Source organism: Erythrolamprus reginae, chromosome 11 (assembly GCF_031021105.1).
Source record: "Erythrolamprus reginae isolate rEryReg1 chromosome 11, rEryReg1.hap1, whole genome shotgun sequence".
NCBI classification, from domain to species: domain Eukaryota; kingdom Metazoa; phylum Chordata; class Lepidosauria; order Squamata; family Dipsadidae; genus Erythrolamprus; species Erythrolamprus reginae.
Window position 1 is genome coordinate 27,726,141 of NC_091960.1, and position 420,000 is coordinate 28,146,140.

Here is a 420,000-nt window from a genome sequence, read left to right on the forward strand (position 1 = left end):
GGTCTCCAGAACTGAACACAGTATTCCAAATGTGGTCTCACCAGCGCTCTATATATCAACTCCAGCATTATGTGTCACACAGTGGTCCACCAATTGTACATGGGGATCTTGAACAGAAAGAGAAGGCAAAACCCTCCCTTTCTCTTGACCCCCCAACAAATGGTACCCAAGGGAATCCTGCCTGCCTCAGCCAACATAGAGGTGGCACATGGACATCCACTTCAATAACCACCGATACACTTGGCATCCATGAATCTGTCTAATCCTGCCTTGAAGCCATCCAGGCTGTTACGACCACTTCTAGAAGTGAATTCCATAAACCAGTGACCCTCTGGGTGAAGAAATATTTCCCTTTATTTGTCCTCACTTTCTTGCCTATGAACTTTAGGGAGTGCCCCCTCATCCTAGTATTGTGTGATAGAGAAAATAATTTTTCTCTATCCACCTTTTCTATTCCTTGCATGATTTTATACACTTCAATCAAGTCACCCCTTAAACGCCGTCTTTCAAGGCTGAAGAGACCAAGGCGTTTGCAACCTGGTTTCATAAGGGAGGTGCTCCATTTCCTTGATCATAATTGTTACCCTTTTTTGCACCTTTTCCAGTTCTATTATATCCTTCTTGAGGTGGGGTGATCAGAACTATACACAGTACTTCAAGTGTGGTTTCACCATTGATTTGTACAGAGGCAATACAACACAACCCTTACAGACTTATTTTCGATTCCCTTCCTAATCATAGCAAACATGGAGTTTGCTTTTTTTTTTAACTGATGCTGCTTTTAAGGGTTTCCCTGCAGCTCGGCGAATCAGTGACAGGCATTCAAATCTGGCACTGCTATATTGGCCAATCAACAATGGTTATGCAAATGTACTATGTATGGCAGTAGGTACACTGCTTGCACATCCCAATGTTTCTATAGGTTCCACGGTTGGGATGATGGATCACAGAAGGAAATAAAATCCCGCCCCCGGCAGTATAGAAAATTCATGGGATTTTGCAAACAGGTCTCTGTCAAGATGATACCTGAAGATAAAAGGAGTATAGGGCAGTGATGGCGAACCTATGGCACAGGTGCTACAGGTGGCACGTGGAGCCATATCTGCTGGCACGTGAGCCATTGCCCTAGCTCAGCACCAATGTGCATGTCTGTGCCGGCCAGCTGATTTTTGGCTCACACAGAGGCTCTGGGAGGGTGTTTGTGGCTTCCAGAGAGCCTCCAGGGGGATGGGGGGCATTGTTACCCTCTCCTGGCTCCGGGGAAACCTTTGGGATCTGGGGAGGGCAAAACGCGAGCCTACTGGGCCCACCAGAAGTTGGGAAACAGGCTGTTTCTTGCCTTCAGAGGGCCTCCGGGAGGCGGGGGAAACTGTTTTCGCCCTCCCCAGGCATTGAATTATGGTTGTGGGAAAACACACATGTGCAATAGCGCACACCCATGCTCTTTCGGCACCCGAGGAAAAAGAGGTTCCCCATTCAGTAAAACTGAACTAACAGTGGACCCTCACTCAGTCAAAGACCTTGGAGTACTCATTTCCAATGACCTAGGTACTAGAGCCCACTGTAACAGCATTGCCAAAAAGGCTTTAAGAATTGTAAACCTAATCTTACGTAGCTTCTTCTCTAGAAACACTGATTTATTAACCAGAGCATACAAAACATTCGTCAGACCTATTCTAGAATATAGCTCACCTGTATGAAATACACACTGCATATCAGATATTAATACAATTGAAGGAGTCCAGAAATACGTCACAAAAAGAGTCCTCCACTCCTACTCACGTAACAAATTACCCTACTCCTCCAGACTTCAAGTACTAAATCTAGAAAATTTACAACTACGTCGTCTCCGAACTGATTTAACTGTTGTTCATAAAATCATACATCATAATGTACTCCCTGTCAGTGACTACTTCACCTTTAACAACAACAACAACAACACAAGAGCATATAATAGATACAAACTGAATGTAAATCGCTCCAAACTTGATTGCAGAAAATACAATTTCAGCAATAGAGTAGTCACCGCCTGGAACTCATTACCTGACTCTGTTGTTGCTTCCCCCAACCCCAAAATCTTCAACCTTACATTATCTACAATTGACCTCTCCCCTTTTCTAAGAAGTCTGTAAGGGGCGTGCATAAGTGCACCTATGTGCCTAATGTCCCTGTCCTACTTTCTTATTATCCTTTCTATTACTACGTTCTACTTATGTTATATTATTTATGTTAATATGTACTATAATACTGAATAATGTACTATAAAACTGAATAAACAAAATATCACAGCCAACCCCCACTCAGTTAAAGACCTTGGAATACTAATATCAAACGATCTAAGTGCCAAAGCCCACTGCAACAACATCGCCAAAAAGGCTTCCAGAATTGTTAACCTGATCCTACGCAGCTTCTGCTCCAGCAATCTCACACTACTCACCAGAGCCTACAAAACATTTGCCAGACCCATCCTTGAATACAGTTCATCTGTCTGGAACCCACACCACATCTCGGACATCAACACCCTAGAAAATGTCCAAAGATACTTCACCAGAAGAGCCCTTCACTCCTCCACTCAAAACAGAATGCCCTACAAAAACAGACTTTCAATCCTAGGCCTAGAAAGCTTAGAACTACGACGCCTAAAACACGATCTAAGTATTGCCCACAAAATCATATGCTGCAACATCCTGCCTGTCAATGACTACTTCAGCTTCAACCGCAACAACACAAGAGCATGCAACAAATTCAAACTCAATATTAATTGCTCCAAGCTTGACTGTAAAAAAATATGACTTTAACAATCGAGTTGTCGAAGCGTGGAACTCATTACCTGACTCAGTAGTGTCAACCCCTAACCCCTAACATTTCACCCTTAGACTATCCATGATTGACCCCGCCAGGTTCCTAAGAGGTCAGTAAGGGGCGTACATAAGTGCACTAGCCTGCCTTTCGTCCCCTGTCCAATTTGTCTCCCCTTATCCCATATGTCATATATCTTTCCTCCCTTTCATATATCTTCTCCCCCATTTTCGTATCTTTTCCTTGTATGTAATACTTCATGCCCATTCCCCTCGATGTGTTTTGTGTATTGGACAAATAAATAAATAAATAAAAATTTAAAAAATAAATACTATACTTGTTTGACTAATAAATAAATAAAATAAATCACTGGAGTACAGTATGCAATGAGATGGTGAGGGAAAAAACAGAAATAGAAGTAGTGCTTGTGATGTGAACGCAGGAGGACAGTTTGACCTTGCAAGAGGTGCATCCTTGGCACCTGAAATCTTTGAGCAGTGAACATTGGCCAAATTGGTGTGATAGGTGAAGTAGACCCAGACATTACAGGATACAACAATAGGAGAGAAATGTGAAGACAGAAATCAGATTGTCTAGGACAGTGTTTCCCAACCTTGGCAACTTGAAGGTGTCTGGACTTCAACTCCCAGAATTCCCCAGCCAGCATTCGCTGGCTGGGGAATTCTGGGAGTTGAAGTCCAAATCTCTTCAATTTGCCAAGGTTGGGAAACTCTGGTCTAGGAATCAGCCAACTGAAACGGGAAGGAAGGAGTCATTTCAGAGGAGTTCCGTGTTTTTATGGTAGATGAAAAAACTATCAAAGAAAGTGGGAAGACTTCATTATGAACACAAATACGTATTTGGATTCAACATTCCAAATTATGGAAGAATCTTGATTCCAATCCCAGAAAAGCCCAATGAAGAATAGAAAGATTCAAGTCTACTTAGATTTAAAAATAAAATTGAAAGATGAATAATTCTGTGGGGACCTGCTACAACACACTGGAGATGCAGATTAGAACAAGGGCTATCATACTAATTATAGGAAACTGGAGTATAAAAGCTGAACATGAAGAACATCTGGAATAATGAGAAAGTTTCCCCTCAATGGATGAAACAAAACAGGGGTGAAATGGGGAGAGTTCAGCCAAGAAAAGTCAATGTTTACAGCATGTCCAGTCAACGGAGCAGTGGAAGTGATGTGCCGGTGCCTGGAGGCTGTTGGGACCTGGATGGGTGTCAACAAACTCAAACTCAACCCAGACACGACGGAGTGGCTGTGGGTCTTGCCTCCCAAGAAGGACAATTCCATCTGTCCGTCCATTACCCTGGGGGGAGAACTATTGACCCCCTCAGAGAGAGTTTGCAACTTGGGTGTCCTCCTCGATCCACAGCTGACATTGGAACATCATCTTTCGGCTGTGGTGAGGAGGGCGTTTGCCCAGGTCCGCCTGGTGCACCAGTTGCGGCCCTATTTGGACAGGGAGTCATTGCTCACAGTCACTCGTGCCCTCATCACCTCGAGGTTCGATTACTGCAACGCTTTTTATATGGGGCTACCTTTGAAAAGTGTTCGGAAACTTCAGATCGTGCAGAATGCAGCTGCGAGAGCCATCATGGGGCTTCCTAGATTCACCCACGTTACTGCAACACTCCGCGGCCTGCACTGGCTGCCGATCGGTTTCCGGTCACAATTCAAAGTGTTGGTTATGACCTTTAAAGCCCTGCATGGCATTGGACCAGAGTACCTCCGGAACCGCCTGCTACCGCACGAATCCCAGCGGCCGATAAGGTCCCACAGAGTTGGCCTTCTCTGGGTCCCGTCGACCAAACAATGTCGTTTGGCGGGCCCCAGGGGAAGAGCCTTCTCTGTAGCGGCCCCAGCCCTCTGTAATCAACTCCCCCCAGAGATTAGAATGGCCCCCACCCTCCTTGTCTTTTGCAAATTACCCAAGACCCACCTTTGTCGCCAGGCATGGGGGAGTTAGGATATCCCTTCCCCTAGGCCATTACAAGTTATGTATGTTATGTTTGTGTGTATGTTTGGTTTTTATAATAAGGGTTTCTAGTTGTCTTATTAAATTGGATTGTTACATGTTGTTTTTTATCATTGTTAGCCGCCCCGAGTCTGCGGAGAGGGGCGGCATACAAACCCAATAAATAATAATAATAATAATAATAATAATAAAGGCCGCCTTCTAACAATCTAAAAAAAGTTCTACCCACGGACAACACTGGATGGACATCAAAATTAAATTGACAGTGTATTCTGCATTGAGAAATGGAGAAACTCTGTTTATTCAAATTATATCTTGGGGGGGGGGTTGACACACCCACTCAAATAAGATCCATACATCCACACTCTCATTGTGGCTGTCCGAGGCCCATTGCATGGTTGAAAAGTCAAGATTTCAGAGGAAAACCATTTGCTCAGCTGAACAGCATCCGTGACCAAGGGCTCATCTACAAGACCCTCCAGGGCTCAGTGGGCGTCTAGAATGTGATGGGTGAAGTCATTGCATCAGATTGGCTTAGAAGCTTCCTGGGTGACTCTCAGCAATTCCCTATCGCTTCTCACCCAAACTTCCTCATTGAGATACTGTTGGGAGGACAAATGGAAGGAGAGTGTGTCATCAGTCTATACTTATAAGGACACAAAGAAGGGGGGAAGGAGAAGAGGAGAGGAGGAGGAAAAGTAGGGGAAGGGAAGGGATGAGAAGGGAAGGAAAGGAAAGGAAGGGAAGGGAAGGGAAGAAGGAAATGGAAGGGAAGGGAAGGAAAGGGAAAGGAAGGGGAAAGAAAGCAGAAAAAGGAAAAAAGGGGAAAGAAAAGGAAAGAAGGAAGAAACTGTAGAATCAACTTTTCCATTTCATTAGTAGTGTACCTAGGAATGCTGCAAAATGATATTTTCTCTTTATTTGTTGGTTGATTGATTACATTTATAGTATTCCTTCACTCTGAAAGTTAAGGGCAGTGCATGTGTGGGAAAACTTTTGGTTACCCTTCTTTAATACATAACTTATATTTCCTCCTTCCCTACCTCCCTTCCTTCTTTCCTTCCTTCTTGTTTCCTGTAATCCTACTCTAAGGGCCTGAAGCCACAAGTGATTGAGGCAGATGTACCCACAGATAAATAAATACAATGAAAATAAGGATCTCCTTTGATGCTCTGTTCAGAGTAGCAACCTTGTGAGGGAGGCTAAGAGAGATTGTGAACATCTAACCGTGTCCCATGAAATTCTATGCCCAAAGGAAGCCCAAACATGGCTCTCTCCACTCGTGGTAAAGGTAAGGCAGGAGGTCAGTAGAGAAGGGTATAAGACGCCAACTCTTTTGTCCTTGGAAATGGCAAAAATGAAGTTTCTAATATATTTATATATTAATATCTTGGATCATTTTCAAAATGTTCACAGAGCAACTTTTGTCCAGACAAGGATACTCCTACTTCAAAACCTCTCAAGCTGCGGAGAATTCTTACTCCAGTGACCTCTAAATCAAACTGATTAAGCTCGCCAAAATATTTGGATTTCGGAGATTTTAATGAGCACACCCGTCATGTAAAATTGAAAATATGCAGAGGCCAATGGTCTAGATGGGAATGAGCAATTTTGCAAGGTTTTTCTTCACCCCAAGGAGGAGATGAAGGCGGTGGAAGGCTGGGATCGGGAGGTTTAAAACAGAGAACAATCAAGTACCGGAATTTGCTCAGTTGATTTTAAGTTGCTGAGAGGTGACTCCAGACGGACTGTAACCAGTCCTCCTCCTGACCCCAAGCAAGAGAAGGAAGACATGAGAAGGAAAAAGGGGAAGATTATACCCAAAGAGTGAAAAGATCCGAATTTATACAGTACTAAAGCCACAGGTGAAATTGAACAGGTTCCGACAGTAAGGGGACTGCATAAGTGCACCAGCGTGCCTACCATCCCTGTCCTAGGTTTCTCTCTTATTAGTACCAATATCATGTATATAAACTGTTATGCCTGGCTTCACGTTACGAGCCCCAATTAAGTCCAAAGTGTACATTCAAACACAAACACTGTTGTAAACAAAGAGTCAGTTTATCAAAAGAAAAATATTGTACACACGCACTTTAATCAGCCAAAGTGCTCTCCCACAAACCACAAGCCTGGAATGCTGTGAAAAGCGAAAACAAAAGCAGAACAGATAAAGGCAGCTGTGAAGATGTCACAGCCACCCCCCTTCAAGAGTTCTCAATCTTCTTAGAGAACCCAGTTAGCTCAATGATATACTTAGTAAAAGAATTAGAGAACTATGGGAAAGTGGCCGGCTTAAAAATAAATAGGAATAAAACTAAAATATTAACCAAGAATTGTAATCAAGATTTAAACAAATTATTAATAAAAGAAACAGGTTTTCAAAGAGAAAAAAAAATTAAATATCTAGGGATTTGGTTTACGACAAGGTATTCTTCACTGAAAGAACTAAATTATATGAAATTATTAACAAAAACAAAAGAAGATTTAGAAAAATGGTCAAAGTTAAATTTATCCTTAATGGGAAGGATCAATACAATAAAGTCTAATATACTTCCAAGGTGGCTCTATCTCTTCCAAACAGCACCAATACAATTAAACAAATCGTTCTTTGCTAAAATAAATAAAATAATTTCTAGATTTATCAGGTGCAATAAAAAACCAAGAATAAACATGAAAGCCCTACAAGATTTAAGAAGAAGAGGAGGATTCGGTTTACCCAACTTAGAAATATACCACCAAGCCACTAAATTACTATGGATTAAAGAATGGGTCAACCTTGAAAATCCTAGAATTCTAACAATAGAAGGCCACGATATAAATGAAGGATGGCACGCACATTTGTGGAAAAAAGAACATTCAAAACATTCTCAGTTTAAACAACACCAAATTCGGAATACACTATTGACACACTGGCGGAAAGTCAGGAAAAAACACTATAATGAAATACCCAGATGGCTATCCACGCTAGAAGCTCAAATTCATCCAAATATAATAAGCCAAGAACAAAAAATAACCTACGAAGTCCTATTAAATACTAAAGGAAGTCTTAAAACTAGAGAAAGACTTAAAGAGGAAGGCATAGTAATAGATTGGCTTCCATATTACCAAATTCAAAGTAGATATAAAAGGGACTTGGTAAAATTTGGAATATGTAATAAACAAAATGAAATAGACAAAATATTGACAGAATCTGACAAAAAATTTATAACCAAAATGTATATTTATCTATTAAACTATGAAAACATCGAAGAAATTGTTAAACCTAACATGATATCTTGGATGACTAACTTTGGATATGCAATTCAGCTAGAAGACTGGGAAAAACTATGGTCAGTTAATTATAAGATGACTTTGTCAACACCATATAAAGAAAATCTTTATAAAATGTTCTTCCGATGGCATTATGCGCCAGCGCGCCTAGCCAAAATGAACGTAAACATTAGTAACAAATGTTGGAAGTGTAAAAAAGAAGTGGGAACATACTACCACATATGGTGGCAATGTAACGAAGCAAAAAAAATTGGATTCAAATTAGGGCATGGATGGAAGAAATATTGGGCTATAAAATTGAAATAAAACCAGAAATGTATTTATTAGGCATAATTAGAGGCAAACATAGCAAAGAAAATTACTACTTAATAAATCACTTACTAACTGCTGCAAGATTAGCATATGCACAAGTCTGGAAACAAGATAAGATTCCAAACAAAGAAACGGTAATTAAAAAAATATTAGACTGTGCCAAATTTAGCAAATTAACATATGAAATTCAAAACCAACAAAATAAGGACTATTACAAAGCGTGGGGAAAAATTTACAACTGGGTGGAAATTAAGAAAAAGGTATAGTAAATAGAATTGTTAAAAAAAATATTTTTTGTAAATATATCAAGTGTAAATGTTTAATGTTGTATTGTTTGATGTCTAAATGTTTGTAAGTCATATAAAATAAATAAAAATATAATAATAATTAAAAAAAAGAGTTCTCAATCTGTACTTAACTGTGAAATATTCAAAAAGTCCTGGTAAATCCTGGAGCAGTCAAAAATCAAACAGCATTCGTCTCTCACCGAACGGATAATCTCTCAGCGATGCTGGCAATTTACCAGCAGTCCCATTAGCCTAATTGCCCCAGCTACAGGTGTTCTCCCTTATTTTCTATACTACTTGCACAGTTGTTCCCTTCTCGTCATAAACCTGTGCTTGTGAGCATCTATGAATCCCTCTTCCTCTGAATCCAATGATGATTCACTAATGGGGTAATTAGCTAATGGGCTGCCTGTAACTACCTCATCATCAGATCCTGCTTCACTCCCAGAATCTGCCCTTGACACAGAATCCTCACTGTCCGAAGCTGTTGGCAGCCAAACCGGTCTCTGATAACGTGAGGATTCTCCCAAACCAACATCCACAGTCCTTGGAGCAGGAACTGGCCCAGGGCCAACCACAACATAAACAGTGTTATATCTTTGTATACTACCAATACTTTATTGACAAAAATAAATGAATAAATAAAGGTTCTGGAGAAGTGGTAGTGGAAATTTTGAGTAGTTCGGAGAACTGGAAAATGCAACCTCTGGCTGGCCCCAGAGTAGGGTGGGAATGGGGATTTTGCAGTATCCTTCCCCCAGGAGTGGGGAGGGAATGGACATGGGGCTTTTTGTCCTGGTTCTCTGTAGGCATTCCTAATAAAAAATAATTCCAGTTTCATATCTGTTTGTTGGTTTGTTATCTCTTCAATCCATTTTCTTAACCTGTTCCAGCATTGCTTTGCTTTTTGACCTGACCACCACATGTGGTAGTATGTTCCCTGATTTTGTTTACATTTCCAACATTCTGGTGATGTGTTGGGGGACATTTTTTCTAAGTCATTTTTTCAATGCCATTATAACTTCACATGGTCACTAATGGAATGGCTGTAAGTAAGGGGTTAGCTGTATTCAGCTGATTCTGGTAAGCCCCTCTGAGAGATGTTTGGTCTCCCTATTTAGCAGCACAGGTGAGCTCAGAGAGTTTTAGCTAAGCCCTCACAGATTCCACAAATCTTAAGAAACAATATATCAGCCTGGCTTATGCATTGCACTCATCCATAGCAACTGATCAAAATTATGTGTTCAGCTACGCCCACAATTCAAGATGGCAGAGATGGTATTATGGCAATGTGTCTGCCAACTTGCGGGTTTTAATACCCTCTTTGGATGCTGCTGCACACATGTTAAAATATAAATTTTATACATTTTATATTTAGCCGCCCTGAGTCCTACAGGATTGGGTGGCATAGAAGTCATATGAATGAATGAATGAACAAACGAATGAATGAATGAATGAATGAATGAATGAATGAATGAATGAATGAATGTCTATCTCTGTGGATCGGTGGTGGGATTTAATTTTTTTTTACTACCGGTTCTGTGGGTGTTGCTTGGTGATTGTTGTGGTTAGCTCTGGCCCAGCTCCTGCCCCAATGTGCAGGTGGATGTGGGGGAAACATCCACATGCCGCAGGCCTGTTTTGCTCCCGATGGAATCTGCCGACAAAGCCTCCTCTGACCGAGGAAGCGTGAGTGACAGGGAAGAGGGGACTTTGGCAGACAGCCAAGGAGGAGATCAATCATCTGTATCATCCCTGGATTCTGAACAACAATTAATGACACATCCACACATGCGTAGAGTGATGCATAGGAGACAACAACTGAAGGATTATTACAAGAGAAAATGAGGCCACCTGTGGTTGAGTGGGGCTGCTGTAATTATTGCTACAGATAAAAGTGCAGCCTGGTGTTTTAGCCTCATGGCAGTTTATCTGATTCATTGTTTCGTCAAGATCATGGTTTTTGCTGTTCAAGATTGTGTGTGGACTTTCTGGACTTTAGAATTGGACTCAATTCCCCAGTTATTGGGTGAGCACTTGGACTGCATTTAACCTGTGCCTTGTGTCTACCAGAAAATCCCTTTGACATTTAAAAAGAGAGCTGTTTCTGTTTTTCTGTTTATAAAAACTTTTGGGGTTTCCTTTTATCGTGTGGTGTTTGTCTTCCTGGACTAATTAACCTCTAATTACGGGCAGTTGAAACATGCCGGCAGAACAGTGATCATGGTGTCGCTTGGTAGGCGTGGCTTGGTGGGCGTGGCTTGGTGGGCGTGGCAGGGGAAAGATATTGTAAAATCTCCATTCCCTCCTCATTCCAGGGGAAGGATACTGCAAAATCCCCATTTCCTCCCAATCAGCTAGGACTCGGGAGGCAGAGAATAGATGGGAGTAGGGCCAGTCAGAGGTGATATTTACCAGTTCTCCGAACTACTCATAATTACTGGTTCTGCAGAACTAGTCAGAACCTGTTGAATTCCACCTCCCCTGTGGATTCTAAACCACTTTTTATATCTCAGGACAGTATTTCTCAACCTTGGCAACTTTAAGATCAGAGGACTTCCAGCAAACAAAATTCTCCATCAATCTAAAAGTTGCCAAAGTTGAAAACCACTGGCTTAGAGTGATGCATGAATTCAGCCACTGAGATTTGTTTAACCAACCTTATCTAAAATATATCTTGGCTTAGTTCAACACGTGAAACCTGCCAAGGCTTTTTCCCAGGTTAATTTCAATGCAAACTTTATCCGTCAAAGTTTGGGTTTTCAATGAGTCTTTCCTCTCTTGGCATATGGAAACATCTCCTGCACGCAGTCCCCATTATCCAGGCCAATATTCCCTAGCCAGCATGACAGAGGGGTGGGATGCCATTGAGAGAAAGATGCATTTCAACATATCCATCCCAGCAACTGTCCTATCGATGGCTTTCCCATGACTGTCTATAATATACAAAATCCAGCTGTTTGGTCAAAACTAAAACAACGACTGTCAATTTTGGGGATTATGTCATGCACGTTAACTGTACTTATGTTCTGCGTGGTTGACCTTCCACGCTTAATTTGGAAAGCAATGTTGTCTATGATGGATTGGTATCGGCCGAGATCCAGAGCCGCCTCTCCCCGAACCTCAACCTTGGCAGCTTTGAGATGTGTGGACTTCAACTCCCAGAATTCCCCAGCCAGCATGAGTGAGAGCCTGATTTCTGCAAGGCCTTGGGAAGGTAATTGCAACCAAAGATTGGGAGGATGCCAACATGGGAGCTGAACTGGAAAAAGCGGGAAGCCAAGAAGAATGTTAGCAGGAGGGAACCAATTCATGCTGGGCAAAGAGTAGGTAGATCAAGACTGAAATGACATCTTGCACAAAGTTCTCTAGCTACGCCTCGATACCTTCAGGTTAGAATTTATTAGACAGTTCCTCACCATCACACTGTTAGGACTCTGTCCATAACTGTTGGGTTGGCAATATATTGGCTGCAGATGTTTCAGACTGCCACAAGAGGGAGCTAGAGTTTATAGCTTATTTCTCTGAGTCACCCTCTCTGTTTCTCTTTGTGTAAGCTACTCGCTGTTAAGAGAAACATAGAAGATTGATGGTAGAAAAAGACCTTGTGGTCCATCTAGTCTGCCCTTACACTATTTCCTGTATTTTATGTTAGGATGGATATATGTTTATCCCAGTGTTGTTTAAATTCAGTCACTGTGGATTTACCAACCATGTCTGCTGGAAGTTTGTTCCAAACATCTACTACTCCTTCAGTAAAATAATATTTTCTCACGTTGCTTCTGATCTTTCCCCCAACTAACCTCAGATTGTGCCTCCTTGTGCTCTGCATTTTCTCTGCAATCTCTCTGTATTGTAGTCATATATTATAGTTAAAATGTGTTTAGGCTTGAGATCTTTGTTTGCTGACTATGACAAAAAAAAACTGGTAAGAAAGACTACGTACTTGGTAACATTTGGATTGTTATTCTGACTTATTGTCGAAGCGTGGAACTCATTGTCACTCAGTGGTGTCAGCCCCTAGCCCCCAACATTTCTCTCTAAGACTCTCCACGATTGACCTCTCCAGGTTCCTAAGAGGCCAGTAAGGGGCGTACATAAGTGCACTGATGTGCCTATCGTCCCCTGTCCAATCTTCTTTCCTTATCTCATATATCATACATTTTCTCTCCTTTCCTCCTACTTCTCTTCTTTCTTACTTTCTATCATTATATATATTACTTAATGTCTATTCTCTTTCATATGTATTGTATATTGGACAAAGAATAAATAAATAAAATAAAAATATTATGTGTATGACATTAGACTGTTTATCTGCATATGTTTTTTTCTCAAAGTCAATTTTAATTCAAGTTAGGATATCTGTGTGTGGCTGAGTAGTTATTCACAACTGATCTCAATCTAAACATTTCTGTTTGTGTACAATCTTGGTAAACAAGGATTACTCTGCTCATACATTGACACACACGTAAATCAGGAATTCAGCAACACCTTCCCAACCAATTATTTTTTTTAAAAGGGCAGAAGCTTTCATGACCTACAGCTTTTTCCTCCTGTATGACACCATCACCATTGTACTTATGGCATTATTTCAAGAAGCTGGCGATCCCTGTCTTCCATTTCTAACTCTCTTGTTTTTCCTATCACCATGGCCATTATTCTTTTAAGAGCAGTTCCATTTTGGAGGAAAAACCAAAAGGGATTTTCCATGCGTTTTGAATCAATGGTGCAACTTAGGGAAATAATTGGAGAGACATGCTTTCTCTTGCATTCACTAAACCTGGTGTATAAAGCTAGTGGAATGGCATTAAGGATTAAGTGAGCATTTGCTTCTTAGAAGCCCAGGGGGATATTTTCCTCCTGAAAGTAATTTGCACATACTGTACCTCTGAAAGAGGATCATTCTCACCTAGGGCAGATGGCCCTTACATTTACAGCGACCACTGTACTACTGGATAACACATTGGCTCATCATTTCAGATATAGTTCTTTATTTAAACAGAGAAACAGAATGTCCAAAGGAAAAAAGAACAGAATGAGTAAGCCAAAAAGCAGTGGAAGCAGGAGTGACTTTCAACTTCTGGCTGGTCTTCCCCATTCAGTTTCCTTGTGGGAATCAGACAGGGAGCATTGGAAATCTCCCTTCCCTTCCCCTCCCTTCCCCTTCCCTTCCCTTTTCCCTTCCCTTTTCCCTTTTCCCTTCCCTTTTCCCTTCCCTTCCCTTCCTTATCCTCCCCTTCCCTATCCTGAGCATGGGGAAGAAAATTCAGAATAACCATTTCCTATATTCACTGGGGATAGCTTTAAAAGTTATAGCTTTAGTTTGGCAAGATTCTGACATTAGGTAATAAAGGATTGGACTTGATTGAATCTCATTGTTGCCCCTCTGGTCTTGAGACTGACACAGTGTCCCATGATCACGTGATCAGCATTTACAACCTCCTGCTAATTTCCCCAATGACTACAGTGAAGAAAGTATATAGTGAAGAATGTAAATTGTAATCACAAGATTGCAGAATGCTGCGATGTTATGAGCTAGTGTTATAAGTTATCAGTGTTATAAGATGTTATAAGCTCACCACTACTATCCTGTTCTACTGTCCTATTGTCCTCTTTTATCGTTACTTTTTAAACTTACGTTATGTTTATACAAACTACTACTATCCTATACATGTTTAACAAACAAATACAATAAAATAAAATGACAGAAACATTTAAATGTGTTAAAGAGTTAAATAAAGTTTGGAGGGAAGTGTTTTTAATAGGAAAGTGAACACAAGAACAAGGGGGCACCATCTGAGGTTAGTTGGGAGAAAGATCAGAAGCAATGTGAGAAAATATTATTTTACTGAAATAGTAGATGTTTGGAACAAACTTCCTACAGACGCGGTTGGCAAGTCCACAGTGTTCTGTCTGGGCACTCCGGAAGTTATGACCAACCCAAAATGATAAGCCAGACACACCGGTTGAATCCAAACACAGTTTTATAATGAGAAAGAGAAAAATAACCAACAGAAAATGTCCTTACAAGTCAGGAAAACACTGGAACTCCAAACAGATACACAAAGGCAATTGTCCATACAAAAACACAGGATCCTTGATGATAAACGAGGCTGTTGCTGACAGGCACAAACCTCCCACGGGTCTTCAAGACTGCTGGGCCACCAGCCAGGAACAAAACACTGAGAGAGAAGGCAGATACAGCAATTCCACTCTGATAACACTCCACACTGTTGAAAGAGTTTGCTTGCCTTATAAACCCTTCCCTGCTAATGAGGACCCCCCACCCCTGCTGTTCCTCATTCACCGGTGATAATATTTCTTCAATTGATCCCTCCTTTGATCTACACGTCTCTGTCGCATACTAATGATGGCTTGTGCTTTGTCATCTAATGACTCTAGAGACTCCAAGCTACTGGCTTGAGAGAGCCCCCCCCCCCCAGGGCTCCCAGGCCGTTCCTCCTCGTCACTTTCCACTTCACCCTCACCCTCCCCCGGGCATGGAGCCAGCAGAGACGCAGCTGGTCTTTCATCTGACTCAGGCTGAACCACAACACACAGTGACTGAATTTAACCATGCCTGGGACAAACATATATCCCTCCTCAGATAAAATACAGAAAATATAATAAGGGCAGACTACTAGATGAACCACAGGGTCTTTTTCTGCCGTCAATCTTCTATGTTTCTAAATGAAATGAAATGAAATAGAATAAAAATGAAAGGGTGTTGGGCTAATTGTCTATTGTGGCTAACGGCTTTCATCCTGTCTTGGATCTTGGCTGCTTTCTAGTCCTGCCATTCTGCCCAGGAGTTGCAAAATACCCTCTCTTGAACGGAATGACCAAATCTGCATTTCCAAAAGTTGGCCTCCAAGGTTTCTGCTTGGGGCAGGGAAACTGGAGGTGGTTTCTGGTCTCCTGTAAGAGCAGACTTCTCAAGGACAACTTCGAAAGGACAACCTTCAACATTGCGTGACTTGAAAAAAACACAACCCCACAGCTGTCGTTCCGATGGATTTCCCACCCCTGTCACCTTCGTGTCTTTTGTGGCCAAAATTGCAGAAAACATAGCAGGCCAGGAAACCCGGAGCCCCACGACCTCACCAGATTCCATTTAAATCATTCCCTGTACTAGTTTGAATGAAATGTCTCTGCCTCTCTGGTTTTTGAAACTACCATAGCTGGGATGAAGTCTCCTCTCTGCGTGGCCCTGGGAACAACGGCCTTCATTGACATTGATGTTCCTCCCAACCTCATTGGTTTAACTGGGGAGTGTCTTGATGGACAGGGCCCAATGCTACAGGCTGCGATGAAATCCAGATCCCATTCTCCTCCTTCTTGTCTTCTGCTTCAAAGAAGCAGCTGGACCAAATCAGGTCTGATGGGTCCTTGGTGCCTTGTCTTGTTTTGCTTGGCACCAGGCACCAAGCCCAGGGATGAAAGGGTGGATGGAGGGGCTACAAACAATAGATCAAGGATCCTTAAACTCCAGCCCGCCGGACATGTATGGCCTGCCCACACACTCTATCCGGCCCACCCAGTGGTGGGATTAAGCCCCACCCCTCACTTCTCAGCCACTCTTTGCAAGGATGGCTTTTTGCACTGCATTCATTCATTCATTCATTCATTCATTCATTTGACTTCTACGCCACCCAATCCAACTTGCGTGATGACCTCTGGAAATTTTAATGCTGGGAACTTGCATTTCCTTTTGAAAAAGAAGTTTAATAATTTGGGACAGTCTGTTTAGTCATCACACTATTTCCCCCAACCTCAATACGGAAAATCCAATGTGGAATGAGTGCCAAATTTATTTTATGATCATAACAAAGGACATTTTATTTATTTATTTATTTATTTATTTATTTATTTATTTTGTCCAATACACAATAATACACAATGAAGGTTATAGTGGATATAGTAGAGAAGAAATATGATATATAGGAGAGACTATAGGACAGGGGATGGAAGGCACTCTAGTGCGCTTATGCACGCCCCTTACTGACCTCTTAGGAATCTGGAGAGGTCAACCGTGGATAGTCTAAGGGTAAAATGTTCGGGGTTAGGGGATGATACTATAGAGTTCGGTAAGGAGTTCCACGCTTTGACAACCCGATTACTAAAGTCATGTTTTTTACAGTCAATTTTGGAGCGGTTAATATTAAGCTTGAATCTGTTGTGTGCTTTTGTGTTGTTGCGGTTGAAGCTGAAGTAGTCTTTGACAGGCAGGACATTGCAACATATGATCTTACGGGCAATATTTAGATCATGTTTAAGGTGTCGTAGTTCTAAGCTTTCAAGACCCAGGATTGTAAGTCTATTTTCGTAGGGTATTCTGTTTCGAGTGGAGGAATGAAGGGCTCTTCTTGTGAAGTATCTTTGAACATTTTCAAGGGTGTTAATGTCTGAGATGCGATATGGGTTCCAAACAGATGAGCTTTATTCGAGGATGGGTCTGGTGAAGGTTTTGTAAGCTCTGGTAAGTAATGTGAGATTTCCAGAGCAGAAGCTACGTAGGATTAGATGAACAACTCTTGAGGCTTTCTTAGCGATGTTGTTGCAGTGGGCTTTGGCATTAAGATCTTTAGTTATTAGTATCCCGAAGTCCTTGATCGAGTGGGAATTCTCTGTGACGATTTGTTTATTCAGTTTGTATTTGAAGTTCTGATTCTTTTTGCCGATGTGTAGGACAGAGCATTTGCTGGTTGAGATTTGGAGTTGCCATGTGTTGGACCAGTCAGAAACTGAGTCTAGGTCTTTTTGTAGAGTAGTTCAAGAGTAGCCAATGTTCAAGAGTGGTTTGGGAGATAAATGATGTGATGGCATGATGTGTAATATTTCTCTTAGAATTCTTGCCAATAAATAAATAATTATATTATAATTATAAATTAATTGCCCACTCCCTGAGAAGTGGGGGGGGGGGGTTTGCTTTAAATTTCTTGGAAAGGCCAATGAAACCAATGAACAATTAAAAAATGAGCATTTATTGGACTTTTGCAAAAGGGCATGAAAAGAGAATTTTTTCTTTCTTCCTCCCTCCCTCCATTTCTCCTTCCTTCTTTCTTTCCTCCCTCCATTTCTCCTTCCTTCCTTCCTTCCTCCCTCCCTCCCTCCATTTCTCCTTCCTTCTTTCTTTCCTCCCTCCATTTCTCCTTGCTTTCTTCCTTCCCTCCCTCCCTCCCTCCCTCCTTCCTACCTTCCTACCTTCCCACCTCCCTCCCTCCCTCCTTCCTTCCGTCCATCCGTCCGTCCTTTCTTCCTTCCAACCTCCGCAGGCTGGTCACAGACAGCGGGCGGGCCCGCATCCGGCCCCCGGTCCACACTTTGCCCAGGTCTGCATAAGACAGTGATGCCGAACCTATGGCATGGGTGCCACAGATGGCCGGCGGACCTTTACCTGCCCTCTGGAGCCTGGAAATGGCTTCTTTCCCAACTTCCGGTGGGCCCAGTAGGCTCGTGTTCCGCCCTCCCCAGGCTCCAAAGGCTTCCCCCAAAGGCTCTCTGGAAGCCCCCTGATTCAGGTGACCCGGCGGGTGCAGATAAACCCCCAGGGGTCTTCAAGGCCTCCCAGAGGGCTCACGACTGACCTTCCCAATGCTCACCACCCAACGACTCTGCAAAGAGGATAAACCTTTCCATTCAAACCGCCCCCCAAGAAATCCCGGCTGCCTTTTGAAAAGCCCCTTTGGGATCTGGGCTGAATGGGGCTTCTGGGGTCCCTCCCGTCCCTGAAGAAGGAAAAGGGCTGCCCCTCGGGTCTGGTGCCTGAGCTTCCCTTGGCAATAGGAGTGGAACCTGCCAGGCCTAAAAAGGGAGGAATTCGGTTTTTGCCATGGGGGTGGATATAATTGGATGGCCTAGTCCAGGGTTTCCCAACCTTGGCAACTTGAAGAAATTTGGACTTCAACTCCCAGAATTCCCTAGCCAGCGAATGCCAAGGTTGGGAAACACTGGACTAGTCCATGGACACAGGTGGGATTGAACCAAGGCTAGGGTGGTCACTTCTGGGGAAGCCCCACAGAGCGTGGCCCTCCCAGGGTCCCCATTGGGGGCTCTGCTTCGTGACCCAGGCAAGAACACCAAAGGGGGCTTATTCTTGGCCTTCCTGAGCCGGAGGGGGATCTGTGTGTTGGCTGCTAGGGCTGGGACAGAGTTGGAAGGGGCCTTGGAGGTCTCCTAGTCCATCCCCTAGTTAGGCAGGACCCTGCGGATTCCCCTCTGCTGAGGGCCCCTCAACTCTTCCCCTTCCCTTGAGAGCTGAAGGGTGGGGGGGATTCCAAGGGAGGGAGGGGTCAAATGTTGAGTAGAGGCAGACATGATACCAGGATTCTGTTGGATTCTTTTCAGTTACTCACTTCAACTGAGTTAGTGGATGGAGAAACAGCTTGTATAGGAAGCTGACAGTTGAAGTTTCGAGACGATTTGGAGACGACTGAATAGTAAGCGCAGTGTTCCCTCTAATTTTTTTTGGGGGGTGGGCGGAAAAGTATAGTGTCTGGGCGGCACAGGAATAATAAATAAATAAATAAATAAATAAATAAATAAATAAATAAATAAATAAATAAACAAACAAACAAACAAACAACCCACCCTGTTTTGCCTCAGAGAATTTCAAAATAAAATACTGTACTGTGTGTCTATAACAGTGAGCTCATAATAGGGCAACTCTATCAATATCAAAATGCCACTTAAATAGTTGAGCTAGTTTCAAACTAGATTTTGATTTTCTTTCTCTCTTCCTTACTCCCATTTTTTTCCTTTCTCTTTTCCTTCCTCTCTTTTTTCTGTCTGTTTCTCTCTCTTCCTCTCTTCCTCTCTCTCTCCTTTCCTCTCACTCTTTCCCTCTCGGCTTCTGGGCAGGTTTGGAAAACTCTGAGTTGATGATGATTTTTTAAAAAAAATATACTTTATTAATTTATACAAAAAGGAATAAAACTGGGGGAACGGAGATGGGAGTACAGAAAAGAAAAGTGGGAGGGGAGTGGGATAAACAATATTGTTATATCACAGCTTATATATATTATTGTATGTACATTTCGGGTATTTGTCCATATGTAAATATTTCGTATTCAGAGTTCTTAATTAAGTATCTTATAGCTGTAATATTTGATAATCCAACAGTAATGTGGGAAGAGAAAAGATAGGGAGAAAAGGGAGAGAAAGAGAAAAAATAAAGAGAGAAAAGAGAAAGAAGAGAGAGATATAGCAGGATGAGAGGTAATACCTGCAAGCGAGCAGACGTTTGGGTTGTGACGACTTAGATGGATTATATTTATTGTTTTTGTTAGTAGAATTTAATCATAGATTGTAATATTAGTAGATTTCTGATAGTTATCAAGTGGATTGAACTCAGACAGGGATTGAGTTATTTTTGATCCGATTTTTGGTTATACATATCCTTATTTTGGTTCATCTTAAACAATTTTGGTTATTTTTCACTTTGTCTTCCTTAGAGTTGGATAGCCATCTGAACCATTTCTCCCAGGCCTTGTAGAACTCTGAATCATTTTTGTTCTGAATTTCCATTGTTAATTTTGTTAGTTCGGCACATTCCATAATTTTAGTAATGATAGTTAGATTTGTCAGAATGCCTTCGTTTTTCCAATGTTGTGCATATGTTAGCCTGGCGGCCATTAGTATTTGGATGGTGAGGTATCTGTCTTCTTTACTTAATTTCTGTCTAAAAATGCCCAGAAGAAATAGCTCTGGTTTAATTATAATCTTTGTCAATATGACTTGGTCCATTATTTTTTTAATTTGTGTCCAAAATTTTTGGGCGTATGTACAGGTCCACCACATATGATAGTATGTTCCCTGATTTTTTTTACATTTCCAGCAAAGAGAAGATACGTTTGGGTACATTTTAGAAAGCCTAGCTGGTGGAAGGTGCCATCTGTATATCATTTTGTAAAGATTTTCTTTGTAGGAAACAGCGAGTGTCATTTTGTAGTTGATTGTGTATATTTTTTTCCCATTCCGTGAGTGTTATTATGTATCCAAAATTTTGTGTCCATGCAATCATTGACCCTTTCATTTGTTCCTTTATAGTATCCTGTTTTAACAAGTAGGTGTATAGTCTAGAAATCATTTTTATATTGGGTCCAAAAACAGTGATCCCCCGGTTATTGCGAGGGTTCCGTTCCAGGACCCTCTGCAACGAGCGGGTTTTCGCGAAGTAGCGCTGCGGAAGTAAAAACACCGTCTGCGCATGCACGATCTTTTTAAAAATTATTTTAAGGCCGCGCGTGCGCAGACGGTGGGGCGACGGCAGTTCGGAGGCTGGCAATGGTTATTTTTCATGGTTTTTTCCTGCTCTCAAGTTCCTAGCTCTCAGTGAGTAAACTTGCCACTTTTGATTTTAAAGTCCATTTTTAACCTGGTTTTTTCTGGTCAAGTTCCTAGCTCTCAGTGAGTAAACCTGCCACTTTTGATTTTAAAGTCCATTTTTAACCTGGTTTTTTCTGGTCAAGTTCCTAGCTCTCAGTGAGTAAACTTGCCACTTTTGATTTTAAAGTCCATTTTTAACCTGGTTTTTTCTGGTCAAGTTCCTAGCTCTCAGTGAGTAAACTTGCCACTTTTGATTTTAAAGTCCATTTTTAACCTGGTTTTTTCTGGTCAAGTTCCTAGCTCTCAGTGAGTAAACTTGCCACTTTTGATTTTAAAGTCCATTTTTAACCTGGTTTTTTCTGGTCAAGTTCCTAGCTCTCAGTGAGTAAACTTGCCACTTTTGATTTTAAAGTCCATTTTTAACCTGGTTTTTTCTGGTCAAGTTCCTAGCTCTCAGTGAGTAAACTTGCCACTTTTGATTTTAAAGTCCATTTTTAACCTGGTTTTTTCTGGTCAAGTTCCTAGCTCTCAGTGAGTAAACTTGCCACTTTTGATTTTAAAGTCCATTTTTAACCTGGTTTTTTCTGGTCAAGTTCCTAGCTCTCAGTGAGTAAACTTGCCACTTTTGATTTTAAAGTCCATTTTTAACCTGGTTTTTTCTGGTCAAGTTCCTAGCTCTCAGTGAGTAAACTTGCCACTTTTGATTTTAAAGTCCATTTTTAACCTGGTTTTTTCTGGTCAAGTTCCTAGCTCTCAGTGAGTACGTAAACCTGCCACTTTTGATTTTAAAGTCCATTTTTTTTTTTTTTTGAAAAATACTTTATTTATTTACAAGCATAATTAAAAACAGGGAAGGGGATTGTGGGAAAGGGGGACAGAACAAAAAGTTGGGGGTAGGATAGGGTGGGGGGGAGGGAGAATTCAAGAACAAAACATTTATAATAGAATTGCAATACAAGTGAGTTATAATACACAAGTGTCTTAGAAGAAATGTAATAACTTTTACTTTCTTAATCTTAATATTTATATATGGAAATAATTCAAATGTAGTATTTCTTAGTATACATATATTGGCATTAAAGTTCTAACTGTGAAGAAGAGGAGAAAAGAAAAAAAGAAAAAGAGAAAAAAGAAAAGATAAAAAAAAAGGAAGAGAGAGAGAGAGAGAAGAATCTGCATTTAATGCAGACGTTTTTATGGACGACTTTTGTTTAATTGTAGATTGGGGAGTATATAGGTGATATAATGGGTGTGTATAAAGATTAGTTATTCTGAAAGTAATCAGTATGTTTATAATGTGTGTTAAGTTAGTTAGAAAACAGATAAAAAGAGATTTGATATTTTTTCTTGTTGCAAATTTGGTTAGTTTTTGGTGCTTCTTTTCTAATTTGTTTTAATATTAATTTAAGTGTTGAAGGTACTTTTGGGTGTGGTAACATATGAATTTTACAATAAAAGTTTTTTGTATTTTTTCTGAGAAACCCATTTATGCCAACTTTCCCATGCTTCGTAATATTCTGAGTCTTTTTTGTTTTGTGCTTCCATTGCTATTTTAGACATTTCAGCACATTCGTTAATTTTCATAATTATTGTAAAGAAAGAGGGTATTCGATCAGATTTCCAGAGAGAGGCATATGATATTCTGGCTGCAGTTATAATTTGTAATATCAGATATTTTTGTGTCTTGGTAAGATTTTGTCTGAATATCCCTAAAAGATAGAGCTCGGGTTTGAGTGGTAATTTGATTGACATGACTTGGTCAATTAGGGATTGTATTGTTGTCCAGTACTTTTGTGCAATTGGGCATGTCCACCATGTGTGATAATAAGTTCCAGATTTGGTCTTGCACTTCCAGCAGGTCGGTGAGAAGTTGGGAAACATTTTGGATATTCTTGCTGGGGGCAGATGCCAACGATAAAACATTTTAATTTGGTTCTCCTTGTAGGACATTGCCGTTGTCATTTTATAATTTGATGTCCATGTTTTCTCCCACTCAGTTAGGTTAATCGTATATCCAAAATTCTGAGCCCAAGCTATCATACAACATTTCACTTGCTCTTCGGGATTTTCTTGGATTAGTAAGTAGTTGTACAATTTTGAGATCATTTTTGTAGAAGGGCCGAAAAGAATCGTGTCTATTACGTTATTATTTTGAAATCCAAATTGCTTTTTGTGTTGCTCATATTTTAATTTAATTTGTAAATATGTTAACCAGTCTATATTAATTCCTTGATTGTTCAGTTGTTGTTTGGAGATAAGAGCATCTGATTCATCGAGTAGTTGTTGGTATCTCAGAATTTTAGAGTGCGAGAAAAGATTGGGAAAGGTTAGTATTTCATTGGGGGATATCCATTTTGGTATTGAGGTGTAATAATTTTTTTTAATAGTAAACCATATTGTTATTAGTGTTTTGCGTAAGTAATGATTTTTAAAGTATTTTGGTATTTTGTGGTAGTCTGCTGTCAAGAAAGTGTGCCACCCAGCAAGAAGATCGAATCCTTCCAGAGTTAAGAGTCTTGTGTTTTGAAGCGTAATCCAATTTTTAATCATGGTTAAAATGGTAGCTTGATAATACATATAAAAATCTGGAAGTCCAAGCCCACCCCTGGATCTAAGGTCTTGAAGATTTTTCAATTTTATTCTGGCCTTCTTTGATTTTAAAGTCCATTTTTAACCTGGTTTTTTCTGGTCTAGTTCCTAGCTCTCAGTGAGTAAACCTGCCACTTTTGATTTTAAAGTCCATTTTTAACCTGGTTTTTTCTGGTCAAGTTCCTAGCTCTCAGTGAGTAAACCTGCCACTTTTGATTTTAAAGTCCATTTTTAACGTGGTTTTTTCTGGTCAAGTTCCTAGCTCTCAGTGAGTATGCAAACCTGCCACTTTTGATTTTAAAGTCCATTTTTAACCTGGTTTTTTCTGGTCAAGTTCCTAGCTCTCAGTGAGTAAACCTGCCACTTTTGATTTTAAAGTCCATTTTTAACCTGGTTTTTTCTGGTCAAGTTCCTAGCTCTCAGTGAGTAAACTTGCCACTTTTGATTTTAAAGTCCATTTTTAAACTGGTTTTTTCTGGTCAAGTTCCTAGCTCTCAGTGAGTAAACTTGCCACTTTTGATTTTAAAGTCCATTTTTAACCTGGTTTTTTCTGGTCAAGTTCCTAGCTCTCAGTGAGTAAACCTGCCACTTTTGATTTTAAAGTCCATTTTTAACCTGGTTTTTTCTGGTCAAGTTCCTAGCTCTCAGTGAGTAAACCTGCCACTTTTGATTTTAAAGTCCATTTTTAACCTGGTTTTTTCTGGTCAAGTTCCTAGCTCTCAGTGAGTAAACCTGCCACTTTTGATTTTAAAGTCCATTTTTAACCTGGTTTTTTCTGGTCAAGTTCCTAGCTCTCAGTGAGTAAACTTGCCACTTTTGATTTTAAAGTCCATTTTTAACCTGGTTTTTTCTGCTCAAGTTCCTAGCTCTCAGTGAGTAAACCTGCCACTTTTGATTTTAAAGTCCATTTTTAACCTGGTTTTTTCTGGTCAAGTTCCTAGCTCTCAGTGAGTAAACCTGCCACTTTTGATTTTAAAGTCCATTTTTAACCTGGTTTTTTCTGGTCAAGTTCCTAGCTCTCAGTGAGTACGTAAACCTGCCACTTTTGATTTTAAAGTCCATTTTTAACCTGGTTTTTTCTGGTCAAGTTCCTAGCTCTCAGTGAGTAAACCTGCCACTTTTGATTTTAAAGTCCATTTTTAACCTGGTTTTTTCTGGTCAAGTTCCTAGCTCTCAGTGAGTAAACCTGCCACTTTTGATTTTATAGTCCATTTTTAACCTGGTTTTTTCTGGTCAAGTTCCTAGCTCTCAGTGAGTAAACCTGCCACTTTTGATTTTAAAGTCCATTTTTAACCTGGTTTTTTCTAGTCAAGTTCCTAGCTCTCAGTGAGTAAACCTGCCACTTTTGATTTTAAAGTCCATTTTTAACCTGGTTTTTTCTGGTCAAGTTCCTAGCTCTCAGTGAGTAAACCTGCCACTTTTGATTTTAAAGTCCATTTTTAACGTGGTTTTTTCTGGTCAAGTTCCTAGCTCTCAGTGAGTATGCAAACCTGCCACTTTTGATTTTAAAGTCCATTTTTAACCTGGTTTTTTCTGGTCAAGTTCCTAGCTCTCAGTGAGTAAACCTGCCACTTTTGATTTTAAAGTCCATTTTTAACCTGGTTTTTTCTGGTCAAGTTCCTAGCTCTCAGTGAGTAAACTTGCCACTTTTGATTTTAAAGTCCATTTTTAAACTGGTTTTTTCTGGTCAAGTTCCTAGCTCTCAGTGAGTAAACTTGCCACTTTTGATTTTAAAGTCCATTTTTAACCTGGTTTTTTCTGGTCAAGTTCCTAGCTCTCAGTGAGTAAACCTGCCACTTTTGATTTTAAAGTCCATTTTTAACCTGGTTTTTTCTGGTCAAGTTCCTAGCTCTCAGTGAGTAAACCTGCCACTTTTGATTTTAAAGTCCATTTTTAACCTGGTTTTTTCTGGTCAAGTTCCTAGCTCTCAGTGAGTAAACCTGCCACTTTTGATTTTAAAGTCCATTTTTAACCTGGTTTTTTCTGGTCAAGTTCCTAGCTCTCAGTGAGTAAACTTGCCACTTTTGATTTTAAAGTCCATTTTTAACCTGGATTTTTCTGGTCAAGTTCCTAGCTCTCAGTGAGTAAACCTGCCACTTTTGATTTTAAAGTCCATTTTTAACCTGGTTTTTTCTGGTCAAGTTCCTAGCTCTCAGTGAGTAAACCTGCCACTTTTGATTTTAAAGTCCATTTTTAACCTGGTTTTTTCTGGTCAAGTTCCTAGCTCTCAGTGAGTACGTAAACCTGCCACTTTTGATTTTAAAGTCCATTTTTAACCTGGTTTTTTCTGGTCAAGTTCCTAGCTCTCAGTGAGTAAACCTGCCACTTTTGATTTTAAAGTCCATTTTTAACCTGGTTTTTTCTGGTCAAGTTCCTAGCTCTCAGTGAGTAAACCTGCCACTTTTGATTTTAAAGTCCATTTTTAACCTGGTTTTTTCTGGTCAAGTTCCTAGCTCTCAGTGAGTAAACTTGCCACTTTTGATTTTAAAGTCCATTTTTAACCTGGTTTTTTCTGGTCAAGTTCCTAGCTCTCAGTGAGTAAACCTGCCACTTTTGATTTTAAAGTCCATTTTTAACCTGTTTTTTTCTGGTCAAGTTCCTAGCTCTCAGTGAGTAAACCTGCCACTTTTGATTTTAAAGTCCATTTTTAACCTGGTTTTTTCTGGTCAAGTTCCTAGCTCTCAGTGAGTACGTAAACCTGCCACTTTTGATTTTAAAGTCCATTTTTAACCTGTTTTTTTCTGGTCAAGTTCCTAGCTCTCAGTGAGTAAACCTGCCACTTTTGATTTTAAAGTCCATTTTTAACCTGGTTTTTTCCGGTCAAGTTCCTAGCTCTCATTGAGTAAACTTGCCACTTTTGATTTTAAAGTCCATTTTTAACCTGGTTTTTTCTGGTCAAGTTCCTAGCTCTCAGTGAGTAAACCTGCCACTTTTGATTTTAAAGTCCATTTTTAACCTGGTTTTTTCTGGTCAAGTTCCTAACTCTCAGTGAGTAAACCTGCCACTTTTGATTTTAAAGTCCATTTTTAACCTGGTTTTTTCTGGTCAAGTTCCTAGCTCTCAGTGAGTAAACCTGCCACTTTTGATTTTAAAGTCCATTTTTAACCTGGTTTTTTCTGGTCAAGTTCCTAGCTCTCAGTGAGTAAACTTGCCACTTTTGATTTTAAAGTCCATTTTTAACCTGTTTTTTTCTGGTCAAGTTCCTAGCTCTCAGTGAGTAAACCTGCCACTTTTGATTTTAAAGTCCATTTTTAACCTGGTTTTTTCTGGTCAAGTTCCTAGCTCTCAGTGAGTAAACCTGCCACTTTTGATTTTAAAGTCCATTTTTAACCTGGTTTTTTCTGGTCAAGTTCCTAGCTCTCAGTGAGTACGTAAACCTGCCACTTTTGATTTTAAAGTCCATTTTTAACCTGGTTCTTTCTGGTCAAGTTCCTAGCTCTCAGTGAGTAAACCTGCCACTTTTGATTTTAAAGTCCATTTTTAACCTGGTTTTTTCTGGTCAAGTTCCTAGCTCTCAGTGAGTAAACCTGCCACTTTTGATTTTAAAGTCCGTTTTTAACCTGGTTTTTTCTGGTCAAGTTCCTAGCTCTCAGTGAGTACGTAAACCTGCCACTTTTGATTTTAAAGTCCATTTTTAACCTGGTTTTTTCTGGTCAAGTTCCTAGCTCTCATTGAGTAAACCTGCCACTTTTGATTTTAAAGTCCATTTTTAACCTGGTTTTTTCTGGTCAAGTTCCTAGCTCTCAGTGAGTAAACTTGCCACTTTTGATTTTAAAGTCCATTTTTAACCTGGTTTTTTCTGGTCAAGTTCCTAGCTCTCAGTGAGTAAACCTGCCACTTTTGATTTTAAAGTCCATTTTTAACCTGGTTTTTTCTGGTCAAGTTCCTAGCTCTCAGTGAGTAAACCTGCCACTTTTGATTTTAAAGTCCATTTTTAACCTGGTTTTTTCTGGTCAAGTTCCTAGCTCTCAGTGAGTACGTAAACCTGCCACTTTTGATTTTAAAGTCCATTTTTAACCTGGTTTTTTCTGGTCAAGTTCCTAGCTCTCAGTGAGTAAACCTGCCACTTTTGATTTTAAAGTCCATTTTTAACCTGGTTTTTTCTGGTCAAGTTCCTAGCTCTCAGTGAGTAAACCTGCCACTTTTGATTTTAAAGTCCATTTTTAACCTGGTTTTTTCTGGTCAAGTTCCTAGCTCTCAGTGAGTAAACCTGCCACTTTTGATTTTAAAGTCCATTTTAACCTGGTTTTTTCTGGTCAAGTTCCTAGCTCTCAGTGTGTAAACCTGCCACTTTTGATTTTAAAGTCCATTTTTAACCTGGTTTTTGGCTCTCATGTCCTCCTTCCATCCCTCCCTCCTTCCTTTCGTAAAAAGCACTTAAACAATGACAGAATAAAAACCCCCAGCCCTCACCTGTGTTTGAATTTCATTCTCTCAGTCATTCCTTCATTCTTCTCTATGCCACTCAGTCCCAACACTTTCAACCCACAAATTACCATTTCCCATCCCCTTACTGTACCTCTACCTGTACCTGTAACCTGTACTGTACACATTGAATAACACTTAGTCATCCTGATAGAAACAATAAAAATATTTATTTACATTTTTTACATTTTTTGGGGGGGGGTTAGCATAACTAGGATAAATCGGGATCTTCTTCTATCACCATGTCTACAATGGACGCTGCAGGTGATGTTGTGGCAGACCTCTTGGTTTTCGTGACAAACATAGTTATGGGCAGTTGTTGGCGCGTTTTCTTTTGCTTGGCTAACAAGGCTCTGTATGGTGCAATGGTGTTGTCAAGGGAGGCCTTAAAGTGTATAGAGCGAGTCATGTTGGGATCCCAAAGTTCCGCCATGCGTTGCAGATGTGCAGCAGTTGTGTTCATTTCTGCAAGCCGCTCTAGCGTTAGGCCAACATCTTCTTCTTCCTCAGCTTCTACAGCTCCCTCCTCTTCTTCGCTCGCTGACCTGGTCAGCTCCTCCAGATCTTTATCTGTCAGCGGTAGGCCATGCTCATCTATCAAACCATTGACTTCCTCTGGTGTCATGTCAACGAAGCCTTCTCCACCCAGTGCCTGTGCCAGCTTCACAGACTTCTGGACTGCAGCATCTTGAATTTCTTCGGGAGCAAATCCCCTGTGATCATGCACCACTTCTGGCCACAATTTCCTCCAGCAGGCATTCATTGTCTGTGACTTCATATCCACTAAGGCACTCTGAATGTTCTTCAGACAAGATGCAATTGTGTACTGACGCCAGTAGGCCTTCAATGTGAAGTTTTGATCAGCTTCCATTGCTTCCACAATGCTTCCAAGAGAATTGCGCGTGTACAGTGCCTTAAATGCGCGGATAATACCTTGATCCATGGCTGGATAAGCGATGTGGTGTTTGGTGGCAAGAATTCGACTTGCACCCCATCATGTTCATCTGCCAGATCATCATGGCCTCCGGCATTGTCCATTAGGAGAAGCACTTTGAAATCTAGTCCTTTGGCAGCCAAATAAACCTGCACCTGTGGGATGAAGCAGTGATGAAACCAGTCCCGCGTGAGGGGTTTTGTAATCCATGCTTTAGGATTATGCATCCAGTACACTGGCAATGCATTCTTATTTCTGTTCTTGAGGGCTCTTGGATTTTGTGACTTATAAATTAGCCCTGGCTTCAGCAAAAAGCCTGCTGCATTCCCACACATGACCAAAGTCACTCTATCTTTCATGGCCTTAAAGCCAGGGGCTTTGGCTTCATCTTGCATCAAGAAAGTCCGTGAAGGCATCCTCTTCCAGAACAGGCCTGTTTCATCCATGTTGAACACCTGTTCTGGATGGTAGTCCCCTTCTGCAATTAGATCTTTAAAGGTGCGCCGGACAAAGTTTTCAGCTGCACCTGTATCTGCTGAGGCAGCTTCTCCATGCAATGACACACTCTTCAGGCCATAGCGCCGTTGAAATCTGTCAAACCACCCTTTGCTTGCTGTGAATGTGGCTGGGGCTGAAGAAGCAGAAGATGTTGATGGCTGGGGGTCTTCAGAGTCATCTACAGAGAATGGCAGGAAAGGGAGAGAGAAGTGACTTCAATGAAAGCATACAGTCCTTCCATCACTCCCTCCTTCTCTCCCTCCCTCCCTCCTTCCCTTCTCTCCCTCCCTCCTATCACCCCTCCCTCCCTCCATCCATCCCTCCTTCCATCACTCACTCCCTCCCTCCTTCCCTTCTCTCCCTCCCTCCTAACATCCCTCCCTCCATCCATCCATCCATCCCTCCTTCCATCCCTCCCTCCTTCTCTCCCTCCCTCCCTCCTTCCCTTCTCTCCCTCCCTCCTAACATCCCTCCCTCCCTCCATCCATCCATCCATCCCTCCTTCCATCACTCCCTCCTTCTCTCCCTCCCTCCCTCCTTCCCTTCTCTCCCTCCCTCCTAACATCCCTCCCTCCCTCCATCCATCCATCCCTCCTTCCATCACTCCCTCCTTCTCTCCCTCCCTCCCTCCCTTCTCTCCCTCCCTCCTAACATCCCTCCCTCCCTCCTTCCATCCATCACTCCCTCCTTCCATCCATCCATCCTTCCACCCTTAACACTTAACACTTAAATACAGTATGTAATGACAGAATAAAAAACCTCAGCCCTTACCTGCGTTTCCCTCATCTGCATCGCCTCCTTCTGTGTCTTCAAGACGGTTGTACAATTGCTGTGCCTTGGTCCTTATGGTGTTGGTATCCAAAGCAATGCTCTTTTTGCGGCAGTCTTGTACCCACACAGACAAAGCAGCTTCCATCTTCATCAGGCGTTTGTTTCTAGGCGTCACTATTCTTTTTGCACCCTTGTTGAATGATATCAGAGAACTTTGCCTTATCTTCTTCTCCTCTTTCCTAATGTATCGCACAGTCGATTCGTTGATCCCATAATGCCGACCAACCTCTACATTAGAATGTCCCGCTTTCAGCATGTCCAAAAGTTCAATCTTTTCCTTAATTGTCAGCATCTTCCGGGTCTTTTTAGCATCGCCGGCTCCACTCCGCATGGAACGTTTAGGTGCCATCTTCCACGAAGTCTTCACAAAAGAGCTCCAAGCAAGAGATCGAAGAAACAGATCCAAGAAAGAGCTCCAAGCAAGAGATCGAAGAAACAGATCCAAGACAGAGCTCCAAGCAAGAGATCGAAGAAACAGATCCAAGACAGAGCTCCAAGCAAGAGATCGAAGAAACAGATCCAAGACAGAGCTCCAAGCAAGAGATCGAAGAAACAGATCCAAGACAGAGCTCCAATGCAAGAAACAGCTCCGACCAACAACCCCGACCAACAGCTCACAAAGTTCCAAGACAGAAACGGCTGCATAAGTTGCAAGTTGCAAAGGAAAGCAAAGCAAAGCACTGATTGGCCGAGATTTCTGCCCATCAGCAATGACAATGGTGATTGGCTGAAATTTTGCTGTATCACCATTGCATTGCAATGGCAAAGCTGATTGGCCGAGATTTCGGCCAACCAGCAATGCCACACGTCAGTGTGGTCAGTTTGGGCGGGAAAAACCGGGCAAGTACTGTATTTTTAATTTTTTTTTTTTTTGAAAAATCACGATGTAGCCTGTAAAGCGTTTCGCAACGATCGAGATGGTAGCAATTGCTCAAAAATCGCAAATTACCCTGTAAAGCGTTTTGCAACGATCGAGATGGTAGCAATTGCTCAAAAATCGCGAAGTACCCTGTTCGCAATGGTCGGGGATGCAATAAGCGGGGGATCACTGTATTATTAAATCGAGAGGATTTGTATTTTGGAAGCCAAGTGTGTTTTTGTGATGCTTATATTTTGTGTTTATTTGTATGTATGTGAACCAGTCTATATGTATTCCATTGTCTTGTAGTTGTCGTCTGGTGAGAATGTTATCATCAGTATCTAACAGGTTAGAGTAGGTTATTATTTTTGGTACTGAAAGAGGTGTCTGATATATGAAAGATTCATTTGGGGATAGCCATTTTGGAATTGCTAGATAATAGGTTTTTTTATCTGTTGCCATGTCGATATTAGTGTATTCCTAATATGATGATTTTTAAAGTATTTTGGAATTTCATTTGGTTCTACCATTAAGAATGTATGCCATCCTGATTGTAGGTTAAATCCTTCTAGGGAAAGCAATCTTGTATTTTGTAATGTTATCCAATCTTTAAGTTTAGTTAAAATAGTAGCTTGATAGTAAAGATAGAAGTTGGGCAGGCCAAAGCCTCCCCTTGATCTGTGATCTTGCAAATTTTTTAATTTTATTCTTGCCTTTTTTTTTGTCCAAATGAATTTCCTAATTATTTTGTGCAGTTGTTCAAAGAATGATTTGTTTAATTTAATTGGGGCTACCTGGAATAAATATAGGTATCTGGGGAGAATGTTTGATTTTATTGCAGCAATCTTACCCATCAGTGATAATTTTAAATTTGTCCATCTATTTAAATCTTTTTGTATGTCCTGTGTGAGTTTGTCGTAATTATCTTTTTTCAGAGTGTTATTGTTCACTGAGATCGTAATGCCCAAGTATTTGGTTTTTTTCCACTATTTTTATATTAAGGGTTTGTTCCAGTATAGAGTTTTGTTCTACTGTCATGTTTTTTGTTATAATTTGAGTTTTATCAAGGTTAATTTTAAGACCGGTTATTTCCCCAAATCTATGGATTTCCCTCATTAGAATGAGGGCTGATTTAAGGGGGTCTTGAATTGTAAGTACTATATCATCTGCGAACACTTGAATTTTGAAATGTTTCTTTTTTATTTTAAGTCCATTTATTTTTTCATTGTTTCTTATATTTTTTAAAAATGTTTCGATAGCTAATATAAAAATTAAAGGTGCTAAAGGGCATCCCTGGCGTACTCCTCTCGTTATTGTTATTTCTTCTGTGATGGCTTTGTTGAAAAGTATTTTTGCTGTTTGTTGGGAATAAATAGATTTTATTAAATTAGTAAAGTTATCTCCAAATTTCATGTGTTCGATTTGTATTATAAAATATTCCCAATAAAGGGAGTCGAAGGCTTTTTTCAAGTCAATAAACATGAGTGCCACTGGTTTATCACGATTTTCGTTATAGTATTCTATGGTGTTAAGTATAGTTCGGGTATTATTGCTTATATTTCTTTTTGGTAAAAATCCGTTTTGGTCCGGATGTATGATATTATTTAATATATTTTTGAAGCGTTCTGCAATTATAGATGAAAAGATTTTGTAGTCTGTGTTTAGTAATGAAATTGGCCGGTAGTTTTCTAAGTATTTTTTGTCTTTGTTTTCCTTTGGTATAATGGTAATGTAGGCTTCGGACCATGTTTTCGGAAGTTTGCCTTGTTGTAGTGCCTGATTATATAAATTTAGCATTATTGGTTCTAGTATGTCCTGGTGGTGCTTATAGAATTCTGAAGGAATACCGTCAGGTCCTGGTGTTTTATTATTGTGTTGTTTTGCAATAGCCAATTTAATTTCTGTAAAAGTGATATTTCTATTTAGCTTTTTTCTTTGTTCCTCTGTTATCTGAAATGTTTCGTTTAGAGCTAAGTATTTTTTAATTGCAGAATTATCTGGTTTGTCTGAATTGTATAGGTCTTGATAATATTGCTGTATTATGTTTTTCTTTTCCTCTGTGTTTGTTTTCAGTAAGCCCGAATTGTCATAAAGAGATTCTATAATTTTGTCAGCTTTTTGTTGCGCCAGTTTAAAGGCCAACCATCGACCGGGTTTGTTAGCAAATTCAAAATTTAGTTGTTTTAGGGTTTTATATTTGGCAGTGAGTTGTTGTTGAGTTTCTAGATTTATTTCATGTTTTATGGTTTTGATTTTAATTAGTATTGCTGGGTAATCTGGATATTGCTGTAATGTTGTTTCTGCTTCCTGTAGTTTTATGTTAAGACTGTTAAGTTTCTCTTTTTTTTTGTTTGTTAGTGTAGGCTGAGTAGGATATATATATTCCACGTATATAGGCTTTCATTGCATCCCAAACTACCTGTAAAGTTGTATCTCCTTCGCAGTTGGTCGTTATAAAAGGTGGTAATTTGTTTTCTATTTTGGTTTTAAACTGTTCTTCATTTATGGTGGAATAGTTCATAGTCCATCTTTTGTATGTTATAGAGTCTTGGTTATTGAGAGTTCAGAGTATGGGGTTATGGTCGGCCCATGTGGCAGGTAAGATTTTTATTTCTCTTGTTTGGTTTATGATATAAGAATAGGACCAAGCCATATCTATGCGGTACCAGGATTTGTGTGGGTATGAGAAAAAAGTGTACAGTATTGTGTATTTTCCGGGTGGTGTGTTCTCCATATATCTTGAAGGGCAAATTCGTATGTTAGGTGATCAAATGTAGATGGGAGGATTTTTCGAGAACAGTGGTGTTTGCTACTCTTATGGTCTTTGCTTTTGTTGTGTATTGCGTTGAAATCACCTATTATAATAAAATTTGTTAAATTTAGTTCTAGAATTTTTTTATGTAGTTGTGTGTAAAATGCTGGTTGATTAATAGTGGGTGCATATATTCCTATTATTGTTAATTGTTCGTTTTTTATCGTTATTTGTACCATTAAAATTTGGCCATCAGGTTCTTCATATATAAGTTTTGGTTTATATTGACTTTTGACATATATTGCTATTCCTCTCCTTTCAACTAATGCTGATGAGGTAAAAAGTTCGCCAAGACCTGGGAGTAATAAGGTCATGATGTCTTTTTTTACGATATGTGTTTCTTGTAGACATGTAGAAACATAGAAACATAGAAGACTGACGGCAGAAAAAGACCCCATGGTCCATCTAGTCTGCCCTTTTACTATTTCCTGTATTTTATCTTACAATGGATATATGTTTATCCCAGGCATGTTTAAATTCGGTTACTGCGGATTTACCAACCACGTCTGCTGGAAGTTTGTTCCAAGGATCTACTACTCTTTCAGTAAAATAATATTTTCTCATGTTGCCTTTGATCTTTCCCCCAACTAACTTCAGATTGTGTCCCCCTGTTCTTTTGTTCACTTTCCTGTTAAAAACACTTCCCTCCTGAACCCTATTTAACCCTTTAACATATTTAAATGTTTCGATCATGTCCCCCCTTTTCCTTCTGTCTTCCAGACTATACAGATTGAGTTCATTAAGTCTTTCCTGATACGTTTTATACTTAAGACCTTCCACCATTCTTGTAGCCCGTCTTTGGACCCGTTCAATTTTGTCAATATCTTTTTGTAGGTGATGTAATGTGGAAATTATGGCTTAGGAGTTTGTGGAAATTTTTTTCTCTTTTTCTGACTGAATTCAATCCATTGATATTCGTTGAGAATATGGTAATGTTGTCTTTTTGTGTTTTTTTTTTTCAATTTTTTTATTATTTTCATAAAACAGACATACAGACATACAAACATTAAACATAAAATGGGGATGTATTTCCCCGCTTCTTTTGAAAGTATACATTCAAATAGAAAAAAGAATACATAATCAAACATTTGTTAAATGTTAAAAAGTCTAGTAAAAAATTTTCAAATCTTAAATGCAATATTAGTGCGGTATAAGTAAAAATGCTTAATATGTTGTTTATGTGTAATATATTCATCTAATCAAACATTCAAACAAATCTCAATTACTAAACCTACATAAAACAAACTTTTTAATATATCGCTTGTGAGTAAACTACTATATCAAAATCATCAACAAATACATCTAATATTGTTATTACCTAAATAAAAACAGATCTATCTCTTATTTTTCCTTATCTAACCATTTATATATGTTGTTCCATGTTTCATAAAATTTTGTATCTTCTTGATCGTTTAATCGTCTTGTCATCATATCCATTTCGGCGCAATCTAATATTTTAGCTATAACTTCTTCTTTCTTGGGGATTTCCTCCCCCTTCCAGTTTTGCGCATATATTATTCTAGCCGCAGTTAATATGTGTATGATTAAGTAAAGAGTTTCCTTCTTATAAGTCTGATTGGTAATTCCTAATAAGTAAAATTCCGGGGTGTTATCTATGTCATATTTTAATATTTCTTTTAATATCTTCTCAATCATCTTCCAATAAGTTTTAGCTTTACCACATGTCCACCATTGATGGTAATAAGTTCCTATATCTTTCTTGCATTTCCAACACAGTGGGGATGTTTTAGGAAACATTTTTGCTATCCTGTTTGGTGGAAGGTGCCATCTATAAAACATTTTAATTTGGTTTTCTTTTAATGAAACTGACTTGGTCATTTTCCAATTATTAATCCAGACTTTTTCCCAAGTATCTATATCTATTTCCTTACCTATATTTCTGCACCATCTTATCATGGTATCTTTCAGAGTCAACTCTATATTTTTGTGAGCGATAAGAAATTTGTATATTTTCCCTATCATTTTTACTGAATTATTAATAATTAAATGACTTAGCAAATTCTTACTTTTATTAAAAGTGTAAAGAGTTATATCCTTCTGATATCTGGATCGAATCTGGGCATAATGCCACCAATCTATTATTATCCCTTCTTCTTGTAATTTATTCCTAGGCTTTAGCTTCATCTGATCATTTAATAATTCTTTATATCTATAAAATATTTTCGTGTCTTTTATAGATTTTGGATGTGTTATTGCTTCTAGGGAGGCTATCCATTCTGGAACATTTAAGAAGTGATTTTTCTTTATGTCCTTCCAAACCTCTAGTAAATACTTCCTTAATGTGTGTCTTTTAAAATATGAGTGATTTTTTTCCTTGTCATACCATATAAATGCATGCCAACCCAACATAAGATCATGCCCTTCTAAATTTAATATTCTTTTATTCTCTAAGGTTATCCAATCTTTAATCCATGTTAAGGCGGCGGCCTGATAATATAATTTCCAGTTTGGAAGACCAAATCCTCCTCTTTCTTTAATGTCTTCCAAACAGTTTATTTTTATCCTTGCTTTTTTCCCTTGCCATATAAATTTTTTAACTAAGTTTGTCAAAGTTTTAAAAAAAGTTCCCCCTGGGTTTATTGGAATTACCTGAAAGAGAAATAAAACCTTAGGCAGAATATTCATCTTGATTGTGGCAATTCTTCCTAAAAATGATATTTTCAGGTTATTCCATGTTTCTAAATCTTTTTTAATTTCTGATAATAATTTTATGTAATTATCATTTTTTAAAGTTATTGTTTTCGCTGTTAAATTTATTCCTAAATATTTTACTTTCTTTACGGTTTTTATTCCAGAAATATTTTCTAATTTAGTTTCTTGTATTTTATTCATATTTTTAGTTAAGAAAGAAGTTTTGCTTTTATTTATCTTTAAACCTGCTACCTTTCCGTATTGTTCAATAGTTTGCAATAAAGAAGGAACAGTTGTTATCGGTTCTTCAATTATAAACGTTAAGTCATCTGCAAAAGCTTGGAGTTTGTAAGTTTCGTCTCCTATAGTTAAACCTTTTATTTCAGAATCCGCTCTTATTTTAATTAATAAAGTTTCAAGTGTCATAATAAATAACAATGGTGATATAGGACATCCTTGACGAACTCCCTTATTTATATCAAGTGCTTGTAATTGGGTATTGTTTAATATTATCTTAGTCGTTTGTTTTGAGTATATAGTATCTATTAAATTAACAAATTTTGAGCCAAATCTCATTTTGTTTAATTGCATTTTTATAAATGTCCAGTTAACGTTGTCAAAGGCCTTTTGAGCATCTAGGAACATTAAGGATGCTGTCTTATCTGGGTGTTGTTCATAATATTCTAATGTATTTATTACTGTTCTAAGATTATTTTTAATTTGTCGCCCTGGTAGAAATCCATTTTGGTCTTGATGTATTATTCCATTTATAATTCTTTTAAGTCTATCTGCATAAATGGCAATAAATATTTTATAATCTACATTTAATAAAGATATGGGTCTATAATTTTTGATTTTTACTGGGTCAGTGCCGGATTTGTGTATTAAAGTTGTCAGCGATTCTGACCAAGATTTCGGAATTTTACCCTCAAGTCTACATAAATTAAAAGTTTCTAACATATAGTTTCTTACTATTTCATTGTCTATCTTGTACCATTCTGCCGGTATAGCATCTGGACCAGTGGCCTTGTTGTTTTTCTGTTTTTTAATTATAGTTAGGAGTTCTTCCATTGTTATTGGACCATCCAACATAGTCTGTTGATCTTCTGTTATTTGTGGTAATTTTGAAGCCTGTAAGTAATTAAAAACCTCATCTTCACTAACATTGTCTTTGGCATAAAGATCTTTATAAAAATTATAAACAATATCTGCCTTTCCTTCTGTATCATATTTTATTGTACCATCTTTGTCTTCTAATTTTTTTATCAATTTGGATTGACTCTGCTTTCTAAGTTTATATGCTAACCATCTGCCTGGTTTATTTGCATGTTCAAAATAATGTTGTTTTGCTCTTTTAATTTTTTCAGTTATTTGATTTTGTTCTATAATTCTAATTTTATGTTTAATTACGTTTATTTCTGTTTTAAAGTCTCTGTTCTTGGTGTGTTGCTGCGATGCAAATTCCAATTGTTTTAATTCATTTATTAATTGTACGTACTTTAATTTATTTTCCTTATTGTATTTTGCTGTATAAGATATTGTTAACCCTCTTATATAAGCTTTGAGTGTATCCCATATATTCTGTGGAGTGGTGTCTGGGGTTTTATTAATTTCAAGAAATATTTTTAATTCCTTTTCGATCCAATCCTTATATTTCTTATCATTTAGTATATTTCTATTCATCCGCCAAATATTCTGTTTGTTGTTCCTTCTTATATAAACCACTATTGGGTTGTGATCAGCCCATGTATTAACATCTATCTCTACTTCCCTTATTTGTTCTGCAACCATTTTTGGTGTCCATACCATGTCTATTCTTGTCCAGATTTTGTGAGGATTAGAATAAAACGTAAATTGTCTTTTATGGGGGTGTCTTTCCCTCCATATATCATTTAACAATAATTCTGTTTTCATTTTTTGGAAAGTACTAGGTAGTAGATTTCTTTTTGTTTTTTTCCTTTTATTATGACTCCCTCCCCCTGAATGGTCTAATTGCCTATTCACAATAGCATTAAAATCACCTATTATTAATACATTCTCAATAGCTAAATCTATTATTATTTGATGTAAATTTTTATAAAATGTCATTTGGTCTTCATTGGGAGCATAAATAGAAACAACCACTATAGGTCTAGGTTCAATATCAACTTGTACAATCAGTATTCTACCATCATTATCCTTATATATTTGTTTGGAATTTATAGAATTCTCTACATACATCACCACACCTCTTTTTTTTTGATCTGCTAATGCAGCATACATTTTTCCAATTTTGGGATTCAACAATAATTTTTGGTTATCTTTTTTGATATGTACTTCTTGTAATATTGCAATTTGAGCATTTTGATTTCTGATTTTAGAAAAGATTTGTTTCCTTTTCCTTGGTTCATTAAGTCCATTAACATTTACCGAAAAGATCTTTAGATCTTTAGTTGTTGTCATTTAGTGGGTTTTTTGGTTTCTCGCTGAGGCTGAACTCTTCTTATAGCACCTTGGTCCTGCTCTATTACTTGAGCGGTGGCCCCCAATAGTTCTTCTTGTTGGATTGCTAGTATCTCCCCTGGTTGCTGTTGTGCTGGTTGTTGTTGAGCCTCTTGTTGTTTATCTAAAAAGTCCATGTGGCTGATGCCACTATTTTCAAAGAAATACCTAGCTTGTTCTACATTTTCCAGCTTGTATCTTGTAGAACGCCATGTCAGAGAAAGACCTTGTGGGATTAACCAACGATAGGTTATATTTTCTTTGATCAAAATTCTGGTAAGAAACTGGTAATCTCTTCTGCTCTCTCTGACACTTCTTGGAACTTGTTTTAATATTTTTATTTCCACTCCTTGATGTTGGAGTTTGGAGTTTCTTGCCCAGTGGAGTATGTCATCTCGCAAAGTTTTCCTGGTGAATTTGATATGAATCTCTCTTGGGAGATTGTGGCGACGGATGTAACTATTCGAAGTCCTGTAAACTTCATCGATTTCTTTCGCTAGCGCAGCAGGATCCTCCTGGAGTATTCCTCCAATCGTTTCCGCCATAGTCATTTTTAAATCTTCATCTTTTTCCTCTTTCATGTTCTGAAATCGTAGTCCATACGAAGCACGTTGCATCTCCAGCTGAATAATTGATTCATCATGTCTTCTGTGTCTTGCATCAGCTCTCCCTTCAAGATAATCAATTCTTTTTGCATTTTTGTCGGATTTCTCTTCAACCTTTTTCACTCGATCATCACTTTCTTGTAGTGTTTGTTGGATCACCTTTATCTGGTCTTTCACCTCGCCCATATCAGCTTTCAGTTGGGCCATCTCCTTTTTAAATTCTGCCAGGTCTGCTTTTATAGCTTCCCTTTGTTGTGTTGCATCCTCTTTTATAGCCTCTCTTTGTTGGGTGGCATTCTCTTGAGATTTAAAGATAAAGTCCTGCATATTGTTTAAAGTTTCTTGTAATGTTGCAAAATTGGGCTGCGTTGTTTTGTCTTTTTCTTTATCCTTGGAAGACATAGCTGACGCCTGGTGCGTCGGGGAAGGACGCGGGGACACTTGTGGAGAAGAGATTGTTGCTGTGGTTTGTTTTTTAACCGTTTTGACAACCGTTGAAGAAGTTGACATTGTCAAATTTGAATCCACTGTTTATAATTCGAATTAATTTAAATCAATCTAAATTTATATGTGGTGAAAGGGAGAAAATTTCTGTAAATTCCAAATCTATTCAATCTGTTTTATTAACAATTACCCTTAAATTATAACTATTCAGTTGTCAAAAGAAAAGTAAAAAATTCAAAATTCAAAATCCAATATATGTTGTTATTACTATTGCTGTTATTATTATAAAGACTAAAAAAAAAAAATTAAAAATATAATAACACAGAAAACAAAAATAAAACCTTTAAAAATAAGAGACAGGTAAAAATTAAAAATAAGTAGTCTAATAAAAAAAAACAAAGTAAATAACAGCAAAGAAAGAATAGTAACTATTTTAAAAAGGGAGATTCTAGGGAGGTAAGGAAAAAGGAGGAGAGGAGAAAAGACTTAATAAAGCAGTAAAAGGAGAGAGAAAAAAGGAAAAAAGGGGGGGGGAATATTTCAATTCAAATAATTAGAATAGAGCAGGGAACCAAGGTTTACTAACAATGCATAGTCTTCAGTTCAAACTTCTTTCACAGATAGAAATAAAAAAGAAGAAAAAATCAGAAGGGGATCAAAAAAGGATTAATTAATCAAAGAAAAAACACAATGTATATAGTTATAGTCTTCTTATAAATCAAGAAATTATAAATGAAGAATATGAATCCAAATGTCAGAAAATACAATTATACTTAATCCCAATTGCAGGTCTCAAGAAGAAAGTCAAATTAATAATTTTCTTGTGGTTAAAATGGAGTCTGTGTTCTTTTCCAAATCCAAGACAAAGGCAAAAAAAGATAGATCTCAAAATGGAGTCAGGTTAGAAGTCAGAAGTTCATATGTCCAGACAGGTGTGAAAAAGTTTTCAAAAAAATAATCCCAAGAAAAAGGCAATCAGCAAGTAATCCAAAGTAATCCAAAAGCAATCAGCAAGTAATCCAATTAGGTTAATCCAAGGGTGAATATTCCAAAGGAAAGGTATCAGTTCCTTCTATTTCACTTTTATTTTCAAGTTGTTATATGATGTTATTATGTTGCAAAGACAACAGGGTGAAAAAAAAAAGGCAACAAAGTTATATTCCTCCGCTGTTAAGATGTCAGCCCGGAACACAATGATTTTAACAGACTATAATAAAGAAATTTTGCTCTTCATTGCTAATTTCTTTTAAGCATTGAAGTCTTCTAAATAGTCATTTCCAATTTAAGCTCTTTTATTGAAGCATAAGGTAGAAAAAATGTTTTATAGATTTCAAAGTCCAAATACAAAATGGAAACAAGGAAATGAGAAAAGTCTCGGCTGTTATTTGCGGATGAAACTCAAAGAGAAAAAAAAAACTTTCACTTTCGCCTCGTTAAAGAAAGCTTTCCCTTGAGGCTTTCAAACGATCAAATCTTCAAATTTTAATCTTGAAACAAAGAGGAAATTTTTTACCTTAAGTCCTTTATCGAATGTATTCTTTTTCAGTAGGTTAAATGTGGAACTTTCACTTCAAAAAATTTTTCCGGCTTCGCGCTGGGCGAGGGAAGAAAGCGCTGGCCGGTCCTCTTAAGCAAAGAGGATCGGTTCTCCCGTCTTCGAAGCTGCGGGGCGAACCGCTGCCTCCGGAGTCTCAGCGATGGCTCCTCGGGCAGAGGAGAGCCCCCTGTTCTGGGATCGGGCCATCCGAGCCCGATCCGATCGCAAATGCGACCTTCGGAGGGGGTAGAAGGGATCGCCTGGCAGAGCCCTGCCAAAGATGTCCCGCCGCGATCTCCACCAAACCGGAAGCCCTTTTTGTGTTATAGTATCTAATTTTCTGCCATTTTTATTTTTTGGCTTTGGTTTTTGCCCTTGTAATCGGTCCTTGTCTGTCATGTTTGTTTTGTAGTTTCTGTGGGTCATTTTCCTCAGTTTGTGTTGTTTCTGGCTCTTTTTCTTTGATGATGTCTTCTAAACTTGATTCTTCGGTGTTTGTTGTATCTTTATCTTCTATTTCTTTTGAAAATCTTTCTCCAAGGGGTTTTAATAATTCTTCATAAAATTCCTTTGCATTTTCCGGTGTCGTTATTTTGTATTTTTTGTCCAGTAGAGTTATGAGTATCCCTTCTGGTATCAGCCATTTAAACATAATTTTATTTTTGTTTAGTTTAGATGTTAGGAATTGGTAGGGTTGATTATTTTTAAGTGAGCGATTGCTCACTGCTCAGCTTAGAGGGAACTATGGTAAGCAGGACTTGATTTTTAGTCCTGGCAATTTTTTCTTCTTCTTCCCATAGGAGTTCCACCTTGAGGGGGTTTAGGACATTTTGCCTACGCCATTTGGACAAAGCTCTTTCCTCCGCAGCAGCTGATCGGCCGCTGCCTTCTCTCCCTCGCCCAAAGGCCCCTAGCTCTTGGCCCCAGCCCTTTGGCCACAAAAATCCACATTCAGCCACAGCCTTTTGGCCACATGGGACACTTCGCCACCATCCAATCAGAACGGTTGTTACCCTTACAGAATTGGATGGGACCTTAAGGAGGTCATGTAGAATCATAGAGATCATCTAGTCCAACCCCCTTCTCAAGCAGATTTCTACAGAATCAGAGAGATGGAAGGGATCACAGAGGTCATCTAGTCCAACCCCCTTCTCAAGTCAGTGACATCTACAGATGCCCAAACAAATTAACAAGTGTTGGAAGGGACCCTGGGTAGAGAGAAAGAGAGACAGAGAGAGAGACAGAGAGACAGAGAGAAATGCAAAGGGAGTTTGAGAGAGGACCATGTAGCAGTGTGTACCCCCGGCCAATTTAGCAGGTCAGAATTTGACAAATGTGTATGGGTGGAAGGTCAGGGTGGGACTGGATGACCACCAAGGTCCCTTCCAACTCTTGTTAAATGTGTATGGGTGGAGGGTGGCCCCCTACTCCCATGTCTTTTGTCATAAATGCTCCACGCATAGTAAAAATTCCAAAGATTACCATGAGGAGCAGGTCATAAAGGGGTCCCAGACAGTAACGAGTAACTTCACATCTGTCCTTTGCTAAGAAAATGCTATCTAGCACTCTCTCCCACCCCTCCTTTGAGGGGACTGCTCTGATTGGGTTCCCAAATTAGCTTTTAAAGGATTAGCGTGTTGTGAGGCAAGGAGTTCCACCAGCCAATTTAGCAGCCCAAGAATTTGACCGGAAGACCAATTCTCCTGCTTACGAAGAGGGTTGGACTAGATGGTCTCTGAGGTCCCCTCCATCTCTATCATTCTGTTTCATTTTCCTGCTTGAGCTGGGGATCAGACTAGATGGCCTCTGAGGTCCCCTCCATCTCTATCATTCTATTTCATTCTCCTGCTTGAGCTGGGGGTCAGACTAGATGGCCTCTGAAGTCCCCTCCATCTCTATCATTCGGTTTCATTCTCCTGCTTGAGCTGGGGGTCAGACTAGATGGTCTTTGCAGTCCCCTCCATTCTCCTGCTTGAGCTGGGGGTCAGACTAGATGGCCACTGAGGTCCCTTCCCTCTCTATCATTCTGTAAGTCTCCTGCTGCTGCGGAGGAAAGAGCTTCATCCAACTGGCGTAGGCAAAAAGTCCCATCCCCCCCTTGAGGTAACCGCCTTCTGCCGCACGAATCCCAGCGACCAGTTAGGTCCCACAGAGTTGGCTTCTCCAGGTCCCGTCGACTAAACAATGTCGTCTGGCGGGACCCAGGGGAAGAGCCTTCTCTGTGGCAGCCCCGACCCTCTGGAACCAGCTCCCTCCAGAGATCAGAACTGCCCCCACCTTCCTTGCCTTTTGTAAGTTCCTTAAAACCCACCTCTGTCGTCAGGCATGGGGGAATTGAATTATTCCTTCCCCCCAGGCCTATACAATTTATGCATGGTATATTTGTGTGTATGTTGGGCTTTTAATAAGGGTCTTTAGTTCTTTTAAATGTTAGATTTGTTATATGTTGTTATATTGTTGTTGTTAGACGTCCCGAGTCTACGGAGAGGGGCGGCATACAAATCTAATAAACAAAACAAAAAAAAAATATTTAATCTTGGTGGGGAAGCACCAACCACGGAGAACAGAAATTTACTCTTCTCCCCCTCCCCATTTCTCTTTCAGACATGGAAAACGAACGATTCTTTATCGTAACAATTCTGCTAATCGTTTTATACCTTGTCTTCCTTCTCTGGAAACTTTTGCACATTTGCAAGTAAGTGGCTCCTGATCGGGGTAGTGGCGTCCCCACAACTGAGGGAGGCCTGGGGCCCTGGAAAGCCCACCCCTCAAATCCTGGTTGGGCTAATGGGAGGAAGGATAGTCTCCCTTGGGGCTGGAAGGGACCTTGAAGGTCTTCTAGCCCAACCCCCAATCTATAAGAATGGACTTTGTTGTCCTTTTGACAAAGCAATGGAACACTCACTGGGATTTTGTTCTTTTTGTCTTCTTCAACCCACAGAAGGCGATGGCAGCGAGTGTCACCAGAGCCACCAGTTGAAGATGTGGAGGTCCGGGTGATATATGTTGCCCCCTACGTCCCGGATCCCTCCCAATCCCGCATCTCCCTGGTTCAGGAGGAGGATGCCAGTCCCGCTTCCCTTCCTTCCGTCCGTCTTCCCTGTGTCCGTCTTCCCTGCGCTAGCCTTCCCTCTTCCCTTCCTTCCGACAGCCTTCCCTCTTCCCTTCCTTCCGACAGCCTTCCCTCTTCTCTTCCTTCCGACAGCCTTACCTCTGGCATTCCTCCTCCTGCAACATCCGACAATGCAATGGTCGGTAAGTATTTGCACTAATTTGGAGCCTTTAATGGGAATGTGCTTGCTTGTTTATTCTTTTGTTTCTTTCTCCATTATTAAAAGATTCAATCTGTGCTTTTTTTGCCCAGGGTCCGATGACAGCGACCATTGTATTGTCGAGCTGGGAGCTGCGGGAATTGGAGGCTTCCGGGATGAGGAGCAACATTGATCAACGTCACCTCCACATCTTCACCTGCTGGTTCTGGTGACACAGGCTAGCCCTGTAAATAGTTTTCATAGTTTTCATAGTTTTCATAGTTTTCATAGTTTTCATAGTTTTCATAGTTTTCATAGTTTTCATAGTTTTCATAGTTTTCATAGTTTTCATAGTTTTCATAGTTTAAATTGACCCCCCTGCAATTTGCATACCATCTCTTCCCCTCACAATCATCTGGCACGCATGTTAAGGCACAAGCCAAGACAAGGCACCTAGATGATTTCAGCTCTCTCGCTTCTGCTAACATAAAGGGAACGTCCCTAAACTTGCAGACAATTGAGCAGCTCATTGAGAAGGATGAGAAGGAGATTCACGCTTTGGAATCAATCAATTTAAAACTGCAAGCCGAGAAAGGGGGAGGCTTTCCCCCACTGCTACAAGTTACGCAGCAGCGGCCACTAGTGGATGGAATGCGCCAATGGCACAGTTAATTCCTGAAGCAAATGCATTTGATGTGAAGCCTAATGAATTTAGACTTTCCCTCACAGCTAAGATGCAAAGGCAATCGGTCCCTCATGTTCCAGATTCTTCTGTTTCATCGCAGAGACCTCCAGTCTTTATCCCACAGATACAAGCGAAACTTCCCCAGGTGAGACAGCCACAAGGTTTGCCAGGAGGAGTTGGGGCTCAACCCCAGCAACTCCAAGCGGTCCAGCTGACTGCATCAACAAGGCATGCCATCACCTCTTCTACTCTGAAAGGTGAGTTTGTGCTGTTACCAAATCAACTGGATTTTAAAGTATGGCTTTGCAGGATAGGACTGATCTTTATACTCATGTCTATAGACTCTGATGTTTTGTTCAACCCATGTACTCCTGAATGGAAGGAAGTTATTTACAAGTTCAGTATACTCCCAATGGCCCAGAAATCTACTCAGAGACTCTGTAACATGCTAACTGAAGAAGCAGAGTTGCTGAACACTGGCCTTAGACCTATGTCAGCAGCATTTAAATCTAACTTGGCCAAGGGCGGTCAGCAGAAAACAAGTACTCCAAAGTACTCACGCCAGAAACCTTTTAAGAAGGATGACACTCGCAAATCTCCTGATGTGCAAAGTGTGAAGTCTGGCGAGACTGATCATCCACCTTATCCAACCCAGCCTAAAGGCGCACACAAGAAAGGATCCAGAGGAAAGAGTTCTGGAGCTGCAAAGTCAACTCCCAAAGACTCCAAAGATGAGAAACCTACTTATGTTGGTACCATCCACCTCAGCATTGTTCCTGACAAGAGTCCACTCTACGACATTCGTGAGTTATGGACCCTAGACAGTGGAGCAGCGGCACACATCGCGTACCGGAAGGAATCCTTCAGTGAGCTACACCCGACAGATGTCAAGGAAGTGTTTGGAGTTGGTGATCTACGTTCCAAGGTGGAAGGAAAAGGAAAAGTCTTCGTCAAAGAACTGGACTCCCTTATCTCAAATGTTTTCTACGTTCCAACTGCCAAGAACAACATCCTTAGTGGATATTGCCTGAGAGAAGAATTGAAGGTTGTAATAAACTATGAACTTGTTGACACCAACATTATCAAGGATGGCAAACTTCTTGCTACTGCCATCCCCATCAAAGGTGTCTTTTATTTGCAACCCAAACCTGCCAGCAAAGGTAGTGTAAGTATAAGCGTTCCAAAGGGTGTATGCACAGGTCCAGAGAGAAACCCTGGTGCCACCGCTAGTTCAAAGGTTCCTAAAACCAATGAAACCCCTGAGGTTCCTAATGCTGTTAAAAATGTTAAACATATGTTAACAAATAAATCTTTTCATTCCAGGTGCATTCACAGATGGCATCGTCGCTTGGGGCATGCTTCTTACCCCGTCTTAGCAAAAATGTCTGAATATGTTGATGGTTTCACAATTGATGGGGCTTGCAAGGTTTACCTAGATTGTAAAATTTGTAATTCCGCGAAGTCCCGGCACTCCCCAGTCCCCAAAATTGCTGTCCGGCTGTGTACACGCATCTTTGAATTGGTCCATACCGACGTTGTCGGTCCATTTCGGCCTACTGTTGGTAAACGTAAGTATTTCTTAACTGTGGTTGACAGTTACTCACGATTTGGCTATGTTTTTCTTTTAAAACAAAAATCAGAGGCGTTTGAGGCCTTTAAAGGCTTTGCTGCAGAGATACTCACCCAACACGACGTCTGGATCAAGCGGATTCAAAGTGATCGTGGAGGCGAATTTATGTTGCAACAGTTCCAAGGATGGATGGCCAGGAATGGAATCCGCCAGCAGACCTCATCACCCGGGACGCCACAGCAGAATGGTGTGTGCGAACGCAGGAACGGGATTCTGCAGACAATGTTTCGTTGTCTCATTGAGGATGCAAACGTGGACTTTTCATACTGGGGCGAAGCATTAAGGTATGCTAATTACATTGTTAACAGAACATGGAGTAGCGTCATTCAAGACACTCCTTATTACTTGCTCCATGGCAAGAAACCTGACATTCAAAATATTTACATTTTTGGTTGTTATGCCACTGTTAACATTCCAGTTGAACAGAGAAGAAAAGGAGGTCCTGTGTCAGAAAGAATGAGATTCATCGGCTTTGATGAAGTCTCCAAGTACCACAAATTTGCTGACTCTCATCACAGAGCTTACATTTCTAATTCAGCCAAATTTGAGGAAGACACAAATTGGTCCAGTATACATAGTAATGATACTTCAGTTTATTTTCCTAAGGAAAGTGTCCAGACTCCTGATGCCCAGGGATCTGTGCCAGATATTCCTGATGTTCCAGATGATGAACAGCCTTCGACAGTTGCCGAGGAAACCTCTGGTGATGAACTTGAAGGCGGAGATGATGATGAAGGATGGATCAGCGTTCCCAGACGTTCCAAGAGAACTACCAAAGGAACTCCTCCAAAGAGATTTGCACAGCAAGTATCTGACTCTCCTTATCTTTTCATGTGTAACAATCTTACACTTCCACCTGATCATTTTCACCAGATCAAACTTTTGCCTGACTCTGAACAAGAAAAATGGCATGAGGCTATGGAACACGAACTGGACTGTTTAAAGAAACTTAATGTGTTCCAGAAGGTGGAGCCTCCTAGCAAGAAGAAAGTTATTGGCACACGCTGGGTGTATAAAGTCAAACAAAAGCCTAATGAGGAAAAGCTGTATAAAGCTAGACTCGTAGCTCAAGCATTCTCTCAAGTTTATCCGGAAGACTACACAGACACATACTCACCCACAGTCAGAAATGAAAGTGTCAAGATTGCCCTAATCACTGCCATTGCTTTGGGTTTAGAGGTTTTTCAGTTCGATGTAGAGACTGCCTATTTGAACGCTGATCTGAATGAAGAGATCTACGTCAAGGGTGCTCCTGGATTCCAGAACCGAGAAGGAGAGGTTTGGTCTCTGAGCAAGTCTTTATACGGCCTCAAGCAGAGCTCCCTCTGCTGGTACAAATTATTATCCCAAAAGCTAAATTCAATGGGCTTTATTAAGTCCGAATCTGATGGATGCGTGTTCACAAAAGGGCAAGGTAAGACTTATGAAATTGTTCTTGTTTATGTTGATGATATTGTTTATGTGGGTCTCAATGAAAGCACTAGTCAAACTTTTGCTAAGGGCCTTGAGAAACATTTCACCTTGAAAAGCCTAGGGCATATCAATGATTATCTAGGTGTTCAGTTTGAGAAAACTGAGAAGGGGTTCTCTCTTTCACAAGAAAGTAAGGTTGACCAGCTTTTGCAAAATTGTAACATGTCTGATGCGCATACTTGTCGTTCTCCTATGCAAACTGACTTTTACAGGTTAACCCGAGAAGAGTATCCTGATTTTGAGAACAAAACATTGTACCGGTCAGTGATTGGATCGCTATTGTACATCAGCAGCTGGACGAGACCTGACATTTCACTGAGTGTGAATCTACTGTCCAGATACGTTGGAAAGGCTACCACGTTTCATTGGTCTTGCATAAAGAAGCTGCTCAAATACATGAAGCTCACGAAAGGCAAGAAGCTGTACCTTGAGCCAGATCATGTTGGGTATCCTGAAGTGATTTGTTATGCTGATGCTGACTGGGCAAGTGACACAGAAACACGAAAAAGTACTTCTGGTTATATCATGTTTTTAAATGGTTGTCCTTTCTTTTGGAAAGTTAGGCAGCAGAAGTTTATTTCTTGCTCTTCAACTGAATCTGAATATGCATGTGTTTCTGATTGCTGTAATGCATTAATGTCTCTTTTTCCTCTCATTGATAGTATTTGGAAAGGTCCTATGACACCAATTGTTATTATGGAGGATAATATTTCAGTTGCATTCATTGCTGAAGCTGAATTTGTTGGAGCTCGTTCACGGCACATTCACATTCGGTATCAAAATATCCGAGAGAAGGTGAAAGATGGTTTCGTGAAATTTCAGTATGTGGCTACTACTGAGCAGATCGCTGACTTGCTGAATAAGCCATTGCCAGCTGATCAACATGAATACCTCACCAACAAATTGTGCCTTAAGTGAATTGATGTCTTGATGTCCTGATGTCCCTCTTGTCTCTGATGACTGACAAAGAAGGGGTGTCGCGCTGGAAATTGCCAGCCCCCAACGACATTGAGAAACATCCAGTAGTTAGAGAGTTAATTCTGTCTAGTAAGATAGCTCCTCCTGTGTGATGTAACCTGTTTGCTCACATCCTGTCTCTTCTTGAAGAAGAAGGGCGGTCCTTAATTAGGAGACATCTTTTCCTCCGTACATCCTTAGCCAGAGGATGTGCTTTTTATGTCTCTTCAGACTTTTATTGTTTTTATACTTTTCTAATAAAAACTAATTGTTCATTTGAACATGCTTTGTCTGTACTTCAATACCCATCTCCTCTGGAAGCTCCCGGCTCACTCCTCACGGGCTGAGCGCCTTGTCTAAGGTAAGGGGGTCTCTCCATCCCGACAGTGTTCTCACTCAGAACTAGCAACTTGAGATGGCAAAACATCCAGGTTCTAAATGGAATTGAAAATCAGAAGTGGGGGAAGTGTTCTCACTCAGAACTAGCAACTTGAGAGGGTGAAAAATCCACGTTCTAAGGAGGGAGGGATGGGAGGGGAGAATCGGGCGGGGGGTAGCGGCGAGGAGTCCGGAGGCGCTGGGGGGGGTGGCTGGCATTAAAAACAACCATTGCCAGCCTCCGAACTGCTGTCTCCCCACCATCTGCACATGCGCGGCCATGGAAAACAGGACGCGCATGCGCAGATGGTGTTTTTACTTCCGCACCGCTACATCGCAAGAAATCGATTATCGCGAGGGGTCTTGGAACGGAACCCTCGCGATAATCGAGGGATCACTGTATTTTATTTTATGTACGCTGAGAGCATATGCACCAAGACAAATTCCTTGTGTGTCCAATCACACTTGGCCAATAAAAATTCTATTCTATTCTATTCTATTTTTTATTGAAAATTAATAAAGTTTATAATTTTTTTTAAAAAGGAAAAGTGATTAATGCGTGCAAGCCCAAAATTCACCCCTTTTGCCAGCCGAAGTGCCCTTTTTCACATTGGTGGGATTCCCCTGAGGCTCCCCTCCATGGGAAACCCCACCTCTGGACTTCCACGTTTTTGGGATCGCAGCATCACTGAAGCTTCCCTTGTTGGGAAACCCTACCTCCGGACTTCCGTTGCCAGCCAAAGTGCCCGTTTTCACGCTGGTGGGATTCCCCTGCTGGGATTCGCCTGCAGCATTGCAAAATCCAGAGGTGGGGTTTCCCATAGAGGGAATCCCACCAGCACGAAAACAGGAACTTCAGCTGGCAATGGAAGTCAGGAGGCGGGGCATCCCAGTGGCAGCGGCGGGTTCGTAAGGTGAAAATAGTTCTGTTGTGATTAGCTCTGGCCCAGCTCCTGCCCCAAGGACTGAGGCCACCTGTGGTTGGGTGGGGCTCTGGTAATTAGTGAGGCTGCTATAAATACCAGCCTGTGGGTTTGGCCATTCTGGAAGATTATCTGATCCTGGTGTTTCGTGCCTGCTTTGCTGACTTCGAGCTTTGTGTGCTGATTTTTCTCCGCTTTGAAACTAAACCAGAGCAAAGTGTGTTTCACTTTATGAAAGAAGAAGGACTGTGAATTGCCTCACAGCTGCAAGCTAAGTATCACAGAACTGATAAGGGACTTGTACAAATTACCAGTTGGTTTGGAGACAAGTGCTCTTTGCTATACCAAAAGAGGGCTTGGTTTCATTGAATTTTCATTATAAAGAACATTGTTTTGAATTTTCAAACATGTCTGTGTCTGAAATTTGTACCTGTGAATTTTTGGGAGAAGTCTACCAGAGAGCCCGACAGAACAAGTTTGGAAGAAGAAGCAAAAAACTCTTAAACCCCGGGTTCGTATCTCAAAAAGTTCGTATGATGAGGGGTTCGTACAACGAGGTATCACTGTATATGACGATATCAGAGGCAGATTGCTCTTACTGCTGCTACCAGTACAATGTGCAGGCAGCTTCGGTGCTCCTGCATGCGTGCGCTTGTGCCCCAGTGTGTTCTTGCTTCTCCACATGTGCAGGAGGCAAAATCTCACGAGGGGACGTGTGAGATTTTGGAGATATTTTTGCTTTCATGCATGTGCAGAAGCAAAAAAATCACAGAAATCTCATGTGTGTATGTGTACATCCTCTTGGAAGATTTTGCTTCCTGCGCATGCAAAGAAGCATAAACAGGCTGGGCTGTACGGGCGCACATGCAGGATAAGCGAAACTGCATGCACAGCTCACCGTTTGCTACCACTGCCCCGTCCTTTTCCGTACTGGTAGGGACCCAATACTGGACTATATGAATGTATATTGTCACAAGATTCTGGGCATAGAATAAAAAACAGCCCAATTCATCATCACTGAGCAACACTCAAATCAAAACAACCAGATGGGCTCACCACAAAATCTTATTCCTGGGGATGGGGAAGAACCAGGTTTCCACCACCTTAAGAAAGGCCAGTCAAGCTCGGCCATTCAGAACTTGGGTGGTGTGATAAGAACATAGAACATAAGAAGAGCCATGCTGAATCGGGCCAAAGCCCATCGAGTCCAGCATTCTGTGTCACACAGGGGGCCACCAATTGTCCATGGGGATCTTGAGCAGAAAGAGAAGGCAAAACCCTCCCTTTCCCTTGACCCTCAACAAATGGTACCCAAGGGAATCCTGCCTGCCTCAACCACCATAGAGGCGGCACTTGGACATCCATTTCCATAACCACCGATACACTTGGCATCCATGAATCTGTCTAATCCTGCCTTGAAGCCATCCAGGCTGTCATGACCTCTTCTGGAAGTGAATTCCATAAACCAGTGACCCTCTGGGTGAAGAAATATTTCCCTTGATTTGTCCTCGCTTTCTTACCTATGAGCTTTAGGGAGTGCCCCCTCGTCCTAGTATTGTGTGATAGAGAAAATAATTTTTCTCTATCCACCTTTTCTATCCCATGCATGATCTTATACACTTTGATCAAGTTACCCCTTAAACGCCGTCTTTCAAGGCTGAAGAGACCAAGGCGTTGCAACCTGGTTTCATAAGGTGATGGTTCCTGCAACAGACATTATGACAGAGAAGACCGACTTCCTGGGATGCATCCAGGGGTGGGCTACTGCCCGGACTTGGGGTGGGGGGACGCAGTGGGTAGCAAAAATGAAACTCCACCCTGTTGTGGTTAGCTCTGCCCAGCTCCTGCCCCAAGGACTGCGGATGTGGGGGAGACATCCACATGCTGCAGGCCTGTTTTGCCCCCGGTGGAATCTGCTGATGAAGACTCCTTTGACCAAGAAGACATGAGTGACAGGGAGGAGGAGAGTGTGGCAGACAGCTCAGAAGGAGATCAATTATCTAGCTCCTCCTTGGATTCGGAACAAGAGTTAATGATACAGCCACGCATGCGGAGAGCGATGCATAGGCAACAACAACTGACAGATTATTATCAAAGAAAATGAGGCCACCTGTGGTTGGCTGGGGCTCTGGTAATTAATGAGGCTGCTATAAAGAGCAGCCTGTGGGTTTGGCCATTGTGGAGGATTATCTGATCGTTGTGTTTCGTGCCTGCTTTACTGACTTGGACCTTTTGTGTGCTGATTTTTCCCCGCTTTGAAACTAAACCAGAGCAAAGTGTATTTCACTTTGTGAAAGAAGAAGGACTGTGAATTGCCTCACATCTGCAAGCTAAGTATCACAGAACTGATAAGGGACTTGTACAAATTACCAGTTGGTTTGGAGACAAGTGCTCTTTGCTATACCAAAAGAGGGCTTAGGTTAAGTGACTTTTCATTATAAAGAACATTGTTTTGAATTTTCAAACGTGTGTGTGTGTGTGTCTGAAATTTGAACCTGTGAATTTTTGGGAGGAGTCTACCAGAGAGCCCGAGAGAACACACCCCAAAGCACCCTATTTATTTATTTATTTATTGATTGATTGATTGATTGATTGATTGATTGATTGGATTTGTATGCCACCCCTCTCCGGAGACTCGGGACGGCTAACAGCAACAATAAAGCAGTGTACAATAGTAGTCTGATGTTAGAAACAATTAAAAACCCATTAATATAAAAAACCAAACATACATACATACATACCATGCATAGAATTGTAAAGGCCTAGGGGGAAGAGGGTCTCAATTCCCCCATGCCTGACGGCAGAGGTGGGTTTTAAGCAGCTTAAATTTAATTTGTACTGAAAGATGTGGAAAGAAAATGCATAAGCCACACCAACAGTGCGATAGTAAAAATTTTGGTAGCCCTTCACTGGATACATCTGATGTCATTGCTTAAAATAAATTTGATTGCAACACCAGGTGCAAAGAATCGGGATCATTTGTGTAGATTGCAGCATAAACAATTAATTGAAGTCTTATGTACAATAATCTTCTCAACTAGCAAGAAGCACTAAATTGGCAGAAGATAAAGGTCAGTGGAATTCAAGGGGGTTTGGACATGGATCTCTTGTGGCAAAGTACAGATTCTATATTTTACTCTGCCCCATCCCTTCCTCTCCTACACAACACCATTTCTGTTGAGAACAGAAACCCTGGAAGACAGACAGTCCCTCAAATAACCTGAAATAATTTATAGCACTATGTATGACACCCAGACATCCCAGGGAGCCACTGCACAATGGACAGTAACTCTTACACCTGGTAGCAGATATGCATTGGTCTAAAATGTCTATATTTTCCCAGATGAAATTATGGATGAATAGTTTGTGAATTTATAAAGGGGTCTCAGTATTTGGCTGCCAACAATTATACGAAGTCACTGATGACTTCTGAGATGCTTTTGATAGATGGAGAAATTACTGTTTGGTGGACTGTGATCCCACAATCCGGAATAAAATACAATGTATTGAACATACTGTCCTCCGGTGGCTCACTGAGGTATTGCAGGTTCATTGGGAAACGGAGCAATGTAGTGAATCTATTTCCCCTAGTGGCTGAATTGGGTATTGCAGACTCAAATTCAAAAAGATGCATTAAAGCTGTACAGTAGCCCCTCACCTATCGCTGGTGTTACGTTCCAGACCCGACCGCGATAGGTGAAATCCGCGATGGGGAATTTATCGACTGATAGTACTTATTTAAGTATTTATATTGTAATTGTTTGGTAAGTTTTCATTGTTTTAAGTGTTTATAAACCCTTTCCACACAGTATTTATTTTAGATACAGTATTTAAATACAGTATTTACAAATTTAGATATATTTTTTTTTTAAAAACCTGCCGATTGAGTTTGGCAGGCTGTTTAAATCTGCCGATCGACTTCCTCAGAAACCCGCGAACCAGTGAAGATCCGTGAATGATTTTTCTCATTAATATTTCTTGAAAACCCGCAATGAAGTGAAGCCGCAGTAGGTGAAGCGCGGTATAGCGAGGGACTACTGTACTGTGTAAATTGACTGTAATAATAAGTTGATTTGGGATATGCAATTCAGCTAGAAGACTGGGGAAAACTATGGTCAGTTAACTATAAGATGACTTTGTCAACATCATATAAAGAAAATCTTTATAAAATGTTCTTCTGATGGCATTATGCACCAGCGCGCCTAGCCAAAATGAATGTAAACATTAGTAACAAATGTTGGAAGTGTAAAAAAGAAGTGGGAACATACTACCACATATGGTGGCAATGTAAGGAAGCAAAAAAAATTTGGATTCAAATTAGGGCATGGATGGAAGAAATATTGGGCTATAAAATTGAAATAAAACCGGAAATGTATTTATTAGGCATAATTAGAGGCAAACATAGCAAAGAAAACTACTACTTAATAAATCACTTACTTACTGCTGCAAGATTAGCATATGCACAAGTCTGGAAACAAGATAAGATTCCAAACAAAGAAACGGTAATTAAAAAAATATTACACTGCGCCAAATTTAGCAAATTAACATACGAAATTCAAAACCAACAAAATAAGGACTATTACAAAGTGTGGGAAAAAATTTACAACTGGGTGGAAATTAAGAAAAAGGTATAGTAAATAGAATTATTAAAAAAAATAAATTTTGTAAATATATCAAGTGTAAATGTTTAATGTTGTATTGTTTGATGTCTAAATGTTTGTAAGTCATATAAAATAAAATTTAAAAAAAATAAATAAGTTGATTTGAGTTGAATCTATACCTTTTACTGCCCATTGATGGTATTACACAATGATTAGGAAAAATAGGACAATTAATAGGAAGTACAGCCTTGCTCACAGCTTATTAAGGTACAGTATTGCCAATTTATATGGCAATATAAATCCATGGACACCAACTAACTGTCAGAAGATATAATGAAAACTCCTTACTTGCACAACACAAGGACAGGATTAACTACAGTTTTCATTGGGAAATGAAAGACCAAGCAACTCCCAAAATGCTAGAGCTCAGAAGAAAAACAAAATAAATAAAATTCAAAAAACAATTAAAAATTTATTTTTTTAAAAAAAGATGGTGGTACTCATGGACCAGCACCAACTGAATTGGTTCTGTGATGTCATCATGATGTCAACAGTGGGTCGTTACGGGTTCGGGCTGGTTTCACCTAATCTGCACTTGTACCTTTGGGTTTTCCTGCCTAAATGTAAAACCCTTGCTTTTCTCCATATTAAATTTCATGTTGCTGGATAGGGCTTATTTTTTGGGTCTGTCAAGATCTTTTTAGACCCTGATCTTGTCTTCTGTATTATTTGTTATTCCTGCTGGCTTATTGTCATCTGCAAATTTGATAATTTCCCCTTCTATTCTCTCATCTTTTGCATTTCATTTCATTTCCTTTGTCTGAAATGGTATAAGGTTTTCTATCTGAGCGAGTTGGATCAGAAGATCCCCTAGGTGCCTTCTCCGGGTCCCGTAACTGAACAATGTCGATTGGCGGGCCCCAGAGGAAGAGCCTTCTCTGTGGCGGCCCCGGCCCTCTGGAACCAACTCTCCCCGGAGATTAGAACTGCCCCTACTCTCCTTGCCTTTCGTAAGCTCCTTAAGACCCACCTTTGTCGTCAGGCATGGGGGAACTGAGACATCTCCCCCGGGCATTTACAATTTATGAATGGTATGTCTGTATGTACGTTTGTTTAGAAAATGGGGTTTTAAAAATATTTTTAAATAGTAATTTAGATTTGTTGTAAATTGTTTTTCACTTTGCTGTGAGCCGCCCCGAGTCTGTGGAGAGGAGCGGCATACAAATCTAAATAATAAATAAAATAAATAAATAAACTCTGTTATTCTGGCAATGAAATATCCACAACAAAACAACTAAGCTCAGAAAGCGCCAAAGACTTCCTTAGAATTTTACAGACTCAAAGTGAGGCGAGACAAGTGACGAGTCAACATTTCAGAGACATTTGCTTACCAGATTTCTCAATGCCTTCACAATAATGAAGGAGCTCCAAATTCAAGGAGAAACTCAGAGATATATCTGCCTTAAAAGTTGAACTATATAATGCAGTCAACTGTCAGGGATTGCCCAAGTTAACCAGAGGAAATCATTTATGATATTCTGTAATAATGTCATAGCTTGCTTTATGATAATGTATATGACATTTTAAAAAGTTTGCCCAGTTTTAACTCCACAGGATTCACAAATCCCAGATTTTGGATACATTCTGTAAGTTAGCCCATTTGAGTTCACAGATTACTTTTTTGTTTTGATTTGATTTGATTTGATTTATTAGATTTGTATGCCGCCCCTCTCCACAGACTCGGGGCAGCTCACAACAGCAACAAAAACAATATATATTGACAAATCTAATAATTAAAAAAATCTAAGATAACAATTACACATTAAAAATCTAAAAGCAAGAAACACCAATATAACAAACATACATACAGTCATATCATGCACTAGAACTACATAGGCAGGGGGAGATGTCTTAGTTCCCCCACGCTTGACGACAGAGGTGGGTTTTAAGGAGTTTACGAAAGGCAAGGAGGGTGGGGGCAATTCTAATCTCTAGGGGGAGTTGGTTCTAGAGGGCTGGGGCCGCCACAGAGAAGGCTCTTCCCCTGGGCCCCGCCAAACAACATTGCTTTGTTGACGGGACCCAGAGAAGGCCCACTCTGTGGGACCTAACTGGTCGCTGGGATTCATGCGCCAGAAGGCGGTCTCGTAGATACCCTGGTCCGGTGCCATGAAGGGCTTTATAGGTAATAAGCAACACTTTGAATTGTGACCGGAAACTGATTGGCAACCAATGCAGACTGCGCAGTGTTGGTGTTACATGGGCATTTTTGGGAAAGCCCATGATTGCTCTCGCAGCTGCATTCTGCACGATCTGAAGTTTCCAAACATTTTTCAAAGGTAGCCCCATGTAGAGAGTGTTACAGTAGTTGAGCCTCGTGGTGATGAGGGCATGAGTGACTGTGAGCAGTGACTCCCGATCCAGATAGGGTCGCAACTGGTGCACCAAGCGAACCTGGGCAAACGCCCCCCTCGCCACAGTTGAAAGATGTTTCTCTAATGTGAGCTGTGGCTCGAGGAGGATGCCCAAGTTGCGGACCCTGTTAAGTCCCTATGTAAATGGCTGTATCTGAGGAAAATGGTTAAAAATAGAAGTCGCGCCTGATTGGCTAAGGCGCTGACAGTTCAGTTTTGGTGGGCACCTGAAAAGTATAAAAGGAGCACTTTCACTGTTTAAGTTCAGACGCGTTCCTGCTGAAGTCACTTTCTCTGAGCTGAAGTTACTGTCACTGAGCTGAATAAAGGAACCGTCTAAATACCCTGGTCTCCGGACTCTTCACTGGCGACGGTGAACCATAACCAAGTCAGTTGACCAACGCAACTCAGTGGACCTCATATACTTGGACTTCAGTAAAGCTTTTGATAAAGTTGACCACAATCTCCTAATCCACAAACTAGAAAAAAATGGAGTAGATTACTACACATGTAGATGGATAAACAGTTGGCTGACCAACCGCACCCAACAAGTTGTCCTCAACGGCACCAAATCCACATGGAAAAATGTAGACAGTGGAGTACCACAGGGCTCTGTCCTGGGTCCTGTACTCTTTAACATCTTCATCAACGACCTGGACGATGGAATAAAAGGGGAACTAATAAAATTTGCAGATGACACCAAGCTGGCGGGGGTAGCCAACACCCTTGAGGACAGGCTCAGAGTACAAGAAGACCTAGACAGACTATCACAATGGGCCCATACCAACAAAATGAGGTTCAACACCAACAAATGCAGAGTCCTCCACCTCGGCAAAAAGAACCCTAGACATACATACAGCCTGGGAGATACCCCACTCAGCAGTAGTGACTGCGAAAGAGATCTTGGAGTCTTGGTGGACAATCAACTAAACATGAGTCAGCAATGTGCAGCAGCAGCCAAAAAAGCCAACTCAATCCTAAGCTGCATCAACAAAGGAATACGCTCCAAGACCAGGGAAGTACTAATACACTCTACTACGCCCTGGTCAGACCTCACCTGGAGTACTGCATCCAATTTTGGTCACCTCACTACAAAAAAGACATCGAAACTCTGGAGAAGGTGCAAAAAAGAGCAACCAAAATGATTAGGGGACTCAAAACCAAGACTTACGAAGAGAGATTGAGAGAACTGGGCATGGACAGCCTAGAAAAAAGAAGGTCTAGAGGGGACATGATAGCAGTTTACAGATACTTGAGGGGTTGCCAAGGTGAGGAGGGGGTCTCTTTATTCCCCAGGGCACCAGAGGGCCGGACGAGGAACAATGGTTGGAAGCTGACCAAGGAGAGATTCAACCTGGAAATAAGGAAGAACTTCCTGACGGTCAGAGCGATCAACCAATGGAACTGCCTGCCAGGGGAGGTGGTGAACTCCCCAACTCTAGACACCTTCAAGAGGAGATTGGACTTCCATTTGGCTGGGGTGCTGTAGGGTTTCCTGCTCAGGCAGGGGGTTGGACTCGATGACCTAACGGTCCCTTTCAACTCTATTAATAAACAAATAAAAAAGACGACGGATGAACGAACCCGCGCTCTCCACCATGGACAACCTGCCTGTCGGAAGAGCTCCTGAATTCTTCGACCCGGAGAAGTCCACCTGGGACGGCTACATCTCAAAATTCGAGATCTTCCTCGAAGCTGCCGGGATGAGAAACGCCGACAACGACCGAAAAAGAGCAATCTTCCTGAACTACTGTGGCTCGGAGATGTACGATCTCGCCCAGACTTTGACAGATCCGCTACCGGCAAACTCCGTCGCTTGGGACGCCTTGAAAACCAAGCTCGCCGCCCATTTCAAGCCCATGAAACCAGCCATCGTTTTCCGGCATCAATTCTCGTGAATGGGCCAACTCGACCACGAGTCAATCAACCAGTATTTATTTATTATTATTTATTATTTAGATTTGTATGCCGCCCCTCTCCGTGAACTCGGGGTGGCTCACAACAGGCATAAACAAATCGTACAAATCCAAATAGAGTCAAATAAATTTAAATATTTAAAAAAGTTTTAAAAAGAACCCCGATATACTAACAAGCACACACACAAACATACCATACATAAATTGTACGTGCCCGGGGGAGATGTTTCAGTTCCCCCATGCCTGACGACAAAGGTGGGTTTTAAGAACTTTACAGAAGGCAGGGAGAGTAGGGGGAGTTAGTTCCAGAGAGTCGGGGCCGCCACAGAGAAGGCTCTTCCCCTGGGGCCCGATAACCGACATTGTTTAGTTGACGGGACCCGGAGAAGGCCCATTCTGTGGGACCACGCGTCTTCGAACGGTGCTGTCAAAATGTAAATTTGACAACCCAGAAGCTCGCCTGATAGATGCCCTCATTTTCGGCATGAAAAACGCGACCGTCAGAAATAAGCTCCTCACAGAAGATGAGCCCTCTCTGCAAACTGTCATCAAACTGGCCCAGACAGCAGAAGTCGCCGAAGCCGCTGCCAAAGAACTAAAGAAGAATGACAAGCAGGAAGTCGTCGCTCAAATCTACTCTCAAACTTCCTGCGCCGAGTCTCCAGACGACCTCGGTCAACCTGCCACCTCCGAAGACAACTGTTTCCTGCTCCAACAGGACCTATCGAGACCACCGAGGACACCTCGCCCCATTGTCCCTTGCTCCGGCTGCCGGGGAAACCATCCACGCCAACGGTGCCCGTTCCATGAAGCAATTTGCCGCCGCTGCAACCGCCGGGGACACATCGCCGAGGCCTGCAGAGCCCCCATGCCAGAAGAATCTTTCTCCACACAACGCTTCCCTCGTTCCCTGAACCAACAAGGCCAGGCGCGCGACAACAGAAGTTCTCGGTTTTTCGGCCGAAAGAACTACTCCAACTTCAACCGCGAGTACGCAAGAGGTAACTTAGCCCTTTCAATCGATAGCACAGTTACAACCAACGGGGGCAAGATTGTTATTTCGCTGCTCCTTAACAAACAACCGTGCCAGATGGAACTAGACACTGGTTCTAAATATACTATTATGCCTTGGGGAAAACTCAAAATGTATATGCCTAATCTCACTAAAACTGCTCTTAATCCTACTGCTTTAATTATTAAGGATTTTCAAGGGGGTATTATTCCTGTATTGGGGAAAGTTGATGTACCAATTTTGTTCAAAAATTTAAATTGTAATCTCCCTCTAATTGTGGTCTCAGGAGCTAAGCACTCCCTTTTGGGTTTAGAATGGATGGCCCCCTTGGGTATTGAAATCTCTGGTATTTGCAATGTCAAAAATATGGGTGTTCCAAACTTCTTAGAAGAATTCCCTGAGGTATTTAGCCCCACTTTGGGGTCTTACAAGGGGCCACCAATCTCTTTTTCTCTCGACCCTAAAACTCCCCCTGTACGGCTCAAACCTCGGAGTGTGCCCCTGCCACTTCTTCCTAAATTAGATCTCCAACTAGACAAGCTTATAGGCCAGGGCATTTTGGTCCCTGTGGACCAAGCACCTTGGGAGACGCCTATAGTTACTCCTATGAAGCCTGATGGCTCGCTACGAGTCTGCGCTGACTACAAGTCTACGCTTAACAAGGCCTTACAACACCATCCATACCCCATACCAGTTGTGCAACAACTGCTTCACTCCCTGGGGGAAGGGAAAGTATTCGCCAAGATCGATTTGGCACAAGCTTATCAACAGCTGCCTGTCGATGGGCCTACCGCCTTGGCGCAGACTATAGTCACCCATAGAGGTGCATTTAAATGCACACGGTTACAATTTGGGGTAAGCGTAGCCCCTGGGATTTTTCAAATCCTTATGGAAAGATTATTAGCTGGAATAAAAGGCACCATTCCCTACTTTGATGACATTTTAATTTCAGGGGAAAATCAATCCCAGTTAAACCAAAGAATAAGGGAAGTGTTAGCTAGACCAGTGTTTCCCAACCTTTTTTGAGCCGCGGCACATTATTCATATTTTCAAAATCCTGGGGAACATTGAAAGGGGGGGGGCGGGCTAAAGAAAAGTTTGGACAAAAAAAACCCTCTCTCTTCCTCCCTTTCGCTCTATTTCTCCCTCTTTCTCTCTTTTCCTTCCTTCCCTTCCTCTGTCTTTCTCTCTCCCTTGCTCTCTCTCTCTGTCTCTCTTGCTATCTCTTTCTTGCTTTTTTCTCTCTCTCTTTCACTGTCTTGCTATATGTCTCTTTCTTTCTCTTTGCCTCTCTTGCTATCTCTCTTTCCTTCTCTTTCTCCCTCTCTCTGCCTCTCTTGCTAAGTCTCTCTTTTTCTCTTGCTATGTCTCTCTTTCTTTTTCTCTCTCTCTGCCTCTCTTGCTATGTCTCTCTTTCTCTCTCTCTTTCTCTGCCTCTCTTGCTGTCTCTCTTTCTTGCTCTGTCTCTCTGCCTCTCCTGCTATGTCTCTCTTTCTCTCTCTCTGCCTCTCTTATATGTCTCTCTTTCTTTCTCTTTCTCTCTCTCTCTGCCTCTCTTGCTAAGTCTCTCTTTTTCTCTTGCTATGTCTCTCTTTCTTTTTCTCTCTCTCTGCCTCTCTTGCTATGTCTCTTTCTCTCTCTTTCTCTGCCTCTCTTGCTGTCTCTCTTTCTTGCTCTGTCTCTCTTTCTCTGCCTCTCTTGCTATGTCTCTCTTTCTCTCTCTCTCTGCCTCTCTTATATGTCTCTCTTTCTTTCTCTTTCTCTTTCTCTCTCTCTCTACCTCTCTTGCTAAGTCTCTCTTTTTCTCTTGCTATGTCTCTCTTTCTTTTTCTCTCTCTCTGCCTCTCTTGCTATGTCTCTCTTTCTCTGCCTCTCTTGCTGTCTCTCTTTCTCTGCCTCTCTTGCTATGTCCCTCTTTCTCTCTCTCTTGCTATGTCTCTCTTTCTCTCTCTCTCTGTCTCTCTTGCTATGTCTCTCTTTCTTTCTCTTTCTCTCTCTGCCTCTCTTGCTAAGTCTCTCTTTTTCTCTTGCTATGTCTCTCTTTCTTTTTCTCTCTCTCTGCCTCTCTTGCTATGTCTCTCTTTCTCTGCCTCTCTTGCTGTCTCTCTTTCTCTGCCTCTCTTGCTATGTCCCTCTTTCTCTCTCTCTTGCTATGTCTCTCTTTCTCTCTCTCTCTGTCTCTCTTGCTATGTCTCTCTTTCTTTCTCTTTCTCTTTCTCTCTCTGCCTCTCTTGCTAAGTCTCTCTTTTTCTCTTGCTATGTCTCTCTTTCTTTTTCTCTCTCTCTGCCTCTCTTGCTATGTCTCTCTTTTTCTCTCTCTCTGCCTCTCTTGCTATGTCTCTCTTTCTCTCTCTCTTTCTCTGCCTCTCTTGCTGTCTCTCTTTCTTGCTATGTCTCTCTTTCTCTCTCTCTCTGCCTCTCTTATATGTCTCTTTCTTTCTTTCTCTCTCTCTCTCAATTGACCGCCACGTCAGGGCTCCCGCTTGCAGTCAGCTGAGAGAGAGCGCTCCCTCTCGCCGCCGCCCAGAGCTCCCTCTCGCCGCAGCCATCTCCCTGCGACTGCCTGCGGCCGCTGCAGCCCCCCCTCCCACCAGGCCACAAAGGACATTTGCCGCCGACGCCAGTGAAGCTTCAGCTGGGCGGGGCGCTGCCGGTACTTCCCTCCTGGGGCTCCCGCTCGCAGCTGTCCCCCGGCTTCTGCTCGATGCCGCGGTTTTCGGCGCTGTCCTGCTGTGCCCCAAAGAAGGAAGGCGGGAAAAAGGCGAGAAGAATGGAGCTCTCCTCCTTCCTGCCTTCCGTCTTTGGGGCCCAGCAGGACAGCGCCGAAAACCGTGGCATCGAGCAGGAGCCAGGGGACAGCTGCGAGGGGGAGCTCAGTGCAAGGAGCCGCTGACTGCGGGCCCCAATTTGCCCGGGGCCCGGTAGCGCGCTCCCTGTAGTACCCATCTATCAGCGGCCCTGGCTTTGCGCCATGAAGAGAAAACGGCAGCAGGGAAAAGTCGGCCGTTTTCTCTTCATGGCGCAAAGCCACACAGTCCCGGACTCTCGGATTCCTCGCCCCAAGGCAGGAGGCGGTGGCGGAGAAGAGTGGGCGGATCGGGCAGGCAATGGGGCAGGACGGAGAAGCCAGGGGCGCGTTTGGCCGGAGGCACCGTGGGGAGCAGGGGCAGGGTGGTGCGGCAGTAGGAGTAAAGGGAGCCGCGGCTGCCCCTGCCTCCCCACGGTGCCTCCGGCCAAACACGCCCCTGGCTTCTCCGCCCTGCCCCATTGCCCGCCCGATCCGCCCACTCTCCTCCGCCGCCTCTCGCCGCGGCACACCTGACAGTGTCTCGCGGCACACCACTGTGCCACGGCACACCGGTTGGGAAACGCTGAGCTAGACTACAGAATAAAGGTCTCAGAATTAAACCAGAGAAGTGCATTTGGGGAACTAGCAGTATAGAATTCTTAGGTTATAGGATCGATGGGGAAGGTATCCATCCAACTCCAGAGAAAATAAAGGCCATCAAGGAAGCCCCAGAACCACAAAATAAGACAGAGTTACAGGCATTTTTAGGCCTTCTAAATTTCTATTCTGTTTTTTTAAAACAGAAAGCAACAGCAGCAGAACCTCTACACCGGCTGCTACAGAAAGGAACTCCCTGGACATGGGGGGAAACTGAGCGTGAAGCTTTCTCTCAAATAAAAAAATTATTAACGTCTAAGAGTATAGTCGTACAATATAGCACTTTGCTACCCGTACGTCTTACGTGCGATGCGTCCCCTTATGGGGTCGGGGGTTTCCTGGCACATGTATTGCCTAATGACACAGAAGCCCCAATAGCATTCTTTTCTAAAACCTTGTCCAGCACCGAGAGAAATTACAGCCAGTTAGATAAAGAGGCTTTAGCCTTGGTAGCTGGGTTAAAAAGTTCCACAATTACCTTTTTGGCAGAAATTTCGAACTCATAACAGACCACAAACCATTACTGGGCCTTCTTGCCCCTAACAAACCCACTCCTCCTTTTATGTCACCACGACTAATTAGGTGGGCTATCTTCCTAGCAGGTTACAATTATGATCTAAAGCATAGAGGAGGGACAACAATAAATCATGCAGATGGATTAAGTAGGTGCCCCATAGCAGAGGCAGTAGAGGACCCGGCCCCTTCTGCTGATGTGTTGGTTCTAGAACTTGGAGACAACCCACTAACAACCGCAAAAGAGGTAGCTGAACACACTCAGCAAGACCCCGTGTTACAAAAAGTGATCAGTTGTGTTTTAAGGGGTTGGCATAATGAGTCCTTAGGAGACCACCTGACCGAATTTAAAAATAAGAGACTTGAATTGTCATATGTAAAAGGGTGCCTTTTGTGGGGAGACAGGGTCATCATTCCTGAAAGTCTAAGAACCAAAGTTTTAACTCTGTTACATGTGGGGCATCCAGGCATCGTAAGGATGAAAAGTTTAGCTAGGGGGCACTTATGGTGGCCTGGGTTGGATACAGCAATTGAAAAGTGGGTGGCCAGGTGTGACCCATGCCAGGAGTCAAGGCCAAACCCCCCCCCCCCCCCCAAAACCACACCAGTGGAGTGGGAGCAACCTAAGGGGCCTTGGTCCAGAATCCATATCGATTTTGCAGGCCCAGTTGGCTCTCAATATTTCTTAATTGTGGTTGATGCCTATTCCAAGTGGGTCAAGATTATTGTCATGAGTAACATCACCACAAGTGCTACTATTAAGGCCCTGTGCCATCTTTTTGCCACCCATGGCTGTCCTGACATATTGGTGTCAGACAATGGACCCCAATTGACAGCCAGGCAATTTGAATTGTTCTTAGACCACTTAGGGGTCAGGCATGCCCTCATCTCGCCTTTTTCGCCCTGGGCTAACGGGTTGGCAGAGAGGTATGTGCATGTGGCAAAAGAGGCCTTGCACAGGTCAGGGCCTGGGGATGTGCAAGAACACCTCGACCAATTCTTATTGACCCAACATATCACCCCTAGTGCAACCACCCACAAAAGTCCAGCTGAAATTCTAATGGGGAGAAAACTACGATCCCCACTTGATAGACTGCATCCCATGTATTGTACAAAAGATTATATGTCTGTACATCCTGAAAGACAATTGTATTTGGGACAAAGTATTTTTGCTAAAAATTTTAGTGGGGGTTTGAATTGGTTAAAGGGCACAATTGTACAACAGACAGCACCTAAGACTTACATTATACGTTTGGACGATGGTCGAGTGTGGAAAAGGCACATCGACCATTTACGAAGGCGCCAAGAGGCCGCTTCTGTAAAAGACTTTAATACGGACTCTTCCCCCTCGCTTGATGACAACATGCATCCCACTTTTATGGACTTTAGAGTCGACTCACTGAGACGGGGATCTTCTTCCAGCGAAGCTGAGCCATCTTCGTCAGCAGAGGTCGGTGTTGTGCCAGCCGACTCAACACTGGGGACCGGAGCACAGTCTTGGCCCCGGACAATCAGTGGAGGTACCGACGAACCGACCTCCTCTTCTGCCGACTGCAAAGACTCAACTGATCTGCGCAGGTCCGAAAGGACTGTACGCAGACCAAGCCGATTGGAGGACTTTGTCACATGGCTTGCTGAGTAAAACTTAAAAAAAAAAAAAAAACTAAGGAGGGAGGGGTGTTAAGTCCCTATGTAAATGGCTGTATCTGAGGAAAATGGTTAAAAATAGAAGTCGCGCCTGATTGGCTAAGGCGCTGACAGTTCAGTTTTGGAGGGCACCTGAAAAGTATAAAAGGAGCGCTTTCACTGTTTAAGTTCAGATGCGTTCCTGCTGAAGTCACTTTCTCTGAGCTGAAGTTACTGTCACTGAGCTGAATAAAGGAACCGTCTAAATACCCTGGTCTCCGGACTCTTCAGACCCTGTCTGAGGGGGTCAATAATTATCCCCCCAGGGTGATGGACGGACAGATGGAATTGTCCTTGGGAGGCAAAACCCACAGCCACTCCGTCTTATCAGGGTTGAGTTTGAGTCTGTTGACACCCATCCAGGACAGTTTTGCCCAGTTAAATGACACGACAACAGTTTTAGTATTTAATGGATAGATTTACTCAACCATTTCCTCATTTTCTGTGTACAGCAGGCTGAATTTCTTCCACTGATGAAAATCTCCACATTCTTTATAGCTGCCACAGGTTAATAAGAGTCCTCAGATAGGGGCAGCATAGAAGTCCAATAAATAAATAATTTGAGGAAAATACACATGCAAAATACACACTGCTCACAGGTAATACTGAAAATCACTGATACAGACTGAAAAACAGCCAATAAAAGAAAATATTTGCAGCTCAGAGTAGCACTGCGAAACACAAAAGTTTTATATTTGCAAAAAAACCAGAATCACTTGAGAGTCCTGCATGGCAATGCATTCTTTAGTCATGTAGCATTTTCTTTTTTAAAAGTCTCTTGTTTCTTATTGCAACCCTCCCACTTGAAATAAATTACCCTTCTTTAAAAAATTACGTGTAAATTAAATTGCCCTAAGAGCACTTTCCACTATTTGAAGCCTTCCATGACCATCTCATCGTTGCCATGGTCCCCTGCTCCTCCTTTGTAAACAGTTGCAGGGGAAGCTTTCTGATTGGCTCCTGGAGAGTGTGGTTGCCTGGCAACCTCCTAAAGGGTGCTTAGCAACCTTGCTGATAACACAGAGGAAAGCTGCAGGAAGCAGAGCCCAAGTGGAACAGAGGCGGTGAGTTCAGGGTGCGAATTTAGGGGAGAAAAGCTTTCCTTGTTCTACTGCAATGTCCCAAATTATCTAGAACCTTGGTTCCCACAGACAGGCAATTGGAACCTTGTTTAAACCTAGTTAATGGCCCTTTAGGCTTCCTTTGCATGAGTACTTCACTTTTTGAACAATAAGAATTATATGTCATGGGGGGGGGTGTCAAGATTTTAGTGATGCTTGGATGGGCATGGCCGTAAAACGGATGGGAACCACTGATCTGGAGTTATTGTTCCTTCTTCAGTGGAACCTGTTAAAACTTTTCATCTTCCAACCCAGGGTTTCTTAATCCTAGCCACCTTGAGATGGGTGGATTTCAACGGCCAGAATTCTTCTGACTTCATGTTGGCTGGGGATTTCTGGGAATTGCAGATCACCCAATCTTACAGTAAAGTCCCCAAGGTTGAGCTTGCTGTTCTAACCTACATTCTGACTGGTTTTGTGTTTTTAGATGTGTTACTACAGTATATCTTTTTTTTTCTAGTTTTCTATACCGCCCAAACTTGACTGGAGTTGGATGCCTAGTAAATTGACAACAACAATAATAATATTAATAATATTAATAGAATAGAGTAGAATAACAGGGTTGGGAAGGACCTTGGAGGTCTTCTAGTCCAACCCCTTGCTTAGGCAGGAAACCCTACACCACTGAAGACAGTTATCCAACATTTACTTAAAAACTTCCAGTGTTGGAGCATTCACAACTTCTGGAGGCAAGTTGTTCCATGGATTAATTGTTCTAACTGTCAGGAAATTTCTCCTTAGTTCTAAGTTGCTTCTCTCCTTGTTTAGTTTCCACCCACTGCTTCTTGTTCTGTTTTCAGGTGCTTTGGAGAATAGGTTTTATTTATTTATTTATTTATTTATTTATTTATTTATTCATCCATTTGTCCAATACACAAATACATATGGAAGAGAATAGACATAAAGTAATAATAAAGATAATATGTAAAAATAGAGGAGAAGATATATGAAAGGAAGAAAATATATATGATATATGAGATAAAGGAAAGATAAAGGTTGAGTCCCTCTTCCTTGTGGCAGCCCCTGAGATATTGGAACACTGCTATCATGCCTCCTCTAGTCTTTCTTATATATTATATTATACTACAGTATACTAATACTACTAGTAATTAGTAATACTAATACTGTACTACTAATATGATTAATACTACTAGTACAACTAGTACTACTAATACTAATATTAATACTACTACTAATAATAATAATAATAACACATAGGGATTATTTTCATGAGCTCTGTTTGTGGCATTGCTGAATTTATGAGATGGCTGTGTCTATATTGCTTCCCCCCCCCCCCATTTCTTTTTTTAAAAAAATAACTTTTATGGAAGAAGTTTTTCAACTTTTGAATTAAAGAAGAATAAAGAAAAGTAACCGGAAAGTGGGATAGAAAAAGGAAAGGAAAAGAAAAGAAAGATTCTAAAAGAGCTGCTTCTGATCTTCTTAGCAGCTGTTATAAATAGATTTATATTTTATCTTCGCTGTCCACTCATAACGTCCTTCCTTTCCTGAGCTGCCCCTTCTAATCATCAGACCCATAAATCACAAGTTCATTTTTTTCTCTTTTTTTTCAACAAAAAGTCCACAAGTGGTTTCCAGTCCCAAATAAACAACAAATGTGTTTTCTGATCTTTCTCTAACCAAGGAAGTTAATTTTGTCATCTCTGTCACTTTCACCATGCATGTCTTTGCCGTGGACATCTCATAATCTTTCCATTTTTACTCAGATAGAAATCTCACAGCAGGGATCATATTAAAAATAAACAGTAACGTGTGACTCATTTTGAATTGACTATCCAGTAATCTCAAGCAGCAACAGAGGGGGGGATTGGCTTCAGTTGAAAATGAATACTTAAGATTCTTCCTTAACTTTCTATATATTTAAACTCAAAGTTTTCTGGCTTTTAAAAGTCCACTGAGTATGAACAAAGGACCATTTGTATTATGTTTCCAATGTACATTTGAAATACAGATAGGGCCGCCTGGTGCACCAGTTGCGGCCCTATCTGGACCAGGAGTCACTGCTCATAGTCACTCATGCCCTCATCACCTCGAGGCTCAATTACTGTAATGCTCTCTACATGGGGCTACCTTTGAAAAGTGTTCGGAAACTTCAGATCGTGCAGAATGCAGCTGCGAGAGCAATCATGGGCTTTCCCAAATATGCCCATGTCACACCAACACTCCTCAGTCTGCATTGATTGCCGATCAATTTCCAGTCACAATTCAAAGTGTTGGTTATGACCTATAAAGCCCTTCATGGCATTGGACCAGAATATCTCCAGGACCGCCTTCTGCCGCATGAATCCCAGCCACCGGTTAGGTCCCACAGAGTTGGGCTTCTCCGGGTCCCATCGACTAAACAATGTCGTTTGGCAGGACCCAGGGGAAGAGCCTTCTCTGTGACGGCCCCGACCCTCTGGAACCAGCTCCCACCCTCCTTGCCTTTCGCAAGCTCCTTAAAATCCACCTCTGTCATCAGGCATGGGGGAATTGAAATTTTCCCTTCCTCCTAGGCTTATAGAATTTATACATGGTATGCTTGTATGTATGATTGGTTCTTTAAATTGGGGTTTTTTAGATTATTTTTAATATTAGATTTGTTCACATTGTCTTTTTTATTGTTGTTAGCCGCCCCGAGTCTTCGAGAGGGGCGGCATACAAATCTAATAAATACAAATACAAATACCTATACCAAAATACCTTTTTTAGTTTATGTGCTAAAAGGGGTGTGTGTGTGGAGAGTCATGTGCATGCCTATACCCTTAATTCCATGTGCCCCCCCAACATATGCGTGCATGACACATACCCCACTCTTGGCAAGCGATGGCACTGTTAATGTATGAGCAGAGTAATCCTTCTTTACCAAGGTTGTCCACACACAGAAACCTTTACATTGAGATCAGTTCTGAATAACTACTCAGCCACACAGAGATATACTAACTTGAATTAAAGTTTACTTTGAGAAATATCAACTTCAGATAAACAATCTAAAGCCATGCACATAATAGTCAGAATAACAATCCAAATGGTCTTTCTTACCAGTTGTCTTTGTCATAATCAGCACTCAAAGATATCAAGCCTAAACACATTTAAGCTATAATACATGACTACAATACAGAGCACGCAGAGAATTGCAGAGCAAACCTACAGTGAGTAGCCATTAACAGTGAATAGCTTAGACAAAGAGAAACAGAGAGGGTGACTCTAGCTCCCTCTTGTGGCAGTCTGCAACACCTGCAGTCAATATATTACCAATTCAACTTCATGGACAGAGTCCTAACAGGCATGTCTGTTTTTCACTTCCCCAGGCTTCAGGGCCTTTCTAGGAACCTGGGGAGGGTGAAGGGGTCCAGAGGGCCCCCCAGAGGCCAGAAATGGCACATTTGCCATGTTTTGGTTGGACCAGAAGTTCCATTTTTTTGCTTCCCTCAGGCGGCTTCAAGTTGGGAAGTGGACCATTTCTGGCCTCCAGAGGGCCTCTGGGGTGGGGGGAAGGCTGTTTTTGCCCTCCCCAGGCTCCTAGAAAGACTCTGGAGTTTAGGGAGAGCAAAAAATAGGCCTTCCACACCCCCTTCAGAGGCTGGAATTAGGCTGTTTCCTGACTTCTGGTGGGCCCAGAAGGCCCAAAAATCATCTGGTCAACGCATGCATATGTGCCGGACCTGAGCTTGCGTGCCCACCAATATGGCTTTGTGTGCCTCTTATGACACACATGCCATAGGTTCACCATCATGGACCTATACACTTATACACTATACACCTATACAATTTTTCTAATTTTGTGTCCCTTAAATTTTGTGTCCTGATTTTTGCATGTAATTTTCTATCAGGGTCAGTAGCTTTCTGCTTGCTTTACTCCATACACACATAGCTACACACAAACACACACACACACCACAAAGAAAAAAAAGAAAAATGAGAGAGACTTTTCTTTTTGCATACTACATTCCTGAATTAATGCATGTTTAGACATTCTTTTTCCTAACTTGCTGATCTTTCGATAAGAGAACTGAACTGCAAATTATAGAAAATAAACAGATATCTCTTCCATTACTCCAACCGAGCATGCCAAATTTGACCCGATGATTAACAACAGCTTTGTCTTGCATATACTACTTGCCATTAAGTTGATGCATTGAAGAATACTGGCGTGTCACCAGTTTCACATATGTACTTCAATAAGGCAAGTTTCATATCTGCAAAAACAAGGTTTCACATTCATTCCTCATGCAAAATATTTAAAAATGCCTTTAAAAAATGCCTGTCAAGGAACCAGGAAGCAGTAGGAGGAGAAGCAGTAGGACAACAAACCATCTTGCTCATTTGCAAGATGGGTTGGTTCAACAAACTAAGGTTTGAATAAACCACATCTTAGCTACAAACCATAATGTAAACAAATCATAGCTTAATCAATATGCACTTCTAATTCCTTTTTTTTTATAACAGGAAACCGTCATGGCCACTCTGAGTGTAAAGCCAGGCCAAAGGTTCACCCTGCCAGACTGGCACACCAATTCTGACCTCCTCTCGAGCAATGCGGAGCGCCAACGCTGTGCTTCCCACCAGATCAGGCAAGAATGTCGGATCCTTCGCAATGAAACAAATAACCAGGTGGGCACACGCTGGCTGGGGAATTCTGGGAGTTGATAAAGTCCACATGTCTTAAACGTGCTGAGGTTGAGAAAAATGCAGTCATTATTCCAGGGCATCTGTGAAGATCTGCATGAAATTAATATGCTGCCCAATGTCACTCCTTCATGAGTTGGGCAATATGTAAATCAAGAATTGAGAAGGGAATGAATAGAATAGAATGGGAATGGGAGGGGGAGGGAAGGGAAGGGAAGGGAAGAGGAGAATAGAATAGAATAGAATAAGAAGGGAAGGGAAGGAGCCAATCAGAAGAGTAGAGTAGAGTAGAATAGAATAGAATAGAATAAGAAGGGAAGGAGCCAATCAGAATAGTAGAGTACAGTAGAGTACAGTAGAGTAGAAGAGAAGAATAGAATAGAATAAGAAGGGAAGGGAAGGAGCCAATCAGAAGAGTAGATTAGAGTAGAGTACAGTAGAGTAGAAGAGAAGAATAGAATAGAATAGAATAAGAAGGGAAGGGAAGGAGCCAATCAGAAGAGTAGATTAGAGTAGAGTAGAGTACAGTACAGTAGAAGAGAAGAATAGAATAGAATAAGAAGGGAAGGAAGGAGCCAATCAGAAGAGTAGAGTAGAGTAGAATAGAATAGAATAAGAAGGGAAGGAGCCAATCAGAATAGTAGAGTACAGTAGAGTACAGTAGAGTAGAAGAGAAGAATAGAATAGAATAGAATAAGAAGGGAAGGGAAGGAGCCAATCAGAAGAGTAGATTAGAGTAGAGTAGAGTAGAGTAGAGTACAGTAGAAGAGAAGAATAGAATAGAATAAGAAGGGAAGGAAGGAGCCAATCAGAAGAGTAGAGTAGAGTAGAAGAGAAGAGAAGAGAAGAATGGAATGGAATAGAATAGAATAGAATAAGAAGGGACGGGACCAATCAGAAGACCAGAGCAGAACAGAACAGAATTCTTTATTGGCCAAGTGTGATTAAGTACCAATAGGAGACTGCATAAGATACCAACAGGAAAATGCAGCAGAAAAGATTATAGGATAATAATAATACAGCCATACTACTTCGGTAAATATCTTTAGACATAAGACAATAATGTGGGACTTAGGCGTTGTGTGTAGTTGTTTTGGCATGCCATGCTTTATAACGGCATGCTGAAGAGAAGAGTTGAAACATGTCCAGGATATGCAGGGTCTGTAGATAGTTTCTCAGCCCACTTTCTAACCAGTGCAGTATATAGATCCTCAATAGAAAGCAAGCTGGTTGCAGTTGTTTTTTTCTGCAGTCCTAACTATCTATTGAAGTCTTGTACCTGTCCTGTTTGGTTGCTGTACCAGACAGTTAAAGAGGTACAAATGACAGGTTCAATCATTCTGCTTGTAGAATGCTCATAATGGTTCTAATGTTAGGTGTCCATTTCAAGTCTTGGGAGATTATATAACATGGATGGATGGATGGATGGATGGATGGATGGAAAACGAATGAATGAATGAATTGAAAATGCAGAAGAGAAACTGATAACAAGTAGGATGCTTGGCTGCATAGCTAGAGGTATAACAAGCAGGAAGAGGGAGATTATGATCCCGCTATGTAGAGTGCTGGTGAGACCACATTTGGAATACTGTGTTCAGTTCTGGAGACCTCACCTACAAAAAGATATTGACAAAATTGAACGGGTCCAAAGACGGGCAACAAGAATGGTGGGAGGTCTTAAGCATAAAACGTATCAGGAAAGACTTCATGAACTCAATCTGTCTAGTCTGGAGGACAGAAGGGAAAGGGGGGACATGATCGAAACATTTAAATATATTAAAGGGTTAAATAAGGTCCAGGAGGGAAGTGTTTTTAATAGGAAAGTGAACACAAGAACAAGGGGACACAATCTGAAGTTAGTTGGGGGAAAGATCAAAAGCAACATGAAAGTATTATTTTACTGAAAGAGTAGTAGATCCTTGGAACAAACTTCCAGCAGACGTGGTTGATAAATCCACAGTAACTGATTTTAAACATGCCTGGGATAAACATATATCCATCCTAAGATAAAATACAGAAAATAGTATAAGGGCAGACTAGATGGACCATGAGGTCTTTTTCTGCCGTCAGACTTCTATGTTTCTATGTTTCTAATACATATCCTGACACTTTCTCAAGCCCTGAGCTATCTGAAAAGTGATTTGAGGGTTGTTGTTTTTTCCTTCCTCAGACAAAATGGGATGAGTTCGACAACCGCACGCGTCTTAATGAGCGCCTTGACATTGTCAATCGATGGAAAGAAACTCTGGATAAATGCCTCACCGATTTGGACACAGAAATCAATGCCATGGCTCAAGTACGTGAAGGTCTCCTGTCTTTCTCAGCCCATCCCATTCTCTAGGAAACTGGCAGCAAACCTCTCATGTTCTGAAGTTCGTTCCCAATGCACAACACCAAACAAGATCCTGTATTCAGGGACGGGCTGTTTGGGGTTCGCAGGGGTTCAGGAGAACCTCTAGCAGTTTGGAGAACCCCCAAATCCCACTCCTGGCTTCCCCTTCCGCCCCTCTCAGGAGTCCTACTCATGTGGCCCATTTTGAATGCAGGTAAGTGCAGGGCGCGTGCAGAGGCTCAGGGAGGGGAAAAACGGGCCCAGGGAGACCATTTTAGCCCCCCCCCAGAAGCTTGAGGAAATCCTGACTACTGCTCACCATGGCCACGTCCACTCAGCAACTGGGCAGATCATTCCTTGCTAAAAAATTTAAAGTCCTCCCCTGCCTGTATTCCTTCTGAATAGGATCGTAGGGGAGGTTTCATGCTCAAAACGACTGATGTAGTCTCAGAACTGGCCACTTTAAGTTCAGAAAATCAGGAAGGCCAGAAACGAGCAACTTTCTGGCCTCCAGAGACGGGAGAGGCTGTTTCCGCCCTCCCGGAGACTTGAGGAAAGGCAACAGAGCCTGGGAAGGGCAAAAACGCTCCCTCCCCACCAGGGGTGGGCAGCAGGCAGGACGGGGTGGAATGCAGTTCCACTGGCAGAAATGAAGCTGTGTGCCCAGCTCCAGCTGACTATTATTATTATTATTATTATTATTATTATTATTATTATTATTATTATTTATTAGATTTGTATGCTGCCCCTCTCCGTAGACTCGGGGCGGCTCACAACAATAACAAAGACAATGTAAGAACAAATCTAATAATTTAAAAAACACTAAAAAACCCATTATTAAAAGCAAGCATACACACAAACATACCATGTATAAACTGTATAGGTCCGGGGGAGATGTCTCAGTTCCCCCATGCCTGATGGCAGAGATGGGTCTTAAGAACTTTACGAAAGGCAAGGAGGGTGGGGGCAGTTCTAATCTCTGGGGGGAGCTGGTTCCTGAGGGCCGGGGCCGCCACAGAGAAGGCTCTTCCCCTGGGTCCCGTCAAACGACATTGTTCATTCCCCCCTCCAATCCTCTTCTTCCTCCTCAGAAAGTAGCAGGGACACCAGCACTGGCAGGAGTTGCAGGGGGCCCATTTCCCCCCCCTCTTTTCTCAACAGCTGATCGGTACCCATCCACCTAGCTACCCAGCCTGAGGCAGGGGGCGAACCAGGAAGGAGAGTGCGGGAAATGCGAAGCAAATTGTCACCCCAGAGAGAGACACTGGTGATGTTGTAAATCAAGGACTTAACAGTTCACTTGAACGATGATGATCGTTCAAGCCACTCCCACCTGGTCACATGGTCGGCAAGCCACTCCTACCCAGTCACATGACCATCAAGCCACACCCACAAAATAAGTAAAAATTTTGGCTGCCCATTACTGCTCCCCACCATGGTACAGGAAGCCGACTAGACCATGCCCACCCAGTAACCAGGCAGAAAGCCCCTTGTTAATTTTTTTGAAGCCCACCCCTGACTGTTTCTCCTGCTTACTCTGTCTATTGTGATCTGCCTTTTCAGATGAAGGAGGCAGCAGAGCGTGCCCTCCAAGCTAAAAACCTGCCGCTGGATGTGGCCATTGAAAACCTCACTTACCGCGAGAGTCGCCGAGCCATTGATGTAGTGAAGGACCACGTGGAGATAGAGCTGCACAAGGAAGTGGAAGTGATTGATGCCATCAAGAGAGACCTTCAGCAGAAAGTCAGTGAGGGTTTTGAGCAGCTCTGGTGAGTCAAGAAAATTCTAAAGGGGCAAGCAGAACGTAGTTAAGGAGGTTCATGGGCTATGTCTCATGAAGACGAAGGTTGTCCTTGTTCTAATGCGGTCTTGTTTGATCGTTCTCAGCCTCTTGCAGGAGGCCCGGCACCAGTTAAATTTTGATCACCGAGGGAAGAAGGAAGCCCTGGAGATCGACAACACCTGTGTTTCTCTGAGTATCAACTCTCCCAATATCTCCTACAAAGCCAACCCTACGCGGCTGCCAGTTGGGTAAGATTTAATATCTAGAAAGAAGAGATGGAAAGCCTGGCAAATATTGAATCAATGAATGAACCATTCGGGTGAATTAATCCAAATGAGATTTCTACATTTATGGTACCTGATGGAAATCCATCCACTGTTCTACAGTAGGTTTTCCATAGCTTCTCTTCTGAGATATTTTAACTCTTTGGTGTTTTATATGATTCTCTATTTTATTTCCAGCTGTGAATCATCCTGGCAGCACACACAGCAACATATCACTCATTGATGAAAACTCATAAAAGAGGTTTATGAATGGGCAGGATTTTTCACACTGTGCTTAATTATTCCTCAGTTATATTCATTCAGACTTTCATGCCATTGAGCAAAAATTCCTTTGACCTGGAAGTTCTGTCTCATTCCGTTGGATAGGATTTGCACAGGAAAGTACAACAGAACCCAGGTCTGCCCTGTTTCCAGTTCCACAGACTTCCTATACTTTTCCAAATGGTCAAATCTTATATATTTGTGCATTTGGATTTAGATGGCCACCCAACTCAAATAATGCCATGTTGGGCAACTGTTCTGTCTGGGTTCCCCCAGACCTCAACACCAACTGGAAAAAACAGCCAGACACTCTGGTAAAAGCAAAAGTACTTTATAGCTGGAAAAAATAAACACAGAGGAAAACCTGTTCTTCCCAACAGACAGGCTATAATACTTTACAGCAAAGTCCTGATGTCCAGACAATACAGCAAGCTTCTTGCTGGCACACCCACCCCAAGGTTTCAGATCTTCTCCTGGGCTGTCTGCCAAACTCCCCTCTTCCAAGTCACTCCCACCTTCTTCTCCTTCTGAGGAAACTTCACTACCTGCCTCTGTCGGCAATAAAAGAGGCCTATGACATGTTGATGTTTCCGCTGCATCCACCTCCACATTCCTTGGGGCAGGAGCTGGGCCAGAGCCAACCACAACAAATGGTTATCCAACATATTCTTAAAAACTTCCAGTGTTGGAACATTCACAACTTCTGGAGGCAAGCCGTTCCACTGATCATTAGCTGATCAATTGATCAGGTTATGACTGATAAATGACACTCAGAAGCTGACGCAAAGTTAGTGAATCTTGCAAAGAAATGATGCTAGGTGGCTATGATCTAAGTCAACTCACCACAGCCAATTCGCCATGGCTAACTTGCCATGGGACAACTAACCATAACTAACTCAGGTGGGACAACTCTCTGCAGGTCAACACAATGCTACATTACCATATTTTTCAGAATATATGATTCACCTTCTCCCCCCCTAAAAAAGACGCTGAAAATTTGGGTGCGTCTTCTACTCCAAATATAGCTTCCCCCCCCCCAGCCCTAATGAGATGTCAATGATCTTCCCGGCTTGCAAGCTTTTTTCATTGCTAATCCCTCTGAAGAATGTTTTTTCCAGCCCTAAAAATATAACTACTGTATTCCTTCATTGTTTGGACATGGATGAGTAAGTTCTCAGTAGACAATGGGCGAGTGTGTGCAGGATCATCTGTTATTGATTAGATTGTTGATTGTTGCTTTTGTTTATGCCATCTTGGGTACGTTGCCCAAAATGGCATTATTTGAGTTGGGCGGCCTAATGATCTTCCAGGATTACAATCTTTTTCATTGCTATTCTCTCCAGAGAATGTTTTTTCCAGCACTAACAATCTTCCTGGCTCTTATCAGCTTGCAGGCTTTTTTTCATTGATAATTGCTCCAAAGAATGTTTTTTCCAGCCCCAAGTCTTTGCAAGTTTTTTTGCATTGCTACTTCTTCCGAATCGGGGTTTTTTTTAAGCCTTAACGAGGGGATAAAATAAGGTGCTGAGGCTGACCAGACTAAGGACACTAGCCAAATGAATACATGGTAGGCAGATTTCCCCCACTATTTTCCTCCCCAAAAATTAAAGTGCGTCTTATACTCCAAAAAAATATGGTAATCATTTCATTCAGTTATTTTTGATATTGGTGACTTGTAATTCTTGTATTTCTGTATAGACTTTACTTTTGTTATTATTGGCCAGGGTTCCATCAAAATCAACGTAACTTTTGTGTTGGTTGAATTGTCCTGTGAGGAATTATCCACAGCAAGTTGTCCCATTCTGAAAAGGGCTGGGCTGATTTTGCACACGGGCGCGCTTTCTTTTCAACTGTATGTGCCAAATCTCGGGAATTTCCGAGTGAGGGAAAGAGGGCGTCTGCTTGAAAGTGGCGTGAATTTGAATGAAATAACCAAACCAACAGAACATGTTTGGCTTTTGCAGAACCATCACACCAGAGCAGTGGGACCAGTTCAGTCAATACAACAAGGATCGAACAGATATTGAAATGAAAGCCTCCAGCGAGTTGAGAGAGGCCATCGCTCTCACCATTGCGCAGGTGGACAGTAGTTTGGCTTCTAGATAACTTAAGAGCAAGCAAATTGTTTCAACCCCTTCATAATAGTACTGTAATAATAATAAGAGCTCATTGAATGAGCCATTAGGCCACATCCAGGGGCGGATGCCCTATTCTTGCTGCTACCAGTGTGCTGCATGCGCAGCTTTGGTTATCTGGTGTGCGCATGTGCACGTCACAGCGTGTTTTTGCTTCTGCACATGTGCAGGAAGCAAAATCTTGCAAGAGGATGTGCGTTGTTGGTATGTCTCGGTATAGCTAAACTATGAGACCTTTAACATACACTGAGCAGAGAATTTTAACAGAGCGTGGGTGTGTGATAAAGCCAAAGAAACAAAGACACAGACTTCGTTATGCTTAATAAGTACTATTTACATATAGACAAAAGATAGAAACATTCCATAACAAGCACTATGCAAATACCATAACATATGCACTATGCAAATACACTTCCCCCATCAAGGCAAAGTAAGAAATGACTGAGCAGAAATGAGCGTCACAGCGTCATTTGAGGGAAGGAATACTGGCGCCCTCTTATGATGAACCAGCCTAGAATACGTAACAGTTAAAGTGATAGTACACATTTAAAGTGATAATATAAGTTTACAGCGGCAAACCCTAACAAACCTGTACCCTGTACCAACAATCTCCCCCTTAGGGGTTGACATTTAAACACAGTCCCATTTAAGGTTTCAGGTTATATCTAGTACAATTATCAATATGCGGTTTAGTCCCCTGCGCCTTGGTGAAATTGTCAGCAAGATTATCAGAACTTTCACAGTATTCTAAGTCAGTGATTTTCAACCTTTTTTGAGCCACGGCACATTTTTTACTTTTACGAAACCCTGGGGCACATTGAGCGGGGGGGGGGGGGGGGGGGGCTAAAAAAAAGTTTGGACAAAAAATTCTCTCTCTCTCCCTTCCTTCCTCTTTCTTTCTCTCTCTCCATCCCTCTTTCTCTTCCTTCCTTCCTCTCTTTTTTGCTCTCTTTCTCTCCCTCCTTACCTCCCTCTGTCTTTCTCTCTCTCCTTCCCTCCCTCTCTTTCTCTCTCTCTCTTGCTTTCTTTCTCTCTCTTGCTCTCTCTCTTGCTTTCTTTCTCTTGTTCTCTTCCTCTCTCTCTTGCTTTCTCTCTCTCTCTCTCTCTTGCTTTCTTTCTTTCTCTCTCTCTTGCTTTCTTTCTCTCTCTGAGCTTCGCGGCACATCTGACCATGTCTCGCGGCACACTAGTGTGCCACGGCCCACTGGTTGAAAAACACTGTTCTAAGTGAATTAGGGCATCTTTAACACACACTCTTACATTACAATACCGTAAACCTGTGTGTTTCGAGCGTGTTTTTACAACTCTACCCTTTGCCATGGCCAACGCTGACTGGTTGTCCTCATAAACAACAACTGGTTTATGGCATTCCACGCCGAGACCTATCAGCAATTGCTATTAACAAACATGTGCCCTGTACCAACATGTGTGCATGCAGAATTTTGGCAATCTTTTTGCTTCCGCGCATGTACAAAAACAAACAATCACCAAAATCTCTCACATGCGCACGTCCCCCCTTGCAAGATTCTGCTTCCTTCACATGCTCGGATACTCGCGCATGGACACAAGATAACCAAAGAGGCACGCACAGCACAGCTATCACTACTGGCGTGGCATCCTTTACCACAGTGTTTCCCAACCTTGGCAACTTGGAGATATTTGGACTTCAACTCCCAGAAACCCCCAGCCAGCGAATGCTGGGAGTTGAAGTCCAAATATCTCCAAGTTGCCAAGGTTGGGAAACACTGCTTTGCTGTACCAGTAGCAACCTGCTATTGGCCCCATCAGAATACGATATACAGAACAGTAACAAGACCATGTACAGCAAAGCAAAGCAAAAGGCAGAACTAAAAGGAAATACGAATCATATTTCTGTGTTCTCCTCCTGCAATTCACCCAATCAGATCCACACTTGCAGATCTCAGTGGCACTCATTTGTTCAAGAGTCAAGTTATGGGTAATATTTGGGTTCTGTTTAGACATGAAATAGAGATAGTCCTCAACTTATGACCAGAACTGAGGACCAGAATTCCCATTGCTAAGCAAGATACTCGTGCAATGAGTTGCACCCGATTTTACAACTGCCCCTTTTTAGCCACAGTTGTTAATTGAATTTCTGTATATTCACTGTAGTTGTTAGGTGAATCTGTTTCCTCTCATAGACTTTCCTTGCCTGAAACCAGCGGGGAAGGTTATAAATACTGTGGCCATTATTTTAAATACATGATGCCAAATGCCCAAATTTTGTTCCCATAACCAGGGGGATGCTATGCCTGTAAACATGAGGACCAGTTGCAAGTCACTTTTTTCAGTGCTGTTGTAACTTTGAATGGTCCATACGAAAATGCTTATAAGCTGAGGACTACCTGTATGTTGCTTTAATATGTGGGTCCCCAAAGGTTTTAGTTTAATATGGTATTTATCAAGCTTGACTTCTTTAAGATGTGTGGACCAACTTCCAGAATCCCCTAGTTAGCATGAGTTGAAGTCTATGAATCTTAAAAGGACCAAGTTTCAGAAACATCAATCTAATCTGCAATCCAATCTCTCTCTCTTTTTCTCTCTCCATTTCCCATTCCTTCCCTTCCTTCCTATCTATCTTACCTTCCTTCCTCCCCCTTCCTCCATTCTTTTTCTCTCCTTCCTTCCTTCCTTCCTTCCTTTCCTTCCTATCTATCTTACCTTCCTTCCCCCCTTCCTCCTTTCTTTTTCTCTCCTTCCTTCCTTCCTCCCTCCTTTCTTTTTCTCTCCTTCCTTCCTTCCTTCCCTCCCTCCTTTTCACTCTGCCTCTCTCCAATCCAGGCTGTAGAGAGACCCTTTCTCTTCATTTCATTTCATAAGCCTTCTCAGTTAAAGATAAAATATTAAAATACCAACCTATGATAAGATATACTGAGATGTGGGATTGGACAGCATTAAATTATATGTTTGGAATTCACCCCTAGAAGAAACAGAATAAGAGAGTTTTAGAGGGGCATTGAAGGAACCTTTCTGAAAATTTCACAAATAAATGCTACGGGGATACATTATCTTATATAGCAGTGATGGTGAACCTATGGCACCACCTTGTGACGGCACAAGGAAAGCCTCCTGAAGCCTGGGAACCATAGTTCCCTCTAAGCTGAGCAGTGAGCAATCGCTCACTTAAAAATCATCATCAACTCAGAGTTTTCCAAACCTGCCCAGAAGCCGAGAGGGAAAGAGTGAGAGGGAAGGAGAGAGAGAGGAAGAGAGGAAGAGAGGAAGAGAGAGAAACAGACAGAAAAAAGAGAGGAAGGAAAAGAGAAAGAAAAAAAATGGGAGTAAGGAAGAGAGAAAGAAAATCAAAATCTAGTTTGAAACTAGCTCAACTATTTAAGTGGCATTTTGATATTGATAGAGTTGCCCTATTATGAGCTCACTGTTATAGACACACAGTACAGTATTTTATTTTGAAATTCTGTGAGGCAAAACAGGGTGGGTTTTTTGTTTGTTTGTTTGTTTGTTTGTTTGTTTGTTTGTTCATTCATTCATTTATTTATTATTTCTGTGCCGCCCAGTCCCAAAGGGACTGCCGCTCAGACACTATACTTTCCCCCCCCCCCCAAAAAAATTAGAGGGAACACTGCTGGGGACAGCGAAAAATGGCACAACGGGCCCACCAGAGATTTGTTTTTGAACTCCCATTTGGCTGTTTTCACCATCCCCAGGCTTTAGGAGGCTTTGCTGAAACCTGATGATGGTGAAAAATGGCCCAACAGGCCTACCAGTTGTCTGAAGGCTTCAGTGAGGGGGTTGTGTGCGGGGAGGCAGCACGATTGTATGCATGCGTGTGGGGGGAGAGCATTGCATTATGGGTGTGGGCACAAACACAAGCGCTATTGCACATGTGCACTCCCTTTTGGTACCTGAGCCAGAAAAGGTTCGCCATCATTGTTATCTAGTACAGTATTTGGACTTCAACTCCCAGAATTTCCCATCCAGCGAATGCTGGCTAGGGAATTCTGGGAGTTGAAGTCCAGATATCTTCAAGTTGCCAAGGTTGGGAAACACTGATTTACTACACTACTTGGGAATACGAAGGATTGTGGTTTTGACCTCTTCTTGATGCAGGTTTTGCTAATAAATGAATAATAATTGAAACTGAAAGACTTTGGGCCAGTCACTCCTTTTCAGCCTAACCTACCTCACAGGGTTATTGTTGTGGGGGGAAATGTAGGATCCAAATCAAATAAATAATTACAATAAATATTGCCCTTGGTGTACTAGTTCTATGGCTCGAGAAAGAATCTAGAAAATGATAAATTATAGTGTGTGTGTGTGTGCGTTTCTTTCTCCCCAATGTTCAAATGGATATATCTCACTGGCAGTCGATGCTTTAAAAAGAACAGTGGTAGGTGAAGTGATATATGCGTTTAGAACATACAGTATATAATGCTTAATTTAGATGTGAAAGCTCAGGTTGAAATTTCAATACATTGAAATATTTCAGCCAGTTCTTGTTCTCAGCCAAATTCATTTCACAGAACTGGTATGCCCTTGAAACACTTGAAATTAAATGTGGATATGGTAGAAAGAAAACCAGACCATGGCAACTGTAATAGTGAAAAGCAAGTTCCACTCATTTCTAAATGTGTATTTACGTGGAAATAGGTTGCGTCATTGCAATTTCTGTCTTGACTTTCTGACCATGCAAGAGGGAGACTGCTGCGGACAAGCAAAACGGCTGTTAGCCCTATAAAAGGAAAAGAATCTCTCGCACTTCTTTAATTACAGTTTCCTCTGTCTACTCTTTTGACCTGAGTTTTTCCTTTCTAGACCGACAATGAGTTAGAAGCTCAACGTGTGGCTACTGAATTTGCTTTCCGGAAGAGGATCCATGAACTGGAAAAAGCCCTTGACGAGCTGAGATGGCAAGAAAAGAATGTTAGTCTTCAGCTCGGGCGGGAGACTGATCCCATTTGCTAAGAGATCCTTCAGTTTGCATATATAGAATCGGGTGGGCTGCTGGGGGGTTCGCAGGGATTCAGGAGAACCTCTAGCTAAGATTCTGTGCAGTTTGGAGAACCCACAAATCCCACTCCGGGCTGGCCCCTCCTTGCCCTTCCCACCCCTCCCAGTAGTCACAATGTGGCCCATTTTGGGTACAGGTAAGTGCAGGGTGCACACGGAGGCTTGGAGAGGCTGAAAAACGGGCCTACTGGAAGTTTGGGGAAACTGGAAACAGGCCCATTTCTGGCCTCCAGAGGGCCTCCGGAGGTTGGGGAAGCCATTTTCACCCTCCCGGAGGCTCAAACAAAGCCTCTGGAACCCAGAAAGGAACCCCACCACCATCATGGTGCAGGAGGCTGGCTGGGCAACGCCCACTTTGGCCACGCCCACTCAGCAAGTGGGCAGAGAACCCCTTGCTACAATTTTTGAAGCCCACTCATGTATAGAATGAACTTGGGTCAAGCTGAAGTTCTTCCAGGCTGGTAACCTGGATTAAATTCAGAGAGATGTCCAGAGGATTGGACAAGGTTTTGCTTACTTACTTACTTACTTACTTACTTACTTACTTACTTACTTACTTACTTACTTACTTACTTACTTACCGGTACTTACTTACTTACTTTATTTATTTATTTTTATTTTTATTTTTATTTTTTTTATTTTTTTATTTTTTTATATTTTTATATTTTTATATTTATTCATTCATTCATTCATTCATTCATTCATTTATTGGATTTGTATGCCGCCCCTCTCCGTAGACTCGGGGCGGCTAACAACAGTAACAAAATACAGCATGTAAATCCAATACTAAAACAACTAAAAAACCCTTATTGTAAAACCAAACATCCATCCATACAAACATACCATGCATGAATTGTAAAGGCCAAGGGGGAAAGAATATCTCAGTTCCCCCATGCCTGACGGTAGAGGTGGGTTTTAAGGAGCTTACGAAAGGCAAATTCTCAGAATTTCCCACACTACTTCCTCTTCCTTCATGAGAGAAGAATACAGGAAAGAAGGAATTTAAATTTGAGAAGCTGATGTGCTTCCGGTGCTTCTTTTCAACAGGAAGGGAGCAGATTCTTCTTGATTTGCACATTGTTTTCTCCAAGGGAATACAGGATTGGAGCATTCCAGGCAGCCCTCGATTTATGACCACAGTTGGGACGGGCATTTCAGTTCGCTAAGTGATGCCTTTGTTAAATGAGACATCACGTGACCAGACCCAGTTTCATGACCAATTTTATTTTATCATAGTCGTTAAGAGAATCACGTGGTTGTTCAGTGAATCCAGCTTTCCCAATTCATTTGGCTTGTTGGAAGTTGGTCTTGCCAATCGTGATCATGTGACCGTGAGGAACCGCAAGTATCAGAAATACAACCTGGTTGCCAAGCGCCCATATGGTGATATTGTAACGGCGAAGGGTTGTGTGATGGTCTTTTTTAATTTTTTGAGCATGGGTTTGCCAAGGCTATAGGTAACTTCCAACCAACATGAAATAAACAGCCATAAGTGAAGCACCACTTGTACTTGGAGCCTCTGGAGATAGGCTAGAAAGACGTCAGGAGCAGGGGTGAAATTTAATTTAATTTAATTCATTTGACTTATATGCCACCCAATCCCGTAGGACTCAGGGCAGCTCACAACAATAAAACAATACAATAAAAGTCAAATAGTAAAATCAAAAGTCAAATAAAAGTCAAAACAGTAAAAAAAACAGTAAAAGCCCAATTAAACTAATCAATAAACCCCCCAAAACTACATTAAACAGTTATACACATACATACCAAGCAAATTGTACTTCAGCCGTGACTAGATGTTAACTCTCATGGCAAAAATAATCTGCCTACAGGTATTCATTTGGCTAGTCTTTAGCCTGGTCAGCTTTAACACATTAGTTTGCTGGTTTTGAGCTCAGGTGCTTGCTTTTCATCCCCTGGTTGGGAATAAAAACCAGTTTCTAAAACATTTCACTTCTCTCTCTCTTCGGAGAGAAACAGTGAATCGGGTAAATAGAAGATTGCTTCGCTAGCAAAGCACAGAAGATTGCTTCACTTGTAGGCACCTTGTTAGGGGGCTGAGAAAAGGCAGAAGATTTATTAATTAGATTATTTATTAATTAGATTATTTATTAATTAGATTGGTATGCCTCCTAATCCCAAAGGATTCAGGATCCTAGAAGCAAGATCGCTTGCTAGCAAAGCACGGAAGATGGCTTCAATGTCAGTTAGGGCTGAAAATAGGCTCAGCTGATTGTCGGAGGGAGCAGCAGTGAAAGAAGCAGGCAAAGGGAAGATCACTACCAAAGCATAGAAGATCACTTCACATGTTAGCACCTTCTTAGGGCTGAAAAAAAGGCAGAAGATCCCTGGCTAGCAATGCACAGAAGATTGTTTCACTGTTAGCACCTGGTTAGGGCTGAAAATAGGCTCAGCTGATTGTCGGAGGGAGCAGCAGTGAAAGAAGCAGGCAAAGGAAAGATCGCTTAGCTAGCAAAGCACGGAAGATTGTGTTAGCACCTCGTTAGGGATGAAAAAAGCTTAGTAAAAGCTACATTCGGAGTACAAGACACACCCAAATTTTCAGCCTCTTTTACGGGGGAAAAGATGCATCTTATAGTCTGAAAAATACAGTAACTTTGAGTAGTGGAGTTTATGCTTGCACTGGCTGCTGTTAATGAGAGAACATCAGAAGATACTCCACACTTCCTTCTTAAAAGGGGTTTTCCCCCAGAGGTATCCCGAAAGTACTCTTTCAAGAGGCAACTGAAGCTTCTTGGAGGAGAAATGAAACATCTTCAAAGAAAAACCGGAAAGTCCAATTGCCTCTTGAAAAAGCACCTTTGGGACAGCCATGACTTGGACGACTGAGAATCTCCAGAGGTCTGAAGAGGTGTGACTATCAACTCCCAGAATTCCCCAGCCACCACAGCCATTGCTGAGAATCCTGGGACTTGAAGTGTCCCAAAAGATAGCAATAAGCACTTAGCAATAGCATGTAGACATATACCACTTCACAGTACTTTACAGCCCTTGCTAAGCGGTTTACAGAGTCAGCCTCTTGCCCCCAACAATCTGGGCTCTCATTTTACCTACCTTGGAAGGATGGAAGGCTGAGTCAACCTTGAGCCTGGTGAGATTCGATCTGCCAAACTGCTGGCAGCCGGTGATCAGCAGAAGTAACCTGCAGTACTGCACTCTAACCACTGCAGAGCTCCATGCATCTCACATTATGTATGTAGCATTAGTTTCTCCTGAAGTCTGCCTCAAATTTTTCTTGGTCCTGCCATAGGAACTCCTGCATGCAAAATTCACCCTAACATGAGCTGTGACCCAATTCCTTTGCCTGCCTTTTACATGGAGTTGGCAGCATTTTTCAATCACCAGGAAAAATACTAAGGAATTGATTACCCATAGCATAGATCAGAATAGCACTGAAAAATATAGAGTGGATAATTTAATTTAATTTAATTTAATTTAATTTAATTTTTAATTTAATTTAATTTAATTTAATTTTTAATTTAATTTAATTTAATTTATTTGAATTTACTTCAATTTATAGGCCGCCCATTTCCTGATGGACTCAGGGTAGCAAAGAATAGAATAGAATAGAATAGAATTTTATTGGCCAAGTGTGGATTTCACATACTTTCCTATACTCTATACTTGTATGGCGTTTCTGAAAGCAAACCATGATTGTGTCTCTTGCAGACGCTGGAAGAAATTGCTGATATGGAGGAGGACATTCGACGTCTGGAGGAAGATCTCCAAAGGAAAATAGCCAATCTGAAATTGGTTCACACTCGCCTGGAGACTCGGACTTACCGTCCCAACATGGAGCTTTGCCGTGATCAGGTACAGAATGCTGGAAAGGCAACAGCGGGGACCAGAAAGAACAATTGCACTGTGTCTCCCTGTTTTCCCCCAAATAAGGCATCTCCTGATAATAGGCCCAATCAGGCTTTTGAGTGCATGGCAATAAGACCAACCGCTTATTTCAGGGTTCAAAAAAATATAAGACAGGGCTTATTTTGGGGGAAACACGGGATATCTATAGTATATCTGTATCTCTATATATCCATATTTATATCAATATCTATATCTACATCTACATATCTATATATACTGTACATCTATCCTGTTTCCCCCAAAATAAGACATCCCCTGATAATATGCCCAATCGGGCTTTTGAGTGCATGGCAATAAGGCCAAGCACTTAATTGAGGGTTCAAAAAATATATATAAGACAAGGTTTTATATTTTGGGAAACACGGTAATAAAGGTAGAGAGAAAGCATAACATTTCCATGAAAGAGAGGTAGATACCGGAAGAAGAGACTGTAGCTCAAGTCTGAACCGTGCAATCCTTAATGCTTTCAGAGCTGGGTTTTTTCCTTGCTGTGCACTGATGATGTTTGATAATGAAATGCCTGCAATAAAACAACTCTACGCAGCAAGCACTAACGGGTTACAGTATGTGGAGGATTCTAGTTTGGATGAATCAACTATGGGAAAAATGTACAGAGTAGAGCCCAGAAGAGTGTAGGGGAAACGCTGGCGGAGAAGAAACGGCGACCCTTCCATGGAACCCTCCTCTCGCAATGAAAACAGCTTTCACGCCGTCTCTTCCCCTCCTGCTTTCCTCTCATTCAGTCAGTTAAGAACCAGGCGGGGGCGCTGTTTCTTCCCCGCCAGCGCTTGCATCAACTATGGGAAAAATGTACAGAGTAGAGCCCAGAGAAGCATAGGGGAAGTGCTGGTGGGGAAGAAATGGCCAGCACCTCCGGGCAGCCTCCGCTGTCTTTCACTCCCACCCCGCCTCCTCCATCTGCCCCTGAACAAGGATCAGAATGCCGGCGGTAATAAGGCAAAAGGGGTGAGTTTTGGGATGGGCTGCATGCATTATTCGCTTTTACATTGATTCCTATGGGAAACATTGTTTAATCTTATGAACTTTTCTACTTACGAACCTCGTCACGGAATGAATTTAGTTCGTAAGACGAGGTATCACTGTACTTCTATACTATACAGAGTCCTTTGGGTGTTGGGTGGCATAGAAATACAATAAATTAAATTAAATTCTCTGATCAGTCTTGGCCTTTTCTATTTGTGAATCCTGAATTCCTTGCTTTCCTCATCTTAACTCTAGGCTCAACATGGATTAACAAATGAAGTTCATGAACTAGAAGGCACAATAGCTGCATTAAAGCAAAAATTGGCACAGTCACAGTAAGTTGTAGTGTGTATTTAAGTTCTAGTCACACCTAAGGCACAAAGTCAGCTTGGTCACTTGCTCTTGTCCCAAAGAATGGCAAGGCACTTCTGAAATCTTGCCAAAATAATTGCAGGAACTTGTCTAAGCAGTCCTGAGAAATTAAAAAAAAACTGATTAGAAGGAATACAATATAAATCCGGTGTATATCCGTGTATACATCCTTGCGTGCCTAAGCCAACCTTTACAGTTTTAAGCAAAATACTGTACAGTGTTCCCTCGATTTTCGCGGGGGATGCGTTCCGAGACCGCCCGCGAAAGTCAAATTTCCGCGAAGTAGAGATGCAGAAGTAAATACACTATTTTTGACTATGAACAGTATCACAAGCCTTCCCTTAACACTTTAAACCCCTAAACTGCAATTTCTCATTCCCTTAGAAACCATTTAGATTATTACTCACCATGTTTATTTATTAAAGTTTATTAAAAAAAATATTTATTAAAGGCAGATGAAAGTTTGGCGATGACATATGATGTCATCGGACGGGAAAAACTATGGTATAGGGGAAAAAACTGCAAAGTTTTTTTTAATTAATATTTTTGAAAAACTGTGGTATAGCCGTTTCGCGAAGTTCGAACCTGCGAAAATTGAGGGACTACTATACTATACTGCAGATAAGCAAATGGTGAAAATTAAAACACGAAAATGTTAAGGATTATATTATCTAAAGATGGGTGGTATTCTGGTTAAAATTCAAGGCTCAGGTTATCCATGCATAGACATCCATGGACTTATAAATGGTAAGTATGATTAACCAGACGAATTTTGACACCTCTGCATGCTTTAAAAACATGGACAATTACTATTGTTTATGTAGCTGCAAGCTCATAGGAATTTTAGGCCATAGTAATGAGGAAGACGTACATTAAACATTATTTCATATTCATCATATTCATCATTATCTCTGCAATGCTAAGCTGGGATATACTAACTTCCCCTTTTTAAACCTCACCAACCTTTGGAGAAACCCTTGCTTACCGGAATACGCAAGGAACAGTGTCACAAGATAGAAAGTACCAGACGGTGTAAGATACGGTTATAAGATTAAACCTAGTATTGGATCAGTGTTCGCTTCTGATCCAGTAGGGATAATAAGTAGATTTTATCGCTGGTACAACGGTCTGGGAGAGTGTTAAAACATGAAGTCATGACAGATCTATAATGGTATTAATTCAAAGCCAATTATATGTTAATTTGGCTTCAGCTGCTTTGATTTTGGGATTTAGCTTATGTCATGCTACAAATTTACACCACATCTGACTTTGTCTTGTTTTTGTAATGTAGTAGGATAAAAGGTATATAAGCTGTGGTTCTGTTTTTGCTCAGGGCTGCTCAGGAAGCTGCCAAAGCTTTTCTGGGAACTTAACCCTCACTGTAATTATTTATGTGCTTAATAAATTTATGTTGTGTCTTCGAAGTGATTTGGTGCCTTTAGACGATTTAGGTTTTAGCCACAACATGGCCACAGCTCAACAAGGGAGGGAAGGGGGGAGGCTGGGGGCCTCAAAGAAAATTAGATTATATAAAATAAGTCAGGGAGATTTTGATTTTATTTCCACTTTATTTTTCAACTGTAATATAGTTAAGGGGTTTAGTGCAGTTTTTGTGTCATTTTCTACGGAGCATGGCAGGAAGTTGTGAGTTCAACAGTCAGAGGGCAGGCCTAAGGCTGCAAAAAGAAGATGTGTTGGCTGTCTGTGACCATGTGGCTGCACTTGCCCACCTCTGCAACAATCATCTTTGAAATAATTAAATCTGATTGCAAATCAAACCAATACATATCTTGTTTTTATTATTGTAGGTCACCTACAGCAGTGTTTCCCAACCTTGGCAACTTGAAGATATTTGGACTTCAACTCCCAGAATTCTCCAGCCAGCGAATGCTGGCTGGGGAATTCTGGGAGTTGAAGTCCAAGTATCTTCAAGTTGCCAAGGTTTTGAAACACTGACCTAGAGGTTTCTCTAGGTAAACGGGTGACCTAAATGTTTATCTCTTACTAGAATCATAACTATAAACATTGTTATATCTTTGTATATCACCAATACGTACTTGACAAAACAAATAAATAAAATAGTATCCTTGACTATCACAAAGTATTGTATCTTATGATTCTTGACAAATATATTTTATTTTTTCTTTATGTACATTGAGAGCATATACACCAAAGATAAATTCCTTGTGTGTTCAATCACACTTGACCAATTAAGAATTCTAGTCTATTCTGTTTCCATCCCTTGACAGCAAATGTTAGAGTAAGATTGAAGTGGGAAGATTTGCAATGTTTATTTCACCTGGAATGAAGCTGCAACTATCTTCTCTTCATTTTTACAGGGATGCTCTGGATGCCCTGTATAAGCACCTGTACCGCATCCAGACAGATATTTCCTACAAGATGAACTCCCTGGTGCTGGATAACAAATGCATGGATGGCAGGCGAAAGCTGACCGTTCCGGCTGAGAAATTTGTGCCAGAGGTGGACACTTTCAACCGCACAACCAACCGTACTCTCTCGCCCCTCAAAAGCCGGCAACTAGAGCTGGCCTAAGATAAAATGAGAACATTGTAGACCTTTCCAGTATTGAACTCCAACCAAGGCAGACTATGGTCTGTGTTGGGTTAGAACAACTCAACTTGTCTTCTAATTGCCCCTTCCCAGAGTTGTGTATTTTTCCTTTATTTGATTCTCACAGCTTTGGTATATTGCATGAAAAAATTTGGATAACTAATTAAAAAGGCTGCCCTTGGTGTTCTCAAGCCATTAAGATTCATGAATGGTTTTTGAGATTTATTTGTTTGTTTGTTTGTTTGTTTGTTTGTTTGTTTGTTTATTTATTTAGTCCAATACACAATTAGGGTTTTAGTGGATATATATCTATTTACACATAGTAAAATACATGATGAAGATTATAGAGGAGATACTCATAGTAAAATATATCTAAGAAATAATAGAAAAGAAGATATAGGAATAGAACATATCAATGAAAGAATAGAAGAAGAGATATAAGAATAGAAGAAAGGTATAGGAGATATAGGAGAGCAATAGGACAGGGGACGGAAGGCACTCTAGTGCACTTGTACTCGCCCCTTACTGACCTCTTAGGAATCTGGATAGGTCTACCGTAGATAATCTAAAGGTAAAGTGTTGGGGGTTTGGGGATGACACTATGGAGTCCAATAATGAGTTCCATGCTTCGACAACTCAGTTACTGAAGTCATATTTTTTACAGTTTCTGACAAGCCTGCTTCAACTTGTGCATAGCTACTTTCATTAGTGCCAGGGGCCAAAGAAAAATCTGTAGGAAAGGAACACCTGAATTTAAGGGTTTTCGCTCTCTTCTAAATATGAGGTTAATTTTGTTCACTTAAGCAGGATATTGCAGTGCTTCGATATCCAAAGTTTTTTCCATCAAACATTACATCAATCCACCAGTGTGTCATCTGGGTACAACATTTTTGTGTCAACATTTTAACATTTATTACCATCTTTTTAATATTTACACAGCTCTATTTTTTACATTTCAATTTATCTTCTATCAAAACAGTTTCCTTCTTACTTTTATTTAATTTCATTTCTCCTTTAATCTATATTCATTCTCTTTCCAATGATAAAAACACTCCCATATCTTATAACACTCAAATTCTTCTTTTCATTTAATTGCCATTGTTAGTCTATGCATTCCTGCACATTCTAATACAGTATTTAGTCTCCAAATTTCATGATGGGTTTGCAAGAAAGCTCCAATGATCACAGGGATCTGAGTTGAAGCAGTTGGTCAGAATCAGAAAATAAATCATAGAGATTTGCCAAGGGAAAGTAAGGAGGAAGGAAACAATTTACGAGGTGAGAATATCAAGGGTGACATGATAGCAGTGTTCCAATACTTGAGGGGCTGCCACAGAGAAGAGGGGTGGGTGGGTTTCAGGCTGTTTTCCAAAGCACCAGAAGGCCAGACAAGGAAAGAGAGATTCAACCTGGAAATAAGGAGGAACTTTCTGACAGTGAGACCAATCAACCAGTGGAACAGCTTGCCTGCGGAGGTTGTGAACAGTCCAAAACGTGAGACTTTCAAGGGGAGACTAGACTGCCATTTGTTCGAAATGATGTAGGGACTCCTCCTTGAGTGGGGATTGGACTAGATGACCTACAAGGTCCCTTCCAACTCTAATAATAATCTAAAAAACATGAGAGTTATACAAACAGAAGACTAAACCTCCCATCGACTCAGATTGGATCTTGTTGCGCAGTCTAGAAAGATCATGTAAACCTCAACATTTTGGAAAATACTGGTAGACCTCAACTTACTATCCACAATTGAGGCCAAAATGTATGTTGCCAGTAAGTTTTGTTTAATTTCACCACTTTTCTTGTCACAATTGTTAAGTGAATCATTGCAGTTGTTAATAACCCAGGCTGTTAAGTGAATCTGGCTCCCCCACTCTGCTTGTCTGAAGGTCGCAAAAGGGGTTCTCCACAAGCAATCGGGGGACACCACAACCCTCACCAATAGGAACCAATTGCCAAGCATCCCAACTTCGGTCCTGTCACCTAAAGGATGTTACAATGGTCGTTAAGTGTGAAAAATGCTCCTAAGTCAGCCTAACTTCAAACGGTCACTAAATGAATAGATGTAAATCAAGGACCACCTGTAATAAAATTTTAGTAGTAATTATAAGAAGTGTAAAATAGTGGTACACTTAGGAACTGAATTGGTTCCGTAACCAGGTTCTTAAGTAGAAAAGTTTGTAAGAAGCAATTTTCCCCATAAGGAACAATGTAAAAACAAATAATGCACACGGTTGGGGAAACCACAGAGAGGGTAGAGGCCCTGTTACCTCTCAGGAGATTCCTAGAGAGGCCCCATGGAGGCTTCTTCCCGCCTTTTCTGGCCCTATTATCTCCCAGGAGATTCCTAGAGAGTCCCCACAGAGGCTTCTCCCCGACTTTTCCAGTTATGTTTCCGGAACCTCAGGTTTGTAAGTGGAAAATAGTTCTTGAGATGAGGTAAAAAAATCTTGAACACCCGGTTCTTATCTAGAAAAGTTCATAAGTAGAGGCATTTATAGGTAGAGGTACCCCTGTAATTTAAAATAATAATTTACCTGAAAGGGAGGACCAAAAGAAAAGAGGCATCCTAACAGACAGGAAGCAGCAGGTGAAGCTAGGAAAAATCACATCAGATATATGTACAATTAGCACAGGTGCCCCCCAAGGCTCACCACTTCTCTTCTCTCTATACACTAATGACTGCATCTCATACGATCCATCTGTTAAACTACTGAAGTTTGCAGATGATACAACAGTGATCGGACTCATTCAAGACAATGATGAATCTGCATACAGACGGGAAGTTGAACAACTATCCTTCTGGTGTGACCAGAACAATCTAGAACTGAACACACTCAAAACCGTAGAAATGGTGGTAGACTTTAAGAGAAACTCTTCCACCCTTCCACCTCTCACAATACTAGACAACACAGTATCAACAGTAGAGACCTTCAAATTTCTAGGTTCTATTATATCTCAAGACCTAAAATGGTCACCTAACATCAAAAACATCATCAAAAAAGCACAACAAAGAATGTTCTTTCTGCGCCAGCTCAGGAAGCTCAAACTGCCTAAGGAGCTGCTGATTCAGTTCTATAGAGGAATCATTGAGTCTGTCATCTGCACCTCTATAACTGTCTGGTTTGGTGCTGCAACCCAACAGGACCGACACAGACTTCAGAGGATAATCAGAATTGCAGAAAAAACAATTGCTGCCAATCTGCCTTCCATTAGGGACCTGTATACTGCACAAGTCAAAAAGAGGGCGGGTAAAATATTTACTGACCCCTCACATCCTGGACACAAATTGTTTCAACTCCTACCCTCAAAACGTCGCTACAGAGCACTGCACACCAAGACAACTAGACACAAGAACAGTTTTTTCCGAACGCCATCACTCTACTAAACAAATAATTCCCTCAACACTGTCAGACTTTCTACTAAATCTGCACTTCTATTCTACTAGTTTTTCTCATCATTCCTTTCACCCATTTCCTCCCATGTTGACTGTATGGCTGTAACTTGTTGCTTATATCCTAAGATTTTTATTAATATTGCTTCTTCATTGCTTATTTGACCCCTATGACAATCATGAAGTGTTGTACCACATGATTCTTGACAAATGTATATTTTATGTTATGTACGTTGAGAGCATATGCACCAAGACAAATTCCTTGTGTGTCCAATCACACTTGGCCAATAAAATTCTATTCTATTCTATCTTCTAACTCCTACCTTCCCTCAGTCTCATCTGGCCCACCGACGCACCTGCAGGCTGGCAGGGCAGGTTAGCAAAAGGGCGGGGCAAGGGGCGAGGCTTCACGCGACCGCTTGGCTCACCTGGAGCCGCCGGGGCCGGAAGGGGAGGAAGAAAGGGGGCGGGGCGAGCAAAGGCCCCGCCCCCTCGCGAAAAATGGCGGCGGCGGTGTGTCAGCTGACGCGGAGCCGCTGCCGGGGCTGCCTTCTCGGGGCTCTTCTGGGCGACTGCCTGGGCGGCAACTTCGAGGCGCGGGAGTCGGTCAGCGCGGCCGAGCTGCTCCGCTTCGTGCTCGCCCTGGGGCCGCTGCCATCGCCGCCCCGGCAAGGCCCGGCTGCCGAGCTCGGCGAGGGCAAGACGGAGGAGGGCGGCCGCGCTTCGAGTGAGCAGGGCGGGCGGGGCGGCCCGGGGGATCCAGTGGGTCGTTGTCTCGGGATCAGGCCTGGATCTTTCAGGGGAGCCGCCGGGGGGCACGAGGATCCCCCACCCAGTAGGACGCTGTGCTACGATCCCTCCCTGCGCCCTTCCCCCTCAAGATTTTATTTTATTTGCAATGCCATTTCTTTATTCTACTTTTGATTAAGGTTTTCATTTTATTATTTCATTGCTTTATTTTGTTTTTAATATTTCAATAAATAGCGTTATGATACTTTTATTATAAATATATAATAATACAATAATAATTATATATTACTTATATTAAATATTTATAATACAAGTATTATGTTATGTTAAATAAAATGAATGTATAATTTAATATAATTAACATAATTAATACTATACTATAAATCAGTTTTTCCCAACCTTGGCAACTTGAAGATATTTGGACTTCAACTCCCAGAATTCCCCAGCCAGCGTTCGCTGGCTGGGGAATTCTGGGAGTTGAAGTCCAAATATCTTCAAGTTGCCAAGGTTGGGAAACACTGCTATAAATTATACATAACATAAGACATATTATATCATATATTATATTATATCATTATAATATAATGATATAATAATTACATCGTAATATAATTAATATTATTATATTTATTTTATATATATAAATATAATATAATGATCTTCTGCTGGTTGCCATCAGTTTGGCAGTTTGATTCTCACCTGTTTAAGGTTGACTCAGCCTTCCATCCTTCCAAGGTGGGTAAAATAAGGACCCAGATTCTTGGGGGGCAAGATTCTGACTGGCAACCCAGAAGTCTCCAAAATGATCCCAGTCAGGTTTGTTTCAGAGTTGACAATGACTTTGTAAAGTGCTTAGAGAGGGATCTACAGTACTGTGCAGCGTTATATAAATGCTATTGCTGTTTCTTTATTATTGTGGTTAGGCCTAAAACTGATAGCTGCTTTAATTCTTGTTCATGGGGTGAGAAAGGCAAGATGGGAGTGGGATGGGACCCTCCAGATAAAAGATTCTGACTCCTTTTGCTGGCTTCTACACTGTTCTTGTAGTTACAGCTATCTAAGAAGGATAAAAGTGGTGTGGTTAAATGTGTGGCAACATTGAATTACCAATAGGACAGGAATCACTGCCTAGATTTGCAAACAGGAACAATTTATTGCTGTGGTTTCTGTCTTGCAAAATAAATGTTTGTAAAAATAGTCCTGCATGTTAAGTTATTGTGATCACAGTTACAATATTCATGCCAGTTTGCCAAATTTATATTCATTAAACAAATTGGTAGACTTATCAATAAATCCCCTTATGGACGAGGATAAATTATACCACTATTAATGATATTATCATTACGTTATTTACCATAATAATCACGTTCTGTTTGAAAATTAGTTTGCAATTAATACTGGTATGAATGCAGTATTGCCAGATTGTATTTAATAAAAAATGTTCCTTAAACATCAGCTGAACTTCTGAAAGCATTATTGGGTTTTATGTAAATTATTGAATTTTCAAAAATTATAATTGAAACAATTTTATATCATGATAATTCAAATATTGAAATTCTGTACCTTTAAATACAATTAAAACGTAACATAATTAGGAGTTTGGTGACACAGTGGTTCAAGTACAGTATTGCAGGCTAATTCTACTGACTGCCGGTTGCCAGCAGCTTGGCAGTGTGATTCTCATTGGTTCAAGATTGACTCGGACTTTCATCCTTCTGAAGTCAGTAAAATGAGGACTCAGAATGTTGGGTGCAATATATTGACTCTAAGTGATATTGGGAAGGAAGTTTAAGTGTTATTGGGGAGGGAAGGAAAGAAGGGAGGAAGGAAGGGTAGTGGTGGCATAGTGGCTAGAATACAGTATTGCAGGCTAATTCTGCCAACTGCCAGCAGTTCGATCCTGACTGACTCAAGGTTGACTCAGCCTGCCATTCTTCTGAGGTGGATAAAATGAGGACCTAGCATGTAGGGAAAGCAAATAGAATGCTTGGCTGCATAGCTGGATGTATAAAAAGCAGGAAGAGGGAGATTGTGATCCCACTGTATAGAACACTGGTGAGACCACATTTGGAATATTGTGTTCAGTTCTGGAGACCTCACCTACAAAAAGATATTGATAAAATTGAACGGCTCCAAAGACGGGCTACAAAAATGGTGGAAGATCTTAAACATAAAACTTATCAGGAAAGACTTAATGAACTCAATCTGTATAGTTTGGAGGTCAGAAGGGAAAGGGGGAACATGATCGAAACATTTAAATATGTTAAAGGATTAAATAAGGTTCAGGAGAGAAGTGATTTTAATAGGAAAGTGAACACAGGAATAAGGGGGCACAATCTGAGGTTAGTTGGAAAGATCAGAAGCAACATGAGAAAATATTATTTTATTGAAGGAGTAGTAGATGCTTGGAACAAACTTCCAGCAGACATGGTTGGTAAATCCACAGTAACTGAATTTAAACATGCCTGGGATAAACATATATCCATCGTAAGATAAAATACAGGAAATATAAGGCCAGACTAGATTGACCATGAGGTCTTTTTCTGCCGTCAATCTTCTATGTTTCTATGTTGGGGAAAGTAGGCTGACTCTGTAAACCGTTCAGAGAGGCTTGTAAAGCACCGTGAAACAGTATATAAGTGTAAGTGCTATTGCTATTTTTTTTTAAAGCAAAGTTTTCTCATCTGTACAATGCAACTTGAATATATATAATATAGTCTTTGACTTACAACTACTGGAAGTGATATATAAGTCTTACGTGCTATTGCTATTATTAAAATTGATTATACTTTATTAAGCTTCCAGTATTTAACATGCCAAAATTGTAGCCGAGGAAGAGATGAGTTAGTCACTTTGTGACCACAATGCTATTTCTAGCATTATTTCTAATTTGTCCTCTTTCACTTTGTTCAGCTTTTCTTTCTGTGATTCACTTTTACCTGTGAAAAATTACGGCAACATTTACTTTTAAGGTGAGGTAAGGAGTAAACACTGAGTTTATGGACTGTTTTGCAAGATTCTACATTTTTTATAAACATATGTTTCATCGAAAGCCTGTAAGACTCCGCTTGAATCTTCATAATAAATTCAGGAAGATTTTATTTTTTTTGCTTTCAAACATACAGAGGCATAGCGATAGAGTTTCATATTTAGTCATGCCTCTGTATAAGTCAGAGGTCTTCAAACCTGGCAACTTTAGTACTTGTGGACTTCAACTTCCAGCATTCTCCAGCCAGCATAGCATATGGTAGCTGTGCTATGTTATAGTGTAGCTATGCTACGCTAAGTTGCTAAGTTTGGAGATCCTTGGTGTAGGTAGTCCTTATCCCCAATTGCCTTGCAACCATTCAAAGTTATGGCAGGCCTTCCTGGGATTGGAAGATCCAATGATGCTTCTTCACGCAGTCATGTGACTGCATTTTGGGCGCAAGGCAACTGGGTTATATTTATGACCATTTGCAGCATTCTTTAAAAATAGAAACAAAATAGGTTGAGTTTGCATATACATTCTCTGTGTATAATATATATTGCTTTATTGTTTGATCCCTAGAAATCCTCTACTACAGCGATGATACAGCCATGGCCCACTCGGTAGTTAGGTCCCTGTTGACCAAGAAACATTTTGATGAAGTGGATATGGCAAAGAGGTAAGGCATGTGGTTGTTTTCAGACAGAGGAAATACTATTGGATTAGGTAGCAGTATGAATTTGATGGCATGAAACCTTAAGTTTGTGCAATCCGTCCTTATTCAACTTTTAATACAAGTTTAGTTTAATTTAATTTAGTTTTAATTGGATTTGTATGCCGCCCCTCTCCGAGGACTCAGGGAGGCTCACAACATATATAAAGAGACAATAGTAAAATCAATCCAATTAATACATAAAAACAATACATAAAAATCCACTTTAAAACTTCCATTACCGTTCATTCAACAATCGTACTAAAAACATTCATTGGTCAGGGGGAAGATCTAGTAACCCCAAACCTGACGACAAAGATGAGTTTTTAGGCTCTTTCAGAAGGCAAGGAGGGTGGGGGCAGTGAGATTTGCCTTAGAAAATTTTGCTTGGTATGGTAGAGAAAATGAAATGGGCCTCTAATCTTTTTTAAAAAATTATTTTTATTAATTTTTAACAAGTTTAATATACACACAACATAAAACAGTGCATAGTGAAATGTGCCCACCACCCAGACACACACACATACCCCACCACCAAATCGGGGGTGTTTCTTATATAGTCCACTTGACCCAAGAGCAATATATCTATTTACATATTATAGAGTAATTCCAATTTATTTCTTGTAGGTTGGTCTCGGATTCTGCTCATCATATATCATCTTACCTTGTCCCACCGTCCCATCAGTTGTCCCAATTCAGTTTCATTATCCGAACTTATCCTTTTATCCATAATTTCAAATTGAATATGGTCCACCATGTACCTGTACTATTACCACTTGGTAATGGGCCTCTAATCTTAAGGAATAAGCAGTATCGCTTATTGTATTGCCAAAAAACAAAGGAATATCCCAGATACTCTTTGATATCTTGAATTCTGTTCAGCTCAAGTCCCATCTATTGCTGTGCCTGTATTATATGAGTTCAGGTGGAAAGTAATGTCAGAACAGCTGTAAAATGCCAGGAATAGAGCATTTTACTCTAAATCCAATACTCTGTTAGTGTTTAGCAAATACACATTGGACTTATCTTCACCCAACACTTTTAAAAATGAATTAACAAGTACCAGGGAAATCAGAATAATTAGGCCAGTGATGGTGAACTTTTGGGGCACTAAGTGCTCAAATTGGAACACGCATGCATGCGCATGCCTGTTTTTTTGGTATTTGGGGGGGCATTTTTGGGCTGTTTTTCAGGCCATTTTCAGACCCTTTTGAGATTTTTTTGGCCCAAAAAATGGCCCCAAAAGACCCCCAAACAGCCTGTTTTTGTTGTTTTGCAGGCTGTTTTGAGACTATTTTCCAGTCTCTGGCACCTCTGGTTGGCACACACGTGCTCACTGGAAACCAGAGGAGCAGCTGGTGATGGCACGTGTGTCCACAGAGAGGGCTCTGCATGTCACCTCTGGCACACATGCCATAGGTTCACCATCGCGAATCTAGGCAGTTCAAATTTATTGCAAGCTTGTTATACAAGAATCTGAGCTATTAACAGTCAAAGCAAATTGGCGGTAGATAAAAGTCAAAGGAATTCAAGGTGGGCTGGACTTGCCAGTAGATCTCTTGTGGGCGCAAAGCAACTCATGACTGATCCCTTGGGCTTAACCTGGTCATCTACACAAACAACTGCATTTCAACCTTATTTATTATTTTTTTAATGCAGCCCTCTATTGTGTGTTGTGCAAAATCCAGGCGATTGGGCTAATTCATCAAAATTCTGGAATGAATTACAGAGCCTTGGATGTTATTTTGATGAGTTAATACGATCACTTAATATTTCTCTACGTGGATTAAACAAATCCTCCAAATAACATCTTTAGGGCTTGATCTATTCTATGCCCTTTAATAAAGCCGTGTTCTCCTGTTGCTAGCGTCTTTCCAAACAAATGGACGATTTTGTAACCAAAGTCTTTTCCTGGCAGGTTTGCTGAGGAATATGACAAGGATCCCGACCGATCCTACGGAGGCGGTGTGGTGACTGTGTTCAAGAAACTGCTTAGTCCTAAATGCCGAGATGTGTTTGAGCCAGCACGACAGCAGTTTAATGGGAAAGGTTCCTATGGGAATGGTGGCGCCATGAGAGTAGCAGGCATTTCATTAGCTTACTCTGACATTCAAGATGTAAAGAAGGTGAGTTAATTGTTTCAGATGACACCCCAACTATTTACATAGCATTTGAAAGCATTTGCATACAGCAGTCCTGTCTGATGTTACAAGCTAGGAGAGGCCTTGGTAGTGGAGTCTCGAGTTATATCCCCAAATTAGCTACAGGTAGTCCATAACTTACAATCTCAATTGAGCCCAAAATTTATTTTGGTAAATGAGCCATTTGTTGAGTGAGTTTTGCCCCATTTTACGAACTTCTTTGCCATTGTTGTTAAGTGAATCACTCCATAGTTAAGTTAGTAACACGAGTGGTAAGTGACTTTGCCTTCTCCATATACAGTGGTACCTCAAGATACGAACCCCTCGTCTTACGAACAACTCGAGATACGAACCCGGGGTTCAGAAAAAATTTGCCTCTTCTTACGAACTTTTTTCATGTTACGAACGCCAAACCGGAACTTCCGGGTTGGCTTCGGGAGGTTGCTCAGCCCCCCACCCCGACTGTCACCTTTTAAAACAGTCGTGCAGCTCCCCAGCAGTCTCCGAAAGCGGTTTGCTCTCCATGTGTCCTCAACATTTCACGGAGGGTTTTCCACCTCTCCTCTTCCCAGTTTGCTCTCCATGTGTCCCCAACCTTTCACGGAGGGTTTTCCACCTCTCCTCTTCCCAGTTTGCTCTCCATGTGTCCCAAACCTTTCACGGAGGGTTTTCCACCTCTCCTCTTCCCAGTTTGCTCTCCATGTGTCCCAAACCTTTCACGGAGGGTTTTCCACCTCTCCTCTTCCCAGTTTGCTCTCCATGTGTCCTCAACCTTTCACGGAGGGTTTTCCACCTCTCCTCTTCCCAGTTTGCTCTCCATGTGTCCCAAACCTTTCACGGAGGGTTTTCCACCTCTCCTCTTCCCAGTTTGCTCTCCATGTGTCCCAAACCTTTCACGGAGGGTTTTCCACCTCTCCTCTTCCCAGTTTGCTCTCCATGTGTCCCCAACCTTTCACGGAGGGTTTTCCACCTCTCCTCTTCCCAGTTTGCTCTCCATGTGTCCCAAACCTTTCACGGAGGGTTTTCCACCTCTCCTCTTCCCAGTTTGCTCTCCATGTGTCCCCAACCTTTCACGGAGGGTTTTCCACCTCTCCTCTTTCCAGTTTGCTCTCCATGTGTCCTCAACCTTTCACGGAGGGTTTTCCACCTCTCCTCTTCCCAGTTTGCTCTCCATGTGTCCCCAACCTTTCACGGAGGGTTTTCCACCTCTCCTCTTCCCAGTTTGCTCTCCATGTGTCCTCAACCTTTCACGGAGGGTTTTCCACCTCTCCTCTTCCCAGTTTGCTCTCCATGTGTCCCCAACCTTTCACGGAGGGTTTTCCACCTCTCCTCTTCCCAGTTTGCTCTCCATGTGTCCTCAACCTTTCACGGAGGGTTTTCCACCTCTCCTCTTCCCAGTTTGCTCTCCATGTGTCCTCAACCTTTCACGGAGGGTTTTCCACCTCTCCTCTTCCCAGTTTGCTCTCCATGTGTCCCCAACCTTTCACGGAGGGTTTTCCACCTCTCCTCTTCCCAGTTTGCTCTCCATGTGTCCCCAACCTTTCACGGAGGGTTTTCCACCTCTCCTCTTCCCAGTTTGCTCTCCATGTGTCCCCAACCTTTCACAGAGGGTTTTCCACCTCTCCTCTTCCCAGTTTGCTCTCCATGTGTCCCCAACCTTTCACAGAGGGTTTTCCACCTCCTCTTCCCAGTTTGCTCTCCATGTGTCCCAAATCTTTCACGGAGGGTTTTCCACCTCTCCTCTTCCCAGTTTGCTCTCCATGTGTCCCCAACCTTTCACGGAGGGTTTTTTTTTATTATTATTATTATTATTATTATTATTATTTGGATTTGTATGCCGCCCCTCTCCGAAGACTCCTCTTCCCAGTTTGCTCTCCATGTGTCCCAAATCTTTCACGGAGGGTTTTCCACCTCTTGAAAAGTTTGGGACACATGGAGAGCAAACTGGGAAGAGGAGAGGTGGAAAACCCTCCGTGAAAGGTTTGGGACACATGGAGAGCAAACTGGGAAGAGGAGAGGTGGAAAACCCTCCGTGAAAGGTTGGGGACACATGGAGAGCAAACTGGGAAGAGGAGAGGTGGAAAACCCTCCGTGAAAGGTTGGGGACACATGGAGAGCAAACTGGGGAGAGGAGAGGTGGAAAACCCTCCGTGAAAGGTTGAGGACACATGGAGAGCAAACTGGGAAGAGGAGAGGTGGAAAACCCTCCGTGAAAGGTTTGGGACACATGGAGAGCAAACTGGGAAGAGGAGAGGTGGAAAACCCTCCGTGAAAGGTTGAGGACACATGGAGAGCAAACTGGGAAGAGGAGAGGTGGAAAACCCTCCGTGAAAGGTTTGGGACACATGGAGAGCAAACTGGGAAGAGGAGAGGTGGAAAACCCTCCGTGAAAGGTTTGGGACACATGGAGAGCAAACTGGGAAGAGGAGAGGTGGAAAACCCTCCGTGAAAGGTTGGGGACACATGGAGAGCAAACTGGGCAGAGGAGAGGTGGAAAACCCTCCGTGAAAGGTTGGGGACACATGGAGAGCAAACTGGGAAGAGGAGAGGTTGGGGGGGGGGTGCTGGGAAGCCACCCAGGCCGCTGTCACCTTTTAAAACGGCCACGAGCCTTCCCAGCCGTTTTTTTTGCGGGGGGTTTTTTGGTTGCACGGATTAATTGACTTTACATTGTTTCCTATGGGAAACAATGTTTCGTCTTACGAACCTTTCGTCTTACGAACCTCCTCCTTGCACTAATTAAGTTCGTATCATGAGGTATTACTGTACTAGGCATGTCAGAAGTCACAAAAGGGGATCACATGACCTTGGGACACTACAATCGTCATAAACATGAGTCAGTTGCTAAGCATTTTGCTCATATGACCTTTGGGGATGCTGCAACAGTCATAAGTGTGAGGAAATGATCCCCCCCCCCCAATTTTGTTTCGGTGAAATCACATTCACCATCATCAGGCTGAAGTTTCAAGCTTCGTGCTGTTGTAAAATGGAATGTTTGCAACTGTCATTTCTTCCTAGTATATAGTGTGGGGGTGGAGATTTGGTTTGAATGTAGCAAATAGATTGGGTGATTATGTTTTAATGATCTGATTGGTTGGTGGAATCATAATTATTAGAAGGATTGACATGGTGATTTTTATGAAGTGTTTTTTTGTTTAAGGCTGGTTTCCAAATCTCTGGTAGGCGGGACGTGTCATCTCTTTTATTTATGCAAAGGGGGCTCCTCTCAATCTCTATGGCTTCCAAGGCAATTCTTCTATATAAATTCTCTGTTTTGTGAAGTAATTTAGTTTTTTCAAAGTCAATTTCGTGCCCTGTTTTTTTAATGTGCTGGACAAGGGAGGAAGTCTTTTCTTCTTTTTTAAATGCATTATGATTCCACCAACCAATCAGATCACTAAAACATAATCACCCAATCTATTTGCTACATTCAAACCAAATCTCCACCCCCACACTATATACTAGGAAGAAATGACAGTTGCAAACATTCCATTTTACAACAGCACGAAGCTTGAAACTTCAGCCTGATGATGGTGAATGTGATTTCACCAAAACGTCGCATAGACATGCAAAATATTACACAGGGCAAAACCCGAACTCAGAACAATCTACACACAGATATACAGTGATCTCTCGGTTAGCGCGGGGGTTACGTTCCAAGACCTCCCGCGCTAACCGATTTCCGCGTTATATTGGATGCGGAAGTAAAACCACCATCTGCGCATGTGCGCCATTTTTTTCATGGCCGCACATGCGCAGATGGTGGAGTTTGCGTGTGGGCGGCGGGGAAGACCAAGGGAAGATTCCTTCAGCCGCCCAACAGCTGATCTGCTCCGCAGCGTGGAAGCAGCGAGGAGCCGAAGATGGGGTAAAGGCAAAGGGGAAACCCCATCTTCGGCTCCTCGCTGCTGCCGCGCTGCGGAGCGGATCAGGTGTTGGGCGGCTGAAGGAACCTTCCCTTGGTCTTCCCGCTTGCCGCTTGCCAGTCCACACACGCCCCCCTGGATGAGCCGGCCACAGGGGCGAGGGGTGGGGATGAAGGGGCAGGACTTCCCGGGCGGAAGGCATGCTCGGCTCTGCCGCTCCAGCCCCTTTCGGCCGAGCCTCCCCGGCCAAGCAGCCAGGGAAGTCGAGCCAGGCGTGGCGGCGGCAGCGCTGCTTCTCCGGTCGCCCGGTCCTCTCCTGCCTCCTGCGCCGATGTTCCCCGCTGCGACGGAAGGCAGTCGCTTGGCTAGGGAGGCTCGGCCGAAAGGGGCTGGAGCGGCAGAGCCGAGCACGCCTTCCACCTAGGGAGTCCTGCCCTTTCATCCCCGCCGACCACAGGGGCGAGGGGTGGGGATGAAGGGGCAGGACTTCCCGGGCGGAAGGCGTGCTCGGCTCTGCCGCTCCAGCCCCTTTCGGCCGAGCCTCCCCGGCCAAGCGGCAGCCTTCCACCGGGAGGCTCAGCATTCCGTCAGTCGTAGCGCTGGCTGTCAACTTTTCTTTTTAGCACTGGGGAGGCAAGTCAGCTCCTGCCCAGTTTTAAAAAGAAAAGTTGACAGCCAGCGATTGTTCCGCTGCCGCCAGCATGGCCTGGCTGGCAGCGGAAGATGTAACGGAGCCCACGGGGGATTCGCCTTCCTCCCACCCGCAGCCGAGACTGATTGTGGGCTCCTTCGCAACCTCGGAGAGCTTCCGGGGCATGAAAGCTCACGAAAACCAGGAAGCTCTCCGAGGTTGCGAAGGAGCCCACAATCAGTCGGCTGCCGGCGGGAGGAAAGCGAATGCCACGGTGCTGGGCTCGGCTCCCCCCTCGGCTCCCCCCCTTACCAGCCCCGCCGCGGAAGGCTCCATTCTGTTCCCTGCCGGCCCGATTGAGCGGCCGGCGGTCTCCATTCAGGGAACAGAATAAAAAAAAATTTATTTTTTAATATTTTATTTTTTTAAATAATATTTTTTGAAAAACCGCGTTGCAGCGTTTCGCGCTAATCGAGAACGCGCAAGTCGAGGGACCACTGTATATTCAAGTCCCAGTGGGTATGGCTAGCTGATGAGGCCAAAATAAGGCCGAAATAGATCTATCCTAGTCTCCCTTAATTTTCAAATTCAGCTTAAACATGTGACACATACAGATAGAATTGTCGGCTATCAATAAAATTAACTGCCTTGGAAATGGCCCTGGGTTGGGCCAAGAGGCAAAAAAGGAGTTGTGATGTTCCTTCAATATACCAGGGTGATTCGACACAAAATGTAACCCTTCCCTGGTACAGAGCTGAAGGGATTGGATACTGTAGCCTAGAAGATAATTCTCTGCCTTACAAGGCAAAGGTTGCAGGTTCAAGTCCCAGTGGGTATGGCTAGCTGATGAGGCCAAAATAAGGCCGAAATAGATCTATCCTAGTCTCCCTTAATTTTCAAATTCAGCTTAAACATGTGACACACACACACACACACATATATATATATATATATATATACCTGTATATATCTTCAAATATTAAAAATCACATACACAGTTATTCATTTTTATCAATTGTTCAAGAATCCAGTGCTTTTCTTTTTCTTTCTTTTTCCTTCTTTTTCTTTTCATCTTGTGTCTTTACATTTATAGCTACATTATCTACTTAGTGTAATTTTCTATTTTCTGTCTTATATCTCTTTGTTTTCTTATTTTTTTATAGATTTAATTCTATTTTATTTTTTTTAACTTTCTTATTTTATTTTTTTTATATAAAGGAATTAGTAATTAGGTTTGTAATTGGATTAATTTGGCAATATTTGGTGATACAATTTGTCGTGTCCCCGCCCCCTTTGATTATGCTACCGCAAGATGTTTTCAAATGTTTTTTTCAGGGGTATTTTTTTAATAGGTGCTAATTATCTGTAAACGGTATTGACTATACATGAAAATTGATATAGAAGCGGTTAGGAGAGAGTTGAAACATTTTAGCCTACTTAATAGGAGAAACTAAAATTTGGAACAGCTTAAATGCGATTTCAGCTAATAGCATATTTGTATAGCACTAAAAAAACAGGGCAGCTATTTTTTATCCAGATGTCAAAAGTGAAGTGAATGTGAATGTTGTAAGTCGAGGACTACCTGTAGTTTGGAACCACATATAAGGAGAAAGAATTTTTTTATTTTTTATTTGTTACTTTCTCTCTTCTTTTACCTGAGCTTGGTTGTTTTCTTGCAGGTATTTCGTTACCCAAACTTGATAAGATCACCAGTAAGAAAACAACCAAGCTCAAGAGTACCAAGGACTCTTCATTTAACCCTGAGCTACAAATATTCTTCTTTATTGGTCTGCTACCATGATTCCCAAAAAATAAGACATCCCCTGAAAAGAAGCCCTCCCCCACAAAAAAACCCCTCCCCTCTAAAATAAGCCATTCCCGACAATATTCAACCACATGCACAGCCGGTCCCCACCATTTCCTGTGGTTGGGGTAGAGGTCTTCAAACTTGGCATCCTTAAGACTTGTGGATTTCAACTCCCAGAATTTTCCAGCCACCATAGCTGAAGTCCACAAGTCTTAAAGTTGCCATGTTTGGAGACCCCTGGGTTAGGGTTAGGGTTAGGGAGACAGAGCTGGAAATCAGGTAAGACAGCAATAGGATGCTTCACATGCTCCAAAATAATAAGACTTCCCCCAAAATAGGGCCAAACACATATTTCGGGGTTCAAAAAAATATAAGACATTCTTGTTCTTGGGCAAACACGGTACTACCATTATGGATGGTCTGGCAATATTTCTGGGAAACTGAATGCCTTTGTAGCTACTGTCAGGTTTGCTTGAGGTGGAAATTCTTAAGGAATACAGTCTTGTGAAGGGTATGTCAGCCATCCTTTTCCTAGCGATTACTGTTAGAGAAAGAATAACATTGAAACAGTTGGTTTCTACTGCCAAGAAGTCCAGCAATGGCATCAGATGTAAACATTAGGGAGCAGTATTGGAACAGAATAGAGATTGTCTTTACCAGAAGAGCCATAAAATTAGCCGTTAAGGAATGCTGTGAAAACCAACAGCGTGCCGAGTTATGAAGGAAATTCATACACGTTTTCTGGAGAAGGTGTTCATCCAAGACGTCCAACAAATTAAGTCATATTTTGGATGTTTCCAAAATAAATGCACAGGGCACTTTTCTTTAAGTACACATTCTGTGTATCTGGCCTTGCTTTAGGTATCCATCTGAGAGCCAGCAAGTTAAACATGCGTAATGGATGTACATGCCAATCATGTAGAAATTCTTCAGATCTGCTCCTTATTCCCCCTTTATCTGTTCCAAGCTCTTTTTGTTCAGATAAGAAAACAGAGCCAGGGTTGTAAGTGGAGGACTTATTTTTAAGTTCTCCTAGTTTTTCTAAAACAGTTGCTTTCTCTCTCTCTCTCTCTCTCTCTCCCTCTCCCTAGTTTGCTAAACTGAGTGCTGAGCTGACCCACGCAAACTCCTTGGGTTACAACGGAGCCATTTTGCAAGCCTTGGCAGTCCATTATGCTCTCCGCGGGGAGTCAAACCGGGACAAGTTTTTGGATCAGTTGATAGGCCAGATGGAAGACGTGGAGGCTGATGACAAGTCTGTGGCTGACGCACAAATGTAAGAACAGTAGCATGGACCCTTATAACACGAGGGGGCAGCACCAGGGGCGAAATGCTACTGATTCGGGTGTACCAGTAGCCGCAGAAGCACGAGACTCTGTCCACTTGGATGTCACCATTTTCATTTTTTAACTCAGTGCGCATGCGCAAAGCCTTCTGCGTATGTGCAGAAGATGAAAAATTGTGTGGCTTCCAAACCTGTAAGGAAGGTAAGTAGATTTTACCCTGGGCAGCACACATAACTATTTCACCTCTGTGTCTTCCCTTCAGGCTGGGCTATGAGGACCGTCCCTTTTCAAAGCGTTTAAAGAAGATCAGAGAGTTTTTGAAAGAGGGTACAGTATCCAAGTCAGATGTGTTACTAGAATTAGGTAAGTGCATTCCTACCCTGTTTCCCCGAAAATAAGTCACCCCCAAAAGTAAGACATAGGAGAGGCTTCGTAGAATTACCTAATATAAGGCATCCCCCGAAAGTAAGAAGTAGGAGACGTTTCATTTCGCAGCATTCCCGAACAGAACATATATAACAAATATTTGAAGAAAGGATCATTGTTGTACATGGAAATAATGGTACGGTAGTAGTAAGAAATTCTTGATAGGATTCACAGTTTGTCTGTTTATGCTGGTTTGTGATGACAACTCCTGTACAGTATATAATAGATGTTAATTTTTTTTTGTTCAGCAATAAATGTGAATTCTTCTTCATTGAAAAAAAAATAAGATATCCCCTGAAAATAAGACGTAGCACATCTTTGGGAGCAAAAATTAATATAAGACGCTGTCTTATTTTGGGGGAAACATGGTAAATAGCAGGGAATCATGAAAATATGAGAAATAACAATCCCTTCACAATTTTGCCAAGAAGACAGAGGGCAGCATCTTCAATAGAGAATAGCTTAGGTGTGATACCTTCAGTCAGCAGCATGGTGGACTAATGAACTAAACCTTAATTCCTGATTGTTATACAGTGAATGCTGCTACATTTATATGCCTATGAGAAAGAGAGAATGAAATTAACATGAAGTTGAGATAATGAACAATATAGTGTGCTTATTTAGCCAAGTTTGAAGATCTCTGACTTATACAGAGGCATGAGTAAATATGAAACTCCATCACTATGCCTCTATATGTCTGGAGACTCAAAAAAGTGTTTTAAGATTCAGATAAATTTCTCATTTATGTATTAAATTCCAAGGACATCATCCAAGGACATGGGGTGAGGTATCATCAATATGCCGATGATACCCAGCTTTACATCTCCACCCCTTGTCCAGTCAGCGAAGCAGTGGAAGTGATGTGCCGGTGCCTGGAGGCTGTTGGGGCCTGGATGGGTGTCAACAGACTCAAACTCAACCCGGATAAGACGGAGTGGCTGTGGGTTCTGCCTCCCAAGGACAATCCCATCTGTCCGTCCATCACCCTGGGGGGGGAATCATTGGCCCCCTCAGAGAGGGTCCGCAACTTGGGCGTCCTCCTCGATCCACAGCTCACATTAGAAAACCATCTCTCAGCTGTGGCGAGGGGGGCGTTTGCCCAGGTTCGCCTGGTGCACCAGTTGCGGCCCTATCTGGACCGGGACTCATTGCTCACAGTCACTCATGCCCTCATCACCTCGAGGTTCGACTACTGTAATGCTCTCTACATGGGGCTACCTTTGAAAAGTGTTCGGAAACTTCAGATCGTGCAAAATGCAGCTGCGAGAGCAGTCATGGGCCTACCTAGGTATGCCCATATTTCACCATCACTCCGCAGTCTGCATTGGCTGCCGATCAATTTCCGGTCACAATTCAAAGTGTTGGTTATGACCTTTAAAGCCTTTCATGGCATCGGACCAGAATACCTCCGAGACTGCCTCCTGACGCACGAATCCCAGCGACCGATTAGGTCCCACAGAGTGGGCCTTCTCCGGGTCCCGTCAACTAAACAGTGTCGGTTGGCGGGCCCCAGGGGAAGAGCCTTCTCTGTGGCGGCCCCGACCCTCTGGAACCAACTCCCCCCGGAGATTAGAACTGCCCCTACTCTACCTGCCTTCCGTAAACTCCTTAAAACCCACCTTTGCCGTCAGGCATGCAGGAACTAAGACATCTCCCCCTGGGCATGTTTAAATTGTTTATGGTATGCTTGTGAGTGTGTATGTATTATATGGGGTTTTCTTTTTAAATCTTAAATGTTTTAAATGTATTCAGATTATTTATGATTTGTTTTTCTCTGCTGTGAGCTGTCCCGAGTCTTCGGAGAGGGGCGGCATACAAATCTAAATAATAAATAATAAATAAATAAATAAATTTATATTTATTTATTTATTGGATTTCTATGCCACCCTTCTCCGAAGACCTGGGGTGGTTTACAACGTATAAAACAGTATACAGTAGTCCCTCGCTCTACCGCGCTTCACCTACTGCGGCTTCACTTCATCGCGGGTTTTCAAGAAATATTAATGAGAAAAATCATTCGCGGATCTTCACTGGTTCGCGGGTTTCTGAGGAAGTCGATCGCAGATTTAAACAGCCCGCCAAACTCAATCGGCAGGTTTTTAAAAAAAATATATATATCTAAAATTGTAAATACTGTATTTAAATACTGTATCTAAAATAAATACTGTGTGGGAAGGGTTTATAAACACTTAAAACAATGAAAACTTACCAAACAATTACAATATAAATACTTAAATAAGTACTATCAGTCGATAAATTCCCCATCGCGGATTTCACCTATCGCGGTCGGGTCTGGAACGTAACACCAGTGATAGGTGAGGGGCTACTGTAATGCAATAAAATGAATCCAATTAAATTAAAATTACAAAACAATCTAAAATCCCTAATTAAATTAAAAACCAATCACATCCATTCGTACAACAATCATACAATCATTTGTAGGCCAGGGACTAAGATTTAATTGTTTCAAGCCTGACGACATAAATGAGTCTTAATACTCTTACGAAAGGTGAGGAGGGTGGGGGCAGTAGGCCCCCACAGAGAAGGCTCTTCCCCTACGCCCTGCCAAATGACATTGTCTAGTTGATGGGACCTGGAGAAGGCCGACTCTGTGGGACTAACCGGTTGCTCGGATTCATATGGCAGTAGGCGTTCCCGCAAGTAATCTGGCCGGTGCTATGTAGGGCTTTATGGGTCCTAACCAACACTTTGAATTGAGTCCGGAAACCAATTGACAGCCAACGCAGAGTGCAGAGTGTTTGGAGAGACATGGGCAGGCCCATGACCACTCGTGCGGCTGTGCTCTGCACAATTTGCAGTTTTTGAACACTCTTCAAAGGTAGCCCCATGTAGAGAGCATTACAGTTGAACCTTGAGGTGATAAGGGCATGAGTGAATGTGAGTAAAGACTCCCGGTCCAGATAGGGCTGCAACTGGTGCACCAGACAAACATGGGCAAACGCCCCCCTTGCCACAGCCGACAGATGATGTTCCAAGGTCAGCTGTGGATTGAGGAGGAAGCCCAAGTTGTGGACCCTATCTTAAGGTGACTGGGCAGCATAAGTTCTGCATTTAGAGGGGGTTTATCTCCAGTTATTAGATGTTTGGAACCAGAAATGATACCTGTGTAATGTTTGCCTAGACAGCCAGCTTGGTCTAGTGGTTTAAGATATCAGGCTAGAAATTGGGGGTCTCTGAGTTCTAGTTCCATTTTGGGCCAGCTGAGCGACTTTGGGCCAATCCCTCCTTTTTTCAACCCCAGGAACAAGGCAATGACAAACCACTTATGCCAAATCTTGTTGAGAAAAACTGCAGGGGCTCGTCCAGGCAGTCTCTGAGAATCGGACACGATTAAATGGAAAAAAAATAATGGAACTAATGTACTTTGGAACTTCTTCAAAGCTTTGGTTGCATTGGTAATCTTGTAGATATTTTTAATGGCCCCCATTAGTGTCATTCTAGCCACTGTGCCACCGCAGCTCCTTCCTTCCTTCCTTCCTTCCTTCCTTCCTTCCTTCCTTCCTTCCTTCCTTCCTTCCTTCCTTCCATCCATCCATCCATCCATCCATCCATCCATCCATCCATCCACCACTTAGATTTATATACCGCTTCACAGTGCTTTACAGCCCTCTCTAAGTAATTTACAGAGTCAGACTATTGCCCCCAACAATCCGAGTCCTCATTTTACGCACCTCAGAAGGATAGAAGGCTGAGTCAACCTTGAGCCTGATGAGATTAGAAATGCCAAACTGCAGGTAGCCGGCAGCCAGCAGAAGTAGCCTGCAATACAGCATTTTAGCCACTGTGCCACCTCGACGCTCTCCTCTAAAAGTAATGGAACCTTTTGATTTAATGCAGGCAATGGCATCGCAGCCCTGCATTCTGTCCCCACTGCAATCTATTCGTTCCTGCGTTGCATGGAATCTCACCCAGATATTCCTGATCGGTACAACTCTCTGCAACGGACCATTATGTACTGCATCTTACTGGGTGGGGACACGGATACGATTGCAACCATGGCCGGAGCCATTGCAGGAGCATTTTATGGGGAAGAGCAGGTGACCCAAAGCTGGAAAGAGAGCTGTGAAGCCTACGAGGATACAGAGAAGCTGGCCGATGGCTTATATGAACTCTACCACCAGCCGGCTTGAGCCATGAACGAGGATTGGACACCTGGTAATCAGGTCTGTAGTTTTGCATCATGTTCCAAAGGAAGCGCATCATGTCCACGATAGGAAAATCTGTTCCTCCAAAGAATGCCCAGGCCATAGTGGAGTGGCTCCCTACCAAAGGTTTCTTGCTGTAGCTGCATGTTCAGAAGTGCCAATTCTTTTTAGCCATGTAGACAATGTTCACCCATCCTTTTCTCCTTTCGCTGTTTCCTAATTTTGACATTTTTGTCATAACATCATAATAACATCCTGGTTAGAATCTAAATTTTCTTGCGGGTGGTGGTGGTGGTTTCTCTCTGCAGCATATTGGCTTCATGACAGTTTCCCAAGCGGATGCTCACCCCAGAAGACTTGAGATGGGACAAAGTCAAAAGATAACTATGCAAGTTTGCAGTTCAACCAACTATTAGATTGAGAGTCATCAGGCCGAGCTGTTTCTATGGGCGATTGGAACCTATGTCTTTTAATACCAGAAACGTATTAAATGTAATGCTGGCATTAATAAATTTTACTGCTTTTTAAAAAACTAAGATGGATTGGTGTGTGTCTGCTGGCTTCATGAGTAAAGTAAGCGTCAGGTTGAGCCAGGGTATTTTGTAATACTACTTCCTGCCCAATCAGTCCACCTCTGATAGAGAGTACCAAGTTTATGTGATGGTGGTGGTAATAGAGGGACTAATTCCATATCTACAAGCACCAATAGCCACCCAGAGTCACTTCAATAGTGAAGTGGATGGCATATACATTTAATAAATAAATTGAGGTACTAAGGAATTTACTGCAATGTAGCTCAAAATGCATTAGTAGTGCTGATAATGGAAGCAAGGAGTAGCACACGGGATTGATCAGGTACACATGAGAGTTGGATTTCAGCAGGTGATGACCAATTCTGGAGAACTGGGTAGCGGGAATTTTGAGTAGTTCACAGAACCGGTAGCTACTACCTCTGACTGGCCCCGTCCCCATCTATTCTGTGCCTTCTGAATCCCAGCTGATTGGGAGGAAATGGGGAATCTGAAGTACCCACCAAGCCACGCTACACCCACAGAACCAGTAGTAAAAATTTTGAATCCCAACATTGTACACACACCACTGACTATATAGGTGGATTTTTGGGCCTCCTACAGTTCTAGTTTTGTAGAACATAGCTACTGTTAATCAAGCTTAATCATTTTGGCAGCTGGAAAGTGAAAGTAATCAGTTCTACTTAAGGTTAACATCACGCAGGGCAATCAATTTAATAAGCAATTAAACTATGGGGAGTTTAACAAAAGTAATTGAGGCTAATGTCACACAAGACAATCAAATTAACTGTTAATAGTCTATGGGGAGTTTAGTAGAGTTATTTCCATTATTGAAAGCGGAAGGATTCAAGGGAAGGAATTGAGAAGTGATTTATTTTATCCAGTCTTCACTTATTGAAGGGGGGAAAAAGGATAAAACCCCCCAATTGTCACAAAGGAAGCAAATCTTATCATTACAGATAGATGTGCACAATTTGGCATTCATACATAGATGCATGTTAAATTGGGCCGTTGATACAGAAGACAAAAAATAAGAACGTCTGGACTGAAGATAGAAAGGAAAACAAATCAACCCCATTCCCTTCTAACCCTGATGCTGTTAATTGGTTTGGTAAAAAAACATCTGCAAGAAAAACAGCTCAGAGAGGACCAAGGACACCCCAAAATCAAAATGATGAGCAATTCAAAGTGATGTTTTTCTATTAACAAAGAACACTTTTTTATAGAAGATTTCCGGCAAAAATATTATTAGCCCATGTAGACAAACTGCGGAAGAAAAAAAATAAATAAAAAGCTGGTCAAGAGATCATAATTCTAAAGAGATTTGTTTAAAAAATTGGGAAATGCCAGGCCAAGTGTCACGATTTGGCTTCCTCCTGGCCTGAACAAACTGACAAAAGGATGACTTATCCTTTTCACTCCTTGGTTTGATTAACCAAAAGAATCCCAAGAGTGCAGGCCATCTGGTCCTTAATGAGAGCTAATTGCACACACTTAGACTTATAAGCCATCTGCTTTTTCTCTTTTTTTTCTTTCACAACATTGACTTGAGGTATGCACAGGTATAATATACCATATTTTTCAGAGTATAATACGCACCCTTTTCCTCCCTAAAAGAGGCTAAAAATTTGGGTGCGTTTTATACTTTGTAGCTTTTTTTTCAGCCCTAACTAGCTGCCAACTTGCAAACTCTTTCATTGTTACTCTCTGCAAAGAATGTTTTCCAAGCCAATGTTTTCCAAGTCTTTGCAGGTTTTTTTCATTGATTTACTTACTCCAAATGTTTCTTTCCAGTCCTAGCTCGTGCTAACAGTGTTCCCACCTCTTACCTGCTTGCAAGCTCTTTCATTGTTACTCTCTGCAAAGAATGTTTTCCAAGCCAATGTTTTCCAAGTCTTTGCAGGGTTTTTTTCATTGCTTTACTTACTCCAAATGTTTCTTTCCAGCCCTAACTCGTGCTAACGGTGTTCCCACCTCTTACCTGCTTGCAAGCTCTTTCATTGTTACTCTTTCCATATAAGGTTTTTTTTAAACCCCTAACCAGGGAATAAAATAATGTACTGAAGCTGACGACTAAGGATGCGAGCCAGATGAATATCTAGTAGACAGATATTTTTCCCTATTTTCCTCCCCAAAAACTAAGGTGTGTCTTATACTCTGGTGTGTGTTATACTCGGAAAAATACGGTATGTGGTACCTCACTCAACTGTAGTGTGCAGCAGCTGCCAAAAAAGCCAACACAGTTCAAGTCAGCATTAACAGAGAGATCAAATCAAGATCATGTGAAGTGTTAATACCACTTGAGAAGGCCTTCGTAAGGCCCCACTTTGAATACAGTGACACCTCGTCTTACGAACTTAATTGGTTCCAGGATGAGGTTTGTAAGGTGAAAAGTTTGTAAGACGAAACAATGTTTCCCGTAGGAATCAATGGAATAGCGATTAATGCATGCAAGCCCAAAACTCACCCCTTTTGCCAGCCGAAGTGCCATTTTTGCGCTGCTGGGATTCCCCTGCTGGGATTACCCTGCAGCATCACAAAAACACGGAAGTCCGGAGGGGGGGGTTTCCCATGGAGGGGAGCCTCAGAGGAATCCCAGCAGTGCAAAAACGGGTGCTTTGCCGGCAACAGAAGTCCAGAGGTGGGGTTTCCAGTGAGGGGAGCCTCAGTGAAATTGCAACATCGCAAAAATACGGAAGTCCTCGAAACCCCACCTCCGGGCTTCCGTGTTTTTGTGATGCTGCGATTTCGCTGAGGCTCCCCTCGCTGGGAAACCCCGACTCTGGACTTCCGTTGCCAGCGAAGCGCCCGTTTTTGCACTGCTGTGATTCCCCTGCAGCATTGCAAAAACACGGAAGTCCAGAGGTGGTGTTTCCCTTGGAGGGATTCCCTCAGGGGAATCCCAGCAGTGCAAAAACGGGCGCTTCGCTGGCAACAGAAGTCCGGAGGCAGGCCATTCCAGTGGCGGTGGCTTGGGTTTGTAAGGTGAAAATAGGTTGGAAGAAGAGGCCAAAAAATCTTAAACCCTGGGTTTGTATCTCGAAAAGTTTGTATGACAAGGGGTTTGTAAGACAAGGTATCACTGTACTTCATTCAGTTTTGGTCACCACGGTGCAAAAAGAATGTTGAGACTAGAAAGAGCGCAGGGAAGAACAACGAAAGGGATTAGGGGACTGGAGGCCAAAACATATGCAGATAAGTTGTGAATGCTCCAACACTGGAAGTTTTAAAGAAGACGCTGGATAACCATTTGTTTGAAGTGGTGTAGGGTTTTCTGCCTAAGCACAGGGTTGGACTAGAAGATCTCCAAGATCCCTTCTGTTGTTGTTGTTATATGTACATGTACATGTTATATGTTATAAATACATGTATTTGCAGGTGATTACTGGAAATAAAAATAAATCTCTGTAAAATAAGATTTATTGAAGTTGGATCAATACAATCAAGTACTGTAATTTCAGTTCAGAAGTGAAGGCCATTTTCTGATCACAAAACAAGAGTGCATTTCAAAACAATTTACTATGAACAGTGCATGTAACATAAGTATTTACAAAACTGGGGAAAAAATCCTCTATATAGTAGAAACAAAGATACTAGCACAATTTTTTTAAGTACTGTATATCCCAATGGTATATGAAGATGTACATTGTAAAGATGTTCCAGGCCTGCGTTTTCGGCTGCACATGTTGTACAAGTTCTCCCAAATGCCAAACCCTAAATCTTTTCTGTCAAAAGATTAAATGCTGTATATGTCCACAAAGATAAGCTAAGGATGGTTTGCTGATTAGCCTCTTCAGCCCATGCTTCATCGTCCTGTATGTGATCGCTGCTTTTTTTGTGACATTTATAATGCACTAGTAGCTGGATACCTGTGCTTTGCTACGAAACTATGTGATTGGGTTTGATAAATTGGCAATTAAAGCTTGAACATTAATGAGTAGTTACGATCAGCCTCTCCTCTCCCCTTCTCTCCCTCAGGCTTGCAAGCTGAACTCCTTAGCATGGAGCAGGATGTTTAAACTCCCAGCCTGCAAGCCGGATGAGTCACACACTGGCCATGCCCACTGGCAGTTGGAACAGAGTTCTTTTCAGGTGGGGAGGGGGAGTAGAACGTCTTAACTCCTTAGCATCAAAGCGTGTTAATAATAATATAAGAAATAACTAATGATCTGATTGTCATTTTGAAAAATCCTTCCTTAGCAAGCACCTTGAAGCCAAGAGGAACATATGTGCCAAGTTTCAAGTTTGTAGGCTTTACGGTTCCGGAGATTTTGTGATAATGCATGACTGGTATTTGGCTTTTATATACAGTATGTATCGCTAGATTAACATACAGAAGGTCATGTTTCGTATGAGAAAAGAATACCGGTAATCAGGTTGTAAGCCTTCGGAAATCTTTTCCCTGTTTTTTGAAATTGGAGAAAATGTCTGTTGACTTTGTTTTGTGCCTTGTCAGCACACAAATGACCAATACAGGGAGTCCTTGACTTACAACGATTCATTTAGTGACCATTTGAAGTTACAACAGCAGTGAAAAAAGTGACTTATGACTGGTTTTCACACAACGGTTGCAGCATCCTCATGGTCACATGATCCAAATTCAGATGCTTGGCCACTGCCTCGTGTTTATGACGGTTGCAGTGTCCCTGGATCACATGATCTCCTTTTGCGACCCTCGGGATGAGCAAAGTCAACGGGGAAACCAGATTCACTTAACAACTGAACTGCTAACTTAACAAATGCAGTGATTCACTTAACAACTATGGTAAGAAAGGTTGTAAAGGGGCAAAACTCGTTTAACAACTATCTTGCCATTAGAAAATTTTGGGCTCAATTGTGGTCGTAAGTTGAGGACTACATGTATACACAGAAAGAGAAAAAATATATTTTGTGTGCAGTAGAGCATGCTACAAATAAATGAAGCTTTGGGCAACTAGAGCAAAAACCTGGATTTATGTTATTCTCTTCTGCTCTTAGAATACAGTGGTACCTCTACTTAAGAACTGAATTCATTCTGTGACCAGGTTCTTAAGTAGAAAGGTTTGTAAGAAGAAGCAATTTTTCCCATGGAAATCAATGTAAAAGCAAATAATGCGTGCAAACCCATTAGGAAAGAAATAAAAGCTTGGAATTTGGGTGGGAGGAGGAGGAGGAAGAGGAGGAGGACAGTCGCTGCGGAAGGAAGAAGGTGAGGTGAGCCGAATCAAAAAAATCCAAAACATTAAGGCTTTAAAAATAAAAAGAGGGACGCTGAGGCGGCGAGGAGGCAGCCCCGTGCGAGGCTGCCCCCCATACACTGCCAGAGAGAAAAACCCAGGGGGAATGGCAGGAAATTGGCCAGGCCTTTGTGCCGCTCTCAAATTTCCTAGGAAATTTTTCCGGGCTTGGGTTTTTAAGTAGAAAATGGTTCTTAAGAAGAGGCAAAAAAATCCTGAACACCCGGTTCTTATCTAGAAAAGTTCTTAAGTAGAGGCATTCTTAGGTAGAGGTACCACTGTACTTCAATTTTCCTCCCACTTCAGATTTTGCTAATTGATAACATATTTTCTCTGAACGAATGGTGTCACGAGTAGGACAAAAAGGCTGTTTTCCACAGGAAAATTCAGCTTTGAAACTAGAACCGAAGCCTCTAAAAATTGGCCTTTGAGTATTAGGCACACGGAAAATGGGACTTCCCGTAGCTCCTTCAATTTTAGCCGGAGGGAAACCAAGGTGAAAATGAAGAAGTTATTTTGCAAGTAGAGTGTGCCATTAGAATTATTGTCATCTTTAGGAATTTAAGAAAAAAAATCCAGATGGAATTAGTATTGTTAACCTAATATTTTGTTATATCTAAATCTGACAAATCAAATCACATTTTTAAATTTTTTTTAAAGGATGGCCAGTGGGGAAGGGGGAGGCAGATGGTAGAATATTTGTAGTAGCAGATGACCAAAATATTTCATTCCACGACAGGTTTCTTATGCTGCTCTTTTTACAGTCCAAGGTGTGGTGTTTTTCACTTGTGTCAATCTAGAAAGTTTGACAACAAACAATGCAATTTTTGTTCCAGTTGAGTTGTTTAAATGCATACATGTTTGCAATAAATTTGAAAAACATGCTAAGCTGCTCTGGCCATTTCAGGATCTATAAAAAGAATAGTTAATTAAATCCATCTATGTTCACAATTTATGCAGAAAGGAATCCTTAGTGTATTTTTCATGTGCTATCATTTCTTCGGATGACAAAAACCTCTTTTGTATTTAAGGGGTATAGATGGCTACTTAAAAAAAAAAACACCACAAATGCATCTTTTTAAAAAAAAGGATATTGCACTACTCAAAATGTCTTTTAAAGGAGCTAATATTAGGAAAATATTACTTAGCACCATTGTGGAAATTGCACTGAATGGAAACCAGGAATTTTACTTAAAGAAATGATATCAAATATTGCATGGAGTTTGGTACGTCCACCTTTGTCAATAGTCTGCAGATCCTGAGGAAACATGATAACAAGGTGTTTGAACTTAACACAATTCAGTCATATATATATATAAAATTAGCAATATCTGCAGTGCTTTAATACTCAGATATTCATAGAAGTATATTTATTTAATTAAACTACTGCCTTGCACCTGATGGACATTTGACCGGTTTATATAACCATGGACGATTAAAAGCATGATTTACGGAGTGCGGCTTTTTCCAGTTGATTTTAGAAGTCTCTGTATGGCTTTGAAAGAAAGAGGTCCTTTGTCATCCCTTTTCCCCATAAACACTGAACGGGATGCTTTAAAGATACATAGATGCTTAAAGCAAAGAATTTCACAATTTCATAATTCACCCTTCTGGGTCTTCGTTATGCCCCAGGCGTGACCGTAATCACATTTTAAAAGAGCTAAATAAAGGAAGTTGGTTTTTTTTCAAAAAAAAACCCCCCACAACGTTAAAAGTGACTTTTGTTGGCACAGAATCTTCCAACCCTTTCGGACTTTCAAGGGCCCCAAAGACGTGACGGGCAGCATCTGTGGGCTTGCCAGGCCATGCCATCCTAAGGCTAAATCAAATTCCGGATCCCCAGGCAGTCCAGCAACAACGGTTCTCCTTCGCAGATGTTCTCCTTGGTGGGGTCAAAGCTATCATGGCTCGCACCTTCCTTCCCAGTGACTTTTCTATTTTTTTTTCTGTTTTCCAAAAAAAAAAAAAAAGACAAGTTTATGACTCAAGGGGAGAAAAGAGCAACTCCCAACGGCCGTTATGTGGGGCAGAGAAGGAATCCGGAAAAAGAGGAATGGATGTATTCGGTGGAATAGAGACCGTTGGCTTGGTCTGACGGCATCTGGATCCAAACTTGGTCGTTTTCCTTGAGTTCAAGCACGGCGCTGCCTGACGCTTGGTCTAAATAGCCTTTTTTGTACTCGTCGTAAGTGTAGGTGGCCGGCACGTTGTTTTTGTAGAGGGCCACCCAGACGTTGGTTCCTTTCACGTGGACGTGATAGGCGAAGTAATAGATTCCAGGAATGGGGCAAGTGAAGATGCCTGTTCCTGTGTTGTAGCCATTCTGACCGTTGTACAAAGTCCTGTCGAATTTCACGGGCATTCCTGAGGCTGGGAAGGGTGAACTCAGAATGGCGGTGAAAGCGGGCAACATTTGGGCAGACAGTTCTCCTCGGCCGAACTGGGGTTTCCCAGACTTCCCGTTCCCCAACACTGCTCCATCGACATTTCCATCGGGCAAGGCAGGCGATAGTCCTGGGACACCAGGTGGACCCGGAGGGCCTGGGAGCCCTGGAAGCCCAGTGATTCCAGGGTTGCCAGGAACGCCTGGAGGGCCAACGGGGCCTATCATGCCTGGCTCTCCAACTCTGCTTATTCCAGGGGCCCCTGGGGGCCCAGATTCCCCTTTGAAGCCTGTCAAACCTTGGGGGCCCATGGGACCCGAGGGGCCTTGTAAACCTGGTATTCCTGAAGGGCCTCTGAGGCCTGGTTGGCCTGGGATCCCAGAGTCTCCCTTGGCCCCATGGGGTCCAGAAGAGCCTGGGGCCCCTGGAAGTCCCATGAAGCCACCTTCTCCCTTGGGACCCGTTGGGCCAGCCATCCCTGTGGCACCGGGGAGCCCTCTCTCCCCAGGAATCCCCGGCTTGCCCACAAAACCATTGGGCCCCTGGTCTCCCCGCAGGCCTGGGGGTCCTATAGGCCCACTTGGCCCTACTTCACCTTTTGGGCCGGGGAACCCATGCTTGCCTGGCAAACCCATCACGCCCTGAGGGCCAGGGCCCCCAACCAGGCCATGTGGCCCCATCTCCCCTGGCTCTCCATCCATCCCGGGCTCCCCTTTGTCGCCGATTATTCCTGGCACTCCTGGTGGCCCGCGGTCCCCTTTTAAGCCGGAGAGCCCTGGTTTCCCATACCCTGGAGCACCAGGCAGCCCTGGAAGGCCACGCAGGCCAGGTTCTCCCTTGGGCCCCAAGTGGCCTGGCAGACCCGGCATGCCAGCTATGCCGGGCAGCCCTGTGACATCCAGTCCTGGAGGACCACGAGGGCCCATAGGCCCAGGCGGCCCGCTAAGCCCTGGCTCACCCGGAAGCCCCAAGTCCCCTTTGCTCCCTGGAGCCCCAGGCAACCCATCCAGGCCAGGTTTCCCAAGGCCTGAAGGCCCTGGAGGACCCAGAGGGCCAGGCAGTCCCGCATTCCCTCGGGGGCCTGTCAGCCCGGGCTTTCCCACGCCGCTCTCGCCCTTTGTTCCTCGCTCGCCTCGCAGGCCAGGTTCCCCTTTGAGCCCAGGTTCTCCCCGGAATCCAGGCAGGCCCGGGCTTCCATTTGGGCCTGGTTTTCCATTCACAGAGAGTCCAGCGGGCCCAGGCAATCCCGGTGGCCCTGGCCAGCCCCGCAGTCCTTGTTCTCCTCGTGATCCAATCTCCCCTGACGGCCCTGGCATTCCCTTCATGCCAGCCTTGCCCGGAAGTCCTGGAAGACCAGGTTTGCCGATGCCAGAAAAGCCAGGGGGCCCAGCAGGGCCAGGTTGCCCATGAAGTCCTGGTTTTCCAGTGCCTGGTTTCCCGGGATAGCCTGGTGGCCCAGCTGGTCCTCTCGGGCCTGGTTTTCCGGGTGGTCCAGGTTCCCCCTTGAGGTCCATCGGCAGCAGCGGAGGCATATCTGTGAAGACATGAAGGAAACGTCACTCAAGGCAGAGGCCAAAGGAGGGAAGCTTTGACTTGCAGAGACAGGCAGCCCTCGACTCTTCCTGACACAGCAGGGCCCTTTCATGCAAGTCCTGAGGGAAAATGCTGCCCAAGCAAAACTCTCTAACACCGTGATGGCGAACCTTTTTTCCCTCAAGTGCCGAAAGCCTGTGTGTGTGCGCTATCGCACATGCGCAAGTGCCCACACCCATAATTCAATGCCTGGGGAGGGTGAAAACAGCCTCCTCCACCTCCCTGGAGGACAGAAACGGCCTCTTTCCCAACTTCTAGTGGGCCCAGTAGGTCTGTTTTTCACCCTCCCCAGGTTCCAGTTCCTTCCCTGGAGCCTGGGGAGGGGAAAAATGCCCGCCCCCATCCCTCTGGAGGCCCTCTGGAAGCCAAAAATGCCCTCCCAGAGTCTCCGTGCGAGCTGAAAATCAGCTGGCCAACACACATGTGCATTGGAGCTAGGGCAATGGGTTGCATGCTGGCAGATAAGGCAGATAGGCCATAGGTTCGCCATCACTGCTCTAAAGTAAGAAGACTCTTCAAAAAGGGTTTTCTGGGTTGTGGAAAATATTTGGAATGGGTTTGAATTCAAAGCAGCGGCTTCAAGTGTGAAATGGGTCACTTGGATCTTATTGGAAAGTCCAACCTGGAGAGAAGCTATGTAGCTCACGATTGATCAGTTGAATTCTTGATTGTCTCTGAACTGAGTTGTTTTATTTTGATCTAACCTGATAATGGTAAGAAAACAACCAAGCTCTGAGATCATCAAAAAACTCAACCTATTGGTATTTTTCTCAGCTTTAAGCTGAGAATAATCATTCGAATTTGAGATGTTTCACATACATAACACTGAATTTGACTTTTCTATAGACTTGGATCTCTCTGAAACAATTTGAAGGCTTTGCAAGATTCCTACATGGTGCAATGACAGCTCAACACTCAACTCCAAATTCCATCGTTATTGGTTTCTCTATCTGTAAATGAAATTCTGGAGTGTTACAAATTAGCTGTAGAAATCAAAGTCCCTTATAAAGCACCACCACCACCACCACAATTTTATCCTTAGATCCATGGTTGACCTCTCCAGATTCCTAAGAGGTCAGTAAGGGGCGTGCATAAGTGCACCAGCGTGCCTTCCGTCCCCTCTCCTAATGTCTATCTTATGTTTCTTTCTACTACTGTAGCTCCATGTATATGAATTCTATTATTCCCAATGATTATTTCTTCCATATTATTCCTAATGTCTTATCTTCTATTCTTTTATTGATGTATTTTACTATGATTATATCCTCTGAAATCTACATTATGTACAGACAAAATAAATAAATAAAAATAAATAAGCATGCTGAACAACGGTGTTCAGAGAATGCTTTGTATTTCTTTTCAATGGTGCAAAATTGAAACTCATTTCCTATAATGGCTTGCCTAAGAAACGTTTTAAAGAAAAAATCACGGAGGAATCTGTAGAAGTTTCATTCCCTGTGGGGAGTAAGGCAGGCTAGGTACCACTATAATAATAATAATAGCAACAATAATAATTTTGTTTTTCCCCCCCTTTCTTTTGTCTCTGTATTCCCATCTTAATCCAAGTCTAAGATCCAACATCACTTCATCAAGGTTCCAAAGGTTTGGCCCATGCTAATTTTTTCCCCCTTCAACTAATATAAAACCACTTAAGCAAGTCAAATGCCAGCGAAAGGAGACTGATGCCATTGGTGGAATTAACTCCAAGTTGGCATGGAAGAGCTAAGAAGACTTTTAAAAATATTTTTATATAGGAAAAATCCCCAAATGGTCTTTTGAATGATTCTTGTTGTTGGTGGAAATTCTGAGTTGAACTGCACATCAAATGTTTGCCCCATTTACGGCTGTAGTAGGGATCACATAAATATCTCTCCCCCAAAAAAATCTTTGTCCATATAAGTTCTTGCAGTATAATAACACAGCCAAAACATGTATGCTTTAAGCAAGATTTTTTTCCTTTTTCCTTTTGTGTTTGGAAAAGGGCCTTCCCAAAGAAAATGATTTCAATATGTTCTCAGGCTTTTTGATACTTTAGAAAAGAATGAGCTCTCGAGACCATCCGAACAAGGCAGCATTGTCAAGGTGATGTAGGAGGAAGGAGCAAAACAAGTCAATGGTGGAGTTGCAAGGGCCACAGCCCAGAGTTATCGCCCAATTCTAGTCAAAGAAACAGGGGAGGGGAGGAGCAAAATCTGAATTTAGAATCTTCTAAATCAGTGGTTCTCAACCTAGGGGTCGGGACCTCTTTGGGGGCCAAACAACTAAACTAAGACCCTGGGAAAAGACAAATTTCCCACGGTGTTAGGAACTGAAGCTTCTATTCTGGCACCTTGGAACATAACATATAGGTAATCCTCAACTTTTATGGCCACAATTGACCCCAATGTCTGTCTGTCTATCTATCTATCATCTATCAATCAATCTATCTATCTATCTATCTATCTATCTATCTATCTATCTATCTATCTATCAATCATCTATCTATCTATCATCTATCTATCTATCTATCTATCTATCATCTATCTATCTATCTATCTATCTATCTATCTATCATCTATCTATCTATATATCTATCATCTATCTATCATCTATCTATCTATCTATCTATCTATCTATATATATATCTATCTATCATCTATCTATCATCTATCTATCATCTATCTATCTATCTATCTATCTATCTATCTATCTATCTATTATCTATCTATCTATCATTTATCTATCTATCATCTATCTATCTATCTATCTATCTATCTATCTATCATCTATCTATCTATCTATCTATCTATCTATCATCTATCTATCTATCTATCTATCTATCTATCTATCATCTATCTATCTATCTATCTATCTATCTATCATTTATCTATCTATCTATCATCTATCTATCATCTATCTATCATTTATCTATCATCTATCTATCTATCATCTATCTATCTATCATTTATCTATCTATCATCTATCTATCATCTATCTATCTATCTATCTATCTAAGTATCTATCTAAGTATCTATCTATCTATCTATCTATCATCTATCTATCTATCTATCATCTATATCATCTATCTATCTATCTATCTATCTATCTATCATCTATCTATCTATCTATCATCTATCTATCATCTATCTATCTATCTATCTATCTATTATCTATCTATCTATCATTTATCTATCTATCTATCATCTATCTATCTGTCTGTCTGTCTATCTATCTATCATCTATCTATCATCTATCATCTATCATCTGTCTATCTATCTATCATCTATCTATCTATCTATCTATCTATCTATCTATCATCTATATATCATCTATATATCATCTATCATCTATCTATCTATCTATCTATCTATCTATCTCTCATCTATACTCCCTCAGATACTGTGGTAATAAAAACAAGGCATATGGATTCTTTTCTAAGGAACACCATTTGAGGGAGGCAACAGTCTTTATCTTGGAGTAACATTGCCGTCTGCTGGATGCTATGGAAATAGACTAGGTTTCAATTTTTTTAAAAAAATTGTTAAAAAGGAAACAAAAGCTAACAAAAATTAATATAAGTAAATAAAAAGAAAAGAAAAGAAAGAAAAGGCTTAAAGTGCAAATACAGAAGGAAAAAAAATAAAAAAGAAGTAGTTGAATTTTCTAGTAGATTTTCTTGATAGAAACTGTAAGTACAAATACAAAATTGTATCTTATTCTATGATTTTAAAAAGTCTTTTTCTAGTAACTTCTTTTTATTAATCAGATTGTAATTAGTTTCATTTTTTTCTGTTTCATGAAAAAATCTATAAGGGGATTTTCAGAATGATAAATAAAAAATATTTTCTCTTGATTAAGCAAGTTAATTCAGCCATCTCTACCAGTTCCATCATCTTCCTCTATTGTAGATAGTATCAGGCCAGTAGTGGCTTCTAAAGCCCTTTACAACTGGTTTCTGCATGCACGCGATGCTTCTGCGCTTAAACACAAGCGTCCTGGGCAGGTGGGCGGAGCCTCCCACCACTGGCGCTACCAGTTCTTAGAAACAGGCCGAACCAGGAGCAACACACCATTGTGCCAGACCTTTCCATTTTTGAGCATATAAGAATCCTGCCTCCTTCCTGTTCTGTCTGGGTCCCTCCAGAAGCCAACACCAACCAAAAAGAGAAGCCAGACACACTGGTAAAAAGCAAAGGCAGTTTATATAATTCAAAGCAAACACAGGTAACAGAAACTGTTCTTACAGACAGAAACACGCTGGAACTTCACAGAGGTTTCACGAAGGCCATGAAAGAAAACAGGATTGTTGCTGTCAAAAACACCGCTGGAGATAACAAACCCACGCCTCCCCCAAGTCTTCCAGACTTCTAGGCCACAAGCCAAGATCAGAGACGCCGAGAATCGAAGCAGCGTCACAGAACTTCCAGTTGATAACGCTCCACAAGGCTGCAAGGGCGGGCCTGCCTTTTAAACCCTGCTGAGGGGAACCACACCCAAACCCAGCTGTTGCCAATTCAGTGATGCCAATACCTTTCTAATTGGTCCCGTCGCTGAGCTGCACGTCGCTGTCTCATGTCAATTATAGCCTGTGCTTCTTCATACAATGAGTCCAGGCTACTAGCTGGGGAGAGGCCCCCCCCCGGGCTCTCAGGCTGCTCTCTCTCCTCCTCTTCCTGACTTTCCTCTCCCCCGTCTGCCTGGTCCTCCCCCTCCTGTTCACTGTCCTCCTCCTCTGGGCATGGATCCAGCAGAGACGCAGCCGGTCCCTGAGGAGCCTCAGGCTGAATCACAACACTTCCTAAGCAAAGAAAATGACTAGCCCAAAGTCACTCAGCCAGGCTTCATGGCTAAGGCAAGTTTAGAACTCCTGGTCTCCTGGTGATTGGCCCAAAGTTACCCAACTAGCTTTCACGCCTAAGGCAGGACTAGAACTCACGGTTCTTTGTTTGTAGCCTGATGCTTTAACCACTACACTAAACTAACTTATATATTCAGGATACTAATAATTTTAGGGTTAGGGTTCAGAGAGGGAAAGGGGAGAGAGGGAAGGAGATGAGATAGAGATATGTGTGTGTGTGTGAGAGAGAGATGATAGGTAGGTGGGTGGGTGGGTGGATGGACGGACAGATAGACAGAGATAGAGATAAGAGATATAAGAGATATAGATTAATTAGATTAGATATTAAATTAACAGAAAGAGATAAATGAGATAGATAGATAGATAGATAGATAGATAGATAGATAGATAGATAGATAGATAGATAGTGAGAGTGAGTTAGAGAGGTGTGTGTGTGTGTGTGTGTGTGAGAGAGAGAGAGATATGGATAGATAGACACAAACAAACAAATAATTTTGGGAGAGGGATCACAAGTGTTTGTGTGGGGTTATTTTGTATGTTAGCTGTGGGTCCATGGGGCGGGATCAGTATAGAAAGGCTTTTCCTTTAAAAAAAAAAAAAGCCTTTGAATCAGCGTGGACTCTTGGCTACCGCCTGGACAGGTCCCTGCAGTTTTGTTGGCAAAACTGTAGGAGTGGCTTGATAATGGACAACTTCCAATCCCAGAAGGCTATAAAGCCTTTTAATTCCTGGGCTGGATCCCAGCAAATACAATGCATTGGCTGACAAAGCATTAACCACCTCTCCCCAACTCACTATATAGCATTTGGGATTGCCGGCTTTGGAGAGGCCGTTAAGGACAAAGAGCAAAGAAGGTATTTTTATGCAGTTTTTGGCCTCTTGACTGTTGCCAAAAGCCAGGCGTTTAAAAGAAAAACCCTGTGACTTTGCAAAGGGTTGTCTCAAATCAATGGGGAATCCTTGAATATAGAGCAGCGTTTTTCACTCGTAGCAACTTGAACAAGTGTGAACTTCAACTCCCAGAATTCCCCAGCCAACAAGGAATTCTGGGAGTTGAAGTTTACGCTTCTTCAATGGGCCAAGGTTGAGAAATGCTGCTTTAGATACTGTTTATTTTTTTCCCTTCTGTATTTGCACTTTAAGCCTTTTCTTTCTTTTCTTTTTATTTACTTATATTAATTTTTGTTAGCTTTTGTTTCCTTTTTAACAATTTTTTTTAAAAAAAAATTGAAACCTGGTCTATTTCTGTAGCATCCAGCAGATGGCAATGTTACTCCAAGATAAAGACTGTTGCCTTCTTCAAAATCTCTGAGTTGGGAAAAGATGCCCAAGTACAGCAAATTTTCCACCCTCCATCCCAAATAACATCCTTTATTTTATTGTATGAGAAGCCACTGTCCCTGTTTCTCCTGGCCAAACTGGGTGTCACTTGTATATGACATACTAGACATTGTTTTTTAATTAAACAATTTTGGAAAAGAAATAAAGCAAGAGGAATAAAAGAGAATCACAAAAGAATAAGAGTAAAAAACAAAGGAGGTTACGAATAACACAATGTTTCATCATTTTTAAAGATTTCAAATCACTATTAAGCTTGGAACTAGGAATAAATAGCAGGAGCTGAGGTCCCTGTATGATAAATTCCCAAATGAATGAGAATTAAATTTTTGGATATACAGGTCCTCAGCTTATGACCAACTGTTTGGTGTCAACAGACTCAGACTCAACCCAGATAAGACGGAGTGGCTGTGGGTTCTGCCTCCCAGGGACAATTCCATCTGTCCATCCATAACCCGGAGGGGGGGAATTATTGACCCCCTCAGAGAGGGTCCACAACTTGGGATCCACAGCTCACATTAGAGAAACATCTTTCAGCTGTGGCGAGGGGGACGTTTGCCCAGGTTCGCCTGGTGCACCAGTTTTGGCCCTATCTGGACCGGGACTCACTGCTCACAGTCACTTATGCCCTCATCACCTCGACTACTGTAATGCTCTCTACATGGGACTATCTTTGAAAAGTGTTCGGAAACTTCAGATCATGTAGAATGCAGCTGCAAGAGCAATCATGGGCTTCCCCAAATATGCCCATGTTACACCAACACTCCGTAGACTGCATTGGTTGCTGATCAGTTTCCGGTCACAATTCAAAGTGTTGGTTATGACCTATAAAGCCCTTCAGGGCATCGGACCAGAATATCTCCGGGACCGCCTTCTGCCTCATGAATCCCAGCGACAGGTTAGGTCCCACAGAGTTGGCTTTCTCCGGGTCCCGTCAACTAAACAATGTCGTTTGGTGGGACGCAGGGGAAGAGCCTTCTCTGTGGCGGCCCTGACCCTCTGGAACCAGCTCCCCCCAGAGATCAGAACTGCCCCCACCCTCCTTGCTTTTCGTAAAGTTCTTAAGACCCACCTCTGCTTTCAGGCATGGGGGAACTGAGACATCTCCCCCGGGCCTATACAGTTTATACATGGTATGTTTGTGTGTATGCTTGCTTTTAATAATGGGTTTTTTAGTGTTTTTTAAATTATTAGATTTGTTCTTACATTGTCTTTGTTATTGTTGAGAGCCCTCCCCCCCCGAGTCTACGGAGAGGGGCAGCATACAAATCTAATAAATAATAACAAATAATAATAATAAGCCATTTGAAGTTACAATAAATCTCTGTACAGGGACTTATGACCCAGATTCAAAGTGCCGGTGGCTGGCTCCTGGCCCTGGTGACCACATGTTGGATGCTTGATCAGCTGGTCTCTAGGGCTGTTTCTAATGTCCTACAATCACATAAGCATAGTTTTATTATGATTTAACACCCCCCACTATAGGCATTTTCTTCTAATTTTCAATAAAGTTGCCCCATAGGAGACCATTAATTCACTTAATCGAAAATTGAAAAAGAGGGTGGTGAAAATATTTACTGACCCCTCACATCCTGGACATAAATTGTTTCAACTCTTACCCTCAAAACGATGCCATAGAGCACACCAGAGCAACTAGACACAAGAACAGTTTTTTTCCCAAACACCATCACTCTGCTAAACAAACAATCCCTTCATCACTGTCAAACTATTCACTAAGGCTGCAATACCATTTCTATTAGTCTTCTCACTGTTCCTATCACCCATCTCCTCTCATTTATGACTGCAGGACTGTAACTTGTTCCTTGTATCCTTACTATTTATATTGCTATTATTTCCTGATTGCTTATTTGAACCCTATGACAATCATTGTGTTGTACCTCATGATTCTTGACAAATGTATCTTTTCTTTTATGTATACTGAGAGCATATGCACCAAAGACAAATTCCTTGTGTATCCAACCACACTTGGCCAATAAAGAATTCTATCATCTATCCACCTATCCACCCATCTGTCCATCCTCTATCATCTATCTAGTCTCTTTTCCTCTTATCTATCTTATCTTGCTTGCTTGTGTCCTTATGATTTATATTGATTGTTTTCTAATATGATTTCATTGCTTATTTCTACCCAGTGACTATTTATTTATTTATTTATTTTATTTTATTGGATTTTTATGCCGCCCCCCTCCAAGGACTTGGGGCGGCTCACAGCACATATAAAAACAGGACAATAGTGTAAATCCAATTAATACTACAATTTAAAAACAATTAAAAGAAAAACTTATCGACCAAACATTCAACAATCATACTTAAGCATTCAGTGGTCAGGGGAAGATCTAAAAGTCCCAAGCCTAGCGGCAAAGATGAGTTTTTAAGCTCTTTCGGAAGGCAAGGAGGGAGGGGGCAGTGCGAATCTCTGGGGGGAGCTGATTCCAGAGGGTCAGGGCTCCCACAGAGAAGGCTCTTCCCCTAGGTCCCGCCTATCATTGGACTATTATAATGGACTATCATTAAGTGTTGTGCCTTATGATTCTTGACAAATGTGTCTTGTCTTTTTATGTATGCTGAGAGCATCTGCACCAAAGACAAATTCCTTGGATGTCCAATCACACTTGACCAATAAAGAATTCTAGAGACCAAGGCAAAACAAATTAACACTTTGTCTGAAGTGGTGTAGGGTATCCTGCCTAAGCAGGGAGTTGGACTAGAAGACCTCTAAGGTCCCTTCCAACGCTTTGTTCTATTCTGTTCTGTTCCGTTCCGTTCCATTCCATTCCATTCTTATACATCGAAAGACATGGACCGCTGTTATCTTTCCACCCAAGTGGTATCTATGCATGGACTCACATCTGTAGCTTTTTGAACTGCTAGGTGGGGAGGAGCTGGAGCAAAGAATCAGAAGCTCACACTATTGCCTGGTCTTTGAGTCTCAAACTGGGCTGTCAGCTCCCCCCCTCCCCGACAAGCTCTGTGTCTTTAACCACTGAGCCCCTATGCCTCTACTTTCAGCAGAAATAACAAACTCTAATTCTCAAATAGAGAAAGACCGAGAATTTTCCCTCTGTTGCCACTGGCAGGATCGGTGCCCATGTCGTTCTGCCAAGGTGATAGCTGTATACAGGTATATGAGGGGTTGCCATAGAGAGGAGGGGGCCACTCTATTCTCCAGAGCACCAGAGGGTCGGACGAGGAACAACGGCTGGAAGCTGACCAAGGAGAGATTCAACTTAGAAGAACTTATTGACAGTCAGAGTAATCAACCAGTGGAACAACCTGCCTGCGGAGGTGGTGAACTCCCCAACTCTGGACACTTTCAAGAGGAGATTGGACTGCCATTTGGCTGGGGTGCTTTAGGATTCCTGCTCAGGCAGGGGGTTGGACTTGATGACCTGCATGGTCCCTTTCAACTCTAACAATAAATAAATAAAATAAATAAAGGTGTGTGCTGTTGCTCAATGAGAAAAACCTAGTGGAAAAACGTAAACACCCTGACATGTGCAAGTCCTTGAATCCCACACTAACATCACCCATTTAGAAACATAGAAACATAGAAGTCTGACGGCAGAAAAAGACCTCATGGTCCATCTAGTCTGCCCTTATACTATTTTCTGTATTTTATCTTAGGATGGATATATGTTTATCCCAGGCATGTTTAAATTCAGTTACTGTGGATTTATCTACCACGTCTGCTGGAAGTTTGTTCCAAGGATCTACTACTCTTTCAGTAAAATAATATTTTCTCATGTTGCTTTTGATCTTTCCCCCAACTAACTTCAGATTGTGTCCCCTTGTTCTTGTGTTCACTTTCCTATTAAAAACACTTCCCTCCTGAACCTTATTTAACCCTTTAATATATTTAAATGTTTCGATCATGTCCCCCCTTTTCCTTCTGTCCTCCAGACTATACAGATTGAGTTCATGAAGTCTTTCCTGATACGTTTTATGCTTAAGACCTTCCACCATTCTTGTAGCCCGTCTTTGGACCCGTTCAATTTTGTCAATATCTTTTTGTAGGTGAGGTCTCCAGAACTGAACACAGTATTCCAAATGTGGTCTCACCAGCATTCTATATAGCGGGATCATAATCTCCCTCTTCCTGCTTGTTATACCTCTAGCTATGCAGCCAAGCATCCTACTTGCTTTCCCTACTGCCTGACTGCACTGTTCACCCATTTTGAGACTGTCAGAAATCACTACCCCTAAATCCTTCTCTTCTGAAGTTTTTGCTAACACAGAACTGCCAATACAATACTCAGATTGAGGATTCCTTTTCCCCAAGTGCATTATTTTACATTTGGAAACATTAAACTGCAGTTTCCATTGCTTTGACCATTTATCTAGCAAAGCTAAATCATTTACCATATTACAGACCCCTCCAGGAATATCAACCCTATTGCACACTTTAGAGTCATTTTTTTTTCTTCTCTTCAATGCTGCAGCACTGTTAAGTTTGTGCTGCCTTTTGGTGTCCTTGGACAAGGCCCAGATAGGAATGGGGCCAAAACTGGTTCATCAGAGCTTGCCTTCTGTAAAGGAGAAATTGTCTCCTTTCGTTACGTTTAAACTTTGGTTTTCTTTTATTTTGTTTACATTGGGCTATGTAAACTTTTAAATGGGATTTGGTTACAGCTAAGAGTTGAGAGGCGGAATGTGGAGTTTTATAGGCATTCAGTAATGTTAACATTTGAACATTTAAACGGACCCTGCCATAGCGCAGGGATAACGCTGGGCAGAAGTCCTGAAATATAATTTTATCATAGCTTTATTTATCCATATATTAAATTATTCTATTTTATTCCAGTCTCATTTTAAATTGTATATTGATCCCAATTTCATTTTAAATTGTATTTTATTCCAATTTCATATAAACTTTTATTTTATTCCAATTCCATTTTAAATTGCTTTTAATCTGATGTTAGTAATCATTTATGTTTGGAGCTCTGGACTTGGATATGGCCCGTGGCTCTAATCCATAAAATAAACTAACTAACTAGGAAAAAGTAGGGTTAATATTTTAGAGTTCTGTTGGGATGTTTTGCAGGGAATTGGGTTGGAAATGATGTCCCTTATTTGAGCTGCCTATTGTTAAAGAGATGGAAGACTAAGAGAAGAGAGTATGCAATTGCTTATAGGTCAATGATGGCGAACCTTTTTTGGTTTGCGTGCCAAAAGTAGGGCAGCGTGGGGGTGGGTGGTTTCGCACACATGTGTGCCTATACCCATAATTCTAGGCAGGGAGCCCCCTGCACATGACACCCCTTCCCAGCATGCAATGGCACACCTGTTTTTTGCTCTCTTCAAGCTCCAGAGCCTTTCTAGGAGCCTGGTGAGAGCAAAAACGGCTTCCTCCTCGGAGGTCCTCCAGAGGCCAAAAAGAACCTTCACCCTCGGAGGTCCTCCGGAGGCCAGAAATGGCTCGTTTGCCAATTTCCAGAAGTTGGGAAATGGGCCACTTCTGGCCTCCGGAAAGCCTCCGGGGGTGGTGGGGAAGGCTGTTTTCACCCTCCCCAGGCTCCTAGAAAGGCTCAAAGCCTGGGGAGAGCAAAAACAACAACAAACCGCAAAACAGGCCTTCCCTACCCACTGTTTTCCGAATCCCAGTGGACCCAGAAGGCCCAAAAATCAGCTGGGCGATGCATGCATCTACGCCAGAGCTGAGTTTTCATGCCCACCGATATGGCATGCCATAGATTCACCATCACTGTAATAGGTAACGCTCAACTCACAACTCTTTGTTTAGTAACCTCCGGGACCGCCTTCTGCTGCACGAATCCCAGCGACCGGTTAGGTCCCACAGAGTTGGCCTTCTCCGGGTCCCATCGACTAAACAATGTCGTTTGGCGGGACCCAGGGGAAGAGCCTTCTCTGTGGCGGCCCCAACCCTCTGGAACCAGCTCCCCCCGGAGATTAGAACTGCCCCCACCCTCCTTGCCTTTTGTAAAGTTCTTAAGACCCATCTCTGCCGTCAGGCATGGGGGAACTGAGACATCTCCTCCGGACCTATACAGTTTATACCTGGTATGTTTGTTTGTGTGTATGTTTGCTTTTAATAATGGGGTTTTTAGTGTTTTTTAAATTATTAGATTTGTTCTTTCATTGTTCTTGTTATTGTTTTGAGCCGCCCCGAGTCTACGGAGAGGGGCGGCATACAAATCTAATAATAATAATAATAATAATAATAATAATAATAATAACTGTTTGAAGTTCCAAGGGCACCAAAATAAAGTTACTTATAGCTTTCCTTGCATTTATGATTGTCACAGCATCCTCATGGTCATGTGATCAAAGTTTTGTATGCTTGGCAACCAGTTTATGATGGTTGTGGCATCCCAGAATCACACAAATGTAATTTGTGTGATCTTTCCAGCTGGCTTTCGACAAGCAAAGCCAATAGGGGAAGCCCAATATGTTTAACCACTCTATGATTCACTTAACACCTGCAGTGATTTGCTTAAACACTACAGGTAGTCCTCAACTTGCAATAGTTCATTTAATGACCATTCAAAGTTACAAAGTGCCTCTTTTCACTCTTATGTCCATAGGAATGGTCACATGATCAAAATTCAGGTGCTTGGCAGCTGGTTCATATTTATGACGGTTGCGGCATCCCCCGGGATCAGGTGATCCCCTTTTGACAAGCAAAGTCAACAAGGAAGCCCAATTCACTTACCCACCATGTTAATAACTGAACCGCTTCAGTGATTTACTTAATAACCGTTGCAAGATAAGTCGTAAAATGGGACAAACTCACTTAACAAATGTTTCACTTAGTAACATAAATTTTGGGGTCGACTGTGGTCATAACCCGTGGACTACTGGTAGTAGCAAAAAGGGTCATAAAATTGGGCATGGCTCACTTAATAACGACCAAGAAGAGCAATAAAGATGATTAGGGGACTGGAGACTAAAACATATGAAGAGAAATTGCAGGAACTAGCCATGGCTAGTCTAGTGAAGAGAAGGACCAGGGGAGACATGATAGCAGTCTTCCAAAACTTGAGGGGCTGCCACAGAGAGGAGGGGGTCAGGCTGTTTTGCAAAGCACCAGAAGGCAAAGACAAGGAACAATGGATGGAAAGCGATCAAGGAGAGATTCAACTTGAAAATAAAGAGGAACTTTCTGACAGTGAGAACAATCAACCAATGGAACAGAAGTTCAGACATTGTGGGAGCTTCATCACTAGAACCTTTCAAGAAGAGACTGCACTGCCATCTGTCAGAAATAGTGTAGGGTCTGCTTGGGTGGGGGGTTGGACCAGATGACCTGAAAGGTCCCATCCAACTCTCTTAATCTGTATCTACCATACTTAAGCAATAGAAATTAAAAATAGAAATTAAAAATAGATCCTGAGATCTTCACTGCCCCAATCTTATTGGCCTTCTGGAAAGCTGTAAAGACCTGTTTTTTCCAATAGACCTGGGGCCTTTGACCTTGGGGAGGGTTACAAGCAAGGTCGGCCCATGAATGTATGGATGGCTGTAATCATTTGAAATTGAAATGTGGTTCTAGGGAGTTGGGCAACATAGAAATATGAATGAATGAATGAATGAATGAATCAATCAATCAATCAATCAACAAACAAATAAATTAATTAATTCTGGTCTCAATTGGGGTTGTAAGTTGTACACTTGTCACGATGAAGGTGGGAAGTTACTCTTGTGGGAGGGAAAGTTGTGTTTGTGTGTGTGTGCATCTTGCACAGGTAGTCCTTGACTTATGACGCAACTGAGCACCAACACTTCTGTGGTTAAATAAATTTCTTAAGACCCACCTCTGCCGTCAGGCATGGGGGAATTGAGACATCTTCCACAGGCCTATATAATTTATGTATGGTATGTTTGTGTGTATGTCTTGTTTTTAAATAAGGGTTTTTTAGATATTTTAAAAATATATTAGATTTGTTATTGTACATTGTTTTTATTATTGTTGTGAGCTGCCCCGAGTCTACAGAGAGGGGCGGCATACAAATCTAATAAATAATAATAATAATAATAATAATAATAATAATAATAATAATAAGTGAGACATTTGTTAAGGCAGCTTTGCTCCATTTTTATGACCTTTCTTCCCACAGTTGTTAAGCAAATCCCTGCAGTTGTTACGTTAGTGATACGATTGTTAAATGAATCTCGTAAGTGGCTTTGCTTGACAGGAGGTCACAAAACGGGCTTCACATGACCCTGGGACATTGCAGCCATCATCAATACATGTCAGTTGTCCTGGGCATGCTGCAATGGGCATAAGTGTGAAAAACAGTCACAAGTCACTTTTTTCAGTGCTGCCGTAACTTTGAATGGTCACTAAATGAACTATGGTGGTATGTAGGGCAGGGGTGGGTTCCACTTACCTTCCATACTAGTTTGCATCACGACCCGTCCCGGTCACGCCGTGCAAAACACCCAGATATGACCCTTTGTGCATGCACAGAAGCCTTTGCACATGCGCAGAGGTGTTTTTTTACAAGCCGCAACAACCGGAGGAACGGTTCAGGAGCATGGACCGCTAGTCATCGCTGCTGGTCTGGCGAGAGGGGGTAAAATTTCTGCTATGGGCTCTAAAGAACCAACCCGAACTGGAGGCGACCCACCACTAATGTAGAGGGCTACCTACATTTTTTTTTCTATTAAGTTTCTATTATTTTTTCTCGGTCTTTTCCAAACTTTTAATACAATTATTTTCAAGAAAAGGAAGTTAGAAAAACTTTGCTGAGACTGGAAAAACGTGGTGCTGGTAGGAAATACACCCGATCCGTTTTGTGTTTAAACGTGCTTTGATTCCAGATGCAGGTTTTAAATGCCAGCTAAGCCATTTGGTAGTTAAGTAGCACCATATATCCTGCACAATGGAATTTTCTGCTATTAGATTACGCGATAAGGGAAGAGATTTGCTTCTCTATCCCGTCACAGCTCTATAAACAGCGATCCAGTTCTCAGGGACTTCTTGCCAAACATAGAATTTCTCAGATTATCGAGTTGCTAAAACAGTTGTGCGCGTTGTGCGAATGCATGGGGGCAGTGCAGGGGTGATGGGAATGCATGCGGGGAGGGCGTTGCTATTGTGTGCACATGCTCCCTTTTGGCAACTCAGCCAAAAAATGTTCTCCATCACTGGCTTAAATCTATCTGTCTGTCTGTCTGTCTGTCTGTCTGTCTATCTATCTTTCTATCTATCTGTCTATCCTAATCAAATCTATCTATCTAGTCTGTGTGTCTTTGTATCCGTCCGTCCGTCCGTCCGTCCGTCCGTCCGTCCGTCCGTCCATCCATCCATCCATCCATCCATCCATCCATCCATCCATCTATCTATCTATCTATCCATCCATCTATCTGGACTTATATGCCACTCAATCCCCAAGGGACTCTGGGCAGCTCACAATTGAATACACATAAAATGAAATATAAAACACCCTAAAACCAGTGTAAAACAATTTAAAATCAGCAATTAAAACAATTAAAACTGTTAAACCAAGCATATCTTTAATGGCCAGATCTCGATGGTATGCCATCTGATCAACAACCCCAGGCCTGCCGGAAAAGCCAGGTTGTTGTTGTTGTTGTTGTTGTTATTATTATTATTATTATTATTATTATTATTATTATTATTATTTCTATGCCGCCCCTCTCCGAGGACTTGGGGTGGCTCACAACATATAAAATATATAGTACACAACATTTTAAATCCAATTAGCTAATTAAAAGAACTAACACCAGCCCCCCCCCCCCAAAAAAACCCATAAAGAACAATCATTCCATTCACTCCACGTTTTCTCAACACATTCATTGGCCAGGGGGCAAGATCTAATGGCGCCAGGACTGGCGGCATAAGTGAGCCTTCAGGCTCTTACGGAAGGCAAGGAGGGTGGGAGCAGTACGAATCTCCAGGGGAACTGATTCCAGGTGGTTGGCCCCACCACAGAGAAGGCTCTTCCCATAGGCCCCACCAAACAACATTGTCTAGTTCGGTGTTTCCCAATCTTGGCAACTTGAAGATATCTTCAAGTTGCCAAGGTTGGGAAACACTGGTCTAGTTGACGGGACCTGGAGAAGGCCAACTCTGTGGGACCTGACCAGTCGCTGGGATTCATGTGGCAGAAGGCGATCTCGGAGGTATTTATGGCTTTTCAGTAGGCCAGGAGGGTAGGGGGCAGTCTACAGAAAAGGCCTTCCTCTGTGGGACCGCCAGCCGGCAGTGTTTAGCTGATACGACCCAGAGAAGACCAACCCTATGGTCCCTTATTGGTCATTGAGAGAGCTATGCGGTAGAAGGCGGTCTTGAAGATTTTAATTTATCCCAAAGTAATTACTGCAATCCCTTAAAGGGTTTTTAAAAAAGAGACAGACGTCTATTGTCATCCGAACACTTTAGAGAAGGGAATGAAAACTTGAACCAGGTTGACACTTTGGCAAAACAAAATAAATATATTTGAGAATAAATATATTTGATGATTCAGCAAAAGGCCATGTAAGGAACTGGGCGTTCAAAAGACAATAACGGAGCTGCTTTGGACAGAGATTTCCACAGTCTGGTGCCACGTGGAAATCCTCTTCTCCTATAACTCAACCACAGGCAACCAGATGGAGAACTCGAGAATGGAAAGTAGTATAAATAATGGCTTTGCACATCATTGGGTTGCGCGCAGGAAACTTTTGGGGAGATGTTATTATGCAAAGAGCAGGCGGTGATCTTTTTAAAAAACTAAAATTATTTATACTTTTTTTTTTTATCAGGCGGTGATCTTAATGGAGCCATTTAGGATTAACACATCATCTGGCAGTCAACTCCAGCTGGGGGAAGAAATTTGTTAATTTCCGATTACAGATAATCCTTGATTAATAGTCACTTAACAACTACCTGAAGCTAAAACAGACACCTCCCGTCTCCAAAGTTGCTTACACTCCAGATTCAAAGTTCTAGTATCGCATGGTCTGCATTTTGTGACCTTGGCAACTAGCTAGAATTTATGTCTGTTTGCAGTGCCCTGCAGTCACAAGACCACAATTTACAGTGTGTTTTTGCTGGAAACCCCACTCCCCAAGCCCCAAACTTTTTAGTGAATAATGGGTTAGCTTAACAACCACTACAAAAATCATAATAAAATTGGTCATGGACATGTGGTGACCCATCTAATGACTGTCACAACTTATAACTGAAATTGTGGGCTCAATTATCATTGTAATTTGAAGACTATCTGTAATTAGGCGTGGGCTCTTCAGAGATTTCCTGAGCGATCACAGAAGGGCCGGCGGCTACTTACCGGGCCGGCGGTGTTTGCGGCGTGGGCGGGGGAAAGAGGCCGCCATTTTGGAGGCGGAGCCTGCGGCCCCACGTCATCACCGGGGGCCGCAGTGATGTCGGATTGGTGCGCGGGGCACCGATTGGTCGAGGGGTGGCAGGGAGGCACCCTATTTAAGGGGCCTCCTCGTGGTGCCGCTCCTCTTTGTCCTCGGCTGCGGAGACACCCGCCCACCCTCCCTCTGTTACAGGGTGCATATGATGGGTCACCCCTAGGGCGGACGAGTAGCAATTTTTGGCAGTCACAGTAGATTGGGCTAGCTGTGGCTGTTTTTTCGCCTACTCCACTCTGTGCGTGGGAGTGTGGTTAGGGGGTGTACTCACCAACTAGTTTCCCCCCAAGGTCACTGGGGGGGGCGAAATGGGGTGGAAATGGGCGTAAGCAGCAACTGTGTGATCTCCTTTAGGGGCACCTCTAGTGAGGTGAGGGGCGATCTCCTTCTCGTATTACAGGGCTCGACCGGCTTGGATATGGGAAGGGGGTCGCACCTGGGGCTCGCTGGCTGGGGCTTACCAGAGACCAGGGGTGAGCCATCCCACACACCATGGGGGCGTGGCACGGGGTAGGGGGCAGGTGTAAGGTTACCACTCCCCTACGCCCAGGCAAGGAGCTTTCGCCCAAGAGTTGCTCAGAAGAGGTTGGTGACAGTTGACTCCGCCCCCATTTGATTTATGCACCCCTGCAGGTCATGTGATTTAATTGGTTAATTAATTAATTGATATTGATTAATAAAGTGATCCCATTATACCCAAACCTTCTGTGTCCGAGTGTTACTCCGCCTTCGCTGCAATTTACACCCCTCTTACAGTTAATCATATCTTTGCAAATAAACATTGTAAATAAACATGGCATTGATCGCATCATGTATGCTTGGTCTATGTTTAATCCTAGTTAAAGGGATGGGTTTGCAGGGTTAAATGTCCTGACCATTGAGCTTACTTTTTGGCAAGTAACCTGGTTCTTTCTCGGTGTACACATGGTTAAGGATTTGATAAGTAGTAAAATATGTCCTCTTGGTGCTGTGTCTAGTCTTGGAATTGTCCAAACTGAGTAGAAAGGATTTATTTTCACTGGCTATAACAGCATCCAAGAAACACCAAATGTCCTGTACTATTGTATACAATCTGGTGGTTATGGCAATAAGCTGAAAAATGGAAGACTGTGAGTTCAAGTCCCTATGAAAGCCAGCTGGGTGATTTTGGGGCAACCCCTCTCTTTCTCAGTCCAAGCCACCGAACAGGGTGGTGGTTGTGGAGAAAAAAGGAGGAGGAGGGGAAAATGTTGAATATCTTTGTCACCTGGAGTTATTTGTAAAAGTAATAAAGGTAAGATACATATAAACTACACAAATCAGTGTAAACCCCTGGGCTCTGGGTTCTTATGCCCACCTCTCCAAATTATGAATGTATACTCCAGCAATGTGTAATAGTGGGGTTGCTCTTTCCAAAATCTATTTTTTTATTTATTAAATTTGTATGCCGCCCCTCTCTGCAGACTTGGGGCTGCTCACAACAGCAACAGAAAAACAGTGTAAAATACAAATTCAATAATTAGAAAGCTAAAAACCCATAATTTAAAAAACATTCACACAACATACCATACATAAACAGTATAGGCCTGGGGAAGATATTTCAATTCCCCCATGCCTGACGACAGAGGTGGGTCTTAAGGAGTTTGCGAAAGGCAAGGAGGGTGGGGGCTATTCTAATCTCAGTGGGGAGCTGGTTCCAGAGGGTCGGGGCCGCCACAGAGAAGGCTCTTCCCCTGGGACCCGCCAAATGACATTGTTTGGTCGACGGGACCCGGAGAAAGCCAACACTGTGGGACCTAATCCGTCGCTGGGATTCGTGTGGCAGAAGGCTGTCCCGGAGATGTTCTGGTCCGATGCCATGAAGGGCTTTATAGGTCAAGACCAACACTTTGAATTGTGACCGGAAATTGATCAGCAACCAGTTATACAGCTACTACGAGACATCAGCTCTTACCTGTGAATCCTGGTGAAAAATATTTAGTCCCCATTCTGAAATTGCTCCTCACTGTAGGATAGAGAGACCCTATTTCTTAAGTACATGCCATATATCTCTGGTGCCAGGTTATGCAGTGAAGGGCTACCAAATTTTTTACTACCACACTGTGAGCGTGGCTATGCAGGATGCTCTATATTATCCTTCAACATCTTTCAGTGCAAATTGGCTGCTCTGGGGTGGGGCTCCATTTTCGCTACCCCCACTGCATTCCACCCCATCCGGGCAGCAGCCCACCCCTGAAGTTATGCCAGTTAAGACTTACAACAGCCGAGGACTTATTTTCAAACTCAGCAACTTCTAACTTTTTTTTTAATCAACTGCTTTGTCTCAAGATAGAGGAATTAATGAAAGAAACAGCTTCCAACTTAAAGAGATATCATTTTGGGGGGGAGTATAAAACTCTCAGACACACCTAGCTTTTGGGGAGGAAAAAAAACTGCCTCTGCCTCCTAGCAATTTGCCTCCTTGCAGCAAACAACAAACAGCCTGGTCAGCTTTAGCACAGCCTGATTTAACATGAGCGGTTGATTGGCAGTTGGATCTCCCTCCCTGAATACTGCCTATCAGCTCTTCCTGGCAATGGAGATCGCCACCCATCGCTGCTGCTTCTGCACCCATCGCCATGATCACCGTTTCTGCACATCCCGTTTTCGGCCTCCACGTATCCCATTTTCAGCCTCCCTGCATCCTCTTTTAGGCTTCCGCATGCCTCATTGTCAGCCTCTGTGCATCCAGTTTTTGACCCATTCCAGATGGTGGGGATTGCCACTACTGCCTGTCCCCACCGCCTGGAATGGGCTGAAAATGGGACCTGCAGAGGCCAAAAATGGGAGACACGGACGTGCACAGAGGTGGTGATGATGGCAATAGGCTGTGATGTATCAACAACAGCTGGGCTCAGGACATAACTATAATACACCAATTCTGTGATGGAAACTTAGAGTCTTTACGTATCAATTGTAAACTTTTTTTATTCTCCACATGAGTTTACATCATTTCTGCTAATTGCGGGGTATATACCGGCACAAGCTGTGTAAACAAGGCTTTATGAACTCTAGCTGATCAGATTATGGAGGTTGAAACCAAATATTTATTTATTTATTTATTTATTTATTTATTCATTCATTCATTCATTCATTCATTCACTTTTTATGCCGCCCTTCTCCTTAGACTCAGGGCGGCTTACAACATGTTAGCAATAGCACTTCTTAACAGAGCCAGCCTATTGCCCCCACAATCCGGGTCCTCATTTTACCCACCTCGGAAGGATGGAAGGCTGAGTCAACCTTGAGCCGGTGATGGGATTTGAACCGCTGACCTACAGATCTACAGTCAGCTTCAGTGGCTTGCAGTACAGCACTCTACCTGCTGCGCCACCCCGGGTCTTTGGTATGTATATATATACAGATTCATTGGCCATTATTTTAAGGAAAGAGCTTCCAAAGTATGTTCAGCATGTCAATTGTCCCACCAGAGGCAAGAATAGTTTAGACCATTCAGGGGTGGGCTACTGCCTGGACAGGGGTGATGGGACGCAGTGGGGTAGCAAAAATGGAGCTCCACCCCAGAGCACCGAATTTGCACTGAAAGATGTTAAAAGAAAATGCAGGGTGTCCTGCATAAGCCACACCAACAGCGTGGTAGTAAAAATTTTGGTAGCCCTTCACTGAGACCACTGCTATACAATATTAAAAGGTGCCTATAGATCCTTGTCGTGAGCAGTTGTGGGCGGCCACTCTGATTGTTGCATGATTCACCTTGTACTTGCTTACAGACAAAGATTTAAAGCCACAAAACCAACAATTAAATCAGTGAGGACTAGGACTGAAGAGGCAAAGATAGAACTGCAGGCTTGCTTTGACTGTATACCTCTGCAGACCTGGATGAACCGAAAGATACTGTAACATCATACAGTATGTCAGCTTCTGTGAAGACCTACTGCAGTGTTTCCCAACCTTGGCAACTTGAAGACATCTGGACTTCAACTCCCAGAATTCCCCAGCCAGCGAGAGCATATGCACCTCTATTACTGTCTGGTTTGGTTCTGCAACCCAATAAGACTGACACAGACTTCAGAGGATAACAATTACTGCCAACCTGCCTTCCATTGAGGACCTGTAAACAGCACAAGTCAAAAAGAGGGCCGTGAAAATCTATACTGACCCCTCACATCCTGGACATAAACTGTTTCAACTCCCACCCTCAAAACGATGCTATAGAGCACTGCACACCAGAACAGTTTTTCCCCCAAATGCCATCACTCTGCTAAACAAATAATCCCCTCACCACTGACAAACTATTCACTAAGGCTGCATTACTATTACCGTGTTTCCCCGATAGTAAGACAGTGTCTTACTATCTTTTTACCCGCAAAAGCCCCACTAGGTCTTACTTTCGGGGTATGTCTTACATACCCCCCCCCTGCCGTTTCCCGCCTCCACTAACCAAATTGACAGGGTGAAGTCGGGAAGACCCAGGGAGGCCGCCCAGCAGCTGATCTGCTCGGTTCTCTCCGCTTTGACGGCGCTGGTCCGCTCGCTCGTTCCCGCAACCGACCCGCTTCCCCGACACGCGTCTGGAGGGGAGGAGCCGCTCTGCGCAGTTGGGCAGCCCCACCTGCCTGCCGGAAAGGAGGCGGGCGAAGGAGGGCGCAGCTCCGGCTGCCCGCTCGGCTCGCTTCTACAACTTCGGACCAGCGCCGTCCTTCGCCTCGCATTTCCGGGTTGGCGAGCCTGGATTGTTTTTCCTGCGAGTGCTGGTCCCCGCTAAGCGAAGGCTTAGCGGGGACCAGCGCTCGCAAGAAAAACAATCCAGGCTCGCCAACCTGGAAATGTGAGGCGAAGGACGGCGCTGGTCCGAAGCCTCACTCAGCCTGGATTGTTTTTCCTGCGAGCGCTGGTCCCCGCTAAGCGAAGGCTTAGCGGGGACCAGCGCTCGCAGGAAAAACAATCCAGGCTCGCCAACCCGGAAATGTGAGGCGAAGGACGGCGCTGGTCCGAAGCCTCACTCAGCCTGGATTGTTTTTCCTGCGAGCGCTGGTCCCAGCTAAGCGAAGGCTTAGCGGGGACCAGCGCTCGCAGGAAAAACAATCCAGGCTCGCCAACCCGGAAATGTGAGGCGAAGGACGGCGCTGGTCCGAAGCCTCACTCAGCCTGGATTGTTTTTCCTGCGAGCGCTGGTCCCCGCTAAGCGAAGGCTTAGCGGGGACTAGCGCTCGCAAGAAAAACAATCCAGGCTCGCCAACCTGGAAATGTGAGGCGAAGGACGGCGCTGGTCCGAAGCCTCACTCAGCCTGGATTGTTTTTCCTGCGAGCGCTGGTCCCCGCTAAGCGAAGGCTTAGCGGGGACCAGCGCTCGCAGGAAAAACAATCCAGGCTCGCCAACCCGGAAATGTGAGGCGAAGGACGGCGCTGGTCCGAAGCCTCACTCAGCCTGGATTGTTTTTCCTGCGAGCGCTGGTCCCAGCTAAGCGAAGGCTTAGCGGGGACCAGCGCTCGCAGGAAAAACAATCCAGGCTCGCCAACCTGGAAATGTGAGGCGAAGGACGGCGCTGGTCCGAAGCCTCACTCAGCCTGGATTGTTTTTCCTGCGAGCGCTGGTCCCCGCTAAGCGAAGGCTTAGCGGGGACCAGCGCTCGCAGGAAAAACAATCCAGGCTCGCCAACCCGGAAATGTGAGGCGAAGGACGGCGCTGGTCCGAAGCCTCACTCAGCCTGGATTGTTTTTCCTGCGAGCGCTGGTCCCCGCTAAGCGAAGGCTTAGCGGGGACCAGCGCTCGCAGGAAAAACAATCCAGGCTCGCCAACCCGGAAATGTGAGGCGAAGGACGGCGCTGGTCCGAAGCCTCACTCAGCCTGGATTGTTTTTCCTGCGAGCGCTGGTCCCCGCTAAGCGAAGGCTTAGCGGGGACCAGCGCTCGCAGGAAAAACAATCCAGGCTCGCCAACCTGGAAATGTGAGGCGAAGGACGGCGCTGGTCCGAAGCCTCACTCAGCCTGGATTGTTTTTCCTGCGAGCGCTGGTCCCCGCTAAGCGAAGGCTTAGCGGGGACCAGCGCTCGCAGGAAAAACAATCCAGGCTCGCCAACCCGGAAATGTGGGTCGGTTGCGGGGACGAGCGAGCGGACCAGCGCCGTCAAAGCGGAGGGAACCGCCACCAGGGCGCTGCGAACTGCTCCCTCGCTTTTAGTACCGTGTTTCCCCGAAAGTAAGACATATGTCTTACTTTCGGGGTATGGCTTATATAAGCCGACCCCCCTGAAACCCCCCATATGTCTTACAATCGGGGGGGTCTTACTATCGGGGAAACACGGTACTATTAGTCTTCTCATTGTTCCTATCACCCATCTCCTCCCACGTATGACTATATGACTGTAACTTGTTAATTGTATCCTTGTAATGTATATTAATATTGATTTACTGATTGCTTACTTGTATCCTATGACATTATGTGTTGTACCTCATGATTCTTGACAAATATATCTTTTCTTTTATGTACACTGAGAGCATATGCACCAAAGACAAATTCCTTGTGTGTCCAGTCACACTTGGCCAATGAAGAATTCTATTCTATTCTATTCTATTCTATTCTATGCTACGCCATCCCACCATCTTCATATAAAACTGTTCTTTTACTCTATGAGACTCCTTCCTGAATAAATTAACCAAGTGCGCTTCTGCAAAGATCTTTGAAGGCAGAAACGGTGAAAAAGATCAGCATGGGGGAGGACAAACTTTGGTCTTTCCATCTTGAAGGTCCACCAGATGTTAGATCCGATGGTCAACCTTGACCGTATCATTTTAGATGAATTTTTCATTATCAAAGGGGTGGCGGTTAGGGAAATGGCTAAATTCCAGAAAACATAGTAGGTGGGCCAGTCAAAATTTTCCTGTGCAAGCTGTGAATAGCCACCATAGAATTTACTGGCCAAATCTGTAAGCCGTGATTGATTGAATGAAAGAAGCATAGTGCTTGGATGGTATGATCTTACTATGTTTAACCTGTAAAATCCGATTGCAGAACCGTTGAGACTTGTCCCTGTGCTCCAGAGTGGAGCATTTTAATACTCAAATGCAGCTCCTTTGTGAGGTAACCAACTCTCCACTTGCACATTAGAGGGTAAGCTACTGTATATTTTAAGTTTAATATTTTATTTTCTTGTTATTTAAAAGGTGACTAGAGCCTGGGAATTATCCAAACTGGGTGGGGATCTTTTTGAGCACCACAATGCCTTCTAAGCCCTCCCTGTTCTTTTAAAACATGCAGCCACGTTCTACACAATTAACAATGTTCTCTACTTGTTTAGAGCAGGGGTTCTCCAACCTCGGCAACTTTAAGCCTGGCAGACTTCAACTCCCAGAATTCCCCACCCAGCTGGAGTGGAAATCAGACCAGGTTGCTTCAGAAAAGGAAGGATGAGGTAAATCAAAATGGCTGCTCTTAACGCTAGGGCCCTCTCAGAATTTCCCTCAAAGCTGGGTGGAGGATTCTGCCAGGCTTAGAGTTGCCAAGGTTGAAACCCCCTAGTTTCTTTTGTTTGGCTTATTGCAGCCACAAAGAAGGCCTTTGTCTTCTCGAGTCCGAGTCCGCGGAGAGGGGCGGCATACAAATCCAATAAATAAATAAATGAATGAATGAATGAATGAATGAATAAATAATTTCCATTTATATATTTTCCTCTATTCTTCATTGACGTATCCTATTCTCATATCTTTTCTTCTATCCTTTCCCTGATATTTACTACTACATGTTTTATTCTCTTTAACTTTCAATTTTTATTGGACAAAATAAATTAAAAGTAAATAAATAAATAAATTTATGCCCCAGACTTTTTTTTCTTTCCCTGGCAACAGTCAGGGGAGAACAAGGTAATCACCCTTGGAAACTTCAAACCAGGGTCTTGTCATTCCTGGATAATCACCGCTAGTGATTATTTGCAAATGGCCTATTTGCACAACACCTAATGGTCCTAATGAAAAGCCAAGTGAGGGCTAACACTAATCAAGTTTAGCATATTCTGTGGTTTTCTTGCATATCCAAGTTTAACATATTTCTCTTTAGTCAAAAAGAGGGCTGTGAAAATATTCACAAATCCCTCGCATCCTGGACATAAATTATTTCAACTCCTACCCTCAAAACTGCATACCAAGACAACTAAACACAAGAACAAATTTTTCCTGAACACCATCACTCTGATAAACAAATAATTCCCTCAACACTGTAAAACTATTCACTAAGTCTGCATTACTATTACTATTAATCTTAAGTGCGCCGTTGTGCCTACCATCCTACCAGCCGCTCTGAGTCCGTTTTGGAATGAGCGGCATATAAATACAATAAATAAATAAATACAATAAATAAATAAATACAATAAATAAATAAATCCCTGTCCTATTGCCTAATTTATCTGTAACTACTTTGCTAATATTCATGTTTATACCAATACCTACTATCTTGTATATGTTTGACAAATAAATAAATAAAATAAATTTTAAACATTCTTCCTGTGCTTTGATATTTCCCAATTGGGCCCCAAACCGTCTCTTAGTTAATGTTGGTTCCCATTGTAAAAGGGAAGGGATTGTGGGAATCCAGACAGCAGAGGCGAGATAAAGATATTATTTTATCTTCCCTTTATTTTGCTGGGGGGAAACCAGACAGACATCTTTAGATGTCATTAATTATATCTAAGGCAATTTGATCAGCCTCTGGCAAGCTTTTCAGAGCAGTTTACTGTAACCCAGAGACTCAAACGAGAAACGCAAAAGCCATAAAAGATATCTCAAACCACAATGCCAATGTAAACAAGGTTAAGATGATAGGCTGAATTTATTTCCAAAGCAAACTCTTTTGTCCTCTTTCAGATTTGGCCCCCCAACGCACCCGTGGGTGACACTTACCTACATACTGGCCTTTTCCTTCTCGAAACGGGGGGCCGAGGGGCCCTTTCACCACCGGCTGCATGTATTTCATCTGTGCATAACCTCCTCCGGGGCCACCTCCAGCTGTTGCAGAGATTCGGAGGCCTACCAACAGCCACAGAGCCACCTCATAGAACATGGTGCCTTGCTAAGAGCCTCCCTGTAATCTGAAAAAAAAAGGAGGGCAAAGTCATTTGAAGGAACCTCTAAACTATTCTTGAAGGTGCATGATCCAGAATGAAAGTGGGGAGAGGTTTGTGGGGAAATGGTAGCAGTTTCTAGAGTTGGGATGGGCAATGTTTGCTCTTCTATGACATGTGGACTTCAACTCCCAGAATTCTCAAACTAACATAATTGGCTCAGGAATTCTGGAAGTTGAAGTCCACAAGTCATAGAAGAGCCAACTTTGCCTACCCCTTGTTCTAGAGCAAAGCTTGGCTTTGGTACCCCATCCTGGTGTTTCCTCATCATAGATCACAGCTTTCAATTTACCAGATTAATCCTCCAGGCAGGTAATTGTCTATGGTGTAACAAGGATTTGGGGTTTTTGAGAACATGCCATGAATGTTGTACCAATATACCTACCACGAGAAGCCATGAATACCCAATCTCCAACAACATGCATAATCTCTACTAACTCAACTTTTTCCTTGCTTTCTGGACATACTTTCAAAATTAGGGCTGGACTACAGTCAATTATCTTGCCATCAATGAGTGGAAGCTTTGCAGAAGGAGACCCAAATTCATAAGAAGAAATATCTTAATTTCACGAGCTAAAGCAGTGGGAGAACTAGTGGAAAAGTCTAAAGAGAAGTTTGGATGAGAAACTTGAAAGGTTCCTTCTACCCCTATAATGACTTTATGGGATCCATCCATCCATCCCATTTACCAGAAGGAACAACATAAAAAAACATATACCAAAAAGACCACTTAAACCAGGGGGTCTCCAAACTCAGAAACTTTAAGACTTATGGACTTCAACTCCCAGAATTCCCTAACCAGCCTGTGCTGGCTGGGGAATTCTGGGAATTGAAGTCCACAAGTCTTAAAGTTTCCATGTTTGGAGACCCTTGATTTAAACCAATAAACAAGGCTGATGCCTCTATAAAATTTCTGCTTATCCCCCACTATCTCATGCCAGATTGGTCAACCTCCTGGTTCCAGTGCTTGGAGGAAAAGTCAGGCTGTTTTCCTGAACGTCAATAGGATCAGGGCCAGGGAAATTGTTCCATAAGGCTGGCACCATGATAGAGAAGATAGTCCTCCAAGGATGACTCCTCTGCTAGGATAGAAGCCACTGAAGATCGGTAATCCCATGAATAATCCCATCTCATTCCATGTAGGACAACTGTGTTCTTTTTGCTGACAATGTGAAACTTTTTAACACCACTGATAACACACTTACTCTCCAAAAAGACCTGGATTTTGTCTCAGACTGGTCTAACACCTGGCAACTTCAAATATCAACCAACAAATGCTCTATCCTCCACATTGGCAAAAAGAATCCTAACCGCACATACGAACTGAATAAACAATCTCTCACTGCCAACCCACATTCTGTAAAGGACCTTGGAATACTAATATCGAATGACCTAAGTGCTAAAGCCCACTGCAACAATATCGCCCAAAAAGCCTCTAGAGTTGTCAACCTGATCCTACGCAGCTTCTGCTCAGGCAACCTCACCCTACTCACAAGAGCCTACAAAACTTTTGCCAGACCTATCCTAGACTACTGCTTATCTTTCTGGAACCCATACCACATCTCAGACATCAACACCCTTGAAAATGTCCAAAGATATTTCACCAGAAGAGCCCTTCACTCCTCCACTCGAAACAGAATATCCTACGAAAATAGACTAACAATCCTGGGCCTAGAAAGCCTAGAACTACGGCGCCTAAAACACGATCTGAGCATTGCCCACAAGATCATATGCTGCAACGTCTTAACAGTCAATGACTACTTCAGCTTCAACCGCAATAACACAAGAGCACACAACAGATTCAAACTTAATACGAACCGCACCCAACTTGACTGTAAAAAATATGATTTCAACAATTGAGTTATCGAAGCTTTGAACTCACTACCGGACTCAATTGTGTCAACCCCTAACCCCCAACATTTCTCCCTTAGACTCTCCACGATTGACCTCTCCAGGTTCCTAAGAGGCCAGTAAGGGGCGTACATAAATGCACTGGTGTGCCTTTCGTCCCCTGTCCAATTGTCTTTCCTTTCTTTCACCTATCTTATATATTCTCTTCCTTTCATATATTCTCTCCTCTAAGTTCACCTTCACCCTCTTTTATATTATCACATGTCTATTTCCTTCCTATGTATTTATGTATTGGACAAATGAATAAATAAATAAAAATTAAAGATCTCAACCAGCACCTTCAATTGCACTTGGAATACTATTGGGAGGCAGTACCTCCTGCTGTATTTTGAACCGGCTGTGGCTCCCAGATGCTCTTCAATGGCAGCTCCATGTAAATCCCATTGCAGTTGTCCAAGGAAGGGGTAACTAAGGCATGAGTGACCATAAGCCCTTATGAAACTCATCAGCACTCGTGGAAATGCTGCAAGCACGTGGAAATATCCAACTTCCCAACTTTTCTTCTTGAAATTTCAACAAGGAAGAGAAATTATCTGATCCAAAGGGGGGGAAGAAAGGCTTAGAAGAAACTTCTGAAGGTTCTGAGAACTCCTGGGTTGCTTTTCTCATTTCATACCAATCATCGGATCACTCCCATCAAGAGGGCAAACAAGGAAACAGATTCAAAACGGGCATCTGCCCTCTCCTGCCCAACCAGCTTCTCTTTTTATGTATCTTCTGAAGCTTCGAGGACCCGCCCGTCCCTGGCCTCCCTTTGCAGAAGGCACTCAAAGGATGAATAGAAGCTCACAATTTCAGCAAACGTCTCTCCCTCCCTCCCCTCCAGTTGCAATGGACCGTAACTCCCATTATATCTCAATCAACATATCCCTGGCACACCCACTCGGATGATTATAGGAACGAGAGCCAAGAACATCTGGGGAGCACCTGTTTGGGCAAGGCTGCGAGCGTTTGGGATGCGCCTTGAGTGCACAGAGAAACGCGAAGATGTGGCAAGAAAGGAAGCTTGTAAAAGCAACTCTGAAATCAGGGATCCGTGGTGCTCTCTAAGCTGGGTTGTTTTGTTGCAGATGTTTCATTACCCACAGCCGGGGGTTTATTTTATTTATTTATTTATTGGATTTGTATGCCGCCCCTCTCCGTAGACTCGGGGCGGCTAACAACAGTAATAAAAAACAGCATGTAAATCCAATACTAAAACAACTAAAAACCCTTATTGTAAAACCAAACATCCATACAGACAAACATACCATGCATGAATTGTAAAGGCCTAGGGGGAAGGGAATATCTCAGTTCCCCCATGCCTGACGGCAGAGGTGGGTTTTAAGGAGCTTACGAAAGGCGAGGAGGGTGGGGGCAATTCTAATCTCAGGGGGGAGTTGGTTCCAGAGGGCCGGGGCCGCCACAAAGAAGGCTCTTCCCAAATGACATTGTTTTGTTGACGGGACCCGGAGAAGGCCCACTCTGTGGGACCTAACTGGTCACTGGGATTCGTGCGGCAGAAGGCGGTCTCGTAGATACCCTGGTCTGGTGCCATGAAGGGCTTTATAGGTGATGACCAACACTTTGAATTGTGACCGGAAACTGATCGGCAACCAATGCCGACTGTGGAGTGTTGGTGTAACATGGGCATTTGCTGCTCCCGCCACCGGTGTGCTGCGTGCACAGCTCCAGCATGCGCGTGCACATGTCCAAGTGAGATTTTGCTTCTGCACATGTGCAGGAAACAAAATCTTGTGAGGGGAGGTGCATGCGCCAGAGATTTAACCGATTTCTTTAGTTCTGTGCATGCGCAGAAGCAAAAAATATCTCCAAAATCTCATATGTGTGTGTGTCCCCTCGTGAGTTTTTGCTCCCTGTGCAAGGGCAGAAGAAAAATCTCGCTCAGATTCATGCACAGACACCGGAGATGTGGAGCTGCGCATACAGCTCAATTTTTGCTACCAGTCGACCGTAGAGGTAGGAACCCGCTACTGATTACCCAAACTAGATGACAACATCATCAGTGAAAGGTCTGCAAGAAAACCAGCCAAGCTCACAGAGCATCAATAATCGAGCTACAAATATTCCTCCTTATTGTCTAGGGAAGTGATGGAGAACCTTTTCCCCCTCAGGTGATGAAAGAGTGTGCGCGCGCACTATCGCACATGCATAATTCAATGCCTGGGGTGGGCAAAAACAGCTTCCCCTCCCTCCCAGAAGCCCTCTGGAGGCCAGAAACAGACTGTTTCCCAACTTCTGGTGGGCCCAGTAGGCTCGTGTTTCGCCCGCCCCAGGGTCCAAAGGCTTCTCTGGAGCCACGGGAGGGTAAAAATCCTCCTGAAGGCTCTCTGGAAGCCAAAAACGCCCTCCCAGAGTCTCTGTGTGTGAGCCAAAAATCAGCTGGCTGGCACACACATACACGTTGGAGCTGAGCTAGGGCAACGGTTCATGTGCCAACAGATATGGCTCCACATGACACCTGTGGCACCTGTTCCATAGGTTCGCCATCACTAGTCTAGGGAGATTCTCAGTCTATGTAGGTTCACGGTTGTCCCGAAGGTGCTTTGTTCAAGTGGCAACTGGACTTTCTGGTTTTTCTGCGAAGATGTTTCACTTCTCATCCAAGAAGCTGCTTCAGATCTAACTGGATGGTGGGGAAAGGATGGATTTCTATTCCTTGCAGACAGCTGGTTATTTGCTTCCTTCCAGAGAGGCCTTGTGGTCAGGCGTGGGTTCCTACTTACCGCCAATACGCGGTCAGGCGTGGGTTCCTACTTACCACCACTACGCATGGCTCCGAGTGATTGGCAGGGGCATGCGTGTGTCCAGCAGGCACATGCGAGATTTGGTTTCTGCGCATGTGCAGCAAGCAAAATCTCACGGGAGGACACGGCCATGTGAGATTATGGCAATTTTGTGACGTAAAAATGCCCCAAATCTCTCTTCTGCTCATGTCCACTTGAGAGATTTTGCTTCCTGCGCATGCACAAAAGCCAAATCTCACATGGCCATGTGCGTGTGCACACCGGACAACCAGAGCTGCACATGCAGCTCCATTTTCGCTACCGGAACGCAGTATGGCGCATACCGGCTAGCAACCTATTACTGCTTGAGGTCATCGGGAGGTTTTTCTGCGTCCTCAGGGTCACTGGAACTGGCAGCCACCCAGGCCTACCACGTCCCTGAGCCAGGTTCTCTCCCAAGGCTGTAGTGCTGCCATCTTGGGGTTTTTTTTTTAAGTTTTAAGCATGCGCAGAGGGTCAATTCCGGGAAGGGATGTGTGCACTTCCATCACAATGTGAACCGGTGGGGAAGGGAAGGTAGAATCCCCCTCTGATCACCTGAGTAGTGCAAATGGGTGTAGGGTGTTTTCTGCCCTCCACCCCTTCACTAGAGATTCTCTTTAATTGGTAATTTTGAATTTGTATTAAATGTGGCTGTAGCAAGGACATAAGAACATAGGAACATAAGAAGAGCCATGCTGAATCAGGCCAAAGCCCATCGAGTCCAGCATTCTGTGTCACACAGTGGCCCACCAATTGTCCATGGGGATCTTGAGCAGAAAGAGAAGGCAAAACCCTCCCTTTCCTTTGACCCCCAATAAATGGTACCCAAGGGAACCCTGCCTGCCTCAGCCAACATAGAGGTGGCACATGGACATCCATTTCAATAACCACCAATACACTTGGCATCCATGAATCTGTCTAATCCTGCCTTGAAGCCATCAAGGCTGACAGCTGTCACGACCTCTTATGGAAGGGAATTCCATAAACTAACGACCCTCTGGGTGAAGAAATATTTCCCTCACCTTTTTAACTATGAGCTTTAGGGAGTGCCCCCTCCTCCTAGTATTGTGTGATAGAGAAAAGAATTTTTCTCTATCCAACTTTTCTATCCCACATTTCCTTGATCATTTTTGTTGCCCTTTTTTGCACCTTTCCCAGTTCCATCATATCCTTCTTGCGGTGAGGTGACCAGAACTGTACACAGTACTCCAAGTGTGGTCTCACCATCGATTTGTACAGAGGCAATGCAACACTTACTGACTTATTTTCAATTCCCTTCCTAATCATGCCAAGCATGGAATTTGCTTTTTTTTACTGCTGCTGCAAACTGGGTTGACATCTTCATTGAGCTGTCCACCAAAATCCCAAGATCCCATCAATTGGTAGGTATAATTGGGGTTCTTTTCCCCGATATATGCATAACTTTGCACTTGTTTAGGTTAAAATGCATTTGCCACTTTGTTACCCACTAACTTGATTTCGAGAGATCCTTCTGGAGCTCCCGACAATCAGAGGACCTCCTGAAAGCCTTGTCTCCAAAACACATCCTCAATGCAGATGCCCACCTCGATCGGAGAGTGAAAGTTGTCCAGGAGAGGTAAGAGATGCTAAACCAAGGATGCCATCGTTTCTCTCTGACTCTGTTTTTCCTCAGCTTCGGAAGATTTCTTTGAGATCTGGCTCTTGAAAATAAGTCAGTAAGTGTTGTATTGCCTCTGTACAAATTGATGGTGAGACCACACTTGGAATACTGTGTACAGTTCTGGTCACTGCACCTCAAGAAGGATATAATGGAACTGGGAAAGGTGCAAAAAAGGGTAACAATTATGATCAAGGAAATGTGGGATAGAAAAGTTGGATAGAGAAAAATTATTTTCTCTATCACACAATACTAGGACGAGGGGGCACTCCCTAAAGCTCATAGGTAAGAAAGTGAGGACAAATCAAGGGAAATATTTCTTCACCCAGAGGGTCGTGGATTTATGGAATTCCCTTCAAGAAGAGGTCGTGACAGCTGTCAGCCTTGATGGCTTCAAGGCAGGATTAGACAGATTCATGGATGCCAAGTGTATCAGTGGTTATTAAAAAGGTTGTCCATGTGTCACCTCTATGTTGGTGGAGGCAGGCAGGATTCCCTTGGGTACCATTTATTGGGGGTCAAAGGAAAGGGAGGGTTTTGCCTTCTCTTTCTGCTCAAGATCCCCATGGACAATTGGTGGGCCACTGTGTGACACAGAATGCTGGACTCGATGGGCTTTGGCCTGATTCAGCATGGCTCTTCTTATGTTCCTATGTATGCAGATGCCCACCTCGATCGAAGAATGAAAGTTGTCCAGGAAAGGTAAGAGGTGCTAAACCAAGGATGCCATCGTTTCTCTCTGACTCTGTTTTTCCTCAGCTTCGGAAGATTTCTTTGAGATCTGGCTCTTGAAAAACGTCTTCCCTTCCAAAACTCGGAGCTCACTCTGCTGCCTTTTGAAAACTTTTGGCTCAAAGGAAGGGTGTGAAAAAAATCCCCCGTTGCGTTTGGCGGCTTAAAAAATGGATATGTCAGAGGCACAATTCTCTGGCTTGGAGTCCTGCCAGGGGCAGTAACTTTTCCAATGTGGTGCTTCTTGAAATGTCAATGGAAGTTTGTTTGGTCAAGTGCTTATGAGAAATCTTGATGGTTTACGATGCTTCCTAAGACGTGCTGGAGGGCCCACTTGTGTAAAATTAAAAAGGCTTTCCATAAACATTGGTTTCCCCCTCAAACAACATTTCCCGAAGCAAGCCTTCAAACAAGGGTCTGTGTGAAGCGAAAGGAGAGATTATTTTCTGACGGGTTTAATGACACAGAACACCAAAAAGTGCTGTGGATTAATTGAACCGCAATCGCCATTAATAAAAAAATTAAAAAACTTTGGCCCTTTCCCGCTTGGGAGGGAAGGGAGAAAGTTCTCCAGGAACTGGACTGGAATGTCCTGAGCTGCTTTCCTTGAAATAGCAGTGAGGTGGAAAGAGAATGTGAGACACAGAAAGGAGACAGGACGAGAGAGGTTCAAGAGCACACAAGGAAAGACCAGTTTGAGTCCGGAGGGACGGATCGCAGGGGATATACATTCTACAAATCTGGCTTACCCCCATTGACTTTGCCTGTTGGAAGCTGACCGGAAAACTCAAAAATTGTGATCACGTGACCCCAGGACATTGCAACTGCCATAACTACATGCCAGATGCCAACCGTTCAAGTTTTAATCATGTTTTTATGGGGATGCTGCAATGGCTGTTAAGTAGAACAAGGAAGTCAAACTGTCAGCACATGGGCTGGATGGGTCAGATGCTGGCCATGCCCGGTTTAGTGAAAGGGGCAGAAGTTGCGATACGTCACAACATCGTGATAACATTGTCAACATCGATTTTAACATTGTCTGGGTTGGGCAAGTCCTTAAATGAGGATAGGATAGGATAATAGAATAGAGGATAGAGGATAAAGAATAGAGAATAGAGAATAGAATAGAAAGAAAATAGACTAGACTAGAATAGAATGAAAATGGAATGGAATAGAATATTGAATACTGAATACTGAATACTGAAAACTGAAAACTGAAAACTGAAAACTGAAAACTGAAAACTGAAAACTGAAAACTGAAAACTGAAAACTGAAAAAACTGAAAACTGAAAACTGAAAACTGAATACAGAATAGAATAGAATAGAATATTGAATAGAATAGAATTCTTCATTGGCCAAGTGTGATTGGACACACAAGGAATTTGTCTTTGATGCATATGCTCGGAGTGTACATAAAAGAAAAGATACATTCGTCAAGAATCATGAGGTACAACACTTAATGATTGTCACAGGGTTCAAATAAGCAATTAGGAAACAATCAATATTAATATAAATCATAAGGATACAAGCAACAAGTTACAGTGATACAGTCATAAGTGGGAGGAGATGGGGTGATAGGAACTATGAGAAGACTAATAGTAATAGTAAAGCAGACGGTGAATAGTTTGACAGTGGTGAGGGAATTATTCATTTAGCAGAGGGTTGGCGTTAGGAAAAAACTGTTCTGTGTCTAGTTGTCTTGATGTGCAGTATAATAGTGTCATTTCTTTATCTTAGGTTAAATCTGAGAACAAGACTTCTTCCCTTCTTTGAATCAGTACTTAAGACTCAAATCACCCAAGACAGCATTAAAGTTATGATTATTTTTAGTAATTATTTGAAGTAACAATGGCACTGAAAAAAAGTGACTTATACTTATGACCATTGCAGCATCCTCATAATAACACGATTAAAATTTGAATGCTTGGCAGCTGGCATGTATTTATGGTAGTTGCAGTGTCCTGGGATCATGTGATCACATTTTTTGACTTTTCCAAGTCGGCTTCCAACAGGTAAAGTCAATGAGGTAAGCAAGATTTTCTTTACAATCAACCTCAGTGATTCACTTAACAACCATTCAGCAGCATGGTGGCCTAGTGATGAAGATGCTCGCCTCCCATTCGGAAGATTGAGAGTTCAATCCTAGGTAGTGGCAAATGTTTCACTCTAAGGGCACAAGGAAAAAAATATCTGCTGTGAACTCCATGTGGTGTCAGGAAGGGCACCCGGCCAGTAAAGGCTTAACTCCATCCAGTCTCCCTGATACCACTCCAAATCATCACTTACTGGCCATAGCACACACAAAAAGGCTGTAAAATAAGGCTTGACTCAAATGTCTCACTTAAGTGTTGGAAATTTCAATCCCAATTGCAGTTATAAGTCAAATGCAGTTCCTTGTGCTGCTTCTGGAATCAGGCTCCGACTGAAGCAGCAAGGGTGCAGGGGCTTGCTGGAAAACCCAGTAGCATGTTTACGAAATGGCAGGTTCAGGAGGACTGATGTGCTGGCTCCCTATCACTTTCCCGGGACGCTTCGGGAATTAGGCTTCATGTGGAACTGAAGCTCTCTGCTTCCTGAACCACCTGCAAATGCAACACATGGAGCATGTGGGCGTAGCTACATTTTCACCCTCTTTCTTGGGGGGAAAAAGGTGCGTCTTATCCTCCGAAAAATACAGTGGGTGGATAATGCTCTCTACATGGGGCTACCTTTGAAAAGTGTTCGGAAACTTCAGATCGTGCAGAATGCAGCTGTGAGAGCAATCAAGGGCTTCCCGAGATATGCCCATGTTACACCAACACTCTGCAGTCTGCATTGGTTGCCAATCAGTTTCCAGTCACAATTCAAAGTGTTGGTTATGACCTATAAAGCCCTTCATGGCATTGGACCAGAATATCTCCAGGACCGCCTTCTGCCGCATGAATCCCAGCAACCGATTAGGTCCCACAGAGTTGGCCTTCTCCGGGTCCCGTCGACTAAACAATGTCATCTGGCGGGACCCAGGGGAAGAGCCTTCTCTGTGGCAGCCCTGACTCTCTGGAACCAGCTCCCCCCTGAGATTAGAACTGCCCCCACCCTCCTTGCCTTTCGTAAACTCCTTAAAACCCACCTCTGCCATCAGGCATGGGGGAATTGAATTATTCCTTCCCCCCAGGCCTATACAATTTATGCATGGTATATTTGTGTGTGTGTCTGCTTTAATAATGGTTTTTTTTAATGTTTTTAAATTATTAGATTTGTCTTGAATTGTTCTATTTTTGTTGTGAGCCACCCTGAGTCTACGAAGAGGGGCAGCATACAAATCTAATAAATAAATAAATGAATGAATGAATGAATGAATAAAATATAATAAAATAATAAAATAAAATAAAATAAAATAAAATAAAATAAAATAATAAAATATTGAAATGCCTGCAAGCCAGCAACCAATCTCAGAGGAGCACTAGGAACCCCCTAGTTCCTGAGTCACCTGTATTCTCTGCTATTGGCATTAAGGCAAACATCCCTCTATTCCTCCCTCCATCCAGCCACCTGACAAGTGAGCTGTCAGCCCACCATCACGAGCTCTTCAGGTGAAGCCAGTTGAAAAAAATTAAAACTGTAGATTCAAGCTATTCCCAAAATTGATCTGACCACCCTCTGTACCTCTTCAATACAGATGTAGCAAAAAAAAAAAGTCTATTTCTACAGCTGAGATCTCTTAATAGCCACGTCTTGGCTCTATTTAAAAAAAAAACAATTTAAACAACCTTTTCTAAAAAAAAAAAAAAGAATTCCTTTCCCAAGTCCAATAAGAGATCAAACTGAGTAGGGCCTTCCTAAGGAGGGAATTGCAAAGATTCCATCTTGCTGCTCCATGAAATAGAAGAACTGGGCAGCTTTTCGAAAACAATCCAGCCTGGCCAACTCTAGTAGATATCCGGTTCCTCTTCCTTCTTGGCACAGGAGAGTTTGCAAGAATTTAAAGATCTGCATATTCTTTCCCCTTGCAGCACCATTGCTGGGATTTGTATTGAATTGGGCAGGGGTGACATCAGTACTGGGTTGCTACCTGGACCTGTAGAGGGGGCACGGAAAACGCCATTCCGGTAGCGAAAATGGAGCTGCAGGTGCAGTTCCAGCTGACTGGTGGGTGCACATGTTAGAGTGAGATTTTCTTCCTGCGCATACATAGAACATCAAATTTTGTGAAAGGATGCACGTGAGCGTGAGATTTCGGAACTTTGTGCTGGTCTTTTTTGCTTCCGCGCATGCGGAAAAATCAGCAAAAAACGTTGAAATCTCACGTTTGTGCTTGTCCTTGCACAAGATTTTATTTCCTGCACATGCGCAGGAAACAAATATTGCTCCAACTTGCACATATGTGTGCCTGGGTCACAGAGCTCCATGAGAAACATACTGGAAGCTAGAATCCGTCCCTGGGTGAAATGCTCCTGGTTTGCTCATGCCTGTCAGTCATCGGTGCTTTGGAGAATGACCTGACTCCCTCTTCTTTATGGCAGCCCATGAGATATTGGAAGACTGCTATCATGTCTCCCCTGGTTCTTCTTTTCATCAAACTAGCCATGCCCAGTTCCTGCAACCGTTCTTCATATGTTTTAGCCTCCAGTCCCCTGATCCTCCTTATCGCTCTTCTCTGAACTCTTTCTAGAGTCTCAACATCCTTTTTGCATCATGGTGGGATACAGTAATGACATAAATGTTCTTTCATACGGTATAATAACAGAAGTGTTATTTTATAAGGCAGGGGGTCTCCAAGCTTGGCAACTTGATAAGATTGATGGAATTTCGACTCCCAGAATTCCCCAGCCAGGATGCTGTTTAGTTTGCCTTGCCAAACCCGAACATGCTGAAATTATCATGGAAATCTGCATGGCAGTCACAGGGTTTTTCTGGATCTCTTTCCTGGGGCTACCGGGCTTTGCCTGCTGGGCCACTTCCTTCTGGGGGAGCGCTTTCCCAACTGCGGAAATGGGGGGAACCGGAGCCAGCCAAATACATCAACGCCAAGGCAACCTGGCAAAGGGTCAGATGGGAATCTGGCAACCGACTCGGTCTCTGGGACGCCAAGCCTTAGCTCTGTGGAAGTTCATAAAAGGATGTGATGGAAAGACGACGCGGTCCATCTTGAACCCTGGCAGTCTGGCGACGTATCCCGGACCCCCAATAAATCCTCTTCGATTGATTCCGAATAAATAAGCCCTGACTTTCATAGGCTGACTTCCCGAGTAGCTTGGATTAGAAACAAGGGCTTTAGCCATCTATTCTCTCTCTTCTATGTGGGCGACTGTGTGCGGTGTCAACCTACCCCAATTTAGGAAAGGAAGAGAGGGCAACCGCAGCTGCTAACAGCAAAACAAACTCTCTTTTGGTCATGGAGATAGATAACCAAGGATGGAGGAGAAAGGGTACAAGAATAAGAGCTCAGAGTTCATTAAGCATCACAGAAACCCGGATCCCACGGCCTCATTTCTTTGGTCGCTTTATTTGGTTCAATCAGCTCCAAGGTTACATACAGGCTTCAACAAAGAGGGGCCCAAAGAGGATGCAACACAGAGACTGTAGGATTTTTAAATATATATAAATATATATATTATTATTATTATTATTAATAATAATAATTATTATTATTATTATTGTTGTTGTTGTTGCTGCTGCTGAATAAAAGGCAAGGTTTCTCAACTGTCATAAGTGTGAAAATTGGTCATAAGTCTTTTTCTCAGTGCCATTGTCACTTCAAACAATCGCTAAATGAATTGTTTGTATTCTCATTATTTTGAACATTCTTTCCTTTCTATTAATAAATAGTGATGGGCGAACTGAACTCGCACAATTCGGGTCTGTACCGAATTTTGCGGTGTTTGGTATGCCGAACACAAACCCGAAATTTTTCCAAACTTCGGGCAAAGTTCGGGGTCATGTTCAGCATTCGGAGCTTTGACATCACCAGCGGGTTGCTAAGGATGCCAAGGTGATCACTTCCTGGATTCCATGGAATCCAGGAAGTGATCACCTTGGCGTCCTTAGCATCCTGCCGGTGATGTCAAAGCTCCACCCCCGGAATCTCTTCGTGGGAGGGATTCCCCAGCTCCTTCAAAGGGAGGTCTTCATGTAAAAATAAACATTGTTATTTTTATGAAAAAGGACACCGCAGCAGCGCTGCAAGTAAAGGGCGGTCCTTTCACGTAAAAATAAACATTATTCCATGGAATAAACAATATTCCATGGAATCCAGGAAGTGATCACCTTGGCGTCCTTAGCAACCTGCTGGTGACGTCAAAGCTCCACCCCCGGAATCTCTTTGTGGGAGGGATTCCTCATTTGGGTTCAGTTCAGGTTCAGCCGAATTTTGTGTAAAATTCGGCCGCACTTGCCGAACCCGAACACCGTCGGGTTCGCCCATCACTATTAATAAAACTATGTTCTTAAACTTTTTTAAAAAGTATACTTGAGGAATTGTATACCATTCATTAAATCACATCTGCTGCCACTTATGCAGTTTGTATCTGAAAAATGTTGCAAAAAAATGTAGCCATGATTCACATGTTTATCAATCGTTTCTCCCAACAGTCACTGGCAGCTGTCTGGATGGACTCATTTCCTTGATATGCATTTAGCCACTAAACACGACCTTCAAGGATAGAACTGTCTGCCATGCTGCAATGAAGTGATTTAATCCTCTTTTTAAAAGCCAGATAAGTTTATAGTCCTTATGATCTCTTGTAGCAGTGATTCCATAGGTTTGACTCATTCAGGTGCCGATTCCTAGGATTTCCTGCCTAATAGAAATCTGCATTAGTCAGCTATGATGTCTTTACTATCCTCCAATAAACAATATTGTGTTTACTTTTGTTCCTTTTTAAGATGAGCAAGATGAAATAGCTCCCTTCCCCAGGGCTCATGTAACAAGACAAACACCAAATAAGCCTGTTTTACTAGTTGAAACTGAAATTTACATGACTTTGGGGAATTGCTCTCTTGGCTCTGTGCTGGCTTTAAAGTGGTTTATCTTCAGTCATTAAATGTACGTAATTATACCACGGCTCTCCTTCGCTCCCCTTGTAAAGTTAAAGCGTAAAATAAAATTTAATACAGAAATGCAGGGCCTCCCCAGCCGTAAAATAACAATAAAACTATTCTCCAGAAAGACAAAGCTGGAACACAAAGGGAGACGTGGAAAGTTAAAGAGTGAAAAACATTGACCAAGGGTCAAACTTCTTGGCAACATTTCCTTGCAACAATGAAGATTTAAGAGGCTAAAAGATTGCAGCCAATTTACTACCTTGCAACACCAAGCTGCCCCAAATCAGAGAAAAGACGCACAAAGCAACTGACACCCCAATGGGAAGGATAAATAACACAAAGGCACTAATCGGCTGTATTCCGCAACAGGCTTATTAACCAGGGCAGCTCAATGTACAGCTGTTGCATTCATACATGTCCAAATTTTGATTCCCGTGTAAAATTTCTGTATTTGTGTGTCTTTCACATCACCATTGTTCCCAGCTCCCTTGTTCTAGCTGCTTGCACAGAGCACCAGTTCGTCTCCTCACCAAAGTGGTACCTATCTATCTACTTGCATAGAACATACTTTCAAACTGTTTGGTAGATAAAAGGTGGGTGACAGGAGCTCACACTGTCATGTGGAGCTGGGACTTGGACCTCAGGAGCTGAGATCATGTCTTGCATCCTAAGCAACTGAACCACTGCACCCCTTTGAAATCAACTGTTGCTGAGCCAAGAAAAAAGAAAGAAAATAAAAAGGAAAGGAAAAAGAAAAAAGAAAAACCATACAAACAAAATAAACCTCAGTTTTTGGTAGGATTTGTCCTTCCAGTCTGTACTGGCATAAAGAACCTTACAAAAAGACCCCTAGAGTTCTGTTTCTCAACCTAGGCAACATTAATATACTGTATATGGACTTCCAACACCCAGAATTGGGAGTCGGATGGTGAATTCTGGGACTTGGAGTCCGTGTAGGTTAAAGTTGCCAAGGTTAAGAACAGTAGTGAAATGTAATTATTTTTACTACTGGTTCTGTGGCTGTGGCTTAGTGGGGATAGTGTGGCTTGGTAGGTATGGTAGGGGAAGGATACTGCAAAATCTCCATTCCCTCCCCACGCCAGGGGAAGGATACTGCAAAATCCCCATTCCCTCCCCACCCCAGGGGAAGGATATTGTAAAATCTCCATTTCCTCCCCATTCCAGGGGAAGGATACTGCAAAATCCCCATTCCCTCCCCACTCCAGGGAAAAGACACTGCAAAATCCACATTTACTCCCCACTCCAGGGGAAGGATACTGCAAAATCCCCATATCCTCCCCACTCCATGGGAAGGATATTGTAAAATCTCCATTTCCTCCCCATTCCAGGGGAAGGATACTGCAAAATCTCCATTCCCTCCCCACGCCAGGGGAAGGATACTGCAAAATCCACATTTACTCTCCACTCCAGGGGAAGGATACTGCAAAATCCCAATATCCTCCCCACTCCAGGGGAAGGATACTGCAAAATCTCCATTCCCTCCCCACGCCAGGGGAAGGATACTGCAAAATCCCCATTCCCTCCCCACTCCAGGGGAAGGATACTGCAAAATCCCCATTCCCTCCCCACTCCAGGGGAAGGATATTGTAAAATCTCCATTTCCTCCCCATTCCAGGGGAAGGATACTGCAAAATCCCCATTCCCTCCCCACGCCAGGGGAAGGATACTGCAAAATCCCCATTCCCTCCCCACTCCAGGGGAAGGATACTGCAAAATTCCCATTCCCTCCCCACTCCAGGGGAAGGATATTGTAAAATCTCCATTTCCTCCCCATTCCAGGGGAAGGATACTGCAAAATCCACATTTACTCTCCACTCCAGGGGAAGGATATTGTAAAATCTCCATTCCCTCCCCACTCCAGGGGAAGGATACTGCAAAATCCACATTTACTCTCCACTCCAGGGGAAGGATATTGTAAAATCTCCATTTCCTCCCCATTCCAGGGGAAGGATACTGCAAAATCCCCATTCCCTCCCCACGCCAGGGGAAGGATACTGCAAAATCCCCATTCCCTCCCCACTCCAGGGGAAGGATACTGCAAAATCCCCATTCCCTCCCCACTCCAGGGGAAGGATATTGTAAAATCTCCATTTCCTCCCCATTCCAGGGGAAGGATACTGCAAAATCCCCATTCCCTCCCCACTCCAGGGGAAGGATACTGCAAAATCCACATTTACTCTCCACTCCAGGGGAAGGATACTGCAAAATCTCCATTCCCTCCCCACTCCAGGGGAAGGATACTGCAAAATCCCCATTCCCTCCCCACCCCAGGGGAAGGATACTGCAAAATCCCCATTCCCTCCCCACTCCAGGGGAAGGATACTGCAAAATCCCCATTCCCTCCCCACTCCAGGGGAAGGATACTGCAAAATCCCCATTCCCTCCCCACTTCAGGGAAAAGACACTGCAAAATCCACATTTACTCCCCACTCCAGGGGAAGGATACTGCAAAATCCCCATTCCCTCCCCACCCCAGGGGAAGGATACTGCAAAATCCCCATTCCCTCCCCACTCCAGGGGAAGGATACTGCAAAATCCCCATTCCCTCCCCACTCCAGGGGAAGGATACTGCAAAATCTCCATTCCCTCCCCACTCCAGGAAAAAGACACTGCAAAATCCACATTTACTCCCCACTCCAGGGGAAGGATACTGCAAAATCCCCATATCCTCCCCACTCCAGGGGAAGGATATTGTAAAATCTCCATTTCCTCCCCATTCCAGGGGAAGGATACTGCAAAATCTCCATTCCCTCCCCACTCCAGGGGAAGGATACTGCAAAATCCCCATTCCCTCCCCACTCCAGGGGAAAGGATACTGCAAAATCCCCATTCCCTCCCCACTCCAGGGAAAAGACACTGCAAAATCCACATTTACTCCCCACTCCTGGTGAAGGATACTGCAAAATCCCCATATCCTCCCCACTCCAGGGGAAGGATATTGTAAAATCTCCATTTCCTCCCCACTCCAGGGGAAGGATATTGTAAAATCTCCATTTCCTCCCCATTCCAGGGGAAGGATACTGCAAAATCCCCATTCCCTCCCCACTCCAGGGAAAAGACACTGCAAAATCCACATTTACTCCTCACTCCAGGGGAAGGATACTGCAAAATCCCCATATCCTCCCCACTCCATGGGAAGGATATTGTAAAATCTCCATTTCCTCCCCATTCCAGGGGAAGGATACTGCAAAATCCCCATATCCTCCCCACGCCAGGGGAAGGATACTGCAAAATCCACATTTACTCTCCACTCCAGGGGAAGGATACTGCAAATTCTCCATTTCCTCCCCATTCCAGGGGAAGGATACTGCAAAATCTCCATTCCCTCCCCACGCCAGGGGAAGGATACTGCAAAATCCACATTTACTCTCCACTCCAGGGGAAGGATACTGCAAAATCCCAATATCCTCCCCACTCCAGGGGAAGGATACTGCAAAATCTCCATTCCCTCCCCACGCCAGGGGAAGGATACTGCAAAATCCCCATTCCCTCCCCACTCCAGGGGAAGGATACTGCAAAATCCCCATTCCCTCCCCACTCCAGGGGAAGGATATTGTAAAATCTCCATTTCCTCCCCATTCCAGGGGAAGGATACTGCAAAATCCCCATTCCCTCCCCACGCCAGGGGAAGGATACTGCAAAATCCCCATTCCCTCCCCACTCCAGGGGAAGGATACTGCAAAATCCCCATTCCCTCCCCACTCCAGGGGAAGGATATTGTAAAATCTCCATTTCCTCCCCATTCCAGGGGAAGGATACTGCAAAATCCCCATTCCCTCCCCACTCCAGGGGAAGGATACTGCAAAATCTCCATTCCCACCCCACGCCAGGGAAAAAACACTGCAAAATCCACATTTTCTCCCCACTCCAGGGGAAGGATACTGCAAAATCCTAATTCCCTCCCCACTCCAGGGAAAGGATATTGCAAAATCTCCATTTCCTCCCCATTCCAGGGGAAGAATACTGCAAAATCTCCATTTCTTCCCACTCCTGGGGGAAGGATATTGCAAAATCTCCATTCCCATCCCACTCTGGGACCAGCCAGGGGTGGTATTTGCCAGTTCTCTGAACTACTCAAAATTTTTGCTACCGTTTCTCCAGAACTTATCAGGATCTGCTGGATTCCACCCCTGGTTGAGAAACAACATCTCAGAGCATTTTGTCCCAGGAAGACTAACCAGAGAATGTTCTTTAGGGACACCCCCAATACTCCCAAGTTATATCTTAAGACAGCTATGTCCATCTCTCTCCTAATGGCTAAAAGTAAAACAATCAAATATATCTGTTTCTGCAAGAAGTGAGTCAAGCTAAGAACTAAGAGCTAACTAAGAGCTATTTAATATCCATACGCTGGCCACCAAGAAAGGAGAAATTATGTTTTCCAGCAAAGAAGCCAAAAGCCTTTTGCATTTTACCTTTCCTCTGCCAATCCCAGTAAATTGGTGCTGACAAAAATTGCTCTTCAGAGACTGAATTCCTGCAGTTCTTCCAAACAGGGATTAGCAATTTAATGATGTGATCCTCCTTAATGACGGAGGGTGGATGAAGAAGAAGGAGAAACGGAGCAGAGTTATAAGCAATGACCAGATCTGAAGCTCCCATAAAATTTCCTGTAATTAAAAGAGGCTATTATACAAAGGACTTGAATGACCACAAGAAAAGGCAGACATGTTATTAAGGCTTCATCCATTTCCATGGATCTTGCAGGACTTCAATAAAAGACAGCTGGATGAAGTATTTTACTTTATTGTCCTCCACACAACATCAATCAATACACACACATACACAATACACACACACACACTCCACCCTGAGTCTACGGAGAGGGGTGGCATACAAATCTAATAAATAAAAACAAACATCAATAGGACAAAACCAGAAATTGATTTTATACAACTTCTATGTCCATCGATTGCAAATGTGTTCAATTACTTTACTCCCCAGGGAGTTAGCAATTGCCTCCTGTATTCTGGAAGGTTTCTGGAAATAAGATTTGATCTGGCTCTCAGAGCTACTTCCAACATCTTTTGGAGTCTGGAGTTCCTAACCTTCAACCTCTCATTTGATCCAGGGTCAGTTCAACTCAGATGACCTTTTCCTAGCAAGCACGATTTTCCGATAGCTGTGCAATGAAGGTTTACAAGTCCAAGATTTTGCATTTCCTCAAATACTGTATAGTTTTTATTCTGCAAGTTACTACTCTACTTGCAACAGAACACCCTACTTACCAGACTTGAAATCCTAGGCTTAGAAAGTTTAGAACTACATTGCCTTCAACACAACCTATGAAATCATCCTTCTTGTCAACAAATACTTCAGCTTCAACCACAACAATTCACGAGCACACAACAGATAGAAACTCAAAAGTAAACTGCTCCAAACTCGGCTGCAGAAAATACGACTTCAGCAACCAAGTGGTTAATGTATGGAACTAACTACTACACTCTGTTGTTTCATCACCAACCCCCCAAAACTTTACCCTTAGACTGTCCACTGTTGACCTCACCTGATTCCTTAGAGGTCAGTAAGGAGCATGCATAAGTGCACCATCCCTGTCCTAATGTTTCTCTCCTATTAATACCCATCTCATGTATATAAACAGTGTTATTTCTTGTACACTACCAATACCTACTTGACAAAAATAAATAAATACATAAAAATAAAAAGTGGAATTCCCCTCCTCTTCTGACAGCACCGAGTCTCTTTCCCTGGCTTCTACCCTCAGGCATACCGGATATTTACACAACTCAAGCTCCCTGGAATTATAACACTAATCCTCCTGATGGATCTCAATGGACAAGGAAATTGAAGGAAATTCCATGATCACTTCAGATTCCCACCCCCTTTCTGGAAAAATAGCTTGGACAAGAAAGTGTGGTTTCTATTTTTGCCTTCCTCTATATCAAGGCACAAAGAAACACAACTTCCTAAACAATGCAGAGGAGACCCGTTCTTTGACTCACCTTCCTGCCTTTTGAAATGCCTGTTCCCTCAAGTTCAGTCTTCCACTTTTCTTTCCGAAACTCCTGAGCTTAGCCTGAACACTCTCATTGTCTTTTTGCCAAAGTGTGACGTACACACCCACTTACATATTCCCTCTAAAACAACCACGGGAACCATCCCAAGGCAAAGGGGTCAATTTATTCCTTTCCTGAGGTTCCCTATAAGCAAATGGGGGCAGCATTTAACCACACACTTCACCTTTCGCCATATGAACTGTGCCAGATTCATGGTTTTTCTGTCTCATCCTGAAATGAGTTTCTTTCACTTGCTTTGCGTGCCAGCAAGAACCATTCACCAGACTGGAGCAAGGAACAGCAGTTGGAAATCTATGAATGAAGTGTCTAATCTCTGAACACTTGATTTTCTTTGCTGCTACACAAAAAGTAGTTGTAAACTTTTTAATCCCAGTCAAAGAGCTGAATACTGTACAGCAGTGCAGAAAAGCCAAAATGGGATACTAGGCACAGAAAGAAAGTCACTATGTTCCATCGTGTTTTTTTGTTTAATTAAAGGAAGGAGCAAGCTTCTAGTCCTCATGGGTACAGAAAGATCCTTCAATAATTGTGGCAACAGCTGGTGGAATAAATAAGGCATTGCAGATTCATATTTAGCCAAGCCTTTATCTTGGATAAAATTCTCCAGTTGTAAACATATTGTTTTTCCAAGTCCAGCTTCTGAAAGGAGACCGAGACTGCCCTGCAGAGTACTGAATTAAACTAGTAGAAACTTAATTTAATTCCACAGGCATTCACGTTCAACTGTTCATCCAATAGCATTCATATTAAATGCAATTCACTGATTCACTCTCCAATCAGGAATTCAATCATTTTGTTGACCGCCTGTAAGCTCTTTAGGGCAGTGATGGCAAACCTGTGGCACATGTGCCACAGATAGCATGCAGAGCCATCTCTGAAGGCATGTGAGGCATTGCTCTATGTCAACTCCAGTGTACATGCATGCGCTGACCAGCTGATTTTCAGTCATGGAAAAGGCCGTTTGGCTCTCTGGAGGCTTCAGGGAAGCTTCCTGGAGCCCCAGAATGCAAAAAACAGCACAACGGACAAACCAGAAGTCCATTTTTTCCAAACTCCCAGTTTGCCCATTTGGCCATTTTTTCACTGTCCTAGATAAGAGCAGGAGAAATTAGACAAAGCAAAGGCCTTTTGTTAGCTTAAGGGCAGTGATGGGCTCCTGCGGGTACGGTCAGATATGCAGAACCGGTAGAAAAATTTTGATTTTTTTTCTTTTTTTCCCTTCTGGGCTCTGGGTATGTTTTTCCTATAGCAGTAAATGAGGTTGGATGTGCATAATTTTAGAAGAGTTGTGTGTGTGTGTGTGTGTGTGTGTGTGTGTGTGTGTACATAGACATAAAATTTATATAGTAGATAATGTATATTTTTGATTGCCTGTGTGTAATATGTATGTACACATATGGCATATATACATAGAATTAAGGAGTATATATTGGATGTTCAATAATAGTAAATAGAGAGGGAAATTGTATCTCTTTGAGGTGAGGAGAGGCCAGGCACCCTAACACTAACCCAAACTCTTTATGTGAGTGGTGTCAGGTTGGCCATCTTTAAGCCAGTCACAAAATAATAAATAATAAATAATAAGTAATAAGTAATAAGTAAAAGTAATAAGTAATAAGTAATAAGTAATAAGTAATAAGTAATAAGTAATAAATTATAAATTATAAAATAAATAATAAATAATAAATAATAAATAATAAATAATAAATAATAAATAATAAATAATAAATAATAAATAATAAATAATAAATAATAAATAATAAATAATAAATAATAAATAATAAATAATAAATAATAAATAATAAATAATAAATAATAAATAATAAATAATAAATAATAAATAATAAATAATAAATAATAAATAATAAATAATAAATAATAAATAATAAATAATAAATAATAAATAATAAATAATAAATTATAAATTATAAATTATAAAATATAAAATATAAAATATAAAATATAAAATATAAAATATAAAATAAATAATAAATAATAAATAATAAATAATAAATAATAAATAATAAATAATAAATAATAAATAATAAATAATAAATAATAAATAATAAATAATTTATTAGATTTGTATGCCGCCCCTCTCCGAAGACTCGGGGCGGCCTTAAGCCACCCCAGTCACATGATCATCAAGCTACTCCCACCTGGTCACATGGCCAGCAAGCCACACCCATAAACTAAGCCACGCCCACAGCATGGTAGTAAACTTTTTTGCAGTCCTTCGCTGTTTAAGAGTGATGAAAAAATGAAGAATGGTCATGTTCGGTGGAGCTGAGCTGGGGGACGGCTCACATGCCCACAGAGAGGGCTGTGTGCTATTGTGGCACGCATGCCATAGGTTTGCCATCAGAGGAGTAGGAGAAGCCAGCAGGAGGAGTGATTTAGCTATTACTACAACATGGCACAGACTGCCATTTCTCTGCCTTATGCCTCGCTTGGGAGAGAAGATGTACCTCACTGCAGGTGGTGTCCGAATAAAGACCACAATTGAGTGCAGGATTTATGTTGCTAGGTGGGGCCTTTCTTAACTAAATTTTGCCCCATTTTAAGACATTCTTTGCCATGTTTGTTAAGAAAATCACAGCAGTTATTTATTTATTTATTAGATTTCTATGCCACCCTTCTCGAGGCGATTCAGGATGGTGTACAACGTTAATATAACAATATATTAAGAAATCTAATATCTTTTTTTAGATATTAGATTTCTTAATATATTGTTATATTAACGTTGTGGCGCGGTGCTGTCGCTGTGTGTTTCCCGGTCCTCCGGGTTTCATCTGGCCTTTTGCGTTGATTGATTGCCCTATCGGGCGACCGCAGACCCGTAGAGCCCAAGGTCTTTGAGGGGAAGTTTTCGTGCACCCGGGGGTGTTCGGCGGACCCCCCCCGGGGGACGGGAGATCCTCCAAATCATCAACCAAAGAGATCAGCTTTTTTTTGCTGATCCGGAAGCGCTGCGCTCTGCTTTATTTTGGAAGCCGCGGTAACGACAAATATCTTTGGGGGTGTTATTGCTTGCTGCAGAAGGACTGAGGACGGTTTTTGGATTTGTGGATTACGTGTTGGATTACTCCCTGCGAAAGAGACATCCCGACTCCTTTTTTGAGTCTGAAGAACGAGAGGCGGCGACTTCGATTTGTGAGTGTTACGATCCTGGCAAAGATGGCGACGATGACTCGGCGGAATTTACTTGAAGGTTTTTAGAATGAATTTTCGCCACGTCTATCTGTGATTTTGACTTGCCCTAGAACTATCAGCTATACTTTAAATTCTCGCAGGGAGAGAAGGTTTAAGCAACGTGCTTTGAAGGTAGGAGAAAGTTCAAACCCCCCGCAACAAGGATATTTTTGCTATTTGTCTTTGAAATAACATCTTGATTAGTTGGAAAAAAAAATAAAATAAAGCAGATTAGAGTTAAAACAGCAACCGGAAAACCCCGACCCTATTTTTTTTACCTACCATTTACCTTACTTTCCATACCCTTTTTGCCTTAACTTTGCCTTAATTTTTATTACCTTTCACCTCCCTCCTTTAATATTAAATAAATAAACTTTGCATAGATAGATATTTTTGTTTTCTTTTTTCTTTTCTTAATTCTCACTAGTATTACTCCTTTTCTTTTTGGACATCTTTACATATATTGGATTACTTTTGGATACTTGGAAATTAAACAACTTGGACAATTTGATATTAGGACACTTGAATATTGGACGTTCATAGATCCGGACCTTTGGACAACTTGCTAATCCTCGACTGTCTCTTTTATTTCTTATCCTCCCTGGAACTTTGTCATTAAAATTTATTTCATTAACTACAAACAAAAGTTTTAGCGAAACCATTGACTTTACTCTTTGAATTTATACCCCAGCAATATCCTTCTATCAAACTCTCAATATAACTGAACTGAACTGTACTGAATTGGATTAACTCAATAGCACCATACTGTTGTTGAACCACGAACCCTTTGATTTGGATTGATTTGGATTGAATTCTTCTTAATTTACTTAATTTACTTAAATCTTATTTTGATATCTTTGGACTATCTTTGGACTATATATACCGACAAAACCTCTTTATCCAATTGTGTAATACAATATTTACTTTACCTGCTGAACTATTTACATAAATTATATTGTATTATATTATATTAAGATAGATTGTACTATATTTAGCTAGAATATACTGATAGATTACCTTGATTAATATTAAACCTTAGACTTTATTATTTTTTATCCTTAATTAACTTTAAATAGCAAATAGTAACAGGACCTTTTTATTTTATTTTATAACTTATAGTAAATTAATGTTTAAGATTTATCTGATTTAATTAACTTAAGTGATTCAACTGATTTAATCCCTTAATAGAGTAACCCCCCGACTGATTGACTGTTTTTCCCCTCATATTGAATATTGAATAATTGTACTACTGAACTATTATTTTCTCCCATTTTTTCTTCCCTTCCTTTTCTTTTCCATACATTGAGATATTATTACTGGAGTCATATTGATCTAAATGCTATTTTATCGATAATTTGAACCCTAAATATAAACTGTCTTTCTCTTGTTACTTCTTAAGTGTAACAAATTCTGATATTCTTCTAACAGCTCTCTACTAATTGTATCTTTAAAAACAAAAACAAAAACAAAAAATCTTTACTACATATACTGCAACTTTCTATACCATCTTAATTACTCTAACCTCATTACTTCCGACAACATTACACATACTTCTTTACACCACATACATCCCTTTACTACAACATACACACCATTTATATACTGTTCTAACGACTTCTCCTTAATACAAAAATGTCTGCCTCAAATCAACCAACCCTTATGAAATCTTGGAAGAAAAACCCCAATCAGCCTGCAACACCAAATTCAACCCAGCAACGCTCAGCGGATTTGTCAGACAAAACATCTCTCCAACAACAAACACAAGAAATTCCTAACATATCACTAAATGCCTTATTGGAGAAGATGAACAAAATGCAAGACACACTAGATATTAATTTCGAATCCATAAAGGGAACGATGGGAGAAATGAAGCAAGACATCAAGAAAATTCAAGAACATGCGGGTTATCTTGAGGAGCGAACGACCAAATTGGAAGACCAAATGGAAGTTGTCTGTGAAACAATTACCAAGAACACAGAAAAAATAAACAATATCGAAGAATTAACCAACAGGATGGATACCAAATTTCAGTTTTCAGAAGCAAAGGCAGAATACACCAATAAATCCCTGGAAGAGTCCCTTATGAACCTGGAGCTCGAGAAATCAGCCTTTTTTTTGCGTTTCCAAAATATTACAGAAACCGATCAACAAGACCTTCCTTACACGGTGGCGACAATAATATCTAAAATCATTGATAAACCAACGGACGAAATCTTAGCACAAATGGACGAGGTATACCGGCTTACAACTTCATACGCTAGACGAAACAGACTTCCACGAGAGGTCCACGTACGTTTTCTCAAAAGGAAACTCAGAGACGAAATTTATAATGCCTCTAAGGATAATCCAGCTACTCATCAAGGTCGAGATATAGTAATCTTACGCCAAATCCCGAAGCGAGTAAGGGAGAAACGCAAACCCTATCAAACGCTAGCCACCAAATTAAATAAAGAATCTATACAGTTTAGGTGGATGATTCCAGAAGGAATGACGATTACACTTCTGGATAAAAAATATAAAATTTCCACTCCTGAAGATGCAAGAGACTTCTACGCCCACATCTTGAAGATGGATCAGTCTGCCCTTAAAGAATTCGACACTAGAGACACTCCCCGAAATGAAGAAGCTACCCTTGATGACAATCAGATAAACAATGATCAAGAACTATAAAGACAGAATGATGAGTCAAGCAAACATGGACCAGTCACCCGGGCAAGAGCTGAGGCAAGAAAGGAGAAATTTAAGGAACCAACACCACAACAATAAACAACCTCAAATCACACTATTTTCAACAAACATAAATGGTCTGAACTCATATAAAAAGAGACAAAAAATATTCCATAAACTATTTGAAAACAACTATGATGTAATCTCACTACAGGAAACCCACATTAAAAATGAAGATACTACTCTTTTAGCTATTCCCAACCCTAAAATTAAATCTGAGTTTGAATACTTTTGTGCTTCCGCTTCCGAAAAAAAGAGAGGCATAGTTCTATATGTTAAAAAAAATTATTCTCCAACATTAATATACATCGATGAAAATGGTCAATTACTAATTGTGCAAATAACCTTACAAAATAAAAGAACAATAAATATAATATCAATATATGCACCATCTGTTAGACAATCTTCCTATTTTAAAAATTTACACAAAAAAATATTAGAATTAGATTTAAACAATTTTGTGATAATTGGAGACTTCAACGCAATAGTTGATGTAAATAAGGATTATAAAGGTAACTCCAAGTGCCGTACCCGTAACATCATTCCCTCTACTTTTCAACAAATAATTTATGAATATGCCTTAAAAGACATTTGGAGATACTTTTACCCTAAATCTACACAATATACCTTTTTCTCTCCCCCCCATCGAACCTGCTCACGTATTGACATGGCTTGGTCTAATATAGAAATAATAAATCAAATAATTGATGTTCAAATACTCAATGCAACTTGGGCAGACCACAATCCCCTCCTACTCACAATAAGAGACAACACTTACAATATTCCGCATAGATGGTCAATGTACTCAACAGTGATAAACCAAAAACAATTTCAACATAAAATACAGAATGATATCCCCCCTTTCATCCAAATTAACTTCAATGGCGAGATACCCAACGAAATAGCGTGGGACGCCACTAAAGCATATATACGCGGTATTTACATCTCATATACAGCAAACAAAAACAAAGAAAAATATGCACAACTTCAAAAACTAAACATCTCTCTTCAAGAAGCAGAAAAGCTACTTTGCAATGATCCTAAAAATAACATAACCCTACTAGAAATAAATACGATCAAACATCAAATAAATTTAATAACACAACAACACATTGCCCAAAAGGTTAAAAATGCGAAACAAACATATTTTGAAGCGGCCAATAAACCAGGACGTTGGCTTTCTCTCAAATTAGCCCATCAAAAATCCGATAGAAACATAGATACTTTAGTTGATCCTTCTGGACAACTGAAAACGACCAATTCTGAAAAAAAACAAATTATCCAAAACTTTTATCAACAACTCTACCAAGTCTCAAATTTGGATGCCGATTTAATATCAAAATATTTACAAACAAATGAACAAACAACTATGATAACAGATGACCAAAGAACTCTTCTAAACAAACCAATTTCTATTTCGGATATTGAGGCTGCAATAAACAAACAAAAAAACAATAAAACCCCAGGACCAGACGGAATCCCATCTGAATTTTATAAATTTCATATGGATATAATGGCACCCATACTCTTAGACATCTATAACAATGCGCTCTCACATGCAAAACTGCCCGCGTCCTGGTTTGAATCTTATATAACCCTTATCCCTAAAGACATTGAAAATAGACACCATTTGGAGAATTACAGACCGATTGCATTACTTAACACTGACTATAAAATATTTGCATCAATAATTGCGGACAGACTAAAAAATATATTAAATAAAATTATTCATTCTGACCAAAACGGATTCCTTCCGGGAAGAAACATTTCCACAAACACAAGAACTATATTAAATGCCTTGGAATACTATGACAAAAATTATGATAAAGCAGCTGCATTAATATTTATGGATCTCAAAAAAGCTTTTGATAGTCTTCAATGGCATTATCTTATAAATCAAATTAAATTCATGAATTTCGGCTCCAAATTTTTCAATCTAATCAAAACTATTTACTCTACTCAATCGGTCAAAATTCTTTTTAACAATGATATTACTAACACAATCACTATAACTAAGGGTGTACGTCAAGGATGTCCTCTGTCCCCACTTATTTTTATTCTGGCCATCGAGACCTTTCTCAAGACTATAAGAAACAACTCACAAATTCACGGTATTATGATTAAAAAAGAACATTACAAACTGCAGGCCTTTGCGGATGACATTGTATTCATCCTACAAGATCCAATTCGAACAGCACCCATTTTATTTGATGAAATTTATAAATTTGGTGAAATATCTGGCCTACAAATCAATAAAAACAAAACACAAATTTTGACAAAAAATATGATACCAAAAGAGATACTTACCTTGGAAGAATTAATTAAAATAAAGACCACAAAAAAAATTAAATATTTAGGAATTTGGATGACTTCGAATTATGCTACGATCAAAAAAGACAATTATGAACGATTAGTTAAAGAAATACAACAAGATCTTAACAGATGGTCAAAATTAAACTTATCTATTATGGGAAAAATAGCTGCCATAAAATCAAACATTCTTCCAAGGTTCCTCTACCTATTTCAGGTTGCTCCAATAAATTTGAATAAAACTTTTTTTAATATTCTTCACAAACAAGTAAAGAAGTTTATTTGGACCAAGAAGAAGGCCAGAATAAAATTGAAAAACCTTCAAGACCTTAGATCCAGGGGTGGACTTGGACTTCCAGATTTTTACATGTATTATCAAGCTACCATTTTAACCATGATTAAAAATTGGATTACACTCCAAAACACAAGACTCTTAACTCTGGAAGGATTTGATCTTCTTGCTGGGTGGCATACTTTCTTGACAGCAGACTACCACAAAATACCCAAATACTTCAAAAATCATTACTTACGCAAAACACTAATAACAATCTGGTTTACTATAAAAAAAAATTACTACACCTCAATACCCAAATGGATATCCCCCAATGAAATACTAACTTTTCCCAATCTTTTCTCGTACTCTAAAACTCTGAGATACCAACAACTACTCGATGAATCAGACGCTCTTATTTCTAAACAACAATTGAACAATCAAGGAATTAATATAGATTGGTTAACATATTTACAAATTAAACTAAAATACGAACAACACAAAAAGCAATTTGGATTTCAAAATAATAATGTAATAGATACGATTCTTTTCGGCCCTTCTACAAAAATGATTTCAAAACTGTACAACTACTTACTAATTCAAGAAAATCCCGAAGAGCAAGTGAAATGTTGTATGATAGCTTGGGCTCAGAATTTTGGATATACGATTAACTTAATTGAGTGGGAGAAAACATGGACATTAAATTATAAAATGACAACTGCAATGTCTTACAAGGAGAACCAAATTAAAATGTTTTATCGTTGGCATTTGCCCCCAGCAAGAATATCCAAAATGTTTCCCAACTTCTCACCGACCTGCTGGAAGTGCAAGATCAAACCTGGAACCTACTACCACACATGGTGGACATGCCCAATTGCACAAAAATACTGGACAACAATTCAATCCCTAATAGACCAAGTCATGTCAATTAAATTACCACTCAAACCTGAGCTCTATCTTTTGGGGATATTCAGACAAAATCTTACTAAGACACAAAAATACCTTATACTACAAATTATAACTGCAGCCAGAATATCATATGCCTCTCTTTGGAAATCTGATCAAGTACCCTCTTTCTTTACAATAATTACGAAAATTAACGAATGTGCTGAAATGTCCAAAATAGCAATGGAAGCACAAAACAAAAAAGACTCAGAATATTACGAAGCATGGGAAAGCTGGCATAAATGGATTTCTCAGAAAAAATACAAAAAATTCTTATTGTAAAGTTCATACGTTACCATACCCAAAAGTACCTTCAACACTTAAATTAATATTAAAATAAATTAGAAAAGAAGCACCAAAAACTAATCAAATTTGCAACAAGAAAATATATCAAATCTCTTTTTATCTGTTTTCTAACTAACTTAACACACATTACAAACATACTGACTACTTTCAGAATAATTAATCTTTATACACACCCATTATATCACCTATATACTCCCCACTCTACAATTAAACAAAAGTCGTCCATAAAAACGTCTGCATTAAATGCAGACTCTTCTCTCTTTCTCTCTTTTCCCTTTTTTTATTTTTTTCTTTTCCTTTCTCCCTTTCTTTTTCTCTTCACTCCACCACTTCACAACTAGAACTTTAATGTCAATATATGTATACTAAGAAATACTACATTTGAGTTATTTCCAAATATAAATATTAAGATTAAGAAAGTAAGAGTTATTACATTTCTTCTAAGACACTCGTGTACTATAACTCACTTGTACTACAATTCTATTATAATATGTTTTGTTTTTGAATTCTCCCTCCCCCCTCACCCTATCCTACCCCCAACTTTTCATTCTGTCCCCCCTTCCCCCAATCCCCTTCCCTGTTTTTAATTATGCTTGTAAATAAATAAAGTATTTTTCAAAAAAAAAAAAAGAAATCTAATATCTTTAAAATATGAAAATTTGCTAAAAACATTTAAAAGACCCCATGAACACTTGCATATGTTCACCGAATCCTATCTCATATCGGCCGGAAACAGTCTCATCACTCATGGCCCCCTTGCCTGCTGGCAAAGGTAGGTTTTTAAAGCTTTGCAAAAGACCAGGAGGAAGGGGGTGGTATGTATCTCCAGAGAGAATTCGTTCCGGAGGGCTGGAGCCACCACAGAGAAGGCACTTTCCCTAGGCCCTGCCAGTTGACATTGTCTGGCTGATGGGACCTGGAGAAGGCTGACTCTGTGGGACCTAACTGGCCGCTGGGATACAGTTGCTAAATGAGTAATTTAATTTAACTTAATTTATGATTGTATACGGGGGTTTTAAAATATTTTTTAGTAAATTTGTATGATCTTTTATAGTTATTTAGAGTTCTTACATATTGCTGTATTTAATGTTGTACGCCGCCCTGAGTTGCCTCGAGAAGGGCAGCATAGAAATCAAATAGATAGATAGATAGATAGATAGATAGATAGATAGATAGATAGATAGATAGATAGATAGATAGATGAAATAAAAATTATTTGACTTCTATGCCACCTAATCCTGTAGGACTCAGGGCGGCTTACAACAATAAAAAACAGTAGTATACAATAATACAACAATAAAAAGTCAAATATAACCACAATTATAAAAGCCCAATTTTAACCCAACTAAAATAACCCCGAATAAAAACCCTAAATCCAATCAATGACAACATACTGTATATACCAGTCAAATATAATTCAGGTACGTCAGATGTTGAGATTTACGGTCCCAGGCCTGCCGGCAAAGCCAGATCTTAACAGCTTTTCAAAAGACCAGTAGGGTGGGAGCAATGCAAACATTGGGGGGGGGGATTGGTTCCCTAGAGCCGGGGCAGCAACAGAAAAGGCCCTCCCCTAAGGTCCCACCAACCTATATTGTTTAATCTGATAGGTCTCTGGGAGGTATGTGGCAGGAGACAGTCCCGTAAATAGTCAGGTCCTAAGCCATGTAGGGCTTTATAGGTGACAACCAACGCCTTGAATTTGACCAAAGACTAATCAGTACCCAGCGCAGCAGGCAAAGTGTTGGTGTTATTATATGGGCGTACCAAAGTACCCCCATAACAGGTTGTGTGGCTTCATTCTGGACTATCTGCAGTCTCCGAACACTCTTCAAGGGTAGCCCCATGTAGAGCGTGTTGCAATAATCAAGATGGGAGGTGATGAGGGCCTGAGTGTCTGTGAGCAAGGCCTCCTGGTCCAAAGAGGGCCGTAACTGGTACACCAGTTAAATGAGTAGCACCCATTGACTTTGCTTGTCAGAAGGTTGCAAAAGGGATCACGTGACTTTGGGACACTGTAACCATCATAAGTATCAACCAGTTGTCAAGCATCTGAATGTAAATCATGTGGCCATATGCAGTAATGAGCAACCAAAATTTTTACTGCCATACTGTGGGTGTGGCTTGTTTTGTGGGTGTGGCTTAATGGTCATGTGGACTGGGTAGGAGTGGCTTGTTGACCATGTGACCAGGTGGGAGTGGCTTGAACAATCATCATCGTTCAAGTAAACTGTTAAGTCCTCGACTTACAACCTTACCAGTTTCACTCGCTGGGGTGACAATTTGCTTTGTGTTTCCCGTGCTCTCCTTCCTGAGTTGCCCCTAGGCGAACGGGTGCTGCCAAAAGCATAAATGCTACTAGTGCCGCTTCCACCCACATCTTCTACTTGCACTCAGGCAGGAGGTGGCCACACGAGGCTGTAGGGGAGCCGGGCAGGAGAGGAGGAAATTCGTCCGAGACCAGGAAGGAAGAAAGAGGAAAAAAGTAAGGAGCGCAGATGCAGCAGCGGGGGGAAAAAGGAGAGCCAAGCCGAGACCAGTAATTCAGGAAGTGACAGCCGCCGATCAGCTAGAGCTGCACACACATCCTCATTTCTGCTAGTGGATCTGTGTTCCACCCCGTCCTGCCTGCTGCCCACCCCTGGCCATGGGGATAGGGCAATGGTCACCAGTGTGAAAAATGGTCATCAGTGCCTTTTCTTTCAGTGTCATTGTGATGACTTTGAACAGTCACCAAATGAACTGTTGTGAGTGCACCTGTGCACACAAAAGTACCCCTTTGCTAGCAGTCCTTTATAAATAGGCTGGCTGGTAATCGGCCACAGTGAGATGCTCCAATGTTGCACTGATTGGACTAGATGACCTCTTAAGACCTCCAATGAGTATGACTCTCTAAGTGGCAGTAGCAGCAGCCATCTGGGATGGTTGTTTGCATGTGTACGAACTCGGATCCACTGTGAGCCATTTTTTTTTACCTATGGGGTTCAAGGGATGCCTGCATCAGGCAGGAATGGCAGGCTGGTCTTCAGCACCTTGGAGAGCTCCAGATTGAATGAAACCTCCAATGTAATTGATTTTTTTTTCATCTTCTTTGGGCCTTTTATTGTCTTTGAGTTTCCTTGGCTGAGGAACTCTGGGAGTTGAAGTCCACACAAGTCTTAAAGTTGCCAAGGTTGGAGACCCCTGCTTTGTAGATAAGCCTCGATTTACAACTGGTCGGTTAATATCTGTTGCAAGCTATGGTGGACCTCCCAAAAGGAATTTGTTCCAAAGCTCCAATGGCTGCCCCCCTCCCTGTTAATGTTTGAGCAGAGTAATCCTTGTTTACCAAGGTTGTGCACATACAGAAACGTTTAGATTGAAATTAGTTGTGAAAAACTACTCAGCTACACACAGATATACTAACTTGAATTAATGTTTACTTTGAGAAAAAACATGTTCAGATAAACAGTTCCAAATCATCCACTCCATTTTTGTGAAAAAAAGGTGAAAAACGGCCCATTTTCCACAAAAAATGGGGCATTTTCCACATCCCCAGCCTGCTTTCTGCAGGCTTCCCAAATCCTTTGCCCACTCAATTTTTGCGAGAAAAAAAATGGGTGAAAAACAGCCTATTTTTTACAAAAATGGGGCTGGTTTTGCTTCTAATTACCCCATCTAGCATGGCTGGAGGAAGAATTTTGGGAGTTAAAGCCCACTACTGTTAAAGCTGACAAGTTTGAAGTTTGTAAAAAGTGTACATGTTTACAAAAAGTATTTTGCTACACTGGTATTTTATTAAATAATATATTACTACACCATTTGGTTCCAAATACTTTTCTCCTTGTTTTCCACATTTAAAATCTAGGTGTGTCTTATACTCTGATGCAGTGTTTTTCAACCAGCGTGCCGTGGCACACTAGTGTGCTGCGAAACATGGTCAGGTGTGCCGCGAAGAAGGAAGCTCAGGTTCCGGTCTCGCAACTTTTTGCTGAGAGAGAGAGAAAGAGAGAGAGAGAAAGCAAGAGAGTGAGAAAGAGAGACAAAGAAAGAGAGAGAGAAAAAGCAAGAGAGTGAGAAAGAGAGACAAAGAAAGAGAGAGAAAGAAAGAGAGTGAGAAAGAGAGACAAAGAAAGAGAGAGAGAAAAAGCAAGAGAGTGAGAAAGAGAGACAAAGAAAGAGAGAGAGAGAAAGCAAGAGAGAAAGCAAGAGAGAGAAAGAAAAGAGAGAAACAGAAAGCAAGAGAGAGAAAGAGAGAAAGAAAGCAAGAGAGAGAGAGAGAAAAGGAGAGGAAGGGAGAGAGAAATGAGCAAAAAGGGGAGGAAAAAATAGAAAGGAGAAAATGATTGAGACAGAGAATGAGAGAAAGAGAGAGAAACAAAAGAGAGAGAAGTGACTCTTGATTTAAAGCATATGATAAAAAGCACCCAAAGAATAAGAGAGAAACCCCCCCCCAGCCCTCACCTGTTTTTGGAAATGGTTCAAGAGTGTGTATACACACACAAGGGTGGGGAGGAGACGGATGGAAAAAAGAGAGGAGAGTGTCTTAGGGTGTCATTTTGTATCATTTTGGTTGGTGTTGTGCCCCAGGATTTTAAAATGTAAAAAATGTGCCGCGGCTCAAAAAAGGTTGAAAATCACTGCTCTGATGCATCTTATATTCCAAAAAATACGGTAAACTAAACATGTGATGGCTTAGTCATGAAAAATACCAAGCTTGTCAGCTAGAAAGCTGACAGCCCATGTTCAACAGTCGTAGCATCGTGTGTTCCTTGCAACCAGCTCCTGCCCACCTAGCAGTTGGAAAGCCTGCCAATGCACATAGATAAATAGGTACCACTTTAGTGGGAAGGTAACAGCATTTGGTAACAGCATTCTGACCATATGGTCCACAGAAAAGTGTTCAGACAATGCTGGCTTCTTTGGCCAACAAACAAGAGCATCATGCTCTAGAATCAGATGCAACTGGACAGGGAAACCTTTACCTTTTATCTTAAATTAAAAATAGGTCAACAGATGCTATTTGCTCCAGCCATATATTCAGGCACCCCAGGCTAAGTTAAAACACAAGTGTGTTTCTCAACATAATTTCTCATTTCTTAACATAATTTTATTAAAATTCAAAAACAGGAATAAAAAAATGAGCAAGAAAAGAAAGTAGAAAAGAATAAGACAAAAAGCAAGATAAAAGTAGAATGGGAAAAAGTAAAGAAATACAGGAAAAGAATGGATTCCAAATTTCTTCGGTACGGAAATAGATGAAAAAATACAACCAACTCTTTTTCCGAAATTAATCATCAGAGTCTACCTTACTTCTCTAATCCCATATAATTCTAATCAGATCCCAGAATCAAAATTTCATTTCTTTCAGGATCTCGCAAAAAGTCCAAAAAATGGATGCCCTGTAGAAATAAAATAAAACCAACCTCTTTCATCAAAGGTGTCAAAGATCTCACAATGCTCAATGTTTTGTCCTACTCCTTGTTCTGTCTGGGTGCCCCCAGACTTCAACACCAACTGGAAAAAGCAGCCAGACACGCTGGTAAAAGCAAAAGCACTTTATAGTTCGAAAAATAAACACAGAGAAAAACCTGTTCTTCCCAACAGGCAGGCTATGAGACTTCACAGCAGAGTCCTGATGGCCAGACAATAGAGCAGACTTCTTGCTGGCACACACACCACTGTAGAGAATAAGACCCACACCTTTTCCCCCCAAGGTTTCAGTATTCAAAGTCACAAACCAGAATTCCAAGACGCCAAAGATCACAGCCAGGTCCCAGGACTCCCAAAGATAATACTCCACAAGCCAGGAAGGGTGGGTCTGCCTTTTCAGCCTTTCCAGAGAGCACCACACCCAAACCCAGCTGTTGCCTCTTTAGTGCTGAAAGTACCTGGCTAATTGTCCCCTTCGTTGTGTTGCTCTTCTCTGCCGGAGATCTATGATTGCTTGTGCATTTTCATCTAAGGAATCCAGGCTGCTTGCTGGGGAGAACTCCCCCGAGGGGGACTCTGGCTGTCCTCCCTCTCCCTCAGCCTGAGATTCCTCCTCCCCGTCTGCCTGAACCTCCTGTTCCTCATCCTCCCCTTCTGAGCAGGAAGCCGGCAGAGGATCAGCCGTTCCCTGAGGGGCCTCAGACGGAATCACAACACTCCTGGAGGGAAGTGGTAGCATGTAGAAACACCAAACACAATAAGATCATGTTACAGATCTCTTTTCATTAAGAAGGGAAGGAGGTGGTATAGGAAAAGCAAGTACAGTGATACCTCGTCTTACAAACGCCTCATCATACAAACTTTTCGAGATACAAACCTGGGGTTTAAGATTTTTTTTGCCTCTTCTTACAAACTATATTCACCTTACAAACCCACCGCCGCTGCTGGGATGCCCCACCTCCGGACTTCGGTTGCCAGCGAAGCACCTATTTTTGCTGAGGCTCCCCTCCATGGGAAACCCCACCTCCAGACTTCCGTGTTTTTGTGATGCTGCAGGGGAATCCCAGCAGCGCAAAAACGGGCGCTTCGCTGGCAACGGAAGTCCAGGGGTGTGGTTTCCCAGCAAAGGGAGCCCCAGTGAAATCGCAGCATCGCAAAAACACAGAGGTCCGGAGGTGGGATTTCGAGGACTTCGGTGTTTTTGCAATTCTGCGATTTCACTGATGCTCCCTTCGCTGGGAAACCCCACCTCCGGACTTCCATTGCCCGCGAAGCACTTGTTTTTGTGATGCTGGGATTCCACTGCAGCATCGCAAAAACACAGAAGTCCGGAGGTGAGGTTTCCCATGGAGGGGTGCTTCGGCTGGCAAAAGGAGTGAATTTTGGGCTTGCACGCATTAATCGCTTTTCCATTGATTCCTATGGGAAACATTGTTTCATCTTACAAACTTTTCACCTTAAGAACCTCATCCCAGAACCAATTAAGTTTGTAAGACAAGGCATCACTGTACAGTGGTACCTCTACTTAAGAACTTAATTTGTTCCGTGACCAGGTTCTTAAGTAGAAAAGTTTGTAAATAGAAGCAATTTTTCCCATAGGAATCAATGTAAAAGCATATAATGTGTGCAAACCCTTTAGGAAAGAAATAAAAGCTCAGAATTTGAGTGGAAGGAGAAGGAGGAAGAAGAGGAGGAGGACAGTCGCTCCCAGAGCAAAGGAGAGTTTCTTTTCTCTGGGTGCTGGCAGAGGTTTCTTCCCTCTCCAAGCGCCCAGAGAAAGGAAAATGCTTTGTTTGCTCTGGACTGCCAAAGCCTCCTTAAGTGTCACTTGAAAGGCTCCTCTGGCAGCCTAGAAAAGCCCAAGATGGCCGGGATTAAAGGGGGAATGGCAGAAAACTGGCCAGGCCTTCGTGCCACTCTCAAATTTCCTGGGAAATTTTTCTGGGGTCAGGTTTTTAAGTAGAAAATGGTATGAGGCAAAAACATCCTGAACACCTGGTTCTTATCTAGAAAAGTTCTTAAGTAGAAGCGTTCTTAAGTAGAGGTACCACTGCAGTTTTGTGTCTCTTGACTGTGTCTTCCCAACATTAATTACGCATGACCATTCTTCATGTTTTCATCACCCTTAAGGTAACAAAAGGCCCTTGTTTTGTATAATTTCTCCTGCTCTTATCTTGATCCCTGCTACTGTCTTCTGATGTCATTCTTAAGTGGAGAAAGAAAAATCTGAATGAGAGCCAGCTATTGTTCTCCATGGTTGAGCATGAAAGCACAGAACGCTGATCCATCCGTGACCTTGTACCTTGGAAAATTGCACTCACCTGAAACCATTTGACCTGGAGGAAGGTGCTCCAAACCGCAGTTCTCAAGACTCAGAACAAAGAAGGATGACAACCAGCAACTCTTTCTTGAGCTTAGCCTGATTAAAAACTGGCTGAGTTCCCAAGCTTGTGAGATTCACATGGAGCATTACAACTTCCACAACTTAGCAACACGGCAAACCACTGCCCTGGCTTTTCCAAGTTTATCAGTCAAATTAGATACAACTTTGGTTGAATAGGGGACTCTTTAAACCAGGGGTGAAATCCAGCAGGATCTGACCAGTTCTGGAGAAATGATAGCGGAAATTTTGAGTCGTTCGGAGAACCAGCAAATACCACCTGTGGCAGGCCCAAGAGTGGGGTGGGAATGGAGATTTTTCAGTATCCTTCTCCTGCCATGCCCACAAAACCACACCCACCAACTCACACAACCGGTAGTAAAAAAACCTCTGGTTTTCACCACCACTTTTGTTCTGTCGGGCTCTCTGGTAGACTCCTCCCAAAAATTCACAGGTAGAAATTCCAGACACACACACACGTTTGAAAATTCGAAACAATGTTCTTTATAATGAAAATTCACTTAAACTAAGCCCTCTTTTGTTATAGCAAAGAGCACTCGTCTCCAACCAAACTGGTAATTTGTACAAGTCCCTTATCAGTTCTGTGATACTTAGCTTGCAGCTGTGAGGCAATTCACAGTCCTTCTTCTTTCACAAAGTGAAACACACTTTGCTCTGCTTTAGTTTCAAAGCGGGGGAAAATCAGCACACAAAAAGTCAAAGTCAGTAAAGCAATCACGAAACACAACGATCAGATAATCCTCCACAATGGCCAAACCCACAGACTGCTATTTATAGCAGCCTCACTAATTACCACAGCCCCACCCAACCACAGGTGGCCTCATTTTCTTTGATAATAATCTCTCAGTTGTTGCTGCCTATGCATCGCTCTCCGCATCCATGGCTATATCATTAACACTTGTTCTGAATCCAAGGAGGAGCTAGAGAATTGATCTCCTTCTGAGCTGTCTGCTACACTCTCCTCCTCCCTGTCACTCATGTCTTCTTGGTCAGAGGAGCCTGCATCAGCAGATTCCACCGGGGGCAAAACAGGCCTGCAGCATGTGGATGTCTCCCCCACATCCACAGTCCTTGGGGCAGGAGCAGGGCCAGAGCTAACCACAACAACTTTAAAACAGTCTTCTTGTTGGAGGGGGAACTTATCTGGGACTCCTGATGGAAGATTCAAAGATGGAATCACATAGTTGCAAGAAATTCTACAACAGGCCTGTCACATTGGATTTCTTCAAGGGATGGATTAGCATTGTATGGGACCGCCTTCTGCCCCATAAATCCCTATGGCTGATTAGGTCCCACAGAGTTGGCCTTCTCCAGGTCCCATCAACCAGACAATCTCGTTTGGCGGGGCCTAGGGGAAGAGTCTTCTCTGTGGGGGACCCAACCCTCTGGAACTAGCTCCCCCCAGAGATTCAGACTGCCCCCACCCTCCTCATCTTCCGCAAGACTCATCTATGTTGCCAGCCTTGGGGCAATTAGACCTTGCCCCTTTGACCAATAAATGTGATGTATGGTGTGATCAGACTGTCTGACTGAGGTTTTTAGTTGCACTTTTAAAATATATTAGATTTGTTTTATATGCTTTGTTTAATACTTATTCTGTGAGCTGCCCCGCGTTTTCGGAGAAGGGCGGCATACAAATCTAATAAATTGAATTGAATTGAATTGTATCTCTCCTCCATGGTTCAGCTGGGGGGGGGGGGGGCTGGAGACGGGACGGACACCTCCTGCAGCACTCTGCAGGCCAAAGTGGGGCCTCATGCAGGCCCCTGCACCCCCTTTGGCTGCCAGAGGCACTGCAGGCCAGTCCTTTGCTATTTCCAGGGTGGCCCCATGGACTTAAAGCCTGGAGTTTGACATCCCTGCTCTAGAGGTCATCGGCCCAGGCCTCTGCTCTATTCTGCCCTCTTTCTAGAGCCTCAATGTCTTTCTTATAACATGGTAACCAAAACTGGATGCAGTATTCTAAGAAAGTAATAAATTTAAATGATATTTCCTCACTTTCTCAAATAGAAAACAGTGCACAATATATAATGCAATGGATCGAAATGAGACAGGCTGGATAATTGTGGTTTAAAATTTATTGGTCTTTTCAGACAATTGGCTGGATTCAAAGTTTGTTGAAGTCGTGCCACTAAAACCAGTTCTATTGATTTTGATGGGGCAAATCTATTTCAAGGGTTATCCTAAACACAGTCAAGTCTGCTGCCAACCCCTGCCTTTAGAAAACAAACAGCAGACTATTAAGCTGCTCAGCAGTGCTGAAGTGTTGAGTGGAGCTTCTATAAGAAGAGGCAGTCTACATCCAAAGAACTGTAGTATGTCTTCCGTGCAAAAAAGGACAAAAAGGAGAACTTTATTCATTGGTTTGGTAGTTTCCTAGAGACCTTTGTGTGGCATGAGTGTAGGCCACAAAGGTGGAGGAGCAGGTGGCCTTTGATAGGTGGAGTCATCTCCTTGAAAAAATCTCATGGTTTTGTGACTTCATCCCTGCAGGCTAAAGTGTCAGTTACTGTCAGTTATCAGTCATCCTAGAGTTAATCTGCTTTCCAGTAGAGCTCCTGGATTCTGGAGAAGCATCCCTCTTTTTGCAGCCAACTCTTAAGAGGGGTAAGTGAGGGTTTGAGTTTGGGTTAAATTTAGGGTGAGGGTTAGTATATAGAATGTAACCTGCTTGGGCGTTGCCATACAGTAGCTTACCATGTTAGTTTGTAAAATGTAAAGACTGTACCTTTAAGGAAATATTACTGGTTGGCTATAAGAGGGTGTTACTTTGTTAGAGATATATTTGCCCTGAATTGTATTCTTGCTGTGTGCGTGGTTTGTAAACTATTGATAGTATTATATTGTTGATTCTGTATATTTGTAAATAATGTTGTTGTATATATATTGATACTAAGTCTGAGTCATTGTCAGGCTAATCCACATTTCCTACACTACAACAACTCTGCTTAACGTGTGTTGAAGGTTTTGTACCGAGACATACTAACAGGGAGAGATGATTAGGTTGAAAGGGAGGGTGAAGATGAAAGGGTGAGGGTTGGGGACAGGCTGGGGGGGTAAGTTTGAGAGAGGCAGGGCAGGGGAAGGGGGACAGGGAGGGGAATGGGAGGAAGAAAAGAAAAGATTAAAAGGGGAGGGAAGGGGCAGAGAAGGAAGATACTTGTTGGATGTTACACAAAGAGACACCTTTCTGCCACAATGGTCCAGAACAACATCTTTATGGTGTGCTGCAGTGGTGGGCTGCTACCAGTTCAGCCCGGTTCAGGCAAACTGGTAGCAGTGGTGGTGGGAGACTCTGCCCACCTGTCCAGACGTCATCACAGATGCACCTGAGTGATGCAAGCTAATTATTCAGAACACGGGTCTCCCTGGCTCAGCAAGGAAGGACATCAGCTCACAAAGTTCTACCAGGACTTAATCAGTGGTAGACTCCTACCGGTATAGCTAATTGCACGCAGCTCTGCGGCTCTGGCAAGCGACTGCGGGATCGAGTGCAATTTTGTTTCCCGCACCTGTGCACCTCTCAAGGAATGAAACCCAACTGACCTTCCTCAGGGACTGGGCCAGATTCTTCTGGCCCAGCTGGAGAAAATTCCCCAAGAGGGGGAGGGCGTCAGGGGCCCTTCCATTCCCCACTTCCTCCCATTCAGCCTGAACGAGATGCAGAGTAGCAGCAGCAGCAGCAGTGAATGAGGGACCAGCTCCATGCTAGAGAGGAGCCTGGGAATCTGGCTGGGGAAACCAGCGGAGAAGAGGGAAAAGAAAGGGGAGCCTCACATACATACATCCAGCTCCCTTTGCGACTGCAGAGACAACCATAAAATCCCCGTCTGGTAGGGCCCCAAGGGTGGCTTTGCCCAAAGCCATGGGAAGCCAAGGAGACATTCATGGACAGAACCCATGTAAATCCACAGTAACTGAATTTAATAATAATAATAATAATAATAATAATAATAATAATAATAATAATAATAATAATTATTATTATTATTATTATTATTATTATTATTATTATTATTATTATTAATTAGATTTGTATGCTGCCCCTCTCTGAAGACTTGGAGCGGTTCACAACAATAGTGAACAATGTAAACAAATCCAATACTTAAAAAACATCTAAAAACCCATATCATTAAAATTACCATACAATTCAATCATATCATATATAAACCATATTTGCAAAGGGATACAGCAATTACTCCATGCCTGGCAACATAGGTGAGTTTTCAGCAACTTACGAAAGGGAAGGAGGGTGGAGGCCGTTCTAATCTCCGGGAAGAGTTGATTCCACAGGGCCGGGGTCACCACAGAGAAGGCTCTTCCCCTGGGGCCCACCAGACACTGCTTAGTTGACAGGACCCGGAGAAGGCCAACTCTGTGGGACCTAATTGTCTGCTGGGATTTGTGCGGCAGAAGATGGTCCCGAAGGTATTCTGGTCTGATGCCATGTAGGGCTTTGTAGGTCATTCCCAACACTTTGAATTGTGACTGGAAACTAATGGGACCACCTTCTGCTGCACAAATCCCAGCGGCGGATTATGTCCCACAGAGTCGGCCTTCTCTGGGTCCCATCGACTAAACAATGTTATCTGGTGGCACCCAGGGGAAGAGGCTTCTTTGTGGCGGCCCCAGCTCTCTGGAATCAACTCCCCCCTGAGATTCGAATTGCCCCCCACCCTCCTTGCCTTCCGTAAGATGTTGAACACCCGCCTATACCGCCAACCATGGGGGGATTAATTTCTCCTCTCACCTTTCCTGACTCAACATCTGAGATTGGTGTGATTGTTTTAGAATTGCTAGTTTTTAATAATAATGTGTTTTTTAACATAGTTTTTATTGGATTTGTATTCTATTGTATTTATTGTTGTTGTAAGCTGCTCCGAGTCCTCGGAGAGGGGTGGCATACAAATCTAATAAATCATTATTAATTTAATTATTATTAATCGGCAGCCAATGCAGGCCGTGGAGTGTTGACGAGATGTGGGCGAATCTAGGAAGGCCCATAATTGCTCTCGCGGCCGCATTCTGCACAATCTGAAGTTTCAGAGCCCCATGTAGAGAGCGAATTTAAACATGCCTGGGATAAACATATATCCATCCTAAGATAAAATACAGGAAATATTATTATTGTTGTTGTTGTTGTTATTATTATTATTATTATTATTATTATTATTATTATTATTATTCATTAGATTTGTATGCCGCCCCTCTCCATAGACTCGGGGCGGCTTACAGCAATGATAAAAACAATATATAATGACAAATCTAATAGTTAGAATCTAAAATAACAATAATACATTTTAAAAATCTAAAAAACAAGAAACCCCAATATATAAAAACATACATACAGTCATATCATACACAAAAAACTACATAGGCAGGGGGAGATGCTTCAGTTCCCCCACGCTTGACGGCAGAGGGGGGTTTTAAGGAGTTTACGAAAGGCAAGGAGGGTGGGGGCGGTTCTAATCTCTGGAGGAAGCTGATTCCAGAGGGTCGGAGCCGCCACAGAGAAGGCTCTTCCCCTGGGTCCCGCCAGACGACATTGTTTAGTTGACGGGACCCGGAGGAGACCAACTCTGTGGGACCTAACCAGTTGCTGGGATTCGTGCAGCAGAAGGCGGTCTCGTAGATACCCTGGTCCAGTGCCATGAAGGGCTTTATAGGTGATGACCAACACTTTGAATTGTGACTGGAAACTGATCGGCATAAAGGCAGATAGATGAGGTCTTTTTCTGCTGCCAATCTTCTATGTTTCTATGTTTCTCACATGGAGACACACATATGCACACGTTTAGGTGAGGGTTTTTTTGCTTCCCGGTATACAGATGCCCTTGAACTAAAGACAGATGTGAGAAATGAATGCGATGCCTTGCGACATGCTGGATTTTCACTGATTTCTAAACTTTCGGTGATTCCTTCAGGAATCTTTTACTTCCCCAAACAAACTTTCTATTCAGCTTCCTTGCTTAATATTCTCCAGATAGGCTTGGTTTCCATTGGCAGAATTCCCTAATCAAATTGGGGGCAGCCTGGTCTATGTCTTTTTGGGAGGCAGCGAAGGAAATCACCAACAGATCCTAATGTGATTAGGAAAAGCAACTTTCCTGCAGTGATTGAAAAGGCACTTGTGTTATCCACCCAACAGAAACCCCACTCTTTCTTTTTTCCAGCATTTCAAAGTGTTTTGCAATGTAGCTTGAAACTTAGTAGATGCACATAGCATTGTGCGTGTCTGTATATAATTGTACTGTGCAAAAGAGCAAATTAAAAGATAGCAGTGTTCCAATACTTGAGGGGCTGCCACAGAGAGGAGGGGGTCAAAGCATTGGAAGGTCAGACAAGGAATAATGGATGGAAGATGACCAAAGAGAGATTCAACCTAGAAACAAGGAGGAACTTTCTGACGGTGAGAACAATCAACCAGAGGAACAGCTTGCCAGCAGAGGTTGTGAGAGCCCCAACACTTGAGACTTTCAGGTTTAGGTTTAGGTTTATTGGATTTATATGCCGCCCCTCTCCGCAAACTCGGGGCGGCTCACAACAATAATAAAAAACAGTACAGTACACAATACCAAATCCAATGCCCACCCATCCAGATTCCAATTGAAATTAATAATCTCATAAAAAACAGTATATATAAAAAACAGGCACACAGTCAATCAATCAACAAAACAACATGGGCAAGGGGGAGGTGTTTTAGTTCCCCCATGCCTGACGGCAAAGGTGGGTCTTAAGGAGTTTACGAAAGGCAGGGAGGGTGGGGGCAATCCTAATCTCAGGGGGGAGCTGGTTCCAGAGGGTCGGGGCCCCCACAGAGAAGGCTCTTCCCCTGGGTCCCGCCAGACGACATTGTTTAGTCGACGGGACCCGGAGAAGGCCAACTCTGTGGGACCTAACCGGTCGCTGGGATTCGTGCGGCAGGAGGCGGTCCTGAAGATATTCTGGTCCGGTGCCATGAAGGGCTTTATAGGTCATAACCAACACTTTGAATTGTGACCGGAAACTGATCGGCAGCCAATTCAGACTGCGGAGTGTTGGAGTGATATGGGCATACTTGGAGAAGCCCATAATTGCTCTCGCAGCTGCATTCTGCACGATCTGAAGTTTCCGAACACTTTTCAAAGGTAGCCCCATGTAGAGAGCGTTACAGTAGTCGAGCCTCGAGGTGATGAGGGCATGAGTGACTGTGAGCAATGACTCCCGGTCCAAATAGGGCCGCAACTGGCGCACCAGGCGAACCTGGGCAAACGCCCCCCTCGCCACAGCTGAAAGGTGTTTTTCTAATGTGAGCTGTGGATCGAGGAGGACGCCCAAGTTGCGGACCCTCTCTGAGGGGGTCAATAATTCCCCCCCCAGGGTAATGGACGGACAGATAGAATTGTCCTTGGGAGGCAAGACCCACAGCCACTCCGTCTTGTCTGGGTTGAGTTTGAGTTTGTTGACACCCATCCAGGCCCCAACAGCCTCCAGGCACCGGCACATCACTTCCACTGCTTCGTTGACTGGACATGGGGTGGAGATGTACAACTGGGTATCATCGGCATATTGATGATACCTCACCCCATGCCCTTGGATGATCTCACCCAGCGGTTTCATGTAGATATTAAATAGCAGGGGGGAGAGGACCGACCCCTGAGGCACCCCACAAGGGAGAAACCTCGGGGTCGACCTCTGACCCCCCACTAACACCGACTGCGACCGACCGGAGAGGTAGGAGGAGAACCACTGAAGAACAGTGCCTCCCACTCCCAACCCCTCCAGCCGGCGCAGAAGGATACCATGGTCGATGGTATCGAAAGCCGCTGAGAGGTCAAGGAGCACCAGGACAGAGGACAAGCCCCTGTCCCGGGCCCGCCAGAGATCATCCATCAACGCGACCAAAGCAGTTTCCGTGCTGTAGCCGGGCCTGAATCCAGACTGCTGAGGACCTAGATAATCGGCTTCATCCAAGGACCTCTGGAGTTGAAGTGCCACCACCTTCTCGACAACCTTCCCCATGAAGGGAAGGTTGGAGACTGGACGGTAGTTATTAAGCACGGCTGGGTCCAGGGAAGGCTTCTTGAGGAGGGGGCGCACAACCGCCTCCTTATAAAGTGGCGGAAAGGACCCCCTCCCCAAGGAGGCGTTGACAATCTCCTGGACCCAGCTCCGTGTCACCCCTCGACTGGCCGAAACCAGCCAAGAGGGACACGGATCCAGTAAACAGGTGGCGGAACTCACAGCTCCAATGGCCTTGTCCACTTCATCAGGTGTCACCAAGTCAAACTCCTCCCAGACAGATGGACAAAGACGTTTAGCCCCAGTCACCTCGACTGACTCATTGTCAGTCGACTCTGTTTCACAATTGGAGTCGAGGTCTGCTCGGATCCGGGCGATTTTATCAGCGAAAAACGTGTTAAAATCCTCGGCACTACTCTGCAAGGGCTCCCCAACTCCCCTCTGATTAAGAAGGGAGCGGGTTACCCTAAACAGAGCGGCCGGGCGGGATTCCGCTGATGCAATCAAGGCGGCATGATACGCGCATCTTGCCGCCTTGAGCGCCACTTTGTAAGTCTTAATATGAGCTCTTACAAGTGTTCGATCGGATTCGGACTTACTCTTCCTCCATCGCTTCTCCAGACGTCTCTTCTGGCGCTTCAACACCCGGAGCTCCTCGTTGAACCATGGAGCTCTACGGGGTCTAGTGCCGCGGAGAGGTCGCAACGGCGCAATCCGGTCAAGAGCCTCCCCTGCAGCCTTGTTCCAGGCCTCAGCAAGAGACTCTGCCGAACTGTGGACAAGTGTATCTGGAATAACCCCAAGCGCCATCTGGAAGCCTTCTGGATCCATCAGGCGTCTGGGGCGGAACCTCCTAATTGGTTCCGCCTCCCTGCGGGGAAGGATTGGAGCCAGGAAGTTAAGCCGCAGTAGGAAATGATCTGACCACGACAAAGGCAGCACTTCTAAGCCCCTTAATCTCAGATCATTACTCAGTTGCTCAGAGAGGAATATCATATCGGGTGCGTGCCCACCCTCGTGAGTCGGACCCTGAACTACTTGAGTCAGGTCCATGGCTGTCATGGTGGCCATGAACTCCTGTGCCAGTCCAGAGGAACCGCCGAGCGACGGCAGATTGAAGTCCCCCAGGACGATAAGTCCGGGGAACTCCACCGCCAGCCCGGCCACCTCCTCGAGCAGCACAGGCAGGGCTGTTGACACGCAGCTGGGAGGCAGGTACGTGAGTAACAAGCCCACCTGAACCCCTAAGTCCAACTTCACCAGGAGGGACTCGCAACCCGCAACCTCTGGAGCAATGAGCCTACGCAGGCCAAGACTCTCCCTGGCTATAATAGCCACTCCTCCCCCCCTTCCCTGGGGTCGAGGTTGGTGCCATACCCGAAACCCAGCTGGGCAAATTTCAGAGAGAGGAACTCCTCCCTCCGGGCCCAGCCAGGTTTCGGTCACACAAGCCAGGTCGGCCTCCTCATCCAGGATCAGATCCCGGATGAGGAGAGCTTTATTTACCACCGACCTGGCATTGAGTAGCAACAACTTGAGCCCAGGGCCAGAATTACACTCATCACCAGTGCTTTGAGTTAAGCTCATGGAGCCTGAAGAAGGGATCGCTACTAAGCAGCGATTCCTCCTTCCCCTGGAACGGCTAGCTCCATGGCTTCCGCCATACCTGCCTCTCCCCAGCAAGACCGGGATATTTTGACCCTCTGCCACCCCAGAGATAAGTGTCCCCTCCCCTCCTGCCCCTCCAGCGTCAGGTGTGCCAAAAATTCCATTCATGTCATATTCATTCATTCCATACATATTATAATCCCTCCCACCCACTCCATTCCATCTATCACTCCCCTCCCATTCATTTTCATTCACAGTATTCCATTCATTCCAATAATTACTAAAATAGTCCCATTCATTCATGCCATCACTACCATCGTCCCATCCACTTAAAAATCCCCACAATAATTTAATTAAAAAGAGTTAATATAAAACTAATAGTTCATATTATTAAAATATTAATTATTAAAAATATAGATAAATATAAGTAATAAAAATAAATATATAGGTAGAAGATATTTCAACTGGTCAGTTAATTAATCAATTAAGCCAAGTTCATATAGATATCATCCAGTCTAAAAAGGTGAGTCTGAGGGATATATGATGTTATTAGTAGGACAAACAGTCCTGAGTATAAACTCTGTCCTCTGTCGTCCCAGGTTTTCTCTTTGCCACTGTCGTTGTTATCAGCTTTCTCACCTCCACGACACCCCCGGTCTCTCATGGGTCGCCCCAAATGTCTACCAGTACCTCTGCTGTTATTTGAGAGGTATCTCTGTATCCCCTGGTCTTCAGTTATAGCATCCAGCAGCCACAAGGTTTTCATACTGTCAATTTCAATCTGGCAGTTTCTTTCTCACAATCTCCTTGTTCACTATAATGGCAGACCCTCCTTCTTCCAGGCACTCCAGCACCGAGTATGTCCACCGCAAAGCCCTCCGACGTCAAGCGTGCCCACCATGTAACCACTCGACGTCCAGCGTCTATCCGGTAGATCCCGTTGTTTTTGGGAACGTCCTGCTGTTGTGGGGGACGTTTTCCTCCATCTACTTTCCTCCTCGGCCCGTGCACAGTCGGCCCAGCATGCTTGCCCTGAACATTCACACACTCGCTCGCTCCTTCTCAGTCCCTCTCCACCTCTCCTTTTCCACCTCTGTCCGTGTCAGTATGGGTCAATGCTGGGCGGCAACCCCCACTCTTCTTATCTCTGCCAGCCCCCGGGTTGAGCCTCAATGTAATTGCAACAATACAGCTCACCCCACTGCAGAATGCTCTTAAAAAGTGTGGATTCAGGGCAGAATCAAACCAGCTCGGTCACAATCGCCATTTTCCGAGCCCCAGCTGATCGGGGCTCCCAGCTTTCTCACAGCAGGAAATAAAGAGGAAACTGGACTGCCATCTGTCCAAAATGGTATAGGGCAGTGTTTTTCAACCAGTGTGCCGTGGCACACTAGTGTGCCGCGAGACATGGTCAGGTGTGCCGCGAAGCTCAGAGAAAGAAAACAAGAGAAAGAGCAAGAGAGAAAGAAAGAGCAAGAGAGAGAGAAAGAAAACAAGAGAGAAAGCAAGCAAGAGAGAGAAAGAAAGAGAGAGAGAGAGAGAAAAAGAACAAGAGAGAAAGAAAGCAAGAGAGAGAGAGAGAAAGAGAGGGAGGGAAGGTGGGAGAGAGAAAGAGAGCAATAAAGAGGAAAGAAGAGAGAAAGAAAGAGGGATGGCGAGAGAAAGAGAAAAAAAGAGGAAGAGAGAGGGAGAGAGAAATAGAGCGAAAGGGAGGAAGAGAGAATTTTTTTGTCCAAACTTTTTTTACCCCCCCCCCCCTCAATGTGCCCCATGGTTTTGTAAATGTAAAAAATGTGCCCCGGCTCAAAAAAGGTTGAAAATCACTGGTATAGGGACACCTCCTTGAGCAGGGGATTGGACTGGATGACCTACAAGGTCCCTTCCAACTCTAATAATTATCTTATCTAAATTGAGCACACAAACAGGAATATATCAGCACACATAGGCCCAAAGGACATGCACAGTTTCTTGAATGTTTTCAGTGCAATTTTTTTAAAAAAAATCATGAAACTGAAAAAACGTGTCTGAATGAATGAGTGAGTGAGTGAGTGAGTGAGTGAGTGAGTGAATGGGAATATATGCTATCTAGCCTCAATAAATGGCTGCATCAGACCAGGCTATTCAGGCAATCCAGGGAAATTAAAAACAAAGCCCCAAACAACACTACAGTGGTACCTCTACCTAAGAACTTTTCTAGATAAGAACCGGGTGTTCAAGATTTTTTTGCCTCTACAGTAGTACCTCTAGATACGAGCTGCTCCACATGCGAGTATTTCAAGATACGAGCCACGAGGGGAGAGAAATTTCTGTTCCAGTCCCGAGCTCAAATTCGGGATACGAGCCGAGCGTCCACTAGGTGGCACAAGAATCCTTGCTTTTGGTTATCTCAGAGGGGAAAAACAAAGTCTAAAGCGATTTGTTCCAGATAGGAGTTGCTTGACATACAAGCTCCCTTCTGGAACGAATTATGCTCGTATCTAGGGGTACTACTGTACTTAAGAACCATTTTCTACTTAAGAACCTGAGCCCGGAAAAATTTCCCAGGAAATTTGAGAGTAGCAAGAAGGCCCAGTCAGTTTCCTGCCATTCCCCCTTTAATCCCGGCCATCTCGGGCTTTTCTGGACTGCCAAAGGAGCCTTTCGGTGGTACTTAAGGAGGCTTTCGCCGCCTCACAGTCCCTCTTTTTAAAAAAAAAGCCTTAAAGTTTTGGCTTTTTAAAATTCCCCTCACCTCACCTTCTTTCTTCGGCAGCGACTGTCCTCCTCCTCCTCTTCCTCTTCCTCCTCCCACCCAAATTCTGAGCTTTTATTTCTTTCCTAATGGGTTTGCATGCATTATTTGCTTTTACATTGATTCCTATGGGAAAAATTGCTTCTACTTACAAACCTTTCTACTTAAGAACCTGGTCATGGAACGAATTAAGTTCTTAAGTAGAGGGACCACTGTATAGCAAACCATTTCTGTACTGCTGCTAACCTAGTTATATGGATGTACACATTCTTAGTCTAAGTGCAAGGACTTTTCACTTGCAGAATGGTTGAGATACAAGGATCAAACCCAGGCTTCATACAGAGTCAGATCAAAGGGGCAAACCAGCTAGGTTAAATTTCTCTACTTTGATAAATGGCATTTTTCTAAAACCAAGCCTGGACTTCTTGTAAGTCAAACCAATGTGTAAGGAAAAATATCTTCCTGATAAATTAATGATGATGATGATGATGATGATGATGATGATGATGATGTGGCACAGATGATCCACTGGAACTTGTGCCGGAACTACCATTTACCAGTGGCAAAGAACTGGTGGGATCATAAGCCCAAAAAAGTGGTCGAAAATGAGTAAGCAAAACTACTGTGGGACTTCCGACTTCAGACTGACCGAGGAGACAGCAGAATTGAGGAGAAGCAGCTAGAGAAATTAGTGAAATACGAAGATCTAAAAATCGAGCTGCAACGACTCTGGCATAAGCCAGTGAAAGTGGTCCCAGTGGTACTTGGCACGCTGGGCGCAGTGCCAAAGGGTCTCAGCGGACACTTGAAAACCATCGGAATTGACAAAATCTCCACCTGTCAATTGCAAAAGGCTGCTTTACTGGGATCGGCAAACATAATTCGCCGCTATATCACACAGTCCTAGGTGCTTGGGAAGCGCCCGACTGGTGATGAAATACGAAATCCACCATAGAGATCTTGTTTGCCATGTTGTACTGACATAATAATAATATTATTTATTAGATTTGTATGCCGTCACTCTCCGAGGACTCAGAGCAGCTCACAACAAAATATCAATACCAGCTAAGCAAGTGGCTTTACCTGAAGTCTTGGGTACAGCAAATGTTCTGCAGAGACTCGAAGCTGACTTTCACAGCATCTCTAAGGCTCTTTCCGGAAGCCCATTAAAGGTCATGAGAGCAAGGCCATAGAGTCCTCATCCTAGAAGGGAGCAAAAGAGGCATCACATGGCAGACCTGAGTGAATTCTGAGTCTCTGGGAGACTTTTACTGGTGGTTAAAAGTAATGGGTTATGCCCAGGAGTGACATTCAAAATTTCCCCCTACTTGTTCTGCGGGCATGCTTTGGTGGGCGTGGTTTAGTGGGTGTGGGTGTGTCATGTGACTGAGTGGGCATGACCAACTTGACATCATTCACAGCAAGGTGAGGAATGCACCAGGCAGGGGTTGCACTTACCCGAACGCTACCAGTATGCTCTCTGGGACTGTTGTGGGTGCGCGCATGCCCAGCGGGTACGCGTGCACCCATCAGCACGAGATTCACTATTGCACAAGCAAGATATTTCACTTATTTTCGCAGGTTTTTTTGTTTTTGCGCATGTGCAGAAGAAAAAAAACGCCAAAAATCGGCAAAAGTTTGTACGCGAGAGCGTCCTCGTGTGAGATTTTGCTTGCTGTGCATGCGCAGAAGCCAAATCTTGTGCCGGCGTGCACATGCACTCGTTAGGGGTGCAGAGATGCATGCATATCTCCATTTATTTTATTTTTATTTATTTATTTATTGGATTTGTATGCCGCCCCTCTCCGTGGACTTGGGACGGCTAACAACAGTGATAAAAACAGCATGTAACAATTCAGTACTAAAACAACTAAAAAACCCTTATTTATAAAACCAAACATATATACAAACACACCATGCATAAATTGTAGAGGCCTAGGGGGAAAGAATATCTCACTTCCCCCATGCCTGACGGCAGAGGTGGGTTTTAAGGAACTTACGAAAGGTGAGGAGGGTGGGGGCAGTCCTGATCTCCAGGGGGAGCTGGTTCCAGAGAGTCGGGGCCACCACAGAGAAAGCTCTTCCCCTGGGTCCCGCCTGCCGACATTGTTTAGTTCAGGGGTCTCCAACCGCCGGTCCGCGGACCGGCACCGGGCCGCTGGGGGTTTTCAGCCGGTCCGCGGCGCCAGGGCCCCCTCGGCCTTTCCGCGCTGCCCACCGCCCGCCCGATTTGCCCCCTCTGCTCCTCTGCCACCTCCTGCCTTTCACCGCAGCTCCTCCCGCACCCGGAACGCACGCCCTGCCCGCCTCACATTTGCCGAGAGGACTTTCGCCCCGGGCTCTCAGCAAGGGGGCTGCATGAGAGGCGGGGCCGGCGGAAGGTGATATTCAATGTCGGGGGCGCACGGGCGGTCTTGCGCGCGCTCCCTATCTCCCTGCTAGCCCACTCGGAATACTGTATTCAAAATAAGAAAAGCCTTCGCCGGCAAAGGCTTTTCTTATTTTGAATACGTATTCCGAGTGGGCTAGCAGGGAGATAGGGAGCGCGCGCAAGACCGCCCGTGCGCCCCCGACATTGAATATCACCTTCCGCCGGCCCCGCCTCTCATGCAAACCCCCTTGCTGAGAGCCCGGGGCGAAAGTCCTCTCGGCAAATGTGAGGCGGGCAGGGCGTGCGCGCGTCACCGCTGAGAAGAACGGAGAGAGAACGAGAGTGAGTGAAAGCAACAGACAGCAAGATAGAGAGAAAGTGAGAAAGAGAGAGTGAGAGAAAGGGGGGGAGAGAAAGAGATAGCAAGAGAGAGAGAACAAGAGAGAGAAAGAGCGTGAGAAACAAAACAAGAGAGAAAGAGAGAGAGAGAGAAAGCAAAAGAGACAGAAAGAAAACAAGAGAGAGAAAGTGAGAAGAAGAGAGAGAAAGAGGGGGAGAGAGAGAGAAAGAGAGAGGGGGGAGAGAGAGAAAGAGAGGGAGAAAGAGAGGGAAAGGGGGGAGAGATAGCAAGAGAGGGAGAGAGAAAGAGAGAGGGAAAGGGGGAGAGAGGGGGGAGAGAAAGAGGAGATAAAGGAAGAGGAGAGAGAGAAAGGAAGAGAAAGAAAGAAAGAAAGAGGGATAGAAAGAGAGAGAGAGTGAGAGATGCTCAGTGAGCCTTTCTTTGAAGTTGCCTTTCTTTCTTTCTTTCTTTCTTTCTTTCTTGCTCTTTTTCTTTCTCTCTTTTACCTTTCCTTCCTCTATTTCTTTTCTTTCTCCTTCCTACCTTCTTCCCTCCCTCCCTCCAGTCCTTCCTCTCTTACTCTCCCCTTTCATAAGTTTCCTTGCTTCCTTCCTCTGTTCCTGTCCCTTCCCTCTTTCCTTCTTTCTTCCTTCCTTCCTTCCTTCCTTTCCTCCCTTCCTTTCCTCCCTCCATTTCTTGCTTTCCTTTTCCTTCCTCCCTTCTTTCCTCCCTCATTCCCTTCTTTCACTCCTTCCTCTCTTACTCTCCCCTTTCACACCTTTCTTTGCTTCTTTGCACCCTTCTTCTGTTCCTGTACCTTCCCTCTTTCCTTCCTTCCTTCCCACCCTCCGTCCATTCATTCACCCATTCCTCTCTTGATCGCCCCTTTTACGGCGCCGCTGACAGCTAGCTCCCCCCCCCCCACCGGGCCATGGAAAACTGGTCTAGTTGAAAGCCGGTCCCTGGTGCAAAAAAGGTTGGGGACCTCTGGTTTAGTTGACAGGACCCGGAGAAGGCCAACTCTGTGGGACCTAACTGGTCGCTGGGATTCGTGCGGCAGAAGGCGGTCCAGGAGATAATCTGGTCCGATGCCATGAAAGGCTTTATAGGTCATAACCAACACTTTGAATTATGACCGGAAACTGATCGGCAACCAATGCAGACTGCGGAGTGTTGGTGTGACATGGGCATATTTGGGGAAGCCCATGATTGCTCTCGCAGCTGCATTCTGCATGATCTGAAGTTTCCGAACACTTTTCAAAGGTAGCCCCATTTCCGCTCCTGGAGCCCCAATCCCAGACGTACCGGCCGCAACCCATTACTGGATGGCACCACCCCACTCAGCCGTGCCCACAGAACCGGCAGGAAAGTTCGGCCAAGTCTTCTACCATTCAAACTGGCTGCTTCTTGCCGCCTCCTCAGCGCTGGGCTACGAGCTGCACTGCTAAATTGCGCTCGCTGCCACGGCTCATAAGTGTTTGCGGGGCCAGCGCGATTTTGCTTCTGTACCTGTTGAGGTAGAAAAATTGTGCACAGAGCCACAGGTTAAAACTCGCCGAAACAATGGCCGCACCTTTGGCTCTGTGCGTGATTTTGCTACCTCCACTTATTCTTTCTGGTATTGCAAAATCCCCATTCCCTCCCCACTCTGGGCCAGTCAGAGGTGGCATTTGCCGTTTCTCTGAACTACTCAAAATTTCCACTAACCTGTTAGATTTCACCCCCTGCTGTATATAGCTAAATGTTTGTTTGTTTGTTTGTTTCATTTGTCTGTTTGTTTTGTCACATACGTATTGGTGGTATACAAAGATATAATATTTATATACGATACTAGTAAAAGAGAAACCTTAGGACAGGGGACAGAAGGCACTTATGCATGCCCCTTACTGACCTCTTAGGAATCGGGAGAGGTCAACAGTGGATAATCTAAGGGTAAAGTTTTGGGGGTTAGCTGATGACACTACAAAGTCTGGTAGTGAGTTCCATGCATCAACTACTCAGTTACTAAAGTCGTATTTCCTGCAGTCGAGTTTAGAGAGGTTTATTTTAATTTTGCATCTGTTGTGTGCTTGTGTGCTGTTGTGGTTGAAGCTGAAGTAGTCGTTGACAGGAAGAACATTGTAGCAGACGATTTTATGGGCTAGGCTTAGGTCCTGTTTAAAGCGACGTAGTTCTAAGCTTTCTAAATCTAGGATTATAAGTCTAGTAACAGAGGGTATTCTGTTACGAGTGGATGAGTGGCGGGCTCTTCTAGTAAAGTATCTCTGGACATTTTCTAAGGGTGTTTATGTCTGAAATGTGGTGTGGGTTCCAGACAGTTGTGCTGTATTCAAGGATTGGTCTGGCGAAAGTTTAACATTTCTTCCTTATTAAGTTATTGGGTTTCTATCCAATCAATCCTAATATAGGATATATTTGAGTATTGCCCACAAGATCGATTTGAGTATTGCCCACAAGATCATGTGCTGCAACGTCCTACCGGTCAATGACTACTTCAGCTTCAACCGCAACAACAGAAGAGCACGCAACAGATTCAAACTTAATACGAACCGCTCCAAACTTGACTGTAAAAAATATGATTTCAACAATTGAGTTATCGAAGCGTGGAACTCATTACCGGACTCAATTGTGTCAACCCCTAACCCCCAACATTTCTCCCTTAGACTCTCCACGATTGACCTCTCCAGGTTCCTAAGAGGCCAGTAAGGGGCGTGCATAAGTGCACTGGTGTGCCTTTCGTCTCCTGCCCAATTGTCTTTCCTTTCTCTCACTTATCATATATATTTTCTTTCTTTCATATATCCTCTCCTCTAAGTTCACTTTACCCTTATATATATTGCTACATGTCTATTTTTCTTCCTATGTATTTGTGTGTTGGACAAATGAATAAATAAATGAATAAAATAAATAAAGTGACTTCCTTTTCACCAAATCTTACTGCCCACTGTATGAATTTGTTGCTTTGGAAGACTCAAAATATCTGATGCTCCCTGACAGCCTTGAATCTCTTAAAAGAGATTCTCTTAACCTGGTGAACTCTCTGTTATTGTCTGGCAGCTGTGAAAACAACTTATCATGGACACTGGTTGTAGTGTCAGCAAACTCACAGCAGCAAATCAAATCTACTTACTTGTTACTTGAAATACTCAGCAGTTCTGATTTGAGGAGCAGAAGCAGAGGAGACACACCCAGAGGCTCAGGGGTCCTTATTCTAATTTCCTGTTGTTCTCTGCAACCAAATTGACTCAGACATTTTCTGGCAGGCTGTGCGAAAAAGAAAGAGAAGTGGAGACATCAAAAAAGGGCAAAGTGGCTAGAATTTGAGCAAAACTGACAATAAAGGAGAATGTTTATAGCTCAGGGTTGAACTGTGGGGTCCTTGGGGCTCTCTGAGCTTGGCTGTTTTCTTGCAGACATTTCTTTACCCAGCTAGGTAATATCAACAGTACTGGTGCTGCAACAGTCCTTCCCCTTCTCCACTACTCCAAAAACTCCATTATTTTCTAGTAATGATGATATCTACCATATTTTTCAGAGTATAAAATTTACCTCCCCCCCCCCCTAAAGAGGGTGGAAATGTTAGTGTGTCTTATACTCCGAATACAGCCATTTTTGATCTACCGAAACCCCGCCCAAGTGTCCCATTTTTGCAAAAAAAAGACCCGTTTTTCACAAAAATGCGGTGCGCAGAGGGTTTGGGAGGCCTGCAGAATGCTCCTGGGGGTTGGGGGAGGCAAAAACACCCGTATTTTTTGCAAAAAAGTGAAAAATGTTTTTGCCTTCCCCCAGCCCCCAGAAGCACTCTGCAGGCCTCCCAAACCCTCTGCGCACCCCATTTTTGCAAACAAAACAGTCTTCAGAGAGGGTCGGCATACAAATCTAATAAATTATTATTATTATTATTATTATTATTATTATTATTATTATTAAGATAGTCCAGATTAGAAGCACAACCAGCTGTACTATCTTTAGTTTAAGGTTATATTAACTCTTGTTAATCTGAAAGTACTTCTCCTAGAGAGAGTCTCATCCAGGGGTGGGCTGCTGCTAAGATTCTGTCCAGTTTGGAGAAGCCCCGAATCTTACTCCTGGGTGGCCCCACCTGCCCCTCCCTTCCCAGCCTGTTTGGGATACAAATAAGTGCAGGGCATGCACGGAGGCTTGGAGAAGGCAAAAAACAGGCCTACCGGAAATTTGGGGAGGCTGGAAATTGGCCCATTTCCAGCCTCCAGAGAGCCTCCGGAGTTTGAGGAGGCCACTTTTGCCCCCCTCCAGAGCCTCTGGAGCCCAGGGAGGGCAAAAATGCCCCATCTCCTGCCATGGTGCGGAAGGCCAGCTAGGCCACACTCAACATGGCCACACCAACCCAGCAACCGGGCACAGTGCCACCCCTGCTCCCATCTGAAATGCATCCTTTATTTATTTTATTTTTTGTCCAATACACAATACATGTTGAAGAGAATAGACATGAAGTATTATATATAAAGAAAAGATATAAAAATAGAGAAGATATATGAAAGGAAGAAAAGATATATGATATATAAGGAGAGACAATTGGACAGGGGATGAAAGGCAGGCTACTGCACTTATGTACGCCCCTTACTGACCTCTTAGGAACCTGGAGAGGTCAATCGTGGATAGTCTAAGGGAGAAATGTTGGGGGTTAGGGGTTGACACTACTGAGTCCGGTAATGAGTTCCACGCTTCGACAACTCGATTGCTAAAGTCATATTTTTTACAGTTAATACATGTCATAGAAGAGCCAATTTTGCCTACCCCTGAATTCTAGACCATCATGTGAACCTGGCCAGAGTGTATCAATTTATAAGTGCTATCTCTTACAGAAAAGGCAGTTGAAAAAAATACTGCTAAATACAGTAGTTTACAATGGCTAATTCTGCCCATCCTACTTGCATTTACCCTACCTCCAAGGCCTAATTAAACTGAATTAGTGCATTAAAAACAGAGCAATCTTATTTATTTATTTATTCATTCATTCATTCATTCATTCATTCATTTATTTATTTATTTGTTAGATTTGTATGCCGCCCCTTTCCGTAGATTCGGGGCGGCTCAAAACACAATAAAAACAGTTTATAACAAATCTAATAATTTACAATATAAAATATTTAAAAACCCCATTATTAAACAAATATACACACAAGCATACCATACATAAATTGTATAGGCCGGGGGGAGATATCTCAGTTCCCCCATGCCTGACGACAAAGGTGGGTTTTAAGGAGTTTGCGAAAGGCAAGGAGGGTAGGGGCAGTTCTAATCTCTGGGGGGAGCTGGTTCCAGAGAGTCGGGGCCGCCACAGAGAAGGCTCTTCCCCTGGGGCCCGCCAACCGACATTGTTTAGTTGACGGGACCCAGAGAAGGCCCACTCTGTGGGACCTAATCGGTCGCTGGGATTCGTGCATCAGAAGGCGGTCTCGGAGATATTCTGGTCCGATGCCATGAAGGGCTTTAAAGGTCATAACCAACACTTTGAATTGTGACCGGAAATTGATTGGCAACCAATGCAGACTGCGGAGTGTTGGTGTGACATGGGCATACCTAGGGAAGCCCATGACTGCTCTCACAGCTGCATTCTGCACAATCTGAAGTTTCCAAACACTTTTCAAAGGTAGACACCATGCCCCCTGCTTTTGTGGTATCCTTTGCATGAAGGTTACCTAGTCTGCAATTTTCCCCCTACAGGCCTTTCCCACACACCATTACACACCATGTCTTGGGATGAACTGGGAAGCCTCTCCAGCTACAGAAGCAAGGAAGACACATTGTGGGAATCAGCATGGGAGAAGATTCCTCAAATGGTCTAGTCTAGAGGTGTCAACCCGAGACTGGAGGGCTAAATGAGGTCCTCCCAAGTCTTGGCTGCAGCTCCCAGGTTCCTCTCAAGGGTCTACCAAATGCTAATTATTAGCAGGTCCTCAGAAGAGCACAACATTTCCTCCACTATTAACAATTATTTCACATTGGGTTGGAATTAAGCGAAGTTAACATTCCCTCCTCATCCTGTCACTTTTGGGTCAATTTCAATAGTATGAGAAAACTATTAAAAAATCTGAGGAACAGTTGAAACAGCTTGTTCTTTCTTGCTTGCTTGCTATTAATTCTATTGGGTGGACCAGCAACAATTCTGAAATTATCCAGAAAGCTGTTTCATGTTATTCAAGTTTCAAGTTTCAAGTTTAATCAGATTTGTATGCCGCCCCTCTCCGCAGACTCGGGGCGGCTCACAGCAATAGCAATGCAATGTACGACAAATCCAATATTTAAATTACTTTAAAAAAAAAAAACCACCACAAAGTAAAACCAAAACTAGCGTACCATGCATAAATTTTATAAGCCTAGGGGGAAGGAACATGTCAATTCCCCCATGCCTGACGACAGAGGTGGGTTTTAAGGAGCTTACGAAAGGCTAGGAGGGTGGGGGCAACTCTGATATCTGGGGGGAGTTGGTTCCAAAGGGTCGGGGCCGCCACAGAGAAGGCTCTTCCCCTGGGTCCCGCCAAACGACATGGTTTAGTTGACGGGACCCGGAGAAGGCCCACTCTGTGGGACCTAACTGGTCGCTGGGATTCGTGTGGCAGAAGGCGGTCCCGGAGATATTCTGGTCCAGTGCCATGAAGGGCTTTATAGGTCATAACCAACACTTTGAATTGTGACCGGAAACTGATTGGCAACCAATGCAGACTGCGGAGTGTTGGTGTGACATGGGCAAATTTAGGAAAGCCCATGATAGCTCTCGCAGCTGCATTCTGCACGATCTGAAGTTTCCGAACACTTTTCAAAGGTAGCCCCATGTAGAGAGCATTACAGTAGTCGAGCCTTGAGGTGATGAGGGCATGAGTGACTGTGAGCAGTGACTCCCGGTCCAAATAGGGCCGCAACTGGTGCACCAGGCGAACCTGGGCAAAAACCACCCTCGCCACAGCTGAAAGATGTTTCTCTAATGTGAGCTGTGGATCGAGGAGGACACCCAAGTTGCGAACCCTCTCTGAGGGGGTTAGTGACTCCCCCCCCAGGGTGATGGATGGACAGATGGAGTTGTCCTTGGGAGGCAAAACCCACAGCCACTCCGTCTTATCCGGGTTGAGCTTGAGTCTGTTGACACCCATCCAGACCCCAACAGCCTCCAGGCACAGGAACATCACTTCCACTGCTTCGCTGACTGGACAAGGGGTGGAGATGTAAAGCTGGGTATCATCTGCATACTGATGATACCTCACCCCATGCCCTTGGATGATCTCACCCAGCGGTTTCATGTAGATATTAAATAGTAGGGGGGAGAGGACCGACCACTGAGGCACCCCACAAGGGAGTAACCTAGAGGTCGACCTCTGACTCCCCACTAACACCGACTGTGACCGACCAGAGAGGTAGGAGGAGAACCACTGAAGGACAGTGCCTCCCACTCCCAACCCCTCCAGCCGGCGCAGAAGGATACCATCGTCGATGGTATCGAAAGCCGCTGAGAGGTCAAGAAGCACCAGGACAGAGGATAAACCCCTGTCCCGGGCCCGCCAGAGATCATCCATCAGCGCGACCAAAGCAGTTTCCGTGCTGTAGCCAGGCCTGAATCCTGACTGCTGAGGACCTAGATAATCGGCTTCTTCCAAGGACCGCTGGAGTGCCACCACCTTCTCAACAACCTTCCCCATGAAGGGAAGGTTGGAGACTGGTCGATAGTTATTGAGAATGGCTGGGTCCAGGGAAGGCTTCTTGAGGAGGGGGCGCACAAGTGCCTCCTTGTAGGGATCCGGGAAGGACCCCCTGCCCAAAGAAGCGTTGACAATCTCCTGGACCCAGCTCCGTGTCACCTCCCTGCTGGCCGAAACCAGCCAGGAGGGACACGGATCCAGTAAACAGGTGGCGGAACTCACAGCTCCAATGGCCTTGTCCACTTCATCAGGTGTCACCAGATCAAACTCTTCCCAGACAGGTGGACAAGTACGTGCCCCAGTCACCTGAACTGACTCGTTGTCAGTCGACTCTGTATTCCAATTAGAGTCGAGGTCCGCTCGGATCCAAGCAATTTTATCAGCGAAAAACGTGTTAAAATCCTTGGCACTACTCTGCAAGGGTTCCCCAACTCCCCCCTGATTAAGAAGGGAGCGGGTCACCCTAAACAGAGCGGCCGGGCGGGATTCCGCTGATGCAATCAAGGCGGAATGATACGCGCATCTTGTTATTACCACTACAATCACTTCCTAGCAATAGTATCAGAGGTGGGTTTCGGCAGGCTCTGACCAGTTCTGGAGAATTGGTAGTGGAAATTTTGAGTAGTTCAGAGAACCGATAGTGGAAATTTTGAGTAGTTCAGAGAACCGGTAGTGGAAATTTTGAGTAGTTCAGAAAACCGGAAGTAGAGATTTTGAGTAGTTTGGAAAACTGATAGCAGAAATTTTGAGTAGCTCGGAGAACCGATAGCGGAAATTTTGAATAGTTCAGAGAACCAGTAAATACCACCTCTGGTTGGCTCTGCCCCCATCTATTCTCTGCCTTTCGAGTGCCAGCTGATTGGGAGGAAATGGGAATTTTGCAGTATCCTTCCCCTGGAGTGGGGAGAGATTTTGCAGTAACCTTCCCTGCATGCCCACCAAGCTACAACCACAGAACTGGTAGTAAAAAAAATTAATCCCACCACTGAATACCATCCATTATTTTCATGAACCCAGCAGCTTTCTCTAACCAAAAGATTGCACTTGAACTAAAACTCCCATGATTCCCAGCCAGAAAAATTTTATCCCACATTTGCCAGCAGTCATAGCACTGATTGACCGACATCTGATGGATACTTTAGATGCTTTTGTTACTGACAAGAAGTCGCTTTGGGTAGTGAGATGGATCCACTTATTATTATTATTATTATTATTATTATTATTATTATTATTATTATTATTATTATTATTTCAGTACAACTCAGCAAACGAGATCACTATGCTGGATTTCGTATTTCATCACCAGTCGGGCGCTTCCCAAGCACCTAGGACTGTGTGATGTAGCGGCGAATTATGTTTGCCGATCCCAGTAAAGTGGCCTTTTGCAATTGACAGATGGAGATTTTGTTAATTCCAATGGTTTTCAAATGTCCGCTGAGATCTTTTGGCACTGCGCCCAGCGTGCCAAGTACCACTGGGACCACTTTCACGGGCTTATGCCAGAGTCGTTGCAGCTCGATTTTTAGATCTTCATATTTCACTAATTTCTCTAGCTAATTATTATTATTATTATTATTATTATTATTATTATTGTTGTTGTTGTTGTTGTTGTTGTTGTTGTTGTTATTATTATTATTATTATTATTATTATTATTATTATTATTATTATTTAGATTTGTATGCCGCCCCTCTCCGAAGTCTCAGGGCAGCTCACAGAGTAAATACAACATAAGCATGTAGTACAAATCTAATAATTTAAAATACAACTAAACACCCTAATGTAATATGCAATCATACAATCCAATCACACCATGCATTACATTTATTGGTCAGAGGGAAAGGTCTAATTACCCCAGGCCTGGCAACATAGATGGGTCTTGAGGCTCTTGCGTAAGGCAAAGAGGGTGTGGGTAGTACGAATCTCCGGGGGGAGCTGATTCCAGAGGGTCGGTGCCCCCACAGAGAAGGCTCTTCCCCTCGGCCCCGCCAAATGACATTGTTTGGTTGAAAGGACCTGGAGAAGGCCAACTCTGTGGGACCTAACCGGCTGCAGGGATTAATGTGGCAGAAGGCGCTATTTATTCATTTAACAAACGAATAAATACCCCAATTTCCATATAAATTGTATCACAAATGTCCAAAGAAAAGATACAAGATACTTCTTGCTCTCTTACTGATTCTGGAAACCATCTCAGTTTTGAAAAATTCCTTTTCTCCCTTCTTTCCATTGCTCGTGGCATTTTCAAAGACGAACTCTCAGCAATGTTTAAGTCAAAACTTTCCAGAAAATGCCACAGTACATTATAGTTTCTGTGGTTTTGGCCGGTACCACACAGAGTAACTAGGGCAACAGTCTTACAAGACCAAACCCAGCATATTCCTGTGAAAGGGGAATGTGCTAACCAATTCCTTGACCTGGAACCTCTGTGGCATATTAAAGTTTGGCAGGCACACCTGGTATTATGGACTGCAGAGAAGAATTCCTATCCAAAAACAAGCACGTGTCTGGCTATCAGATCCTCAACTACTGTCACACAAAGTCCTGCACAGCTGATCATGGATTCTGAAGATCGAGAGACGAATGTGTGGAAAAGTAAAGAGAGAAAATCAGTGATTTTGCTACCGAGTCGTACATGCACTCACGCGCATGCGCTACCCAGTTAGGTGGGCGGAGCCTCCTGCCACCAGCGCTACCAGTTCTAAGAATCAGTCCGAACTGGGTGAAAACCATTGCTGGGAAAAGAAATAAAAGGCATTGACTTATGACTCGCTTCAGTGCAATAGAATAAGGCATTCACAACAAACCTCAACTTTTAACTTTACATAATAGTTTAAATTATTACACTGGTCAACACAAAAAAAATCATTGGTAAAGGTAATATGTCTGTTTTATGGAGTTTGATGTGCTGATTCCAAAAAAATATGCTTAGTTTTGCTCTATCACATGAAGTTTCTGATATAGAAGTATTTTTGTTATTTCTACATTTTCAATGTATGTGTTAATTACTGTTTTCTTATGTCGCCAGTATATTTCCTATACCTCATAATAATGATGCTGCTCTGTGGAAATTATACCTGCTACAGAAAAACTACACACATTTTTGAAATCAGAACAAAAGAACTACAGTGGAACCCCGACATAAGAGCTGCTCTACTTAAGAGCAACTCGAGATAAGAGCTGGGAGGGGAGAGATATTTTTGTTCTACTTACAAGCCCAAATTCGAGATACAAGCGCCAAGGAGCTGTCTCCTGAAGCCAAATGCTAACTTCCGCGTTCGGCTTCAGGAGACAGCTGCGAAGCGGCGCGCGTGTTTTAAAAGGTTGCAGCCGGCCTTGGGGGCTCGGGGGGGGGGTGCTTGCAGCTTTCTTTCTTGCTCTTTTTCTTTCTCTCTTTTACCTTCCCTTCCTCTATTTCTTCTTTTCTTTCTCCTTCCCACCTTCTTCCCTCCCTCCCTCCCTTCACTCATTCCTCTCTTACTCTCCCCTTTCATAAGTTTCCTTGCTTCCTTCCTCTGTTCCTGTCCCTTCCCCCTTCCTTTCTTTCTTTCTTTCTTGCTCTTTTTCTTTCTCTCTTTTACCTTCCCTTCCTCTATTTCTTCTTTTCTTTCTCCTTCCCACCTTCTTCCCTCCCTCCCTCCCTTCACTCATTCCTCCCTTACTCTCCCCTTTCATAAGTTTCCTTGCTTCCTTCCTCTGTTCCTGTCCCTTCCCCCTTTCTTTCTTTCTTTCTTTCTTTCTTTCTTTCTTGCTCTTTTTCTTTCTCTCTTTTACCTTCCCTTCCTCTATTTCTTCTTTTCTTTCTCCTTCCCACCTTCTTCCCTCCCTCCCTCCCTTCACTCATTCCTCTCTTACTCTCCCCTTTCATAAGTTTCCTTGCTTCCTTCCTCTGTTCCTGTCCCTTCCCCCTTTCTTTCTTTCTTTCTTTCTTTCTTGCTCTTTTTCTTTCTCTCTTTTACCTTCCCTTCCTCTATTTCTTCTTTTCTTTCTCCTTCCCACCTTCTTCCCTCCCTCCCTCCCTTCACTCATTCCTCTCTTACTCTCCCCTTTCATAAGTTTCCTTGCTTCCTTCCTCTGTTCCTGTCCCTTCCCTCTTTCCTTCCTTCCTTCCCACCCTCCGTCCATTCATTCACCCATTCCTCTCTTGATCGCTTAAAGCCGGTCCCTGGTGCAAAAAGGGTTGGGGACCTCTGTCCTACAGGATTGGGTGGCAGAGAAGTTGAACATATGTAAATTTAAAAGTTTAAGAAAGTTTACAAGTTAAGTGAAAGAAACTTCATTATTCATTTATATGTACATGTACATTTCTTCATTAAAAACATGTCTTTCTGCATAATTTAGACTAACTTTGTGAGTTTTTTGAGGGCTGGAACCAATTAAAATTATTTACATTAATTCCTATGGGGAAAAGTCGTTCGAGATAAGAGCTGCTCGACTTAAGAGCCCAGGTCCGGAACGAATTAAACTCGTATCTCGAGGTACCACTGTATTCAGAAAAGTAAAAGATCAACTGCAATGATTATAATTTTTTTTTTGTAGATCTGTGTTATTAAACTAATATAAATGGTATATTTTCAACTACTGTACTCAGAGAGTGAAGCAATTCATACTTTATTATTAGGGATTTCTGCGGATAGGGGCAGCATACAAATCTAATAAATTATTATTATTATTTTTATTATTATTTTTATTTTTATTATATTTTATAATAATTCACTGGCATCCTGCCCTCACCAGCTGCTGACAACTTAGCAGTTTGAAAGCATGCATATGTGAGTAGATAAATAAGTTCCACTACAGCAGGAGTGTGGTCCACTTACCTTCACCACCGGTTCACATTGTGGTTTCCGCACATGCTCAGTAGCAGGAATCAGCCCGAAACACAGCTGAGAAGCTGATCAGCTGTGCTTCAGGTGAAGAAATAAAAGTCAGTATTAACCCCAGGGTCGGGCAGGAGACCTTTTTCAAGCAGCAGAAGAGAGAAGCCATCCAAACAGGGAAAGAATTGCAGAAAATTACAAAAAAAAAAAAAGATGGCGGCACCCATGGACCGGTGCCAAATGAATTGCATCTGTGGCGCCATAATGACATCACCAGTGGGTTGCTACAGGTTCAGGTGATCTGGTCTGAACCAGGAGGAATCCACCCCTACACTACAGTGCGAAGGTAACAATGTTCCTAGTGTCATTTGGGCCATAAGACCACAGAAATATCTTTAACTGCGATGGCTCAATGGCCTTGAAACGGAGATGAGCCCTGCCACCAATAATTGGTAATGACTAGCTGAGTAAAATCTGCAGGGACTCTTCTATAGCTATGGTATAGATAATACTGGATTTGATGATAAAATAGTATTAGAAGTGGGTATATTAGTCTAAATGCTATTACTGTAAGCAGTGACATCTACATAATGTATCTTAAATATTCAGTATTGCAAATTGTTACATTTTGTTAGGGTCTTTAAATATTTTGGAGGGTTGTTTTTGTGTCTTTATGATCTTTTTACTTGGTTTAGTTTTTATTTTATTTACGCATTACATTATTAGTATAAAATTATACTCGCATTTTTTTTAATATTCCATGGGTCTTTTTACTGCTTATGTTTTGAATTATTCTACCTTTTTATAATTTGCTGTTACTTAAAAGTGCTAAAATTTAATTTCACTGCCAAAAAATATTTAACAGTTGCTTGAAATGTTAATCTTCTGTGAACCAGAAGAGCAACCACACCTCTTTTTTTGGCTGCTCCTCCACCCCCATATTTGGAGAAATCATCAGACTGCAAGTTAAAGGAGCCAGATCTTGACATGATGGAAGGCATCACTTTTGGGTTTGGATGCTGCAGCAGAACAACAAAATAACATGTGTGCTGGATCTCAGGTTGCAGGCTCACCGATGCTGTACATACTCCTGATCAGTTGGAGGATGATGAAGATATTGAGGACTTGGATTCAGATAGTGTTTATGAAGTAGTGGGGGCCCCGGGGTTACAGGTAGTAGAACAGGTGGGAGGCCAGCCACATGATGGGGCTATGAGTTCAGGATCTAGCGAGGGAGAATCAGATGCTCGCTGGCTTAATCCTAAATTCAGAAGAATTCAGAAATGTAGAGAGCAAAGGTCTGGAAGAAGATATTAAGGAGAGGAATGGGTTAAATGTTGTAGTGAGGTAATTGGCACGTCAGGGGGCTAGTGGAGAAGAAGGGTGGAGTTTCAAAGAATAGAATAGAATAGAATAGAACAGAATAGAATTTTTATTGGCCAAGTGTGATTGGACACACAAGGAATTTGTCTTGGTGCATATGCTCTCAACGTACATAAAATAAAATATACATTTGTCAAGAATCATGTGATACAACACTTAATGATTGTCATAGGGGTCAAATAAGCAATGAAGAAGCAATATTAATAAAAATCTTAGGATATACGCAACAAGTTACAGTCATACAGTCAACATGGGAGGAAATGGGTGATAGGAATGATGAGAAAAACTAGTAGAATAGAAGTGCAGATTTAGTAGAAAGTCTGACAGTTTTGAGGGAATTATTTGTTTAGTAGACTGATGGCGTTCGGGAAAAAACTGTTCTTGTGCCTAGTTGTCTTGGTGTGCAGTACTCTGTAGCGACGTTTTGAGGGTAGGAGTTGAAACAATTTGTGTCCAGGATGCGAGGGGTCAGTAAATATTTTACCCGCCCTCTTTTTGACTCGTGCAGTATACAGGTCCTCAATGGAAGGCAGATTGGCAGCAATTGTTTTTTCTGCAATTCTGATTATCCTCTGAAGTCTGTGTCGGTCCTGTTGGGTTGCAACACCAAACCAGACAGTTATAGAGGTGCAGATGACAGACTCAATGATTCCTCTGTAGAACTGTATCAGCAGCTCCTTGGGCAGTTTGAGCTTCCTGAGCTGGCGCAGAAAGAACATTCTTTGTTGTGCTTTTTGATGATGTTTTTGATGTTAGGTGACCATTTTAGGTCTTGAGATATGATAGAACCTAGAAATTTGAAGGTCTCTACTGTTGATACTGTGTTGTCTAGTATTGTGAGAGGTGGAAGGGTGGAAGGGTTTCTCTTAAAGTCTACCACCATTTCTACAGTTTTGAGTGTGTTCAGTTCTAGATTGTTCTGGTCACACCACAAGGATAGTTGATGAAAGGAAATATGGAGGTGTTTTCGCCACGCTAAAGTAAGCCAAAGTATTTTGTATTGCATTTAGTCAGTGCTGCTGTCTTTTTTAAAACTATGTAGTTAGGAAATAAATCTTGTCTAAATGAAGCAGGAAAAGGAATGTAAGAAATGCGGCTAGAAGAGAGATAACGGGCCGATTGATGTCTGGAATGTTTGAAGTACAGGAGAGCAGAGAAATAAATGGAGTTGCTTTATTCATGAAATGATGCAGAGTTATTTGTAATTACAAAACTTCTACCAGAAACCAGAACAACCGATGTGGCTCCGTGTGCCACAAGTGGTATGAGTGCCATAGGTTCACCATCACGGCCCTATATCTTTTCAGACAAATGACTATTCCATGTCCTTTTGAAAACCTCCACTGTTGAAGCACCCACAACTTCTGAAGGCAAGTTGTTCCACGGATTCATTGCTCTCACTGCCAGGAAATTTCTCCTTGGTTCTAGATTGTTTCTCTCCTTGATTAATTTCCATCCATTGCTTCTCATCCTACCTATTCTGCAGACAGTGTGGCTCCTGATGCTTGAAGGAAAAGGGCCAGGCAGATTGCTGAAAGCTAATGGCCATTTTTCACCAATTCACTTCCACCTAATCCTGGAGTTGCCTTCAACCTCTTAGACAGCTCCACCTTCTTGCTTCGACAGGAGATGTTTTGTGAAGGATACAAATCAGATTGGAATGTGCAGGAGTGAGGCTTTCTTCTTAAGTGTTTCAGAGACAGGCCATCTCTCTTTATTAATAGAAACATAGAAACATAGAAGACTGACGGCAGAAAAAGACCTCATGGTCCATCTAGTCTGCCCTTATACTATTTCCTATATTTTATCTTAGGATGGATCTATGTTTATCCCAGGCATGTTTAAATTCAGTTACTGTGGATTTATCTACCACGTCTCCTGGAAGTTTGTTCCAAGGATCTACTACTCTTTCAGTGAAATAATATTTTCTCATGTTGCTTTTGATCTTTCCCCCAACTAACCTCAGATTGTGTCCCCTTGTTCTTGTGTTCACTTTCCTATTGAAAACACTTCCCTCCTGGCCCTTATTTAACCCTTTAACATATTTAAATGTTTCGATCATGTCCCCCCTTTTCCTTCTGTCCTCCAGACTATACAGATTGAGTTCATGAAGTCTTTCCTGATACGTTTTATGCTTAAGACCTTCCACCATTCTTGTAGCCCGTCTTTGGACCCGTTCAATTTTGTCAATATCTTTTTGTAGGTGAGGTCTCCAGAACCGAACACAGTATTTCCAAATGTGGTCTCACCAACACTCTATATAAGGGGATCACAATCTCCCTCTTCCTGCTTGTTATACCTCTAGCTATGCAGCCAAGCATCCTACTTGCTTTCCTTACGGCCTGACTGCACTGTTCACCCATTTTGAGACTGTCAGAAATCACGACCCCTAAATCCTTCTCTTCTTCTAATTGTGGCATAAGAGCATTTAGACTTATATACCGCTTCACAGCGCTTTTACAGCTCTCTCTAAGAGGTCTACAGAATCAACATATTTGCTCCCAACAATCTGAGTCCTCATTTTACCCACCTCGGAAGGATGGAAGGCTGAGTCAACCTTGAGCCAAGGACCTTATTTCCCCTCCGTCTTTGGAGTGAATTTTATCTCCCCATTCCACCCCCATCTCAGTGCTTTCTTCTCTCCTCTGGATGCTGGCTACTGCTGAACACAAGTTCTTTGTAGAAAGTCTTGTATTCCAAGTGTAATGGATTGCAAGAATTATAATCGGCTCACTACAGGGGAGAGCTCTTATTTTAGATGCCTAAAGCAAAAGAATTGGATTGAGTCATGAAAAACCTAAGTATATATTGCTCCCTCTTTGTTCAAGTTCTCCCAGTTCGGACCAATCGCCCAAACCGTTAGTGACCCACTGGTGACATGAAGATGGTGTCATGGATCCAGTTCTGTCTGTGCGTTGCCATCTTTTTTGGGGGGGGATTTTTGGTATATTCTGTTTGGATGGCTTCTCTCTCGTCCTCTGCTTGGAAAAAACCCTGCCCACACCCGGGTTAATACCAATCTTTATTTCTGTTCTGTCGGGCTCTCTGATAGACTCCTCCCGAAAATTCACAGGTACAAATTTCAGACACACACACGTTTGAAAATTCAAAACAATGTTCTTTATAATACCTAAACTAAGCCCTCTTTTGGTATAGCAAAGAGCACTCGTCTCCAAACAAACTGGTGATTTGTACAAGTCCCTTATCAGTTCTGTGATACTTAGCTTGCAGCTGTGAGGCAATTCACAGTCCTTCTTCTTTCACAAAGTGAAACACACTTTGCTCTGGTTTAGTTTCAAAGCGGGGACAAATCAGCACACAAAAGGTCAAAGTCAGTAAAGCAGGCACGAAACACAACGATCAGATAATCCTCCACAATGGCCAAACCCTCAGGCTGCTATTTATAGCAGCCTCACTAATTACCACAGCCCCACCCAATCACAGGTGGCCTCATTTTCTTTGATAATAATCTCTCAGTTGTTGTTGCCTATGCATCGCTCTCCGCATGTGTGGCTGTATCATTAACTCTTGTTCTGAATCCAAGGAGGAGCTAGATAATTGATCTCCTTCTGAGCTGTCTGCCACACTCTCTTCCTCCCTGTCATTCATGTCTTCTTGGTCAGAGGAGCCTTCATCAGCAGATTCCACCGGGGCAAAACAGGCCTGCGACATGTGGATTTCTCCCCCACATCCACAGTCCTTGGGGCAGGAGCTGGGCCAGAGCTAACCACAACATATTTCTTTGCCCGAAGAACAGCTGAGCAATTCCTCAGCCATGTTCCGGCCTGAAACCATCTCCTGAGCATGCGCAGAAGTGAATTTGCACAAGGGGACGTGTGTGTGTGTGAAACATCACAATGTGAACCGGTGGTGAATGTAGTGGAAATGGGGGAAACAGGCAGGCAACTAATGTATAAAAGTTGCAAATTAAGATACTGGTTCATGTACTATTAAATAGAAATGCACAACTGTGTATTTTGTTAAGAATTAAGGTATATGTATGGATGTATTGTGGATAAAAGCAATAAAAACTTTATATATAAAAATCTTGTTTAATCCAAATGTCTGATAGGACCTTCAAGTCTCAAACTGTGTCTCTGATGCCGTCCTGTGACAAGAGATGGACCTCATGAAACTGGAGGCTAGAGTTTGGATGACCATTCCCCTACTCAACTCTTGGCTCAGACTATTATTTCATTCCCTTGTCCTTGCCCCATTAAATATGAGCGATGATTTTCAATCCACATGGAAAAAATGCAGTGGCAACTACAATCTCATCCTTGGGCTTCTCTCCAGGTCTTCTACTCAGCATGGGCTAAGATCAGGCCAAAGCACTGCTTAAAGAGCGTGTCGCCAACAGAGACCGACTGCCAGTTGGAGCTACCACGACCCTGGCCTTGTTTCCCATATATCCTCAGGTTTTAATGTTTGATTTTAATGATGTTTTAATTGTATATGAATAGAATAGAATAGAATAGAACAGAATAGAATTTTATTGGCCAAGTGTGATTGGACACACGAGGAATTTGTCTTGGTGCATATGCTCTCAGCGTACATAAAAGAAAAAGATACATTTGTCAAGAACCATGTGGTACAACACTTAATGATTGTCATAGGGGTCAAATAAGCAATGAAGAAACAATCAATATTAATAAAAAATCTTAGGATATAAGCAACAAGTTACAGTCATACAGTCCTAAGTGGTAAGGAAAAGGATGATAGGAATGATGAAAAAAACTGTTTCGATGGCTGTACAGACATATTCTCAGAGGTGGGCTGCTAAGGTGGAATGGTGACGTGTGCTTGCCCCAGTGGCTCTGAGTGCTAGTGGAGTCCATGTGCGATTTCGCTACCTGCCCAGGTGCAGTAGCATAATTGAGCTGGACTCTGCTAGCACTCAGAGCCAAGGGGGGGGGGCACACATCACCATTCCACCCTAGCAGCTCATCTCTGCATATTTTTATGATTGTAAGCCACCCAGAATTACCCTAGAACAGTGATGGTGAACCTTTTTTTCCTTGGGTGCCCAAAGAGCATGCAAGCACATTATCATGCATGCACAAGTGCCCATGTCCATAATTCAATGCCTGGGGAGGGTGAAAACAGCTTCCCCCGTGCCCGAGAGGCCCTCTGGTGGCTGGAAACAGCCTGTTTCCCAACTTCTGGTGGGTCCAGTAGGCTTGTGTTTTGTCCTTCCCAGCCTCCAAAGGCTTCCCTAGAGCCGAGGGAGGGTAAAAATGCCCTCCCCCATCTCCAGAGAGGCTCTCTGGAAGCCAAAAACGCCCTCCCAGAGCCTCTATGTGAGCCAAAAATCAGCTGGCCGGCACACACATGCCCATTGGAGCTGAGCTAAAGCAATGGCTTGCGTGCCAGCAGATATGGCTCCGTGTGCCACTTGTGACACCTGTGCCATAGGTTCGCCATTACTGCCCTAGAATAATGATGGGGAATCTTTTTTGGCTCGTGTGCCAAAAAGGTGCATGTACGAGCGATAGCGTGAGTGCACATGCCTACACCCATCATGCAATGCCTTCCCCTCCACGCATGCAAACAATCCCTGCACTGCCCTCTTGTGCATGAACTCAGGCCTCACTGAAGCCTCTAGACTTCCAGTTGGCCCGTTGGGCCATTTTTCACTGTCCCCAGGGTTCAGGAAAACCTGAATGCCGCCCCGAGTTTTCGGAGAGGGGCGGCATATAAATCCAATAAATCTAATCTAATCTAATCTAAAACAGGGGAGAGTGAAAAAGGGTCCAACTGGAAGTTCAGGAACGAACTTCTGTTTGGCCTGTTGGGAAGAGCGAAAACAGCTGAAAATCATCTGGCCAGCACATGCATGCGTGCTTGAGCTCACATAGGACAGCGCCTTGCGTGCCCTCAGATATGGCTCTCATGCCACCTGTGGCACATGTACCATAGGTTCGCCATCACTGCCCTAGAATAAGATGGGTGGCCAATACATTCTATAAATAAATAAATAAACCTTTATTGCCAGGGAAACCAAGAGGGACTATGCCCAGTAATGGGCAGCCAAAATTTTTACTGCCACACTGTGGGTGTGGCTTATTTTGTGGGTGTGGATTGATGATCACGTGACTGGGTAGGAGTGGCTTGCTGACCATGTGACCAAGTGGGAGTGGCTTGAACTCATCATCGTTCAACTGAACTGTTAAGTCCTTAACTTACAACCTCCCCAATGTCGGTCTCTGGGGTGACAATTTGCTTCGCGTTTCCTCTCCTTCCTGGGTCGCCCCCTGCCTCAAGCTGGGTAGCTAGGCGAATGAGTGCCGATCAGCTATTGACCTGCTGGTGCTGGTCTCCCTGCCGCTTTCTGAGGAGAAGGATGGGAAGATGGGATGGTTAGCTGGAGCTGGGAACACAGCTTCATTTATGTTGTGAGCCACCCCGGGTCCTTGGAGAGGGGCGGCATACAAATCAAATAAATACATTTCCACTGGTGGAACTGTGTTCCACCCCATCCTGCCTGCTGCCCCCTCCTGACTATGCCTCCCCCAGCATACTTAACTAAGCTTGAAGTTTTCTGCCGGTGTGTGCCAACCACCCGTAATTACAGGGTAATTAGTCCAAGCAGACACACACACACGATTGAATGCAAAAGAAATGTTCTTTATCAACAAAAACTCTCTTTTAAACTTCAAAGGGGATTTCTTGTACAAACAATGCACAGTTTAAAGAAAGGCAAACCAGTTTCTAACCCAGTAACTGGGAAATTGAGTCCACTAATGTTCTCCAAACAGTGATAAACACTCACAATGAAGTATAATCCAGAGTCCAGGAATTCCACATGCAGTCTAGAATACAAACAGGTAACAACAATCCACGGTCTTGAAGAAACCTAGTCTTCGGAGAGGGGCGGCATACAAATCTAATAAATTGAATTGAATTGAAAATTGAAACTACGATCAGATAATCCTCCACAATGGCCAAACTAGCACGTTGCTCTTTTATCAGCAGCTCTAATTACTGGAGCCCCACACAGGTGGCCTCTCTTTTCTCCTGTAATATTTCTTAAGTTGTTCTCTCCTATGCATAACTCTACGCATGCGTGGGTCAGTCATACATTCCTCCTCTGAATCCAAAGAAGATAAGGAAGATTGATCTCCTCCTGGGCTGTCAGCCAAGCCCCCCTCTTCCATGTCACCCACACTTCCTTCGGCAGAGGATACTTCACTGGCAGACTCTGTCGAGAGCAAAACAGGCCTGGACTTGTGGATGTTTCCCCCACCTCCACATTCCTTGGGGCAGGAGCTGGGCCAGAGCTAACCACAACATGAAGTACCATGCACTCAAAAACCTGACTGGGCTTATTATCAGGGGATGCCTTATTTGTGAGGAAACAGGGTACCTAAATACCCGCAGTGCCTACTGTATATTACAGTGATGATTGTAGTAGCCTCATCACCCCATTGATGCATACCCAGAGTGCACAGGGCATTCCTAAACCTCCCTTTTTCTTGCAAGATACTAATCCTCCTACAAGATATAGCCATTGGGCCAGAATACATCTGGAACCGCCTTGTACCGCACGAATCCCAGCGGCCGATAAGGTCCCACAGAGTTGGCCTTCTCCGGGTCCCGTCGACCAAACAATGTCGTTTGGTGGGCCCCAGGGGAAGAGCCTTCTCTGTGGCGGCCCTAGCCCTCTGGAATCAACTCCCCCCAGAGATTAGAACGGCCCCCACCCTCCTTGTCTTTTGCAAATTACTCAAGATCCACCTTTATCGCCAGGCATGGGGCAATTAAGATATTCCTTCCCCCTAGGCCATTACAAGTTATGCATGGTATGTTTGTGTGTATGTTTGGTTTTATAATGAGGGTTTTTAGTTGTTTTATTAATTGGATTGTTACATGTTGTTTTTTTATCATTGTTGTTAGCCGCCCCGAGTCTGCGGAGAGGGGCTGCATACAAATCCAATTAATAATAATAATAATAATAATAATAATAATAATAATAATAATATTGCCAGCACAAATTCATCAAATGTAATGGATGTGTCCCGAAGCAAAAAAAAAAAAATACTGGAGGGAAATCCATAAATTGTTGCAAGAAATGACTTATACAATAATTGAATACACACCGGAACTCATCTTATTAGGTATTGTAAAGAAATCATACCCCTAAAACACTAAGTATTTAATGTTACACATAGGGACAACGGCTAGAATCATCTACTCGCAACGATGGAAAGATCCCCAGATAGCCTTGGAGAAGGAAATTATTAAAAATATTTATGATTGTGCGGAAATGGAGAAGCTAACGATGGAGTTGAACGATCAAAAAGATTCGGACTATTATAACATTTGGACTAAATTGTATTAATGGACAAAAAAATAGAAAGGGAAAAAATCAGTAGGAGACGGAAGTGGAAAAGAAGGAAAGACAACAAAGAAAAATGATGTATACAATGCACAGACTATACAATGTACTATTACAAGTGTAAATAGATAGGTGTTGATCTGAAAATGTTAAGATGCAAAACAATAAAATCAATAAAAATTATTGCAAAAGAAAAATCGTCAGATAATGACCTGCGCCATAAATTAGACATTAACTAGTTCACCACACTACAGTGCTCTGTAATTTGACAGATACAGTGATCCCTCGATTTTCGCGATCTCAATCTTCGCGAAACGCTATATCGCGATTTTTCAAAAAATATTAATTAAAAATATTTTCCCACCCGATGACGTCACTCTCTTCCTTTCTCATCTTTCTTTCTCTCTCTCTTTCTCTATCTTGCTTCTTCCTCTCTCACACTCTCTTCCTCCCTCTCTCATCTCTTTCTTTCCTTCTCTCTCTTTCTCTATCTCTCCCCCTCTTGCTCTCGAGCGGCGCGTGGGCGGCGGGGAAGACCCAGGGAAGGTTCCTTCGGCCGGCCAGCAGCTGATCTGCTTGGCAGCGCCGCAGCAGCGAGGAGCCGAAGATCCGGGTTTCCCTTTTGCGTGGGCGGCGGGGAAACCCGGATCTTCGGCTCCTCACTGCTGCGGCGCTGCCGAGCAGATCAGCTGCTGGGCAGCCGAAGGAACCTTCCCTGGGTCTTCCCCACCTCCCACGCAAACTCCACCATCTGCGCATGCGCGGCCATGGAAAAAAAGGGCGCGCATGCACAGATGGTGTTTTTAATTCCGCACCACTATATCGCAAAAAATCGATTATCGCGAGGGGTCTTGGAAAGGAACCCTCGCGATAATCGAGGGATCACTGTATAGTCTTCCGTATAAATGGTGGCCTAAGAGTGAAGATGCTTGCCTCTCAATCAACCTTAGTTTATGTTTTATTACTTCTCTCTGATTTTTAACTTTGTCATCATGCTCATCTTTTTGCATTTGGAATTCTAATTTTTTCAACTCTTCCTCTAATTCTTGATGTTGTATTTTCTTCTCTTTGTTTTTGTTTTTTTGCCATAAAAGAAATTGTTAACCCACGTATACAGTGATCCCTCGATTATCGCGAGGGTTACGTTCCAAGACCTCTCGCGATAATCGATTTTCCGCAGTATAGTGGTGCGGAAGTAAAAACACCATCTGCGCATGTGCGCCCTTTTTCCATGGCCGCGCATGCGCAGATGGTGGAGCCAGGGAGCGATGAAAGTGCGGAAGCCAACAAAGATTGCTTTGAATGTTGGCTGCCCCCGCCCCCCCAGCGCGTCCGGCGCCCTCGCCGCTACAGCCCGCCCGCCGCTCGTCCGCCCGCCGCCCGCCACTCGAGAGCAAGAGGGGGAGAGATAGAGAAAGAGAGAGAAGGAAAGAAAGAGATGAGAGAGGGAGGAAGAGAGTGTGAGAGAGGAAGAAGCAAGAGAGAGAAAGAGAGAGAGAAAGAAAGATGAGAAAGGAAGGAAGAGAGTGACGTCATCAGGTGGGAAAAACCGCGGTATAGCAAAAAAACCGTGGAGTATTTTTAATTAATATTTTCTGAAAAACCGTGGTGTAGCGTTTCGCGAAGATCGAGATCGCGAAGATCGAGGGATCACTGTATATGTCTTTGTTGTATCCCAAAGATTTTGTGGGGTAGTATCATTATTTTTGTTTATTTTTTAAAAAACATCTAATTCTTTCTCTATCCATTTTTTATACTCTGGATCCTTTACTATATTTCTATTCATCGACCAGTTATTTATTTTTCTTTTACCTTTCCAATATATAACTAATGGGTTATGGTCGGCCCAAGTATTAGTCTCTATCTCAATATCTCTAATTTTTTCCATTATATGTGCTGGGGCGCAGGCCATATAACCTGGACCAGGTTTTATGTGGGTTAGAATAAAAAGTGCATTGATTATTTTTCAAATGGCACTCTCGCCATATATCTTTTCATACCAATTCTGTGCACATTTTCCAAAATGTTGCAGGTATGCCTCTCATTTGGAAGATTGAGAGTTCAATCCTAGATAGTGGCAGATGTTTCTCTCCTAGGGTGGGAAGAAAAAATTTCTGCTGCCAACTCTGTTTGGCGTCAGGAAGAGCCATGCAGCCAGTAAATGCTCAACTCCATTCAATCGCTGTACCCTGAATTACAGGATTACAGGGTCATTAAATTAAAAAAAGGAGACTTCCATAACCACCTTATGCTCCCCCTCCTTTAAGATTCTGTTAAGACATAGACTTTATTTTGGTTTTATATTTACTTTCCGCTTTAATATATCTTTTAGCATTACATATTAAAATTTATGCATCATCTGTGGTTTTTTAATTGAATGGACTCCACCCGCCTTGTGTTGGTCTATATAACCATAATAAAGGTTTGATTTGATTTGACTATATCTAATTTACAAATTTACCCAATTTAACAGTTATTTTTCTCCTCCAGAAAATTCTGGGACTGTAGTGGAAGCTTTTAAAAAAACAAAAACAAAGCTCTCTTGGACGTTTCCTCCAATTATAACCCTTAAGCGTTTGGGGGAAAGGCAAAAAACACCAGATATCTTTTGAAAGAAAGTTCTGCACTGGCTTTCAAGGTCACCACTAATCAGCTGGTTCTTGCTGCATGAAATGAGTAAGTCAGGGTGGGGCTGTGTGTACCCACAACCATTTTGGATGTGCTATGGAAAATCTCTGATCAGATTTGCTAAAGATTTGGCAGCACAAAGTCCCATCACTTTGAGATAGAAACTACACAAACAGTACAGTAGAGCCCTAGCCTAGGTGCAATATTTTTTTCCAAAAACACAAAGTGCTCCCCAGTCCAAGAAAAACATGGTGTATCCAAATCCTGCTCCATTTGTGGTCTTGCCCACTTTGCCCTCGGTACCGCAAAAGAGTTTACGGGCAGCCACTGGACACTAAAGCATTGTCCACTCCTTCCCAAGCCTATAATTTACCCGCCATGATTGGGGTTACGAAACACATTAAGCAAAACCAAACAAACAGCAAGAGTGTATTGCATGTGCATTGACATCCTAAATATCCACATGAATGTAACCAGGAACTGAATACATTCACAACGGGCAATTTCAAGGACTTGTGGTCTTGAGGATTTAATATTAAATCGGGGTTATGGGCAAGAGGCCTCCAAATGCTTGCCAGCTTTAGGGAAGAGAACATTGTGTGCGCCATATGCTTATGAGTGGCACCAGAGGCATCTGATTGGCCAATGTAAGCCTTGGCCTGATAAGGCAATGACATTCTTTTTTGGGGGGAGGGGTAACTTTTAAAAAAAAAAAAAAATCTACTATGCATTTGATAGTATGTTAACCAATTCATTTCTTTCCATTCTTCTAGTTTGGCTCTTGATTTCAATTTTCCATCTATATAGGTCATTGTATGTTAATATTTCTGTTTTATCTAATGTATTTGGGTGTTTTGTTACTTCAATTGTTGACATCCATTTTGGAATTTCTATATAATGTTTTTTCTTTATTTCCCTCCACACCCGTAGTATAGTTGCCCTTAGTGCATGCGGTTGAAATTGTGTGTTTCACACCTTTTTTCTCCCATAAATGGGCATGCCATCCTTCTTATTTGTTAAAGCCTTCCAAAATTAGGAGTCTTTCATTATGATAGGGTTGCTGCCTGGTATTCCAGGGGCGGAGCTTTGACGTCACTGGAGTCCTCGTTTCAGCCGGCCAGGAAGGACATCTCAGTAACGTCAAAACTCAGTAACGTCAAAACTCCCCCCCTGGAATCTCCTCGTGGGATTCCCCACCTACTTTTTCACCTCCCGACTGGCCGACAGCTCCCCAGCTGTTCTGGGAAGCACCGCCACCCAGCTGTCACCTTCAGAAACAGCCGAGGCGCTTCTCAGCGGTCTCCCGAACACCGAACCCGGATGTTCGGCAAAAGTTTGGGGTTGGGAGAGTGCCAGGAAGCGCCCCGGCTGTTTCGGAAGGTGACAGCTTGGCAGCGGCGCTTCCTGGTGCTCTCTCAAACCCAAACCCGAACCTGAACTTTTGCAAAACTTTTGCAAAACTCCGGGTCCGGGTTTGGTATGCTGAACTTTGCAGGGTCGGTTCGCCCAACTCTAGTCTTATACTCTAAAAAATACAGTAATCTTTTACTTAAAAGCACAATCAGGATCAGAATTTTGATTGCTAAAGCAACTCAGTTGTTTATTCATGTCTGATTTTACAATCTTTTTTGCCATGTTTAAATGAATGACTGCAGTTTTTAAGTGAATCATGTATCTTGTAAGTCAATCTGCTTCCTCCATTGGCCTTGCTTGTTGGAATCTGGCTGGGGAGGCTGGAAATGGTGATAATGTGACCCAAGAAGGCACCTGCTATAAATACAGCACGGTTGCCAAGCACCCAAATTTTAATGACGTAACCACGGGGATGCTGTGTCAGAGTGTGCACAGAAAATGAGCAAAATACAGTACACAAATGGTGGTTTATATACAGCGGTGGGCTACGAGTCTTACCGCGGCTCGTAAGTTCTTTTGGGGCCAGCGCGATTTTGCTGCTACAGCTGTGGTGGTAGCAAAATCGGGCATGGAGCCGCAGATGTGCCCATGTTTCAGTGAGGGTTTTTTGCTTCCACGCATGCTGAAACACAGGTGCACCTGCAGTTCCGTGCGCAATTTTGCTATCTCCAAAGGTGAAGCAGCAAAATTGCACTGGCCCTGCAGGAACTTATGAGCCGCGGCAGCGAGCGCAATTTAGCGTTATGGTTCATATCCCACCACTGTTTATATACAAGAATTCTGTATACATACATGCATGTCGGTAGACACATACCAGGCAAGCAATCTTCAACACTACATGGAGCAATACAATGCCAATTGAACACTACGAGGAGATACATGAGGAGAGAAGGGCCTCCCTTACATAGACAGCTTCTTAAACTGACCATAACCCTGTTGGCTCATCCTCAGTTTTAAAGTGGCAACAACCCTGTTCATTCATCCTCATTGCATCAGCATTTTAGTTTACAGTAGTCCCTCACCTATCGCTGGTGTTACGTTCCAGACCTGGCCGCGATAGGTGAAATCCGTGATGGGGAATTTATCGACTGATAGTACTTATTTAAGTATTTATATTGTAATTGTTTGGTAAGTTTTCATTGTTTTAAGTGTTTATAAACCCTTCCCACACAGCATTTATTTTAGATACAGTATTTAAATACAGTATATACAATTTTAGATATATATTTTTTAAAAAAACCTGCCGATCGAGTTCGGTGGGCTGTTTAAATCTGCCGATCGACTTCCTCAGAAACCCACGATGAAGTGAAGCCGCAGTAGGTGAAGCTCGGTATAGCGAGGGACTACTGTACAGCCTTACATCAGCTGGTCAGCTATTAAATCATCATTACTCTGACATGCTGTGATGGTTTTAAGTGTGAGGACTAGTTGTAAATCACTTTTTTTAGTGCTGTTGTAACTTTGAGCATTCACTAAATAAATGATTGTAAGTCAAAAAGCATTTATATTCTTTTGTATACAAATTCAAAGCTCTACATTTCAAGCAGGAATGTTATATTATTAAATTGGCAATGTATATATCAACCTAACTGGGATCCTTGGCTTAAAATCTACAAACTACAATTTGCAAATTGTTATGCTCAGCTATAAATTAAAAATAAGAATGATGGCTGCAAAAAACAGTAAATATATGTCAAGAGGAGAAACCAGATGAGAAGATGGGGGGGGGGGGGAAACAACACCAAATATTTTCCTGCATTATTTCTGGTTTAGCCTGCATAAATTCAATTTAGGTCAAAGCTTTTAGGGAAAAATTTTCCTGGCAGCTTGAAAATTGGTGTAATTTAACAGATCATTTCAGGTAGTATCATAGTTGGTCATTTATGGTGAGCCTGAATTGTATCTAAGCAATCCTGCAGAATGTTTTTGGGATCAGAGAAGGACATCTTTTTTTTAGATCATTAAAAAAAGTCCAAATGTACGTCTCAAATCTTCATTTTTCACCAAGTCACTTATGTGAAATGTTTTAGAAAAAAAAACAGGGTAGAAATATGTTTTTATGCATGTTGAGGCTCTTAAACAGAATAGAATAGAATTTTTAATCGTGTTTGTGTTCAAGGAATTTGTCTTTGGTTCATATGCTGTCAGTGTACATAAAAGAAAAGATACATTTGTCAACAATAATGATAGGTGAACCCAATGGTGTTCGGATTCGGCAAGTTCGGACAAACTTTACGCAAACTTCGGCCGAACCCGAACCTGAACCGAATCCGAACCCGAACCCGAACGGGGAATCCCACCAAGAGATTCTGGGGGTGGAGCTTTGATGTCACGTATACCGGTAGGTTGCTCAGGACGCCAAGGTGATCACTTCCTGGATTCCATGGAATCCAGGAAATGATCACTTTGGTGTTCTTAGCAACCTGCCGGTGAAGTCAAGGCTCCGCCCCCGGAATCTCTTCGTGGGAAGGATTCTCCAGCTCTTTCAAAGGGAGGACTTCAGGTAAAAATAAACATTGCTATTTTTACGTGAAAGGACCGCCCTTTGCTTGCAGCGCCGCTGCGGCGTCCTTTTTCATAAAAATAACAATGTTTATTTTTATGTGAAGACCTCCCTTTGAAGGAGCTGGGGAATCCCTCCCACGAAGAGATTCCATGGGCGGAGCCTTGACGTCACCGGCATGTTGATAAGGACGCCAAGGTGATCACTTCCTGGATTCCATGGAATCCAGGAAGTGATCGCCTTGGCGTCCTTATCAACCTGCCGGTGATGTCAAAGCTCTGAATGCTGAACGTGACCCCGAACTTTGCCTGAAGTTTCAAAAAAGTTCGGTTTGTGTTCGGCATACCGAACACCGCAAAATTCGGTATGGACCCGAATTGTGCGGGTTTGGTTCGCCCATCACTAGTCAAGAATCATAAACTACAGCACAATGAGTCTCATAGGGTACAAATCAGGAAGCATTAATATAAATTGTAAGGATACAAGCAACAAAGTTATAGTCATACAGTCATAAGTGGGAGGAGTTGGGTGATAAGAATGATGAGAAGACTAATAGTGATAGTAATGCAGCCTTAGTGAATAGTTTTGACAGTGGTGAAGGAATTATTTGTTTAGCAGAGCAATGGTGTTCGGGGGGGGAAACTGTTTTTGTGTCTGTTGTCTTGGTGTGCAGTGCTCTATAGCAGGGGTCCCCAAACTTGGCAACTTTAAGACTTGTGGACTTCAACTCCCAGAATTCTCCAGCCACCTATGCTGACTGGAGAATTCTGGGAGTTGAAGTCCACAAGTCTTAAAGTTGCCAAGTTTGAAGACCTCTGCTCTATAGGATCTTTTTGAGGGTAGGAGTTGTAACAATTTATGTCCAGGATGCGAGGGGTTAGGTCAGGAGGTGAGGAGGTCAGGAAATATATTAAAGAAACTGACATCCTTTCCAGCCTTCTCAGAATGCAATTACCATACAGATGTGTGAACTTCAGAATCCTCCAGCTAACATCACCACTACTGAGAATTTTAGCAGTTGAAATTCACAGTCTGCACTTCTATTTCTACTAGTTTTTTCTCATCATTCCTATCACCCATTTCCTCCCTCTTAGGACTGTATGACTGTAACTTGTTGCTTGTATCCTAAGATTTTTATTAATATTGATTTTTTTCTTCATTGCTTATTTGACTCCTATGGCAATCATTGTGTTGCACTTCATGATTCTTGACAAATATATCTTTTATTTTATGTACACTGAGAGCATATTCACCAAAGACAAATTCCTTGTGTGTCCAATCACACTTGACCAATAAAGAATTCTGTTCTGTTCTATTCTATTCTATTCTATTCTATTCTTTCGCATGCTTCCGGTGCATGTGCAGAAGCCGAATCTCATGCCGACACCCACCTGCCCGCCCACCAGACGTGCCCGCTCCCTTGCCGGTTTCTGGGAGCACCCCGGTAGCGTGGGAGATGAGAAACTCGTGTCTGCTGCAGATAACTTGAAAACCCATCTATGCCACCATTAGACCCTAGGGGCCATTTCACCCTAGCTTAAGACCCATCTGTGCCACCAGGTGTGGGGGGATTAACCTCCCCCCCTTTCTCTCTGACCTCTATATTGATCAGCTGGACTGAGTGTGTATGACTGTGTAGTTAATGGGTTTTTTATACATGTATTTTAATTTAGTTTAAATTTTAACGTTAGATTTGTATTGTATTGTATTACTGTCTTGTTGTGAGCCCCCCCCCCCCCGAGTCTTTGGAGAGGGGCGGCATACAAATCTAATAAATTCAATTCAATTCAATTCAATGTTGGCTGATGAGCGCCAACTATGCTTGTTGTTGAAAGTGAATCAATGATTTTTAATGTTCCAGGGTTTTTAGAGTAGTTAATTATATCAATTGGATTTTAGACTTGATGTTGTATACTGTTTTTATTATGTAGTGAACCGCCCCGAGTCCTCGGAGAGGGGCAGCATACAAATCCAATCAATCAATCAATCAATCAATCAATCAATCAATCAATAAAGAAGAAGGCAAGATTATGAAGCCTGGTTGAGTATGTCCACAGCATATTTACACGTAGTGAGCTTTAAGTGGAGAATGGTTCCTGGGAATTGTGCCACTCTTCAACCCCATGATTGGGGTTGCGTTACTTTGAAAGACGGCCAGATAATTTAGCCACCAAGGTAAAATAATCACATGAAATAAAGGCCAGATGCTGGTTTGTCATCTGAACAATCAAAGCACTGTTTACTACCCTGCGTTTAAATTAGGATTGCTCCCTAGTAAATATGCTTCCGATTATAACCTCCTTGAGCATTGTTTGGGTCTGCTTTTAATGAACACTGATTTTTCTCTTTCAAGTCTTATGAATTGCAGCCATTTGTTGTTGTTGTTGTTTTAAAATAAAAGAGGTAAGTGACTCAACGCATATTTTTAAAAAATCATTTAGCATGTAGAAGAACTGAACTCATTGCGCACAGCTTTGATCTACTCAACTCTGCTTTGGCAAGTAGGGTTGTTTTTGTAATGCTTTGGAAAGCCAACATAGAGACAAATGTTTCAGAGAATGTCGGAAGAAAAACTGGAGCAGGACAAATGTGGAGTTGATCAACGGGGTTTCAAAAGACCAGGAAAGGGTGTGCCCCTTAATAAACCGGTAGGCTTTTCCCCAGGAACGCAATGCTGGTGTTAAGGTGCGTCAAATATTCCTCCTAGTGAGCTACCTGTTAGCCGAAAGAAATGAGATCAAAGCTAGTTTGGGCTGGATGCAGTGAAGGGCTACCAAAATGTTTACTACCACACTGTGGGCCTGGCTTATGCAGGACGCCCTGCATTTTCTTTCAACATCTTTCAGTGCAAATTGGGTGTTCTGGGGTGGAGCTCCATTTTTGCTACCCCACTGTGTCGTCGTCCCCGTCTGGGCAGTAGCCCACCCCTGACTGGATGGGACTTTGTCAAAGGCCTTTTCCAAGCATGTTTGCTTCCAAAGATCAAATGTTGCAAGCTTTTGGAAACAAGCACCACCGTTCCTCTTCTTTTCCCCGCCCACCCCCTTCCTCCCTCTTTCAGGATTTCTTGCTTTTGAAGACTTGACAAGCCCTTCTGCTCTTCTGTGGACACCCCTCACCCACCCATAATTTCAAGATCCATTGACATACCAGAGGGTAGCATTCATCAGAGGGCAAGACTGCCAGGTACATATTTTGGCCAGACCAACAATGCATGCCAAACCACAGGTATTTTCTGGGATGGTTCCTGTTATAAAAGCTCTCCCCCACCCCATAAAGATTATCCGTTGCTATAGACCCCAACCTCTTTTATTCTCTCTGCTTTTTCCACCCTACTTTCTTCCCTTCCCTAAGGGGGATTTTTCTTTTCGATTGGCTACTTAACTTTGTTTAGCTATAATTTTTTGTGATATGAGGAAATGCATTGGCACTTCCAACCTCAGCCAGTACATGGACCCTTGGATTCTAACAACTGACACAACCAACAACCAACAAAGCGTAGAGCGAAACCCTTGGATTCTAACAACTGACACAACCAACAACCAACAAAGGCTGGAGCGAAACCCTTGGATTCTAACAACTGACACAACCAACAATCAACAAAGCCTGGAGCGAAACCCTTGGATTCTAACAACTGATACAACCAACAATCAACAAAGCCTGGAGCGAAACCCTTGGATTCTAACAACTGATACAACCAACAATCAACAAAGCCTGGAGCAAAACCCTTGGATTCTAACAACTGACACAACCAACAAACAACAAAGCCTGGAGCGAAACCCTTGGATTCTAACAACTGATACAACCAACAAACAACAAAGCCTGGAGCGAAACCCTTGGATTCTAACAACTGACACAACCAACAAACAACAAAGCCTGGAGCGAAACCCTTGGATTCTAACAACTGATACAACCAACAAAGCCTGGAGCAATCAACAATCAACCCACAACCCACACAATTGGAGTAATTTTTCTAGGATTTAATGTGTCATGTTTAAGGTGACCAGATTTTAACATTGGTAAAGTGACCGGGGGAGGTGGGGTGTTCTTGATTAAAAATTGGTCTATATGAACTATGATGTGTATCATCTGAGAGACAGTTACTAAATGTTTTCTGTCATTGTCAATGCCCATTGTTCATTAAGTCAATGGTGGTCGAATTCTAACAACTGATCAACTATGCGAACTTTGATAAGCAGTTCTCGATAATCAGTTCTCAACAATTAGAGGGGTGGCATACACATCTAATAATTTATTATTATTATTATTATTATTATTATTATTATTATTATTTATTAAACTTTAATATAAAATTAACAAAAATAATATAAAACTCATATCCTGGCGAAATAGCCGAAAACTGTATATTCCCTTCCCGTTCTCCTGCCGTTCCCTATCTTGTTGTCATGCATTCTTTCCAAAAATCAGGACTTTTAAAAAACGCTGTGGGATGCGAGACAAATTGTTAAAAATCGCGACTGTCCCGCCAAAAGCGGTCACCTTCATCATGTTATAACTTGTAACAAGAACACAGGCATAAGCTGAATTATATTGGTGTTATTCACCAAAGTAGTAGTTTCTCAACCTTTGGCAACTTGAAGATATGTGGACTTCAACTCCTAGAATTCTCCACCCAGCACCTTCAACTTACCAAGGTTGAGAAACATTGCATTAACAGGTGGACTGAATTGGGTCTGTTCTAGATATTATACTTTATTATTTGTTTATTTTGTCAAGTATGTATTTTGTAATATACACAGGTATAACATTATTTATATACATAAGATGGGTACAAATAAAAGGGAACCTTTGGACAGGGAAGGTAAGCACACTGAATGCTTATGAATGCCCCCTTTACAGACTTCTTAGGTAGAGCGATATCAACAGTAGACAGTAGGCCACTGGGATTTATTCTGCCACATAAATCCTAGCGGCCAATTAGGTCCCAGAGAGTTGGCCTTCTCCAGGTCCCGTCGACCAGACAATGTCATCTGGCGGAGCCTTCTCTATGGTGGCTCTGGCCCTCTGGAATCAGCTCCCTCCGGAGATCGAACTGCCCTCACCCTCCCCGCCTTCCGCAGGAGCCTTAAGACCCATCTATGTACATGCCTCCCTTCTGACCATTAAAAGTTATGTGTGGTTATGATTATGTAGTATCAATTGTTTTTAAGATAATGGGTTTTAGCCAAAAATACTGTTTTAGGGGTTCAAGGCAGCTTACCCAGAGGTCTATTCAGGGGTGAAATGCAACCGGTTTGGGCCAGTCCAGACGTACTGGTAGCGCCAGCAGCACATGGTTCAGAGAACTGGTAGTGGTGATAGCGCAAGGCTCTGCCCACTTACCCAGACGCCGCCATTTTCTCTTTTTTTAACCCATGAAAAAGTGCATGCACAAACGGAGTGCGGGTAAAAAAGTGTGCGAGCGCAGAGCGTGCACTTCCAAACCAAAAGGGAAGGGAAGTAGATTTCACCTCTAGGTTTACTCCATCCATCCTACCAATAATAGCAACATTACAAGGTAGGTTTGGCTGAGAGAGAGAGAGAGAGAGACCAACTTCACCAATAATGTCGATAAAGAGTCTCAGTCATCCAGGTAGAATTGTCTGGAAGCTGGGCTACTTCTCTTTTTTTATTTGAAATGGGAAGTCAGTTTCCATGACTTAATTTCCAGTTCACCCCAACAATGATCACATGGGGACTTGAATGTGGGTCTCTCTGACCCAGGTTTTACAAATGACCGCTACCATTCTTCCTAATACAGATCAAGGTCCAAACAGAAAGATTCATAATCCTTGGCTAACAAAGTTTGGGTCTTTCAATTTGTTTGCAAACCGTGTTTTATTGCTGGTAAACAGCCGTTTCCAATTAGTAACTGGTCATAAACTGGCTCCCCACCTTCTCTCCCAGGCCAACACATTTTTATGAGTTTCTTAAATGTGGGGAGAACATGGTGATTGGCAATTTTCATAGCTGAGTGGCAGAAAAGCCAGCTGAGTTGCTCCATCTCATGATGAATGGCTGTTCAGAAGAACAAGGAACAAAGTTCACCCTTCGACTGAATCTTCTACCCTTGCAATCTTCCACCATTGCAATCAAGAGGATCCTGGCCCTATTTGGATGACCCAACCTCTGTCTTCAGCCTCATCCTTCCTTCGTGTGGTGATGGTTACCATTTTTCTAACTTACACTTAACTTAGGTTTGATACAACCCTACACTGTAGGTTAATGTGGGCCATGATGGACAAATGGTTTGAGTTGAAATTATCTGCAGAACTGCAGAAAAAACAATTGCTGCCAAACTGCCTTCCATTGAGGACCTGTCAAAAAGAGGGTGGTGAAAATATTTACTGACCTCTCGCATCCTGGACACAAATTGTTTCAACTCCTACCCTCAAAAAGTCACTAAAGGGCACTACACACCAAGACAACTAGACACAAGAACATTTTTTCCCGAACGCCATCACTCTACTAGACAAATAATTCCCTCTACACTAGTTTTTTCTCATCATTCCTATCATCCTTTTCCTCCCACTTAGGACTGTATGACTGTAATTTGTTGCTTGTATCCTAAGATTTTTATTAATATTGATTGTTTCTTCATTGCTTATTTGACCCCTATGACAATCATTAAGTGTTGTACTACATGATTCTTGACAAATGTCTCTTTTCTTTTATGTACACTGAGAGCATCTGCACCAAAACAAATTCCTTGTCTAATCACACTTGGCCAGTATAGAATTCTATTCTATTCTATTCTATTCTATTCTATTCTAACTTTCATGAAATGAAAATGAGATGAGGCGGCGCAGTGGGTAGAGTGCAGTACTGCAGGCCACTAAAGCTGACTGCTAGACCTGCAGGTCAGCAGTTCAAATCTCATCACCGACTCAAGGTTGACTCAGCCTTCCATCCTTCCAAGGTGGGTAAAATGAAGACCCAGATTGTGGGGGCAATAGGCTGGCTCTGTTTTTAAAAAGTGCTAACATGTTGTAAGCCACCCTGAGTCTAAGGAGAAGGGCAGCATTAAAAAATTGAATGAATGAATGAATGAATGAATGAATGAATGAATGAATACATACATACATACATACATACATACATACATACATAATCTTCCATCCTAGTGCCTCTAGGTATGTTGGAACCAGGGGTGGGTTCCACTTCTTTTCACCACCGGTTCGCATTGCGACATTTCGCATGTGCATGCTCGCTCCTCTCATGCAAATTCTCTTCCATGCATGCTCAGACCATGGATTCAGCCCAAAACACAGTTGATCTGAGCATGAAATAAAAATCATAATAAAAAGGTGCCTGCTAGAAAACTAGAAGGTAGAATAACTGCTATAAGTTAAAGACATGAACTTACAGCAAGAGAAATGGTTTTAAAATAGAGATCAGGATAGTCTGTAGAGCGAGCTTTATACAGACTGTAATTTTCAGCACATCCTGAAGCTCAATTAGAAAAAAAATGTTTAAGAGAAGTGTGTTCAACAGATTAACAGAGTTGGCGCAGTGGTGGACCACTACCAGAACAGTAAGGTGCTCTGTGCTGGTAGCGATTTTGAGGATGCATGCACAAGTGTGTGCTCCTGACGCATGCACATGCACCCCGCATGAGATTTCACTTCTGCGCATGCACAGTAAGCAAAATCGCATGCGGCGACGCTGGAGCGAGTGAGATTTCAGCAATTTTCACTGATTTTCTGCTTCTGCACATGTGCGGAAGCAAAAATATTGGCAAAAGCCTTTGATACGGTTCCACATAAAGAGCTGATAGATAAATTAGTGAAGATTGGACTTAATCCCTGGATAGTTCAATGGATTTGCAGCTGGCTGAAGCATAGACACCAGAGGGTTGTTGTGAATGGCGAGTATTCTGAGCAGAGTCAGGTTACAAGCGGTGTGCCACAAGGGTCTGTTCTGGGTCCTATTCTTTTTAATATGTTTGTGAGTGACATAGGGGAAGGTCTGGTAGGGAAGGTTTGCCTATTTGCCGATGACTCTAAAGTGTGCAATAGGGTTGATATTCCTGGAGGCGTCGGCAATATGGTAAATGATTTAGCTTTATTAGATAAATGGTCAAAGCAATGGAAACTGCAGTTTAATGTTTCCAAATGTAAAATAATGCACTTGGGGAAAAGGAATCCTCAATCTGACTATTGTATTGGCAGTTCTGTGTTAGCAAATACTTCAAAAGAAAAGGATTTAGGCGTAGTGATTTCTGACAGTCTCAAAATGGGTGAACAGTGCAGTCAGGCAGTAGGGGAAGCAAGTAGGATGCTTGGCTGCATAGCTAGAGGTATAACAAGCAGGAAGAGGGAGATTATGATCCCGCTATATAGAATGCTGGTGAGACCACATTTGGAATACTGTGTTCAGTTCTGGAGACCTCACCTACAAAAAGATATTGACAAAATTGAACGGGTCCAAAGACGGGCTACAAGAATGGTGGAAGGTCTTAAGTATAAAACGTATCAGGAAAGACTTAATGAACTCAATCTGTATAGTCTGGAGGACAGAAGGAAAAGGGGGGACATGATCGAAACATTTAAATATATTAAAGGGTTAAATAAGGTCCAGGAGGGAAGTGTTTTTAATAGGAAAGTGAACACAAGAACAAGGGGACACAATCTGAGGTTAGTTGGGGGAAAGATCAAAAGCAACATGAGAAAATATTATTTTACTGAAAGAGTAGTAGATCCTTGGAACAAACTTCCAGCAGACGTGGTAGATAAATCCACAGTAACTGAATTTAAACATGCCTGGGATAAACATATATCCATCCTAAGATAAAATACAGAAAATAGTATAAGGGCAGACTAGATGGACCATGGGGTCTTTTTCTGCCGTCAGACTTCTATGTTTCTATGTTTCTAAATCTTGCTCACACGAGATTTCACTTGCCGCACTTGGGCAGAAATGAAATCTTTCCCACTGCCAGGTACCCGTGTGCCCACCAGGATCACCCGCAGGTCGGAAATTGGTGTCATTGGGCTGCACAAATGCTGCAACCTTCATAATTGTGAGCCAGCTTCCAAGTGCCGGGACTATGACCAAATGACTATAGAGGTGGCATGATAGTCATAACTTCAAGGATGGATTGTAAATTCACTTTTTCTGAGGCTACTATAACTTGGGCATTACCTGAGCAATGATTATTGACAGTGGTTGTGGGGCTGAACCCAAAGAAGAGGGCCATATAAGCCTAGCTAGTAAATTACTACAGTATAAATAACTTAGGAGTTATTCTGGTGAGCCAAACTAAAAAGGATGATGATGAAACTGGAGAAAGCCAAGGTCAAGCAAAAAGCAAATTAATGCCTGCTTTCCTCCAAACTGCTGTTGTCCAGATGCTATAAAATCCATAATTTCATAGCCCGGAGTGGTATTTTTTCCCCCAAACTTGGCAACTCTACAATGTACGGACTTCAATTCCCAGAATTCCCCAGCCGGCATCTTAAAGTTGCCAAGTTTGAAAAATGATACTAATGGAAGTTGAAATCCAATTCATCTGGAAAGCATATCCAGAAGATGGGGGAAGGCCTCATATTGATAGAGGAGAACAGCTAAACCAGAGGTCTTCAAAGTTGGCGACTTTAAGATTTGTGGACTTCAACTCCCAGAATTCTGGCTGGAGAATTCTGGGAGTTGAAGTCCCCAAGTCTTCAAGTTGCCAAGTTTGAGGACCCCTGAGCTAAACAAAGACAACTGTGGGGAAATGGGACGGAAAATTCCAGTGGCCAAGGATAAAGTAGCCAAAAGAAAATATACAACTGAGGAACACCCAGTGCAGTTGTGTGCAGGGTGGGGGTGGAGGTTTTTTTAAGGAAAGGCTTAAAAGAAATTTGAAATGACAATTCTTCCTTTTAAAATCCTTATAATTGTACATAATTTAAAAACCACCCCAATCAAGCAATTTAAACTTTTTAAGAATAAGAAGAAAGAACAGCTCAACCTTCCCTAACATATAAGCATATAGAGAAGCCAGAAAAATATGGTAGGGGTGGGGTGGGGAACCTTAAAGGCTAAAAGCGTTTGGTCTGGACAGAGAAAAAGCATTTGCACATTTTTTTTATAGTCTGCAAAAATAACTGCAATCACTTCAATCTCAGTTTTGCAAATCAGTTTTCAAGGTTAAATAAGGATTTCCAAACTTCCTCCAAACAATGAGCCACAGGGGGGCGGGCTTCAACATCTAACCGTCCCACGTCATTGCAACAACAGGAGAAATAAAAAGAGCAATAAAGATTCTGTCCTTTGCAGTGAATAAAATGCAAAATGTGGGTCTCGTGCTCAAGGCAAGAAGGGCATATGCATCTGAAATGCTGCCCTGGGGCTGATTTAATAGCTCACCAGTTCTGAAGCCAAGGGTCGGTGTGCAAAGCAGCAAAAAATGACCTGGTATTGCTCCAAAAGATTAATAGACCATGAGAGAGAGAGAGAAATCAAAAGGCTAACCTGACATTAAGCTTCTCTGAATGTCAAACTCATTTTCTGTATAGGAAAAGATTATTGATCCTGTTAGAATTGCTCTGGGCTCGCTGTGGGATGTCGTTCTGGATGTACAGTAGACCATGGAAGAGAAAATAAGAATTATTGCAGGGTTATGCACAGCGTAATTTTTGGGGAGGGTGGGGGAAGTGATGAGAAAAGCAATTAAAGATGATTAAAGGCCTGGAGTCTAAAACCTATGAAGAACGGTTGCAGGAAGTGGGAATGGAGAAAAGAAAGACGAGGAGGTGACACACAGTGTCAACACCAACAAAATGATGTTTAACATCGACAAGAGCACAGTCCTTCACCTAGGCAGAAAAAACCCTGGACACACATACAACCTGGGAGAAACCCCTCTTAGCAGTAGCGACTGCGAAAGAGACCTCGGAGTCTTGGTGGACAATCAACTAAACATGAGCCAACAATGTGCAGCAGCAGCTAAAAAAGCCAACACAATCCTAAGCTGCATCAACAGGGGAATACACTCCAAGACCAGGAAAGTCTTAATACCACTCTACTACGCCCTGGTCCGACCACACCTGGAGTACTGTATTCAGTTCTGGTCACCACACTTCAAAAGAGACATTGAAACTCTGGAGAAGGTGCAAAAAAGAGCAACCAGGATGATTAAGGGATTGGAAACCAAGACTTACGAAGAGAGACTGAGGGAACTGGGCATGGATAGCCTAGAGAAAAGGAGGGCCAGAGCGGACATGATAGCAGTCTACAGGTATACGAGGAAATGTCACAGAGAGGAGGGGATCACTTTATTCTTCAGGGCACCAGAGGGCCGGACGAGGAACAAAGGCTGGAAGCTGACCAAGGAGAGATTCAACATGGAGATAAGGAGGAACTTCCTGACGGTCAGAGCGATCAACCAATGGAACAACCTACCAGCGGACATTGTGAAGTCCAACACTCTGGACATTTTTAAGAGAAGATTGAACTGCCACTTGACTGGTGTACTATAGGGTTCCTGCTTGGGCAGGGGGTTGAACTCGATGGTCTTCATGGTCCCTTTCAACTCTAACAATAAATGAAATAAATGATGGCAGTATCCCAGAATTTGAAGGGCTGCCATAAAGAAGAATAGAATGGGAAGGTCCCTTGGAGGTCAACGTATTTCCCAAAGCTTCAGAAAGCAAGACACACAAAGAACCAACAATGGATGGAAACTAACTAAAGAGAGAAGCAACCTAGAATTGAGGAGAAACTTCCTAACAGTGAGACCAATGGAACATCTTTGCCTTCAGAAGTTGTGGTGCTTCATCACCGGAGGTTTTTAAGAAGAGACCGGGCAGCCACTTGTCTGAAATGGTGTGGAGCCCTGATGGCAAAACATAGAAACATAGAAGACTGACGGCAGAAAAAGACCTCATGGTCCATCTAGTCTGCCCTTATACTATTTTCTGTATTTTATCTTAGGATGGATATATGTTTATCCCAGGCATGTTTAAATTCAGTTACTGTGGATTTACCTACCACGTCTGCTGGAAGTTTGTTCCAAGGATCTACTACTCTTTCAGTGAAATAATATTTTCTCACATGGCTTTTGATCTTTCCCCCAACTAACTTCAGATTGTGTCCCCTTGTTCTTGTGTTCACTTTCCTATTAAAAACACTTCCCTCCTGGACCTTATTTAATCCTTTAACATATTTAAATGTTTCGATCATGTCCCCCCTTTTCCTTCTGTCCTCCAGACTATACAGATTGAGTTCATGAAGTCTTTCCTGATACGTTTTATGCTTAAGACCTTCCACCATTCTTGTAGCCCGTCTTTGGACCCGTTCAATTTTGTCAATATCTTTTTGTAGGTGAGGTCTCCAGAACTGAACACAGTATTCCAAATGTGGTCTCACCAGCGCTCTATATAAGGGGATCACAATCTCCCTCTTCCTGCTTGTTATACCTCTAGCTATGCAGCCAAGCATCGTACTTGCTTTTCCTACTGCCCGACCACACTGTTCACCCATTTTGAGACTGTCAGAAATCACTACCCCTAAATCCTTCTCTTCTGAAGTTTTTGCTAACACAGAACTGCCAATGCAATACTCAGATTGAGGACTCCTTTTCCCCAAGTGCATTATTTTACATTTGGAAACCCTAGCGCACGGGTGCCACAGGTGGCATGCACAGCCATATCTGAGGGCACACAAGGCGCTGTCCTATGTCAGCTCCAGCACGCATGTGCACGCTGTCCAACAGGTTATCAGCTTTCTGGAGGGTGGGGGAGAGTCCATCTTTGCTCTCCCCAGGTTTCAGGAAAGCCTCTGGAGCCTGTGCTTGGCGAAAAATGGACCCAATTTGTTTCCAAACTTCCGGTAGGCCTGTTGGGCCATTCCTGAAACCTAGGCCAGGAGTGGGGGGTAACGTCCCAATGGGCCTACCGGAAGTTCATTTTCAAACTTCCGGTGGGGCCATTTTCTACCATCCACAGGCTTCCCTGAGGCCTATTGAGGGCCAAAAACGGCTAAACGAAGACTGGTGAGGATGAAAAACAGCCAAATGGGCCTACCAGAAGTCTGGAGGCTTTAGTGAGGCCTGCATGCATACATGCATGTGCATGTGTGTGGGCTCTCCATCACTGGTGTAGGGGTCTCTTGTTTGAGCAGGGAGTTGGACTAGAAGACCTCCAAGGTCCCTTCTAATTTTATTCTGATGTCTGAGTAGCAATGCTTAGGAACTGATTTGTGACCTACATAGCCATTTGAGGTCAGCATCTTTTGAAGAAGGTCCCCCTCTACCCACCCAACCTAGGGGTCTCTAAATGCTTTGGATTAATCCTCAATGTATGACCATTCGGAGTTAATGTCACCGCTGAAAAATGTGACTTACAATCAGTGATGGGCTACCAACATTTTTACTACCACATCATAGGCGTGGCTTATATGCATTTTGTTTCAACATCTTTCTGTGCAAATTGGGTGCTCTGGGGTGGAGCTCCAAATTTTGCTACCGGAACTGTGTTCCTGTAGGAGCCCATCACTGCTTGCAACCGATCCTTACACTAACAACCTGCCTCATACCTGTCAATGACCAATACGGGCCCACGGGGCTGGCCTTCTCCAGGTCCCGTCCACCAAACAATGTCAGCTGGTGGGGCTGCAGGGAAGGGCCTTCTCTGTGGCAGCTCCAACCCTTTGGAACCAACTGTCTCCAGAGATCCGTACTATCCCCACTCTACCAGTCTTCCGCAAAGCAGTTAAGACCTGGCTTTTCTGGCCGGCAGGGAAGGGCCTTCTCTGTGGCAACTCCAACCCTTTGGAACCAACTGTCTCCAGAGATCCATACTATCCCCACCCTACCAGTCTTCCAGAAAGCTGTTAAGACCTGGCTTTTCTGGCCGCCCAGAGACTAGGAATGATTGAGGGTATGCATGGTTTTAGGGTTATTTATGTATTTTTATGCTATTTGCTATTTTTATTGTGTTGCACTTTTGTATTATTTTTTTAATTGCTGTGATTATTGTGAGTCGCCCAGAGTCCTCCTGGAGTTGGGCAGCATATAAATATCACAAATAAATGAATAAATAAACTATCACAGCAACCCTACAGGAAAGTGTGTGAGTGAAATGCAAAGCCCGCACTTCCAAAACAGTAGGGAAGATAAGTAGATTTTACCACTGTATTGTACTGCATTGCATCGATACAGTAATTTATGTATTTAAAAATTATTTCAACAACAATTGCCATTAGATAACAACTTCTGGGGGATTCTTGTCTTAGTAGTGACCAAGGAAAAGGAAAAAAAACCAGATGGATTTTCTTGGTCAAAATGAAGCCCAGCAGGACATAAGCAGGGTGGCCTTCTATTTTGTTTTGTCTGGGACGGTTTTTACGATTCGTTTAAAAGCAACAACAGAAGATACCAAACCAGATCAACATACCAGGCTGTCGTTAATTATTTTGAAAGAGAGAGGGAAGAAACCCATCCGTGAATACTAACAACATTCTAGAATGCAACCACACCCCTTCTCAGAAATCACCCAAAACCCAAATAGAGACAGCAATTTACCAGGGAGGCTTCGCCCCTCCGCCCCACAAAGAAATTAGGACTGTCCCCAAAAAGAGTTCTGTTTCCCCCCTCATTAGCCCACTTATGAAGATGGCCAGCCACTGGCTGCACACAAAATATGAAACGTGTTGTAATGCAGCCACGCTGGAAAATTTAGAAACCTGACTCCGAACACAATGACTTGGAAAGGAGTTACGTTGAGTGTAATAGGACTGTAGCCTGTCTGACTTGTTTGTAGAAGGTTACGGTTAGAAAAGGAATCCTCCTCCCCGAGATCCTTCTGGCCGAGCGGCAGGGAGCTGTTGACAACTCTGTCTCCCGTATTCCCCTGCCTGAGCTTTCCACAGTGGGATCTCAGCCCCTGGCTCAGCTCCTGATGGCTGGAGATGGCATTACAAAGTCAGCTATTCATGGCGATGCACGGCCATGCAGACTGCCGACAGCAGGCCTATTTACTAACCACAACAATTCAGTACATCTCCTTTGGCCGGCTCCGTGTCTCAAACCGTGGTCTACAAGGCATGCTAGAAGCGCCCAGAAGGATGTTGTCATTTGGATCCTGGTCCTGTTCAAATGGGGAGGGAGGGAGGGAAGGAAGGAAGGAAGAATGGAAGGAAGGAAGGAAGGAAGGAAAAAATGAATTGTGGGGAGAGAGGAGGGGAAAGGGAGGGAAGGAGGGAGGATGAATGGAAGGAAGGATGAATGAAAGGAAGGAAGGAAGGAAAAGATTTATTGTGGGGAGAGAGGAGAAGGAAGGGAAGGAGGGAGGATGAATGGAAGGAAGGAAGGAAAGAGGGATGGAGGGAGGGAAGGAGGGAGGATGAATGGAAGGAAGGATGAAAGGAAGGAAGGAAGGAAAGAGGGAGGGAGGAAGTGAAGGAAGGAAGGAAAAGATGAATTGTGGGGAGAGAGGAGGGAGAAGGGAGGGAAGGAGGGAGGATGAATGGAAGGAAGGATGGATGGAAGGAAGGAAGGAAGGAAAAGATTTATTGTGGGGAGAGAGGAGAAGGGAGGGAAGGAGGGAGGATGAATGGAAGGAAGGAAGGAAAGAGGGATGGAGGGAGGGAAGGAGGGAGGATGAATGGAAGGAAGGATGAAAGGAAGGAAGGAAGGAAGGAAGGAAAGAGGGAGGGAGGAAGGGAAGGAAGGAAGGAAAAGATGAATTGTGGGGAGAGAGGAGGGAGAAGGGAGGGAAGGAGGGAGGATGAATGGAAGGAAGGATGGATGGATGGAAGGAAGAAAGGCAGGAAGGAAAGAGGGAGGGAGGGAAGGAAGGAAGGATGAATGGAAGGAAAAGATGAATTGTGGGGAGAGAGGAGGGAGAAGGGAGGGAAGGAGGGAGGATGAATGGAAGGAAGGAAAGGAAGGAAGAGGTGAATTGTGGGGAGGGAGGGAGGGAGGAAGGGAGAAAGGGAGGAAGTTTCCACTTTCAGCAACACCTCTTCTATTTGGGTGGGTAAGAAAGATGGTGATGGTTCTTTAGCAGATAATAACGACGAAGATTTCAAAGGCAGAAGAAGAGTTTGGGGAATGGATGAAGCCAATGGCCCTTCTGGGTCAGCATTCCTGCTCCCCCGGGGTTGGTGAGAGGTATTTGGGAAGTGCCCAAGAATGTAACTTAGAACATTGACACAGCCTTTATACTAAATAATGTTATAGGAATACAAACTGGTGACCCTACAGCTGTGTCAGGATTGCAATTCCCAACATTCCTGAGCGATTTATTCCCCAAATCCTCTCATAATCCCCCACCACAACTGGAAGACATTAAACTGGAGAAAGCTACTCCCTATCAACCAATATTATGACTGCAAATTTTCTGATTGGAATCTTTTCCAAAGGCTGAAAACTGAAACTGGATACTTGAGGGATGTACGGTTTTTTATCTATAAATTGGACCTGGTTCCCTGGAATATCAACAAACTCAGGCTCAACCCAGACAAGACGGAGAGGCTGTGGGTCTTACCTCCCAAGGACAATTCCATCTGTCCGTCCATTACCCTAGGGGAAGAATCATTGGACCCTCAGAGAAGGTTCGCAACTTGGGCGTCCTCCTCGACCCACGGCTCACATTAGAGAACCATCTTTCAGCTGTGGCGAGGGGGGCGTTTGCCCAGGTTCGCCTTGTGCACCAGTTGCGACCCTACTTGGACCGGGAGTCACTGCTCACAGTCACTCATGCCCTCATCACCTCGAAACCTGACTACTACAATGCTCTCTACACGGGGCTCCCTTTGAAAAATGTTCGGAAACTTCAGATCGTGCAGAATGCAGCTGCGAGAGCAATCATGGGCTTCCCCAAATATGCCCATGTTACATCAACACTCCGCAGTCTGCATTGGTTGCCGATCAGTTTCCGGTCACAATTCAAAGTGTTGGTTATGACCTATAAAGCCCTTCATGGCACCGGGCCAGATTATCTCAGGGACCACCTTCTGCTGCACAAATCCCAGCGACCAGTTAGGTCCCACGGAGTAGATCTTCTCCGGGTCCCGTCAACTAAAGAATGTCGATTGGCGGCACCCAGGGGAAGAGCCTTCTCTGTGGTGGCCCCGGCCCTCTGGAACCAACTCCTCCCAAAGATTAGAATTGCACCCACCCTCCTTGCCTTTCGTAAGCTGCTTAAAATCCACCTCTGCCGTCAGGCATGAGGGAATTGAGACCCTCTTCCCTCTAGGCCTTTACAATTCTATGCATGGTATGTATGTATGTATGTTTGGGTTTTTTTTATATTAATGGGCTTTTAATTATTTCTAACATCAGACTACTATTGTACACTGCTTTATTGTTGCTGTTAGCAGCCCCGAGTCTCTGGAGAGGGGCGGCATACAAATCCAATCAATCAATCAATCAATCAATCAATCAATCAATAAATAAATAAATAAATATCCAAGAACATGGATTTAATCTGTAGAATGTCATTAATTCATGTTATTTACTAAATATTTCTTCTTTCTAATTGATTTTTCATTTTTAGAACATCAAAATGTTTTAACACAGATCCATACCCATTTTCTTGCATTGTATCATATATCGTATATTTACATAGTTCTTTTTTTTTATCAATCAATTCACATTGTTTTATAGTCTTTTCTTTTTTCCCCCTAATCCAATTGTACCATTGATCCCCTGTATAGAGCGCTGGTGAGACCCCATTTGGAATACTGTGTTCAGTTCTGGAGACCTCACCTACAAAAAGATATTGACAAAATTGAACGGGTCCAAAGACGGGCTACAAGAATGGTGGAAGGTCTTAAGCATAAAACGTATCAGGAAAGACTTCATGAACTCAATCTGTATAGTCTGGAGGACAGAAGGAAAAGGGGAGACATGATCGAAACATTTAAATATGTTAAAGGGTTAAATAAGGTTCAGGAGGGAAGTGTTTTTAATAGGAAAGTGAACACAAGAACAAGGGGGCACAATCTGAAGTTAGTTGGGGAAAAGATCAGAAGCAACTTGATAAAATATTATTTTACTGAAAGAGTAGTAGATGCTTGGAACAAACTTCCAGCAGACGTGGTTGGTAAATCCACAGTAACTGAATTTAAACATGCCTGGGATAAACATATATCCATCCTAAGATAAAATACAGGAAATAGTATAAGGGCAGACTAGATGGACCAGGAGGTCTTTTTCTGCAGTCAATCTTCTATATTTCTATCTCTTTCATGTTTCAGTACAGTATTCTGAATTGTTTAATCCTTTTAGCTCCATTGTCAGGCTGTCCATCTCTGCACATCTGTAAATTTTATCTGTAAGTACATTTTCTGATGGGATTGAGGTGTTTTTCCAATATTGCACATATGCTATGCACATATGTATTATTAGGTGTTGTATCTTCTTGGGATATTGTTTACATAGAAACATAGAAGTCTGACGGCAGAAAAAGACCTCATGGTCCATCTAGTCTGCCCTTATACTATTTTCTGTATTTTATCTTAGGATGGACATATGTTTATCCCAGGCATGTTTAAATTCAGTTACTGTGGATTTATCTACCACGTCTGCTGGAAGTTTGTTCTAAGGATCTACTACTCTTTCTGTCAAATAATCTTTTCTCATGTTGCTTTTGATCTTTTCCCCAACTAACTTCAGATTGTGTCCCCTTGTTCTTGTGTTCACTTTATTATTCTTCATTATTCTGAGAAAAAAAAATTCAGGAGTTTATTTCTATCCCAGTTTGCAGCTCTTCCTATGAATCACCATTTTGCCAATTTGCTGTAGGTGATTTCAGAAAATTATTGCAAGAGTGAGTTGGTCAACCACAAAACATACTTTCAGTAGAAGAAAGTCTATAGAGATTCCCAGTCGCCCAGGTTATGGTTGTCCTAAAGATGCTTTTCCAACAGGAAACAGGATGTTCTGTTTTGTTTCTTTTTCTTTGAAGATATTTCCCTTCTTTTCTAAGAAGCTTCTTCAGCTCTGACTGGGTGGTGGGGAACAGAAGGATTTATATCGCTTGCAGACAGTTGGTCATTTGCATCCTTTTAGAGGGTAGTTGAAGCATTTGGAGGTTTATCTGTATCCTCAGGGTCACTTGAATTAGTGCTAATGGTTCAGTAGAAGACAATCTGGAGAGAGTTTTCGGCTCCACTCTTTCTAACAAACTTCTCCAAATTTTTGAGCTAAACCTATGGGTTCTCCCTCAGCTTCGCTCAGCTGGTAGATATGTTTTCCCAGTGGATAATCAGCACAACAATACATTTATTGATCCTTCTGCAGGCAGCCCTGCTAACCATAAATTTAACAAATCTGTGCATTTCATTCAAGTGGAAGCTGAGAGCAACCAGCTCTCTTTAAAGCAAATGAACCCTTTTGGAAACCAGCTGAAGTTCAATGTAACCTTCAAAACCAATCTGTGAACAAGGCCAGCCCTACCATTAGCCAAAGCGTGGAACAACCTCACAAGGCAGAACCTGAGGAACAGGGGCAAAGTTTGTATGCTGAGCAATCTTCTGTATAACCCCCAAGAAATACAGTACTGTAACTCTCTCTACATGGGGCGACCTTTGAAAAGTGTTCGGAAACTTCAGATCGTGCAGAATGCAGCTGCGAGAGCAATCATGGGCTTCCCTAGGTATGCCCATGTTACATCAACACTCCGCAATCTGCATTGGTTGCCGATCAGTTTCCGGTCACAATTCAAAGTGTTGGTTATGACCTATAAAGCCCTTCATGGCATCGGACCAGAATATCTCCAGGACCGCCTTCTGCCGCACGAATCCCAGCGACCGGTTAGGTTCCACAGAGTCGGTCTTCTTCGGGTCCCGTCAACTAAACAATGTTGTCTGGCAGGGCCCAGGGGAAAAGCCTTCTCTGTGGCGGCCCCGACCCTCTGGAACCAGCTCCCCCTGGAGATCAGAATTGCCCCCACCCTCCTTGCCTTTCGTAAGCTCCTCAAAACCCACCTCTGTCGTCAGGCTTGGGGGAACTGAACTACCCTTTCCCCACCTATACAATTTATGCATGGTATGTTTGTGTGTATGTTTGGTTTTAATAAGTGTTTTTTAATTATTTTAAACATTAGATTTGTTACATGCTGTTTATTACTGTTGTTAGCCGCCCCGAGTCTACGGAGAGGGGCAGCATACAAATCTAAGAAATAAATCTGCCTTACCCAAATCTTGTTGTAAAAGTCAAGCACCAAATCCCCTTGGCTTCCAACCTTACCATTAGAGAGAAGATAACCACCACTTTGGGAGGGGAATTGTGGCTAGGGCTGAACTTCTTCACCTTGTACAATTTTTCCTTGAACCTCAAATGTGTGACCTCAAATGCAGCGACATAACCTCAGTACTATATTTAGCAAAAAAAAAAAAATGGAAAGAGTGCAGAGAAGAGCAATAAAAATGATTCAGGGACTGGAGGCTGAAAATTACGATGAATTGATACAGGAACTGGATATGTCTAGTCTAACGAAGAGAAGGAGTGACATTATTTTATTTTATTTCTATATTCGATTTTCACGTCGCCCTTCTCCTTAGACTCAGGGCGGCTTACAATATGTTAGCAACAGCACTTTTTAACAGAGCCAGCATATTGCCCCCACAAGCCAGGTCCTCATTTGACCCGCCTTGGAATGATGGAAGGCTGAGTCAACCTTGAGCCGGTGATGAGATTTAAGATTATAAGAGGGTTCCAATATTTGAGGGGCTGCCATAAAGAAGAAGGGGTCAACTTATCTTCCAAAGCACCAGAAGGCAAAACAAGAAGCAATGGATGGAAACTAATCAAGGAGAAAGTCAACCTAGAACTACATTCCCTGACAGTGGCAACAATTAAGCAGTGGAACGGGTTGCCTCCAGACATGATGGGTGCTCCATTGCTGGAGGTCTGTAGAGTCCAGGTGCTTCCTGAAAAAGCACCTGTAGGACATCCATCATTGGAAGTTTTCAAAGAGATATTGGAGAGTCATTTGCCGCTGCTACTGATACGGTCGAACAAGGATGTAGCCAGGGGTGGGCAACAGGCAGGACGGGGTGGAACGCAGTTCCACTGGCAGAAATGTAGTTGCATGCACAGCTCCAGCTGACCGGCGGCAGTAACTTCTTGAATTACCGGTCTCAATTCGGCTCTCCTTTTTTTCCCTCCTCCTACTGCTGCTGCTGCTGTGTGCTCCTCACTTTTTTCCTCTTTCCTCCTTCCTGCCCTCATGCAGCCTGGCTCGCCTCCAACCTCACGCGGCCACCTCCCAAGGCCAAGAGAGCTTCACTGCACCAAAGAAGTCTGGGCTGCGGTCTTCTTCCCCTTGTGAAGCCCTTAGCTGAAAAGGTATTGTGCGGCAATGCCAATTCACTTGAACTATGATGATCGTTCAAACCACTCCCACCTAGTCACATGGCTGGCAAGCCACTCCTACCCAGTCACATGACCATCAAGCCACACCCACAGAATAAGCCACACCCACAGTGTGGCAGTAAAAATTTTGGCTGTCCATTACTGGATGTACCGGTAGCAATTTGCCACTGTGGTAGAGTGGAAATACTCTTAATCAATGCTGTCAGGTTCCCACAACCAAATTTTGGCAGGACATCATAGAAACTTGACATGGTTAAAATGTAAGCTGCTGGGCTTAGTTCTGAATCTTCACCTCAATGGAAGACTTAAAGACGTAGCTTGGTGGGAGAAGAAGCTATAGGTAGCAAGAATTAAACCAAGCAAGACTTTATTGCTTGTTGCCGGTGTGAAATTTCTCTTTCAATCCCAATAACTCAAACCTGCAGGTCTTTCCTCTCATCCTTCCCATGCATTGATGGATTCTTTGCACGGCCATTTGGCACAGCATTCCACCGGTTCTCAGCAGATTTCTGTCAATGCTAACCTTACCCACTTCCTTCAATCTCCTCTCAGTAAGGCTTTAGTTTCTAGCAGGGTGTTATTTAAGTTACGCCTGGGTTGCTTCTGACAATAATTGGTTGTGTTCACCCTCCACAATGAGAAATCTCAAGAAGTTAATCACCAGGATGCCATATTATTTCAGCAAAGATGAAAAGAGGTGGGTTCCAACACCACCCATAAGGCAGCCTTTCAAACTTTGGAATGCCACGGACCACTAACATTTCAAGCCATAGACTAGTAAGGGGAGAACTGTTTTTGACTAGACCAGTGTTTCCCAACCTTGGCCACTTGAAGATACCTGGACTTCAACTCCCAGAATTCCCCAGCCAGCTGGCTGGGGAATTCTGGGAGTTGAAGTCCAAATATCCCAGTGACCAGTTAGGTCCCACAGAGTGGGTCTTCTCCGGGTCCCGTCAACTAAACAATGCCGCTTGGCGGGACCCAGGGGAAGAGCCTTCTCTGTGGCGGCCCCGGCCCTCTGGAACCAACTCCCCCCAGAGATTAGAATTGCCCCCACTCTCCTTGCCTTTCGTAAGCTACTTACAACCCACGTCTGCCGCCAGGCATGGGGGAACTAAGATTCCTTTTCCCCCCAGGCCTTTACAATTGTATGCATGGTATGTTTGTATGTATGTTGGTTTTTTATATTAAGGGGTTTTTAATTCGCTTTTAGTATTGGATTATTATTGTACACTGTTTATGATTGCTGTTAGCCACTCCGAGTTTTCGGAGAGGGGCGGCATATAAATCCAATAAATAATAATAATAATAATAATAATAATAATAATAATAATAATAATAATAATAATGTAGCCAAGGTTGGGAAACACTGGTCTAGAATAAGCAATACTGTAAACCAAAAAAGCAGAAGGAAGGCTGTGCACCAAAGAATTGATGCTTTCAAATTGTGGGGCTGCAGAGAAGACCCTTGGATTTCAAGGACATCAAATCGGTCAGTAATAAAGACTGACCAAAGAACCCCAATGGTTCTTTGGAAGGCCAAGATACTGAAGCTGAGGCTCAAATACTTTGGCCAGCAAATGGGTAGAAAGGAGTCTACGTCACTTTAAACACTATGTCACCTTAAACACACATAGCCCATAAAATCATCTGCTACAACATCCTTCCTGTCAATGACTACTTCAGCTTCAACCACAACAACACACAAGCACACAACAGATACAAACTTAAAGTAAACTGCTCCAAACTCAACTGCAGAAAATATGACTTTAGTAACCGAGTAGTTAATGCATGGAACTCACTACCCGACTCTGTAGTTTTGTCACCAAACCCCCAAAACTTTATCCTTAGACTGTCTCTCTGGATTCCTAAGAGGTCAGGAAGTGTTCTGCCGGGCTCTATGGTATGAGTCTCCCGAAAATTCAAGAGTACAAATTTCAGACACACACACACACTTGAAAGTTCAAAAACAATGTTCTTTATCACAAAAATTCAAAAGAAACAAAGCACCCTTGTTGTATTGCAAAGAGCACTCGTCCCAAAACAGCCTGGTAGTCTGTACAATCCCCTTAATCAGTCCTTAAGTACTTAGCTAGCAGCTGTGAAAGAACGTCACAGCCCTCCTTCTTCCACGAAGTGAGACCCCCACACTTTGCTCTGCCTTAGTTTCAAAGTTGTGAAAAATCAACAAACAAAGTCTGGAAACAGCAAGGCACGGTCCTGAAGAAACAATGATCAGATAATCTTCCACAACGGCCCAAGCCAGCACGCTGCTATTTATACCAGCAGCTCTAATTACTGGAGCCCCACCCAAACACAGGTGGCCTCTCTTATCTCCTGTGATATTTCTTCAATTCGTCTCTTCGATGCATAATTCTGCGCACTTGTGGGTCTAACACTTCCTCATCCGAATTGACCGAAGATAATGGAGATTGGCTTCCTGGGCTGTGTGCCAAGCCCCCCTCTTCCAAGTCTCCCCCACCTTCTTCTCTGCACTATCTGACTCTGTCGGCAATAAAACAGGCCTATGACATGTTGATGTTTCCCCTGCATCCACCTCCACATTCCTTGGGGCAGAAGCTGGGCCAGAGCCAAACACAACAGCATAAGTGCACCAGCATGCCTTCCGTCCCCTGTCCTAATGTTTCTCTTTTACTAGTATAATGTACTGTATATAAACATCGTTATACCTTTGCATATTACTAATACGTAATTGACAAAATAAATAGAAATAAATAAAAAATAAAAATAAATAGAATCATTGGAAAAGACCCTGATGTTGGGAAAGATGGAAGGCAAAAGAAAAAGGGGATAGCAGAGTAGGATAGGGTCATCAAAGCAATAAACACTGGCGCTCTGGGTGGCCTGGTGTGCTGTGGTCCATGAGGTCATAAAGTGTTGGATATGACTTAGCCTGATAGAACATAAAGGGAGAGAGAGAGAAAGAAAGAGAGAAAGAAAGAAAGAGGAAGGAAGGGAAAGAGAGAGAAAGAAATAAGGGGAAAAAAGAAACAGAGAAAGAAAGAAAGCGAGAGAGAGAGGAAGTGGAAGGAAGGAAGGGAAAGAGAGAGAAGAAAAGAAAGAAAGAAACAGAGAGGAAGAAAGAAACAGAGAGAGAGAGAAGGAAAGAAAGAAAGAGAGAGAGAAAGAAAGGAAGGAAGGAAGGAAGGAAAGAAGGAAGAGAGAGAAGGAAATAAAGAAAGAAATGGAGAGAGAGAAAGAGAGAAAGAAAGAGAAAGGAAGGAAGGAAAGAAAGAAGGAAGGAAGAAAGGGAAAGAAAGAAAAAAAGAGAGAGGGAAAGAAAAAGAAAGAAAGAGAAAGAAAGAAAGGGAAAGAAAGAAAGAAACAAAGAAGAAATTTGGTAGCAGTTTGTCAAAATAAGACATCTGATTAAAAGGCTTGAGCTCACAAAAACCTCTAGATGAAGAGTGGGTTCCAGTTTTCTTCATTGCCGATTTGCTCAGTCCTACAGGTGCTTCACACGGGCAGGTGTACATGCAATGAAGCAAAAAACAAGATGTCCCTTCCGTCTTGTTTAGCCAGTTCAGGGGCATGGCAGGCATGGGTCACTTCCGGTTCCAGCGAATTAGTCCGAACCGGGAGAAACCCACCAGAGATGGAAACTAATCAAGGAGAGAAGCAACTTGGAATGAAAGAGAAGCTTCCCAACAGTGAAACCAAATAACCACTGGAACAGCTTTGCCTCCAGAAGTTGTGGGGGCTTCACCATTGAAGGTTTTTAAGACAGCCACTTGTCTGAAATGGTATTGGATCTATTCTTGAGCAGAAGGCTGGATTAGATGACCTCCAAGGTCCCTTCCATCCCTATTCTGCTTCTGCCTGTTTAATAACAATTTTAATAGCAGTCAAAAAGGTGCTACAGACCATTCAAAACTTCAAATAACCCAGAGCTGTTTCATCGCTTTGATGTCCCAAACTCAGAAACCTGCTCTAAATAATAGAGTTTCGCTAAACTGGAGTTGAAACGCTGAAGAAATGCAGTGGTTTTGGAACATAAAAAAGGACGGGGGATGGTGGAATCTTCCATATAAAGAATTTATTTTGAGTTGGATGGAATTTCTTGATAATAAAAGGTTAGAAAATTTTTGCCCTTGTGGCTTTACTTGGAGAATTGGGAACATCAAGAGAAATAGCTTCAGATCCTTTTTCAGTGTGGATGGTGAATGAGTTCTTAAGAGTTTTCCCTCTTATTTAATAACCCTCACCTGTTTAATATTGCTGCTACAGTATACTGTTGGATAATTAACAGAATTTCAAAACTGTATTTCTTAAGAACCAGCAGCTGCATTCCTAAATTCAGTAGCCACAGTTTGACTTCGAAATGGTTTGATGTAGAAATTGATATGCATATTTGTGGTTTATGGCTGAAATTTTCTCCCAAATTTTTAGGGGAACGAAACAGATATTTAAAAACAGAACAGTCTGATAAACTTTCATCCGTAAACCACAACTATGTGCATCGGTTTCTATTAAAAAGGGAATCTTGAGCAGTTAAATTCTTCATTAGGTGGCAAGTTCCTGTTGCTCCAATTGAATTAAGGGTTACAGTAAACTCCCACTCTCCCACTATGTCTGGACAAGGTGGAGAACATAATCTTGTAAGGGTTCTGGCTTCCTATGCATGTCTGAACTCTGTCAAATGCGAACCATCTTTTCTTGAGTAGGAAATGTGCAGTTTTCCCCTTGTGACTATTGTACGTGAGCATTTAATAACCAGTTCTCTTGCACTGGATTGAATTGAACTGGTTTCAAGACCAGTCAAACGGATCCACACTTGAAGTCAACTGCAGCGGTACCTCTACTTACAAACTTAATTCATTCCGTGACCAGGTTCTTAAGTAGAAAAGTTTGTAGGAAGAAGCAATTTTTCCCATAGGAATCAATGTAAAAGCAAATAATGCGTGCGATTGGGGAAACCACAGGGAGGGTGGAGGCCCTGTTTCCTCCCAGGAGATTCTAAGAGAAGTCCCACGGAGGCTTCTCCCTGCCTTTTCCAGTTACAATTTCAGAGGCTTGGGTTTGTAAGTGGAAAATGGTTCTTGAGAAGAGGCAAAAAAATCTTGAACACCCGGTCCTTATCTAGAAAAGTTCGTAAGTAGAGGTGTTTGTAGAGAGAGGTAGTGGTCCCCCGATTATCGCGAGGGTTCCGTTCCAGGACCCCTCGCGATGATCGGTTTTTCGCGAAGTAGCGGTGCGGAAGTAAAAACACCATCTGCGCATGCGCAGATGGTGTTTTTACTTCCGCCGCAGCAGCGAGGAGCCGAAGATTGGGGTTTCCCTGCCGCCCACGCAAACTCCTCGCTGCTGCCGCGCCCGCCACTTGTCCGCCCGCCGCTTGTCCGCCGCCTGCCTGCCCGCCGCCTGCCTGCCCGCCGCCTGCCTGCCCGCCGCCTGCCTGCCCGCGCGCCCGCCCTTCGCCCGCCCACGCGGTTCGCTCGCGCCGCTTCCCAGCTGAGTCCTGAAGCGAACTTCCGCGTTTGGCTTCAGGACTCAGCTGGGAAGCGGCGCTGGGGTTTCCCCGCCACCCACGCAAACTCCTCGCTGATGCCCGCCGCTCGCCCTCCCGCCAGCAAGAGAGGGAAGACCCAGGGAAGCCGCCCAGCAGCTGATCTGCCCGGCGCCATCTACGCATGCGTGGCCATAGAAAAAAGGGCACGCATGCGCAGATGGTGTTTTTACTTCCGGGTTGAAAAATCGCGATATAGCGTTTCGCAATGTTCGGGATCGCGAAACTCGGGGGACCACTGTATTTCCTTTTGGTCTACCTATAGTACAAGAATCTCCCCATACCGCTTGCCTTCTCTTGGTAACAAACAGACAAGGCTCCATGGAACTGGTGGGTGGGTGAGAGGGAAGGAGGGAAGGAAGGATGGAGTGAGGAGAGACAGACAGATGGACAGAGACTCTTCTAGGTCTCTTGTTATGCAGTGACTGAAGGCTAATTCCCCACTTGATCCCTCCTCCTTGGCTGGCTATTTCCTAACAATTCCTAGCCAGATAACACGCCTAGGTTGTTAATGTCAAGACTAGAGCATTTAACTGCCTCTTCTTTTCTCCTTTTTCAGTGGCTGCTAAAATAGCTATGAAGAGGAAAAAAAAAACATAGGTTAGGGGTTTCTCCTAAGTTAGTATTTTAAAAATGATTTCATTCCATCCTCATAATATGACGGACTGTATTTTTATTCTTGTTGTTCTTGTTGTTCTTGTTATAATAATAATAATAATAATAATAATAATAATAATAATAATAATAATAATAATATTTATTATGGCAAACAAGAATTCAATTTATTAGAAAGCTGAATTGAGTTTACACAGCAATCCTGAAATGGACTGTATATTAGATGGAGCCCGAAAAAAGAGAGAACGGGAATGGGGGAGACAGAATTTCATGGTACGGCAGATCTCTAAGACTAAAATGGGAATAACGGAAAAAACTACCCAGAGTCCATTGGAATTGGCCCAAAAAAGAGAGTGTAAAATCAAGTCTAAAGTAAAGTAAAAGAATAGTACGGAATGAAGTGGAGTGGAATGATATGTGGACTGGACTGGACTGGACTAGGGTAGGGTAGGGTAGAGTAGAGTAGAGTAGGATAGAGTAGAGTAGAGTAGAGTAGAGTAGAGTAGAGTAGAGTAGAGTAGAGTAGAGTAGGGTAGGGTAGGGTAGAGTAGGGTAGAGTTAGCAGCCACAAACAAGACTTGTATGCCAGGGGTTGTTTTCCTAATTTGTTTCAAATCCACAATTTATGCCAACAAAAACCAGGATAATGGCTTCAGTGAAGGAATGGGTGGAACTGGGCACGCTGGCCCTCTTCCAGGTGCATTTTACAGTCCTCTTTGATACTGGATATTTTAATTTTTTTAGAAAAAACAACACATAATTGGATTTCTCCCTTGACTTTGTTAGGATTTTCTGTCAACATTTCTGAGCGAAGGACAATGTTTTTAGAGTGGGTGTTCAGGATACATTCTTCCAAACATTATGCTTGGGACATTCAGCTAAAATATTTGCAGTTTCCAGTCTGCAAAATAGAGGAGTTACAAAAATAAGGAAGGAGCAAGAACCCAAAGGCTGGGTAAGTTTCACTGGAGCTTGGCCACCTGGATTCAGATGAACAAGGAGTTCAAAATACCTCCAAAAAAAGGTTTGATTTGGCTGAAGGACCTGAAGAAAAATACCCGGCTGGTTAGGAGAGTGGAAGTACTCTGGTACCGTGTTTCCCTGAAAATAAGATCCTGTCTTATAATTTTTTGAACCCTGAAATAAGAGAGAAGGGATGGGAGGGAGGGAGGGAGGATGGACAGACGGACGGACGGACGGACGGACGGACAGACAGACAGACAGACAGACAGAAACACCATGTTTCCCTGGAAATAAGACCCTGATTTATATTTTTTTGAACCCTGAAATAAGTTCTTGGCCTTATTGTCAGGCACTCAAAAGTCTGACTGGACTTATTATCAGGGGATGTCTTATTTTGGGGAAAACAGGGAAGAGAGAGAGAGAGAGAGAGAGAGAAAGGAGAGGAGGGAGGGAGGGAGAGGGAGAGATAGGCGAGAGAGCGAGAGATGATAGATTGGATGGATAGATAAATAGAGAGAGACAGACAGACAGACAGACAGACAGACAGACAGACAGACAGACAGACAGATATTGAGACTGGTGAATATCAACTCCCAGAATTCTGCATCCAGCTTTGAAGACCTCTATTCTAGAGAATACTATAACCATTCAGAAAGGAGCGGGAGGCAGAAACTCAGATCACATAGAATTAATTCCAGATCTTATCTCCCTATACTTTTCCTAGACACTTTTATTTGTAGCAGAATCGCCGGCTTGGTTTTTTTAATGCTTTTGAGAAGAACACAGAGGCTGCATTAATAATAATAATAATAATAATAATTATTATTATTATTATTATTATTATTATTATTATTATTATTATTATTATTTATTAGATTTGTATGCCGCCCCTCTCCGAGGACTCGGAGCGGCTCAAGACGCCCTGCATTTTCTTTCAACATCTTTCAATGCAAATTGGGTGCTCTGGGGTGGAGCTCCATTTTCGCTACTCCACTGCATTCCTCCCGTCTGGGCAGCAATCCACCTCTAGTTCCCAACCACAGGTGATAGTCTACTACTGAGCCGTGGTTTATTTGCAACCAGGCCGGGGGCTGGCGCAGGTGCAGCTCAATCGCAGGCACTGACTTATCACTTGAGCATGTGTGCCAGCCTGCAGTCAGGTTGTGAATAGGCCACAGCTCGGTAGTGGACCATGGCCTGGGGGTTGGGAACACCTGTATTAGGATCTCTCCAAAACCACCATGGGCTTGATATGGATGCAGCGATGATCCAACTTTGCTGCTGATACATCTATTTTGGCCCTATTTGGTCCATTTCTCCAGGTCTCTGGCATACCTTTCTGCCAAATTTCATTGGATTCCATGCAGCCCAACTATTTTGTCCATAATTTTAATCATTTATATGTGGTAGGACATCCAACAAACGTCTCTAGGTCTCCTGGTTAACATACGATTTGTGACTGACAATTCCAATTATAGGAATAACTCACGATCAAACTTTTTGGAATGACTGCTTCAGATTGGTGTGGGTTTTTTCCTCCCCAAAACCACAAACATCTGAGTTCATTGCAAGATCTAATGAAAGAGTTTCCACGCATGGTAGTCCAAAATATGTTTCTAGCATTCCTGGATGGAATATGGAACAGAAGCATGATGCCCAACTTGAACATCCCATTACACCATAGTTTAGTGTGTTGAGAATGAGCAACCTCAATCCTTGGGGCTTCTCAGTAAGGTCGTTAGAATGAGATTTAGACCACTGACATTAGCTCACCGTGTTGTCCAATCTCAACAACCTTGAATTATTCTATAAATTAGAACTAAGGAAAAAAATTCCTGACAGTGAGAACAATTAACCAGTGGGACAGCTTGCCTCCAGAAGTTGTGAATGCTGCAATACTGGATGTTTTTAAGAAGATGTTGGATAACCATTTGTCTGTAGGGTTTTCTGCCTAAGCAGGGGGTTGGACTAGAAGCCCTCCAAGGTCCCTTCCAACTCTGTTGTTGTTGTTGTTGTTGTTGTTGTTGTTGTTATTATTATTATTATGTCAGTACAACACAGCAAACGAGATCACTATGCTGGATTTCGTATTTCATCACCAGTCGGGCGCTTCCCAAGCACCTAGGACTGCGTGATGTAGCGGCAAATTATGTTTGCCGATCCCAGTAAAGCAGCCTTTTGCAATTGACAGATGGAGATTTTGTCAATTCCGATGGTTTTTAAATGTCCGCTGAGATCCTTTGGTACTGCGCCCAGCGTGCCAAGTACCACTGGGACCACTTTCACGGGCTTATGCCAGAGTCGTTGCAGCTCGATTTTTAGATCTTCGTATTATTATTATTATTATTATTATTATTATTATTATTATTATTATTATTATATTCAGCTGTAGATTCTTTGAAACTCTCTAACCATATGAAGTAAGCTTGTGGCATAAAAACCATCATTTATATTAATTATAATGGGACACTTAGCTAGACATGATAAATTCAATTTAATGTAAACCAAAAACATGCAGTAACTTTCTGATCTAAACTCCTGTTTACAGTTCAATGGTCTCATAAACCGAAGTTTGAGGCAATTCATTCTTAGCACACTAAAGAGGAATCTGCTCATTGTTGTAACCCAAATATTTACTTATAGGTAATTAAGCATGTTCGGTTAAAAAACCCCCTACATAATTATGTTTTATTTAACAAACCATGGACACGTTTGGTATGATATTTTGTTCCCGAGAATGCTGCATTTTAGCATCCAACATAAAGTTCTGCAAAAATTGGATGCCATTTCAAGCTCATATCGTATCTTCAAAAACTTGTAAATAATAATAATAATAATAATAATAATAATAATAATAATAATAATAATAATTTTTTGGATTTGTATGCCGCCCCTCTCCAAGGACTTTGTTCTAAATGCAGGCGCCAGGCACAAGAAATCAGGGAACCAGGGTTTTTCAAATGAAAACAAGGTTAGAAGAGCCTTCTCTCTGGCGGCCCCGACCCTCTGGAACCAGCTCCCACCAAAGATTAGAACTGTCCCCACCCTCCTCGCCTTTCATAAACTCCTTAAAACCCACCTCTGCCATCAGGCATGTGGAATTGAAACATCTCACCCAGGCCTATACAGTTTATGTATGGTATGTTTGTGTGTATGTTTGCTTTTAATAATGGTTTTTTTTAGTGTTTCTCTTAAATTATTAGATTTGTTATATATTGTTTATTATTGCTGTGAGCCGCTCCGAGTCTACGGAGAGGAGCAGCATACAAATCTAATAAATAAATAAATAAATTATTCCAAGAATCAGAACTATCATGTTTCCCCCAAAAATAAGCCCTCCCCCTAAAATATGCCCTCCCTGGAAATATTTAATGCATGTGCAGCCGGTCCAGTAACGGGTTGCTACCCGCTATGCACCACACTGGGGGAGTGGTGGGCGCGTGTGTCCGAATGAGATTTGACTTCTGCACATGCACAGGAAGCGAAATCTTGTGAGAGGAAGCGTGTGCATGGGAGATTTTTGGCGATTTTTTTGCTTCTGCGCATACACGGAAGCAAAGAAATTGCTGAAATCTCAGGCGGCTGCACTCCTCGAGCAAGATTTTTCTTTTTGCCCAGGCGCGAAAGCAAAATCTCACTCACATGCACGCACACACACATGCATCATGCATGCGTGCACCCGTCGGTCAACCGTGAGCTGCGCGTGGATCACACCGGAAGCAAGAGTAAGTAGCAACCCCTTCCTAAGCCGGTCTCCACCATTTCCTCTGGTTAAGTTTAGGGAGACAGAGCTGGAAATTAGGTAAGATGGCAAGAGGAGCCCAGCTTATTATTTATTTATTTATTTATTTATTATTTAGATTTGTATGCCGCCCCTCTCCGCGAACTCAGGGCGGCTCACAACAAAAAATATAAACAATCGTACAAATCCAAATAAATTCAATAAATTTAAGTATTTAAAATAGTTTTAAAAAGAACCCCACTATATTAACAAGCACACACACAAACATACCATACATAAATTGTACGTGGCCGGGGGAGGTGTTTCAGTTCCCCCATGCCTGACGACAAAGGTGGGTTTTGAGAGCTTTACGGAAGGCAGGGAGAGTAGGGGCAGTTCTAATCTCCGGGGGGAGTTGGTTCCAGAGGGCCGGGGCCGCCACAGAGAAGGCTCTTCCCCTGGGGCCCGCCAACTGACATTGTTTAGTTGACGGGACCCGGAGGAGGCCCACTCTGTGGGACGTAATCGGTTGCTGGGATTCGTGCGGCAGAAGGCGGTCTCGGATGCACCCCAAAATAATAAGACCAAGCACTTATTTTGGGGTTCAAAAATGTAAGATAAGGTCTTATTTTCGGGAAAATGTGGTATTGATTGTCAAAACAAATTGGCAGTAAATAAGATCCAATGGAAATCAAGGGGGCTGGCCTTAGATCTCTTGTGGACATGAAGAGACTCCAAACTGATGATGCACTTGACCCCTCCCTCAGGCCCAGTGGGGTCGTCTCCTATATCAGCCCATGCTTTAGAAACATAGAAACATAGAAGTCTGACGGCAGAAAAAGACCTCATGGTCCATCTAGTCTGCCCTTATACTATTTCCTGTGTTTTATCTTAGGATGGAGATATGTTTATCCCAATGTTTAAATTCAGTTACTGTGGATTTATCTACCACGTCTGCTGGAAGTTTGTTCCAAGGATCTACTACTCTTTCAGTAAAATAATATTTTCTCGTGTTGCTTTTGATCTTTCCCCCAACTAACTTCAGATTGTGTCCCCTTGTTCTTGTGTTCACTTTCCTATTAAAAACACTTCCCCCCTGGACCTTATTTAACCCTTTAACATATTTACATGTTTCGATCATGTCCCCCCTTTTCCTTCTGTCCTCCAGACTCTACAGATGGAGTTCATTAAGTCTTTCCTGATACGTTTTATGCTTAAGACCTTCCACCATTCTTGTTGCCCGTCTTTGGACCCGTTCAATTTTGTCAATATCTTTTTGTAGGTGAGGTCTCCAGAACTGAACACAGTATTCCAAATGGGGTCTCACCAGCACTCTATATAGCGGGATCATAATCTCCCTCTTCCTGCTTGTTATACCTCTAGCTATGCAGCCAAGCATCCTACTTTAATTGTAAAACAGCACTGACAATTTTAAAGTGGTGTTTCAAACATCCCTTTTCATAATCCAAACTGCAGGTTTACACTGGAAATGTAACATATCGCAAAGTTCTAATTCAAAATCTAATTCACTATTATTCAAAATGAAATGTTTTGCCAATATAGCCTGATGTCCTAGATTGGGTCCACCTGTTGCATCAAGCTATGCTTTGTTTAACGGTGGTTGACTGAATAAAATAAAACTGGCTGGGTTTGCACAACAATTTAAGTCAGAAACTGTGTTTATAGCAACAGCATTTAGACTTATATACCACTTCACAGTGCTTTACAGCCCTCTCTAAGCGGTTTTACAGAGAATAAGCATATTGACCCCAGCAATCTGGGTTCTCATTTTACCAACTGCACCACTAAAGCTCTTATAAACCACAATTGCTGTGTTCACACAGCATACTGCACCCAAGATATGTTAAAGGGTTAAATAAGGTTCAGGAGGGAAGTGTTTTTAATAGGAAAGTATTAAAAACACAAGAACAAGGGGACACAATCTGAAGTTAGTTGGGGGAAAGATCAAAAGCAACAGGAGAAAATATTATTTGACTGAAAGAGTAGTAGATCCTTGGAACAAACTTCCAGCAGATGTGGTTGGTAAATCCACAGTAACTGAATTTAAATATGCCTGGGATAAGCATATATCCATCCTAAGATAAAATACAGGAAATAGTATAAGGGCAGACTAGATGGACCATGAGGTGTTTTTTTCCCATCAGTCTTCTATGTTTCTAAGATAAGCAATGTTTGGGGACTATATGGTACAACCCATGTTCTTAACAGTCTAAAGCAGTGCTTCTCGGCCTTGGCAACTCAGCTGGAGAATTCTGGGAGTTGAAGTCCACATGTCTTATAGTTTCAGATTTGAGACATACTGGCAGTGTTCCCTCTAATTTTTTTGGGGGGTGGGCGGAAATGTAGAGTGTCTGAGCGGCAGTCTCTTCGGGACTGGGCGGCACAGAAATAATAATAGATAGATAGATAGATAGATAGATAGATAGATAGATAGATAGATAGATAGATAGATGGATGGATGGATGGATGGATGGATGGATGGATGGATGGATGGACGGACGGACGGACGGACGGACGGACGGACAGACAGACAAATAAATAAATAAAAAACCCACCCTGTTTTGCCTCAGAGAATTTCAAAATAAAATACTGCACTGTGTGTCTATAACAGTGAGCTCATAATAGGGCAACTCTATCAATATCAAAATGCCACTTAAATAGTTGAGCTAGTTTCAAACTAGATTTTGATTTTCTTTCTCTCTTCCTTACTCCCATTTTTTTCCTTTCTCTTTTCCTTCCTCTCTTTTTTCTATCTGTTTCTCTCTCTTCCTCTCTTCCTCTCTCTCTCCTTCCCTCTCACTCTTTCCCTCTCGGCTTCTGGGCAGGTTTGGAAAACTCTGAGTTGATGATGATTTTTAAGTGAGCGATTGCTCACTGCTCAGCTTAGAGGGAACTATGCATACTGGTATAAGATGTCCTCTCATGATATAACATTTAGCATATTGACCAAAAATATTCAGATTGTTTGGTTAGCCCCGGGACAGTAGATGTGGATGGGAAGGGGAGAGACCCTTCCCAATAGAAAATGCTCCCATATAATTCTACTCCATTGATTCTCAACTTTGGCAACTTTAAGATGAGCAGACGTCAACTCTCAGAATTCTCTAGTCAGTCATGAATTCTGGGAGTTGTAGTCCACACAAAGGTTAAAAGTTGAGATGGTTAAGAAACACTGTTCTAGCCAAGACCTGGAAAATACAGTACAGTGATACCTTGTCTTACAAACTTAATTGGTTCTGGGACGAGGTTCTTAAGGTGAAAAGTTTGTAAGATGAAACAATGTTTCCCATAGGAATCAATGGAAAAGCGATTAATGCATGCAAGCCCAAAATTCACCCCTTTTGCCAGCCGAAGCACCCGTTTTTACACTGCTGGGATTCCCCTGAGGCTCCCCTCCATGGGAAACCCCACCTCTGGACTTCTGTGTTTTTGCGATGCTGCAATTTCACTGAGCCTCCCCTCGCTGGGAAACCCAACCTCCGGACTTCCGTTGCCAGCGAAGCGCCTGTTTTTGCACTGCTGGTATTCCCCTGCTGGTATTCCCCTGCAACATCGCAAAAACACAGAAGTTTGGAGGTGGGGTTTCCCATGGAGGGGAGCTCAGGGGAATCCCAGCAGGGGGAAAATGGGTGCTTTGCTGGCAATGGAAGTCCGGAGGCGGTGCATCACAGTGGTGGCGGTGGGTTTGTAAGGTGAAAATAGTTTGTAAGAAGCAGCAAAAAAATCTTAAACCCCGGGTTTGTATCTCGAAAAGTTTGTATGACGAGGCGTTTGTAAGACGAGGTATCACTGTATATGAAATTATACTGTTAAAGTAAGAAATCTGGCACAAGAACCTTGAGGCAGTAAAAGGTGGGTTCCATGCAGCTTACGGCATATGGCGTGACCAATCTGATGCTAAACCTAAACCAACTGGCAACTTTGAGGCATGTGGACTTCAACTCCCAGCATGGCGGGCTGGGGAATTCTGGGAGTTGAAGTCCACAGGTCTTAAAGTTGCTAAGTTTTAACAGCCCTTGTGTCTCAATGCCATATGAAGTGAACTGAACTGTACTGAACTGTTCTCATTAATATACTGTAAACCTTTGCTATGGATGGACTTAATCTAAGTTAATGTAACCCTTTTCTGTGAAAATACCTTCTGAACCAGTTGCTGTTCTGTTTTTCTACAACCTGACCCATAGTTTCTTCCTTAGCCTATATATAGTAATTCAAGTTAAAAGGTCCTTTCCATGGCAGAGGGGGCAACAGAAAGTTATTGAGTGAGGATGGTGGAAAAATGGAAGAATTGAGAAGTAAGAGAAAGTAAATTAATGTGAACAATCAGAAAACAATAGGAAAAATGTGCTAAGGTTTATAGTTTAATTCAAAAGTATACATAATAAGAATACAAATTAAATAACAATAAATTATGGAAAGAGAAGGGAAGATTGTGTACAGAAAAAAATAGATATTTTAAAAACTCTAACAGGAAGATGGCATGGGCGTATTCTCTAGAGTTGCTGGAAGTAGAACAAGAACCAATAGATTGAAGTTTTACAGAGGGAAGTCCAGATTAATCTGGATTATAAGATCCTGTAATTTATAAGAGCCTAAATTCTATTCATTCAGGTCATGAAAATGTACTGTGTGTTCAGAATGAAAATTATTGATAAACAGAGGAGGATAAACAGCAATGAAAAGGGGAAAAAAGGGAGAAAGGCAAGTGGTTCAAATGTAAATGTTTAAGAGAGTAAAATTTCACCAGTGACAGATCAAAATCAAAACCAGTGAAGCATTTCAAAATCTTGTAAATGCCTTGTCCTAATTGCAGCTGTCAGGCACAAGAAATCAGGGAACTAGTTTTTTTTCAAATGCGAACAAGGTTATTGCATGCTATCTTTCTTACTCTCTGTAGTAAAATCTTAGTACACTAACAATACAACCAGTAGTATCCTAGTAAGAGTCATGCCAAGCAGATGGAATCAAGCTTTTTTGCTTTTTTTAAGTCAATGGGGTCAAGCTGGGCTTTTCTTACAGAAGACAAAAACGTTTTGCTACTGGACATGCAAGAGACGTTACTAACAATTCTATTTTTACTGGCAAATGATCGGACTATCAAACAATGAAAGAATTAAAACCAAGGGATCCAACTGTTTATCCAGTTATTGCAAACAGGGATATATTCAGAGCAAAAGGAGGACGAGGTTTTCATCACCAAAGGAAAAAAAGTAGCAGAATACATTTGGAGGGTGGGAAAAAAGGAGCCAGAGAGAAAATGAAGGATTGTTTATAATGCATATTCTATGGGTCTCCTGCTCTTGAGGAGACCTCCAACTCTTTATTTATTTTATTATTTATTACTTAGATTTGTATGCCGCCCCTCTCCGAAGACTCTCCGAAAACTCTTGCTATTCTGTTGGAGAAATTATTTCAGAATCTCCTATTCAATTTTTTTTTTTAGTTCTGTGCAAATTCTGGACTGTAGGAGAAGCCACAATTGGACAGGATAAGTTGTTCTTTTGGTACAAAACGGAGAGATTCAAAATCTCGCCCACCACTGAGCCACGTCAATTTCAGAAAGACACGGTGTCCTCCAGACAGATTAACGTTCCATTTCAGAGTCTCTCGACTGGCATCGACGGTTGGAGTTTCTGAGCCAAAGGTCACGATGAGCCACCACTTTTCTCACTCTGTGCCTGTCCTGTGGCTGGTTTGACACAACCCATATATCCCATTTTATGTGACGTGTGGGCTTTCAGATGTGACATTTGTGTCGTTTTCTTGGAAACAATGTAGGAGTGGATTATCCCCTGTAGCCTTCTTCTGGCACGCGTCCCCTTGACTTGAGTCACACAAGAGGCAGAATTTCAGTGATCTTGAAGAATGTAGGCATGGTTGATTCTGGTTAGGATATTGATGACTGGGACCAGGGACATGTTTCTCCACCCTTCCCCTCCAAAAATTCCAGGATAAGACTATGGTCAACCGCTTCCATATTGGAAAGCTGCATAGTCACGTCTCTGAAATGCACCAGCAATCAAGTTTGATTCCATCAAAATTTGACCTTCTGTGTGTGGAGCTACTCATTAGGCTTGGTGTTATATACCAACCAGGTCATTTTTAGCTTCAGAAACAAACTGTATAACAAGCAGGAAGAGGGAGATTATGATCCCGCTATATAGAATGCTGGTGAGACCACATTTGGAATACTGTGTTCAGTTCTGGAGACCTCACCTACAAAAAGATATTGACAAAATTGAACGGGTCCAAAGACGGGCTACAAGAATGGTGGAAGGTCTTAAGCATAAAACGTATCAGGAAAGACTTCATGAACTCAATCTGTATAGTCTGGAGGACAGAAGGAAAAGGGGGACATGATCAAAACATTTAAATATGTTAAAGGGTTAAATAAGGTCCAGGAGGGAAGTGTTTTTAATAGGAAAGTGAACACAAGAACAAGGGGACACAATCTGAAGTTAGTTGGGGGGAAAATCAAAAGCAACATGAGAAAATATTATTTTACTGAAAGAGTAGTAGATCCTTGGAACAAACTTCCAGCAGACGTGGTAGATAAATCCACAGTAACTGAATTTAAACATGCCTGGGATAAACATATATCCATCTTAAGATAAAATACAGAAAATAGTATAAGGGCAGACTAGATGGACCATCAGGTCTTTTTCTGCCGTCAGACTTCTATGTTTCTAACTGTAGACAGCTCAGGCTCTGCAGTTTTTCTGAAGCCTTTGTTTCTCTCTTGTTCTCACTAGTATGGTCCATTTTTTATCTTTCTGTAAGTCATATTTTGTAGGTCATTTTTTAATCTTTCTCCTTCCCCCTGCTTCTCCTTCTTTTGCTCTCCTTGCCTTGCCAACTCTGAAGAAGGGGCAGATGGCTCTTGTTAAAAAGTTTGAACCGCTTTCTTGCCTAAAGCTTTTAACCACAGGCCAAAAACTGCACACAAGGTTGTACCCACTTCCAATTTCAAGAAATCCTGTTGGAAAGGCTAGGAGAAGTGGGTTTTGTGGTGGGAAAACTGGACATTCATCTCTAGCGCTGGGCTGGAACACGCAATGAATCATGGTTTCTAGAGTGAGCTGTCTACAATGGGAAAGAGGGAGGGAGGGGGATCTTCAGGTTTGTTTCGGTGTCTTCAAGTCAGTGTTGACTCCTGGCAACTCCCTGGACAGGTCCCTGCAGTTTTCTTAGTAATATTTCCGAAATGGTTTGCCATTGTTTGCTTCCTTGAGCTGAGGGAGAATGACTGGCCCAAGGACACCCAGTTGGATCTGTGCTTAAGATAGAACTAGAACTAGAAGCCTGGTGTTATGGTTAGCTCTGGCCCAGCTCCTGCCCCAAGGACTGTGGATCTGGGGGAGACATCCACATGCTGCAGGCCTGTTTTGCCTCCGGTGGAATCTGCTGATGAAGGCTCCTCTGACCAAGAAGACATGAGTGACAGGGAGGAGGAGAGTGTGGCAGACAGCTCAGAAGGAGATCAATTATCTCTCTCCTCCTGGGATTCAGAACAAGAGTTAATGATACAGCCACGCATGCGGAGAGCGATGCATAGGCAGCAACAACTGAGAGATTATTATCAAAGAAAATGAGGCCACCTGTGGTTGGGTGGGGCTGTGGTCATTAGTGAGGCTGCTATAAATAGCAGCCTGTGGGTTTGGCCATTGTGGAGGATTATCTGATCGTTGTGTTTCGTGACTGCTTTACTGACTTTGACCTTTTGTGTGCTGATTTCCCCCCGCTTTGAAACTAAACCAGGGCAAAGTGTGTTTCACTTTGTGAAAGAAGAAGGACTATGAATTGCCTCACAGCTGCAAGCAAAGTATCACAGAACTGATAAGGGACTTGTACAAATTACCAGTTTGTTTGGAGATGAGTGCTCTTTGCTATACCAAAAGAGGGCTTGGTTTAAGTGAATTTTCCTTATAAAGAACATTGTTTTGAATTTTCAAACGCGTGTGTATCTGAAATTTGTACCTGTGAATTTGTGGGAGGAGTCTGCCAGAGAGCCCGACAGAACACCTGGTACCTTAATCACTACACCAAATTATCTTTCTGTTTTAGTAGAAACTAAAAAAAATTAAATTCCATCAGTTGGCTTTCAAATGACATACGTTTCTTTTACTAGTCACCATCTGAAATCGATCAGTCTAAGTAAAATCAACCCAACAGTGCTGCCCTCAGGCAACTTTAGCGAGAGCTGCTTGATCAACAGACCCTATAAATGATGCATACCAGATATGATGTACAGGATCGTTCTGAGTATTGATGCCATTCATCCGGGGACCATACCAGGCTGACCTTTGCTGATTTGGAAAAAGCCAAACCCGGGTTAGGACTTGAATTAAATCACCAAGAAATCTTATAGCTGTTAGAATAGATTTGGACCTTGAAAAATCACCCCAGTAAATGAAAAATGCATGCAAACTTCTGGCTTCCTCCCCTTACAATCTTTTTTTTTTTCCCTTAAAGCAATACACAAGCAATTGCTGTTTTGCATCTTGCAATCAAGTTAATAATATAGACAAAATGTTCCAAAGTAGGGATGGAGGCCAGCTACCTAGTTTTCTTATTCAGGGTTTACAGTAAATGACTGCCCCCACCACCCCATTCTTTCCGAAGTCTGCCATCTCTACAAGTATAAATACATTCATGAACTCCATCCCATGGACTTTGGAAAAAAGATACTATAGTTCCGAAAATAAAATCCATATGAAGTTTATTGTGGGACAATGGAGCTTGGCATTCAAACCTATAGGGATGCTGGGGTTTGGGGTTTTTTAGTTCCCGCCCTCTCCAGTCCAAATGTTCATTTCTCCACTCCTGCCTGAAGCATGGTGGGACCCATCCATGAGCACATAAGGGCGGCTGGGGAGGGGGGGATGATTTTGTGACATGCCAAGGGTTTTACTTTGAAGGCAGGCTGATGGAAAAGGGAAGAGTGAAACGAAGAAAGTTTTCCAGGATTAAAAGAGGGGAACATTTTTTTCCTTACAGCATTACCTTCTAAACTAACCACCTTGATGTGTTTCACTTCACTTCTCTTCTCGTAGGCCTGCAAACCACTGGTGAAATCCATTTTTTTTTACTACCAGTTATGTGGCCGTGGCTTGGTCAGGCATGGCAGGGGAAGGATACTGCAAAATGCCCATTCCCTTCCTACTCCTGGTGGAAGGATATGGCAAAATCTCCATTCCCTCCCCACTCCTGGGAGAAGGATACTGCAAAATCCCCATTTCTTCCCAACTCCTGGGGGAAGGATCTTGCAAAATCTCCATTCCCTCCCCACTTCTGGGGGAAGGATACTGCAAAATCTCCATTGCCTCCCCACTTCTTGGGGAAGGATACTGCAAAATCTCCATTGCCTCCCCACTTCTAGGGGAAGGATACTGCAAAATCTCCATTCCCTCCTCACACCTGGGGGAAGGATACTGCAAAATCTCCATTCCCTCCCCACTCCTGGGGGAAGGATACTGCAAAATCTCCATTCCCTCCCCACGTCTGGGGAAAGAATACTGCAAAATTCCCATTGCCTCCCCACTCCAGATGAAGGATACTTCAAAATCCCCATTTGTTCCCAACTCCTCGGGGAAGGACACTGTAAAATCTCCATCCCTCCCCACTTCTGGGGAAAGGATATTGCAAAATCTCCATTCCCTCCCCACTCCTGGGGGAAGGATACTGCAAAATCTCCATTCCTTCCCCACTCCTGGGGGAAGGATACTGCAAAATCTCCATTCCCTCCCCACTCCTGGGGGAAGGATACTGCAAAATCTCCATTCCTTCCCCACTCCTGGGGGAAGGGTACTGCAAAATCTCCATTCCCTCCCCACTCCTGGGGGAAGGATACTGCAAAATCTCCATTCCCTCCCCACTCCTGGGGGAAGGATACTGCAAAATCTCCATTCCCTCCCCACTCCTGGGGGAAGGATACTGCAAAATCTCCATTCCCTCCCCACTCCTGGGGGAAGGATACTGCAAAATCTCCATCCCTCCCCACTCCTGGGGGAAGGATACTGCAAAATCTCCATTCCCTCCCCACTTCTGGGGGAAGGATACTGCAAAATCTCCATCCCTCCCCACTCCTGGGGGAAGGATACTGCAAAATCTCCATTCCCTCCCCACTCCTGAGGGAAGGATACTGTAAAATCTCCATTCCCTCCCCACTCCTGAGGGAAGGATACTGCAAAATCTCCATTCCCTCCCCACTCCTGGGGGAAGGATACTGCAAAATCTCCACTTCTTCCTGACTCCTGGGGGAAGGATACTGCAAAATCTCCATTCCCTCCCCACTCCTGGGGGAAGGATACTGCAAAATCTCCATTCCCTCCCCACTTCTTGGGCCAGCCAGAGGTGATATTTGCCCGTTCTCTGAACTATTCAAAATTTCCCCTACCAGTTCTCCAGAACCTGCTGGATTTCACCTCTGCTGCAAACTCAAAAGAAGGTGGAGGGGGTGGAAACTCCTTGTTCTTTTCCTATTTCTAAAATTAAGGTGGTGGTGACAGGGAGCAAAGAGAGAAAGAGACTTGTTTATGCTTCTTTTAATATCTCCCTTCTGTTTTACATTTACAGTCTTTTCAAGAGATACAGGCCCGGCTCTGCCAAGATTCCTAAAGAGATATCCTGAGAAATGTAGACCAGTTCTCCAACCCAGATTCAAAGAAAACAAATGTAAGGCCAGCTATTGATATGAAATAGTTTAAAAATGAGAAAAAGCTGCCTCAGAGCTAGGTTTACATTAAACTACATTTCAGCAAAGAAAGGGAAGGGAGCCGCCAAGGAATTTCTCTCAGCTAAGGAAGAAAGAGTATTGGGGCAGGGTGGAAAGGGCTAGAATTACCTGCAAGCGAGTACCTGTCCCAAAAAATTGTGTCCTAGTCCTTAGGAATTGTGAGGCCAGAAGGAGAGGGGATGCGATTGGACACTGTTACTGCTGGTACTCCTCAGCATACAATGACTGTGAGTCATTGCTCACAGTGACTCATGCCCTCATCAGCTCGAGGTTCGATTACTGCAACGCTCTCTGAACCTTTGAAAAGTGTTCGGAAACTTCAGATCGTGCAGAACGCGGCCGCGAGAGCCATCGTGGGGCTTCCTAGATTCGCCCACGTTTCTGCAACACTCCGCGGCCTGCATTGGCTGCCGATCGGTTTCTGGTCACAATTCAAAGTGTTGGTAATGACTTTTAAAGCCCTACATGGCATTGGGCCAGAATACATCCGGAATCGCCTTCTACCGCATGAATCCCAGCGGCCGATAAGGTCCCACAGAGTTGGCTTTCTCTGGGTCCCGTCGACCAAACAATGTCGTTTAGTGGGCCCAGGGGAAGAGCCTTCTCTGTGGCGGCCCCGGCCCTCTGGAATCAACTCCCCCCAGAGATTAGAACGGCCCCCACCCTCCTTGTCTTTCGCAAATTACTCAAGACCCACCTTTGTCGCCAGGCATGGGGGAGTTAGGATATCCCTTCCCCTAGGCCATTACAAGTTATGTATGGTATGTTTGTGTGTATGTTTGGTTTTTATAATAAGGGTTTTTAGTTGTTTTATTAAATTGGATTGTTACATGTTGTTTTTTATCATTGTTGTTAGCTGCCCCGAGTCTGCGGAGAGGGGAGGCATACAAATCCAATAAATAATAAATAATAATAAAATAATAAAATAACAATACAATAGTTTGTTTAGTGACTGTTCAAAGTTACTACCATTCAGTGATGGGTCCTATAGGAAAGGTCAGGAATGCAGTTCCGGTAGCAAAATTTGGACCTCCACCCCAGAGCACCCAATTTGCACTGAAAGATGTTGAAACAAAATGCATAAGCCCACGCCCACAGTGTGGTAGTAAAAGTTTTGGTAGCCCATCACTGAATCCTTCTGGTCATGTGATCAGGATTTGGATGCTTGGCAACAGGTTCAATATTTATGATGGTCCCAGACTTGTGACCAACTTCAGGGACCTTCTGACAAGCCAAGTCAACAAGGGAAGCCAGATTGGTTTAACAACCGTGTTGCTAATTTAACGACTGCAGTGATTCACTTAAACAACCATGATTAGAAAAATGGGGCAAAATTAACTGTCCTGCTTAGCAACAGGTATGTTGGGCTCAAAGAGCCACACTGGTGCAGTGGTGAGCATAATTTGGCCACCTAATGAGAAGGAAGGACTCACTGGAGAAGAGACTAATGCTGGGAATGATTGAGGGCAAAAGGAGAAGGGGATGACAGAGAATGAGGTGGCTGGATGGAGTCACTGAAGCAGTCGGCATGAGCTTAAAAGGTCTCTGGGGGATGATGGTGGACAGGAAGGCGTGGAGTGGCATTGTCTATGAGGTCGCGATGGGTCAAACACGACTTTGCAAGTAACAATCTTTTCTTTTATGTACACTGACAGCATATGCGCCAGTGACAAATTCCTTGTGTGTCCAATCACACTTGACCAATAAAGATTTCTATTGTATTCTATTCTATTCTATTCTAAACGACAACAGCAAGAACAACAACTGCAACCTACTTCTGCCAACTGCCGGCTGCCAGCAGTTTAACAGTTTGAATCTCACCAGGCTCAAGGTTGACTCAGCCTTCCATCTTTCCGAGATGGGTAAAATGAGGAGCCAGATTTTGGGGGGCAATAGACTGACTCTGTAAACTTCAGTATATCAGGGAGGAAACACAACCACATAAGTTAATTATATTCTATTGTAAAGCTACATTAACAGAATTTTGCAAATCTAAAAGTAAAAATCTTACTTTGAAGGTGGGTCTCATCATCACAAGTCTCTTATGTGTCAGAACTTAAACTCAAAATCTAACCAGGTTTCCTCAGACCCTCTTGACCGTATCTACCCCAAAGCATTTCTGGGATGGTTCCTTTGATGTATTTCTTATTTTTTTAAAAAAAATGTTTTGATTGAGTATAAAAATTTAAAAAAAGACATTAAAAATGCAAAATACAAACATCAAACAAAACAAACAATACATTTACAAATATACAAACCTCCTAGGTACTTCTGTGATAAATTGTCTTAACTTTAAATTTTCATGTATATAGAAATCTTATAAGCTTATGAAGATATATTAAAGATTATATTTTTTAAAAAAGAAAAAGAAATTTTAAGTTTAAGGTTTTTTTGTTTAATTAATTGATTTTAATTATTTTTAATTATTTTAATTATATTATTAAGATAAAAATATAGAAGTAGAAATTATATTATAACAGTATATTAAGAAATTGTATGGAAAAGTTTTTAGTATACTAGAACTGATCCCAATCACCTAAATTATAGTGTTAAAATGGAAACATTGAAGTAGATGATATAATATAGTAGTACTGTATATTATGAATTGTTTTTCTGTATTGATCTAAATCACAGGTAGATTTTTTTTGTATTAGCAAGACTTCTATGCTGAGCGGAGCAATAGTAGCTCCTTTAAATGTTAAATGTTGTTTGTATTGTTTGTCTTAAAGAAAAATCAATAAAAATATATTTTTTAAAAAAAATAATCTTATAAACTGTATTTCCTTCACAGTTTTTCACAATTAATCTATTAATAAATGTATCTATCTGTTATATCCAATCATTTGTTATATGTGGCTCCAAACATTTGGCTTCTCACTCTACCTCTCTAAAGTAACAATGCTACAATTGGGAAATGAGACCAACATGTGCCAGACGAGCAAGAAACAGAGTCAATGATCCCTTCAAAATCTTTTGAGTTCTTGAATTCTATTGAACGGAGAGTAACAAAGTAGAAAAATTCAATAATTGGGAATCTATAAATATATCAATGGAATTTATTTACAATTTGAAATATAAACAAGCATATCCTCAGGGGAGGTCAAGCCCTGCAAGATGGCAGCTGTAGCCTCTCCAAGAATGTCACTGCATGTCTTGTGTCACTGAGATGAGATCAGTTCTGTATACCTATCTATAGTCCTCAACCATTAGTATCCAGGAAGAAGACAACACACACGTCATAATCTCGGGGTTCAAATTGACATTATTTGCCCAATAATCTCCTCTCCTCTTCTCTTCCCTTCCTTTCCATATTTTCTATTCTATTCTATTCTATTCTATTCTATTCTACTCTACTCTACTCTACTCTACTCTACCCATTGCTCCTTCCAGCAATCTGTGTCTTCAACCATGCTCAAATCAGAAAGTGATAGTCTAGTTTGAACCATGTTGTCTATTTACAGATAAGCACACACCAAATTCTTTACCTCCAGCCATTAATTGTGCAAAGTATCAAACCACCTATTCCTTACACCTACTTCTTGGCTTAGTAAATTAAATCATGGTATTTTGGGTTACGATGGCAACCAGGTGTAAAGGTAATAAGCCCTAATAATTGCTAATTGTGCCCACTGAATAACATTCTATTCTATTCTATTCTTCCCTTCCCTTCCATGTATTCTATTATATATTCTACTCGACTCTACTCTACCCTGGGTTACTATTTTCTATGCATGGTTTAGTAATGCTGTCTTGCTCAACCTGATACTCCTAACTAACCAGGCTGTCCAGAAGTTCTCATTTGCAAACTCATCCAAAGGACCCAAGACTAAGGAGGTTATTTTGCTCAGTTCCGAAAAAAAGAACATTTTGTGGAATGCCACATAAATAATGTATTAAAAACAAGACGCATGCCCTATTTCCCAAAGCAGCAAGACCCAAAAACTTCTCCCGTTGTTCAGAATCACGGCTAGCAAGTTCCCTGTTTGCAAAGGCTGAAATGTTTTGGTTCTCAATGAGCAAGCAAGCAAAGAAGAGAATGAAAAGACACGCACCTTCACAGCTGGACCACCTCTGTTCCTCCACCTCCCAACCCAAAGGATAAGTGGCCTTTTGCGGGAGGATAGAAAACATGAACCTTCTATACAAATAAATAAAATCCCATTAGTAGAGAGACTCCACCCTCTTGAATAAGCTCAGCTGCTCCCCTTTTCCTGCCCTGGTTTTGCCCTTTAAGGATGATTGACAAGCCTAGATTTAAATAAGGATTTTGTGGGTTTAAAGCATGTGACCGATTTCCCCCTTGTTTTCTTCATTAACCTCTTTTTTAAAAACCCAGCCCAGGGCTTTCTCCTCTCTAATGTTTTTCCTTTTTTTCCCCCCTTGACTGTTCCATTCCTTTCCCAATGGGATTCTTAATCAGGAGCGCACAGGAGTGTCTCCCCGTTCCACATTCACCCCTTTGCTTACACTGGCAACTCTCCCAAAATCTCTGAAGGGTCTCAATCAGTTGGTGAGCTGCTACCGGTTCGAACTGGTTCGCCCGAACCAATGGCAGAAATTTGCCTCCCGCTCAGCAATGGCTGGCTGGCCCCGCCCCTCGAAACCGCTCTTTGAAAGTCGCTGGCAAAGGACCCTCTGTGCATGGCGCAAAGGCTTCTGCGCATATGCAGAGGGCCATTTCCCCAACGTGCCCAGAATCGGGTTCCTACCCAGTACAGGCCATACTGTACACCGGTAGCGAAAATGGAGCTGTGTGCGCAATTCTGCGTCTCTGCTGTGCGTGCTTGCACATCCCAGTGAGATTTTGCTCCTGTGCATGCGCAGAAAGCAAAATCTCATGAGGGGATGCAAACGTATGTGAGATTTCAGCAATTTCTTTGCTTCTGTGCATACGCGGAAGCAAAATAATCGCCAAAATCTCTCTCACACGTGCGTAGATTTTGCTTCCTGCGCACTGGTGACCCAAAGCTGCGCACGCATCACACCAATAATCAATAATCGGCAGCCAAAATTTTTACTGCCACACTGTGCATATGGCTTATTTTGTGGATGTGGCTTGATGGTCATGTGACTTGTAGGAATGGCTTGCTGGCCATGTGACCAGGTAGGAGTGGCTTGAACGATCATCATCGTTCAAGTGAACTATTAAGTCCTCAACTTACAACTTCACCAGTGTCACTCTCTAGGGTGACAATTTGCTTCACGTTGCCCGCGCTCTCCTTCCTGGGTCACTCCCTGCCTCAGGCTGGGTAGCTAATCGACTGTTGAGAAAACATGGGGGAGGAAATGGACCCCTGCAACTCCTGCCGGTGCTAGTCTCTGTGCCACTTTCCAAGGAGGAAGAGGACATTTATGTTGTGAGTCCTCGGAGAGGGGCAGCATACAGATCCAATAAATAAATAAATTTCCACTGGTGGAACTGCATTCCACCCTGTCCTGCCTGCTGCCCACCCCTGCGAATAGTGTTGGTAAGTAGCAACCCCTGCCTGGATGTGACATAGATACGAACACGGCAGAACCCACCCCTGGCCCCAATGCCATCTCTCCTGCGCCTGAAAGGCCAGCAATACCTGAGAGATAACCTTGAAAAGACTGCCCTGAATCTGGTTCACTGTTGTTGTTTTTTTAATACTCCACCCATTGCAGGTAGCCCTCAACATATAACCCTTCGTTTAGTGACCATCTGAAGTGACATTTCTGAAAAGAGGTGACTTACAGTCCTCACACACATGAACATTGCAACATCCCCAGAGTCATGGGATCCCAAATGTGGATGACAACTGGCATGTATTTACAAACGTGTGATCCGTAGTGCATTGTCACTGGAAGGATTAGGGATGCTGCACCGGTAGTAAAAGTTGAGCATGCAGCTTTGGGTGTCCGATGTGCCTGTGCATCCCAATGAGATTTGGCTTCTGTCATGCACAGGAAGCAAACGGGATGCGCACATGTGTGAGATTTCAGCAATTTTTTGCTTCTGCGCATGCAGAATCTCTCTCACACGTGCATCCCCTCATGAAAGTTTGCTTCCTGCACATGCACAGAAGCAAAATCGCACTAGGACACAGGGACATATTGTTGTTTATACTCCCTTTCAGCCTGAGGAATGCTCGGATTCTGAAGGGGGGAGCGATTTAGAATTGGCAGATTTGCCTGATTTGCAGACAGAAAGGAATGTTAGTGAAGGAGAGGGGGAGGCTAATGATGTAGACATGGATTCAGAATCAAATGGGGAGGACTGGAGATGGGTTAATCCTGACTTCAGATGTGCTCAGAAGTGATTAGAACAAGTTATAGGGAGGAGATATTAGGAGGTGATGAACTAGTTAATCAATTACCTCATCTCCAGGTGTGAACGGAAGAAGAAGCTGATTCTGTTCAATCTTGTCATACCAAGATGGAGGCGTCCCCGACACGCTCCAGAAAGTAAGCAAAGAATCGTGTTATTTATAACCTGTTTTTATGGCTCCTTGCTAGCATTGATTAGCCCATAAATTTTAGAATGACTTGTGGAATGTTTTGATGTTACTACTGAGATAATTTGCTTAACTGCTAAAGAGGGAGATGAGAAGGAAAAGCATTGCATCAGAGCAGATGTATGACCAAGATCAAGGAAAAATAAGGAAGCTGCTGTGTTTTTACAAATATAAGCATCTGGCAATCATTTATTCCAATCATTATCTGAATTAGTCTGAAACCAGAACAGATATCAGACACCTGAACCTGCGCGCACTGCACACCATTAGCGGCAGTAGGAGCAATCTGCCCCTGCATGTGATCCCCATATTCAACCTTCCCAATCAGCTTCTGACAGAGAAAGGCAAATGGGGGAAGCTGGATTGGCTTAATAGCCATTTGATACTCTTAGAAAGTTCAGCGATTTGCTTAACGACTGTGGCAAAAAAGGGTCGTAAAATTGGGTGCCTTGCTTAGCAACAGAAATTCTGTTCCTCATTGAGTAAGTTGAGGACTACTTGTACAATGGAGATTACAAACTGGAGGCTACGGGGGTCTCAATCTCTACTGATGCACCTCTTGGTTAAAGCTGTTTTGTGAACACAGCCAATTATTGTTTACCAACAAACTAGCCATAAACACAGAGACAATGTGTGACCCCGGTCAGTGCTTGGTGGACAGAGAGCAAAATGATTCCAGGACTGTTTAGTTTGAGAATCCGAACATATGGCTTCCATCTGTATGACACTTATTGGCCTGAACCAGGGGTAAGCAACCTTAAACACTCAAAGAGCCATAGAGTTCCCAACCAGAAGCCCCCCTCCCCCCGTTCAATTGTGGAGCTGACCGGAAGTCTGATACCCCCACCATAGAGTCTCCTCATAGCACAGCATCCTTCCTTTGCCAAACAGAAATCTGATTCCCCCACCATAGAGTCTCCTGCGCGGCATCCTTTTCCCTCTACCTGTCCTACCCAAAAGCCCTATCAATTGTGGAGCTGACTGGGCAACAAAGAGCTGCAGCAGAGGGATGAAAGAGCCATATGTGGCTCCAGAGCCACAGGTTGCTGACCCCTGGCCTAAACAGAATGAACACACAATGCTACCTTCACATAAGAGGTTTAAACTGGCCCATCGATTCAACCATTGCGCCATACAACAGGTAGGGATTCTTACAATCCTCCTCACCCAACGACGCAAACAGATCTTTGACCAAACCAAGATTGAATCGATCACATTCAGCTTATTATTTCGAATGCAGACACTGGTTTGAATTGACTTGGTTTTAAGCATGTTGTATGAATCCACCCTTGAATTACAAATCCTGCTGCTTGCAGGGCTTCAGCAAATCCTGGAAGCCCAACTCTGAATCCATAGAGAATTTTTCAGCATTTGATTAATGGTTTTGGTGCTACTTGTACAAGCAAGTTAATTAATACGCGGTTCCTATAGGAGAGTCTTCCGGGAGCCTTTCCAGACAAGAATGATTCACTGGCAACCCAAACCCAGTTTTGGGGGATGTTAAGACGGAGCTTGGAAAAAGTTCTGCTCTTACACAATAGCTCTTCAAAGAACTGCTCTCCAAACCCAAGTCTGAGTTTTAAGATTCACCCAAAAATAAAAGAAAAACCATAACTTTGGATGGAGATCTCTTTGGCGATCTTCTTTTGCCCACCGCCCTTAATAACACTCACTTTATAATTATAAGGGGTAGAAATTCTAGCTGCCAATAGATATCAACTCAAGTCAAATGCTTGGTGTCAGCTATAAATAGCAAACTTGCAAACCTAAATGAGTGAAAAAAAAATAGCTGCATTCCTTGAAAACACAGGAGCTACAGCGGAAACTTGACAGACCTTTCAGCAGCCATGGACTGAACAGTCTGTGAACATACTGAGGATAGGATGTAATTCTTTCCGTACGCTTAGAATAGATTCCAGACACGTGTCTACTAAAGTTCAAAACGCCATGGGACATTTGAACAAAAGCAACAGATGGGACACAGAGCGGCCCGTTGGGGGAGGTGGATCAAATATTTCCTAGCAAAACAGACAAATGAAGGTCCCACCCCACCAGGTCACGGACAGAGAAATGAAGACAATATACAGAAGCCTGATTACACGCTGGAGCTGGACTCTTCAAATTGCGCTGCTTTGCAGGAATTCAATGGCTTTTTGGTAAGAGAAACACACAAACACACACACAAAGTTCGATCCAGTACAACTGATTTTCAATCACTCGCCTGTTGAGAAACATAGAAACATAGAAGACTGACGGCAGAAAAAGACCTCATGGTCCATCTAGTCTGCCCTTATACTATTTCCTGTGTTTTATCTTAGGATGGATATATGTTTATCCCAGGCATGTTTAAATTCAGTTACTGTGGATTTACCAACCACGTCTGCTGGAAGTTTGTTCCAAGGATCTACTACTCTTTCAGTGAAATAATATTTCCTCACGTTGCTTTTGATCTTTCCCCCAACTAACTTCAGATTGTGTCCCCTTGTTCTTGTGTTCACTTTCCTATTAAAAACCCTTCCCTCCTGAACCTTATTTAACCCTTTAACATATTTAAATGTTTCGATCATGTCCCCCCTTTTCCTTCTGTCCTCCAGACTACACAGATTGAGTTCATTAAGTCTTTCCTGATACGTTTTATGCTTAAGACCTTCCACCATTCTTGTAGCCCGTCTTTGGACCCGTTCAATTTTGTCAATATCTTTTTGTAGGTGAGGTCTCCAGAAGGGATTCTGGCATTTTTATTTAAGTCAACAGGTTAGTACTGCTTCGTGTCACCTTTCGAAAAGCACACTTGGAATACTGCATCCAGTTTTGGTCATCACAATTTTAAAAACGATGTTGAGACTCTAGAAAGAGTGCAGAGAAGAGCAACAAAGATGATCAGGGGACTGGAGGCTAAAACACACGAAGAACGGTTGCAGGAACTGGGTATGTCTAGTTTAATGAAAAGACGGAGTAGGGGAGAGATGATAGCAGTCTTCCAGTATCTCCCTGAGTCTTCCAGTAGCTGCCCCCGGGTCTTCGGAGAGGGGTGGCATACAAATCTAATAAATTATTAAATAATTAAATAATAATAATAATAATAATAATAATAATAATAATTATTATTATTATTATTATTATTATTATTATTATTATCTAGGGGTTGCCACAAAGAAGAGGGAGTCAAGCTATTCTGCAAAGCACCTGAGGGTAGAACAAGAAACAATGGGTGGAAAGGAGAGAAGCAACTTAGAACTAAGGAGAAGCTTTCTAACAGTGAGGACAATTAACAAGTGTAACAGCTTGCATTCAGACATTGTGGGTGCTCTGTGACTTGAAGATTTTAAAAAGAGCCTGGACAGCCATTTGTCTGAAATGATATAGGGCAGGGATGTCAAACTCAAGGCCTGGGGCCTGGATCCGGCCTGTGAAGTGCTTAAATCTGGCCCACAGGCCGCCCTGGAAACAGAGAAGGACTAGCTGCGGTGCCTCTACAAAAACGGAGAGCCCATGTGCAGCCCACCAAGCTCTGTTTTCATAGGCAGAAGGTGGCAGGAGGCTGTCGCAGACGAAAACAGAGCTCCGGAGCCTATTTTCACTGGCAGATCACTCGGGCCAACACAGGTACCCCAACAGGAGTGATGTCGAGCTGGCTATGCCCACCCTGGCCCCACGAGGTCAAACACAACCTGGAGGCAGCCCTCAAAGAAATCAAGTTTGATACCCCCAGTATAGGGTGTTCTACTTGATCAGAGGGTTGGACTAGAACAGTGATGGCAAACCTATGGCACGGGTGCCATAGGTAGCACGCACTGCTCTCACGCGAGCTTGTGTGTGCCGGTGAGGTGATTTTTGGCTTGCATAGAAGCTCTGGGAGGGATTTTTTGGCTTCCAGAGAGCCTCTGGGGAGATAGGGGAGGGCGATTTTACCCTCCTCCAGCTCCAGGGAAGCCTTTGGAGCCTGGGGTGGGCGAGACACGAGCCTACTGGATCTACCAGAAGTTGGAAAACAGGCCATTTCCAGCCTCCAGAGGGCCTCCAGGAGGCGAGGGAAGCTGTTTTTGCCCTTCCCAGGCATTGAATGATGGGTGTAGGCACTCGCGCATGTGCAATGGTGCGCACCCACACTCTTTCGGCACCCGAGGAAAAAAAGGTTCACCATCACCGGACTTGAACATTCCAAGGTCCCTTGCAACTTCATTATTCTGTTCTGTTGTTAGAAGCATAACAGCCTGGGAACGTTTGAAAGCCCTTGAGTTAAAGCCCTGTAACTCAATGCTTTAATAAGCAAAGCCAATCTTTTACTTTTTAAAATTCAGCCCTCCAAAGCTGACGAAAGTGCAGTCACCGATTCACCCATGTTAGAAAGGCAGAAAATCCAATTTTCAATTTTTTACTAATGCCACTTGCTTTATTGAAAATAGATTTGAAAAAGCAGAAAATTGCACTGCTGAAATTTAGTGACTTTCCAGCATGACTGTCACAGAGGAATTTAAGGGAACACAAAAGGTGCTCTCCTCTGAAGAGGACTTTGGAGTTCTCAAAACTGAAGGTTGGGGTCCAGAGGTGGGATTCAGCAGGTTCTGACCAGTTCTGGAAAAGCATTAGAGGAAATTTTGAGTAGTTCTGAGAACCGGTAGATATAACTTCTGAATGGCCCACACGCCATCTATTTTCTGCCTCCTGAGTCCCAGCTCATCGGGAGGGAATGGGGATTTTACAATGTCCTTCCCCTCACATGCCCACCAAACCATGTCCACCAACCATGCCACAAACAAGCCATGCCTACAAAACCAGTAGTATTTTTTTAATCCCACCATTGTTGGGGGTCCCTAGGGGATCAGAAGCAACTTCAAGAGAGGTCACCCCCTCTATCTCCAAGGCAAACCAGGCCAGCCTTGTTGCAAGCAGGGTGAGAGGTCTTTCAAAATTTGCCCTGGGCTTTGATCCCTGCTTTGAAACCATGAGTTTGGTCAGGCAAAGTTGGCAATCTAACAATCATTGCTCTTCAAATCTACAGTCAGAACCATTTTTTTTTTAGAATAGAATAGAATTTTTATTGGCCAAGTGTGATTGGACACACAAGGAATTTGTCTTGGTGCATATGCTCTCAGCGTCCATAAAATAAGATATACATTTGTCAAGAATCATGTGGTACAACACTTAATGATTGTCATAGGGGTCAAAGAAGCAATGAAGAAGCAATATTAATAAAATCTTAGACTTAGGATATAAGCAACAAGTTACAGTCATACAGTCAACATGGGAGGAAATGGGTGATAGGAATGTTTTGTTATATATTATATTTGTGTTTTATTGTTTATAGGCCTCCCAACGGACTCTGGGTGGTGTACCCAGTAAAACCATATACTATAACAATAAAAAACTTGCAGAGACAGATTAGAACTCTGCCTATCAGATTGTGCTGTGTATTTGTCAACTAGTTTCAAGAGCAAAGGTGTAAAGTTGGAGAATGACAGGAGCGGAAACTCGGAACACAACGCTTTATCGACAACAGCAGAATAGGAATGACCTGAGGAGAATGACAACTCTTTTAAACCAGACACTCACAAGGATCAACCAATGGGATTCCCAGAAACTCCCGCCAAATCTAGTAAACCCAGCAACAGCGAAACAACCAATCAGATGGCTGGAACTATCCCACCAATTGTCGGGCAGCCGGAACATAACAGGAGGAATACACAATAATGCAGTCATGATTTATTGATTTGCAAAAGATGTAAAGTTTATCGTCATTGAACTTAAAATGGGGGAGCGGTTTGCACCATCGCGACATAAATGATGTGGTGGAATGTAGTCTGGATTCCCAAGAGGGAAGAGGTGTATTCCTGAGGGTAAAGAGGCAACAAAGCTCAGAAAGTTTGGTTGGGAGAAAGACAGTTGAAATGGCTCCTCCTTAGACATTCTCAGACTATATCTCTAATGATGCAAGTAATAGCTTTAGTTTGGCAAGGTTTTTGTCTATAGCTGAGGAGCAATAAATGAAATGGCTCAGAAGTAAGGAGTCATTGATGCTCTCTTGAACTTAGTTCTTGGGGCTCGGAGAATGCCAAGGACTCCTCATTTCAACTCTGAGCTGCAAATACTCACTTCTTTCATTGCTCAGAAGTAATTCCATGTGGCTTTCCGGTTCGTGGGGCTTGAGAATATTTTTTACAATATCACCTCTATTCAGGGGTGAGTGGCTGAGGATTCACAGGGGCTCGAGAGAACCTCTAGTTAAGATTCTGTGCGGTTTGGGAACCCCCAAATCCCACTCCTGGCTGGCCCCACTCCCTTTGCCCTCCCTGTCCCAGCAGTCTACACGTGGCCTGTTTTAGACACAGCTAAGGGCGGGGCATGCGCCGAGGCTCGGGGAGAGCTAAAAACAGGCCTACCAGAAGTTTGAGAAGGCCAGAAACGGGCCTGTTTTCATCCTCCTAAGGGCCTCCAGAGGCCGTTTTCACCCTCTGGGAGACTCGAGGAAACCCTCCACAGTTCAGGATGGGCAAAAATGCCCCCCCCCATCTTGGTGCAGGAGACCTACTAGGCACACCCACCATGGCTGCACCTACTCAGTAACCAGGCAGAGAATCCCTTGCTAAAAGTTTTTGAAGCCCACCACCCCTGCCTCTGCTCCAGAGGGGCGGCATACCAATCTAATAAATAATAATAATAATAATAATAATAATAATAATAATAATAATAATAACAAAACAACAACAACAACAACAACAATAATAATAATGTAGAACATTGTTTCATGTCCTTCCTCACAAAACTTACATTTAAAGCCCTACATGGCAGTGGACCAGAGTACCTTTGGAACCGCCTACTACCGCACAAATCCCAGCGACCGATAAGGTCCCACAGAGTTATCCTTCTCCGGGTCCCATCGACTAAACAATGTCATTTGGCGGGCCCCAGGGGAAGAGCCTTCTCTGTGGCGGCCCCGGCCCTCCAGAACCAACTCCCCCCAGAGATTAAAACTGCCCCACCCTCCTTGTCTTTCGTAAACTACTCAAGATTCACTTATACCGCCAGGCATGGGGGAGTTGAGACACCTTTCCCCCAGGCTTTTTTATACTTTGTTTTATGTTTGGTATGAATGTGCTGTTTGGTTTTTTAAAATAATGATAGGGTTTTATATGTTTTTTAATATTAGATTTGTTCCATTACTATTTTGTTTTTTATTACTGTTGTGAGCCGCCCCGACTCTTCGGAGAGGGGCGGCATACAAATCTAATAAATAAAATAATAATAATAATAATAATAATAATAATAATAATAATTTATAATCAGAGGTAGAGATTGTGGTAGCTATATATCTTGTGCATTTTATGTGACATTTAAAACTAATTTCTCCCCTTATTAGGATATGGCTTGTTGCAGGGGTAAAGTGCTCCCAGTTCGCCTGTGCCTGTCGGTCATCGGAGAGCCAGTCGTGAAGGCCACGCAAGGCTCCGGCCAGCCGCCCGGATGCATTCTGTGTATTCCCAGAAGGCTGTGCATATGGACAGAGGGTAAAAGAACCCAAATGGCAGCATCCAGGTGGGTGGGCGGAGCCTCATACTCCCTTCTCGACCAGCTCTCTGATGACACAAGCGAGCTGGGAGCATTTAACCCCTGCTTTGGTGGTCCCAGTCAGCAGGGTATTTTTCCATCAAGAGGGGGAAAAACCCTTGTTCCAAAATTTCCAAAATGTCGTACATTCTGCACCTCTGTTAGAAGGTGTTAGAAATCATCCATGCAGAGGTAACACAGGTTTTGAATTAGACACTGGTTTATGTAGCCTGAGCCTGACTTTCCCCCCCCCCTCAGTTGAGTTTGGCCTTTCTTACGTTACTGGTTTTGAGTTGAATGTTAACCTTTCTTTCTTTCTTTCTTTCTTTCTTTATCTATCTATCTATCTATTTATTTATTTTACTTACTTACTTACTTACTTACTTACTTATTTTACTTACTTACTTACTTATTTATTTAACTTACTTACTTATTTATTTAACTTATTTATTTATTTATTTATTTACTTACTTATTTATTTATTTATTTATTTACTTATTTATTGTTAGAGTTGAAAGGGGCCATGAAGGCCATCGAGTTCAACCCCCTGCCCAAGCAGGAACCCTATAGCACACCAGTCAAGTGGCAGTTCAATCTTCTCTTAAAAATGTCCAGAGTGTTGGAGTTCACAACGTCTGCTGGTAGGTTGTTCCATTGGTTGATCGCTCTGACCATCGGGAAGTTCCTCCTTATCTCCATGTTGAATCTCTCCTTGGTCAGCTTCCAGCCGTTGTTCCTCGTCCGGCCCTCTGGTGCCCTGGAGAATAAAGTGATCCCCTCCTCTCTGTGACATTCCCTCGTATACTTGTAGACTGCTGTCATGTCCGCTCTGGCCCTCCTTTTCTCTAGGCTATCCATGCCCAGTTCCCTCAGTCTCTCTTCGTAAGTCTTGGTTTCCAATCCCTTAATCATCTTGGTTGCTCTTTTTTGCACCTTCTCCAGAGTTTCAATGTCTCTTTTGAAGTGTGGTGACCAGAACTGAATACAGTACTCCAGGTGTGGTCGGACCAGGGCGTAGTAGAGTGGTATTAAGACTTCCCTGGTCTTGGAGTGTATTCCCCTGTTGATGCAGCTTAGTATTGTGTTGGCTTTTTAAGCTGCTGCTGCACATTGTTGGCTCATGTTTAGTTGATTGTCCACCAAGACCCCGAGGTCTCTTTTGCAGTCGCTACTGCTAAGAGGGGTTTCTCCCAGGTTGTATGTGTGTCCAGGGTTTTTTCTGCCTAGGTGAAGGACTTTGCTCTTGTCGATGTTAAACATCATTTTGTTGGTGTGGGCCCGCTATGTTAGTCTGTCTAGGTCTTTCTGTAATTTGAGCCTGTCTTCTAGGGTATTTGGTCTCTGACTGAATAGCAAATAAATAAAATTAATAAGGCTGTGAGGATTTATACCCATCTGTTCTAAGACCATTATTTTTAGCAGCATAATTATATTTAACTACCTTTTGGGTTATCTTTTCAGCCATTTTTTTCTTTAAAGATGGAACAATCATTGAACCGGAGTTCAAATATTTTAGCACCTGTATAGGAGTTAGCTGTTGGAATGGAAAATCCACATGGATTTTCTGAGAAAGTCTGCAGAGACAGTGCCAGGAGAAAACAATATTCAGTTGACAGATCTTTCCCGAAAAATTAATATGGATTTTTGTTCCTGATGTTTAGTTTTCCACGGCCGTCCCTCTGCAGGAAGCATCATTGTGTGCAAAAACATTGCTGCTAAAACAGTTACAAATGGAGCCAACCTGGTTGAAAAAGCCGCTACGTCCACTCGGAGCTAACAGCTCCTGCTAACTCTGGCGTTAAGCTTAGGAAATTGTCTTGCTGTTTAAATAAAGGAGTAAGGGGAAACTTTCTGAAATGACTGAAGGTTGAGATCATTTTCTGAGGAAGACCCTGAACACCAGCTGTGAGTTAGTAAAACAAAATCGGGTTTCAGAGAAACCAGAGAAATGCCAAAGTTGGGAAAGAGATGCTCGAGTAGAAGAGAAGGCAGCTAATGGATTGACCACAACCAGACACTGCTGCCCCAGAAAGTGGTGTCATCTGGAAGAGGTAAAGACATTATGAAGAACTCAGCAATTTTTTTCATGAAGGAAGGAATATCCAGGCAGTGGGCTCTTTAGGGCAATGGTGGCAAATCTTTGATTACTCAAGTGCCAAAAAGGTGCGCATCGGTATTGGGTTCCTACCTGGATGGGGGGAGGGGACGGCGTTCCAGTACGGAAATGGGGCTGCATGTACAGTTCTGAGTGACCGGCGGATGGGCGCATGTGTCCGAGCAAGATTTTGTCAGATTAGATTAGATTAGATTTATTGGATGTATATGCCGCCCCTCTCCGTAGACTCGGGGAGGCTCACAACAATGGTAAACAATACATAGTAACAAATCTAATATTTAGCAATCTAAATTACAGTTTTAGGTTAAAAAATCCAAAAGAAACCCCAATATATAAAAAACAAGCACATTATTATTATTATTATTATTATTATTATTATTATTATTATTATTTATTAGATTTGTATGCCGCCCCTCTCCGAAGACTCAGGGCGGCTAACAACAATATAAAAAGACAATGTAAACAAATCTAATATTAAAAACAATCTTAAAAACCCCAATTTAAAGAACCACTCATACATACAAGCATACCATGTATAAATTCTATAAGCCTAGGGGGAAGAGAAATTTCAATTCCCCCATGCCTGACGACAGAGGTGGGTTTTAAGGAGCTTGCGAAAGGCAAGGAGGGTGGGGGCAACTTTGACATCTGGGGGGAGCTGGTTCCAGAGGGTCGGGGCCACCACAGAGAAGGCTCTTCTCCTGGGTCCCGCTAAACGACATTGCTTAGTTGATGGGACCCGGAGAAGGCCAACTCTGTGGGACCTAACCGGTCGTTGGGATTCGTGCAGCAGTAGGCGGTCCCGGAGATATTCTGGTCCGATGCCATGAAGGGCTTTATAGGTCATAACCAACACTTTGAATTGTGACCGGAAATTGATCGGCAACCAATGCAGACTGCGGAGTCTAGTCGAATCATACACAGAAACTGCATGGGCAAGGGGGAGATGTTTCAATTCCCCCATGCCTGACGGCAGAGGTGGGTTTTGAGAAGGTGGGTTTTAAGATATTAAGCATATCCTGAAGTAATATCTCAATGCAGAAGGAAGGCCTACATAGAGAATGCTGAGTCATTCTGAGACAATTAAGCATGTAGCAACCTCATTAGGTGATACGTATTTAAATACGCAAGAGCTCTCTGCTCGCTGCTCTCTGACCCTGCTCTGTGTGAAGTGTGCTCTGAAGTTGCTGTATTGATCTGTTGGTTCCTGCAGGTTATTGTAACTGAGATAGTTGTGGTGAGATACTAGTGTGGTGTATGTATAGTAAAGTAGAATACAGTTAGTAGTGTAAATAAGAAGCAAATATGTTTTTCCAAGACTTCCTACTGCTGCTGTGTTTCATTGAAGACTTCAACTCCATATCTATTGGTCTGTGGCTGGCTGGTTGCGCTGGTTTGCTGCATGGGCTGGCTAGCTTCCGAAAGTGTAGCTCTGATAGATTTTGCTTTTGCGCATGTGCAAGAAGCAAAATGTCATGAGAGGATGCACAGATGCATAAGATTTTGGCTAGCTTTTAGTCTGGTCAGCTTCAGCACATTAGTTTGCTGGTTTTGAGCCCACGTGCTTGGTTTTTATCCCGCCGTTGGGGATAAAAAACAGTATCTAAAACACTTCACTTCTCTCTCTCTCTTCAGAGAGAAACAATGGGAAAATCAGGCAAACGGACGATTGCTTCGCTAGCAAAGCACAGATCGCTTCACTCATTGGGGACTGAAAAAAAGGTGGAAGGTTATTTGCTAGCAAAGCACGGAAGATCGTGTTAGCCAGGGGCAGATTTCCATTCCCACCGCTAGCAGTGCTCTGCATGCGCGGCCTCACTTCTCTTGTGCATGCCCGTGCATGTCCCAGCATGTATTTGCTTCTGCGCATGGGCAGGAAGCAAAATCTCATGAGGAGATGCAGGTGTGAGAGCGATTTGGGCAATTTTTTTCCTTCCGTGCATGCGCAGAAGAAATTTTTTTGCCAAAATCTCTTTCACATGTGCGTCCCCTCATGGGATTTTGCTTATGTGCCTGCACAGAGCAAAAACACGCTGAGATGCATGCAGCCACTCACAGTAAAAGCCAAGCTAGGCGCACAATGCAACTTTCGCTACTGATACGCCGTCCTTATCCATACTGGTAGCAGTCTGCATTGGTTGCCGATCAATTTCTGGTCACAATTTAAAGTGTTGGTTATGACCTATAAAGCCCTTCATGGCATCAGACCAGAATATCTCCGAGACCGCCTTCTGCTGCATGAATCCCAGCGACCGATTGGGTCCCACAGAGTGGGCCTTCTCTGGGTCCCGTCAACTAAACAATTTCCTAGTTTGGAATTTTCATTTGAAGATTTCATAATTCTGTTTCATTAATAATGTAGGGAAATCTAGATTTGAAAAAAAATAAAATGCAAATCTCCTTTATGCTGAAAGGAGATATGTGGAGTTTTAAAATTAGTAGGTTTTCAACTTTGTTCTTTGTACTCATTCTATATGCTGAATTGACTATAGGTTTTTGTCTGTTAAAAACTAAGGCAACTATATAGACCAGTGATGACGAACCTTTTTTTCCTCGGGTGCCGAAAGAGTGTGGGTGCAAGCTATTGCACATGTGTGAGTGCCCAAACCCATAATTCTATGCCTGGGGAGGATGAAAACAGCTTCCCCCAACCCTTGTAGGCCTCTGGAGGCTGGAAATGGCCTGTTTCGCAACTTCCAGTGGGCCCAGTTGGCTCGTGTTTCACCCTCCCCAGGCTCCAAAGATTTCCCTGGAGCCAGGGGAGGGTAAAAATGCCCTCCCCGATTCCCCCAGAGACTCTCTTGAAGACAAAAACGCCCTCCCAGAACCTCTGTGTGAGCCAAAAATCAAAACCCACCTCTGTCGTCAGGCATGGGGGAATTGAAATTTTTCCTTCCCCCTAGGCTTATAGAATTTATACATGGTATGTTTGCATGTATGATTGGTTCTTTAAGTGGGGTTTTTTTAGATTATTTTTAATATTAGATTTGTTTACATTGTCTTTTTATTGTTGTTAGCCGCCCCGAGTCTGCGGAGAGGAGCGGCATACAAATCTGATTAATAAATTAATGTTGCTGAGCTAGAGCAATGGCTTGTGTCCCAGCAGATATGGCTCCATGTGCCACCTGTGGCACCCATGCCATAGGTTCGCCATCACTGATATAGACAATGAATCCTCACACTGTAATATCAACAGAAATTTGAGCAATCTACTGTACAGGTGTATACAGGTGACTATAATGGAGCCTGGAATTACAGCGATAAGTCATAATGGTCATCATGTGACTATTTTCAATTTAAAGACCTTGTTAATAGTGTCATTAAGTGAATGTTGCAGTCATGAAGCAAACGCTGCTCTCGTTAGGCAAATGTGCTGGTCGTTTAACAAATCAATTACACCCTGGAAATAGCACAAACATGCTATAAAAAAAAACATAGTCATGTGACCACTGGATTCTGCAAACAGCTGTAAATGAGAACTGGTTGAAAAGCATCAGAAAATCAGATCAGGGTGGGTTCTATTTACCTTCCCCACCAGTTCGCATTGTGATGTTGTGCATGCACCTGTGTTCTCTGTGACCTGGGATGCGCAGAGGCTGAAAATGGAGCGCGTAGAGCAGTGTTTTTCAACCAGTGTGCCGTGGCACACTAGTGTGCAGTGAGACATGGTCAGGTGTGCCGCGAAGCTCAGAGAGAAAGAAAGCAAGAGAGAGAAAGAGAAAGAGCGAAAGAGAGAGAGAGAGAACAAGAGAGAGAGAAAGCAAGAGAAAGAAAGTAAGAGAGCAAGAGAGAGAGAGAGCAAGAGAGAGAAAGCAAGCAGGCAAGAGAGAAAGACATAGAGGTAGGTAGGGAGGGAGAGAGAAAGAGAGCAAAAAAGAGAGGAGGGAAGGAAGAGAAAGAAAGAGGGATGGAGAGAGAGAAAGAAATAGGAAGGAAGGGAGAGAAAGAGGGAGAGAGAAATAGAGTGAAAGGGAGGAAGATAATTTTTTTGTCCAAACTTTTGTTTAGCCCCCCCCCCCCCAAATGTGCCCCAGGGTTTCGTAAATGTAAAAAATGTGACGCGGCTCAAAAAAGGTTGAAAATCACTGGCGTAGAGGATGGAAATGGGGCATCAGTGCGATGAAAATGCCAGAAAACCATGTCTCCGTGTCTATGATTCCTACAATCATGTTTGTCTCAAAGGCAATTTCTTGGCTTCTTGAAAACTGAGGAAGCTTCTGAGATGAGAAGTGAAACATTTTCACGGAGGGAAAAAAAATGCAGAAAGTTCAGTTGTCTTTGCAAAAAATCCCCCCACCTTTGGGTCAAACGTGCACAAAACAAAATCACAGCAACCCCTGCTTTCAACCCCCATCCTCCATGCACGGGGTGGATTCATTCCTTTGGGTTGCCTGCAGACTAGAAGCTGGAGAAGACTGAGAACCAGCCAAGCAGCCCACCTGCTGACTGCCATAAGGTCCATCACACCTCTAGGAAATTAATGTACAGAGGCCAAAAATGGGGCACACGAAGACTCTATATCTGGAATGAGCCCAAAATAGGATGTGCAGAGAGTGAAAATGAGGCATGCGGAGGCCAAAAATGGGGCACATGGAGGCTGAAAATGGTGGGATCAGCAGGTGAGTGGGGCTTTGGCAATATTTACTCTATAGCAGTGTTTCCCAACCTTGGCAACTTGAAGATATTTGGACTTCAACTCCCAGAATTCCCCAGCCAGCATTCGCTGGCTGGGGAATTCTGGGAGTTGAAGTCCAAATATCTTCAAGTTGCCATGGTTGGGAAACACAGCTCTATAAGACACATAAACATTTCCATCACTTTTTTGTTGGGGGTTGCATCTTATAGACACAAAAATATGGTATTTTCTGGTCTGTAAATGGGTTCTTTTGTTGTAGCAACCCTTACAGACAGAAAGACGTTATTCCAGAGAAGGACTTTGTGGGATGTCCCTTGGTTGAATGCTGAAATCAAGACTGTCCATGTCCCCTACAGGTTCTCTATCCCATTCCTGAAGAGAAGCATCAGGAGAAGTCAACGGCTTTGGGTTTCATTTTTACATCCATCCTCTCTCCTCCATCAAGGAATTTTTATTTTATTTTATTTTATTTTATTTTAATTTTAATTTTAATTTTAATTTTAATTTTAATTTTAATTTTAATTTTAATTTTAATTTTAATTTTAATTTTAATTTTAATTTTAATTTTAATTTTAATTTTAATTTTAATTTTAATTTTAATTTTAATTTTAATTTTAATTTTAATTTTAATTTATTTTAATTTATTTACTTACTTACTTACTTACTTACTTACTTACTTACTTACTTACTTACTTACTTACTTACTTACTTACTTATTTATTGGATTTGTATGTCGCCCTTCTCCGCAGACTCGGGGCGGCTAACAACAGTAATAAAAACAGCATGTAACAATCCAATACTAAAACAACTAAAAAACCCTTGTTATAAAACCAAACATACATACAGACATACCATGCATAAAATTGTAAAGGCCTAGGGGGAAAGAGTATCTCAGTCCCCCATGCCTGGCGGCAGAGGTGGGTTTTAAGAAGCTTATGAAAGGCAAGGAGGGTGGGGGCAATTCTAATCTCTGGGGGGAGTTGGTTCCAGAGGGCCTGGGCCGCCACAGAGAAGGCTCTTCCCCTGGGTCCCGCCAAACGACATTGTTTAGTTGACGGGACTTGGAGAAGACCCACTCTGTGGGACCTAACTGGTCGCTGGAATTTGTGCAGCAGAAGGCGGTCCCTGAGATAATCTGGTCCGGTGCCATATACAGGTGCTTCTGGGGAAATCTCCCTCAGATGCATTTTATGGTCCACTCTAGCATCGGCATTTCATCTTGCATCATGGAGACGCCTGTGCTAACTGCAGCCATCTGCAGAGAACTATGACACTGCTATGTTGTCTGCCTACCACCAGGTTGCAACATCAGTACAAACTGAACTTTTACAATTGGGAGATGTTTTCTCCCAAACTCCTGCTTTGATGAAAGAATCCTCCCACCCAACCTTAGCCATCGGCCATACAATACCATGGGTGTTAGGAGACCTTGCGTGCAAGAGCTAATCGCCTCTGATTCTCAATTCTTTAGTGTCGTCTGCTTTGCACGTTTCTGGTGATTCACGGTGCCTACGGGTGATGCTCCTCCCACATTTAACATCAATATGCAGCTTACAAGTCTCAGCCACGCTAATCTCCTACTCACCATTCGAAGCAGAAAGATCTCATGACCACGCCCTCAATTTGTTCTGCCATTCAACAACACAATCTTTCTTAAGAGATTCCCGATTCCCAGAGGCCACAATCTTCTCCTGGCTGGTAGGGTTTACAGGTTCTAAAACACAGATATAAAAATAGAATTATTCAATTGTATTTTTTCATCTTACCAACAGAAGAGAATATTTATAGCTGAGGGTTGCAGTGCGAGGTCCTTGGTGCTCTGTGAGTTTTGTTTGTTTTCTTGAAGATGTTTCTTTACCCAACTTGATAACATCATCAGTTCATCAACCAACTTAGAGAGGACCAAGGACCCCACAGTGATTTCCTCTTCAATGGGCTTTTGAGATACTGCCCAGTGGAAACCCAAGACAGTCATGGATTGCTGTTAATTCTTTAATGATGCAGCCATCATACATCAACTGAGAAACTATGTATGTATGTATGTATGTATGTATGTGTGTGTGTGTGTGTGTGTGTGTGCGTGCGTGCGTGCGTGCGTGCGTTTGTTTGTTTGTCTGTCTGTCTGTCTGTTGATTGATTGATTGATTGATTGATTGATTTGTTTGTTTGTTTGTTTGTTTGAATTGAAAGGGACCTTGCAGGTCATCAAGTCCAACCCCCTGCTTAAGCAAAGAATCCTACAGCACCCCAGCCAAATGACAGCCCAATCTCCTATTGAAAATGTCATCATCATGCCTTTAGCCAAACTCTGATACTAATTGCCCAAGGGCTAAATGAGAATATACTGTTAAATATTAATGAGTTAGCAGAGTTACTGAGTGTATGCGCAGAGGACAAATGTGGAGGTTATATATTGCTCAAAAAAAATAAAGGGAACACTTAAACAACACAATATAACTCTAAGTAAATCAAACCTCTGTGAAATCACACTGTCCACTTAGGAAGCAACATTGATTGACAATCAATTTCACATGCTGTTGTGCACATTCAACTTTGTACAGAACAAAGTATTCAATGAGAATATTTCATTTATTCAGATCTAAGATGTGTTCTTTGAGTGTTCCCTTTATTTTTTGGAGTGTTCCCTTTTATTATTTTTAGATACCCAGCTAATGTTCACACAGATATGAACAGTATCTCAAATAACTAGACCACATACATTGAATATATAAATATTATTTACAGTAGACAAATAGTGCAGTCAATTCCAGTACTAGTCATTTATATATTACAGTAAGCAATATTCTCAATACATATACAAAGTAAGTCTTATTCAATACATATAACCAACTGCAAGCTTACTTACATAATACATATACATTAAACCAGCATTTAGCACAAAGCAGTTCTATAGCAGCCACACAGACATACTGGTAAAAAAATAATCAGGAAGAGGCAGCTGGCTCCCTCTTATAGCTAATTGCAGCACTAGCTCTTAAAGCAACATTCTGTTAATTCTCTTAACCATACATTGCTGGCTTAAGTTATATATTGGAAAAAACAACTAATCAAGTACACAGTACTTGAAATATACATTAGAAAATTTGCAACCATTTTTTAACCAAATCAAAGCATGTCTACTTCGTCCAGCTGTGCATCTAATGATGAAATCATTCAAACAAGTGTCAGTAAGTTGTAGAGACAAACCAGGCTCTTAAATATGGGCTATTTCAACCAATGAAAAGACATTTTTAGATTATTTCAACTTTTTTCTACATTAGGAAAATTTGTTCATGCTTGGGGGAAAAAACTATGGGAATTTGTTGGAAGGTTAAAATACAGTACTATATGTTCTGTCTGGGTCCCCCCAGATGCCAACACCAACCAAAAAGAGTATCCAGACACACTGGTAAAAAGCAAAGGCAGTTTATATAATTCAAAGCAAACACAGGTAACAAAAACTGTTCCTACAGACAGGAACACTATGAAGCTTCACAGAGGTTTCACGAAGGCCAGGCAATAAAACAGGATTCTTGCTGGCAAAAACAACGCTGGAGATAATAAAACCCACGCCTCCCCCAAGTCTTCCAGACTTCTAGGCCACAAGCCAAGATCAGAGACGCCAAGAATCGAAGCAAGGTCACAGGACTCCCAGTTGATAACTCTCCACAAGACTGTAAGGGCGGGCCTGCCTTTTCAACCCTGCTGAGGAGAACCACACCCAAACCCAGCTGTTGCCAATTCAGGGATGGAAATACCTTTCTAATTGGCCCCGTCTTTGAGCTGCACGTCGCTGCCTCATGTCTATTATAGCCTGTGCGTCTTCATCCAATGAATCCAGGCTACTAGCTGGGGAGAGCCCCCCCCCCCAGGGTCTCAGGCTGCTCTCCCTCCTCCTCTTCCTGACGTTCCTCTCCCCCATCTGCCTGGTCCTCCCCCTCCTGTTCACTGTCCTCCTCCTCTGGGCATGGATCCGGCAGAGATCCAGCCGGTCCCTGAGGAGCCTCAGGCTGAATCACAACAACTATATTTACAAAAAAGAAAATGACCTTGAAGTGAAGGCAATTCCTCTCCCCGTAAAAAAGAGTAGATGGAAATCAACTGTCTGCCATCACTACATTCAAAGCTAACCTAACTAAACTACCCATATTTAGGATAAACTATTGGAGAAGAGGAAGGAAATGAAAGATGTTTATTTTGCTTCTATATATTATCTGGGAATAAATCTCTTTCCAACAGTAGAGAATAAAAGTTGCTCAGAGTTGAATTGTTGAGTTCTTAGGGTTGGCTTAGCTTGCTTGAGCTGATTATGGCTGTGTGTATGACCTTTGCTCAGGTTCACCTGGTATACCAGTTGAGACTCTATTTGGACCAGACACTCAGGCCCTCATCATCTCCCATCTAGATTATTTTTATTTATTTCATTTTATTTATTCTTTGTCCAATATACAATACATATGAAAGAGAATAGACACTGAGTAATATATATAAAGATAGTAAGTAAAAAAGAAGAGAAACATATGAGAGGGAGAGAATATATATGATATATGAGATAAGGAAAGACAATCGGACAGGAGACGAAAGGCACACTAGTGCACTTATGTACTCCCCTTACTGACCTCTTAGGAACCTGGAAAGGTCAATCGTGGATAGTATAAGGGAGAAATGTTGGGGGTTGGGGGTTGACACAATTGAGTCCGGTAATGAGTTCCACGCTTCGACAACTCGATTGTTAAAGTCATGTTTTTTACAGTCAAGTTTAGAGCGGTTAATATTAAGTTTGAATCTGTTGCGTGCTCTTGTGTTGTTGCGGTTGAAGCTGAAGTAGTCGTTGACTGGAAGGATGTTGCAGCATATGATCTTGTGGGCAATACTTAAATCATGTTTTAGGCGCCGCAGTTCTAAGCTTTCAAGACCCAGGATAGATAGTCTATTTTCGTAGGGTATTCTGTTTCGAGTGGAGGAGTGATGGGCTCTTCTGGTGAAATATCTTTGGACGTTTTGGACTACCCTTGAAGAGTGTTTGAAGATTACAGCCACACAAGCAGTTATGCTCCACGCACTGCACTGGCTACCAATTGGTCTTCACTCACAATTCAAGGTGTTGGTTATTACCCTGTTTCCCCGATAGTAAGACACCCCCGATTGTAAGACGTATCGGGGGTTTCAGGGGGGTCGGCTAATATAAGCCGTACCCCGAAAGTAAGACATATGTCTTACTTTCGGGGAAACACGGGGGTATTGCTGCCTCCCTCTCATCTAGCTGCGCGCCGCCTCCTGCCCACGTCCGCACCGTCCCCCTCTCCATACGTCGCCGCGTCTGCCACCTCCCTCTGATCTTAATGAGCGCCGCCTCCTGCCCACGCCATACTGTTCAGGTTGTTAATAAATGTTAATTTTATGGTTAAAACAAAAAATTCGACAATTTTTTCCCAATATAAGACATACCCCGAAAGTAAGACATAGTGGGGCTTTTGGGGATAAAAAGAAAGTAAGACACTGTCTTACTTTCGGGGAAACACGGTATCCATAAAGCCATATATGGCTTAGGGCCAGTCTATTTATGAGACTATCTCCTGCCATATAAATAATAATAATAATAATAATAATAATAATAATAATAATAATAATAAATAATAATAATAAAATAATAATAATAATAATAATAATAATAATAATAATAATAATAATAATAATAATAATAATAATAATAATAATAATAATATTGTGACATGTGTCCTCACATGACTATCACAGTCAGGACTGCACAGGCACAGGAGCAAAAAAATGCCAAAATCTTGCATGCGAGTGCAACTTCAAATCGTGCAACTTCAAATACAACTTCAAAGCGGCCACATGAGCAGTCATGGGTCTTCCCAGAGATACCCATGTTTCGTATACACTCCACGGTTGCCGATTGGTTTCTGGACACAATTCAAAGTGTTGGTGATGACCTATAAAGCCCAAGATGGCATCGGGCCGGATTACTTACAGGACCGCCTTCTGCCACATACATCCCAGCGGCCGATTATGTCCCACAGAGTTGGCCTTCTCCAGGTCCCGTCGACCAGACAATGTCGTTTGGCGGGGCCTAGAGGAAGAGCCTTCTCTGTGGCGGCCCCAGCCCTCTGGAATCAACTCCCTCCGGAGATTCAAACTGGCCCCACCATCCTCGCCTTTCGCAAGATCCTTAAGACCCATCTATGTCGCCAGGCATGGGGCAGCTAGTACATGCCCCCCCCCCTTCTGACCATTAAATGTTATGTGTGGATATGATTGTGAAATATTGATTGTTTTTTAAGATAATGGGGTTTTAGCCATAGTTTTAATTATTAGATTTGTACATATATTGCTTTGTATTGTATGTTGTGAGCCGCCCCGGGTTTCCGGAGAGGGGCGGCATACAAGTCTAATAAATAATAATAAAAGAATAATAATAATAATCCCTTCTCAAGATTTTGCTTCTGTGCATGCACAGAATGCAAATGTTGCTTGGATGTGTGCAAGCACATGCCGGAGACGCAGAGCTGCACATGCAGCTCCATTTTCACTACCGGCACAATGGAGTTGACCAAACCGGGAGGAATCCACTACCGATGTCATGTCCTATTTAAAAGGTAGTTAATTGGTTTGAATTATTAGTAGTTATGTCATTAAATTGTCTTAGTTTTAATGATGTTTTAAAAACTAGGGTTTTTTGCCTTGACTTCTTTTTATTATTGTTGCTAATTGTAATTTTTACACAGTTGTAAGCCGCCCTGAGTCCTTTGGGAGTCAAATTAAATAAATTAAATAAAAATAAATAAATAATCCCTTCTGCCAACTTCACGAGCGGTACGTTGATAGAGTTGGAGGGGACCTTGTAGGTCATCTAGTCCAACCCTCTGCTCAAGCAGGAGTCCCAGCACCATTTCGGACAAATGGCAGTCCAATCTCCCTTTAAAAGTCTCGTTGGAGCTCTCACAACCTCCACACGCAACTTCTGTTCCACTGGTTGATCACTCTCACCATCAGAAAGTTCCTTCTTATTTCCAGGTTGAATCTCTCTCTGGTCAGCTTCCATCTGTTGTTCTTTGTCTGGCCCTCTGGTGCTTTGGAAAACAGCCTGTGGCAGCCCCTCAAGTATTGGAACACTGCTGTAATGTCTCCCCGGTCCTTCTCTTTGCCAGACTGGCCCTGCCCAGTTCCTGCAACTGCTTTTTGTATGTTACAGGCTCCAGTCCCCTTATCATCATGGTTGCTCTCTTCTGCACTTTCTCTAGAGTTTCAATGTTTTTTTCTTTTAGTGTGGTGACCAAAACCGCCTTCTGCCGCATGAATCCCAGCGGCCGGTTAGGTCCCACAGAGTTGGCCTTCTCCGGGTCCCATCGACTAAACAATGTCGGCTGGAGGGACCCAGGGGAAGAGCCTTCTCTGTGGCGGCCCCGACCCTCTCGAACCAGCTCCCCCTGGAGATTAGTATTGCCCCCACCCTCCTTGCCTTTCGTAAACTTCTTAAAACCCACCTCTGCTGTCAGGGATGGGGGAACTGAGACATCTCCCCTTGCCTGTGTAGTTCTATGTATGGAATGTTTGTGTGTATGTTTTTATATAAGGTTTTTTTTTAGGTTTTTAATGTAAAATTGTTATTTTAAAGTTAATATTAGATTTGCCATTGTATACTGTTTTATCACGGCTGTGAGCTGCCCCGAGTGTGAGGAGAGGGGCGGCCTACAAATCTAATAAATAAATAAAATAAATAAATAAATGTAGTTCTCATCCAGCTCCCGTTTTGGACCGGTTCTTAGAATAGGTAGCACCAGCAGTGGGAGGTTCTGCCTGCCCTCCTGGGATGCTTCTGTACATGCGCAGAAGCAGTGTGTGTGCACGAGCACGCACAATCCACTAGCAAAATTATTTACAACCCACCACTCCTCCTCAGCACTCTCTGCACAGCTTTCCTGTCCAAAACAGTAACACTTCCAAACCGAAAAGTAATACAAGACAATAAGATGCCCTCAGGCTGAGACCACCTGTTCTCTCCCAGTTACAAACATAACAAGCACATAGATTGGATGAACTTAATTTAATCAACAAACCACTACTAATAATTGGCTTAGTAGTGGAGACACACACAAACACAAACACACACAGGGATGGGCAGCAAGCAGGATGGGGTGGAACACAGTTCCACCGGTGGAATTGAAGATGCATGCACAGCTCCAGCTGATCGGCGGCTGTCACTTCCTGGATTATGGTCTCGGCTCGGCTCTCCTTTTTCCCCCTGCTGCTACGTCTGCGCTCCTTGCTTTTTTCCTCTTTCCTCCTTCCTGGCCTCGGATGAGCTTCCCTCTCTCCTGCCCGGCTCCCCTCCAGCCTAACGCGGCCACCTCCCGCCTGAGGTCCAAGCAGAAGTTGTGGGTGGAAGCAGCGCTGGCAGCATTGATGCTTCTTGCAGCCCCCATTCACCTAGCTATCCAGCCTGAGGCAGGGGGGTGACCCAGGAAGGAGAGTGTGGGAAACGCGAAGCAAATTGTCAACCCAGCGAACGAAAATGGTAAGGTTGTAAGTCGAGGATTTAACAGTTCACTTGAACAATGATGATCGTTCAAGCCACTCCCACCTGATCACATGGCTGGCAAGCCACTCCTGCCCAGCCACATGACTATTAAGCCACACCCACAAGATAAACCACACCCACAAGATAAGCCACACCCACAGTGTGGCAGTAAAAATTTTGGCTGCCCATTACTACACACACACACACACACACACACACACCTAAAAGCAATATTTTCTTACAAAAAACTCAGCTGCTAATTAATCTTAATTAGAATTGCTGAAGAATTCGTTATGATTAGCATGAATTGTCAACAGGACCAATCCAGAAAGCTCTGCCTTCATACTGATTTGATTGGGCTTGCCCACATTGATATCAGTTATAACTGAAACTGACTAGCCAAATACAGCGTAGTTGCACCAAAGTTGAAAAATAAGATTGAACTTTGCTGGAACTTTGGGCCTTAGACATCTTCAATTAGGAAATAACCTCTTTTATATCACAAGATTAAGTTCTACTTCCCCTGGGTTTCACTTTTTCCAAGCATGGGAAAAGATTTATGGTGAAACATTAAACTTGAAAGGTTTTTAACAGATTGAAATATTTTTCTATAATAACACAATGGAACAAAATTTAAATGCAGTTGTGATGGCCCATAGTCTCATATTTTTATAGCACGTACATGCGACTACTAACAGGAAGAGCTCAGATGGGAAGTATAGGCAGTCCTTGACTTACAACCATTTGTTCAGCAACCAACATTGTTACAATAAATAGATTTACAGTCAGTCCTCACATTTACGACTATCGCAGCTTTCTTCGATTAGATGGTCAACATATTTGTGCTTTGGCAACTCGCCCCGAGTCTACGGAGTGGAGCGGCATACAAATCTAATAAATAATAATAATAATAATAATAAAATAAAAATAATAAAAATAAAAATAAAAATAATAAAATAAAATAAAATAAAATAAAATAAAATAAAATAAAATAAAATAAAATAAAATAAAATAAAATAAAATAAAATAAAATAAAATAAAATAAAATAAAATAAAATAAAATAAAATAAAATAAAATAAAATAAAATAAAATAAAATAAAATAAAATAAAATAAAATAATAATAATAATAATAATAATAATGGATTTACAACGGTCGCAAAGTTGAACATTTGTGTCCTTCTCAACCAGCTTCCAACAAGCATTTAATGACCAAGTGATTCAAATCAACTTGACTCAATGATTCTCTTAACAATTGTGGCAAAAATTGATTAGTTGATGTTTTTTCCACCTATCAAGTCCTTCCCATGGAGCTGGGCTACGCAGATGTTGTTATTTTATGGTGCTAAAGATCTCATCACAAGATTTTAGCTGTTCCTAGTAGCTGCCTTCTGCAGTTGACTGATTGTGATAATTTTTCGTATTCAAAATCAAGATATTTAAGTGGTACTCTAGATGTTCTGCATTGGCATCCAAGTGGTCTATTATTGTACTTGGTACGATCTTTGCTTTCTTTTGCCACTGTGCTTATAGACTAAAGGGGTATTTAGCTCAGTTTAAGAGCTGTTTCTTTATGAGATTGCATTAAGGGAATGTGGTATATTTATTTTATTTTATTTTATTTTATTTTATTTTATTTTATTTTGTTTTGTTTTGTTTTGTTTTGTTTTATTTTATTTTATTTTATTTTATTTTATTTTATTTTATTTTATTTTATTTTATTTTATTTTATTTTATTTTATTTTATTTTATTTTATTTTATTTTATTTTATTTTATTTTATTTTATTTTATTTTATTTTATTTTATTTTATTTTATTTTATTTTATTTTATTTTATTTTATTTTATTTTATTTTATTTTATTTTATTTTATTTTATTTTATTTGGTTTTTTATTTTATTTGGTTTTTATGATGCCTTTCTCCTTAGACTGTTTTAGAACCCACTATGGATATAGATGTCAATTCCAAGAATTTCCCAGCCAGCATAGCTGGCTGAGGCATTCTGGAAGTTGAAGTTCACACATCGTAAAGTTGCTGAGTTTCAGAAACACTACAAAAGAGAAACCCTAATTTTACCCTAACAACAGCAACAAAGTTGGAAAGGACCTTGGAGGTCTTCTAGTCCAACCCCCTGCTTGGGCAGGAAACCCTACACTACTTCAGACAGGTGGTTATCCAACATCTTAAAAACTTCCAGTGTTGGAGCATCCAGCTATTCCACTGATTAATTGTTCTCACTGTCAGGAAATGTCTCCTTAGTTCTAAGTTGCTTCTCTCCTTGTTTAGTTTTCACCCATCGATTCTCATTCTACCCTCAGGTGCTTTGGAGAATAGCTTAACGCCCTCTTCTTTGGGTAGCGCCTGAGATATTGGAACACTGCTATCCTGTCTCCCCTGGTCCTTCTTTTCACTATACTAGACAAACCCAGTTCCTGCAACTGTTCTTCATATGTTTTAGCCTCCAGTCCCCTAATCATCTTTGTTGCTCTTCTCTGCCCTCTTTCTAGAGTCTCAACCCCCTTTTTACATCATGGCAACCAAAACACTGGATCATCTTAGTCCTCTGGATCCAAGGCTATAAATCTAAGTAATAAACAAATCCAACCCTATTAATTCATCCCCCTGCAGTTGCATCCCACAGAAGATTTAGGGTAACTTCAGAAGAAAGAGCAAAGAATGAGACAGGCTCCTTCAAACCAGATGGAGCTTTTGGTTAACTACATGTTTCAACTCCTCTCCAAGTCTCCTTGCCTCCCTCCATAATAACAACTGTCTTCAACAAGCATCACTTTGGGGCTGCCTGGCCCAGAAGCCAAGACATCACAAGGTTGTGAAGAAAGCTCACCACCCGGACAAAGCTAAGCCAAAAGCAGAGAAAAACACACCGCACAATGTTAATATCCCATTGCCCTTTTAACGATCTCTCGCTCGGCTGGGCCAGGACTGTGGTGAAAATAAAATGTTCTGCCAAACACCCCCCCTCCACCTTTTTTCCCTTTTTTTTTTTTTTAAAGAAAGCATGTGGAGACGGTTTAGAAAAGATATAAACTGGAATTCTTTCCCTTCTCGGTTTCTCTTTGGTTACCAGTGTCTTTGGCCCAACGCCTCGTTTTGCAGCAAGTACTGAGTCGGTGGGAATGCCAATAACTTAATTAGGTTTCAATAAAACTTGCCAAAGATCAGCCTCCTTCCCCCTTGTCGTCTGGGCTGAAACCTAATCTGTGTCTTGTTTCAAGGGATGTCAGAATTGGCTTCCGTTCCTATCCTACTGAATTTCAGATGGTTTGGCCTGGGAAAGTGAAACCCTAGACTGGGATGCAAACCCCAGGAGGGGTTGGGTGCAGGGCTGGGTTCCCCTTATCTTCCCTACCGGTTTGCCTCATGACGGAAGCACACGTGTTTGCAGATGATACAACAGTGATCAGACTCATTCAAGACAATGATAAATCCGCATACAGATGGGAGGTTGGACAACTAACCTTGTGGTGTGACCGGAACAATCTAGAACTGAACACACTCAAAACCGTAGAAATGGTGGTAGACTTTAGGAGAAACCCTTCCATCCTTCCACCTCTCACAATACTAGACAACACAGTATCAACAATAGAGACCTTCAAATTTCTAGGTTCTATCATATCTGAAGACCTAAAATGGTCACCACACATCAAAAACATCATCAAAAAAGCACAACAAAGAATGCTCTTTCTGCGCCAGCTCAGGAAGCTCAAACTGCCCAAGGAGCTGCTGATACAGTTCTACAGAGGAATCATTGAGTCTGTCATCTGCACTGTCTGGTTTGGTGCTGCAACCCAACAAGACCGACACAGACTTCAGAGGATAATCAGAACTGCAGAAAAAACAATTGCTGCCAACCTGCCTTCCATTGAGGACCTGTAGACTGCACGAGTCAAAAAGAGGATGATGAAAATATTTACTGACCCCTCGCTTCAACTCATACCCTCAAAACTGCTTCAACTCATACCCTCAAAACGTCGCTACAGAGCACTGCACACCGAGACAACTAGACACAAGAACAGGTTTTTTCCTGAAGGCCATCACTCTACTAAACAAATAATTCCCTCAACACTGTCAGACTTTTTACTAAATCTGCACTTCTATTCTACTAGTTTTTCTCATCATTCCTATCACCCATTTCCTCCCACTTAGGACTGTATGACTGTAACTTGTTTATTTATTTATTTATTATTCAGACTTGTATGCCGCCCCTCTCCGCGGACTTGGGGCGGCTCACAGCAAAATATAACAATCGTAACAAATCCAAATAAATTTAAAATATTTTAAAAAGTTTTTTAAAAAAGAACCCCATTTACTAACAAGCACACACACAAACATACCATGCATAAATTGTACATGCCCGGGGGAGGTGTTTCAGTTCCCCCATGCCTGACGGCAAAGGTGGGTTTTAAGGAGTTTACGGAAGGCAGGGAAAGTAGGGGCAGTTCTAATCTCTGGGGGGAGTTGGTTCCAGAGAGTCGGGGCCGCCACAGAGAAGGCTCTTCCCCTGGGGCTCGCCAACCAACATTGTTTAGTTGACAGGACCCGGAGAAGGCCCATTCTGTGGGACCTAATCGGTCGCTGGGATTCGTGCGGCAGAAGGCGGTCTCGGAGATATTCTGGTCCAATGCCATGAAGGGCTTTAAAGGTCATAACCAACACTTTGAATTGTGACCGGAAATTGATCGGCAGCCAATGCAGACTGCGGAGTGTTGGTGAAACATGGGCATACCTAGGCAAGCCTATGACTGCTCTCGCAGCTGCGTTCTGCACGATCTGAAGTTTCCGAACACTTTTCAAAGGTAGCCCCATGTAGAGAGCGTTACAGTAGTCGAACCTCGAGGTGATGAGGGCATGAGTGACTGTGAGCAGTGAGTCCCGGTCCAGATAGGGCCGCAACTGGTGCACCAGGCGAACTTGGGCAAACGCCCCCCTCGCCACAGCTGAAAGATGGTTCTCTAATGTGAGCAGTGAATCGAGGAGGACGCCCAAGTTGCGGACCCTCTCCGAGGGGGTCAATAATTCCCCCCCCCCAAGGGTAATGGACGGACAGATGAATTGTCCTTGGGAGGCAAAACCCACAGCCACTCCGTCTTATCCGGGTTGAGTTTGAGTCTGTTGACACCCATCCAGGCCCCAACAGCCTCCAGACACCGGCACATCACTTCCACTGCTTTGTTGACTGGACATGGGGTGGAGATGTAAAGCTGGGTATCATCGGCATACTGATGATACCTCACCCCATGCCCTTGGATGATCTCACCCAGCGGTGTTGCTTGTATCCTAAGATTTTTATTAATATTGATTGTTTCTTCATTGCTTTTTTGACCCCTATGACAATCATTAAGTGTTGTACCACATGATTCTTGACAAATCTATATTTTATTTTATGTACACTGAGAGCATATGCACCAAGACAAATTCCTTGTGTGTCTAATCACATTTGGCCAGTAAAGAATTCTATTATATTCTGTTCTGTTCTGCTCTGTTCTATTCTATTCTATTCTATTCTATTCTATGCCTCCTTCTCTTCAGTAGCGAGCAGTGGTGGATTATTACCTAGTTCGCCCTAGTTCAGGCGAACCAGTAGCAGCAGCAAGAGACTCCGACCACCTGTCCGAATGTCATCGCAGACGATCTGCGCATGCGCAGAAGCACTACGGATAAGCAAAGCGTTCACAATTCTGAATCAGTAGTGAAGGTAAGTGGAAAAAATGTTTTTTGAACGTTCAGCTGAAGAAGCTTCTTGGATGAGAAGTGAAAATCTAGTTGCCTCTTGAAAAAGCACCTTTGAGGTACTAGAGGGGTGAAGAGGAAGTAGAAAGGAAAGGAGAGAAGGAGTGAGAGGTGGAGAGAGAGAGAGAGAAAGAAAAAGAAGAAAGAGGGAGAGAGAGGTTTAGGAGGAGTGAATGGAAAGTAGGCAGGAGGAAAGAAGGAAGGAGGAAGGTGGGTGCAAGAAAGGGGTAGGCTGCTGTTCAACATTTAAAAATAAATAAATAAATAGGGGTCTATGAATAAAAGGCAAAAATGTACAATTATGAATTTTGTATGTTGTATGCAATACTGGAAGGTATATACATGTTGAATCTGTATTTGTGAAGGTGGAAAGAAATTTAAAAAAACTTTTGAAAAGAAGAAAAGAAAAAGCCCCTTTGAGACCACCAGGCACGCAAGCTGTCATGGGCCTACCCAGATATACTCATGTATCTCCATCACTCTGCCGAGCTGCACCGGCTTCTGATTGGTGCCCGGACACAATTTGGTTATTACCTATAAAGCCCTTCATGGCTTAGGACCAGATTATTTACGGAACTGTCTTCTGCCTCATATACCCCAGTCAGATCCCACAGGGTCGGCCTTCTCCAGGTCCTATCAGCCAAGCAGTGGGGCTGCAGGGACAGGCCTTCTCTGTGGCAGCCCCAGCCCTTTAGAACCAACTTCCCCAGGAGATTCGCACTTCCCCCACCCTCCTGGCCTTTTGAAAGTCCTTAAAACATGTCTTTGCCAGCAGGTCTGGAGCCACTATTGCTCCGGCCACTATTTATGAATGAATGATGGATGAGTGTTTTTCTTCTTGGGATTTTAGACTTTCTGTTTTTAACCTTATACGCCACCCTGAGTCCGTCAGGAGAAGGGCGGCCTATAAACATATATATGTGTATGTGTGTATGTGTATATGTATGTGTATACATATACACATACACACAGAGAGGGGCGGCATACAAATCTAATTAATGATGATGATGATGATGATGATGATGATGATGATGATGATAATAATAATAATAATAATAATTATTATTATTATTATTATTATTATTATTGTAGTAGTAGTAGTAGTAGATGTATGTATGTATGTATGTATGTATTTATGTATGTATGTATGTATGTGTACCATTTGTGGCCAGCTTTTAAGTGCTTAATACACCTTACCTAATTTATACGACAAATGTGGCAACCTTGTTTATTCCTTTCCCTAATAGTATCAAACTGAATATAGATCTCACAGCTTATGGACTGTAATTTTAGTAGTACAGTGATCCCTCGTTCTTCACAGGGGATGCGTTCCAAGACCCCCCGTGAAAAACGAATTTCCGTGAAGTAGAGGAAATATATTTTTTTATGTATTTAATGAGTATTTGGACTTTTAAAACCCACCCTTTGCATTAAACAGTCATTCTATAATGTTTCTTAGCTAGAACTACATGTGATATCCTACCAGCATCTTTAATAGAGTACAGTAGGACTGTAGAAGAATTTTTAATGGATTTAAAATTTTCAATGGATTTAATGGACTCAAGCCCCTTTTGAAAACCTGTGAAGTAGTGAATCCGCGAAAGATGAACTGTGAAGTAGCGAGGGATTACTGTATTGACAAGGCATAACTGATAGACTTGATTTTATCATGGATTTTATCTGTTATTTATCATTTTATCCTACAACTTTTGATTGTGTATTCACTAAGGGTTTTTATTTGTTTTGCTCAATGACTGAATGGTGGAAGGTCTTAAGCATAAAACGTATCAGGAAAGACTTCATGAACTCAATCTGTATAGTCTGGAGGACAGAAGGAAAAGGGGGGACATGATCGAAACATTTAAATATGTTAAAGGGTTAAATAAGGTTCAGAAGGGAAGTGTTTTTTATAGGAAAGTGAACACAAGAACAAGGGGACACAATCTGAAGTTAGTTGGGGGAAGATCAAAAGCAACGTGAGAAAATATTATTTCACTGAAAGAGTAGCAGATCTTTGGAACAAACTTCCAGCAGACGTGGTTGGTAAATCCACAGTAACTGAATTTAAACATGCCTGGGATAAACATATATCCATTGTAAGATAAAATACAGGAAATAATATAAGGGCAGACTAGATGGACCAGGAGGTCTTTTTCTGCCGTCAGTCTTCTATGTTTCTATGTTACTGTAATAATAAATTTGATTTGATTTGAAACTGAAATAACAAACAAGCAAGCAAGCAAACAAACAAATAAATAATAATGAACTGGATGACTGAGAATCTCCATAGACACCTTTAAGAAAAGTCCGCTGACCTTTTCCCTTTGGTACCCAACATGGGAAAACACGGCAATTATTTTTAACATTTCTAAACATTGCTCAGTTTATTGGACTTCCAGGCAGGAAGAACCCAGAGCCCGGGCTCAGCCAAAAGCATTGCCAGAAAGCTGTATGCGCAACGTGTGAGAAAGTGTGATAGAATAAAGACAGCCATGGGTGCTTGGGCTTCTCTGCGGCATTCAAGCTTCAAATGGGAACGTGCGCGGCCAAATACAAAGGCTGGTTGATGCAAGCTCACATTTGGCAATTCCCTCCCCCCGAGTAATGTGGGGGCGTTTCAGAGGCGAATCGATTGGCAATGCTCGGATTCACACTAGAGCCGTGGGGAGAAATCTGTCATTGGCTCGTGAAGGCAAACTATTTGCAATGCGCATTTCTGAACCAACATCTTAGGGACGGTAAGTCCAGAGGTCACACGTAGCTCCTCTGACACCAATTGCTAAAATTCAGTTGGGAGGGGGAGAAAGAAAGAAACCCTGAGTAATTTGGAGCAGCACAATTATTTCAGGTAGTTTGAAAACAGGGGTGAGAAAAGGACAGCAGAATCCTCTAGGAATTAAATTATTTTTGCTTCTAACCAGTGAAGGGCTGCCAAAAATTTTACTACCACACTGTGGGCGTGGCTTATGCAGGATGCCCTGCATTTTCTTTCAACATCTTTCAATGCAAATTGGGTGCTCTGGAATGGAGCTCCATTTTCGCTACCCCACTGTGTCCACCCTCCCCCCCCCCCGGTCTGGGCAGTAGTCCACCCCTGCTTCCAACCATAAAACCACTAAACCACTCAGAAATTACATCACCAATGTGGCCATTGAGCTTTGGTGGTTTGGTATTTGGCGATTCCTTGCATGAGGCGAATAAATCTTTTTTTTTTTTAATTCATTTTGTCCAATACACAATGAGGGTTTTAGTGGGTACTATATACACATAGTAAAATACATGATGAAGGTTATAGAGGAGATACTCATAGTAAAATATATCTAAGAAATAATAGAAAAGAAGGTATAGTAATAGAACATATCAATGAAAGAATAGAAGAAGAGATATAGGAATACAAGAAAGGAATAGGAGATATAGGAGAGCAATAGGACAGGGGACGGAAGGCACTCTAGTGCACTTGTACTCGCCCCTTACTGACCTCTTAGGAATCTGGATAGGTCAATCTCACGAAAACATAAAGACAGCATCCCAGAAAATCCATTTCTTTTCCCGTCCTTGTGGTTCAGTTGTTCAGTTGTGTCTGACTGTTTGCAAGCCCATTTATTATAGTACACCAACTCCTCATCCTGTCCTTTATTGCCTCTTGGAGTTTATTTTGTTTGTTTATTTGTTTATTTGTTTGACTTTTAAACCGCCCAACTCCTTGCGGACTCTGGGTGGCGTACAAAGTAAATAATATAGCATGAAACAATGTAAACAATAGTAAACAACATACTAAAACAGTGGCAATATAAAACAGTTTAAAACCCTCCGAAATATAACAATAATTGAGCACACCTTCATATTTCTTGGACCGGGCTAGTTGTTACTCTACGGCCCCCAGGCCTGCCAGCAAAGCCATGTTTTCAGAGTCTTTTGGAAGGCTAGGAGGGTAGGGGCAGTACGAGCTTCTGGGGAAAGTTGGTTCCATAGAGCCGGAGCCACCACAGAGAAGGCCTTCCCATGCGACCCCCCCCCCAATCGGCATTGTTTGGCTCACGGGATCTGGAGAAAGTCAACCCTGTTTAGTTCTGGTTGGTCACTGGGAGCTTTGGGGGAAAAGACAGTCCCATAAATAGTCTGGTCTGATGCCATGTAGGGCTTTATAGGTAATAAGCAACACCTTAAATTGCATCCGGAGACCAACCAGCCCTCTGGAATCAACTCCCCCTGGAGATTAGAACTGCCCCCACCCTCCCTGTCTTTCGTAAACTACTCAAGACCCATCTATACCACCAGGCATGGGGCATTTGAGACACCTTTCCCCCAGGCTCTTTATATTTTATGTTTGGTATGTATGTGTTGTCTGGTTTTAATATGATAGGGTTTTATATATTTCTTTTTAATATTAGATTTGTTTCGCTATAATATTGTTTTTATCTTTGGAGAGGGGCGGCATACAAATCGAATATATTATTATTATTATTATTATTATTATTATTATTATTATTATTATTATTATTACTTTCCCTTAATATTTACAGCAGCCTTTTGAGGTCCCTTCACCTGATCAGGCGAGAAAACAGCAATGCCTGATCCAGGAGAGGCAGCAACACACACACACACACATACACACACCCTCCACCCGACACATGCATAAATGCATACTTCTTGATCCAGCGTTGCTGGTTTTCTGACTTTTGCAATGCCTTTTAAGGACAAGGTTTCTGCAAAGAGCAGCCATTCAGGAAAATGACATACAGAAATGTACTATATTAGAGGAAATGGTTTGCACAGACTGGCTTTGCGAGGCGAGCTTGTAAACCAAAACACATGCTTGCAGATATGTGACCAAAATACGTACAAATTCAAGAATAGAACAAAAACAAGAACTGGACTGGGAAAACTAAACTCGACAGATTTCCAAGGGCGAGGAATGTAATGGGGGAAGCTAATGAAAAGTGACATCTTGCTCCATTCCTAGTTTAAGTGTTGCACAGAATCCTAATATGAATTCTTTGCTTTTGCTTAGGTGAGACACAAATCTCCTATTATGAGCTAGGAACAGTGTTCTCTCTAAATTTTTTTTGGGGTGGGCGGAAAAGTATAGTGTCTGAGCGGCAGTCCCTTCGGGACTGGGCGGCACAGAAATAATAATAAAATTTCCCTCTCGGCTTCTGGGCAGGTTTGGAAAACTCTGAGTTGATGATGATTTTTAAGTGAGTGATTGCTCACCTGCTCAGCTTAGAGGGAACTATGACTAGGATTATGGCTTATTCCGCACAAATCATAGCTTAAATTATCTTGGCTTGGCATTCTGTGTGAACTCAGCCAGTCTTCCAGGTGCTGCCAACCCACACCTCATTCCTCATTTCCTCCTTTAGATATGATGTTAGGGTTCATTTGGGGAAACCCCCATTTTTATTCCAGAATACAGAATAATAGAATTAGAAGGGAGGTCTTTTTGGAAATCTGGCAGGTCTTCTGGTCCAATCCCCTGCTCAAGCGGGAGACACTATGTCAGCCCAGACAAATGGATGTCTTCTTAAAAACTCTCTCAATGAGAGAACCAGCCTAGAACTGAGAGAAATTTCCTGTCAGGGAGAACAATTAACCAGTGCAACGGCTTGCCTCAGGAAGTTCTGGGTGCTCCAAGATCTTCAATCTTCCTGAGACAAGCTGTTCTGCAGATTCATTGTTCTCCCTGACAGGAAATTTATCCTCAGTTCTAGGTTGGTTCTCTCATTGACAAGCTTCCTTTTATTTCTTTTTATCCTGCCATCATATACCTTGAGGCTTAGGATCACATTATTTACAGGACCATCTTCTGCCTCACACTTCCCAATTTATTTATTTATTTATTACTTAGATTTGTATGCCGCCCCTCTCTGAAGACTCGGGGCGGCTCACAACACGTGGAAACAAATCATAAATAATCTGACAATTTAAAATATTAAAGATTTAAAAAAGACCCCATATACTAACAGACATACACACAAGCATACCATGTATAAATTAAACATGCCCAGGGGAAGATGTTTCAGTTCCCCCATGCCTGATGGCAAAGGTGGGTTTTAAGGAGTTTACGGAAGGCAGGAAGAGTAGGGGCAGTTCTAATCTCCGGGGGGAGTTGGTTCCAGAGGGCCAGTGCCGCCACAGAGAAGGCTCTTCCCCTGGGGCCCGCCAACCGACATTGTTTAGTTGACGGGACCCGGAGAAGGCCCACTCTGTGGGACCTAATCGATCGCTGGGATTCGTGCGGCATTCGACCGATTAAAACCCACTGTTGGCCTCCTCCGGGTCCCATCTGCCAAGCAATGCTGACTGGCGGGACCACGGGGAAGGGCCTTTTCTGTGGTGGCTCTGGCTCTCTGGAACCAGAGATTTGCACTCCCTCCAGATATTTACACGGACCTTCCGAAAGGCCTTAAAAACCTGGCTTTCCAGCAGGCCTGAGGCCATTGAGCAACAACACCCTGCTCCGGCTATCAGTGATGAATGTCTTTTAATATTGGACTTTTTAATTATTGTATTTTTAAAAATTGTTGTACACTGCCCAGAAGAGTTGGAGATGGGCGGCTTATAAATCAAATAAATTGAATTGAATTGAATTGACCCATCTTCTCTGCAAAACCTGTCAAGTATTGAAAGACTGCTATCATGTCACCCTTTCTCTTTGTAAATATTGGGCGACTCAAATGCCCCTTGTTATGTCGACACAGTTAAATAAAAGAATGAATCTGATTGGTTCCCGCGCAGCAAGCAGACAGAAGCCGCCAAAAATGAACAGCTGTCTATGTTTTGCCCGCTTCGTCGGTAGAGTATAAATAGGGCAACTGTTATACTGTTGCCTTGTTGGATTTTAGAATTGGTTTGTGACTGATTCCTGTTACAGATCTTGTTTCAATAAATGAATTAAACCTCAGAAGTCTCGGTATCGTTCCTGACTTAACAGCGGCAACGAAGATGAGTTGACTTTTGCACGAACCAGCTCAATATACAGTCCTCCATGTCCCAAGCGCCCGATTTCTTCAACCACAAGCAAGGAACATGGACAACATGCATGTCCAAATTTAGGATCCTCCTTCAAGCGAGCAACCTTCCTGATGCGTCTGACGATAGGAAAAGGGCCATTTTCCTGAACTATTGTGGCTCCGCTATTTCCAGCCTCGCCCAGACTGTAGCTGACCCAGAATCTGTGGAAACCATCGCGTGGTCTACACTGCAAATGAAACTATCGACCTATTTTCAACTGACCACCCCGGCGCATGTCAGCCGAAATAAATTCACCCATATGAGACAAGGTGAAGGGGAATCTACCAGTGATTTCAAGGGCAATGGTTATATCGTTGCCTTCTTGGGTTTTAGCGTTGGTTGGTGGTGACTGATTCCTGTTCCAGTTCTTGTTTAGAAACATAGAAGATTGACAGCAGAAAAAGACCTCATGGTCCATCTAGTCAGCCCTTATACTATTTCTTGTATTTTATCTTAGGATGGATATATGTTTATCCCAGGCATGTTTAAATTCAGTTGCTGTGGATTTACCAACTACGTCTGCTGGAAGTTTGTTCCAAGCATCTACTACGCTTTCAGTACAATAATATTTTCTCACATTACTTCTAATCTTTCCCCCAACTAATCTCAGATTGTGCCCCCTTATTCTTGTGTTTCCTATTGAAAACACTTCCTTCCTGAACCTTATTTAACCCTTTAACATATTTAAATGTTTCAATAAACTACAGCAGCCTCGGTATCGTTATTATTATTATTATTATTATTATTATTATTATTATTATTATTATTATTAATTAGATTTGTATGCCGCCCCTCTCAGTAGACTCGGGGCGGCTCACAACAATAACAAAGACAATGTAAGAACAAATCTAATAATTTAAAAAAACACTAAAAAACCCATTATTAACAGCAAGCACACACACAAACATACCATGTATAAACTGTATAGGCCCGGGGGAGATGTCTCAGTTCCCCCATGCCTGACGACAAAGATGGGTCTTAAGAACTTTATGAAAGGCAAGGAGGGTGGGGGCAGTTCTGATCTCCGGGGGGAGCTGGTTCCAGAGGGTCAGGGCCGCCACAGAGAAGGCTCTTCTCCTGGGTCCCGCCAAACGACATTGTTTAGTCGACGGGATCCGGAGAAGGCCAACTCTGTGGGACCTAACCGGTCGCTGGGATTCGTACGGCAGAAGGCGGTCCTGGAGATATTCTGGTCCGATGCCATGCAGGGCTTTATAGGTCATAACCAACACTTTGAATTGTGACCGGAAATTGATCGGCAACCAATGCAGACTGCGGAGTGTTGGTGTAACATGGGCATACCTTGGCAAGCCCATGATTGCTCTCACAGCTGCATTCTGCACGATCTGAAGTTTCCGAACACTTTTCAAAGGTAGCCCCATGTAGAGAGCGTTACAGTAGTCGAGCCTCGAGGTGATGAGGGCATGAGTGACTGTGAGCAGTGAGTCCCGGTCCAGATAGGGTCGCAACTGGTGCACCTGACTTAACACCCCTTTTCTTCACTTTTGCAGTCGGGAAAGAAACGTAGAATGCAAAATATATTTATTTTCCTCATTGTGGTCCCTGCACAGAGATTTTAAGGGAGTCAGCAGCTTAGTTTCATCTTATTGCCATATTTACCTAAAGAAAGAGAAATTCAGCTTATTGGGGAAAGAAGCAAAAAATGGTGCAATCACCTCATTAAAGCTGGCTTAAAAACACACCATCACTTTTACAACATTAAAGATGCCACGGAAGGAAAAATTATTGCTCAGGAGAGGGACCGCTACGGATTATGCCCACCGAAGACGCTCTCTGCAACACATTTCACAAGTGCATTTTATTTAACAAACATTATCTCTCCAGCTCAATTTTGCATCATATATTTTATTACACAGGCATTTTAGCCAATGGGGTAAATAATTCTACACAGCCAGCTGCTCCTTATGCACCAGGTCTTTTATTGCAAAAATGAGTATCAATAAAATAAATATGGAGGGTCCATGACATACAACCATAATCCCCGAGTCCACATTTTTTGTTGCTAAACAAAGCAGTTGTTAAATAAGTTTTGCTCCATTTTAATTTATTTATTTCATGATATTTATATGCCTCCCAGCTCCAGAAGGACTCTGGGCGGATCACAATAATCTCAACAAATAAAAACAGTATAAAATAGAACAGAAATAAAAACAACAATTAGCATTAGTCCCTATTTGGACAGGGAGTCATTGCTCACAGTCGCTCATGCCCTCATCACCTCGAGGTTCGATTACTGCAACGCTCTCTACATGGGGCTACCTTTGAAAAGTGTTTGGAAACTTCAGATCGTGCAGAATGCGGCCGCGAGAGCCATCGTGGGGCTTCCTAGATTCGCCCATGTTTCTGCAACACTCCACGGCCTGCATTGGCTACCGATCGGTTTCCGGTCACAATTCAAAGTGTTGGTAATGACCTACATGGCATTGGGCCAGAATACATCTGGAACCGCCTTCTACCGCACGAATCCCAGCGGCCGATAAGGTCCCACAGAGTTGGCCTTCTCCGGGTCCCGTCGACCAAACAATGTCGTTTGGCGGGCCCCAGGGGAAGAGTCTTCTCTGTGGCGGCCCCGGCCCTCTGGAATCAACTCCCCCCAGAGATTAGAAGGGCCCCCACCTTCCTTGTCTTTCGCAAATTACTCAAGACCCACTTTTGTCACCAGGCATGGGGGAGTTAGGATATCCCTTCCCCTAGGCCATTACAAGTTATGCATGGTATGTCTGTGTGTATGTTTGGTTTTCATAATAAGGGTTTTTAGTTGTTTTATTAAATTGGATTGTTACATGTTGTTTTTTATCATTGTTGTTAGCTGCCCCGAGTCTGCGGAGAGGGGCGGCATACAAATCCAATAAATAAATAAATAAATAAAATTAAAATACATAAATAAAAATAACCCAAAAAACCCATGCATACACTCAATCATTCCTAATCCCAGACCTGCTAGAAAAACCAGGTTTTAATGGCTTTTTGGAAGACTGGTAGGGTGGGAATAGTATGGATCTCTGGAGGCAGCTGATTCCACAGGGTCAGAGCTGCCATAGGGAAGGCCCTTCCCCATGGCCCCACCAACCAACATTGTTTGGTGGACACAGTAATGGGCAGCCAATTTTTTTACTGCCACACTGTGGGTGTGGCCTATTTTGTGGGTGTGACTTGATGGCCTTGTGACTGGGTAGGAGTTGCTTTCCGGCCATGTGATCATGCGGCTTGAACGATCATCATTGTTCAAGTGAACTGTTAAGTCCTCGACTTACAACCTTACCAGTGTCGCTCGCTGGGGACAATTTGCTGTAGTGTTGGCTTTTTCTATTGCTCCATTTGTGGAAGGATGGAAGGCAGAACTAAGTCCTTGTGTGGACCCAATGGCCCAAAGAACTTGGCAATAAACTGAACCCCCACCCACCCCGATCTGAATGGGGTAACTCCCTGTAGCCTGTAAATGTGTTTAAGGAACAAGTTGGCTAGGTGCCCAGCAGACGGCAATCCGGAACAGGTGATGAAATGAGCTTGTTTGGAGAACAAATCTATAACAGTCCAAATCACTGTGTCCCCCTTGCTCTCAGGGAGTTCTACTATGAAATCCATCGCTATCTCCTCCCAGGGTTTGTTGGGGTCAGCGACTTGCTGCAGCAGTCCGGGCAGTTTACCTGGCCTATGTTTCCAAGTGGCACAAATGGCGCAACTCCTTACGTAGTCTTCCACTCCGGCTTTCATCCTGGGCCACCAAAATTGACTTCGAGCAAGGTGTAGTTTTCAAGAGTTTTCAAAAAGTGGTCCCCCAGTTCTGCTGAAGGATCTCTTTCCATCAAATGGGAAGAGAGGACTCATTGGAAAGGCCTCTGATGTTGGGAAAGATGGAAGGCAAAAAGAGAAGGGGACAGCAGAGGATGAGTGGGATAGCTAGGTTCCTCAATGTGATGACCATGAAGTTGACTCAAACTCAACCCTGATAAGACGGAGTGGCTGTGGGTTTTGCCTCCCAAGGACAATTCCATCTGTCCATCCATCAACCTGGGGGGGGGGAATTATTGACCTCCTCGGAGAGGGTCCGCAACTTGGACGTCCTCCTCGATCCACAGCTCACATTAGAAAAACATCTTTCAGCTGTGGCGATGGGGGTGTTTGCCCAGGTTCGCCTGGTGCACCAGTTTGGACCAGGAGTCACTGCTCACAGTCACTCATGCCCTCATCACCTCAAGGTTCGACTACTGTAACGCTCTCTACCTGGGGCTACCTTTGAAGAGTGTTTGGAAACTTCAGATCGTGCAGAATGCAGCTGCGAGAGCAATCATGGGCTTCCCCAAATATGCCCATGTTACTCCAACACTCCACAGTCTGCATTGTTTGCCGATCAGTTTCCGGTCACAATTCAAAGTGTTGGTCATCACCTATAAAGCCCTTCATGGCACCGGACCAGGGTATTTACGAGACCGCCTTCTGTCGCATGGATCCCAGCGACCGGTTAGGTCCCAAAGAGTTGGCCTTCTCCAGGTCCCGTCGATTAAACAATGTCATCTGGCAGGACCCAGGGGAAAAGCCTTCTCTGTGGCGGCTCCGACCTCTGGAATCAGCTCCCTCCAGATATCAGAATTGCCCCCACCCTCCTTGCCTTTCGTAAACTCCTTAAAACCCACCTCTGTCGTCCAGCATGGGGGAACTGAGACATCTCCCCCTGCCTATGTGGTTTTTGTGCATGATATGACTGTATGTATGCTTTTATATATTGGGGTTCCTTGCTTTTTAGACTTTTTAAATGTACTACTGCTATTTTAGATTCTAACTATTAGATTTGTCATTATATATTGTTTTTATCACTGTTGTGAGCCGCCCCAAGTCTACGGAGAGGGGCGGAATACAAATCTAATAAATAAATAAATAAATAAATAAATGAATGAATGAATAAATAAATAAATAAAAATAAAAATAAATAAATAAAATAAAATAAATAAAATAAATAAATAAATAAATAAATAAATAAAATAAATAAATAAATAAATAAATAAAAATAAATAAAAATAAATAAAAATAAATAAAAATAAATAAATAAAAATAATAAATTCCAGGATACAGTGGAGGAACACAGGGACTTGGTGTATTTGGTCCATGGGGTCATCAAGAGTCAAACACAACTGAACAAAAATTACTACCTCAATCTCTAACACAGAGACCATGTGACGTACAGCCCATGCTCCGATATGTCCTCTTAATGCTACCTACTCTCCACAATTGATGCTCTTTGCACGCCTGGCTGCATTTATAATAATGCTTTCGGGTAGCTGTGACTTCTTCTGCTAGTCAGCGCAATTTTTTTTTCCAGGGTTGTGGTGTTTTCATTTTGCTTTTGGAAGGCAGCTAAAGGGAAGGGCTTGCTATTTTTATGGGGTGGAAAATTGGGGGTGGGTGGGTGTTGTTGTTTAATAGGCACTGAAACTGACCAGAGGGGAATTAAAAATTGAGCTCTCCGATAAAACCTGGCAATCTAAATTTGACCGGAGAAAAAGTCTGAAATCCTTTCTACTCAGTTTGCATAGTCTGATGTTAAGCAAATGAGGGGCTGAAGTGAGGAAAGGGAGGAAGAGGGCAACGTAATCCCACTTTTCCGCAAAGAATTTGTTGGGTAGAAAACAACGGCTGTCTATTTCCAAAAGAGCAAATACATCCAAAACACAGAAATAAAAGAACAAGAGTCTGGACATGTGCACGTTATTTTGGCAAAAAAACAGACTGAAAACAACCACAGCTCCACATGTAGACAGTCTACAGCTCAGACACTCTAGCTCAGTGTTTCCCAACCATGTGAGCCACCAATGTGCAGCAGCAGCCAAAAAAGCCAATACAATCCTAAGCTGCATCAACAGGGGAATACACTCCAAGACCAGGGAAGTCTTAATACCACTCTACTACGCCCTGGTCAGACCACACCTGGAGTACTGTGTTCAGTTCTGGTCACCACACTTCAAAAAAGACATTGAAACTCTGGAGAAGGTGCAGAAAAGAGCAACCAAAATGATCAGGGGTCTAGAAACCAAGACTTACGAAGAGAGACTGCGGGAACTGGGCATGGATAGCCTAGAGAAAAGGAGGGCCAGAGCGGACATGATAGCAGTCTACAGGTATTCGAGGGGTTGCCACAGAGAGGAGGGGATCACTTTATTCTCCAGGGCACCGGAGGGCCGGACGAGGAACAACGGCTGGAAGCTGACCAAGGAGAGATTCAACCTGGAAATAAGGAAGAACTTCCTGATGGTCAGAACAATCAACCAGTGGAACAACCTACCAGCGGACGTTGTGAACTCCAGTACTCTGGACATTTTAAAGAGGAAATTGGACTGCCATTTGGCTGGGATGCTATAGGGTTCCTGCTTAGGCAGAGGGTTGGACTTGATGACCCGCATGGTCCCTTCCAACTCTAACAATAAATAAATGAATGAATGAATGAATGAATGAATGAATGAATGAATGAATAAATGAATAAATGAATAAATGAATAAATGAATAAATAAATAACATTGGCAAGTTGAAAATATCTGGACTTCAACTCCCAGAATTCCCCAGCCAGCATTTGCTGGCTGGGGAATTCTGGGAGTTGAAGTCCAAATATCTTCAAGTTGCCACGGTTGGGAAATACTGCTCTAGCTATTTTGTGCTATCTAAACGGCTTAGGTCCAGATTAGGTACAGGACCGCCTTCTACCGTATACCTCCCAGCAGCCGGGTAGGGCCCACAGAGGTGGTCTTCTCAAGGTGCCTTCAGCTAGGCAATGTTGGCTGGCAGGACTGTCTGGGAGGTCTTGTGTGAATACATAGAAGCATAGAAACATGGAAGATTGACGGCAGAAAAAGATCTCATATTATTTCCTGTATTTTATCTTAGGATGGAGATATATTTATCCCAGGCATGTTTAAATTCAGTTACTGTGGATTTACTAACCACATCTGCTGGAAGTTTGTTCCAAGCATCTACTACTCTTTCAGTAAAATAATATTTTCTCACGTTGCTTCTGATCTTTCCCCCAACTAACCCCAGATTGTGCCTCCTTGTTCTTGTGTTCACTTTCCTATTAAAAACACTTCCCTCCTGAACCTTATTTAATCCTTTAATATATTTAAACATTTTGATCATGTCCCCCCTTTCCCTCCCGTCCTCCAGACTATACAGGTTGAGTTCATGAAATCTTTCCTGATAAGTTTTACACTTAAAACCTTCCACCATTTTTGTAGCCCGTCTTTGGACCCGTTCAATTTTATCCATATCTTTTTGTAGGCGAGGTCTCCAGAACTGGACACAGTATTCCAAATGTGGTCTCACCAGTGCTCTATACAGCAGGATCACAATCTCCCTCTTCCTGCTTGTTATACCTCTAGCTATGCAACCTAGCATTCTATTTACCTCTATCAGATACACTCGTATGAGCAAGATTTTGGCAATTTTCACCGAGTTTTTGCTTCTGCACATGTACAAAATGCAAAAATTGCCGGAATATCATTCGCACTCATGTCCTAACGTGAGATTTCACTTGCTGTTCATGAGCAAAAGCCAAATCTCGCACCGCCGGACACGCATGCACACGCGACAGCCTGGGAGGGGGCACTGGTAGCACTGAAGGTGATAGTCCTTCACTGACTACACTGACTATGGTCTGACCTAAGCATAGTACACAAAATGATGTGTGACAACATCCTCCCCATCAACGACTGCTTCCATTTCAATCACAATAATACACGGGCAAACAATAGATACAAATTCAAGGTAAAGCACTCCAAACTCGACTGTAGAAAATACAACTTCAGCAATAGAGTAGCCAATGCTACATCCTCAAACCCTCCCACCTTCAACCTTAAACTGTCTACCATGGACCTTCCCTTTCCAAGAAGCCTCTACTTAAGAACTTAATTCATTCCGTGACCAGGTTCTTAAGTAGAAACGTTCTTAAGTAGAGCAATTTTTCCCATAGGAATCAATGTAAAAGCAAATAATGCATGGAAACCCATTAGGAAAGAAACAAAAGCTTGGAATTTGGGTGAGAGGAGGGGGAGGAAAAAGAGGAGGAGGACAGGTGCTGCCAAAGGAAGAAGGTGAGGTGAGGGGAGTCAAAAAAATCCAAAACTTTAAGGCTTAAAAAAAATGGCAGGAAACTGGCCGGGCCTTTGTGCTGCTCTCAAATTTCCAGGCTCAAGTTTCAAGTTTCAAGTTTCAAGTTTTATTGGATTTACAGTGATCCCCCGATTATCACGAGGGTTCCGTTCCAAGACCCCTTGCGATAATCGTAAACTCGCGATGTAGCGGCACGGAAGTAAAAACACCATCTGCGCATGCGCGTCCTGTTTTCCATGGCCGCACATGCGCAGATGGTGGAGTTTGCGTGTGGGCGGCGGGGAAGACCCCTTCGGCCGCCCAACAGCTGATCTGCTCCGCAGCGCGGCAGCAGCGAGGAGCCGAAGATGGGGTTTCCCCGTTGCCCAGGCAACGGGGAAACCCCAAGATCGCTTGCCGCTTGCCCGTTCGCCCGCCCGCCCGGCTGCTCGCTTGCAGCAGCTGAGTCCTGAAGCCAGACGGCAAAGGCGAACTTCCGCGTTTGGCTTCGGGACTCAGCTGGGAAGCGGCGCTGGGGTTTCCCCACCGCCCACGCAAACTCCTCGCTGCCGCTCGCCCGCCCTTCGCCCGCCCATGCCGTTCGCTCGCGCCGCTTCCCAGCTGAGTCCTGAAGCCAGACGGCAAAGGCGAACTTCCGCGTTTGGCTTCGGGACTCAGCTGGGAAGCGGCGCTGGGGTCTTACTGGCCACCCACGCAAAGGGGAAACCCCGGCTCCTCGCTGATGCCCGCCGCTCGCCCTCCCGCCAGCAAGAGGGGGAAGACCCAGGGAAGCCGCCCAGCAGCTGATCTGCCCGGGGAACGCAAACTCCACCATCTACGCATGCGTGGCCATAGAAAAAAGGGGCGCGCATGCGCAGATGGTGTTTTTACTTCCGGGTGGAAAAATCGCGATATAGCGATTAGCAATGATCGAGAGCGCGAAACTCGGGGGATCACTGTATATGCCGCCCCTCTCCGAAAACTCGGGGCGGCTAACAACAATCATGAACAATATACAATAAAATCCAATACTAAAAGCAAATTAAAACCCCTTAATATATAAAAACCAAACATACATACAAACATACCATGTATACAGTTGTAACGGCCTAGGGGGGGGGAAAGTCTTAATTCCCCCATGCCTGGCGGCAGAGGTGAGTTTTAAGTAGCTTACGAAAGGCAAGGAGGGTGGGGGCAATTCTAATCTCTGGGGGGAGTTGGTTCCAGAGGGCCAGGGCCGCCACAGAGAAGGCTCTTCCCCTGGGCCCCGCCAAGTGGCATTGTTTAGTTGACAGGACCCGGAGAAGACCCATTCTGTGGGACCTAACTGGCCGCTGGGATTCGTGTGGCAGAAGGCGGTCCCTGAGGTAATCTGGTCCAGTGCCATGAAGGGCTTTATAGGTCATAACCAACACTTTGAATTGTGACCGGAAACTGATCGGCAACCATTTTCTTAAGTAGAAAATGGTTCTTAAAAGAGGCAAAAAAGTCTTGAACACCTGGTTCTTATCTAGAAAAGTTCTTAAGTAGAGGTGTTCTTAGGTAGAGGTACCACTGTATTTAGATAGAATACCAACTCTGTAAGTCACCCTGAGTCTAAGGAGAAGGGCGGCATAAAAATTGAATAAATAAATAAATAATAAACTCATTGTTATGGCCAAGGTGGAAGGACATGTTGAAACCAGGAAAGAGATTCCTTAAGCCTGTTTCATTACCAGGTAGGAATGAAGCAGTTAAAAGCTGGAACTCAAGAGAAGGGGGGGGGGAGCCTACAGACAGGCATTGTCCTCAGCTCTCTTAACCATGACAAAACTTGAACTTGAAATCTTATGTCTGAAAAGCAGGTGTACTATCACTGACCTGCACTCATTTCTCATTAACAAAGCAATTTCCTTTGTTTTACTGCTGCTCTGGGAACCCAGAAAGCAAGAAGATTGCCAAGCATCTGGCTGACCACAATAGAAGAGAATTATTTTGATGGATCATCTCCTGGGCCTTCCTTAAAAGAATTTGCTCTGTTTTACACTTTTGGGTAACGTGATGACAAAACCCAGCAATAGGAATTATTGCAATCCCGGAGAGAGGCTACCTTGGACGCTCTTCAAGGGTCCCTGGAATAATTGTTTCCTTGTGTGGTAGGTAGCAATATCTTCTCTAATGGACCCCAGAGAAGAGATTGTGACAGGGCTAATGCAACAAGCACACCATTAATTCCCAACTGGAAAAATTAAAAACAAAATGCAATGTTGTTGATTTTTTTTTCACGTTTTGGGCCCTTCCGGAACGAAAACACTCAAATCAAGATGATAGAATTTTGCAAGATTTGGACCATGGGGGGCGAGGGGGCTCAAGGCTTGAAAAATTTGCAAATACCTCTATCAGAAACATTAGGTCAGGGGTCTCCAACCTTGGCATCTTTAAGACTTGTGGACTTCAACTCCCAGCTTTGAGAGTTGAAGTCCACAAGTCTTAAAAATTGCCAAGGTTGGCGACCCCAGCATTAGGGCAGTTCGGGAAATCTGGTTTATATTAGCCAATGGCACTGACCACCCAGGGAAACCCAGCCCTTCTCGTAATGAGGTTGATCCTCTCCACAAGACCCTTGATTCCCTCCCCCAGCCCCACTCTCTCCCTACAATTTCAACAATTTGTCCAGACGTGGAAGCGGGTAACAAAATTCCAAGCCAGTTGGCTAATCTGAAACCAAGACAAAACATCTCAAGACCTTCAGCCGCAGCCGTCCTCAGGGAGCCTTTTACAAGAAGCCGTTTTTGGTGGAATAACATATTGGATCATCCCAGAAAAGGAAACCACAGCACCGAGCCGATTCACCGGCTCCACTTACAAAGGGGCCCTTGTCTGTCAGACGCTCGGAGGCTTCCCTGCCCTCCCTTCCCTTGCCATCCCCACCCACGTGCCCACCTGCCAGAAAGGAAAGGCAGAAGAAAAAGGCCATGCGCAGCTCTGAGTGTCAACCTTGGGGAGCAGTTGTTAGCATAGAAGGTGGGCCTTTCCTCTCTGTTCTGTCGGGCTCTCTGGTGGAATCCTCCGAAAAATCCACAGGTACAAATTTCAGACACACACACGTTTGAAAATTCAAAACAATGTTCTTTATAATGAAAATTCACTTAACCTAAGCCCTCTTTTGGTATAGCAAAGAGCACTCGTCTCCAAACAAACTGGTAATTTGTACAAGTCCCTTATCAGTTCTGTGATACTTAGCTTGCAGCTGTGAGGCAATTCACAGTCCTTCTTCTTTCACAAAGTGAAACACCCTTTGCTCTGCTTTAGTTTCAAAGCGGGGGAAAATTAGCACACAAAAGGTCAAAGTCAGTAAAGCAGGCACGAAACACCAGGATCAGATAATCCTCCACAATGGCCAAACCCACAGGCTGCTATTTATAGCAGCCTCACTAATGACCACAGCCCCACCCAACCACAGGTAGCCTCATTTTCTTTGATAATAATCTCTCAGTTGTTGTTGCCTATGCATCGCTCTCCGCATGCGTGGCTGTATCATTAACTCTTGTTCTGAATCCAAGGAGGAGCTAGATAATTGATCTCCTTCTGAGCTGTCTGCCACACTCTCCTCCTCCCTGTCACTCATGTCTTCTTGGTCAGAGGAGCCTTCATCAGCAGATTCCACCGGGGGCAAAACAGGCCTGCAGCATGTGGATGTCTCCCCCACATCCACAGTCCTTGGGGCAGGAGCTGGGCCAGAGCTAACCACAACACTCTCCCAACCAGGTCAATCTGTAGCCCTGTACACCTTGGGGAGCTACCAGGAAACGAAATGGCCCCTTGCCAAAAAAATGCAGCAATGCCTCCACTGGGGCCCCTTTTTGCGATCCCACAATTTTTTCCCACAAGGATGTGTGGGAGTTTGCAACAATTTCCTCTTCCTTCCACTCCGGCTTGAAGGCAGGAGTTCCTGTGTGCTGATAAACACAGCAAGGCAAGGAAGCCATCGCAATGTCATCACAACATGCAAGTTCCTGCAAGAATCTTTTTTAAAAAATATATATATATTTATTTCTGAGTGAGGAAATTTGAATGGAGAAGGTGGCGTGCAGGATGGAGCAAACTCAAAAAAGTCAATGAAGTGGAATCTTGGTGAACCGCCACTTGTCCTTACAAATAGAAAGCCTTATCGATGTCGAAGCATGGAACTCATTACTTGACTCAGTAGTGTCAACCCCTAACCCCCAACATTTTTCCCTTAGACTCTCCACGATTGACATCTCCAGGTTCCTTAGAGGTCAGTAAGGGGCGTGCATAAGTGCACCAGTGTGCCTTCCGTCCCCTGTCCAATTGTCTCTCCTTATCTCATTTATCTTTTCTTCCTTTCAAATATGTTCACCTAGAAACATAGAAACATAGAAGACTGACGGCAGAAAAAGACCTCATGGTCCATCTAGTCTGCCCTTATACTATTTCCTGTATTTTATCTTAGAATGGATATATGTTTATCCCAGGCATGTTTAAATTCAGTTACTGTGGATTGACCAACCACGTCTGCTGGAAGTTTGTTCCAAGGATCTACTACTCTTTCAGTGAAATAATATTTTCTCACGTTCCTTTTGATCTTTCCCCCAACTAACTTCAGATTGTGTCCCCTTGTTCTTGTGTTCACTTTCCTATTAAAAACACTTCCCTCCTGAACCTTATTTAACCATTTAACATATTTAAATGTTTCGATCATGTCCCCCCTTTTCCTTCTGTCCTCCAGACTATACAGATTGAGTTCATTAAGTCTTTCCTGATACGTTTTATGCTTAAGACCTTCCACTATTCTTGTAGCCCGTCTTTGGACCTGTTCAATTTTGTCAATATCTTTTTGTAGGTGAGGTCTCCAGAACTGAACACAGTATTCCAAATGTGGTCTCACCAGCGCTCTATATAAGGGGATCACAATCTCCCTCTTCCTGCTTGTTATACCTCTAGCTATGCTGCCAAGCATCCTACTTGCTTTTCCTACTGCCCGACCACACTGCTCACCCATTTTGAGACTGTCAGAAATCACTACCCCTAAATCCTTCTCTTCTGAAGTTTTTGCTAACACAGAACTGCCAATACAATACTCAGATTGAGGATTCCTTTTCCCCAAGTGCATTATTTTTACATTTGGAAACATTAAACTGCAGTTTCCATTGCTTTGACCATTTATCTACCTATACTTTTATATCTTTTCTTCTATTTGTTTCTTTAGTTATATTACTACACATCTATTCTCTTCAATGTGTATTATGTATTGGACTAAATAAATAAATAAAATAAATCTTACCAGGATTTTTAAATGCATGATAAACATTTAAACACAAAATTCAACTGCAAAGATGGTTTTTTTTAAAAAAAAAAGTGGGAGTAAGGATGGAGAACTTGTGGCCTTCCAAATGTTACCAGACTCAAGCTTCCATTAAGATCAAAATCCTTAAAGGACCAAAGATTTTCAGCTTCAGAACAGAGGAAATGTGATGGAATGTTGGCTGGATCCTCAGGAGAAAGTGGCTGCTTTAACAGAGAAACAACTCACTTTGTATACTTTGTGTAAGAAAAAGCAGGTGAAAACAGCTCCTCCCCAATAGTTCCCATAATATAGTTTGATGGGGCAAATGATCTACTTTAGTTTGACAAGATTTCTGTCCATGGATGAGGAACAAATAAAGGAATCTGCATAGAAGAATCTCAAAGGGTCCTTGTCAGTTTTTGGAGCCTGACAGGAAACAGATTGACAGAACTGGAAGGGACCTTATAGGTCATCTAGTCCAACCCCCTACACTATTTCTGACAAATGGCAGTCCAATCTCTTCTTGAAAGCCTCCAGAGATGAAGCTCCCACAACTTCCAAATGCAACTTCTGTTCCATTGGTTGATTGTCCTCACTGTCAGAAAGTTCCTCCTTATTTCTAGGTTGAATCTCTCCTTGATCAGTTTCCATCCGTTATTCCTTTTCTGGCCTTCAGGTGATGGCATTGGACCAGAGCACCTCCGGAACCACCTGCTACCGCACGAATCCCAGCGACCGATAAGGTCCCACAGAGTTGGCCTTCTCCAGGTCTCGTCGACTAAACAATATCATTTGGTGGGCCCCAAGGGAAGAGCCTTCTCTGTGGCGGCCCCGGCCCTCTGGAACCAACTCCCTCCGGAGATTAGAACTGCCCCCACCCTCCCTGTCTTTCGTAAACTACTCAAGACTCACTTATACCACCAGGCATGGGGGAGTTGAGACACCTTTCCCCCAGGCTTTTTTTTTTATATACTTTGTTTTATGTTTGGTATGAATGTGCTGCTTGGGTTTTATTTAAATAATGATAGGGTTTTATATGATATAATATTAGATTTGTTCCACTGCTATATTGTTTTTATTACTGTTGTGAGCCGCCCCGAGTCTTCAGAGAGGGGCGGCAAACAAATCTAATAAATAAATAAATAAAATAAATAAATTTGGAGAATAGCTTGACCCCCTCCTCTCTATGGCAGCCCCTCAAATATTGGAAGGCTGCTATCAAGTCTCTTCACTTCTCTTCATTAACTAGCCAGGCCCAGTTCCTGTAAACCAGCGGTCCCCAAACTATGGCCCGGGGGCCACATGCGGCCCACTGAGGCCATGTATCTGGCCCGCGGGTCTTTTCCAAGGCCGCACTGGAAAAGCAGTGAGAATGTCCCCCTCAATCTCATGTCACCCGAGGTAAAGTAAGGCTTGCTGAAAGCCGAGCTGGGCACAACACACACACATACATGCACACACCCTCCTCCTCCTCCTCTTTGAGTTGCTAGCTCCCGTTTTCTGAATGGGGATTGAATGGGAGTCCGGGGTCGGAGAGTGAAGGCTTGTCGGGCAAGTCCTCCTCGGGGAGAGAAGAGGGAGGGTGAAAGAGGGAAAAGAGAGAGAGAAGTGGAGAGAAAGAAAGAAAAGGGAAAGAGAAGGGAAAAAGAGCGAGGGAAAGAAGTGGAGAGGAAGGAGGGGGAGAAAGAGAGGGAGAAAGAAAGGGAGGGAGGAAGAGAGATAGCAAGAGAGAGAGTGAGAAAGACAGAGCAAGAGACAGAAAGAAAGCAAGAGAGAGCAAGAGAGAGAGAAATGGAGAGAAAGAAAGAAAAGGGAAAGAGAAGGGGAAAAGAGCGAGGGAAAGAAGTGGAGAGGAAGGAGGGGGAGAAAGAGAGGGAGAGAGAAAGGGAGGGAGATAGCAAGAGAGAGAGAAAGACAGAGCAAGAGATGGAAAGAAAGCAAGAGAGAGAGAAAGAAAGCAAGAGAGAGAGAGAGAGAAAGAAAGCAAGAGAGAGAGAGAGAGTGAGAGAGAGAAAGAAATAAGGTATGTGCAGTGTGCATAGGAATCTGTTCACATGTTTTTTTTATAGTCCGGCCCTCCAACAGTCCGAAGGACAGTGAACTGGCCCCCTGTGTAAAACGTTTGGGGACCCCTGCTGTAAACGTTCTTCGTATGTTTTAATCTCCAATCCCCTAATCATCCTGGTTGCTCTCTTCTGTACTTTTTCTAGCTCAACGTTTTTTGTGTGTGTGACCAAAACTGGATGCAGTACTTTAGGTGTGGTCTTACTAAGGCTTTATAGAGTGGCATTAGTATTTATTTTTATTTATTTATTTATTTTGTCCAATACATAATACACATTGCAGAGAAAGATATGTAATAATATAAGTAAAGAAAAGATATAAAAGTATAGGTGAACATATTTGAAAGGAAGAAAAGATAAATGAGATAAGGAGAGACAATTGGACAGGGGACAGAAGGCACACTGGTGCACTTATGCACGCCCCTTACTGACCTCTAAGGAACCTGGAGAGGTCAATCGTGGATAGTCTAAGGGAAAAATGTTGGGGGTTAGGGGTTGACACTACTGAGTCAGGTAATGAGTTCCACACTTCGACAACTTGGTTGCTGAAGTCATATTTTTTGCAGTCTAGTTTGCAGCGGTTAATATTAAGTTTGAATCTGTTGCGTGCTCTTGTGTTGTTGCGGTTGAAGCTGAAGTAGTCATTGACAGGTAGAACGTTGCAGCATATGATCTTGTGGGCAATACTTAAATCGTGTTTTTGGTGACATAGTTCTAAGCTTTCTAGACCTAGGATTGATACTGTGTTTCCCCGATAGTAAGACCCCCCCGATTGTAAGACATATGGGGGGTTTCAGGGGGGTTGGCTAATATAAGCCATACCCCGAAAGTAAGACATATGTCTTACTTTCGGGGAAACACGGTACTAAAAGCGAGGGAGGCGTCCGCTACTCCCGCCGCCGCCTTTGCTCTCCCCGCCGCGCCTGGGGCTGCCTGCCTGCCTGCTGCCGTAGCCGGGCTGGGCGCGGGGCATCCTCAGCATTGGGCAGCAGCGGGAGGAGCCGCAGTCTCCGGAGCCAGCCAGCCGGGCGCCCCCAAGATGCGCATCGCGGACCGGCCCCGCCGCGGCGCAGGAGGGATGGAGGCCGGGCCCGACGGGCAGCCGCGCCTGCCGCGCAACGCCGCCTAACGCCGCCCGCCCGGAGAAGAGGCCTCGCCCGGGCCGAAGCCCGAAGACGAGCCGGCCCCGGTGCCCGGGACAATATAACACATACCCCCAAAGTAAGACACAGTGGGGCTTTTGGGGGTAAAAAGATAGTAAGACACTGCCTTACTATCGGGGAAACACGGTAGTCTGCTTTCGTAGGGTATTCTCTTTCGTGTGGAGGAGTGAAGGGCTCTTCTGATCCTGATTGTATCCCCTCTGTTAATTCAATTTAGGATTGCATTCGCTTTTTTGGCTGCCACTGCACGCCACAGCAAAATATGCAGGCTTTTTAAGGATCCTTCAGCTGCAACCCTGGGAATCTGGAGATGTTTGGAAAAAATCTGGAAAGCCCTGGAAACAGGAATAAGTGACTAAGGCAAACTGCGACCTACTTCTGAAATTAATTTAAAATGAGCTAATTAGCAAAATGTTACGTTAGCTGCCAATTTGGGAAGCCTGTGGTTTGGTTGGTTTATAAGAGACAGAGGCAACATTTGTAGACAACATCCCTGCATGGTAAAAGGAAAAGAATTCAGTGGTTTTGTGTTTAGCCATCCATCAAGATTGTCCCAAAAGGTGCTTTTTCAAAAGGCAACGGGACTTCCTTGGTTTTTCCTCGAAGGCGTTCCGCTTCTCATCCAAGAAACGTCTCCAGTTCTCAGAAGCAATGCTTTGCTGAAAAGCAATAAGCAGCCATAGTTGCTTTTAGACCAAAAGCACAATTCCTTCCCTCCAAATTCGGCCACTGCCACCCGCACATCCCCTTCTAAGAAATGTTTTCAAACCTCTCTTTCTCCTCCAGGACCACAATCAGAAAAGGGGTGCAGAACTATTTACCAAGTTCAGCAAGATCCTTCCCCCCCCCCCAAAAAAAAGATGCTTTGGAAAAACCTTTTTCAACGGAGCCACCACCCAGGGTCCTCTAAGGCAGTGGTCCCCAACGTTTTTTGCACCAGGGACCAGTTTCAGCAAGACAATTTTTCTATGGCCCAGTGGGGGCGGAAAGGGGCGTGGTTGGGGCGGGATTAAGCATGGGGGTGCTGGTCCTCCCCGCCCCTCTTTCCCGCCATCGTCCTGTGGCCGGCAGAACCTGCCTCCCAAGCCCTCTTGCCCAGCGGGAGCTAAGCGCTGGAGAGAGGGGGTCAGGCTGGCCCTCCTGCCTCCCCCCAGCCAAAAACGCAAAAGCGCCCCGCGGCAGAAGCCAAAAGAGGCTTGAGCCTCTTGGTCCTTCCCGCCCCTCTGTCCCATCCATCGTCCTGTGGCCGGCAGAACCTGCCTCCCGAGGCCTCTTGCCCGGCGGGAGGCGAAGCGCTGGAGGGAGGGGGTGGCGGCATGAGGGCCGGCAGCTGCTGACTCCATGGACCGGTGCAACATGCCCCGCAGCCCGGTACTGGTCCGCGGCCCGGTGGTTGGGGACCCCTGCTCTAAGGGCAAAAACCTGCTGATATTTCATTTTCAAGTGCTTAATCAAACCCAGTGTAATTTATAACCCCTGGACGTTCAAAAAGTTGGACAGGATTAGTTGGAGTGAGCAAAGGCTGCCTTAAAACAGATTCTCTTGCTTGTTTTTTTAAAAGAAACTTTTATAAATTCAATTGCCACTTGCAATGTCCTTTCTCTTCTCTTCTGTGTTTTTTTTAAGTACAGCTTTGTCCTTTGCTTAGTTACTGTTGACTTTAATTCCTGTGAGACAGCCAGTGGCATTTCATTTTATTTTTTTAATACCCCGGCTTTACTAAACAGCTCTCCACAGAGGCCAACTGTAACACAGGGCAATACAATTTCCAATAAACACATAAAACAATTAAAACACACCAGGCAACAAAAGCAAAAGTCAAATTAAATTACTCCCCCACCAAAAAAAAGTCCTAGGGGATAAAACAATTGAATTGCAAAGCCATCAAAGGAGATTGTGGTCAGCTTCTTCCACCCTTTTTGAAAAAAATATATTGTTTTAAGTCTTGATCTACTGCATTGTTTCAATTCAGCAATGTTTATATCATGTTATAATCATATGCACATGTAAAAGATTAAAAATATATCAATCATTATATAAAAGGTTGTAAACAACTATTAATTTAGGTAGATTATTGGTATTTATTGCATAATAGAGGTTTTAGTCTTAAACTGATTACTTCATATTAAGATCTCCATTGTATGGTTACCGATATGTTAATGGAAGGGGGGGAAATAATGGGGGGAAAGCCCAAAAGGAGAAAAATAAAATAAAAAGGTAAAGGAAAATAAAATAATGGACTATTGGGTTACTGATCTCCCCTCCTCCCCTTCTTTTTTAAAAAGCAAATGGGTTTATTTGCAATATTTGTAGACATTTAGCACCCTCAGACGCCAGACTGTAATTACTGCATATTTGCCACGTTCTATGATATATTGTTTGTATTGGGAACCATCCTTCCTTAAACATATGGTCAGCCTTGCCAGGAAGAACAAAAGTCCAAGCAGTAAAATATGTAGTAAGTCGCTGTTGACAAAACACATTGAATTAAATCAGGAGTCCCCAAACCTGGCAACTTTAAGACTTGGGGACTTCAACTCCCAGAATTCTCCAGCTGGTTAATGCTGGCTGGATAATTCTGGGAGTTGAAATCCCAAAGTCTTAAAGTTGCCAAGTTTGAAGACCTCTGAATTAAACGTACATCTATTCCAACAGTATCCAACCTGATGCTCTGTACATTATTTCAGGGGCTATTTATTGTTCATGCAGGCTAGAAGGTGGGAAGCCGCAATTGTCTATCTCTCCCTCTTCTTCTTCTTCACCTTCCCCTAATTACAGGAAATATCCTTTCTGATTTCAAACAGATATGTGAAAGCTGCCCCATTCTTTCACATGCCTTTCTCCTACTCCTTTTGCACAGCATTGTGATCAAAGCTCCTTGACCACCAAATGAGAAGGGCTTCCATCTTGCAATTTTCACACATACACACATTCCTAGAGATGCCCTGGAACCTGTTCAATTTCACAATGTTGGCTGTGTTCAGGAAAAGAGTCAATTTATTGCTGACTTGGTCAGTTTATTGCTGACTCAGCCAGTTTGCATCAGAAATAGAAGCAACGCTGGTCTTTTCAATCTCCTTTTCCATTGATGGGAAATTTTATTTCACCCTGCTACCAACTCCTTTCCTTTCCTGCCTCCCATCCCCATAATATCATTCAAACAATGCCCAGGGCCACAAATGTAGAAATCAGCAGATATCTTGAAATAGCTTGAGGACAACTGTTCTGTCTGGGTTCCCCCAGACCTCAATACCAACTGGAAAAAACAGCCAGACACGCTGGTAAAAGCAAAAGTACTTTATAGCTTGAAAAATAAACACAGAGAAAAACCTGTTCTTCCCAACAGGCAGGCTATGAGGCTTCACAGCAGAGTCCTGATGTCCAGACAATACAGCAGACTTCTTGCTGACACACCCACCACTGTAGAGCATAAGACCCCCACCTTTTCCCCCCAAGGTTTCAGTAGTCAAAGTCACAAACCAGAATTCCAAGACGCCAAAGATCACAGCCAGGTCCCAGGACTCCCAAAGATAATACTCCACAAGCCAGGAAGGGTGGGTCTGCCTTTTAGCCTTTCCAGAGAGCACCACACCCAAACCCAGCTGTTGCCTCTTTAGTGCTGAAAGTACCTAGCCAATTGGTCCCTTCTTTGTGTTGCTCTTCTCTGTCGCAGATCGATTATTGCTTGTGCATTTTCCTCTAAGGAATCCAGGCTGCTTGCTGGGGAGAGCTCCCTCTCGGGGGCCTCTGGCTGTTCCCCCTCTTCCTCAGCCTGGGATTCCTCCTCCTCGTCTGCCTGCACCTCCTGTTCTTCATCCTCCCCCTCTGAGCAGGAAACCGACAGAAGATCAGCCGTTCCCTGAGGGGCCTCGGACGGAATCACAACAACAACTAGACAAGAGCAAAAAATCAACTTCTATATAGACTTCAACAAGAGATTTTTTTCATAATAGTCTTGGATACATTCAGAGTTTTGGAAACCAACCAAAGCCTAAAACACGATCTAAGTATTGCCCACAAGATCATATGCTGCAACGTTCTACCTGTCAATGACTACTTCAGCTTCAATCGCAACAAAACAAGAGCACGCAACAGATTCAAACTTAATATTAACCGCTACAAACTTGACTGTAAACAATATGACTTCAGCAACTGAGTTGTCGAAGCGTGGAACTCATTACCTGACTCAGTAGTGTCAACCCCTAACCCCCAACATTTTTCCCTTAGACTATCCACGATTGACCTCTCCAGGTTCCCTAGAGGTCAGTAAGGGGCGTGCATAAGTGCACCAGTGTGCCTTCCATCCCCTGTCCAATTGTCTCTCCTTATCTCATTTATCTTTTCTTCCTTTCAAATTTGTTCACCTATACTTTTATACCTTTTCTTCTATTCTTTTCTTTAGTTATATTACTAAATATCTATTCTCTTCAATGTGTATTATGTATTGGGCTAAATAAATAAATAAAGTCTCATAGAAACATAGAAGTCTGACGGCAGAAAAAGACCTCATGGTCCATCTAGTCTGCCCTTATACTACTTTCTGTATTTTATCTTAGGATGGATATATGTTTATCCCAGGCATGTTTAAATTCAGTTGCTGTACTGTGGATTTATCTACCACGTCTGCTGGAAGTTTGTTCCAAGGATCTACTACTCTTTCAGTAAAATAATATTTTCTCATGTTGCTTTTGATCTTTCCCCCAACTAGCTTATGTCCTTCTCAAAGTACCAAGCCTACAAAGTGGAAGGAAAAAACCTTTGGTTACTGTTGACCCAAAGTTGTTTGGTTAAACCCTAACGTTTTTGTTTGCATCCATAGATCCACACAGAGGTCCTCCAGAAAACCAAGTTGCAAAGGCAGCTCAGCTTGTGGAGAACATGTGTGAAGTACCTGCTACTGCTAGGTACAGTGGTGGGAGGCTGGAAGGTAAAACATCCTTGATCAGGGGTCCTCAAATTTGGCAACTTTAAGACGTGCACAGCTGGCTGGCTGGAGAATTCTAATGTCAAACCTGCCACACATGTAGCAATAGCACTTAGATTTATATACCGCTTCACGGTGCTTTTCAGCTCTCTCTAAGAAGTTTACAGAATCAGCCTATTGTCCCCAACAATCCGGGTCCTCATTTTACCCACCTCAGAAGGATGGAAGGCTGAGTCAATCTTGAGCCTGATTAGATTTTAATCTGCCAAACTGCTGGCAGCTGGTGATCAGCAGAAGTTGTCAAATTTGAGGACCCCTGATCAAGGATGTTTACCTTCCAGCCTGCCACCACTGTACCTGCACTCTAACCACTGCTCCACCATGGCTCTTATATTTATTTATTATTTATTTATTTATTTATTTATTAGATTTGTATGCCGCCCCTCTCCATAGACTCGGGGCGGCTCACAACAACTATAAAAACAGTTCATAACAAATCTAATAATTTTAATGATTAAAAAAAGAAAGCATTAAAATCCCCATTATTAAAGCATACATACACACACTCATACCATACTTAAATTGTATAGGCCCGGGGGAGATGACTCAATTCCCCCATGCCTGATGGCAAAGGTGGGTTTTAAGGAGTTTACGAAAGGCAGGGAGGGTGGGGGCAGTTCTAATCTCCGGGGAGAGCTGGTTCCAGAGAGTCGGGACCGCCACAGAGAAGGCTCTTCCCCTGGGGCCCGCCAAACAACATTGTTTAGTCGACGGGACCCGGAGAAGGCCAACTCTGTGGGACCTAACTGGTTGCTGGGATTTGTGCGGCAGAAGGCAGTCCCGGAGATAATCTGGTCCGATGCCATGAAGGGCTTTATAGGTCATAACCAACACTTTGAATTGTGACCGGAAACTGATCAACAACCAATGCAGACTGCAGAGTGTTGGTGAAACATGGCCATACCTAGGGCAGCCCATGATTGCTCTCACAGCTGCATTCTGCACGATCTGAAGTTTCCGAACACTTTTCAAAGGTAGCCCCATGTAGAGAACATTACAGTAGTCGAATCTCGAGGTGATGAGGGCATGAGTGACTGTGAGCAGTGAGTCCCGGTCCAGGTAGGGCCACAACTGGTGCACCAGGCGAACCTGGGCAAACGCCCCCCTTGCCACAGCTGAAAGGTGGTTCCCTAATGTGAGCTGTGGATTGAGGAGGACGCCCAAGTTGCGGACCCTCTCTGAGGGGGTCAATAATTCCCCCTCCCCCAGGGTTATGGACGGACAAATGGAATTGTCCCTGGGAGGCAAAACCCACAGCCACTCTGTCTTATCCGGGTTAAGTTTGAATCTGTTGAGTCTATATGCTGTAGAATGTGTTCCTGCCTTGGGAATTTGGGAGGGGCTGTTGCATGAGGGATGTAGAGATGTAGCCATAACAAATTCCTTCTAGTTTCTCAAGGTCATTCTTTGTTCCAGTACCTGCCCGGAAGCTGATGGGAGTAATGGACACACTGGCAGAAGAAGATTAGTCAACATGATGAACTTGTGGGTGTGGGAACAAGGGAATGAACTTTAAACTGGGTGGAGAAACCCTCGTAGCTTTAGATTTGAGTTGCTCCCAGATGTTCCAACTGCTGATAATTTGGAACTTTGAGGAATACTTTGCCTCGGACTCTGATTTAATTTCCGATGCTATTTGGAATCCTGGCATCTAGGAATTGAAGTCCAGAAGTCTTAAAATTGCCAAGTTTGAAGACCTCTGTCCTTGATGAAAGAAAAGTATACGCAGGAACCCAACTGAATGAGTTGGAACCATATGTTTTTTTAAAAAAATAAAAATCTAAGGGCACTTCCCATTGTTGAGTTGAAATGCTCTCCACCCATCCTGGAGTTAGCAGAGAACAGTCCGGCCTGACATTTCGTGACCCCATTGTTGATCCCAGATCTGCTTCTCTTTCCTCTGTTCTCAGCCCCTCTGGTCCCTAGACTTCCTTCCACAGTAATAGGTGACCGCCTAAAAGATTTAAACACATCCATGCTCTTGGATGATGTCAGGAAAAAGAAAAACATAATGTTTTAACACTGGCACCAGAAAGGAATTACAGGCCAATATCATTTGTGAGCTGGGGAATAAGGTGGAGACAATATATACAGAAGAAGACCCCAAAAATATTATGAGGAGAAGGAGCCGCTTAACTTTCCATACTGCTGGTTGAGAAGCCTATAGTCAAATTCAGTGCTCCACCCAACCCTGCCTAAACCCGAGAAATCTCCAAGTCTCATTGAGAAGTCAAATAACAGTTAGCTTGTTTACATATTCTATAGTAGCCAGTATTGTCCTCCAAAGAAATCTAGCTGCGGCTATCAATACATTTACTGGATTATATGAAACATTTGAGGAATATGAAGAACTTTCCAAAACACTGAAAGCCGATAAAGTCATTGGCAAGGCAATGGACTCAAGTTCTCTCAATCAGGGGTCTCCAATCTTGGCCACTTTAAGACTTGTGGACTTCAGGTCCCAGAGTTCCTCAGCCAGCAAAGCAAAGCTGAGGAACTCTGGCTGAGGAACTCTGGGAGCTGAAGTCCACAAGTCTTCAAGTGGCCAAGGTTGGAGACCTCTGCCCTCAACCTCAAATCATAGAACTGGGAGAGACTTTGGTGGTCTTTTCAGTCCAATCCTTTGCCAAAGGAGAAGTCTTCCTGCCATTTCAGACAAAGGCTGTCCAATCTTCCTGAGATGGAGCCCCGACAACTTCAGGAGGCAAGCTGTTCTACTGATGAACTGTTCCCACTGCCAGGGAATTCCTTCTTGGGGAAGAAGATGTCTTCACTACTCAACAGTTTCCAAGGCAAATGGGAGCAGACTCCCTGCCTGAAACCTGGCAGGTCAGTGATGGCAAACCTTTTTTGGTTCGCATGCCAAAAGGCTTGTGTGTGCATGTGCTAGCATACAAGCATGTGCCCACACCCATCCCATCCCCACACACATGCGCATACCCCACACACTGCCCCTGCGCACAAGTCTCACTGAAGTCTGGGGTGGTGAAAAAATGGGCAAACCGGAAATTTGAAAAAATGGACTTCCAGTTTGACCATTGTGCTGTTTTTCACACTCTGGGGCTTCAGGAAGCTTCCTTCAAGCCTCCGCAGTGCAAAAAACAGCACAACAGGGAAGCTGGTTTTTGCAGTCTGGAGAGGGCAGGGAAGCTTCCATGAAGCCTCCAGAGCAGCGGTGGGCTTCTAGCCAGAACGCTAAATTGTGCTCGCTGCCGCGCATCATGAATGCTTGTGGGGGCAGCATGATTTTGCTTCTGCACTTGTAGAGGTAGCAAAATTGCACATGGAGCCGCAGGTGCGCCTGTGTTTCAATGAGGGTTTTTTTGCTTCGGCCCATGCCGAAACACGGGCGCACCTGCAACTCCGTGTGCAATTTTGCTACCTCCACAGGTGCAGAGCGGTGGCAGCGAGCCCAATTTAGCATTCTGGCTAGAAGCCCAACCCTGCTCCCGAGGGTGAAACAGCCTTCTCCAAGGCCAAAAATCAGCACGTGTGCTGGAGTTGTTATAGAAAAATGCTTTGTGTTCCCTCTGAAATGGCTCCACGTGCTATATGTGACACGCATGCCATAGGTTTGCTATCACAGTAGTAGGTGTTCCAAAACCTACCTATTCCTCTTCCTTGAGGAATTTATTCCTGAAACCTGGCTGAACATTGGCAACGATTGTAGAGAAGACACTTCAAAGCTGTTTCAACAATATTTCAAGCTCCATCCATCACCTTCTCCATTCTTTCCTCTTAGGATGACCTCTCTCTTTTTTAACGTTTCCAAGTCACAGAATGCCCGCCGAACAAACCCTTGAAAGTCGCAGAAGGCGCCCAAATAAATACAGATTCCTACGCTAAAGCAACAGTGGGTGGCTTGTCCTCGCCTAAACGCCCCCCCCCCCTCACTTTCCCACAGACCACCCTAGTTGGAGGTTTGTTAAAATCAGGAAGCAAAGGACCAGAAATATCTTCCCATGTGTTCGGAGCATTCCAGCCCTTTGAACAAATCAAGGCTTCAGAATACGTCTCTCTTTCATAACTCTCCACTTCCATTAGTTTAAAATGGAAGGCATCTACCAGCTATTAATGTAAATCTATTGGGGGCTTAACTGTCAAGAGATTTCCTTCACCCACATGAATGGTGAGAAAATGCCACCTTGGGATCGGGGGTGGCAGAGGTGGGCTGCTAAGGTGGGACGGTGATGTGTGCTCAACCCTGTGGCTCTGAGTGCTAGCAGAATCCAGTGCAATTATGCTACTGCACCTGGGCAGGTAGCGAAATTGCGCAAGTGTCCGTGCACGATTTCGCTACCTGCCCAGGTGCAGTAGCATAATTGCGCTGGACTCTGTGGTGCAGCTGCATGTCCACGGGCAATTTCTCTACCTGCCCAGATGCAGTAGCCTAATTGCGCTGGACTCCGCTAGCACTCAGAGCCACGGGGGTGAGCACACGTCATCGTCCCACCTTAGCAGCCCACCTCTGAGGGTTGGGTTCCGGATTCTGCTACTGTCCATTCGCTCAGGGTTGCGTTGCGCAGGCACTGTGCTAAAAAAAAAGGCTTCTGCGCATGTGCAGAAGCAAAAAAAAAGAGAGGGTGGAACCTATAGTGTCAGTGAGAGAACTGACTCAGGGGCGTGGCAGACCTGGGTCATTGCCAGTTCAGCGACCAAGGCCACCAAGTTATTAACAGTTATATAGAATTGTCCAAACTGATAGAAACCCACCTCTGATTGGAATCCATCCTTTTAACCAAAGACTATGTAAAAATGCTGCCATTTTATTCATATTATAAATATGTTAAACTTGTACGCCTGCTCCTGATTTATTTATTTTTATTTTTATTTATTTATTTGTTTTGTCAAGTAAGTATTGGTAGTATACAGAGATATAATAATATTTATATACACGATACTAGTAAGAGAGAAACATTAGGACAGAGGACGGTAGGCACGCTGGTGCACTTATGCACGCCCCTTACTGACCTCTTAGGAATCGGGAGAGGTCAAGAGTGGAGAGTCTAAGGATAAAGTTTTGGGGGTTAGGCGATGATACTACAGAGTCTGGAAGTGAGTTCCATGCATCAACTACTCAGTTACCAAAGTCATATTTCCTGCAGTCAAGTTTGGAGCGGTTTACTTTAAGTTTGTATCTGTTGTATGCTCATGTGTTGTTGTGGTTGAAGCTGAAGTAGTCGTTGACAGGAAGGACTTGTAGCAAATGATTTTATAGGCTATACTTAGGTCGTGTTTAAGGCAATGTAGTTCTAAGCTTTTTAAACCTAGGATTGTAAGTCTAGTTGCGTAGGGTAATCTGTTGCGAGTGGAGGAGTGGAGGGCTATTCTAGTAAAGTATTTTCTAGAGTGTTTATGTCCAAAATGCGGTGCGGGTTCCAGACAGATGAGCTGTATTCAAGAATTGCAGTGACTGGATAGCTCACATCTTCATTGGCATCCTTCAGTCTCGAAAGACCATGGTATCATGCTATAAATTACCATAAAACCTAAAAAGTAAATTTAAAAAGGATGGCAAATGTGATGAAGTGACAGTTCATCAACAAAGACCTGGTAAAGAGCCTGCTCCTCTATACATTAGGGAACTGGAAACTAAAACATACAAAGAGAGATTACAGGAACTGGCCATGGCTAGTCTAGTGAAGAGAAGGACCAGGGGAGACATGAGAGCAGTCTTGCAATATTTGAGGGGCTGCCACAGAGAGGAGGGGGTCAACCTGTTTTCCAAGGCACCAGAAGGCCAGACAAGGAATAATGGATGGAAGCTGACCTGGAAATAAGGAGGATCTTTCTGATGGTGAGAGTGATCAACCAGTGGAACAGCTTGCCTGCAGAGGTTGTGAGAGCTCCAACATTTGAGGCTTTCAAGAGGAAACTGGACTGCCATTTGTTGGAAATGGCGTAGGGCAGTGATGGCAAACCTATGGCAAGGGTGCAACAGGTGGCACTCAGAGCCACATCTGCTGGCACGCAAGCTGTTGCCTTAGCTCAGGTCCAACGTGTATGTGTGTGCCGGCCAGCTTATTTTTGGCTCATGCAGAGACTTTGGGAAGGTGTTTTTGGCTTCCAGAGAGTCTCCAGGGGGATGGAGGAGGGCATTTTTAACCTTCCCCTGGCTCCAGGGAAGCCTTTGGAGCCTGGGGAGGATGAAACACGGGCTTACTGGGCCCATCAGAAGTTGGGAAACAGGCTGTTTTTGGCCTCCAGAAGTTCTCTGGGGGTGGGGGAATTCTGAAGCATAATACACCAGACATTGTGATCGTGGAGAAAAAGAAAGTATGGATCATCGACATCGCAATCCCAGGAGACAGCAGAATTGAGGAGAAGCAGCTAGAGAAATTAGTGAAATACGAAGATCTAAAAATCGAGCTGCAACGACTCTGGCATACGCCAATGAAAGTGGTCCCAGTGGTCCTTGGCATCCTGGACGCAGTGCCAAAGGATCTCAGCGGACATTTGAAAAACATTGGAATTGACAAAATCTCCATCTGTCAATTGCAAAGGCCGCTTTACTGGGATCGGCAAACATAATTCACCGCTACATCACGCAGTCCTAGGTGCTTGGGAAGCGCCTGACTGGTGATGAAATACGAAGTCCAGCATAGTGATCTCGTTTGCTGTGTTGTACTGATAATCATCATCATCATCATCATCATCATCGGTGTAGGGTCTCCTGCTTGAGCGGGGGATTGGACTGGATGACCTACAAGGTCCCTTCCCACTCTTGTTAATCTGTTAAACAATTGCAGAGTGAGGCGCACTTGAATCTTAGCGGGAACCTCATTCCTGGGGGAATATTTTGCTACAGAGAAGGCTCCTGGGTCCTGAGAGATGGCATTGTTTAATTTAAAGGATCCAAGAGTGCAGATCAAATTGGCCTGTCAGATACCATGTGAGGCATGTGGCTCTCAATTGAATCAGGTCCTCGGCCATGTAGGGCTTTATTAAGCACCTTTTATCACCTTTGGGTGGAGGGTCTTATTTTCTGCATTTGCTAGAAACACTTTTCTACTTCGGAGTTTATTCTGTTTGGTTTTTTAAAGTGCCATTTCTCAAACTACGAATTGAAGCGGGGGGAGGAGGAACAAACAAACCTGGTTTGGACATCCTAAAGAATCACCTTGCTTAATCGCCGTTTTCTGAAAAAGCAAAGACTGGCTGGGTTTGCAAAATCCACACTATCCTAAAACATGGTTTACAAATCATTATGGTTTTTGGCTTGGTACGCACACCACACCACACTTTAAGGCAAACAGCAAGCAAAGTTTCTTGGCTTTTTTAAGGGCTTTTTAAACGATGTCTGGCTGCTGTGTGTTTTATTTCTTGTTTTATTTTAACGCTGGGGAGTGTGTTTCTGTGTGTGTTTCTGTGTGTGTTTAACATTGCAAGCTGTCGAGTCATGCACATGCGATGGGAAGCCATGTAAGTCAAACAAACAAATAAACAAACAAACCACACCTGGATTTGATAGGCGAATGCAGTCAAGAAATAAGATACTACCAGGAACATCGTTGACTATCCCACCACACGACTGTGAAAGAGATTTCGGAGTCTTGGTGGATAATCAACTAAACATGAGTCAACAATGTGCAGCAGAGGCCAAAGAAGCCAACACAATCCCAAGCTGCATCAACAGGGGAATACACTCCAGGACCAGGGAGGTATTAATACCTCTCTACTACACCCTGGTCAGACCACATCTGGAGTACTGCATTCAGTTCTGGTCACCACACTTCAAAAGAGACATTGAAACTCTGGGGAAGGTGCAGAAAAGAGCAACCAAAATGATTAGTGGACTAGAAACCAAGACTTACGAAGAGAGATTGCTGGAACTGAGCATGGATAGCCTAAAGAAAAGGAGGGCCAGAGGGGACATGATAGCAGTATACAGGTATTTGAGGGGTTGCCACAGAGAGGAGGGTGTCACTCTATTCTCCAGGGCACCAAAGGGCCGGACGGCTGGAAGCTGACTAAGGAGAGATTCAACCTGGAAACAAGGAAGAACTTCCTGATGGTCAGAGCAATCAACCAGTGGAATGGCCTGCCTGTGGAGGTTGTGAACTCCCCAACTCTGGACATTTTCAAGAGGAGATTGGACTGCCATTTGGCTAGGGTGCTATAGGATTTCCTGCTCAGGCAGGGGGTTGGACTTGATGACCTGCATGGTCCCTTTCAAGTCTAACAATCAATAAATAAATAAATAAATAAATACACGATACCACTTGGAATTTGTTCATGCCAAGAAGTTCTCAAAGGAGAAATGTAGAGAATGTAAATACACAACTGCCACTAACAACTGCATTGAGAAGGTGAAGGAGTAACCACCACTAGTGCAAAGTGCATTATGTAGGTGAGACATAGGTAAATACGAAGGGATGGAGGAAGTTTTTTTAATCGTTGAAGCTTTGCTTCTTGATTTAAGTTTTTAGGTTTTCCCTTTTTTAATGAATGGATTACCAGGTTTGAAAACGCTGTATTGGGCAATCTGAGAGGCAAAACGTGAGACAGTATTGGCTGCTATGCTCTTGGGTTTTTATAATGTTCATCCCACAGTACACATAGAAGATGATAGTACCGTAGTCAAGGATGCTATAGCCTCTCAGACATTCTGATCTGCTGCTCCCAGCTACTGTGGGTAATGGCAGAGAAACTGTAGTCTAGCAACTGTTGCGAGTGGTCCACGTCCAGCTCAGCTGGTCACAGATTTCGAGGACCGGGAGATGGAAGAGTACTGGCATCACAGGCCAGTGTTCTTGCCATCTGAGTCTGAGAGTGGGAGTGAGGAAGAGTTAGGAACTGAGGAACCACCATTGTCTATAGAACCCTCAGTTAGAGTATTGTCTGAGTCAGAGAATGATGGGGGCTTTGAGGATCAGGAACCCCTGTTAGATGCAAGAGTAAGGAGGATGAGATCCAGGCATGAATATTTCTCTAGAAAGGGTTCTTGGCATTTATTAGATCTATGGAACACTTGGCCACACCTTGCCAGTATTTAAGGGACAGGCTGATGGGCTGTGGCAAACAACCGCTCATAATGGAGGACAGTTACCTCAGAGCTGGAAGACCTTTCTGTACTCATGGATTTCAATGCCTGTTTTTGGTTTGAGCTGTATATTCCCCTGGGCTGAGTAATTAGTTAATTACTAATTACTAAGTAATTAGTTAATTACTAATTACTAAGTAATTAGTTAATTACTAATTACTAAGTAATTAGTTAATTACTAATTACTAAATAATTAGTTAATTAATAATTACTAAATAATTAGTTAATTACTAATTACTAAGTAATTAGTTAATTAATAATTACTAAATAATTAGTTAATTACTAATTACTAAGTAATTAGTTAATTAATAATTACTAAATAATTAGTTAATTACTAATTACTAAGTAATTAGTTAAAGAAAAAACATCAGAAGTGGAGATTTATGACTCTAGCTGGCCCGCATCCCAGAGTGTCTTATCTCTTACTATTTAGAGAACTGTGGCCAGCATGAAATTCCTTGCATTCATCATTTCATTGTAGAAATTGCTTTACCAATAGACCCTGTTTATTGAGACCCCCAGTTTGTGAGGGGTTTGTGAGAAACAGCATGTGTGAGTCTTTATTTCTGATAATTGATCCGGCCAGACAGAACAGCAACTCTTCCCTCTTCTCTCTATGATTTCCACCTACCAAGTGGTTCTACAACTTACTGATCTTGTCAACTGGAAAGCTAACAGCCACGGTGTGGGGCCCAACCTCCATGCAATGGGGTGAGCTCCCATTCTTTGCCCCAGCTCCTGTCAAACTAGCAGTTTGAAAGCATCAAATGAGAGCAAATTAATATTGTATCATTTTGATGGGAAAGCAGTTGGGTGCACCTTTGGCATCTAGCCATGCTGTCCACGTGATTGTGGAAATTGTGTTCTTGGCTCCCTTGGCCCAGAAATGGAAATGAGCATCGTGCCCTAAACTGGACACGGTTGGACAAAGAAACCTTTACTTTTTACTCCTTATCCATCATTGCAAAGTGCTTTAATACAGCCGGGCACTGTGAAAAGATTTCCTCACTGTGAAATCTTTTGTGCAGTGTTACGTCCAGGCGAGGGAGGGAGAGAGGAGTCTATGAGGACAAGAAGAGACCTAAGCAGACAGGATGTAATACTATGCACAGAGAGGGAAAATACAACCTAATACCAAATGCTCCATGTGTGAAAGAAATTATGCTTAGGTTTGGCAAAGGAGGAAGCGTTCGGCTTTTTATTTTCTAGTAAAAAAAAGGAGAGAGAGAGAGAGAGAAAGAGACCATTAACTTTGAAGGAGGAGAAGAGAACCTCGGGCACCGAAGCTTGAGTGCACCCCCAATATCTAGCCTGCGCAAAAGAAGGACGCAAGGCGCACCACCGAGAAGGCGAGGAAAATTCGAGCCTCAGCAAAAAAATCATTAAGCAGCATTTTCTCGACTTGCAAAAAAGAGGGGAAACCCGAGAGGATTTTCAATTGCGAGGCATTAATTCCACATGTTCCAAACTTTAGAGGGCTTAATAAGCAAACCTGATCCCAATTCCATGCACGCCATTGAGGATTTGAAGAGGGAGAGGTATGTGCTGCATGGCAGGGATTTTAAAAACTGCAGTCACCCAAAAAAGCATCCTAGATCAGTGATGGCAAACCTTTTTTCGGAGGGGTGTGCACTCTAGCGCACGCACACGTGTCCACACCCATTCCCTCCCCCCATGCATGTGCATCCCTCATTCTGCTCCCTGCGCATACACACAAACCCCCCACCCATGCGCATAGATCTCACTGAAGCCTGGGACAGTGGAAAAAAATGGGCAAACAGGCAAACTAAGTTTGGAAAAATGCACTTATGGTTTGCCTGTTGTGCTGTTTTTCACACTCTGGAGGCTTTGGGGGAGTTTCAGGAGGGCAAAAATGGTCTTCCCCAAGGCCGAAAATCAGCTGCCAATGCAGACATACACGCTGAAGCTAATGTAAGGCAACATCTTGCGTGCCCTTAAATATGGCCTAGTGTCCCATCAGCGGCACATGTGCCATAGGTTTGCCATCACTGTCCCAGTGGGATCAACTTTTCTGAGTGCAGGTAGACCTTGATTTACAGCCACAAATGAGCCCAAAAGTTCTGTTGCTAAATGAAACAGTTGATAACCGAATTTTTCCCCATTTAAAAACCTTTCTTGCCCTAGTTGTTAAATAAATCACCGCAGCTGTTAAATTAGTAATACAGTTGTTAAGGGAATCAGACTTCACCATTGACTTTGCTTCTCAGAAGATTACAGGACAGTGCAACTATCATAAGTGTCAGTCAGTTGCCAAGTGACTGAATTTTGTTCATGTGGGGATGCTGCAAATGGTTGGAAATGTGAAAAATGGTGATAAGTCACTTTGTCCGTTGCTGTTTAACTTCAGTCACTAACAGCGTGGATTGAATTTAAACCAAGTTGATTTAAATCACGATTTATATTCATTAGTAAAAAAGCTTGATTTAAATCAACTCGATTTAAATCGTAATTTTTAAAGAGCAGCTGTCATCTCTGCAATGAAATTTAGCAGCAAGCAGTACAATGTTATCTCAGCTTGCAGAGCTTGGATTGATTGAATGAGTTAAACCAAACTGTAAATATTGCAGAATATACAGCATCATGCTACCTAACTTAACTCCATTTCGTGCTGAATAAACTAAATTATTAGTGTATCTTAAATAGAAAACTATTTTTACACAGATTTGTACTCCAAAACATTTTATTAAAATAAATTTGATTTTAAAAAATTTAAAATCTGCTTTAAATTTAAAAAATCAATTTTTTTAATTTTAAAAAAAACATTGATTTTTTTTAATCTACTCTGGTCACTAAATGAACTGTTGCAAATTAAGGATTACCTGTGTTTGCAAAAATGTTGCAATGCAAACCAGTGGTGAAGTTAAGTGGACACACACACACCCCGTCCTGGAAAGTGCGCTCACTTTCTTCCAGCAGCAGAGGCACACGCTTAGAAGGCGCTGCAGATTCCCAGAAGAATTCTGATCATTTCCTGACCGGAGTCTGAAGTGTAGGCTCTCAAAGGTGGACTAGCAGGGAGATGAACAGTGGTCAGCCACACCCAGGGGTGGGCAGCAGCCAGTGCACTCGGGTGCTGTGTCCCGGTAGGAATTTCTGGGATGCTTGTACAGCTGCATGCCCCTGATGAGTCCCCGCATAAGATTTGGCTTCTGCGCATGCGCAGCAAGTGAAATCTTGCGTGAGGACACTCGTGCGAATGAGATTTTGGTCATTTTCACTGATTTTTTTGCTTCTGCTCACGCACAAGGGCAAAAATATTGGTGAAAATCGCCGAATCTTGCTCCTGTATGCGTCCTCACGCATGATTTTACTTGCTGCGTGTTCTGTCTGGGTTCCCCCAGACCTCAACACCAACTGGAAAAAACAGCCAGACACTCTGGTAAAAGCCAAAAGTATTTTATAACTGGAAAAAATAAGCACAGAGGAAAACCTGTTCTTCCCAACAGACAGGATATAATACGGTACAGCAGGGTCCTGATGTCCAGACAATACAGCAAGCTTCTTGCTGGCACCCCCCCCCCCCCAAGGTTTCAATAGTCAAAGGCACAAACCAGGATTCCAAGACGCCAAAGTTCACAGTCAGGTCCCACGACTCTCAAAGATAAAACTCCACAAGCCAGGAAGGGTGGGTCTGCCTTTTAGCCTTTCCCAAGAGCACCACACCCAAACCCAGCTGTTGCCACTTTAATGCTGAAAGTATTTAGCCAATTGATTCCGTCTCTGAGTAGCTCTTCGTTGTCGCAGATCAATTATGGCTTGTGCACTTTCCTCTAAGGAATCCAGGCTGCTTGCTGGGGAGAGCTCCCCCTGGTGGGACTCTGGCTGTCCTCCCTCTTCTTCAGCCTGGGATTCCTCCTCCTCGTCTGTCTGCACCTCCTGTTCCTCAGCCTCTCCCTCTGAGCTGGAAACCGACAGGTCAGCCGTTCCCGGAGGGGCCTCAGACGGAACCACAACACTGCGTATGCACACAAGCCAATCTCGTGCCAACGTCCTCGGAGGGTGTTGTGATTCCGTCCGAGGCCCCTCAGGGAACGGCTGATCTTCTGTCGGTTTCCTGCTCAGAGGGGGAGGATGAGGAACAGGAGGTGCAGGCAGACGAGGAGGAGGAATCCCAGGCTGAGGAAGAGGGGGAACAGCCAGAGGCCCCCGAGAGGGAGCTCTCCCCAGCAAGCAGCCTGGATTCCTTAGAGGAAAATGCACAAGCAATAATCGATCTGCGACAGAGAAGAGCAACACAAAGAAGGGACCAATTGGCTAGGTACTTTCAGCACTAAAGAGGCAACAGCTGGGTTTGGGTGTGGTGCTCTCTGGAAAGGCTAAAAGGCAGACCCACCCTTCCTGGCTTGTGGAGTATTATCTTTGGGAGTCCTGGGACCTGGCTGTGATCTTTGGCGTCTTGGAATTCTGGTTTGTGACTTTGAATACTGAAACCTTGGGGGGGAAAGGTGGGGGTCTTATGCTCTAGAGTGGTGGGTGTGCCAGCAAGAAGTTTGCTGTATTGTCTGGACATCAGGACTCTGCTGTAAAGTCTCCTAGCCTGCCTGTTGGGAAGAACAGGTTTTTCTCTGTGTTTATTTTTCAAGCTATAAAGTACTTTTGCTTTTACCAGCGTGTCTGGCTGTTTTTTCCAGTTGGTGTTGAGGTCTGGGGGAACCCAGACAGAACAGAGGGTACTCCAGACAAGTTGCCCTTCACTGGCCACACCTATCTTTTATCCTGAGAGTTAGGATGGGGGTTTGCTAGCAGTGGTGGGTGGGTGATTGATTGATTGATTGATTGATTGATTGATTGATTGATTGATTGAATAAAAGACAGTCACAGTCATATACATGCACACCATTCATAAAATTGGCCATCTAGGATGTAAAATTTATGGCCCCCAGGCCTGCTGACACAGCCAGGTCTCATGGCCTTACCAAAGGCCAGCAGGGTGGGGGTGAGCAGTTAGCCTGCAGTACTGCATTCTTACCACTGGGCCACCATGGCTCTAAAAGCTGCTACGTTTCCCTTCTCCACTCTCTCTAGGGCTCTGTTGGCATCTTTCAAGCAATGTTACTAGATTCAAAGCTTGCCATTTCATCATAGAGTCGCGGAGAAATGTTCGTGTGCATTTGAATGTAAAATGATCTGAGTTCATTACTATCACCCACAATCAAGATTCAATTCTTTTTCAATTGTGCATTAGTGCCAAATAATAGAGAAGGCTGCATATAAGAGATAATACCAAATGCTGATTATAATGCATATATTTGGAGGAAAGTTATATGTAATAGGTTGAACGTTAGTGGGAATTTTCAAAAACGTTGAAACTAGAATGGAAAGAGAATTTATAAACAGAAATTGAAAGATTGGAAATGACAAATTCACCCATCCTGACTTCAGCCTTAGAGGCTGTCATCCATCCCTTTTCATACCCTATTATTATTAATAATAATTCTATCTATAATTTTATGTATTAAATCGTATGCCAGCAATTTCTGCAAGACTTAAGTTGGCTTCAAATATGTTCCATAGCAGAACAGCAGGGCGACTTGCTGCATAAAACTCTGGAATGATGATGAAAAAAGCTTCAGAACATGGATAATACAGTTTCATCCATATTTTAATACCATTAATATTTATAGTCATACATTTCAGAGAACACTATTAATTATTAACTATGGATGCGTAAAGCACTTAAATCATTCAATTGACACAAACTGAATTCGTGAATCAATCTGAGGGTGGGGAAATTGCGGTACATCTTCACCCAACTATCAAATTGACTCGAGATATCATTCCAATCAAATCTTCAAATTCCCACCCACAATTTATTTTTCTCTAACTGAAGGTAAAGACTATTCTACTGAAACTGCTTCAGGGTTGTTCCCCAGGTTTGAAAGATTTACACTAACCTGTGTTCTTTATAGTAATCAGAGCAATTTTTTTTTAATACATCGATTCCCTCATTATTAAATAAATTTATATGGCTGCCTGTGTTTTCTTTAATGCTTTATTTATTTTGTGGGGTTTTTTTCATTTTTAAAAGAAACAGCAGAGTAATTTTACACTGATCAAAAACCAATCTCTTATCTTATATCAATTTTGCATTCTACTATTGTTGTTTATATTTATATTTACAATATATTTACATATGTTATTTCTATTTACATATGTCCGTATTTCATACGCTCTTTCACATTATATCACTTTGTTTTTGTTTTATTTTCTATCTAATTATACCATTTGCTCCAATATTCTGAATTGTTTAATCCCTTTGTGTTGTAGACAGGAGATGGGTGGTGTCGTATCCCTCTTCCACTATTTTTTTTTAGTTGTTTAGTATTGGATTGTTACATGCTGTTTTTTGTCACTGTTGTTAGCCGCCCCAAGTCTGCGGAGAGGGGCGGCATACAAATCCAATAAATAGATAGGTAGGTAGGTAGGTAGGTAGGTAGGTAGATAGGTAGGTAGGTAGATAGATAGATAGAATAGATAGATAGATAGGATAGATAGATAGATAGATAGATAGATAGATAGATAGATAGATAGATAGATAGATAGGATAGGTAGGTAGGTAGGTAGGTAGGTAGATAGGATAGATAGATAGATAGATAGATAGATAGATAGATAGGATAGATAGATAGATAGGATAGATAGATAGATAGATAGATAGATAGATAGATAGATAGATAGATAGATAGATAGATAGATAGATTAGATTAGATTAGATTAGATAGATAGATAGATAGATAGATAGATAGATAGATAGATAGATAGATAGATAGATAGGATAGGATAGGATAGGATAGGATAGGATAGGATAGATAGATAGATAGATAGATAGATAGATAGATAGATAGATAGATAGATAGATAGATAGATAGATAGATAGAGTTGAGGGCTGTGCAATGTTAACACCAATTGCCTCTTCAATCCCTCTCTCAAAGCAATGATCCTTTCTGTCCAGAAAGTGAATTTTGCTCTCTTCAAAAGACTGACCTTTTTTTTTTCAAGGAAAGAAAAAATCAAGAAAGTCCACTTGCCTTTTGGAAAAGCACCTTTGGGACAACCATGACCTGGCTATTTGAGACCCTCCATAGACACCTGCAGAGCTGCTGAACGGCACACCATCTCTTTTACTTTGGCCATATCTGGCAATGCCTTTCTAAATGCAGGACTATACACAGTCCTCCAACTAATCTTCCCGAATACTGTAATAAAAACAAGACAGAGTTGAGATGGGAAGAACTTGAGAATAGGACTGAAACCAAACAGTTTTTTCTCGAACGCCATCACACTCCTAAACAAATAATTCCCTCAACACTGTCAGACTTTTTACTAAATCTGCACTTCTATTTCTACTAGTTTTTTCTCATCATTCCTATCATCCTTTTCCCCCCACTTAGGACTGTATGACTGTAACTTGTTGCTTGTATCCTAAGATTTTCATTAATATTGATTGTTTTCTCATTGCTTATTTGACCCCTATGAAAATCATTAAGTGTTGTACCACATGATTCTTGACAAATGTATCTTTTTCTTTTATGTACGCTGAGAGCATATGCACCAAGACAAATTCCTTGTGTGTCCAATCACACTTGGCCAATAAAATTCTATTCTATTCTATTCTATTCCACTCTATTCTATTCTATAATTTCATATACTTAGATCAGTGTTTTCCAAAGTGTGGTAGACATACGCCCAGGGGTACAGGAAGAGTTTGGTGGGGGTACGCGTTCAGAAAAAGTTCTGAAATACATCTATTTATTTGTTTGTTTGTTTGTTTGTTTGTTTATTAGATTTGTATGCCGCCCCTCTCCGTAGACTCTGTAGACATCTTGCCTTTTCCAACTTCATATTTATGTGAAGTTGCTTTTTTCAGCATTTGTAGACATTAAGTTGAAAAACAGGAACAGGCTATTGGACATGGAACCTCATCTCAGATGAAAATTAACAACCACGGAACCAAATTATGACGATCTGTCATCTCAGCACAAACAATTTCATCCTTCACATTGATCCAAATAAATGTTATTTATAATATGACTTTTATTTATATTTTATGATGAATAATTTTATTTTTTGTTTATTATTATTTTGTGTATGAACCAAAAAAAAAGAAAAAATAAATATATATTTGATTGTTATTAAAATACATCCATTTTTTTACGGAGGGTACTAAGTGTTACGGAAATTATAGGAGGGGTACACATATGTCAAAAGGTTGGGAAACATTGTCTTAGAGAGTAGTCTCAGGTTGATCTAACCCAGGGATCCTTAAACTTTAAGACTTGGGGACTTCAACTCCCAGAATTCTCCAGCCAACTATGCAATTTTAAGACTTGTGGATTCAACTCCCATAGTTGGCTGGAGAATTCTGGGAATTGAAGTCCACAAGTCTTAAAGTTGCCAAGTTTGAAGACTTCTGATCTAACTGTTGTTCACACGCCGTGACCGAAAGTCACCCAGTGGAACCATTTCAGAGCCTTGATGGCTCTCATCCAGCCCACACACAGAATGGCCTCAAACTGGAGTCCGGCCCAAAAGTGGTCATCTTAGTTGACGAATTAAAGAGTTTCCCGCTGTTTTCTACGCCAGCCAAATCAACACTTTTGAAGATCCCGTTGGCTTGACGCATCGGCAGAGCTTGTGACATTCCAGCCATTGTTTTCCCACAGAGAGAGGCATGCTCGAAGGGCCACACAGCAGACACCGTTGTGCAGCCAAGATACCCAGGAAGGCTCATTCCTGTGACAAAAATAGAGGAAGCCTTGCCAAACCACCATGCACTAGAACAGTGATGGCGAACCTTTTTTTCCTTGGGTGCCAAAAGAGTGTGCACAGACGCAAGTGCCCACACCCATAATTCAATGCCTGGGGAGGGCAAAAACAGCTTCCCCTGCCCCCTGGAGGCCTGAAATGGTCTGTTTCCCAACTTCTGGTGGGCTCATTAGGTTTGTATTTTGCCCTCCCCAGGCTCCAAAGGGTTCCCTAAAGCCGAGAGGAGAGTAAAAACACCCTCATCCATCCTCCTGGAGGCTCTCTGGAAGCCAAAACTGCCCTTGCAGAGCCTCTGTGCAAGACAAAAAATCAGCTGGCCAGCACACACATGCACGTTGGAGCTGAGCTAGGGTAACAGCTTGCGTGCCAGCAGATATGGCCCTGTGTGCCACCTGTGGCACCCGGGCCATAGGTTCGCCATCACTGCACTAGAATGACTCCAAGGAAGCCCTTCAAAAGTTGAGACTTATATACCAATAAACTATAAATGCTCACCAACATCTGCTCTGATGCTTTCTTTGGTAAGTGCAACATCAACAACCAAAGGCATAAAGAGCCAGTTGGTTGGTTGGTTGGTTGTTTCAACTATGCAACAGCTCTGGTAAGGATAAGTGTTGGTGGAACACAAACCAGTGTTTGTTTTGCAATAGTGGTGAGTAGCTCAGGTTGTAGGACAGTGATGGCGAACCTTTTTTGGCTCAAGTGCTGAAAAAGTATGTGCACGCATGATAGCATGCTCGTGGGAGCCCACACCCATAAGGCAATGCCTATGTACTCCCCCTGCCTGTGTGCACAGGCCTCACTCAAGCATGTGGAGCTGCCCTATTGCTTGCCTTCCGATAGTTGCAGCCATAATGTCTGTGCAATTTATGGCTTTGTGGATTAAATAGGGTAGATCAGTGATTTTCAACCTTTTTTGAGCTGCGGCACATTTTTTATGTATACAAAATCATGGGGCACATTGAGCAGGGGGTGAAGTGGGGGGGGCTAAAAAAAGTTTGGACAAAAAAATTCTCTCTCTTCCTCCCTTTCGCACCATTTCTCTCCCTCTTTCTCTCTCTTCCTTCCTTCCCCTCTCTGTCCATCCCTCTTTCTTTCTCTCTTCCTTCCTTCCTCTCTTTTTTGCTCTCTTTCTATCTCTGCCTCCTTCCCTGCCTCTCTTTCTCTCTCTTGCTTTCTTTCTCTCTCTCTCTTTCTCTTTCTCTCTTGCTTTCTTTCTCTCGCTTTCTCTCTTTCTTTCTCTCTCTCTCTTGCTTTCTTTCTCTCTCTCTTTCTCTCTCTCTTGCTTTCTTTCTCTCTCTGTCTGTCTTTCTTTCTCTCTCTCTCTTTCTCTCTCTTGTTGAGCTTCGCGGCACTCCTGACCATGTCTCGCGGCACACTAGTGTGCCAAGGCACACTGGTTGAAAAACACTGTGGTAGATGATAGAAAGAAGAGCCACGATGCAACATTAGTGAGAGGGGTTAAAATAAAACTGCACTTACAACTTTCACAAAGAATATCAAAAGCCCCTATTTGTATTTTTTTTTCTCCCCCCACCCCTCTCTTCTTTTTCCTCGCTGTGCTTTTTAGCCTTTTCTTTCTCTCTTCCCTTTTCATTTTCTCTGTTCTATTTTAGTTTGAATTAGTTCTTATTATTACTTTCAAAACTTGGAATAAAAAGTATTTAAAGCAATAAATCAGAGGCGGCAGGAGGCAAATCAAAACATTTTCTACTGCCCAGATATTTCTCAATAGCAACGATTAAAAGAATGTCGGAATTCACTTTTAGTGACCACACAGCTAGATTTTCTCCGTGATAATCTGCTTCTAATCTGATCCTTCAAACCATTCCAGTTCCAAGACTGAAATCAACATCTAGAGAAAACTGAAATGTTCACAAGTGGTGAAATTAAGTATTGTGATGTACAAGTAGTCTTTGGACTTACAAACATTTCTTTAGTGACTGTTTGAAGATACAATAGCACTGAGAAAAGTGACTTATGACTGTTTTTCACACAACTGTTGAATGAAGCAAGCAAAATGTTTAAAATGTAGGATATTTATGTAGTTATTTACCAAGCACATCTACGTTTCCTGCCCAAGCAGTGGGTTAGACCAGTGTTTCCCAACCTTGGCAACTTGAAGATATCTGGACTTCAGCTCCCAGAATGCTGGCTGGGGAGTTCTGAGAGTTGAAGTCCAGATAACGTCAAGTTGCCAAGGTTGGGAAACACTGGGTTAGACTACAAAATCTCCAAGGTCTCTTCCAACTATTCTATTATTTCTATTATTTCAGGGAGTTGAAGTTCACAAATCTTAAAGTTGCCAAGTTTGAAGACCCCTATTGTAAACACTTCATTACAGAGAGCTTAGTCCTTGCTGTCTCTGCAAGGGTACGTTGAAATTTCTGGAACCTTTGTACAATACAAGCATCAATCTGGAATGGAAGATGCTACCAAGTTGTTCCTTGGTCAAACTCTGGTGAAAATGTAGCCCCAGGTTACCAGTAGGTCAATTTCATCAATAGGGTTAGAAAGCCCAACCAGTCAAGGGTCCAGGTTGAAGAGTTTTATATCACTGCACAATTATCACATTACTTGGATACTTTTCACTCTTGAACAACCTCTGCCACACTTGCAAAACCCAAACTTTTATGCCAGTGGTAAAATCCATTTTTTAACTACCAGTTCTGCAGGCGTGGTGCTGTGTGGCTTGGTGGATGTCGCAGGGGAAGGATACTCCAAAATCCCCATTCCCTCCCCATTCTGGGGTCAGCCAGAGGTGGGATTTGCCAATTCTCCAAACTACTCAGAATTTCTGCTACTTCTTCTCCAGAACCTGTCAGAACGAGCTGGATTTCACCCCTGTTTTGTGCTTATGGATAGTCCTTGACTTGGGACCAGTATTGGGTTCCTTACCGGTACGGGCCACACTGCATACTGGTAGTACAAATGGCAATGCACAGGCGGGTGGGTGCATCCTAGCAAGATTTTGCTTCCTGCGTATGCGCCAGACCACTGGTCACCCGGAGCTGTGCACGCTTTGCACTAGTAGTGGCGGTAAGTAGGAAACCCCGCCCGCTTAGGACCATTCATTTCACTAGCATTCAAAGTTACAATGGTGCAGTCAGAAGGTACTTATGACCAATCCTCACACTTAGGATCATTGCAATGTTCCCATGGTCACATGATCATGATCTGGGCCCTTGGCAACTGGGCCACATTTATAAGAGTTGCAGCATGATTGCAGTTTGCCAGTTTGAGCTGGCTTACCAAAATCAGTGGAGAATGTTTCAAACCATGGTCACATGATATCTCGCTTAACAACTGCGGGTGATTCACTTAACCACCTCCAGGGGTGGGCAGCAGGCAGGTTGGGGTGGAACACAGTTCCACCAGCGGAAATGAAGATGTATGTGCAGCTCCAGCTGATTAGCAGCTGTCACTTCCTGGATTACTGGTCTCGGCTCGGTTCTCCTTTTTTCCCCTGCTGCTGCTGCTGTGTCTGTGCTCCTTGCTTTTTTCCTCTTTCCTTCTTCCTGGCCTCGGACGAACTTCCCTCTCTCCTGCCAGGCTCCCCTCCAGCCTCACGCAGCCACCTCCCGCCTGAGGTCCAAGCAGAAGGCGTGGGTGGAAGCGGCACTGGCAGCATTTATGCTTCTGGCAGCACCCGTTTGCCTAGCTACCCAGCCTGAGGCAAGGGGGAGACCCAGGAAAGAGAGCGCGGGAAACCCAAAGCAAATTGTCACTCCAGCGAGCGACACTAGTAAGGTTGTAAGCCGAGGATTTAACAGTTCACTTGAATGATGATGATCGTTCAAGCCACTCCCACCTGGTCACATGACTGGCAAGCCACTCCTACCCGGTCACATGACCATTAAGCCACACCCTCAAAATAAGCCACACCCACAGTGTGGCAGTAAAGTTTTTGGTAGTGGCGATGGCAGGAGGTTCCTGCCACCCACCTAGGACACTTCTGCATGTGTGTGTCACATGTGTGAACCGATAGCAACGGGTTTTAGACCCCACTAGTGCTCCTGTACCACCTAACAAGCAATTTTCAGTGGTTGTAAGCAAAGGGATTTATATTCAAAAAAAGTTCGATTAAATATTATTGCAAGCAAAGAGCCATCTCAAAGAAAACACAAATAGACATTTCAGTTCCTTGGCATCAGTGTTTGGAAAAGTAATCGCTTTCCATTTTTTAAAAAAAACCTATAAAAAGAATTTAGCGTGACAACATCCTGGTCACTGGTTTCCTCTTTGGATCGGCAAGTAAGCAAAGAACAAGGGATCTTTAACCAGAGTTCCAGCTTTCCAACATTTCCCTACCAAGAACTCCGAAAGATGGTCTGGATTCAGAAGCTTTTTCCACCCAGTTAATCAACACTTCACTGAGTTTCCCACCCTTGGCAGCCCAAACAAGAATCTTGGGCTGTCACGAAAGTTAGGATCTGATTGGATGCCCGCCAAGACCAGCATTAGTTTACCTCTTAGAAATCAACACATTCAATACGTTCTTATTTAAGTCCCGAGGAAATGCGAATTCTCCCGTTAAGGCTCTGAATCAAATAGCAACATGAAAAGCGGGGGGAAATATATATATTCCTGACATATAAATAAAGCTGCCTAATCTCCAATTCAGTGGAAGTCTGGAGTTAATCAAACTATTTCGACTATTTTGCTGAAAGAACAGACTTTCTCGATTCTCATCAGATCAACGTTTTAAATTTAGAGCCAAGAAGGTTGGTGGTAGTGGTGGCGGTGTGTTTCTCCTAAGAGAAAGACAGAAGTCTACGTTTCTATTATTTATTTTGACCAGGTATAGAAGGAGAATACCTAGCAAAAATAAATCTTTATCTGGCTGAATTTTGGAAGCTTCTCTTCTTTTTGGGGGGTGGGGTGGGAGGGTTAATGAATGCAATAAAACTTTGCTGGACGCATAAGAGTCAGTTGTCAAGCCATCTGCCACGTGGTTTGGATAAATCTTTGCACTTTGGGAGGTTAAAACAGGAGGAGGAAATTAATCTAGTGGCAAGAATACTTAGCTGGTGGGCTAGTGTGTTTGTGGCCTGGAGAAACACAACTTATGCTGGCCTACAATTTAGAAGAACCAGAATGGTTGCCCAGGGACCAGGGTTGTTTAAAAAAGCAGTTTGTTATAAAAGCAATAATATTTATTTATGTATCTCCTGAAAGAAAAATGTTGGGGATATCTGAAATATAGGTGAAATATAGACGTAATCCCAGAATCATAGAGCAGTGTTTCCCAACCTTGGCAACTTGAAGATATTTGGACTTCAACTCCCAAATACTGGCTGGGGAATTCTGGGAGTTGAAGTCCAGATATCTCCAAGTTGCCAAGGTTGGCAAACACTGTCATAGAGCATAAAAAGCCACACCCACAGAACCAGCATGGATTCAATTTTTTTTACTGCTGATTCTGTGGGCGTGGCTTGGTGGGCGTGGCAGGGTAAGGATACTACAAAATCCCCATTTCCTCCCACTCCAGGAGAAGGATATTGCAAAATCTCAATTCTCTCCCCACTCCTGGGGGAAGGATACTGCAAAACCCCATTTCCTCCTGATCATCTGGGAGTCGGTAGGCAGAGAATAGATGTAGGTGGGGCCAGAGAGGTGGTATTTACTGGTTCTCCCATCTACTCAAAATTTCCACTACAGGTTGTTGTTGTTGTTGTTATTATTATTATTATTATTATTATTATTATTATTATTATTATTTATTAGATTTGTATGCCGCCCCTCTCCGAAGACTCGGGACGGTTCACAACAGTAATTAAAAAAACAGGTTCTCCAAAACTGGTCAAAACTTGCTGAAACCGACCTCTGTTGGTACCATGGGAATGATCATTACCCAGAGTTTTTCAAAATTGGCTCCTTTAAGATGAGTGAACTTCAACTCCCAGAATTTGGAGGAGGGGGGTTGAGGGGAATTCTGGGAGCTGAAGTCCACACAAAGGAGCCAAGTTTGAAAAACACCAATCTAGCCTTAATCCCTATAGAAATTCTTCTACAGCCGATATCAGTGAGGCTCAATTGCATTTTTCCTCCAGAAGAAATGTTTTTGGAATATAAATGACATAATTCCCACCCAGCTTGCCCACTGTGAAGGGAGACATCAGGCCAACTTCCTCCGTGCATTTGGGGATTCCAGGTTGAAGGTGGTTTAAAGTTATAAAAATATGAACATGCCCAGGTGTCTGGTAAATCCATGAAAATCTAGGACAGTGATTGCAAACCTTTTTTGGTTTGCATGACAAAAGGGTATGTTTTTATATGTGTGTGCAAATATTCACCCTCCACACTGCCCTCGCACAAGTGCATAATCCCCTTCACAGAGTAACTCTGCGTTAACTCTGTAACAGAGTGCCTCTGTAACTATGCAGTAACTCTCTACTCTGTACAGAGTAATTGTGTCAACTCTGCAATAACTTCGTACAGTAGCAGATAGGAAAGCGATCCAGAGGGTTAACATCATTGCCCATAGCAGGGGTCTCCAACCCTGGCAACTTTAAGACTTGTGGACTTCAATCCCCAGAATTCCTCAGCCAGTAAAGCAAAGCTGGCTGAGGAATTCTGGGAATTGAAGTCCACAAATCTTAAAGTTGCCAAGGTTGGAGACCCTTGGCCCAAAGGGTCATTGGTTGTCGCCTCCCCTCTTTGGAAGAACTTTATAGCTCCCGCTGCCTTAAGAAATTTCAAAACATTCTTAAAGATCCATCTCATCTCCTTTTTAAAAAACGATTACCACCTGGCAGACGGTACAGGATAATAAAAACAAGGACAAATAGGCTGAAAAACAGCTTCTATCTCAGAGCAGCAACTCTATTGAATTCTACTGCATAGTGCAATATTAATGCAATATCAGGGGCTTTCAATTTAATTGTATGGATGGGTGTTTGTATTTTATTTTTATGGTTACAACCTACGCTGAAGATGGCATTTAATTTTGTTGCACAAAGTGCAATACACTATGTGCACAGGGTTCACTGAAGCCTGGGACGTGAAAAACAGCACAACGGACATACCGGAAGTTTGGAAAACACACTTCCAGTGTGCCCATTTGGCTGTTTTTGGACTCAGGGGCTTCAGAAAGCTTCCTTGAAGCATCCAGAGCACAAAACAGCCTTTCCAAAGGCCAAAATTCAGCTGGCCAACTGACATAGAGCAACATCTTGCATGCCCTCCGATATGGCGCCATGTGCCACCTGTGGCACGCATGCCATAGGTTCGCCATCACAGATCTAGGAGGATAACTTCACAGGGGATTGACATTTATTAAAAGAGCACTTCGTAACAGGTAGTCTACTAAGTGTAGTTGAAGTGTTCCAGTCTAACTTGAAGCCTTGGGACTTGCTAGTGTTCTTCCCATCCCAAGTCCTATCAAGCCTGCCCTGCTTGTCTTCCAAACCAAGCCAAGGTGGGTCCTTTGAAGCCAGCAACCAACTGTGTTGGTGGAGTTTAAACCATTTATTGCATTACAATACACTGCAAAAATGAACATTAAAATATTATGGTGTAATAGGATAAATGGTCCTCTTTGGAGAGGGGGAAAAAGAAGGAAATTGCAGCAATGTTATCATACAGAATTTCCACTCCTTTTATGTTTTTTTTAATAGGACGGAAACCTGAAGCTTGCGAAAAAGCTGAACAAACTGTGGCATTGTGTGGATGCCCACCAAAGGAGGGGGAGAAATTGCAGCAATTCCAAGCTAAAACACTGGCACTTTATGGAAGCATCCCAGTGAATATTAGTAGTGGAAAATTCTCCTAAGGAAAAGTCAGAATTCTCCTATTTCAGTGGCCTGCCAAATACTACATACTTGAGTCACCCCCCCCCCCTCCCAATCTTCTGTTCTTAGCAGGAGCAGGGAAGGTTGCAACTCAAAAAGAATTCTAAAAATTCACCGTACTAGCTTCTAGCAACCTCAGTTCTCCAACACATGGAGAACAACTGGTTTGTGTTGCTAAGGTAATCTAACACAGAAGTTCGAAACCTGCATAATGGAGACGTTTATGATGTGATTATTGCTCCCTCGGGTCTTGTGAATATGAGTACGGCCTGTTAGGTTTCGGGGAGTCAGTTGAAAGGCAAAATGCCTCAAGACAATCTGGACACATGCACAATTTGGAAGAGAAGATGCTAAGCAATCCTTCTGCTATCCACCAGTGGTCTACGGCTACCATTCCAACGCTGACTTTCTCAGATGACTCCTCACCATCTTGTATGCCCCGATGCAGTAATGGGCAGCCAAAATTTTTACTGCCACGCTGTGGGTGTGGCTTATTTTGCGGGTGTGGTTTGATGGTCATGTGACCAGGTGGGAGTGGCTTGAACGATCATCATCGTTCAAGTGAACTGTTCAGTCCTCGACTTACAATGTCACCAGTGTCTCTCTCTGGGGTGACAATTTGCTTCGTGTTTCCCACGCTCTCCTTCCTGGGTCGTCCCTTGCCCCAGGCTGGGTAGCTAGGCGAATGGGTGCCGATCAGCTGTTCAGAAAAGAGGGGGGAGGAAAAGGCCCCCCTGAAACTCCTGCCAGTGCTCATCTCCCTGCCGCTTTCCGAGGAGGAGGAAGAGGATGGGAGGGGAGAATAGTCAGCTGGAGCTGGGCACAAAGCTTCATTTCCACTGGTGGAACTGTGTTCCACCCCATCCTGCTTGCTGCCCACCCCTGCCCTGATGGGATAAAAAGGACACCAGGATGAAATCTACAACATCGACATTACATCTGCTGTTAAGATCACAACCTTCACTGGATCCAAAAGAGAATCAAAGGATTGTTAGAACAAAGGTTAGAAACCTAGAAACATAAAAGACTGACGGCATAAAAAGACCCCATGGTCCATCTAGTCTGCCCTTATACTATTTCCTGTATTTTATCTTACAAAGGATATATATTTATCCCAGGCATGTTTAAATTCAGTTACTGTGGATTTACCAACCACGTCTGCTGGAAGTTTGTTCCAAGGATCTACTACTCTTTCAGTGAAATAATATTTTCTCATGTTGCTTTTGATCTTTCCCCCAACTAACTTCAGATTGTGTCCCCTTGTTCTTGTGTTCACTTTCCTATTAAAAACACTTCCCTCCTGGACCTTATTTAACCCTTTAAGATATTTAAATGTTTCGATCATGTCCTTTCCATAGTGGAAATTTTGAGTAGTTTGCAAAACCAGCAAATGCCACCTCTGGCTCAAGCAAGGGTTCCTCCTCTCTGGTGCTACCAGTGCGCTACCGGAGAGCAGCATGAGCGCACGGGCGCGTGGCAGACAGGCACACGTATGTCGGAGTGAGATTCGGCTTCTGTGCATGCGTTGGTAGTGAAATCTCGCACAAGGATATTCATACATGGAAGACATTATTATTATTATTATTATTATTATTATTATTATTATTATTATTATTATTATTATTTTAAATTTGTATGCCGCCCTTCTCTGAAAACTCAGGGCGGCTCACAGAGTAAATATAAAAACACAGCATACAGTACACATCTAATACATTAAATTTTTTTAGCTAAAAACTCTATTTATTACTCAAACGGTACGATCATTTTGCCAATTTTTGGTGATTTTCTTTTTCTTCTGCACATGCGTGGAAGCAAAAAAACCGCCGAAAATTGGCAAAATCTCACGTAAGATTTCACTTCCGGCGCATGTACAGAAGCTGAATTGCATGCGGGTGCGCAGGTGTATGCATTGGGGATGGGGAGACGCACGCTACTACACTACAGTGTGACCTGTACCGGGCGCAACCCACTACTGCTCTGGCTGGGCCCAGAGTGGGGTGGGAATGGGGATTTTGCAGTATCCTTCCCCTGCCATGCCCCACAAGCCATGCCCACGGAACCAGTAGGGAAAAGTTTTGAATTTCACCCCTGGCCTGAACAGTTAATGAAATCCTAATAATGAAAGATTCTCCATAGTAATAACAGCCATCACTTCCCTTTCCCAGCTGAAGTTTCTAAACTCGCTATTCTGCATTTAAAGCTGGCCCCTCCTAAATCAAAGGCTGGTTCAAAAATAACACTAGGCTATGGCTGAACCCATCACAATGGCCTTCCTTTTACACAAACAGCATAAGCCATGGCTTACAGATAGCTAATGAATTAAGGCCAAATAGGCAAACAACATTGGTTCTGTCAACATTTATTACCCTATTTATTTATTTTATTGGGCTTCTCCACTGCTCCCGTTGTAAGCAAGTCTGAGAAGTTCACATATGCTATTCTGTAAAATCAGGCTAAAAATATACATACAAATCAAACGAGCTACAAACAATTCACAAACTATGCGCCAGGGACAATAAACAAGCTTGGTTCAAACAGAATGCCACATTCCAAGAAAGAACATTTCTAAAGACATCCATCCTCTAGGGCTGTTGGAAAAGCCAGCTTTTCATCACCTTCCTTAAAACCCAGTAGGTTTTGGACTATTTGTATCTCAAAGTGAATCCTTTCCCCCCAAAATGGGAGGTAGCGACGTCTCTCTTGCTCAGTGCTGATTCCTCCATGGGTGATGCCATGGTCGGTTTTCTATTCCATCATTCCAGAGCTGGATGAAATTTCATAACAGGTGAGGTACGTTCACGAAATGTCCTGCACTGAAGATTTCCCATTGGGTCTGGTCAGCCAAAACCCTATTTCTCAAAATTCAACTGCCTCTAAATTGGATCTTTGAGTACCCTAAAGATACGTCTACAAAACAACAGCACAATGCTAAAGATGCTTTATTTTGCAGCTGCACAGAACCAGCTACTGGTTTCATTTTTTTAAAAAATGAATACAGGTGTTGTGGCCTGCTCGTGTCCTGAGCAATTAGTCATGGACCCGAGACTGACAGCGAAGAGGACATGGTGTCAGAGACTGAAGAACAACTAGGGCCTTCTGCACCTCCTGAGATGAGCGACTCAGGAGAAGAGGAGGAGCCTCTTCTTGATGCTAGGATTCGCAGGGCCTATAGGAGGCAAGAGTGGTTACTCAGGAGGAGGTTTACTTATGAGTAGCACTGCTGACTACTGGGCCATGTCCTCAGGGTATTTAAGAGTGAATCACGCCATGCTTTGGAGCAGAAAGCAATGTAGTTCATTCTGGTATCTAGTTTCTAGCTCTTGTTTTTCGGCTTGTGATTTAAAGAAACACATTCTTGGCTTTCTGAGGAGCTCCCGGCTTCCAGTCAACTTCTGAATGTCTCCTCTTCTGAATCTTGTTTCAATATGGTAATTATTGTCATGTTTATCTCTTTCTGGGATGCTAGCCAGTTGATAAGACTTTATAATCAGTACAGTGAAGACAATGATAGACTTTACTTTCATTTCAAAAAGACTTTAATTGCAAATACTTCTTGTACATAGTAAAATCATTATTATTTATTTATTTATTTATTGGATTTGTATGCTGCCCCTCTCTATGGACTCTCCGTGGACTTATTGGTTAATCTGATGGTGTGCTCTGATTTGTGGGGGCTCAACACTGGGACAGAACAGTGTTTTAAAAAAAACCTAGAGGGAGGATCTAGAAAAGTAGTTGTGATGGAATGTAACCTGAATTCCAAGGAGGGAGGGGCTGTATTCCAGAGGACCAAGAGAAAGTAAAGTTTAGATAGTTTGGTTAGAAGGAAAAGGGTTCAGGCTGCTCCTCCCAAGAAGTTAATCATCAATGATGCAAATAGGTGGACAAGATTTCTGTCTACAGGTGAGAAACAATGAAGGAAACTGTTTAGAAGTAAGCAGTGTGTGTCCTTGGTTTTCAGACCCTGGTAATTCTGAGCTCCATGCTGATTCCTGGATTAACTTTTTTGTTCTCTGATAGCAACTTAATCTTCATTACAGACACTAATCTGTTGACTACATCAACACCATGACAAGTCAAAAAACAGCTGTGTAGTTCCAAAGCCATCCCCTAGAGCAGGGGTCTCCAACCTTGGCAACTTTAAGACCTGTGGACTTGAACTCTCAGATTTCTTCAGCCAGCTTTGCTGGCCGAGCAATTCTGGGAATTGACGTCCACAAGTCTTAAAGTTGCCAAGGTTGGAAACCTGTGTTCTAGAGATCATCACAAGCAAATCCCAATCATATCATGAGCATTGTTTCAGAGAAAACTGACAAATATGTGATTCATATCTGCATTAGCTGAAGACATTTGCTAAACAGAAAGTTGTAGCCCGACAAATAGCGGCATTTTTAACCCACCAGAATGCTTGCCCATAGAAGACAATCTTAGAAGAAGATCCAAGGGTAGATTTGTTCATGTGGCAAGATGAAAGAATGGAAATCAATACATGGGGTGGAATTTCCAACTAGACTAGGGACCCAAGAGAGCAACCAGAAAAATAAAAGGACTAGAAACTAAAACATGCGAGGAAAGGTTGCAGGAATTGGGCACGGATAGTCTAGCAAAGAGTAGGTCCAGGGAGGACATGATAGCAGTCTACAAATACTTGAGAGGGAGGAGGGGAACACATTATTTTCCAAAGCACCAGAGATCCAGACAAGGAGCAATGGTTGGAACCTGGAATAGGAACTTTCTGACTGTGAGAGCGATCAACCAGTGGAGCGGCTTGCCCACAAAGGTGGTGAAGGCTCCAACACTAATGACCTTCAAGAAAAGACTGGACTGCTATTGGACTAACATGATGTAGGGCAGTGATGGCGAACCTTTATTTCCTCAGGTGCCAAAAGCATGTGTGCATGTGCTATCGCGCATGCGTGAGTGCCCACACTCATAATTTAATGCCTGGGGAGGGCAAAAATGGCCTCCCCTGCCCTCCTGGAGGCTAAAACAGCTCATTTCTCAACCTTTGGTGGGTCCGGTAGGCTCATTTTCACCCTCCCCATGCTCCAGAGGCTTCTCTTGAGCCTGGGGAGGGCAAAAATGCCTTTCCTATTCCCCCCGGAGATTTTACGGAAGCCGAAAATGCCTTTCCAAAGCCCCAGGGTGAACTGAAAATCAGCTGGCCGGCACGTACATGCACATTGGAGCTGAGCTAGAGTAATGGCTCGCATGCCAGCAGATATGGCGCCATGTGCCACCTGTGGCACCCGTGCCATAGGTCCACCATCACTGATGTAGGGTCTCCTGCACCAGTAGGGGGTTGGACTAGATGACCTGCAAGATCCCTTCCAACTCTAATAATAAACAAATAAGTTTAGAGTCCTACTACAAGAAGCAGAAGAGACCTTACCTTTCCCTGCCCAAGAGATTGCACTCAGTCTGTTGAGCAGGGGTCCCAAAACTTTTTACACACGGGGCCAGTTCACTGTCCCTCGGACTGTTGGAGGGCCAGACTATAAAAAAAACCTATGAACAGATTCCTGTGCACACTGCAAATACCTTCTTTCTTTTTCTCTCACACACTCTCTTTCTCTCTCTCTCTCTTGCTTTCTTTCTCTTTCTCTCTCTCTCTGTCTCTTTCTCACTTTCTCTTGCTATCTCTCTTCCTCCCTCCCTCCCTCCCTTTCTCTCTCCCTCTCTTTCTCCCCCTTCCTTCCCTCCCTCTCTTCCCTCCGTCCTTCCTTCCTCTCCACTTCTCTTTCCCTCACTCTTTTTCCCTTCTCTTTCCCTTTTCTTTCTTTCTCTCCACTTCTCTCTCTCTCTTTTCCCTCTTTCACCCTCCCTCTTCTCTCCCTGTGGAGGACTCACCCGAGAAGCCTCCACCCTCCGACCCCGGACTCCCATTCAATCCCCATTCAGAAAACAGGAGCTAGCAACTCAAAGAGGAGGAGGCGGGGGGGTACGTATGTGTGTGTGTGTTGTGCCCAGCTCAACTTTCGGCAAGCCTTACTTTACCTCGGGTGAGATGAGATTGAGGGGGACGTTCTCACTGCTTTTCCAGTGCAGCCTTGGAAAAGACCCGCAGGCCAGATAAATGGCCTCAGTGGGCCGCATGTGGCCCGCGGGCCGTAGTTTGGGGACCGCTGCTGTTGAGCTTCTTGTTAACCTGGGTGACTAACTCTAAGGCTTCACGTGGGGTTCTGACTTCTTTTGTTTGACATTATGCCCCATTTAAACAGTTGCTGTTCATAAAAGGGCTCAACTAATTACAACTTGATGTTACAGAGGAAAAGTAGAAATATCCTGGAGTCCAACTCAACCCCCGGTGACTTCATGGACACACACAGGCAACTTTCTTGCCAATAATGCAGAAGTAATTTGCCTCTCTGAATTGCTGAGCAGCAATTATTCAGGCACCGGAGTGCGAGGCTGTGGAAAGGCAGCAGGGGAAAAATGACAATCCCTCTGTTGCGATGCCAAGGCAAGGAGCAAAGCTAAACCCCAACCTTTTCCAAGACTCGGGGTGGAAACATTATAGACGACGGGAAGCTCAGGGGGAAGTTGGCAACAGCTAACCCAAACGGCATGGTACCACTTTAAAGGAAGGAAAGGGTTGCAGAAGAATATATATATATCATCCCAGGAAACATTTGGAGAAGGGCTCTTCCAAAGCCCTACTGGAGGTTATAAGGAAATGAGTAGAAATGTAACCACTACTTTGTAAGTCTATTCAGGACCCATTCCGAGAGCTAGTTGGTGGGTCTGGTGAAGATCCTGACCAGGAATGGAGAAAGCCAAGTTCTACTCCTCCAGTCGGTGATGGAAACTCTCTGGATGATGTTCAGATTCTCTCTCTCTCCTCCACTGAGAACCAGGTTGGAATAAAAGTAGCCTACTTACAACGATGCATTCAGCAACGAATGAATAGCGGAAAAACGGGACTTACAACTATTCCTCACATTTAAGATATTGCAGCTTCCCCATGCTCATGTATCAAAAATTCAGAGATGGAGAACCAGCAGTGATAACTTTGAGTAGTCTGAAGCAGAAATAGTCGGTAGCAGAAAGTTTGAGTAGTTCAGAGAATCGGTAGCAGAAACTTTGAGTAATTCGCAGAACCGGTAGCAGAAAGTTTGAGTAGTTCAGAGAACCGGTAGCAGAAACTTTGAGTAGTTTGGAGAACCAGTAGCAGAAACTTTCAGTAGTTCAGAGAACCATTAGCAGAAACTTTGAGTAGTTCAGAGAACCAGTAGCAGAAACTTTGAGTAGTTCAGAGAACCAGTAGCAGAAACTTTGAGTAGTCTGAAGAACTGGTAGCAAAAACATTGAGTAGTTCAGAGAACTGGTAGCAGAAACCTTGAGTAGTTCAGAAAACTAATAGCAGAAACTTTGAGTAGTTCAGAGAACCAATAGCAGAAACTTTGAGTAGTTCAGAGAACCAATGGCAGAAACTTTGAGTAGTTCAGAGAACCAATAGCAGAAACTTTGAGTAGTTCAGAGAACCAATAGCAGAAACTTTGAGTAGTTCAGAGAACCAGTAGCAGAAACTTTGAGTAGTCTGAAGAACCGGTAGCAGAAACTTTGAGTAGTTCAGAGAACCAGTAGCAGAAACTTTGAGTAGTCTGAAGAACCGGTAGCAGAAACTTTGAGTAGTTCAGAGAACCAATGGCAGAAACTTTGAGTAGTTCAGAGAACCAATGGCAGAAACTTTGAGTAGTTCAGAGAACCAGTAGCAGAAACTTTGAGTAGTTCAGAGAACCAATGGCAGAAACTTTGAGTAGTTCAGAGAACCAATGGCAGAAACTTTGAGTAGTTCAGAGAACCAGTAGCAGAAACTTTGAGTAGTTCAGAGAACCAATGGCAGAAACTTTGAGTAGTTCAGAGAACCAGTAGCAGAAACTTTGAGTAGTTTGGAGTACCAGTAGCGAAAAATTTGACTAATCTGGAGAACCCTCGAGAATCCGGAGGGCAAAATGGCCTTCCCCAAGGCCGAAAATCAGTTGGCCAGTGGGCGCGCGCATGCTGGAGCTGACACAGGGCAAAGTCTCATGTACCCTCCAATATGGCTCCATGTGCCACCTGTGGCACACATGCCATAAGTTCATCATAACGGGTATAGCACGATCCCTTATATTCAGTGACATAACATAACACTTCAGCATTCAAAGAGGAGAAGCAACCTAGAACCGTGATGGCGAACCTATGGCACACCTGCCAGAAGTGACACGCCGAGCCATCTCTCCGGGCACATGAGCCATCACCCTTTGCTCTTCCAGTTCCGGTGCACTGGCCAGCTGGTCTTGACATGCATGGGAGCACCAGAAACCAGAAGAGAAGAAACTGGAATATGTGCGCCAGGAAGATGATCTTAAGGTTTCCAGTGTTCACCTGCACACCAGACATGGTCTTTGCATGCACATGTGTGCCATAAACCAGGAGACCAGGTGGCTGGAGGACACGCATACATTGGAAACTGGAAGGTCATCTTCCCTGTGGATGTATTCTGGTTTCTGGTCTTCCAGTTTCTGGTGCACACATGCACACCGGCCAGCTGGATTTGCACATGCATGCACACCAGAAAGTGGAATACTAGATGGCCAGTGCACATGTGCACACTGGAAACCAGAATATCATCTTCCCGACACGTGCACACGGCTCCTCTTCCCGTTTTTCGCATGCACACATGCACTTTGTTTTGGCACTTGGTGCCAAAAAGTTCACCAATACTGACCTAGAACTAAGGAGAAATTTCCTGGTGGTGAGAACAATTAACCAGTGGAACAGTTTGCCTCAAGAAGTTGTGGATGCTCCTGCTCCATCCCTGGAGGTTGTTAAGAATTGACCGAACAGCCACTTGTCTTGGAATGGTTCAGGGTTTTCCTGATTGAGCAGAGGGTTGGACTAGAAGACCTCTTGGGTCTCTCTTCCCATTCTGTTATTCTGTTTTTCAATGAAGGAGTTTTCATCTTGCAGTGAAATGATAATAATAATAAATAATGTTGGGAAAGCGGAAATTTTGTATGTTTATGTATCTTTCCGGTGCTAGCTCTATTGCCTTTCTATTTTTGGTTTTAGAAACACATTGTTTCCTAATTACTCGGCGAATTTCCATTATTAGAAGAATTAGAAATATAATCGGCAATAAATAAACACGGTTTTGCAGTCGCCAGATGACCTACTGGTCCCACGGAAAGGCTCTCGACAGGCATGCAACAGCTCCCTCCCTCCACCTCCAATCATTCTCAGCATTTCCTTACTGACATAAAGTCTGCTGCTGGTCGCCCCCCCCCCAACCCCAAAGAGATTTAATCTTTCTAAGGAGCGTTAATTCCCAAGGAGGTCCAGATTTGGAGGAGAGGTGTGGTTCCTAAAGGATAAAATTGTGAGAGGGTCAGCAGCTGGCAAGAACAAAAAGACTTTATTTAAAAGTAATGCTTGACTTTAGCAGCTGGGAGTTCGGAGAGAAAGAATGGAGGTGGGGAGACCAGTCATTTTCAGAACTTGCAAAGAAACCACAAGAATTTGGAAGCACTAAAGGGTGAGACCACCAAACTAAATTTTGCTCCGGGTTTAAGCTAGAGTTTCAAGAGGGGCCCTAGAAGTGAAGGCTTTAGGACTCCAGAGCAACAGAATTTTGGAGCATGTCATTAACTTGCTTATAAGCCAAGGGGGGAAAACAATATCCAAACCTACCTATGTATTTTTCTCCTTTCCGTTTTTATGTTAAGAGCTACCAGGTTCCTTCTTTTGAATTGGTCGGTGTTTTCCACCTGCCCCTTTGGTATCGCCATAGCCAGAGTGGTGAACATCTTGTTTTTCACTGACTGTGAGAACTAACATTCCCAAATAAAACAGAAGAGAAAATAGAAGACCAATTTAGCAATGGGTGGAAACTAAATAAGGAGAGAAGCAACTTAGAACTAAGGAAAGATTTCCTAATCAAGGAGAGGAGCAACCTGAAATTAAGGAGAAACAGTGAGGACAATTAGCCAGTGGAACGGCTTGCCTCCAGAAGTTGTGAATGCTCCAACACCGTATATCTTTTGTATAGTTACAATGGGTCAATTTTGGTTGGTCAGCCAAAAGTCATGAATCCTGTAAGTCATTTGTCTCCAGTTGTCCAAGAACCTCAACACCTAGCATGTCTTTGTTGACTTGGGTGACGACCAATTTGGTGATGGTTATAACATTGGATGGTCAACGAACTGCTGTAAGACAAGGACTATGTTTATCACCCAAGAATCTGCTACTATGATCAAAGAGATTTTAAAATGTTTAGATTCTAAGAATCTGAAACAGTTCTTGGATGTTCTGTTTTTATTATATTGATGGTCTTTGACTGTAATAAAGGTTTTACTTACTTACTCCAACACTGGAAGTTTTTAAGAAGATGTTGGAAAACCATTTGTCTGAAGTTGTGTAGGGTCTCCTGCCTAAGCAGGGGGTTGGACTAGAAGACCTCCAAGGTCCCTTTCCCCTCTGTTGTTGTTGTTGTTGTTGTTATGACCCAATAAAAACAACTGAAACAAAAATAAGTATGAGAAGACATGTACGGTCAGGCGTGAATTTTTTGGATCAGACATTAAAATCCAGTTCAGAAGTTTGAGTGCTCAAGTGTGTCACAAGACTAATCAACTAATGGTCAACACTAAATTGATGTTAGATAATGAGCTTGGAGCATTTGTAGACATGTAACAATTCTTAAGTTGGGTAAGAGGCTAGTCCTGAAGGATTTTTCAACTATTATGCTTAGAGATTCCGCTATGGTTGTGGAGAGCTTTTTTAAGAAATATGCACATAGACCGTCCGGTACAATAGATAGAGATGGTTTTAGGTTGCACAATACTTTCCCAACATTATCTTCTGTAAAATCGATTTGTGTTAGATTGTTGCAATTGTTTGGGGTGCAAGTAGGAAATATTGGGCATGATCCATTGCTGTTTACAAAGACGGAACTGAAGAATGTGTTAAAGAGGTTGGCTTTAATAGCTTCATCATTATATTCTTTACCATCTGACTAGGGAATTGTGGGAATTGAAGTCCACATCAGTGGTGATATTCTACTATTTTGCACTGGTTCAAAACACAATCATGGATGCTCTGCACATGCCCAGTAGCGGTGGGCATGAGCAAAGCAAGTGCATGCACATATGTGTTCCCATGTCCAAACCGGTAGTAAAGATAAGTACTGGTCTAGGCATCTTAAAGTTGCTGAAGTAGAGAAATATCGGTGTAAAGGAATGTAGGATTGACCCTGGAGAAAGTAAGATAAATCAGTTAAGAAGGAAAGGAAGGAAAAATCAAGCTGTTAAAGAGAGGTTACAATCTATTACAATCCTAAAATAGAGTGAAGTGTGAAGAAACTCAGAATAACTTTACTTCGAGTTTGTTTAGGTTAAGATGGGACACAGAGAAACTTGGATAAAATTCCATAATTTTGTGAAGACACTTTATAACCAGAAAGAGCATTCCTGGAATCCTTTCCATGTTCATTTCTTGATGTGGCAATGATACACTACACATCCCTGTCTGGGTTGGAAATGGGGAAAGTTTGGGGAAAGATTTTAATAACTGGCATGCTAGCGCCCACGCCCACTATCCTCCCTCCATTATTCTAGTGCCGCCCCTGGAATCCAGGAAGTGATCACCTTGGCGTCCCTAGCAACCTGCCGGTGTACGTGACGTCAAAGCTCCGCCCCCGGAATTTCTTCGTGGGAGGGATTCCCCAGCTCCTTCAAAGGGAGGTCTTTTCATGTAAAAATAAAATTTTTATTTTTACGTGAGAGGACCTCCCTTTGCTTGCGCCGCCGCTGCGGCGTCCTTTTTCATAAAAATAAAAATAAATAAAAATTAAAAATCTGTAAAAATTTAAAAAAAAACGATGGGATTCTGGAGGAGGAGCTTTGGCACCACGAACCGTTCGGGTTCGGGTTTGGGTTCGGCTGAACTTTGCGTGAAGTTCACTCGAACTTGCCAAACCCGAACACCATTGGGTTCGCCCATCACTACTCGCCACTGATTCGCTTCCTCCTGTACCACAAGGGCATGCGCACATATGCAGTGCCAAAACCCAAGCTTCTGCGCATGCGGAAAAGCCCAAAACAAGATTGCGGCACCCACGGACCAGCACAGACAGAACCAGTTCCCTGGAGTCAGCACTGGTTTACTAACAATTCCAAAGAACCGGTTAGAACCAGTAGGAGCCCACCTCTGAGTATACACAACAGTACATATGAGCCATTTCTATAACAACAGACCTATCTAAGTTAACAAAAACAGAATCAAAGTTTATTTTTGTTTTTTGTTTTGTTTTTTCATTGCAAACATAAAACACTGAAGCAATTTCAGAACAGAAACAAAGTTAGATATATTCTTATATATATATTCTTATATATATGACGGTCTTGGTATATTCGGGTTTCTTCCTGTGTAGGATTTAGAAATTTCTGGCAACGTATATGTATACATATATACATATACATATACAGCTTCTTTTTTGCCTCTTGCCCCAACCCAGGGCCATTTCAAGGCAGTTAATTTGTTCATAGCCGACCAACTATATTCTGTATGTGTCACATGTTTTTGCTGAATTTTTAAAATTCAGTCTCCCTTAATTTTAAAAAATATATACACATATTAAGAAAGTCCTCTATTTTTATTATTTATATTTATATTATTTTTATTTTTATTATTTATGTTCATATCATTTATATTTAGACTCTTCGCATGTACATTTATATTTACATTTATATTATTTATCATTCTAAATGCCCCTCAGCTGCCAAATGGACAGCGCCCTTCTCAGGCATCCACATCTTCATCTTCAGGGCTCCACACAGCAGACTTAATGTGCTCCTGGCCTTCGCATGGGCTTGGGGAGTTTTTCCTTTCCCCACTGTGGGTTGGCTATGGAACGAAACTTTGAGAAGGACCATTTAAAGGAAATTAGCCCTTAGGAGCCCAAATTTTTATTTAAACAAGAGATCTGCCAGAAAAATTGCTTTCAACTGTTTTGGAGGAACGACTTTGAAGGAGCAATGTTGAAGCAGAAAGATTGGGAAGGCCAAACTTGGCAGTTTCCCCTGGCACCTGGCTTACATGAACAGAAATAGCCATAGCTCTTAGACTTATACACCGCTTCAAAGTGCTTTACAATCCTCTCTAAGCAGTTCTCTTGCCTCCAACAATCTGGGTCCTCATTTTACTGGCCTTGGAAGGATGGAAGTCTGAGTCACCTTTGAGTTGATGGGGATCGAACTCCTGCCAGTGAGCAGAGTTAGGCTGCAATCCTTCATTCTAATCATTATGCCACCACAGCTACAATCTATAGCAGGAAGAAGCTGTAGTGGTCATTTTTTTTAATGTCTGACGACAATGCATAACAATCTTTATGCAGTCTTCGGAGAGGGGAGGCATACAAATCTAATAAATTATTATTATTATTATTATTATTATTATTATTATTATTATTATTAATCCCTTTAACAGAATATGGAGCCACGCATATTTTCTAAATGCATAAACGTAGAAATGATTAATTCTTAATAACAAATTAAATCGGTTTTGTCATCAGAGAGAAATCAAGATAACTTTTAAAAGTTGGGTGACTTTGAGCCAGTCCAAGCGATAAATCCCAGTAAGGGTATGGCTAGCTTGCAAGAGCAAAAATAGCTTGAAATATATCTATATTAGTCTCCCTTCCTTTTCATTATCAGCAAAAATGCATTACGCATATAGAATACAGTTTGTTGGCTATAAAAATTTAACTGCCTTGGATATGGCCCCTGGAGGGGCCGAGAGGCAAAAAGGAAGCAGTATGCTCCCCCCCCCCCCCCCATATTTGGGTATACCAGGTTGATTTGACAGAAATATTTAACTCTTCCCTGGTAGAAGTTGGGAGGAGAAGAACCTGTGGCCTAGAGCTTAAAACTACTGCCTTACCTCCAGCCTACCCAGGTTTACCTCCCAGTAAGGGTATGGCTAGCTCTTGCTGATGAGAGCAAAAATACTTGAGATAGATCTATACTAGTCTCCCTTCCTTTTCATGATCAGCAAAGATATGTCACACAAATACACACACACACACACACATCAAATCCTGGTAAGAGTATGGCTAGTTGATGAAAGCAAAATATTTATTTATTTATTTATTTACTTACTTACTTACTTACTTACTTACTTACTTACTTACTTACTTACTTACTTACTTACTTACTTACCGTACTTACTTACTTACTTACTTACTTACTTACTTACTTACTTACTTACTTACTTACTTACTTACTGTTAGAGATGAAAGAGACCATGAAGGCCGTCGAGTTCAACCCCCTGCCCAAGCAAGAACCCCTATAGTACACCAGTCAAGTGGCAGTTCAATCTTCTCTTAAAAATGTCCAGAGTGTTGGAGTTCACAACGTCCGCTGGTAGGTTGTTTCATTGGTTGATCGCTCTGACCGTCAGGAAATTCCTCCTTATCTCCATGTTGAATCTCTCCTTGGTCAGCTTCCAGCCGTTGTTCCTCGTCCGGCCCTCTGGTGCCCTGAAGAATAAAGTGATCCCCTCCTCTCTGTGACATCCCCTCGTATACTTGTAGACTGCTATCATGTCCGCTCTGACCCTCCTTTTCTCTAGGCTATCCATGCCCAGTTCCCTCAGTCTCTCTTCGTAAGTCTTGGTTTCCAATCCCTTAATCATCTTGGTTGCTCTTTTTTGCACCTTCTCCAGAGTTTCAATGTCTCTTTTGAAGTGTGGTGACCAGAACTGAATACAGTAAGCCAGGTGTGGTCGGACCAGGGTGTAGCAGAGTGGTATTAAGACTTCCCTGGTCTTGGAGTGTATTCCCCTGTTGATGCAGCTTAGGATTGTGTTGGCTTTTTTAGCTGCTGCTGCACATTGTTGGCTCATGTTTAGTTGATTGTCCACCAAAAATAGCTTGAAATAAATCTATACTAGTCCCCCTTCCTTTTCATTATCAGCAAAAATATGTTACACAGAGAGAGAAACATGCACACACAGGTATGCATGTACAGTGGTACCTCATCTTACGAACATAATGTCTGCAGAAGGACAGCGACAACACATGAAACAACACAGCATCAGTGCGTATGATCTATAGTGTTAAGGAAAGAGGGTCTGGCTTCTAGATGGAGTTGGTGTTTCCATTTTGTAGGGTTTTATAGAACAGTTGAAGGGACTCTACACTTGTCCACCCATTCCTGGGTTTCTCAGGTAGACCAGACATGAAATATGGCCAGATGAGCTAATCCACTTTACTGCAAAGCTACACTGGCAATAGCAATAGCACTTAGACTTATATTTATTTATTTGGTTGGTTGGTTGGTTGGTTGGTTGGTTGGTTGGTTGGTTGGTTGGTTGGTTGGTTGTCTATTTATTTATTTGTCTGTCAGTCTGTTCATTTGTTTGTTTGTTTGTTTATCTGATTTCTATGCCGCCCTTCTCCTAGGACTCTGGGGCGGTTCACAACAAAGAATGCAACCCGCGAAGAAATCAAATATTTAAATATTTAAAAGCACTAAAAACTTGCTACTAAAATCATAAAATCTAATTTAAATTAATCCTAAAAAACCCTACACATTTAAGAAACAGACATCCACATTCATCTTCATTATTCTTCATTCATGGACCAGGGATATCAAAATATCTATTGTGCTTTACAGCCCTCTCTAAGCGGTTTACGAATGTCAGCATCTTGCCCCCAACGATCTGGGTCTTCATTTTATTGACCTCGGAAGGATGGAAGGATAAGTCAACTGAATCAAGCCAGTGAGGATCAAACTCCACCACAAGCAAACCAGAAGTTTGTTTTTCTAAATTTCCAGTTTGCCCGTTGGGCTGTTTTTTGCATTCTGTGACTTCAGGAAGCTTCTCTGAAACCTCCGAAGAGCAAAAAGGTCTTCACGAAGGCCAAAAATCAGCTGGCCAGCACGCTGGAGCTGGAATAGGGCAATGCCTCATGTGCCCTCCAATACGGCTCTGCATGCTACCTGTGGCACCCGTGCCATGGGTTCACCATCACTGTCCTATAGCATATAACCATTGCATCAGAGGAGGGCCTAACTCAAAGTCAACAAAACCTGCGACTTTGCTTGTCTACCAAAGAAACTGGAAGATAATGGTGCCCTCTGGTGGCACTTGGCATAAAATGTGGCATGTCCATGTCAAGGACAAAATCATCCTCACCAATACCCAGAGCTGAAGTTTACTTAACGTTGCTGGGAGTCACAAATTGCTAATAGGTCGAGACAAGCAGGCAGCCTCCAAACATAGAAACATAGAAGACTGACAGCAGAAAAAGACCTCGTGGTCCATCTAGTCTGCCCTTATACTATTTTCTGTATTTTATCTTAGGATGGATATATGTTTATCCCAGGCATGTTTAAATTCAGTTACTGTGGATTTACCAACCACTTCTGCTGGAAGTTTGTTCCAAGGATCTACTACTCTTTCAGTAAAATAATATTTTCTCACGTTGCTTTTGATCTTTCCCCCAACTAACTTCAGATTGTGTCCCCTTGTTCTTGTGTTCACTTTTCCTATTAAAAACACTTCCTTCCTGGACCTTATTTAACCCTTTAACATATTTAAATATTTCGATCATGTCCCCCCCTTTCCCTTCTGTCCTCCAGACTATACAGATTGAGTTCATTAAGTCTTTCCTGATACGTTTTATGCTTAAGACCTTCCACCATTCTTGTAGCCCGTCTTTGGACCCCTTCAAACCTTGGCTGGTTTGAATTATGCTTAACATACAAGTAACAGCCCTTCTGGTTTAAGTCTCAGTGGGATGTACAAACTCAGCCACTGATAATTGGTCCATAAATCTTAGTTCAGCAAAACACGGTTTTGTGCATAAGCAGATGGGATGAAGCCATGTGGGACGGTGGGAATTAAAGGCCTTAAAGAATAAACTTTCAAAGCACTACTGCTCGACTTCTGGTTTTGCCAGTTTGAAGGCAAAGTTATAGAGAGGCATATTAAGAACTTTGACATTCTGTGAAAGTGAAAATTGGACTTTGAGGAAGCAGAGTATGAAGGTGGTTGAAGCTTTTTGAGCCGGGATGGCAGAGTAGTTAGATTGCAGCACTGCAGGCTACTTCAGTTAATTGCTACCTGTAGTTCAGCAGTTCAGATCTCACCACCAGCACAAGATTGACTCAGCCTTCCATCCTTCCGAGGTGGGTAAAAGGAGGACCCAGATTGTTGGGGGCAAGATTCCTAAGAGGTCAGTAAGGGGCGAGTACAAGTGCACTAGAGTGCCTTCCGTCCCCTGTCCTATTGCTTTCCTATATCTCCTATACCTTTCTTCTATTCCTATATCTCTTCTTCTATTCTTTCATTGATATGTTCTATTACTTTATCTTCTTTTCTATTATTTCTTAGATATATTTTACTATGAGTATCTCCTCTATAACCTTCATCATGTATTTTACTATGATATATACCCACTAAAACCCTCATTGTGTATTGGACAAAATAAATAAATAAAATAAATAAATAAAGAGGCTGATTCTGTAAACCGCTTAGATAGGGCTGTAAAAGCACTATGAAGCGGTATATAAGTCTAAGTGCTATTGCTATTTTGAAGTTTGCCATTGGAGAAGGTTCCTGAGAAGCCAAGAAAATTAACCGAAGGATCATTGAATATATCAGCCCAAAGTTCTTACATGAGGATCAAATTATCCTAATTTGAACACATTATGGGAAGACCTGGCAGTTGGAAAGGGTTCTAATGGAAGGAGAGAGGAGGGGACCAGCATCATTTCAGTGATGGTAAGACCTGAAAGTTCAGGTGAGGGACAAATCACCACGAAGAAGCCTATCAGTGTGGTCTCCAAGAGTGGATAACCACTAGATAGAATCTAATCAACCACAATCGTTGTTAGAAATAAACCTGGGTGCCCAGAAGCAGTTAGCATTTGTGGAACTCAAACATTATCTTCTTTGGAATTGATATTTTGAAGTGTCTGGATTGAGAAGAAGGAGATTTCAGAAATAGCTTTTACAACACACTTTGAATATTTATGACAATAAACATCTGCCAAATTTTGGGGCAGCCACTCTGCTGATGACCAGTTTGCTTGTTTATTCAATTTATATCTCTCTCTTATTTGTGACCCATTCTAGGCTGCATGAGTAACACTTTGGCCTATTTTCTTCATAACAGAAACAACACTGTGTCATGAACAGGGGTGACTGGCCCCTATAAATCCAGAGGTGGGATGCTAAGGTGGAACGGTGATGTTTGCTCTCCCCCGTGGCTCTGAGTGCTAGCGGAGTCCAGCGCAATTCTGCTACTGCACCTGGGCAGGTAGCAAAATCGTGCGCGGTTACGCAGGGGCGCCACGCATGCAGGAACAGAATTGCTCTGGACTCCGCTAGCACTCAGAGCCACGGGGGCGAGCACACATCACTGTTCCACCTTAGCAGCCCACCTCGGTATAAATCCCCTTGGCTTGTATGCTAATAAACCATCCAGGGATGTAATCCAGCAGGTTCTGGCAGGTTCTGGAAAACCAGTAGAGGAAATACCACCTCTGGCTGGCCCAAAGTGGGGTGTGGGAATGGGGATTTTGCAATATCCTTTCCCTACCATGCCCACCAAGCCACACCCACCAAGCCACACCAAGCCCACTAAGCCCCGCCCACAGAACCGGTAGTTTTTAAAAATGGATTTCACCACTGAAACCATCCTACAGTTAAACAACTCTGGATTGGTTACAGGTGGTCCTCACTGTGTGGCCACCATGAGAGTTTTGTGCCATTTCATGACTTTTCTTGCCATGGTTGTTAAGTAAATCACAGCAGCAGTTAAGTCTGACTTCCTCGTTGACTTTGCTTGTCAGAAGGGGACCACACCCATAACTTCGGGAGGCAAGCCATCCACTGATCGTTCTCGCTGTCAGGAAATTTCTAGGGTGGATCTCTCTGTTACATCTTGTCCTGCCATCAGGTGTTTTGGAGAATAGGTCAACCACCTGTTATCTATGACAGCCCCTCAAATATTGGAAGACTGCTCTCATGTCTATCATGCTATTTGATTGTAAGCCAGAGTTGTGATAAAATGGATGGTCAATAAATTTGATAGACAGCTAGATTAAATAGTGAGATAGATAACTAGATAGCTGGATTGGATGACAGATAGATAGATAGATAGATAGATAGATAGATAGATAGATAGATAGATAGATAGATAGATAGATAGATAGATGATAGATAGATGATAGATTAGATTAGATAGATAGATTATCTATCTATCTATCTAATCTAATCTATCATCTATCTATCATCTATAGATAGATAGATAGATAGATAGATAGATAGATAGATGATTAGATAGATAGATAGATAGATAGATAGATAGATAGATAGATAGATAGATAGATAGATTACATTAGATAGATAGATAGATAGATAGATAGATAGATGGATGGATGGATGGATGGATGGATGGATGGATGGATGGATGGATGGATGGATAGATGAGAGAGGGGGGGAGATGATAGATATCATTCCTAATCCGCCTCTTTGTTAAGACTAAAAATACCTTGTTTGCATAACTAATTTCAAGACAGGGCCTGGTTTATCCAGAGCAGAAGCTTCCTTCTTCCTTCTATTTTCCCTGTGGCAACAATCCTATGAAGTATTTGGGCTGAGAAAGACTGACTGGTTCCAGCTGGCCTTCAAGGTCTATAGCAGGACTAGAATTCACAGTCTCCTGGTGATTGGCACCAAGTCACCTAACTGGCTTTCGTGGCTAAAGGCGGAATCAGAAACCCACCGTCTCCATCTAATACAGTCATTTGCTTCTTCAGTCAGCCCTTCTACAACATTAGCAGCCAGTCTGGGCCATCTAAAATCAGCTCCTCTACAACAAGTATATGTTTCTCTTTTTTTGAGAGCCACTTAATTCTTAGCCTGTTCTTAGCCAAGCATTTCTTCATTGGTTTTCCACCTTTCTCCATCAGCCCCATCTCCTTAGTTGGCTGTTGCTTCTATTTCAGCTGCTTATTTCCAGCATGGACCTGCTCCAGGTGGGACTCAAAACCTCCTCAATGGATTCCAATTGAGAGTTGTCTGAAGCCAACAGCTTCTACCAGGAATGCAAGTCAGGATGGGTGGGCGGACAAAAACCCCCATTGGTCCTCCCACAGAGTTTTCCCCACAGAAGAAGCAAGATGGATTTCTAGTTTATTTATTACGTCCATGCCTGTGGTCCTGAGACTATTTATGTCGTGGTAAGAAAAAAATAAAAACAAACATCTTAAGCGACCCTCTTTGCTATTTCTGGGCCTAAATTATACCTACATTTAGGTGGGTGAGTGTTGAGGTTTGGTTAGTTTTACCTTCCCCCGTTTCCTACAAGGGTTTTCCCCCTCCTTTTTTGGAGGGTAGATGGTGGGTTTTTTTTTCTCTAGGTAGTTTAAACTTCAGCTTCCTTTAAAGTATTTTTCTTTCCCTCATTAAATAGATGGAGGCGCCATCTAACCTTAAGCCAGCACTGGTCAACCTCTTTCTTAAACTAGGAACTCTTTGCAAATTTGAGATTTAATAATAATAATAATAATAATAATAATAATAATAATAATAATAATGTCACTGCTCACAGTCACTCATGCCCTCATCACCTCGAGGCTCGACTACTGTAACACTCTCTACATGGGGCTACCTTTGAAGAGTGTTCAGAAACTTCAGATCGTGCAGAATGGAGCTGCGAGAGCAATCATGGGCTTTCCAAAATATGCCCATGTTACTCCAACACTCCACAGTCTGCATTGGTTGCCAATCAGTTTCCGGTCACAATTCAAAGTGTTGGTCATCACCTATAAAGCCCTTCATGGCACCGGACCAGGGTATCTACGAAACCGCCTTCTGCTGCACGAATCCCAGCAACCGGTTAGGTCCCACAGAGTTGGTCTCCTCCGGGTCCCGTCAACTAAACAATGTCATTTGGCGGGACCCAGAGGAAGAGCCTTCTCTGTGGTGGCTCCGACCCTCTGGAATCAGCTCCCTCCAGAGATTAGAATTGCCTCCACCCTCCTTGCCTTTCATAAACTCCTTAAAACCCACCTCTGTCATCAGGCGTGGGGGAACTGAAACATCTCCCCCTGCCTATGTAGTTCTTTGTATATGATATGACTGTATGTATGTTTTTTATATATATTGGGGTTTCTTGTTTTTTAGACTTTTTAAATGTATTATTGTTATTTTAGATTCTAACTATTAGATTTGTCATTACATATTATTGTTATCATTGTTGTAAGCCGCCCCAAGTCTACGGAGAGGGGCGGCATACAAATCTAATTAATAATAATAATAATAATAATAATAATAATAATAATAATAATAATAATTTATTAGATTTGTATGCCGCCCCTCTCCGAAGACTCGGGGCGGCATACAAGATTTGCTCACTCTGCAAAAGCTGCTGTGATTTCTTACCCATAGTAGACTGTGTACAAACACACACCCCAGCTGCTACATAGCAACACTTTCAGCATTTGAAGTTACCTGCTGCCCTTCGCTAAGCTTTTGCGAAGCTAATGTCTTGGTATTAGCTTAGCAAAGGCTTGGAATATTGCATCCAGTTTGGGTCACCATGATATAAAAAAGGATGTTGAGACTCTAGAAAGAGTGCAGAGAAGAGCAACAAAGATGATTAGGGGACGGGAGGCTAAAACCTGAAGAATGGTTGCAGGAACTAGATATGTCTAGTTTAGTGAAAAGAAGTACCAGGGGAGACATGATAGCAGTGTTCCAATATCTCAAGGGTTGCCATAGAATAGAATGGGATGGGATGGAATAGAATAGAATAGAAACGTAGAAATGTAGAAACGTAGAAGATTGATGGCAGAAAAAGACCTCGTGGTCCATCTAGTCTGCCCTTATACTATTTCCTGTATTTTATCTTAGAATGGATATATGTTTATCCCAGGCAGGTTTAAATTCAGTTACTGTGGATTTACCAACCACGTCTGCTTGAAGTTTGTTCCAAGCAAACAGAATAGAATAGAACAGAACAGATTAGAACAGAATTTTTTTATTGGCCAAGTGTGATTGGACACACAAGGAATTGATCTTGGTGGATATGCTTTCAGTGTACATAAAAGAAAAGATATGTTCATCAAGATCATAACAGACACAATAATGGTACAAATAAGCACTTGGTTGGTTAGTAAAAGTCTTGACTGGCATAGGGTTGGACAAGAAGTCTTGCAAGGCCCCTTCCAACTTCATTATTCTGTGTTCTGTGACTTTGACTCCCAGAATTTGCTAGCCAGAATGGGAGGAATTCTGGGAATTGAAGTCCCCCCTTAGACCTGCTGAGAAACTCTGATCTAGAGCAGTGTTTCCCAACCTTGACAACTTGAAGATATTTGGACTTCAACTCCCAGAATTGCCCAGCTAGCAAATGCTGGCTGGGAAATTCTGGGAATTGAAGTCCAGATATCTTCAAGTTGCCAAGGTTGGGAAACACTGATCTAGAGAATCGATCCAGCTTGGGAATTCTGGGAGTTGAAGACCACACATCTTCAAGCTGCCCAGATTGACAAATAACTGCACGGTGGGCTTCCTGCCTGGGAATTTTCAATGCCAACCCATTTTGGAGGGCAGCAGGCTTCCGAAGGCTGCTCCAAAGATAATACGCTCATTCGGAGCAGCATCTCCAACCCCACCAGACTTCCCACAAACGGAAACCTATGAATCACGCTAAAGAAGTGCAAAGCATTCGCCCGACAAACAGAAGAAAGATGACATTCTTCTCCCTGTAATGGAGCCGCCCGGAGCTCAGCTTACAACAGAGATCGGACAGGAAAGAAAAGATCCCGGCGTTTATTTTGTTTTAGAGGGACTACAAGCAGGGAATGAGAGAGAGAGAGAAGGAATAACAATAGCTCTGGATGTGTGTGTCTGTCTCTCTCTGTCTCTATCTGTGTGTGTGTGTGTGTGTGGTGTACAGGGGCAGGTTTCCCTGAAAGAAAAAACAGACTGGAGTTATTTGCTCTGCCAAAAACCCAGGTCACAAGAAGTTGGAATTCTTTCTTCCATCTCCTTCGAAATGCGACACATTCCCAACTCTAAGCATCAAAGTTCCTCTCTCGCAAAACCTCCACAAAGCTTCTAGCAACTGGGAGGCAAGTTTGCATTTATTTATTATTTTCAATCCAGCCTTTTTCTCAAAGGCTTTCCTGGGAAGAGGGAGAAGAGGCCATGCCTACAGCCAGTGATTCTAAACTTAGATTCTGCCCCAGTAATGTGTGTGTATGTTCACAATGGGGGTAGTAAGTTTATGCGCTATTTATTGAATACTTAACAGGTTTTTTTAATTGTACTTCCTTCTCTAGTACTTTAGTATGATCCTTAATTGCTTTTAAAATATGAAATAATTAAATATGTTTTACCCGTAAAGGCTTTAATCATTTTAATCATTATCCAGAACTGAACTTTTATAGCCATGAAAGAAAATCGAGCTACTTGCCTAATCTGTTATCATACTGAACCTTGTGGGTTCAGTACAAAACCTTAAAATGTTACTGTGCTCCTCAAAAAATAATGCTGTCTATCATGTGTCCTTCTTGTGGCTATTCAAATAATGTGACTTAATCAACTGAAAAAGAGTCCAAGCACCTATTTGAAAACTTACCTTGGTCGGTAAGCCGGTCCCACCCATTCATATGACCTTTAAGCCACCCCCTGGTCACATGATTGGCAAGCCACTCCTACCCAGTCACATGACCATCAAGCCACACCCATACAATAAGCCACGACCACAGTGTGGTAGTAAAATTTTTTGCAGCCCTTCACTGTTCTGCCCCAACCAGGAGTTGGCCCATAAAAACTCAAGAAACCCACCCAAGGGTGAAGACCAGCATTATCTGGTCTTTTTTGCCACTGTTATTAAGTGAAGTACTACGGTTGCTAAGCAAATTTGGTTTCCCAACTGACTTGGCTTGTCAGAAGGTCACAGAAGCTGATCCCATGACACCGTCATAAATACAAGTCAGTTGTCCAGCATCTGAGTCTTGATCCTACGACCATGGGGAGCTTACAACCATAGCTGAGTGTGAGAAATAATCACCTTTTTTTCAGAGCTGTTGTACCGTTGAATGGTTGCTAAGTGAATTTAGGCTTGTAAGTCACAGACTACCTGTGCAGTTTCCCAGGCAGACTAAAGCTTTCACCCCCAGTTAAGTTTGTTTTTAGAAAAATCTTGACTTTGCTCTACCTACAATAAGAGCAATAATTGCAAACTGGACTCCTACCTTCCCCTCCCTCCCAAAAAATGTAATTACAACATGTTAATATTGAAAACAGTTTGGGGCATAAAGAATGCTGGCAACCATTAAGACGCTAAATCAACGTATATTAAACCCAGGATTATCAAATAAATCACTTCATAGATTATACTAAATCCAAATGAGTAGAGTCACATGTCTTGTTAGATCAAAACAAACTAATTACATTATTTGTGGCTTAGCGTAATCTGTGAACCAGTCCCTAAATACCATCTTTTATAAAGTCATTTCCAACCAAACAAGCACAAGCTTCATTCAATATCCATAGTAATGAATGCAGGTGTTTTTTTAAAAAAAAAATACAGCTTCTGGCTAATAATTAGGATTTAAATTAAACCTGAATAAGCTTAGCACTACATGCTTGCATTATTATTATTATTTATAATTGCTGGGTGTTCTTGGCCAATTTATACATAATACAAAGCCATAATGTGGTTTATTGGGTTTGGGGCTTCTGGCTTACTGTTACATTGTGAACTAAACTACCATGAGTTGTTCAACTAAAACTGCTTTTAATAAGTTCCGAGTTTGCTTTACATCATGTAACTTTAGTCTCCATATAGCTCCTTAGTTTTGCATTATCCAAAGAGAGCAAAGGAATCAAGGGTTAAGAGGTCTGATTCACACAACATATAGCTGGGTCAATTATAAACCTGGTTATGAATTTCCACAACCCGCTAAATTTACACCCTTCTCTTCTCTTTTGGAACAATGATAGGGGTTAGTTTAGCAATGGCACATAGACTTAGATATTGCCTCATAGTGTTTTACAGCAGTTTCTGAGTGGTGTATAATTGTCAACCTGTTCCCTCCAACAATATAGAAACATAGAAACATAGAAGTCTGACGGCAGAAAAAGACCTCCTGGTCCATCTAATCTGCCCTTATACTATTTTCTGTATTTTATCTTAGGATGGATATATGTTTATCCCAGGCATGTTTAAATTCAGTTACTGTGGATTGATCTACCACTTCTGCTGGAAGTTTGTTCCAAGGATCTACTACTCTTTCAGTCAAATAATATTTTCTCATGTTGCTTTTGATCTTTCCCCCAACTAACTTCAGATTGTGTCCCCTTGTTCTTGTGTTCACTTTCCTATTAAAAACACTTCCCTCCTGGACCTTATTTAACCCTTTAATATATTTAAATGTTTCAATCATGTCCCCCCTTTTCCTTCTGTTCTCCAGACTATACAGATTGAGTTCATTAAGTCTTTCCTGATACGTTTTATGCTTAAGACCTTCCACCATTCTTGTAGCCCGTCTTTGGACCCGTTCAATTTTGTCAATATCTTTTTGTAGGTGAGGTCTCCAGAACTGAACACAGTATTCCAAATGTGGTCTCACCAGCATTCTATATAGTGGGATCATAATCTCCCTCTTCCTGCTTGTTATACCTCTAGCTATGCAGCCAAGCATCCTACTTGCTTTCCCTACCACCTGACTACACTGTTCACCCATTTTGAGACTGTCAGAAATCACTACCCCTAAATCCTTTTCTTCTGAAGTATTTGCTAACACAGAACTGCCAATACAATACTCAGATTGAGGATTCAGATAGGTCCTCATTTTGCCAACCTTGGAAGGATGGAAGGCTGAATTAACCTTGGTCAGGATCGAACTTCCCGCAGTGGGTAGAGTCAGGTTACAATACAGCATTCTAACCACTGTGCCACCAGGACTCTTAGAAGGTTGTAAGTAACCTCTTTGCAATGGAATGTACTGAGAAGTTTGATCCCCAATAGGGAGGGGTTACATTGTAGAAGAGTAACAAGCAACTCAGCTCAACTATCATGTGTGATAGTTGACAGGGGTCTCCAACCTTGGCAACTTTGAGCCTGGAGAACTTCAACTCCCAGAATTCTCCAGTCATCAGCAACTCCCATTGCTGCTGACTGGAGAATTCTGGGAGTTGAAGTCCTTCAGGGTCAAAGTTGCCAAGGTTGGAGATCCCTGTTGTAGAGTATATGCAGACTAAATAGAGTCTTTAGTTTATAAGCTTTTGTCTAGTTCAGGGGTGGGTTCCTTCCAGTTTGGACCGGGTCACCCAAACTTGTAGCGACCCGCTGGTGATGTCACAGTGACGTCACCAAACCAGATTGGCCAGTGCCAATCTGTGGGTGCCACCATTTTTAAAAAAGAAAGTTGGGGTTTTTTCCCCCTTCTGATCATGTGCAGAACCCAAGTTCCAGCACTGTGCATGCAGTTGCCATCTATTTATTGGCTCTTGTTTGTTTGTTTTTTCAGATTTTTTAAATATTGTGCATGTGCGTGCATGGGCCCACAAGGCGCGCCCACATGGAGTGGGAGGGAGCGAGCCAGCAGTGAGGAAAGTTGAAACCCACCCCTGCTATAGATATGAAACAATGAAGAACTGAGCCTGGAATAAATAGTGGTGTAAACCAAATTGTGGGATATAAGCAGATTCTGAATTTCTGATAGTCATTATTATTATTATTATTATTATTATTATTATTATTATTATTTATTAGATTTGTATGCCGCCCCTCTCCGAAGACTCGGAGCGGCTCACAACAACAAAACAACACAAATACAATGATTAAAAACAATTTAAAACCTTTAATATCTTAATATAAAACTCTTAACAGTCATACATCTCAGACAAACCATACATAAAACGGAAACGACCCAGGGGAATCAATTTCCCCATGCCTGACAGCAGAGGTGGGTTTTAAGGAGTTCACATGGACCAGGCAGTCCATGTAATATTTAGGCCAGTTCTTAGCTAGCATTTCTGCCTGTCTCTCTCCAATATCTATTAATCAGGGTATAATTCTGAACATTTTAATATTGTTCTGTGAATTAGAATCTTGAGAAATGATACTTACGGTGTCCTTATAATGCCAGAAACAAAAGGCTCCACAATTGCAATTTCTAGTCAATAACATCCCAGTCACATTCCTAAAAACACCTGTCTCCCATTTTAATACAGCAGCAGCTATCGCACAAACTATTGCAATAGAGAAGTTATGATTTGTAGACCATAATGTGTGATAGATTAAAGTATAAAATTGAAGATTATTTATTGTGCAAATGTGGAGTGAACTATTTATAGTATAAACTATTTAACTTTAATCATCTTAATATTAAGCACAATTAATTATAATTAATTACTATTCACCAGTTATGAGAACTTTAATATTAAATAATACAAATAATTGCATAAGATATGGAATGATATACATAAAAGTAAGATAGCTATGAGAGAAATAGGATATTTCTCTCTTTTCAAAATTTTTCTTTTTCTGTTTTTCATTCTTTCTTTTTTCTTTCTTTTTTCTTTTCTTCTGTTTGGTTGTTTATGCAGTCCTTTTTTGTTATAGTTGTCTAATAAGACTTTCAATAAAATATTTTTTAAAGTTAAAAAAAAAGTTACGGAAATTGCTTTTATAAACACCCTGTTTGGTAGTTCAGAATGCTTTAAATTGACTGGAACCAGGGGTGGGGTTATTTGTTTATTTTATTTATTAATTTGACTTCTATGTCACCCAATCCCATGGGTTCTAACTTACCTCACCACCAGTTTGCTTCCTCCCATGCCGCATGCCAAAAACTCAGCTTCTGCACATGTGCAGAAGGAACCAACAGCTTCTGGGCGTGTGCAATAGTCAAAAACAAGATGGCGGCACTTATGGTGCTGCCTAGAGAGCCAGTTTGGGGGCATAGCCAGCTGGCAATTGCTCCCAGTTGGGTGAGAGTGGGGACATTCCTGCTACCAGTTCTAGAGAGCCAGTCCCAACCAAGAGCAGCCCACCTCGGACTGGAACCCTTTTATGAACTTTTTGCATAAAATGAAAAAAATATATATGATTATGGCTTTCAAGATTAGGCAGGGTAAGTTAAAGAAAGAAGAGAATCATGAGGTAATTTTACAGAGAGCTTAAAATATAATTTTACTTATCAGTGAAATATTGAAAGCCCTTTTTTGTATCTTTTTTCTTTCTCTTCTATTTTTTATGATGTAAAAAGGATATGGAGACTCTAGAAAAAGTGCAGAGAAGAGCAACAAAGATGATTGGGGACTGGAGGCTAAAATGTATGAAGGACAGGTGCAGGAACTGCTATCTGTAGTTTGAGGGGGGAAAGGACATATGGAGACATGATAGAAGTCTTCCAATATCTCAGGGGCTGCCACAAAGAGGCACTATTCTCCGAGGGACCTGGGGGCAGGACAACAAACAATGGGTGGAAACGAAACAAGGAGAGAAGCAACTTAAAACTAAGGAGAAATTTCCTGGCAGTTAGAACAAGTAATCATTGAAACAGAGGTTGCCTCCAGAAGTTGTGAATGCTTCATCACTGGAAGTTTTTAAGAAGATGTTGGATAACCACCTGTCTGAAGTTTATTTATTATTATTTATTTATTAATCAGATTTGTATGCCGCCCCTCTCCGCAGACTCGGGGCGGCTCACAGCAATCGCCATACAATGTAAACAAATCCAATATTTAAATTAATTTTAAAACACCACAAGTTAAAACCAATCATACACACTAGCATACCACACATAAATTTTATAAGCCTAGGGGGAAGGAACGTGTCAATTCCCCCATGCCTGACGACAGAGGTGGGTTTTAAGGAGCTTACGAAAGGCTAGGAGGGTGGGGGCAACTCTGATATCTGGGGGGAGTTGATTCCAAAGGGTTGGGGCCGCCACAGAGAAGGCTCTTCCCCTGGGTCCCGCCAAACGACATTGTTTAGAAGTGGTGTAGGGTTTCCTGCCTTAGCAGGGGGTTGGACTAGAAGACCTCTAAGGTCCCTTCCAATTCTATTATTTCTATTTTACTTTATTTATTTATTTTCCTTTCCTGCACTTTTGGCTTTCTCTCTGATTTTTTTCCCTTATATGGTATTAGTTTGAATTGAATTTCTCTCTGTGTGTGTGTGTGTGTGTGTGTGTGTGTATGTGTACAGTATATAAAACTTTTTAACCAGCTATGAGATGCGTTTTTCATCACCATCAAAAGAAAACAGTGCCCACGGGCATTTCGCTTGGCATCCACTCCGCCTCTCTCCATCTTTTTTTAGATTATGTTCAAAATAATTTTGACTTCAAAAAAAATATAGTTACGCAGGTTGTGATGAAAAGCAAAGCTCCATCCTTTGGTGGGCTCTGCATTTCCAGAAAGATCTCCGGGCCTTTGTGTCCGCTGACTCTTTTTGAAAAGTACAAAACGGTTGTGTTTGCTGTGTTGTTGGAAGCTGTGCCTGTTTATGGTGATGGGCAGAGGCTGTTGGGAGCAGAGGGCTAGAGAAAGTCGTCAGAAAGTCTCAGATATTCATGAAAACATTTTCCCACCCTTTGGTATGCCATACCGCCATGTAAGTTGTTTTATTACCCTGTTTCCCCGAAAATAAGACGTACTCCGAAAGTAAGGCATGTCAGAGGTTTTGCAGAATTTGCTAATATAATGCACCCCCCGAAAATAAGGCGTAGTCAAGTTTACATACGGTACGGTGGAAAAACATACAGTACCATTCAAAGCTGTTCATAGCGGTACCGTAATAATGTGGCGTCCCCTGTCAGCCCCTTCCATCGCTTTGTACCGTCCAGTACAGCAGACACAGTCTGCTGCTGTCTCACCACCATTACAGTCTCCACTACAGTGCGTAGACTGTAGTTCCTCTGGTGGCCAGAAGCTGCAATAGCGGGAGTATACTGTTGTACCATATAAGTGCCATCGTTTGTGTGTGGGGGTGCCATACTGACAGGTACCGTTCCGTAATTAGTGTACCGTACGGTACACTTTCTTTGGGAGTGTCAGCTTTTCTGCCTGTGAATTTGTCTTATTTGAGAAATATAATGCACCCCCCAAAAATAAGACGTAGCACAACTTTTGGAGCAAAAATTAATATAAGACAGTGTCTTATTTTCGGGGAAACACGGTAGTAAGCAATAGCAATTTGTTTCCACTCAGTGCAATGATTGCTAACCGGACTTTATTTATTTATATTTATATTTATATTTATATTTATTATATTTATATTTATATTTTTATTTATTTATTTATTAGATTTGTATGCCGCCCCTCTCCGAAGACTCAGGGCGGCTAACAACAATGAAAAGACAATGAAAACAAATCTAATATTAAAAATAATCTAAAAAACTCCAATTTAAAGAACCACTCATACATACAAGTATACCATGTATAAATTCTATAAGCCTAGGGGGAAGTGAAATTTCAATTCCCCATGCCTGACGACAGAGGTGGGTTTTAAGGAGCTTGTGAAAGGCAAGGAGGGTGGGGGCAACTCTGATATCTGGGGGGAGCTGGTTCCAGAGGGTCGGGGCCGCCACAGAGAAGGCTCTTCTCCTGGGTCCCACCAAATGACATTGCTTAGTCGATGGGACTCTTATTCCTTAATTCACAAAAGCAAAGGTCGTAACAGGTAGCCCTCAATTTATAAACACTTGTTTAGCAATCTTTCAGAACTACAATATCACTGGAAAAATAGACATTTATGATCAGTCCTCACATGTTGTAGCCTCTTGGTCATGTGATCGAAAATCTGGGCACTTGACAACCAGCACGTATGTATGATGATTGCAGAACCCCAGGTTCACAAACCCAGTCCACCCACTCAGATGTCATCAGACCAGTCCACACCTAGAGTACTGCATCCAGTTTTGGTGACCACACTATAAAAATGATGTTGAGACTTTAGAAAGAGTACAGAGGAGAGCAATGGGCACTATCCAACAAAATGAAATTCAGGGGTGAAAAAAGTAAGGTTCTACATTTAGGCAAGAAAAACAAAATGCACAGGTACAGTATATATGTTGGAACCGTGCTCAACAGTAGTAATTGTGAGAGGGATCTTGGAGTCCGAGTGGACAACCATTTAAATATGAGCCAGCAGTGTGCAGCAGCTGCCAAAAAAGCCAACACAGTTCTAGGCTGCATTAACAGAGGGATTAAATCAAGATCACGTGACGTTAATACCATTTTATAAGGCCCTGGTAAGGCCACACTTGGAATATGGCATTTTGGTTTGGTCACCACGATGCAAAAAGGATATGGAGACACTCGCTAGAAGCTAAAACATATGAAGAACGGTTGCAGGAACTGGGCGTGGCTTGTTTAATGAAAAGAAGGATCAGGGGAGACATGATAACAATATTCCAATATCTTAGGAGTTGCCACAAAGAAAAGGGAGTCAAGCTATTCTCCAAAGCACCTGAGGGTAGAACAAGAAGCAATGGGTGGAAACTAAACAAAGAGAGAAATAACTTAGAACTAAGGAGAAATTTCCTGACAGTTAGAACAATTAATCAGTGGAACAGCTTGCCTACAGAAGTTGTGAATACTCCAACTCTGGCAGTTTTAAAGAAGATGTTGGACAATCATTTGTATGAAATAGTGTAGGGTTTCCTGCCTAAGCAGGGGGTTGGACTAGGAGACCTCCAAGGTCCCTTCCAACTCTGTTGTTGTTGTTGTTGTCCAGGATGATTAGAGGACTGGAAACAAAAATACACAAAGAGGGGTTGCAGGAACTGGGCCTGTCTAGTGAAGAGAAGGATCAGGGGCAGACATGATAGAAGTCTTCCAATATTTGAGGGGTTGCCACAGAGAAGGGGGGGGGGGTCAACCTATCTTCCAAAGCAACTGAAGGCCAGATAAGGAATAATGGGTGGAAACTGAACCAGGAGAGATTCCGGGTCCCACAATTACCATTTGTGATCATCCCAGCCAGCTTCCAACAAGTGAAGTCATTGGATAAAGTTGGATTCGTTTAATAACAACATGATTCACTTGAGGACCAGGTGATTCACTTAATGACGAGAGCAAGAAAGCTGTCATAAAATCGTGTGTGACTCACTTGATCATCTCACTTGGCAATGGAAGTTCTGGTGCCAATTGTGTGATCACCAATCAAGGACGACCTTTTATTGAATTTTGGTACATGAAACATTGCATCTAGAGCAACACTCTGGAGCTGAAGGCAACTTATTTTTCAGTTGCAGTAGGAGAAAATATGGCCAACTCATAAAATTTCAGTCCAGTTCCCTGGAAGCCTTCTCTTTTGGAACAAAGAGGCCCAGGGTGGGGGCAGGGAAATCCATGGTGTTTCTACAGGTTCTGGAATATGATGCGGGGGTCAATGGTGGGTTGCTACCAGTTTGCACCGGTTCCAGTGAACCGGTAATGGCAGCGGGAGGTTCTGCCCATTCACCCAAATGTCATCAAAAACACTCTGCGCACATGCAGAAGTGTTGCATGTGTGCAAAGCACGGACACACACCCGCACACTCCTGTTCCGAAACCACTGGCAAATATAAGTGAAACCCACTAGTGTAAAGAGTGTTGGTGCAGACTGTTTACAAGGAATTGGAGAACACAGGAAAATTGTCATGTAGTGATAAGAAGCGACATTTTGTCAATTTTCGCCGTTTTTTTTGCTTTTGTGCATACACGGAAGCAAAAATATCAGTGAAAATAGCCGAAAACCCATAAGAGTTGGCTTGTTGCACATGCACAAAAGCCAAATCTTGCACAGGGCATGCACCGGCCACCGAGAACCATCCAGGTAGCACGGTAAGTGGCTGCCCAATACTGCATACACGGCACAAAAGCGTTCCCTGCTCCAAGATGGCCTTATCATTGCCTGCCTCTTGCAATAGAGTAGTGTTTTTCAACCAGTGTGCCGAGGCACACTAGTGTGCCGTGAGACATGGTCAGGTGTGCCGCAAAGCTCAGAGAGAGAAAGAAAGAAAGAGAGAAAGAAAGAAAGCAAGAGAGAGAGAGAGAGAAGGAAAGCAAAAGAGAGGAAGAGCGACGAGAGAGAAAGAGAACAAGAGAGAGAGAGAGAAAGCAAGAGAGAGAGAAAGAGAACAAGAGAAAGAAAGAAAGAGAGAGAAAGAAAGCAAGAGAGAGAGAGAAAGAGAGGGAGGGAAGGAGAGAGAGAGAAAGACATAGAGGAAGGTAGGGAGAGAGAGAGAATGAGAGCAAAAAAGAGAGGAAGGAAGAGAAAGAAAGAGGGGATGGGGAGAGAAAAAGAAAGAGGAAGGAAGGGAGAGAAAGAGGGAGAGAGAAATAGAGTGAAAGGGAGGAAGAGAGAGAGAGAAAAAAAATTTGTCCAAACTTTTTTTAGCCCCACCCCACCCCGCTCAATGTGCCCCAGGGTTTCGTAAATGTAAAAAATGTGCCGCGGCTCAAAAAAGGTTGAAAATCACTGCAATAGAGGTTCCTCTCTCCACCAAGGCAGGTGACAGCAAATAAAATGCTCGCAATCCCACTCGAGACTGCTACTGTTTGGGAAGCAGAAATCATTTTCCTCTTGGCCTCTTTCAGATTCGCCTCCTCTAAGGAATACGGCCCGGCCTGCAATGGAGCAGCTCAGAAGAAAGTCGACAATCTAAATCAGGACGGAGGCCCATGAGTAAAACCGGCTTAGCGTGTGGCTGAAGGCCAATTCTTGGACCGTTGCATATTTTGTCTGGCTGTCAACCCAACTGGTACGATCCCACCCCCCTCCTTTTCCGACACGATGCTCCAAAGTACAGCTTTAATTGAAGCCATGGCCGTACCTGAAACATTTTTGGCTCCAAGACATAAGCCTCAAATACATGAAGCATTCATAAAGGAGGAAGGGGGGAAAATGCTGAATGGGGATAAAGTGCTTTTCCTTCCCAAAATGACAAATACCAACCAATTCTAACACACTGGGATTAGGTTAAAAAAGGCAAGTTAATCTGGGTGACCAACTCCTGGCATGGTTTAGGGTAAAAATAAAGCACCGCTTTTAAGCATTTCTGGCTGGCCAGGATTTGCCATTGCAGTGGGACAGGTCGGATTAATTTTCTTCCCAAGTTAAGAGAAACATCAGTGTGCCATGCAGGAGTTTTAAATGTTAATGATGATAATGATGATGATGATGATGATGATGATAATAATAATAATAATAATAATAATAATAATAATAATAATAATACTGGACTAATACTGGCGGCACAAGAACAGGCCATTAGAACAAATGCTGTCAAAGCCAGAATTGAAAAATCAACAGACGATCCAAAGTGCAGACTCTGTAAAGAAACAGATGAAACAATCGATCACATACTCAGCTGCTGCAAAAAGATCGCACAGACTGACTACAAGCATAGACATGATGCTGTGGCACAGATGATCCACTGGAACATGTGCCGGAACTACCATTTACCAGTGGCAAAGAACTGGTGGGATCATAAGCCCGAAAAAGTGGTCGAAAATGAGCACTGTGGGACTTCCGACTTCAGACTGACTGAATTCTGAAGCATAACACACCAGACATTGTGATCGTGGAGAAAAAGAAAGCATGGATCATCGACATCGCAATCCCAGGGGACAGCAGAATTGAGGAGAAGCAGCTAGAGAAATTAGTGAAATATGAAGATCTAAAAATCGAGCTGCAATGACTTTGGCATAAGCCAGTGAAAGTGGTCCCAGTGGTACTTGGCACGCTGGGCGCAGTGCCAAAGGATCTCAGCGGACATTTGAAAACCATTGGAATTGACAAAATCTCCATCTGTCAATTGCAAAAGGCCGCTTTACTGGGATCAGCAAACATAATTCGCCGCTACATCCCGCAGTCCTAGGTGTTTGGGAAGCGCCTGACTGGTGATGAAATACGAAATCCAGCATAGTGATCTCATTTGCTGTGTTGTACTGACATAATAATAATAATAATAATAATAATAATAATAATAATAATAATAATAATAATAATAATAATAATAATAATATATTATTATTATTATTATTATATTAGATTTGTATGCCGCCCCTCTCATCTCTTCTCCATCTCTGTATACAGCAAGGAATCCAGATGCCAACTTTAAACGCCAATGTTTCCAAAGGGCCAGCCTTATTCTCTCCAAATCTTGATAGATCAAGAGCAATACCAACACTGCTCCATAGTCCTTTACTGCAGTCTTCCCCAATCTTTCTGGTTCCAGGGACCAGTTTTAGGAAAAAAATGTCTTCCATCGACCAGGGGTGGATGGATGATTTTGCAACCTATATCTTCTGCATGTGCAGGTGACGTTTCACTCACTTACCTGTCCTGGTTCCCAACAGGTTGCATATCTGTACGGCTACCGGTCTGTGGCCAAGGAGTTGGGGCACTTCTGCTTTGCAGCCCTCTCTAAGTGGTTTACTTATTGCCCCCAACAATCTGGGTCCTCACTTTACTGACGTCGGAAGGATGGAAAGCTGAATACATGTTGAGCCAATCGGGATCGAATGTCTGGCAGTGGGCAGAGTTAGCAATGCTGCAATTTATTTATTTATTAAATTTGTATGCCGCCACTCTCCGTAGACTCGGGGCGGCTCACAACAGTAATAGAAAAACAATGTACAATACAAATCTAATAATTAAAACTAAATGCTGCGTTCTAACCACTGCGCCACCGCCACGCTCAATGGTGCATGAACACAAATCTGTAATACCAACTATCTACACTCCTTCTCAAAAATATGCCAGTTTGATCCAGGGGTGCAGAAGTCTCAAATTGGCAATCAACAAAACGGTGGAATTCAAAGTGGCAAGATACAACCCACTCAGCAGACAACAGAAATTCCTTCCTGCTTTTAGTAATCAGAATTAAAATCCTAGCTTTAGCAGCTTTTATATATTTATGTGTTTATCAGATGTCTACAGCACCATATTAGCCACCTCATAGCAATAGCACTTAGACTTATATGACACTTCACAGTGCTTTACAGCTCTCTCTAAGCTGTTTTTACAGTGTCGGCATATTGACCCCAATAATTTGGGTTCTCATTTACCGACCTAAGTGTCTCTGTGCACTTCACATCATTGTCAAACCATACAAGGCCATAAATAAAAGTCTAAATTAAAAACAGGCTAGAAACAAGTTGCAAAGATCCAAGTTAAGATAAAAATCAAAGTACAAAAGCCCATAAGGATATGAGGTTAACAAGGCAACAGGCATTGTCCAAGGCCACTAGCTGTCCCCAAGTTTTCATCTATACTTCTACACACACACACACACACACACACACGCCAGAGAGAGGGGGGGGGAGAGAGATTTTACAAATTCAGATTTGTTTTTTGCAATGTGCAATGCCCCAGAGGTAAGCTATGTTTACAGTTTTGTCTTTAACACATGAATGGCTCTGATATTTGATTCAGTAGGGGACCTGGGAACCCATTTTCTGAATTACGTGTTTATTTATCTGACGCCCATAGACATAAAACAAGGCTAGCCTTCCAGTGGGACAGCTGCCCGCTCCAATTCCACACACAAAAATCCTCTTTATTTCTCCACAGTCTACCAAGAACTTCCTTTTTGGCTGGCGGTGTCTGTTTTCTCAGTACCACTTACGTTAAGGAAAAAAGACATTAAAACATCCCTGGAATTTGCTTGGCCTTACGACTTATGAAACATGCTGCATAAACGCCCAGAGGAAAACCATCTACTGAATATTGCACAAATTCTCTCTGCATCGAATTATTGTGTGACTTGGGTTCAACTGACATCGCCCGGAGGGGGGTAAATGTCACAGTGCATCTCTCTTTGAAGCCACAAAACATTTTTAGAAGCACAGCCAAAAATCCCATTTTATCCTAGGTTTTTTTTCTAAGAAAAAGGGGGAAGAATGAAAGGCAGCATTGGGCTGCAGGTAAATTTTTCATCTTGCAATGCGGGGGCAACTTTAACACTTTCAGAATTCCACTGCCATATGGTGAATTCTGAAAACTCCCTTTGGACAACCCCACTCCCTCCGTTTTAGTTAAAACAAATATATTAATATAAATATATTAAAACAAATATATTAATAATATATAGCAATGCGAAGCTGGATAGCAAAATACCGTACAATATAATTCACGGAACATTCGAGGGGAAACGGAGACTGACAGAACGCGACAGCCCGAATTATCAGGAGTTTTCAATGACTTTGGAAGAAGTTCTGTTTTGGGTTTTAAGAACCTGCATTGGCATTTCTAGGAGCCGGGGAGGAAGGAAGACCATGTGGATTTTTTGCATGCAGAACGATGAGACACCAAAGACCCTGGTCAAGTTTAAATCGCCCCATAATTCAAGTCCGCGTAAATTCAAATTTCCCTCGGCTGATAGATGGAGACTACAGGTCCCCTATGGCTACATCTGGCTGAGGAAGGCAGATGCAGTCTCAACACCGCAACTGGAGAAACTAGCTGGATCGTGGGAAACGGGAATGAGCGAGCGAGTCAGTGACAAGAGAGAGAGAGAGCGCGCGTCAAGCCGAGTCCACACGACTCAACTACCCTGCATACCAAGGTGTAACTCTTTTCTCGGGTTGAAGAGCCCCGGGCTACCCACAAGCCAAGCCACCCTCCCTCTCCACCAAAGGCTCAGCACGGGGAGGACAGGCAGAACCACGAGGGCTCTTATAACTGACCTGGGTTACGCGGGTTGTGTGAACCCAGCCAGCTGCCCCGGGAAGGAATCCAAACCGGTGAGGGGGGAAAACGCAACAGGAGCGCAGGCACCGCTGACCTCGGAGTCTGTGGCTTGGAGGCGGCCAGCCGTGGCCGGGGCTCGCGGGACTGGCGGGACCGGCTGTCCGAAGGACCTTGGCGGGCAAAGCGTAGGGAAGGAAGCGGCCGCGCAACCCAGGCAGGCAGCGGCAGGCGCGCGAGGTGAGCCAGCCAAGGCTGGGAATGAGAGCGCGCAGGAGGGAAGCCGGCGCTTTTCACGCCCTCGGCGGGGTTTCTCTCCCCCCCACTCCCCACTCCTCCTCCTGTCTTTTTTTGGGACCGGCCAATGCAGCTCCAGAGGGGCTGGGCCGGCTGCTTACAAGCGAATAAGACCTGCACCCACCCACCCCCTTTCCCCAAATCTCTGTCGCTCCCTCTCTGAGCGCCTTCCAGTTTCGCCAGGGTGTTTTTTTTTCCCGTGGCGCAAGGAAGGAGCGGGCTGGTTTAGTCGGGAAAGCCTTAAAACGACCCTTGTGTCGTTATTACAGTCGTCGCCTACTTGTTGATATGTGTTGCAGTCAAGCAGAGTTTTAGTTTAGGTTACTAGAATCTGAAGACACCTTGTAGGTCATTTAGTCCAATCCCCGCTCAATCAGAAGTCCCTAGCCATTTTGGACAAATGACAGTCCAATTTCCTCTTGAAAGCCTCAAGTGTTGGAGCTCTCACAACCTCCGCAGGCAACTTCTGTTCCACTGGTTGAGTGCTGTCAATGTCAGAAAGTTTCTTGTTATTTTCAGGTTGGATCTCTTTGGACAGCTTCCATCCATCATTCCTTGTCTGGCCTTCTGGTGCTTTGGAAAACAGCCTGACCCCCTCCTCTCTGTGGCAGCCCCTCAAATATTGGAAGACTGCTATCGTGTCTCCCCTGCTTCTTCTCTTTGCTAGACTGGCCAGGCTCAGTTCCTGCAACTGCTTTTTGTATGTTTTAGTTTCCGGTCCCCTCATCATCCTGCTTGCTCTCCTCTGCACTTTCTCTAAAGCAGTGGTTCTCAACCTTTCTGATCACCTCCTGTTGTGGTGACCCCCAATCATAAGTCTAGCGCCAGTTCTCCCACCAGAACTTTAAACTGATTGGCAGGAAGGTCAGAGGGACACGCCCACTGTAAACACCTGATTGGTCAGATTGTAAAAATATGTTCCAAAGCGCCAGAATAGAAGCTTTAGTTCCTAACACCAGGGAAATTGTCTTTTCCCAGGGTTTGCCTAAGACCTGCGAAACAGTCATTTGACCCCCAAAGGGGTCCTGACCCCCATATTGAGAACCACTGATCTAGAGTTTCAATGTTTTTTGTAGTGTGGCGACCAAAACTGAATGCAGTACTCTAGGTGTGGTCTAACTAGGGCTTTATAGAGTGGTATTAGTACTGCCCTAATCCTAGATTCTATCTCTCTATTAATGCAATTTAGGATTGGCTTTTTTGGCTGATGCTGCACACTGTTGGCTCACGTTTAGCTGGTTGTCTACTAAGACTCCAAGATCCCTCTTGCAGGTTATTGATGAGGTTGTGATCATTCACCAGTGTGTTATTCCTATTCTGGTTACTGTCATTGTCTTCTTCATTGTCATCTCCTGGGAAAGAGCCAATGTCCCTCCAATCTTTGAATTAACCGACTCAATCGGACTTTTCCATTCAGGAAAATCCAAATAATGGGATTGCATGAATGCAATACAAAATAATTCTGAGCCACCCAGGGTGGTGGAGTGTCCAGTGGCATGCAAGTTGAGTAAATTATTGTTATATGGTCGGTTGCAGAGTCAGTCAGATTTTTAAAATAGATCTGGCATTTTTAGCCACCTATACAGTCTATGGGGCGTTCAGGGAGGGGTAGAACCTCTGGTGTAGGGGCATGTGGCGTGTCATGTCCTTTCATGGCAGCTCATTCGCCTTTGGTCCCCATCTGTCACTCAGCTTCACCTGTGTCTCCTAGCAGCTGTAGCAGGTGCAGCGGCCATATCCCGGGCAACTGCTCCAACAGGCTGGCCAAACCAGGTTGACAGTAGCCATTGGGTCATTGACCAACGGTGAGATAGTCTATCCCAGTGATGGCAAACCTATGGCACAGGTGCCACAGGTGGCACTCAGAGTCATATCTCATGGCACACGAGCTGTTCCGTAGTTCAGCTCCAACATGCATGTGTGTGCCAGCCAGCTGATTTTTGGCTCATACAGAGGATTTGGGAGGACGTTTTTGGCTTCCAGAGAGCCTCCAGGGAATGGGGAGGGCATTTTTACCTCCCCTAGCTCCAGGGAAGCCTTTGGAGCCTGGGGAGGGTGAAACATGAACCTACTGGGCTCACCAGAAGTTGGGAAACAAGCCGTTTCAGGCCTCCAGAGGACCTCCGGAGTTGGGGAAGCTGTTTTCGACTTCCCCAGGCATTGAATTATAAGTGTGGGCACTTGTGCATGCGCAATAGCACACACACACATTCTTTCTGCACCCGAGGGAAAAAAGGTTCACCAGCACTGGTCTAAGCTAAACATGTGAAGATAGATTATCGTGGACTGAGCAGAATGAAATCTAATAGAATTCTATTCTATCTGAATAGGACAATGGTCATGAAGGGGGTCTCTGCAAGCAACGTGGTATGCTAAGAGCCCGGCAAGACACAAAAGACGCCCTGGCCCACCACTGCACCCAGTCCATCTCCAACTGTCTCGATTCTTGTCCTGCTATTGGAGCAAGAGGGAATCTGGGAAGAGAGAGTGAGGTTGACTATGCACAACTCTCTCTCGCTTTAATCTAAGTCACGCGCAAATCTTGACACACCCCCTCCAATCTGTTTGATGTCAAGGTCTTCTTCAAAAACAATGGACAAACATCATCATTAGCATTGTGTGCAGTCTGAGCCAAGCTAGTTTTCCAACAGATGTCCAGATAATTAAAGTCTTCTTAAAGTCTCCTTAATTTCAGATTGCTTCTCTCCTTGGTTAGTTCCCATCCATTGTTTCTTGCTTTGCCTTCTGGTTGCTTTCAAAAATGTGTTCAAAGTGGCAATTAACTAATTAATTAATTAATTAATTAAGTTTTAATTAAACTATTTAATTTGAATGACTTTATTAATTAAGTTCGTCATCTGTAAATTTGATGACCTTCTCCCCTTCCATGCCCTCATCTAAATTGATTAAATCAATATGTCAATTAATTTAATTGATGTAACTATTTTTTTATTAATTAATTGATTGATTGATACATCGATCAGAGAATAAGGAACCATGGACATCAGCCCTGCGAGGTTGTCCAGATAGAAAGCACAGTTGGGAGGACGAGTTCTGTCTTGTAAGATTATCCTCACACAAGGCTTCTCAAATTTTCTCCCTCGTTACACAAAACCATTTTGGGGGGGTTCAGCACAATCTTGTTTTGTGTTGTTTATGAAGGCAAGAGTGGAAAATCCTGCTTCACACATATTCACACGTATACATGGACAAAAGTATCTTTTTCTTTTGTGCACATATGCACCAAGACAAATTCCTTGTGTGTCCAATCACACTTGGCTAATAAAGAATTCTATTCTATTCATGCTTGCAAATGGTTATACAGTGGTCCCTCTACTTAAGAACTTAACTCGTTCCGTGACCAGGTTCTTAAGTAGAAAAGTTTGTAAGTAGAAGCAATTTTTCCCATAGGAATCAATGTAAAAGCAAATAGTGTGTGCAAACCCATTAGGAAAGAAATAAAAGCTCAGAATTTGGGTGGGAGGAGGAGGAGGAAGAAGAGGAGGAGGAGGACAGTCGCTGCCGAAGGAAGGAGGTGAGGTGAGGGGAATAAAAAAAATCCAAAACTTTAAGGCTTTAAAAAAAAAAGGGACTCTGAGGCAGCGAGGAGGAGCATGCGCCTCCCATACACCCAGCACAAGGCTGCCTCCCATACACTGCGCCAGAGAGAGAAACCCAGGGGGAATGGCAGAAAACTGGCCGGGCCTTCGTGCCGTTTTCAAATTTCCATACATGCTACTCATTCCTGACTCTAGGGGATGGTGTTCATCTCCATTTCTAAGCCAAAGAGCGAGCAATGTCTGAAGACGTCTCCCTGGTCATGTGGCCAGCACGACTAAATACTGAAGACACACGGGATTCAGTTACCTTCCCACCAAAAGGGGTCCCTGTTTTTCTACTTGCATTTTTTACGTACTTTCAAACTGCTAGGCTGGCAGAAATGGGGACAAGTAACGGAAGCTCACTCCGTTAGGCGGTGCTAGGGATTCGAACCGCCGAACTGCTGACCTTTCTGATCGGCAAGCTCAGTGTCTCAGTCACTTAGCCACCCCCTGTGGGAGATGCACCAGATTTTAGGAACGTCCACCAGATTTTATTTCAAAAGCCAAAAGGGCAGGCAGGACGTTGAGAGTGAAGCATTGTCGATTGGCCGTGTGCAATTCACAAAGTCTCGTGCGGCATCCTTGCTCCTTGGCCTGCTGGGCTGGAAAAGATGAATGGGTGAGCTTTGGGAGCATTAAGATGGATTTAAGAACTGTCATATTTTGAATTCGCTGCCAGGGGGGGTTATCGTCTTTTAGCCAAACAGCCGGGGGGGGGACGGGGACAGAGCTTTCCCTACAAATACAGAAAGGAAGTTTGTTTTGATAAAGAAATAGCAGACAATTTGGGGTGGGGTTTTTCCCTGTGTTTGTTTTTGGCTCCGAGGATGCAACATTGAAAAACTGAATCCTCTCTTCACAATAAGCCAGCACTGTGAGAAAGCAAGGCACATTATATCCCAGTGATGGCAAAGCTTTTTTTCCGTCAGGTGCTGAAAGCGCATGTGCATGTTCTATCGCGCGAGTGCAAATGCTCACACCCATAATTCAATGCCTGGGGACGTCGAAAATGCCCCCTCGTGTCTCCCCCGGAGGCCCTCTGGGGGCCTGAAACAGTCCATTTCCCAACCTCGGGTGAGGTGGGCATGGTATTTTTCGGGGGACCCCCAGGCTTCTTGGGAATCTGGGGAGGGCAAAAATGCCCTCCCCCTCCCTATCCGGAGACCCTCTGGAAGCTGAAAATGCCCTCCCAGTGCCTCCACGTGAGCCAAAAATCAGCTGGCCAGCACGCATATGCACATTGGAGCTGAGCTAGGGTAACAGCTGGCATGCCAGTAAATATGACTCCATGTGCCATCTGTGGCACCTGTGCCATAGGTTCGCTTATCACTGCTATATCCTAAAATTGTCACTCAGCACAGAGGGCATTGATGGATGGATGGATGGATGGATGGATGGATGGATGGATGGATGGATGGATGGATGGATGGATGGATTGATATTGATAAACTTTTATACCCCTTAATCCAGGGAGGGATTCCCATTACTGCTGCTGCCAGTTGCGCTGCACATGCAGCTTCAGTTATTTGGCATGTGTGCATGCATCTCAATGGGTTTTTGCATCTGTGCATGTACAGAAAGCATATTATGTGAGGGGAGGTGCATGCAAGAGATTTAGGCAATCTTGTGGCTTCCACACCTGCACAGAAACAAAAATTGCTGAAGTAAGATTTTGCTTCATGTACATGCGCAAAAGCAAAAACATGCTAGGATATGCATTGTTGGGCAGCCTCCGGTGCACTCAGGTGCTCCATCCTAGTATGAAATTTTATTCTTTATTCTTTATTAGTTGAATTTCAATGCTGCTCCTCTTCGAGGACTCGGGGCGGCTATTTTGGGATGTGTGTGCAGCTGCACACACACACACTCCCTCTGTGCCACCGCGTGAGATTTGGTTTCTGTGCATGCACAGAAAACAAAATGTTGTGTGAGGATGCTCACGTGAGTAAGATTTCAGCGATTTTCAGTGATTTTGTGCTTGTGGGCATGCGCGGAAGAAACATTTATTTATTTATTTATTTATTTATTTATTTATTTATTTATTTATTTATTTATTAGATTTGTGTGTCGCCCCTCTCCACAGACTCGGGGCGAAAATTGCCAAAATCTCGATCTCACACACGATTGTACTTGCTGCACATGCGCAGAAGCAGGGGTTGGCAGCAGGCAGGATGGGCAGGAACGCAGTTCCACCAGTGGAAATTTATTTATTTATTTATTGGATTTGTATGCCGCCTCTCTCCAAGGACTCGGGGCAGCTCACAACATAAATGAAGCTGTGTGACCAGCTCCAGCTGACCCTCCCACCCTCCCATCCTTCTCCTCCTCCTTGGAAAGCGGCAGGGAGACCAGCACCAGCAGGAGTTGCAGGGGGCCCATTTCCTCCCCCCTCTTTCCTCAACAGCTGATTGGCACCCATCCGCCTAGCCACCCAGCCTGAGGTGAGGGGGCGACCCAGGAAAGAGAGCGCGGGAAACGCGAAGCAAATTGTCACCCCAGAGAGTGACACTGGTGAGGTTGTAAGTCGAGGACTAAACAGCTCACTTGAACGATGATGATTGTTCAAGCCACTCCCACCTGCTCACATGGTCGGCAAGCCACTCCTACCCAGTCATGTGACCATCAAGCCACACCCACAAAATAAGCCACACCCATAGTGTGGCAGTAAAAAATTTGGCTGCCCATTACTGCACAGGAGCCAAATCTCACGCTGCTGCACCCGTGCCCACGACAGACTTGGAGGGCGCACCGGGAGGGGGTAAGCACAGCAAACCCACCACGGCCTTAATCGTGTGAATCTAAACAGCTTATGAAGGTCCGACAGAATCTGCTGGATCTTTCATTGAGTCACTTTCTTCTACCACTACCACCACAGTATTGTGAAAGTTAGCAACATCAAAAGTGGGTAGACGTCAACCCCTAGAATTCCACCGAATTCTCTCTCAACCCTCTCTTAAAAACATGCTGTCTGGGGAAATCTGGGAACTGAAGTCCACCCAGCTTAAAGTTTAGTTTAGTTTATTGGATTTATATGCCGCCCCTCTCCGCAAACTCGGGGCGGCTCACAACAATAATAAAAAACAGTACAGTACACAATACCAAATCCAATGCCCACCCATCCAGTTCCAATTTAAATTAATAATCTCATAAAAAACAGTATATATAAAAAACAGGCACACAGTCAATCAATCAACAAAACAACATGGGCAAGAGGGAGGTGTTTTAGTTCCCCCATGCCTGACGGCAAAGGTGGGTCTTAAGGAGTTTACGAAAGGCAGGGAGGGTGGGGGCAATCCTAATCTCAGGGGGGAGCTGGTTCCAGAGGGTCGGGGCCCCCACAGAGAAGGCTCTTCCCCTGGGTCCCGCCAGACAACATTGTTTAGTCGACGGGACCCGGAGAAGGCCAACTCTGTGGGACCTAACCGGTCGCTGGGATTCGTGCAGCAGGAGGCGGTCCCGAAGATATTCTGGTCCGGTGCCATGAAGGGCTTTATAGGTCATAACCAACACTTTGAATTGTGACCGGAAACTGATCGGCAGCCAATGCAGACTGCGGAGTGTTGGAGTGATATGGGTATACTTGGAGAAGCCCATAATTGCTCTCGCAGCTGCATTCTGCACGATCTGAAGTTTCCGAACACTTTTCAAAGGTAGCCCCATGTAGAGAGCGTTACAGTAGTCGAGCCTCGAGGTGATGAGGGCATGAGTGACTGTGAGCAATGACTCCCGGTCCAAAGTTCCCATTCTGTAGCACCTCCTGTTAATGTATTGGCTTTGATTTTGACACTCTCCAAGGTTTAAAATTGGGAGAGGGAGTGAGTTACAGTTGCTTCACCGAGCCCTATATATATATATATATGTATGTATGTGTCATATGTTTTTTTAGCTGTATGTATGTATATATGTAGGTATGTATATATGTGTGTGTGTTTGTGCACATACACGTACACACACACACACACACACACACACACACATATATAAAGGGAACACTCAAAGAACACATCCTAGATCTGAATGAATGAAATATTCTCACTGAATACTTTGTTCTGTACAAAGTTGAATGTGCACAACAGCAGGTGAAGTTGATTGTCAATCAGTGTTGCTTCCTAAGTGGACAGTTTGATTTCACAGAAGTTTGATTTACTTGGGAGTTATATTGTGTTGTTTAAGTAAGTGTTCCCTTTACTTTTTTAGCAGTTTGTATGTGTATGTATATATATATATACACACACACACACACAAACTGCTCAAAAAAATAAAGGGAATACTTAAACAATACAATATAAGTAAATCAATCATATATATATATTCCAGAACAGAAACCTCAGACTGCTTTATTTCACTCATTTTGCTTTCTGAGATGACCACAGGGGGCATCCACGTTTTCATTTGGGTGGCGGGAGGGGAGGATTAGAGAAAAATTATATGCTAAGCCTCCTCCAGGATAAAGAGACAGAGAAACCCGTTTGCAGGTGAATTTCATCAGGGTGGATCTAGTGGAGGGTAGCGGGGAACTTTCACGTGACAATTTTATACTCCAGAAGCGTAGCTAGATAATAAAGTCAGTCTGGTCCAGTGGTTGAGGAACCGGCTGCAAACCAGATTTTAAACCCTGTCTTGGGCATGAAGCAAGCTGGGTGACTTTGGGCCAGTCACTCTGTCTCAGCCCTAAGAAGGAAGCAATGGCAAGCCGTTTCTGAAATCTTGGTGAGGAAAATGCAGGGTCTGGTTTAGGCAGGAGTCAACCTTGACTAAAAGAAAGAAGCGGGGAGGACGAGGAGAAGGAGAAGGAAGGAGGAAGGGGAAGCAGGAAAGAGGAGGAAGGAGGAGGAGGAGGAAGAGGAAGGAGGAGGAAGGGGAGGAAGGAGGAGGAAGAGGAGGAAGGAGGAAGAGGAAGGAGGAAGAGGAAGGAGAAAAGAGGAGGAAGGAGAAAAGAGGAGGAAGGAGGAGGAAGATGGGGAGGAAGGAGGAAGAGGAAGTAGGAGGAAGGGGAGGAAGGAGGAGGAGGAAGGAGAAAAGAGGAGGAAGGAGGAGGAAGATGGGGAGGAAGGAGGAAGAGGAAGTAGGAGGAAGGGGAGGAAGGAGGAGGAGGAAGGAGAAAAGAGGAGGAAGGAGGAGGAAGAGGGGGAGGAAGGAGGAAGAGGAAGGAGGAGGAAGGGGAGGAAGGAGGAGGAGGAAGGAGAAAAGAGGAGAAAGGAGGAGGTAGAGGGTGCAGAAGGCAGAAGAGGAAGTAGGAGGAAGGGGAGGAAGGAGGAAGAGGAAGGAGGAGGAAGGAGGAGGAAAGAGGAGAAAGGAGGAGGAAGAGGGGGAGGAAGGAGGAAGAGGAAGGAGGAGGAAGGGGAGGAAGGAGGAGGAAGGAGGAGGAAGGAGGTGGAAGGAGGAGGAAGAGGGCGCAGAAGGCGGAAGAGGAAGTAGGAGGAAGGGGAGGAAGGAGGAGGAGGAAGGAGAAAAGAGGAGGAAGGAGGAGGAGGAAGGAGAAAAGAGGAGGAAGGAGGAGGAGGAGGAAGGAGGAAAAGGGAGGAGGAGGAAAGGGAGGAAGGAGGAGGAGGAAGGAGAAAATAGGAGGGAGGGAGGAGGAAGAGGAAGGAGGAGGAAGGAGGAAGAGGAAGAAGGAGGAAAGAGGAGGAAGGAGGAGGAAGAGGGCGCAGAAGGCGGAAGAGGAAGTAGGAGGAAGGGGAGGAAGGAGGAGGAGGAAGGAGAAAAGAGGAGGGAGGGAGGAGGAAGAGGAAGGAGGAGGAGGAAGGAGGAGGAGGAAGGAGGAAGAGGAAGGGGGAGGGAGGAGGACAAGGAGGAGGAAGGAGAAGGTCAAGGGGGAGGAAGAAAAGAGGACATAGAAGGGGGAGGAAGAAGAGGGATAAGGAGGCGTTCTAGTCTTCTTTTAGCCGTGACAACTTACAGGTTAAGATCAGATTTATCCGGGGGTGGGTTCCTCCCTGTTCGGACCTATTCGCCCAAACCGATAGTGACCCACTGGTGAAGTCACAACAACATCACTGAACCAAATTGGCTAGTTCCAATCCATGGGGGCTGCCATCTTTTTTTTAAAAATTTTTTTTTTATTTTTTTTCTTCTCTAAGCATGCGCAGAAGCTGGGTTCAAACTCTCTGCATGCGGCCACCATCCCCCCCCCATTATTTGTTAGTGCGCATGAACATGCACACAAGGCAAATCCATGCGGCATGGGACAGAACGAACGGACAGCAAGATAAATTGGAACCCACCCCTGGATTTATCTACTTATTAGATTTCTATCTCATAGATAAGGCATGCTCATCTTTACCTGTTGGATTAGGATTGGAGGGACTCAGGTTGAAGACCCTACTGAGCCACAGAGGCTGCTTGGGGGATCAACCTCGCTTACAGGGATGTTGCTGTAGGGAAATCTGTGGGTATATAAATCTGTTTTAAAATGTTGAGGGAGGGAGGGTAATTAATTGAGAAAGCTGGTGAGGTTTAGGACTTGAGCTGTGGGATTTGTTGCTGGGAAGAAACCAGTGATGGGTTCCTACGAGTACGGTCAGGTACACAGTACCGGTAGCATATTTTTGATTTTTTTTTCTTTTTCCCCCTTCTGGGTTCTGGGTATGTTTTTCCTATCGCAGTAAATGAGGTTGAATGTGTATCATTTTAGAAGAGCTTTGTGTGCGTGTGTGTACATACACTTTATATAATAGATAGTTTATTTTATTTATTTATTTATTCAATTTTTATGCCGCCTTCTCCTTAGACTCAGGGCAGCTTACAACATGTTAGCAATAGCACTTTTTAACCGAGCCAGCCTATTGCCCCCACAATCCGGGTCCTCATTTTACCCACCTCGGAAGGATGGAAGGCTGAGTCAACCTTGAGCCGGTGATGAGATTTGAACCGCTGACCTTCAGATCTACAGTCAGCTTCAGTGGCCTGAAGTACAGCACTCTACCTGCTGCGCCACCCCGGCTCTAATCAGGGGTGGGCTCCTGCCCGAACAGGAGGGAATGCAGTGGGGCAGCAAAAATGGAGCTCCAGAGCACCCAATTTGCACTGAAAGATGTTGAAACGAAATGCATAAGCCATGCCCACAGTGTGGTAGTAAAAATTTTGATAGCCCATCACTGGAGTAGACCTTCCACTTGGGAGGCTTAACTGGGGGTTCTACATTGCAGAGCTTTGGACCAGATCTGTGGTCTCCAACCTTGGCAACTTTAAGACTTGTGGACTCCAACTCCGACTAGAGTTCCTCAGCTGACGTCCACAAGTCTTAAAGTTGCCAAGGTTGGAGACCACAGATCTGGTCCAAAGCTCTGCAATGTAGAACCCCCAGTTAAGCCTCCCAAGTGGAAGGTCTACTCCAGTGATGGGCTACCAAAATTTTTACTACCACACTGTGGGCATGGCTTATGCATTTCGTTTCAACATCTTTCAGTGCAAATTGGGTGCTCTGGAGCTCCATTTTTGGTTGGAGACTCCTGGACTATATCATTGTTTCTCAAACTTGGCAACATGAAATATCCCCAGCCACAGGTGGCAGCATGCAGAGGTCTTGCCCTCGCTCAGCGCCAGTGTGCATGTGCGCCGGGGTCGGGTTGCACTTACCGCTGCTACTGATGTGCTGCATGTACAGCTTTGGGTCTCTGGCATGCGCAGGAAGCAAAATCTTGCAAGGGGACACGCATGCGAGAGCGATTCCGGTGGGATTTTTGCTTCTGTGCATGCGCAGACAAATCGGAAGTTCAAAAAAATGCACATCCGGTTTGCTTGTTTGGACATTTTTTTCACCTACCAGCAGTGGTGGGCTTACACCGATGAGGTCTGGAGAGCCGCACTGCTATGAACCCTCAGAGGGTGGGTGAGTTAACCTAGTCTCCAAAGCACCTGTAGGCGGGACAAGAAGCAACGGATGGAAACTAATCAAGGAGAGAAGCAACCCAGAACTAAGGAGGAAGTTCCTGACAGAACAATCGATGGAATGACTTGCCACCAGAAGTGGTGAATGCTCCAACACTGGAAGTTTTTAAGAAGATGTTGGATAACCATCTGTCTGAAGCAGTGTAGGGTTTCCTGCCTAAGCAGGGGGTGGGACTAGAAGACCTCCAAGGTCCCTTCCAACTCTGTTAGCCCTAAAATCTCAGAAAAGATGGGTCAGTCCCAGTGAAGGGCTATCAAACTTTTTACTACCACACAGGGCAAATTGGGTGCTCTGGGGTGGAGCTCCAGTTTCGCTACCCCACTACATTCCCCCCACCGTCCGGGCAGCAGCCCACCCCTGGTCAGTTTCAGCCCTGGTCAGTCCCAACCCTGCCATTTTTAAATGGAGATGGGAAATATTCAACTACAAATCTTAAGCTTCTAAAGCTTGTTTGTTTGTTTGCTTGTTTGCTTGCTTGCTTGCTTGCTTGCTTGCTTGCTTGCTTGCTTGCTTGCTTGCTTGCTTGCTTGCTTGCTTGCTTGCTTGCTTGCTTGCTTGCTTATTTATTTATTTACTTATTTATTAGATTTGTATGCCGCCCCTCTCCGACGTCTCCGTAGACTCAGGGCGGCTCACAGCAACAATAAAACAATATACAACAAATCTAATAATTTAAAAACACTGAAAAACCCATTATTAAAAGCAAGCATACACACAAATATACCATGCATAAATTGTATAGGCCCGGGGGAGATGTCTCAATTCCTCCATGCCTGATGACAGAGGTGGGTTTTAAGGAGTTTACAAAAGGCAAGGAGGGTGGGGGCAGTTCTAATTTCAGGAGGGAGCTGGTTCCAGAGGGTCAGGGCCACCACAGAGAAGGCTCTTCCCCTGGTGCCCCCCAAATGACATTGTTTAGTCGGCGGGACCCGGAGAAGGCCAACTCTGTGGGACCTAACCAGTCATTGGGATTCGTGTGCCAGAAGGCGGTCCCTGAAATATTCTGGTCCGATGCCATGAAGGGCTTTTTAGGTCATAACTAACACTTTGAATTGTGACTGGAAACTGATCGGTAACCAATGCAGACTGCGGAGTGTTGGTGTAACATGGGCATACCTAGGGAAGCCCATGATTGCTCTCGCAGCTGCATTCTGCACGATCTGAAGTTTCCGAACACTTTTCAAAGGTAGCCCCATGTAGAGAGCGTTGCAGTAGTCGAGCCTTGAGGTGATGAGGGCATGAGTGACTGTGAGCAATGAGTCCTGGTCCAGATAGAGTCGCAACTGGTGCACCAGGCGAACCTGGGCAAACGCCCCCCTCGCCACAGCTGAAAGATGGTTCTCTAATGTGAGCTGTGGATCGAGGAGGATGCCCAAGTTGCGGACCCTCTCTGAGGGGGTCAATAATTCCCCCCCCCAGGGTTATGGACGGACAGATGGAATTGTCCCTGGGAGGCAGAACCCACAGCCACTCCGTCTTATCCGGGTTGAGTTTGAGTCTGTTGTTGCTATTGGATGGTCTGCTCCTCACAGCACAGATTCTAAATATCTCTCTCTCTCTCTCTCTCTGAATTCTCAGGCTCACATTGATCTCAAAATACCTGGCAGGGGTTCAAACATGGCTCTAAGAACAGATGCAGAGGAATTACGAGCTTCGTCTCTCGCAATTCCCAGCGTGTGACCTACTGTGACCTGGAGTTACAATGCATTAAGCACTGTTAAACCAAAGCACCTGCCTATTTGAGCTGTGTTCAAATATTACCTCTCTCTCTCTCCTTCTGTCTCTTGTACACACATGCGCACGCCACCTATATAAACACTGAAATCAGTGTATTTCTGTATAGATGCCGGTGGCTATCATCAGTTTATGCTACTGGGTGCCAACTAACACTTCATCGCTGGTAGTTGAAAGAAGCATGGGAAAAGGAGAGTTGAGAGTAGAATAGAATTCTTTATTGGCCAAGTGTGATTGGACACACAAGGAATTTGTCTTTGGTGCAGATGATCTCAGTGTACATCAAAGAAAAGAGACATAGAAATTCATAGGTACAGAAATGATATAAAAATAATGACCACAGAAAAAATTTGGATAGACTTGAAAAGGTGAGCCGGGGTGGCGCAGCAAGTAGAGTGCTGTACTGCAGGCCACTGAAGCTGACTGTAGATCTGAAGGTCAGCGGTTCAAATCTCATCACTGGCTCAAGGTTGACTCAGCCTTCCATCCTTCCGAGGTGGGTAAAATGAGGACCCAGATTGTGGGGGCAATAGGCTGGCTCTGTTAAAAAAGTGCTATTGCTAACATGTTGTAAGCCGCCCTGAGTCTAAGGAGAAGGGCGGCATAAAAATAGAATAAATAAATAAATAAATAAATAAATAAATAAATAAATAAATAAATAAATAAATAAATAAATAAATAAGGGCAATCAATTTCACATGCTGTTGTGCACGTTCAACTTTGTACAGAACAAAGAATTCAATGAGAATATTTCATTCATTCAGAACTAGGATGTGTTCTTAGAGTGTTCCCTTTATTTTTTTGAGCAGTGTATGTGTATAATACATACACCGTAATACATACACCTTATTTTTCGGAGTATAAGATGCACTTGGAGTATAAGATGCACCTTAGTTTTGGGGAAAGAAAATAGGGGGGGAAATCTACCTAGCAGATATTCATCTGGCTAGCATCCTTAGTCTGGTCATATTCAGCACATTATTTTATCCCCTGGCTAGGGCTTTAAAAAAAACACCTTATTCGGAGAGAGTAACAATGAAAGAGCTTGCAAGCTGCTAAGAACTGAAAATATCATTAGCACCTGGTTAGGGCTGGAGAGAAACATTCTGAGTAAGTAAAGCAATGAAAAAAACCCTGCACAGACTTAGGGCTTGGAAAGCATTATTTGCAGAGAGTAACAATGAAAGAGCTTGCAAGCTGCTAAGAGCTGAAAACATCATTAGCACCTGGTTAGGGCTGGAGAGAAACATTCTGAGTAAGTAAAGCAATGGGAAAAAAAACCTGCACAGACTTAGGGCTTGGAAAGCATTATTTGCAGAGAGTAACAATGAAAGAGCTTGCAAGCTGCTAAGAGCTGAAAACATCATTAGCACCTGGTTAGGGCTGGAGAGAAACATTCTGAGTAAGTAAAGCAATGGGAAAAAAACCTGCACAGACTTAGGGCTTGGAAAGCATTATTTGCAGAGAGTAACAATGAAAGAGCTTGCAAGCTGCTAAGAGCTGAAAACATCATTAGCACCTGGTTAGGGCTGGAGAGAAACATTCTGAGTAAGTAAAGCAATGAAAAAAAAACCTGCACAGACTTAGGGCTTGGAAAGCATTATTTGCAGAGAGTAACAATGAAAGAGCTTGCAAGCTGCTAAGAGCTGAAAGCATCATTAGCACCTGGTTAGGGCTGGAGAGAAACATTCTGAGTAAGTAAAGCAATGAAAAAAAAACCTGCACAGACTTAGGGCTTGGAAAGAATTATTTGCAGAGAGTAACAATGAAAGAGCTTGCAAGCTGCTAAGAGCTGAAAACATCATTAGCACCTGGTTAGGGCTGGAGAGAAACATTCTGAGTAAGTAAAGCAATGAAAAAAAAACCTGCACAGACTTAGGGCTTGGAAAGCATTATTTGCAGAGAGTAACAATGAAAGAGCTTGCAAGCTGCTAAGAGCTGAAAACATCATTAGCACCTGGTTAGGGCTGGGGGGGGGGAAGCTACATTCAGAGTATAAGATGCACCTGAATTTTCAACCTCTTTTAGGGAGTAAAAAGATATGTCTTATACTCTGAGCGGGAGGGGGAGGAAGCCTCTATAACTGTGTTTCTCAGTGTGGGCCACTTGAAGATGTGTGGACTTCAGCTCCCAGAATCCCCCAGGGCAAAGGTGGGTTCCTCCCAGTTTGCACCAGTTCTTCTATCACAGTGATGTCACAGAACAAGTTCTGTTGGTGCCGGTCCGTGGATGCTGCCATCTTTTGGGTAGATTTTTTTTTTGAATTTTTTTTTAAATTCCAGGTTTCTTTTTTTTCTGCGCATGCACAGAAGCCGAGTATCCAGCACCACACACATGCTTTGCCATGTGGGCACTCGGCATGGGAGGAAGCAAACCAATAACAAGCTATGTTAGAACCCACCCCTGCCCCAGGGGCCCTCTGGGAGTTGAAGTCCATGCATCTTCAGGTGGCCCACATTAAGAAACGCTGCTCTACATGTTCAGGTGATGCTTCAGCCACCACAAAGGGGCAAAGCAGAAGTCCTAGAGTGCCCCTAAACGCAAGCTGTGTGAAGTGGTCTGGAAAGCATCTCTCTCGTCTGCTTGACTAATCTTACCTAATTCAACCCAGTCCTGAAGAACCCACATGGGAAGAAAGCAGCCCGAGGGAAGGCACATTATTTCAGTCCATGTGCCTTTGACGTCGCGTGGGAAGTGGGGGAGAAGGAGGGAAGATTATTAATTATTATAATTAATTATTAAACAAAGGAACCCATGAAGTCTCCCTGGATGCTGCAGAAATGTAAACATCACAAGCATTTTGAGACAGGAATATTCTTGGCCATAGAAATCAGCCCTGGTAAGGATAGTTCTGGCCCATTTTCATCCATGCCTCCTGCCTTGCCTCATCCCGTTACACCCCAGCATTCAAGGAGAATGTTTTTAACTCAAGGTTGAAACGAGGGGTCCTGGGTATTCCCTGAGCTTGGTTGTTTTCTTGCAGATATTTCATTACCCAACTACCTAACACTATCAGTATCGTAAGAACTGAGGTTTGTTTCCAATTTATATTGTAGTCTACTGGCTTGCCCTGTCAGTATTGGGGTGGCCATTGGCACGCAGATGAGTGGAAATTAACTCCAAAATTAACAGCGAAGGGGCTGCGAGAGGGGTGGGGTGGGAATTCCCGAAGCGCACGGAGAAAACCCTCTCGCAGCCCCCTGGCTGGGAGCGCGGAGGAGGAGGAGAAGCCGCAGCCGCCACCACTGCGGTAAAAGTCGCGCCCCAAGCCAGGAGGCGGAGAAAGCCAGAGAGGGGGCGGATCGAGGGGTGGGGGGCAGCGGCGAGAGGCCAGGGGCACGAGGGGGCCGGAGGCACGAGGGGGCCGGAGGCACCGTGGGGAGGCGGGGGCGGCAGCAGCTCGGCGGCTGGCAGGGGGATGGGGAGCTCACGCACCGCCTCCGCACTTTCATCGCTCCCCGCCCCCAACTTCAATGCCCAGCTCCTTGCGCGTGCTTGGAAAAGGGTGCACCGGGGGGTATTTTGGAGCACTTGCATGCGCACGTGCGCAGCTTACTGGGAACAATGTGTATGACTAGGACTGTTCTTAAGATATGTGCCAAAGTAAATAATATTTTATACACTTAATGTACATGGATTATATTACTGAATTATTAGTCATATCTCTGAGCTATCAGCTGGACATCTGCAAGACCTCCATGTTTCCTCTGTGTATGTGTATCTTTGACCATGCAGAGATAACTCTGCACACTCCTTAACACACTCCCCTGAGTCCCTCAGGATTGGGTGGAATAGAAGTCAAATTAAATAAATAAATAAAATAAATAGCCCAGATGCAGCATCAGGGGGAAAAAGGAAAGCCAAGCCGAGACCAGTAATCCAGGAAGTGACAGCCGCCAATCAGCTGGAGCTGTGCACACATCTTCATTTCCGCCGGTGGAACTGTGTTCCACACCGTCCTACCTGCTGCCCACCCCTGGCTTTTTCAATGCAGTCTTCAGTGAAGTCTATTTGAGTTAAGTCATTGTGAGAGTTGAAGTGTGATTGGTGGACTTTGGGGATGAGATGTTGCTGTTAACAAAGACAGAGCCAAATAATGTGTTGAAGAGGTTAGCTTTGATTGATTTATCATGGCATTCTTTGTTGTTGGGTCCTTTTAGTGGTGGGATGGGTGTTGTAGAAGGCAAGATACACACACACATACACACACTATACATTTAATATACACAATGGTTGTGTTGACACAGCAGGCTTGCTTTGTGGCATAACATGTCGAATGGGTCCAGATGTTTATGACTAGTGGATAATTCAAAGCAGAGCCAATTCCAATCAAATTTGATTCAGAATATGGCTAGTCCTTATTTAGTGATTACAACTGGGACTGGCAACTTGGTTATTATGTGAAACGGTCCCAAGGTGAAACCACAAGTATAGTTATGATCTTCCCATGCTTTCTGTACCTGCAAAGGTTATAGTGAGGATGGGTTGCAATGTTACTTTTTCATCACTGTCATCACTGCCAGCAGAAGGAAGGAGGGAGGGAGGGAGGGAGGGAAGGAAGGAAGGAAGGAAGGAAGGAAGGAAGGAAGGAAGGAAGGAAGGAAGGAATCAAAAGTTTGAATAACAACTGCATTCATTAATTTATATACCCCGTTCCCCCAAAATAAGACATCTCTTGATAATAAGGCCA

At 43.0% G+C, this 420,000-nt stretch overlaps 3 protein-coding genes across 8 annotated transcripts; 2 read left to right on the plus strand and 1 right to left on the minus strand.

The window, feature by feature from the left end:
* The first annotated feature begins 67,548 nt into the window (after positions 1-67,548).
* Positions 67,549-92,100, plus strand: TEKT2 (tektin 2). Its single transcript, XM_070764806.1, has 10 exons — positions 67,549-67,607; positions 72,114-72,278; positions 74,464-74,589; positions 76,189-76,394; positions 76,513-76,656; positions 78,918-79,032; positions 83,886-83,993; positions 87,771-87,914; positions 89,208-89,287; positions 91,664-92,100. Exons 2-10 carry the CDS (start codon positions 72,123-72,125, stop codon positions 91,875-91,877), a joined length of 1,293 nt encoding a protein of 430 aa, XP_070620907.1. The 5' UTR covers positions 67,549-67,607; positions 72,114-72,122; the 3' UTR covers positions 91,878-92,100.
* A 3,616-nt stretch (positions 92,101-95,716) lies between these two features.
* On the plus strand, positions 95,717-114,575 carry ADPRS (ADP-ribosylserine hydrolase). Of its 2 annotated transcripts, XM_070764713.1 has the most exons (7): positions 95,741-96,016; positions 99,590-99,686; positions 101,638-101,845; positions 109,256-109,440; positions 109,713-109,813; positions 113,735-114,060; positions 114,351-114,575. In XM_070764713.1, the coding sequence occupies exons 1-6, from the start codon at positions 95,791-95,793 to the stop codon at positions 114,025-114,027; spliced, it is 1,110 nt and encodes a 369-aa protein (XP_070620814.1). In that variant the 5' UTR covers positions 95,741-95,790; the 3' UTR covers positions 114,028-114,060; positions 114,351-114,575. The 2 variants fall into 2 exon arrangements, with proteins under 2 accessions (XP_070620813.1, XP_070620814.1); XM_070764712.1 differs by having other exon boundaries at positions 95,717-96,016; positions 113,735-114,575.
* A 3,399-nt stretch (positions 114,576-117,974) lies between these two features.
* On the minus strand, positions 117,975-402,026 carry COL8A2 (collagen type VIII alpha 2 chain). 5 transcript variants are annotated; one of them, XM_070764716.1, is made up of 6 exons: positions 401,786-402,026; positions 297,153-297,281; positions 206,277-206,410; positions 201,519-201,638; positions 150,179-150,366; positions 117,975-123,706 (listed from the first exon to the last, which is right to left on the minus strand). In XM_070764716.1, the coding sequence occupies exons 5-6, from the start codon at positions 150,336-150,338 to the stop codon at positions 121,806-121,808; spliced, it is 2,061 nt and encodes a 686-aa protein (XP_070620817.1). In that variant the 5' UTR covers positions 150,339-150,366; positions 201,519-201,638; positions 206,277-206,410; positions 297,153-297,281; positions 401,786-402,026; the 3' UTR covers positions 117,975-121,805. The 5 variants fall into 5 exon arrangements, 4 of the variants coding, with proteins under 4 accessions (XP_070620817.1, XP_070620815.1, XP_070620818.1 ...); XM_070764714.1 differs by lacking the exon at positions 401,786-402,026 and adding an exon at positions 298,434-298,522; XM_070764717.1 differs by lacking the exons at positions 297,153-297,281; positions 401,786-402,026 and adding an exon at positions 242,361-242,442.
* Between the last annotated feature and the right edge of the window lie 17,974 nt (positions 402,027-420,000).

Excerpts from the sequence above, each read along its gene's own strand:
- COL8A2 (XM_070764716.1), bottom strand. The coding sequence starts at position 150,338 with ATGTTCTATGAGGTGGCTCTGTGGCTGTTGGTAGGCCTCCGAATCTCT. Across the intron at positions 123,707-150,178 it reads AGGAAAAGGCCAGTATGTAG|ATATGCCTCCGCTGCTGCCG; the intron begins GTAAGTGTCACC and ends ATGTCTTCACAG.
- ADPRS (XM_070764712.1), top strand. The coding sequence starts at position 95,791 with ATGGCGGCGGCGGTGTGTCAGCTGACGCGGAGCCGCTGCCGGGGCTGC. Across the intron at positions 101,846-109,255 it reads ACATTCAAGATGTAAAGAAG|TTTGCTAAACTGAGTGCTGA; the intron begins GTGAGTTAATTG and ends CCCTCTCCCTAG. Across the intron at positions 109,814-113,734 it reads AGATGTGTTACTAGAATTAG|GCAATGGCATCGCAGCCCTG; the intron begins GTAAGTGCATTC and ends GATTTAATGCAG.
- TEKT2 (XM_070764806.1), top strand. The coding sequence starts at position 72,123 with ATGGCCACTCTGAGTGTAAAGCCAGGCCAAAGGTTCACCCTGCCAGAC. Across the intron at positions 74,590-76,188 it reads AAATCAATGCCATGGCTCAA|ATGAAGGAGGCAGCAGAGCG; the intron begins GTACGTGAAGGT and ends CTGCCTTTTCAG. Across the intron at positions 76,657-78,917 it reads CCTACGCGGCTGCCAGTTGG|AACCATCACACCAGAGCAGT; the intron begins GTAAGATTTAAT and ends TGGCTTTTGCAG.